Source organism: Osmerus eperlanus, chromosome 26 (genome assembly GCF_963692335.1).
Source record: "Osmerus eperlanus chromosome 26, fOsmEpe2.1, whole genome shotgun sequence".
NCBI classification, from domain to species: domain Eukaryota; kingdom Metazoa; phylum Chordata; class Actinopteri; order Osmeriformes; family Osmeridae; genus Osmerus; species Osmerus eperlanus.
The window spans coordinates 1-421,791 of record NC_085043.1 but is presented as its reverse complement, the minus strand read 5'-3'; the positions used below and the strand labels follow the sequence as shown (position 1 = coordinate 421,791).

The window sequence follows — 421,791 nt, the reverse complement described above, 5'->3', positions numbered from 1 at the left end:
TCCAGGGGAAGAGAACTCTAAAATAAGTTATACTTATAGAATAAGGATGGAAACAACCCGTCCCCTGTTGCCTCCAACTAGTAACATACTTACCTTTAACAGTCGTAGAATTGACTAAACAATAACGTTTTTAACCTAATTTTAAATGTCGAAACAGTATCAGACTCCTTAATTGAGACGGGTAATTTGTTCCAGAGAAGAGGTGCTCTATATGAGAACGCCCTACCTCCAGCTGTTTTTTTCTTAATTTTGGGAACCACCAGATAGCCGGCATCTTGAGATCTAAGTGTCCTTGCGGGGCAATAGGGTGCAAGGAGACCGGAGAGGTACAGTGGTGCCAATCCATGCAGAGATTTGTAGGTTAGTAGTAGAACTTTGAAGTCAGCTCTGGCTTGGATAGGGAGCCAGTGTAGAGAGACAAGAGTAGATGTTATGTGATCAAACTTTCTTGTTCTGGTCAATAGTCTAGCAGCAGCATTTTGCACCCGCTGTAATTTTTTTAGGTGGGTAATTGGGAGGCCAGAGAACAACACATTGCAATAGTCCAATCGGGACGTAACAAATGCATGTATTAGTTTTTCGGCATCATCCTTTGAGAGAAATTTTCGTATTTTGGCAATATTACGTAGATGGAAAAATGCAGTTCTGGTAATTTGCTTAATATGGTGCTCAAACGAAAGGTCTGGGTCCATTGTGACTCCTAAATTTTTTACTAGCTGGCTTTGAGAGACTTTGACGCTGTCTAGGTCTAAGGTCAGATTGGAAAAATTATTTCTATATTTTTTAGGACCGAAAATTTGAATCTCGGTTTTATCCGAATTTAGAAGAAGGAAATTTGCAGTCATCCAAGCTCTCAACCTAGAAACACATTTTTCCATAGCATGTGGAAATTCTCTAGACTTTATAGACATATATAGCTGAGTATCATCTGCATAACAGTGAAAATTTACCCCAGAGCTTCTAATTATGTTTCCTAAAGGCAGCATATAGAGAGAAAATAACAGAGGGCCTAGAACTGAACCCTGTGGTACTCCGTATTTTACAGTGGAGCTCCTGGATGAGCAGCCATCATAGTGGACATATTGTGATCTATCAGATAGATACGATCTAAACCACTGAAGTGATGTACCAGAAATCCCAACATAGTTCTCCATACGTTCCAAGAGAATCTCATGATCCACCGTGTCAAAAGCTGCACTTAGGTCTAGAAGAACCAGGACAGAGATAGAACCCGCGTCAGAGGCTAACAGTATATCATTGACTACCTTGGCTAATGCAGTTTCAGTGCTGTGGTGGAGACGAAATCCAGACTGGAGAGGTTCATAAAGCTGATTTGAGGAGAGGTGCTCAGTGAGCTGTTGTGCCACAGCCTTCTCTAAAATTTTGGAGAGAAATGGCAAATTTGAAATTGCTAGTTGCTAGTTCGTGAGAACGGATACTAAATGCGAGCGCGCGTAGCACGCAAGACAATTTTTTTGCCTTTATTTGAGCACAAAATAGTTTTTTGAGCTTTATGTAAAATGAACATAGCCGTTTTTCAATTGGTAAAACCTTGTCCAGTGAAGGTGATGTCTTTTTGTCTCTTAATGTTTCAGCCCCACCCTTACGTTTCTTAGCCTGGTTTTCCATTGTTATTCTTCTCCCGGTGCTCCCGATGGCCAGTCCGCTACTGCGGGGCTGGGCTGTGCCGCGGTGGTGAATTTTCAAGTCATATCATTGGAAATTCTCGTGCTGTCAGGGGGTGCTACAGCACTCCTAGTTCCCACGGCCATGATAGTGACGTTTCACATTAGCTACCACTATTGACAAGGGCAACCGTCTCATTAAACACATCGGTTTTGTGCGGACCACCGCCAGCACAAATGCATACTTGTCTGAAATTAGGTATTTTTGGATTTGGATTTTCGCCGGGTTTAGAGCACGCCATGTTTTTTGCTAAGGAAGAAACAGGTACTGTTGGCAAATCCATTAGCCTGCGTTGTTGCGAATGACACACACAACCTGACCCACAGAGGTTGCAACCAACTTTCAGTGAGTGAGTTGTCATGGTAATTACAGTTATTAAAGCTCCTGATTGGACCTTTGTATTGGACAAGTAAGATAGAAACCACATTTAGTTGGAACAAAAAGATGTGCCGGTTAAAATGGAAACGTTCTGTCAAAATGAAATAATTCCATAATAATATATTGGTTATAGGTCCGGGTCCGGATAGGGAACCGCCTGGGTCCGGACCCGGACCGCGGTCTGCCAATTAGTGACCCCTGAACTAGAATATAGCTCCTTGGTCAACTGGGTCTCTCAAAAAGGGAGCTGCCATGTTATTTTCCGGGGGTGTGGCAAGCTTATCCAGCTACACTTACGTTAGCCTGCTCTGGAGCAGGTTAGTGCTAATTGATATGTTACTATGGTGATTTATCGAAAGTTGCTTCCACGAACCAAAAAGAGGGGCGTTTTTTATCTTAGCCTGAAAATTTGCTCGCTAAACCGCTTAGCGAGCTACGACGAATACCCCCCAGATGGGCTCCACTTCAACACAAGACTTGTGATGCACAGTGGCACGTTGGGAGAGCTTATCCAACGATAAGACAGAAGACAGAAACAACAACACATGTGTGCTCAGTTCAGAACCAGACCAGAGAGTACAGGAGCATGATCGAGAAGTGCAATGCTAGCCCAGTAATTGTGCATGTGGACTTTTCTGAGGAAAAGTATAGTTCTGAGGTACAGTCATGCCATTTTGGTCAGAACCTCCCACAGCTCAACCTGCACACTGGCATGTACTATACAAAAGAACAGAAGACAGGCTTTTGCACAGTATCAGAATCCAAGCGACAAGATGAGTCTGCCATTTGGACTCACATGAAACCAGTCCTGACAGATATTCGTTGAAAGTTTCCAAAAGTTGATACTATTCACTTTTGATCAGATGGCCCCAGCAAGCAATACAAAATAACTTTTCTCTCCTCTGCAGTGTCCCTCCAACTCTAGGTTTCGAGAGAACAACCTGGAACTTCTTCCCCACCTCACATGGGAAGGGAGCCCCAGATGGCATTGGAGGAACTGTGAAAAGGACTGCAGACTTATACTGCGGGGGAATTACATTGTGAATGGGAATATCTTCCATGAGATGGTTGGCAGAAGCCTCTGCAGCACTAAGCTCTATATCATTACTGAAGCTGACATGTAGCCATATGATGCACTCCTTTCTCAACCACTAAAACCTGTACCTGCAACAAGGAAAATCCATCAGGTCACACCGACACACCAAAACAACTCTGAGATCCATTGCAGATCACTGTCCTGTTTCTGCAGTGAGCCACTGATGTGCGAATGTTTCAGCCCAACAATATTCCAGTTGACTGCCAACACACCCAGGGTACAGGTTGAGGATGATGGTCCTATACCAATGCAAAAGAGGAAACGGGAGGAAAGTGAGCAGGAGGAAGAACGGGAGGAAAGTGAGCAAGAGCCAATAGAGCAAGAACCACTGAGCAAGAGTGGTTCTGACGGGACTGTGACAGATCTATCTGCTGATGTAGTTCATTGCGGAGATTGGCTTGCGGTCATTAATGACCAGAACTGGTGGTTAGCAAAGGCTTTCACTGTGGACGCTCATCATCAAGATGTGGAAGTGGAGTTTTTCCACCCTCATGTGCCCAACACACAATTCTATCCAAAAGGAGGTGGAAAGGATATGTGCTTCATACCATTTGACCATATTCTGGTCAAACTTATGGAACCGTCATCACCAGGTTGTGCAAGCAGAACGAGGGAGATATACAACCTGTCTGCTGAAGTCATGGACTTCATAGAGGAGAAACATATACACCATATACTTCCTGATGAAGCTAAATGAGTGGTGGAGTGATGTAAATCAGTCAGGGAATACTCACAGGAGTTCACATATGACTTATTATTATTTTTGTGCCAAATGTGTTTTGTGGTATTTAAACAGAATGCTTTTCTGTATTTTAAAACATTTCAGTTTATGGAAATGAGACTGTAAGACGTAGTTATTCATTTATTATTTCAGAATAGTGTAGTTTACAGAAGAATATGATCTATATTATTTTATGAGTGGGGGTCACTACATGACAGTTTAATATGAGGTCAGTGATGAATTCTATCTTATTGCTACTTTTATCTTTTTTTACTTATGATGATTATTAGGGGGTACTTTGATAGCCTATTGCTAATTGAACCTATATGTTTGTTAACAAATAACAATTGTTATTTGTTATCTGTTCTTCATGTCCAATATACAGTTTACAGAAGAATGTATTATTTTATGAGTAGGGAGCACTAGATGACAGTTTAGGATGATGTCAGTGATGCATTGTACATTATTCCTACTGGTAATTATTTAATTGGGTGTGCTCAAGCCTTCCGCGAGAGCACAACCTTTGTTCTCTCACATATATATTTATTTATTATTATTTATTTTCGCCCCCCTAAAACTTAGTCAATATTTGGCCTACATAGACAACGTAGGTGTCAAAAGTTTCGTCTTGGTAGCGATTGAGTTGCTTGTATTGGAATTTACGTTCCGTTGCATGGTTTAGGCTGAAGTTAAGTTTTTGTGGCGAAAAGTGAAGCTAACGGTGGCTAATTTGCTAGCCACAGTCACTGACGTTACTAACGTCACTACGTCACTAACGTCACAAAAACACGCGTGACTACCTTTGGCAGAACATTCGTTTCGCATCTGTTAACTTGGGGGATAGCTAGGCTAACTATAGCTTTACTGCAAGGCAGCTGCAGAAACGCCACAAGCAAAGAGGCCAGGGTGATAACTATTTACTCATTTTACTTTGTGATATGACACACAATTGTGATGTGTAATGTACAGTATAAGCTGATATTATTAAGGAAGTACATCTACTTTCGGACATTAGCCTGTGTTGCCCGGGCAACACATACTACAGTGGTCTATGATGTAGCGTTATCTGTTTTCAATCGTTAAAATAAACATTCCTCACATATACATTTTCGTTGTAGGATTTATTATGACATTAGATTACAAGTAAACGATTTGTGAGTGAAATTATCATTACCTGTGGTTTCAATCCAGTGTATCACTGCAACGCTGTAGCCTACGCGAGACACTACAAAAACATCTACACAGCTGTAGGAAGTCAAACGGCGACAGAACATGTTCGGCACTCCCCTTACTTAAATCAAAAGTCTATCTAACTACTAACTTGAACTTCATTGCCACAGCCTAAACTTTGTCAATCTGTTCATGAAAATAATTAATTTCAGCCTAAACCGTACAACGGAACGTTAAATCGAATTCAACCAACGCAATCGCTACCGAGACGAACACAGCAGTAGTCTAGTACTGTACCGTAGTAGTACAATTTACCGGGGCAGCTTCTCCACACAGGGCTATATCGCATTTTGCGTTGTTACTGACAATGATCGCTACCAGTGAGCTTTTTATGAATGAGCGATTTTCCACTAAATAAATGTCAAGCTTATTTACGTTTTTGGGGGCATATTTTCAGTTAGCAGATGGTACTGTTTGAATCGCGATTCCATCTTCTACTGCCGGTAACGTCGTAGAATAATCTTCAAAGGGGGTTCTTTATTCATGAATGAATGCAATATGAGTAGGTTAAATGCCTGAAAATATCACGAGAAGGGAAAACTTAAAAGGACGTTTAAGTCTTAGAGATTAGGTCAATTTGTACACCGGTCTGCCAAATTTATTCGTTTTGATTCAACGATGAGGCTGCCTCTTGCAGGGGAAATGAGAAGACATCTATTTCATTCTACACTTCACTCGTATTTTCAGTTGTAAATGAGCAGCAAAAAAAATGCTTTTAAATCTATGTAATCTTTATAAATAATAAGTATGCATTTTTATATAAAATACAGAAATATCAGTTGTAAAAATGTCATTAAAAAACGGACCCCTGTCCAACCGACGCAAGCAAGCACACCCTACAATTTCCCCAGAAATTGTACCCTCTCTAGTTATTTACTATGATGATTTGATATTTGATGATATGGGAATGGAGTACTTTTAATAATGATATTGCTTAATTGTACCTTATATCCCTTGAAAAATGTTTATCACAGTGCTCAGGATTGTTATTTTTTTAACCCAATAGTTAAATAAAGTTATTAAGCAAGAAGCCATTGACTTGAGTGGTATACATTTTGGAATTGTATGTTGTAATGAGGCCACTGTCACCACCATCAGATTAGTGTCACCACCATCAGTACTAAAGTCACCACCGTCAGAGAGAGTTTTATTTGTTTTAAATGAATATGCTTACAGTATGTTTCTTCAGTGCTGTTGAGTTATTAAAGTAATAGTCTCTTTCAATACAAAAATATGTTTGTTAAATAAAAAAACATTACTTTTTCTATTTAGGCTTAAAGTATACGTTGTATGATGTTAGATCCTTTAAAGGAGTACACGTGAAACAGTATAAAAAATGAACAATAGTGAATATTCAACATTTAATAGCATAAATGTGTATTAAGAATGCCAGATAATTATTTAAAGACTCTAAAAACATATCAGACCAAATAAATACAAAATAATCATATTTGTATTGTGTCTGATGTCCCCTTAAGTGTTTTCCCCATCTAGTGATATTTTCAAGCATTTAGCCTACTCAAGAACCCCCTTTGAAACAAGCGAACCCCATTTGAAACAAGCTACTGTAACAACGTTGTCACCGGCAGTATTTCAGATGGAATCGTGATTCAAACAGTACCATCTGCTAACTGAAAATATGCCCCCAAAAACGTAAATAAGCTTTAAATCTATTTAGGGAGAAATGGCTAATTCAAAAGAAGGCTAGCCAAACTTCACTGAGTGAGGGGATTGTTTGAAAGCGCCGGAAATGAGAATGTTTGTTTTGACATAAAGTTTAGGCTGTGGCACTGAAGCCAGCGACGCACCACACAAGCTGGAGTTTAAACTTTACATACATTCTTTAATGTGACATTACTTACTGTACATGCAAGTCTTGATTTGCTTAAATGTACATGTATGATGGTGCTAGTAGTAGTACACCACGGCACAATACGATACTCGCTGTGCAACAGCACATCAATCCATGCGTCGTTGCTAACGTGTGCTGGTAGTGCTAGTGCTAGTGGGCTAGTAATCTGGAGGTTGCTAGTTCGATTCCCAGCCGTGCAAAATGACGTTGTGTCCTTGGGCAAGGCACTTCACCCTACTTGCTTCAGGGAGAATGTCCCTGTACTTACTGTAAGTCGCTCTGGATAAGAGCGTCTGCTAAATGACTAAATGTAAATGTAATGCTGACGTGGTGACGTAACTGGCACTGAGTACCCTTCATTGACTAAAGGCACTTTTTGCCACAAAAACGTTGTAACCTCCTAAACCGTGCAACGGAACGTAAATAAAAATACAAGCAACGCAATCGAGACCAAGACGAACATTTTGACACAGGCGTTGTCTATGTAGTCCAAATATTGACTGATCCTTAGGGATCAATTGTGTGTCATATCACAAAGTAAAATGAGTAAATAGTTATCACCCTGGCCTCTTTGCTTGTGGCGTTTCTGCAGCTGCCTTGCAGTAAAGCTATAGTTAGCCTAGCTATCCCCCAAGTTAACAGATGCGAAACAAATGTTCTGCCAAAGGTAGTCACGCGTGTTTTCGTGACGTTAGTGACGTAGTGACGTTAGTAACGTCAGTGACTGTGGCTAGCAAATTAGCCACCGTTAGCTTCACTTTTCGCCACAAAAACTTAACTTGAGCCTAAACCATGCAACGGAACGTAAATTCCAATAGAAGCAACTCAATAGCTACCAAGACGAAACTTTTGACACCTAGGTTGTCTATGTAGGCCAAATATTGACTGAGTTTTAGGGGGGCAAAAAGAAATAAAAAAAATTATAAAAATAACTAGAGAGGGTACAATTTCTGGGGAAATTGTAGGGTGTGCTTGCTTGCGTCGGTTGCACAGGGGTCCGTTTTTTAATGACATTTTTACAACTGATATTTCTGTATATTTTATATAAAAATGCATAGGGCCTACTTATTATTTATAAAGATGAAAATACGAGTTAAGTGTAGAATGAAATATGATATCTTCTCATTTCCCCTGCAAGAGGCAGCCTCATACATTTACATTTAGTCATTTAGCAGACGCTCTTATCCAGAGCGACTTACAGTAAGTACAGGACATTCCCCCGAGGCAAGTAGGGTGAAGTGCCTTGCCCAAGGACACAACGTCATTTGGCACTACCGGGAATCGAACTGGCAACCTTCAGATTACCAGCCCGATCCCCTAACCGCTCAGCCACCTGACTCCTAACTCATAGCTGAATCAAAACAAATACATTTGGCAGACCGGTGTAAAAATTGACCTAATCTCTATGACTTAAACGTCCTTTTAAGTTTTCCCTTCTCGTGATATTTTCAGGCATTTAGCCTAGCTACTCATATTGCATTCATTCATTAACCCCTTTGAAGATTATTCTACGACGTTACCGGCAGTAGAAGATGGAATCGCGATTCAAACAGTACCATCTGCTAACTGAAAATATGCCCCCAAAAACGTAAATAAGCTTGACATTTATTTAGTGGAAAATCGCTCATTCATACAAAGCTCACTGGTAGCGATCATTGTCAGTAACAACGCAAAATGCGATATAGCCCTGTGTGGAGAAGCTGCCCCGGTAAATTGTACTACTACAGTACAGTACTAGACTACTGCTGTGTTCGTCTTGGCGATTGCGTTGGTTGAATTCGATTTAACGTTCCGTTGTACGGTTTAGGCTGAAATTAATTATTATCATGAACAGATTGACAAAGTTTAGGCTGTGGCAATGAAGTTCAGGTTAGTAGTCAGATAGTTTCACCTATTGAAAGACTTTTGATTTAAGTAAGGGGAGTGCCAAACATGTTCTGTCGCCGTTTGACTTCCTAAACAGCTGTGTAAGTTAGATGTTTTTGTCGTGTGTCTCGCGTAGGCTACAGCGTTGCAATGAGCAACACTGGTTTGAAACCACAGGTAATGATAATTTCACCAACAAATCGTTTACTTGTAATGTAATGTCATAATAAATCCTACAAAGAAAATGTATTTGTGAGGAATGTTTATTTTAACGATTGAAAACAGATGCATCATAGACCACTGTGGTATGTGTTGCCCGGGCAACAGAGGCTAATGTCATGCTAATGCTTCAGTAAAATAGTAGACTACCGTTTCCGAAAGTAGATGTGGGCCTACTTCCTTAATAATATCAGCTAATATTGTACATTACATTTCATAATTGTGTTTCACATCACAAAGTAAAATGAGTAAATAGTTATCACCCTGGCCTCTTTGCTTGTGGCGTTTCTGCAGCTGCCTTGCAGTAAAGCTATAGTTAGCCTAGCTATCCCCCAAGTTAACAGATGCGAAACGAATGTTCTGCTACAGGTAGTCACGCGTGTTTTCGTGACGTTAGTGACGTAATGACGTTAGTAACGTCAGTGACTGTGGCTAGCAAATTAGCCACCGTTAGCTTCACTTTTCACCACAAAAACCCAATTTCTACTTAAACCATGCAACGGAACGTAAATAAAAATACAACCAACGCAATCGCTAACAAGACGAACCTTTTGACACCGCCGTTGTGTATGTAGTCCAAATATTGACTGATCCTTAGGGGGGCGAAAATAAACAATAACTAGAAAAGGCTGTTCCTGCGAAACAGCAGTGAGAATGCTGAAAACCTGAATGGGGATAGCTGACCATGCTAAAAAAGCTGAAAATAGTGAAAATTTAGTAGAAAGTTATAAGCTGAAGCTTCAAAGCAACCGAAAGGTATTTTTGAAAGGGGCTGGAGCAGCATTCCAACAATGATTTGAAAGGATTTACCATTACTTTTAAAGGGAGAATAATTTGCACAAAAACCTTAATATTTTAAAAAGTATAAAAGTGAGAAATGAGAAAATACCCGCAAGCTGAAATGAATTTCAAAAATGTGTGAGTCACACAAAAGAGGCAGTGTGGAAGCTGAACTGCATCATCTTAACAAAGCTAAGAGCTAAAATAGCCTACAATGTGGGAGAAGCTGAAAGCTGAACTGTTAAACAGAAGAAGAAGTAGGCTAGCTAGTCGTAACAAGAATATTATCGTTTTAACACATGAAATTATAGTTGGGATAGTAATAGCAGTAGCAGATGTAGCCTACCATTGAGTGTGTTTACTCGGCTTTCTTAGTAGGATTCAATGTGTTGATGGAATGGAACATACAGCAGTAGAGCCGATACAGGAAGAGACGGCGACACTTTGTTGCAGAAGGATGATGGTGCAAGTTTTGGCCGTGGAGCATACAACGATTAATATTGAATTTTGAAAATGAATTCCGTTCATATTTTGAATTCTTTTTCAATCCTTATAAAATGAAGTCACTTAAAGATGCTAAATAAGTTGACAAAGGGGAAAAATTAGCAGAAATGTAGTTGCTGGAACTCTTTTCAGAGCTGGAAAGTACTTGTGGAAGGACGTGGAGCTGAATTAGCATTGAAAAACAAACTACTGTAAAACATGTAAAAAAAGAACAGTGCTGAACAATACAGTGTAAAGAAGTTCAACTGTTAAACAAATATATATTTAAAGAAGCCAATATGACCATTGATATGTACTCTGATATTAGAAGGAAAGGAATAAATGAAATCTTAAACTGAACCAAGTCCAGTAAGATTAATGATTGTTCAGTTTTTATGAAGGCGACACAATAATTGTTTTTAAAGCATTAGAAAACATTTTAATAAAATATTAACAATACAACCAATTTTTTGATTATTACAAAAACCTCAACAAAACACTTCACAAAGTAGTTGGAAAAACAGAAATTACAAGGTTCAGTCATGATCTGTTATGGATTTCAAATAATGTCCATTATTATGTGATATGTTATGTTATATTTCAACAATAATATTATTAATCAAATGTATAGTCTTATGTTAATCTTTAAAACTTACAGAACTACTAATATGAATGTTAGTTATAATAAAAAATATTCCCAAACCAAAATACCAGCTGATACCCCACACTAAGACAGGATTCACTCAATCGTGTGTTCCATTTCAAAAGTGTGTTTCTTCATCCATTTGCAATTTTTTGGGGTCTTTAAAATGGCCAAATAAAATGTTCTATAAACTGTTCTGCTATCATTAGTTTCCATATGGTGGACAGTTGAGAAAGGTTTTACTTATTAAATAATAACCTGATCATCAATGCAGGTGGCTGTGAGCATTCCCAAATGTCAGGAATGCTCTCCATAATGAGTCAACACAACATGAGTGTGGGTCCTGTATTATTCCTTTTATAATTACTACGAAATCCATCCAATCCACTTATTTCATGTGTACATTTATATGTGATCACTGAAGAGGTCAGTTTATTTAGTTTAACTACGTCATTGTTTCAGTGATAACCAAAATACAGGAAAACATGATGGAGAACAAAAGAAGACACATTTTTGTCAAAGGACAAACTTAAATATATAAAATAAAAGGTTTTTGTTTGGATTGAAGTAGTTCTATGTGAGTATGTTCCTAAAGTATTTCTTTATGTCTCACCCTAAAACTGTTGGATATATTAAATAAGAAAAAATAAATAACACAAAGAAGATAGACAAATAAATTAGTACAAAACTAAATTCCCATTATTGGTTTCTGTGATCATATTGAAAGGCAGGGCTGAACAATATAAGTCACCAACACACTAAACCTGCTCAGACATCCTGTGTCATTTGCATTACTTATTTTCTGTGGTTTTATGGTAACCAAGTTTGAATTTGGTCCTTCTTTCTTAGTGAATAAAACAAGGCATAGAATATGTGAGTTATGGTAATAACTGTGTCTTTACCATAACTCACATGGTAAATATGAGTTGGTTATTACTGTTTGTTTATCGGTTTCCAAATACACTGATAAAATACACTGTTTATAAGTGTTTTATTGAACACTGATAAACAAAGATATAACAATTTCAATGACTCGCAGTTTTGTTCAGCCGTATCTCTTTTCACATGGTGGGGTTTATTTTCTATGTGTGAGTCCTGTCTTATTCAAGTACGACTAAACCAGTTCTCTCTGGTGTGCTCATGAGTACATTTGCACATGATATCTGAAGTAGTCAAAGTTTCTAGTGAACAGTGACCAGATATGAGGAAACGTGATGGAGAAAAACACTAATGCATTGTTCTGAAACATGAAATAAACATTCACATTTACACAGATGGACAGGATAAAATGTTACTCAGAGTCCTCCATTTTGTCCACAGTTCACTTTTATGTGGTTGCTGTTTGTTTAATCTGATGGTGCAAACTAAAGAGTCAAAGGAGCACAGAGTCAATGTGAAGATGTAAAGTGTTCTCACCATGTGACCTTTTTCACTTTCACTGGCTGCTGAACTGCTGCTTCCATGTACCTGCTCAGTGTTCGCTGCAACACTGGAAAGATGGGTACAGTCCTTCAAGAGGAAACCAGGAGTATTTTTACCTTTGAGCCTCATTATGAAGGCCTGATGCTGCACAGAGGACCTGCTGCAGCTTTAGCTGACGCAGTGGGACCTCCTCTCTCCTGATGCAATCATCCTCACAGATGACAGCTAAATAACACAGTGAAGCAATTATTAATGTAGTTAGAATGAAACATGTCACAGTGACAGCTTTTATTTAGTAAAACATTTATAATACTGGTTTTATTTAACAATAAACCGACAGAAGATCAGTGCACACATTGTAATTACTGGGAATGTTGATTAAAGTTAGTGTATCAGTGTGTTACTGTGATGAACAGAATCAACATACTTGCACAATGTCCCCCTCCATCGTGAGGAGGCCCTTGGTCCCCTTCACATCCTTTATGGATGTGTGTGAAGACGGGTGACAGACATGTGACCACCAACCAAAGAGTCAACAGCAGTTTGTCTCTACTGGAGAGGAAGATGATGCAAGCATGAAGGTGGAACTGATCCTGAGGAGAAAACAAATATATAGTCATGAACTTTAGTCTTTAAAATCACAAGCTGAAAGGTCACATGATGCATGATAAGTTTACATGTGCTGCAGAGCACAAATCATCTCCTGTCAGTGAGATTTAACATGTGGATGTTTCAGAAGTGTTGATGATAACTTTCTGTTCATCTGTGAGGGTCTCAGCTATGAAGGATTCACAGGAGAGAAAGGCCTACAGAAAGACAATGGAACTGGGAATTAGCATACCCAGAGTAATGAAGTTAATATTTTGTATTTCCAAAGAGAAGATCTCCACTCTACCTTCTGAAAGCTGAGAAGAACCCTAGTCACTGGCAGGAGGAGGACATGTCTCTGTATGATGCAGCAGTGCTGAGTTCACTGTTGCTGGTGGTCTGTGGCAGCATGATGTGTGGTTTTTCTCAGGGTCAGCCAGGTGGTCAGGTGAGGGTTAACAGGGGCCATTTTATGCTCTGCTTTGAAGAAACACTGGGATGGCAGGACGTAGAAGATGTCTCTGTGATGGGTCTGGTTTGGACTGACAGTTCATGAAGATGATGTTGAAGTGTGTGTTGTTGTGCTGGAGTTGGTGCTGAAGGATGTTGTCATGAAGGATACAGGAGAACATGTCTCCTGTCTGGAGGAAACAAAGCTAAACATCTAAACAGTTTAAGTTATAGTAGAGTTATAGTTCTTTGACCGGCCACCCCACCCCCAACCCACTTTGCCCTCCACCCCAGTGGGGTATCAGCTGGTGTTATTGGTACATCAGAAAGCATGTGCTGCACCTAGAGCTCATGCTTTCTGATGGTAAATGTAGCAGCTTTTATAGAGCTGCTCAGACAGTGGTGGCCTGTGCATTTATCAATCCTGACCCAACCCACCCAGATAAATGCACAGGCCACAACGGGTTGAATATAGAGGTTGATATAAATGTATTTAATATTATTATACCCATTATCATTTTAATATATTATCATCATTTGATTCATTATAACTTATATGTGTCATATTATTTAAATTATAAGTATTATAACAGCTGTAAATAATCTTTTATGAGGTGAAACGTTCAATATTGAGAAAACTTACAGTATCTGGGAAAAATTCATTATCTTATTCTGTTAAATATCAATAGCTTTTCTTAATACTTTTCTAAAGAAAACATTATTATCTCTTCACCAAAAATACAAACTTCAGGCAGTAATTCTTTACATTTTTCATGATTTTTAAGACTCACCGACTTCTTCATGGTTCACTGGTGGACAGGACACAGAACACTGGGTTGTGATAGCTATAATACGTCCTCATGACCCCTGACTGGAGACATCTCTGTGGCTGGGAAATGAAAATTAGATCAAGCAGTGTGTTCTTGTCTGTGGTGGCAGAGGTGATCAGCTGTACATATCCCTTAGACTGAAACAGATCTAGAATTGGCTTTGTTGACCCGAGTACCTGATTCTCATTGAAGTCTCCACACACAATAACAGGGTGACAGTCCAACACCTCAAGTGCATCCAAAAGGCTTACCAGGTTTTCCAGGAACGGTCTCAGACTGTAGTCAGGAGGTCTGTACACAGCTGCAATCACTGCACAGAATGGAGCCTCAACCTTCAAAGCCACAAACTCAAGATCAGTCACATTATGCAAATACTGTCTTTCACGCACCTGAATGTGGTTTCTCACATAAACAGCAACTCCACCACCTTCTTTGCTGGCCATCTGAGGATATCTAGTGTAGGATGCGTGTCTGTTGCGTTTAAACATGTTGTAGCCGTCCAGCTGAAGACTGTCTGCAACAAAGGAGCCTTGCAGGCGAGTCTCTGTCAGACACAGTACATCTGCTAGCCTCAGCTCATGATGTTTCTCGATGTCACCGATGTGAGATGGCAGTCCCTCTGTGTTGTGATGGGTCAGAGTGGGTCAGAGTGTCAGGCCTGTTTACTGTTTCTCTCACCTGAAGAAGAGGCATCATGTGATCCACATCGACTTGTCTCATGGTCTCGAGCGCTGCAGTCACTTCAGGATTGGCGTATATTTTCTTTTCATCCAAATCTAGTAAATAAAGACCGCTGAGAGACGTCACTCTGCTGAGAGCTACATAAGCCATACCTGCTTCAAAGATTTTCTGCAGTGACACCACAGCTGCATGTGTTGTGAGGCCCTGGGTTTTATGGACAGTGCACGAGAACGCCAGCCTCACAGGAAACTGTCTACGTACCACTCCATTCTGTTTCAGCTTCTCCTCTGCTCTCTCGATGTAAACCAGATTGGCAGATTCTGGAGCTCCACTCTGGTTTCTTGTTACACCTGTCTGATTGTCCATCCTCAGGCCCAGCTTAGTGATGTGTTGATCATCTTGAGAAGTCACGATGCTCATCAGTGTGGCAAAAGCACCGTTAACCAGACCATTCTGAACATCAAAGTTTCTGGTGAGCATGACACGAGCCCCTTCAGCAACTTTCAGAGTGTCTGCTAAATCATTTCGACCTCCCTTATATGGTGTGTCTTTTCGTGCCATTGTGCCTGTTCGGGGATCTTTCTGGAAGTCATCTGCATCGATCGTTATAATGTTGGAATGGAACAAAGACAGTGTTGCTGAGTTATGTTCATCAACCAACTTATTTGTGGGGAAAATGTGCAGAACCTCAGTGGGACAACGAGCTCGTTCAGTGATGGTCTGTGACAACAAATCTCTGTCAGCCTGAGACAGCTCATCTGCCTTTTGTTTCACCCGAATCCTGTTCAACATGTCTGCAAAGGCAACATCATCTTTCTGTCTCATGATCTCAGTCAGAGTGATCATCTGAAAATGTTCCTGCCACAGGTCAATATCTGCTGGATCGTGTACACAGAGCGGTTTAGACTGTCGCACAGGTGGCAGCTGATAAAAATCTCCAACAGCTAAAACTGACATTCCACCAAACGCTCTCTGATTGCCTTTGATCTGTTTCAGTCGTGCGTCCACATAAGCAAAAAGAGGCTTCGAAACCATCGAGATCTCATCGATTATGATGATTTGAGCATTAAACAGTTCAGATCTGAGTTCATCCAGTTTGTTACCAAGTCCTTGGATTGGTGGTTTCAGACTGCGGGGAAGCTTCAGTAGAAAGTGAAGTGTTGTGCCACAGATGTTGAAAGCTGCAGTTCCAGTGAAAGAAGAGAGTAAAACAGTTGGGTTTGATATGTCAAACTCCTCTGAGTAGAGTTGCAGTTTGCTCAGTATCTTAGATGCCTCAGAGTAAATGCATTTTATCAGGTGTGACTTTCCTGTTCCTGCACCACCGTTGACATAAAAGAAAAACTGCTCTGGATTTAGGCCACACACAAGTTTATTGCACCAGTCTCTAATTGCATAGAACACACAGGCCTGCTTCTGGTTCAGGTTCTGATACATATGTCGTAGCACAGCTGTATCCATAGCTGGAGGTTCTCTGATGGCTCTCATTTCTGTTACAGCAGCAGACTGAGGACAATAGTCGGGCACATTTTCCTGTTCATCGTCTGGCTCTCTTTCCTGCAGGTCATCATCACACGGCAACCTCACAACTTCAGATTCAGGAGCAAGATTACACCATTCATCAATCACATGGTCTCTGCTCTCCTCAAACTCTACAAGTGCATTCTCAATCTCCTCAGTGTTTTTCTCATATTTGTCTCTGTTTGTTTTGACAATATGTTTCACACTCTCAGGACGGTTTGAGCCTGGTAGCTGGACCCAGCCAGAGTTGTAAAAAGAGTCGTAGGTTGGAAGATCGGTACTTCGTATTTCATACTCAGATCGGTGAGGAAGGTACAGTCTCAGTAATCTGGCATAAAACTGCTCTGGGTGTTTCTCCTTTGAACAGTGGTAATATCTGATGACAGAGGGCTTATCATTTTTCCGCCTTTGGACAAATCCCAGCTCATTCAGAAGTGGTAAAACGCCATCACGCTTTGAGTGGTCTGCACTGACAAACCTGCAGGTAGCAGCAAAATCAGCCAAGCACATCTCCTCATACTCTGGTGTCTCAGGTCTGGCTTTGTATTTGTCACTCAAACTTGTCATCCAGACATTACAAGACTCTGACGGGGTGTCCTCCAAGAATGACATGGGGCGACTCATTTTCACTGGATTGTCATCAGTAGGAATGAACACAACACTGCGTGAACACTTTTTCATCTTTATTCCACATGCACGAGTCACACACTCCTGAGCACTGATCTCTCTCTTTTTTGAGTAAGCCTGCATGACAGCTCTCATCTCATCACACTCATTAACTCTGTCCATGTTGGAATTCTCCATGACTGTTTTCAGGTACTCTGACAGACCACTTTCCTTCTTTGTGATGTATTTAGTCAGATACTGTATACACGAGTAAGCATTCAGAATGAAAGACACATCGATGTTACTGTCCCAGGCTTTAAGCAGATGTGGGTTGTACCCGTTTATCCAGCAGTCTTTGGGATCACGCTTCAGGTGGATCGCAGTCTTTCTGTTCATACTCTGAAGGTACCGTTCATACTCTGCCAGTGTCAAGTTGCATTGAGAGAGGACCTGCTCTAGACTCAAGGAAGCGATTTCAGGTTCATTCAGCAGCTGCAGCAGAGGTCTGAGTTTGCTCTTTGCAGTTCCAGTGTTATCATCCTCACCAGGTCTTGTGATCGTTGTGCTTGTGCAGGGTGGCTTTGGAAAACCAAACCGACAACCAGAGTTCACACTCTTGAAGCAACTCCTAGTGTGGTTCTTACTGTGCTTCTGTACTTCAGAGACTTTCTGGTACAGTTCAGGTTGTGTTTCTGGGTCAGGTAGTTGTGCTGAGATGTATCTGTCTACAAAATCACACACAGTCTGATCATCACAAACATCCAGTTCAGGTGCTCCATCAATCCAAAGCATTCCATGAATATGTGGACTTCCTCTGTGCTGAAACTCTACTCTGTAGAAAAAGTCAATCACTTTCCCCAGTGGCTGAGCATCTGAGAGCAGCAGATCTCTGAATAGTGCCTCAACACGCTTATCAAACAAACGCATGCATGTGACAGGGTTGGATCGCAGAATCTGACATTTAGCTGTCCAGTCAAGTGATTCAAAATCTACCTCTTCACCTTGCTGTCTCTTTATTGCTTCAATCACTTCAGGCCATCTGAATTCAGCAGCTGAAAATGTGCAGAAGAACGTCGGAGTTCCCAACTGTCTGATCATGGCAAACAGATCTTTAGTGGTTTTCTCCCAGTATACTGGAGTCCCTCTCAGTGGCTGCATGAATCTGATTGCATCTTTATTTCTCACCAGTTTCTCAACCTCTCTTTTGTCTTGTAACATGCCTGAGGTTATCATGCGTCCATCTCTGGTCATAGTTTTACCTTTCCTCAGCTGTATCGTCATGCTGTTATTAGCCAAGTGTATTTCTATCACAAACTGTGCAAAGAACAAGTAGTTTGGGTCTCTGGCAAAACGATCATCCACATTAAAAAGCCGTGACTTGAAATATCCACTTGGACTGACTTTAATGTGTCTCATTTGGTCCAATGTGTTCTCGCCCGTAGGAAACTGTACAGGGAATGACATTGATTCCAAATGTGGAGTCCTGAAGAAGCTTACTGGGCTATTCCTCTGTGCTGGTGCCACACAATAAGTGTTATCACTGTAACAGAGGATCTCTTCTGATATGTCAAGAGGCTGAAGGCATGATTCTAAAGCAAACCCTCCATTTGGCAGATCACCTTCGTCTCCATCATCTCTCTGCTGCTGTGGTTGTTCACATTCACCATTCTGATCATTTTCAGGCTCATTTTCTGCCTCACACAGTGCATTTCTCTCACACATGTCAATTTGCATTAAATCTGCATAATCATAGTCATCCTCCCCCATGCTAACATCATCATCATCATCAGGAAGTGTTGGGTCACAGAGTTCGGCTTCATCTCTAATAGTAACGTCCTGATATTGTGGATGAACCTGCTTCAGTTTCAGTAATGCAGAGACTAGTTTAGACCAGGTTACTGTCTGAAAAAGCTGATGCCCTCTGTAAGACAAACGTCTTTTCAGTTTCACTCTCATCACCTGAGACTCACTCCTCAGTCTGGGTAATGCATTGACTGTTTCTTGGACCTCAGATGGCACACACACAACATTTCCCCTGATCAGTCTTTGTCTGCCTCTTGGAAGAGGAATGATCTTTGCAAACGGTATGCACTTAGCAATCAAATGTCTTTCCAGAATATTCAGATCTGACAGTTCGCTGGGAATTTCAGACAACTCAAGTTTATTAGCTGCTGCGAGGTTTGGCATGCATCCTTTCTTTAGATGAGCGTGGCATGTGTGACAAATCCACTCTTTCCTTCTCTCATCAGGAACTGTGCATGGTTCACTTCTGCAGGCTTCATCACAAACATGAACATACTTTCCTGTCAGACATTGTGCGACCACATTTGGATTTTTGTCATAGTTTGACCTTGTGCACGTTCGTACCTGGTTGGGAAACGAGGCCTTATGGCACACAGTGCAGACATAAGTGGGACCAGCCTTAATATTAGATCTAAACACAGATATGGCTTCATTGATCAATCTATTCTCAACTGTCTCGTGTTGCAGACTCTGTGTTTCTCTGGTCTCTGTTTCACTCCGAGTATTTCTGTTCATCTGTCTGTATTTTCTTTTTATGCTCACTGTACATCTGATGTTATGCATCATCCTAAATGAATGATTGTTATATCGTTTTCTCATTAAATCTTTCATAAGCTGTCTGTGTCTGAGCCTGAATACTCTGTCATTTGCATAACGGTTTCTGATATAAGATCTTTGTTTCTGTTGAAAAGCTTCACTTTGACTGTAACGGTTTCTGATGTAGATCATTTGTTTCTGTCGAAAAGCTTGACTTTGACTGTAACGGTTTCTGATGTAGATCATTTGTTTCTGTCGAAAAGCTTCACTTTGACTGTAACGGTTTCTGATGTAGATCATTTGTTTCTGTCGAAAAGCTTCACTTTGACTGTAACGGTTTCTGATGTAGATCATTTGTTTCTGTCGAAAAGCTTCACTTTGACTGTAACGGTTTCTGATGTAGATCATTTGTTTCTGTCGAAAAGCTTCACTTTGACTGTAACGGTTTCTGATATTCATCTTTTGTCTATCTCGAAACACTTTGTTTGTTCTATAATTATTAGAAAAATACTGCTTCAGATACTGTTTTCGTTTATGTCTAAATTCAGCATTTTCCCTGTAGGAATTCCTCACGCTCTCTCTCTTTTTCTCTCTGACTTTCAGATTTTTCCTGTAAGAATCTCTGATGTATGATTTATGTTTTTCCCTTAATTCAGAGTTGTGTTTATACTTCTTAATATTTTGCAGGGTTTTCTTCTGTCTAATATCAAGATTATTTTGATATGTCAGGTTTGAGTAAGAGCTTTTCTTTGCTCTAAAAGTTTCATCTGAAGCCTACTTTTCCCTTTCTTTCTTCTTTTTATTCTCTTTACTTAGTCGAGGTTTTTCTGTCCTTAGTCTCCTCTTCAGTTTTTTCCTCTGCTGTTTATTTAACTTTGTCAGTTTACAGGAGATTCCTATCAGTACAGTATCAGAGAGCTTAGTGGACACATTGTTTCTTATTGAGGGTGAAAGGTTTGATTCACAGTGAGCATCATGCGATAAAAGGAAACTGGATTCTCTTGTTGCTTCTTTGTCAGCACTGGTAGGAGGGAATGAGACATGTTGTTGTTTAACATCAGATGTAAAACTGATATCAGTGGACACACCTTCCATTACATCGTCACAAAGATCATCTACAACAGGGTTCATCACTTCTTCTGTGAAGTTACACTCATGTGCAGGAGAAGCCTGTGTTAGGAATGTAACATCAACCTCTCGTTGAACAGCATTTGTCAGCTGACATTTCTGGTAAAATGTTCTTAGACTGATCAGTAGCTGTTTGCATGTTTGATTCATTGACAGCTTCCTCTAACAGAGGAGGTATATCAACAGCTGTGTGTCTGCAGCCTGTGTCTGAAACAGCATTTCTCTGGTTGGATGTGTTCACACAGTGAAATGACAGAGGCTTGAGTTCATACATACAAGATGACTGGATGTCAAACATTGTGTAGCACAACTTGATCCTGTCAATCATGTCACTCAGATGTGTGAATTTCCATTTGTGTTCCTGGAGTGTGGATCAAAGTATCCGTACTGACCAGATCTGTATCTGAAAACTGCGATACATAACCCTGACATGATAAGCAGCCCATACTGTACACCTGATGACAGAAAGCTCAGTCCATGTTCAAGGCTGAGAAGCCTCTCTCCACCTCCAAATGTTCCATACACAGACAGCCGAGTCAAGTCTACCTGATACTTTGACCTGCGTGCACACACTTCATCTGGAAGTTCATCAGATGCCAAATGGACACTGTTAGGAAACCGTTCTCTGGCCTGTCTGTACACAACATCACCTTTATCCAGAACTAGGTCAAGATCTGCTCTGCTAATCTTTTCATTCTCATGAAGAAATGACAGAAAGACCAAACTGTTGGTCACACACTGACTGTTCCTGTATTTTCCATATTTTAATGAAGCCTGACTGTGTGAGGCACAGACATGTGTCATTGATGGCTGAGGTTCCGCATTCACACGGTGTTGATGAGATGTTCCAGCTGCATCACATCCTTTCTTTACCATGTCAGCATAAGACACCTGAGGTACACTCTGCTTCACCTGTTGTTCTTTATCATGCTGGACAGCATCGATGACAGTGTTCCCATCAGAAACTGCACTCTGACCTCTGCTGTTTACCTGCTGTCCATCAGAAGACTGTCCAACACACATACCATCACTGTGATGTCCTCTCCTTACAACCTCAGCATAAGATACGTTCTGTGACACTGGGATACCTTCTGCTTGTTCACGCTGAGATTCTTTCTCCTTCTGCCATCTGAGCTTCTGAGCCTGAGAACGTTGACCCTTCCTTGGCATTGTTGCTGTGCTTCAAAACCTCAAAACGTACTTTATTTGTACTGATGTCACCAACACACTCCGGTTGTTGTGATATTTCAAATGTAGCTTTGTTTAGTTTATCAATATCTACCAATTAATTTATTTAATTAGTAATTTTACATGCAATGCTTAATTACAAAAACTATGAAAGTAGAAACGGTTTGTTGTCAAATGTGTGGAAAATATTAAGAATGGAAGTGTCTACCTTATGTACACAGTTATGTCAGAACATTTTTATTTCATGTATTTACAACTCAAGAACAGGTTTTATAGGACAAAACAGTAAATATCCAGAAGATAAGTAATATGTTTTAAGTACTCGGTCACACCACAGAGAAAATAATTATTAAGGAAATATACAAACTCAAGACAAAGTACAATTTGTTTTTAACTTTTACCAGCGGACAAAAATAAATAAATATGGTAGTTAGAGTTTTACTCAGTAAGAATAAACTTCATTAATTGGGTGAGATCTCAGATTTCTGAAACAGCAAGACCAGGTTCCAAACAACCTCGGTTTTCCAAAGCAAATCTGGTTCCGAGAACGTTGAGCCAAAGCAAATCTGGTTCTGAGAACGGTGAGCCAAAGCAATTCTGGTAAGCCAAAGCAATTCTGGTGAGCCAAAGCAATTCTGGTGAGCCAAAGCAAATTTGGTGAGCCAAAGCAATTCTGGTGAGCCAAAGCAATTCTGGTGAGCCAAAGCAATTCTGGTGAGCCAAAGCAAATCTGGTTTTGAAATTAGATAGAGAGGGGACAGATGGATACAAGATAGAATGTCCAAATATTAGATGGAGGGGGGTAGATGGATACAAGATAGAATGTCCAAATATAAGATAGAGGGGGATAGATGGATACAAGATAGAATGTCCAAATATTAGATGGAGGTGGGTAGATGGATACAAGATAGAATGTCCAAATATAAGATAGAGGGGGATAGATGGATACAAGATAGAATGTCCAAATATAAGATAGAGGGGGATAGATGGATACAAGATAGAATGTCCAAATATAAGATAGAGGGGGTAGGTGGGACAGGAAAGACAGAATGTCCAATAATGATAGGGACAATGAGAGGAGACACGTTGAACAGGAAGACACAGAGAAAACAATAATTAGACATTGTTGATAGCAGAAATCTAATCTAGCATTCTGTTACATAAGCTGTGTAAACAGTTCAACATTTAATGGCTTCAACAGAACAGAATATTGAAAAAGTTAAATAAATCACTTTTTAGGCCAGTAGTTTCCAGATGTGTGTGAAAACAGCTGGTACCATGAAATGTGGACTTGATTAAAATAATCTCAAGACCCACTGACTTGTTCAACATGAAGCAGAACAATACAGAACTGATCACTGCACAACATGTTCTGCTCACTTTACACACTGATTTCTGCCTTTAGTGATGTTCCATTAAAACTGTCAGCTTTCAACTGTCAGCTTTCTACTGTCAGACTCTGCTGCTGGGACCTGTTCTGATCCACTATACAGGCAGAACAGCTCAGCTCACATGGCTCTAACTTCAGTCAGTGTTTACAGGTCTGTTTTCACTACATTTATATTCATGTGTGAACTCAGCAGTTGTGATAAACCACAAAAACTCTGTGATTAAAATGTGAAACACTCCTATACTCAGTGATGTGATGGACTGAACCTCAGTGACTAAAAATCTGATCACCAGCCAAGCAGGAGTTCTGGTCCGGTTCTCTCTGCGTCTGAGTTCTCTCTGGGTCTGAGTGGAGAAACAGTTTGTTAGTATCTGATCAGAAGAGTCTGAACACACACATCATCTGATCTCACAGCTGATTGGTTCTGCTCTTGTCTGTACAGGATGAGGTTTGGTCCAGACTTTTGTGGACTTGAAGTAGTTAAATGTTGTTGGTTGATGATCAGAGAGGCTGAATGTGTTCATGATCAGAAACATGGAAACTATCCCAGTTCTGCTCTCAGAGACTATCCAAAACTTTGGGGATCAGAGATCAGATGGAAATCAGAGCAGTAACACATCAGCTGTTAAATCTGTTCTCTGACTAATGATCGATGTTTCACTTCATTCATGCAGTTTGAGAAGGACAGGTCTGCTAGATGTTACACAGCTGCACACTGACAGGAAGCTTCACTTCATATGAACCAGAGCAGGTATCAGGAACGCATCCATCAAGGAACTAAATGTTGGTCCTCACCAGTCAGAGCAGGAGCAGGGGTCAGAGTTCAGGTAGTCTAAAGAAAGGAGGAAAAGAAAGTTGTCAGTTAAATTCTTCCAGCTAAGGACACAGCAGGTTCACCAACAGGGGGGCAATAAAACACCATGTAATGACACTGCAGCTTAGACTGTGTGTCACTGGGACATGGAGCAGCACAAAGTTTCATCTTCTGTCAGCTGCCCTGCAGTGAACATTATGTGCTGAGCTGCTGCGATTGGCTGCTTTATCTGTCAGTCACTGACACCGCCCACAGGGACAGGACAGTAAAATGGGGACATCCACAAATAAGGAAACACTTTCTGCTGACATGGGAGACTCACTTTAACTGGAAACACTTTAAATATTTCAGTCTGAATGGAAAGTTTGGACTAAAACTCTGTCTGTAAAACATGCATCAATGCACACAGTATAATCATCACCAGTCCACACATCCATTCAGTATTTCCAGGTGACAGAATCTGAATACAACAGTGCTACAAATATACCAACAAAGTAAAGATGTTTTCTAAAAGCTTCAGTAAGTGTGGACAGAATATTTCTGTGTTCATTAAATGTCTGTTCAGGAGGGAATTCACTCACAAACTCTGATGTAACGCAAATAAAGTTCATCTGATTTTTAAATACAAAATATATTAACTCAGTCTGCTGATGTGATCTACAGCCTGTTTAACTTTACAATAAGTCTGTACTTACCAGCCAAAGCAGCAATCAGGTTTCTCTCTCAGTCTGAAAAAAGACAGTGTTAGTTATCTGAGTGTAAAGACTGAATCTACCTGAACCACAGAACACAGGGAGAGTAATGCTCATTATCAGCTGTCTCTGTCTCTCTGATCATTTACATTCAAGAATTTAAATAGATTTATTATAATGTCTCAGTTACAGAGACATGAACATGATGTGGTTTGTGTTATTTCACAGGACCCAGTTCAAGTGTGAGGTGTGTACCGCCATAGCGAAACTGAGGAGAACTGTCAAATTGGACAAATATGGCGGCGGTCTCGTCGACGTGACGTCAGTGGTAGCCATGAATACACGCATAGAAACAGCTTTTACCACTCATAACATTATTCGTGGTTAAACTAACTGAACAGAGGCTGGAACTAACAGTTTTAACTAAGCAGAGACCAGCATGAATACATTTATATGTTAAGTCCTCGTAAGTCATCTTAGACACAGCCTTAGGACCAGTTTTAGACAATTTATAAAGCGACCGTTAGCATTGAGGCTAATGGTCGCTAACCGTTATTAGCCAAAAGCAGTCAAGTAACCGTGGCTCACGAACAAGATATTTTTGCTGTTTGTGGCTTTATTTTTATACGGTTTAAGCCTAAAACCAGTTATGTAACTTATTTGAACAGCAAAAGTGTTCCACATCACATAAAATTTGCATTGGCGACAGACCGAGTTAGAGGGCTATTTACCTGAGCAGACATTCAAGAAGAAGAATGTGCGTCGCTCGCGGACCATGACGCAGATACGTTGAAGGTCACTTGGAAAATCTACATACATTGATGCATAGACATAGTTTATGCATTGATGACCGTGCAGTGCAAATGTTTATCCCTCAGCTGGTCGAGAAAGATGTCCGCCCTTCCTGGTTCTGGTTCTGATGGAGGTTTCTTCCTGTTAAAAGGGAGTTTTTTCTTTTCACAGCTACCTCTGCACGCTCAGGAGGGAGATTGGATCGGAGAAATTTCACAGCAATTTCCTTATCATGGTCACTTTTTTAACTGGCTCCATATGAAATCAACTAATTTGGAATTTAATTAATTTGATTGGATTTGATTATCAGTGGATTGTAATGAATTGGACTCTAGCTGAAAATAGTCCTTCTGGCCATACTTGTTACATATGAGTGTGCTAAAACACTACAACTGAATCAAATTCTGAACTTAATATTTTATTATATAAATGATTTTATTATTTATATTACTATTTTAAGTTTTCAAACTAACAAACGTAACAAACGTAACAAACGTAACAAAAGTAACAAAAGTAACAAAAGTAACAAAAGTAACAAAAGTAACAAAAGTAACAAAAGTAACAAACGTAACAAACGTAACAAACGTAACAAACGTAACAAACGTAACAAACGTTAAATTCTACTCTAATGGGGGGGGAGGGTTTTTGTACTGCCACCATTTGTAAAAATTTTCTCCCTGTACATTTAATGGTGACATAAAGCCTGGCTTTTTCCAGGCAAGCCTCGAATGGCTCCCACAAACTCTCCTGGATGTCCAGGAGAGCTCCATTGGACAGCAGGACCTCCAGCTGTCCTTCTGTGCTGCCCTCTGCAACACCCAGGACCTCCACTCCGACTGCCTCCTGTGTCACGCTCACCATCTGCCAAAAGAAATATTACTTATGTCTCAAGACATCTTGCGATCAAATAGTAAACTCTTTTCTTCCTTTTTTTTTCATTTCAATGATATCACTTGTCCCTTTATATCTGCATGATACATTTCAGTGTTGAAAACCACAACCATTTACATGGGTTAATGAAATATACTCAATGCCCTGTCATGATCTGCTCAGGAGATTAATGCCTAACAAGGACACCTATGGTTGTATACCGAATTTTGGATACCTAATTCAACACATTCAAGTTTTTTTTCACATTATCCTGAATGTTGGTCTGTATTAACTACACATACTTTTGTTAAAATAGATTATTTTACATTTATTGCATTGAATTTAACCCACATTTATTTCCATCAATGTCCTTGTCAATAGGAATTGCAATTTACCTTTATGTTGGTGTGGGCCGTTGACTGCAGCTGACCCCCTGCAGCCCTATTTGTCAGGTGCGAGAAACTATATGTATATACTATACCAGCTCCTCAACGGCAGCATCACGCCACAGGTTGATGGTGACATCAGATGTATCCTGGAAATAACACAGAATGATATATTAGAACTACATAAGAGTTCTACTTTATATGTGTATATATATATATATCCTATGCTTTGAAAGATGAAGATCTGGAGGTAAAATGGATAAAGATTGAGAAGAGTCTAATTGATTTGGTAATGCTAAAGCCTGAAGTCCTAAAAGAAAACAATGAGCAAGAAAATCATGATAATGAATTTAATTCAGTACGTGTAACCATGTCTTTGCTTTCTGCTACAACACTTTTATAATTCAACACAGACATTCTGATATTGAGCAGGTCCTTGCCTTCACTGATATTTGTTGATCTAAAGATATTACAGTAAACATATTCAGATTTTTAGCAATCCAACAAACCTCCGACGTGTAATTTAACTGCTAAAGTTTCAGCTACTCCCACTAAGCAATGCTGTGATATATTACATGGCTATAGTGAGCAACACACATTATAATGATTTAGAAAAAGCAATTTCTATTGTGTTTGGCAGGAAACTGTTTAAATGCTTGGCACCATGGAGCTGTTTGAAAGTACTGACAACTTTGTATGACAACTCTTTTTCAAGAATGATGAAACAGGCAATTTTGCATTTTTTAACTGAAGGGGTAGTCCCTGTCTCATCCTCACATTCTCGTGTCTTACCTGCCGGAGCTTCAGCTCTCTAAGTGGCACCTCCTCTCTCCCACTGCAGACTTTTTTCAAAGCTGAAAGCTGACAACAACAAGGTACATCACTTACTGATCTAATTAGACCTAAACATTTCACTGTGACATTTAAGTAAAAAAACATTTATAATATCGGTCTGGTTAAACAAAAACTACAGAAGATCCATTGTTTCAGATTCTTACTGTATTACTTTGTCTACCTAAAAACATAATATCTCTGAATTACAACAGGATAAGCTAAGTACACAGACTGAAACTACTGGGAATGTAAATTTAGTGTATTACGCTTATGAACAGAATCAGCATACTTGCACAATGTCCCCCTCCACTGTGAGGAGGCCCTTGCTGTCCTTCACCTTCTGCAGGTTTGTCTTTAAGGACGGGGGACAGAGGAGGGCTCTCGCCTGCTCCATAAGCCCGTCCTTGCAGACCACAGGTGAGCTCCTGAAAAACTTGGTGTCCCTGGTAACTAAAATGAAGTAAGGAGGGGACTCCCCCCGCAAGGAGTGCCCCCTCATGAAATAACTTTTCCCCTCTGTGATCTTGGAGGAGAACTCCTCAAAGATGGTGATTTTTGTCACCGTCTCCCCATCCGTGATGGCCACAATTTTATTATTCTTAGTGGTTTTAGCCACCGCAGAGCTCTGCCTGAACTCCCAGGCGATGACTCTTGCCTGATCTTGAATTAACAAGACCTTTATCTGGAGCTCAGGGGGCCTGTAATACGGGCTGGGTTTGGTGGTGCAGAGGGTCGCTGTCAGTGCCATTCTGTAATTACAATAGAAAAATAATGACTTGACATGTGACTCATGCATTATGTACATGAGTCACATGTCATATACACATATATAACACACATATAAACATATAACATTCTATACTGAGTTTCTATTACAAACTCAGTTTCTAATAGAACCCCCGTTTTATATCTCATTTTTCTGACCATTAACTTTTGTAGAAAGAGTTATGAGTGAATAAAACGAATTTGACAATTAGTTAAAGTCCAACGTATGTCGGCGTAACTGGGAGGCTATTTAAGTTAGTTTGTAAAAAAACTACTAAAAATCTTCATCTTCTAACTGGCGTTACCGAACTATAAGGCCCTCGAAAAATCTTAGTAATTATTTTTATGTGAACTGTACTTCAATAGTTAACGAAACACATATAGCGTTAAACAGGTTTTGGCGAAGAACTTATTATATAGGTTAGCCCTTTCCTGCCGGATCATTCAAATAGCCTATGGGAAATAAAATTCCCACGGTTCCTGCTTTAACCCTCGTGCTGCCTTCGGGTCACATGACCCAAAGGTTCATAACGAACCATCGTTGTGTTTACCCAATTTTACCCAATACAAAAACAAATACAAATAATTTTCTTTTAACCATTCCAATGTGGGGGGTCTGAGACAGCCCGACAGTTAAAAGAAAATGCTTCACTTTGTTTTTGTATGAGGTAAATTTGTCGCAATACGACGGTGGGTCACAATGACTGATGGGTCAGAATGACCCGAAGATAACACAAGGGTTAATAGGCTTTGCCGTGCGCTAGAGAATGTGTGTAATGGCGAGAGATTTATTTATTTTTATGGCGAGAGATTTATATGATTAGGCCCTATACTAATATGCCATCATAAAACTTCACATATGTGATGAATATTCAGCTTTGGAGTCATACCGGCTAAAAATGGCTTTATCGTCACTGGAAGGGTAAGTTTAAGTGTAGGCTACTAGTAACGTTACTACTAGTAATGCAGTCAGTGTTATAACTTGTATAGCTAAAGCGTTAGCTAGTCTGTAACGTTCGCCAACGGTTAGCTACTAACGTTGGCTAACGTACATTATATCAGTGCACTTTCTATCACCAAAATGCCATTAAATCTTTATTACAGGCAGCATTACAATAGGAGCAACTAGTTAACTCGTAACGACTGGCGCTCCACTCTGCTCTCCACTCGGCTCCACTCTCCATTTGTACGACGTAGCAACAGTAACTAAGAGATCATGCGCGTCTGAGTCCGTAACCAGGACAACAATTACGTCAAATGGCAATGACAGCAACTGTCATTCTGATACTTTACTCTCTAAACGTCTTGGTTGTACAGTAGCTCTAGCTGTCAAAAAGTAGCTTCTGTAGAGCTAGACTAGAGCAGCAGTAGCCTTCACCTGTCCAAAAGTAGCCAATTCAGCTGTTTTGTATTTTCTGTATCCTTAAAGGGGCGACACCACTAGTGTGTGGCATTCCTATTTAGTGCTATCGATAACATTGTTACTGTATACAAATTAAGACGATACGACGTCTCAATTTAGCCGACTTCGCCTTCACAGTTGGAGCTACTGTAGTACTGTAGTACCAGTACTGGCCAGAAATTAATATACATTAATTTTCGATATCCCTAGCTATTTCACGTTGGATAAACATACAAATAGCTCTACATACATACAGGTACAGTAGAGTTAAAGTTTGTATTAAAATATATTTACCTCAAATTCTGTCCTTCGGGTGTCTGTCCTTCCCACCTTCACAAAAGTGTGCTAAATTACAGTCTAAACTAACTAGCTAACTACACAAAAACACTATTAAAAACACAATAACAAAGAACTATACTATGAACACTAAAACTGAAGTTAGATATATTTACACGAATTGATTATCAAATGGTATATAAAAGGAAGGATGCGGGATCAAAAAGTTTTGCTGTCTCTCTCAACGACGTCTTCACTCAATAACAGGGTTCACGAGCGTTGACAGGGACCCAACCAAGTAACCAGGCAGGTCCGCGAGAGATGTCCTGGAATAGGCTAGTATGGAACATTTCGAGAGACGCAGCTGGTGCTTGGATAGGCTGAATCCAGCTCAGATGTTTAGTTTCAGTGATACTACATTACATTTTTATTTGATTATTTTTTACATAAGGACATTCACTTGACAACAAACCATCTATGGCAGTGGTTCCCAACCCTGGTCCTCAGGGCACCCTGCCTGTTATAGATGTTTCCCTGCTCCAACACACCTGATTCAAATAAATGGTCATAAGCAGGCTTCTGCAGAGCTGGATAACGACCCTTTCATTTGAATGATGATCCTTAGGATCCTTAGGTCCTAAGGACGTCCTAAGGATAACGTCACGGTATAACCTATAGGGGACCAAATAGGAACGTCACCGAACGTCCCCAGGACGTCCCTTGTTAGCTGGGATCATGCCAAAAAAATTATTGAGAAATACAATTTCACATTACAAGTTGTAAATTACTCATTTTACAAGCACGTATGTGTCACAATAGCCCTGCTCTGTTCATATTAGAGAACTAGGGTTTTTTTACGATGTGAATAAATATATTATTACTTAAGCCAAATCATCCTTTATCAAGGTGATTTCAGGCAGCCATTGTTTACAAAAATCTTCTCCATCCACCATACCTCATCAGACAACTTAATTTTTTAACCACTTTAATTACAAGATGGAGGAATACTTTGAGTAGATGGAATATCCACAAATCTGTGGGAAATGTAGAACAGAAGACAGATTAGAAATATCATATTTTGATAAAAAGTTATGACCATTCTAGTGATTAGTGGAAACGTGGGGGAAACTGGAATTCCTCTCCCCCAAAAGTAGCTAGCGCTATGGCTGGATACTCCAAATAACTAAAAAACGTTCTTCCAATTGGCCAAACAAGGCATGTACATTTATCTTAAAGTTTACATAATCTAGCTAGTTCATGTTGTTTTTCCAAGTTTCACAGAAATCTGCTAAAATCGAGGCTAAACAGTGCTACTTCTGTCATAGCTGCCTGTTACAAACGGCCAAGCCAGACACGTAATTATTTCCTGAAATAACTCACGTCACTCCCACAAACACATTCTTCGTACGTAAAAAGTTAAGACTTTTAATTGACAATATTGACAACACATATTAAGAAACTTGTCTTTACTCATAATATCGTCTCCGATTTCAATCTAACACTGTAGGGAATCTCCCATGGTATCCTCTCTGGCTCCGCCTCGGAAAACAATGGCTGCCGTTGCTGACGATACATTTATTTTCCCCTCCAAGTAACCCCTTAACCAATGGTATGTGCTTTGAGCTTGAATTGTCATGAATATCTAGCAGTTTTCAGAAATAAAATCGGTGATTGGACGGCAAAGATATTAAGGCGGGAACCATGGGAATCCTTCTGCTTTCCTGGTGCGTATGTGTTTGGTTGCCACGGTGATGGCGCAGCTGTGAGCTGGGAAGAGAGAATAACAGAAATTTACCTAGCATCCACACCTCAAACAAGTTAACATAGACGCAAAACTACACGTCCAATCAATAAAATGAGGATATTTTCCGAGACCCAAGACTCTGCCGAAACTAGAGATGTCCTTTATATGTATGTGCGGTCAGAAATATGTCTCTACCGGCAGTTTCGAAATCGTCTTCCTTCCTGCTTTCTCTGACGGATTTTACCCACCTCTCCATTGAAGTTAGTGAGATAATTTGAAAGGCTGCTCTCGCTTCAAGGCTCATAGCTGAAAATCTGTAAATGTAAGCTCTTTAGTAGTTACATTGGCTGAAAGAGGACAATTATTCCTACATTTTAAGGTATAACTTGTTTCTGTAAGTTAAACTATATGAACGTTAGAGGAATTTGTTTGACAAATAAGTTGAATATCAGAAAAAGAGCAGCAAGCAGAGTGTGCCACTCTGCTTGCTGCTCATTCATAAAAATCAAGAAGGAGCAAACATTTTAATGTATTTCAAACTGTCATAATTCAAAATTGGCTGAACATTTGAAAAAGCTGAATCATTTGGGAATAGCTGAATGTCTTGTGAACATTTTAAAGGTTGAATGGTGTCTCTAGCTGAAAGTAAGCTGAAGTAGTTACGTTTGAAAGAGGAGGAAGCTTTTTAATGATTTGAAAGGATTTACCATTACTTTTAATGGGAGAATAATTTGCACAAAAACCTTAATGTCTTAAAAAGTATAAAAGTGAGAAATACCAAAAGTCATAGCCATCATCTCCTGAAGGAGCTGAACGTTTTGATACAGAAGTTGTAGGAATCGGTTAAAGTATGCAGAACGAGTTAAAGGCCAAAAAACGGCGAAAGAACTGAGAAGTTGAAAAGCAATAGTGAGAATGCTTAACAGCATTCTCACAATAACTAGAAACGGCTGTTCCTGCGAAACAGCAGTGAGAATGCTGAAAACCTGAATGGGGATAGCTGACCATGCTAAAAAAGCTGAAAATAGTGAAAATTTAGTAGAAAGTTATAAGCTGAAGCTTCAAAGCAACCGAAAGGTATTTTTGAAAGGGGCTGGAGCAGCATTCCAACAATGATTTGAAAGGATTTACCATTACTTTTAAAGGGAGAATAATTTGCACAAAAACCTTAATATTTTAAAAAGTATAAAAGTGAGAAATGAGAAAATACCCGCAAGCTGAAATGAATTTCAAAAATGTGTGAGTCACACAAAAGAGGCAGTGTGGAAGCTGAACTGCATCATCTTAACAAAGCTAAGAGCTAAAATAGCCTACAATGTGGGAGAAGCTGAAAGCTGAACTGTTAAACAGAAGAAGAAGTAGGCTAGCTAGTCGTAACAAGAATATTATCGTTTTAACAGATGAAATTATAGTTGGGATAGTAATAGCAGTAGCAGATGTAGCCTACCATTGAGTGTGTTTACTCGGCTTTCTTAGAAGGATTCAATGTGTTGATGGAATGAAACATACAGCAGTAGAGCCGATACAGGAAGACACGGCGACACTTTGTTGCAGAAGGATGATGGTGCAAGTTTTGTCCGTGGAGCATACAACGATTAATAAAAAAGAATCATGTAGACGCGTTTATTGAGTAATCGCATAACTAATTACACATGTAAACGGAGTAATCGTATTATTGGCATAAACCGACAATTGCTAGTAATCGTGTTTCTCATGGTCAAGTAAACGTACCAATCACCTGTGTGAGAGACTGAGTGGTGCGTGTCTGTCGTTACGGTGATGGTGCAGCTATGATTGCTAACGCGCTGAGGGCAGAGAATAAGAGAAATGTAGCTAGAATCCACACCTCAAACAAGATAACCTAGACGCAAAACTGTACGTCCAATCCAAAATATAAGGATATTTTCCGAGACCCAAGACTCTGCCGAAACCAGAGATATTCTTTATATGTCTGTGCAGTCAGAAATACGACTCTACCTGCAGTTTCAAAAACGTGTTCCTTTTGCTTTCCTGGTGCTTGTTTGTTTGGTTGCCACGGTGATGGCGCAGCTGTGATAGCTAACGAGCTAGGCAGAGAGAAAAACGAACATTTACCTAGCATCCACACCTCAAACAAGTTGACCTAGACGCAAAACTATACGTCCAATCCAAAATATAAGGATATTTTCCGAGACCCAAGACTCTGCCGAAACCAGAGATGTCCTTTATATGTCTGTGCGGTCAGAAATACGACTCTATCGGCAGTTTCAAAATCTTGTTCCTTCTTGCTTTCTCTGACTGATTTTACTCACCTCTCCATTGAAGTTAGTGAGAGAATTTGAAAGGCTGCTCTCGCTTCAAGGCTCATAGCTGAAAATCTGTAAATGTGAGCTCTTTAGGAGTTACATTGGCTGAAAGAGGACAATTTTTCCTACATTTTAAGGTATAACTTGTTTCTGTAAGTTAAACTATATGAACGTTAGAGGAATTTGTTTGACAAATTAGTTGAATATCAGAAAAACACTCTGCTTGCTGCTCATTCATAAAAATCAAGAAGGAGCAAACATTTTAATGTATTTCAAACTGTCATAATTCAAAATTGGCTGAACATTTGAAAAAGCTGAATCATTTGGGAATAGCTGAATGTCTTGTGAACATTTTAAAGGTTGAATGGTGTCTCTAGCTGAAAGTAAGCTGAAGTAGTTACGTTTGAAAGAGGAGGAAGCTTTTTAATGATTTGAAAGGATTTACCATTACTTTTAATGGGAGAATAATTTGCACAAAAACCTTAATGTCTTAAAAAGTATAAAAGTGAGAAATACCAAAAGTCATAGCCATCATCTCCTGAAGGAGCTGAACGTTTTGATACAAAAGTTGTAGGAATCGGTTAAAGTATGCAGAACGAGTTAAAGGCCAAAAAAACGGCGGAAGAACTGAGAAGTTGAAAAGCAATAGTGAGAATGCTTAACAGCATTCTCACAATAATAAAGAGAAACAGGAAAACAACAGCATTCTCACAATAAAGAGAAACAGGAAATCAGCATTCTTTAGCATTCTCACAATAAATAATAACTAGAGAGGGTACAATTTCTGGGGAAATTGTAGGGTGTGCTTGCTTGCGTCGGTTGGACAGGGGTCCGTTTTTTAATGACATTTTTACAACTGATATTTCTGTATTTTATATAAAAATGCATACTTATTATTTATAAAGATTACATAGATTTAAAAGCATTTTTTTTTGCTGCTCATTTACAACTGAAAATACAAGTGAAGTGTAGAAATAGATGTCTTCTCATTTCCCCTGCAAGAGGCAGCCTCATCGTTGAATCAAAACGAATAAATTTGGCAGACCGGTGTACAAATTGACCTAATCTCTAAGACTTAAACGTCCTTTTAAGTTTTCCCTTCTCGTGATATTTTCAGGCATTTAGCCTACTCATATTGCATTCATTCATTAATAAAGAACCCCCTTTGAAGATTATTCTACGACGTTACCGGCAGTAGAAGATGGAATCGCGATTCAAACAGTACCATCTGCTAACTGAAAATATGCCCCAAAAAACGTAAATAAGCTTGACATTTATTTAGTGGAAAATCGCTCATTCATAAAAAGCTCACTGGTAGCGATCATTGTTAGTAACAACGCAAAATGCGATATAGCCCTGTGTGGAGAAGCTGCTCCGGTAAATTCTACTACGGTACAGTACTAGACTACTGTGTTCGTCTTGGTAGCGATTGCGTTGGTTGAATTCGATTTAACGTTCCGTTGTAAGGTTTAGGCTGAAATTAATTATTTTCATGAACAGATTGACAAAGTTTAGGCTGTGGCAATGAAGTTCAGGTTAGTGGTCAGAGACTTTTGATTTAAGTAAGGGGAGTGCCGAACATGTTCTGTCGCCGTTTGATTTCCTAAACAGCTGTGTACTGTAGATTTTTTTGTAGTGTGTCTCGCGTAGGCTACAGCGTTGCAGTGAGCAACACTGGTTTGAAACCACAGGTAATTGTAATTTCACCAACAAATCGTTTACTAATGTCAGAATAAATCCTACAACGAAAATATGTATGTGAGGAATGTTTATTTTAACGATTGAAAACAGATAACGCTACATCATAGACTACTGTAGTATGTGTTGCCCGGGCAACACAGGCTAATGTCATGATGCTAATACGTCAGTGAAATAGTAGACTACTGTTTCCGAAAGTAGATGTACTTCCTTAATAATATCAGCTTATACTGTACATTACACATCACAATTGTGTGTCATATCACAAAGTAATAAATAGTTATCACCCTGGCCTCTTTGCTTGTGGCGTTTCTGCAGCTGCCTTGCAGTAAAGCTATAGTTAGCCTAGCTATCTCCCAAGTTAACAGATGCGAAACGAATGTTCTTCCAAAGCTAGTCACGCGTGTTTTCGTGACGTTAGTGACGTTAGTAACGTCAGTGACTGTGGCTAGCAAATTAGCCACCGTTAGCTTCACTTTTCGCCACAAAAACTTAATTTCCACTTAAACCATACAACGGAACGTAAATTCCAATAGAAGCAACTCAATCGCTACCAAGACGAAACTTTTGACACCTACGTTGTCTATGTAGGCCAAATATTGACTGAGTTTTAGGGGGGCAAAAAAAATAAAATAAAAAATAATAATATATATGTGAGAGAACAAAGGTTGTGCTCTCGCCGAAGGCTTGAGCACACCCAATAATATATATGTGAGAGAACAAAGGTTGTGCACTTGCCGAAGGCAAAGCACACCCAACTAGAGAGGGTACAATTTCTGGGGAAATTGTAGGGTGTACTTGCTTGCGTCGGTTGCACAGGGGTCCGTTTTTGAATGACATTTTTAAAACTGATATTTCTGTATATTTTATATAAAAATACATACTTATTATTTATAAAGATTACATAGATTTAAAAGCATTTTTTTTTGCTGCTCATTTACAACTGAAAATACGAGTGAAGTGTAGAATGAAATAGATCTTCTCATTTCCCCTGCAAAAGGCATCCTCATCGTTGAATCAAAACGAATAAATTTGGCAGACCGGTGTAAAAATTGACCTAATCTCTATGACGTAAACGTCCTTTTAAGTTTTTCCCTTCTCGTGATATTTTAAGGCATTTAGCCTACTCATATTGCATTCATTCATGAATAAAGAACCCCCTTTGAAGATTATTCTACGACGTTACCGGCAGTAGAAGATTGAATCGCGATTCAAACAGTACCATCTTCTAACTGAAAATATGCCCCCAAAAACTTAAATAAGATTGACATTTATTTAGTGGAAAATCGCTTTCTTAAAAAGCTCACTGGTAGCGATCATTGTCAGTAACAACGCAAAGTGCGATATAGCCCTGTGTGGAGAAGCTGCCCCGGTAAATTGTACTACTTCAGTACAGTAGACTACTGCTGTGTTCGTCTTGGTAGCGATTGCGTTGGTTGAATTGGATTTAACGTTCCGTTGTACGGTTTAGGCTGAAATTAATTATTTTCATGTACAGATTGACAAAGTTTAGGCTGTGGCAATGAAGTTAAGGTTAGCAGTTAGATCGACTTTTGATTTAAGTAAGGGGAGTGCCGATCATGTTCTGTCGCCGTTTGACTTCCTACAGCTGTGTAGATGTTTTTGTAGTGTCTCGCGTAGGCTACAGTGTTGCAGTGAGCAACACTGGTTTGAAACCACAGGTAATGATAATTTCACCCACAAATCGTTTACTTGTAATGTAATGTCATAATAAATCCTACAACGAAAATGTATTTGTGAGGAATGTTTATTTTAAAGATTGAAAACAGATGCATCATAGACCACTGTAGTATGTGTTGCCCGGGCAACAGAGGCTAATGTCATGATGCTAATGCTTCAGTGAAATAGTAGACTACCGTTTCCAAAAGTAGATGTGGGCCTACTTCCTAATATCAGCTAATATTGTACATTACATTTCATAATTGTGTTTCACATCACAAAGTAAAATGAGTAAATAGTTATCACCCTGGCCTCTTTGCTTGTGGCGTTTCTGCAGCTGCCTTGCAGTAAAGCTATAGTTAGCCCAGCTATCCCCCAAGTTAACAGACGTGAAACGAATGTTCTGCTACAGGTAGTCACACGTGTTTTCGTGGCGTTAGTGACGTTAGTAACGTCAGTGACTGTGGCTAGCAAATTAGCCACCGTTAGCTTCACTTTTCACCACAAAAACGCAATTTCTACTTAAACCATGCAACGGAACGTAAATAAAAATACAACCAACGCAATCGCTACCAAGACAAACTTTTTGACACCGCCGTTGTGTATGTAGTCCAAATATTGACTGATCCTTAGGGGGGCGAAAATAAACTATAAATAAATATATATGTGAGAGAACAAAGGTTGTGCCCTTGCCGAAGGCAAAGCACACCCAATAATATATATGTGAGAGAACAATGGTTGTGCTCACTGAAAGCGTGAGCACACCCAATAACTGGAAAAATGCCTATTTTATGAAAAAAATACAAAATTAGGAGGTTGCACCGGTACATTGCTGAACAGCCAAGACCTTTGTCTATAATGATATACCTTCAGATTTTGTAATTTAACTAACTTTTTATTTTCAAAATTAAAACATGTTTTATCCAAATTCCCAAGAATCAGTGATCTATGCGTCGTTGCTAACGTGTGCTGACGTTGTGACGTCGGCTAGCACTGAGTTCCCTTTGTGCACACAAGGCACTTTTTGCCACAAAAACGTTGTAACCTCCTAAACCGTGCAACGGAACGTAAATAAAAATACAAGCAACGCAATCGCTAACAAGACGAACCTTTTGACACCGCCGTTGTCTATGTTGTCCAAATATTGAGGGATCCTTAGAGGTGGGAAAATAAATAATAAAGCATAAATATAGATGAGAGAACAATGGTTGTGCTCGCCGAAGGCTTGAGCACACCCAATTAAGCTTTGATTAATCTAGCGAAAGTGCATCATAATGCAGAGATTACCACAAATAGCAAAATAATTACAATTTGAGATGAGTCTTACAGTATAGCACTTATCACATTGTATGTCACCTGCAACCTGCACCTGCAACCACATCAAAGGTGTGGGACCCTTTTAGTCTTTTGCATGCAAGTGCAGCGGATCTTCTCTCTAAGGTTCCTTCATCTATCCAATGAGCTGTAACCTCAATGAAACTTTTCTGGTGCTCTGTCCAACAATTGGTGGTGGTGGCAACATAGCTGACTTCATTAAGTTGCATTATCACATTCTTCCTCATTTGATTAGCAGATTCCTCTATACTAGTCCGGACTGTGGGTCTCGAAATGACGTTGATGTGGGGATTGAGTGCCACTACTAGCTCTTTAAAGGCAGGTTGTTCAACAAAAGAAAATGCATGAAGACCCTCACAAATTAACTTAATAATGAGCTTGTCGATCTTTTCCTGTGTCACAGGGCGGTTGCCTCCCACTGACATTGCATCTGATATTTTTGCCTGCTTACTTGGGTTTGGTGCTTGTAGATTTGGGGTTTGATGGCCCCTCTTTGCATGACTGAAAGCTGTCAGCTTAGATGGATGTTTCCTCTGTGAAGAAAGAAAAGTCTTTCATCAGTACATCAATCAATGTGGTGGGGACAGCGCCAGATAATTTTTAATTCAGGTGCTGAGGGGGTGCTAGATCATTGACAGGGGGAGCTGCGCATATATAATATTAATTCACATACATCTAATGAGCTCATATGGGCTACTTAGGTGTGTAGAAGCTAGCTGCTAGTCTGGGCTGCGTTTCCCGAAAGCGACGTAAGCCTAAGTTGATTGTAGAATCCATCGTACGACGAATCTTAGTTTTACGGGCCGTTCCCAAAGACACCATAGCTAAAGTGTCTCTTGAAAATTCGTAGCTCTTGAAAGCGCATAGATTAGCCTACTCCTTACGAGCATGTTTGGGAAACGCAAATAAGAAATATCGATGGTTTCGTTATTTTGCTCGATCGTTGCTACAATCCATAGTTATCGGGAAACGCAGCCCTGGGCTGTGAACATTAGTCTCAGTTGAACAAATAGGCGGCGCTAGGGAGGGACTAGCAGTTGCTTCAGCACCCCCAAGAAAGAAAAAAGCACGTCTTTCTTGGGGGTGCTGAAGCAACTGCTGAGCTCATTAGATGTATGTGAATTAATTTAGCCAGGGTCCTACATACGTTGCCCTACGGGTTGCTAGTGCTAGACAAAAATTAGCAATGCCACAAAACATGTTGTTTTGCTAATTGGCAATTTGATATTTGTCATGAAAACTTTGTTTGAAGTAGGCAATGCACAAATACTTACCAAAACATGCTTCCGCAGATTAGATGTGGAGTTATTGAATGCTGCCAGTTCAGTCACCTTTGGCAGGCACATCTGGCATTGCACGATGATACTATTGGCCCTCTTGAATTTGAATGAAAAACAGTCTTTCAAATATGGCCAAGGATTTTCGTAATTTTTGGCAGCAGAATTCGATGTTTCAGGTAGCGCCATTTCTGAAACAGTCTCTGAACTGTCGTCACTCGCCTGATCCACCTCCATCTCATTCTCAGTCTCCTACAGAAAGATTTGCCGCCTGGTAGTCAGCCTAGATGCTGATCATTTGTCATACACAAATAAACTACTCAATACAGTAACGTGAGTAAATGTATTTTGTTACTTTCCACCTCTGGTTTTAATTAAGTGCACAAAACTACATAGAGCTAGAAAAATTTAAAATTGTTTCTTGATGCGACTTTCTATAGGCTAATAACACATAGCATAACTCCTGGGACACACTGGCTGCGATTAGCTGCGAAGCGCCTGGAAGCGCCGCCTTTTTTCTTTCAGCGCCCATGTTATCAAATTAGAGCAGCCACACAGGCTGCGAAGGGCTGCGAAGCGTCACGATTGCTCACGCTCTGCAGCGATCGATTGAAAATGGGAATATTGGGGCGCGGCCTGTAGCGCCACATTCTGTCTAAAGTGGCCCATGTTTGGTATGGTAGTTACTAATGCTCTGCAGTTTCAGCATACCAAATTTCACAACTTTTTACGCTACTGCTACTCGTTCCATGGGCTACCATTGACTCCCATGGAACGAGAATAATAATAATAACTAGAGAGGGTACAATTTCTGGGGAAATTGTAGGGTGTGCTTGCTTGCGTCGGTTGCAGAGGGGTCAGTTTTTTACAGAAATGTTTACAACTGATATTTCTGTATATTTTATTTTAAAAAAATGCATACTTATTATTTATAAAGATTACATAGATTTAAAAGCACACATTTGTTGCTGCTCATTTACAACTCAAAATACTAAGAGTGAAGCGCAGAATGAAACAGTTGTTGTCTTACTTCCCCTGCAAGAGGGAATGGTGATCGGCTATATAGCAGCCTCATAGTTGAATCAAAACGAATAAATTTGGCAGTCCGGTGTAAAAATGGTCCTAATCCCTATGATTTAAACGTCCTTTAAGTTTTTCCCTTCTCGTGATATTTTCAGGCATTTAGCCTTCTCATATTGCCTTCATTCATTAATAAAGAACCCCCTTTGAAGCTTATTCTAACAACAACGTTGACACCGGAAGTAGGCCTATCTCAGATGGAATCGCGATTTAAACAGTACCATCTGCTAACTGAAAACATGCCCCCAAAAACGTAAATAAGCTTGACATTTATTTAGGGGAAAATCGCACTTTCAAAAAAAGTTCACTGGTAGCGATCATTGTCAGTAACAACGCAAAATGCGATGTAGCCCTGTGTGGAGAAGCTGACCCTGGTAAATTGTACTACTACTAGACTACTGCTGTGTTCATCTTGGTAGCGATTGCGTTGCTTGAATTCGATTTAACGTTCCGTTGTACGGTATTCATTTGATTCACATGACGTCACTGTAGCTTTGCGCCGCCATCTTACCGACCGACTCAGTCTCAGTCATGCCTGCAATATGTTGTGCAGTTGGCTGCAACAACAGCCGAAAGAGGAACCCCGGACTGGTATTTCATTCTATACCAAAAGACTAAAGGCTAATTCTCCTACTATTGTTATAATGGATAGCATAATATTAGTTGGAGTCGTAGATCTTCTGTAAACCTTCTAGAGGCTAATGTAATGCTTCAGTGAAATAGTAGACTACTGTTTCTGCAGCTGCCTTGCAGTAAAGCTATAGTTAGCCTACCTATCTCCCAGAAGTTAACAAAGAAGAAAAACGAGAAGTTAAAATAACTGACGCCTTTTTTAATTAAATTAACTGATCCATAACTTTCCATCTTAACTTTAAATTAAACAAATGCTTTGATACTCAAAAAGGTAAATTGGGAAAAAATATATATAGTGCAGGAGACTTGCAAAGGATCTTCCATGAACATCATGAACATGATAACATCAGTGGACCAGAAGTAGTAGTGTGCAGTATTGGAGCATGTCAAGCCTACTTCCTTTTATAAGTGTACTTCTTATTACGCGGGGGGGGTATCTGGAGCTGCCTGCGCCATTCTTTCAAATCGACTCTCCACCAAGAGACCCGCCCTCCTCTGACTCTGATTGGCCGTGACCCTGAAACAAACCGATCAATTCAACGATGGCAGCGAGTATTGCCCCCTCAGGGGTAGAATAGGACGAGTCTTCACAGAATGCGGGTGGGATGATTTGCATGAGATGCTGCGTTGAAGACAACTCTGAAAATACGGGACAAACCCCGTTCCGTATTGATTCAAAACGGGACGCGCTATTTAATTCTCAAATACGGGACGATTCCGTATTTTAAGGGACGGGTGGCAACCCTAACAGGTAGTTACGTGTGTTTTCGTGACGTTAGTGACGTTGGCAACGTCAGTGACTGGCTAGTGTGGCTAGCAAGTTAGCCACCGTTAGCTTCACTTTTCGCCACAAAAAGTGGTGCAAAAGAATTTGCACCTGTTGCACATATATGCAACCATGTCCATAAATAAGTGCCACATTGACCTAAGGACTTGATCTGTTCCACACATGAGGAAGACACGTGTTTACATATGTTACCATGTGTAAAGGCAACTTCATCTCTGCAAAAATGATCAAATTAAAGGAAATATAACGCTAAAATAATGCTTTTTACATCCTCTAGTCATAATCCTTTAGTCTGATTCAATCACAAATTCATATGAAGACTCTTGATGATGTTTAGTACACAAATCTGACAAACAGTTGAATGTAAGAAGCAAAATCGATTTATCATGAATATTTGAAATATAAATGCTTGACGAAATGCTATTCATCTGCCATGCCGTTTGCACGCGGGGCTCTTGTCCAATCAGATCGACTTTACAAAACATTCTGGCAGCCATTATCGAAAGCCATGTACACAGTAGTTTAGTGCCACCTAGGCTACTAGAGCTAGCTGTAGTCATAACTAATCTTTTACTCTGAGGGAATCTAAGTAAACCCCAAAAAACGTATTGGATTTCTTGCTTAATGTCTAGCTCTAAACATTTGGTTTTGTTACTCGGTCACCAGTCAAGCAAACAAGCCTTAGCTAGCTAAGCGACCAGCGTCAACTGGACAATTGTAGTTAAGTAACTTATTCATTGTCAGTAAGATTCAGTTGATGTATTTGTCAAACATAGCAGTGTTTTAGCTGTTGGACTGTAAACCACGAAATGAAAGAAGGCTAGCTAGGCTAGCAACCTCGTACAGAGTAGCTAGTCTACTGTAGACTCATGGTGTTCCGTACAATCTCGGACGTATAGCGACTTTACAGTTTTTCACGATTGCTAAAACACATTTCTTGAAACAGTCACCCATTTTCTCAAAACTGTCAACACAAAACCTCATCTTCAAGCACCATTTACAAAACCTCTGAATCCTCTTGCAAAATGAAACTTTCGCCTCAAAACTGTTTTACCTGTGCTCAAAATCAAACTTCCACCTCAAAACAGATTTACCTGTGCTCAAAATCAAACTGCTCTCAAATCATAAACAAAGTGATCAAAATGATATACACTATCAAGCAGTCAGTAAACAATACACCAAAAAATAGAAAACACATTGTTCAAAACATATAGTTCTCAGGGGAAAGTACATTTTTAGTAATCTCAAAACAAATTTAATATTTATCCGTCATTGTCTTTTGATGAACGAAAACATGTTCTATCATAGTAGCTCAAAATTGATCAGAAATTACTACTCTGCTTTGCTCTTTGCAATTTATTTTGTTCTTTCTCCTCCTTGTACCCCTATACAGTGCTGAACCCTGCATCTCACGACTCACAACTCACTCTTGTTCTTTGTTGATATGAACCTGCAACCAGTCAAAATCTATTGAGCAGTCAGTACTGTTACTGTAACAAATGGAAAGCACAATGTTCAGGGCCATACCATTTGTTCATTGTACAGTATACAGCCTACAATGCACTGTACTACAGTATACAATACTATACAGTAAAAGGGACAAAAATCAAAGGAGTAAACATGTGATCAATGTGCTTCTTCTTGTCTTTGGACTGGGTCAGGCCAGAGCACTTCGTTGACATCACAAGCAATATTTTCCCACCTTCAACAACCTGTTTGCTCTCTGAACTGGCTTATATTGGGTGTGTCACATCATTTGAAACAAGTGAACTCAATTTTGAGTGGTTGTGTTTAGTCAATGACATGTTTTCTCTATTTGTATTTGATTGTTGCCATTTGTGTTTACCATTATGGATGACATGTGCATTAGAGTGCAGAATGTGTTTTGAGAATGAGAATGTGTTTAGAGTTTTGCTGAAAAGTCTATGTGAGATATGAAGCATAGCGCAAGTTCAGTCATGCAAGACCGCTCCCCGCACTCGGGCATCTTCGACAACGTTTCACTACTAACACTTCTTTCCCTCTTTCCTATGTTGGGCTGGCATATGGTTCGGTTCGATCATCGCCTCGTCTATCAATTAACGCTGTCGAAGAATCACATGATCGTGCCTTTTAATAAGCTTATCTCCCCGTGTAGTTTCTCCAGGCTATCAAGTGCGCGACTGTGTGATGCGTTGGCTGGTCTTGCTGTTGTACTTTGCTTTTTGGGGATTTTTCACGATATCTGATTCCGAGCCGGAGCTCGAGGAAGTCGTCCCGGTTTCTCGCCGTAGCTCTTGGCTTGCTTCTCGTCGGGGCTCCGACGGGGCTGCGGGGCTGCGAGCTCGGGGCGTCTTTCCTGCTCCCGGGTTGGGGCTCTCCCAGCTCCAAGCTCTGGCCTCCTGTTCGGAAGCGTGCAAGGAAGTCGCTTCACCAGGAGCTCCTGGATCCGGCCGCCGGCAAGTCCGCCGGTCCCGCCGTTGCTCCCCCACCTGTTCCCGCTTCTAATCCTCCTGGGGAGGCCATGTACTCGACCCTGCTGGTCCTGGCTTCTTCTTTGCAGTCCATCGACGCCCATCTGCGGTCGCTGGAGAGCGCTGGGGTGTCTACCTCCGCTGCTGGGATGGTCCCGCCCGTGGGCGCTCCACCTCCTGCCCCGGCGTCCCTGGTGGCTACCGAAGAGCCGCTTTACACCCTGGCCTCTGCCGTCGCAGCACCGTTTCCGGGTAGGCCTTACGTCCCTGTCAGTGCTGATATTTCTCCCCGGTTGAGGTTGCATATATTGCAAGGCCGGAACATAAATCTAACCCGGCTGATCCTCCCTTCCCCCGAGTGCGACGTCAGCATTGTCGCTAGCAGTCAGATCTGCTCTGTCATTAAAACAGCCGACCCAAGGCTGGCCAGGGATATGTCTATTGGAGAGTTTGTGGTAGCATTCGGCATATTCCGCGAGGTTGTGTGCTCCGTCTTCCCCCAGAGAAGGAAGGAACTGGACGGGTACCTAGCTCTCATTGGCGATCTCAATTTGCGGTATGGGAAAAATGTCTTCTACCTGTACCACAAGGGGTTCTCCAGCAAGGCCGCCCTCCATGATACCCGTTGCAACACGCTGCTGGACTGGTCCGTGCTGGACACTGAGCTCCTGGTCATGCTGGTCGGGGGCTCGCAGGCTGTGTCGTGCAGTTTGTGCAGCAACCTGGGACATACTGCTTCTCTCTGCCCGTTGGTGCCGTTTCAGGCGAGGGATCCCGGGACCCTGCCTCATGCTCCTCGCAGGGCCAGTGCGACGGGCGTGGATAGTCGTGGCCGCAAGGTTCATGTTGCGCACAACAAACCTATCTGCAATAATTTCAATGAGAGTGTGTGCGCTTATGGCAACTGCAATTTTCTTCATGTTTGCAGCGGCTGTCAGGAAGCTCACCCCCGGTCAGTGTGCCCGTGCCGGGTCCGTCCTCAGCGAGGGTGTCGTGGTGGGCTAAATTGATGGCTGGCCACCCCTCTACCCCAATAAATGTTGACGCACTGGCTTTCGAACTCTCTACTCATCCCGATTCTGTGTTCGTTGATCACCTGTTAACTGGGCTGACTCAGGGGTTCAGGGTGGGGGTGTCGTGTCCATTGTCCTCCTCTCTGGTCTTGGGTAACCTTCAGTCGGCGCAGCGAGAGCCGGACGTCGTGTCATGGCTTCTGGCCAGGGAGTGCGACAAATGCTACGTTATAGGCCCGTTTGGCTCGTCTCCGTTTCCTCTGTTTCGCAGCAGTCCCCTCGGTGTTACTACGCGGAAGTACTCCGGGAAAAAACGACTTATCCTGGACCTGTCTGCCCCGCGTTCTGGTCCGGTTCCCGGAATAAACGGGTTTATTCCCCTCGAGCCTTTCTCGTTGTACTACGCCTCCGTGGATCACGCCATTAGGCTCATAAAGCTGGCAGGGCCCGGAGCGTGGCTTTCCAAGGCCGACAGCAACGACAAATTTAAAATCGTCCCTGTGCACCCCTCTCAGTGGCACCTGTTTGGCATGAAATGGGAGAATCGGTTTTATTTCGCCGTGCGCCTTCCGTTCGGGTGTAGGAGCAACCCCTCCATCTTCAACCAGGTGTCCGAGGCCCTTTGTTGGATCCTTTTAAATCGGGTTCAGGTCCCCACGCTGCTTCATCTGATAGACAATTTTCTGTTGGTAGATCCTCCTAACGATGCTTCCGGCTCTTCGCTGCTGCTCCTCAAGAACCTTTTCTGCGGTCTGGGCGTTTCCCTGTCCGACGAGAAGACACTCGGACCGGCCACCCGCCTCGAGTTTTTGGGAATCACGCTGGACACGGTTGAAATGAGGGCTTCCCTGCCGGACGAGAAGCTCGAGCGTGCGTGCAGCCTAGCCCGGTCTTCCGTGGCTTCTCCTGTCGTAACTAAGCGGCAGCTGCTCTCCCTCCTCGGGCATTTGAATTTCGCCATGTGCGTTATTCCACAGGGCTGCTCGTTTATCTCCCGGCTGCTTGTCTTGGCTTCCTCCGTGTCTGGCCTGCACGACCCGGTTTGCTTTGACGACGGGTGCCGGTCCGACTTGTCATTCTGGCTTCGGTTGCTGGAGGGCTGGAACGGCGTGTCGTTCTTCTACGACGACGTTGTTCGGTCTTCGGACTCGCTTTGGTTTTTTACTGACGCAGCTCCGTCCGTCGTTTTTTTTTTTTTTTTCAGGAGCAGTGGTTCGCTAGCCCGTGGCCCCACGACTTCGCTGCGCCCAGTGCGTCATCCGCTTTGCACGAAATATACCCCTTAGTGGTTGCATGTCACCTGTGGGGTCGTGGTGCCGCAAGAGTATCGCTGTTTTGTGCGACAACCAGGCTGTGGTTAGCATTATTAACAAAGGCCGCTCAAATTGTCCGCTAATCATGTCATTCATGAGTAGGGATGGGTATCGAGAATCGAGAATCGATTCCTTGGAATCGTTAGCAAAATTCCTTAATGATTCTGTTAACGATTCTCTGTGCCGTTGCGCATGCGCGAACTTTTATAGTTTATTCAGAGACAGACTGCAAACATGGCAACTAGGAAGAAGCGTTCTAAAGTTTGGTTGTATTTCACACGACAAAATGACAACAACGCCACTTGTAACGCATGTAAAAAGTCTATTTCGTCGAAGGGAGGAAATACTACAAATATGAAGAAGCATTTGAACACACAGCATGGAATGAAGTTACTGGAACGTCATGTGTTCGATGCATGCAGCAGCGCAGCTAACGTTCGCGCTTCATCTCTAACTATCTAAGGTAGAGCTAAACTGCTCAAAAGTAATCACGACCACTTGTTACTGTGTGAAGCAATTTGCCTTTATTGTGTGTAGTCGATCTAGTTATCTTCTGTCTCATCGTTTGAAGCATACATTTTAGCTCCGGCATTTGTCTCCCATTAGTATTGATCTTATTGATCATTTCACGTTATCAGGGCGGCGTGTTATCAGCAAACGTTCGCGTGTCCCATTATTAAACTGAGCATATCGATTTTTAATCCATTATTAAACTTAGCATTTTAATTGTTTAACCTTTTAATAGTCCTGTTAAATGTGCCTGAAAATGCCTAAACAACATACCCAAAGTACATTGAAAGCTGTTGTTGAACCATTTGGAGTACATGCATGTAAATGGTCTCTTTTGAAAGGTGACACTGAAGTTATTTCCCCTGTTGTTAGGACCCCTGTAAGTCCTACTGGTGTTGAGTAATAGAAGCTTGAACACAAGGAAACTGAAAGTTTCTATCTCCGACTAGATTTTGTTTTGAAAACAGAGGCCTGAAGAGGCCTAGAGGTGGTAGGTATTAGCTCATTTCAGAGCCAGTCAAAGCCAGTTTGAGAAATGTATTTAGAACGAGTGTGTGTGGGGGGGGTGCAGGACGCACAGACCTAGTTGGCTGTAGAGGGGAGAATCGATAAGAGAATCGATAAAGAATCGAATCGATAAGCAGGAATTGATAAGAATCGGAATCGTTAAAATTTTATCAATACGCATCCCTATTCATGAGACGCATTACATGGCTCTCCGTTTGTCATAACTTTATCCTCACTGCACATCACGTTCCGGGCCACGAAAACTCGATAGCTGATGTTCTTTCTCGTTTCAACTTTCAGGTTTTCAGGGATCTGTGCCCGGACACATGCCAGTGGCCCCTAGCTGTTCCCCCTCTCTCGTCACTAGATTAAATTAGCCCTCACTGCAGGTTTATTTAGAGGCAGCAAAGGGCTATATGAGGAAAGGATTGGCAGCTTCCACCCTTCAGTCCTACGATTTTCGCTCTGTTCCCCTGGTCAATGTTGTATGTGCTTTTGTTTGTCACTGCATGGATGTTCGCCATTTCCAGCCGTGCTACATTAAAGGTCTGGTCGCGGGCATCCAATTCAATGCCAGATGCCTGGATCCTTCGTTTCCCAGCCTCTTGTCCAATCCTGCAATCAAATTGCTGTTCAAAGGCATAGGAAAAGCTTTTCCCCCTAAGGTGGATGACAGACTTCCTTTCACTCTATCTATTCTGCATGCTATGCTTTCGGTGCTCAGACGTGGGTGTTTCTCCCGCTACATCGACTCCCTTTTGGATTGTTCGTTTTTAATGGCTTTCTATGGGTTTCTTCGGTGCGGGGAATTCACCACTCGGGCAAATGTGTTTAATCCCACCACAGATGTGTGCTTTTCGGATTTGACGTTTCACCCTGAATTCTTCAACCTTCTTCTCAAACACTCTAAAGCATGAGGCTCTTGCTCCGTAGTCATTGCTCGCACGGGGGGTCCTTTCTGTCCTTTCTCTTCCATGCTCAGGTATGTCAAGATGAGGGCTTCCTCGGATCCGCTCTCCCCTCTCTTCATTACCCCTGCCAACAAACCCATGTCTCAATCCTGGTTCAGTCATCATTTAGAGCAGGTAGTGTCCAAGTGCAACCTTCCCCCCTGGACGGTATTCAGGCCATTCATTCAGAATAGGTGCTGCTACGTCCGCTGCCGTACAAGGGTTGTCCACTGCGACTTTGCAACAGCTGGGGCGTTGGTCTTCCTCTGCATACTCTTCCTACGTCCGTCCGGATGCTGCTGCCATCATCGAGGCCCAAAGATCCCTACGGCCTTGATGGCTCTCTGTGAGTATTTGCAAATAACTGGTGGTCGGTGGTGTTTCGTGTCTCGCGTTAACTGTCTGTGTTCTCAGGCTCGACGGCCCTTCGTGCTGGTGGACCCTGATCCGGCCTTCTGTGTTGCTATTGAAGGCTCGGGGTTCCAGTCACATGCCATCATCAAAAGACATAAGGACGCCGGTCCTCCAGCCTACGAGGCTTCTCCCCGGGGCGTCGGCCCCCTAGCATCTCAGGCTCTACGCACACAAGGACATCGGTCCTCCAGCCGGCACAGGCTTTTCACATAGACTCAAGGGCGCCGGCCCTCTAGCCGCCAAAGCCGCCAAAGGCTATCACCTGCATACCGAGGGCGTCAGGCCTCAGCCTGAAAGTCTATCTCCGTCAGCATGAGGGTGTCGGCCCTCCAGCTCATATAGGTAATGTACGCGGGGACGTCGGTCCTCCAGCCGGCACAGGCTGTTCACATAGACTCAAGGGCGCCGGCCCTCTAGCGGCCTCAGCCGCCAAAGGCTATCTCCGACAGCATGAGGGGTGTCGGCCCTATAGCTAACACACGCCCTTTCTGACACAAGGGCATCGTTCCTCTGGCCGACGGGCCATTGCACTTCAGGGCATGCTGCCCTCTAGCCCTGGCAGGCTGCAGTCTACCTTGCCTTCGCCTGGTTTCGTCGGTACAGGAACAGTTAGACGGATCTGTCCTTGCCTAGCCTTCTCCCGCAGGATCAGGCCCGGGTTTTGTATGCTTAGTACATTATGTTTATCTCGTAAATGTGTTTGTGTTGCTTATTCCTCAGAGGGTCATTGGTTTATCCCATTGGTGAGTATGTTTTATGGTTTCTACTTCTTACCCTCTTCTCTTTTGGGGATTCTTCTCGGATGTCGGGCAGGCGCCCGCTGATCTATGATTCCCCACGGGGTCTAAGCTCCAAACTTTGTAGTACAATTACCAGTCCGTAAACATCACTCTACTCATACCTGGTCTCTCCTGATTGAACTGCAAATTGTGTTTTACCATGTGAAATGGTTTAAGGTATTGACAACAGACTGCACAATTAGCTACATGAGTTCAGGCAACTGAGAACTTTGTTCAGCCAATGGGTTTTAGTGTTTTAGCAATTGAGAAAAACTGTAAATGAGGCTGCAACGGTCCAAAATAAGGCTACAGCTAATGTGATAGCATCGTAGTTGCCGGAAAACGCTTGGCAACTTTCTGAGCTATGATTGACATGATGTTGAACCAATAATATACGTCAAAATATAAAAAAACTGCGACATCCTGCGTTGTTCGGAACATCATGACTCACAGTGTTCTGTTTTGCAATATTATTTAACTCATGGTGTAACGTTTGCTTCTTTCCGCCAGGGGTCCAACAGATGGAAATATGTTTAACTGACAACCACAACGATAAAACATTTAAAGACACTTGTTAGACACATATAAGACACTTTCAGTATGCTATCCATATGAATTACTGTAAGTAATGGGAGTCAGGTGGCTGAGCGGTGAGGGAATCGGGCTGGTAATCCGAAGGTTGCCAGTTCGATTCCCGGTCATGCCAACTGACGTTGTGTCCTTGGGCAAGGCACTTCACCCTACTTGCCTCGGGGGAATGTCCCTGTACTTACTGTAAGTCACTCTGGATAAGAGCGTCTGCTAAATGACTAAATGTAAATGTAAGTATTTATATTACAATGGACCATTCTGATTGCCCATTATTTTAATAACCAAATAAGTCACTTAGATTTGCTTTTGCTTCTGAAAGGCAGCACATTACACTTTCTTTCATCGCAAGAAAGTTGTAATAGGAGCTTGTATTTGTGTGGGTGTATCAGTTATTCGGTAGTACAAAGGGATTCAGGGATACTTTATGGGCACACAGTGGAAGCTCCTGTGATTCTATATGTTACCCCTTACCTTGAATATGAGTGTCAAAATTAAAGCTGGTGGAAAGTTGGTGTCCGTCACAGGGTTCTCAATATTTCTCAAAAGTTTGGCGTGAGATTACCATTGGCTACCCATCAACGTTTGTGTACTGAAATCCGGGAGACGGGGGCGGGGGGTGCTGGTGTTTCTGATTGTCTGGTAGGTGTCCATTAATTGTAGCGGGACAAGTTATTCCTTAGGCTAGGCTATTTCTCAGCGTTAGAAATAGAAGGTGTTGTGAAATGGACAAATTGTATGTGGACAAAGCCACCCTCCATAATTGCATTCACTCTTATTTCCATAGCTATTGTGGCCTCAAACTAGCATAACTACATATCCTACACATACATATAGAATTGTAAGTCAATTGGAGCCCTGCCTTCAACAGAGAACTGTGAGATGTTAGGACCATTAGCTTCCCTGCATAAGAACAGGTACTGACAGGAGGCGTGATGAGAATGCTGATCCATATGCCTCCCAAAAAAAACTAATTACATAAAAATTTATTTTAGGGAAAAAGATTGAACTGTTGAAACACGGAACATATTTAAAAAAATTAAACAGAACTGGGTAAAAAAGTTCTAAATAGCAAACATATATACAAAGTGCTAGATTTCAGTGCTTAGGAAGCACTTGGGGCAGTACCAGTCCCCTGCTGGCACACTGGCAATCCCCAAACAAGCGAGGTGGAACCAGAGCTCGCAAAGTTTGCACTGGACCCACTCATGGATGGCATCCTCCTCACCTGCCTCCTCACCTGCCTCCTCACCTGAGGGAGGGGATAGGCTACGGCAGACAGCGCTGTGTCCGCCAAGCTCCTCCACTACTGCCATCTGCCTCTCCTTCTCTGCCCTCTTCCTCTCTTTTTCCTTCCTCTGCGCCTCCTCCCTCTGCCTGCCTCAGAAGCCGAGCTTCCTCCTTCTCCTCTTCCTCCTGTCGGACCAGCAGCTCATGGTACTCGTCGCTGGTGACGACCCGAGAACCAAGTGGTGGCCTCCTCCTCACCACTGATAGCCGCTGGTCAGAGACCAGACCTGCTCGCACCAAAGGATTGGTTTGAGCAGGTCGATGGCAGGTGCAGGTTGGGCAGCAAGGGGTTGCTGCAGGAGAGGGCTGGGCCGGTGGAGGGGGCTGGGCCGGTGGAGGGGGCTGGGCCGGTGGAGGGGGCTGGGCCGGTGGTGGTCGCCGTGGAGGGGGCTGGGCCGGTGGTGGTCGCCGTGGAAGGAGCTGGACCGGTGGTGGTCGCCGTGGAGGGGGCTGGGCCGGTGGTGGTCGCCGTGGTGGGGGCTGGGCCGGTGGTGGTCGCCGTGGTGGGGGCTGGGCCCGTGGAGGGGGCAGGTCTGACTTTGGTCAGCTGAGGAGAAAAGATAAGAGTTACAAAATATTTATTATAATCTAAATTATGTTTTATTATTATTCATATTATTACCATGGTCTTGTCGTAGCCTTCCTTGTTGCAGGGGAAGAGGCCTGTCCTCCTGAAGGCTGCCCTGATGTTTTCTAGCTTTGCAGCCTTAGGCCAAGCCTCCTTAAGGAGGGGGGAAAAGTTTTTTTTTCAGAGAAAAACATCCCCTCTCACCAGGCCAAGGCGGGCAGCATCCCGGTCAAATATCCTCTTCAGAGGACCAAACACCCCCACATCCAGCGGCTGCATGACATGGGTGGTGTGTGCAGGTAGGCACACCACCACGTTCTCCCTGCAGTAACGGATGGCTTCCCTGTTCTTGTGGGGTTCTGCCTGGTCCACCACAAGTAGCAGAGGCCTCTCTGGGGGGCATGTTTTATGAAGTGGCCTAGCCACTTCAGCCACAGAGCACTGTCCATATAGCCCTTCTCTGATTTGCCTTAGATGGCACCAGGGGGGGCTGCTAGAGCATATGGAGCACTCGGGAGGCAGCGAGTGAAAATGACGAAGGGGGGTATGTCTGTTCCTGCAGCACTTATGCACACGTGTGCACAGTGATGTGCTCCCGGGTGGTCACAGCCTGCCTGTATATATGTATTTTTCCTTTGGGCGCCAGCACCCGCTCCCTGGACTTTGGTTTGTCCCCAAACCCCGTCTCATCTGCGTTGAAAACCAAATGAGGTTTGGAGTGGAAGCCGTGCTGGGTGAAGATAGGCTCGTATAAATCAAAAAACCCATCTATGGCTTCCTCGGTGGCAAATACCCTGGCCCGGTCTGGGTGGCAAGCCCGGAACCGTGACCACCAATTATTGCTCAGGCCCCACTCCAGATTTTCAAGAGATGCCTTCCCTGAGGCCTTCACAATCTCTAAAGCGTAGACCTTAATGGTGGCCCGGCTTAATGGCCACCCATGGTCTGCCATCCACATGGCATATCTAATCAGCTCCTCTGCCTCCTCCGGAGTGATCGCCAGGTTGGTGTGGGGCCCATGGCTGTATTTCCCAGTCACCTAATCCTGGAGAGTTGTGGCAGGCATGCCAAATTGTTTGGCCACTTCCCTCACACTCCTCCCCCCCCCCCTCACCTCTGCCACCCTTTCCTCCATCTCTTGAGGAGTGTACGTCCTCCTCCTCTTTGAGTCCTTTGATGCCATAGCTGTAGAAATAGACAAAGAAAACGACAATCCTTTACCGTATTTTACGGAAAATAAGCCGCGGCTTGTACTCTGATTTTACAGTTTTCTTGTGCTTCTGCGGCTTATATTTCGAAGCGGCTTATAGTCCGGTTTTAGAAAAAAAAAGTGGCTTCTCTCAAGATCTCTACTGACCGTGCAGCTAATTTTATGCTCAACACTTGAACGGGGGCTTATTACTTGAAAGAGGAATTATTTACTATTCTCTCAGTTACACTATCAGGGCTTGGAGATACAGTGACTTGCTAAAGTAGGCAAATGTCTAGTAGAACATAAAATTTCATAATTTCAGTTAAAGGGGTGATTGACTGGGTTTTTTGGGTATTTCACACTGTTCCTTAAGGTCTCCAAAAAACGGGTATTTAACATTGGTTGGGATGAAAATGGCCCGGGTGCTGTTCTATGCCCCCTGATACATCCTCTGAAATTTTCCTGGGAAAAAACGCTAGTTTTTCTCCTTTTATGGTATGCTCATGAATATATAGATGAGCTGCGCGCTGATTGGTTGGTTTACAACGAGTGAAGCTGTGAAGCAAAGACGCAACACGGACAACACTCTAGTGATGGGAAGTTCGGATCATTGTACTGATTCGGTTCTTTGAATCTCGTTCAGTAAAATGAACGAATCTTTTTTTGAGTCATTCGTTCATTTCAACGGGGGGGGGGCTATCTGTCCACTGCAAACACGTATCATATTCTCATGTAGGTTAGTGCATGACATGCGCACCAGCAGATACTATTTTAAAAGAAATTCCTGCATTAAAATAATGTATCATGACAGTTTGTATGATTTGGTCATTTATTATCACACTAGCATTTAATTATCACAGCAAACAATTACACTGCACTAAACTGTAAGTGTAAATGTACAGCGGCCACGCGAAAGGGAATGAGGAAACTGTTTCCTCTACTAAAAAATACAATGCGGGTCACGTGAAAAAAGGATCCAAAGACTCGTAGAAAGACCGAGTCGGGAAATGAACGAATCGTTCGTTTCCTCCAGTACAGAGCCTATGCAGGTCACGTGAAAAATGATCCAAAGACTCGTAGAAAGACCGAGTCGGGAAATGAACGAATCGTTAGTTTCCTCTAGCTACCACTACAGAGCTTCTGCAGGTCACGTGAAAAATGATCCAAAGACTCGTAGAAAGACCGAGTTGGGAAATGAACGAATCGTTCGTTTCCTCTAGCTACCACTACAGAGCCTATGCAGGTCACGTGAAAAATGATCCAAATACTCGTACCTGAAGACCGAGTCGGGAAATGAACGAATAATTTATGTTTACTTGGATGAGCCTATGCAACAGTCCCGATGCGCGGCCACGAGAAAATGAACGAATCACTCTTTGAGAGGACTCGTTACTCCCGAGTCCTTGTAAGGATTCGTTCATTTTGAACGAATTGTTCACGAACGACACATCACTACAACACTCACTGAAACAACGAAGGTGGAGACTTGAAATAAAAACGTACAAATAAATCTATTGTGTCTACACAACACTGTTTTCAACAGATTGACTAGATATCATTTGAAATGATTACGTTAGTAGTGATGGGCATTCCGGCTCTTTTTCGTGAGCCGGCTCGTATGGCTCAGCTCACTAAAAAGAGCCGGCTCTTTTGGCTCCCGAGTTTTGACTACTCTCTGACTGTGTGTGAGTTGGCTCGGCCCTCCCTCATGCAGGATTGACAGGAACCGAATGTGAGGATGATCGTGTACGCCTTTAAGCCTACAAGTATTTTTTTGTTGTTATTTGAATTAGTCAATTATTTTAAATACAATTAAAATTCATTATTTCATAATCATTTAGTTTTTATAGGCTGTATTAATCTATTAAAAATAGAGTCGGCTCTTCAGATATGCGAGCCAGCTCCCGACGTACACCTTCAAGAGCCAGCTCTTAGAGCCGGATCGTTCGCGAACGACCCATCACTATACGTTAGTTGTTTCCACTTCTGTTGTCGAAGCAAACTGTAACGACTTAGGTGGGTAGAACGTTACAGCTTAGCAACCAAACTATATCATCAGCTATTCAGCTAAATGTATTCAACTCAGCTTCAGTTAGCTAGATAAAAAATAACCTGCCAAAGATCTGGACAAACATGCATCGTGAATTGTAGATTTACATGTAAGGGTTATTTATTCGAATGAAACACAGTCAGGAACATGAAATAACGCGTTAGCCCCATTGCCAATAAACTAAATCATCACACATTACCTATGCTCTTGCGTTAGCAAGCTAAACTAGTTTACATGCCTACTCTAGGTGTTTTCGCTATTCTTGCATTCCTTGCAAATCAGCGTTAATAAAAAGCAGATGAGCTAGAGTCTAGCTAACATTGACTCGACGGGCATGGCAGATGTTTGTCTATAACGTAGCTCTAGCGTAGAAGATCCCTGTGCAAGCAAACAGGATCGACTTAAGTGGGTAACGTTAGCACTAGCTACAGCTTAGCAAACAAACTATCGTGATTCAACTCAGCTTCAGTTAGCTCTAGCTATCTTGCTGAAAAATAGATCTGGACAAACATGCATCTGGAATTGTAGATTTACATAACATGGGTTATTTATTTGAATGAAACACAGTCAGGAACAAGAAATAACGTTAGCCCCATTGCCAATAAACTTAATCATCACACATTCTACCAATGCTAGATACAGGCAGGATACGTTAGCATTGCTAATAACTGTTACCGACAACATCATACAGCTTGCGGTTGTGATGAACCTAAGGTCGGAACAGCACCTCTTTTCAGCAACAGCTTCATAGCAAATCCTGCTTTACATTGTCCCAGGTTTTCAAAACTCTCCTTGGTGACATGGTCCGAGCAAATTAATACTTTAGCGTCTACTTAAAATGGATATTCCCATAGATAAGCATCAGCCATGCCTGTGTAGTGTCTTGTTCTTTGGGAAGATGGTGTAAAGTGTCAGGATTCCCGGTACAGCCTGGAAAACTGCATTTACGGCGCTCCATTTTCAATATCTTGAAAACTTAATAAATTAACTTTCTTATTTGTAATTCCTGTGGATGTACAAAGCAGCGCGCAGCTAGCTAAAAAAACAGAGGGCGGGTAAATGTACATTTTGGGGCGTGACAAAGTTGATGCTGCAAGTTGTGACGTCACAACCTGCACTGTTTCAAAAGCTAGTATTTGCAAGTTTCAGTTTCAAAAAGTGAAATTTTGATAGGAAATAGGTTCCAATCAGTGGCGATTTCTTTAAGACTGCAAGGGAAGCTCAGCTTCCCCTAACATTTCAAAAAATTCATGGTCAAATATTTACTATTGTGTTAACATTTTAAATGCGTTAGAACACGTTCATATCGAAGACGAGTTCGTTCAGAATCAGCTACATATATTAGCAGGTCGACTGACTGATTTCCATCTCATACATTCCCGTAGCGCCACAGTGCATTTCCTTGTTGAAGCTCAGCTTCCATGGACTTCAATGGGGCTGCTTTGAACAGTTTTTTTCAGTGCTTCGAAACTATACGGTCATTGGATAAATGCTGCGATTATGTCCCGCCCTGGACGCTCAGCGTCTCTGGGGGTGAATGGAGGAGTGGGCTGGCCTAGACGCTGGGCTTCCGCGTGATGATTGGAGGGTCTGTCGAAAGACTGCATCTCCTTTTGATTGACAGTGATTTTGTACTATAAAAAGTCACCGAAGCGATTCAAACTCAGTTTCCCCTAACACTTCAAAATATTAATGGTCAAATATTTACGATTGTGTTAACATTTTAAATGCGTTAGAACACGTTCATATCGAAGACGAGTTTGTTCAGAATCAGCTACATATATTAGCAGGTCGACTGCCTGATTTCCTTCTCATACATTCCCGTAGCGTCACAGTGCATTTCCCTGTTGAAGCTCAGCTTCCATGGACTTCAATGGGGCTGCGTTGAACAGTTTTTTTCAGTGCTTCGAAACTATACGGTCATTGGATAAATGCTGCGATTATGTCCCGCCCTGGACGCTCAGCGTCTCTGGGGGTGAATGGAGGAGTGGGCTGGCCTGGACGCTGGGCTTCCGCGTGATGATTGGAGGGTCTGGCGAAAGACTGCATCTCCTTTTGATTGACAGCGATTTTGTACTATAAAAAGTCGCCGAAGCTATTCAAGCTCAGTCCCATCACGGATTTTGCAACTGTAGTTGAAAGACAAACGGCTGCAACCTACTTCTTGGTATTTGCTTGGCGAAATTGCTAGCCAATTTTCATCATACATTTCATACAATTATGCATCACATTCCTTGTTTCAGTTGAACCTAATTCCCATATTTCCTACGGGTTTAAATATTTTTTGGTTAGATCGTTTGTTCATTCATTCATACAGTAGGCTAGGCTAGTGTCGTAAGGGTGAACTAGCCAGTGAACTGAAAATTTATATGATGTAGGCCGAAAATGAGATTCCCCTGTTTGAAAGACCAGCAGCCGCCGCTGGTTTCAATGGACTTTGAGGTTCACTGTATGTCTATTGTACACACCAAACTGTCATTTTTCAACTATGACAAGTTAAAATCGGTTTTGCAATCAATCGCCCCTTTAATAAAACAGCTGCAAACCCAGTGAAATGTTATAGGTTAGGCTAGCTAGCAAAATAACGCTAGCATCGCTAACAACATTACTAATTCAACTTTGGTTGTCTAACCGAGATCTTTGTAAGTTCGTTTTAGATATAATTGTATATGATAGTGTGGACAATAAGACACGGACGCGGTCTCTTTTCATAACTTGTATTTTACCACTGCTCTTCCTGACATCGCCATTCGAATAGCCCTCACTGAATTCACGTAATGCTTTCAGCATCAAGGCTACGGCAATTCCCGAGGGACCAACCGCCCTTGTCCGTTGTCACATAGAAAGGTCTGCTACAGTAGGCTATCCTCAGGATTTGCAAGCTAGCTAAACGTATAATATATCTAAATAATTTTGTAGACATAACAATGGATTCTGCCACCAAATGAGGGACTTGGATTTATTTCTGGACTTACTATCCCAGGGCTCTAGAGTGCGACCAATTTGGTCGCACTATGCGACCAAAATGTGTACGGGTGCGACTAAATTTTTTCCTAGGTCGCACCGGTGCACCTAACCTCCTCGCATCCGCTGTCTCTCCACAAACGAAGCGTTTGTTATCCTAAAACGGAACTGACACTCATGGTTGGATTATATCGTGGTCTAAACCAATCAGAGACAGAGATGGGGCGGGTCTTTGCCTCTGATTGGCTGTGGTCCAGATATTCCTGTAGCTCCGTGCTGTGTGATTGAAATTACGACCTGAGCACCAGAGAGTCAGTTTAGCAGACCTGGGCATTGTATGGCCCGCGGGCCATAACCGGCCACAGGCTGTCTCAATCCGGCCCGCGTGAGGTAAATCAAAAATTTAAAATAAATAAATGTGTTGAGCGGTAGTAAATATGTAGTCCTGAAAGACTACCGTGATCAGGCGATTTACATATGTGCACTTGCGCAACCTCACCGACAGGAGAGGTAGCTGTTGGTTAGCCCTCGAAAATGAAAAACTTTGCCACTAACTTTTAACAAGACATGGACTTCTAAGTATCTGTTTACTGAGGTCAAAGTGAAAGCTGTGAAGAAAAAAAACTAACGCGGACATAATAAGAACTTGACTGATTCAGTGGGCGCGGGCTGATGGTTTGCTAGTTGAACTGCAGACCCTGATCATTACCTGTCAGCTGTCCTTCGCATATCTACCTCAGACATTCAGACAGATTTCAATGCACTTGTTCAAGCCCACTGGATTTCTCTCACAGAACAAAATGAACTGAAAAAACGTATTGCTTGTTGTATAAAGTTGATCAATTCCACATCTTTAACATACTGCAAAACAACTTTTTAGTGTTTGTGAAAATTAACTGGTTACAAATAAAATGAAACACTGTTGTTGTTGTTTATACTGTTTATTACTTCTATAATCTTTCCTGTTTGACCTACACCAAAATATAAAATATTTATATAAATATTTACAGAATATCCTTATTCTTCTGATAACCAGTAGCAGCTAATCAAAATATATACTTTACTGATTTTTACAATGGGAGAAAATGAATAGTGAGCAAATTGATGAGGCCCTCCAACACATTTCAGGTTTCTCATGTGGCCCCTTGTAAAAATGAATTGCGGACCCCTGAGTTACGAAGCTGGGTCATGGAGCTAACCCATGGAGCTAGGATTTTGATGCTAGGGAGAGTGTGGCAAGATGATTTAGCCAAGGCCAAAGGGCAAGAAGGCCAAATTACAGGTGTTGGCCATCTGAAGGGCATGGGACAGCAAGGTGGGACCCGCTATAAGACTTTGAGCCATGAAATGTTAGGTCTGAGTTCAGGGAAGCACTTTTAAACAGTAGCACTTTCTATTTTGAAATGTTTTATTTTGCTTAAAATGTTTTAGTTTGGTAGCTCAGTGAAGCACTTAAAAGATTTGTTTTTATATACAGTTAGGTCCATAAGTATTTGGACATTGACACAATTTTCATCATGTTGGCTCTGTATACCACCACAATGGATTTGAAATGAAACAATCAAGATGTGCTTTAAGTGCAGACTTTCAGCTTTAATTTCAGGGTATTTACATCCAAATCAGGTGAACGGTGTAGGAATTACAACACATTTTATATGTGGCCCCCCCTTTTTTAAGGGACCAAAAGTAATTGGACAAACTAACATAATCATAAATCTAATTGTCACTTTTAATACTTGGTTGCAAATCCTTTGCAGTCAATGACAGCCTGAAGTCTGGAACCCATAGACATCACCAGACGCTGGGTTTCGTCCCTTGTGATGCTCTGCCAGGCCTCTACTGCAACTGTCTTCAGTTCCTGCTTGTTCTTGGGGCATTTTCCCTTCAGTTTTGTCTTTAGCAAGTGAAATGCATGCTCAATTGGATTTAGGTCAGGTGATTGACTTGGCCATTGCAGAACATTCCACTTCTTTGCCTTAAAAAACTCTTTGGTTGCTTTCGCAGTATGCTTCGGGTCATTGTCCATCTGCACTGTGAAGCGCCGTCCTATGAGTTCTGAAGCATTTGGCTGAATCTGAGCAGATAATATTGCCAGAAACACTTCAGAATTCATCCTACTGCTTTTGTCAGCAGTCACATCATCGATAAATACAAGGGAATCAGTTCCATTGGCAGCCATACATGCCCACGCCATAACACTACCTCCACCATGCTTCACTGATGAGGTGGTATGCTTTGGATCATGAGCAGTTTCTTCCCTTCTCCATACTCTTCTCTTCCCATCATTCAGGTACAAGTTGATCTTGGTCTCATCTGTCCATAGGATGTTGTTCCAGAACTGTACAGGCTCTTTTAGATGTTTTTTGGCAAACTCTAATCTGGTCTTCCTGTTTTTGAGACTCACCAATGGTTTACATCTTGTGGTGAACCCTCTGTATTTACTCTGGTGAAGTCTTCTCTTAATTTTTGACTTTGACACAGATACGCCTACCTCCTGGAGAGTGTTCTTGATCTGGCCAACTGTTGTGAAGGGGTTTTTCTTCACCAGGGAAAGAATTCTTCTGTCATTCACCACAGTTGTTTTCCGTGGTCTTCCGGGTCTTTTGGTGTTGCTGAGCTCACCAGTGCGATCTTTCTTTTTAAGAATGTACCAAACAGTTGATTGAGCCACACCTAATGTTTTTGCTATCTCTCTGATAGGTTTGTTTTGATTTTTCAGCCTAACGATGGCTTGCTTCACTGATGGTGACAGCTCTTTGGACTTCATATTGAGAGTTGACAGCAACAGATTCCAAACACAAATACCATACTTGAAATGAACTCTAGACCTTTTATCTGCTCCTTGTCAATGAAATAACGAACTCCCATGAGGGAATAACATACACCTGGCCATGGAACAGCTGAGCAGCCAATTGTCCAATTACTTTTGGTCCCTTAAAAAGGGGGGGGGCCACATATAAAATGTATTGTAATTCCTACACCGTTCACCTGATTTGGATGTAAATACCCTGAAATTAAAGCTGAAAGTCTGCACTTAAAACACATCTTGATTGTTTCATTTCAAATCCATTGTGGTGGTATACAGAGCCAAAATGATGAAAATTGTGTCAATGTCCAAATACTTATGGACCTAACTGTATATACAGTATGATTGTGCTTCAAATAAAAAAATATTTACCTACACATTATTCTTGTTTAAGATCATTTACATAATATATATGAATGTATATGGAGCGTGATAAAAAGGTGACCTTGAAATTGTGGCGATGCAAGGAAAAATTTGGGTGCACCTAAATTTTGTGCTGGTGCACCTAAATAAAAAAGTTAGGCGCACCAGTGCAACCAAGGCAACAAGTTAGTCTGGAACCCTGTATCCACAAATGAAGTGTGTTACACAATGCTGTAAGATCGCCATTGCTCTTGGTACCCAGAATGTCCTGCGGCAAACTGAAAAGCTACTAAGTTAAGGGCATTAGCTTAGTTAAATAAGCATTGTTTGGAGTTCTATTGTTGTGTTCGTTCTGTTTTGATATTTGTAATGCTATGGTCTTTAGTTTAGATAATTTGAGTGTTCACCCTGATTGGGAATGTTGTCTAGTTAGATAGCTATCGAAGCTGTCCGCAGCATTAGCATGAATGCGCAAGTGATCATTTGTCAACATTGGTCCACGCAACGGCAATCTTGTGTGCTTATAAAGTGCGGCTGGGGGGGGGGGCTTTGCGGCTTGTACACGATGCGGCTTAATTACCGTAAAATACGGTATTTAGACCTATCTCACACATTGTGAACACGTGTGCGCAGGGTGGTGGAGAAAGCCAGGGGACCAGACCTAGTGCTTCCCACATGTCCTGGCCAGGGACACAGGCAGGAGAGCAATCTGAGAATGTGCTTACTTAGTTTAGAACTACTGTACAATAATTAGTCCAATGCTTGCGTAATCGACATGGACTGGTAAATTCAGTCCCCAAGTATAAATCCACGCGCGCTAGAGGAGCGCTAGCTTTTCGTTGGTTTAGCCGGGTTTGTAGGTAGTCCCTTGGAGAGATTGAGCAGAGAGATTGAACTGAGACCAACGATTTACAAGGTCGACTACTTACAGTTGCATTAGATGTGTGTGTGATTCCGACGAGCAGTGCAGCTGCCTGTTAAACTTGTGTTATCATTTGTGGCATAATAGATGAAGTACTACTAATAAAGGCAAAATACACCACAGGGATTTGAACCCCGTCCTGGCAAAGCAGGAGTGCCACCACTGGAGTCAAAGGGAGCGTCACAGTATTAGACCCTACTGTAGCCTACCTTTTTTCTATATCATAATAGGCCTATATTAAATAAGGTTGACTATTGCATCAGTAATAACTGTTCAGTAATTTTATTTGAAGTAAGAGAAATATCACGTCCTAGTGTTCAGTCTAATGATCCAATAAATTGTCTTATTGGGTAGTTTTGATAATGAATCATAATGATGATTGGTTTCACTCAAAAATACGCGTCATGTCAATTTCCTGCGGTGATTCTGGCATTAAACCATTGCGTAATTAAGACTGCAACAAGTCATGCTTGTAGTAGGAGGACTACCCTGAAATACGGTTTTTCCTGAAATACGTTTTAATAGTTATTCCTGGGGAAATTATGGACATACACGCAAGCTTGAGGAGACACTGTTTGAAATATTAATCTTTATGAAGTATTGCACAGTCAGTCTGTGAAGAAGTCAAGAAAGCTTTTTACTTGCGGCCGGCTGCAAGGAGACAAAAGGCCAAACGCAATGGTGATACAAAGTTTGTCTGTTAGCATGTTGTGCTAGCTAACCATTTAAACGAAACCGCTGTCCAGTCATTGGTTCATACACAGGCATGCAACTGTCACATGGCTCTTCTTTCATTGGCTGTCTTGCATAGATCTTGCGCGCGTGTGTGTGAGTGCGTGCGTGTCTGCGTCTTGAAGTGGCTTAGGCTAACTAAATGACATACTCAGATAAGATAAGGATCTTCCTTTTTACCTATGCCTGGTACAGGCTATATGCCTATAGTTCTATGCCTATACTTCTATGCCTAACTATATGCCTATAGTTCATTTGGGGGTGGCCTCTCTCTACACACAAGGCTAAACACAGTATAATTTTATACAGAATAAAAGGTTACATCTTCAACTTTTCTGACAGACGCACACACATTCAAGGCTTTCTGGAAAGGGTGGGCTGACCTAACCCCCACACCTCACCCCTTGGCTTGAAGCAAGGGCCCTTGTGGATCTTGATGGTATTGCATTTCAGATTTGGTATCCCATTGGTAAAATGTTGTCCACACATTGGCACACTGAAACTATAGGCCACACGTAACACCACAAATGGCAGACCATTGCCCATACAGGCCACGCAAAAAATGTACATTATAAAAGTGATGTCATTTTCACCCCATAAGTCCAAAATGTCTGCACGTTGGTAAGCATGCCTTATTACTCATGGGAAACGTCTATAGAAATCATGATGTCTGCAGAAGTGGAAGAATATACATTTTTAATTAGTTTGCAATGTTTTGGAGCAATCCGCCATTGCTGCTTGCAGCTATATTTATGAGTATTTAGTGATTCTAAACATGTTGTTTATTATATTGAGTGGCTTCAACACTTTAACTTTTGTAATATGCAAGAAAAAAAAAAGCTTTTCATTGGAGCGTGTCACATTATTTTTTCCACCCTTAAAAAAAACTGCACCACATAGACAATGTTGGTGTCTAAATGTTCATCTTGGTCCCGATTGCGTTGCTTGTATCCATGCAAACGTTCCCTTTAATGGTTTAGGCATATTTTAGGTTTTTGTGGAGAAAAGTGAAGCCAACGTTGACTAACTACCAGGCCACAGTCACTAACGTCACAAGTGCTGTCTGAGTGCTGTCATCAACTCCACGAGTCACACAAAAAGGAGACAAATCAAACCTTGATTTATATAAGCGCATTTAATACCAGGAGGCAACACAATGCGCTTCACAGAGGGAAAATGGGAGGGGGATACAAACAAGCAAAGACTGCGGCTTGTGTGTTTTGGATTCCCGCAAAGACTGCGGCCTGTGATTTTGTATTTATATTGGGAAACCACAAAGACTGTGTATCGAGATAACGCAAAGACTGCGGCTTATGTGTTTTGGATTCCCGCAAAGAATGCGGCTTGTATTTTTGTGAGTTAGATTTTTTTTTATATTGGGAAACCACAAAGACTGTGGGTCGAGATACCGCAAAGACTGCATCTTATGTGTTTATACTGGGAAACCACAAAGACTGTGGCTCGAGATACCGCAAAGACTGTGGCTCTAGATACCGCAAAGACTGCGGCTTGTGTGTTTTGGATTCCCGCAAAGACTGCGGCTTGTGTTTTTGTGAGTTAGATTTTTATTTATATTGGGAAACCACAAAGACTGTGTTTCGAGATACTGCAAAGACTGCGGCTTATGTGTTTTGGATTCCCGCAAAGACTGCGGCCTGTGATTTTGTATTTATATTGGGAAACCACAAAGACTGTGGCTCGAGATACCGCAAAGACTGTGTCTCGAGATACCGCAAAGACTGTGTCTCGAGATACCGCAAAGACTGCGGCTTATGTGTTTTGGATTCCCGCAAAGACTGCGGTTTGTATTTTGTTGAGTTACATTTTTTTGTTTTTATTACTTTTATCACATATTTTTTTTAAATTGATTTTATGGAAAGCACCTTGAGCTGCAATTCTTGTATAAAATGTGCAGTATAAATAAAATCATTATTATTATTACATCATAAGAAACATGACATGTTATACAAAAATTCTACATAAAATAAAAACGAAATTTTACAATGAATGGTAGGTGAATTAAGTGCATTAAGAGTATACAAATTACAAAATATACTAAGCATTTAAAAGCAAGCTACTGGAAAATATTGGACTAACGAGAGGCCTATACTTATGTGTTTAAATGGGCCAATATTACATGAAACACAATTAGCATTACAGAACACAAGAAACATTTAACAGCAAGCTTGTAAAGGTAGTTACGCAGCAAAGGTAGAGCGCTAGTAGAGATGCTAGTGTCTTGTATAGCCCGCTCAGCAGCAGACAGGGTGGCTATAGTAGCAGCTCCTCAATTCGACCCTACACGTGACCCACCTTAGTCTTCTGCACCTCCTGGTAGGTGCCCTAGTGGCAACAGTTAATTAGTCCTGGATAGAGTGGTTGAAGCCTGTTCTGGAACCGGGTTCTGGAACCTGCTGAATTGAGCATAACCATTAACCCTTGTGTGGGATTAAAGTCTGTGGAATTGTACAGTAATTATTTTCAAACTGAAACTAAGTGGCCTTGGCTTATTTTATTGAAGAACAAATTGTGCATCAAATCAAATCAAAATGTATTTGTATAGCCCTTTTTACAAGCAAGCATGTCACAGAGGGCTTCACATATGCCCATAGAACTGCCCCTCAACCAACCTAAACCCTCAAGGAAGACAAGGAAAAACTCCGAGAAAAACTCACTGGAGGAGAAAAAATCGAAGACACCTTGGGAGGAGCAATTCAGTGAGGGATCCCCTCCTCCAGAGACAGTTGGTGAAAGAGATGAGCAGAACACAGGCTTAACATAGTCATACAGCAGGGAAGTGTCAATGGGTTTTGAAACATCAAAATCCATTGTTCAACTTGGTAGATGTAGGAAGGGACCGGGAAACTCGCTGTTGCTCGTCATGGAGACTGGTTGGCGACCAGGTCCAGCGTTGGCAAACCGACGACCAGGCAGGTGCTGACAGCTCAAACCCCCCACACCAAAGGGGATGTGTGGAGGGGGGACAGAGAAAAGAGAGCAGGGATTAGAGAATGCCAGGAGCAGCTAACAGTTACAGTCATATTAGAATGAAATCCCCACCGGTCAAGTGTGGACTAGTGCAGCAATTTAGCAGAGCAAAAAAAGGGTATTTGATGCAGCCCTAGACACTAAGACAGCGCCAGCCCCCCTCGGTTGTAACATGAAATCTGTTCCAGGGGAAATAACTCTAAAATAAGTTATATTTATAGAATAAGGGTGAGAATGCCCCGTCCCCCGTTGTCACCAACTAGTAATGGACACTATAACAATAACAATATACAGTAACAGGTTTACTTTATTTGTAAAATCTAGATGGGGCAACGTGAACATATAGAAGCTTTAATTGCAATTTAAAAGTTACATGTGATACACACAGACAAACACACACCCCAGGTTTACATAGAAAGTACATACACACATTTATCTTTAGCAGTCATAAAATTGACTAAACAAGAAAGTTTTTAACCTAATTTTGAATGTCGAAACAGTATCAGCCTCCTTAATTGAGACAGGTAATTTGTTCCAGAGAAAAGGTGCTCGAAATGAGAACGCCCTGCCTCCAGCAGTTTTTTTCTTAATTTTGGGAGCCACCAGATGGCTGGCATCTTGAGATCTAAGTGTCCTTGCAGGGCGATAGGGTGCAAGGAGACCAGAGAGGTAAAGGGGTGCCAATCAATGCAGAGATTTGTAAGTTAGTAATAGAACTTTGAAATCAGCTCTGGCTTGGATTGGGAGCCAGTGTAAAGAGACGATAGTAGATGTTGTAGCGGGGTTTGCTCGTTTAAAGATAAAATACTTAATTTATCATAAAGTCTCGGGGCACCACCCTAATATTGGTTTAGGACATTAGGGAATCCTATGTTTAATATGTAATAATCAGTCTCATCTTTAGGAATGAAAGTGTAGAGCCAATCGTAACATCAGTGAACACGCACGTCAAAATATCTTTACAATGAATTTATTCAAGTAAGGTAAACAGATCTTATGAACAAGTTAGATTATGGGTTTGATATGAGAGATTGGTTTCAATGAACAGAATGAAATGGTCTAACTTAAAGAAAGACAGAAATTGTACAGTCAATGATTACATCCTTACAAATCATAAACAGAGCTCACGCCAATGCCATGTCGAGGAGGAAAGAGCGTTAGCCATAGTTACGTTTGATCAGGGGTTGATCAATGAGGTTGAGGGCGGTTTGCGCCAAAGGTCCATTTGAAGAATCTGAAGTCAAAGCGCGGCTGCGCTGGGTCATGTGACTGAGTCTGCGGGATCTCAGTGAAGTCGCAATTAGAATTGCGTTTTTGGTTCTTCTGTTGAAACGTCCAGATAGTGACGCGTTCACTATGAAGTTGAATCTCAGGAGAAGCTTGGCGACGTCCTTTGGAACGTCAATCCTGATGGCGTTCATGACATGGTTGGTTTTCGCTGGAGTCCGAGATTGATGGTCATCTTAGGGCTTTATACAGTTCAGAGTTCGAGGGAGGGCCTGTCTGGGTCAGACGTTGATTGGGGGAGGCTGGGTTCTCAACTCCCCCCACCTTCCTTCACACCTACCAAAGGTGTGATCTGATCTCTGGCTGGTTCATAAGATTGTTCAAATATTGTTCTGGACATCTTGGTACAGTTACAAAATATAGTTGAATGATTGTTTTATTATGATAGCTTTGTGTAGATACCAAGAATGACGTGGTTATCTTTCAGGAAGAAGGAGTTGCCACTAGAATCAAGATTTCAGTGAATACAACATTAAAACAAAGTAACAAACATGACACAAATATCCCTCTCATAATTCTCCACCTTGTACTCTTGTGGTAAAGGTGAAGTCTCAAGAACTTTAACCCTATTTATTAAAGAGGGGTAATAGCATTACTCCTCTTTAATGTAGTTGGTGGTTTCATGCAAATTATTTCAAATGTTTTAAAGGTGTTTACAGATTTTAGGCTGAGGTTGAAGCTGGCTTCATAAATCATAGCAACACCACCACCTTTCTTTGAGACACGAGGAATGTGTGAGTACGCGAAATCCGGAGGCGATGCTTCATTCAGGGGGGAATATTTGTCAGGTTTTAACCAGGTTTCGGTGAGTCCAATCAGGTCCAGGCTGCATTCAGACATCAGATCATTAATCAAAACAGCCTTTGTGGATAGGGATCTGATGTGTAGGAGTCCAACATTCCAGTATGGGTTTTTGGCAGCTTTAGACGTAGATATTTCTTCTGAAAAGGTGGCACTGTTATCAGAAAACTTAGTAGGAAGAGCAACGGGGGAGCAAGGCCCGGCTTGTTCTAGTGAGTGTCAGGCCTGCTCTAAAATAGCTTCAATATTCCTAGACAGTAGAAAAGCATCTCAGTTTGTTACCTGTATACAAGACTACTGGGAGACTAAATCTTTCTGATTGAGAGGGGGTCAAATACTTATTTCACTCATTAAAATGCAACAATCTTTATAACATGCGTTTTTCTGGATTTTTTGGTTGTTATTCTGTCTCTCACTGTTCAAATAAACCTACCATGAACATTATAGACTGATCATTTCTTTGTCAGTGGGCAAAATACAAAATCAGCAGTGGATCAAATAATCTTTTCCCTCACTGTAGCAGTGTGATCATGTGGAAGAAATTGGGATTTCCTGTGTGCTTACATTATTCACTAATCAATAGAACTAGTCATTGGATACTAGTTAGTACGTTCTCATGTAAGCTTGCTATTAATAAGAGTATATGTGTCTATGTGTCAGGGTTAATAGATGTTCGGGGTCAGGATAAAGTACTGGCTAAAGTACTGGCTCCTTGTCATGACTACAAGGAGAGCTCCAACTATGAACTCTCTAGTCTGAGAGATGTCATGTGTTGGGAGCAGTGAATCTCTTTCTCTGAGACTGTTGTAACGTCATTACTGCCTGACTGTCACAATCTATGTTTACATTCTTGTGCCCTATAAAAGATGGTCCTCCGGCTTTCAGAGCTGAGAGAGACAGGATTGAGACCTAAGCCTGGTGTCATGTTGTCATTTTATTGTCAGGGGTCTGGTTTTCTCTCCCAATCTGCAGATTGATAATACTTATTAAAATCCAGAACTCAACTGAACTTAGTCACTCCGTTTATGAAGAGACAGACAAAACACTTTCTTCATCAATCGGATTTGGAGATATCGGCCGTATGACGATTTCTGCCGTATGGAGATATGTACGGCGTGGCACTCATTTGCTGTATAGCACTCATCTTGTGGTGCACAAAGTATTGTAAAAGACTTGAGGCTGTAATTGCTGTCAAAGGTGCTCCAACAAAGTATTGAGCAAAGGCTGTGAATACGTATGAACATGTTATATTTTAGTTCTTATTTTTTGCAAATCTATAAAAAATAGGAAACAAACTTTTTTCACTTTGTCATTATGGGGTATTGTGTGTAGAATGTTCATGAAAAAAAAATGAATTGAATCAATTTTGGAATAAAGCAGTAACATAAAATGTGGAAAAAGTGAAGCGCTGTGAATACTTTCTGGATGCAATGTAGTGCAGGAGCACTTGCAAGCTGACACTGTATGTGTCAGCTTGCAAGCATAATAAAACTCAAGAAAGACAACTCTGGACTGTGAGCCTTTATTAAAGACACATTTCCACCAGTTTGCTGAATGCTTCCACTCTGTCTTCCTCTTCCCAGCACCAGCTGTTGTAACATAGGACCAAGAAAATGTCTGTCTCCCTGTCAGTTTCTTGTTTCACATTTGACCTTTTGTAAAAATGGCTTGCAGTAACCTCCATCAGACCCACGATCATTGGGTGAGTAGCACAAATATGAACACCCCACACGAGGTAAGAGATCGTCATGACAGTTGTAACATGGCACAGCCTGAGGCTTCAGAACTCTTCTTCATTCTACACAGACAATTTACAATACATTAGGTTAATGACACACACGCACAATGAGTATTCATTATTGACTTTTATGGTGTTTTTACTTATTTAATTTTTGTGTCTGTAGATTTTCGTACATTTGTATGTTCTACATTTTTGGTTTGGGAAATTACTATTTGACTGACTGATAAATTATAGGATTAAAAATGGTGTTACCTACTTTGGAGAAAAAGTAACAAAAGGGAATTTGTCAACGCTAGTTGACAAATTCACCCATTAGCCAGCTAGCACACAGATTTAGCAGTGTTGGTGTTATCTTCATGCAGCTGATGAATATCAATATATGATATATAAACACACACACACACACTCAAATTATTACAGGGAAAGACCGACCAATTCATGGGTGAAGCCACAAAATGTACATAAACTACCAAGACTGACTGTATTCTCTCCAGAGCTTTATACTATGATGTCAATATGGAAAGGAAACAAGGAAAGTCTATTTTAGAGCAACTTTTTAAAATATTTAAATATCATGGGGTTTCTGATTACATAATCTGTCTGAAATAAAAAATAAGCACTTCAAAGAAGGTTAATTTATTTTTATTTTATCGAATCTGTTTCTCAGACTATCATTATATTTTGTCTTTCTCATACACTTTTTTCTCATTGGTCAGGTGGTGTGGCTCTGACAACTGACAACCCTGTTTTGGCTGAGCTTTGTCTTTACTGTTGCCTGCACATTAAACAGACAGATAGAAGGAGAAACAGTGAGGTGAACAATTGAGGTAAAATATATTTTTACAAAGATGTTTTGTGTAAAATGTTTCCTACAAAGTTTGTCTAATTGAAAACATATTTGGGTATAATATTTCATTTCACTGCAATGAACAGATTGGTTGGTTATCAAAAATAAGATTGACACAATTTCTTTAAAATGTCATACTGGATATATTACAGGTATGTTACAGTATTTGCATTTACTTAAAAAAAAGTTATTTTTAATATTTCAATAGTTAGTAGAGGTGTTAACTCTGGTAGCCTATCTGAAGTGTTTTATATTAATTGAATACTTCAGTTATATTGCTGACTACCTTGTTTACCTGCTTTTTACATTATAGTCTTGTTTCACTTTACTTGAACTATATACTGTATGTGTGTGAATTCACATGTACACCCTCACCAGTGCGTGTTAATACCATGGTGAAGGGCAAGTGAAAGTCTCTATCTCTTTTTGACTGCAGTTTACTCTTCTCACAACTCAGCCAATAAGAAAAGGATAGTGGAGAAGATTCCAGGAAATGGTACTGAAATAAGCTTATCAGGAGTACACAGTTGTATGTTGCACGTGTGGTGACACATGCATGCAGAGAAATTCAGTGTGTTAAAAATTATTTTGACAAAAGGTGTGTTCACTGAAGAACTAATCTGCTTTGCTTTTGTTCTGAGGTATACTCGATTTAGGTTCCTTTGCACTTCTATCAAGAATGATTTAGAATGATTTGTGACAGTCAGGCAAGTTAATCAAGCTGAAGTCTGAAAAACAAGAGGTTGCCAGATTAGATTGACAGTGTCCACCCATTTAAAACCCACCCAATTTTTTTTTACTTACCAAATTGTAACTTTTCTAGAAAGCTGTGAAAAACCATAAAAACCCTTACATGTGCAATAGAAAAAAATACCATAAGCATTCAAAGCTTTACACCTGCATCAAAAAACTAAGATTAAATGTTAAATATGTAACTATGTATGTGAGATCACTAATAGACAGAGAGATAGTTTGTTTTGTTTGTTTTCTTTGTTCGTCAATACAACTTGCAACCAGCTAGTTTGAGCCGTGAACGGTGAGCCATCACTATGTTTCTCCCTGTACTAAATATTCTTTCTGAGGGTGAGCTGGTTGCAGGGATACAAATATATTTTCTTGCTAGCTTGCTCAGAGTGGGGTAGCTCACTTGGTGACACTTCCACCAGGCCAGGGGATCATCCTTGCTGTCAATGGAGGGGGTGAGGAGGTAGCTGTTGAGCTCAGCTGTGACAGCTTCCCCCAAAACCTGTACAGCTGATGTGGTGGTGCTGCTGCTCTTCAGCAGACTCCCCAATGACCTCTTTTGATGGAGGTGGGGCTGGGACTGTCTGATCCTGGGGCTCCGTGGCACTGTTCTTTCATCTCTGTCTGTACCCTGGCCGTGAGATGGGGGATGCTCTCCTCACTGACGTATCTGGTTTTGAACCTTGGATCCACGAACGATGCCATGTCCAGCAGGTCTTCTGTGGACTGATCCCATTTGGCATTCAGGTACTGGAGAACCTTCGATGTGATGGATTGGGTAAGCTTAGTGTCCTCTTCATCCCGAATCAGAATTTGAGTGTTCAGGTGATGAAGGACTGACTTTACAGAAGATACACTGACGTAGCTCTCTCCCGAAAGGGCATCGGTGAAGTCCTTCAGTGGAGATAGGGCCTTGTTGATGGATTCAAGGACGTCAATGTCCTGCCATGTCGGCACCAGGTGCCTGTTGTTCTTGTTGGTGGACAGAATATGAGCCACCGCCTTCTGCTGCTCCAGCACCCTTTCAATCATGTGCTGCTTAGACCCCCATCTGGTTTGGCATTCTGTGACAAGTGCATGCTCTGGAAGGTTGAGCTCCTTCTGTGCTTCTGTCAAAGTTCTCCTCTTCTTCCAGCTGTGAGAAAAGAGGCCCACTAACTTTTTGCATAACTTTGTAGCCTTGTCAATGTGCTTATCATCTTTCATTGCATTTTCAACAGCATTGTGCAACAGGTGCCCAAAGCATTCTAGTCTCGGCCATTTGTTGAGTTCCGCAGCCTTCTTCACATTGCTCCCGTTGTCAGTCGTTATAGCCACCTGATGCTGCGGACGCAACCCCCATGAATCCGGGGCATCGATTAGGCCAATGGAGATGTTTTGTCCCGTGTGGTCCTCGGGGAAGTAGGAAGTCTGCAGGCATTTGCTGACGAGTTCGTATTCTGGTGTTATGTAATGCACAGTGAGACTTATGTAGGGCCCTGTAGTACGGCTGGACCACAGGTCCGTCGTGGAGGAAAAATATTCAATTTGTCCGGTTTCAAACTGTGCCTGCACCGCCTTTCTGCACTGTTCGTATAGCTGCGGGATAGCTACCTGTGAGAAATAAGTGCGGGATGGGATTTTGTATCTTTTGTCCAGTTCATTCAGAAGCTTCTTGAATCCTTCTTTTTCTACTGTATAAATAGGCATCATGTCTTTGGCCAAATAGAATGTTACTGCATTTGTGATTGTGTTATGTTTCTTGGAGTTTGTGTCGTACTTGGTACCACTAGCAAAAGCACTTGCTAGCGATGTTTGCTTTGCTAGCTCTGGCATATAAACTGTATTTATGTGATATTACTGTGCACTCATTGTACAGTGTCTTGTGGTGGTTTTTGAGATGAGAAAAAGGTTTGTTGTATTGCCTCTTATGCGCTGTACCACCACACGGCATGTTCTACATAGTGCATTAGCCTGAGCAACATCTGTTGGCTTAAGCCAAAGTACTGCCCCGGTGGATGTAGGTGGTATTGCATTTCTTGTTAGACTTCCGGCTTTTCCGGTCGTTTTTATTCTATTAACTCCAGTCAACATTTACAAAACTATCTCCCCCAATAATGTTTGTTTGATTCTCGAACCTGGCTCATACTACTAGCTTTTTCATAGAATAATTTTTCTAAGTTTGAAACCAATCCGAAATGGGTAAACTAGCACCCCATTTATTTGCTTACGTCAATAAAAGTTGCCTGCAAATGTGCTCGCGGATACTAACAGGGCACGAGCACAAAAGTTCACATTGGCCGATAGCCGATTAACCTGGAGCTGAATGAGCCATATTGAATGAGCACAGGGAGAAATGGCTTGAGTTGCCTGCCCTGTTGTAGCAAGTTTAGCAAATGCTTGTCACACATACATGAAATGTTGTTAATATAGTTTATTCCCGTTATTTTAAAACAGATTTGATTCTTCTGTCAAGAACGTTTTTACGTTCATGACATGATGGCAAATATTATATTATGTTAAGCGTGAGCATAGATTGTTGACATGTCTATCTGGAGCAAAGACGAAGATTAATACTTTAACTGATAACCACAATAAGAAATGATATAAATATGATTATTCTTGCCTTCAGAAGCTTTTGTTAAACACACCCATTATTCTTTTTTTTAATCGTGTCATCAAGCCAGACTGCTTTTGTGGGACAATGAAGGTCCTCAGTGACTATGTTTCACCCCCACTTATATCTGATGGAAACATCTTGTTTAAAGGCCTAGTTCTGTTAATATGCCCCTTTCAAAGGCAAATGTTAAATAAAGTATATTTTAGACACATTTCTCAAGCTTTTATTTATTACATTATTTCCAAGTCTTATTAGATCACGTTATATCCATTAATAGGCGTTTGGTTTTGTAGGTTGAACATATAAAACACAGGCCACATTTCTACACTGATATGTAAATTGAAGGCAGTGTGAATTTCATGGCATTTCGTTTGAATATACAGTTGACAGTAAGCTATGGTAAGTCTGCATTATGGAAGATTTCTGTTACCAAAATAACTATTAAGCTTTCTTTGCCTGGCGAGAACAACGACGGAGCTAGGTGTTCATGTTAAAGATCCTGTAAAGTGGACCTGGAAACGAGTTTTAAGTTCGCCACACCACAGAATAATGTGTTATTAACTACCCATCCAAATTCGAATGAGAAAATAACACCGACAAGTATGTTAAATTAGGCTTTGAAATCGTGAAAAAATCAGCAGTCTTCTCTTCTTGAGACTGGGGGGGCGTGTCGCCTGAAGGAGGTGAAGCTCCGCCCCTCGCTGCCTAGTGCCTACCTCCGACCCAGATAATGGACGCTATGTCAAGCCGAACAAAACCGTATAGAATTAGAATTTATTTGTTCAATGAGTGAAACATACAGATACATATAAATGAATGTTCCCCTGAGCTGTAACAGTAAAAATGGACACCAGAGACAGCAGACAGTGAGCTCTCCAACTAGGCTACTTCTCACACATTAGCTACCATTTCACCAAAATACCATCATTCTACACCGAGTAGCCTAATATCAATTTAGTGGTTTGCACTAACTCATAGCAGAGATACCTCTGGAAAAGTTATCTAGTATAATTATAACAAGCACACAGAACTGAGTGATGAACTGCTGGCAGCGGTGGATGGTTCCAGGTGCGACTGGAGGATGAACGGCCGGGGGGACGATGCTCGGTACGGCTCCGCGCTGCAAGAGAAGCCGTGTGTTGGTGAACCCCGTCTGTCTCTGGTCCATGTTAAAACTGTCTGCCGTGAAATGGTCAGTGGCGCAGAGGCAGCTGTTGGAGTTTAACCGAAACTTTCCATGAGCGTGGCTCTTCACAAAATCTATCCACCTATTTATCCTTTCATTATCAACAGGAAACTTATAGCTTTGCAGCGCAGCTGGAGTTCTTGCATCTAGGGAAGATGCAGTTGCGGGTGGTGGGAGACATCCTGAAGCTAGCTAGCTAGCTGATGTAAGCTACAATAACAGTACAGCAGGAGGAGCCATTCAGTGATCTGTCGTAGATGGGTCGAAATGATAGGGCATTTTTTGGCTCTGCCCATTAAAACCAGATCTGAAAACGGAAGAGAAACTGTTCTTCGGTCTTACTCCACATTTCAGTGCGACAAAGTTTTAGCGCTTTGCACATGCTTTCAGGAACTAATTTCACACGTATATAATGTACTTAGAAGCAAAACATGGAATTTACTTTACAGGATCTTTAAAGCTAGACCGGAAGAGTCGGAAGTGGAAAGATGGCGCGGTCCAGTTTCGCGCTCTCGCTTGCCTCACTGCGCCACTGAGCACTTTTCATAGAAATAAATGGGGACGCCATCTTGGAAGACAAAAGTTGCTTCCTTTAGTAATATTAACTCTATGGAATGAACGAACAATCTAACAAAACAATATTACAGGAAATGTGGGAATTAGGTTAAACTGAAACAAGGAATGTGGTGTATAATTGTGTGAAATGTATGATGAAAATTGCCTAGCAATTTCACCAAGCAAATACCAAGAAATAGGTTGCAGCAGTTTGTCTTTTGACTACACTTGCAAAATCCGCGATGGGAGTTCGATGAGTTCGAATAGCTTTGGCGACTTTTTATAGTACAAAATCGCTGTCAATCAAAAGGAGATGCAGTCTTTCGACAGACCCTCCAATCATCACGTAGAAACCCGGCATCCAGGCCAGCCCACTCCTCCATTCACCCCCAGAGACGCCAAGCGTCCGTGGGCGGGACATAATCGCAGCATTTATCCAATGACCGTATAGTTTCGAAGCACTGAAAAAAACTAAGCAGCCCCATTGAAGTCCATGAACGCCAGGCTTCAACAGGGAAATGCACTGTTACGCTACGGCAAAGTATGAGAAGGAAATCGAGTCAGTCGACCTGCTATATGTAGCTGATTCTGAACAAACTCGTCTTCGAGATGAACGTGTTCTAACGCATTTAAAATGTTTACATTTACATTTATTCATTTAGCAGACGCTTTTATCCAAAGCGACTTCCAAGAGAGAGCTTTACAAAGTGCATAGGTCACTGATCATAACAACGAGATAGCCACAAAACATTGCGAGTAGCCAAAACATGAAGCACACATTGTGAACAACCAAAATAAGTGCCAAAGGGAAGAACCATAAGAGCATGTAGTTCAACAAGTTACAATTAAACAACATGAACTGCTATAAGTGCAAGTGTACCTGTGGGAAAAAAGCAAGCAACAATAATAAAACAATATATCACAGCGAGTACAAAAATTAAAGTCAGTTGTTAACACAATAGTAAATATTTGACCATTAATCTTTTGACATTTTAGGGGAAGCCGAGCTTCCCTTGCAGTCTTAACCCTTGTGCTGCCTTCGAGTCACATAACCCAAAGGTTCACAACGAACCATCGTTGTGTTTACCCAATTTTACCCAATACAAAAACAAATAAATAGCTATTTCTTTTAACCGTCGCAATGTGGGGGGTCTGAGACAGCCCAACGGTTAAAAGAAAATGCTTCACTTTGTTTTTGTATGCGGTAAAGTTGTCGTCTTCTTTTACCCAGACATGTCCTCTTTTCGAGACCTAAAAAATGCGTCCGGCAGGGATTCCAGAATCGTCTGAGATTTTGCCTCGTCGGATATTTGTGTTTCTCTGGGTCTTTACAAGTTTTGGAAAGGGAATCTTCCACCTTCTTGCGCAAGCTCTGACTGTAGAGAGAACTGTCATTGGTCGACCGCCTTCTCAGCGTTGCCAGATGCACGATAATTATCCTCCAAATACGATCATTTTGAGCCTTTGGTACGATACTTCGCCATTTCCAATCTGGCAACACTGAGCACCTTGCAGCCTTTGTTGTCATTATTGCTTTAATATATGAGGAGGACTGAAAAGTGTCTTAATTTTCTTATTTTAATTTGTGGCCATATAAAGAATTTATTATTTAGATTTTTATTTTATTTGTTATCATTATTGCTTTAATATATGGACATGACATATTAAAGACATTAAACAACCACTGAAAGCCACAGAAACACTGGACTAAATGCCTCAAAAAAGATTTGTTTTACATTTGCACTTTGCAATTTTGTTAAGGTTCAATAAATAAATGATCACATAGCCTATGTCATTTGTGTAATTTTTGTAATTTCATTTGTGACAAAATTGTATTCACATTGAGAGTGCGGCATGCAATACACTACCAAAACTTGAAACTGACGTTCAGAAATTGCAATAAATCCAGAGCCATAGATTCAATCTAGCTAACGCCTGGGACACACTGACTGCACCCTGAAGCGCCGCGAAGCGCCACAATCGCCTACTAATGGCGCGATTCTGTTCACACTAGTCGCGCATTTCTCCACGCCGGTCACCAAGCCTTTCACCTTCTCTGAGCTTTCCTTGTACAACATGTAAAGCTGACATGGTACATAAACATGGCATAGGCTATATTTAGGCCACTTGTTGCTCCAACAACCGTCGCAACAGCATCCCATTCCCAACATAACGTGGCAACATTTGTCTTTTTGTTGACGTAGTCTTTGTAAAATACGTGCTGTGGGGCATACAGCTCCATGTAGGACTAAGCTACTTCTCATCTTCGATGATTAACTTTGTGTCGTCAATCTTCCCAAATTTCTCTTCTGCTTGATTGGGGGCTATGACAGATCGTCTATCTCGCTCTTAACCCTTGTGTTATCTTCGGGTCATTCTGACCCATCAGTCATTGTGACCCACCGTCGTATTGCGACAACTTTACCGCATACAAAAACAAAGTGAAGCATTTTATTTTAACCGTTGGGCTGTCTCAGACCCCCCACATTGCGAAGGTTAAAAGAAAATTATTTGTATTTGTTTTTGTATTGGGTAAAATTGGGTAAACACAACTATGGTTCGTTATGAACCTTTGGGTCATGTTACCCGAAGGCAGCACAAGGGTTAAACACACTGTTTAGAAACAATATATGTTGGCTTGACAATCAACGCAATCAACAATCAGGATTTTTTATTTTAAAATGTTTACATTTTGAGAATTGATCGGATATCGTTTTTATCAGGGTAAACACATGGTTGGCTGGTCAGCGTAGTGAAGTTGGGTGTTAAGTGATAGGCTAAAGCCCACAACTAACGTAGTAATAACATGTTTGTTTATCCAAATATCATATATGGTGAATTAAATCTTTGTTTTCAACGAGGTCGGTCAGCCTGGCCAAGTCTCTGGCAATTTCTCTATTTACATGTATGTCGTCCATGACAGCAAGGATGGATATAAGGCTAACATAATTGAACACAACACATTGGAAACTATTAGCCAATGGTGTGTCAAATACCGCCTACCTATTTTTGATTGACACATCTCATTAAAGGGGTGATTGACTGGGTTTTGGGGGTATTTCACACTGTTCCTTAAGGTCTCTGAATAGGGTATGTAACATTGGTTGGGCTGAAAATGGCCCGGGTGCTGTTCTATGCCCCCTGATACATCCAGTGAAATTTTCCCGGGAAAAAACGGGTTTTCTCCTTTTATGGTATGCTCATGAATATATAGATGTGCTGTGCGCTGATTGGTTGGTCTACAACGAGTGAAGCTGCAGAGCAAAGACGCAACTAGGCCAACACTCACTGAAACATCGAAGGTGGAGACTTGAAATAAAATTGTACAAATACATCTATTGTGTCTACACAACACTGTTTTCAACCTATTGACTAGATATCATTTGAAATGATAACGTTAGTTGTTTCCATTTCTGTTGTCGAAGCAAACGGGATCGACTTTGGTGGGTAACGTTAGCACTAGCTACAGCTTAGCAAACAAACTATCATGATTCAACTCAGCTTCACTTAGCTCTAGCTATCTTGCTGAAAAATAAATCTGGACAAACATGCATCTTGAATTGTAGATTTAAATGACAACACAGGTTATTTATTTGAATGAAACAGTCAGGAACATGAAATAACGTTAGCTCCATTGCCAATAAACTAAATCATCACACGTTCTACCGATGCTAGATACAGGCAGGATACGTTAGCATTGCTAATAACTGTTAGCGACAACATCATACTACAGCTTGCGGTTGTGATGAACATAAGGTCGGAACAGCACCTCTTTTCAGCAACAGCTTCATAGCAAATCCTGCTTTACATTGTCCAAGGTTTTCAAAACTGTCCTCGGTGAAATGGTTTGAGTAAATGTGTAATTGAGGGTCGAACTGCACAGGGATCTTCTCATAGACAAACATCACAGCCCGTCGAGTGTTTGGTTCCTTAGGAAGACTCTGAAAGGTGTCAGCATTCCCTGTACAGCCTGCAACACTGCATTTACCACCGTAATCCATTTTCAATATGCTAGAAAAACATTCTTCTTTGTAATTCTGTGGAAATACACAGAACAGCGTGCAGCAAATTTTGGGGTGTGACAAAGGTACACACCAGAGCCAAAAAAGGTGGAGCCACCGAACTGACGTCAGTTTGGTGACTTTTTCAAAACCTACCGTTTTACAGCTACATTTTTAAATTTTGAGATTTGCATAGGAAAGAGGTGTCTTTGGACTTTGAGGTTCACTGTATGTCCATTTTACCCACTGAACTGTCGTTATTCAACTGTGACAAGGTAAATTTGGTTCTGCAATCAATGACCCCTTTAACATATTGAGATGAAGAAATACAGGAATGAATAAATGAATAAATAAATGAATAAATTAATTAATACACAAATTAATACACAAATTAATACATAAATGTAAATTATAAGTAAATATTGATTGACAATTGTGCATTAATTAATACATTTATTCATTTATTTCTGTCTAAATGCATGGATGTGGAAATTTATTCATTCATTCATTTGTAAATATGGCAAGTTTGGTTCTCCATTAGCCTGGCTCTGCCCTCCTACGTACTTCCGCTCAATTTTGATTTCGCTTCTGTACTAGGTCTGGGATTTCGGTTTATTAGTCGGTTTTCAGAAACACATTTTTTGTAGGGCCAATCAGCGAACAGAGGGAGTGGCTGAGAACGATGACGTTGATGTTGTGCACTAGTTTGAGTTGTAGTTCAGTAATGGCGACGGAGAAAGATGCGAGCGAAACCATTCGGTCGGTTGTGGCAACGTTGCAGAATATCCACAAGTTAAAGCCGGAGCAAGAAAAATCCTTGCTGAGTTTTGTTGGTGGCCATGATGTTGTGGCCCTCCTCCCCACGGGGTTCGGGAAAAGTTTGATTTTCCAGCTAGCTCCGTTCCAGTAGTGGTGAAGGAGTTGGCTAAGGCGAACGCTAGCGATTGGTTATGGCAGATCAGAGTGGCTCTGGGCAGATCCAATAGTTTTAAACTTCAACAGAGTACCCGCCTTCAAGGAAGTTAACGCTTGTCAATGGAGCGATCCCAGACCCTCTATACAAATGAAATGTACGAGGGTCTGGTTAGGACCAGGCTAGTCCTCCATAGCCAAGCAGCCACAACTTGACTTTCAACATCAGGTTATGTAATGTTACATGCATTCATTCTGTTTGAGTGTTCTCGAATTTGGATGTTTGTGTTCCCATTGGCTGTTTCAAAATCTCATTGTTGTTGGTAACCATTAGCAACCATTTATTGGTAAAGCAAGCTAGGAAATGTTCTTTCTATTTATTTGGCTCGATCTGCCTGGGTTAGCCTTGGGAAAGCTTTGTTTTTTCACACTGTTAGAAATGATTTAAGAAAACGCTGTACTTTAATAAACGGACGTAGAAGTTCACTTTCACAACGGACTTTACGCTTCCTCATCATTGGAGCTACTAGTACCTAGCTACTTCAGTCAAGACAAAAGTGTTGAGCTATCTGGTGATGGACGCCTCGCTACGCGCTCAGGTGCCGGAATAGGTTACCTAAGCAGACATAAACAGGCTTGTAGCAACATACATAGTAGAGGAAATGTTGCCATTTAAAGTTTTAAGCATTATTTTTATTTTGAGACATTTTGCTTACTGCCAGTACTGTAGCCTTGTTATGCTTGACAACTTTCACAACTTTTTTGTCAGCTTTGTGGTATTAAAAAGCATAAAAGAGAGATATTGTGTATGTCCTCATTATAATAAGAATTTGAGTTGATTTGGGCATATATGGTACATATATTGTTATTTGGCAAGTGCACCTCATGTGATGTTACGGAGTAATCCAAAAGTAATGTAACTAGTAGTGTAACTAGTTACTTTCAGCAATGAGGAATCTAGTAAAGTAAAGCATTACTTTTAAAAAAAAGTAACTAGTAATGTGTAATCTATTACTTTTTTTGAGTAACTACCCCAACACTAGTTAGCAGATACCCCAAGAAGTAATTAATTAATATTTTCCTATGAACTTGATGTACTGCAAGGCATCACTCAACACTTTCAACATTATAAAGAAGAACCCATAATATTATTCATTTTTAACAATGAGATTTTATGTCTTTTCTTTGTTTTTGGTAACAGACAATAGCTGTCATTAGCATGCAAAAGTTCACACAGGAAATCAATCACCACGCATCCATGGAAAGCAAGCCCAAAAGATGGATGATCCAGCCCCTGTCCCAGAGACTGGAACCCACAGACGTATGCCCCATGCGCAGTTGCACCGCTAATGACCTCCTCAGACGAGACCAAAGCTGTAGTTACAGCGAGAGCAGCAACTCCACTTCTTTCAGCTATGATATCCTCTCCTTCACCTGCACCCAGTCCTTAGGTATTGTTTCGTCTCAGAGGAAGGAAGTGCCGTGTGATGCAATGGTTCAGGCTAAACAGGAGGCAGTATTAGATGAAGTGGACAATGCAAATAATGATTGGCATCCAAGCAGTCCCAGTAGCCATGGAAGTCCTACCAGCAACAAAGGTTCCCACTGTGGCTTCTACTCATACGTGGAAGACCCTTCCAGCCCAGAGGCAGAGCTGAACAAAACCTGGATGGTTTCTCAGGAGCGAAAAACTAAGTTGGTCACCCTGAAGAACAAAGACAGTTTTAAACTGCAGACCTACTCCAGTGGCAGGAAGCCACAGAGTCTGTTTGATGAAAACAATGGAGATTCCCGTTATCAAGTGAATGATAATGGTGTCCAAGTTGTGAACAAGCATGATGAGAAGCAGCTCAGACAGCAGATAATATATACCCAAGCCCCTAAGCAGAACCTCACATTCAAGGAGCAGTGGAGTGTGCTGGATAATCTGAATCTCAGCAACTCCCCCAACAGAATAACAGAAGACAGCAATCGGAATTCTATATTACAGCATTTGTTGGTTGACTCAAGAGGTGGTGATACAGGTGATGAAAGTCTATACAGTGACAACCTTCAGTCAAAAGGCAGGGATACACAATCGACAAGTGGTCACACTGCAACACCAATTCAGCGGGAGATCTTCCTCACTCAGGAAAGACAACAGTGTTCACAAGGCATCAAACACAATGCTGTCAATATAAAGGTGGCAGAGATCAAGACAACATCTTCACAGCCCAAACCACTCTTCACATCTGTCAAAAAGGCGAAACCAAAGAACAGGTTACATTTTCTTATCCAGCAGGAAATTAAGAAGAGTGTTTGGGAAGAGGATCTGCTGAACCAGGAAAATGATTTGGACTTGTATGACCATGGGGCATCCCAGGATCTAGAGGAGAAAAAGAGGATCTTTGAACAAGCACCAAATTTAGACACAGCAGAAGAGAAAAATCTTTCAATTTACCACACAATGAAAGAAAGTTTTGGGGTTAAGGTCAGACAAAGAAGCGGCAGCTCAGATACGAAACATTTTCTTAATCCCTGCTGCCCTCATAGGGATCCGGAAGAGACAGAGTTTTACACACATAAGAGTTCCACACCAGACAAACAGGAAGAACCTATTCACCATGAAAGTCCTTCATTTCTAGTAGAGCAGACAAACAAGATGACAGTCAGTAAATATTACTCCCCAACCACTTTAGTGCCAAAATTCGGTGAGTCAAAACTATCTCGAAATGTTTTAACACTGTTAAAGGATCCTTTTTCTTTAGGAATGACCTTTTATACATTACATTTAGATTTTATTTATTTAGCAGTTGCTTTTATTCAATGCGATGTACAAATACTGCATATAGAAATAGTAGATATCAAAGACCAGTCATGCAAACTTCTACAGTATTTCGGTTTCCAGTCAGGGAACAGTCTGCATTTAATAGCTGCATCGCAAAGTAACTGGTATAATTTACATTTATGCATTTAGCAGACGCTTTTAATAATGATATTAATTCATTTTCTTTTCAGATAAAACCAAGAGCTTTTACCCCTGCCCTACCCCTCCAACTGCCCGACCGTCCTGCTTTTGTATTGTGACTGCCCAACCGTGGAGCTCCCAACATCCTACTTTGCCTGTGGTGAGCAGGGTTCTTCCTCTGATGTCTACAAGTGAGGGGGTAAAGATGGGTGATGCGCCCGCACAGAAGAGTATGGCCAACACTTTAACAGCCCCTTGGCCAGGGTTGGTTTGCTCTGTAGGGCAATTGGGCAATGCACCACCAAAGGGTGAAAGGGATGGAATTTTTCTATGACATCATACCACAGCGGGCGATGCTTCTAGTTGTCACTATTGTAAACAGTGTGTCCAGCCTCTGGATATTTCATAGTCTAATCAGTGTCAAGTCGTGTTCTGTGGGAGTACCTCACCTGTCACTTTTGTACACTTTCATATTACTTTTTATCTTTTTCTGTATCCCCGAACTGCAGGCATTGCATTGCAATTTTATGGATTCCGGGTGGGCTTGCACTAATATGCTTTCGTCATACGTGGTAAAGCATAATTTGTTATTTCGAGATAATGAGTTAATCTGCGCTGAGGTAACAGTAGTCATGTTGAATCACCATTGCCAAGCTGTCCCAGCGATCCCTGCGCATACCTTGTGCAGGGATCGCTGGGACAGCTACTAGTAGCTACTAGTAATGCTTTCCATGGAGTGGGAACTAGTCAGGAACATGCCTGCTTTCACTGAGAGTGATTGATCACTTTGCTGCTTTGAAATATAGATGAGCAGCATTTTAATATAAGTGAATAATACAATTGAAATGGTGAGTTATGTGATTGTTCTTCATGTATCTCCCCAATAGTATAATTGTAAAGGTTTTAGTAATTGCACATTATCAGCCCTGTGCCACTGTTCTTTATATATATATATATATAGTAGTACTAAAGTAGTACTATGTATTAGTACTAAAGTAGTTGCCTTTACATCCAAAACTAGCTGTTAATTTACTCATTGCATGGGTGACTTTTTCCTTATACGTCATGCTTTGGAGCAAGGTATATACCCTTCATATTTCCTGGGATAGTTGCCTTTGCTAAACCTTTTTAAGTCACCAACCTTGTTCAAGAATGTCCCACATGCAAAGACACACAGAGATGCAGACAGACTGAACAGTGGTCAAGGCTTGGCTACAGTGAGTTTGCTTCCTTGTGTGTGATTCCAGCAGACTACATAGTCTAGGCCTACCTACATAGACTGCAGTCTACTACTCTCCTTTCTACTACTTTCTACTAAAGATGGTAGGCTGCTCTTATGTGTTCATTGCCATCCCTAAGAGTTGCTAAAGTGTTTTTCTATATATATTTTTAAGAATGACAATAAAATCTATCTAGATAAACTATGCTGGGCCTGCTGAACCTATACCTCTTCCACAGATATTAGTCAGGATACTGAAATTTACTTGACGGAACTGTCTTTTGAGATTCTGTTTCCGCCTGTTTGAAATTATTACCTTGGTTACGTAGCTAGAACTAGAATAAGCCACCTTAATGGAACGGAACTCTCGCTGAAGTAAGCAAGACTTGTCTAAATAAGTCTGGCTTTTCGGTCCGTGTACAATGGATTTTCGTTTTGAAATAAGAAAAACCAAAATCGGGAAACGAGCTGTTTCCAAACTACCATTTAGAAATAGGAAAACAAAAAACGGAAAACTACCAATTTTCCGTTTTTTGTTTCGATAATAGAAAACGGAAAACTAAAAAACGACCCGTTATCTGATTTTCTTTGATTTGCTTAAACATGGAAATCGGGAAGTAAAATAGTGTGTGGAAATCTTCTTTCTCAATTTTGCATATATTTTTGTGTTGTGACCCGGAAGTTGCTCCCACGAGCTTGACAGTCCACATATTCAGGATGTCAGCAGAGTCAAATCAGTGACATAATGTTTTGAATTTTAAAAGGCATTGAATACTTAATATTGAAATTTAAACAACACCGAATTCACATATGAGCTTATATGGGAGTCAGATGGCTGAGCGGTGAGGGAATCGGGCTAGTAATCCGAAGGTTGCCAGTTCGATTCCCGGTCATGCCAACTGACGTTGTGTCCTTGGGCAAGGCACTTCACCCTACTTGCCTCGGGGGAATGTCCCTGTACTTACTGTAAGTCGCTCTGGATAAGAGCGTCTGCTAAATGACTAAATCTAAATGTAAATGTAATAATGAATATATATTTCAATGAAAATTCAAGACTCAGAAATTCAGGATGCTCAAATTCGAGCTCCGCAAAAAATTTGAGCTTAAACATTTCGAGCCTATCAACTTCGAGCAAAAAAGTTCTATCTTAAAAAATTACAGCCTTATGGAACAATAGGGTCATTGTAATCAATAGGAAATCATTGTTTAAATTTGATTGGTATGAAAAGGGCATTGTGTTTGTGAATGATGTTATAGATGTCTGGTAACCTTTTGGAATGTAAAGCTTTCTTCGACAAATATAATTTAAACTATACTTATAGAGAATACAACAAGATCTGTAAAGCAATACCGATACCATTATTACAGTTAGTTCAAAGCACATTGTTATATGTCAGAAGACCCTTACCAACTTTACCAAATGTTTTTATTAATGATTGTACTTTATTTTACAGTAAATGTGATAATACATATATTAGTGATGCTTTGAAATATAAATATTTTTTTGATAACAGAGGATTGTGTGTACAGGTTCCGAATATGGTTGCATTGTCCATAAAAAAAACACATTTAAAATTCATTAAATGGCCCATTTCCCCAAAAGTCAAAGAGACTCACTTTAAAATAATTTATAAAATATATCTGGTCGCTGACTTTCTTAGAAAAATATTCAAATTAGGTGTAGAACCTTCTTTATTTTGTGAGGTGGCTGATGAGACTCTGGAACCATGCTTCAGTCCGATGTAATCCAATTTTGCATTGAGGCTCGATTGCTCTGCGAGCAATTTTACCATTCATCTGCTCTGCTATGCGCCCTCTGCTGACATCATAGAGTTAATATTACTAGAGGAAGCAACTTTTGTCTTCCAAGATGGCGTCCCCATTCATTTCTATGAAAAGTGCTCAGTGAGGCAAGTGAGAGCGCGAAACTGGACCGACTGGATCTTTCCACTTCCGACTCTTCCGGTCTAGCTTTAAACAGTGGCTCTTTTTTTCCCTAGCTCCGAGACCTCGTGCACACTTGCAACTAGCTGTACACGTCATACTTTGCGACAACCAGTCGCGAGCATAGATTTATATGGTTGCAGGCGTGTGAGCTAAGGCATTGCAGTGGCAGAATGGGGTACAAATCCAATAAGAATCAGAGACATGATGCAAACTTTACGGAAATGTATGCTGTCACTGTATAGTATTCCTTTCACTTGGTTTTTACAAAAATAGGCTATAGGGCTAAATATAGGGATATTCTAGAAGGAACTCATCACATATGTTGCTTTTTTTCTTGTGATTTGAGTATGATTTCCAACGCATTGTATCGGATTAAATAAACTGTTAACATGAACACCTAGCTCCGCCGTTGTTCTTGCCAGGCAAAGAAAGCTTAATTGTTATTTTGGTAACAGAAATCTTCCATAATGCAGACTTACCATAGCTTACTGTCAACTGTATATTCAAACGAAATGCCACGAAATTCACACTGCCTTCAATTTACATATCAGTGTAGAAATGTGGCCTGTGTTTTATATGTTCAACCTACAAAACCAAACGCCTATTAATGGATATAACGTGATCTAATAAGACTTGGAAATAATGTAATAAATAAAAGCTTGAGAAGTGTGTCTAAAATATACTTTATTTAACATTTGCCTTTGAAAGGGGCATATTAACATAACTAGGCCTTTAAACAAGACGTTTCCATCAGATACAAGTGGGGGTGAAACATAGTCACTGAGGACCTTCATTGTCCCACAAAAGCAGTCTGGCTTGATGACACGATTAAAAAAAAAGAATAATGGGTGTGTTTAACAAAAGCTTCTGAAGGCAAGACTATTCATATTTATATCATTTCTTATTGTGGTTATCAGTTAAAGTATTAATCTTCGTCTTTGCTCCAGATAGACATGTCAACTATCTATGCTCACGCTTAACATAATATAATATTTGCCATCATGTCATGAACGTAAAAACTTTCTTGACCGAAAAATCAAATCTGTTTTAAAATAACGGGAATAAACTATAGTAACAACATTTCATGTATGTGTGACAAGCATTTGCTAAACTTGCTACAACAGGGCAGGCAACTCAAGCCATTTCTCCCTGTGCTCATTCAATATGGCTCATTCAGCTCCAGGTAAATCGGCTATCGGAATGTGAACTTTTGTGCTCGTGCCCTGTTAGTATCCGCGAGCACATTTGCAGGCAACTTTTATTGACGTAAGCAAATAAATGGGGTGCTAGTTTACCCATTTCGGATTGGTTTCAAACTTAGCAAAAATCAGGAAAAATTCTTCTATGAAAAAGCTAGTAGTATGAGCCAGGTTCGAGAATCGAACAAAAAATATTGGGGGAGATAGTTTTTTAAATGTTGACTGGAGTTAATAGAATAAAAACGACCGGAAGAGCCGGAAGTCTTAACAAGAAATGCAACACCACCTACATCCACCGGGACCGTTGCTTCAAGCCGAGGGGCGAGGGGTGGAGGCTTGACTGACATCCTGCATATGTGACTGTCAAGCTCGTGGGAGCAACTTCCGGGTCACAACACAAAAATCTCCGCAAAATTTAGAAAAAAGATTTCCACACACTATTTTAATTCCCGATTTCCATGTTTAAGCACATCAAAGAAAATCAGATAACGGGTCGTTTTTTATTTTTCCGTTTTCTATTATCAAAACGGAAAATGGCTCGTTTCCCGATTTTGGTTTTCTTATTTCAATAGAAAATCCATTGGCCGCAAAGTACACAGACCCTTTTCCTTAATCTAAGTTGATGGAACACAACTTTTTTTACAAAAAAGTTTACCAACACATAATAGGTATGACACATAATTTGAAAGCTTACAATCTGTAAAAAACTGAGAAATGACCTCACCGACAACGTCCCCTTTTGACTGGACCGTTTCACATTTAGCAAAAATTCAAGCCTAATGACAAATGTCTTAAAAACGAACAATTTATTATGTGTACGCAAATATTCATATGTTTTTTATTTACTTTTGAGTTGACTGGCTAGCATAAAAAAATTTATATAGAAAAAAAATGATTACATTTAGAGCATTACGAAGCCCAAAGAGGCCATACAGTCATGCATTTTATTTACTTTGCTAACCCAAGTTATTAAAGGGGTCATTGATTGCAAAACCGAGTTTACCCTGTCATAGTTGAATAACGACAGTTCGGTGGGTAAAATCGACATACAGTAAACCTCAAAGTCCATTGACACCTCTTTCCTCTCTAAATCTCACAATTCTAAACTGGAGCTGTAAAACGATCGATTTTCGAAAAAGCTACATTTGTGACGTCACAAATGTAGCACCACCTTTTTTGGCTCTGGTCTGTTCCTTTATCACGCCCCAAAATTTGCTGCGCGCTGCTCTGTGTACTTCCACAGAATTACAAAGAAGAATGTTTTTCAAAGATATCGAAAATGGACTACGGTGGTAAATGCAGTGTTCCAGGCTGTACAGGGAATGCTGACACTTTTCAGAGTCTTCCTAAGGAACCAAACACTCGACGGGCTGTGATGTTTGTCTATGAGAAGATCCCTGTGCAGTTTGACCCTCAATTACACATTTGCTCAAACCATTTCACCAAGGACAAGAAACCTGGGACAATGTAAAGCAGGATTTGCTATGAAGCTATTGCTGGAAAGAGGTGCTGTTCCGACCTTATGTTCATCACAACCGCAAGCTGTAGTATGATGTTATCGCTAACAGTTATTATCAATGCTAACGTATCCTGCCTGTATCTAGCATCGGTAGAATGTGTGATGATTTAGTTTATTGGCAATGGGGCTAACGTTATTTCATGTTCCTGACTGTGTTTCATTCAAATAAATAACCTGTGTTGTCATGTAAATCTACAATTCAAGATGCATGTTTGTCCAGATCTATTTTTCAGCAAGATAGCTAGAGCTAACTAAAGCTGAGTTGAATCACGATAGTTTGTTTGGTAAGCTGTAGTGCTAACGTTACCCACCTAAGTCGATCCCGTTTGCTTCGACAACAGAAGTGGAAACAACTAAAGTTATCATTTCAAATGATATCTAGTCAATCTGTTGAAAACAGTGTTGTGTAGACACAATAGATTTATCTGTACGTTTTTATTTCAAGTCTCCACCTTCGATGTTTCAGTGAGTGCTGTTGGCCGTGTTGCGTTTTTGCTCCGCAGCTTCACTTGTTGTACACCAACCAATCAGCACGCAGCTCATCTATATATTCATGAGCATACCATAAAAGGGAGAAAACCTCTGGTTTTTCCTAGGGCTATTTCACAGGATGCATCAGGGCTCATACAACAGCACCCAGGCCATTTTCAGCCCAACCAACGTTACATACCCTATTCGGAGACCTTAAGGAACAGTGTGAAATACCCCCAAAACCCAGTCAATGACACCTTTAATGTCATAATCTAGGGATCGCAAAATGTCGTAATCTCAAGAAAATAATGCTGTTATGTTGGGTAAACAAATTCAAGTAAATCTTTCTCAAGGGAAAACTGAGTACCGTATTTCTTCGATTAAACGCGCCCTCAAATAAACGCCACCCTTGAATAAACGCCGCACCAAAAATGAACATTGTGCAATAAACGCCGCCTTCGATTAAACGCTGCACCAAAAAAATCTGAAAACGGTTATTTAATTGGTTAAATTAAAACACTGTATTTATTACACAAGTAAATCACAAGTGTACAATATAGAAAGGTAGCTGACTTCGCCACTCGCAAATTTGCCTTTCATCAACCCCAAGTTCGCACGCTACAGATCTGTTGCTGCTGGTGAGTGCTTTCTGCACAGCTTTCTGTTTGAAAGCTAAAGTGTAAGAACGTTTTGGCATGCTTTGGCATGCTTTGGCATTTCTACACAATGTAGACACTCATGCCGCTTCAATTTTACACTAGGCTTTGTGTTTGACTTCCTTGTCTATTCTTTGTTTGTCTATGGCTGCACTGCACTAAATCTCTCTTACTAATTAAACGCCGCCCTCGAATAAACGCTGCCATCGAATAAACGCCACACCAAAAATGAACATTGTGTAATAAACGCTGCAGCGTTTAATCGAAGAAATACGGTAAATAAAATGTATGAAGGTATGCCCCCTTCTTAGGTCTCATGTACAAAATATAATGAATAAAATGTAACCCTAACAAATAATTTTGGATGAAAATTATGGAAGCCGTAAAAGGCCATACCTCCATACATTTTATTCCACTGTTTTCCCATGATAACAAGTACATTTACTTTGTTTCCTTGAGATGTCAAGTTATTTATAAAAATAATAACAAATTACAAATTATGCTTTAACACACTACAGCAGGGGTACTCAATTAGAAACCCAAAAGGTCCACTAACCAAATTTGTATTCAGTCCAGGGTCCGGAACAATTATGGTTTATTTTTCTGGCCCTTACCTCAGAGTTCTGGGGGTAATTTTGTTCAAAGTGTCCATGCTTTGTGTCATAGTGACCATAGCCGCGGGAACATAGGATATTTTATCAGGGGGGACATAGCCGTTTTTCAATTGGTAAAACCTTGTCTAGTGAAGGTGATGTCTCTTAATTTTTCAGCCCCACCCTTACGTTTCTTAGCCTGGTTTTCCATTGTTATTCTTCTCCCGGTGCTCCCGATGGCCAGTCCGCTAATGCGGGGCTGGGTGATGGTGGTGAATTTTCAAGTCATATCATTGGAAATTCTCGTGCTGTCAGGGGTTGCTACAGCACTCCTAGTTCCCACGGCCATGATAGTGACGTTTCACATTAGCTACCACTATTGACAAGGGCAATATTAAACACATTGGTTTTGTGCTCCCCACCGGCAGCACAAATGCATACTCGTCTGAAATTAGGTCTTTTTGGAATCAACTTTTCGCCGGGTTTAGAGCACGCCATGTGTGACATGACAGTACCAAGAAACAGGTACTGTTAGCAAATCGATTAGCCTGCGTTGTTGCGAATGACACAAACAACCTGACCCACAGAGGTTGCGGCCAACTTTCAGTGAGTGAGTTGTCATGGTGATTACAGTTATTAAAGCTCCTGATTGGACCTTTGTATTGGACAAGTAAGATAGAAACCACATTTAGTTGGAACAAAAAGATGTGCCGGTTAAAATGGAAACGTTCCGTCAAAATGAATTAATCCCGGACCGCGGACCGCCAATTAGTGACCCCTGCACTACAGGAAATACACTACTGTACCCAAACACACACCATTTTACCCAAACACTGACTACTGTACCCAAACACTCTACTGTACGCGAACACACACTATTTTACCCAAACACACTCATTTGTACCCAAACACACTAGGGTAACTGTCTTGCAACTCTTGAAAAAATTGAAATCAAGATCTCAATTTAAAGAGGGCTTTTCGCATAAGCCATGCCCACCTTAGTTTTCGCTTCTTCGTTCGCTTCTGTACCTACCTGGCCTCTAGCTCCATCTACCTTAACTTTACAGCGGTTAGTTTAGTTTGTTGGTCATAGTAGCTCTAAAAGCTAGCTACTACTGAGATAATATTAGAAGTAGGCCTAATGATGCTAGTAAATAGTAACCTAAATTTTTTTATCCAGTTTTGCGAAAGTATATCACATCTAATAGTTAGCTAGCGTAGGGCTTCAGAGAGAGTACAATAGCCACACAGTACGTTGAAACAGAAAAAAGTATGTTTGTTGATCTTTAAGATATTCAGCTGAGAATGGGGCATACCACACTGCTTTACTCTTGGATTTGGGGCTGTGGAAAGGGGACAATTTACTTTCTCTTTGAAACTCCTGGGGTACTTGCTATCGGATTTGTATGTTCCGTATGGCATTTTGCGCCTTAATGACTGAAAGCTTGACGGAGCTTCTTCAAGAAGTGACCGGTAGCTAAGGTAGGATTGGTCAAAGCCGTTTTGGGGCGTGGCTTTCGCAAGTTCATTTATATATACAGTACCAGTCAAAAGTTTGGACACAACTTCAATGGTTTTTCTTTATAAGTCAATGCTTTTCGGCACTTACAAAGTGTTAGCTAATAGTTAGTTCATCCTTTATAAAACATTAACAAAACATTATTAAATGATTAAATAAGCTATTATTAAATAATTAAATAAGCTATTATTAAACACTGTTAATCATTAATAAACACTGTTAAAAATGATTTATTTGATTAATAATAACATTTATAAGGTATTTGATAACTGCATTGCCATACTATAGACAGCTTGTTAACACAGTTGCAAAAGAGTAGTAAAATAAGCTGTTAATGGTACATGAACTCTTATAGAAAGCATTAGCAAATAGTTAATATACTATTTACATAACCTTTAGAAAGCATGAGTAAATAACTAACAACATATTTACTTATGTCTTTAATTAATGTATGCCAAGTTAAATACATGATACACACTAATACTTAGCAGATGTGTTAACAACTATTTTGTAAACACTTTCTAATGATGCAATGATGTGAATAGTAATGCGAGTTACAAAGCATTTATTAACAGTTAGTTAAGGCTTTTGCGTGACCTAATCTAAAGTGAGAACTATTAATGCCTTATTAAACATTTATAAGTAAGCTGTTATTTTCTACATTGTAGATTCATACTAAAGACATCAAAACTATGAAGGAACACATTTGGAATAATGTAGTAAACAAAATGTTTGATATTTTAGATTCTTCAAAGTAGCCACCTTTTGCTTTGATGACAGATTTGCACACTCTTGGCATTCTCTCATTCAGCTTCATGAGTTAGTCACCTGTAATGGTTTCAATTACCAAGTGTGCAATGTCTAGAATTAATCTGTCGAATTTCTTGCCTTCTTAACACTAGAATTTGACCCGAGCAAAAATATATTTGTTTTAATCTTCGCACTCAATCAAATTCCAGGAGCCTGTTTTTTTTAGATATGTTTTATAATTATCATTTTATATTTTTTAATTTTCTAAATCGCAAATTGCAGCCTTGAAAGACTGAGGAAAAAATGTGCAAAATAGCCTTAAATTAGCTTTCCCCTGTGTGAAAGCTAATTTAAGGCTATTTTGCGCATGTTTTAGTTTAATTGCGCATTTGGTCAGTTTTTCCCCAGCCTTTCAAGGCTGCAATTTGCCTTTCTATCAGCAGATTGCAAGGGTTCCCTTACACAAAGGGCCGTCGTTTAGGGGTGAAAGGTGATGACAATTCTAGAGGCCCACAGCCCAGGGGGGGGCATAAAAACCCCAGTAGCCCATTATGTAGGCTTCCCTTTCTAATATTATGCATAGGCATAACTAATACTCATGCATCAGAGTTCAAACAAAGCCACAAAATCAAGCACAATTGGTGCCCGTGCATCACTTTCAGGTAAGCCCATCTTTAATCATTGTTAAATACGGGAAATGTGCTGCTAATTTAATGGTTAGCCTATGCATAAACCTCAAACGAGCTGACGTTATTGCTAATGTTAGCACACTCAAATATGTTTTAACTTAGGTGCAAGCTAAATTGAGATGTTACTGTTATCTATGCATTTTACAAGTAACTGACGCCAGCTAGCTGTTACTTTACATTCTATGATGCTTTTATATACTATTTTTATCAAATAGTTTTAAAATGAGTAAGGTGGAGAGAACTCCAAATATGTGATGAGCCTACATTCGGGTAGTGTCTACGGTAACTAGTTGATTCAGAAGAACCAAAACAACATGTTACATGCTTCAGTAGCTCGCGGTGTAATGCAACGGATTAAAACCATGCATGTGTTTTTGCTCGTGGGATCGAATCCCACTCGAATCTTTTATTTTCTTAGCTTCCATTTATTATGGCGTGAATGTAGTGCTCACTACATTTGTTCAGAATATACAATTATGAAATGAATTGATTTCAAACGATATAGCTAAGAAACACTCAGCCATAGGCTACACGAAATCGCATAGGAAACTAATGTTTCCATGTTGTGTTACGCGTATTTTGATCGTATTGTCTGGGTTAGCAGCGACGTCCTTAGTATGAATTTTTAATACGTGGTGTCAGAAGGAGCTGTGATGTCGTGGAAAATACGGCTATTGCCTCGAAACAACCCCAAATACGTGCATAGTAGCCTACATTCGGGTAGTGTCTATGGGAACCAGTTGATTCAGAAGAAGCCAAATCAAAATGTTACCTGAAGGCCAACGTAGTTAACAAATACGTAACGATTTTACTACATCTTGTGAGCTGGTATAGCTTGCGGTATAAATCAACAGATATTGATGTGCACATATTTTTGCTCTAGTGCGATCGAATCCCACTTCATGCGAGCCTGCAAATGTTTTATTTTGCCTCCATTTAATTTGTTGCCAATGGTAGCCTAATGTAGTGCGCACGTAGCCTATAGGCCTACTTTCATGTTTGCCGCAGCAAATATGAGATCCAACTTGAAAATCGCCAGTAATATGTTTGTGAATTTGTGACGAATCTGGTGATAGAGGCAGACTGATAGGTGCACGCACAGCTGGGGAACCAGTTAAATTGGGAACCAGTTGGGACGTAACACCGGCCCATTGTTTTGTTTTTGGTCGGGCCAGCCCATAGAAAACTGACAGCGGCCCATTGGTTAATGTTATTAATTGGCACTCGCCTGACCCGATCAAATCCAAGAAGACACGAGCTGTTGGCTAATGCCTAACATGGTTTGTCATCGTTAAAGTTTAGCGTCGATAAAAATGGAGAAACGAAAGCGCAAGGGAGGCGCAGAAAAGCTTAGAGAGAAAAAGCAAAAAAATCTACAGGCGAATGCCGCATAATGTACAAAAATTTCGAGCATGTTTGGGGGGGCTTCAACATCATCACCAGTAGTATATACAGTAAACAGTTTTTGATAGTTGCTAAGCCAATATTAAGCATAACAACTGGTCAATATAAGGTAGCATGCACAATAAATGACAAGAACCTGGAAAACATAACTTATGCAATAACTCTGGTTTACCATGGAATCATTAATAGATTGTGCTTTACCATCAGTGTTCATGTTAGCAGTGCTGTCATTTAGCAGATGCTCTTATCCAGAGCGACTTACAGTAAGTACAGGTACATTCCCCCGAGGCAAGTAGGGTGAAGTGCCATGCCGAAGGTCACAACGTCATTTGACACGGCCAAGAATCGAACTAGCGACCACCCCATTCTCTAACCGCTCAGCCACCTGACTCCCCCCTCAGACATACAGGCTTTAGTTATATCTGTTGGGTGACATGGAAGCTGTAATTATAGGGTCACATCTCTCTCTCTTTAAAGGTCTGTGCTAAGTGTCTCTCCATATTTGTACTTTTAAAAATCCAAAATGTGAATGTAATTTCAACAGCAGCACAACCTTACTGCATAATAGTTATCTTATCTGATGCCATCACTAAGCTGATTTAGGAATTGAATTTAGGCTGCTATATTTACATTTACATTTATGCATTTAGCAGACGCTTGTATCCAAAGCAACTTCCAAGAGAGAGCTTTACAAAAGTGCATAGGTCACTGATCATAACAACGAGATAGCCCCGAACATTGCGAACATTCTTAAGTGCCGTTGTACTCCCGGAACAAGTGCGTCTTGAGCCTTTTCTTGAAGGTGGGGAGACAGTCAGTGTCCCTGATAGAGGTGGGGAGTTGATTCCACCATTGGGGGGCCAGACAGGAGAAGAGCTTGTGTTGGAACCGGGCGCTCTTGAGCGGTGGGACCACCAGACGGTTGTCAGAAGAAGACCATACGTGGCGGGTGGGGGTGTAAGGCTGGAGGAGAGACTTGATGTAGTCGGGTGCAGTCCCGTTCACCGCTCGGAAGGTCAGTACCAGAGTCTTGAATCTGATACGGGCCGTGATGGGAAGCCAGTGGAGGGAGATGAGGAGCGGGGTAACATGGGATCGTCTGGGTAGATTGAAGGCCAGACGGGCCGCCGCATTCTGAATCCTCTGGAGAGGGTGGGTTGCGCATGCTGGGAGACCGGCGAGCAGCGAGTTGCAGTAGTCCAACTTTGAGAGGACAAGTGCTTGGACTAGCAGCTGGGTGGAATGCTCAGACAGGTATCTCCTGATCTTGCGGATGTTGTAGAGGGTGAATCTACACGACCGGGAGACCGCAGCAATGTGGGCTGTGAGGGAGAGCTCATCATCCATGGTCACCCCTAGGTTCCTGGCAGAGGATGAAGGGGTCACCGTCGCAGATCCCAGGGTGATTGAGAGATTGTGGGAGATGGAGGGCTTGGCCGGGATGATGAGAAGTTCTGTTTTGGCAAGGTTCAGCTGGAGGTGGTGCTTGGTCATCCAGTCGGAGATGTCTGCGAGGCAGGCCTCAATCCTAGCTGAGATCCCCGGATCAGTTGGGGGGAAGCTTCTGTCTCTCCAGACAGAAGCAGAGTCGTAAACTGGTGTTTTAGTCTCTCTGAGTAGTCGTTTAGCCTCTCTCACCGCCTTGCTAAACCTGGGGCCCGTTCTCCGTACGTCGCTAACTCAGTTAGCTGGATTTGATTGTTGACGATTTGTCATTATCTTGGATTGTTCGGTTCTTCGAAGCTCATCCTGGACTTGCTGTCATAGCAACAGGTCTGTAAGCTTAAACCTGCTCGGGAGCAGGTTTATTTTATGTAAACACGATTAGATTGAGGCTTTACAAGCAGAGGTGATACAGGAAGTCTGTCACAGACATGTGTTGTACGTTTTTACTACAGGAACCTTTTGCAGAAGGTGCAAGAATAATTAGCAGAATTTAACATGAAACCGAATTAATTGCTCATTGCGTGATAGATAGGCTTAATTAAGCACAGCGCGATATTATGCTAGCCTATACTTTTTGAGAGGATAGCCTATCGTTTTTTTGTGGGTTTGTCATTTACTTAATACATTTGTTGAAACCACATCATATGACATTAAAGATGATAAATGAAAATATGAAAGTATGAAAATAAAAAAAAACAACGCGTCACTCCTCTACATTTAATTTGGTCTGCTACTTTTTGCCAGCCCTCTTTCTTGGATTTTGCAGACTTTGAGGTGTTCCCTGGCGTTCTGATAAAATCTTCAAATTCGGAGTAACCTTCGAACAAGCTGTTGCTCTGTTGCGGAAAAAACAGGGCGCTCATTTTGGCCACGGTGAGCAGCCATAGACTTATGTGAGCAGCCAATAGCAGCGTTGCTGATCAAGGTTTCTACTATCGATACATACCCCCTTTTAGACCAACATATAACTCAATCCAGCTATACTAATCATAAACAACAAGTGTGTTCGAAGAACCGAATTAGCCAGATCATGATATCTTGGATGTGTCATTTGATCTCGGATGTAATAAGCGACGTACGGAGAACGGGCCCCTGTTCTGCGACTCCTTGAATCTGTCTCTATCCCCACTCCTAAATGCTTCCTCCTTCTCCGACCTCAACCTAACCTTGTGAATTCAAGGGTTAGCAAACTAATGCAGTGAACTGTAAGTTTCTAAGACTCATTTTGCATCATGTCATTGACACCCCCTAAAACCTGTTCTCTCTATTTCCTGTAGTATGCTGGAATTCAGCCTATCGATGATGTGAACAATGAGGTAAGCGAAAGTTCCTCTCTCCCTTGGTAAGTTGTACACCATCATGTCAGACATTAGACAAAGTGCTTGCCACTGCTGCTTTTGTATTTTGCCACAGCAGTGATCTACATTACACTGGCATTTAGTCATTTAGCAGACGCTCTTATCCAGAGCGACTTACAGTAAGTACAGGGACATTCTCCCCGAGGCAAGTAGGGTGAAGTGCCTTGCCCAAGGACACAATGTCATTTTTGCACGGCCGGGAATCGAACCAACAACCTTCTGATTAATAGCCCGACTCCCTAACCGCTCAGCCATCTGACTCCCTCCCTACATATAAAATGTAGTCCGTTTAAAATTCACCCATGAGTCTACAGACAGAGGCGTTGTTACTGACATGTAATGATAGCTAGATGGCACTTAAAATGAACGTGCCTTCGTCAATCTGTCATTTATTTCCGTGTTGTTAGTCAGTGATTATTTCATTAGAGTGTTTGTTGTCTACCCCTTCAATCATTCATAAAAATGTAATTTATTGGCGAAACCATGTCAAACACGTTGCGGGTTAGGCTAGACTGCAGTTGGTCTATAGTACCCCAACATATCAACATTTTATAGTCTTCTGACAAGATCGCGTTGTCCCCAGTCAAAAGTATAAACAAACACACAGGGACATCATAAACATTCAATGGTCTAATTAGATCCATTTATACTGGAAAAACATGTAATGTTTATTGTCAGAACACGGTCCAAGTATTATTGAATGTTGTTTGAGTCCAAATTTAATAAATAAATAGGTTAATTGATTAATTAATTAATATGGCTATGAAATAATCCCGGGAAAAAAAGATGGCAATATAGCATCATATAAATATATAGCTCAATCCATTTACATAAATAAATACATACTTATTTCAAAAGTTTTTATAAATAAATTTATTTATTTCATGGGACTTTTATTTCCTAATGCCACATCTATTTATTTTAGTGCTGTCAGTTAAACGCGTTATTAACGGCGTTAACGCAAACCCATTTTAACGGCGTCAAATTTTTTATCGCAAGATTAGCGTTCTTTTTGGCCTAGCAAATTTTGTAGTTTTTTTCACATGCTGTTGCAACAACTAGTAACGTTAGAAAAACTACAACACCACACCGGATCTAGCTAGACCGGAAACAAAACAACAGGCACGCCGCACACACTTGTTTGCGAGCCAGCCAAAGAGTAGTCGGCTAACGTTACGTTTTGAGTGGATGGCGAGCCCGAGACGCCGAAATGGATGCCAATAAGATTCTGAATGGAAAGTTTCCTTTAAAAAAGTTGCCAAATGGTTCCTTTGACAAGACCAAAGTGATCTGTGTGTTTTGTCGTTGTGAACTGAGCTATCATTGCAGCACGTCCAGTCTGAAATACCACTTGATGGCCAGCACACAGCTGATGCGAATTCTCTGTTTGTGTGACAAAGTATTTTTTTCACCCTTTTATTGATGGACAGTGTTACATTGTGTGAGAGATTATTTGCTCCAAGTGTGAATGACTGCTCCATGTTAGTGTGAAATTGAACACTACAGTATGCCAACGTTGTTTTCAATAAAAAAAACATTTGCACAAAGCAAGCCAATCCACTTTTCCATGTTGATAAGAGCATTGAAATGAGAAAAAATAATGGGACAAAAATAAATCAAGGGACATTTAGAATAGATAAAAATGTGCGATTAATTGCGAGTCAACTATGACATTAATGTGATTAATCGTGATTAAATATTTTAATCGTTTGACAGCACTCATTTATTTGTACTTTTATTTCCTAATGCCACATTTATTTCTGTGCTCTATTTATTTCCAATCCTACATGCAAATGAGAGGGGCGTGGTTATCTTCAGACCAAAGCAGCTGCACAAGATCATCCAATAGGGTCCAACTGCAGCGCTCTCTCCTCGAGAACAGTCCAACTGCAGCGCTCTCTCCTCAGGCCCATAAAAAAACGGAACTCTCTCTTCAGGCCCCTCAAACCGGATCTTTCTCCTCAGGCCCCTCTTTCAAGAGGAGCCTAGGTGTTACCGCCACCACTGGTTGGAGAATATATTGCATTTATATGTATAGCTTACGTTGAACTTGAGCATCTCGGCTATAGCGTAACATATGGTTAACTTTATCACAAAATATTATGTTAAATGATTAAAGTAGCTGGCTAGAACCACATTTATTCCATAAACATAACCCATATAGTCATAACTGTACTCTCAGGGGATTACTACACAAAAGTCAGAGTCAGAACTATTAGTATTTGTGTTTTTTAGAAAAGATCATGCAGCTAGGCAGAGTATCGGATTTCTTGCATTATGTGTGTTAAAGTTTTATTTTGATCGATATTGTGAGACTACATTGAACAGTGTATTTCCATTCACATAAGTCACTCAGTACATTGACGCAAAAAAAACTCAAAAATATGCAGGTCCCTGTGGCTCAATTTAAAATTCAATTAGTTCGAAAAGTTCAACGTGTTATTCATATAAATGCAATACGTCCTCCAACCAGTGGTGGCGGTAACACCTAGGCTACACCTGAGAGGGGCCTGAGGAGAGAGTTCTGGCTTGAGGGGCCTGAGGAGAGAGTTCTGGTTTTGAGGGGCCTGAGGAGAGAGCGCTGCAGTTGGACCCTATTTCCAGCACCTGTGCTAGAGGGAGCTAATTGTACATTTTGCACACGAACACGGTGCTCGATAAGTCTCAAACTTTTTATTTTAGATTAATGTCTATGTTCTGTAGAGCACTTATCCGCCCAAGTACCTCTACAAAATCCCCAATGCCAAAAGTATGTCCCCTGACAAGCCATGCTGATCAATTTGATCAGCTAAGGCCATCTGTGACACCACTTATATCTTCCATCATCTATCAAATCCAGGTGCCCCTCCGCCCCTCTCATTTGCATGTAGGATTGGAAATAAATACAGCACAGAAAATAATGTTGCATTAGGAAATAAAAGTCCCTATAAATAAATTAATACATGTGGCATTAGGAAATAAAAGTCCCATGAAATAAATAAATGTTGTAAGTAAGTAAATGTATTTATTTTGTATTCAGCTATATATTTATATGATGCTATATTTATATATTCATAGCCATATTTTTTTTTCAGGGTTTATTTCATATCCTTATTTGTTTATGTATTTACTTATTTATTTACCTATTTATTTAATTTAGACTCAAGCGGCATTCCATAAAGTATTGCAAAAATTAGAGCGACGTATAATTGTTTGGAAATTCTAGGCTATAGGGCTGTTCTAGGCTATAGGGCTGCCGTCAATAAATAAAGAACAATAACTGTTTTGCCAGGATAACTGGATCTATCAGACCCTTGAATGTTTATGAGACAAATCGCAAACTAGTTTGAGTATCCACTAATTCGACTTACATACATAGATTGTCAATTTTCATTGGTGATTTTATCAGCTAATGATTCATGTTTGAATACATGCAAAAATACTTGTATTAGTTACATTTATCTGCTTTACAAAACATAGCTTATTTGCAATCATAAATTATTGTTGCTGCTCTAAAATAATGGGACATAAGAATTGTGCTTATACCATTGTCTACACCCAAATGTATGTGAAACAAATTTGTATAATTTATATTTGTTATCATTCTGCATATCATTATTATTCTGTTTTGTCACTGTGATGGACGCCTAAAGGCCGAATTATACTACTCCGTTTTCACGGAGACGGACACAGGGAACTTCCTCTCCAATGCGGAACGCCCTCTCCGAGGGCTAGTCCCTAATTTTACGGATACCCCTTGGCTGTGATTGGTCCGTATTGAGAACCGTGAGAACCGCTTGCGTCAGGGGCGGGGTTGCCATGACCAACAACACAAACAGAATCCTTTGACCGCCATTGCTGTAAGTTTTTACAAATCATATTTCAGCTAAACAGTACATGTAAATCAGCATCTGAATTCAAATGTGAAATGGGCAGTGTAATTGCTGAAAGTTTGCTTATTTTATCGATGAAACGGCTAATTTGTAAATTTGCTCCGACTTTTCGATAACCTAGCTAGCATCACAGTGCAGCGCCACCTATACTCTTCTGGCGGTGAATTGTTTTCAGCACCCACAGCGTTTGGAGTACTATAAATTCAATGAATCCGTCCAACTACGTCCGTCTGTCTGTCCGTAACGGAGTCGGAGTAGTATAAATTGGCCTTAACAGTGGCACACACAGGGACTTGACTATCCTTCTTTCTTATTTCTTTTATGTGCATGTTAACATTCAGAAACACCATACAACTGTCTTCACATAAATAACACACGTCACATAACTTTTGTTCGTTAGTTCATATCAACTTTATTGCCTTTGGTTCACCCATATACTTGTTAGTTTAGGTTCAGCATTTTTTTTCTTCTCTTGATTTTGTCTCATCATGTCCCAGTAAAGGGTTTCTGGCTGGAAACAGGGTGCCTAAATGGGGTTCCACAGTGGATGGGAAGCTCCCATCCCTGTCTGGAATGTGGGGGTATTTGATCCAATTATTTATTTTAAATGTTGTATTAAATGTTAAGACCACATTCCTAATAACAATATCATGGTATCTTACCTATAATGTGAGGTTGAACATGGGATTCTGTAAATGCAGTTATACCTTGCTGGACTGGGAGGATGTATTGTGTCCCCTCCCTATACATAATTGTGTCAGCCCAGCCTTATAAATGTGCTAAGAGGAATACAAGTTGTACCTCGTTGTAAAGGTTCAAGCATTCCAACGATATAAAATACAATTGCAATTGGTATGATTGAAGGGGAGGAATAATCAACCGAAATCACATCGAAATCTATCACATCACATCTATTGTTCAAGTAATCTGTAATTGTGTGTTTCACTGACATCTTAATCACTGACTGCATCATGCACTAGTTTCATTAATAAAGAAACACCTTGAAACAAGCTGATTCTAACGTTGTCATACTGGCAGTATCTTAGCTGGAATCGCAATTCCAACAGTACCATCTGCAAACTGAAAATATGCCCTCAGACCTAAATCTTGACTTTTCTTTTTGGAAAACTGGCTAATATGACAAGTTTACTGGAAATAGAAATTTGACGCATTACCAATTGAACGGTTGTCTAGCAGTTAATTAAGACACAAACGGTCGTTTATACATTTAGTAGACATTTAGCAGACGCTCTTATCCAGAGCGACTTACAGTAATTACAGGGCCATTCCCCCGAGGCAAGTAGGGTGAAGTGCCTTGCCCAAGGACACGTCATTTTTCACGGCCGGGAATCGAACCGGCAACCTTCTGATTAATAGCCCAAGTCCCTAACCGCTCAGCTATCTAACTCCCTTATACCTTGACTACTTACTCACATAAAGCTCCTCCTGGCCTGTCCCTGTGGCCTTTTTGTTTTGCAACTAGCCTCGTCGATTTACAGGTCTACCAGCTAGCTAGCCAGCTGCACTACCTCCCGGATGCTCTCTAGCTATAGCTAACAAAAACTGAGAAATATCTGCAAAACAAACAGGGCGACACCGTGGATGTAGACAGCTATGTTTTATGTGATAACACCACCCTGTGCTGTATTTTTTGTCAGTTGTAGCTAGCTATGCAAGTAGCAAAATGACTCAATACTTGTCGTTCACTGAGTCAGTCTCCACTGAACGCATTGACAAACCTTGTTGCTTGTATTGATTGTACAGGCCTTGTTACGAATGTACTCGTTGTGTGACTTTGTGACGTTTGTGACTGTGGCTACTATCTATCTACCATTAACTGCACTAAAACTTAAATTCTGCCTAAACCATGCAACCGAACCTTTGTAGAAATACAAGCAACGCAATTTGGATCGAGACTTTTGACACAGACACTGTCTATGTAGTCCAAAAACTGAGGGACTAATTAGGGTGAACAAACAATAATAATATATAATATATATAGCCTATATATATATGAGAATGAATATAGGTAGAATACACCACAGTGTCATTAGAATAAATATGCAGATTACAAACTTCAGCCCTGTATTGTTATAGTAAAGATGAAACAAAAATGGACCTAAGAACAAACTCTGCTTAACTACTGTATCTTTGTTAAATTAAAAAGGCTATCTTAAATTATTGGATCATGCTAAATAATGACACAATTTTGGTCAGATGATTACATTGGTTTCTGTTTAATTCACTTTTAGTTTCATTTGTCATTTTCTTAGGAACACAGGATATTTTCATTCCTTTCATTAGTTTTGAAAAATAATAATAAATACAATTGCAAATCATTATTTAACAGTCATGTGTTTATGAAATAATAAAAAATTGTATTACCTTTCAAAAAAGCTTTGAGGTGAAGAAGAAAGAATATGTCTACTGACGTCTCTGTTTGAATTCCCATATTTATTTTAGATAATCTGTATTCAACTGAGGATATTATCATTCCATTATCTTGACATAAAATATATTTGTTAATATACTGTACATGTCCCCTCCACTTAATTGAGTGTGTTGCTTAAAAATGAACAGATTTTTTTGTTGGGTCATTTCTTTTACTTTTTATAGTATGAATACAAGTTCGTACTAATGTAATTAAGAGAGAATTCTAAATTAGTATTTTCTGCATTGCAGGTCTTGCAGGCCACTCGTGTTACCAGGCATAAAAGCACATTTGCCCTGCGTTGGGAGGCTGGCATGTATGCAAATGAGGATGACCAGTAACTTGTCCCCCTCCCTGGCCCTTCCAGAATTGGTAGGATGGCAGCATGCATGTATCAACTATTGCTTGTTTTAACACAATAGTTTACTTTCAACATCAAGTGGTTGATATCTGACCTCAACCTCGGTCCTTCAATACCTTCTAATTGTATGCAAAATATGAAAGCATACTGAAAAATATAATGTTTTTAATTAATCAGTAAAAACAATTGGTCAATTGTAAAATGAGTGTGCGTCTTTAGAAAAAAAAATCTGGAAGACAGGAAAAAAAATCAAGTAACCTTGATGTGATGTTATTTTTATTTATGAGCTAGTTGACTACGCTAAATTATACCAAATAGTAGGGTCAACAAATGACTTGTGTGTTTAGCAAAGTTCAACCAATTCAACATTGAGTTTTTAATGTAAATAACTTACTTTTGAAGGTAGCTTGATTGCCTCTTGTCATAAAACATTTGATCAAATTAGGTTATTAAGTTTAAATTGACCTCTAAGCCATAAGCCCTGCCTCTCTGTTCCCAAGGCTGATGTGGGTATAGATGTGTAAAGTTTTGATAATTTTTATGAGGTATCAATGATTAAGTATTTCAAAATGAGAATATATAATTTAATATAAAGTTTTTGCAATGCCTGAAGTTAAAACATTGGAAGTAAATAATAATTGATATGTAATTAAATGTGTTTGGAGTATGGGGTATAGGTTATTACAAAAAGTATACAACGTTGTCTTTCTCAAAACAAGATCAACGTTATCCATCCACTTACCCCTGAAAAACCAAACCTCCTCCATTCCAAGATTCAATCCTCCAGATTGAGGCAAAAGAGAGTGTAATATGCAGTGGAGGGATATATTCACAAAATTCAGACCAACAAGGAAGGGGACAGTAATTAACACAAAAGCATACAGATCTCAACAGCTACTACTAGGCTTACAATTTTCGGGAGAAGGCCGTCTATTAATAAAATGCTACACAGATTAAAGCATGATACATTTGTAATTGTCTGTTGGGACAGCATGTTCAAACTTATAATAACCTTATAACGAAACATAGGCAATGTGAAGGCTCCAGCACTGAGACCCTCTTTAAATGCAATCCAACCCATAGCTCATGTTATTTAGCTAAACTTTAGAGCAGGTAATGTAAGTTGGTAAGTAGTTAAATAATATTAGTAGTAATCATACTTGGAAAAAGTAACCATAAATTTAAAATAAATGTTCGAAAATGTGATCTAACATAGCTAGCTAAATAGATAATAAATTATCTATTTATCTATAATAATAAATTGGAGCAAAAGTACGTATTTTTAAGTATTTAGCTGAGAAGGGGTCCTCCCACACTGTTTCATCCACTGCTGGCATCTTTCCTCTTGGGTGTTGGGAACAAATTACTCCTCCCTCTAAACTTTTGGGGTACCTGCTGTCAGATTTGCACCTTTCACTATTTTGCGCCTTAACGACCGAAAGCTTGGACCTTCTTCAAGTAGTGACCTGTTGCTAAGGGAGGATTGGTCAAGGCCAATTGAGGGAGGGTTTTTTGTGAAAGGTCAATTATGTAGTATTTGGTTTTCATTTGGTGCACCAGTAATGTTTTTTAAATTTTATTAGCAATTTCATTGTAAAATGTTTTACATTCAGCAAAGATTGTACTGCTTTGTTGGGGGGGGGGGGGCATTGCATTGCATGACAGGCATTGTTATTGTCGTAGCAACAAATGTACTATATTATTTCATATAATTCTTTATATTTATATATTTGTGTATATATAAAGAAATATGTGAAATATAATGTGAAATGTAAAACTATCTATTATATATTATTTTAATCAGATTGTAATTGTGTTTATTTGTTAGGAAGATGGAAGATAATTAAATATAGTTTTAAAATAATTTTTAAATACATTTAACAACATTGCAAGCCATAATGTCATGGTTGGCAGAAATAGTTATTTTGTGTGTGTTTTGTCTATTGTATTTGTAAGAGCCATTTTCACATGTTTTGGGTGTAGGACACAAATTGTCCACTGGTGGCACTAGTGAGCTTGGGAGGGATGCCTATTTAAGTAGGAACCTTTCAACAGGTAACAGGGGGTGCTGTTATGGGAGGAGCACAAATAGTCTTTGACCGCTTCTAATCGCTACACAGTTAAACGCTCAAGTGGATGTACAATGTTTGTTGTGTTGGAGCTTAATTGGACACATGGACTGGCAAGTTCATTGGAACAACAATGTGAACAATAAATGGCCATCAAACGCAATGATGACTATTGGAGTCTGATTTCTACAGCCAGCTACGGAGCAGCATGAGTGAGAAGAGAGCACGTCAGCTATTTCAATAGCCATAGACTATGTTTGTTTTTTAAGTCCAAATAGCAGCCCCTCAGTGGCTTTAAGTTATAGGCTTAGCCATTATAGTATTATTATATAATCTGTATGACCAATGTGTGTATGTGGACACCTGACATCACTTCTACAGTAAATGAGCTTGTGGGACATTAAAATGGGATTCCATCTAAAACATATTTACAAGTCCAACACTTCCTGAAATTTTCCAGTCATTGTAAATAATGCACATATACCATGCAACTGTTCAACCTCTAACTGTGTAGACCTCCAACTGAGCTCAACACATACTTGTGGATTAATTTACAGCTCCTGATGTATCAGAAATTTTATTGGGAAGACAATGATCATAACATCCCTACCCATGCCTTCATCTCCCTTTTTTACCTGTCAATTCCCATTAGTGGATGTCTAGATAAAATTTTGTTGTACCTGTAAATTGCCTTCATAGAATATTTCAATGGGTTATTATATTGCGTTTATTAGTCATGTTTATCTACCTTACAAAACTTATAAGTATTTTACTATTGTACATGATTGTTGCTGCAAATCATGTCATGACATGAGAATAGAGGTTTGTGGCAACCAAAGGGGCGCAGCTAGGACCACACAGCACAGCACGGGTTGTGATCTGCCCAAAGCAGGCGTTTATTTTCGGAACCGACCAACACAAATACAAAAAGAAATTAGGTTCTTCCTCGGTCGAGGGCACAGTCAGGACTGGTCTCCTGGGCTGTCTGGATCCCCCACGCCTCACTGCAACGACACACAGAAGCGTTTAGGGTCACGGTTAACCAATGTGTGTTGGGGTCCAGCTACTACTCACTCCTAGCCATCTCCTCTTTCGGCAGGGGTGGCCCGCCTTTTATAGTGGGGCCATCCTCGTTCCTGCTCATGAGCTGCAGCTGTGTAGCTCGTTGTCTCTGGTGGGGGCGGATCCCGGACATATCTTCCCCCGATCACCTGACCCCGGGCTTGCTGCGCCCCTGGGTTGCCACAGGTTACATAGTCTACACATGAACACCCATTTGTCTGAAACGAAAATGCACCTACCAGCATTTTGAACATAATTTTATATACATAAATAATAAATATAATTTATGTCTGTCGAACGATCGTGTGGGGACTCGAGGTCGCTGACCGGGGTGCTGGTCCCCCGGCAACAAATGTACTGTTACGCCTCGCTACGCCACCCAACTCTCGCACGGGGTCTCACAAATTTGTATAGGCTACGTGTGCGGAGAACACACGCTTGGCTACGAGTTAGTCCGAGGCTCCCTCCCTCCCTGGAAAGGAATCTCCGCACCCAACCAAACCACGGTGTCACAGACGCTCACCGGGGCCTCCTGAAGCAAACCTGGAGGGATCTTTTATAGCAGCAAACGTTTATAGGCCCTTTTTTGGGCAAAAAAAAATAATTTATCGATCACTTATTCCTATGGCTACGTTTCGCTCCCGGTTACCGCACCCTTCCCACCCAATAACAAAAACGTTCAAGGGCCCTCCTCCGCCCTTATTCCCCCCGTTAGTTTATCTGTGAGACGCAACACCGCACCTATCGAGAGAGTATATGTGTCTGAGCAGATGAACACTTCAAGACCCTGTTTCGCGTAAACACCAGCTGGGCAGTTTTCGTGCCTAAATGACTGGTCGCGATTCCCGGGGAACTCACCTGAGCATCGGTGTGGGGCGCTGAGTGGATCCCTTGGTCTCGAGCGGGGGGCGCACAAATGGGCGGTAGAGCAACGACTGTCTTTTCAAATTTTTATTGGCAGATTATTGGAACAGATACAAAAGTGTAAAAAAGGAAAAGAAAAAGGTAAGCTAAAGCCTCCTTGATTAAGGCACGACAAAAAAAATAGGAAAACGCAGACCCTGGGTCACTAGTAAAACAGCAGTACAATTGACAGAAAAGAAACTCTTTTCTAAAATTAAGCACAGGCGGACACTCTACAGAAAACAGGCTCAGGAAAAAACAACCTCGACTACTCGACTCACGAAGTACAACTCCCAAAAAGCTTTCTCTCTACCCCCAACTTTCATTCTTATTTCTTTTAACACGTGATGGCCCTGTCTAGACTTTGACGCAGGTATCGGTCTACACGTTTCCTGTATTCTCCAAAAAGTTAAATGTGGTTCCATCTATTCAAGCATTTCCTAACCACATCCTCTGCATTTATCATACTGAAACACTCTGTCTTAAACTTTTACACATTAGCAATACTACATATCCATTTTAAGATGCACATCTACAAAGTTTTTTAAAATTCAAAAAAGGTAAAAAAGGTTCTAAAACATTTTCCAGCTATTTCTTAACACTCTTTAAAATATTATGCAAGCACTTTCTTAAAAAACATTTGCCAATGCACATTCTTTCTAATAAAACACATGCGTATGTTAGAGGTCAAAACTCCTCTTAAAAACACCAAACTTAAAATTGCAAAACCTTTATATATGTATGCAAGCATCTACAACTTTTTAATGCACAACTTGGATATACGTATGCACAAAGTCAAACACATTTGCCAAAATGCACACTTCTCATTATTAAGCATTATTCTTTTTTTTTTTTTTTTCAAAATTGTTTCTCCAAAGTCCATCAAAACGAATGCTCCTTCAGGGGCGTTCGACACCCTCCTCTGGAACTTTGGAGAAAGAAAGACATAAGTCCTTCACTGCTTCCAGGTCATTGTGTACGGGTCCCAGAACACCGGAACAAAGAACCCGTCCTCATTCACATATCCAGGCTCGTCGTCTGCTCCCTGGACCATGAGCCTCCTGCCCATCTGGGAGCAGTCGGATTTATCCCACTGCTTGATATGCCTCCGCAGGTGATGCGCGGGATCACGAAACACCCCGGCAAGGTAAAACGGCGACTGCCCTCCAGCATTACGGTTCTCCATTCGCCTCACTCTCTTCTTGTGCGCTCCCGGCACCGGCTCAAAGATTTACACATGGCCCCCTTCCCAAGCAATGTGTCCCCACACTCTTTCTCCGTCGGCCCCGTACTCCCAGATGGAAACATCACAGGCCAGCTTGTAACGGCCCCGCTCAATGTCATACTCCTCCTTGGAAAACTCCTTGCGGTTCTGATGGAGGCTTATCAATCTGGAATTACCAAAATGTTCCATTAGAGCGTCCCACTCCAACACTTTAAGATGTCCTTTGTCAGAGGGCTTGATTACTCCGGGTTTCACCAAGCGGATTGAGACCCACTCGTATGGATTTGTCAGGTACTGGGGGATCGAGATCCTCTCTGGCCAGGGTACTAAAAAAGGCCTGTAAGGTCCCCCCGCTTCCATTTTCCCACATCTGAAAAGCCTCAGTCTTTCATCCTGCTTCTCATCCTCCTCAGAGGAAGTACTCTGATCAGGTACTACCGCTCCAGCTTTTATTCTCCCCCCAGCAGTCTGTCTTTCTTTTTCAGCCTCACCGTGCCATTCTTCCCTCGTTGAAGCAAATCCCTCACGGGGGTCTATTGGAAACTTCTGGTGATATTCTGCAATCCTCTGGGCAGCTACTTTGGGGTCCATTTTGACAAATTTCCTTCCGAGAGGATCCACGCGCGTCTTCCGATACTTTCGAACCTCCTCCCAGGTGGTCAATGTCACTGGTGGGTCGGAATCGGAATCGTCCTCTGAACTCGATGAATCACTGTGCGCCTTTGCAATGGCCTTTTCCAATATAGCATGAATCACTGGATCCCTTTTGTACTTTCTCATAACGGGGTGCTTCGCAATAACAGCCCGAATTACTTCAATGTCCGGTTCTAGATCTACTACTTTGTCCACAGCTGCCTTCATTAAGTCCGTTTCCATGGTAATGTTGAGTTTCTCATTAAATTCCTCCCAGTTGGGAGAATCCTCCCTTTTTCGTCCCCTGCGCTGACGACAGGGGCTCTCGGTAAATTGTGCATAGTCCTCATCCAACTCAAGAACATCCTCCAGAAAAGAGGACGACTCTTCAGAAGAATCCTCTTCACTAAAAGTGACGATTCTCGTCTCCGTCTCCTCCATGGTCTCAGGCACCCAGTCGTCCTCTGCATCACCCTCCCGGTCGGCTTCACCGAGTGCCCGCTCCGACAAAAGCGTCAGAGAGGCTACCTCCTTTTTCTTCCCCTTGGAGGCCCCCACTTCCACCCGTCCAGGTGGCAGGCCATCCTCAGTCCCAGGGCTCGCTCCGAGCTCCTCCTGCTCCTGCTCCAGGGCCTGAGTTCGGTCCTGCTCCCTCTCCCCTGGTGGGTTCGACCCGCCAGGAGTTCTGGATTTTGGGGCCTATAAGTTCTAGCAGTTGCTAGCAGCGCCATTGTCCAAGGGAGAGTCAATGTCTGAATCGGAATTGTCATCACTGGGTGAGGTTTCGAAATAGCCAATTACGCACTCTATGTTAGTGCCTGAAAATATTTGGAGTTTTCCTCTTTCGGGGCTGAGACCCGGACTCTCCATAAAACAAATTAAACATATTGGATCCCTTAAAACGCCGTCCGGATTCTCCACTGCTACCCCACACTTCCTTAATCTATGTGGAGGACTGGCCTGACATCTGCCTGCCTCTCGGACCATGTCGTAGGATCCGTCTCTTTGCTCGGCCTGTTATAAAATACACGTACATCAGGGCCGGATATAAAGGATAGCTACCCGCCAGGCTCATTGCTACCCCCGCAGTTATAAGCACTGCCCATTCTATCAGTAACCTCCTCATGCTTCTCTTCATGACCTGATTGGTTCCGTCGTTCTTTACGTGAGAGTTCACGAACAATTTAATCACTAGGATCATGAGCGCCCCCACAATAGGTTCACATATATACGTAACAAATCGTTCTGGAACTCCCCCGAATGTTAAAAACTGTCCTACTGTAGATATAGCCCCAAGGCTATATATCAAGGTATTCCACCCCTTTATTAAGGTTATCCCGTTATGACCCAGTGCTAAAAACACTATTCCTAAGCTGGGTCTTGTTTCTTTCAAAAGAGCAAACCTTAATATACTTAAAAGTACATATACTGTTGTTTTAGCAAAATACATCAAATAACTATGCCTTAAGGCAAACAGCATCAATATTCCGGCGGTAAGGGTAATTCTTACCAAAGAAATCATAGTCTCTGCGACTTCTTTGTTGCGGTCCGTTGATTCAGTACCATTATTGAAAGTACTGTTGACCGTCGTATTTTTCTCTTGGATATTCATGATTAGTCTAGGTGCTTTCGATCCTTCTATCACAAGTAGGGTTATGTTGTTCCTACCTCTCCCCTTTTTATCTTAATTTTTTTTTTTTTTTTTTTTTTTTTTTTTACAAACAGGTGCTGACCCTTGGTCATGAACTATTCCCCTTTCGTTTCTGAGGCGCAAAATCTTCGGTTCAGCGTCTCAGAAACCTTTCCCCCTCAGTTGAACGGGATATGGTTAAAGAAATGGGCCCCTCATCTCTCTGTTTCTTCGACTTCCTCCTAAACCGGACCCAACGGTCTTTTGGGCGTTCGGCTCTTTTATTGCTCTCTTCAACAATAGGGCTATATACTCCCCACATCTTATTGACACATAGTTTCACCCCTTTTCTCAGAATTGTTAAGAGAACAATAAGTCCTACTATAACCATTCCTGCTATCAGGAGTGGCCATTTTACCGAATTCCATAGGCTAGAGAGGACTGTTGTTATCGAATCCCTTGTCCATTCCCATATCTCGCGACTTATATCCACTACAGCATCTCCCATGGTTTCCGCTACAACCCCCCCCAGGGTTACTCCTACTGCTATGGCTTGTTGCCAGGTATAATTTGCCTCCCTTCTTGGTTCTATCCACACCTTCTCAGGCCTACAGCCAGCCTCTCTTTTATACTGCCATCTCCAGTGTTTTGTACCATTAGGGATCATGTTGTGCATTTCTTTTGATATCTTTGGGGGTTCTGTGGGCTCTAGAAAATTATTGAACCATACTCCTCCCGCATCTATTACATCTGTCCAGACTCTCTCCACCCCCAGATAAGTATACCTCTGTTCTATTTCTCTCTGACAGAAAGCAGTGGTTATCCCCATCCTGGTGCCTATATTAAAATCGTCGTAGCCCAAAGAGGGCCATTCCATACTATCACATACAATCCCTTGGCTGTCACTGTCAGCCATTTCTTTTATTGCTCCTTTTGTCATGGGTAGTACACGATGATCTAGGTTTAGGAAAATATGGTAAGGATTAAGGCACACTGTCCCATTTCCAAAATCTGGTACGTTACTCCTGCTCAAAGAAGGCCGTTTTTGTATTATGTCCCCCATAATGATCCTTTGTTCTATGGTTTTTGACTGCCACTCCCGGCTCTGAGCAATACTCTTATCTCGAGCTACATCATACCGATATCTAGCTGTTCCCCATTTTAAACCCTTTACATCCAGTTTATAATAAGTTCCCCAAACATCTTTCAAATCCCAATCTGATTTCTTTAGCAGTGTATATTTCCAACCATCCTCGCCTTCTTTAGTGATAACGATGAATGGAACATTCATAGTCTTTCTGGTTCCCAGACTGTGGTGGGTGGTTATACCTATGTGAATGGCTGTAGGAATACCTGGATAGGCCTTAGTAATATCTTCCTCGGGATATGCATAAACAGCTCCGATCAGAGTCATGTATTGACTAGTCCAGTAAGTTCTCATCTTATGGGGGAGACTTCGAAATGGTATTTTTTTTGCTATTGGGCCTGCAGTTGATTTTTGACATCTTCTTAAACCTTGTTCCCATCTTCTCCCTCCCCCCGGGATAATACCTAAACCAGTTCTGTTCTGTCTTGGTCTTAGCCAATTTCTCCACCACCCTATTGTTTCTTGAATCAATCCTAGGTGAGTGTGACCCCAAGTGCCACTTCCCCCATACCATGTGCTATGATTTAAACCTTTCTGTCTCATGCGTGGGTCTGCCTCCACTGTGCCGTTCTCCACATGTGAGTCAACCTCTTTTCCTACTTTTTCCACACACTTCATAAATTCATTTTCCCATTTCGTAAAACCCTCAGTTTTGGACCCTGCATTCATCCATTCTCTAACTTTTTTATTTCCCATGTGAGGCACTTCAATATACCATTCATAAATCCTCTTATCTGAAGTCCTTCCCCAAAATAGATTGAAATTATGGCTATTTTCCTCCGGAGAGGGATATCGGAGGCTTTTTCCATGAGTAACTAACAGAGTCCAATTCCAAGTAAAATCACTATCCCCAAGTTTGACATCCTTTAATGCACAATGGCGACATATATGTTCCCCCTCGACACTAACAGGATTGAATTTATTCTTTTTATTACCATTGAGTTTATCGGACTCCAAGGAAACAGTCTTTTTTATCTTTTTTACTAGCTTAGGGTCATTCTTGCTTTCTGTAGTTTGATTCCCTAGAGTTTGGTTTCCCTTTGGTTCTGGTTCTGGTATCTCTTCACTATCAAAAGAACTAAGTAAACCTTGTATGTGTTTCTCTTGCTTTCCTTTGTCTTCGTAAGTATGGACATATATGACTTCTGCAGAAGGGTTATTTAGAAAGTCTACCTCCCACTTCCCTTCTGATCTACTTTCTACATCTAGCAAGCATTGGGGCCCCGTTATACCGTTATTCAGCTGACAGCTACAGTTGTCTTGCCGGAAATATGTCTCTGTTAATCTTTTACTCAGCCACGTCCGACTTACGCCCACTACTTGAGTCGATTCACATACTGGGTTGTATAGTTCTTTTCCTTTCTCCGCACAAATCATATTTATAAGTATTCTTCTGTTGTCTATTTGTTTTGTAGCTATGGCATCACAATATCTCCCATTTCGTCTCTCAAATACTTCTGCAGTTATTGTCATCCAATCCCAATAGGGGTCACAATCCCCCTCCTTGTCCCATACATCTAAGGGCATATTATAATGACGACATCCTATTGGTATAATATAGCAAAAGTTATCATCCCATTCTCCCTTATTATGTGGAGCTATCTGTCCATCATAACTCCTACATTTGCTATAAGCAGAATGTGATGGTAAAATTACTTCTTCTTGTTTTATCCATAAAATGGGAAAAGTCCCATTCCAACTTTCTATTTTTCTTGCAACTATCCATTTTGTTTCTTGCACATGATCAACTAAATATAAGGTCACAGTTATTAAAATAAGGGTTAACAAAATAGCTATTTGACCCCCAATTCTCTTTTTCTTTTGTTTTGAAGTTGTCCGAATTAATCTCTCTAGGTCATCTAATCGTGTTGTCACTGACCTTTCCTCATCCACATCCCTCAACACCCCTCCTTCCAGGTCAGGCAAAGCCATGGACCTGGAACAAAAAAGAGGGATGTGACTTATATCGATGCCCAGTCCAAAGACAGCGGTGTGTAGCCGTCTTTCAACCAGGCATAAACATGAAATGCATGTGGTGGCGCTTTCTTGTCTTTACTGTTGTAATAGACGCTCTTAGAAATATGCATGTAATGCCACTTTTCATCAGTGCAAAAAACCTTTACTTTAGCAGTGGTGGTCACATATTTAACCGACTCAAGCCTAGGAGCCGTTCCTGTGGTTACCCAGTCCCAAATACCCCGTGAAGTCGGCTTATATGGGTTTACTGAATGCTTCACCACCCTCCTGGCGTTACTGATCAGCCCACCCCTGAGGGCATCCGTGATGGCACACCCTAGTCTCTGTATCTGACCGTGCCCCATCATGAACGGCCCCTTCACTCTCACTAGGCCTGGATATTGCTTTTTGCAAATCAAATCTTGATCCGCAGATCTATATCTATACCCGTTGTTGTAAATCAGGCCACCTAACTGGAACAACTCTGGTTTACTACCCTGGTTGCAAGACACAATGCTATAAGTGTTTCTGTAACAACACTGGAACGGCAGTCTGCCATCAGCATGATCCAGTCTGCAGACATCATACTTTAAACCTTGGATGTCCAAGCATGTGCGACATATAGTTATTTTATAGTCCCCTCCTAATTCTTGCCCAACAGGATATCCCCTCCTGTCCAAGATCGGTGGGTTCACTGCCATGACCCCCCTCTCAGACCTGGGACCCTGCCACAAAAGATCATATAACTTCAAATCACATATAGCACATTGGCCTGGAATATAAACTCTCCATTTCAAATGACTGCCTTTGCTCTCCCCTGGGGCAGAGTGCCCCAGGTATATGCCCCCCGCTCCCCCAGAGACCACTAGCTTGCCCCGGGAAAGGTGGTTCACCTGTTCAGACACTCTCTCAGATTTTTTTACTTTTTCTCCCTTTACGTTGCGCAAAGGGTTTTTTTCCGTGGGTATTTCACCCCCTACTCGTTTAATGCTCATATTTCTAAAGTTAGCAATCATATTTTGTCCTCAACGCGACGTTTTATACTGATCTGGTTCGGGTGCACCTGCCCAAAGTGTTCAAGAGTAATTTGGTTATTATTGACGCCAATCACCGTGTCCCAATCTTCTAGATTACTCTTCACGACTCCGGCACCTTTCTTGGGCCCCCTCTTCAACCACACCTGGTCCCCTATATGAAACACAGAGTGGCCCAGATTAGCGTTGCTCCCCTCTGACAGAACCTCGTTAATTTTGACTTGTTTCAAATTTTCCAACAAAATATGTTTATTGAGAGCCGCCAGGCCTGCCGCCGTGTCCCACTCTCTCCCCAAATTAGTTCTAATGTAATCCTTCGCGATGCCTATCCGTCTCTCCGCAACTCCGTTTGTATTGCTTTTGTACGGGATAGACCATATTATCTCGATGCCCATACTCTCTAACAGAGTAATGACCATGTCGTTTTTGAAATGGGTGCCATTGTCCATTCTTATGGACTCAGCACTCTGTCGACCCCCCAAGAAATGTGTTAGCCTATCTGCCACGGTCAGACCTGTGGCCCGTCTCAGGGGAAAAACCTGAGCATCGCCCCCCGCGTTATCGCAAATCAACAAGAACATTTTGTTTCCGCCACTTCCTGCCTCTGCAGTTTGACCTATGTCTGCAGAAAAATGCTTTCCGCTCTCTACGCACCTAATCGGAAATTCTGCATGCGTGTTAGGTTTCTGTCCCCCCTTCTCTTGACATAAACGACACTCTTGTTTGACACGTGCCAGTTTTTCCATCATGTGACTTACATGTATTCTGTTTGCGGTTAGAAATTTGCGCATTCTTTCCACTCCTATATGGCCTAACGCTTCATGATAGTTTCGAAGGTACCTCTCGCCTTCGTTATCAGGGATGTCATGACCCCCTTGTGGGTTAGCCCACGATTCTGGAAACACACAATATTTGTTCAAAATGAAGCCCCTATCTTGAGCAAGAGCATCCGCTTCTTGGTTACCCATGTGTTCCTCACTCGTTAAGTTTGTGTGACTATTAACATGCACCATCTCAATTTGTTTCCCCTTTTGAAGCGCAGCTATAATTCTCCATTGTTGAGAATGGCCTAGATCCTTCCCTTTTAAAATCCGTGCCCTCCAAAATCACTAAATCTTCGCGCATCGCGTTAAAAACATACATAGAGTCTGTAACAATTTTAATCCTTTTGTATTTACATTTGTCTGCGTGGGCAAGGGCTTCTGCCACTGCCAGAACTTCAGAGAGCTGGGCACTGCCCAGAACAAATCCACAGCCGTGGAAGTCTTTTTTGCCTCGGGGCTTAGCTATGAAGGCCCACTTTGCATGCAACTCTTTAGCAGTCTTACTGCCATCCGTATAGTAAACCACATCGGGGACCATTGGCATGGCCTCTTTTAACTTTGTTATCTTTGGTTTGTTATAACCCCCCGTAAATATGAAATCATCATCTGTCAACATTATTTCCCAGTTCCCCCATCTTGAAGCCAGCGCTTTACTCCCTTCTTCAGTGTTCTTAGACACCTGCCTAATCATCAGATTATCAGTCTCCACATAGATTTTTGGAGGCCTACCACAAGCTTTTAACCTTTTCATGTTCCTGTTAAATTTGCCTGAAAACGCCTAAACAGCATACCCAAAGTAAATTGGAAGCTGTTCTTGAACCATTTGGAGTACATGCATGTAAATGATCTCTTTTGAAAGCTGACACTCTGAAGTTATGTCCCCTGTTGTCAGGACCCCTGTCAGTCCTTCTAGTGTTGAGTAATAGAAGCTTGAACACAAGGAAAGTGAAAATTTCTATTTCCGCCTAGATTTTGTTTTGAAAACAGAGGCCTGAATAGGCCTAGAGGTGGTAGGTATTATCTGGAAGACTAAATTGGACCACAGGTTGAAGCCTTACCCAATTCAAATCAAAAGTCAAACATAATACCACAATATATTCATATTTGACACATGTTTTTATAAGAGTACATCCAGGAATTTTCTAAAAGGGTCTTTTGGAGACTCCAAAATGACCCTTTGTAACCAAGGTCAAGGTCAAATAAAAAGGTATTATTTTTCATAATTGTTATCTCTGGCCCATCTCTGGTACTTAGAAATATCATATATAATAGCTAAATCCCTAATTAGTAATACTGAAACACAAAAACTGAAGCATGAACACATTGGAGTGCTTTATCTGATTCCAAGGATTGGCGCACAAAGAACACTGATTCTGTCAACCATATTGCGCAATCGACTGCTATTTTGAAGGCTCCACAGACGCATACAAATGAGGTATTGGCATTTTCAGCTAGCTGTCAGCTACAAGGCTAACGAGCTAATTTCAGAGCCAGTCGAAGCCAGTTCGAGAAATTTGTTTAGAACGAGTGTGGGGGGGGGGGGGGGGGGGGGGGGGGCAGGACGCACAGACCTAGTTGGCTTTAGAGGGCTGTCAACGGGGCATGGAAGCTCCTATTGGGTCGAACAAGGTGTCAATCAAAAGGGGAGGGTTCAACGGACATTTTGAGACCTTCATTTTGTAAATACTCCGTTGATAAACCGGAGAAAATAACACTTTTATGTGAACAAGTTGTTTCTTCCGTCGGCTAACTTGCATAATGAAACAAAGGATAATGGCTATTCATGAACGTAAAACATTGTATTTGGACGAATTACTTTACATGGTTAGATACTTTGAACCCTTGGGACTTACGCAGATCAAGTTTTGATGGCATGATTTGCACACCTGGACCTATTTGAACAACTTAGGGTGAGTACAACTTTTTTCTTTGGCATTGTTGAAGGAATGTTCACCGGAAAAAGACGTTGACTTTGCTTGCTATTGCGACTTGATCTTGAATTGGTTTATTTCAATGGAAGCACAAGAATCGTAGCTTTCCAACGATGTATAACATGTGTAGCGTCTAAAAAATATATTTGTTAGAATTTAGTGCGTCGTAACTGAGGAAGGGGGAGGCAGCATTTTTGTCTCGCGGGCGAAACAGGAGCGTAACATCGGATATGCTTTAAAAAGGAGATGCAAATACTTCTCATTTTGTGTGTATTTTTTCTCGGTACTAGAGAATGCGCGGGATTGAATAATGCATGGGCTGCTTGTCACCTGCATTGAAAACATACAAAGTACCGCCGTCATCACTCATCTCTGTCTTAACCACCAAATTTTCACCCGGTCTTCTTGATTCGAGGTGCGTTTTGTGCTTCCTGACATGTTTCAAAAGTATGTTAAATTTATCTATTTGGTCCTGGCTTAGTGGGTAATCCGTGGTTATTAATTTACCGTTTTCATTTCTTTTTCTCAACTTTCCTTTGACCTTATGACATTCTTTTGCCATTTCCGCGTAGTTTGGTATGTGTGAGGAAACGTACTCAAGTTTTCCGAGCAGGCTTTCTGCCTCAAGTGCCGTATTAGGGGTTTTTAATTTTTCCAAATAGTCGTCTGCTATCCGTCTTCCAATTTCTCCTATTTGAAAACCTAAATATTTACATTCTTTTACTCCGATCGCACATTTTTTTAAGCCAATTTTAAAACCTCTTTGCGTCAATTTAGTTATTACTCTGTCCAGACATGCCAAATGTTCTGACTCTGTATCATGAGAAAAGTAAATATCATCAATGTAAATAATAGCATCTTCCCCCTCGAGAGTCTGTTCTACCAGACTTTGAAAAACGTTAGGTGAGTTACAAAAACCCTGAGGCAGTCTTGTCCACATGTATCCCTGCCTATCAAATGTAAAACACGTTTTTAATGATGATAATTCACATATAGGAACCGACCAAAACCCATTTGCCAGATCAATGCATGTTTTGTATTTCTTATTCTCCGCAGTTCTTACAGCATTTTGTGGGTCAATTAATATTCTGTAGTCTTTGTGACTCCTTCTGTTAAGTTCTCTCAAGTTATGTACCAGCCTGTAGGTTCCGTCCGGTTTAGGAACCGCTTGAATGGACATAGTGCACGGAGGCTCATCAATTTTAGTTAATATCCCTAGTTTTTCAAGTTCACATACTGTTTTCCGAATTTCTTCTCTAGCATCAGGTTTGATTGAATATTCTTTTTCTTTCCCCGGCATCAACCCCGTTATTGTATAAACGTAATCTTTTACCAATCCGCAATCGTTTTTGAATTCCGCATAACTACCTTTGTTCAGTATACGTCTTAGCTCGGTTTTATTTTCCATTATGCTCCCGTTAATGACCTTTTCCATAACCTTTTCGTTATCTATCGGTTTTGACCACATATCCCCTCGTTCAATTGAGTTTATTTCAACTACTCTGGGTAACGATTTATTCAGATCTCTCAGTCCTAACAAGTCTCTATTTCCTCTTATAGCTATTAAATCACCGTCTTGATATAACTCTACACTGTAAAAAATAACCGTTTTTTTTACCATGAAATGCACTGTATTTTTTACAGATATTTCCTCTTTTTCCATAAAACAATGATATGCCTGCGGATTTACCAATATTTGATGTCAAATAAATGTTACACCCTTAAAATCACAGGCATTTTACCTTAATTTAAGATAACATGAATATGATGTTTATTTAATGACAATTCATTGTAATTGTACAGATTCAAATGTAATTTTACATTAAATGGGAGGTAATATTTAACAGATTTTTTCAGGTTAATAATAATGAAGAAATGCATGTGAAATTACAGAAATCGTTGGTCATTGGGTTTTCTTTAAAATTGTGATTTTATGTTTTTTAAACTAATTAGTAGTATTTGTACAGACACAAAAGTAATTTATTATTGGGAATAAACAGCAGAAAGGATGCACCCATGCTTCCCCTGGCAGGACAGAAATATCTATATGGTCCAGTGCCTCTTTAATGACTTCAATGCATGTATTGTCACCAAGCCTGCCTCACGTTTAAAAAAAATAGTCAAGAGTCTAAACTTTATGTAACACCTTTTATTCCATATTACAAAAACATTGGGCCAGTATCAAAAGTGCTGTGTTGAAATTTTTAAAACAGACAATGGTCTGTTAATTACTGTGTTAACAGCTCTAAAACAAAAAAAATGCCAACATAATAGTCAATAGCCAACTGTCTTTCTATGAGTCTGTGACCTTCATGAACTTCAGGGGACTCTGGGGCTCTTGACTTCTGGATCTCTTCTAGACAAACCGATGCTACCATGCACATTATCCTCCTTGGAGATAGAGAACATACATTTATTGAGACATGGTTGAGGTGTATTTGTCTTCACAAGAATGGATGGTGGATACAAGTTCTATTCATCATTGCCCATTAAACAGAACTTTGTTATGTTTTAGTACAATATATAGTTGAGTTGTACTTGTTTACTTAGAGTTGTTTAACTGTAAATGTAAGCACCTATTGTAAGTAAGGAAAGAAACTGTTCTTATGACGTGAGGTTTTGGTCTTGATGGACCGCAGTCTTCTGTGTGTCCAGGGTGGGAGGGGTCGGCCACAATCTTCCTCGCTCGCCTCAGGGTCCTCGAGCTGTGCAGGTTCTTGAGGGTAGGCATATTGCAGCCGATCACCTTCTCAGCAGTGCAGATGATACGCTGCTGCCACTGCCAAGGACAAGAGCAGACTGCAGCGTATCATCCGATGGATGATCTGATCATAACAGATCAGTGATGGAAGAGGTGAGGATGGACTCAATGATGGCTGTGTAGAATGCACCATAGTTGTCTTTGGCAAGTTTAATTTCTTCCGCTGCCGCATGAAGTAAATCCTCTGTTGTGCTTTCTTGGTGAGGGAGCTGATGTTCAGTTCCCACTTGAGGTCCTGGGAGAGGATAGTGCCCAGGAAGCGGAAGGACTCCACAGGGTTTACTGGGGCTGTATTCTTAGTAGTCCACAAACATCTCCACTGTCTTAAGAGCATTAGCTCTTGGTTGTTCTGGCTACACAAGGTCACCAGGTTATTTTAACTACTGATAGTGGTAGGTTATCTTGCTAACACATATCCAAAAATGCACAGTGTCCAAAACACTAAGAACATTATTCTAGTTTTCTAATACTTTACCATTGTGTTGGCCGGTAGGATTTGTAACGCAAATAGGCCTAATGTCAGTTTTCTGGTCATTTCCACAAAATTATGCATAAAGTAACTCTGCGATTGGGGCCACTATAAAATGCATTCTGAGTAAAACCTTTCACTTTGGCACCAACCTTTTAGTCCAGCATATGATCTGGACAAGTCATGGGATAAAACCCCAGTTTATAAAAAAGTAACTTATTTGTTGCACAAATGTACCCTGTAACCAACACAGAAATGTATGATATGACTTGTGCTTGGTTTGGAAAGATGTACATTTTTTCGAACATATAGGGGTACAAATGCAATAAGAAAGATGTCAGTGTGTGACCCATGGTGTGACCAAATTTATGTTGGGGGATGGGATGACTACTGCCTCAGGGCTGTCAAGGAATTTCCTAGGAGATTAGAAACAGTAAGTCTATTGTTATTAATGCTAGTAAACAGAAAACTCTGTGAAATCAACAATGAACTGTCCAATATAATAATTGGACAGTAAATTGGACAGTAAAAATATTTATCTCGGAGACAACATTGAATGTTGATTTTTGAATGAGGAAGGTTCACACATGCGCAGTGGTTGTAGCAGTAGCACTTTGCTTCTCCCAACTGTCACTGCCGCACATGGCGCGAAAACCGGAGAAGAATGGAGGTTTCAGCTGCTCCAGAAGTTATAGGATTCAGGAATTATACTGACTGAAGAAGAGACAAAGAGATTCAGAGGTAACGTTAATGTTAAGCTGATATAGTGCGTTATATGTTTTTCACAACCTTTTTTTGTCAAAACGGAATGGACTTTTACCAAACTGAAGGCAAATTGCTAGCTGACGTTAGCATTAGCTATTTAGAGTGACTATTAGCTAGCTCAGGGGTTATAGAGCTCAGCTAGCGTTAGCTATCTAATGTCAGTTAATTAAATCTGCCATTTGCAAATCCTAAAATTCGGTTAACGTTATGACCTGCATGACTAATGTGTGGCTTTGTAGACCATCTCTACTATAACGTTATGTTGATTTTATTTTTTTCCTCTTACCTCAGTATAATGTTAGCTGCTAGCTAGCTAGGTCGGTAGGAAATATTTTATGAAAAACGAAGGCACTTGTTCAATGTTAGTGTTGTACATAGTTGATAAAAGCATGTTAATTCATTAGATAATTAATTGTGGAGCTGGCAAAGTGCCGCTGTACAGAGAACTGTCTAAATAGGGGTGTTTTGTTGAGTAATGTTGAGTTAGGGGAATTGTGTAGGCTAACTTAAGTTTGGTTAAGTGAAGCCCTCGTGTGTTTTTCTGTTGCTGCAGATTTACATTTTCTCACACTCTACATTGTCACCTGGAGTCAGCTCTGTAACCGTGGCCCCAAGTTTTTGTGGTGAGTATTACATGAAATTGCAATTGCCATTATTGTTGTGTGGACTGTTTATGTCAAGACCGTTGATGGAGGTTCTTTCTGTCACAGACATTCACTTGCATGTATTTCAAAACACAAAACCTAAGGCGATGAAAAACAATCTGATCTCGGTAATCATTAGTTTTAGCAACGTTTTAACATGGGAGTGAACTAGTGTTGCACAGTAAACCTGTACTAAAAAGAGACACTTACATTGCTTCAGTGTTCCTGTGCATACATGGGAGACTCTGACAGAACGCTATCTCTGTAGCATTCCATCCAGTCCAGAACCCGGGGTCCTGAAGTCTCGACTTTTACGATACTCAAACGATGCGATGTTAATATACCTCTCTGATCTAACGAGTCTGACTAGCTGTCGTGACCTCTCAGGTGGGATTTGGCTACGATGGAGAGATGGTTGTTCTGCTAAGTTCTCCTGTCTCTGCACAGGAACTGCAGTGATCGTTAAGGAGCCTAATGACGAATCATGGTCAGAATTATGTTGTCCCATGCTACACCCCTTCACCAAGTTTCATACAAATCGGGCTGGTAGTTTTTGCTTAATCCTGTTCACACACAAACAAACCGACATTCAAACACTCACACGGGAGAAATTGCTTGCATGATACTTGTGTTTTTCTGTTGCTGCAGATTTACATTTTCTCACACTACATTGTCACCTGGAGTCAGCTCTGTAACCGTGGGCCCAAGTTTTTGTGGTGAGTACTACATGAAATTGCAATTGCCATTATTGTTGTGTGGACTGTTTATGTCAAGACCGTTGATGGAGGTTCTTTCTGTCACAGACATTCACTTGCATGTATTTCAAAACACAAAACCTAAGGCGATGAAAAACAATCTGATCTCGGTAATCATGAGTTTTAGCAACGTTTTAACATGGGAGTGAACTAGTGTTGCACAGTAAACCTGTACTAAAAAGAGACACTTACATTGCTTCAGTGTTCCTGTGCATACATAGGAGACTCTGACAGAACGCCATCTCTGTAGGATTCCATCCAGTCCAGACCCGGGGTCCTGAAGTCTCGACTTTTACGATACTCAAACGATGCGATGTTAATATACCTCTCTGATCTAACGAGTCTGACTAGCTGTCGTGACCTCTCAGGTGGGATTTGGCTACGATGGAGAGATGGTTGTTCTGCTAAGTTCTCCTGTCTCTGCACAGGAACTGCAGTGATCGTTAAGGAGCCTAATGACGAATCATGGTCAGAATTATGTTGTCCCATGCTACACCCCTTCACCAAGTTTCATACAAATCGGGCTGGTAGTTTTTGCTTAATCCTGTTCACACACAAACAAACCGACATTCAAACACTCACACGGGAGAAATTGCTTGCATGATACTTGTGTTTTTCTGTTGCTGCAGATTTACATTTTCTCACACTACATTGTCACCTGGAGTCAGCTCTGTAACCGTGGGCCCAAGTTTTTGTGGTGAGTACTACATGAAATTGCAATTGCCATTATTGTTGTGTGGACTGTTTATGTCAAGACCGTTGATGGAGGTTCTTTCTGTCACAGACATTCACTTGCATGTATTTCAAAACACAAAACCTACGGCGATGAAAAACAATCTGATCTCGGTAATCATGAGTTTTAGCAACGTTTTAACATGGGAGTGAACTAGTGTTGCACAGTAAACCTGTACTAAAAAGAGACACTTACATTGCTTCAGTGTTCCTGTGCATACATAGGAGACTCTGACAGAACGCCATCTCTGTAGGATTCCATCCAGTCCAGACCCGGGGTCCTGAAGTCTCGACTTTTACGATACTCAAACGATGCGATGTTAATATACCTCTCTGATCTAACGAGTCTGGCTAACTGTCGTGACCTCTCAGGTGGGCTATGGCTGCGATGGAGAGGTGGAGAGATGGTTGTTCTGCTCAGTTCTCCTGTCTCTGCACAGGAACTGCAGCTCTTTTGCACTGATCGTTAAGGAGCCTAATGACGAATCATGGTCAGAATTATGTTGTCCCATGCTACACCCCTTCACCAAGTTTCATACAAATCGGGCTGGTAGTTTTTCGTAATCCTGTTCACACACATACAGACCGACATTCAAACACAGAAGGAAGACTGCCAATGGAAACTAGCCTTTTGGATATAATTGGGTGCATTTACATTTTAATGTTCATGAATGTACACTGTCCCTCTTGATCAAATAAATTGAATTGAAAAAATTGAAGAGAAAACATTACCTTTCATCCTGCAGCGGCTTTGCCTGGGTCGGAGGTCATAAACAGTGGGGCATCGGATCTATTTACGTTTTATTTTAAACTATTTTCGGATATGGTTTGTCCTTAATGGAAGGTAGAAATTATTAACCGGTTGTTTTCAAGCCAAGTGAAAAGATGCTGAACATATCATTAAAGAATTGTATCTTTTCTTTTGACCAGGAAATGGCTGAGACCGATTTCCTCAGTGCCATGGAGAGAACGACAGTGGGGATCTATGTTGTGAAAGACACTGCCAGCAGTGAACCCTCTGATGTCAGGATAGTCCTCGAAGGTGTGATGGTGCTTCAAGATCTTGAGAATGTAGCACTTGCTTCTGCAATGTTGTTTGGGCTCTTATGCCTTGAACATGCAGCACCCTACAAAGCTCCGCTACACCTTTGAGGCATTTCAAAAGATCATCATGGAGCCTCAGCATCAGACACTTAATAATATGAGCCTGTCAGCTGCAAAAACAGAACTTTTAGTGACACTAACTGACCATGCACAGTTGCCCTATATAACGTTGCAGCCCGGTTTACAGCAATCTTGCTCAATGCTGGACCAATTTTCATGAATTAACCACTAGATAGCCTAAATTTATATTGATTGGCTGTAAATGTAGCTGTTTTTTAAGTATGCTTGTTTTTCCACTGTCCAATTAACATTTTTATATCTATAATTTCTTTAAATTGACTGATTAATACTGTAAATGTGCTGACATTCCTTTTTGATTAAAAGTACATATTCAGTATTTATACATTGTTGTAGTTTTTTTTGTTGTTGGCACAACCACAATTCTACAGGGAATCACTGTTGGTACACAGGGCATTTTCATAAATTAACTACTAGAAAGCCTACATTTACATTGATTGGCCGTAAATGTAGCTATCTTTATGTACTAAGCTTGTTTTTCCACTGTCCAATGAACATTTTTATATCTATAAATTCTTTAAATTGACTGAGTAATACCGTAAATTTACAGACATTTGTCTTGGGGTTTATGTATTTCTTGCGTTTTTATACATTTCTTCTTAGTCACTATACAAAAAAAAAAAAAAATCATAAGAAATTACTGTAAATAGACAGGAATGTTTCATTTAGCAACAAACAAATGCCCTAAAATTACGGAGATTAACCTTAAAGTTAGTTGTTTTTAAATGTATTTTAACATAGTATTTTTGTTTTTCTGCGGTTTAATTAACATTTAAGAACAGTACTAAACTGTAATTTAATTCATTTTGGCTGTAGACCATGCACTGTATTTTTACAGCTTATTACATGTAATTTTGTGGTATGATTATTTACTGTAATTTTACAGAATCGGTCTGGAAACTTTGCTGCCAGTGCTTTCTCTGTTTTTTTTCGTGATTTTTTTTTACAGTGTACCATCCTTCTTTTCCCGTCTGCAAAAATGACCTCCTGTTCCCAATCTAATTTTATACCTTTATGAGGTTGGATTACACTTATTTCAGCTCCAGTATCAACGACGAATTCCCTTACTTCGTGTCCCACCCGAACTAGTGTTTTTAACCAACCGTCATCTATGTAGCTATTTTTTGCAATTAGCTCTTTTACTTTGTGTGCCGGGGTGTCTGAGAGTTTTGGCCCTGGGAATTTGCTCGATCCCAAGCAGCTCTCCGTTGCATCAGGTCCTCTCTCTCCTCGTTGCTCATCTCTTGCCACCTGTCCCTGTTGACCCCTGGTTTTACATTTGTATTGGACGCCCCTGCAGTTCGACCCGCATGTGGAGGCGCTGAATGAGGCTGCCTTTCTGCCCCCCTCTGATTCCCTTGCGGCTGTCTCCTCTGTGGGTCCGAATAACCCCTCTGATTCCCTGTCTGGGACCTCCTGTCCTCTACTCTCTGGTCTGTGTGATTCTCGCGGTCGTGTTGGCGAAGAGTGTCTGGGTGTCTCTTCTCTGTATTTTGCCCCTTCACGGGGCCAGTCCCGTTTTTTTGTCCGTTGCAACACGCTACGTCTGTCATGAGATATAAGACTACGGCTTTTCTCTTGGGGAGACATCAAACTCCAATCACTTGCCAGCTGAAAACCCCCTGGAACCTCTAGTAGCAGCCTTTCTTGTCTGGTTGTATCTCCCCCTTTCATTATTAACATTCTCATTGCCGTTTGAAGTTCCACTTTACCATTGTTTACCAAACTGATTAGTTCTCTTAACTCCTTTTCCAGACCATCAACCCCAGGGGTATGTACTCCTGCATGCATAAGCTCTCTAAGAGATATCCCCTCTGGACCTTTTACACCTTTGGTCACTTTCATGTGCAGGACGACCGCTGGGTCGTCCAGAATAACCTCTGGTAGGCCTGCACTCACGCATCCCCTGAGGTATTCAACATCAGATTGACTATGTAGCCGCTCTGGAATTATCTTTGTGTAATCCACCCCTTGCATTGTTACCCCCGAAAATGGATTCATGACATTGTTTGGTGCTCCGTTAGTCACCATGTGTGTGTGTGAGTATTAGCGCTGGGGGCCTCTAACATTGACTCCCACACAGTCATAGGGGGAAGTTTCGGTGTGTTACTGTTCTGCACTAGGCGCGGCATTTCCTGCTCCATCGCCCTTCTGTGTCGTTCTACGGATTGATCTCTTTTTATGCAACCTTCCCTATAGTAATTTAATCCCGCCTGGGTATATGATGTTTTCCAGGGTCGGGAGATGCCAGGCGTCTCCCATAATTCTTCTGCTGTAGGAGCATAAGGAATAGTATTATACTCTTCATTTGTACCTCCGTACCACTCTGGAAGGTTGCTTGTTGCTATCTGAGGGGGTCGTGTCTGGTGTTGTGTGAGGGGTGTGAACTCCCCCCCTGTGGCCGTCACCCAGATGGGGTCAGTTGCTGGTGGTTTACGGGGGTCATACCTCCTCACCTCCACAGGTTTACTGCGTTTGTTTACTCCCCGAACAAATTTTGGATTCCCACCCCCGTTAGTGGTACTTGTTTTTATTGGTGGTCTGATATGCCCCCTTGAACTCAGTTCACCCACTGTGTGCGGAGCCCCCTCATTTAACATAAACCTGGGCCTTGGCCTGCTGGGCTGTTCATAATCCCGCCATTGGTCATCCCACCCAGTCTCGTCGCGAAACTGAGCAGTGTCTGGGACAGCCAACTCCTCCTCCTCCTGCGAATCGTCGTTCGCCACCTCATCGTAATTATGTGGGGTTTGGGGTCTGTTAGCGACGCTCCTCCTATTACTCTCTGTGTATGATACATTTTGCTGTTGGCGAAGAGGTAGACTCCGTGGGGCTAGTAGACAATAGTCATCATCATCTCCCTCCTCTTGATTCCTAGTTTTATGTTGTGTCTCTAACAGTCTGGCATGACACATTTCCAGACTTCTGAGTGTCTCTTCAATCATGTTCTCCTTGTCAACAAGAATTACTATGTTTTGGATCCCCGCAGCTGCCTCAAATGGCATGTTAACAGCCACTGCCACTGCCAACTCTCTTCCTGTTAAACCTCCTATGCGTTCTCCACCAGTACGAGCCCTGACCACAACCTTTCTTTCCCTGTTTTCACGACAGTATACTACTGCCTCAGTGAGAATGTTTTCCAGGTGCTGATGTATCTGGCTGGCCACTACTACCCCCACATGTAAAGACGCGCACCGTCCGCTCATCTTCCCTCGGGTGTCCAAGCAGAATAAATAGCCTTTCTCTGGACTGTGTACAGCTACTCTGTGTAAGCCTTTCTCATATGCAGGTCCCACACACCTCCTGACCTCTGCCTCCTCCTGGCTCCTTTCTGCCATATTATGTCCTTTGATTATTACCAGGGTCCCTTTCTCTCCAATGGCCAGCTCATCTAGCTTCAGCGCTGTTACGGTATACCATACTCCCCCTAGAACCACTGAAGTAGGCCTCCGCTCTAGTGGGGCATCATCTTCGTCATCAGATGATGGCGAATCTTCGCTTGGTGGTAGAGGTGCTGTAGGCAACGCTGCCACAACTCTCTCTCTGTCTCTCCCCCGCTCCTCTCTATTGTTCAGAGCCTCAGAATAGCTTCCTGCTTCTGCTAACTCTCTTAATGCACGTACTGCGGTGTCATAAGGTTTAGAAGAGCCCCCAACCTCGAGGTTATAAAAACCCTCACATAGCTCGCCGTACGGTGGTGGTTGATTTCTTTCCGCAATTACTTCCTTTATTCTATTGTAGTGTCTTTGATTCTGTATGAGGTAGATAAAATGTGTGTCTGGGTGAGCTGTGGCCAATGTGGCCAGGCAGCGGAAACTGGCTTCACTATCGTAGCCAAATTCTCCATTTCCGAATGGGGTTGTTATTATTGTTTTAGTCCTGGCCACCTTGACCCCTTTTTCCATTATATCAAAAAGATAACGTTCCTGTAGGTTTAAATTGTCGGGCATTGCGGGATGTTTAGGTGAGTAACAGCATTGAACCACCCACTCTATGTTACAACCCAGAACTTTTGTCAGAATCACGGTACCATCTTTAAAGGGAACTGGGTCTGGGAGACTTGTTTTTTGTTTGTCAAATTCGGTGGGGAATCGATTTTGCAGAGCCGCGGCTACTCCGGCCTCATGATTGAGATACAAATTTGCAGGATTCAATGCCGTTGCTTTTTCATCTGGCTCATATATTGATATGTCACCTCTTACGAGAGTTACATTATGCGTAATCCTCTCTCCGGGGGGGGTTTGTGTTCCTGTCTCCGCTGAGAGACTTTATAAGCGCCTCTCTATTCCTTCTATTCCTATTTCTCTGGGCCACTTCTTCACGATCGTTTGAAATTCCGTCCTCCTCGGAACTCCCTGGTTCCCATTCTGACCCGGTAACTGTAGCCATTGAAGTAAAACCTTTAGATTTTAATACACTTTACTACACGCGGGTATTTGTGTGGCACTTCTGTGTATTGAAATTACAACCCAAATTATTTTTTCAGACCCCAAAATATACTTCACCAATAACACGTGGGTATTTTGAGAACTGTGGATTAAAATAATAACCCAATAATTTTTTCAGACTCCAAAATATACTTCACCAAGGTCACGTGGGATAACACGTGGGATGAGGATTTTAAAATCCGTGGATCAACTATAACCAATAGTTTTTCAGACCTCAAAATACACTTCACCAAGATCACGTGGAACAACACGTGGGATGAGGATTTTAAAATCCGTGGATTAAACTATAACCAATAGTTTTTTAGACCTCAAAATACACTTCACCAAGATCACGTGGAACAACACGTGGGATGAGGATTTTAAAATCCGTGGATCAAACTATAACCAAATACAGACTTCAAAATAAACTTCCCAAATTAGCACGTGGGTATTTTGAAGCCGATGATTGAATAATAACCCAGAATTACGCAGACCTCAGAGCATATATGAAGCTGGTTTACTAGGGCTCAGAGTAACCACCTCCAAGTTACTCAGAATAAAATGATTCAACCAACCTATCGAGAGTGCTACGAGTATATTAAACCCCAGGTTGCGACCCTGTTTCTGCTCTCAACTCTGCGCTTTACTCAAAGCCACCCAGGGCTTCTCTGGGTGGTTATCTTTGAAGCTCTCTCTAGTCCTCCGTTATAATAGACAACGTTCTGCTTCGTTCTCTCCGTGAGCACTGGGGCCGGTAAATTATATGAACAATAACGTGACTCCCTTCTGAACATGTATCGATAAGAAATGCAACCTTTTACTTCATATAAAACCAGTACTTATAGAAATTCTAACAGAATAATGTTATCGTTCTTCTACGGGTGTTTTTGGACCTCGCTAGACTACTTGCAAGTTTTATCTGCCGTAAAGCTCACCGGTTTTAATGGCGCAATAGGTTTTCTTTACTTACAAGTTTTCTATACCTGAAGCTTTCCGGTTTTAATGGTAGTGGAGCAGGTCTTCTAGCGAGTTCGTGCGCTCGTGACCTTTCCCGAGTTTTTTAGTCGGTTTGGGACACGAGTCCCTGTTCGGGCGCCATGTCGAACGATCGTGTGGGGACTCGAGGTCGCTGACCGGGGTGCTGGTCCCCCGGCAACAAATGTACTGTTACGCCTCGCTACGCCACCCAACTCTCGCACGGGGTCTCACGAATTTGTATAGGCTACGTGTGCGGAGAACACACGCTTGGCTACGAGTTAGTCCGAGGCTCCCTCCCTCCCTGGAAAGGAATCTCCGCACCCAACCAAACCACGGTGTCACAGACGCTCACCGGGGCCTCCTGAAGCAAACCTGGAGGGATCTTTTATAGCAGCAAACGTTTATAGGCCCTTTTTTGGGCAAAAAAAAATAATTTATCGATCACTTATTCCTATGGCTACGTTTCGCTCCCGGTTACCGCGCCCTTCCCACCCGATAACAAAAACGTTCAAGGGCCCTCCTCCGCCCTTATTCCCCCCGTTAGTTTATCTGTGAGACGCAACACCGCACCTATCGAGAGAGTATATGTGTCTGAGCAGATGAACACTTCAAGACCCTGTTTCGCGTAAACACCAGCTGGGCAGTTTTAGTGCCTAAATGACTGGTCGCGATTCCCGGGGAACTCACCTGAGCATCGGTGTGGGGCGCTGAGTGGATCCCTTGGTCTCGAGCGGGGGGCGCACAAATGGGCGGTAGAGCAACGACTGTCTTTTCAAATTTTTATTGGCAGATTATTGGAACAGATACAAAAGTGTAAAAAAGGAAAAGAAAAAGGTAAGCTAAAGCCTCCTTGATTAAGGCACGACAAAAAAAATAGGAAAACGCAGACCCTGGGTCACTAGTAAAACAGCAGTACAATTGACAGAAAAGAAACTCTTTTCTAAAATTAAGCACAGGCGGACACTCTACAGAAAACAGGCTCAGGAAAAAACAACCTCGACTACTCGACTCACGAAGTACAACTCCCAAAAAGCTTTCTCTCTACCCCCAACTTTCATTCTTATTTCTTTTAACACGTGATGGCCCTGTCTAGACTTTGACGCAGGTATCGGTCTACACGTTTCCTGTATTCTCCAAAAAGTTAAATGTGGTTCCATCTATTCAAGCATTTCCTAACCACATCCTCTGCATTTATCATACTGAAACACTCTGTCTTAAACTTTTACACATTAGCAATACTACATATCCATTTTAAGATGCACATCTACAAAGTTTTTTAAAATTCAAAAAAGGTAAAAAAGGTTCTAAAACATTTTCCAGCTATTTCTTAACACTCTTTAAAATATTATGCAAGCACTTTCTTAAAAAACATTTGCCAATGCACATTCTTTCTAATAAAACACATGCGTATGTTAGAGGTCAAAACTCCTCTTAAAAACACCAAACTTAAAATTGCAAAACCTTTATATATGTATGCAAGCATCTACAACTTTTTAATGCACAACTTGGATATACGTATGCACAAAGTCAAACACATTTGCCAAAATGCACACTTCTCATTATTAAGCATTATTCTTTTTTTTTTTTTTTTTTAATTGTTTCTCCAAAGTCCATCAAAACGAATGCTCCTTCAGGGGCGTTCGACATGTCTCATTAACAGAAAACGTCCAGGCCACCTGCTGAAGGAACAGAAAATCGTAGCCATGAAAAAAATCTTCATTTGCAGCAAATTAACAAAAAAAAGCAAATTAGCTTTAAACTAGAGAGGGTACAATTTCTGGGGAAATTGTAGGGTGTGCTTGCTTGCGTCGGTTGCGCAGGGGTCCGTTTTTGAATTACATTTTTACAACTGATATTTCTGTATATTTTATATAAAAATGCATACTTATTATTTATAAAGATTACATAGATTTAAAAGCATTTTTTTTTGCTGCTCATTTACAACTGAAAATACGAGTGAAGTGTAGAATGAAATAGATGTCTTCTCATTTCCCCTGCAAGAGGCAGCCTCAACGTTGAATCAAAACGAATACATTTGGCAGACCGGTGTAAAAATTGACCTAATCTCTATGACTTAAACGTCATTTTAAGTTTTTCCCTTCTCATGATATTTTCAGGCATTTAGCCTACTCATTGCATTCATTCATTAATAAAGAACCCCCTTTGAAGATTATTCTACGACGTTACCCGGCAGTAGAAGATGGAATCGCGATTCAAACAGTACCATCTTCTAACTGAAAATATGCCCCCCAAAACGTAAATAAGCTTGACATTCATTTAGTGGAAAATTATAAAAAGCTCATTCATAAAAAGCTCACTGGTAGCGATCATTGTCAGTAACAACGCAAAATGCGATATAGCCCTGTGTGGAGAAGCTGCCCCGGTAAATTGTACTACTACGGTACAGTACTAGACTACTGCTGTGTTCGTCTTGGTAGCGATTGCGTTGGTTGAATTGGATTTAACATTCCGTTGTACGGTTTAAGCTGAAATTAATTATTTTCATGAACAGATTGACAACGTTTAGGCTGTGGCAATGAAGTTCAGGTTAGTAGTTAGATAGACTTTTGATTTAAGTAAGGGGAGTGCCGAACATGTTCTGTCGCCGTTTGACTTCCTAAACAGCTGTGTAAGTTAGATGTTTTTGTCGTGTGTCTCGCGTAAGCTACAGCGTTGCAGTGAGCTACACTGGTTTGAAACCACAGGTAATGGTAATTTCACCAACAAATTGTTTACTAATGTCAGAATAAATCCTACAACGAAAATGTATATGTGAGGAATGTTTATTTTAACGATTGAAAACAGATAACGCTACATCATAGACCACTGTAGTATGTGTTGCCCGGGCAACACAGGCTAATGTCATGATGCTAATACTTCAGTGAAATAGTAGACTACTGTTTCCGAAAGTAGATGTACTTCCTTAATAATATCATCTTATACTGTACATTACACATCACAATTGTGTGTCATATCACAAAGTAAAATGAGTAAATAGTTATCACCCTGGCCTCTTTGCTTGTGGCGTTTCTGCAGCTGCCTTGCAGTAAAGCTATAGTTAGCCTAGCTATCCCCCAAGTTAACAGATGCGAAACGAATGTTCTGCCAAAGGTAGTCACGCGTGTTTTCGTGACGTAGTGACGTTAGTAACGTCAGTGACTGTGGCTAGCAAATTAGCCACCGTTAGCTTCACTTTTCGCCACCAAAACTTAACTTCAGCCTAAACCATGCAACGGAACGTAAATTCCAATAGAAGCAACTCAATCGCTACCAAGACGAAACTTTTGACACCTACGTTGTCTATGTAGGCCAAATATTGACTGAGTTTTAGGGGGGCAAAAAGAAATAAAAATAATAATAATAATAATATATATGTGAGAGAACAAAGGTTGTGCTCTCGCCGAAGGCTTGAGCACACCCAATTAGTTTTTCTCTGTGTGATTGTGGTTCTGTGTGATTTTGGAAATGTAAAAGTACTGGGTAATAAAACACGCATATCTAGGAAAAGTCAATAAAGGTCCTGGATTAGTGCAAAGATTTTGTTTCTCTTTCATTGTGGTCCAATGACCGGCACTCAGTGCTTCCAGTGTTTTATTTTTTATGAATGTGTTTTGTCATTTCATGTAACATAAAAATTAATATATTGCTTCATAATCATGTGCCCTTCTTGCACTTGTGTGGATTAACAAACATATGGACAGGATCACCAAAACCTACAACCTGATCACTGTCAGATCATAATCTTACACTGGCTGCTAGAAAGCTGACCAAATCACGTTATAGGAATCAACATACAACGAAAAACATTCCCAATATATCTTTCATCTCAAAGCAAGACTTGGCAGTCATTGGAAAAGAAATAAAGGAAACAAGATGGACAGACATTTCTGATAACAAATTGAGATATACAAAAACAAGGTCTAAGAAACAAAATGCAAAACGCAACCTGCCTTGGTTTGATAGCCATCTATGGGACATAATGAAAAAGAGAGATACTGCTCTTAAAATGTTTTGTGTAAGAAACAGGGTTTCTTAGAAAGGCCAGGGCAACTTTTTTTCTTATAAGGGATGCCAAAGGGAACAGTAAAGAATTATGGAATAGCATTGATAAATTACTGGAAAAACACACACGATAGCATTCCGCTCAAATGGCTGTATCCTAAATGATAGCCATGCTATTTCTATTCATTTTAATGATTATTTTTTAAATTCTGTGCAGCAACTTAGTCAGACATTTCCGGCAATAGACCCTCCGCAACCATTTACTTGTGAAGGGCCTGTATTTGATCTGAACACAATAAATGAGGCTAAAGTGGATACAATTTTATCAACCTTGTCAAACAGCAAGGCCAAGGATATACACTGCCTGGACACATCATTTTTAAAGCTACATAAAGAGTCTGTCTCTTCATCATTTACTACAATAATAAACAAATCTATAAATGAGGGCATCTTTCCCAGTACTTTTAAAACAGCTATAGTAACTCCAGTTCATAAATCTGGTGATGATCAGGAGGTCAGTAACTACCTCCCCATTAGTATAATCCCAGCAGCCTCAAAGGTCTTGGAAAAGGTAGTGGCAGAACAACTCATCGCCCACCTTGAATCCAAAGCACTTTTACACCCTCTACGGTTTGGATTCAAGAAAAAACACTCCACTGACACGGCCTGCTGCTACTTCCTTGAGGAAATTAAAACCAACTTAGAACAAGGAGGAATGGTTGGTGCTGTCTTTCTAGACCTGCGCAAGGCCTTTGATACTGTCAATCATAACAAACTGTTGCACAAACTTGGTAATTATAATCTTTCATCACACACTCAAAACTGGATCAAATCATACCTGAGTGACCGTCACCAGTGTGTGCGTGTAAGCAATACACTCTCTCCACTTAAAGCCTGCACACTGGGTGTACCGCAAGGATCAATCTTGGGGCCATTACTTTTTAGCATCTATATAAATGACCTGCCTTCCACGTGTGATGATGTCAGTGTAATAATGCAGACGACACTGTCATATACACTCATGGTAAGAGCGTTATAGAGGTTGCCAAGACATTAACAAAGGCAATGCAAAAGGTTGCTTTCTGGCTACAAAACTCTTGCCTTACCCTAAACTTAGAAAAAACTGTAACCATGTTTTTCACCAACAGACTCACACTGAAAGAATTCCCCGACGTCTCAGTAAATGTTCTCAGGCTTACAGTATGTATCTGAATGCTATGATTATACCACATTTTTTATATTGTATTACAAGCTGGTCCCAGTCAAACAAAATAGTTCTAAAACCACTTGAATCATTATACAAAAGTGCCCTCAAAATCCATGATAAAAAGCCACGGCGCTACCATCATTGTCATATACTCAATAAATATGAAATTTTAAACTTTGAGAATCTGATAAAGCACTCAAATGTCTGCTTACTTTTTAAAATTATTCACAATGCTGCAGCTCCCCCCTTGAAAAAATATGTTGTACTCTGCTCTGAGAAGTCATCAAGAACAACAAGATCTGTTACAAGGGGTGGATGTAGTATACCCCGACGCAAAACTGCATTTGGGAAGTCATCATTTTCTTGCACTGCCATGAGTCAATGGAATACTCTGCCAACAGACATTATTTCATGTAGAACTCCCCATGCCTTCTCACATCTTGCAAAGTATTGGCTACTGTCAAGACAAGAGTGTACACATTTATGAATTGTAGAATTTGTGACAGTGTTTGTGTGTGTGTATGTGTGTGTTGGGGGCAGCTTGACCTGTCTTGTTGAATCTGCTTCCATGTTTTCATTCATCTATTTTATATATTGGGCCCTATTTTAACGATCTGAAACGCAAGTATCAAAACGCAAAGCGCAAGTAACTTTGTGGGCAGGACTCCGGCGCGGTTGCTATTTTGCCAGCGGGATAAATGACTTTGTGCCTGGCGCAAATCTAAAATGGGTTGGTCCGAAGTAGCTACATTACTAATGGGTGTGGTTTGGGCGTAACGTGCAATAAACCAATCAGAGCGTCATCTCACATTCCCTTTAAGAGCAGCGCTTGTTCCATGGCGGATTGCTATTATAACGGCGGATTTCTGATATGGAAAAATTCTAGTGGCACTGTGTAGATTTGAATAGTCAAGAGATGGCGGTTACAATAAATTTATTTTGCTTGTACAAATCAAGATTTAACAAAGTACTTTGTGATCAGTCATAACGAAGGAGGTGCTAGCCACAGGTCGTTCGCCAGAGTGATACAGAACAACCCCAAAACCCTACATTATATAAACTTTAGATCAAATGGTTCCTCTGAACTCTGTGATTGGTCCGCACTGCTCAGTGACAGTGACTTCATATCAAGTTCCCACGGTTCTTTAATGTGGCCTCTCTCCCCAAACCAGTAGATAGTAAAACCACAGGAGTTCAGCAGTCAAATGGTCAACTGTCCTTTGTGTGGGCACTTCAAACAAGTATTTGATTAACCCCACCCAACGCAACAGGAAGGGTCAGAGCAGCAGATCACAATAACAATACAGTTGAATCCACATTGTCTCCAGACCAGCTGTCTCTTCCTCCCCAGGTGTCATAAACTGCAAATGGCATCTCTACCAAATGGAGTTGACTCTTAATCAACTTTAGACTTCCGTTAAAACACATTCCTCATATATGAAACACACACATTATAACTGTATTCCAAAATTTCCACGACATTTCCCAGGCGCACGCCAGGAGTGGTTCACAGCCGAGGAGACCGACGTTCTAGTCAGGGCCGTAACAGATAGAGAAGTGACATGGGAAAGGCAGAGCAGTTTTCTCATTGCACTAAATATCCCTCTCATGCTGCTCATTCAAATTCTTATTCTTATTTTTATATATATTTTATTTTTTTAATTGTTATATTTGTTAATTGTTTAGTTCTTAGAATTAGTTTAACTATTGTACTTTTTTTAACTTAAAGATCCTGTAAAGTAAATTCCATATTTTGCTTCTAAGTACATCATATAAGTGTGAAATGAGTTCCTGAAAGCATGTGCAAAGCGCTAAAACTTCTTGTCACACTGAAATGTGGAGTTAAACCGAAGAACAGTTTCTCTTCTGTTTTCAGATCAGGTTTTAATGGGCGGAGCCAAAAAATACCCTATCTACATCATTTCGCCCTATCTACGTCAGATCACTGAATGGCTCCTCCTGCTGTACTGTTATTGTAGCCTACATCAGCTAGCTAGCTAGCTTCAGGATGTCTCCCACCACCCGCAACTGCATCTTCCCTGATGCAAGAACTCCAGCTGCGCTGCAACGCCATTTAAGTTCCCTATTGATAATGAAAGGAAAAATAGGTGGATAGATTTTGTGAAGAGTCACGCTCATGGAAAGCTTCGGATAAACTCCACAGCCGCCTCTGCACTGACCATTTCACGGCGGACAGTTTTAACATGGACCAGAGACAGACGGGGTTCACCAACACACGGCTTCTCTTGCAGCACAGAGCCGTACCGAGCATCGCCCCTCTGGCCGTTCATCCTCCGGTCGCACCTGGACCATCCACCGCCGCCAGCAGTTCATCACTCAGTTCTGTGTGCTTGTTATAATTATACTAGATAACTTTTCCAGAGGTATCTCTGCTATGAGTTAGTGCAAACCGCTTAATTGATATTAGGCTAGTCGTGTAGAATTATATTTTGGTGAAATGGTAGCTAATGTGTTAGAAGTAGCCTAGTTGGAGAGCTCACTGTCTGCTGTCTCTGGTGTCCATTTTTACTGTTACAGCTCAGGGGAACATTTCATTTATATGCATCTGTATGTTTCACTCATTGAACAAATAAATTCTAATTCTATACGGTTTTGTTCGGCTTGACATAGCGTCCATTATCTGGTTCGGAGGTAGGAACTAGGCAGCGAGGGGCGGAGCTTCAGCTCCTTCAGGTGACACGCCCCCCCAGTCTCAAGCAGAGAAGACTGCTGATTTTTTCACGATTTCAAAGCCTAATTTAACATACTTGTCGGTGTTATTTTTTCATTCGAATTTGGATGCGTAGTTTATAACACATTATTCTGTGGTGTGGCGAACTTAAAACTCGTTTCCAGGTCCACTTTACAGGATCTTTAATTTAAGACCCGTATATGTTTATTGTTTGCACCTTCCTGCCACAGTAAATTCTGTGTTTGTGTAACATAGGCTACATGGCGAATAAACCGAATTCTGATTCTGATGGAGATGGGGGAAGAAACCCACCCAAATTAGCTTCGGTTAAACAGGCGTGGGAGGAAATTGCCACAATTGTTACAAATCAAGTTCACATACATAGAGATTTCTCATGAAAATCTTTTTATAATCATTGAAGAAATGTAACACGCCATAAATCAAAACAATGTAATGTAGCTTCGCAGAAAGAAGACCCTGGCCTCGCCAGCAGTGCGCACAGACCAAGCTTGCGCCCTTAAAATAGCATCTGAATAACGCGCCATTGACTTTAGACTACGTTTTTCCTGGTCAGTGGCGGAATTGTTTTTCTGAAACGGCAAAATAGCACCAGGGAACGTTTGCGCAGGAACACGTCTACTTTTTTCGCTGAACCGCCCCCGGGAGCACAAAGTAGCATCTGGCAAAGTGGCATTTCTTGGAATTAACTGAAGGCCCGCATCTTGGATTCTGGTAAACACCTCTTCTAGATTAGAGAGGTGGGTCTCAAACGTGTTGCTGTATATCAAAATATCGCCAAGGTAGACCATACATATCTGCCAGGGTAGGCCTCTCAGTACCCATGGGCATAGACCGCCACTGGTATAGGCCTCGGCCAGTGGAAAAGGCAGTCTTCTCCCCGTCACATTCTGCCACCTCCACTTGCCAGTAATCGTTCGAAAAGTCCAACGTGCTGAACCAGGAGGAGCCCACAAGGGCGTCCAGAGTGTCGTCCACCTGGGGAGGGTGGGAATCTTTTATTGTGACTGCGTTGAGTCTGCGATAATCCACGCAGAATCTCCATTCTTCTCCCCCTTTCTTTCTCACTAACACCACTGGAGCGGCCCACAGGCTACAGCTCTCCTCAATTACACCATCAGCCAGCAGCTCAGCTACTTGACGCTCCACTCTTTTCAGATTAAAGTAAATGTTGCAATTCACTTAGAAATAAAGGTCCCAGAGTCTGGAGGAAAAATGAAGAGGCACAGAATCCAAGTCGCTTGAAGTCCAGTTTGAAGTTTCCAAGTGATGATTTGGGGAGCCATGTCATCTGCTGGTGTAGGTCCACTGTTTTAGTCCAAAGTCAATGCAGCCGTCTACCAGGACATTTTAGAGCACTTCATGCTTCCTTCCATTGACAAGCTTTATGGAGATGCTGATTTCATTTTCCAGCAAGACTTGGCACCTGCCCACACTGCCAGAAGTACCAGAACCTGGTTTAATGACCATGGTATCACAGTGCTTGATTGGTCAGCAAATTCGCCTGACCTGAACCCGATAGAGAATCTATGGGTATTGTCAAGAGGAAGATGAGAGAAACCAGACCCAACAGTGCAGACGAGCTGAAGGCCGCTATCATAACACATCAGCAGTGCCACAGGCTGATCGCCTCCATGCCATATTGATGCAGTAATTCATACAAAAGGAACCCAGACCAGGTATTGAGTGCATATATGAACATACTTTCTAGGAGGCTGACATTTTTTGTATAAAAAATCCTTTGTTTTATTGGTCTTATGTAATATTCTAATTTTCTGAGATACTGAATTTGGGGATTTCATTAGATGAAAGCCAGAATCATCAAAATTAAAATAAACGCTTGAAATGTTTCAATGTGTGTGTAATGCATCTGTATAACATATGAGTTTCAACTTTTGAATTTACTAATCAAAATAAACAAACTTTTCCACAATATTCTAATTTACTGCGATACACCTGTACTCATAGTTCAAGCAGTGCATTTGTAAGGGTGCGTGCTGCACATTTGTCATTATCAACAGCATCTGGAAAATCAACATAGATGCAACAGGAGCTGTACTCCTGTATGGGTATGAATCTCTTCATACCCTTCATGTGTTGTCATTAAATGTAACTTGCAAACAAGTAGTTTGTTCTGCATCTTTATTTAATCTTGCCCTACTGTACAGTTTGATATTTATTGAATCATCAATAACTGACAGCACACAAGGTGATTATGACCATGTAATGATAGAAATAGAAAACAGTTTAATAACATTTTATGCATGTGTAGTGCACAATTATTTACCCTCAAGGACTTGGTTGTGAAAGGCTACAGTACAACTACATAATCGTCAATCGTCATGACTATTCAAATATGTACACGTTATTTTAGTAGGGATGGGTATCGAGAACCGGTTCTTGTTTAGAACCGGTTCCCAGTGAACTGATTCCTTGGAATCGTCAGCCAAATTCTTTAACGATTCTGCTAACGGTTCTCTGTGCAGTTGTGCATGCGCGAACTTTTATAGTTTATTCAGACTGCAGCAAACATGGCAACTAGGCAGAAGCGTTCTAAAGTTTGGTTGTATTTCACATGACAAAATGACAACAACGCCACTTGTAACACGTATAAAAAGTCTATTTCGTCAAAGGGAGGAAATGCAACAAATATGAAGAAGCATTTGAACACACAGCATGGAATGAAGTTACTGGAATGTCATGTGTTCGATGCATGCAGCAGCGCAGCTAACGTTCGCGCTTCATCTCTAACTATCCAAGGTAGAGCTAAACTCCTCAAAAGTGATCACAACCACTTGTCACTGTGTGAAGCAATTTGCCTTTATTGTGTGTAGTCGATCAAGTTATCTTCTGTCCCGTCGTTTGAAGCATACTTTTTTGCTCCAAAATTCGTCTCCCATTATTGATCACTTCACGTTAATTATCGGAGGGCGTGTGTTATCAGCAAACGTTCGCGTTGTCTGTTAACCCAATATTAAACTGAGCGACACTGTCATATTATATGATTTGATCTTGGCTGAAAATAGAAGATTCTATAGCTAAGCTAGCGTAGCTATAACTGACATAGCTTAGCTATAGAATCTTCCATTTTCAGCCAAGGTCAAATAGAAGTGTAGAAGAAGAGCAACGACAAAATGTAAATGTGTATGTATACATACTGTATATGGTGTGTAGCATTATAGAAAATTATATAAAAGAAAATTAATGTAAATAAACCCATTTGTGCCCTTTTTCCCCCCCTTGCCCAATAAGAATCGATAAGAGAATCAATAACGAATCAAATCGATAAGCAGGAATTGATAAGGAATCGGAATTGTTAAAATCTTATCAATACTCATCCCTATATTTTAGTCTCTGCTATGACACGTGTAAAAGGTGAAACAACAAAGGTGACGCCTTTGTCTACATTGCGCTGTCTTGGGCTTGCACCTAGCATCTTCAATTTCATAATGGTTGGGTGTGATGCATGGGGATGTATTGCATGCTCCAAATAGGGAGTCGTGATGTAGGCTACGGCTTCCCTGCTGATAGTGAGAGGAGAAAGAGGTGGTTTGCTAAAATCAGCAGGAGCAAACTCAATATAACAAACGACCACAATTAAAAGCATAGTAATGAAAAAAATACTGTGGTTTAAATATGACAGCCCACTCCATCACATTTTCCCTCATCCAGAAATCTCTCATCCAGTGGTCCCCCTTCCAGCTCTCTCTCATCCAGTGGTCTCCCATCCAGTGCTCCTTCATCTAGTGGTCTCCCATCATGCGCTCCTTCATCCAGTGGTCTGACATCCACCTCCAAGGCACTGGGCCTCCTTTTCAGCTCACGTCAACCTCAGTAGCAATGCCAGACTGCAAGGGCCATAGACACACACACACACATAAACAGACAGTAATCTGTAACTAGAGAGGGTACAATTTCTGTGGAAATTGTAGGGTGTGCATGCTTGCGTCGGTTGCAGGTGGGTCCGTCCCCTTAAGTTTTTCCCCTTCTAGTGATATTTTCAAGCATTTAGCCTACTCATATTGCATAATTCATTAAGAAACCCCTTTGAAACAAGCTATTGTAACAACGTTGTCATCGGCAGTATTTCAGATGGAATCGTGATTCAAACAGTACCATCTGCTAACTGAAAATATGCCCCCAAAAACTTAGCTTGACATTTATTTAGGGAGAAATGGCTAAAGCGCCAGAAATGAGAACGTTTCTTTTGACATAAAGTTTAGGCTATGGCTTGAGTTTAAATACATTACTTACTGGTCTTGATCTGCTTAAATGTAAATGTGCTGCTAGTACACCACGGCACAATACGATACTCGCTGTGCAACAGCACATCTATGCACGTTGTATCCATGCGTCGTTACTAACGTGTGCCAACGTTGTGATGTAGGCTAGCACTGAGTTCCCTTTGTTGACACAAGGCACTTTTTGCCACAAAAACTTAATTTCAGCCTAAACCGTGGGGCGAAAATAAATAATAAATATAGGCCTATACTAGAGAGGTAGGGTGTGCTTGCTTGCGTCGGTTGCAGAGGGGACCGTTTTTTAATGACATTTTTACAACTGATATTTCTGTATATTTTATATAAAAATGCATACTTATTATTTATAAAGATTACATAGATTTAAATTAATTAATTTGTTGCTGCTCATTTACAACTCAAAATACTAAGAGTGAAGTGTAGAATGAAATAGTTGTCTTCTCATTTCCCCTGCAAGAGGGAATGGTGATCGGTTATATAGCAGCCTCATAGTTGAATCAGCTTATGCAGCTGCCTTGCAGTAAAGCTATAGTTATCTCCCAGAATTTAACGTGTGTTTTCGTGACGTTAGCAACGTCAGTGACTGTGGCTAGCAAGTTAGCCACCGTTAGCTTCACTTTTTGCCACAAAAACGGAATTTCAGCCTAAACCGTGCAACAGAACGTAAATAAATATACAAGCAACTTAATCGCTACCAAGACGAAACTTTTGACACCGACGTTGTCCATGTAGTCCAAATATTGACGGATCCTTAGGGGGGCAAAAATAATAATAATAACTAGAGAGGGTACAATTTCTGGGGAAATTGTAGGATGTGCTTGCTTGCGTCGGTTGCACAGGGGGGGTCCGTTTTTTAATGTTTACAACTGATATTTCTGTATATTTTATATAAAAATGCATACTTATTATTTATAAAGATTACATAGATTTAAAAGCGTATTTTTTTTGCTGCTCATTTACAACTCAAAATACGAGTGAAGTGTAGAATGAAATAGATGTCTTCTCATTTCCCCTGCAAGAGGCAGCCTCATAGCTGAATCAAAACGAATACATTTGGCAGACCGGTGTAAAAATGGACCTAATCTCTATGACTTAAACGTCCTTTTAAGTTTTCCCTTCTCGTGATATTTTCAGGCATTTAGCCTACTCATATTGCATTCATTCATTAATAAAGAACCCCCTTTGAAGATTATTCTACGACGTTACCGGCAGTAGAAGATGGAATCGCGATTCAAACAGTACCATCTGCTAACTGAAAATATGCCCCCAAAAACGTAAATAAGCTTGACATTTATTTAGTGGAAAATCGCTCATTCATAAAAAGCTCACTGGTAGCGATCATTGTCAGTAACAACGCAAAATGCGATATAGCCTGTGTGGAGAAGCTGCCCCGGTAAACTGTACTACTATAGTACAGTAGACTACTGCTGTGTTCGTCTTGGTAGCGATTGCGTTGGTTGAATTGGATTTAACGTTTCGTTGTACGGTTTAGGCTGAAATTAATTATTTTCATGAACAGACTGACAAAGTTTAGGCTGTGGCAATGAAGTTAAGGTTAGTAGTTAGATAGACTTTTGATTTAAGTAAGGGGAGTGCCGGACATGTTCTGTCGCCGTTTGACTTCCTACAGCTGTGTACAGTAGATGTTTTTGTAGTGTCTTGCGTAGGCTACAGCGTTGCAGTGAGCAACACTGGTTTGAAACCACAGGTAATGATCATTTCACCCACAAATCGTTTACTTGTAATGTAATGTCATAATAAATCCTACATCGAAAATGTATTTGTGAGGAATGTTTATTTTAACGATTGAAAACAGATGTATCATAGACCACTGTAGTATGTGTTGCCCGGGCAACAGAGACTAATGTCATGATGCTAATGCTTCAGTGAAATAGTAGGCTACCGTTTCCGAAAGTAGATGTGGGCCTACTTCCTTAATAATATCAGCTAATATTGTACATTACATTTCACAATTGTGTTTCACATCACAAAGTAAATAGTTATCATCCTGGCCTCTTTTCTTGTGGCGTTTCTGCAGCTGCCTTGCAGTAAAGCTATAGTTAGCCTAGCTATCCCCCAAGTTAACAGATGCGAAACGAATGTTCTGCTACAGGTAGTCACGCGTGTTTTCGTGACGTAGTGACGTTAGTAACGTCAGTGACTGTGGCTAGCAAATTAGCCACCGTTAGCTTCACTTTTCGCCACAAAAACGTAACTTGAGCCTAAACCATGCAACGGAACGTAAATCCCAATAGAATCAACTCAATCGCTACCAAGACGAAACTTTTGACACCTAGGTTGTCTATGTAGGCCAAATATTGACTGAGTTTTAGGGGGGCAAAAAGAATAATAATATATATGTGAGAGAACAAAGGTTGTGCCCTTGCCGAAGGCAAAGCGCACCCAATAATAGTAAGAAAAGGTAGAAACACTTAAGTGGCTTCGCAGCTTCATTGCTTGGCCACCAATAATATATGAGAGAACAATGGTTGTGCTCGCCGAAGGCTTGAGCACACCCAATGATAATCACATGATGGACTGAATGTTATAATGGTCTCTAACTCATAGTTTGCTTAGTAAACATTAACTTTATGACTAGATTAACCATGTTGTACTCTGGTCTTTGTTGGTTCCTTGACACTGTATAATATCATCCAATTTCTTACTGTACCAACTCCCAGATTATTGGTGCAAAGCGACCACAGTTATGGATTAAGAATTAAATACATATTTTCTCTTACCAACTTGTTTGTAGGCATTAGTCTCTCAATAAATATAAATAGTGCACTAAATTAGCTACACTAAACATTACATAAACAGTTCATCACTCACTTCGTAGCACACTGTTTTTGCTACGTTCTAGCGTCTACATTGCTAGCATCAAAGATCTCCGTACTTTAAGATACTGTAACGTTAAATGTACTAGATGCCAGAAAATGGGCCAAGAATGGTGCCTCCATTCGACTATGCAAATATATATTTTTAGATTAAACATACAGTAGTGCAAATGTAACTTCTTACCTTGGCACAGCTCCATCATACAGTACAGTACAACTGTTCCTCAACGACGATGCTGCTGTGTTTGAAACTAATGCTAGCGAGTTCTACTATCTAGCCTACCATGAACGTAAAAATAACTGTGATGATAGAAGGCAATCAATTGACGCAACTATTTCTCTCTATGACTCTGGATGCAGCTAAATGGCACAAATTGATATCCAGAGTCTCAACGCGAAAAAGTAAAACATCTGGACTAGCACTTTTTCAGCAGGGTTAGCTAGCCAAAACTCCCAAATCTCTGGCTATCAGTTGCGTGTGTGCAGTCATTTGTTCACTAAGGTAGTCATAGCAACCCCATATGGAAGCAAATCGTTACCAAAATTCAAATGCTAATGTATTTCCAGAAATGCATTTGCATTTTAAGAATGGCTGCATTATTTGACTCATAAATGAAATTAGTAATCAATCATCCTATTTGCATTTTAATTTTCTTCTTCAAGAGTGCTCAATCTTTCACTTAATTAAAATGAAAAAGAAATAGACATTTGAGATTTAATTTTCAAAACATGCCCCAGCAAATAGATACCAAAATTCAATTTGAAATGTAAAATTTGAAAATTAAAATGCATTTCCAGAAATGCATTTTCATTTTAAGAATGTGGCTGCAAAATCGTGACCACAATTCAAATTCAAATGCATTTCCAGAAATGCATTTTCATTTTCAAGAACGTGGCTGCAAAATCGTGACCACAATTCAAATTCAAATGCATTTCCAGAAATGCATTTTCATTTTAAGAACGTGGCTGCAAAATCGTGACCACAATTCAAATTCAAATGCATTTCCAGAAATGCATTTTCATTTTAAGAACGTGGCTGTAAAATCGTGACCACAATTCAAATTCAAATGCATTTGCAGAAATGCAAAATGAACGAAAAAGCATTCTGAACGGCGCAGCAGAGTGACATCAGTAGCCGCTCTTCTTCAGTTCCTGCTGACCGAGCTACCCATCTTGTTCGGTAGGGAGCGGTGTGCACATCTGCATTGCATTACATTGCAAATGTGCCGGGAAATTGATTGAATTGCCGGGTCTTTAGAGGACGCATCACAGACTGAGCAACTTGATGTCAAACAATGACTAAAACGGTGGCAGAGCTACTATTAATGTGTAAATCTGTGACGGCAGAGTATGCAGCCAAGCTCTCTGTGACTTGTTCTACTCGGTCACGGGCATCAGACTCAGATATATTATTAGATTCTACCTGTTCAGCTAATTCTAACAGTGTTTGCACAATTTGAGGGAGCGCCATGGTCTGTGATGCGTCCTCTAAAGCAGCGGTCCCCAACCTTTTTTGCGCCACGGACCGCTTTCATGTAAGACATATTTTCACGGACCGGCAGAACGGACTGGGAGGAAAGATAGGCCCTGGACAGCTGCGCTGCTAATGCATGTACATTCTGGGTTTGATGTGATCATAGTTAGTGACTTCCACACCTAATGCGAGCGCGCGGAGCGCGCGAGAAAAATAGTTTAGCTGATTTGAGCGAAAAATAGTTTTTGGAGTTTTATGTAAAATAAACAGCCGTTTTTTCAATTGACCCATCTTTAAGTTTCTTAGCCTGGTTTTCCATCGTTATATTGTTACTAGCTAGCTTTCGATGTGTCAGTCCCACTGTTGTGTGTGACTATAAGCTACGACAGTGACACCCGAAGTGCGTTCCTTATATCCAGTTCAGGCCTATTACATAATTTTGTTTGATTGCTGTCACGGCAGAAAATCCCGCTTGATGTTGGAAATGGAAGCAGGGTTTTCAGTGCTTTAGTGGCGATCTCAGGATAGCCTTCATCCAAAACACCGATAGAGTTGTTGTCTCAAACAGGCTTCATTGAGTGGTAACTATCACTTGTCATGTGTCAAGAGGAAGAGACGCGCATGATACCGTTCAATAAAGCCCACAAACTTGCTAAAAAATGAGTAAACACACGTCTTTGCAGAGCTTTTTTGCTCAGGGGAAAAGGCCCGCGGAGAAGGAGAGAATCAGGTCATTTTTCAGAATAAAACGTCTTTCAGACTCTGATAATCAATTAAAAGGAAATAATGTTATTAATTCTTTTTTGTGCGGCCCGGTACGAAATGACCCACGGACCGGTACCGGTCCGCGGACCGGTGGGCACCGGTTGGGGAACGCTGCTCTAAAGACCCGGCAATTCAATCAATTTCCCGGCACATTTGCAATGTAATGCAATGCAGATGTGCACACCGCCCCCTACCGAACAAGATGGATAGCTCGGTCAGCAGGGAGCTGAAGAAGAGCGGCTACTGACGTCACTCTGCTGCGCCACTCAGAATGCTTTTTCGTTCATTTTGCATTTCTGCAAATGCATTTGAATTTGAATTGTGGTCACGATTTTACAGCCACGTTCTTAAAATGAAAATGCATTTCTGGAAATGCATTTGAATTTGAATTGTGGTCACGATTTTGCAGCCACGTTCTTAAAATGAAAATGCATTTCTGGAAATGCATTTGAATTTGAATTGTGGTCACGATTTTGCAGCCACGTTCTTGAAAATGAAAATGCATTTCTGGAAATGCATTTGAATTTGAATTGTGGTCACGATTTGCTTCCATAACCCCAGGCATGGAAAGTCCATATTCTCACTCTGATACCGATCAACCAATGGGGTTAAGGTGACACCGTGACATACATTGATTGATAGCTTACCTCATTAGCTTAAGGACAAGGCAGATGGCGTCTTTGTGGAAGGTGTGCTTTTCCGTACACTCCTAGGTAGTTGAGAGGTTTTGTTATGAACAACAACTTTTAACGTTTGTAATTTGGAACACGAATAAGACCTGATTATTTACTCCCCCTGTGATCATATTTGGATGGGAAGACGAAAAGGGAAAAACCGAAAATCACTTTTTACTGTACAGGAGAACATGGGGGAACACTCGATGATACATGATGCTAGCTACGCTGAAACCTCGGCTACATCATTGTCTTCATTCACTTCTGAGAAACAACTAGAAGACGATAACCGGTTTGAAACTACTCCTAAAGCACAGATGGACACTCTCTTTGTCTCACTCCCCGATACGCCATTGAAACCACCATCAAGAAAATCTAAACGCATTGACAGTGAAATCTCCGACGAAATACTAGCGGCCGTACATGCACTCTCTGCTAAGCACGATGACACGTTCCGAAAGTTGACGGTGATTGAACAGACAACAGTAACAACTTCAAGACAAATACTTGACCTAACTCAAACCGTTTAGCAATTGACAACAGACGTAGCTAAGCAGAAACAAGATACGAACCGCGTGGAAAAAGAGGTTCACTCGCTGAAAACAGAAAACACATCTCTTAAACAAGAAATAGCGGAGCTACAGCCGAAAATGGTCCTTGAAGTTACATGGAGTGAAAGAAAGAGATGGGGAGGATGTTAGGTCGCTGATAATTGACATACTGGGAAAGATGGCTCCAACTCTCCGTGATCAACTGAAAGAAGGGATAGACATTGCTCACCGCCTTGGCCAGAGAAGGCGCGAAGGCTCCCACAGATCGATTGTCATCTTATTTTTACTACGCTGCCTACGGGATCAGGTTTGGAGAGACGCCAAAGGGTCAGGGTATATTGTGGCCAATCGTTTTTCCATCACATTTTGCAATCGGCAAAGCAAATATTTGAGCCATGCGCTACCAATGTACGCTTGGCAATTCGCGAGACACACCTACAAGTGTTTTCGTTCCCCAATTCCCATCACAAAATCGGCAAAGGGGAGACGGATGATATGTAAGGGGGGTGAAAGGAGGGGCCACCATTAAACATATTTCAAAGTAAGAGCTGTGTAGCCTGAAGGTTGGCTTAAGGCGCTACACTTCCTTTTAACAGTCTATTATAGTTTGCCCCATTAAGCTCTACGGTCCGCGTAAGTGGCTATTCATTTTTGTATTTCTCAAGTATTCCAAAACAATACAAAATAACGAAAACCAAGCATAATGAAACGATTAATGGCTCGTTATAACATTTTGTTATATGGGTTATTATTCTTTTGTTGAAAAAACGAAATAAAAGTTGTTAGACTTAATTTTGAAAGGGAGCTAACAACAAGACACATCTCAGATGAGGAAGCAGAGATGGCGATTTCAAAGGCTATAATTGAGGTAAGTGTACGATTTTACACCTGTCAGTTCTTTAATGATTAATGAGAACGGTGGGCCTACAAATGTTTTCAAGCCTCATGCTGGCTGTGCAGTGCTTGTTACTTCTTAAATTAATGAGAGATCTCCACTGTTTGATAATGCAGGAAATTTCACATACTTTTACATCCGAACACTCAAAGGCAAGGGTATCCTACTCATAAAAGTGTTCTCACTCAGTTGAGATTAGTTGGACAATTATTTGACCAGGCAACATTTTTCTTCCTTACAGACTGGACCAACCTACGATAGAAAAATGGGTAAACCTTCCTTTTACAGTCCTTAAGTACTAGATATTTACATAGAAAGTAAAGGGTATGTTTTGTGTTTTATTGGGTATTACCGATTGGTACCAAGGTGGTAAATACCTAGATAATTCGAAGTATTTACCCATTAACTGTAATATGTATTAATAACTCTTATTAATGGGATGACGAATGTCCACACTAAGCGTTATCTTAACGTTGCTTTACTCCCCTCCCAGTTCATACAACAACCGCCAATGTTCCCAGTATCACGTGATGACGTATCAACATATTCTGAATGTGATCATTCCATGACATCTCCCTCTTTTAAGTTGACATCTTGCTTCACATCCCAAATGACATATTCCATACATCGCCCCCTCTTAACCCTCGTGCTGCCTTCGGGTCACATGACCCAAAGGTTCATAACGAACCATCGTTGTGTTTACCCAATTTTACCCAATACAAAAACAAATTAAAATTATTTTCTTTTAACCTTTGCAATGTGGGGGGTCTGAGACAGCCCAACGGTTAAAAGAAAATGCTTCACTTTGTCTTTGTATGCGGTAAATCTGTCGCAATACGACGGTGGGTCACAATGACTGATGGGTCAGAATGACCCGAAGATAACACAAGGGTTAAAGCACTAGCTAATGTCTGTGATCTAATCTTGAAAACAATAGGCAAGATTATTCTCGAAATGCAAAACAAAGGCGATTACGTCCTCGAGCCTCATCAAAACAAATTTTCCACTGTTCAGTTAACAAAACGTATCTCTGGTGCTCTGTATATTATAACTTGATTGCAGGACCAATCAATTCAATACATTCAACACTGATATTAGATACATTGCTGGAACTCTTCTGTAACATTCTTAACAACCTGTTACAGGAGGAAAACACTTAATGTTGGTACTATAACACCCAATGCAATATCAGTAAATGGCAACATGACATTGCTGGAATTCTGTTTCACAATACATTCATTGCCGGAACTCTTTTCAGTGTCAAACGACATCTTTTACAAGTCCAGTCTCTGAACCGGACGGCTGACCCTGCCTGACCTGGTCTGTCTCAGGCCATCACCGGTTGTCGTAATACCTGTGTCGACTGCTGTAGGGCTCCCCCTCGGGCTCGCCAGGTCGCCAGATGACTGCTCTGGTGTGAGCACCAGTGTCTCTGACGCCGCGGGTCTCAAGTCGGGCACCGCCTGAAGGTGGCGACGGTTACGGCGGAGCATGGCGCCCTGCTCTGACAAGGTAGGATCTGGGTGTGACGCTCTCACCTTTCACCACGGCTGGGGTGGCCCAGGACTTTTGGTTGTCTAGCCTGGTGAGGACCTGGTCTCCTGGCTGTAGTGGCGGAAGGCGCCTCGCTCCGTGACGCTGGTTGTAGTAGTGGGTTTGTTTCCTTTTCTCAGCCGCGTCCTTGGCTGCAACCTTCTGCTTGCTGGGCCACCTGGGTTGCAGGTTGCTCTCCAGTGTCCAGGCCACACTCAAATCAACTGGAAATCACAGAATCCAAGATTTAGCCATTAGAGTCAGAGTTTTGAGACTTTCATTCTTTTATTGCTTTAAAGTGCTTTTCAGCTCCTTAATAGCCGTTTTCAATGCATTTACACTGTTTGGCATTGTACTGGTTCACATTACAGGACTTTGACTTAGATTTCAGCCTAAAACAGGCCACACTGACTCAAATCAACTGGAAATCACCGAATCCATGCTACTTTACAAGATTTAGCCATTAGATTCCGAGTTTTGAGACTTTCATTCTGGTATTGCTTTAAAGTGCTTTTCAGCTCCTTAATAGCCGTTATCAATGCATTTACACTGTTTGGCATTGTACTGGTTCACATTACAGGACTTTGACTTAGATTTCAGCCTAAAACAGGCCACACTGACTCAAATCTACTGGAAATCACCGAATCCATGCTACTTGACAAGATTTAGCCAATAGATTCCGAGTTTTGAGACTTTCATTCTTGTATTGCTTTAAAGTGCTTTTCAGCTGCTTAATAGCCGTTTTCAATGCATTTACACTGTTTGGCATTGTACTGGTTCACATTACAGGACTTTGACTTAGATTTCAGCCTAAAACAGGCCACACTGACTCAAATCAACCGGAAATCACTGAATCCATGCTACTTGACAAGATGTAGCCATTAGATTCCGAGTTTTGAGACTTTCATTCTTGTATTGCTTTAAAGTGCTTTTCAGCTCCTTAATAGCCGTTTTCAATGCATTTGCACTGTTTGGCATTGTGCTGGTTCACATTACATGACTTTGACTTAGATTTCAGCCTAAAACAGGCCACACTGACTCAAATCAATCGGAAATCACCGAATCCATGCTACTTGACAAGATGTCCCAGCTAACACAGTTACGTTTCCCTTACGTTGCCATTAGTTTCTGAGTTTTGAGACTTTCAGTCTTGTATTGCTTTAAAGTGCTTTTCAGCTCCTTAATAGCCGTTTTCAATGCATTTACACTGTTTGGCATTGTACTGGTTCACATTACATGACTTTGCCTTAGATTTCAGCCTGAAACAGGCCACACTGACTCAAATCAACTGGAAATCACCGAATCCATGCTACTTTACAAGATTTAGCCATTAGATTCTGAGTTTTGAGACTTTCATTCTTCTATTGCTTTAAAGTGCTTTTCAGCTCCTTAATAGCCGTTTTCAATGCATTTATACTGTTTGGCATTGTACTAGTTCACATTACATGACTTTCTTAGATTTCAGCCTAAAACAGGCCACACTGACTCAAATCAACTGGAAATCACCAAATCCAAGATTTAGCCATCAGATTCTGAGTTTTGAGACTTTCATTCTGGTATTGCTTTAAAGTGCTTTTCAGCTCCTTAATAGCCGTTTTCAATGCATTTACACTGTTTGGCATTGTACTAGTTCACATTACATGACTTTCTTAGATTTCAGCCTAAAACAGGCCACACTGACTCAAATCAACTGGAAATCACCGAATCCATGCTACTTGACAAGATTTAGCCATTAGATTCCGAGTTTTGAGACTTTCATTCTTGTATTGCTTTAAAGTGCTTTTCAGCTCCTTAACCTTTTAAGGAGTGAGTTCTAAATATTACCGACGCTTTCACCAGAGTGAGTTATTTTTCCAAAACGGAAGCTAGCTAGCTTTAGTTAGCTTCCGTTACCTAGCAACCTAGCATAATACTCGTAGCAATGCTACTACCTGCTAGTGTTACTTGTTAGCCTCCTAATTGTAAATTTTAAAGCCATACTATAGCGTTTGTCATATAGTTTTTGTCTATCGGGAAATAGTCGGTTGGAATGTTCAGAATCACACGTGTGACGGTACTCTGTGGGGCCCGCTTTCGAACGATCACATATGTGTGACTCTACTCCTTAACGGGTTAATAGCCGTTTTCAATGCATTTACACTGTTTGGCATTGTACTAGTTCACATTACATGACTTTCTTAGATTTCAGCCTAAAACAGGCCACACTGACTCAAATCAACTGGAAATCACCGAATCCATGCTACTTGACAAGATTTAGCCATTAGTTTCCGAGTTTTGAGACTTTCAGTCTTGTATTGATTTAAAGTGCTTTTCAGCTCCTTAATAGCTGTTTTCAATGCATTTACACTGTTTGGCATTGTACTAGTTCACATTACATGACTTTCTTAGATTTCAGCCTAAAACAGGCCACACTGACTCAAATCAACTGGAAATCACCGAATCCATGCTACTTGACAAGATTTAGCCATTAGATTCCGAGTTTTGAGACTTTTATTCTTGTATTGCTTTAAAGTGCTTTTCAGCTCCTTAACCTTTTAAGGAGTGAGTTCTAAATATTACCGACGCTTCCACCAGAGTGAGTTATTTTTCCAAAACGGAAGCTAGCTAGCTTTAGTTAGCTTCCGTTACCTAGCAACCTAGCATAATACTCGTAGCAATGCTACTACCTGCTAGTGTTACTTGTTAGCCTCCTAATTGTAAATTTTAAAGCCATACTATAGCGTTTGTCATATAGTTTTTGTCTATCGGGAAATAGTCGGTTGGAATGTTCAGAATCACACGTGTGACGGTACTCTGTGGGGCCCGCTTTCGAACGATCACATATGTTTGACGCTACTCCTTAACGGGTTAATAGCCGTTTTCAATGCATTTACACTGTTTGGCAATGTGCTGGTTCACATTGCATGACTTTGACTTAGATTTCAGCCTAAAACAGGCCACACTGACTCAAATCAACCGGAAATCACCGAATCCATGCTACTTTACAAGATTTAGCCATTAGATTCCGAGTTTTGAGACTTTCATTCTGGTATTGCTTTAACCCTTGTGTTACCTTCGGGTCATTGTGACCCAACGTCGTGTTGCGATACCTATTCCTACCCCTTGTGCTACCTTCGGGTCATTGTGACCCACCGTCGTGTAGCGATACCTTTATCTAATAAAAATTTAAAAAAAGAATTATTATTTTTGTATTAACCCTGCCACCGCCGTGTCGGTGCGACTCTTCCTAATACAAAAACGTAGATACGTAGGGGAGGGGTATATCGCATAATATCAACAGTTAAAACTAGGAGGAACACTCGCGCTGCCCTCAGGTCATTGTGACCCACCGCAGTGTCTGCGTTGTCAAAGTGTGTATATCACGTTATATCACTAGTTAACACTAGGTGGAGCTGTCTCCGGGTCATTGTGACCCAGCGCAGTGTCTGCGTTGTCAATTGTGAACCCGCCGCCCGCCCCAGAAGTTTATATATCAGGTTATATCACTAGTTAACACTAGGTGGAGCTGTCCGTGGGTCGTTGTGACCCACCGCAGTGTCTGCGTTGTCAATTACGGCGGTCGAATTAGGTAGGCGTCATTGGGCTCTCTCAACTTGACGAGGTTTGATCCACGCCTCCAACATCTCCCCTGAGTCTAATGACGCCTTTACGAATCGACGATTGGCGATCCCTCTCGGCGGCAGAATTGGCCTGGCGTCAGAGAAAACCGCCGTCGGACCCTTCTGCCAAGTTTGCAGGTAGGACGGCCTCGGCAAGCAGACGGGGCCACGTGACGTCTGGCGTCAGAGAAAACGCGTCCGGACCTCTCTCACCACTTTGTTTTTATTTTTTATTTTTTGGTCCAACCAGAGAAAACCGCGGCCGGACCTCTCTCACCACTTTATTTATTTATTTTATTTTGTCCAACCAGAGAACCAGAGAAAACCTCCGTCGGACCCTTCTGCCAAGTTTGCAGGTAGGACGGCCTCGGCAAGCAGACGGGCCACGGGACGTTTGGATTCAGAGAAACCGCGGTCGGAACCGTCTGCCAAGCGGCCGTGCGGCTGCAGCCCTCGGAATCAGACTGGCCACGTTGACCGACATTAAATTGATAAGGTCGGAACGGCGGAAGACAAATGGTAACCGCGGCCGGACCCGTCTGCCAAGGAGACAGATTACATTTACCAGACGCTCTTATCCAGAGCGACTTGCAGTAAGTACAGGGACATTCCCCCGAGGCAAGTAGGGTGAAGTGCCCAAGGACACAACGTCAGTTTGCATGACCGGGAATCGAACTGGCAACCTTCGGATTACTAGTCCGACTCCCTCACCGCTCAGCCACCTGACTCCCAGACAGAGACAGATGAAATCGACGCCTCTCTCCGACCTCGTCTCGTCCACTTTATTTATTTTATTTTATATTATTTTATTTCAATTTCAGCTGTGAGTGAGTGAGTGAGTCAGTGAGTGAGTGAGTGAGTGAGTGAGTGAGTGAGTGAGTGAGTGAGTGAGTGAGAGAGAGAGAGAGAGAGAGAGAGAGAGAGAGAGAGAGAGAGAGAGAGAGAGAGAGAGAGAGAACTGGCTGACAGTCAGCGGCCGAGGTGAAAAATGGGAAGGCAATCGGAATGAGTTTTTTATCGCCGTGTCAGCCCACACCGACACGGAGTCGACTGGCTGGAAGGCGCATACGATAAACACGTAGGGATCTTAATCGAGAAAAAGCGATCCGTGAAATGGAGAAATTGCGGCGATAAAAGAGAAGCCAAGCGGGCGGGCGGGCCGAGCCCCTCCGCAGGCCCGTGGCGTTTCCGCGCCTTTTTTTCCCGATAAGGATGCGGTTCGCCGCCGCGGACGGGTGAGTCAGGGCCAACGGAGGGGTTGGGGGTAGGCCGTTTGGGCCGTTTCAAATCGGCACTCTGGTTCCCCTTCAGCACGCACAAGCCTTTCGCCTTTTACTAAAGACTTCCGTGGAGGGGAACGCCGACGAGTGGAACGTGGTATTTTTGGGAGGCTTTGCCCGAGGGAGGGCAGAGCCTGATGGACGTGTGACAAAAGCAGGGTAAGGTTGGCTTTGGGGTTGCGTGCGTGCGTGCGTGCGTGCGTGCAAGGCAGGTTTTGTTTTTGCATCTTCTGTAGCCGTTTCAATTCTGTTGCCTTTTCCTTTGATTTCCTCTTCCGTCCCCGCTTCTTCTGCGGCTTTTGGCCTTGGCTTTCGGCTTCCGTCCCTGCTTGGCTTTGGGGTTAGGTGCGTGCGTGCGTGCGTGCGTGCGTGCGTGCGTGCGGGTAAGGCTTTTGTCTTTGCTTCTTCTGTAGCCGTTTCAATTCTGTTGCCTTTTGGCCTGGGCTTTCCGCTTCCGTCCCGCTTCCTCTGCGGCTTTTGGCCTGGGCTTTCCGCTTCCGTCCCCGCTTCCTCTGCGGCTTTTGGCCTGGGCTTTCCGCTTCCGTCCCCGCTTCCTCTGCGGCTTTTGGCCTGGGCTTTCCGCTTCCGTCCCCGCTTCCTCTGCGGCTTCTGGCCTGGGCTTTCCGCTTCCGTAGTTTCGGCCGTTCTTGGTGTGGCGACCGAGTGGCCCAGCCGGTGCACGGAGGGTCCGCGCGCGGGGGGCGTCCGATAATGCGGTCATCGCTTCTCGGCCTTTTGGTTGAGATCAAGTGAAGTATCGAGTGAGATCGATACTGATCGAAAATCTCTCCTTGGGCCGTGGGCGATCGACCGGCCGGTGGGCGTTACCCTTTTCAGTTGGTTTTTGTCCTTATCATTTTGAATTTGATTTGTCTTGATACTGTGTTTGATTTCTGTCTCTGTCTTGTTCCCAGGTCCACAGACGGTTACCGGAGCCAGTGCTGGAGGAGGAGTCACTCACCGGAAATTTCCATTCTTCCACTGGCCTAGCCTAGTGCTAGGCCAGGTGAGTGCCTCCAAGGCCAGTACTTTTCCGGTCCCCCTGTGGGCCTTGTCTTGTGTTTGTACAGTTTAGCCTGTTTTTTGTTTAGCTTCTTGTTTGTTCTGTGTGTCCTATTTGTTTAAGTTTTGTTAGGTGTTTCCTTTTTGTCTTGTTTATTAGTTTGTCCATAGTTTGTTTGTCCATAGTCCTTTTTGTGAGTTTAAGTGTTTGTTTTGGTGTAGCCTAGCCACCAATCCTTGATTGGGGGCAGGTGTGTCTAGTTAAGTGTTGTTTGTCAGTGTTTTTCCGTGCCGCCAGTTGCCAGGCCTAGCAAGCCAGGTAATTGGTGGGAGGTGTGTCTTGTTAGTGTGAGTGTTTGTCTCAGTAGTTTTCCGTTTGGTGTATTCTTGTTTTCTTGTCTTGTGTCTAAGTGTTTTTTGTGGTTAATTTCTTTTGGCCGGTCTTTTCAGTTGCTTTTCTTTGTTGATTTGGTTTTTGGTGGGGTGTTTGTGTAGTCCAGTTCAGTGTTCGTTACCCTCCATTGTATTGTTAGTGTGCCCCTTCCCCCCCCCCCCCCCCCTCCCCTACCCCCCCCCCCCCCCCACACCAGTGTTTGTCTTCCCCCTACCCTCTTGTGTTGGTGATCCCTCCCCCCCCCCCTCCTGTTCCCTCTTGCTGTGTCACCCTCCCCTCCCACGTTTCTGATTGTTTTTTGTTCAGTGTTGTTCGTGCCTCCAGGATGTCGGCCGCTCGTGCCGGCATGAGGAGGCACAACAGTGTGCGTTTCTTGTTCAAGGTGGTGGGTGGAGTGAAGGTGGAGATGTCCAGGTTGGACTTCTCCAGGAGGTTGCTGCAGAGACTGCTCAGGTTCACACCGGCCGAGCTGAACTGCATCGTGGCCTTGCCTGCTGGGCAGGGCTTCGATGTCAGTTTCAGCACGGTTGTGGTGCTGAAGGAATTCTGGACACGTTTTGAAGTAAGCAAAGATCAAGTGACCCAAACGTTTTGCGTGGAAAAACTGACTGACAACACCTTGAAAGTGGTGATTGTCAGGATGTTTAATGAGACTGTGAACCCCGAGGATATCTGTGTTTGGTTGAAAAGGTACTGCACAGTTAAAGGGGTTCCAGTTAGAGTGAAGGATCTGGATGGCATATGGAATGGAGCTTGGAGAGTGCCCATCCAGCAGGTTCCAGATCCGACAGGTTTTGAAGGACTGAGGCAGTTACCCTCAATCATAGTGTTGGGGGAGAACAGGGGCTTCGTGCACTACATGGGACAGCCAAAGTTATGCAGAAAGTGCATGAAGCATGGGCACCTCGCGGAGGCGTGCCAGGAGGTGGTGTGCGGAAAATGCCGGGAGATCGGGCACGTCTTCGCGGAGTGCCCAAATGGGAGAGCTTGCAACTTGTGTGGCGAGCTCTCCCACCTGTTCAGAGACTGTCCTCAGTCCTTCGCCAACAAGCTCCGGGCGGTCAGGGCGCCCGTGGAGCCTGTGGTGGCCGGTAGGGGGCCCGTTGAAAAGAGGGCGGAGGTGGCAAAAGAGGTGGCGGAGGGAGCAAAAGAAATGGAGAAGGTAGCGGAGGAAGAGGTGGAGGAAGTGGTGGCGGACCCTGTTTTAATTCCTTTTAAGCAGGTGGCCGCCGAGCACAGACAGTCAATGGAGAAAGAGCAGAGCGCGGGAGAGGAGGCTGGGGGATCTGAGGAGACAGGAACCTCCAGCCCCTCTCCCAGCACCAGTGACTCGGCGGCCAGCGATGATTTTATCCAGTGTGGGCAGCTTTTACTTGGCAAACGAGATAGAGATCTGTCCGCTGACATCGATCCAGCCAGTAAAAAGGGGAGGCCTGAAGTGAGCTCTGGAGAGTCAGATTCCTCTCCTAGGGTATTTCCTTCCAGCTCTCCGAACCAAGTGTCGTTTTTAAACTTAAACCTTACGACCTCCACCCCCAAGGAGAGCTCAGGCCTCCCCAGACGCGATAAGAAGAAAAAAGCAAAAAGCGAAGAGGTAAGTATTGTTTTATGATTTTAGTACCTGTTTTATTGTTTTACCCTCTTTTAAGGTTCCCACGTTTTTAGTTTTATGCACGTCCTTTTAACCCCTTTTACCCTTTTAATGGCGCTCACTTTTAGCACCATAAATGTAAGATGTATCACAACCACTTTTAGGGCGCAGTCCGTTTTATCATTTTTAAGTACTGTAAAAAGCGATGTGATTTTATTACAGGAATGTGGACTGCCTTTTAAAAACTCCTATTTTAAGTGGGAACGGATGTGGAGCCACGGGCCCTCCTGCTGGAGCGGCTCCAATGCTAACAAAAATGACGGAGTGGCGGTTTTAATAAAGAATCCACATGTGTTGGTGAAGGGGTGCACTGTTTTTAGAAATGGACGGGTGCTTTTACTGAACTTGACTTTTTTAGGGAAAGATTTTAAAGTAATCAATGTGTATGGTTTTAGTGATAAAAACGAACGTTTTACCCTTTTAGAAGATCTGCAGTCCCACCTGCTAGGTAGGGCTCCCCTTATTTTAGCAGGGGATTTTAACAGTGTTTTAACCAGGGCTGACAGAAGAGGTGCAGGGGTTGATTTTAAGGTAGACAAGGCATCGACCTTTTTAAACAGTATGGTTAGGGACTTTAGATTTACCGACTGTTTTAAGACCTTGCATCCCAGAGAGGAGGGCCTCACCTGGTTCAGTGATGATGGCACCAAAGCCTCTCGCATAGACTACTTTTTTACCAGGGACGCCCCCCCAACCGATGCTAGATTGACCCCGGTTTTCTTCTCGGACCACTCTATGCTGTCCTGCACCCTTTCACTATCCTCGGGTGTGACTGTAGGGAAGGGTCTGTGGAAACTGAACTGCTCCCTGTTGGAGGATGAGGAGGCCGTAAGGCAGTACAGGGAGCAGTTCAGGGACTGGCAGACCCTCCAGGACTGTTTTGACACTAGAGCACAGTGGTGGGAGATGGTGAAGGGTAGGACCAAAGCCTTTTTTAGTCAGTTAGGGAGAGATAGGAAAAAGAAAACAGATAGGTGCATGGTGGGACTGCAGAAACGTTTAGAAAGATATTTTATTTTGCGAAACCAGGGCATTGATTTTAACGATGAGATAAAAGCAGTAAAACAAGAGATGGCTATTTTATCGTGGGAAAAAAGCAAGGGGGTTATTTTAAGAAGTAAAGAAAGAGATGTAGAAGAGGGAGAAAAATGCACCAGGTACTTTTTTAAGAAAATTTTAAGTAGGAGTGGGACTATGTCCAAATTAAAAAACAAGGAAGGAAATATGATGATGGAAACTGATGACATTTTAAAAGTTGTAGAAACTTTTTATGGGGAACTGTTTGGGGAAAAAGAAATTTTAAAAGAACGAACAAAAGAGGTTTTAGGGTTTTTAGAAAAAACAGTCAACCAAGATGGAACACTAGAAAAAGACTTTAGTATGGAGGAATTGAACAAGTGTTTTAATGGTTTTAAGAGGGGGAAGTCTCCGGGGGCAGATGGGCTGCCTCTGGAGTTTTATCTCACCTTTTGGGACATTTTAGCACACGACCTCCTGACTGTTTTTAAAGACTTAGAGGACCTCGACAGACTTCCAGACAGTTTTAGAGTAGGGATAGTGTCATTACTCCATAAAAAAGACGACAGGACTGACCTGAAAAACTGGAGACCCATCACGCTTTTAAATTTTGATTTGAAACTTTTTAGCAAACTTTTAGCCAACAGAATGTCCACGGTTTTAGGTTCAGTGATCCACCCGGATCAAACCTGCGCCATCCCGGGAAGGAAGATCACCGACAGCCTCGTACTGATCAGAGACGCCATCTGTCTTGCGAGAGACAGAAACATTCGTTTAGCAGTACTAAATTTAGACTTTGAAAAAGCTTTTGATCGGGTCTCGCACCAGTACCTGTTTCAGGTACTGCAAAAAATGGGCTATCCGGACAGGTTTATAGCGTGGGTGGGGCTGTTGTATAGGGGTATACACAGCAGAATCCTTGTTAACGGGAAACTCACAAACGCAGTTCATGTCCACTGCGGCGTCCGTCAGGGTTGTCCGTTATCTCCCCTTCTCTTTGTCTCCTGTATCGAACCCTTGGCGCAGGTCTTGAGAAGGGACCAACGGATCACTGGGCTGGGAGTCCCGGGGAGCGGGGGACTCTCAGCCAAATGCGTTTTTTACATGGACGACGTGAACGTTTTATGCACCGACCGACCCTCCATCGACAGGACTCTGGACAGGACTGACTGGTTCGGACTGGCGTCAGGGGCCAAACTGAATAGAGACAAAACAGAGGCCCAGTTTCACGGCCCCTGGCGCGCACAGGACTTGACAGGACTGCCACTCACAACGCAAACAGACTTAAGGGTTCTAGGGGTAAAATTTGACCGGCTAGGGCTAGGCAGCGGGAACTGGGGTGGTCTACTTGGGAAGACTAGGCAACGACTGGCTTTCTGGGGACTACGTGACTTGACCATCGAAGGACGTATTTTAATCATAAAAACTGTGATTTTACCCCTGTTTTTATCCGTTTCAGCCATCTTCCTGCCTCCCAGAAGAGTGCTTTTACTCCTCGACCGCATGGTTTTTTATTTTTTATGGAAATCCAAGTGGGAGAGGCTGAAGAGAGAGGTGGTGAAGAGGAGTGTTTTAAAAGGGGGGAGGGGCCTCCCAAATTTTGTTGTGTTTTTGTCCAGCAGGTACACCGCACTCCACGTGAGCCTGGCCAGCCAAGACACCAAGACGGGCCTGTTGGTGAGGTTTTGGCTGGGGGGGTACCTGCGGACCTTGAGGCTCCTCCCCATCGACCTGAGGGTCCCGGTGGCTTTTAACTTGCCACCAGCATATAGTATTTTAAAAAAGTTTTTGAAGGATTTTAATCTTGAACAGCAGACAGAGCGAGTTTTAACTAACCATCGTTTTATTCTCTCTGTTGTGCAGGAGGGGGAGCCGGTGAGTCCAGTGCGCGGGCTCGCGCTAGGCGAGCCCTCCACGGTTTGGCGCAACGTGGCCCATCCTGCTCTGCTGAACCGGCACCGCGACCTCAACTGGATGGTGGCCCATGAGATCCTCCCGGTCAGAGCCGTCATGCACTCCCGGGGCATGGGAAGAACATCGAGGTGCCCACGGCCGACTTGTGGCGGAGAGGAGACCGTGCGGCACCTGCTCTGGGAGTGCAGGGCCGCCCGGGACCTGTGGATCCAAGCGGGGCCCCTGATAACCCCGAGCCTGCCAGCAGGGGAGGTCCTGACAGCACAGCTGGTGCTCTACGGGGTGAGCCAGAGACCCATACCATCGGGACAATTCCGCCAGCTCTGGCTCACCCTGACATGCTATAAGGAGGCCCTGTGGACCTCCAGAAACCTGCTGGTGGGGAAGCGCGTGGAGACGGCCACCCAGGCAGTGGCGAAGCTGGCTACAGGGACCCTAGGGTGGTACGTCCCACGCGCCATTCGGAAGGGGCCCCCACCCACGTGAAGTGGTCCGGGCGGCCGCGGCCTGACTGCGCCGGAATGGCTGCCGTGGTCGAGGATCTCCGCTGGGCCACAGAGGAAGAATGGAGCGGTGACCGGTTCGGCGGAGCGGGAGGAATCGGCCCCGTTTATGGACTCCAAGCTCCACCTTCTTTGCACAACAGAGACTTTTAAAACTTTTACACACATTTCTTATCATGTCTTAACCCTGTTTTGATGTAACACTTTTTATGGCTTTTATCACACTGTGTTTTAAAGTATTGTTTTGTTTTAAGTATTGCCTTTTAACATACGTACTTTTAAATTTGACCAAGCACGTGTTTTTTATCCAAATTTATGCCTTTTTAAAGTGTTTTAAGACATGCAAATGGAAAATGTAAAATGATACTTGAAATGTGTTTTTAATGCTCTGTCTGGCTGCAAATGATCAATAAATTCTTTCAAAAGAAAAAAAAATCTGTTCTTATCAGTTTAATATCTGATATGTCCTCCATGCGAGGACAACATATTAAACGGATTTTTGCAACAGGGAGTCGGAACAGGGGCTCGCTCCGTCCGCTCCGCGCATCGCCCCGGTATTGCAGCGTCTCCGGGAAGGGTGCACTCTTTCTAAGCGTGTCAAAGAGAAAAGCTAGTGAAAAAAAGGGGGTGTGGGCGGAGCCCTGTCGGCCGGTGGCGTTTTCCCGCCCTTTTAGATATAAAAAAAAAAAAAAAAAAGTGAGGTGAGTGACCTCAAAGGGGGGGGGGGGGGGGGGGGCGGCTGTGAGTGAGAGAGAGAGAGAGAGAGAGAGAGAGAGAGAGAGAGAGAGAGAGAGAGAGAGAGAGAGAGAGAGAGAGAGAGAGAGAACTGGCTGACAGTCAGCGGCCGAGGTGAAAAATGGGAAGGCAATCGGAATGAGTTTTTTATCGCCGTGTCAGCCCACACCAACACGGAGTCGACTGGCTGGAAGGCGCATACGATAAACACGTAGGGATCTTAATCGAGAAAAAGCGATCCGTGAAATGGAGAAATTGCGGCGATAAAAGAAAAGCCAAGCGGGCGGGCCGAGCCCCTCTGCGGCCCGTGGCGTTTCCGCGCCTTTTTTTCCCGATAAGGATGCGGTTCGCCGCCGCGGACGGGTGAGTCAGGGCCAACGGAGGGGTTGGGGGTAGGCCGTTTGGGCCGTTTCAAATCGGCACTCTGGTTCCCCTTCAGCACGCACAAGCCTTTCGCCTTTTACTAAAGACTTCCGTGGAGGGGAACGCCGACGAGTGGAACGTGGTATTTTTGGGAGGCTTTGCCCGAGGGAGGGCAGAGCCTGATGGACGTGTGACAAAAGCAGGGTAAGGTTGGCTTTGGGGTTGAGTGCGTGCGTGCGTGCGTGCGTGCAAGGCAGGTTTTGTTTTTGCATCTTCTGTAGCCGTTTCAATTCTGTTGCCTTTTCCTTTGATTTCCTCTTCCGTCCCCGCTTCTTCTGCGGCTTTTGGCCTGGGCTTTCCGCTTCCGTCCCTGCTTGGCTTTGGGGTTAGGTGCGTGCGTGCGTGCGGGTAAGGCTTTTGTCTTTGCTTCTTCTGTAGCCGTTTCAATTCTGTTGCCTTTTCCTTTGATTTCCTCTTCCGTCCCCGCTTCTTCTGCGGCTTTTGGCCTGGGCTTTCCGCTTCCGTCCCTGCTTGGCTTTGGGGTTAGGTGCGTGCGTGCGTGCGGGTAAGGCTTTTGTCTTTGCTTCTTCTGTAGCCGTTTCAATTCTGTTGCCTTTTCCTTTGATTTCCTCTTCCGTCCCCGCTTCTTCTGCGGCTTTTGGCCTGGGCTTTCCGCTTCCGTCCCTGCTTGGCTTTGGGGTTAGGTGCGTGCGTGCGTGCGGGTAAGGCTTTTGTCTTTGCTTCTTCTGTAGCCGTTTCAATTCTGTTGCCTTTTCCTTTGATTTCCTCTTCCGTCCCCGCTTCTTCTGCGGCTTTTGGCCTGGGCTTTCCGCTTCCGTCCCTGCTTGGCTTTGGGGTTAGGTGCGTGCGTGCGTGCGGGTAAGGCTTTTGTCTTTGCTTCTTCTGTAGCCGTTTCAATTCTGTTGCCTTTTCCTTTGATTTCCTCTTCCGTCCCCGCTTCCTCTGCGGCTTCTGGCCTGGGCTTTCCGCTTCCGTAGTTTCGGCCGTTCTTGGTGTGGCGACCGAGTGGCCCAGCCGGTGCACGGAGGGTCCGCGCGCGGGGGGCGTCCGATAATGCGGTCATCGCTTCTCGGCCTTTTGGCTAAGATCAAGTGTAGTATCTGTTCTTATCAGTTTAATATCTGATATGTCCTCCATGCGAGGACAACATATTAAACGGATTTTTGCAACAGGGAGTCGGAACAGGGGCTCGCTCCGTCCGCTCCGCGCATCGCCCCGGTATTGCAGCGTCTCCGGGAAGGGTGCACTCTTTCTAAGCGTGTCAAAGAGAAAAGCTAGTGAAAAAAAGGGGGTGTGGGCGGAGCCCTGTCGGCCGGTGGCGTTTTCCCGCCCTTTTAGATATAAAAAAAAAAAAAAAAAAGTGAGGTGAGTGACCTCAAAGGGGGGGGGGGGGGGGGGGGGGCGGCTGTGAGTGAGTGAGAGAGAGAGAGAGAGAGAGAGAGAGAGAGAGAGAGAGAGAGAGAGAGAGAGAGAACTGGCTGACAGTCAGCGGCCGAGGTGAAAAATGGGAAGGCAATCGGAATGAGTTTTTTATCGCCGTGTCAGCCCACACCAACACGGAGTCGACTGGCTGGAAGGCGCATACGATAAACACGTAGGGATCTTAATCGAGAAAAAGCGATCCGTGAAATGGAGAAATTGCGGCGATAAAAGAAAAGCCAAGCGGGCGGGCCGAGCCCCTCTGCGGCCCGTGGCGTTTCCGCGCCTTTTTTTCCCGATAAGGATGCGGTTCGCCGCCGCGGACGGGTGAGTCAGGGCCAACGGAGGGGTTGGGGGTAGGCCGTTTGGGCCGTTTCAAATCGGCACTCTGGTTCCCCTTCAGCACGCACAAGCCTTTCGCCTTTTACTAAAGACTTCCGTGGAGGGGAACGCCGACGAGTGGAACGTGGTATTTTTGGGAGGCTTTGCCCGAGGGAGGGCAGAGCCTGATGGACGTGTGACAAAAGCAGGGTAAGGTTGGCTTTGGGGTTGAGTGCGTGCGTGCGTGCGTGCGTGCAAGGCAGGTTTTGTTTTTGCATCTTCTGTAGCCGTTTCAATTCTGTTGCCTTTTCCTTTGATTTCCTCTTCCGTCCCCGCTTCTTCTGCGGCTTTTGGCCTGGGCTTTCCGCTTCCGTCCCTGCTTGGCTTTGGGGTTAGGTGCGTGCGTGCGTGCGGGTAAGGCTTTTGTCTTTGCTTCTTCTGTAGCCGTTTCAATTCTGTTGCCTTTTCCTTTGATTTCCTCTTCCGTCCCCGCTTCTTCTGCGGCTTTTGGCCTGGGCTTTCCGCTTCCGTCCCTGCTTGGCTTTGGGGTTAGGTGCGTGCGTGCGTGCGGGTAAGGCTTTTGTCTTTGCTTCTTCTGTAGCCGTTTCAATTCTGTTGCCTTTTCCTTTGATTTCCTCTTCCGTCCCCGCTTCTTCTGCGGCTTTTGGCCTGGGCTTTCCGCTTCCGTCCCTGCTTGGCTTTGGGGTTAGGTGCGTGCGTGCGTGCGGGTAAGGCTTTTGTCTTTGCTTCTTCTGTAGCCGTTTCAATTCTGTTGCCTTTTCCTTTGATTTCCTCTTCCGTCCCCGCTTCTTCTGCGGCTTTTGGCCTGGGCTTTCCGCTTCCGTCCCTGCTTGGCTTTGGGGTTAGGTGCGTGCGTGCGTGCGGGTAAGGCTTTTGTCTTTGCTTCTTCTGTAGCCGTTTCAATTCTGTTGCCTTTTCCTTTGATTTCCTCTTCCGTCCCCGCTTCCTCTGCGGCTTCTGGCCTGGGCTTTCCGCTTCCGTAGTTTCGGCCGTTCTTGGTGTGGCGACCGAGTGGCCCAGCCGGTGCACGGAGGGTCCGCGCGCGGGGGGCGTCCGATAATGCGGTCATCGCTTCTCGGCCTTTTGGCTAAGATCAAGTGTAGTATCTGTTCTTATCAGTTTAATATCTGATATGTCCTCCATGCGAGGACAACATATTAAACGGATTTTTGCAACAGGGAGTCGGAACAGGGGCTCGCTCCGTCCGCTCCGCGCATCGCCCCGGTATTGCAGCGTCTCCGGGAAGGGTGCACTCTTTCTAAGCGTGTCAAAGAGAAAAGCTAGTGAAAAAAAGGGGGTGTGGGCGGAGCCCTGTCGGCCGGTGGCGTTTTCCCGCCCTTTTAGATATAAAAAAAAAAAAAAAAAAGTGAGGTGAGTGACCTCAAAGGGGGGGGGGGGGGGGGGGGGCGGCTGTGAGTGAGTGAGAGAGAGAGAGAGAGAGAGAGAGAGAGAGAGAGAGAGAGAGAGAGAGAGAGAGAGAGAGAGAGAGAGAGAGAGAGAACTGGCTGACAGTCAGCGGCCGAGGTGAAAAATGGGAAGGCAATCGGAATGAGTTTTTTATCGCCGTGTCAGCCCACACCAACACGGAGTCGACTGGCTGGAAGGCGCATACGATAAACACGTAGGGATCTTAATCGAGAAAAAGCGATCCGTGAAATGGAGAAATTGCGGCGATAAAAGAAAAGCCAAGCGGGCGGGCCGAGCCCCTCTGCGGCCCGTGGCGTTTCCGCGCCTTTTTTTCCCGATAAGGATGCGGTTCGCCGCCGCGGACGGGTGAGTCAGGGCCAACGGAGGGGTTGGGGGTAGGCCGTTTGGGCCGTTTCAAATCGGCACTCTGGTTCCCCTTCAGCACGCACAAGCCTTTCGCCTTTTACTAAAGACTTCCGTGGAGGGGAACGCCGACGAGTGGAACGTGGTATTTTTGGGAGGCTTTGCCCGAGGGAGGGCAGAGCCTGATGGACGTGTGACAAAAGCAGGGTAAGGTTGGCTTTGGGGTTGAGTGCGTGCGTGCGTGCGTGCGTGCAAGGCAGGTTTTGTTTTTGCATCTTCTGTAGCCGTTTCAATTCTGTTGCCTTTTCCTTTGATTTCCTCTTCCGTCCCCGCTTCTTCTGCGGCTTTTGGCCTGGGCTTTCCGCTTCCGTCCCTGCTTGGCTTTGGGGTTAGGTGCGTGCGTGCGTGCGGGTAAGGCTTTTGTCTTTGCTTCTTCTGTAGCCGTTTCAATTCTGTTGCCTTTTCCTTTGATTTCCTCTTCCGTCCCCGCTTCTTCTGCGGCTTTTGGCCTGGGCTTTCCGCTTCCGTCCCTGCTTGGCTTTGGGGTTAGGTGCGTGCGTGCGTGCGGGTAAGGCTTTTGTCTTTGCTTCTTCTGTAGCCGTTTCAATTCTGTTGCCTTTTCCTTTGATTTCCTCTTCCGTCCCCGCTTCTTCTGCGGCTTTTGGCCTGGGCTTTCCGCTTCCGTCCCTGCTTGGCTTTGGGGTTAGGTGCGTGCGTGCGTGCGGGTAAGGCTTTTGTCTTTGCTTCTTCTGTAGCCGTTTCAATTCTGTTGCCTTTTCCTTTGATTTCCTCTTCCGTCCCCGCTTCTTCTGCGGCTTTTGGCCTGGGCTTTCCGCTTCCGTCCCTGCTTGGCTTTGGGGTTAGGTGCGTGCGTGCGTGCGGGTAAGGCTTTTGTCTTTGCTTCTTCTGTAGCCGTTTCAATTCTGTTGCCTTTTCCTTTGATTTCCTCTTCCGTCCCCGCTTCCTCTGCGGCTTCTGGCCTGGGCTTTCCGCTTCCGTAGTTTCGGCCGTTCTTGGTGTGGCGACCGAGTGGCCCAGCCGGTGCACGGAGGGTCCGCGCGCGGGGGGCGTCCGATAATGCGGTCATCGCTTCTCGGCCTTTTGGCTAAGATCAAGTGTAGTATCTGTTCTTATCAGTTTAATATCTGATATGTCCTCCATGCGAGGACAACATATTAAACGGATTTTTGCAACAGGGAGTCGGAACAGGGGCTCGCTCCGTCCGCTCCGCGCATCGCCCCGGTATTGCAGCGTCTCCGGGAAGGGTGCACTCTTTCTAAGCGTGTCAAAGAGAAAAGCTAGTGAAAAAAAGGGGGTGTGGGCGGAGCCCTGTCGGCCGGTGGCGTTTTCCCGCCCTTTTAGATATAAAAAAAAAAAAAAAAAAAGTGAGGTGAGTGACCTCAAAGGGGGGGGGGGGGGGGGGGGGGGGGGGGTGCGCTGTGAGTGAGTGAGAGAGAGAGAGAGAGAGAGAGAGAGAGAGAGAGAGAGAGAGAGAGAGAGAGAGAGAGAGAGAGAGAACTGGCTGACAGTCAGCGGCCGAGGTGAAAAATGGGAAGGCAATCGGAATGAGTTTTTTATCGCCGTGTCAGCCCACACCAACACGGAGTCGACTGGCTGGAAGGCGCATACGATAAACACGTAGGGATCTTAATCGAGAAAAAGCGATCCGTGAAATGGAGAAATTGCGGCGATAAAAGAAAAGCCAAGCGGGCGGGCCGAGCCCCTCTGCGGCCCGTGGCGTTTCCGCGCCTTTTTTTCCCGATAAGGATGCGGTTCGCCGCCGCGGACGGGTGAGTCAGGGCCAACGGAGGGGTTGGGGGTAGGCCGTTTGGGCCGTTTCAAATCGGCACTCTGGTTCCCCTTCAGCACGCACAAGCCTTTCGCCTTTTACTAAAATCGGCACTCTGGTTCCCCTTCAGGCGCATGGGTGAACAAAGGAATCGAAAGTCCGGGGTTGAGCGGTGTATGGGACACGGCTTGCGATTGCTTTGTTGACTGTGCGGTGGGAAACCAGGTATCGGTCCCCCCTCTCTCTCTCACTACTTTCCCCCTTTTTTCACCACTCGGCTGGAGACGGAGGCAGAATACGTGGCTTGACCGCGGTTCGGCCAAAATCTCCAGCCCAACCCCCCAGTTGCGGAACACCCCGAACCGGCCCGGAACCCTCCGGTGCCACAGGGCCTGGTGAGAGGCAGGAGGCAGGAGGCAGGAGGAGGGTGCTAGGTCGTGGTAGACCGGCCCCGACCCCCACCAGCCTTTCCCAGCACCCCTGCCGACTCCCGGACCCGTCCAGCTGCGGAACACCCAGGACGCGACCGGAAGCCTCCGGTGCCCGCTGGCCCCGGTGAGAGGCGAGAGGCAGAGGAGCAGGAGGAGAGGCTAGGTCGTTGTAGACCGGCCTGACCCTCCACTCCCAGTACTCCGCACTCTCCCGGATCCCCATACCCCCCCCTCCCTTGCGGTTGGCCAGACCGCCCGACAAGTCGGGATCGGGATCGTCCTTTTCCCGCCAGACCAGACCCGGAGGGAGGAAGGAGGGACAGACGGGCAAGAGCCCCACCACCTTCGCCGAGAGCAGGCAGGCCACAGGAGAGTGGCACCCCTAGGGCCAAGCACTCGGGTGGCCTTACCTTGCTCTCAGGTCTCCCTCTGCCCTTCACAGGGAGACTTTTTCACCTCAGACCAGACGGGAGGAGGGCCAGGAGCCCCAACACCAACGTTAGGAGCGGGCGAGCCACAGGAGAGTGCCGTCCCTTGGGGACGGGCTACCAAGTGGCCTCAGCCCGCTCTGAGTTTTCTCTCCCCCCCCCCCCCCCCCCTCACCCTAGCAGGTTCGGGGGACACGCACCACCACCATCATCATGGCTGCCAGGATGAACCCTGGGGCGATGAGACGGGTGAACGCCGTCAGAGTGACAGTGAAATCCGAGGAGGCTGCCGGGGACGGAGCCACCACAGGATCCACAACCACCGCAACAACGACAGGACAGAAAGACACGACAACCGGAATGACCCGCCTGGAATTCAGCAGAGCCGTACTCCAACGAGGTATGGGCTTTGTGCCAAACGACCTCAACTGCCTGGTGAAACCACCCTCAACCCCCAACACCTTTGAGGTCAGTTTCAAAACACCACAACTGTTAGAGCAATTCTGGACCATGTACCGTCAAAACAAAAATAACCCGCCCTTCAGTCATCTCCACACAGAACCACTTTCAGACAGGGAAAACAAAGTAGTCACCATCCAATTCCACAACGAAGCTGTGCAGGAGTACGACGTGGAGGTCTGGCTGCGCCGCTATGCCCGCGTCAACTCTGGAGCGAGGAGGGTCCTGGACGAGGATGGAGTGTGGACCGGGGCACGGAAATGGCTGGTCCAGCTCACACCGGATCCATCAGCGGTGGGCGGTGTCCAACACATCCCCAGTACCATCAACCTGGGGAACCATAGGGGCACCGTCCACTACTACGGTATGCCCAAATTGTGCAGGAACTGCGGCCACCTTGGACATCTGGCCGCGGCCTGCACAAAGATCATCTGCCGCATCTGTAGAGGGGAACACCCCACGGTGGCGTGCACCCACACACGCCCCTGCAACCTGTGTGGGCTTCAGGGACACCTCTACAGAGACTGCCCCCAGTCCTACGCCAACAAAACCAGGAGACCGGCCACTACCACCACTACGGCAGCACCAGGAGCTTCACCTCAGGTAGAGCCAGCCGATCCCCCTCTACCGACTTCCCCCATCCCTACCCCTGCCCCTCCCACCTCCCCTACCCCTGACCCCCCCCCTTCAGACTCCTCCACACCCCCCCTATTCATCATTACGGATCCCGACCCGGTTCCTGACTCCCCCACCAACCCCACCCTCGACCCAAAGACCGACATCCTACCACCGGGGGCAGTCTCCCCCCCACTGACACAACTAGGCCTACTGGACCCTCAGACAGACCTACCCATCCCTCTCCAACCGACACCCGTCACGACAAATCAGCCAACATTACAGGACTCTGACTCCACTGACATGACTTCCCCGATATACCTTCCCATACGCACCTCCACCCCTGCCGGGTCGGTAACCGTAAGGGAGCCGGCCCTGGTAGGGATAGTCACCCCCCACGACCTACCCCCACATTCCCAGTCACTGTACAATGAAAACAGCAATAACACGCCGCTCACAGACTGGAACCAAGTCGTTCTGAAGAGGAAACGTAAAACCACCACTGTGACCTCCGAAGACGACTCCACCTCGACATCCGACTCCCCCTCTCCCCCGGAACCACCACTAAAGCCTCCAGGCCCCCTTCCCTCCCCCCCCCCCCCTCCCCTCCCTCCTCCCCTCCCCCCACGTTCCCGCCCTTGCCCCAAGTCCAGACGCCAACCCCCCACAGCAGTCTCTGAGCCCACACAGGATCAGACCAGCCAGCCCCGGCCCACCCAAGGACCCTCCGTGCCGGCCGAACCTCCACCACCAGGCAGACGGTGGGGGGACGACGAAGCCGTGAGCAACCAGGGGGAGGTGCCCTATCCGGACTACGCACAGGAGGCCATCAGGAACCTCCAAATCATCGCCACAGGAATCGCCGGACCCGCCAAACCATCACAATCACCATGACCATCACAATAACATCACTCAACACCCGCAGTATGTTACAACAGGAGAAGAGGGCAACCGTCTTCAGACACCTCTCAACACAACCGGCCGACATCTACCTCCTCCAGGAGTGTGCCATCCCCTACAAAGTGATGGATGCACTCCTGGAGGGGGAGTGGACTCGGGGAGACTCTCTCTGGTCAGGTTCCAACACGGCCAGAGCGGACGGGGTCGGGATGTTGGTGGCCAATCCATTCCTCCGACAAATTAGCCATCGAGTCGTCGAGAGCGGGCGGATCCTGGCCGTCGACCTGGAGGTCCGGGTTCCCCGCTCAGGGTCATCAACGTCTACGGCCCCACCAGCGTCGCAGAGAGAGTCTCCCTCTACGCCAAGCTCCGACCTCTCCTGATGACCCCCATGCCAGTAGTGGTAGGGGGCGATTTCAACTGCGCTCTGAGGGACGAGGATCGGAGCAAACCCAGGAAGGACAGATCTACCACAGCACTACAGGACATAATCAACGACTTCTCCCTGGTGGACGTCGGCGGCACCTCCCCCCCAACACACACGTGGGTGAGATCCTCGGGCTCTGCCTCTTCAAGGATCGACATGTTCTTGCTCTCGCCAGGCCTGGGAGTGTGCGCCTTCAAGACCCAGGCGACGCACTTCTCAGACCACAGGATGCTGACCGTGACCCTGCGATGGGAGGGGCCAGTCAGACCAACGAGGGGGCCCTGGAGGATGAATACATCGGCACTCCAGGACCCCTCCACTAGCCACTCCTTCTCCAGGCGCTACCTGGAGTGGAGGACCCTGAAGGATTTATTTACATCCCCGATAGAGTGGTGGGAAATGGTTAAGTCCCGGGTCAAGGGGTTCTTCGGAGGGGTGGGAAGGAGGAAGGCTGGGGAACAAAGGGCCCGTTTTCACCACCACAACGAGGCCCTACAACGCCTTAGCCTCCTCCAACTCAGAGGATTCGACGTGACCCGGAGCTGTCAGAGACCAAGGAACATCTGGCCACACTCTATCGGGAAGAACAGGAGAGGAAGACCTTCAGGGATAAAATCCGGGGCCTGGAGGAGGAGGAGAAATGCACAAGATTCTTTTTCCGCAGGGCACGGTCCAAACAACAAGGCATCCAGTCCCTCTATAACACCAGCGGCCAGACCGTCACGGACAGCGACGACATCAGGGAGGTGACCGAGGAGTTCTACGGCCGGCTGTTTGACACCAAGCCGGCAGACGGGGCTCTGGCGGAAACCTTCCTTGACGGTCTGGACCAAATCAAAGAGGGGGGCGAGAGCGAGGAACCAGAGCTGAGCCTGGAGGAGCTCACCCGGGCCGTGCACTCCATGAACACCCAGAAGGCCCCGGGACCGGACGGGATCCCGGCGGAATTCTATCAGGCCTTCTGGGAACTCGTCAAGGGCGATCTGGCCCAGGTCCTCCGGGCAGTCTACAGGGAAAGGAGGCTAGGAGAATCAATGCGACAGAGTACAGTTACACTAATACCCAAGAAGGGGGACCTCAAGGACCTTCGGAACTGGCGCCCCATCAACCTCCTCTGCTCGGACTACAAGATTCTCACGAAGGCCCTCATGTGGCGCTTCCAAACACACCTCCCCACAGTCATCAACCCGGACCAGACCTGCGGCGTCCCCGGAAGGTCCATCAATGACAACTTGCTCCTGGTGAGAGACCTCATCTTCCACTCCCAGGAGCGGAGGTCCCCTTCGCGCTCCTCTGCCTCGACCAAGAGAAGGCCTTCGACCGGGTAAGCCATGGCTTCCTGCAGGAGGTGCTAGGGAGGATGAACTTCCCAAAACACCTCATCCACTGGACCAGGCTCTGCTACAACAACATCACGAGCAGAGTCCTGGTCAACAAACAGCTCACAGACCCCTTTCCTATCCGGTCAGGGGTCAGACAAGGATGCCCCCTAGCACCCCTGCTGTACGTCATCTACCTGGAGCCTTTCCTCCGTAAAATCAGAGCTACACACACCATCCAGGGTTACCACCTCCCGGGGGCCCAGGGAGAGAGGCTTCAGGTGGTGGCGTACATGGACGACATCACCATCGTCGGCACGGATAGTCGGTCCATCGCCGCGGCAACAAAGGTGGTGGACGACTACTGTGCAGCCACTGGCGCCCTGGTCAATCGAGGCAAGAGCGAACTGTACCTGTCGCAACACTGGAAAGAAGCGATGACCACCTCTTTCCCTGTAAAAACAGACAACATCAAGCTGCTCGGAGTCATCTACCAGAACAACGGGAAAGGGACCCTGACCTGGGCCAACACCATCAGTCAAGCCAAACAGAAGATCGCCCAATGGAGTGCACGGTCCCTCACAATAACGGGTAAGATCCTGATCCTGAAGGCAATAATCCTCCCCATTCTCCTCTATGTCGGTAGGGTGTTTCCCCCGGACAGGGTGACGAGCAAGACCATCGAGCGGCTGATGTTCACCTTTGTCTGGGGGAGCAACATGGAGCGCTTGAAGAGGACCATCATGTACAGCGCAGAGGAGAAGGGGGGGAAGGGGGTCCCAGACATCCTCAACATCATAAGGGCACAGGGCCTCTCCCAACTGGTCACAAACATCCATAAACCGGACAGGAAGGCAGGAGCCTTTGAGAGGTACTTCGCCACACCCATACTCAGAGCACTCCGTATCACCAACACCACCATCAACCACACTGTGCCCTACTGCTGGGACCCCCCGAAAGTATACAAGGAGTGGAAGAACTTTGCCTTCAGGACGGGTCTGCCCGCAGCTGGCCTGGCCTCCTGGAAATACAAGGACATCATGGCACACATCAGAGGGAAGGACAACATCACACCACCCAAGGCCAGGCCGGCCCTGGACATCCAACAGGTATGGAAAAACATCAGCCACAAGAGCATCAGCAATAAGCAAAAGGATTTAAACTGGTCAACTGCTCACGGCTGTCTCCCCACCAGAGAATTCATGTACAGACGGCACATAGCCCGTACCGAGCTCTGCCCCCACGGTTGCACTGACACTGAAAACATCTACCATCTGTTTGTCAAGTGCACCGTGGCCAGGCGGGTCTGGGCCCTGTTTGTTCCCTCTGTCTCCCTCTACAGGAACATCATCTTGCCTCGCTTGGCGGCGGACGACATCCTGTTCGGTCCTCCGGGAGGCTGCACGACCCCCCGCCTACAACATCAGTGGAGGATCGTCAGCGCCGTCAAGCAGGTGATATGGGAGACAAGGAACATCAGGGTCTACCATAAACAGGACCAACCTCTCACCGTCCAGAGGAGGAGAATCACTCTCCTCCTCAGGGACTACGCCATCCTGGACTTCAAACACCACCCGGACACCGCCAGAGACACATGGGGGGTTGAAAGGTGGAAGGACGTGTCCATCTAGCTCAGCCCTCCATGCCACCACATCGCCACACCAGCTCTGCACTCCGCCCTCCGTCCCCGAAGGCCAGACGGCGTTCCCCGTTCAACACCCTCATCGCCCCCACCACCACCACCTTCCGAGCAGCCACCACTTCACCCGTTCCGGCACCAAGCCCGAAGACCCGGGGGCACCAACACCTGCCCCCAGTATGAGGGTCCGGAGAGGAGAAACCCACCAGGCTCAATGGGAAGTACACAGAACACTACACCTGCACCCCAGTACCCTTTCTCACCCCCTTCCTTCCTCCCCTCTCCACCATCTCCCACTATCACCTCACAGGGTTCCAGTTCCAGTTGGCCACATCAGCCCAGCAGCAACACCCTCCACGCCCCAAGGACCGGTCAACCCCCCCAACCCCCCCCCCAGCACATCCGCTGCAGCACCTGGAACCCTCCTCCCTGGACCCCCGAAAAGGACACAACAGCCCCCCCCCCCCCCCCCCCTCCTGGCACAAGGACAAGCCCCCCCCACCTCATCAAGAAGACTGGCCCCTCCCCCCCCCCCCCCTCTTCACCCATACACCCCACCCTACTTACCCGGACACCACAGGGCACACTGCACCGCACCTGGACTGGGCCCGACCTGCAGCACCCCCAACCATCCCTGGAGGAGGGGATACCCCCTCGAATGGCTCCTCCCGAGGTTTCTTCGAAATTTTCTCAAAAGAGTTTTTGTGAGGAGTTTTTCCTCGCTTTCCTGGAGGGTTTTAGGTTGGCGCAGGGAGGGCCCACACTCTGGTGAAAGATTTTTTGAGGTAATTGTCATTGGGTGATTGTATATGTTTTTGTATTATTTGCATTGGGTGAAATGTGGTGGAAGTTATAACATGTATTTGTAAATACTTGTTTTAATTTTGGTAAAACCAATAAATACGTAAAATTTTACTAAAGACTTCCGTGGAGGGGAACGCCGACGAGTGGAACGTGGTATTTTTGGGAGGCTTTGCCCGAGGGAGGGCAGAGCCTGATGGACGTGTGACAAAAGCAGGGTAAGGTTGGCTTTGGGGTTGAGTGCGTGCGTGCGTGCGTGCGTGCAAGGCAGGTTTTGTTTTTGCATCTTCTGTAGCCGTTTCAATTCTGTTGCCTTTTCCTTTGATTTCCTCTTCCGTCCCCGCTTCTTCTGCGGCTTTTGGCCTGGGCTTTCCGCTTCCGTCCCTGCTTGGCTTTGGGGTTAGGTGCGTGCGTGCGTGCGGGTAAGGCTTTTGTCTTTGCTTCTTCTGTAGCCGTTTCAATTCTGTTGCCTTTTCCTTTGATTTCCTCTTCCGTCCCCGCTTCTTCTGCGGCTTTTGGCCTGGGCTTTCCGCTTCCGTCCCTGCTTGGCTTTGGGGTTAGGTGCGTGCGTGCGTGCGGGTAAGGCTTTTGTCTTTGCTTCTTCTGTAGCCGTTTCAATTCTGTTGCCTTTTCCTTTGATTTCCTCTTCCGTCCCCGCTTCTTCTGCGGCTTTTGGCCTGGGCTTTCCGCTTCCGTCCCTGCTTGGCTTTGGGGTTAGGTGCGTGCGTGCGTGCGGGTAAGGCTTTTGTCTTTGCTTCTTCTGTAGCCGTTTCAATTCTGTTGCCTTTTCCTTTGATTTCCTCTTCCGTCCCCGCTTCTTCTGCGGCTTTTGGCCTGGGCTTTCCGCTTCCGTCCCTGCTTGGCTTTGGGGTTAGGTGCGTGCGTGCGTGCGGGTAAGGCTTTTGTCTTTGCTTCTTCTGTAGCCGTTTCAATTCTGTTGCCTTTTCCTTTGATTTCCTCTTCCGTCCCCGCTTCCTCTGCGGCTTCTGGCCTGGGCTTTCCGCTTCCGTAGTTTCGGCCGTTCTTGGTGTGGCGACCGAGTGGCCCAGCCGGTGCACGGAGGGTCCGCGCGCGGGGGGCGTCCGATAATGCGGTCATCGCTTCTCGGCCTTTTGGTTGAGATCAAGTGAAGTATCGAGTGAGATCGATACTGATCGAAAATCTCTCCTTGGGCCGTGGGCGATCGACCGGCCGGTGGGCGTTACCCTTTTCAGTTGGTTTTTGTCCTTATCATTTTGAATTTGATTTGTCTTGATACTGTGTTTGATTTCTGTCTCTGTCTTGTTCCCAGGTCCACAGACGGTTACCGGAGCCAGTGCTGGAGGAGGAGTCACTCACCGGAAATTTCCATTCTTCCACTGGCCTAGCCTAGTGCTAGGCCAGGTGAGTGCCTCCAAGGCCAGTACTTTTCCGGTCCCCCTGTGGGCCTTGTCTTGTGTTTGTACAGTTTAGTCTGTTTTTTTGTTTAGCTTCTTGTTTGTTCTGTGTGTCCTATTTGTTTAAGTTTTGTTAGGTGTTTCCTTTTTGTCTTGTTTATTAGTTTGTCCATAGTTTGTTTGTCCATAGTCCTTTTTGTGAGTTTAAGTGTTTGTTTTGGTGTAGCCTAGCCACCAATCCTTGATTGGGGGCAGGTGTGTCTAGTTAAGTGTTGTTTGTCAGTGTTTTTCCGTGCCGCCAGTTGCCAGGCCTAGCAAGCCAGGTAATTGGTGGGAGGTGTGTCTTGTTAGTGTGAGTGTTTGTCTCAGTAGTTTTCCGTTTGGTGTATTCTTGTTTTCTTGTCTTGTGTCTAAGTGTTTTTTGTGGTTAATTTCTTTTGGCCGGTCTTTTCAGTTGCTTTTCTTTGTTGATTTGGTTTTTGGTGGGGTGTTTGTGTAGTCCAGTTCAGTGTTTGTTACCCTCCATTGTATTGTTAGTGTGCCCCTTCCCCCCCCCCCCCCCCTCCCCTACCCCCCCCCCCCCTCCACACCAGTGTTTGTCTTCCCCCTACCCTCTTGTGTTGGTGATCCCTCCCCCCCCCCCTCCTGTTCCCTCTTGCTGTGTCACCCTCCCCTCCCACGTTTCTGATTGTTTTTTGTTCAGTGTTGTTCGTGCCTCCAGGATGTCGGCCGCTCGTGCCGGCATGAGGAGGCACAACAGTGTGCGTTTCTTGTTCAAGGTGGTGGGTGGAGTGAAGGTGGAGATGTCCAGGTTGGACTTCTCCAGGAGGTTGCTGCAGAGACTGCTCAGGTTCACACCGGCCGAGCTGAACTGCATCGTGGCCTTGCCTGCTGGGCAGGGCTTCGATGTCAGTTTCAGCACGGTTGTGGTGCTGAAGGAATTCTGGACACGTTTTGAAGTAAGCAAAGATCAAGTGACCCAAACGTTTTGCGTGGAAAAACTGACTGACAACACCTTGAAAGTGGTGATTGTCAGGATGTTTAATGAGACTGTGAACCCCGAGGATATCTGTGTCTGGTTGAAAAGGTACTGCACAGTTAAAGGGGTTCCAGTTAGAGTGAAGGATCTGGATGGCATATGGAATGGAGCTTGGAGAGTGCCCATCCAGCAGGTTCCAGATCCGACAGGTTTTGAAGGACTGAGGCAGTTACCCTCAATCATAGTGTTGGGGGAGAACAGGGGCTTCGTGCACTACATGGGACAGCCAAAGTTATGCAGAAAGTGCATGAAGCATGGGCACCTCGCGGAGGCGTGCCAGGAGGTGGTGTGCGGAAAATGCCGGGAGATCGGGCACGTCTTCGCGGAGTGCCCAAATGGGAGAGCTTGCAACTTGTGTGGCGAGCTCTCCCACCTGTTCAGAGACTGTCCTCAGTCCTTCGCCAACAAGCTCCGGGCGGTCAGGGCGCCCGTGGAGCCTGTGGTGGCCGGTAGGGGGCCCGTGGAAAAGAGGGCGGAGGTGGCAAAAGAGGTGGCGGAGGGAGCAAAAGAAATGGAGAAGGTAGCGGAGGAAGAGGTGGAGGAAGTGGTGGCGGACCCTGTTTTAATTCCTTTTAAGCAGGTGGCCGCCGAGCACAGACAGTCAATGGAGAAAGAGCAGAGCGCGGGAGAGGAGGCTGGGGGATCTGAGGAGACAGGAACCTCCAGCCCCTCTCCCAGCACCAGTGACTCGGCGGCCAGCGATGATTTTATCCAGTGTGGGCAGCTTTTACTTGGCAAACGAGATAGAGATCTGTCCGCTGACATCGATCCAGCCAGTAAAAAGGGGAGGCCTGAAGTGAGCTCTGGAGAGTCAGATTCCTCTCCTAGGGTATTTCCTTCCAGCTCTCCGAACCAAGTGTCGTTTTTAAACTTAAACCTTACGACCTCCACCCCCAAGGAGAGCTCAGGCCTCCCCAGACGCGATAAGAAGAAAAAAGCAAAAAGCGAAGAGGTAAGTATTGTTTTATGATTTTAGTACCTGTTTTATTGTTTTACCCTCTTTTAAGGTTCCCACGTTTTTAGTTTTATGCACGTCCTTTTAACCCCTTTTACCCTTTTAATGGCGCTCACTTTTAGCACCATAAATGTAAGATGTATCACAACCACTTTTAGGGCGCAGTCCGTTTTATCATTTTTAAGTACTGTAAAAAGCGATGTGATTTTATTACAGGAATGTGGACTGCCTTTTAAAAACTCCTATTTTAAGTGGGAACGGATGTGGAGCCACGGGCCCTCCTGCTGGAGCGGCTCCAATGCTAACAAAAATGACGGAGTGGCGGTTTTAATAAAGAATCCACATGTGTTGGTGAAGGGGTGCACTGTTTTTAGAAATGGACGGGTGCTTTTACTGAACTTGACTTTTTTAGGGAAAGATTTTAAAGTAATCAATGTGTATGGTTTTAGTGATAAAAACGAACGTTTTACCCTTTTAGAAGATCTGCAGTCCCACCTGCTAGGTAGGGCTCCCCTTATTTTAGCAGGGGATTTTAACAGTGTTTTAACCAGGGCTGACAGAAGAGGTGCAGGGGTTGATTTTAAGGTAGACAAGGCATCGACCTTTTTAAACAGTATGGTTAGGGACTTTAGATTTACCGACTGTTTTAAGACCTTGCATCCCGGAGAGGAGGGCCTCACCTGGTTCAGTGATGATGGCACCAAAGCCTCTCGCATAGACTACTTTTTTACCAGGGACGCCCCCCCAACCGATGCTAGATTGACCCCGGTTTTCTTCTCGGACCACTCTATGCTGTCCTGCACCCTTTCACTATCCTCGGGTGTGACTGTAGGGAAGGGTCTGTGGAAACTGAACTGCTCCCTGTTGGAGGATGAGGAGGCCGTAAGGCAGTACAGGGAGCAGTTCAGGGACTGGCAGACCCTCCAGGACTGTTTTGACACTAGAGCACAGTGGTGGGAGATGGTGAAGGGTAGGACCAAAGCCTTTTTTAGTCAGTTAGGGAGAGATAGGAAAAAGAAAACAGATAGGTGCATGGTGGGACTGCAGAAACGTTTAGAAAGATATTTTATTTTGCGAAACCAGGGCATTGATTTTAACGATGAGATAAAAGCAGTAAAACAAGAGATGGCTATTTTATCGTGGGAAAAAAGCAAGGGGGTTATTTTAAGAAGTAAAGAAAGAGATGTAGAAGAGGGAGAAAAATGCACCAGGTACTTTTTTAAGAAAATTTTAAGTAGGAGTGGGACTATGTCCAAATTAAAAAACAAGGAAGGAAATATGATTATGGAAACTGATGACATTTTAAAAGTTGTAGAAACTTTTTATGGGGAACTGTTTGGGGAAAAAGAAATTTTAAAAGAACGAACAAAAGAGGTTTTAGGGTTTTTAGAAAAAACAGTCAACCAAGATGGAACACTAGAAAAAGACTTTAGTATGGAGGAATTGAACAAGTGTTTTAATGGTTTTAAGAGGGGGAAGTCTCCGGGGGCAGATGGGCTGCCTCTGGAGTTTTATCTCACCTTTTGGGACATTTTAGCACACGACCTCCTGACTGTTTTTAAAGACTTAGAGGACCTCGACAGACTTCCAGACAGTTTTAGAGTAGGGATAGTGTCATTACTCCATAAAAAAGACGACAGGACTGACCTGAAAAACTGGAGACCCATCACGCTTTTAAATTTTGATTTGAAACTTTTTAGCAAACTTTTAGCCAACAGAATGTCCACGGTTTTAGGTTCAGTGATCCACCCGGATCAAACCTGCGCCATCCCGGGAAGGAAGATCACCGACAGCCTCGTACTGATCAGAGACGCCATCTGTCTTGCGAGAGACAGAAACATTCGTTTAGCAGTACTAAATTTAGACTTTGAAAAAGCTTTTGATCGGGTCTCGCACCAGTACCTGTTTCAGGTACTGCAAAAAATGGGCTATCCGGACAGGTTTATAGCGTGGGTGGGGCTGTTGTATAGGGGTATACACAGCAGAATCCTTGTTAACGGGAAACTCACAAACGCAGTTCATGTCCACTGCGGCGTCCGTCAGGGTTGTCCGTTATCTCCCCTTCTCTTTGTCTCCTGTATCGAACCCTTGGCGCAGGTCTTGAGAAGGGACCAACGGATCACTGGGCTGGGAGTCCCGGGGAGCGGGGGACTCTCAGCCAAATGCGTTTTTTACATGGACGACGTGAACGTTTTATGCACCGACCGACCCTCCATCGACAGGACTCTGGACAGGACTGACTGGTTCGGACTGGCGTCAGGGGCCAAACTGAATAGAGACAAAACAGAGGCCCAGTTTCACGGCCCCTGGCGCGCACAGGACTTGACAGGACTGCCACTCACAACGCAAACAGACTTAAGGGTTCTAGGGGTAAAATTTGACCGGCTAGGGCTAGGCAGCGGGAACTGGGGTGGTCTACTTGGGAAGACTAGGCAACGACTGGCTTTCTGGGGACTACGTGACTTGACCATCGAAGGACGTATTTTAATCATAAAAACTGTGATTTTACCCCTGTTTTTATCCGTTTCAGCCATCTTCCTGCCTCCCAGAAGAGTGCTTTTACTCCTCGACCGCATGGTTTTTTATTTTTTATGGAAATCCAAGTGGGAGAGGCTGAAGAGAGAGGTGGTGAAGAGGAGTGTTTTAAAAGGGGGGAGGGGCCTCCCAAATTTTGTTGTGTTTTTGTCCAGCAGGTACACCGCACTCCACGTGAGCCTGGCCAGCCAAGACACCAAGACGGGCCTGTTGGTGAGGTTTTGGCTGGGGGGGTACCTGCGGACCTTGAGGCTCCTCCCCATCGACCTGAGGGTCCCGGTGGCTTTTAACTTGCCACCAGCATATAGTATTTTAAAAAAGTTTTTGAAGGATTTTAATCTTGAACAGCAGACAGAGCGAGTTTTAACTAACCATCGTTTTATTCTCTCTGTTGTGCAGGAGGGGGAGCCGGTGAGTCCAGTGCGCGGGCTCGCGCTAGGCGAGCCCTCCACGGTTTGGCGCAACGTGGCCCATCCTGCTCTGCTGAACCGGCACCGCGACCTCAACTGGATGGTGGCCCATGAGATCCTCCCGGTCAGAGCCGTCATGCACTCCCGGGGCATGGGAAGAACATCGAGGTGCCCACGGCCGACTTGTGGCGGAGAGGAGACCGTGCGGCACCTGCTCTGGGAGTGCAGGGCCGCCCGGGACCTGTGGATCCAAGCGGGGCCCCTGATAACCCCGAGCCTGCCAGCAGGGGAGGTCCTGACAGCACAGCTGGTGCTCTACGGGGTGAGCCAGAGACCCATACCATCGGGACAATTCCGCCAGCTCTGGCTCACCCTGACATGCTATAAAGAGGCACTGTGGACCTCCAGAAACCTGCTGGTGGGGAAGCGCGTGGAGACGGCCACCCAGGCAGTGGCGAAGCTGGCTACAGGGACCCTAGGGTGGTACGTCCCACGCGCCATTCGGAAGGGGCCCCCACCCACGTGAAGTGGTCCGGGCGGCCGCGGCCTGACTGCGCCGGAATGGCTGCCGTGGTCGAGGATCTCCGCTGGGCCACAGAGGAAGAATGGAGCGGTGACCGGTTCGGCGGAGCGGGAGGAATCGGCCCCGTTTATGGACTCCAAGCTCCCCCTTCTTTGCACAACAGAGACTTTTAAAACTTTTACACACATTTCTTATCATGTCTTAACCCTGTTTTGATGTAACACTTTTTATGGCTTTTATCACACTGTGTTTTAAAGTATTGTTTTGTTTTAAGTATTGCCTTTTAACATACGTACTTTTAAATTTGACCAAGCACGTGTTTTTTATCCAAATTTATGCCTTTTTAAAGTGTTTTAAGACATGCAAATTGAAAAGGTAAAATGATACTTGAAATGTGTTTTTAATGCTCTGTCTGGCTGCAAATGATCAATAAATTCTTTCAAAAGAAAAATCTGTTCTTATCAGTTTAATATCTGATATGTCCTCCATGCGAGGACAACATATTAAACGGATTTTTGCAACAGGGAGTCGGAACAGGGGCTCGCTCCGTCCGCTCCGCGCATCGCCCCGGTATTGCAGCGTCTCCGGGAAGGGTGCACTCTTTCTAAGCGTGTCAAAGAGAAAAGCTAGTGAAAAAAAGGGGGTGTGGGCGGAGCCCTGTCGGCCGGTGGCGTTTTCCCGCCCTTTTAGATATAAAAAAAAAAAAAAAAAAAGTGAGGTGAGTGACCTCAAAGGGGGGGGGGCTGTGAGTGAGTGAGTGAGTGAGTGAGTGAGTGAGTGAGAGAGAGAGAGAGAGAGAGAGAGAGAGAGAGAGAGAGAGAGAGAGAGAACTGGCTGACAGTCAGCGGCCGAGGTGAAAAATGGGAAGGCAATCGGAATGAGTTTTTTATCGCCGTGTCAGCCCACACCAACACGGAGTCGACTGGCTGGAAGGCGCATACGATAAACACGTAGGGATCTTAATCGAGAAAAAGCGATCCGTGAAATGGAGAAATTGCGGCGATAAAAGAGAAGCCAAGCGGGCGGGCGGGCCGAGCCCCTCCGCAGGCCCGTGGCGTTTCCGCGCCTTTTTTTCCCGATAAGGATGCGGTTCGCCGCCGCGGACGGGTGAGTCAGGGCCAACGGAGGGGTTGGGGGTAGGCCGTTTGGGCCGTTTCAAATCGGCACTCTGGTTCCCCTTCAGCACGCACAAGCCTTTCGCCTTTTACTAAAGACTTCCGTGGAGGGGAACGCCGACGAGTGGAACGTGGTATTTTTGGGAGGCTTTGCCCGAGGGAGGGCAGAGCCTGATGGACGTGTGACAAAAGCAGGGTAAGGTTGGCTTTGGGGTTGCGTGCGTGCGTGCGTGCGTGCAAGGCAGGTTTTGTTTTTGCATCTTCTGTAGCCGTTTCAATTCTGTTGCCTTTTCCTTTGATTTCCTCTTCCGTCCCCGCTTCTTCTGCGGCTTTTGGCCTTGGCTTTCGGCTTCCGTCCCTGCTTGGCTTTGGGGTTAGGTGCGTGCGTGCGTGCGTGCGTGCGTGCGTGCGTGCGGGTAAGGCTTTTGTCTTTGCTTCTTCTGTAGCCGTTTCAATTCTGTTGCCTTTTGGCCTGGGCTTTCCGCTTCCGTCCCGCTTCCTCTGCGGCTTTTGGCCTGGGCTTTCCGCTTCCGTCCCCGCTTCCTCTGCGGCTTTTGGCCTGGGCTTTCCGCTTCCGTCCCCGCTTCCTCTGCGGCTTTTGGCCTGGGCTTTCCGCTTCCGTCCCCGCTTCCTCTGCGGCTTCTGGCCTGGGCTTTCCGCTTCCGTAGTTTCGGCCGTTCTTGGTGTGGCGACCGAGTGGCCCAGCCGGTGCACGGAGGGTCCGCGCGCGGGGGGCGTCCGATAATGCGGTCATCGCTTCTCGGCCTTTTGGCTAAGATCAAGTGTAGTATCTGTTCTTATCAGTTTAATATCTGATATGTCCTCCATGCGAGGACAACATATTAAACGGATTTTTGCAACAGGGAGTCGGAACAGGGGCTCGCTCCGTCCGCTCCGCGCATCGCCCCGGTATTGCAGCGTCTCCGGGAAGGGTGCACTCTTTCTAAGCGTGTCAAAGAGAAAAGCTAGTGAAAAAAAGGGGGTGTGGGCGGAGCCCTGTCGGCCGGTGGCGTTTTCCCGCCCTTTTAGATATAAAAAAAAAAAAAAAAAAAAGTGAGGTGAGTGACCTCAAAGGGGGGGGGGCTGTGAGTGAGTGAGTGAGTGAGTGAGTGAGTGAGAGAGAGAGAGAGAGAGAGAGAGAGAGAGAGAGAGAGAGAGAGAGAGAGAGAGAGAACTGGCTGACAGTCAGCGGCCGAGGTGAAAAATGGGAAGGCAATCGGAATGAGTTTTTTATCGCCGTGTCAGCCCACACCAACACGGAGTCGACTGGCTGGAAGGCGCATACGATAAACACGTAGGGATCTTAATCGAGAAAAAGCGATCCGTGAAATGGAGAAATTGCGGCGATAAAAGAGAAGCCAAGCGGGCGGGCGGGCCGAGCCCCTCCGCAGGCCCGTGGCGTTTCCGCGCCTTTTTTTCCCGATAAGGATGCGGTTCGCCGCCGCGGACGGGTGAGTCAGGGCCAACGGAGGGGTTGGGGGTAGGCCGTTTGGGCCGTTTCAAATCGGCACTCTGGTTCCCCTTCAGCACGCACAAGCCTTTCGCCTTTTACTAAAGACTTCCGTGGAGGGGAACGCCGACGAGTGGAACGTGGTATTTTTGGGAGGCTTTGCCCGAGGGAGGGCAGAGCCTGATGGACGTGTGACAAAAGCAGGGTAAGGTTGGCTTTGGGGTTGCGTGCGTGCGTGCGTGCGTGCGTGCAAGGCAGGTTTTGTTTTTGCATCTTCTGTAGCCGTTTCAATTCTGTTGCCTTTTCCTTTGATTTCCTCTTCCGTCCCCGCTTCTTCTGCGGCTTTTGGCCTTGGCTTTCGGCTTCCGTCCCTGCTTGGCTTTGGGGTTAGGTGCGTGCGTGCGTGCGTGCGTGCGTGCGTGCGTGCGGGTAAGGCTTTTGTCTTTGCTTCTTCTGTAGCCGTTTCAATTCTGTTGCCTTTTGGCCTGGGCTTTCCGCTTCCGTCCCGCTTCCTCTGCGGCTTTTGGCCTGGGCTTTCCGCTTCCGTCCCCGCTTCCTCTGCGGCTTTTGGCCTGGGCTTTCCGCTTCCGTCCCCGCTTCCTCTGCGGCTTTTGGCCTGGGCTTTCCGCTTCCGTCCCCGCTTCCTCTGCGGCTTCTGGCCTGGGCTTTCCGCTTCCGTAGTTTCGGCCGTTCTTGGTGTGGCGACCGAGTGGCCCAGCCGGTGCACGGAGGGTCCGCGCGCGGGGGGCGTCCGATAATGCGGTCATCGCTTCTCGGCCTTTTGGCTAAGATCAAGTGTAGTATCTGTTCTTATCAGTTTAATATCTGATATGTCCTCCATGCGAGGACAACATATTAAACGGATTTTTGCAACAGGGAGTCGGAACAGGGGCTCGCTCCGTCCGCTCCGCGCATCGCCCCGGTATTGCAGCGTCTCCGGGAAGGGTGCACTCTTTCTAAGCGTGTCAAAGAGAAAAGCTAGTGAAAAAAAGGGGGTGTGGGCGGAGCCCTGTCGGCCGGTGGCGTTTTCCCGCCCTTTTAGATATAAAAAAAAAAAAAAAAAAAAGTGAGGTGAGTGACCTCAAAGGGGGGGGGGCTGTGAGTGAGTGAGTGAGTGAGTGAGTGAGTGAGAGAGAGAGAGAGAGAGAGAGAGAGAGAGAGAGAGAGAGAGAGAGAGAGAGAGAGAGAGAGAGAGACTGGCTGACAGTCAGCGGCCGAGGTGAAAAATGGGAAGGCAATCGGAATGAGTTTTTTATCGCCGTGTCAGCCCACACCAACACGGAGTCGACTGGCTGGAAGGCGCATACGATAAACACGTAGGGATCTTAATCGAGAAAAAGCGATCCGTGAAATGGAGAAATTGCGGCGATAAAAGAGAAGCCAAGCGGGCGGGCGGGCCGAGCCCCTCCGCAGGCCCGTGGCGTTTCCGCGCCTTTTTTTCCCGATAAGGATGCGGTTCGCCGCCGCGGACGGGTGAGTCAGGGCCAACGGAGGGGTTGGGGGTAGGCCGTTTGGGCCGTTTCAAATCGGCACTCTGGTTCCCCTTCAGCACGCACAAGCCTTTCGCCTTTTACTAAAGACTTCCGTGGAGGGGAACGCCGACGAGTGGAACGTGGTATTTTTGGGAGGCTTTGCCCGAGGGAGGGCAGAGCCTGATGGACGTGTGACAAAAGCAGGGTAAGGTTGGCTTTGGGGTTGCGTGCGTGCGTGCGTGCGTGCGTGCGTGCAAGGCAGGTTTTGTTTTTGCATCTTCTGTAGCCGTTTCAATTCTGTTGCCTTTTCCTTTGATTTCCTCTTCCGTCCCCGCTTCTTCTGCGGCTTTTGGCCTTGGCTTTCGGCTTCCGTCCCTGCTTGGCTTTGGGGTTAGGTGCGTGCGTGCGTGCGTGCGTGCGTGCGTGCGGGTAAGGCTTTTGTCTTTGCTTCTTCTGTAGCCGTTTCAATTCTGTTGCCTTTTGGCCTGGGCTTTCCGCTTCCGTCCCGCTTCCTCTGCGGCTTTTGGCCTGGGCTTTCCGCTTCCGTCCCCGCTTCCTCTGCGGCTTTTGGCCTGGGCTTTCCGCTTCCGTCCCCGCTTCCTCTGCGGCTTTTGGCCTGGGCTTTCCGCTTCCGTCCCCGCTTCCTCTGCGGCTTCTGGCCTGGGCTTTCCGCTTCCGTAGTTTCGGCCGTTCTTGGTGTGGCGACCGAGTGGCCCAGCCGGTGCACGGAGGGTCCGCGCGCGGGGGGCGTCCGATAATGCGGTCATCGCTTCTCGGCCTTTTGGCTAAGATCAAGTGTAGTATCTGTTCTTATCAGTTTAATATCTGATATGTCCTCCATGCGAGGACAACATATTAAACGGATTTTTGCAACAGGGAGTCGGAACAGGGGCTCGCTCCGTCCGCTCCGCGCATCGCCCCGGTATTGCAGCGTCTCCGGGAAGGGTGCACTCTTTCTAAGCGTGTCAAAGAGAAAAGCTAGTGAAAAAAAGGGGGTGTGGGCGGAGCCCTGTCGGCCGGTGGCGTTTTCCCGCCCTTTTAGATATAAAAAAAAAAAAAAAAAAAAGTGAGGTGAGTGACCTCAAAGGGGGGGGGGCTGTGAGTGAGTGAGTGAGTGAGTGAGTGAGTGAGTGAGAGAGAGAGAGAGAGAGAGAGAGAGAGAGAGAGAGAGAGAGAGAGAGAGAGAGAGAGAGAACTGGCTGACAGTCAGCGGCCGAGGTGAAAAATGGGAAGGCAATCGGAATGAGTTTTTTATCGCCGTGTCAGCCCACACCAACACGGAGTCGACTGGCTGGAAGGCGCATACGATAAACACGTAGGGATCTTAATCGAGAAAAAGCGATCCGTGAAATGGAGAAATTGCGGCGATAAAAGAGAAGCCAAGCGGGCGGGCGGGCCGAGCCCCTCCGCAGGCCCGTGGCGTTTCCGCGCCTTTTTTTCCCGATAAGGATGCGGTTCGCCGCCGCGGACGGGTGAGTCAGGGCCAACGGAGGGGTTGGGGGTAGGCCGTTTGGGCCGTTTCAAATCGGCACTCTGGTTCCCCTTCAGCACGCACAAGCCTTTCGCCTTTTACTAAAGACTTCCGTGGAGGGGAACGCCGACGAGTGGAACGTGGTATTTTTGGGAGGCTTTGCCCGAGGGAGGGCAGAGCCTGATGGACGTGTGACAAAAGCAGGGTAAGGTTGGCTTTGGGGTTGCGTGCGTGCGTGCGTGCGTGCGTGCGTGCAAGGCAGGTTTTGTTTTTGCATCTTCTGTAGCCGTTTCAATTCTGTTGCCTTTTCCTTTGATTTCCTCTTCCGTCCCCGCTTCTTCTGCGGCTTTTGGCCTTGGCTTTCGGCTTCCGTCCCTGCTTGGCTTTGGGGTTAGGTGCGTGCGTGCGTGCGTGCGTGCGTGCGTGCGTGCGTGCGTGCGGGTAAGGCTTTTGTCTTTGCTTCTTCTGTAGCCGTTTCAATTCTGTTGCCTTTTGGCCTGGGCTTTCCGCTTCCGTCCCGCTTCCTCTGCGGCTTTTGGCCTGGGCTTTCCGCTTCCGTCCCCGCTTCCTCTGCGGCTTTTGGCCTGGGCTTTCCGCTTCCGTCCCCGCTTCCTCTGCGGCTTTTGGCCTGGGCTTTCCGCTTCCGTCCCCGCTTCCTCTGCGGCTTCTGGCCTGGGCTTTCCGCTTCCGTAGTTTCGGCCGTTCTTGGTGTGGCGACCGAGTGGCCCAGCCGGTGCACGGAGGGTCCGCGCGCGGGGGGCGTCCGATAATGCGGTCATCGCTTCTCGGCCTTTTGGCTAAGATCAAGTGAGTATCTGCTCATATCGAGCAGATATTGGCCCGCCCCCGTCGATACTGGATCGCCTGATAGGGATCCGGTGACGGGGGTGGGTCGAAGCGGTCGTTTGCCTGGGGGTTTCGGCCCCGACGCCAGACGGGGACTTGTCCCCTTTTCAGAACGTTGGGTGCTTCGGCACCCAACGTTGCTGGTAACCCAGAGGCGGGCCAGGCCGCCGGAGGGAACCAACGGTTGGACGGACGGAGGGCCGGACTACCAGGATTTGGAATCCTCGCAAGAGGATAGGAAATCCTCGCCGAAGGGCAGCCTGGGAGAAGTGGCGAAGGGATGGTGCCTTCCCAGGGGCCGTCGCGATAGAGGGCAGAGGGCCAGTCGCTCGACTCCACTGGCGAGGACGACGGGAGGAGAGGGAGACGGAGCCATCGGGGCGGAAGCCTAGATGGACCCCGTCGAACTTGGACTTCCACTTGTAACCCCCTAGGGGGCAATTGTTATGTGCGCCGCCTCGGCGGCTTTTGTCCTGTACCCCCTTGTGGGGATTCTGTACTTGTATCGGACTGTCTTGTGGATTGTCTTTTATTTGAAAGTTTTTACGAATTGATCAATACTTCTTTTTCTTTTTTTTTAGAAGAAAAAAAAAAAAAAAAAAAAAAAAAAAAATCTGTTCTTATCAGTTTAATATCTGATATGTCCTCCATGCGAGGACAACATATTAAACGGATTTTTGCAACAGGGAGTCGGAACAGGGGCTCGCTCCGTCCGCTCCGCGCATCGCCCCGGTATTGCAGCGTCTCCGGGAAGGGTGCACTCTTTCTAAGCGTGTCAAAGAGAAAAGCTAGTGAAAAAAAGGGGGTGTGGGCGGAGCCCTGTCGGCCGGTGGCGTTTTCCCGCCCTTTTAGATATAAAAAAAAAAAAAAAAAAAAAAAAAAAAAGTGAGGTGAGTGACCTCAAAGGGGGGGGGGCTGTGAGTGAGTGAGTGAGTGAGTGAGTGAGTGAGTGAGAGAGAGAGAGAGAGAGAGAGAGAGAGAGAGAGAGAGAGAGAGAGAGAGAGAGAGAGAACTGGCTGACAGTCAGCGGCCGAGGTGAAAAATGGGAAGGCAATCGGAATGAGTTTTTTATCGCCGTGTCAGCCCACACCAACACGGAGTCGACTGGCTGGAAGGCGCATACGATAAACACGTAGGGATCTTAATCGAGAAAAAGCGATCCGTGAAATGGAGAAATTGCGGCGATAAAAGAGAAGCCAAGCGGGCGGGCGGGCCGAGCCCCTCCGCAGGCCCGTGGCGTTTCCGCGCCTTTTTTTCCCGATAAGGATGCGGTTCGCCGCCGCGGACGGGTGAGTCAGGGCCAACGGAGGGGTTGGGGGTAGGCCGTTTGGGCCGTTTCAAATCGGCACTCTGGTTCCCCTTCAGCACGCACAAGCCTTTCGCCTTTTACTAAAGACTTCCGTGGAGGGGAACGCCGACGAGTGGAACGTGGTATTTTTGGGAGGCTTTGCCCGAGGGAGGGCAGAGCCTGATGGACGTGTGACAAAAGCAGGGTAAGGTTGGCTTTGGGGTTGCGTGCGTGCGTGCGTGCGTGCGTGCGTGCAAGGCAGGTTTTGTTTTTGCATCTTCTGTAGCCGTTTCAATTCTGTTGCCTTTTCCTTTGATTTCCTCTTCCGTCCCCGCTTCTTCTGCGGCTTTTGGCCTTGGCTTTCGGCTTCCGTCCCTGCTTGGCTTTGGGGTTAGGTGCGTGCGTGCGTGCGTGCGTGCGTGCGTGCGTGCGGGTAAGGCTTTTGTCTTTGCTTCTTCTGTAGCCGTTTCAATTCTGTTGCCTTTTGGCCTGGGCTTTCCGCTTCCGTCCCGCTTCCTCTGCGGCTTTTGGCCTGGGCTTTCCGCTTCCGTCCCCGCTTCCTCTGCGGCTTTTGGCCTGGGCTTTCCGCTTCCGTCCCCGCTTCCTCTGCGGCTTCTGGCCTGGGCTTTCCGCTTCCGTAGTTTCGGCCGTTCTTGGTGTGGCGACCGAGTGGCCCAGCCGGTGCACGGAGGGTCCGCGCGCGGGGGGCGTCCGATAATGCGGTCATCGCTTCTCGGCCTTTTGGCTAAGATCAAGTGTAGTATCTGTTCTTATCAGTTTAATATCTGATATGTCCTCCATGCGAGGACAACATATTAAACGGATTTTTGCAACAGGGAGTCGGAACAGGGGCTCGCTCCGTCCGCTCCGCGCATCGCCCCGGTATTGCAGCGTCTCCGGGAAGGGTGCACTCTTTCTAAGCGTGTCAAAGAGAAAAGCTAGTGAAAAAAAGGGGGTGTGGGCGGAGCCCTGTCGGCCGGTGGCGTTTTCCCGCCCTTTTAGATATAAAAAAAAAAAAAAAAAAAAGTGAGGTGAGTGACCTCAAAGGGGGGGGGGCTGTGAGTGAGTGAGTGAGTGAGTGAGTGAGTGAGTGAGAGAGAGAGAGAGAGAGAGAGAGAGAGAGAGAGAGAGAGAGAGAGAGAGAGAGAGAGAGAGAACTGGCTGACAGTCAGCGGCCGAGGTGAAAAATGGGAAGGCAATCGGAATGAGTTTTTTATCGCCGTGTCAGCCCACACCAACACGGAGTCGACTGGCTGGAAGGCGCATACGATAAACACGTAGGGATCTTAATCGAGAAAAAGCGATCCGTGAAATGGAGAAATTGCGGCGATAAAAGAGAAGCCAAGCGGGCGGGCGGGCCGAGCCCCTCCGCAGGCCCGTGGCGTTTCCGCGCCTTTTTTTCCCGATAAGGATGCGGTTCGCCGCCGCGGACGGGTGAGTCAGGGCCAACGGAGGGGTTGGGGGTAGGCCGTTTGGGCCGTTTCAAATCGGCACTCTGGTTCCCCTTCAGCACGCACAAGCCTTTCGCCTTTTACTAAAGACTTCCGTGGAGGGGAACGCCGACGAGTGGAACGTGGTATTTTTGGGAGGCTTTGCCCGAGGGAGGGCAGAGCCTGATGGACGTGTGACAAAAGCAGGGTAAGGTTGGCTTTGGGGTTGCGTGCGTGCGTGCGTGCGTGCGTGCGTGCAAGGCAGGTTTTGTTTTTGCATCTTCTGTAGCCGTTTCAATTCTGTTGCCTTTTCCTTTGATTTCCTCTTCCGTCCCCGCTTCTTCTGCGGCTTTTGGCCTTGGCTTTCGGCTTCCGTCCCTGCTTGGCTTTGGGGTTAGGTGCGTGCGTGCGTGCGTGCGTGCGTGCGTGCGTGCGGGTAAGGCTTTTGTCTTTGCTTCTTCTGTAGCCGTTTCAATTCTGTTGCCTTTTGGCCTGGGCTTTCCGCTTCCGTCCCGCTTCCTCTGCGGCTTTTGGCCTGGGCTTTCCGCTTCCGTCCCCGCTTCCTCTGCGGCTTTTGGCCTGGGCTTTCCGCTTCCGTCCCCGCTTCCTCTGCGGCTTTTGGCCTGGGCTTTCCGCTTCCGTCCCCGCTTCCTCTGCGGCTTCTGGCCTGGGCTTTCCGCTTCCGTAGTTTCGGCCGTTCTTGGTGTGGCGACCGAGTGGCCCAGCCGGTGCACGGAGGGTCCGCGCGCGGGGGGCGTCCGATAATGCGGTCATCGCTTCTCGGCCTTTTGGCTAAGATCAAGTGAGTATCTGCTCATATCGAGCAGATATTGGCCCGCCCCCGTCGATACTGGATCGCCTGATAGGGATCCGGTGACGGGGGTGGGTCGAAGCGGTCGTTTGCCTGGGGGTTTCGGCCCCGACGCCAGACGGGGACTTGTCCCCTTTTCAGAACGTTGGGTGCTTCGGCACCCAACGTTGCTGGTAACCCAGAGGCGGGCCAGGCCGCCGGAGGGAACCAACGGTTGGACGGACGGAGGGCCGGACTACCAGGATTTGGAATCCTCGCAAGAGGATAGGAAATCCTCGCCGAAGGGCAGCCTGGGAGAAGTGGCGAAGGGATGGTGCCTTCCCAGGGGCCGTCGCGATAGAGGGCAGAGGGCCAGTCGCTCGACTCCACTGGCGAGGACGACGGGAGGAGAGGGAGACGGAGCCATCGGGGCGGAAGCCTAGATGGACCCCGTCGAACTTGGACTTCCACTTGTAACCCCCTAGGGGGCAATTGTTATGTGCGCCGCCTCGGCGGCTTTTGTCCTGTACCCCCTTGTGGGGATTCTGTACTTGTATCGGACTGTCTTGTGGATTGTCTTTTATTTGAAAGTTTTTACGAATTGATCAATACTTCTTTTTCTTTTTTTTTAGAAGAAAAAAAAAAAAAAAAAAAAAAAAAAAAATCTGTTCTTATCAGTTTAATATCTGATATGTCCTCCATGCGAGGACAACATATTAAACGGATTTTTGCAACAGGGAGTCGGAACAGGGGCTCGCTCCGTCCGCTCCGCGCATCGCCCCGGTATTGCAGCGTCTCCGGGAAGGGTGCACTCTTTCTAAGCGTGTCAAAGAGAAAAGCTAGTGAAAAAAAGGGGGTGTGGGCGGAGCCCTGTCGGCCGGTGGCGTTTTCCCGCCCTTTTAGATATAAAAAAAAAAAAAAAAAAAAGTGAGGTGAGTGACCTCAAAGGGGGGGGGGCTGTGAGTGAGTGAGTGAGTGAGTGAGTGAGTGAGTGAGAGAGAGAGAGAGAGAGAGAGAGAGAGAGAGAGAGAGAGAGAGAGAGAGAGAGAGAGAGAGAACTGGCTGACAGTCAGCGGCCGAGGTGAAAAATGGGAAGGCAATCGGAATGAGTTTTTTATCGCCGTGTCAGCCCACACCAACACGGAGTCGACTGGCTGGAAGGCGCATACGATAAACACGTAGGGATCTTAATCGAGAAAAAGCGATCCGTGAAATGGAGAAATTGCGGCGATAAAAGAGAAGCCAAGCGGGCGGGCGGGCCGAGCCCCTCCGCAGGCCCGTGGCGTTTCCGCGCCTTTTTTTCCCGATAAGGATGCGGTTCGCCGCCGCGGACGGGTGAGTCAGGGCCAACGGAGGGGTTGGGGGTAGGCCGTTTGGGCCGTTTCAAATCGGCACTCTGGTTCCCCTTCAGCACGCACAAGCCTTTCGCCTTTTACTAAAGACTTCCGTGGAGGGGAACGCCGACGAGTGGAACGTGGTATTTTTGGGAGGCTTTGCCCGAGGGAGGGCAGAGCCTGATGGACGTGTGACAAAAGCAGGGTAAGGTTGGCTTTGGGGTTGCGTGCGTGCGTGCGTGCGTGCGTGCGTGCAAGGCAGGTTTTGTTTTTGCATCTTCTGTAGCCGTTTCAATTCTGTTGCCTTTTCCTTTGATTTCCTCTTCCGTCCCCGCTTCTTCTGCGGCTTTTGGCCTTGGCTTTCGGCTTCCGTCCCTGCTTGGCTTTGGGGTTAGGTGCGTGCGTGCGTGCGTGCGTGCGTGCGTGCGTGCGGGTAAGGCTTTTGTCTTTGCTTCTTCTGTAGCCGTTTCAATTCTGTTGCCTTTTGGCCTGGGCTTTCCGCTTCCGTCCCGCTTCCTCTGCGGCTTTTGGCCTGGGCTTTCCGCTTCCGTCCCCGCTTCCTCTGCGGCTTTTGGCCTGGGCTTTCCGCTTCCGTCCCCGCTTCCTCTGCGGCTTTTGGCCTGGGCTTTCCGCTTCCGTCCCCGCTTCCTCTGCGGCTTCTGGCCTGGGCTTTCCGCTTCCGTAGTTTCGGCCGTTCTTGGTGTGGCGACCGAGTGGCCCAGCCGGTGCACGGAGGGTCCGCGCGCGGGGGGCGTCCGATAATGCGGTCATCGCTTCTCGGCCTTTTGGCTAAGATCAAGTGAGTATCTGCTCATATCGAGCAGATATTGGCCCGCCCCCGTCGATACTGGATCGCCTGATAGGGATCCGGTGACGGGGGTGGGTCGAAGCGGTCGTTTGCCTGGGGGTTTCGGCCCCGACGCCAGACGGGGACTTGTCCCCTTTTCAGAACGTTGGGTGCTTCGGCACCCAACGTTGCTGGTAACCCAGAGGCGGGCCAGGCCGCCGGAGGGAACCAACGGTTGGACGGACGGAGGGCCGGACTACCAGGATTTGGAATCCTCGCAAGAGGATAGGAAATCCTCGCCGAAGGGCAGCCTGGGAGAAGTGGCGAAGGGATGGTGCCTTCCCAGGGGCCGTCGCGATAGAGGGCAGAGGGCCAGTCGCTCGACTCCACTGGCGAGGACGACGGGAGGAGAGGGAGACGGAGCCATCGGGGCGGAAGCCTAGATGGACCCCGTCGAACTTGGACTTCCACTTGTAACCCCCTAGGGGGCAATTGTTATGTGCGCCGCCTCGGCGGCTTTTGTCCTGTACCCCCTTGTGGGGATTCTGTACTTGTATCGGACTGTCTTGTGGATTGTCTTTTATTTGAAAGTTTTTACGAATTGATCAATACTTCTTTTTCTTTTTTTTTAGAAGAAAAAAAAAAAAAAAAAAAAAAAAAAAAATCTGTTCTTATCAGTTTAATATCTGATATGTCCTCCATGCGAGGACAACATATTAAACGGATTTTTGCAACAGGGAGTCGGAACAGGGGCTCGCTCCGTCCGCTCCGCGCATCGCCCCGGTATTGCAGCGTCTCCGGGAAGGGTGCACTCTTTCTAAGCGTGTCAAAGAGAAAAGCTAGTGAAAAAAAGGGGGTGTGGGCGGAGCCCTGTCGGCCGGTGGCGTTTTCCCGCCCTTTTAGATATAAAAAAAAAAAAAAAAAAAAGTGAGGTGAGTGACCTCAAAGGGGGGGGGGCTGTGAGTGAGTGAGTGAGTGAGTGAGTGAGTGAGTGAGAGAGAGAGAGAGAGAGAGAGAGAGAGAGAGAGAGAGAGAGAGAGAGAGAGAGAGAGAGAGAACTGGCTGACAGTCAGCGGCCGAGGTGAAAAATGGGAAGGCAATCGGAATGAGTTTTTTATCGCCGTGTCAGCCCACACCAACACGGAGTCGACTGGCTGGAAGGCGCATACGATAAACACGTAGGGATCTTAATCGAGAAAAAGCGATCCGTGAAATGGAGAAATTGCGGCGATAAAAGAGAAGCCAAGCGGGCGGGCGGGCCGAGCCCCTCCGCAGGCCCGTGGCGTTTCCGCGCCTTTTTTTCCCGATAAGGATGCGGTTCGCCGCCGCGGACGGGTGAGTCAGGGCCAACGGAGGGGTTGGGGGTAGGCCGTTTGGGCCGTTTCAAATCGGCACTCTGGTTCCCCTTCAGCACGCACAAGCCTTTCGCCTTTTACTAAAGACTTCCGTGGAGGGGAACGCCGACGAGTGGAACGTGGTATTTTTGGGAGGCTTTGCCCGAGGGAGGGCAGAGCCTGATGGACGTGTGACAAAAGCAGGGTAAGGTTGGCTTTGGGGTTGCGTGCGTGCGTGCGTGCGTGCGTGCGTGCAAGGCAGGTTTTGTTTTTGCATCTTCTGTAGCCGTTTCAATTCTGTTGCCTTTTCCTTTGATTTCCTCTTCCGTCCCCGCTTCTTCTGCGGCTTTTGGCCTTGGCTTTCGGCTTCCGTCCCTGCTTGGCTTTGGGGTTAGGTGCGTGCGTGCGTGCGTGCGTGCGTGCGTGCGTGCGGGTAAGGCTTTTGTCTTTGCTTCTTCTGTAGCCGTTTCAATTCTGTTGCCTTTTGGCCTGGGCTTTCCGCTTCCGTCCCGCTTCCTCTGCGGCTTTTGGCCTGGGCTTTCCGCTTCCGTCCCCGCTTCCTCTGCGGCTTTTGGCCTGGGCTTTCCGCTTCCGTCCCCGCTTCCTCTGCGGCTTTTGGCCTGGGCTTTCCGCTTCCGTCCCCGCTTCCTCTGCGGCTTCTGGCCTGGGCTTTCCGCTTCCGTAGTTTCGGCCGTTCTTGGTGTGGCGACCGAGTGGCCCAGCCGGTGCACGGAGGGTCCGCGCGCGGGGGGCGTCCGATAATGCGGTCATCGCTTCTCGGCCTTTTGGCTAAGATCAAGTGAGTATCTGCTCATATCGAGCAGATATTGGCCCGCCCCCGTCGATACTGGATCGCCTGATAGGGATCCGGTGACGGGGGTGGGTCGAAGCGGTCGTTTGCCTGGGGGTTTCGGCCCCGACGCCAGACGGGGACTTGTCCCCTTTTCAGAACGTTGGGTGCTTCGGCACCCAACGTTGCTGGTAACCCAGAGGCGGGCCAGGCCGCCGGAGGGAACCAACGGTTGGACGGACGGAGGGCCGGACTACCAGGATTTGGAATCCTCGCAAGAGGATAGGAAATCCTCGCCGAAGGGCAGCCTGGGAGAAGTGGCGAAGGGATGGTGCCTTCCCAGGGGCCGTCGCGATAGAGGGCAGAGGGCCAGTCGCTCGACTCCACTGGCGAGGACGACGGGAGGAGAGGGAGACGGAGCCATCGGGGCGGAAGCCTAGATGGACCCCGTCGAACTTGGACTTCCACTTGTAACCCCCTAGGGGGCAATTGTTATGTGCGCCGCCTCGGCGGCTTTTGTCCTGTACCCCCTTGTGGGGATTCTGTACTTGTATCGGACTGTCTTGTGGATTGTCTTTTATTTGAAAGTTTTTACGAATTGATCAATACTTCTTTTTCTTTTTTTTTAGAAGAAAAAAAAAAAAAAAAAAAAAAAAAAAAATCTGTTCTTATCAGTTTAATATCTGATATGTCCTCCATGCGAGGACAACATATTAAACGGATTTTTGCAACAGGGAGTCGGAACAGGGGCTCGCTCCGTCCGCTCCGCGCATCGCCCCGGTATTGCAGCGTCTCCGGGAAGGGTGCACTCTTTCTAAGCGTGTCAAAGAGAAAAGCTAGTGAAAAAAAGGGGGTGTGGGCGGAGCCCTGTCGGCCGGTGGCGTTTTCCCGCCCTTTTAGATATAAAAAAAAAAAAAAAAAAAAGTGAGGTGAGTGACCTCAAAGGGGGGGGGGCTGTGAGTGAGTGAGTGAGTGAGTGAGTGAGTGAGTGAGAGAGAGAGAGAGAGAGAGAGAGAGAGAGAGAGAGAGAGAGAGAGAGAGAGAGAGAGAGAGAACTGGCTGACAGTCAGCGGCCGAGGTGAAAAATGGGAAGGCAATCGGAATGAGTTTTTTATCGCCGTGTCAGCCCACACCAACACGGAGTCGACTGGCTGGAAGGCGCATACGATAAACACGTAGGGATCTTAATCGAGAAAAAGCGATCCGTGAAATGGAGAAATTGCGGCGATAAAAGAGAAGCCAAGCGGGCGGGCGGGCCGAGCCCCTCCGCAGGCCCGTGGCGTTTCCGCGCCTTTTTTTCCCGATAAGGATGCGGTTCGCCGCCGCGGACGGGTGAGTCAGGGCCAACGGAGGGGTTGGGGGTAGGCCGTTTGGGCCGTTTCAAATCGGCACTCTGGTTCCCCTTCAGCACGCACAAGCCTTTCGCCTTTTACTAAAGACTTCCGTGGAGGGGAACGCCGACGAGTGGAACGTGGTATTTTTGGGAGGCTTTGCCCGAGGGAGGGCAGAGCCTGATGGACGTGTGACAAAAGCAGGGTAAGGTTGGCTTTGGGGTTGCGTGCGTGCGTGCGTGCGTGCGTGCGTGCAAGGCAGGTTTTGTTTTTGCATCTTCTGTAGCCGTTTCAATTCTGTTGCCTTTTCCTTTGATTTCCTCTTCCGTCCCCGCTTCTTCTGCGGCTTTTGGCCTTGGCTTTCGGCTTCCGTCCCTGCTTGGCTTTGGGGTTAGGTGCGTGCGTGCGTGCGTGCGTGCGTGCGTGCGTGCGGGTAAGGCTTTTGTCTTTGCTTCTTCTGTAGCCGTTTCAATTCTGTTGCCTTTTGGCCTGGGCTTTCCGCTTCCGTCCCGCTTCCTCTGCGGCTTTTGGCCTGGGCTTTCCGCTTCCGTCCCCGCTTCCTCTGCGGCTTTTGGCCTGGGCTTTCCGCTTCCGTCCCCGCTTCCTCTGCGGCTTTTGGCCTGGGCTTTCCGCTTCCGTCCCCGCTTCCTCTGCGGCTTCTGGCCTGGGCTTTCCGCTTCCGTAGTTTCGGCCGTTCTTGGTGTGGCGACCGAGTGGCCCAGCCGGTGCACGGAGGGTCCGCGCGCGGGGGGCGTCCGATAATGCGGTCATCGCTTCTCGGCCTTTTGGCTAAGATCAAGTGAGTATCTGCTCATATCGAGCAGATATTGGCCCGCCCCCGTCGATACTGGATCGCCTGATAGGGATCCGGTGACGGGGGTGGGTCGAAGCGGTCGTTTGCCTGGGGGTTTCGGCCCCGACGCCAGACGGGGACTTGTCCCCTTTTCAGAACGTTGGGTGCTTCGGCACCCAACGTTGCTGGTAACCCAGAGGCGGGCCAGGCCGCCGGAGGGAACCAACGGTTGGACGGACGGAGGGCCGGACTACCAGGATTTGGAATCCTCGCAAGAGGATAGGAAATCCTCGCCGAAGGGCAGCCTGGGAGAAGTGGCGAAGGGATGGTGCCTTCCCAGGGGCCGTCGCGATAGAGGGCAGAGGGCCAGTCGCTCGACTCCACTGGCGAGGACGACGGGAGGAGAGGGAGACGGAGCCATCGGGGCGGAAGCCTAGATGGACCCCGTCGAACTTGGACTTCCACTTGTAACCCCCTAGGGGGCAATTGTTATGTGCGCCGCCTCGGCGGCTTTTGTCCTGTACCCCCTTGTGGGGATTCTGTACTTGTATCGGACTGTCTTGTGGATTGTCTTTTATTTGAAAGTTTTTACGAATTGATCAATACTTCTTTTTCTTTTTTTTTAGAAGAAAAAAAAAAAAAAAAAAAAAAAAAAAAATCTGTTCTTATCAGTTTAATATCTGATATGTCCTCCATGCGAGGACAACATATTAAACGGATTTTTGCAACAGGGAGTCGGAACAGGGGCTCGCTCCGTCCGCTCCGCGCATCGCCCCGGTATTGCAGCGTCTCCGGGAAGGGTGCACTCTTTCTAAGCGTGTCAAAGAGAAAAGCTAGTGAAAAAAAGGGGGTGTGGGCGGAGCCCTGTCGGCCGGTGGCGTTTTCCCGCCCTTTTAGATATAAAAAAAAAAAAAAAAAAAAGTGAGGTGAGTGACCTCAAAGGGGGGGGGGCTGTGAGTGAGTGAGTGAGTGAGTGAGTGAGTGAGTGAGAGAGAGAGAGAGAGAGAGAGAGAGAGAGAGAGAGAGAGAGAGAGAGAGAGAGAGAGAGAACTGGCTGACAGTCAGCGGCCGAGGTGAAAAATGGGAAGGCAATCGGAATGAGTTTTTTATCGCCGTGTCAGCCCACACCAACACGGAGTCGACTGGCTGGAAGGCGCATACGATAAACACGTAGGGATCTTAATCGAGAAAAAGCGATACGTGAAATGGAGAAATTGCGGCGATAAAAGAGAAGCCAAGCGGGCGGGCGGGCCGAGCCCCTCCGCAGGCCCGTGGCGTTTCCGCGCCTTTTTTTCCCGATAAGGATGCGGTTCGCCGCCGCGGACGGGTGAGTCAGGGCCAACGGAGGGGTTGGGGGTAGGCCGTTTGGGCCGTTTCAAATCGGCACTCTGGTTCCCCTTCAGCACGCACAAGCCTTTCGCCTTTTACTAAAGACTTCCGTGGAGGGGAACGCCGACGAGTGGAACGTGGTATTTTTGGGAGGCTTTGCCCGAGGGAGGGCAGAGCCTGATGGACGTGTGACAAAAGCAGGGTAAGGTTGGCTTTGGGGTTGCGTGCGTGCGTGCGTGCGTGCGTGCGTGCAAGGCAGGTTTTGTTTTTGCATCTTCTGTAGCCGTTTCAATTCTGTTGCCTTTTCCTTTGATTTCCTCTTCCGTCCCCGCTTCTTCTGCGGCTTTTGGCCTTGGCTTTCGGCTTCCGTCCCTGCTTGGCTTTGGGGTTAGGTGCGTGCGTGCGTGCGTGCGTGCGTGCGTGCGTGCGTGCGGGTAAGGCTTTTGTCTTTGCTTCTTCTGTAGCCGTTTCAATTCTGTTGCCTTTTGGCCTGGGCTTTCCGCTTCCGTCCCGCTTCCTCTGCGGCTTTTGGCCTGGGCTTTCCGCTTCCGTCCCCGCTTCCTCTGCGGCTTTTGGCCTGGGCTTTCCGCTTCCGTCCCCGCTTCCTCTGCGGCTTTTGGCCTGGGCTTTCCGCTTCCGTCCCCGCTTCCTCTGCGGCTTTTGGCCTGGGCTTTCCGCTTCCGTCCCCGCTTCCTCTGCGGCTTTTGGCCTGGGCTTTCCGCTTCCGTCCCCGCTTCCTCTGCGGCTTTTGGCCTGGGCTTTCCGCTTCCGTCCCCGCTTCCTCTGCGGCTTCTGGCCTGGGCTTTCCGCTTCCGTAGTTTCGGCCGTTCTTGGTGTGGCGACCGAGTGGCCCAGCCGGTGCACGGAGGGTCCGCGCGCGGGGGGCGTCCGATAATGCGGTCATCGCTTCTCGGCCTTTTGGCTAAGATCAAGTGTAGTATCTGTTCTTATCAGTTTAATATCTGATATGTCCTCCATGCGAGGACAACATATTAAACGGATTTTTGCAACAGGGAGTCGGAACAGGGGCTCGCTCCGTCCGCTCCGCGCATCGCCCCGGTATTGCAGCGTCTCCGGGAAGGGTGCACTCTTTCTAAGCGTGTCAAAGAGAAAAGCTAGTGAAAAAAAGGGGGTGTGGGCGGAGCCCTGTCGGCCGGTGGCGTTTTCCCGCCCTTTTAGATATAAAAAAAAAAAAAAAAAAAAAAAAAAAAAGTGAGGTGAGTGACCTCAAAGGGGGGGGGGCTGTGAGTGAGTGAGTGAGTGAGTGAGTGAGTGAGTGAGAGAGAGAGAGAGAGAGAGAGAGAGAGAGAGAGAGAGAGAGAGAGAGAGAGAACTGGCTGACAGTCAGCGGCCGAGGTGAAAAATGGGAAGGCAATCGGAATGAGTTTTTTATCGCCGTGTCAGCCCACACCAACACGGAGTCGACTGGCTGGAAGGCGCATACGATAAACACGTAGGGATCTTAATCGAGAAAAAGCGATACGTGAAATGGAGAAATTGCGGCGATAAAAGAGAAGCCAAGCGGGCGGGCGGGCCGAGCCCCTCCGCAGGCCCGTGGCGTTTCCGCGCCTTTTTTTCCCGATAAGGATGCGGTTCGCCGCCGCGGACGGGTGAGTCAGGGCCAACGGAGGGGTTGGGGGTAGGCCGTTTGGGCCGTTTCAAATCGGCACTCTGGTTCCCCTTCAGCACGCACAAGCCTTTCGCCTTTTACTAAAGACTTCCGTGGAGGGGAACGCCGACGAGTGGAACGTGGTATTTTTGGGAGGCTTTGCCCGAGGGAGGGCAGAGCCTGATGGACGTGTGACAAAAGCAGGGTAAGGTTGGCTTTGGGGTTGCGTGCGTGCGTGCGTGCGTGCGTGCGTGCAAGGCAGGTTTTGTTTTTGCATCTTCTGTAGCCGTTTCAATTCTGTTGCCTTTTCCTTTGATTTCCTCTTCCGTCCCCGCTTCTTCTGCGGCTTTTGGCCTTGGCTTTCGGCTTCCGTCCCTGCTTGGCTTTGGGGTTAGGTGCGTGCGTGCGTGCGTGCGTGCGTGCGTGCGTGCGTGCGTGCGGGTAAGGCTTTTGTCTTTGCTTCTTCTGTAGCCGTTTCAATTCTGTTGCCTTTTGGCCTGGGCTTTCCGCTTCCGTCCCGCTTCCTCTGCGGCTTTTGGCCTGGGCTTTCCGCTTCCGTCCCCGCTTCCTCTGCGGCTTTTGGCCTGGGCTTTCCGCTTCCGTCCCCGCTTCCTCTGCGGCTTTTGGCCTGGGCTTTCCGCTTCCGTCCCCGCTTCCTCTGCGGCTTCTGGCCTGGGCTTTCCGCTTCCGTAGTTTCGGCCGTTCTTGGTGTGGCGACCGAGTGGCCCAGCCGGTGCACGGAGGGTCCGCGCGCGGGGGGCGTCCGATAATGCGGTCATCGCTTCTCGGCCTTTTGGCTAAGATCAAGTGTAGTATCTGTTCTTATCAGTTTAATATCTGATATGTCCTCCATGCGAGGACAACATATTAAACGGATTTTTGCAACAGGGAGTCGGAACAGGGGCTCGCTCCGTCCGCTCCGCGCATCGCCCCGGTATTGCAGCGTCTCCGGGAAGGGTGCACTCTTTCTAAGCGTGTCAAAGAGAAAAGCTAGTGAAAAAAAGGGGGTGTGGGCGGAGCCCTGTCGGCCGGTGGCGTTTTCCCGCCCTTTTAGATATAAAAAAAAAAAAAAAAAAAAGTGAGGTGAGTGACCTCAAAGGGGGGGGGGCTGTGAGTGAGTGAGTGAGTGAGTGAGTGAGTGAGTGAGAGAGAGAGAGAGAGAGAGAGAGAGAGAGAGAGAGAGAGAGAGAGAGAGAGAGAGAGAACTGGCTGACAGTCAGCGGCCGAGGTGAAAAATGGGAAGGCAATCGGAATGAGTTTTTTATCGCCGTGTCAGCCCACACCAACACGGAGTCGACTGGCTGGAAGGCGCATACGATAAACACGTAGGGATCTTAATCGAGAAAAAGCGATACGTGAAATGGAGAAATTGCGGCGATAAAAGAGAAGCCAAGCGGGCGGGCGGGCCGAGCCCCTCCGCAGGCCCGTGGCGTTTCCGCGCCTTTTTTTCCCGATAAGGATGCGGTTCGCCGCCGCGGACGGGTGAGTCAGGGCCAACGGAGGGGTTGGGGGTAGGCCGTTTGGGCCGTTTCAAATCGGCACTCTGGTTCCCCTTCAGCACGCACAAGCCTTTCGCCTTTTACTAAAGACTTCCGTGGAGGGGAACGCCGACGAGTGGAACGTGGTATTTTTGGGAGGCTTTGCCCGAGGGAGGGCAGAGCCTGATGGACGTGTGACAAAAGCAGGGTAAGGTTGGCTTTGGGGTTGCGTGCGTGCGTGCGTGCGTGCGTGCGTGCAAGGCAGGTTTTGTTTTTGCATCTTCTGTAGCCGTTTAAATTCTGTTGCCTTTTCCTTTGATTTCCTCTTCCGTCCCCGCTTCTTCTGCGGCTTTTGGCCTTGGCTTTCGGCTTCCGTCCCTGCTTGGCTTTGGGGTTAGGTGCGTGCGTGCGTGCGTGCGTGCGTGCGTGCGTGCGTGCGGGTAAGGCTTTTGTCTTTGCTTCTTCTGTAGCCGTTTCAATTCTGTTGCCTTTTGGCCTGGGCTTTCCGCTTCCGTCCCGCTTCCTCTGCGGCTTTTGGCCTGGGCTTTCCGCTTCCGTCCCCGCTTCCTCTGCGGCTTTTGGCCTGGGCTTTCCGCTTCCGTCCCCGCTTCCTCTGCGGCTTTTGGCCTGGGCTTTCCGCTTCCGTCCCCGCTTCCTCTGCGGCTTCTGGCCTGGGCTTTCCGCTTCCGTAGTTTCGGCCGTTCTTGGTGTGGCGACCGAGTGGCCCAGCCGGTGCACGGAGGGTCCGCGCGCGGGGGGCGTCCGATAATGCGGTCATCGCTTCTCGGCCTTTTGGCTAAGATCAAGTGAGTATCTGCTCATATCGAGCAGATATTGGCCCGCCCCCGTCGATACTGGATCGCCTGATAGGGATCCGGTGACGGGGGTGGGTCGAAGCGGTCGTTTGCCTGGGGGTTTCGGCCCCGACGCCAGACGGGGACTTGTCCCCTTTTCAGAACGTTGGGTGCTTCGGCACCCAACGTTGCTGGTAACCCAGAGGCGGGCCAGGCCGCCGGAGGGAACCAACGGTTGGACGGACGGAGGGCCGGACTACCAGGATTTGGAATCCTCGCAAGAGGATAGGAAATCCTCGCCGAAGGGCAGCCTGGGAGAAGTGGCGAAGGGATGGTGCCTTCCCAGGGGCCGTCGCGATAGAGGGCAGAGGGCCAGTCGCTCGACTCCACTGGCGAGGACGACGGGAGGAGAGGGAGACGGAGCCATCGGGGCGGAAGCCTAGATGGACCCCGTCGAACTTGGACTTCCACTTGTAACCCCCTAGGGGGCAATTGTTATGTGCGCCGCCTCGGCGGCTTTTGTCCTGTACCCCCTTGTGGGGATTCTGTACTTGTATCGGACTGTCTTGTGGATTGTCTTTTATTTGAAAGTTTTTACGAATTGATCAATACTTCTTTTTCTTTTTTTTTAGAAGAAAAAAAAAAAAAAAAAAAAAAAAAAAAATCTGTTCTTATCAGTTTAATATCTGATATGTCCTCCATGCGAGGACAACATATTAAACGGATTTTTGCAACAGGGAGTCGGAACAGGGGCTCGCTCCGTCCGCTCCGCGCATCGCCCCGGTATTGCAGCGTCTCCGGGAAGGGTGCACTCTTTCTAAGCGTGTCAAAGAGAAAAGCTAGTGAAAAAAAGGGGGTGTGGGCGGAGCCCTGTCGGCCGGTGGCGTTTTCCCGCCCTTTTAGATATAAAAAAAAAAAAAAAAAAAAAAAAAAAAAGTGAGGTGAGTGACCTCAAAGGGGGGGGGGCTGTGAGTGAGTGAGTGAGTGAGTGAGTGAGTGAGTGAGAGAGAGAGAGAGAGAGAGAGAGAGAGAGAGAGAGAGAACTGGCTGACAGTCAGCGGCCGAGGTGAAAAATGGGAAGGCAATCGGAATGAGTTTTTTATCGCCGTGTCAGCCCACACCAACACGGAGTCGACTGGCTGGAAGGCGCATACGATAAACACGTAGGGATCTTAATCGAGAAAAAGCGATACGTGAAATGGAGAAATTGCGGCGATAAAAGAGAAGCCAAGCGGGCGGGCGGGCCGAGCCCCTCCGCAGGCCCGTGGCGTTTCCGCGCCTTTTTTTCCCGATAAGGATGCGGTTCGCCGCCGCGGACGGGTGAGTCAGGGCCAACGGAGGGGTTGGGGGTAGGCCGTTTGGGCCGTTTCAAATCGGCACTCTGGTTCCCCTTCAGCACGCACAAGCCTTTCGCCTTTTACTAAAGACTTCCGTGGAGGGGAACGCCGACGAGTGGAACGTGGTATTTTTGGGAGGCTTTGCCCGAGGGAGGGCAGAGCCTGATGGACGTGTGACAAAAGCAGGGTAAGGTTGGCTTTGGGGTTGCGTGCGTGCGTGCGTGCGTGCGTGCGTGCAAGGCAGGTTTTGTTTTTGCATCTTCTGTAGCCGTTTCAATTCTGTTGCCTTTTCCTTTGATTTCCTCTTCCGTCCCCGCTTCTTCTGCGGCTTTTGGCCTTGGCTTTCGGCTTCCGTCCCTGCTTGGCTTTGGGGTTAGGTGCGTGCGTGCGTGCGTGCGTGCGTGCGTGCGTGCGTGCGGGTAAGGCTTTTGTCTTTGCTTCTTCTGTAGCCGTTTCAATTCTGTTGCCTTTTGGCCTGGGCTTTCCGCTTCCGTCCCGCTTCCTCTGCGGCTTTTGGCCTGGGCTTTCCGCTTCCGTCCCCGCTTCCTCTGCGGCTTTTGGCCTGGGCTTTCCGCTTCCGTCCCCGCTTCCTCTGCGGCTTTTGGCCTGGGCTTTCCGCTTCCGTCCCCGCTTCCTCTGCGGCTTCTGGCCTGGGCTTTCCGCTTCCGTAGTTTCGGCCGTTCTTGGTGTGGCGACCGAGTGGCCCAGCCGGTGCACGGAGGGTCCGCGCGCGGGGGGCGTCCGATAATGCGGTCATCGCTTCTCGGCCTTTTGGCTAAGATCAAGTGTAGTATCTGTTCTTATCAGTTTAATATCTGATATGTCCTCCATGCGAGGACAACATATTAAACGGATTTTTGCAACAGGGAGTCGGAACAGGGGCTCGCTCCGTCCGCTCCGCGCATCGCCCCGGTATTGCAGCGTCTCCGGGAAGGGTGCACTCTTTCTAAGCGTGTCAAAGAGAAAAGCTAGTGAAAAAAAGGGGGTGTGGGCGGAGCCCTGTCGGCCGGTGGCGTTTTCCCGCCCTTTTAGATATAAAAAAAAAAAAAAAAAAAAGTGAGGTGAGTGACCTCAAAGGGGGGGGGGCTGTGAGTGAGTGAGTGAGTGAGTGAGTGAGTGAGTGAGAGAGAGAGAGAGAGAGAGAGAGAGAGAGAGAGAGAGAGAGAGAGAGAGAGAGAGAGAACTGGCTGACAGTCAGCGGCCGAGGTGAAAAATGGGAAGGCAATCGGAATGAGTTTTTTATCGCCGTGTCAGCCCACACCAACACGGAGTCGACTGGCTGGAAGGCGCATACGATAAACACGTAGGGATCTTAATCGAGAAAAAGCGATACGTGAAATGGAGAAATTGCGGCGATAAAAGAGAAGCCAAGCGGGCGGGCGGGCCGAGCCCCTCCGCAGGCCCGTGGCGTTTCCGCGCCTTTTTTTCCCGATAAGGATGCGGTTCGCCGCCGCGGACGGGTGAGTCAGGGCCAACGGAGGGGTTGGGGGTAGGCCGTTTGGGCCGTTTCAAATCGGCACTCTGGTTCCCCTTCAGCACGCACAAGCCTTTCGCCTTTTACTAAAGACTTCCGTGGAGGGGAACGCCGACGAGTGGAACGTGGTATTTTTGGGAGGCTTTGCCCGAGGGAGGGCAGAGCCTGATGGACGTGTGACAAAAGCAGGGTAAGGTTGGCTTTGGGGTTGCGTGCGTGCGTGCGTGCGTGCGTGCGTGCAAGGCAGGTTTTGTTTTTGCATCTTCTGTAGCCGTTTCAATTCTGTTGCCTTTTCCTTTGATTTCCTCTTCCGTCCCCGCTTCTTCTGCGGCTTTTGGCCTTGGCTTTCGGCTTCCGTCCCTGCTTGGCTTTGGGGTTAGGTGCGTGCGTGCGTGCGTGCGTGCGTGCGTGCGTGCGTGCGTGCGGGTAAGGCTTTTGTCTTTGCTTCTTCTGTAGCCGTTTCAATTCTGTTGCCTTTTGGCCTGGGCTTTCCGCTTCCGTCCCGCTTCCTCTGCGGCTTTTGGCCTGGGCTTTCCGCTTCCGTCCCCGCTTCCTCTGCGGCTTTTGGCCTGGGCTTTCCGCTTCCGTCCCCGCTTCCTCTGCGGCTTTTGGCCTGGGCTTTCCGCTTCCGTCCCCGCTTCCTCTGCGGCTTCTGGCCTGGGCTTTCCGCTTCCGTAGTTTCGGCCGTTCTTGGTGTGGCGACCGAGTGGCCCAGCCGGTGCACGGAGGGTCCGCGCGCGGGGGGCGTCCGATAATGCGGTCATCGCTTCTCGGCCTTTTGGCTAAGATCAAGTGAGTATCTGCTCATATCGAGCAGATATTGGCCCGCCCCCGTCGATACTGGATCGCCTGATAGGGATCCGGTGACGGGGGTGGGTCGAAGCGGTCGTTTGCCTGGGGGTTTCGGCCCCGACGCCAGACGGGGACTTGTCCCCTTTTCAGAACGTTGGGTGCTTCGGCACCCAACGTTGCTGGTAACCCAGAGGCGGGCCAGGCCGCCGGAGGGAACCAACGGTTGGACGGACGGAGGGCCGGACTACCAGGATTTGGAATCCTCGCAAGAGGATAGGAAATCCTCGCCGAAGGGCAGCCTGGGAGAAGTGGCGAAGGGATGGTGCCTTCCCAGGGGCCGTCGCGATAGAGGGCAGAGGGCCAGTCGCTCGACTCCACTGGCGAGGACGACGGGAGGAGAGGGAGACGGAGCCATCGGGGCGGAAGCCTAGATGGACCCCGTCGAACTTGGACTTCCACTTGTAACCCCCTAGGGGGCAATTGTTATGTGCGCCGCCTCGGCGGCTTTTGTCCTGTACCCCCTTGTGGGGATTCTGTACTTGTATCGGACTGTCTTGTGGATTGTCTTTTATTTGAAAGTTTTTACGAATTGATCAATACTTCTTTTTCTTTTTTTTTAGAAGAAAAAAAAAAAAAAAAAAAAAAAAAAAAATCTGTTCTTATCAGTTTAATATCTGATATGTCCTCCATGCGAGGACAACATATTAAACGGATTTTTGCAACAGGGAGTCGGAACAGGGGCTCGCTCCGTCCGCTCCGCGCATCGCCCCGGTATTGCAGCGTCTCCGGGAAGGGTGCACTCTTTCTAAGCGTGTCAAAGAGAAAAGCTAGTGAAAAAAAGGGGGTGTGGGCGGAGCCCTGTCGGCCGGTGGCGTTTTCCCGCCCTTTTAGATATAAAAAAAAAAAAAAAAAAAAGTGAGGTGAGTGACCTCAAAGGGGGGGGGGCTGTGAGTGAGTGAGTGAGTGAGTGAGTGAGTGAGTGAGAGAGAGAGAGAGAGAGAGAGAGAGAGAGAGAGAGAGAGAGAGAGAGAGAGAGAGAGAGAGAGAACTGGCTGACAGTCAGCGGCCGAGGTGAAAAATGGGAAGGCAATCGGAATGAGTTTTTTATCGCCGTGTCAGCCCACACCAACACGGAGTCGACTGGCTGGAAGGCGCATACGATAAACACGTAGGGATCTTAATCGAGAAAAAGCGATACGTGAAATGGAGAAATTGCGGCGATAAAAGAGAAGCCAAGCGGGCGGGCGGGCCGAGCCCCTCCGCAGGCCCGTGGCGTTTCCGCGCCTTTTTTTCCCGATAAGGATGCGGTTCGCCGCCGCGGACGGGTGAGTCAGGGCCAACGGAGGGGTTGGGGGTAGGCCGTTTGGGCCGTTTCAAATCGGCACTCTGGTTCCCCTTCAGCACGCACAAGCCTTTCGCCTTTTACTAAAGACTTCCGTGGAGGGGAACGCCGACGAGTGGAACGTGGTATTTTTGGGAGGCTTTGCCCGAGGGAGGGCAGAGCCTGATGGACGTGTGACAAAAGCAGGGTAAGGTTGGCTTTGGGGTTGCGTGCGTGCGTGCGTGCGTGCGTGCAAGGCAGGTTTTGTTTTTGCATCTTCTGTAGCCGTTTCAATTCTGTTGCCTTTTCCTTTGATTTCCTCTTCCGTCCCCGCTTCTTCTGCGGCTTTTGGCCTTGGCTTTCGGCTTCCGTCCCTGCTTGGCTTTGGGGTTAGGTGCGTGCGTGCGTGCGTGCGTGCGTGCGTGCGTGCGTGCGTGCGGGTAAGGCTTTTGTCTTTGCTTCTTCTGTAGCCGTTTCAATTCTGTTGCCTTTTGGCCTGGGCTTTCCGCTTCCGTCCCGCTTCCTCTGCGGCTTTTGGCCTGGGCTTTCCGCTTCCGTCCCCGCTTCCTCTGCGGCTTTTGGCCTGGGCTTTCCGCTTCCGTCCCCGCTTCCTCTGCGGCTTTTGGCCTGGGCTTTCCGCTTCCGTCCCCGCTTCCTCTGCGGCTTTTGGCCTGGGCTTTCCGCTTCCGTCCCCGCTTCCTCTGCGGCTTTTGGCCTGGGCTTTCCGCTTCCGTCCCCGCTTCCTCTGCGGCTTTTGGCCTGGGCTTTCCGCTTCCGTCCCCGCTTCCTCTGCGGCTTCTGGCCTGGGCTTTCCGCTTCCGTAGTTTCGGCCGTTCTTGGTGTGGCGACCGAGTGGCCCAGCCGGTGCACGGAGGGTCCGCGCGCGGGGGGCGTCCGATAATGCGGTCATCGCTTCTCGGCCTTTTGGCTAAGATCAAGTGTAGTATCTGTTCTTATCAGTTTAATATCTGATATGTCCTCCATGCGAGGACAACATATTAAACGGATTTTTGCAACAGGGAGTCGGAACAGGGGCTCGCTCCGTCCGCTCCGCGCATCGCCCCGGTATTGCAGCGTCTCCGGGAAGGGTGCACTCTTTCTAAGCGTGTCAAAGAGAAAAGCTAGTGAAAAAAAGGGGGTGTGGGCGGAGCCCTGTCGGCCGGTGGCGTTTTCCCGCCCTTTTAGATATAAAAAAAAAAAAAAAAAAAAAAAAAAAAAGTGAGGTGAGTGACCTCAAAGGGGGGGGGGCTGTGAGTGAGTGAGTGAGTGAGTGAGTGAGTGAGTGAGAGAGAGAGAGAGAGAGAGAGAGAGAGAGAGAGAGAGAGAGAGAGAGAGAACTGGCTGACAGTCAGCGGCCGAGGTGAAAAATGGGAAGGCAATCGGAATGAGTTTTTTATCGCCGTGTCAGCCCACACCAACACGGAGTCGACTGGCTGGAAGGCGCATACGATAAACACGTAGGGATCTTAATCGAGAAAAAGCGATACGTGAAATGGAGAAATTGCGGCGATAAAAGAGAAGCCAAGCGGGCGGGCGGGCCGAGCCCCTCCGCAGGCCCGTGGCGTTTCCGCGCCTTTTTTTCCCGATAAGGATGCGGTTCGCCGCCGCGGACGGGTGAGTCAGGGCCAACGGAGGGGTTGGGGGTAGGCCGTTTGGGCCGTTTCAAATCGGCACTCTGGTTCCCCTTCAGCACGCACAAGCCTTTCGCCTTTTACTAAAGACTTCCGTGGAGGGGAACGCCGACGAGTGGAACGTGGTATTTTTGGGAGGCTTTGCCCGAGGGAGGGCAGAGCCTGATGGACGTGTGACAAAAGCAGGGTAAGGTTGGCTTTGGGGTTGCGTGCGTGCGTGCGTGCGTGCGTGCGTGCAAGGCAGGTTTTGTTTTTGCATCTTCTGTAGCCGTTTCAATTCTGTTGCCTTTTCCTTTGATTTCCTCTTCCGTCCCCGCTTCTTCTGCGGCTTTTGGCCTTGGCTTTCGGCTTCCGTCCCTGCTTGGCTTTGGGGTTAGGTGCGTGCGTGCGTGCGTGCGTGCGTGCGTGCGTGCGGGTAAGGCTTTTGTCTTTGCTTCTTCTGTAGCCGTTTCAATTCTGTTGCCTTTTGGCCTGGGCTTTCCGCTTCCGTCCCGCTTCCTCTGCGGCTTTTGGCCTGGGCTTTCCGCTTCCGTCCCCGCTTCCTCTGCGGCTTTTGGCCTGGGCTTTCCGCTTCCGTCCCCGCTTCCTCTGCGGCTTTTGGCCTGGGCTTTCCGCTTCCGTCCCCGCTTCCTCTGCGGCTTCTGGCCTGGGCTTTCCGCTTCCGTAGTTTCGGCCGTTCTTGGTGTGGCGACCGAGTGGCCCAGCCGGTGCACGGAGGGTCCGCGCGCGGGGGGCGTCCGATAATGCGGTCATCGCTTCTCGGCCTTTTGGCTAAGATCAAGTGTAGTATCTGTTCTTATCAGTTTAATATCTGATATGTCCTCCATGCGAGGACAACATATTAAACGGATTTTTGCAACAGGGAGTCGGAACAGGGGCTCGCTCCGTCCGCTCCGCGCATCGCCCCGGTATTGCAGCGTCTCCGGGAAGGGTGCACTCTTTCTAAGCGTGTCAAAGAGAAAAGCTAGTGAAAAAAAGGGGGTGTGGGCGGAGCCCTGTCGGCCGGTGGCGTTTTCCCGCCCTTTTAGATATAAAAAAAAAAAAAAAAAAAAGTGAGGTGAGTGACCTCAAAGGGGGGGGGGCTGTGAGTGAGTGAGTGAGTGAGTGAGTGAGTGAGTGAGAGAGAGAGAGAGAGAGAGAGAGAGAGAGAGAGAGAGAGAGAGAGAGAGAGAGAGAGAGAACTGGCTGACAGTCAGCGGCCGAGGTGAAAAATGGGAAGGCAATCGGAATGAGTTTTTTATCGCCGTGTCAGCCCACACCAACACGGAGTCGACTGGCTGGAAGGCGCATACGATAAACACGTAGGGATCTTAATCGAGAAAAAGCGATACGTGAAATGGAGAAATTGCGGCGATAAAAGAGAAGCCAAGCGGGCGGGCGGGCCGAGCCCCTCCGCAGGCCCGTGGCGTTTCCGCGCCTTTTTTTCCCGATAAGGATGCGGTTCGCCGCCGCGGACGGGTGAGTCAGGGCCAACGGAGGGGTTGGGGGTAGGCCGTTTGGGCCGTTTCAAATCGGCACTCTGGTTCCCCTTCAGCACGCACAAGCCTTTCGCCTTTTACTAAAGACTTCCGTGGAGGGGAACGCCGACGAGTGGAACGTGGTATTTTTGGGAGGCTTTGCCCGAGGGAGGGCAGAGCCTGATGGACGTGTGACAAAAGCAGGGTAAGGTTGGCTTTGGGGTTGCGTGCGTGCGTGCGTGCGTGCGTGCGTGCAAGGCAGGTTTTGTTTTTGCATCTTCTGTAGCCGTTTCAATTCTGTTGCCTTTTCCTTTGATTTCCTCTTCCGTCCCCGCTTCTTCTGCGGCTTTTGGCCTTGGCTTTCGGCTTCCGTCCCTGCTTGGCTTTGGGGTTAGGTGCGTGCGTGCGTGCGTGCGTGCGTGCGTGCGTGCGTGCGTGCGGGTAAGGCTTTTGTCTTTGCTTCTTCTGTAGCCGTTTCAATTCTGTTGCCTTTTGGCCTGGGCTTTCCGCTTCCGTCCCGCTTCCTCTGCGGCTTTTGGCCTGGGCTTTCCGCTTCCGTCCCCGCTTCCTCTGCGGCTTTTGGCCTGGGCTTTCCGCTTCCGTCCCCGCTTCCTCTGCGGCTTTTGGCCTGGGCTTTCCGCTTCCGTCCCCGCTTCCTCTGCGGCTTCTGGCCTGGGCTTTCCGCTTCCGTAGTTTCGGCCGTTCTTGGTGTGGCGACCGAGTGGCCCAGCCGGTGCACGGAGGGTCCGCGCGCGGGGGGCGTCCGATAATGCGGTCATCGCTTCTCGGCCTTTTGGCTAAGATCAAGTGAGTATCTGCTCATATCGAGCAGATATTGGCCCGCCCCCGTCGATACTGGATCGCCTGATAGGGATCCGGTGACGGGGGTGGGTCGAAGCGGTCGTTTGCCTGGGGGTTTCGGCCCCGACGCCAGACGGGGACTTGTCCCCTTTTCAGAACGTTGGGTGCTTCGGCACCCAACGTTGCTGGTAACCCAGAGGCGGGCCAGGCCGCCGGAGGGAACCAACGGTTGGACGGACGGAGGGCCGGACTACCAGGATTTGGAATCCTCGCAAGAGGATAGGAAATCCTCGCCGAAGGGCAGCCTGGGAGAAGTGGCGAAGGGATGGTGCCTTCCCAGGGGCCGTCGCGATAGAGGGCAGAGGGCCAGTCGCTCGACTCCACTGGCGAGGACGACGGGAGGAGAGGGAGACGGAGCCATCGGGGCGGAAGCCTAGATGGACCCCGTCGAACTTGGACTTCCACTTGTAACCCCCTAGGGGGCAATTGTTATGTGCGCCGCCTCGGCGGCTTTTGTCCTGTACCCCCTTGTGGGGATTCTGTACTTGTATCGGACTGTCTTGTGGATTGTCTTTTATTTGAAAGTTTTTACGAATTGATCAATACTTCTTTTTCTTTTTTTTTAGAAGAAAAAAAAAAAAAAAAAAAAAAAAAAAAATCTGTTCTTATCAGTTTAATATCTGATATGTCCTCCATGCGAGGACAACATATTAAACGGATTTTTGCAACAGGGAGTCGGAACAGGGGCTCGCTCCGTCCGCTCCGCGCATCGCCCCGGTATTGCAGCGTCTCCGGGAAGGGTGCACTCTTTCTAAGCGTGTCAAAGAGAAAAGCTAGTGAAAAAAAGGGGGTGTGGGCGGAGCCCTGTCGGCCGGTGGCGTTTTCCCGCCCTTTTAGATATAAAAAAAAAAAAAAAAAAAAGTGAGGTGAGTGACCTCAAAGGGGGGGGGGCTGTGAGTGAGTGAGTGTGAGTGAGTGAGTGAGTGAGTGAGAGAGAGAGAGAGAGAGAGAGAGAGAGAGAGAGAGAGAGAGAGAGAGAGAGAGAGAACTGGCTGACAGTCAGCGGCCGAGGTGAAAAATGGGAAGGCAATCGGAATGAGTTTTTTATCGCCGTGTCAGCCCACACCAACACGGAGTCGACTGGCTGGAAGGCGCATACGATAAACACGTAGGGATCTTAATCGAGAAAAAGCGATACGTGAAATGGAGAAATTGCGGCGATAAAAGAGAAGCCAAGCGGGCGGGCGGGCCGAGCCCCTCCGCAGGCCCGTGGCGTTTCCGCGCCTTTTTTTCCCGATAAGGATGCGGTTCGCCGCCGCGGACGGGTGAGTCAGGGCCAACGGAGGGGTTGGGGGTAGGCCGTTTGGGCCGTTTCAAATCGGCACTCTGGTTCCCCTTCAGCACGCACAAGCCTTTCGCCTTTTACTAAAGACTTCCGTGGAGGGGAACGCCGACGAGTGGAACGTGGTATTTTTGGGAGGCTTTGCCCGAGGGAGGGCAGAGCCTGATGGACGTGTGACAAAAGCAGGGTAAGGTTGGCTTTGGGGTTGCGTGCGTGCGTGCGTGCGTGCGTGCGTGCAAGGCAGGTTTTGTTTTTGCATCTTCTGTAGCCGTTTCAATTCTGTTGCCTTTTCCTTTGATTTCCTCTTCCGTCCCCGCTTCTTCTGCGGCTTTTGGCCTTGGCTTTCGGCTTCCGTCCCTGCTTGGCTTTGGGGTTAGGTGCGTGCGTGCGTGCGTGCGTGCGTGCGTGCGTGCGTGCGGGTAAGGCTTTTGTCTTTGCTTCTTCTGTAGCCGTTTCAATTCTGTTGCCTTTTGGCCTGGGCTTTCCGCTTCCGTCCCGCTTCCTCTGCGGCTTTTGGCCTGGGCTTTCCGCTTCCGTCCCCGCTTCCTCTGCGGCTTTTGGCCTGGGCTTTCCGCTTCCGTCCCCGCTTCCTCTGCGGCTTTTGGCCTGGGCTTTCCGCTTCCGTCCCCGCTTCCTCTGCGGCTTTTGGCCTGGGCTTTCCGCTTCCGTCCCCGCTTCCTCTGCGGCTTTTGGCCTGGGCTTTCCGCTTCCGTCCCCGCTTCCTCTGCGGCTTTTGGCCTGGGCTTTCCGCTTCCGTCCCCGCTTCCTCTGCGGCTTCTGGCCTGGGCTTTCCGCTTCCGTAGTTTCGGCCGTTCTTGGTGTGGCGACCGAGTGGCCCAGCCGGTGCACGGAGGGTCCGCGCGCGGGGGGCGTCCGATAATGCGGTCATCGCTTCTCGGCCTTTTGGCTAAGATCAAGTGTAGTATCTGTTCTTATCAGTTTAATATCTGATATGTCCTCCATGCGAGGACAACATATTAAACGGATTTTTGCAACAGGGAGTCGGAACAGGGGCTCGCTCCGTCCGCTCCGCGCATCGCCCCGGTATTGCAGCGTCTCCGGGAAGGGTGCACTCTTTCTAAGCGTGTCAAAGAGAAAAGCTAGTGAAAAAAAGGGGGTGTGGGCGGAGCCCTGTCGGCCGGTGGCGTTTTCCCGCCCTTTTAGATATAAAAAAAAAAAAAAAAAAAAAAAAAAAAGTGAGGTGAGTGACCTCAAAGGGGGGGGGGCTGTGAGTGAGTGAGTGAGTGAGTGAGTGAGTGAGTGAGAGAGAGAGAGAGAGAGAGAGAGAGAGAGAGAGAGAGAGAGAGAGAGAGAACTGGCTGACAGTCAGCGGCCGAGGTGAAAAATGGGAAGGCAATCGGAATGAGTTTTTTATCGCCGTGTCAGCCCACACCAACACGGAGTCGACTGGCTGGAAGGCGCATACGATAAACACGTAGGGATCTTAATCGAGAAAAAGCGATACGTGAAATGGAGAAATTGCGGCGATAAAAGAGAAGCCAAGCGGGCGGGCGGGCCGAGCCCCTCCGCAGGCCCGTGGCGTTTCCGCGCCTTTTTTTCCCGATAAGGATGCGGTTCGCCGCCGCGGACGGGTGAGTCAGGGCCAACGGAGGGGTTGGGGGTAGGCCGTTTGGGCCGTTTCAAATCGGCACTCTGGTTCCCCTTCAGCACGCACAAGCCTTTCGCCTTTTACTAAAGACTTCCGTGGAGGGGAACGCCGACGAGTGGAACGTGGTATTTTTGGGAGGCTTTGCCCGAGGGAGGGCAGAGCCTGATGGACGTGTGACAAAAGCAGGGTAAGGTTGGCTTTGGGGTTGCGTGCGTGCGTGCGTGCGTGCGTGCGTGCAAGGCAGGTTTTGTTTTTGCATCTTCTGTAGCCGTTTCAATTCTGTTGCCTTTTCCTTTGATTTCCTCTTCCGTCCCCGCTTCTTCTGCGGCTTTTGGCCTTGGCTTTCGGCTTCCGTCCCTGCTTGGCTTTGGGGTTAGGTGCGTGCGTGCGTGCGTGCGTGCGTGCGGGTAAGGCTTTTGTCTTTGCTTCTTCTGTAGCCGTTTCAATTCTGTTGCCTTTTGGCCTGGGCTTTCCGCTTCCGTCCCGCTTCCTCTGCGGCTTTTGGCCTGGGCTTTCCGCTTCCGTCCCCGCTTCCTCTGCGGCTTTTGGCCTGGGCTTTCCGCTTCCGTCCCCGCTTCCTCTGCGGCTTTTGGCCTGGGCTTTCCGCTTCCGTCCCCGCTTCCTCTGCGGCTTCTGGCCTGGGCTTTCCGCTTCCGTAGTTTCGGCCGTTCTTGGTGTGGCGACCGAGTGGCCCAGCCGGTGCACGGAGGGTCCGCGCGCGGGGGGCGTCCGATAATGCGGTCATCGCTTCTCGGCCTTTTGGCTAAGATCAAGTGTAGTATCTGTTCTTATCAGTTTAATATCTGATATGTCCTCCATGCGAGGACAACATATTAAACGGATTTTTGCAACAGGGAGTCGGAACAGGGGCTCGCTCCGTCCGCTCCGCGCATCGCCCCGGTATTGCAGCGTCTCCGGGAAGGGTGCACTCTTTCTAAGCGTGTCAAAGAGAAAAGCTAGTGAAAAAAAGGGGGTGTGGGCGGAGCCCTGTCGGCCGGTGGCGTTTTCCCGCCCTTTTAGATATAAAAAAAAAAAAAAAAAAAAGTGAGGTGAGTGACCTCAAAGGGGGGGGGGCTGTGAGTGAGTGAGTGAGTGAGTGAGTGAGTGAGTGAGAGAGAGAGAGAGAGAGAGAGAGAGAGAGAGAGAGAGAGAGAGAGAGAGAGAGAGAGAACTGGCTGACAGTCAGCGGCCGAGGTGAAAAATGGGAAGGCAATCGGAATGAGTTTTTTATCGCCGTGTCAGCCCACACCAACACGGAGTCGACTGGCTGGAAGGCGCATACGATAAACACGTAGGGATCTTAATCGAGAAAAAGCGATACGTGAAATGGAGAAATTGCGGCGATAAAAGAGAAGCCAAGCGGGCGGGCGGGCCGAGCCCCTCCGCAGGCCCGTGGCGTTTCCGCGCCTTTTTTTCCCGATAAGGATGCGGTTCGCCGCCGCGGACGGGTGAGTCAGGGCCAACGGAGGGGTTGGGGGTAGGCCGTTTGGGCCGTTTCAAATCGGCACTCTGGTTCCCCTTCAGCACGCACAAGCCTTTCGCCTTTTACTAAAGACTTCCGTGGAGGGGAACGCCGACGAGTGGAACGTGGTATTTTTGGGAGGCTTTGCCCGAGGGAGGGCAGAGCCTGATGGACGTGTGACAAAAGCAGGGTAAGGTTGGCTTTGGGGTTGCGTGCGTGCGTGCGTGCGTGCGTGCGTGCAAGGCAGGTTTTGTTTTTGCATCTTCTGTAGCCGTTTCAATTCTGTTGCCTTTTCCTTTGATTTCCTCTTCCGTCCCCGCTTCTTCTGCGGCTTTTGGCCTTGGCTTTCGGCTTCCGTCCCTGCTTGGCTTTGGGGTTAGGTGCGTGCGTGCGTGCGTGCGTGCGTGCGTGCGGGTAAGGCTTTTGTCTTTGCTTCTTCTGTAGCCGTTTCAATTCTGTTGCCTTTTGGCCTGGGCTTTCCGCTTCCGTCCCGCTTCCTCTGCGGCTTTTGGCCTGGGCTTTCCGCTTCCGTCCCCGCTTCCTCTGCGGCTTTTGGCCTGGGCTTTCCGCTTCCGTCCCCGCTTCCTCTGCGGCTTTTGGCCTGGGCTTTCCGCTTCCGTCCCCGCTTCCTCTGCGGCTTCTGGCCTGGGCTTTCCGCTTCCGTAGTTTCGGCCGTTCTTGGTGTGGCGACCGAGTGGCCCAGCCGGTGCACGGAGGGTCCGCGCGCGGGGGGCGTCCGATAATGCGGTCATCGCTTCTCGGCCTTTTGGCTAAGATCAAGTGTAGTATCTGTTCTTATCAGTTTAATATCTGATATGTCCTCCATGCGAGGACAACATATTAAACGGATTTTTGCAACAGGGAGTCGGAACAGGGGCTCGCTCCGTCCGCTCCGCGCATCGCCCCGGTATTGCAGCGTCTCCGGGAAGGGTGCACTCTTTCTAAGCGTGTCAAAGAGAAAAGCTAGTGAAAAAAAGGGGGTGTGGGCGGAGCCCTGTCGGCCGGTGGCGTTTTCCCGCCCTTTTAGATATAAAAAAAAAAAAAAAAAAAAGTGAGGTGAGTGACCTCAAAGGGGGGGGGGCTGTGAGTGAGTGAGTGAGTGAGTGAGTGAGTGAGTGAGAGAGAGAGAGAGAGAGAGAGAGAGAGAGAGAGAGAGAGAGAGAGAGAGAGAGAGAGAACTGGCTGACAGTCAGCGGCCGAGGTGAAAAATGGGAAGGCAATCGGAATGAGTTTTTTATCGCCGTGTCAGCCCACACCAACACGGAGTCGACTGGCTGGAAGGCGCATACGATAAACACGTAGGGATCTTAATCGAGAAAAAGCGATACGTGAAATGGAGAAATTGCGGCGATAAAAGAGAAGCCAAGCGGGCGGGCGGGCCGAGCCCCTCCGCAGGCCCGTGGCGTTTCCGCGCCTTTTTTTCCCGATAAGGATGCGGTTCGCCGCCGCGGACGGGTGAGTCAGGGCCAACGGAGGGGTTGGGGGTAGGCCGTTTGGGCCGTTTCAAATCGGCACTCTGGTTCCCCTTCAGCACGCACAAGCCTTTCGCCTTTTACTAAAGACTTCCGTGGAGGGGAACGCCGACGAGTGGAACGTGGTATTTTTGGGAGGCTTTGCCCGAGGGAGGGCAGAGCCTGATGGACGTGTGACAAAAGCAGGGTAAGGTTGGCTTTGGGGTTGCGTGCGTGCGTGCGTGCGTGCGTGCGTGCAAGGCAGGTTTTGTTTTTGCATCTTCTGTAGCCGTTTCAATTCTGTTGCCTTTTCCTTTGATTTCCTCTTCCGTCCCCGCTTCTTCTGCGGCTTTTGGCCTTGGCTTTCGGCTTCCGTCCCTGCTTGGCTTTGGGGTTAGGTGCGTGCGTGCGTGCGTGCGTGCGTGCGTGCGTGCGGGTAAGGCTTTTGTCTTTGCTTCTTCTGTAGCCGTTTCAATTCTGTTGCCTTTTGGCCTGGGCTTTCCGCTTCCGTCCCGCTTCCTCTGCGGCTTTTGGCCTGGGCTTTCCGCTTCCGTCCCCGCTTCCTCTGCGGCTTTTGGCCTGGGCTTTCCGCTTCCGTCCCCGCTTCCTCTGCGGCTTTTGGCCTGGGCTTTCCGCTTCCGTCCCCGCTTCCTCTGCGGCTTCTGGCCTGGGCTTTCCGCTTCCGTAGTTTCGGCCGTTCTTGGTGTGGCGACCGAGTGGCCCAGCCGGTGCACGGAGGGTCCGCGCGCGGGGGGCGTCCGATAATGCGGTCATCGCTTCTCGGCCTTTTGGCTAAGATCAAGTGAGTATCTGCTCATATCGAGCAGATATTGGCCCGCCCCCGTCGATACTGGATCGCCTGATAGGGATCCGGTGACGGGGGTGGGTCGAAGCGGTCGTTTGCCTGGGGGTTTCGGCCCCGACGCCAGACGGGGACTTGTCCCCTTTTCAGAACGTTGGGTGCTTCGGCACCCAACGTTGCTGGTAACCCAGAGGCGGGCCAGGCCGCCGGAGGGAACCAACGGTTGGACGGACGGAGGGCCGGACTACCAGGATTTGGAATCCTCGCAAGAGGATAGGAAATCCTCGCCGAAGGGCAGCCTGGGAGAAGTGGCGAAGGGATGGTGCCTTCCCAGGGGCCGTCGCGATAGAGGGCAGAGGGCCAGTCGCTCGACTCCACTGGCGAGGACGACGGGAGGAGAGGGAGACGGAGCCATCGGGGCGGAAGCCTAGATGGACCCCGTCGAACTTGGACTTCCACTTGTAACCCCCTAGGGGGCAATTGTTATGTGCGCCGCCTCGGCGGCTTTTGTCCTGTACCCCCTTGTGGGGATTCTGTACTTGTATCGGACTGTCTTGTGGATTGTCTTTTATTTGAAAGTTTTTACGAATTGATCAATACTTCTTTTTCTTTTTTTTTAGAAGAAAAAAAAAAAAAAAAAAAAAAAAAAAAATCTGTTCTTATCAGTTTAATATCTGATATGTCCTCCATGCGAGGACAACATATTAAACGGATTTTTGCAACAGGGAGTCGGAACAGGGGCTCGCTCCGTCCGCTCCGCGCATCGCCCCGGTATTGCAGCGTCTCCGGGAAGGGTGCACTCTTTCTAAGCGTGTCAAAGAGAAAAGCTAGTGAAAAAAAGGGGGTGTGGGCGGAGCCCTGTCGGCCGGTGGCGTTTTCCCGCCCTTTTAGATATAAAAAAAAAAAAAAAAAAAAGTGAGGTGAGTGACCTCAAAGGGGGGGGGGCTGTGAGTGAGTGAGTGAGTGAGTGAGTGAGTGAGTGAGAGAGAGAGAGAGAGAGAGAGAGAGAGAGAGAGAGAGAGAGAGAGAGAACTGGCTGACAGTCAGCGGCCGAGGTGAAAAATGGGAAGGCAATCGGAATGAGTTTTTTATCGCCGTGTCAGCCCACACCAACACGGAGTCGACTGGCTGGAAGGCGCATACGATAAACACGTAGGGATCTTAATCGAGAAAAAGCGATACGTGAAATGGAGAAATTGCGGCGATAAAAGAGAAGCCAAGCGGGCGGGCGGGCCGAGCCCCTCCGCAGGCCCGTGGCGTTTCCGCGCCTTTTTTTCCCGATAAGGATGCGGTTCGCCGCCGCGGACGGGTGAGTCAGGGCCAACGGAGGGGTTGGGGGTAGGCCGTTTGGGCCGTTTCAAATCGGCACTCTGGTTCCCCTTCAGCACGCACAAGCCTTTCGCCTTTTACTAAAGACTTCCGTGGAGGGGAACGCCGACGAGTGGAACGTGGTATTTTTGGGAGGCTTTGCCCGAGGGAGGGCAGAGCCTGATGGACGTGTGACAAAAGCAGGGTAAGGTTGGCTTTGGGGTTGCGTGCGTGCGTGCGTGCGTGCGTGCGTGCAAGGCAGGTTTTGTTTTTGCATCTTCTGTAGCCGTTTCAATTCTGTTGCCTTTTCCTTTGATTTCCTCTTCCGTCCCCGCTTCTTCTGCGGCTTTTGGCCTTGGCTTTCGGCTTCCGTCCCTGCTTGGCTTTGGGGTTAGGTGCGTGCGTGCGTGCGTGCGTGCGTGCGGGTAAGGCTTTTGTCTTTGCTTCTTCTGTAGCCGTTTCAATTCTGTTGCCTTTTTGGGCTTTCCGCTTCCGTCCCGCTTCCTCTGCGGCTTTTGGCCTGGGCTTTCCGCTTCCGTCCCCGCTTCCTCTGCGGCTTTTGGCCTGGGCTTTCCGCTTCCGTCCCCGCTTCCTCTGCGGCTTTTGGCCTGGGCTTTCCGCTTCCGTCCCCGCTTCCTCTGCGGCTTCTGGCCTGGGCTTTCCGCTTCCGTAGTTTCGGCCGTTCTTGGTGTGGCGACCGAGTGGCCCAGCCGGTGCACGGAGGGTCCGCGCGCGGGGGGCGTCCGATAATGCGGTCATCGCTTCTCGGCCTTTTGGCTAAGATCAAGTGTAGTATCTGTTCTTATCAGTTTAATATCTGATATGTCCTCCATGCGAGGACAACATATTAAACGGATTTTTGCAACAGGGAGTCGGAACAGGGGCTCGCTCCGTCCGCTCCGCGCATCGCCCCGGTATTGCAGCGTCTCCGGGAAGGGTGCACTCTTTCTAAGCGTGTCAAAGAGAAAAGCTAGTGAAAAAAAGGGGGTGTGGGCGGAGCCCTGTCGGCCGGTGGCGTTTTCCCGCCCTTTTAGATATAAAAAAAAAAAAAAAAAAAAAAAAAAAAGTGAGGTGAGTGACCTCAAAGGGGGGGGGGCTGTGAGTGAGTGAGTGAGTGAGTGAGTGAGTGAGTGAGAGAGAGAGAGAGAGAGAGAGAGAGAGAGAGAGAGAGAGAGAGAGAGAGAGAGAACTGGCTGACAGTCAGCGGCCGAGGTGAAAAATGGGAAGGCAATCGGAATGAGTTTTTTATCGCCGTGTCAGCCCACACCAACACGGAGTCGACTGGCTGGAAGGCGCATACGATAAACACGTAGGGATCTTAATCGAGAAAAAGCGATACGTGAAATGGAGAAATTGCGGCGATAAAAGAGAAGCCAAGCGGGCGGGCGGGCCGAGCCCCTCCGCAGGCCCGTGGCGTTGCGTTTCCGCGCCTTTTTTTCCCGATAAGGATGCGGTTCGCCGCCGCGGACGGGTGAGTCAGGGCCAACGGAGGGGTTGGGGGTAGGCCGTTTGGGCCGTTTCAAATCGGCACTCTGGTTCCCCTTCAGCACGCACAAGCCTTTCGCCTTTTACTAAAGACTTCCGTGGAGGGGAACGCCGACGAGTGGAACGTGGTATTTTTGGGAGGCTTTGCCCGAGGGAGGGCAGAGCCTGATGGACGTGTGACAAAAGCAGGGTAAGGTTGGTGGCTTTGGGGTTGCGTGCGTGCGTGCGTGCGTGCGTGCGTGCAAGGCAGGTTTTGTTTTTGCATCTTCTGTAGCCGTTTCAATTCTGTTGCCTTTTCCTTTGATTTCCTCTTCCGTCCCCGCTTCTTCTGCGGCGGCCTGGGCTTTCCGCTTCCGTCCCGCTTCCTCTGCGGCTTTTGGCCTGGGCTTTCCGCTTCCGTCCCCGCTTCCTCTGCGGCTTTTGGCCTGGGCTTTCCGCTTCCGTCCCCGCTTCCTCTGCGGCTTTTGGCCTGGGCTTTCCGCTTCCGTCCCCGCTTCCTCTGCGGCTTTTGGCCTGGGCTTTCCGCTTCCGTCCCCGCTTCCTCTGCGGCTTTTGGCCTGGGCTTTCCGCTTCCGTCCCCGCTTCCTCTGCGGCTTTTGGCCTGGGCTTTCCGCTTCCGTCCCCGCTTCCTCTGCGGCTTCTGGCCTGGGCTTTCCGCTTCCGTAGTTTCGGCCGTTCTTGGTGTGGCGACCGAGTGGCCCAGCCGGTGCACGGAGGGTCCGCGCGCGGGGGGCGTCCGATAATGCGGTCATCGCTTCTCGGCCTTTTGGCTAAGATCAAGTGTAGTATCTGTTCTTATCAGTTTAATATCTGATATGTCCTCCATGCGAGGACAACATATTAAACGGATTTTTGCAACAGGGAGTCGGAACAGGGGCTCGCTCCGTCCGCTCCGCGCATCGCCCCGGTATTGCAGCGTCTCCGGGAAGGGTGCACTCTTTCTAAGCGTGTCAAAGAGAAAAGCTAGTGAAAAAAAGGGGGTGTGGGCGGAGCCCTGTCGGCCGGTGGCGTTTTCCCGCCCTTTTAGATATAAAAAAAAAAAAAAAAAAAAAAAAAAAAAGTGAGGTGAGTGACCTCAAAGGGGGGGGGGCTGTGAGTGAGTGAGTGAGTGAGTGAGTGAGTGAGTGAGAGAGAGAGAGAGAGAGAGAGAGAGAGAGAGAGAGAGAGAGAGAGAGAGAGAACTGGCTGACAGTCAGCGGCCGAGGTGAAAAATGGGAAGGCAATCGGAATGAGTTTTTTATCGCCGTGTCAGCCCACACCAACACGGAGTCGACTGGCTGGAAGGCGCATACGATAAACACGTAGGGATCTTAATCGAGAAAAAGCGATACGTGAAATGGAGAAATTGCGGCGATAAAAGAGAAGCCAAGCGGGCGGGCGGGCCGAGCCCCTCCGCAGGCCCGTGGCGTTTCCGCGCCTTTTTTTCCCGATAAGGATGCGGTTCGCCGCCGCGGACGGGTGAGTCAGGGCCAACGGAGGGGTTGGGGGTAGGCCGTTTGGGCCGTTTCAAATCGGCACTCTGGTTCCCCTTCAGCACGCACAAGCCTTTCGCCTTTTACTAAAGACTTCCGTGGAGGGGAACGCCGACGAGTGGAACGTGGTATTTTTGGGAGGCTTTGCCCGAGGGAGGGCAGAGCCTGATGGACGTGTGACAAAAGCAGGGTAAGGTTGGCTTTGGGGTTGCGTGCGTGCGTGCGTGCGTGCGTGCGTGCAAGGCAGGTTTTGTTTTTGCATCTTCTGTAGCCGTTTCAATTCTGTTGCCTTTTCCTTTGATTTCCTCTTCCGTCCCCGCTTCTTCTGCGGCTTTTGGCCTTGGCTTTCGGCTTCCGTCCCTGCTTGGCTTTGGGGTTAGGTGCGTGCGTGCGTGCGTGCGTGCGTGCGGGTAAGGCTTTTGTCTTTGCTTCTTCTGTAGCCGTTTCAATTCTGTTGCCTTTTGGCCTGGGCTTTCCGCTTCCGTCCCGCTTCCTCTGCGGCTTTTGGCCTGGGCTTTCCGCTTCCGTCCCCGCTTCCTCTGCGGCTTTTGGCCTGGGCTTTCCGCTTCCGTCCCCGCTTCCTCTGCGGCTTTTGGCCTGGGCTTTCCGCTTCCGTCCCCGCTTCCTCTGCGGCTTCTGGCCTGGGCTTTCCGCTTCCGTAGTTTCGGCCGTTCTTGGTGTGGCGACCGAGTGGCCCAGCCGGTGCACGGAGGGTCCGCGCGCGGGGGGCGTCCGATAATGCGGTCATCGCTTCTCGGCCTTTTGGCTAAGATCAAGTGTAGTATCTGTTCTTATCAGTTTAATATCTGATATGTCCTCCATGCGAGGACAACATATTAAACGGATTTTTGCAACAGGGAGTCGGAACAGGGGCTCGCTCCGTCCGCTCCGCGCATCGCCCCGGTATTGCAGCGTCTCCGGGAAGGGTGCACTCTTTCTAAGCGTGTCAAAGAGAAAAGCTAGTGAAAAAAAGGGGGTGTGGGCGGAGCCCTGTCGGCCGGTGGCGTTTTCCCGCCCTTTTAGATATAAAAAAAAAAAAAAAAAAAAGTGAGGTGAGTGACCTCAAAGGGGGGGGGGCTGTGAGTGAGTGAGTGAGTGAGTGAGTGAGTGAGTGAGAGAGAGAGAGAGAGAGAGAGAGAGAGAGAGAGAGAGAGAGAGAGAGAGAGAGAGAGAACTGGCTGACAGTCAGCGGCCGAGGTGAAAAATGGGAAGGCAATCGGAATGAGTTTTTTATCGCCGTGTCAGCCCACACCAACACGGAGTCGACTGGCTGGAAGGCGCATACGATAAACACGTAGGGATCTTAATCGAGAAAAAGCGATACGTGAAATGGAGAAATTGCGGCGATAAAAGAGAAGCCAAGCGGGCGGGCGGGCCGAGCCCCTCCGCAGGCCCGTGGCGTTTCCGCGCCTTTTTTTCCCGATAAGGATGCGGTTCGCCGCCGCGGACGGGTGAGTCAGGGCCAACGGAGGGGTTGGGGGTAGGCCGTTTGGGCCGTTTCAAATCGGCACTCTGGTTCCCCTTCAGCACGCACAAGCCTTTCGCCTTTTACTAAAGACTTCCGTGGAGGGGAACGCCGACGAGTGGAACGTGGTATTTTTGGGAGGCTTTGCCCGAGGGAGGGCAGAGCCTGATGGACGTGTGACAAAAGCAGGGTAAGGTTGGCTTTGGGGTTGCGTGCGTGCGTGCGTGCGTGCAAGGCAGGTTTTGTTTTTGCATCTTCTGTAGCCGTTTCAATTCTGTTGCCTTTTCCTTTGATTTCCTCTTCCGTCCCCGCTTCTTCTGCGGCTTTTGGCCTTGGCTTTCGGCTTCCGTCCCTGCTTGGCTTTGGGGTTAGGTGCGTGCGTGCGTGCGTGCGTGCGTGCGTGCGTGCGTGCGTGCGGGTAAGGCTTTTGTCTTTGCTTCTTCTGTAGCCGTTTCAATTCTGTTGCCTTTTGGCCTGGGCTTTCCGCTTCCGTCCCGCTTCCTCTGCGGCTTTTGGCCTGGGCTTTCCGCTTCCGTCCCCGCTTCCTCTGCGGCTTTTGGCCTGGGCTTTCCGCTTCCGTCCCCGCTTCCTCTGCGGCTTTTGGCCTGGGCTTTCCGCTTCCGTCCCCGCTTCCTCTGCGGCTTCTGGCCTGGGCTTTCCGCTTCCGTAGTTTCGGCCGTTCTTGGTGTGGCGACCGAGTGGCCCAGCCGGTGCACGGAGGGTCCGCGCGCGGGGGGCGTCCGATAATGCGGTCATCGCTTCTCGGCCTTTTGGCTAAGATCAAGTGAGTATCTGCTCATATCGAGCAGATATTGGCCCGCCCCCGTCGATACTGGATCGCCTGATAGGGATCCGGTGACGGGGGTGGGTCGAAGCGGTCGTTTGCCTGGGGGTTTCGGCCCCGACGCCAGACGGGGACTTGTCCCCTTTTCAGAACGTTGGGTGCTTCGGCACCCAACGTTGCTGGTAACCCAGAGGCGGGCCAGGCCGCCGGAGGGAACCAACGGTTGGACGGACGGAGGGCCGGACTACCAGGATTTGGAATCCTCGCAAGAGGATAGGAAATCCTCGCCGAAGGGCAGCCTGGGAGAAGTGGCGAAGGGATGGTGCCTTCCCAGGGGCCGTCGCGATAGAGGGCAGAGGGCCAGTCGCTCGACTCCACTGGCGAGGACGACGGGAGGAGAGGGAGACGGAGCCATCGGGGCGGAAGCCTAGATGGACCCCGTCGAACTTGGACTTCCACTTGTAACCCCCTAGGGGGCAATTGTTATGTGCGCCGCCTCGGCGGCTTTTGTCCTGTACCCCCTTGTGGGGATTCTGTACTTGTATCGGACTGTCTTGTGGATTGTCTTTTATTTGAAAGTTTTTACGAATTGATCAATACTTCTTTTTCTTTTTTTTTAGAAGAAAAAAAAAAAAAAAAAAAAAAAAAAAAATCTGTTCTTATCAGTTTAATATCTGATATGTCCTCCATGCGAGGACAACATATTAAACGGATTTTTGCAACAGGGAGTCGGAACAGGGGCTCGCTCCGTCCGCTCCGCGCATCGCCCCGGTATTGCAGCGTCTCCGGGAAGGGTGCACTCTTTCTAAGCGTGTCAAAGAGAAAAGCTAGTGAAAAAAAGGGGGTGTGGGCGGAGCCCTGTCGGCCGGTGGCGTTTTCCCGCCCTTTTAGATATAAAAAAAAAAAAAAAAAAAAGTGAGGTGAGTGACCTCAAAGGGGGGGGGGCTGTGAGTGAGTGAGTGAGTGAGTGAGTGAGTGAGTGAGAGAGAGAGAGAGAGAGAGAGAGAGAGAGAGAGAGAGAGAGAGAGAGAGAGAGAGAGAGAACTGGCTGACAGTCAGCGGCCGAGGTGAAAAATGGGAAGGCAATCGGAATGAGTTTTTTATCGCCGTGTCAGCCCACACCAACACGGAGTCGACTGGCTGGAAGGCGCATACGATAAACACGTAGGGATCTTAATCGAGAAAAAGCGATACGTGAAATGGAGAAATTGCGGCGATAAAAGAGAAGCCAAGCGGGCGGGCGGGCCGAGCCCCTCCGCAGGCCCGTGGCGTTTCCGCGCCTTTTTTTCCCGATAAGGATGCGGTTCGCCGCCGCGGACGGGTGAGTCAGGGCCAACGGAGGGGTTGGGGGTAGGCCGTTTGGGCCGTTTCAAATCGGCACTCTGGTTCCCCTTCAGCACGCACAAGCCTTTCGCCTTTTACTAAAGACTTCCGTGGAGGGGAACGCCGACGAGTGGAACGTGGTATTTTTGGGAGGCTTTGCCCGAGGGAGGGCAGAGCCTGATGGACGTGTGACAAAAGCAGGGTAAGGTTGGCTTTGGGGTTGCGTGCGTGCGTGCGTGCGTGCAAGGCAGGTTTTGTTTTTGCATCTTCTGTAGCCGTTTCAATTCTGTTGCCTTTTCCTTTGATTTCCTCTTCCGTCCCCGCTTCTTCTGCGGCTTTTGGCCTTGGCTTTCGGCTTCCGTCCCTGCTTGGCTTTGGGGTTAGGTGCGTGCGTGCGTGCGTGCGTGCGTGCGTGCGTGCGTGCGGGTAAGGCTTTTGTCTTTGCTTCTTCTGTAGCCGTTTCAATTCTGTTGCCTTTTGGCCTGGGCTTTCCGCTTCCGTCCCGCTTCCTCTGCGGCTTTTGGCCTGGGCTTTCCGCTTCCGTCCCCGCTTCCTCTGCGGCTTTTGGCCTGGGCTTTCCGCTTCCGTCCCCGCTTCCTCTGCGGCTTTTGGCCTGGGCTTTCCGCTTCCGTCCCCGCTTCCTCTGCGGCTTCTGGCCTGGGCTTTCCGCTTCCGTAGTTTCGGCCGTTCTTGGTGTGGCGACCGAGTGGCCCAGCCGGTGCACGGAGGGTCCGCGCGCGGGGGGCGTCCGATAATGCGGTCATCGCTTCTCGGCCTTTTGGCTAAGATCAAGTGAGTATCTGCTCATATCGAGCAGATATTGGCCCGCCCCCGTCGATACTGGATCGCCTGATAGGGATCCGGTGACGGGGGTGGGTCGAAGCGGTCGTTTGCCTGGGGGTTTCGGCCCCGACGCCAGACGGGGACTTGTCCCCTTTTCAGAACGTTGGGTGCTTCGGCACCCAACGTTGCTGGTAACCCAGAGGCGGGCCAGGCCGCCGGAGGGAACCAACGGTTGGACGGACGGAGGGCCGGACTACCAGGATTTGGAATCCTCGCAAGAGGATAGGAAATCCTCGCCGAAGGGCAGCCTGGGAGAAGTGGCGAAGGGATGGTGCCTTCCCAGGGGCCGTCGCGATAGAGGGCAGAGGGCCAGTCGCTCGACTCCACTGGCGAGGACGACGGGAGGAGAGGGAGACGGAGCCATCGGGGCGGAAGCCTAGATGGACCCCGTCGAACTTGGACTTCCACTTGTAACCCCCTAGGGGGCAATTGTTATGTGCGCCGCCTCGGCGGCTTTTGTCCTGTACCCCCTTGTGGGGATTCTGTACTTGTATCGGACTGTCTTGTGGATTGTCTTTTATTTGAAAGTTTTTACGAATTGATCAATACTTCTTTTTCTTTTTTTTTAGAAGAAAAAAAAAAAAAAAAAAAAAAAAAAAAATCTGTTCTTATCAGTTTAATATCTGATATGTCCTCCATGCGAGGACAACATATTAAACGGATTTTTGCAACAGGGAGTCGGAACAGGGGCTCGCTCCGTCCGCTCCGCGCATCGCCCCGGTATTGCAGCGTCTCCGGGAAGGGTGCACTCTTTCTAAGCGTGTCAAAGAGAAAAGCTAGTGAAAAAAAGGGGGTGTGGGCGGAGCCCTGTCGGCCGGTGGCGTTTTCCCGCCCTTTTAGATATAAAAAAAAAAAAAAAAAAAAGTGAGGTGAGTGACCTCAAAGGGGGGGGGGCTGTGAGTGAGTGAGTGAGTGAGTGAGTGAGTGAGTGAGTGAGTGAGAGAGAGAGAGAGAGAGAGAGAGAGAGAGAGAGAGAGAGAGAGAGAGAGAGAGAGAGAACTGGCTGACAGTCAGCGGCCGAGGTGAAAAATGGGAAGGCAATCGGAATGAGTTTTTTATCGCCGTGTCAGCCCACACCAACACGGAGTCGACTGGCTGGAAGGCGCATACGATAAACACGTAGGGATCTTAATCGAGAAAAAGCGATCCGTGAAATGGAGAAATTGCGGCGATAAAAGAGAAGCCAAGCGGGCGGGCGGGCCGAGCCCCTCCGCAGGCCCGTGGCGTTTCCGCGCCTTTTTTTCCCGATAAGGATGCGGTTCGCCGCCGCGGACGGGTGAGTCAGGGCCAACGGAGGGGTTGGGGGTAGGCCGTTTGGGCCGTTTCAAATCGGCACTCTGGTTCCCCTTCAGCACGCACAAGCCTTTCGCCTTTTACTAAAGACTTCCGTGGAGGGGAACGCCGACGAGTGGAACGTGGTATTTTTGGGAGGCTTTGCCCGAGGGAGGGCAGAGCCTGATGGACGTGTGACAAAAGCAGGGTAAGGTTGGCTTTGGGGTTGCGTGCGTGCGTGCGTGCGTGCGTGCGTGCAAGGCAGGTTTTGTTTTTGCATCTTCTGTAGCCGTTTCAATTCTGTTGCCTTTTCCTTTGATTTCCTCTTCCGTCCCCGCTTCTTCTGCGGCTTTTGGCCTTGGCTTTCGGCTTCCGTCCCTGCTTGGCTTTGGGGTTAGGTGCGTGCGTGCGTGCGTGCGTGCGTGCGTGCGTGCGGGTAAGGCTTTTGTCTTTGCTTCTTCTGTAGCCGTTTCAATTCTGTTGCCTTTTGGCCTGGGCTTTCCGCTTCCGTCCCGCTTCCTCTGCGGCTTTTGGCCTGGGCTTTCCGCTTCCGTCCCCGCTTCCTCTGCGGCTTTTGGCCTGGGCTTTCCGCTTCCGTCCCCGCTTCCTCTGCGGCTTTTGGCCTGGGCTTTCCGCTTCCGTCCCCGCTTCCTCTGCGGCTTCTGGCCTGGGCTTTCCGCTTCCGTAGTTTCGGCCGTTCTTGGTGTGGCGACCGAGTGGCCCAGCCGGTGCACGGAGGGTCCGCGCGCGGGGGGCGTCCGATAATGCGGTCATCGCTTCTCGGCCTTTTGGCTAAGATCAAGTGTAGTATCTGTTCTTATCAGTTTAATATCTGATATGTCCTCCATGCGAGGACAACATATTAAACGGATTTTTGCAACAGGGAGTCGGAACAGGGGCTCGCTCCGTCCGCTCCGCGCATCGCCCCGGTATTGCAGCGTCTCCGGGAAGGGTGCACTCTTTCTAAGCGTGTCAAAGAGAAAAGCTAGTGAAAAAAAGGGGGTGTGGGCGGAGCCCTGTCGGCCGGTGGCGTTTTCCCGCCCTTTTAGATATAAAAAAAAAAAAAAAAAAAAAAAAAAAAGTGAGGTGAGTGACCTCAAAGGGGGGGGGGCTGTGAGTGAGTGAGTGAGTGAGTGAGTGAGTGAGTGAGAGAGAGAGAGAGAGAGAGAGAGAGAGAGAGAGAGAGAGAGAGAGAGAGAGAGAGAGAACTGGCTGACAGTCAGCGGCCGAGGTGAAAAATGGGAAGGCAATCGGAATGAGTTTTTTATCGCCGTGTCAGCCCACACCAACACGGAGTCGACTGGCTGGAAGGCGCATACGATAAACACGTAGGGATCTTAATCGAGAAAAAGCGATCCGTGAAATGGAGAAATTGCGGCGATAAAAGAGAAGCCAAGCGGGCGGGCGGGCCGAGCCCCTCCGCAGGCCCGTGGCGTTTCCGCGCCTTTTTTTCCCGATAAGGATGCGGTTCGCCGCCGCGGACGGGTGAGTCAGGGCCAACGGAGGGGTTGGGGGTAGGCCGTTTGGGCCGTTTCAAATCGGCACTCTGGTTCCCCTTCAGCACGCACAAGCCTTTCGCCTTTTACTAAAGACTTCCGTGGAGGGGAACGCCGACGAGTGGAACGTGGTATTTTTGGGAGGCTTTGCCCGAGGGAGGGCAGAGCCTGATGGACGTGTGACAAAAGCAGGGTAAGGTTGGCTTTGGGGTTGCGTGCGTGCGTGCGTGCGTGCGTGCGTGCAAGGCAGGTTTTGTTTTTGCATCTTCTGTAGCCGTTTCAATTCTGTTGCCTTTTCCTTTGATTTCCTCTTCCGTCCCCGCTTCTTCTGCGGCTTTTGGCCTTGGCTTTCGGCTTCCGTCCCTGCTTGGCTTTGGGGTTAGGTGCGTGCGTGCGTGCGTGCGTGCGTGCGTGCGTGCGGGTAAGGCTTTTGTCTTTGCTTCTTCTGTAGCCGTTTCAATTCTGTTGCCTTTTGGCCTGGGCTTTCCGCTTCCGTCCCGCTTCCTCTGCGGCTTTTGGCCTGGGCTTTCCGCTTCCGTCCCCGCTTCCTCTGCGGCTTTTGGCCTGGGCTTTCCGCTTCCGTCCCCGCTTCCTCTGCGGCTTTTGGCCTGGGCTTTCCGCTTCCGTCCCCGCTTCCTCTGCGGCTTCTGGCCTGGGCTTTCCGCTTCCGTAGTTTCGGCCGTTCTTGGTGTGGCGACCGAGTGGCCCAGCCGGTGCACGGAGGGTCCGCGCGCGGGGGGCGTCCGATAATGCGGTCATCGCTTCTCGGCCTTTTGGCTAAGATCAAGTGTAGTATCTGTTCTTATCAGTTTAATATCTGATATGTCCTCCATGCGAGGACAACATATTAAACGGATTTTTGCAACAGGGAGTCGGAACAGGGGCTCGCTCCGTCCGCTCCGCGCATCGCCCCGGTATTGCAGCGTCTCCGGGAAGGGTGCACTCTTTCTAAGCGTGTCAAAGAGAAAAGCTAGTGAAAAAAAGGGGGTGTGGGCGGAGCCCTGTCGGCCGGTGGCGTTTTCCCGCCCTTTTAGATATAAAAAAAAAAAAAAAAAAAAAAAAAAAATCAAAGGGGGGGGGGCTGTGAGTGAGTGAGTGAGTGAGTGAGTGAGTGAGTGAGAGAGAGAGAGAGAGAGAGAGAGAGAGAGAGAGAGAGAGAGAGAGAGAGAGAGAGAGAGAACTGGCTGACAGTCAGCGGCCGAGGTGAAAAATGGGAAGGCAATCGGAATGAGTTTTTTATCGCCGTGTCAGCCCACACCAACACGGAGTCGACTGGCTGGAAGGCGCATACGATAAACACGTAGGGATCTTAATCGAGAAAAAGCGATCCGTGAAATGGAGAAATTGCGGCGATAAAAGAGAAGCCAAGCGGGCGGGCGGGCCGAGCCCCTCCGCAGGCCCGTGGCGTTTCCGCGCCTTTTTTTCCCGATAAGGATGCGGTTCGCCGCCGCGGACGGGTGAGTCAGGGCCAACGGAGGGGTTGGGGGTAGGCCGTTTGGGCCGTTTCAAATCGGCACTCTGGTTCCCCTTCAGCACGCACAAGCCTTTCGCCTTTTACTAAAGACTTCCGTGGAGGGGAACGCCGACGAGTGGAACGTGGTATTTTTGGGAGGCTTTGCCCGAGGGAGGGCAGAGCCTGATGGACGTGTGACAAAAGCAGGGTGACAAAAGCAGGGTAAGGTTGGCTTTGGGGTTGCGTGCGTGCGTGCGTGCGTGCGTGCGTGCAAGGCAGGTTTTGTTTTTGCATCTTCTGTAGCCGTTTCAATTCTGTTGCCTTTTCCTTTGATTTCCTCTTCCGTCCCCGCTTCTTCTGCGGCTTTTGGCCTTGGCTTTCGGCTTCCGTCCCTGCTTGGCTTTGGGGTTAGGTGCGTGCGTGCGTGCGTGCGTGCGTGCGTGCGTGCGTGCAAGGCTTTTGTCTTTGCTTCTTCTGTAGCCGTTTCAATTCTGTTGCCTTTTGGCCTGGGCTTTCCGCTTCCGTCCCGCTTCCTCTGCGGCTTTTGGCCTGGGCTTTCCGCTTCCGTCCCCGCTTCCTCTGCGGCTTTTGGCCTGGGCTTTCCGCTTCCGTCCCCGCTTCCTCTGCGGCTTTTGGCCTGGGCTTTCCGCTTCCGTCCCCGCTTCCTCTGCGGCTTCTGGCCTGGGCTTTCCGCTTCCGTAGTTTCGGCCGTTCTTGGTGTGGCGACCGAGTGGCCCAGCCGGTGCACGGAGGGTCCGCGCGCGGGGGGCGTCCGATAATGCGGTCATCGCTTCTCGGCCTTTTGGCTAAGATCAAGTGTAGTATCTGTTCTTATCAGTTTAATATCTGATATGTCCTCCATGCGAGGACAACATATTAAACGGATTTTTGCAACAGGGAGTCGGAACAGGGGCTCGCTCCGTCCGCTCCGCGCATCGCCCCGGTATTGCAGCGTCTCCGGGAAGGGTGCACTCTTTCTAAGCGTGTCAAAGAGAAAAGCTAGTGAAAAAAAGGGGGTGTGGGCGGAGCCCTGTCGGCCGGTGGCGTTTTCCCGCCCTTTTAGATATAAAAAAAAAAAAAAAAAAAAAAAAAAAAGTGAGGTGAGTGACCTCAAAGGGGGGGGGGCTGTGAGTGAGTGAGTGAGTGAGTGAGTGAGTGAGTGAGAGAGAGAGAGAGAGAGAGAGAGAGAGAGAGAGAGAGAGAGAGAGAGAGAGAGAGAGAGAACTGGCTGACAGTCAGCGGCCGAGGTGAAAAATGGGAAGGCAATCGGAATGAGTTTTTTATCGCCGTGTCAGCCCACACCAACACGGAGTCGACTGGCTGGAAGGCGCATACGATAAACACGTAGGGATCTTAATCGAGAAAAAGCGATCCGTGAAATGGAGAAATTGCGGCGATAAAAGAGAAGCCAAGCGGGCGGGCGGGCCGAGCCCCTCCGCAGGCCCGTGGCGTTTCCGCGCCTTTTTTTCCCGATAAGGATGCGGTTCGCCGCCGCGGACGGGTGAGTCAGGGCCAACGGAGGGGTTGGGGGTAGGCCGTTTGGGCCGTTTCAAATCGGCACTCTGGTTCCCCTTCAGCACGCACAAGCCTTTCGCCTTTTACTAAAGACTTCCGTGGAGGGGAACGCCGACGAGTGGAACGTGGTATTTTTGGGAGGCTTTGCCCGAGGGAGGGCAGAGCCTGATGGACGTGTGACAAAAGCAGGGTAAGGTTGGCTTTGGGGTTGCGTGCGTGCGTGCGTGCGTGCGTGCGTGCAAGGCAGGTTTTGTTTTTGCATCTTCTGTAGCCGTTTCAATTCTGTTGCCTTTTCCTTTGATTTCCTCTTCCGTCCCCGCTTCTTCTGCGGCTTTTGGCCTTGGCTTTCGGCTTCCGTCCCTGCTTGGCTTTGGGGTTAGGTGCGTGCGTGCGTGCGTGCGTGCGTGCGTGCGTGCGGGTAAGGCTTTTGTCTTTGCTTCTTCTGTAGCCGTTTCAATTCTGTTGCCTTTTGGCCTGGGCTTTCCGCTTCCGTCCCGCTTCCTCTGCGGCTTTTGGCCTGGGCTTTCCGCTTCCGTCCCCGCTTCCTCTGCGGCTTTTGGCCTGGGCTTTCCGCTTCCGTCCCCGCTTCCTCTGCGGCTTTTGGCCTGGGCTTTCCGCTTCCGTCCCCGCTTCCTCTGCGGCTTCTGGCCTGGGCTTTCCGCTTCCGTAGTTTCGGCCGTTCTTGGTGTGGCGACCGAGTGGCCCAGCCGGTGCACGGAGGGTCCGCGCGCGGGGGGCGTCCGATAATGCGGTCATCGCTTCTCGGCCTTTTGGCTAAGATCAAGTGTAGTATCTGTTCTTATCAGTTTAATATCTGATATGTCCTCCATGCGAGGACAACATATTAAACGGATTTTTGCAACAGGGAGTCGGAACAGGGGCTCGCTCCGTCCGCTCCGCGCATCGCCCCGGTATTGCAGCGTCTCCGGGAAGGGTGCACTCTTTCTAAGCGTGTCAAAGAGAAAAGCTAGTGAAAAAAAGGGGGTGTGGGCGGAGCCCTGTCGGCCGGTGGCGTTTTCCCGCCCTTTTAGATATAAAAAAAAAAAAAAAAAAAAAAAAAAAAGTGAGGTGAGTGACCTCAAAGGGGGGGGGGCTGTGAGTGAGTGAGTGAGTGAGTGAGTGAGTGAGTGAGAGAGAGAGAGAGAGAGAGAGAGAGAGAGAGAGAGAGAGAGAGAGAGAGAGAGAGAGAGAACTGGCTGACAGTCAGCGGCCGAGGTGAAAAATGGGAAGGCAATCGGAATGAGTTTTTTATCGCCGTGTCAGCCCACACCAACACGGAGTCGACTGGCTGGAAGGCGCATACGATAAACACGTAGGGATCTTAATCGAGAAAAAGCGATCCGTGAAATGGAGAAATTGCGGCGATAAAAGAGAAGCCAAGCGGGCGGGCGGGCCGAGCCCCTCCGCAGGCCCGTGGCGTTTCCGCGCCTTTTTTTCCCGATAAGGATGCGGTTCGCCGCCGCGGACGGGTGAGTCAGGGCCAACGGAGGGGTTGGGGGTAGGCCGTTTGGGCCGTTTCAAATCGGCACTCTGGTTCCCCTTCAGCACGCACAAGCCTTTCGCCTTTTACTAAAGACTTCCGTGGAGGGGAACGCCGACGAGTGGAACGTGGTATTTTTGGGAGGCTTTGCCCGAGGGAGGGCAGAGCCTGATGGACGTGTGACAAAAGCAGGGTAAGGTTGGCTTTGGGGTTGCGTGCGTGCGTGCGTGCGTGCGTGCGTGCAAGGCAGGTTTTGTTTTTGCATCTTCTGTAGCCGTTTCAATTCTGTTGCCTTTTCCTTTGATTTCCTCTTCCGTCCCCGCTTCTTCTGCGGCTTTTGGCCTTGGCTTTCGGCTTCCGTCCCTGCTTGGCTTTGGGGTTAGGTGCGTGCGTGCGTGCGTGCGTGCGTGCGTGCGTGCGTGCGGGTAAGGCTTTTGTCTTTGCTTCTTCTGTAGCCGTTTCAATTCTGTTGCCTTTTGGCCTGGGCTTTCCGCTTCCGTCCCGCTTCCTCTGCGGCTTTTGGCCTGGGCTTTCCGCTTCCGTCCCCGCTTCCTCTGCGGCTTTTGGCCTGGGCTTTCCGCTTCCGTCCCCGCTTCCTCTGCGGCTTTTGGCCTGGGCTTTCCGCTTCCGTCCCCGCTTCCTCTGCGGCTTCTGGCCTGGGCTTTCCGCTTCCGTAGTTTCGGCCGTTCTTGGTGTGGCGACCGAGTGGCCCAGCCGGTGCACGGAGGGTCCGCGCGCGGGGGGCGTCCGATAATGCGGTCATCGCTTCTCGGCCTTTTGGCTAAGATCAAGTGTAGTATCTGTTCTTATCAGTTTAATATCTGATATGTCCTCCATGCGAGGACAACATATTAAACGGATTTTTGCAACAGGGAGTCGGAACAGGGGCTCGCTCCGTCCGCTCCGCGCATCGCCCCGGTATTGCAGCGTCTCCGGGAAGGGTGCACTCTTTCTAAGCGTGTCAAAGAGAAAAGCTAGTGAAAAAAAGGGGGTGTGGGCGGAGCCCTGTCGGCCGGTGGCGTTTTCCCGCCCTTTTAGATATAAAAAAAAAAAAAAAAAAAAAAAAAAAAGTGAGGTGAGTGACCTCAAAGGGGGGGGGGCTGTGAGTGAGTGAGTGAGTGAGTGAGTGAGTGAGTGAGAGAGAGAGAGAGAGAGAGAGAGAGAGAGAGAGAGAGAGAGAGAGAGAGAGAGAGAGAACTGGCTGACAGTCAGCGGCCGAGGTGAAAAATGGGAAGGCAATCGGAATGAGTTTTTTATCGCCGTGTCAGCCCACACCAACACGGAGTCGACTGGCTGGAAGGCGCATACGATAAACACGTAGGGATCTTAATCGAGAAAAAGCGATCCGTGAAATGGAGAAATTGCGGCGATAAAAGAGAAGCCAAGCGGGCGGGCGGGCCGAGCCCCTCCGCAGGCCCGTGGCGTTTCCGCGCCTTTTTTTCCCGATAAGGATGCGGTTCGCCGCCGCGGACGGGTGAGTCAGGGCCAACGGAGGGGTTGGGGGTAGGCCGTTTGGGCCGTTTCAAATCGGCACTCTGGTTCCCCTTCAGCACGCACAAGCCTTTCGCCTTTTACTAAAGACTTCCGTGGAGGGGAACGCCGACGAGTGGAACGTGGTATTTTTGGGAGGCTTTGCCCGAGGGAGGGCAGAGCCTGATGGACGTGTGACAAAAGCAGGGTAAGGTTGGCTTTGGGGTTGCGTGCGTGCGTGCGTGCGTGCGTGCGTGCAAGGCAGGTTTTGTTTTTGCATCTTCTGTAGCCGTTTCAATTCTGTTGCCTTTTCCTTTGATTTCCTCTTCCGTCCCCGCTTCTTCTGCGGCTTTTGGCCTTGGCTTTCGGCTTCCGTCCCTGCTTGGCTTTGGGGTTAGGTGCGTGCGTGCGTGCGTGCGTGCGTGCGTGCGTGCGTGCGGGTAAGGCTTTTGTCTTTGCTTCTTCTGTAGCCGTTTCAATTCTGTTGCCTTTTGGCCTGGGCTTTCCGCTTCCGTCCCGCTTCCTCTGCGGCTTTTGGCCTGGGCTTTCCGCTTCCGTCCCCGCTTCCTCTGCGGCTTTTGGCCTGGGCTTTCCGCTTCCGTCCCCGCTTCCTCTGCGGCTTTTGGCCTGGGCTTTCCGCTTCCGTCCCCGCTTCCTCTGCGGCTTCTGGCCTGGGCTTTCCGCTTCCGTAGTTTCGGCCGTTCTTGGTGTGGCGACCGAGTGGCCCAGCCGGTGCACGGAGGGTCCGCGCGCGGGGGGCGTCCGATAATGCGGTCATCGCTTCTCGGCCTTTTGGCTAAGATCAAGTGTAGTATCTGTTCTTATCAGTTTAATATCTGATATGTCCTCCATGCGAGGACAACATATTAAACGGATTTTTGCAACAGGGAGTCGGAACAGGGGCTCGCTCCGTCCGCTCCGCGCATCGCCCCGGTATTGCAGCGTCTCCGGGAAGGGTGCACTCTTTCTAAGCGTGTCAAAGAGAAAAGCTAGTGAAAAAAAGGGGGTGTGGGCGGAGCCCTGTCGGCCGGTGGCGTTTTCCCGCCCTTTTAGATATAAAAAAAAAAAAAAAAAAAAAAAAAAAAAGTGAGGTGAGTGACCTCAAAGGGGGGGGGGCTGTGAGTGAGTGAGTGAGTGAGTGAGTGAGTGAGAGAGAGAGAGAGAGAGAGAGAGAGAGAGAGAGAGAGAGAGAGAGAGAGAGAGAGAGAGAACTGGCTGACAGTCAGCGGCCGAGGTGAAAAATGGGAAGGCAATCGGAATGAGTTTTTTATCGCCGTGTCAGCCCACACCAACACGGAGTCGACTGGCTGGAAGGCGCATACGATAAACACGTAGGGATCTTAATCGAGAAAAAGCGATCCGTGAAATGGAGAAATTGCGGCGATAAAAGAGAAGCCAAGCGGGCGGGCGGGCCGAGCCCCTCCGCAGGCCCGTGGCGTTTCCGCGCCTTTTTTTCCCGATAAGGATGCGGTTCGCCGCCGCGGACGGGTGAGTCAGGGCCAACGGAGGGGTTGGGGGTAGGCCGTTTGGGCCGTTTCAAATCGGCACTCTGGTTCCCCTTCAGCACGCACAAGCCTTTCGCCTTTTACTAAAGACTTCCGTGGAGGGGAACGCCGACGAGTGGAACGTGGTATTTTTGGGAGGCTTTGCCCGAGGGAGGGCAGAGCCTGATGGACGTGTGACAAAAGCAGGGTAAGGTTGGCTTTGGGGTTGCGTGCGTGCGTGCGTGCGTGCGTGCGTGCAAGGCAGGTTTTGTTTTTGCATCTTCTGTAGCCGTTTCAATTCTGTTGCCTTTTCCTTTGATTTCCTCTTCCGTCCCCGCTTCTTCTGCGGCTTTTGGCCTTGGCTTTCGGCTTCCGTCCCTGCTTGGCTTTGGGGTTAGGTGCGTGCGTGCGTGCGTGCGTGCGTGCGTGCGTGCGGGTAAGGCTTTTGTCTTTGCTTCTTCTGTAGCCGTTTCAATTCTGTTGCCTTTTGGCCTGGGCTTTCCGCTTCCGTCCCGCTTCCTCTGCGGCTTTTGGCCTGGGCTTTCCGCTTCCGTCCCCGCTTCCTCTGCGGCTTTTGGCCTGGGCTTTCCGCTTCCGTCCCCGCTTCCTCTGCGGCTTTTGGCCTGGGCTTTCCGCTTCCGTCCCCGCTTCCTCTGCGGCTTCTGGCCTGGGCTTTCCGCTTCCGTAGTTTCGGCCGTTCTTGGTGTGGCGACCGAGTGGCCCAGCCGGTGCACGGAGGGTCCGCGCGCGGGGGGCGTCCGATAATGCGGTCATCGCTTCTCGGCCTTTTGGTTGAGATTAAGAGCAGTATCGACCTAGATCGATACTAATCGAAATCTCTCCTTGGGCCGTGGGCGATCGACCGGCCGGTGGGCGTTACCCTTTTCAGTTGGTTTTTGTCCTTATCATTTTGAATTTGATTTGTCTTGATACTGTGTTTGATTTCTGTCTCTGTTTTGTTCCCAGGTCCACAGACGGTTACCGGAGCCAGTGCTGGAGGAGGAGTCACTCACCGGAAATTTCCATTCTTCCACTGGCCTAGCCTAGTGCTAGGCCAGGTGAGTGCCTCCAAGGCCAGTACTTTTCCGGTCCCCCTGTGGGCCTTGTCTTGTGTTTGTACAGTTTAGCCTGTTTTTTTTGTTTAGCTTCTTGTTTGTTCTGTGTGTCCTATTTGTTTAAGTTTTGTTAGGTGTTTCCTTTTTGTCTTGTTTATTAGTTTGTCCATAGTTTGTTTGTCCATAGTCCTTTTTGTGAGTTTAAGTGTTTGTTTTGGTGTAGCCTAGCCACCAATCCTTGATTGGGGGCAGGTGTGTCTAGTTAAGTGTTGTTTGTCAGTGTTTTTCCGTGCCGCCAGTTGCCAGGCCTAGCAAGCCAGGTAATTGGTGGGAGGTGTGTCTTGTTAGTGTGAGTGTTTGTCTCAGTAGTTTTCCGTTTGGTGTATTCTTGTTTTCTTGTCTTGTGTCTAAGTGTTTTTTGTGGTTAATTTCTTTTGGCCGGTCTTTTCAGTTGCTTTTCTTTGTTGATTTGGTTTTTGGTGGGGTGTTTGTGTAGTCCAGTTCAGTGTTCGTTACCCTCCATTGTATTGTTAGTGTGCCTCTTCCCCCCCCCCCCCCCTCCCCTACCCCCCCCCCCCCCCCCCACACCAGTGTTTGTCTTCCCCCTACCCTCTTGTGTTGGTGATCCCTCCCCCCCCCCCCCTCCTGTTCCCTCTTGCTGTGTCACCCTCCCCTCCCACGTTTCTGATTGTTTTTTGTTCAGTGTTGTTCGTGCCTCCAGGATGTCGGCCGCTCGTGCCGGCATGAGGAGGCACAACAGTGTGCGTTTCTTGTTCAAGGTGGTGGGTGGAGTGAAGGTGGAGATGTCCAGGTTGGACTTCTCCAGGAGGTTGCTACAGAGACTGCTCAGGTTCACACCGGCCGAGCTGAACTGCATCGTGGCCTTGCCTGCTGGGCAGGGCTTCGATGTCAGTTTCAGCACGGTTGTGGTGCTGAAGGAATTCTGGACACGTTTTGAAGTAAGCAAAGATCAAGTGACCCAAACGTTTTGCGTGGAAAAACTGACTGACAACACCTTGAAAGTGGTGATTGTCAGGATGTTTAATGAGACTGTGAACCCCGAGGATATCTGTGTTTGGTTGAAAAGGTACTGCACAGTTAAAGGGGTTCCAGTTAGAGTGAAGGATCTGGATGGCATATGGAATGGAGCTTGGAGAGTGCCCATCCAGCAGGTTCCAGATCCGACAGGTTTTGAAGGACTGAGGCAGTTACCCTCAATCATAGTGTTGGGGGAGAACAGGGGCTTCGTGCACTACATGGGACAGCCAAAGTTATGCAGAAAGTGCATGAAGCATGGGCACCTCGCGGAGGCGTGCCAGGAGGTGGTGTGCGGAAAATGCCGGGAGATCGGGCACGTCTTCGCGGAGTGCCCAAATGGGAGAGCTTGCAACTTGTGTGGCGAGCTCTCCCACCTGTTCAGAGACTGTCCTCAGTCCTTCGCCAACAAGCTCCGGGCGGTCAGGGCGCCCGTGGAGCCTGTGGTGGCCGGTAGGGGGCCCGTTGAAAAGAGGGCGGAGGTGGCAAAAGAGGTGGCGGAGGGAGCAAAAGAAATGGAGAAGGTAGCGGAGGAAGAGGTGGAGGAAGTGGTGGCGGACCCTGTTTTAATTCCTTTTAAGCAGGTGGCCGCCGAGCACAGACAGTCAATGGAGAAAGAGCAGAGCGCGGGAGAGGAGGCTGGGGGATCTGAGGAGACAGGAACCTCCAGCCCCTCTCCCAGCACCAGTGACTCGGCGGCCAGCGATGATTTTATCCAGTGTGGGCAGCTTTTACTTGGCAAACGAGATAGAGATCTGTCCGCTGACATCGATCCAGCCAGTAAAAAGGGGAGGCCTGAAGTGAGCTCTGGAGAGTCAGATTCCTCTCCTAGGGTATTTCCTTCCAGCTCTCCGAACCAAGTGTCGTTTTTAAACTTAAACCTTACGACCTCCACCCCCAAGGAGAGCTCAGGCCTCCCCAGACGCGATAAGAAGAAAAAAGCAAAAAGCGAAGAGGTAAGTATTGTTTTATGATTTTAGTACCTGTTTTATTGTTTTACCCTCTTTTAAGGTTCCCACGTTTTTAGTTTTATGCACGTCCTTTTAACCCCTTTTACCCTTTTAATGGCGCTCACTTTTAGCACCATAAATGTAAGATGTATCACAACCACTTTTAGGGCGCAGTCCGTTTTATCATTTTTAAGTACTGTAAAAAGCGATGTGATTTTATTACAGGAATGTGGACTGCCTTTTAAAAACTCCTATTTTAAGTGGGAACGGATGTGGAGCCACGGGCCCTCCTGCTGGAGCGGCTCCAATGCTAACAAAAATGACGGAGTGGCGGTTTTAATAAAGAATCCACATGTGTTGGTGAAGGGGTGCACTGTTTTTAGAAATGGACGGGTGCTTTTACTGAACTTGACTTTTTTAGGGAAAGATTTTAAAGTAATCAATGTGTATGGTTTTAGTGATAAAAACGAACGTTTTACCCTTTTAGAAGATCTGCAGTCCCACCTGCTAGGTAGGGCTCCCCTTATTTTAGCAGGGGATTTTAACAGTGTTTTAACCAGGGCTGACAGAAGAGGTGCAGGGGTTGATTTTAAGGTAGACAAGGCATCGACCTTTTTAAACAGTATGGTTAGGGACTTTAGATTTACCGACTGTTTTAAGACCTTGCATCCCAGAGAGGAGGGCCTCACCTGGTTCAGTGATGATGGCACCAAAGCCTCTCGCATAGACTACTTTTTTACCAGGGACGCCCCCCCAACCGATGCTAGATTGACCCCGGTTTTCTTCTCGGACCACTCTATGCTGTCCTGCACCCTTTCACTATCCTCGGGTGTGACTGTAGGGAAGGGTCTGTGGAAACTGAACTGCTCCCTGTTGGAGGATGAGGAGGCCGTAAGGCAGTACAGGGAGCAGTTCAGGGACTGGCAGACCCTCCAGGACTGTTTTGACACTAGAGCACAGTGGTGGGAGATGGTGAAGGGTAGGACCAAAGCCTTTTTTAGTCAGTTAGGGAGAGATAGGAAAAAGAAAACAGATAGGTGCATGGTGGGACTGCAGAAACGTTTAGAAAGATATTTTATTTTGCGAAACCAGGGCATTGATTTTAACGATGAGATAAAAGCAGTAAAACAAGAGATGGCTATTTTATCGTGGGAAAAAAGCAAGGGGGTTATTTTAAGAAGTAAAGAAAGAGATGTAGAAGAGGGAGAAAAATGCACCAGGTACTTTTTTAAGAAAATTTTAAGTAGGAGTGGGACTATGTCCAAATTAAAAAACAAGGAAGGAAATATGATGATGGAAACTGATGACATTTTAAAAGTTGTAGAAACTTTTTATGGGGAACTGTTTGGGGAAAAAGAAATTTTAAAAGAACGAACAAAAGAGGTTTTAGGGTTTTTAGAAAAAACAGTCAACCAAGATGGAACACTAGAAAAAGACTTTAGTATGGAGGAATTGAACAAGTGTTTTAATGGTTTTAAGAGGGGGAAGTCTCCGGGGGCAGATGGGCTGCCTCTGGAGTTTTATCTCACCTTTTGGGACATTTTAGCACACGACCTCCTGACTGTTTTTAAAGACTTAGAGGACCTCGACAGACTTCCAGACAGTTTTAGAGTAGGGATAGTGTCATTACTCCATAAAAAAGACGACAGGACTGACCTGAAAAACTGGAGACCCATCACGCTTTTAAATTTTGATTTGAAACTTTTTAGCAAACTTTTAGCCAACAGAATGTCCACGGTTTTAGGTTCAGTGATCCACCCGGATCAAACCTGCGCCATCCCGGGAAGGAAGATCACCGACAGCCTCGTACTGATCAGAGACGCCATCTGTCTTGCGAGAGACAGAAACATTCGTTTAGCAGTACTAAATTTAGACTTTGAAAAAGCTTTTGATCGGGTTTCGCACCAGTACCTGTTTCAGGTACTGCAAAAAATGGGCTATCCGGACAGGTTTATAGCGTGGGTGGGGCTGTTGTATAGGGGTATACACAGCAGAATCCTTGTTAACGGGAAACTCACAAACGCAGTTCATGTCCTCTGCGGCGTCCGTCAGGGTTGTCCGTTATCTCCCCTTCTCTTTGTCTCCTGTATCGAACCCTTGGCGCAGGTCTTGAGAAGGGACCAACGGATCACTGGGCTGGGAGTCCCGGGGAGCGGGGGACTCTCAGCCAAATGCGTTTTTTACATGGACGACGTGAACGTTTTATGCACCGACCGACCCTCCATCGACAGGACTCTGGACAGGACTGACTGGTTCGGACTGGCGTCAGGGGCCAAACTGAATAGAGACAAAACAGAGGCCCAGTTTCACGGCCCCTGGCGCGCACAGGACTTGACAGGACTGCCACTCACAACGCAAACAGACTTAAGGGTTCTAGGGGTAAAATTTGACCGGCTAGGGCTAGGCAGCGGGAACTGGGGTGGTCTACTTGGGAAGACTAGGCAACGACTGGCTTTCTGGGGACTACGTGACTTGACCATCGAAGGACGTATTTTAATCATAAAAACTGTGATTTTACCCCTGTTTTTATCCGTTTCAGCCATCTTCCTGCCTCCCAGAAGAGTGCTTTTACTCCTCGACCGCATGGTTTTTTATTTTGTATGGAAATCCAAGTGGGAGAGGCTGAAGAGAGAGGTGGTGAAGAGGAGTGTTTTAAAAGGGGGGAGGGGCCTCCCAAATTTTGTTGTGTTTTTGTCCAGCAGGTACACCGCACTCCACGTGAGCCTGGCCAGCCAAGACACCAAGACGGGCCTGTTGGTGAGGTTTTGGCTGGGGGGGTACCTGCGGACCTTGAGGCTCCTCCCCATCGACCTGAGGGTCCCGGTGGCTTTTAACTTGCCACCAGCATATAGTATTTTAAAAAAGTTTTTGAAGGATTTTAATCTTGAACAGCAGACAGAGCGAGTTTTAACTAACCATCGTTTTATTCTCTCTGTTGTGCAGGAGGGGGAGCCGGTGAGTCCAGTGCGCGGGCTCGCGCTAGGCGAGCCCTCCACGGTTTGGCGCAACGTGGCCCATCCTGCTCTGCTGAACCGGCACCGCGACCTCAACTGGATGGTGGCCCATGAGATCCTCCCGGTCAGAGCCGTCATGCACTCCCGGGGCATGGGAAGAACATCGAGGTGCCCACGGCCGACTTGTGGCGGAGAGGAGACCGTGCGGCACCTGCTCTGGGAGTGCAGGGCCGCCCGGGACCTGTGGATCCAAGCGGGGCCCCTGATAACCCCGAGCCTGCCAGCAGGGGAGGTCCTGACAGCACAGCTGGTGCTCTACGGGGTGAGCCAGAGACCCATACCATCGGGACAATTCCGCCAGCTCTGGCTCACCCTGACATGCTACAAAGAGGCACTGTGGACCTCCAGAAACCTGCTGGTGGGGAAGCGCGTGGAGACGGCCACCCAGGCAGTGGCGAGGCTGGCTACAGGGACCCTAGGGTGGTACGTCCCACGCGCCATTCGGAAGGGGCCCCCACCCACGTGAAATGGTCCGGGCGGCCGCGGCCTGACTGCGCTGGAATGGCTGCCGTGGTCGAGGATCTCCGCTGGGCCCCAGAGGAAAAACGGAGCGGTGACCGGTTCGGTGGAGCGGGAGGAATCGGCCCCGTTAATGGACTCCAAGCTCCCCCTTCTTTGCACAGCAGAGACTTTTAAAACTTTTACACACATTTCTTAACATGTCTTAACCTTGTATTGATGTAACACTTTTTATGGCTTTTATCACACTGTGTTTTAAAGTATTGTTTTGTTTTAAGTATCGCCTTTTAACATACGTACTTTTAAATTTGACCAAGCACGTGTTTTTTATCCAAATTTATGCCCTTTTAAAGTGTTTTAAGACATGCAAATTGAAAAGGTAAAATGATACTTGAAATGTGTTTTAATGCTCTGTCTGGCTGCAAATGATCAATAAATTCTTTCAAAAGAAAAAAAAATCTGTTCTTATCAGTTTAATATCTGATATGTCCTCCATGCGAGGACAACATATTAAACGGATTTTTGCAACAGGGAGTCGGAACAGGGGCTCGCTCCGTCCGCTCCGCGCATCGCCCCGGTATTGCAGCGTCTCCGGGAAGGGTGCACTCTTTCTAAGCGTGTCAAAGAGAAAAGCTAGTGAAAAAAAGGGGGTGTGGGCGGAGCCCTGTCGGCCGGTGGCGTTTTCCCGCCCTTTTAGATATAAAAAAAAAAAAAAAAAAAAAAAAAAAAAGTGAGGTGAGTGACCTCAAAGGGGGGGGGGCTGTGAGTGAGTGAGTGAGTGAGTGAGTGAGTGAGTGAGAGAGAGAGAGAGAGAGAGAGAGAGAGAGAGAGAGAGAGAGAGAGAGAGAGAGAGAGAACTGGCTGACAGTCAGCGGCCGAGGTGAAAAATGGGAAGGCAATCGGAATGAGTTTTTTATCGCCGTGTCAGCCCACACCAACACGGAGTCGACTGGCTGGAAGGCGCATACGATAAACACGTAGGGATCTTAATCGAGAAAAAGCGATCCGTGAAATGGAGAAATTGCGGCGATAAAAGAAGCCAAGCGGGCGGGCGGGCCGAGCCCCTCCGCAGGCCCGTGGCGTTTCCGCGCCTTTTTTTCCCGATAAGGATGCGGTTCGCCGCCGCGGACGGGTGAGTCAGGGCCAACGGAGGGGTTGGGGGTAGGCCGTTTGGGCCGTTTCAAATCGGCACTCTGGTTCCCCTTCAGCACGCACAAGCCTTTCGCCTTTTACTAAAGACTTCCGTGGAGGGGAACGCCGACGAGTGGAACGTGGTATTTTTGGGAGGCTTTGCCCGAGGGAGGGCAGAGCCTGATGGACGTGTGACAAAAGCAGGGTAAGGTTGGCTTTGGGGTTGCGTGCGTGCGTGCGTGCGTGCGTGCGTGCAAGGCAGGTTTTGTTTTTGCATCTTCTGTAGCCGTTTCAATTCTGTTGCCTTTTCCTTTGATTTCCTCTTCCGTCCCCGCTTCTTCTGCGGCTTTTGGCCTTGGCTTTCGGCTTCCGTCCCTGCTTGGCTTTGGGGTTAGGTGCGTGCGTGCGTGCGTGCGTGCGTGCGTGCGTGCGTGCGTGCGGGTAAGGCTTTTGTCTTTGCTTCTTCTGTAGCCGTTTCAATTCTGTTGCCTTTTGGCCTGGGCTTTCCGCTTCCGTCCCGCTTCCTCTGCGGCTTTTGGCCTGGGCTTTCCGCTTCCGTCCCCGCTTCCTCTGCGGCTTTTGGCCTGGGCTTTCCGCTTCCGTCCCCGCTTCCTCTGCGGCTTTTGGCCTGGGCTTTCCGCTTCCGTCCCCGCTTCCTCTGCGGCTTCTGGCCTGGGCTTTCCGCTTCCGTAGTTTCGGCCGTTCTTGGTGTGGCGACCGAGTGGCCCAGCCGGTGCACGGAGGGTCCGCGCGCGGGGGGCGTCCGATAATGCGGTCATCGCTTCTCGGCCTTTTGGCTAAGATCAAGTGTAGTATCTGTTCTTATCAGTTTAATATCTGATATGTCCTCCATGCGAGGACAACATATTAAACGGATTTTTGCAACAGGGAGTCGGAACAGGGGCTCGCTCCGTCCGCTCCGCGCATCGCCCCGGTATTGCAGCGTCTCCGGGAAGGGTGCACTCTTTCTAAGCGTGTCAAAGAGAAAAGCTAGTGAAAAAAAGGGGGTGTGGGCGGAGCCCTGTCGGCCGGTGGCGTTTTCCCGCCCTTTTAGATATAAAAAAAAAAAAAAAAAAAAAAAAAAAAGTGAGGTGAGTGACCTCAAAGGGGGGGGGGCTGTGAGTGAGTGAGTGAGTGAGTGAGTGAGTGAGTGAGAGAGAGAGAGAGAGAGAGAGAGAGAGAGAGAGAGAGAGAGAGAGAGAGAGAGAGAGAACTGGCTGACAGTCAGCGGCCGAGGTGAAAAATGGGAAGGCAATCGGAATGAGTTTTTTATCGCCGTGTCAGCCCACACCAACACGGAGTCGACTGGCTGGAAGGCGCATACGATAAACACGTAGGGATCTTAATCGAGAAAAAGCGATCCGTGAAATGGAGAAATTGCGGCGATAAAAGAGAAGCCAAGCGGGCGGGCGGGCCGAGCCCCTCCGCAGGCCCGTGGCGTTTCCGCGCCTTTTTTTCCCGATAAGGATGCGGTTCGCCGCCGCGGACGGGTGAGTCAGGGCCAACGGAGGGGTTGGGGGTAGGCCGTTTGGGCCGTTTCAAATCGGCACTCTGGTTCCCCTTCAGCACGCACAAGCCTTTCGCCTTTTACTAAAGACTTCCGTGGAGGGGAACGCCGACGAGTGGAACGTGGTATTTTTGGGAGGCTTTGCCCGAGGGAGGGCAGAGCCTGATGGACGTGTGACAAAAGCAGGGTAAGGTTGGCTTTGGGGTTGCGTGCGTGCGTGCGTGCGTGCGTGCGTGCAAGGCAGGTTTTGTTTTTGCATCTTCTGTAGCCGTTTCAATTCTGTTGCCTTTTCCTTTGATTTCCTCTTCCGTCCCCGCTTCTTCTGCGGCTTTTGGCCTTGGCTTTCGGCTTCCGTCCCTGCTTGGCTTTGGGGTTAGGTGCGTGCGTGCGTGCGTGCGTGCGTGCGTGCGTGCGTGCGGGTAAGGCTTTTGTCTTTGCTTCTTCTGTAGCCGTTTCAATTCTGTTGCCTTTTGGCCTGGGCTTTCCGCTTCCGTCCCGCTTCCTCTGCGGCTTTTGGCCTGGGCTTTCCGCTTCCGTCCCCGCTTCCTCTGCGGCTTTTGGCCTGGGCTTTCCGCTTCCGTCCCCGCTTCCTCTGCGGCTTTTGGCCTGGGCTTTCCGCTTCCGTCCCCGCTTCCTCTGCGGCTTCTGGCCTGGGCTTTCCGCTTCCGTAGTTTCGGCCGTTCTTGGTGTGGCGACCGAGTGGCCCAGCCGGTGCACGGAGGGTCCGCGCGCGGGGGGCGTCCGATAATGCGGTCATCGCTTCTCGGCCTTTTGGCTAAGATCAAGTGTAGTATCTGTTCTTATCAGTTTAATATCTGATATGTCCTCCATGCGAGGACAACATATTAAACGGATTTTTGCAACAGGGAGTCGGAACAGGGGCTCGCTCCGTCCGCTCCGCGCATCGCCCCGGTATTGCAGCGTCTCCGGGAAGGGTGCACTCTTTCTAAGCGTGTCAAAGAGAAAAGCTAGTGAAAAAAAGGGGGTGTGGGCGGAGCCCTGTCGGCCGGTGGCGTTTTCCCGCCCTTTTAGATATAAAAAAAAAAAAAAAAAAAAGTGAGGTGAGTGACCTCAAAGGGGGGGGGGCTGTGAGTGAGTGAGTGAGTGAGTGAGTGAGTGAGTGAGTGAGTGAGAGAGAGAGAGAGAGAGAGAGAGAGAGAGAGAGAGAGAGAGAGAGAGAGAGAGAGAACTGGCTGACAGTCAGCGGCCGAGGTGAAAAATGGGAAGGCAATCGGAATGAGTTTTTTATCGCCGTGTCAGCCCACACCAACACGGAGTCGACTGGCTGGAAGGCGCATACGATAAACACGTAGGGATCTTAATCGAGAAAAAGCGATCCGTGAAATGGAGAAATTGCGGCGATAAAAGAGAAGCCAAGCGGGCGGGCGGGCCGAGCCCCTCCGCAGGCCCGTGGCGTTTCCGCGCCTTTTTTTCCCGATAAGGATGCGGTTCGCCGCCGCGGACGGGTGAGTCAGGGCCAACGGAGGGGTTGGGGGTAGGCCGTTTGGGCCGTTTCAAATCGGCACTCTGGTTCCCCTTCAGCACGCACAAGCCTTTCGCCTTTTACTAAAGACTTCCGTGGAGGGGAACGCCGACGAGTGGAACGTGGTATTTTTGGGAGGCTTTGCCCGAGGGAGGGCAGAGCCTGATGGACGTGTGACAAAAGCAGGGTAAGGTTGGCTTTGGGGTTGCGTGCGTGCGTGCGTGCGTGCGTGCGTGCAAGGCAGGTTTTGTTTTTGCATCTTCTGTAGCCGTTTCAATTCTGTTGCCTTTTCCTTTGATTTCCTCTTCCGTCCCCGCTTCTTCTGCGGCTTTTGGCCTTGGCTTTCGGCTTCCGTCCCTGCTTGGCTTTGGGGTTAGGTGCGTGCGTGCGTGCGTGCGTGCGTGCGTGCGTGCGTGCGGGTAAGGCTTTTGTCTTTGCTTCTTCTGTAGCCGTTTCAATTCTGTTGCCTTTTGGCCTGGGCTTTCCGCTTCCGTCCCGCTTCCTCTGCGGCTTTTGGCCTGGGCTTTCCGCTTCCGTCCCCGCTTCCTCTGCGGCTTTTGGCCTGGGCTTTCCGCTTCCGTCCCCGCTTCCTCTGCGGCTTTTGGCCTGGGCTTTCCGCTTCCGTCCCCGCTTCCTCTGCGGCTTCTGGCCTGGGCTTTCCGCTTCCGTAGTTTCGGCCGTTCTTGGTGTGGCGACCGAGTGGCCCAGCCGGTGCACGGAGGGTCCGCGCGCGGGGGGCGTCCGATAATGCGGTCATCGCTTCTCGGCCTTTTGGCTAAGATCAAGTGTAGTATCTGTTCTTATCAGTTTAATATCTGATATGTCCTCCATGCGAGGACAACATATTAAACGGATTTTTGCAACAGGGAGTCGGAACAGGGGCTCGCTCCGTCCGCTCCGCGCATCGCCCCGGTATTGCAGCGTCTCCGGGAAGGGTGCACTCTTTCTAAGCGTGTCAAAGAGAAAAGCTAGTGAAAAAAAGGGGGTGTGGGCGGAGCCCTGTCGGCCGGTGGCGTTTTCCCGCCCTTTTAGATATAAAAAAAAAAAAAAAAAAAAAGTGAGGTGAGTGACCTCAAAGGGGGGGGGGCTGTGAGTGAGTGAGTGAGTGAGTGAGTGAGTGAGTGAGTGAGTGAGAGAGAGAGAGAGAGAGAGAGAGAGAGAGAGAGAGAGAGAGAGAGAGAGAGAGAGAACTGGCTGACAGTCAGCGGCCGAGGTGAAAAATGGGAAGGCAATCGGAATGAGTTTTTTATCGCCGTGTCAGCCCACACCAACACGGAGTCGACTGGCTGGAAGGCGCATACGATAAACACGTAGGGATCTTAATCGAGAAAAAGCGATCCGTGAAATGGAGAAATTGCGGCGATAAAAGAGAAGCCAAGCGGGCGGGCGGGCCGAGCCCCTCCGCAGGCCCGTGGCGTTTCCGCGCCTTTTTTTTTTCCCGATAAGGATGCGGTTCGCCGCCGCGGACGGGTGAGTCAGGGCCAACGGAGGGGTTGGGGGTAGGCCGTTTGGGCCGTTTCAAATCGGCACTCTGGTTCCCCTTCAGCACGCACAAGCCTTTCGCCTTTTACTAAAGACTTCCGTGGAGGGGAACGCCGACGAGTGGAACGTGGTATTTTTGGGAGGCTTTGCCCGAGGGAGGGCAGAGCCTGATGGACGTGTGACAAAAGCAGGGTAAGGTTGGCTTTGGGGTTGCGTGCGTGCGTGCGTGCGTGCGTGCGTGCAAGGCAGGTTTTGTTTTTGCATCTTCTGTAGCCGTTTCAATTCTGTTGCCTTTTCCTTTGATTTCCTCTTCCGTCCCCGCTTCTTCTGCGGCTTTTGGCCTTGGCTTTCGGCTTCCGTCCCTGCTTGGCTTTGGGGTTAGGTGCGTGCGTGCGTGCGTGCGTGCGTGCGTGCGTGCGTGCGGGTAAGGCTTTTGTCTTTGCTTCTTCTGTAGCCGTTTCAATTCTGTTGCCTTTTGGCCTGGGCTTTCCGCTTCCGTCCCGCTTCCTCTGCGGCTTTTGGCCTGGGCTTTCCGCTTCCGTCCCCGCTTCCTCTGCGGCTTTTGGCCTGGGCTTTCCGCTTCCGTCCCCGCTTCCTCTGCGGCTTTTGGCCTGGGCTTTCCGCTTCCGTCCCCGCTTCCTCTGCGGCTTCTGGCCTGGGCTTTCCGCTTCCGTAGTTTCGGCCGTTCTTGGTGTGGCGACCGAGTGGCCCAGCCGGTGCACGGAGGGTCCGCGCGCGGGGGGCGTCCGATAATGCGGTCATCGCTTCTCGGCCTTTTGGCTAAGATCAAGTGTAGTATCTGTTCTTATCAGTTTAATATCTGATATGTCCTCCATGCGAGGACAACATATTAAACGGATTTTTGCAACAGGGAGTCGGAACAGGGGCTCGCTCCGTCCGCTCCGCGCATCGCCCCGGTATTGCAGCGTCTCCGGGAAGGGTGCACTCTTTCTAAGCGTGTCAAAGAGAAAAGCTAGTGAAAAAAAGGGGGTGTGGGCGGAGCCCTGTCGGCCGGTGGCGTTTTCCCGCCCTTTTAGATATAAAAAAAAAAAAAAAAAAAAGTGAGGTGAGTGACCTCAAAGGGGGGGGGGCTGTGAGTGAGTGAGTGAGTGAGTGAGTGAGTGAGTGAGTGAGTGAGAGAGAGAGAGAGAGAGAGAGAGAGAGAGAGAGAGAGAGAGAGAGAGAGAGAGAGAGAACTGGCTGACAGTCAGCGGCCGAGGTGAAAAATGGGAAGGCAATCGGAATGAGTTTTTTATCGCCGTGTCAGCCCACACCAACACGGAGTCGACTGGCTGGAAGGCGCATACGATAAACACGTAGGGATCTTAATCGAGAAAAAGCGATCCGTGAAATGGAGAAATTGCGGCGATAAAAGAGAAGCCAAGCGGGCGGGCGGGCCGAGCCCCTCCGCAGGCCCGTGGCGTTTCCGCGCCTTTTTTTCCCGATAAGGATGCGGTTCGCCGCCGCGGACGGGTGAGTCAGGGCCAACGGAGGGGTTGGGGGTAGGCCGTTTGGGCCGTTTCAAATCGGCACTCTGGTTCCCCTTCAGCACGCACAAGCCTTTCGCCTTTTACTAAAGACTTCCGTGGAGGGGAACGCCGACGAGTGGAACGTGGTATTTTTGGGAGGCTTTGCCCGAGGGAGGGCAGAGCCTGATGGACGTGTGACAAAAGCAGGGTAAGGTTGGCTTTGGGGTTGCGTGCGTGCGTGCGTGCGTGCGTGCGTGCAAGGCAGGTTTTGTTTTTGCATCTTCTGTAGCCGTTTCAATTCTGTTGCCTTTTCCTTTGATTTCCTCTTCCGTCCCCGCTTCTTCTGCGGCTTTTGGCCTTGGCTTTCGGCTTCCGTCCCTGCTTGGCTTTGGGGTTAGGTGCGTGCGTGCGTGCGTGCGTGCGTGCGTGCGTGCGTGCGTGCGGGTAAGGCTTTTGTCTTTGCTTCTTCTGTAGCCGTTTCAATTCTGTTGCCTTTTGGCCTGGGCTTTCCGCTTCCGTCCCGCTTCCTCTGCGGCTTTTGGCCTGGGCTTTCCGCTTCCGTCCCCGCTTCCTCTGCGGCTTTTGGCCTGGGCTTTCCGCTTCCGTCCCCGCTTCCTCTGCGGCTTTTGGCCTGGGCTTTCCGCTTCCGTCCCCGCTTCCTCTGCGGCTTCTGGCCTGGGCTTTCCGCTTCCGTAGTTTCGGCCGTTCTTGGTGTGGCGACCGAGTGGCCCAGCCGGTGCACGGAGGGTCCGCGCGCGGGGGGCGTCCGATAATGCGGTCATCGCTTCTCGGCCTTTTGGCTAAGATCAAGTGTAGTATCTGTTCTTATCAGTTTAATATCTGATATGTCCTCCATGCGAGGACAACATATTAAACGGATTTTTGCAACAGGGAGTCGGAACAGGGGCTCGCTCCGTCCGCTCCGCGCATCGCCCCGGTATTGCAGCGTCTCCGGGAAGGGTGCACTCTTTCTAAGCGTGTCAAAGAGAAAAGCTAGTGAAAAAAAGGGGGTGTGGGCGGAGCCCTGTCGGCCGGTGGCGTTTTCCCGCCCTTTTAGATATAAAAAAAAAAAAAAAAAAAAAAAAAAAAGTGAGGTGAGTGACCTCAAAGGGGGGGGGGCTGTGAGTGAGTGAGTGAGTGAGTGAGTGAGTGAGTGAGAGAGAGAGAGAGAGAGAGAGAGAGAGAGAGAGAGAGAGAGAGAGAGAGAGAGAGAGAGAACTGGCTGACAGTCAGCGGCCGAGGTGAAAAATGGGAAGGCAATCGGAATGAGTTTTTTATCGCCGTGTCAGCCCACACCAACACGGAGTCGACTGGCTGGAAGGCGCATACGATAAACACGTAGGGATCTTAATCGAGAAAAAGCGATCCGTGAAATGGAGAAATTGCGGCGATAAAAGAGAAGCCAAGCGGGCGGGCGGGCCGAGCCCCTCCGCAGGCCCGTGGCGTTTCCGCGCCTTTTTTTCCCGATAAGGATGCGGTTCGCCGCCGCGGACGGGTGAGTCAGGGCCAACGGAGGGGTTGGGGGTAGGCCGTTTGGGCCGTTTCAAATCGGCACTCTGGTTCCCCTTCAGCACGCACAAGCCTTTCGCCTTTTACTAAAGACTTCCGTGGAGGGGAACGCCGACGAGTGGAACGTGGTATTTTTGGGAGGCTTTGCCCGAGGGAGGGCAGAGCCTGATGGACGTGTGACAAAAGCAGGGTAAGGTTGGCTTTGGGGTTGCGTGCGTGCGTGCGTGCGTGCGTGCGTGCAAGGCAGGTTTTGTTTTTGCATCTTCTGTAGCCGTTTCAATTCTGTTGCCTTTTCCTTTGATTTCCTCTTCCGTCCCCGCTTCTTCTGCGGCTTTTGGCCTTGGCTTTCGGCTTCCGTCCCTGCTTGGCTTTGGGGTTAGGTGCGTGCGTGCGTGCGTGCGTGCGTGCGTGCGTGCGTGCGTGCGGGTAAGGCTTTTGTCTTTGCTTCTTCTGTAGCCGTTTCAATTCTGTTGCCTTTTGGCCTGGGCTTTCCGCTTCCGTCCCGCTTCCTCTGCGGCTTTTGGCCTGGGCTTTCCGCTTCCGTCCCCGCTTCCTCTGCGGCTTTTGGCCTGGGCTTTCCGCTTCCGTCCCCGCTTCCTCTGCGGCTTTTGGCCTGGGCTTTCCGCTTCCGTCCCCGCTTCCTCTGCGGCTTCTGGCCTGGGCTTTCCGCTTCCGTAGTTTCGGCCGTTCTTGGTGTGGCGACCGAGTGGCCCAGCCGGTGCACGGAGGGTCCGCGCGCGGGGGGCGTCCGATAATGCGGTCATCGCTTCTCGGCCTTTTGGCTAAGATCAAGTGTAGTATCTGTTCTTATCAGTTTAATATCTGATATGTCCTCCATGCGAGGACAACATATTAAACGGATTTTTGCAACAGGGAGTCGGAACAGGGGCTCGCTCCGTCCGCTCCGCGCATCGCCCCGGTATTGCAGCGTCTCCGGGAAGGGTGCACTCTTTCTAAGCGTGTCAAAGAGAAAAGCTAGTGAAAAAAAGGGGGTGTGGGCGGAGCCCTGTCGGCCGGTGGCGTTTTCCCGCCCTTTTAGATATAAAAAAAAAAAAAAAAAAAAAAGTGAGGTGAGTGACCTCAAAGGGGGGGGGGCTGTGAGTGAGTGAGTGAGTGAGTGAGTGAGTGAGAGAGAGAGAGAGAGAGAGAGAGAGAGAGAGAGAGAGAGAGAGAGAGAGAGAGAGAGAGAGAACTGGCTGACAGTCAGCGGCCGAGGTGAAAAATGGGAAGGCAATCGGAATGAGTTTTTTATCGCCGTGTCAGCCCACACCAACACGGAGTCGACTGGCTGGAAGGCGCATACGATAAACACGTAGGGATCTTAATCGAGAAAAAGCGATCCGTGAAATGGAGAAATTGCGGCGATAAAAGAGAAGCCAAGCGGGCGGGCGGGCCGAGCCCCTCCGCAGGCCCGTGGCGTTTCCGCGCCTTTTTTTCCCGATAAGGATGCGGTTCGCCGCCGCGGACGGGTGAGTCAGGGCCAACGGAGGGGTTGGGGGTAGGCCGTTTGGGCCGTTTCAAATCGGCACTCTGGTTCCCCTTCAGCACGCACAAGCCTTTCGCCTTTTACTAAAGACTTCCGTGGAGGGGAACGCCGACGAGTGGAACGTGGTATTTTTGGGAGGCTTTGCCCGAGGGAGGGCAGAGCCTGATGGACGTGTGACAAAAGCAGGGTAAGGTTGGCTTTGGGGTTGCGTGCGTGCGTGCGTGCGTGCGTGCGTGCAAGGCAGGTTTTGTTTTTGCATCTTCTGTAGCCGTTTCAATTCTGTTGCCTTTTCCTTTGATTTCCTCTTCCGTCCCCGCTTCTTCTGCGGCTTTTGGCCTTGGCTTTCGGCTTCCGTCCCTGCTTGGCTTTGGGGTTAGGTGCGTGCGTGCGTGCGTGCGTGCGTGCGTGCGTGCGTGCGTGCGGGTAAGGCTTTTGTCTTTGCTTCTTCTGTAGCCGTTTCAATTCTGTTGCCTTTTGGCCTGGGCTTTCCGCTTCCGTCCCGCTTCCTCTGCGGCTTTTGGCCTGGGCTTTCCGCTTCCGTCCCCGCTTCCTCTGCGGCTTTTGGCCTGGGCTTTCCGCTTCCGTCCCCGCTTCCTCTGCGGCTTTTGGCCTGGGCTTTCCGCTTCCGTCCCCGCTTCCTCTGCGGCTTCTGGCCTGGGCTTTCCGCTTCCGTAGTTTCGGCCGTTCTTGGTGTGGCGACCGAGTGGCCCAGCCGGTGCACGGAGGGTCCGCGCGCGGGGGGCGTCCGATAATGCGGTCATCGCTTCTCGGCCTTTTGGCTAAGATCAAGTGTAGTATCTGTTCTTATCAGTTTAATATCTGATATGTCCTCCATGCGAGGACAACATATTAAACGGATTTTTGCAACAGGGAGTCGGAACAGGGGCTCGCTCCGTCCGCTCCGCGCATCGCCCCGGTATTGCAGCGTCTCCGGGAAGGGTGCACTCTTTCTAAGCGTGTCAAAGAGAAAAGCTAGTGAAAAAAAGGGGGTGTGGGCGGAGCCCTGTCGGCCGGTGGCGTTTTCCCGCCCTTTTAGATATAAAAAAAAAAAAAAAAAAAAAAAAAAAAGTGAGGTGAGTGACCTCAAAGGGGGGGGGGCTGTGAGTGAGTGAGTGAGTGAGTGAGTGAGTGAGTGAGAGAGAGAGAGAGAGAGAGAGAGAGAGAGAGAGAGAGAGAGAGAGAGAGAGAGAGAGAACTGGCTGACAGTCAGCGGCCGAGGTGAAAAATGGGAAGGCAATCGGAATGAGTTTTTTATCGCCGTGTCAGCCCACACCAACACGGAGTCGACTGGCTGGAAGGCGCATACGATAAACACGTAGGGATCTTAATCGAGAAAAAGCGATCCGTGAAATGGAGAAATTGCGGCGATAAAAGAGAAGCCAAGCGGGCGGGCGGGCCGAGCCCCTCCGCAGGCCCGTGGCGTTTCCGCGCCTTTTTTTCCCGATAAGGATGCGGTTCGCCGCCGCGGACGGGTGAGTCAGGGCCAACGGAGGGGTTGGGGGTAGGCCGTTTGGGCCGTTTCAAATCGGCACTCTGGTTCCCCTTCAGCACGCACAAGCCTTTCGCCTTTTACTAAAGACTTCCGTGGAGGGGAACGCCGACGAGTGGAACGTGGTATTTTTGGGAGGCTTTGCCCGAGGGAGGGCAGAGCCTGATGGACGTGTGACAAAAGCAGGGTAAGGTTGGCTTTGGGGTTGCGTGCGTGCGTGCGTGCGTGCGTGCGTGCAAGGCAGGTTTTGTTTTTGCATCTTCTGTAGCCGTTTCAATTCTGTTGCCTTTTCCTTTGATTTCCTCTTCCGTCCCCGCTTCTTCTGCGGCTTTTGGCCTTGGCTTTCGGCTTCCGTCCCTGCTTGGCTTTGGGGTTAGGTGCGTGCGTGCGTGCGTGCGTGCGTGCGTGCGTGCGTGCGTGCGGGTAAGGCTTTTGTCTTTGCTTCTTCTGTAGCCGTTTCAATTCTGTTGCCTTTTGGCCTGGGCTTTCCGCTTCCGTCCCGCTTCCTCTGCGGCTTTTGGCCTGGGCTTTCCGCTTCCGTCCCCGCTTCCTCTGCGGCTTTTGGCCTGGGCTTTCCGCTTCCGTCCCCGCTTCCTCTGCGGCTTTTGGCCTGGGCTTTCCGCTTCCGTCCCCGCTTCCTCTGCGGCTTCTGGCCTGGGCTTTCCGCTTCCGTAGTTTCGGCCGTTCTTGGTGTGGCGACCGAGTGGCCCAGCCGGTGCACGGAGGGTCCGCGCGCGGGGGGCGTCCGATAATGCGGTCATCGCTTCTCGGCCTTTTGGCTAAGATCAAGTGTAGTATCTGTTCTTATCAGTTTAATATCTGATATGTCCTCCATGCGAGGACAACATATTAAACGGATTTTTGCAACAGGGAGTCGGAACAGGGGCTCGCTCCGTCCGCTCCGCGCATCGCCCCGGTATTGCAGCGTCTCCGGGAAGGGTGCACTCTTTCTAAGCGTGTCAAAGAGAAAAGCTAGTGAAAAAAAGGGGGTGTGGGCGGAGCCCTGTCGGCCGGTGGCGTTTTCCCGCCCTTTTAGATATAAAAAAAAAAAAAAAAAAAAAAAAAAGTGAGGTGAGTGACCTCAAAGGGGGGGGGGCTGTGAGTGAGTGAGTGAGTGAGTGAGTGAGTGAGAGAGAGAGAGAGAGAGAGAGAGAGAGAGAGAGAGAGAGAGAGAGAGAGAGAGAGAGAGAGAACTGGCTGACAGTCAGCGGCCGAGGTGAAAAATGGGAAGGCAATCGGAATGAGTTTTTTATCGCCGTGTCAGCCCACACCAACACGGAGTCGACTGGCTGGAAGGCGCATACGATAAACACGTAGGGATCTTAATCGAGAAAAAGCGATCCGTGAAATGGAGAAATTGCGGCGATAAAAGAGAAGCCAAGCGGGCGGGCGGGCCGAGCCCCTCCGCAGGCCCGTGGCGTTTCCGCGCCTTTTTTTCCCGATAAGGATGCGGTTCGCCGCCGCGGACGGGTGAGTCAGGGCCAACGGAGGGGTTGGGGGTAGGCCGTTTGGGCCGTTTCAAATCGGCACTCTGGTTCCCCTTCAGCACGCACAAGCCTTTCGCCTTTTACTAAAGACTTCCGTGGAGGGGAACGCCGACGAGTGGAACGTGGTATTTTTGGGAGGCTTTGCCCGAGGGAGGGCAGAGCCTGATGGACGTGTGACAAAAGCAGGGTAAGGTTGGCTTTGGGGTTGCGTGCGTGCGTGCGTGCGTGCGTGCGTGCAAGGCAGGTTTTGTTTTTGCATCTTCTGTAGCCGTTTCAATTCTGTTGCCTTTTCCTTTGATTTCCTCTTCCGTCCCCGCTTCTTCTGCGGCTTTTGGCCTTGGCTTTCGGCTTCCGTCCCTGCTTGGCTTTGGGGTTAGGTGCGTGCGTGCGTGCGTGCGTGCGTGCGTGCGTGCGGGTAAGGCTTTTGTCTTTGCTTCTTCTGTAGCCGTTTCAATTCTGTTGCCTTTTGGCCTGGGCTTTCCGCTTCCGTCCCGCTTCCTCTGCGGCTTTTGGCCTGGGCTTTCCGCTTCCGTCCCCGCTTCCTCTGCGGCTTTTGGCCTGGGCTTTCCGCTTCCGTCCCCGCTTCCTCTGCGGCTTTTGGCCTGGGCTTTCCGCTTCCGTCCCCGCTTCCTCTGCGGCTTCTGGCCTGGGCTTTCCGCTTCCGTAGTTTCGGCCGTTCTTGGTGTGGCGACCGAGTGGCCCAGCCGGTGCACGGAGGGTCCGCGCGCGGGGGGCGTCCGATAATGCGGTCATCGCTTCTCGGCCTTTTGGCTAAGATCAAGTGAGTATCTGCTCATATCGAGCAGATATTGGCCCGCCCCCGTCGATACTGGATCGCCTGATAGGGATCCGGTGACGGGGGTGGGTCGAAGCGGTCGTTTGCCTGGGGGTTTCGGCCCCGACGCCAGACGGGGACTTGTCCCCTTTTCAGAACGTTGGGTGCTTCGGCACCCAACGTTGCTGGTAACCCAGAGGCGGGCCAGGCCGCCGGAGGGAACCAACGGTTGGACGGACGGAGGGCCGGACTACCAGGATTTGGAATCCTCGCAAGAGGATAGGAAATCCTCGCCGAAGGGCAGCCTGGGAGAAGTGGCGAAGGGATGGTGCCTTCCCAGGGGCCGTCGCGATAGAGGGCAGAGGGCCAGTCGCTCGACTCCACTGGCGAGGACGACGGGAGGAGAGGGAGACGGAGCCATCGGGGCGGAAGCCTAGATGGACCCCGTCGAACTTGGACTTCCACTTGTAACCCCCTAGGGGGCAATTGTTATGTGCGCCGCCTCGGCGGCTTTTGTCCTGTACCCCCTTGTGGGGATTCTGTACTTGTATCGGACTGTCTTGTGGATTGTCTTTTATTTGAAAGTTTTTACGAATTGATCAATACTTCTTTTTCTTTTTTTTTAGAAGAAAAAAAAAAAAAAAAAAAAAAAAAAAAATCTGTTCTTATCAGTTTAATATCTGATATGTCCTCCATGCGAGGACAACATATTAAACGGATTTTTGCAACAGGGAGTCGGAACAGGGGCTCGCTCCGTCCGCTCCGCGCATCGCCCCGGTATTGCAGCGTCTCCGGGAAGGGTGCACTCTTTCTAAGCGTGTCAAAGAGAAAAGCTAGTGAAAAAAAGGGGGTGTGGGCGGAGCCCTGTCGGCCGGTGGCGTTTTCCCGCCCTTTTAGATATAAAAAAAAAAAAAAAAAAAAGTGAGGTGAGTGACCTCAAAGGGGGGGGGGCTGTGAGTGAGTGAGTGAGTGAGTGAGTGAGTGAGTGAGAGAGAGAGAGAGAGAGAGAGAGAGAGAGAGAGAGAGAGAGAGAGAGAGAGAGAGAGAGAGAACTGGCTGACAGTCAGCGGCCGAGGTGAAAAATGGGAAGGCAATCGGAATGAGTTTTTTATCGCCGTGTCAGCCCACACCAACACGGAGTCGACTGGCTGGAAGGCGCATACGATAAACACGTAGGGATCTTAATCGAGAAAAAGCGATCCGTGAAATGGAGAAATTGCGGCGATAAAAGAGAAGCCAAGCGGGCGGGCGGGCCGAGCCCCTCCGCAGGCCCGTGGCGTTTCCGCGCCTTTTTTTCCCGATAAGGATGCGGTTCGCCGCCGCGGACGGGTGAGTCAGGGCCAACGGAGGGGTTGGGGGTAGGCCGTTTGGGCCGTTTCAAATCGGCACTCTGGTTCCCCTTCAGCACGCACAAGCCTTTCGCCTTTTACTAAAGACTTCCGTGGAGGGGAACGCCGACGAGTGGAACGTGGTATTTTTGGGAGGCTTTGCCCGAGGGAGGGCAGAGCCTGATGGACGTGTGACAAAAGCAGGGTAAGGTTGGCTTTGGGGTTGCGTGCGTGCGTGCGTGCGTGCGTGCGTGCAAGGCAGGTTTTGTTTTTGCATCTTCTGTAGCCGTTTCAATTCTGTTGCCTTTTCCTTTGATTTCCTCTTCCGTCCCCGCTTCTTCTGCGGCTTTTGGCCTTGGCTTTCGGCTTCCGTCCCTGCTTGGCTTTGGGGTTAGGTGCGTGCGTGCGTGCGTGCGTGCGTGCGTGCGTGCGGGTAAGGCTTTTGTCTTTGCTTCTTCTGTAGCCGTTTCAATTCTGTTGCCTTTTGGCCTGGGCTTTCCGCTTCCGTCCCGCTTCCTCTGCGGCTTTTGGCCTGGGCTTTCCGCTTCCGTCCCCGCTTCCTCTGCGGCTTTTGGCCTGGGCTTTCCGCTTCCGTCCCCGCTTCCTCTGCGGCTTTTGGCCTGGGCTTTCCGCTTCCGTCCCCGCTTCCTCTGCGGCTTCTGGCCTGGGCTTTCCGCTTCCGTAGTTTCGGCCGTTCTTGGTGTGGCGACCGAGTGGCCCAGCCGGTGCACGGAGGGTCCGCGCGCGGGGGGCGTCCGATAATGCGGTCATCGCTTCTCGGCCTTTTGGCTAAGATCAAGTGAGTATCTGCTCATATCGAGCAGATATTGGCCCGCCCCCGTCGATACTGGATCGCCTGATAGGGATCCGGTGACGGGGGTGGGTCGAAGCGGTCGTTTGCCTGGGGGTTTCGGCCCCGACGCCAGACGGGGACTTGTCCCCTTTTCAGAACGTTGGGTGCTTCGGCACCCAACGTTGCTGGTAACCCAGAGGCGGGCCAGGCCGCCGGAGGGAACCAACGGTTGGACGGACGGAGGGCCGGACTACCAGGATTTGGAATCCTCGCAAGAGGATAGGAAATCCTCGCCGAAGGGCAGCCTGGGAGAAGTGGCGAAGGGATGGTGCCTTCCCAGGGGCCGTCGCGATAGAGGGCAGAGGGCCAGTCGCTCGACTCCACTGGCGAGGACGACGGGAGGAGAGGGAGACGGAGCCATCGGGGCGGAAGCCTAGATGGACCCCGTCGAACTTGGACTTCCACTTGTAACCCCCTAGGGGGCAATTGTTATGTGCGCCGCCTCGGCGGCTTTTGTCCTGTACCCCCTTGTGGGGATTCTGTACTTGTATCGGACTGTCTTGTGGATTGTCTTTTATTTGAAAGTTTTTACGAATTGATCAATACTTCTTTTTCTTTTTTTTTAGAAGAAAAAAAAAAAAAAAAAAAAAAAAAAAAATCTGTTCTTATCAGTTTAATATCTGATATGTCCTCCATGCGAGGACAACATATTAAACGGATTTTTGCAACAGGGAGTCGGAACAGGGGCTCGCTCCGTCCGCTCCGCGCATCGCCCCGGTATTGCAGCGTCTCCGGGAAGGGTGCACTCTTTCTAAGCGTGTCAAAGAGAAAAGCTAGTGAAAAAAAGGGGGTGTGGGCGGAGCCCTGTCGGCCGGTGGCGTTTTCCCGCCCTTTTAGATATAAAAAAAAAAAAAAAAAAAAGTGAGGTGAGTGACCTCAAAGGGGGGGGGGCTGTGAGTGAGTGAGTGAGTGAGTGAGTGAGTGAGTGAGAGAGAGAGAGAGAGAGAGAGAGAGAGAGAGAGAGAGAGAGAGAGAGAGAGAGAGAGAGAACTGGCTGACAGTCAGCGGCCGAGGTGAAAAATGGGAAGGCAATCGGAATGAGTTTTTTATCGCCGTGTCAGCCCACACCAACACGGAGTCGACTGGCTGGAAGGCGCATACGATAAACACGTAGGGATCTTAATCGAGAAAAAGCGATACGTGAAATGGAGAAATTGCGGCGATAAAAGAGAAGCCAAGCGGGCGGGCGGGCCGAGCCCCTCCGCAGGCCCGTGGCGTTTCCGCGCCTTTTTTTCCCGATAAGGATGCGGTTCGCCGCCGCGGACGGGTGAGTCAGGGCCAACGGAGGGGTTGGGGGTAGGCCGTTTGGGCCGTTTCAAATCGGCACTCTGGTTCCCCTTCAGCACGCACAAGCCTTTCGCCTTTTACTAAAGACTTCCGTGGAGGGGAACGCCGACGAGTGGAACGTGGTATTTTTGGGAGGCTTTGCCCGAGGGAGGGCAGAGCCTGATGGACGTGTGACAAAAGCAGGGTAAGGTTGGCTTTGGGGTTGCGTGCGTGCGTGCGTGCGTGCGTGCGTGCAAGGCAGGTTTTGTTTTTGCATCTTCTGTAGCCGTTTCAATTCTGTTGCCTTTTCCTTTGATTTCCTCTTCCGTCCCCGCTTCTTCTGCGGCTTTTGGCCTTGGCTTTCGGCTTCCGTCCCTGCTTGGCTTTGGGGTTAGGTGCGTGCGTGCGTGCGTGCGTGCGTGCGTGCGTGCGTGCGGGTAAGGCTTTTGTCTTTGCTTCTTCTGTAGCCGTTTCAATTCTGTTGCCTTTTGGCCTGGGCTTTCCGCTTCCGTCCCGCTTCCTCTGCGGCTTTTGGCCTGGGCTTTCCGCTTCCGTCCCCGCTTCCTCTGCGGCTTTTGGCCTGGGCTTTCCGCTTCCGTCCCCGCTTCCTCTGCGGCTTTTGGCCTGGGCTTTCCGCTTCCGTCCCCGCTTCCTCTGCGGCTTTTGGCCTGGGCTTTCCGCTTCCGTCCCCGCTTCCTCTGCGGCTTTTGGCCTGGGCTTTCCGCTTCCGTCCCCGCTTCCTCTGCGGCTTTTGGCCTGGGCTTTCCGCTTCCGTCCCCGCTTCCTCTGCGGCTTCTGGCCTGGGCTTTCCGCTTCCGTAGTTTCGGCCGTTCTTGGTGTGGCGACCGAGTGGCCCAGCCGGTGCACGGAGGGTCCGCGCGCGGGGGGCGTCCGATAATGCGGTCATCGCTTCTCGGCCTTTTGGCTAAGATCAAGTGTAGTATCTGTTCTTATCAGTTTAATATCTGATATGTCCTCCATGCGAGGACAACATATTAAACGGATTTTTGCAACAGGGAGTCGGAACAGGGGCTCGCTCCGTCCGCTCCGCGCATCGCCCCGGTATTGCAGCGTCTCCGGGAAGGGTGCACTCTTTCTAAGCGTGTCAAAGAGAAAAGCTAGTGAAAAAAAGGGGGTGTGGGCGGAGCCCTGTCGGCCGGTGGCGTTTTCCCGCCCTTTTAGATATAAAAAAAAAAAAAAAAAAAAAAAAAAAAAGTGAGGTGAGTGACCTCAAAGGGGGGGGGGCTGTGAGTGAGTGAGTGAGTGAGTGAGTGAGTGAGTGAGAGAGAGAGAGAGAGAGAGAGAGAGAGAGAGAGAGAGAGAGAGAGAGAGAGAACTGGCTGACAGTCAGCGGCCGAGGTGAAAAATGGGAAGGCAATCGGAATGAGTTTTTTATCGCCGTGTCAGCCCACACCAACACGGAGTCGACTGGCTGGAAGGCGCATACGATAAACACGTAGGGATCTTAATCGAGAAAAAGCGATACGTGAAATGGAGAAATTGCGGCGATAAAAGAGAAGCCAAGCGGGCGGGCGGGCCGAGCCCCTCCGCAGGCCCGTGGCGTTTCCGCGCCTTTTTTTCCCGATAAGGATGCGGTTCGCCGCCGCGGACGGGTGAGTCAGGGCCAACGGAGGGGTTGGGGGTAGGCCGTTTGGGCCGTTTCAAATCGGCACTCTGGTTCCCCTTCAGCACGCACAAGCCTTTCGCCTTTTACTAAAGACTTCCGTGGAGGGGAACGCCGACGAGTGGAACGTGGTATTTTTGGGAGGCTTTGCCCGAGGGAGGGCAGAGCCTGATGGACGTGTGACAAAAGCAGGGTAAGGTTGGCTTTGGGGTTGCGTGCGTGCGTGCGTGCGTGCGTGCGTGCAAGGCAGGTTTTGTTTTTGCATCTTCTGTAGCCGTTTCAATTCTGTTGCCTTTTCCTTTGATTTCCTCTTCCGTCCCCGCTTCTTCTGCGGCTTTTGGCCTTGGCTTTCGGCTTCCGTCCCTGCTTGGCTTTGGGGTTAGGTGCGTGCGTGCGTGCGTGCGTGCGTGCGTGCGTGCGTGCGTGCGGGTAAGGCTTTTGTCTTTGCTTCTTCTGTAGCCGTTTCAATTCTGTTGCCTTTTGGCCTGGGCTTTCCGCTTCCGTCCCGCTTCCTCTGCGGCTTTTGGCCTGGGCTTTCCGCTTCCGTCCCCGCTTCCTCTGCGGCTTTTGGCCTGGGCTTTCCGCTTCCGTCCCCGCTTCCTCTGCGGCTTTTGGCCTGGGCTTTCCGCTTCCGTCCCCGCTTCCTCTGCGGCTTCTGGCCTGGGCTTTCCGCTTCCGTAGTTTCGGCCGTTCTTGGTGTGGCGACCGAGTGGCCCAGCCGGTGCACGGAGGGTCCGCGCGCGGGGGGCGTCCGATAATGCGGTCATCGCTTCTCGGCCTTTTGGCTAAGATCAAGTGTAGTATCTGTTCTTATCAGTTTAATATCTGATATGTCCTCCATGCGAGGACAACATATTAAACGGATTTTTGCAACAGGGAGTCGGAACAGGGGCTCGCTCCGTCCGCTCCGCGCATCGCCCCGGTATTGCAGCGTCTCCGGGAAGGGTGCACTCTTTCTAAGCGTGTCAAAGAGAAAAGCTAGTGAAAAAAAGGGGGTGTGGGCGGAGCCCTGTCGGCCGGTGGCGTTTTCCCGCCCTTTTAGATATAAAAAAAAAAAAAAAAAAAAAAAAAAAGTGAGGTGAGTGACCTCAAAGGGGGGGGGGCTGTGAGTGAGTGAGTGAGTGAGTGAGTGAGTGAGTGAGAGAGAGAGAGAGAGAGAGAGAGAGAGAGAGAGAGAGAGAGAGAGAGAGAGAGAGAGAACTGGCTGACAGTCAGCGGCCGAGGTGAAAAATGGGAAGGCAATCGGAATGAGTTTTTTATCGCCGTGTCAGCCCACACCAACACGGAGTCGACTGGCTGGAAGGCGCATACGATAAACACGTAGGGATCTTAATCGAGAAAAAGCGATCCGTGAAATGGAGAAATTGCGGCGATAAAAGAGAAGCCAAGCGGGCGGGCGGGCCGAGCCCCTCCGCAGGCCCGTGGCGTTTCCGCGCCTTTTTTTCCCGATAAGGATGCGGTTCGCCGCCGCGGACGGGTGAGTCAGGGCCAACGGAGGGGTTGGGGGTAGGCCGTTTGGGCCGTTTCAAATCGGCACTCTGGTTCCCCTTCAGCACGCACAAGCCTTTCGCCTTTTACTAAAGACTTCCGTGGAGGGGAACGCCGACGAGTGGAACGTGGTATTTTTGGGAGGCTTTGCCCGAGGGAGGGCAGAGCCTGATGGACGTGTGACAAAAGCAGGGTAAGGTTGGCTTTGGGGTTGCGTGCGTGCGTGCGTGCGTGCGTGCGTGCAAGGCAGGTTTTGTTTTTGCATCTTCTGTAGCCGTTTCAATTCTGTTGCCTTTTCCTTTGATTTCCTCTTCCGTCCCCGCTTCTTCTGCGGCTTTTGGCCTTGGCTTTCGGCTTCCGTCCCTGCTTGGCTTTGGGGTTAGGTGCGTGCGTGCGTGCGTGCGTGCGTGCGTGCGTGCGTGCGTGCGGGTAAGGCTTTTGTCTTTGCTTCTTCTGTAGCCGTTTCAATTCTGTTGCCTTTTGGCCTGGGCTTTCCGCTTCCGTCCCGCTTCCTCTGCGGCTTTTGGCCTGGGCTTTCCGCTTCCGTCCCCGCTTCCTCTGCGGCTTTTGGCCTGGGCTTTCCGCTTCCGTCCCCGCTTCCTCTGCGGCTTTTGGCCTGGGCTTTCCGCTTCCGTCCCCGCTTCCTCTGCGGCTTCTGGCCTGGGCTTTCCGCTTCCGTAGTTTCGGCCGTTCTTGGTGTGGCGACCGAGTGGCCCAGCCGGTGCACGGAGGGTCCGCGCGCGGGGGGCGTCCGATAATGCGGTCATCGCTTCTCGGCCTTTTGGCTAAGATCAAGTGTAGTATCTGTTCTTATCAGTTTAATATCTGATATGTCCTCCATGCGAGGACAACATATTAAACGGATTTTTGCAACAGGGAGTCGGAACAGGGGCTCGCTCCGTCCGCTCCGCGCATCGCCCCGGTATTGCAGCGTCTCCGGGAAGGGTGCACTCTTTCTAAGCGTGTCAAAGAGAAAAGCTAGTGAAAAAAAGGGGGTGTGGGCGGAGCCCTGTCGGCCGGTGGCGTTTTCCCGCCCTTTTAGATATAAAAAAAAAAAAAAAAAAAAAAAAAAAAGTGAGGTGAGTGACCTCAAAGGGGGGGGGGCTGTGAGTGAGTGAGTGAGTGAGTGAGTGAGTGAGTGAGAGAGAGAGAGAGAGAGAGAGAGAGAGAGAGAGAGAGAGAGAGAGAGAGAGAGAGAGAACTGGCTGACAGTCAGCGGCCGAGGTGAAAAATGGGAAGGCAATCGGAATGAGTTTTTTATCGCCGTGTCAGCCCACACCAACACGGAGTCGACTGGCTGGAAGGCGCATACGATAAACACGTAGGGATCTTAATCGAGAAAAAGCGATCCGTGAAATGGAGAAATTGCGGCGATAAAAGAGAAGCCAAGCGGGCGGGCGGGCCGAGCCCCTCCGCAGGCCCGTGGCGTTTCCGCGCCTTTTTTTCCCGATAAGGATGCGGTTCGCCGCCGCGGACGGGTGAGTCAGGGCCAACGGAGGGGTTGGGGGTAGGCCGTTTGGGCCGTTTCAAATCGGCACTCTGGTTCCCCTTCAGCACGCACAAGCCTTTCGCCTTTTACTAAAGACTTCCGTGGAGGGGAACGCCGACGAGTGGAACGTGGTATTTTTGGGAGGCTTTGCCCGAGGGAGGGCAGAGCCTGATGGACGTGTGACAAAAGCAGGGTAAGGTTGGCTTTGGGGTTGCGTGCGTGCGTGCGTGCGTGCGTGCGTGCAAGGCAGGTTTTGTTTTTGCATCTTCTGTAGCCGTTTCAATTCTGTTGCCTTTTCCTTTGATTTCCTCTTCCGTCCCCGCTTCTTCTGCGGCTTTTGGCCTTGGCTTTCGGCTTCCGTCCCTGCTTGGCTTTGGGGTTAGGTGCGTGCGTGCGTGCGTGCGTGCGTGCGTGCGTGCGTGCGTGCGGGTAAGGCTTTTGTCTTTGCTTCTTCTGTAGCCGTTTCAATTCTGTTGCCTTTTGGCCTGGGCTTTCCGCTTCCGTCCCGCTTCCTCTGCGGCTTTTGGCCTGGGCTTTCCGCTTCCGTCCCCGCTTCCTCTGCGGCTTTTGGCCTGGGCTTTCCGCTTCCGTCCCCGCTTCCTCTGCGGCTTTTGGCCTGGGCTTTCCGCTTCCGTCCCCGCTTCCTCTGCGGCTTCTGGCCTGGGCTTTCCGCTTCCGTAGTTTCGGCCGTTCTTGGTGTGGCGACCGAGTGGCCCAGCCGGTGCACGGAGGGTCCGCGCGCGGGGGGCGTCCGATAATGCGGTCATCGCTTCTCGGCCTTTTGGCTAAGATCAAGTGTAGTATCTGTTCTTATCAGTTTAATATCTGATATGTCCTCCATGCGAGGACAACATATTAAACGGATTTTTGCAACAGGGAGTCGGAACAGGGGCTCGCTCCGTCCGCTCCGCGCATCGCCCCGGTATTGCAGCGTCTCCGGGAAGGGTGCACTCTTTCTAAGCGTGTCAAAGAGAAAAGCTAGTGAAAAAAAGGGGGTGTGGGCGGAGCCCTGTCGGCCGGTGGCGTTTTCCCGCCCTTTTAGATATAAAAAAAAAAAAAAAAAAAAAAAAAAAAGTGAGGTGAGTGACCTCAAAGGGGGGGGGGCTGTGAGTGAGTGAGTGAGTGAGTGAGTGAGTGAGTGAGAGAGAGAGAGAGAGAGAGAGAGAGAGAGAGAGAGAGAGAGAGAGAGAGAGAGAGAGAACTGGCTGACAGTCAGCGGCCGAGGTGAAAAATGGGAAGGCAATCGGAATGAGTTTTTTATCGCCGTGTCAGCCCACACCAACACGGAGTCGACTGGCTGGAAGGCGCATACGATAAACACGTAGGGATCTTAATCGAGAAAAAGCGATCCGTGAAATGGAGAAATTGCGGCGATAAAAGAGAAGCCAAGCGGGCGGGCGGGCCGAGCCCCTCCGCAGGCCCGTGGCGTTTCCGCGCCTTTTTTTCCCGATAAGGATGCGGTTCGCCGCCGCGGACGGGTGAGTCAGGGCCAACGGAGGGGTTGGGGGTAGGCCGTTTGGGCCGTTTCAAATCGGCACTCTGGTTCCCCTTCAGCACGCACAAGCCTTTCGCCTTTTACTAAAGACTTCCGTGGAGGGGAACGCCGACGAGTGGAACGTGGTATTTTTGGGAGGCTTTGCCCGAGGGAGGGCAGAGCCTGATGGACGTGTGACAAAAGCAGGGTAAGGTTGGCTTTGGGGTTGCGTGCGTGCGTGCGTGCGTGCGTGCGTGCAAGGCAGGTTTTGTTTTTGCATCTTCTGTAGCCGTTTCAATTCTGTTGCCTTTTCCTTTGATTTCCTCTTCCGTCCCCGCTTCTTCTGCGGCTTTTGGCCTTGGCTTTCGGCTTCCGTCCCTGCTTGGCTTTGGGGTTAGGTGCGTGCGTGCGTGCGTGCGTGCGTGCGTGCGTGCGGGTAAGGCTTTTGTCTTTGCTTCTTCTGTAGCCGTTTCAATTCTGTTGCCTTTTGGCCTGGGCTTTCCGCTTCCGTCCCGCTTCCTCTGCGGCTTTTGGCCTGGGCTTTCCGCTTCCGTCCCCGCTTCCTCTGCGGCTTTTGGCCTGGGCTTTCCGCTTCCGTCCCCGCTTCCTCTGCGGCTTTTGGCCTGGGCTTTCCGCTTCCGTCCCCGCTTCCTCTGCGGCTTCTGGCCTGGGCTTTCCGCTTCCGTAGTTTCGGCCGTTCTTGGTGTGGCGACCGAGTGGCCCAGCCGGTGCACGGAGGGTCCGCGCGCGGGGGGCGTCCGATAATGCGGTCATCGCTTCTCGGCCTTTTGGCTAAGATCAAGTGTAGTATCTGTTCTTATCAGTTTAATATCTGATATGTCCTCCATGCGAGGACAACATATTAAACGGATTTTTGCAACAGGGAGTCGGAACAGGGGCTCGCTCCGTCCGCTCCGCGCATCGCCCCGGTATTGCAGCGTCTCCGGGAAGGGTGCACTCTTTCTAAGCGTGTCAAAGAGAAAAGCTAGTGAAAAAAAGGGGGTGTGGGCGGAGCCCTGTCGGCCGGTGGCGTTTTCCCGCCCTTTTAGATATAAAAAAAAAAAAAAAAAAAAAAAAAAAAGTGAGGTGAGTGACCTCAAAGGGGGGGGGGCTGTGAGTGAGTGAGTGAGTGAGTGAGTGAGTGAGTGAGTGAGTGAGAGAGAGAGAGAGAGAGAGAGAGAGAGAGAGAGAGAGAGAGAGAGAGAGAGAGAGAACTGGCTGACAGTCAGCGGCCGAGGTGAAAAATGGGAAGGCAATCGGAATGAGTTTTTTATCGCCGTGTCAGCCCACACCAACACGGAGTCGACTGGCTGGAAGGCGCATACGATAAACACGTAGGGATCTTAATCGAGAAAAAGCGATCCGTGAAATGGAGAAATTGCGGCGATAAAAGAGAAGCCAAGCGGGCGGGCGGGCCGAGCCCCTCCGCAGGCCCGTGGCGTTTCCGCGCCTTTTTTTCCCGATAAGGATGCGGTTCGCCGCCGCGGACGGGTGAGTCAGGGCCAACGGAGGGGTTGGGGGTAGGCCGTTTGGGCCGTTTCAAATCGGCACTCTGGTTCCCCTTCAGCACGCACAAGCCTTTCGCCTTTTACTAAAGACTTCCGTGGAGGGGAACGCCGACGAGTGGAACGTGGTATTTTTGGGAGGCTTTGCCCGAGGGAGGGCAGAGCCTGATGGACGTGTGACAAAAGCAGGGTAAGGTTGGCTTTGGGGTTGCGTGCGTGCGTGCGTGCGTGCGTGCGTGCAAGGCAGGTTTTGTTTTTGCATCTTCTGTAGCCGTTTCAATTCTGTTGCCTTTTCCTTTGATTTCCTCTTCCGTCCCCGCTTCTTCTGCGGCTTTTGGCCTTGGCTTTCGGCTTCCGTCCCTGCTTGGCTTTGGGGTTAGGTGCGTGCGTGCGTGCGTGCGTGCGTGCGTGCGTGCGTGCGGGTAAGGCTTTTGTCTTTGCTTCTTCTGTAGCCGTTTCAATTCTGTTGCCTTTTGGCCTGGGCTTTCCGCTTCCGTCCCGCTTCCTCTGCGGCTTTTGGCCTGGGCTTTCCGCTTCCGTCCCCGCTTCCTCTGCGGCTTTTGGCCTGGGCTTTCCGCTTCCGTCCCCGCTTCCTCTGCGGCTTTTGGCCTGGGCTTTCCGCTTCCGTCCCCGCTTCCTCTGCGGCTTCTGGCCTGGGCTTTCCGCTTCCGTAGTTTCGGCCGTTCTTGGTGTGGCGACCGAGTGGCCCAGCCGGTGCACGGAGGGTCCGCGCGCGGGGGGCGTCCGATAATGCGGTCATCGCTTCTCGGCCTTTTGGCTAAGATCAAGTGTAGTATCTGTTCTTATCAGTTTAATATCTGATATGTCCTCCATGCGAGGACAACATATTAAACGGATTTTTGCAACAGGGAGTCGGAACAGGGGCTCGCTCCGTCCGCTCCGCGCATCGCCCCGGTATTGCAGCGTCTCCGGGAAGGGTGCACTCTTTCTAAGCGTGTCAAAGAGAAAAGCTAGTGAAAAAAAGGGGGTGTGGGCGGAGCCCTGTCGGCCGGTGGCGTTTTCCCGCCCTTTTAGATATAAAAAAAAAAAAAAAAAAAAAGTGAGGTGAGTGACCTCAAAGGGGGGGGGGCTGTGAGTGAGTGAGTGAGTGAGTGAGTGAGTGAGTGAGTGAGTGAGAGAGAGAGAGAGAGAGAGAGAGAGAGAGAGAGAGAGAGAGAGAGAGAGAGAGAGAACTGGCTGACAGTCAGCGGCCGAGGTGAAAAATGGGAAGGCAATCGGAATGAGTTTTTTATCGCCGTGTCAGCCCACACCAACACGGAGTCGACTGGCTGGAAGGCGCATACGATAAACACGTAGGGATCTTAATCGAGAAAAAGCGATCCGTGAAATGGAGAAATTGCGGCGATAAAAGAGAAGCCAAGCGGGCGGGCGGGCCGAGCCCCTCCGCAGGCCCGTGGCGTTTCCGCGCCTTTTTTTCCCGATAAGGATGCGGTTCGCCGCCGCGGACGGGTGAGTCAGGGCCAACGGAGGGGTTGGGGGTAGGCCGTTTGGGCCGTTTCAAATCGGCACTCTGGTTCCCCTTCAGCACGCACAAGCCTTTCGCCTTTTACTAAAGACTTCCGTGGAGGGGAACGCCGACGAGTGGAACGTGGTATTTTTGGGAGGCTTTGCCCGAGGGAGGGCAGAGCCTGATGGACGTGTGACAAAAGCAGGGTAAGGTTGGCTTTGGGGTTGCGTGCGTGCGTGCGTGCGTGCGTGCGTGCAAGGCAGGTTTTGTTTTTGCATCTTCTGTAGCCGTTTCAATTCTGTTGCCTTTTCCTTTGATTTCCTCTTCCGTCCCCGCTTCTTCTGCGGCTTTTGGCCTTGGCTTTCGGCTTCCGTCCCTGCTTGGCTTTGGGGTTAGGTGCGTGCGTGCGTGCGTGCGTGCGTGCGTGCGTGCGTGCGGGTAAGGCTTTTGTCTTTGCTTCTTCTGTAGCCGTTTCAATTCTGTTGCCTTTTGGCCTGGGCTTTCCGCTTCCGTCCCGCTTCCTCTGCGGCTTTTGGCCTGGGCTTTCCGCTTCCGTCCCCGCTTCCTCTGCGGCTTTTGGCCTGGGCTTTCCGCTTCCGTCCCCGCTTCCTCTGCGGCTTTTGGCCTGGGCTTTCCGCTTCCGTCCCCGCTTCCTCTGCGGCTTCTGGCCTGGGCTTTCCGCTTCCGTAGTTTCGGCCGTTCTTGGTGTGGCGACCGAGTGGCCCAGCCGGTGCACGGAGGGTCCGCGCGCGGGGGGCGTCCGATAATGCGGTCATCGCTTCTCGGCCTTTTGGCTAAGATCAAGTGTAGTATCTGTTCTTATCAGTTTAATATCTGATATGTCCTCCATGCGAGGACAACATATTAAACGGATTTTTGCAACAGGGAGTCGGAACAGGGGCTCGCTCCGTCCGCTCCGCGCATCGCCCCGGTATTGCAGCGTCTCCGGGAAGGGTGCACTCTTTCTAAGCGTGTCAAAGAGAAAAGCTAGTGAAAAAAAGGGGGTGTGGGCGGAGCCCTGTCGGCCGGTGGCGTTTTCCCGCCCTTTTAGATATAAAAAAAAAAAAAAAAAAAAAGTGAGGTGAGTGACCTCAAAGGGGGGGGGGCTGTGAGTGAGTGAGTGAGTGAGTGAGTGAGTGAGTGAGTGAGTGAGAGAGAGAGAGAGAGAGAGAGAGAGAGAGAGAGAGAGAGAGAGAGAGAGAGAGAAGAGAACTGGCTGACAGTCAGCGGCCGAGGTGAAAAATGGGAAGGCAATCGGAATGAGTTTTTTATCGCCGTGTCAGCCCACACCAACACGGAGTCGACTGGCTGGAAGGCGCATACGATAAACACGTAGGGATCTTAATCGAGAAAAAGCGATCCGTGAAATGGAGAAATTGCGGCGATAAAAGAGAAGCCAAGCGGGCGGGCGGGCCGAGCCCCTCCGCAGGCCCGTGGCGTTTCCGCGCCTTTTTTTCCCGATAAGGATGCGGTTCGCCGCCGCGGACGGGTGAGTCAGGGCCAACGGAGGGGTTGGGGGTAGGCCGTTTGGGCCGTTTCAAATCGGCACTCTGGTTCCCCTTCAGCACGCACAAGCCTTTCGCCTTTTACTAAAGACTTCCGTGGAGGGGAACGCCGACGAGTGGAACGTGGTATTTTTGGGAGGCTTTGCCCGAGGGAGGGCAGAGCCTGATGGACGTGTGACAAAAGCAGGGTAAGGTTGGCTTTGGGGTTGCGTGCGTGCGTGCGTGCGTGCGTGCGTGCAAGGCAGGTTTTGTTTTTGCATCTTCTGTAGCCGTTTCAATTCTGTTGCCTTTTCCTTTGATTTCCTCTTCCGTCCCCGCTTCTTCTGCGGCTTTTGGCCTTGGCTTTCGGCTTCCGTCCCTGCTTGGCTTTGGGGTTAGGTGCGTGCGTGCGTGCGTGCGTGCGTGCGTGCGTGCGTGCGTGCGGGTAAGGCTTTTGTCTTTGCTTCTTCTGTAGCCGTTTCAATTCTGTTGCCTTTTGGCCTGGGCTTTCCGCTTCCGTCCCGCTTCCTCTGCGGCTTTTGGCCTGGGCTTTCCGCTTCCGTCCCCGCTTCCTCTGCGGCTTTTGGCCTGGGCTTTCCGCTTCCGTCCCCGCTTCCTCTGCGGCTTTTGGCCTGGGCTTTCCGCTTCCGTCCCCGCTTCCTCTGCGGCTTCTGGCCTGGGCTTTCCGCTTCCGTAGTTTCGGCCGTTCTTGGTGTGGCGACCGAGTGGCCCAGCCGGTGCACGGAGGGTCCGCGCGCGGGGGGCGTCCGATAATGCGGTCATCGCTTCTCGGCCTTTTGGCTAAGATCAAGTGTAGTATCTGTTCTTATCAGTTTAATATCTGATATGTCCTCCATGCGAGGACAACATATTAAACGGATTTTTGCAACAGGGAGTCGGAACAGGGGCTCGCTCCGTCCGCTCCGCGCATCGCCCCGGTATTGCAGCGTCTCCGGGAAGGGTGCACTCTTTCTAAGCGTGTCAAAGAGAAAAGCTAGTGAAAAAAAGGGGGTGTGGGCGGAGCCCTGTCGGCCGGTGGCGTTTTCCCGCCCTTTTAGATATAAAAAAAAAAAAAAAAAAAAAAAAAAAAGTGAGGTGAGTGACCTCAAAGGGGGGGGGGCTGTGAGTGAGTGAGTGAGTGAGTGAGTGAGTGAGTGAGAGAGAGAGAGAGAGAGAGAGAGAGAGAGAGAGAGAGAGAGAGAGAGAGAGAGAGAGAGAACTGGCTGACAGTCAGCGGCCGAGGTGAAAAATGGGAAGGCAATCGGAATGAGTTTTTTATCGCCGTGTCAGCCCACACCAACACGGAGTCGACTGGCTGGAAGGCGCATACGATAAACACGTAGGGATCTTAATCGAGAAAAAGCGATCCGTGAAATGGAGAAATTGCGGCGATAAAAGAGAAGCCAAGCGGGCGGGCGGGCCGAGCCCCTCCGCAGGCCCGTGGCGTTTCCGCGCCTTTTTTTCCCGATAAGGATGCGGTTCGCCGCCGCGGACGGGTGAGTCAGGGCCAACGGAGGGGTTGGGGGTAGGCCGTTTGGGCCGTTTCAAATCGGCACTCTGGTTCCCCTTCAGCACGCACAAGCCTTTCGCCTTTTACTAAAGACTTCCGTGGAGGGGAACGCCGACGAGTGGAACGTGGTATTTTTGGGAGGCTTTGCCCGAGGGAGGGCAGAGCCTGATGGACGTGTGACAAAAGCAGGGTAAGGTTGGCTTTGGGGTTGCGTGCGTGCGTGCGTGCGTGCGTGCGTGCAAGGCAGGTTTTGTTTTTGCATCTTCTGTAGCCGTTTCAATTCTGTTGCCTTTTCCTTTGATTTCCTCTTCCGTCCCCGCTTCTTCTGCGGCTTTTGGCCTTGGCTTTCGGCTTCCGTCCCTGCTTGGCTTTGGGGTTAGGTGCGTGCGTGCGTGCGTGCGTGCGTGCCGTGCGTGCGTGCGTGCGGGTAAGGCTTTTGTCTTTGCTTCTTCTGTAGCCGTTTCAATTCTGTTGCCTTTTGGCCTGGGCTTTCCGCTTCCGTCCCGCTTCCTCTGCGGCTTTTGGCCTGGGCTTTCCGCTTCCGTCCCCGCTTCCTCTGCGGCTTTTGGCCTGGGCTTTCCGCTTCCGTCCCCGCTTCCTCTGCGGCTTTTGGCCTGGGCTTTCCGCTTCCGTCCCCGCTTCCTCTGCGGCTTCTGGCCTGGGCTTTCCGCTTCCGTAGTTTCGGCCGTTCTTGGTGTGGCGACCGAGTGGCCCAGCCGGTGCACGGAGGGTCCGCGCGCGGGGGGCGTCCGATAATGCGGTCATCGCTTCTCGGCCTTTTGGCTAAGATCAAGTGTAGTATCTGTTCTTATCAGTTTAATATCTGATATGTCCTCCATGCGAGGACAACATATTAAACGGATTTTTGCAACAGGGAGTCGGAACAGGGGCTCGCTCCGTCCGCTCCGCGCATCGCCCCGGTATTGCAGCGTCTCCGGGAAGGGTGCACTCTTTCTAAGCGTGTCAAAGAGAAAAGCTAGTGAAAAAAAGGGGGTGTGGGCGGAGCCCTGTCGGCCGGTGGCGTTTTCCCGCCCTTTTAGATATAAAAAAAAAAAAAAAAAAAAAAAAAAAGTGAGGTGAGTGACCTCAAAGGGGGGGGGGCTGTGAGTGAGTGAGTGAGTGAGTGAGTGAGTGAGTGAGAGAGAGAGAGAGAGAGAGAGAGAGAGAGAGAGAGAGAGAGAGAGAGAGAGAGAGAGAACTGGCTGACAGTCAGCGGCCGAGGTGAAAAATGGGAAGGCAATCGGAATGAGTTTTTTATCGCCGTGTCAGCCCACACCAACACGGAGTCGACTGGCTGGAAGGCGCATACGATAAACACGTAGGGATCTTAATCGAGAAAAAGCGATCCGTGAAATGGAGAAATTGCGGCGATAAAAGAGAAGCCAAGCGGGCGGGCGGGCCGAGCCCCTCCGCAGGCCCGTGGCGTTTCCGCGCCTTTTTTTCCCGATAAGGATGCGGTTCGCCGCCGCGGACGGGTGAGTCAGGGCCAACGGAGGGGTTGGGGGTAGGCCGTTTGGGCCGTTTCAAATCGGCACTCTGGTTCCCCTTCAGCACGCACAAGCCTTTCGCCTTTTACTAAAGACTTCCGTGGAGGGGAACGCCGACGAGTGGAACGTGGTATTTTTGGGAGGCTTTGCCCGAGGGAGGGCAGAGCCTGATGGACGTGTGACAAAAGCAGGGTAAGGTTGGCTTTGGGGTTGCGTGCGTGCGTGCGTGCGTGCGTGCGTGCAAGGCAGGTTTTGTTTTTGCATCTTCTGTAGCCGTTTCAATTCTGTTGCCTTTTCCTTTGATTTCCTCTTCCGTCCCCGCTTCTTCTGCGGCTTTTGGCCTTGGCTTTCGGCTTCCGTCCCTGCTTGGCTTTGGGGTTAGGTGCGTGCGTGCGTGCGTGCGTGCGTGCGTGCGTGCGTGCGTGCGGGTAAGGCTTTTGTCTTTGCTTCTTCTGTAGCCGTTTCAATTCTGTTGCCTTTTGGCCTGGGCTTTCCGCTTCCGTCCCGCTTCCTCTGCGGCTTTTGGCCTGGGCTTTCCGCTTCCGTCCCCGCTTCCTCTGCGGCTTTTGGCCTGGGCTTTCCGCTTCCGTCCCCGCTTCCTCTGCGGCTTTTGGCCTGGGCTTTCCGCTTCCGTCCCCGCTTCCTCTGCGGCTTCTGGCCTGGGCTTTCCGCTTCCGTAGTTTCGGCCGTTCTTGGTGTGGCGACCGAGTGGCCCAGCCGGTGCACGGAGGGTCCGCGCGCGGGGGGCGTCCGATAATGCGGTCATCGCTTCTCGGCCTTTTGGCTAAGATCAAGTGTAGTATCTGTTCTTATCAGTTTAATATCTGATATGTCCTCCATGCGAGGACAACATATTAAACGGATTTTTGCAACAGGGAGTCGGAACAGGGGCTCGCTCCGTCCGCTCCGCGCATCGCCCCGGTATTGCAGCGTCTCCGGGAAGGGTGCACTCTTTCTAAGCGTGTCAAAGAGAAAAGCTAGTGAAAAAAAGGGGGTGTGGGCGGAGCCCTGTCGGCCGGTGGCGTTTTCCCGCCCTTTTAGATATAAAAAAAAAAAAAAAAAAAAAAAAAAAAGTGAGGTGAGTGACCTCAAAGGGGGGGGGGCTGTGAGTGAGTGAGTGAGTGAGTGAGTGAGTGAGTGAGAGAGAGAGAGAGAGAGAGAGAGAGAGAGAGAGAGAGAGAGAGAGAGAGAGAGAGAGAGAACTGGCTGACAGTCAGCGGCCGAGGTGAAAAATGGGAAGGCAATCGGAATGAGTTTTTTATCGCCGTGTCAGCCCACACCAACACGGAGTCGACTGGCTGGAAGGCGCATACGATAAACACGTAGGGATCTTAATCGAGAAAAAGCGATCCGTGAAATGGAGAAATTGCGGCGATAAAAGAGAAGCCAAGCGGGCGGGCGGGCCGAGCCCCTCCGCAGGCCCGTGGCGTTTCCGCGCCTTTTTTTCCCGATAAGGATGCGGTTCGCCGCCGCGGACGGGTGAGTCAGGGCCAACGGAGGGGTTGGGGGTAGGCCGTTTGGGCCGTTTCAAATCGGCACTCTGGTTCCCCTTCAGCACGCACAAGCCTTTCGCCTTTTACTAAAGACTTCCGTGGAGGGGAACGCCGACGAGTGGAACGTGGTATTTTTGGGAGGCTTTGCCCGAGGGAGGGCAGAGCCTGATGGACGTGTGACAAAAGCAGGGTAAGGTTGGCTTTGGGGTTGCGTGCGTGCGTGCGTGCGTGCGTGCGTGCAAGGCAGGTTTTGTTTTTGCATCTTCTGTAGCCGTTTCAATTCTGTTGCCTTTTCCTTTGATTTCCTCTTCCGTCCCCGCTTCTTCTGCGGCTTTTGGCCTTGGCTTTCGGCTTCCGTCCCTGCTTGGCTTTGGGGTTAGGTGCGTGCGTGCGTGCGTGCGTGCGTGCGTGCGTGCGTGCGTGCGGGTAAGGCTTTTGTCTTTGCTTCTTCTGTAGCCGTTTCAATTCTGTTGCCTTTTGGCCTGGGCTTTCCGCTTCCGTCCCGCTTCCTCTGCGGCTTTTGGCCTGGGCTTTCCGCTTCCGTCCCCGCTTCCTCTGCGGCTTTTGGCCTGGGCTTTCCGCTTCCGTCCCCGCTTCCTCTGCGGCTTTTGGCCTGGGCTTTCCGCTTCCGTCCCCGCTTCCTCTGCGGCTTCTGGCCTGGGCTTTCCGCTTCCGTAGTTTCGGCCGTTCTTGGTGTGGCGACCGAGTGGCCCAGCCGGTGCACGGAGGGTCCGCGCGCGGGGGGCGTCCGATAATGCGGTCATCGCTTCTCGGCCTTTTGGCTAAGATCAAGTGTAGTATCTGTTCTTATCAGTTTAATATCTGATATGTCCTCCATGCGAGGACAACATATTAAACGGATTTTTGCAACAGGGAGTCGGAACAGGGGCTCGCTCCGTCCGCTCCGCGCATCGCCCCGGTATTGCAGCGTCTCCGGGAAGGGTGCACTCTTTCTAAGCGTGTCAAAGAGAAAAGCTAGTGAAAAAAAGGGGGTGTGGGCGGAGCCCTGTCGGCCGGTGGCGTTTTCCCGCCCTTTTAGATATAAAAAAAAAAAAAAAAAAAAAAAAAAAAGTGAGGTGAGTGACCTCAAAGGGGGGGGGGCTGTGAGTGAGTGAGTGAGTGAGTGAGTGAGTGAGTGAGAGAGAGAGAGAGAGAGAGAGAGAGAGAGAGAGAGAGAGAGAGAGAGAGAGAGAGAGAGAACTGGCTGACAGTCAGCGGCCGAGGTGAAAAATGGGAAGGCAATCGGAATGAGTTTTTTATCGCCGTGTCAGCCCACACCAACACGGAGTCGACTGGCTGGAAGGCGCATACGATAAACACGTAGGGATCTTAATCGAGAAAAAGCGATCCGTGAAATGGAGAAATTGCGGCGATAAAAGAGAAGCCAAGCGGGCGGGCGGGCCGAGCCCCTCCGCAGGCCCGTGGCGTTTCCGCGCCTTTTTTTCCCGATAAGGATGCGGTTCGCCGCCGCGGACGGGTGAGTCAGGGCCAACGGAGGGGTTGGGGGTAGGCCGTTTGGGCCGTTTCAAATCGGCACTCTGGTTCCCCTTCAGCACGCACAAGCCTTTCGCCTTTTACTAAAGACTTCCGTGGAGGGGAACGCCGACGAGTGGAACGTGGTATTTTTGGGAGGCTTTGCCCGAGGGAGGGCAGAGCCTGATGGACGTGTGACAAAAGCAGGGTAAGGTTGGCTTTGGGGTTGCGTGCGTGCGTGCGTGCGTGCGTGCGTGCAAGGCAGGTTTTGTTTTTGCATCTTCTGTAGCCGTTTCAATTCTGTTGCCTTTTCCTTTGATTTCCTCTTCCGTCCCCGCTTCTTCTGCGGCTTTTGGCCTTGGCTTTCGGCTTCCGTCCCTGCTTGGCTTTGGGGTTAGGTGCGTGCGTGCGTGCGTGCGTGCGTGCGTGCGTGCGTGCGTGCGGGTAAGGCTTTTGTCTTTGCTTCTTCTGTAGCCGTTTCAATTCTGTTGCCTTTTGGCCTGGGCTTTCCGCTTCCGTCCCGCTTCCTCTGCGGCTTTTGGCCTGGGCTTTCCGCTTCCGTCCCCGCTTCCTCTGCGGCTTTTGGCCTGGGCTTTCCGCTTCCGTCCCCGCTTCCTCTGCGGCTTTTGGCCTGGGCTTTCCGCTTCCGTCCCCGCTTCCTCTGCGGCTTCTGGCCTGGGCTTTCCGCTTCCGTAGTTTCGGCCGTTCTTGGTGTGGCGACCGAGTGGCCCAGCCGGTGCACGGAGGGTCCGCGCGCGGGGGGCGTCCGATAATGCGGTCATCGCTTCTCGGCCTTTTGGCTAAGATCAAGTGTAGTATCTGTTCTTATCAGTTTAATATCTGATATGTCCTCCATGCGAGGACAACATATTAAACGGATTTTTGCAACAGGGAGTCGGAACAGGGGCTCGCTCCGTCCGCTCCGCGCATCGCCCCGGTATTGCAGCGTCTCCGGGAAGGGTGCACTCTTTCTAAGCGTGTCAAAGAGAAAAGCTAGTGAAAAAAAGGGGGTGTGGGCGGAGCCCTGTCGGCCGGTGGCGTTTTCCCGCCCTTTTAGATATAAAAAAAAAAAAAAAAAAAAAAAAAAAGTGAGGTGAGTGACCTCAAAGGGGGGGGGGCTGTGAGTGAGTGAGTGAGTGAGTGAGTGAGTGAGAGAGAGAGAGAGAGAGAGAGAGAGAGAGAGAGAGAGAGAGAGAGAGAGAGAGAGAGAGAGAACTGGCTGACAGTCAGCGGCCGAGGTGAAAAATGGGAAGGCAATCGGAATGAGTTTTTTATCGCCGTGTCAGCCCACACCAACACGGAGTCGACTGGCTGGAAGGCGCATACGATAAACACGTAGGGATCTTAATCGAGAAAAAGCGATCCGTGAAATGGAGAAATTGCGGCGATAAAAGAGAAGCCAAGCGGGCGGGCGGGCCGAGCCCCTCCGCAGGCCCGTGGCGTTTCCGCGCCTTTTTTTCCCGATAAGGATGCGGTTCGCCGCCGCGGACGGGTGAGTCAGGGCCAACGGAGGGGTTGGGGGTAGGCCGTTTGGGCCGTTTCAAATCGGCACTCTGGTTCCCCTTCAGCACGCACAAGCCTTTCGCCTTTTACTAAAGACTTCCGTGGAGGGGAACGCCGACGAGTGGAACGTGGTATTTTTGGGAGGCTTTGCCCGAGGGAGGGCAGAGCCTGATGGACGTGTGACAAAAGCAGGGTAAGGTTGGCTTTGGGGTTGCGTGCGTGCGTGCGTGCGTGCGTGCGTGCAAGGCAGGTTTTGTTTTTGCATCTTCTGTAGCCGTTTCAATTCTGTTGCCTTTTCCTTTGATTTCCTCTTCCGTCCCCGCTTCTTCTGCGGCTTTTGGCCTTGGCTTTCGGCTTCCGTCCCTGCTTGGCTTTGGGGTTAGGTGCGTGCGTGCGTGCGTGCGTGCGTGCGTGCGTGCGTGCGTGCGGGTAAGGCTTTTGTCTTTGCTTCTTCTGTAGCCGTTTCAATTCTGTTGCCTTTTGGCCTGGGCTTTCCGCTTCCGTCCCGCTTCCTCTGCGGCTTTTGGCCTGGGCTTTCCGCTTCCGTCCCCGCTTCCTCTGCGGCTTTTGGCCTGGGCTTTCCGCTTCCGTCCCCGCTTCCTCTGCGGCTTTTGGCCTGGGCTTTCCGCTTCCGTCCCCGCTTCCTCTGCGGCTTCTGGCCTGGGCTTTCCGCTTCCGTAGTTTCGGCCGTTCTTGGTGTGGCGACCGAGTGGCCCAGCCGGTGCACGGAGGGTCCGCGCGCGGGGGGCGTCCGATAATGCGGTCATCGCTTCTCGGCCTTTTGGCTAAGATCAAGTGTAGTATCTGTTCTTATCAGTTTAATATCTGATATGTCCTCCATGCGAGGACAACATATTAAACGGATTTTTGCAACAGGGAGTCGGAACAGGGGCTCGCTCCGTCCGCTCCGCGCATCGCCCCGGTATTGCAGCGTCTCCGGGAAGGGTGCACTCTTTCTAAGCGTGTCAAAGAGAAAAGCTAGTGAAAAAAAGGGGGTGTGGGCGGAGCCCTGTCGGCCGGTGGCGTTTTCCCGCCCTTTTAGATATAAAAAAAAAAAAAAAAAAAAAAAAAAAAGTGAGGTGAGTGACCTCAAAGGGGGGGGGGCTGTGAGTGAGTGAGTGAGTGAGTGAGTGAGTGAGTGAGAGAGAGAGAGAGAGAGAGAGAGAGAGAGAGAGAGAGAGAGAGAGAGAGAGAGAGAACTGGCTGACAGTCAGCGGCCGAGGTGAAAAATGGGAAGGCAATCGGAATGAGTTTTTTATCGCCGTGTCAGCCCACACCAACACGGAGTCGACTGGCTGGAAGGCGCATACGATAAACACGTAGGGATCTTAATCGAGAAAAAGCGATCCGTGAAATGGAGAAATTGCGGCGATAAAAGAGAAGCCAAGCGGGCGGGCGGGCCGAGCCCCTCCGCAGGCCCGTGGCGTTTCCGCGCCTTTTTTTCCCGATAAGGATGCGGTTCGCCGCCGCGGACGGGTGAGTCAGGGCCAACGGAGGGGTTGGGGGTAGGCCGTTTGGGCCGTTTCAAATCGGCACTCTGGTTCCCCTTCAGCACGCACAAGCCTTTCGCCTTTTACTAAAGACTTCCGTGGAGGGGAACGCCGACGAGTGGAACGTGGTATTTTTGGGAGGCTTTGCCCGAGGGAGGGCAGAGCCTGATGGACGTGTGACAAAAGCAGGGTAAGGTTGGCTTTGGGGTTGCGTGCGTGCGTGCGTGCGTGCGTGCGTGCAAGGCAGGTTTTGTTTTTGCATCTTCTGTAGCCGTTTCAATTCTGTTGCCTTTTCCTTTGATTTCCTCTTCCGTCCCCGCTTCTTCTGCGGCTTTTGGCCTTGGCTTTCGGCTTCCGTCCCTGCTTGGCTTTGGGGTTAGGTGCGTGCGTGCGTGCGTGCGTGCGTGCGTGCGTGCGTGCGGGTAAGGCTTTTGTCTTTGCTTCTTCTGTAGCCGTTTCAATTCTGTTGCCTTTTGGCCTGGGCTTTCCGCTTCCGTCCCGCTTCCTCTGCGGCTTTTGGCCTGGGCTTTCCGCTTCCGTCCCCGCTTCCTCTGCGGCTTTTGGCCTGGGCTTTCCGCTTCCGTCCCCGCTTCCTCTGCGGCTTTTGGCCTGGGCTTTCCGCTTCCGTCCCCGCTTCCTCTGCGGCTTCTGGCCTGGGCTTTCCGCTTCCGTAGTTTCGGCCGTTCTTGGTGTGGCGACCGAGTGGCCCAGCCGGTGCACGGAGGGTCCGCGCGCGGGGGGCGTCCGATAATGCGGTCATCGCTTCTCGGCCTTTTGGCTAAGATCAAGTGTAGTATCTGTTCTTATCAGTTTAATATCTGATATGTCCTCCATGCGAGGACAACATATTAAACGGATTTTTGCAACAGGGAGTCGGAACAGGGGCTCGCTCCGTCCGCTCCGCGCATCGCCCCGGTATTGCAGCGTCTCCGGGAAGGGTGCACTCTTTCTAAGCGTGTCAAAGAGAAAAGCTAGTGAAAAAAAGGGGGTGTGGGCGGAGCCCTGTCGGCCGGTGGCGTTTTCCCGCCCTTTTAGATATAAAAAAAAAAAAAAAAAAAAAAAAAAAGTGAGGTGAGTGACCTCAAAGGGGGGGGGGCTGTGAGTGAGTGAGTGAGTGAGTGAGTGAGTGAGAGAGAGAGAGAGAGAGAGAGAGAGAGAGAGAGAGAGAGAGAGAGAGAGAGAGAGAGAGAACTGGCTGACAGTCAGCGGCCGAGGTGAAAAATGGGAAGGCAATCGGAATGAGTTTTTTATCGCCGTGTCAGCCCACACCAACACGGAGTCGACTGGCTGGAAGGCGCATACGATAAACACGTAGGGATCTTAATCGAGAAAAAGCGATCCGTGAAATGGAGAAATTGCGGCGATAAAAGAGAAGCCAAGCGGGCGGGCGGGCCGAGCCCCTCCGCAGGCCCGTGGCGTTTCCGCGCCTTTTTTTCCCGATAAGGATGCGGTTCGCCGCCGCGGACGGGTGAGTCAGGGCCAACGGAGGGGTTGGGGGTAGGCCGTTTGGGCCGTTTCAAATCGGCACTCTGGTTCCCCTTCAGCACGCACAAGCCTTTCGCCTTTTACTAAAGACTTCCGTGGAGGGGAACGCCGACGAGTGGAACGTGGTATTTTTGGGAGGCTTTGCCCGAGGGAGGGCAGAGCCTGATGGACGTGTGACAAAAGCAGGGTAAGGTTGGCTTTGGGGTTGCGTGCGTGCGTGCGTGCGTGCGTGCGTGCAAGGCAGGTTTTGTTTTTGCATCTTCTGTAGCCGTTTCAATTCTGTTGCCTTTTCCTTTGATTTCCTCTTCCGTCCCCGCTTCTTCTGCGGCTTTTGGCCTTGGCTTTCGGCTTCCGTCCCTGCTTGGCTTTGGGGTTAGGTGCGTGCGTGCGTGCGTGCGTGCGTGCGGGTAAGGCTTTTGTCTTTGCTTCTTCTGTAGCCGTTTCAATTCTGTTGCCTTTTGGCCTGGGCTTTCCGCTTCCGTCCCGCTTCCTCTGCGGCTTTTGGCCTGGGCTTTCCGCTTCCGTCCCCGCTTCCTCTGCGGCTTTTGGCCTGGGCTTTCCGCTTCCGTCCCCGCTTCCTCTGCGGCTTTTGGCCTGGGCTTTCCGCTTCCGTCCCCGCTTCCTCTGCGGCTTCTGGCCTGGGCTTTCCGCTTCCGTAGTTTCGGCCGTTCTTGGTGTGGCGACCGAGTGGCCCAGCCGGTGCACGGAGGGTCCGCGCGCGGGGGGCGTCCGATAATGCGGTCATCGCTTCTCGGCCTTTTGGCTAAGATCAAGTGTAGTATCTGTTCTTATCAGTTTAATATCTGATATGTCCTCCATGCGAGGACAACATATTAAACGGATTTTTGCAACAGGGAGTCGGAACAGGGGCTCGCTCCGTCCGCTCCGCGCATCGCCCCGGTATTGCAGCGTCTCCGGGAAGGGTGCACTCTTTCTAAGCGTGTCAAAGAGAAAAGCTAGTGAAAAAAAGGGGGTGTGGGCGGAGCCCTGTCGGCCGGTGGCGTTTTCCCGCCCTTTTAGATATAAAAAAAAAAAAAAAAAAAAGTGAGGTGAGTGACCTCAAAGGGGGGGGGGCTGTGAGTGAGTGAGTGAGTGAGTGAGTGAGTGAGTGAGAGAGAGAGAGAGAGAGAGAGAGAGAGAGAGAGAGAGAGAGAGAGAGAGAGAGAACTGGCTGACAGTCAGCGGCCGAGGTGAAAAATGGGAAGGCAATCGGAATGAGTTTTTTATCGCCGTGTCAGCCCACACCAACACGGAGTCGACTGGCTGGAAGGCGCATACGATAAACACGTAGGGATCTTAATCGAGAAAAAGCGATACGTGAAATGGAGAAATTGCGGCGATAAAAGAGAAGCCAAGCGGGCGGGCGGGCCGAGCCCCTCCGCAGGCCCGTGGCGTTTCCGCGCCTTTTTTTCCCGATAAGGATGCGGTTCGCCGCCGCGGACGGGTGAGTCAGGGCCAACGGAGGGGTTGGGGGTAGGCCGTTTGGGCCGTTTCAAATCGGCACTCTGGTTCCCCTTCAGCACGCACAAGCCTTTCGCCTTTTACTAAAGACTTCCGTGGAGGGGAACGCCGACGAGTGGAACGTGGTATTTTTGGGAGGCTTTGCCCGAGGGAGGGCAGAGCCTGATGGACGTGTGACAAGGGTAAGGTTGGCTTTGGGGTTGCGTGCGTGCGTGCGTGCGTGCGTGCGTGCAAGGCAGGTTTTGTTTTTGCATCTTCTGTAGCCGTTTCAATTCTGTTGCCTTTTCCTTTGATTTCCTCTTCCGTCCCCGCTTCTTCTGCGGCTTTTGGCCTTGGCTTTCGGCTTCCGTCCCTGCTTGGCTTTGGGGTTAGGTGCGTGCGTGCGTGCGTGCGTGCGTGCGTGCGTGCGTGCGGGTAAGGCTTTTGTCTTTGCTTCTTCTGTAGCCGTTTCAATTCTGTTGCCTTTTGGCCTGGGCTTTCCGCTTCCGTCCCGCTTCCTCTGCGGCTTTTGGCCTGGGCTTTCCGCTTCCGTCCCCGCTTCCTCTGCGGCTTTTGGCCTGGGCTTTCCGCTTCCGTCCCCGCTTCCTCTGCGGCTTTTGGCCTGGGCTTTCCGCTTCCGTCCCCGCTTCCTCTGCGGCTTTTGGCCTGGGCTTTCCGCTTCCGTCCCCGCTTCCTCTGCGGCTTTTGGCCTGGGCTTTCCGCTTCCGTCCCCGCTTCCTCTGCGGCTTTTGGCCTGGGCTTTCCGCTTCCGTCCCCGCTTCCTCTGCGGCTTCTGGCCTGGGCTTTCCGCTTCCGTAGTTTCGGCCGTTCTTGGTGTGGCGACCGAGTGGCCCAGCCGGTGCACGGAGGGTCCGCGCGCGGGGGGCGTCCGATAATGCGGTCATCGCTTCTCGGCCTTTTGGCTAAGATCAAGTGTAGTATCTGTTCTTATCAGTTTAATATCTGATATGTCCTCCATGCGAGGACAACATATTAAACGGATTTTTGCAACAGGGAGTCGGAACAGGGGCTCGCTCCGTCCGCTCCGCGCATCGCCCCGGTATTGCAGCGTCTCCGGGAAGGGTGCACTCTTTCTAAGCGTGTCAAAGAGAAAAGCTAGTGAAAAAAAGGGGGTGTGGGCGGAGCCCTGTCGGCCGGTGGCGTTTTCCCGCCCTTTTAGATATAAAAAAAAAAAAAAAAAAAAAAAAAAAAAGTGAGGTGAGTGACCTCAAAGGGGGGGGGGCTGTGAGTGAGTGAGTGAGTGAGTGAGTGAGTGAGTGAGAGAGAGAGAGAGAGAGAGAGAGAGAGAGAGAGAGAGAGAGAGAGAGAGAGAACTGGCTGACAGTCAGCGGCCGAGGTGAAAAATGGGAAGGCAATCGGAATGAGTTTTTTATCGCCGTGTCAGCCCACACCAACACGGAGTCGACTGGCTGGAAGGCGCATACGATAAACACGTAGGGATCTTAATCGAGAAAAAGCGATACGTGAAATGGAGAGAAATTGCGGCGATAAAAGAGAAGCCAAGCGGGCGGGCGGGCCGAGCCCCTCCGCAGGCCCGTGGCGTTTCCGCGCCTTTTTTTCCCGATAAGGATGCGGTTCGCCGCCGCGGACGGGTGAGTCAGGGCCAACGGAGGGGTTGGGGGTAGGCCGTTTGGGCCGTTTCAAATCGGCACTCTGGTTCCCCTTCAGCACGCACAAGCCTTTCGCCTTTTACTAAAGACTTCCGTGGAGGGGAACGCCGACGAGTGGAACGTGGTATTTTTGGGAGGCTTTGCCCGAGGGAGGGCAGAGCCTGATGGACGTGTGACAAAAGCAGGGTAAGGTTGGCTTTGGGGTTGCGTGCGTGCGTGCGTGCGTGCGTGCGTGCAAGGCAGGTTTTGTTTTTGCATCTTCTGTAGCCGTTTCAATTCTGTTGCCTTTTCCTTTGATTTCCTCTTCCGTCCCCGCTTCTTCTGCGGCTTTTGGCCTTGGCTTTCGGCTTCCGTCCCTGCTTGGCTTTGGGGTTAGGTGCGTGCGTGCGTGCGTGCGTGCGTGCGGGTAAGGCTTTTGTCTTTGCTTCTTCTGTAGCCGTTTCAATTCTGTTGCCTTTTGGCCTGGGCTTTCCGCTTCCGTCCCGCTTCCTCTGCGGCTTTTGGCCTGGGCTTTCCGCTTCCGTCCCCGCTTCCTCTGCGGCTTTTGGCCTGGGCTTTCCGCTTCCGTCCCCGCTTCCTCTGCGGCTTTTGGCCTGGGCTTTCCGCTTCCGTCCCCGCTTCCTCTGCGGCTTCTGGCCTGGGCTTTCCGCTTCCGTAGTTTCGGCCGTTCTTGGTGTGGCGACCGAGTGGCCCAGCCGGTGCACGGAGGGTCCGCGCGCGGGGGGCGTCCGATAATGCGGTCATCGCTTCTCGGCCTTTTGGCTAAGATCAAGTGTAGTATCTGTTCTTATCAGTTTAATATCTGATATGTCCTCCATGCGAGGACAACATATTAAACGGATTTTTGCAACAGGGAGTCGGAACAGGGGCTCGCTCCGTCCGCTCCGCGCATCGCCCCGGTATTGCAGCGTCTCCGGGAAGGGTGCACTCTTTCTAAGCGTGTCAAAGAGAAAAGCTAGTGAAAAAAAGGGGGTGTGGGCGGAGCCCTGTCGGCCGGTGGCGTTTTCCCGCCCTTTTAGATATAAAAAAAAAAAAAAAAAAAAGTGAGGTGAGTGACCTCAAAGGGGGGGGGGCTGTGAGTGAGTGAGTGAGTGAGTGAGTGAGTGAGTGAGAGAGAGAGAGAGAGAGAGAGAGAGAGAGAGAGAGAGAGAGAGAGAGAGAGAGAACTGGCTGACAGTCAGCGGCCGAGGTGAAAAATGGGAAGGCAATCGGAATGAGTTTTTTATCGCCGTGTCAGCCCACACCAACACGGAGTCGACTGGCTGGAAGGCGCATACGATAAACACGTAGGGATCTTAATCGAGAAAAAGCGATACGTGAAATGGAGAAATTGCGGCGATAAAAGAGAAGCCAAGCGGGCGGGCGGGCCGAGCCCCTCCGCAGGCCCGTGGCGTTTCCGCGCCTTTTTTTCCCGATAAGGATGCGGTTCGCCGCCGCGGACGGGTGAGTCAGGGCCAACGGAGGGGTTGGGGGTAGGCCGTTTGGGCCGTTTCAAATCGGCACTCTGGTTCCCCTTCAGCACGCACAAGCCTTTCGCCTTTTACTAAAGACTTCCGTGGAGGGGAACGCCGACGAGTGGAACGTGGTATTTTTGGGAGGCTTTGCCCGAGGGAGGGCAGAGCCTGATGGACGTGTGACAAAAGCAGGGTAAGGTTGGCTTTGGGGTTGCGTGCGTGCGTGCGTGCGTGCGTGCGTGCAAGGCAGGTTTTGTTTTTGCATCTTCTGTAGCCGTTTCAATTCTGTTGCCTTTTCCTTTGATTTCCTCTTCCGTCCCCGCTTCTTCTGCGGCTTTTGGCCTTGGCTTTCGGCTTCCGTCCCTGCTTGGCTTTGGGGTTAGGTGCGTGCGTGCGTGCGTGCGTGCGTGCGTGCGGGTAAGGCTTTTGTCTTTGCTTCTTCTGTAGCCGTTTCAATTCTGTTGCCTTTTGGCCTGGGCTTTCCGCTTCCGTCCCGCTTCCTCTGCGGCTTTTGGCCTGGGCTTTCCGCTTCCGTCCCCGCTTCCTCTGCGGCTTTTGGCCTGGGCTTTCCGCTTCCGTCCCCGCTTCCTCTGCGGCTTTTGGCCTGGGCTTTCCGCTTCCGTCCCCGCTTCCTCTGCGGCTTCTGGCCTGGGCTTTCCGCTTCCGTAGTTTCGGCCGTTCTTGGTGTGGCGACCGAGTGGCCCAGCCGGTGCACGGAGGGTCCGCGCGCGGGGGGCGTCCGATAATGCGGTCATCGCTTCTCGGCCTTTTGGCTAAGATCAAGTGTAGTATCTGTTCTTATCAGTTTAATATCTGATATGTCCTCCATGCGAGGACAACATATTAAACGGATTTTTGCAACAGGGAGTCGGAACAGGGGCTCGCTCCGTCCGCTCCGCGCATCGCCCCGGTATTGCAGCGTCTCCGGGAAGGGTGCACTCTTTCTAAGCGTGTCAAAGAGAAAAGCTAGTGAAAAAAAGGGGGTGTGGGCGGAGCCCTGTCGGCCGGTGGCGTTTTCCCGCCCTTTTAGATATAAAAAAAAAAAAAAAAAAAAGTGAGGTGAGTGACCTCAAAGGGGGGGGGGCTGTGAGTGAGTGAGTGAGTGAGTGAGTGAGTGAGTGAGAGAGAGAGAGAGAGAGAGAGAGAGAGAGAGAGAGAGAGAGAGAGAGAGAGAGAGAGAACTGGCTGACAGTCAGCGGCCGAGGTGAAAAATGGGAAGGCAATCGGAATGAGTTTTTTATCGCCGTGTCAGCCCACACCAACACGGAGTCGACTGGCTGGAAGGCGCATACGATAAACACGTAGGGATCTTAATCGAGAAAAAGCGATACGTGAAATGGAGAAATTGCGGCGATAAAAGAGAAGCCAAGCGGGCGGGCGGGCCGAGCCCCTCCGCAGGCCCGTGGCGTTTCCGCGCCTTTTTTTCCCGATAAGGATGCGGTTCGCCGCCGCGGACGGGTGAGTCAGGGCCAACGGAGGGGTTGGGGGTAGGCCGTTTGGGCCGTTTCAAATCGGCACTCTGGTTCCCCTTCAGCACGCACAAGCCTTTCGCCTTTTACTAAAGACTTCCGTGGAGGGGAACGCCGACGAGTGGAACGTGGTATTTTTGGGAGGCTTTGCCCGAGGGAGGGCAGAGCCTGATGGACGTGTGACAAAAGCAGGGTAAGGTTGGCTTTGGGGTTGCGTGCGTGCGTGCGTGCGTGCGTGCGTGCAAGGCAGGTTTTGTTTTTGCATCTTCTGTAGCCGTTTCAATTCTGTTGCCTTTTCCTTTGATTTCCTCTTCCGTCCCCGCTTCTTCTGCGGCTTTTGGCCTTGGCTTTCGGCTTCCGTCCCTGCTTGGCTTTGGGGTTAGGTGCGTGCGTGCGTGCGTGCGTGCGTGCGTGCGTGCGTGCGTGCGGGTAAGGCTTTTGTCTTTGCTTCTTCTGTAGCCGTTTCAATTCTGTTGCCTTTTGGCCTGGGCTTTCCGCTTCCGTCCCGCTTCCTCTGCGGCTTTTGGCCTGGGCTTTCCGCTTCCGTCCCCGCTTCCTCTGCGGCTTTTGGCCTGGGCTTTCCGCTTCCGTCCCCGCTTCCTCTGCGGCTTTTGGCCTGGGCTTTCCGCTTCCGTCCCCGCTTCCTCTGCGGCTTCTGGCCTGGGCTTTCCGCTTCCGTAGTTTCGGCCGTTCTTGGTGTGGCGACCGAGTGGCCCAGCCGGTGCACGGAGGGTCCGCGCGCGGGGGGCGTCCGATAATGCGGTCATCGCTTCTCGGCCTTTTGGCTAAGATCAAGTGAGTATCTGCTCATATCGAGCAGATATTGGCCCGCCCCCGTCGATACTGGATCGCCTGATAGGGATCCGGTGACGGGGGTGGGTCGAAGCGGTCGTTTGCCTGGGGGTTTCGGCCCCGACGCCAGACGGGGACTTGTCCCCTTTTCAGAACGTTGGGTGCTTCGGCACCCAACGTTGCTGGTAACCCAGAGGCGGGCCAGGCCGCCGGAGGGAACCAACGGTTGGACGGACGGAGGGCCGGACTACCAGGATTTGGAATCCTCGCAAGAGGATAGGAAATCCTCGCCGAAGGGCAGCCTGGGAGAAGTGGCGAAGGGATGGTGCCTTCCCAGGGGCCGTCGCGATAGAGGGCAGAGGGCCAGTCGCTCGACTCCACTGGCGAGGACGACGGGAGGAGAGGGAGACGGAGCCATCGGGGCGGAAGCCTAGATGGACCCCGTCGAACTTGGACTTCCACTTGTAACCCCCTAGGGGGCAATTGTTATGTGCGCCGCCTCGGCGGCTTTTGTCCTGTACCCCCTTGTGGGGATTCTGTACTTGTATCGGACTGTCTTGTGGATTGTCTTTTATTTGAAAGTTTTTACGAATTGATCAATACTTCTTTTTCTTTTTTTTTAGAAGAAAAAAAAAAAAAAAAAAAAAAAAAAAAATCTGTTCTTATCAGTTTAATATCTGATATGTCCTCCATGCGAGGACAACATATTAAACGGATTTTTGCAACAGGGAGTCGGAACAGGGGCTCGCTCCGTCCGCTCCGCGCATCGCCCCGGTATTGCAGCGTCTCCGGGAAGGGTGCACTCTTTCTAAGCGTGTCAAAGAGAAAAGCTAGTGAAAAAAAGGGGGTGTGGGCGGAGCCCTGTCGGCCGGTGGCGTTTTCCCGCCCTTTTAGATATAAAAAAAAAAAAAAAAAAAAGTGAGGTGAGTGACCTCAAAGGGGGGGGGGCTGTGAGTGAGTGAGTGAGTGAGTGAGTGAGTGAGTGAGTGAGTGAGAGAGAGAGAGAGAGAGAGAGAGAGAGAGAGAGAGAGAGAGAGAGAGAGAGAGAGAGAACTGGCTGACAGTCAGCGGCCGAGGTGAAAAATGGGAAGGCAATCGGAATGAGTTTTTTATCGCCGTGTCAGCCCACACCAACACGGAGTCGACTGGCTGGAAGGCGCATACGATAAACACGTAGGGATCTTAATCGAGAAAAAGCGATCCGTGAAATGGAGAAATTGCGGCGATAAAAGAGAAGCCAAGCGGGCGGGCGGGCCGAGCCCCTCCGCAGGCCCGTGGCGTTTCCGCGCCTTTTTTTCCCGATAAGGATGCGGTTCGCCGCCGCGGACGGGTGAGTCAGGGCCAACGGAGGGGTTGGGGGTAGGCCGTTTGGGCCGTTTCAAATCGGCACTCTGGTTCCCCTTCAGCACGCACAAGCCTTTCGCCTTTTACTAAAGACTTCCGTGGAGGGGAACGCCGACGAGTGGAACGTGGTATTTTTGGGAGGCTTTGCCCGAGGGAGGGCAGAGCCTGATGGACGTGTGACAAAAGCAGGGTAAGGTTGGCTTTGGGGTTGCGTGCGTGCGTGCGTGCGTGCGTGCGTGCAAGGCAGGTTTTGTTTTTGCATCTTCTGTAGCCGTTTCAATTCTGTTGCCTTTTCCTTTGATTTCCTCTTCCGTCCCCGCTTCTTCTGCGGCTTTTGGCCTTGGCTTTCGGCTTCCGTCCCTGCTTGGCTTTGGGGTTAGGTGCGTGCGTGCGTGCGTGCGTGCGTGCGTGCGGGTAAGGCTTTTGTCTTTGCTTCTTCTGTAGCCGTTTCAATTCTGTTGCCTTTTGGCCTGGGCTTTCCGCTTCCGTCCCGCTTCCTCTGCGGCTTTTGGCCTGGGCTTTCCGCTTCCGTCCCCGCTTCCTCTGCGGCTTTTGGCCTGGGCTTTCCGCTTCCGTCCCCGCTTCCTCTGCGGCTTTTGGCCTGGGCTTTCCGCTTCCGTCCCCGCTTCCTCTGCGGCTTCTGGCCTGGGCTTTCCGCTTCCGTAGTTTCGGCCGTTCTTGGTGTGGCGACCGAGTGGCCCAGCCGGTGCACGGAGGGTCCGCGCGCGGGGGGCGTCCGATAATGCGGTCATCGCTTCTCGGCCTTTTGGCTAAGATCAAGTGTAGTATCTGTTCTTATCAGTTTAATATCTGATATGTCCTCCATGCGAGGACAACATATTAAACGGATTTTTGCAACAGGGAGTCGGAACAGGGGCTCGCTCCGTCCGCTCCGCGCATCGCCCCGGTATTGCAGCGTCTCCGGGAAGGGTGCACTCTTTCTAAGCGTGTCAAAGAGAAAAGCTAGTGAAAAAAAGGGGGTGTGGGCGGAGCCCTGTCGGCCGGTGGCGTTTTCCCGCCCTTTTAGATATAAAAAAAAAAAAAAAAAAAAGTGAGGTGAGTGACCTCAAAGGGGGGGGGGCTGTGAGTGAGTGAGTGAGTGAGTGAGTGAGTGAGTGAGAGAGAGAGAGAGAGAGAGAGAGAGAGAGAGAGAGAGAGAGAGAGAGAGAGAGAGAGAACTGGCTGACAGTCAGCGGCCGAGGTGAAAAATGGGAAGGCAATCGGAATGAGTTTTTTATCGCCGTGTCAGCCCACACCAACACGGAGTCGACTGGCTGGAAGGCGCATACGATAAACACGTAGGGATCTTAATCGAGAAAAAGCGATACGTGAAATGGAGAAATTGCGGCGATAAAAGAGAAGCCAAGCGGGCGGGCGGGCCGAGCCCCTCCGCAGGCCCGTGGCGTTTCCGCGCCTTTTTTTCCCGATAAGGATGCGGTTCGCCGCCGCGGACGGGTGAGTCAGGGCCAACGGAGGGGTTGGGGGTAGGCCGTTTGGGCCGTTTCAAATCGGCACTCTGGTTCCCCTTCAGCACGCACAAGCCTTTCGCCTTTTACTAAAGACTTCCGTGGAGGGGAACGCCGACGAGTGGAACGTGGTATTTTTGGGAGGCTTTGCCCGAGGGAGGGCAGAGCCTGATGGACGTGTGACAAAAGCAGGGTAAGGTTGGCTTTGGGGTTGCGTGCGTGCGTGCGTGCGTGCGTGCGTGCAAGGCAGGTTTTGTTTTTGCATCTTCTGTAGCCGTTTCAATTCTGTTGCCTTTTCCTTTGATTTCCTCTTCCGTCCCCGCTTCTTCTGCGGCTTTTGGCCTTGGCTTTCGGCTTCCGTCCCTGCTTGGCTTTGGGGTTAGGTGCGTGCGTGCGTGCGTGCGTGCGTGCGTGCGGGTAAGGCTTTTGTCTTTGCTTCTTCTGTAGCCGTTTCAATTCTGTTGCCTTTTGGCCTGGGCTTTCCGCTTCCGTCCCGCTTCCTCTGCGGCTTTTGGCCTGGGCTTTCCGCTTCCGTCCCCGCTTCCTCTGCGGCTTTTGGCCTGGGCTTTCCGCTTCCGTCCCCGCTTCCTCTGCGGCTTTTGGCCTGGGCTTTCCGCTTCCGTCCCCGCTTCCTCTGCGGCTTCTGGCCTGGGCTTTCCGCTTCCGTAGTTTCGGCCGTTCTTGGTGTGGCGACCGAGTGGCCCAGCCGGTGCACGGAGGGTCCGCGCGCGGGGGGCGTCCGATAATGCGGTCATCGCTTCTCGGCCTTTTGGCTAAGATCAAGTGTAGTATCTGTTCTTATCAGTTTAATATCTGATATGTCCTCCATGCGAGGACAACATATTAAACGGATTTTTGCAACAGGGAGTCGGAACAGGGGCTCGCTCCGTCCGCTCCGCGCATCGCCCCGGTATTGCAGCGTCTCCGGGAAGGGTGCACTCTTTCTAAGCGTGTCAAAGAGAAAAGCTAGTGAAAAAAAGGGGGTGTGGGCGGAGCCCTGTCGGCCGGTGGCGTTTTCCCGCCCTTTTAGATATAAAAAAAAAAAAAAAAAAAAGTGAGGTGAGTGACCTCAAAGGGGGGGGGGCTGTGAGTGAGTGAGTGAGTGAGTGAGTGAGTGAGTGAGAGAGAGAGAGAGAGAGAGAGAGAGAGAGAGAGAGAGAGAGAGAGAGAGAGAGAGAGAACTGGCTGACAGTCAGCGGCCGAGGTGAAAAATGGGAAGGCAATCGGAATGAGTTTTTTATCGCCGTGTCAGCCCACACCAACACGGAGTCGACTGGCTGGAAGGCGCATACGATAAACACGTAGGGATCTTAATCGAGAAAAAGCGATACGTGAAATGGAGAAATTGCGGCGATAAAAGAGAAGCCAAGCGGGCGGGCGGGCCGAGCCCCTCCGCAGGCCCGTGGCGTTTCCGCGCCTTTTTTTCCCGATAAGGATGCGGTTCGCCGCCGCGGACGGGTGAGTCAGGGCCAACGGAGGGGTTGGGGGTAGGCCGTTTGGGCCGTTTCAATTTCAAATCGGCACTCTGGTTCCCCTTCAGCACGCACAAGCCTTTCGCCTTTTACTAAAGACTTCCGTGGAGGGGAACGCCGACGAGTGGAACGTGGTATTTTTGGGAGGCTTTGCCCGAGGGAGGGCAGAGCCTGATGGACGTGTGACAAAAGCAGGGTAAGGTTGGCTTTGGGGTTGCGTGCGTGCGTGCGTGCGTGCGTGCGTGCAAGGCAGGTTTTGTTTTTGCATCTTCTGTAGCCGTTTCAATTCTGTTGCCTTTTCCTTTGATTTCCTCTTCCGTCCCCGCTTCTTCTGCGGCTTTTGGCCTTGGCTTTCGGCTTCCGTCCCTGCTTGGCTTTGGGGTTAGGTGCGTGCGTGCGTGCGTGCGTGCGTGCGTGCGTGCGGGTAAGGCTTTTGTCTTTGCTTCTTCTGTAGCCGTTTCAATTCTGTTGCCTTTTGGCCTGGGCTTTCCGCTTCCGTCCCGCTTCCTCTGCGGCTTTTGGCCTGGGCTTTCCGCTTCCGTCCCCGCTTCCTCTGCGGCTTTTGGCCTGGGCTTTCCGCTTCCGTCCCCGCTTCCTCTGCGGCTTTTGGCCTGGGCTTTCCGCTTCCGTCCCCGCTTCCTCTGCGGCTTCTGGCCTGGGCTTTCCGCTTCCGTAGTTTCGGCCGTTCTTGGTGTGGCGACCGAGTGGCCCAGCCGGTGCACGGAGGGTCCGCGCGCGGGGGGCGTCCGATAATGCGGTCATCGCTTCTCGGCCTTTTGGCTAAGATCAAGTGTAGTATCTGTTCTTATCAGTTTAATATCTGATATGTCCTCCATGCGAGGACAACATATTAAACGGATTTTTGCAACAGGGAGTCGGAACAGGGGCTCGCTCCGTCCGCTCCGCGCATCGCCCCGGTATTGCAGCGTCTCCGGGAAGGGTGCACTCTTTCTAAGCGTGTCAAAGAGAAAAGCTAGTGAAAAAAAGGGGGTGTGGGCGGAGCCCTGTCGGCCGGTGGCGTTTTCCCGCCCTTTTAGATATAAAAAAAAAAAAAAAAAAAAAGTGAGGTGAGTGACCTCAAAGGGGGGGGGGCTGTGAGTGAGTGAGTGAGTGAGTGAGTGAGTGAGTGAGAGAGAGAGAGAGAGAGAGAGAGAGAGAGAGAGAGAGAGAGAGAGAGAGAGAGAACTGGCTGACAGTCAGCGGCCGAGGTGAAAAATGGGAAGGCAATCGGAATGAGTTTTTTATCGCCGTGTCAGCCCACACCAACACGGAGTCGACTGGCTGGAAGGCGCATACGATAAACACGTAGGGATCTTAATCGAGAAAAAGCGATACGTGAAATGGAGAAATTGCGGCGATAAAAGAGAAGCCAAGCGGGCGGGCGGGCCGAGCCCCTCCGCAGGCCCGTGGCGTTTCCGCGCCTTTTTTTCCCGATAAGGATGCGGTTCGCCGCCGCGGACGGGTGAGTCAGGGCCAACGGAGGGGTTGGGGGTAGGCCGTTTGGGCCGTTTCAAATCGGCACTCTGGTTCCCCTTCAGCACGCACAAGCCTTTCGCCTTTTACTAAAGACTTCCGTGGAGGGGAACGCCGACGAGTGGAACGTGGTATTTTTGGGAGGCTTTGCCCGAGGGAGGGCAGAGCCTGATGGACGTGTGACAAAAGCAGGGTAAGGTTGGCTTTGGGGTTGCGTGCGTGCGTGCGTGCGTGCGTGCGTGCAAGGCAGGTTTTGTTTTTGCATCTTCTGTAGCCGTTTCAATTCTGTTGCCTTTTCCTTTGATTTCCTCTTCCGTCCCCGCTTCTTCTGCGGCTTTTGGCCTTGGCTTTCGGCTTCCGTCCCTGCTTGGCTTTGGGGTTAGGTGCGTGCGTGCGTGCGTGCGTGCGTGCGGGTAAGGCTTTTGTCTTTGCTTCTTCTGTAGCCGTTTCAATTCTGTTGCCTTTTGGCCTGGGCTTTCCGCTTCCGTCCCGCTTCCTCTGCGGCTTTTGGCCTGGGCTTTCCGCTTCCGTCCCCGCTTCCTCTGCGGCTTTTGGCCTGGGCTTTCCGCTTCCGTCCCCGCTTCCTCTGCGGCTTTTGGCCTGGGCTTTCCGCTTCCGTCCCCGCTTCCTCTGCGGCTTCTGGCCTGGGCTTTCCGCTTCCGTAGTTTCGGCCGTTCTTGGTGTGGCGACCGAGTGGCCCAGCCGGTGCACGGAGGGTCCGCGCGCGGGGGGCGTCCGATAATGCGGTCATCGCTTCTCGGCCTTTTGGCTAAGATCAAGTGTAGTATCTGTTCTTATCAGTTTAATATCTGATATGTCCTCCATGCGAGGACAACATATTAAACGGATTTTTGCAACAGGGAGTCGGAACAGGGGCTCGCTCCGTCCGCTCCGCGCATCGCCCCGGTATTGCAGCGTCTCCGGGAAGGGTGCACTCTTTCTAAGCGTGTCAAAGAGAAAAGCTAGTGAAAAAAAGGGGGTGTGGGCGGAGCCCTGTCGGCCGGTGGCGTTTTCCCGCCCTTTTAGATATAAAAAAAAAAAAAAAAAAAAGTGAGGTGAGTGACCTCAAAGGGGGGGGGGCTGTGAGTGAGTGAGTGAGTGAGTGAGTGAGTGAGTGAGAGAGAGAGAGAGAGAGAGAGAGAGAGAGAGAGAGAGAGAGAGAGAGAGAGAGAGAACTGGCTGACAGTCAGCGGCCGAGGTGAAAAATGGGAAGGCAATCGGAATGAGTTTTTTATCGCCGTGTCAGCCCACACCAACACGGAGTCGACTGGCTGGAAGGCGCATACGATAAACACGTAGGGATCTTAATCGAGAAAAAGCGATACGTGAAATGGAGAAATTGCGGCGATAAAAGAGAAGCCAAGCGGGCGGGCGGGCCGAGCCCCTCCGCAGGCCCGTGGCGTTTCCGCGCCTTTTTTTCCCGATAAGGATGCGGTTCGCCGCCGCGGACGGGTGAGTCAGGGCCAACGGAGGGGTTGGGGGTAGGCCGTTTGGGCCGTTTCAAATCGGCACTCTGGTTCCCCTTCAGCACGCACAAGCCTTTCGCCTTTTACTAAAGACTTCCGTGGAGGGGAACGCCGACGAGTGGAACGTGGTATTTTTGGGAGGCTTTGCCCGAGGGAGGGCAGAGCCTGATGGACGTGTGACAAAAGCAGGGTAAGGTTGGCTTTGGGGTTGCGTGCGTGCGTGCGTGCGTGCGTGCGTGCAAGGCAGGTTTTGTTTTTGCATCTTCTGTAGCCGTTTCAATTCTGTTGCCTTTTCCTTTGATTTCCTCTTCCGTCCCCGCTTCTTCTGCGGCTTTTGGCCTTGGCTTTCGGCTTCCGTCCCTGCTTGGCTTTGGGGTTAGGTGCGTGCGTGCGTGCGTGCGTGCGTGCGTGCGGGTAAGGCTTTTGTCTTTGCTTCTTCTGTAGCCGTTTCAATTCTGTTGCCTTTTGGCCTGGGCTTTCCGCTTCCGTCCCGCTTCCTCTGCGGCTTTTGGCCTGGGCTTTCCGCTTCCGTCCCCGCTTCCTCTGCGGCTTTTGGCCTGGGCTTTCCGCTTCCGTCCCCGCTTCCTCTGCGGCTTTTGGCCTGGGCTTTCCGCTTCCGTCCCCGCTTCCTCTGCGGCTTCTGGCCTGGGCTTTCCGCTTCCGTAGTTTCGGCCGTTCTTGGTGTGGCGACCGAGTGGCCCAGCCGGTGCACGGAGGGTCCGCGCGCGGGGGGCGTCCGATAATGCGGTCATCGCTTCTCGGCCTTTTGGCTAAGATCAAGTGTAGTATCTGTTCTTATCAGTTTAATATCTGATATGTCCTCCATGCGAGGACAACATATTAAACGGATTTTTGCAACAGGGAGTCGGAACAGGGGCTCGCTCCGTCCGCTCCGCGCATCGCCCCGGTATTGCAGCGTCTCCGGGAAGGGTGCACTCTTTCTAAGCGTGTCAAAGAGAAAAGCTAGTGAAAAAAAGGGGGTGTGGGCGGAGCCCTGTCGGCCGGTGGCGTTTTCCCGCCCTTTTAGATATAAAAAAAAAAAAAAAAAAAAGTGAGGTGAGTGACCTCAAAGGGGGGGGGGCTGTGAGTGAGTGAGTGAGTGAGTGAGTGAGTGAGTGAGAGAGAGAGAGAGAGAGAGAGAGAGAGAGAGAGAGAGAGAGAGAGAGAGAGAGAGAGAGAACTGGCTGACAGTCAGCGGCCGAGGTGAAAAATGGGAAGGCAATCGGAATGAGTTTTTTATCGCCGTGTCAGCCCACACCAACACGGAGTCGACTGGCTGGAAGGCGCATACGATAAACACGTAGGGATCTTAATCGAGAAAAAGCGATACGTGAAATGGAGAAATTGCGGCGATAAAAGAGAAGCCAAGCGGGCGGGCGGGCCGAGCCCCTCCGCAGGCCCGTGGCGTTTCCGCGCCTTTTTTTCCCGATAAGGATGCGGTTCGCCGCCGCGGACGGGTGAGTCAGGGCCAACGGAGGGGTTGGGGGTAGGCCGTTTGGGCCGTTTCAAATCGGCACTCTGGTTCCCCTTCAGCACGCACAAGCCTTTCGCCTTTTACTAAAGACTTCCGTGGAGGGGAACGCCGACGAGTGGAACGTGGTATTTTTGGGAGGCTTTGCCCGAGGGAGGGCAGAGCCTGATGGACGTGTGACAAAAGCAGGGTAAGGTTGGCTTTGGGGTTGCGTGCGTGCGTGCGTGCGTGCGTGCGTGCAAGGCAGGTTTTGTTTTTGCATCTTCTGTAGCCGTTTCAATTCTGTTGCCTTTTCCTTTGATTTCCTCTTCCGTCCCCGCTTCTTCTGCGGCTTTTGGCCTTGGCTTTCGGCTTCCGTCCCTGCTTGGCTTTGGGGTTAGGTGCGTGCGTGCGTGCGTGCGTGCGTGCGTGCGTGCGTGCGTGCGGGTAAGGCTTTTGTCTTTGCTTCTTCTGTAGCCGTTTCAATTCTGTTGCCTTTTGGCCTGGGCTTTCCGCTTCCGTCCCGCTTCCTCTGCGGCTTTTGGCCTGGGCTTTCCGCTTCCGTCCCCGCTTCCTCTGCGGCTTTTGGCCTGGGCTTTCCGCTTCCGTCCCCGCTTCCTCTGCGGCTTTTGGCCTGGGCTTTCCGCTTCCGTCCCCGCTTCCTCTGCGGCTTCTGGCCTGGGCTTTCCGCTTCCGTAGTTTCGGCCGTTCTTGGTGTGGCGACCGAGTGGCCCAGCCGGTGCACGGAGGGTCCGCGCGCGGGGGGCGTCCGATAATGCGGTCATCGCTTCTCGGCCTTTTGGCTAAGATCAAGTGAGTATCTGCTCATATCGAGCAGATATTGGCCCGCCCCCGTCGATACTGGATCGCCTGATAGGGATCCGGTGACGGGGGTGGGTCGAAGCGGTCGTTTGCCTGGGGGTTTCGGCCCCGACGCCAGACGGGGACTTGTCCCCTTTTCAGAACGTTGGGTGCTTCGGCACCCAACGTTGCTGGTAACCCAGAGGCGGGCCAGGCCGCCGGAGGGAACCAACGGTTGGACGGACGGAGGGCCGGACTACCAGGATTTGGAATCCTCGCAAGAGGATAGGAAATCCTCGCCGAAGGGCAGCCTGGGAGAAGTGGCGAAGGGATGGTGCCTTCCCAGGGGCCGTCGCGATAGAGGGCAGAGGGCCAGTCGCTCGACTCCACTGGCGAGGACGACGGGAGGAGAGGGAGACGGAGCCATCGGGGCGGAAGCCTAGATGGACCCCGTCGAACTTGGACTTCCACTTGTAACCCCCTAGGGGGCAATTGTTATGTGCGCCGCCTCGGCGGCTTTTGTCCTGTACCCCCTTGTGGGGATTCTGTACTTGTATCGGACTGTCTTGTGGATTGTCTTTTATTTGAAAGTTTTTACGAATTGATCAATACTTCTTTTTCTTTTTTTTTAGAAGAAAAAAAAAAAAAAAAAAAAAAAAAAAATCTGTTCTTATCAGTTTAATATCTGATATGTCCTCCATGCGAGGACAACATATTAAACGGATTTTTGCAACAGGGAGTCGGAACAGGGGCTCGCTCCGTCCGCTCCGCGCATCGCCCCGGTATTGCAGCGTCTCCGGGAAGGGTGCACTCTTTCTAAGCGTGTCAAAGAGAAAAGCTAGTGAAAAAAAGGGGGTGTGGGCGGAGCCCTGTCGGCCGGTGGCGTTTTCCCGCCCTTTTAGATATAAAAAAAAAAAAAAAAAAAAGTGAGGTGAGTGACCTCAAAGGGGGGGGGGCTGTGAGTGAGTGAGTGAGTGAGTGAGTGAGTGAGTGAGTGAGTGAGAGAGAGAGAGAGAGAGAGAGAGAGAGAGAGAGAGAGAGAGAGAGAGAGAGAGAGAGAACTGGCTGACAGTCAGCGGCCGAGGTGAAAAATGGGAAGGCAATCGGAATGAGTTTTTTATCGCCGTGTCAGCCCACACCAACACGGAGTCGACTGGCTGGAAGGCGCATACGATAAACACGTAGGGATCTTAATCGAGAAAAAGCGATCCGTGAAATGGAGAAATTGCGGCGATAAAAGAGAAGCCAAGCGGGCGGGCGGGCCGAGCCCCTCCGCAGGCCCGTGGCGTTTCCGCGCCTTTTTTTCCCGATAAGGATGCGGTTCGCCGCCGCGGACGGGTGAGTCAGGGCCAACGGAGGGGTTGGGGGTAGGCCGTTTGGGCCGTTTCAAATCGGCACTCTGGTTCCCCTTCAGCACGCACAAGCCTTTCGCCTTTTACTAAAGACTTCCGTGGAGGGGAACGCCGACGAGTGGAACGTGGTATTTTTGGGAGGCTTTGCCCGAGGGAGGGCAGAGCCTGATGGACGTGTGACAAAAGCAGGGTAAGGTTGGCTTTGGGGTTGCGTGCGTGCGTGCGTGCGTGCGTGCGTGCAAGGCAGGTTTTGTTTTTGCATCTTCTGTAGCCGTTTCAATTCTGTTGCCTTTTCCTTTGATTTCCTCTTCCGTCCCCGCTTCTTCTGCGGCTTTTGGCCTTGGCTTTCGGCTTCCGTCCCTGCTTGGCTTTGGGGTTAGGTGCGTGCGTGCGTGCGTGCGTGCGTGCGGGTAAGGCTTTTGTCTTTGCTTCTTCTGTAGCCGTTTCAATTCTGTTGCCTTTTGGCCTGGGCTTTCCGCTTCCGTCCCGCTTCCTCTGCGGCTTTTGGCCTGGGCTTTCCGCTTCCGTCCCCGCTTCCTCTGCGGCTTTTGGCCTGGGCTTTCCGCTTCCGTCCCCGCTTCCTCTGCGGCTTTTGGCCTGGGCTTTCCGCTTCCGTCCCCGCTTCCTCTGCGGCTTCTGGCCTGGGCTTTCCGCTTCCGTAGTTTCGGCCGTTCTTGGTGTGGCGACCGAGTGGCCCAGCCGGTGCACGGAGGGTCCGCGCGCGGGGGGCGTCCGATAATGCGGTCATCGCTTCTCGGCCTTTTGGCTAAGATCAAGTGTAGTATCTGTTCTTATCAGTTTAATATCTGATATGTCCTCCATGCGAGGACAACATATTAAACGGATTTTTGCAACAGGGAGTCGGAACAGGGGCTCGCTCCGTCCGCTCCGCGCATCGCCCCGGTATTGCAGCGTCTCCGGGAAGGGTGCACTCTTTCTAAGCGTGTCAAAGAGAAAAGCTAGTGAAAAAAAGGGGGTGTGGGCGGAGCCCTGTCGGCCGGTGGCGTTTTCCCGCCCTTTTAGATATAAAAAAAAAAAAAAAAAAAAGTGAGGTGAGTGACCTCAAAGGGGGGGGGGCTGTGAGTGAGTGAGTGAGTGAGTGAGTGAGTGAGTGAGAGAGAGAGAGAGAGAGAGAGAGAGAGAGAGAGAGAGAGAGAGAGAGAGAGAGAGAGAACTGGCTGACAGTCAGCGGCCGAGGTGAAAAATGGGAAGGCAATCGGAATGAGTTTTTTATCGCCGTGTCAGCCCACACCAACACGGAGTCGACTGGCTGGAAGGCGCATACGATAAACACGTAGGGATCTTAATCGAGAAAAAGCGATACGTGAAATGGAGAAATTGCGGCGATAAAAGAGAAGCCAAGCGGGCGGGCGGGCCGAGCCCCTCCGCAGGCCCGTGGCGTTTCCGCGCCTTTTTTTCCCGATAAGGATGCGGTTCGCCGCCGCGGACGGGTGAGTCAGGGCCAACGGAGGGGTTGGGGGTAGGCCGTTTGGGCCGTTTCAAATCGGCACTCTGGTTCCCCTTCAGCACGCACAAGCCTTTCGCCTTTTACTAAAGACTTCCGTGGAGGGGAACGCCGACGAGTGGAACGTGGTATTTTTGGGAGGCTTTGCCCGAGGGAGGGCAGAGCCTGATGGACGTGTGACAAAAGCAGGGTAAGGTTGGCTTTGGGGTTGCGTGCGTGCGTGCGTGCGTGCGTGCGTGCAAGGCAGGTTTTGTTTTTGCATCTTCTGTAGCCGTTTCAATTCTGTTGCCTTTTCCTTTGATTTCCTCTTCCGTCCCCGCTTCTTCTGCGGCTTTTGGCCTTGGCTTTCGGCTTCCGTCCCTGCTTGGCTTTGGGGTTAGGTGCGTGCGTGCGTGCGTGCGTGCGTGCGTGCGGGTAAGGCTTTTGTCTTTGCTTCTTCTGTAGCCGTTTCAATTCTGTTGCCTTTTGGCCTGGGCTTTCCGCTTCCGTCCCGCTTCCTCTGCGGCTTTTGGCCTGGGCTTTCCGCTTCCGTCCCCGCTTCCTCTGCGGCTTTTGGCCTGGGCTTTCCGCTTCCGTCCCCGCTTCCTCTGCGGCTTTTGGCCTGGGCTTTCCGCTTCCGTCCCCGCTTCCTCTGCGGCTTCTGGCCTGGGCTTTCCGCTTCCGTAGTTTCGGCCGTTCTTGGTGTGGCGACCGAGTGGCCCAGCCGGTGCACGGAGGGTCCGCGCGCGGGGGGCGTCCGATAATGCGGTCATCGCTTCTCGGCCTTTTGGCTAAGATCAAGTGTAGTATCTGTTCTTATCAGTTTAATATCTGATATGTCCTCCATGCGAGGACAACATATTAAACGGATTTTTGCAACAGGGAGTCGGAACAGGGGCTCGCTCCGTCCGCTCCGCGCATCGCCCCGGTATTGCAGCGTCTCCGGGAAGGGTGCACTCTTTCTAAGCGTGTCAAAGAGAAAAGCTAGTGAAAAAAAGGGGGTGTGGGCGGAGCCCTGTCGGCCGGTGGCGTTTTCCCGCCCTTTTAGATATAAAAAAAAAAAAAAAAAAAAGTGAGGTGAGTGACCTCAAAGGGGGGGGGGCTGTGAGTGAGTGAGTGAGTGAGTGAGTGAGTGAGTGAGTGAGTGAGAGAGAGAGAGAGAGAGAGAGAGAGAGAGAGAGAGAGAGAGAACTGGCTGACAGTCAGCGGCCGAGGTGAAAAATGGGAAGGCAATCGGAATGAGTTTTTTATCGCCGTGTCAGCCCACACCAACACGGAGTCGACTGGCTGGAAGGCGCATACGATAAACACGTAGGGATCTTAATCGAGAAAAAGCGATACGTGAAATGGAGAAATTGCGGCGATAAAAGAGAAGCCAAGCGGGCGGGCGGGCCGAGCCCCTCCGCAGGCCCGTGGCGTTTCCGCGCCTTTTTTTCCCGATAAGGATGCGGTTCGCCGCCGCGGACGGGTGAGTCAGGGCCAACGGAGGGGTTGGGGGTAGGCCGTTTGGGCCGTTTCAAATCGGCACTCTGGTTCCCCTTCAGCACGCACAAGCCTTTCGCCTTTTACTAAAGACTTCCGTGGAGGGGAACGCCGACGAGTGGAACGTGGTATTTTTGGGAGGCTTTGCCCGAGGGAGGGCAGAGCCTGATGGACGTGTGACAAAAGCAGGGTAAGGTTGGCTTTGGGGTTGCGTGCGTGCGTGCGTGCGTGCGTGCGTGCAAGGCAGGTTTTGTTTTTGCATCTTCTGTAGCCGTTTCAATTCTGTTGCCTTTTCCTTTGATTTCCTCTTCCGTCCCCGCTTCTTCTGCGGCTTTTGGCCTTGGCTTTCGGCTTCCGTCCCTGCTTGGCTTTGGGGTTAGGTGCGTGCGTGCGTGCGTGCGTGCGTGCGTGCGTGCGTGCGTGCGGGTAAGGCTTTTGTCTTTGCTTCTTCTGTAGCCGTTTCAATTCTGTTGCCTTTTGGCCTGGGCTTTCCGCTTCCGTCCCGCTTCCTCTGCGGCTTTTGGCCTGGGCTTTCCGCTTCCGTCCCCGCTTCCTCTGCGGCTTTTGGCCTGGGCTTTCCGCTTCCGTCCCCGCTTCCTCTGCGGCTTTTGGCCTGGGCTTTCCGCTTCCGTCCCCGCTTCCTCTGCGGCTTCTGGCCTGGGCTTTCCGCTTCCGTAGTTTCGGCCGTTCTTGGTGTGGCGACCGAGTGGCCCAGCCGGTGCACGGAGGGTCCGCGCGCGGGGGGCGTCCGATAATGCGGTCATCGCTTCTCGGCCTTTTGGCTAAGATCAAGTGTAGTATCTGTTCTTATCAGTTTAATATCTGATATGTCCTCCATGCGAGGACAACATATTAAACGGATTTTTGCAACAGGGAGTCGGAACAGGGGCTCGCTCCGTCCGCTCCGCGCATCGCCCCGGTATTGCAGCGTCTCCGGGAAGGGTGCACTCTTTCTAAGCGTGTCAAAGAGAAAAGCTAGTGAAAAAAAGGGGGTGTGGGCGGAGCCCTGTCGGCCGGTGGCGTTTTCCCGCCCTTTTAGATATAAAAAAAAAAAAAAAAAAAAGTGAGGTGAGTGACCTCAAAGGGGGGGGGGCTGTGAGTGAGTGAGTGAGTGAGTGAGTGAGTGAGTGAGAGAGAGAGAGAGAGAGAGAGAGAGAGAGAGAGAGAGAGAGAGAGAGAGAGAGAGAGAACTGGCTGACAGTCAGCGGCCGAGGTGAAAAATGGGAAGGCAATCGGAATGAGTTTTTTATCGCCGTGTCAGCCCACACCAACACGGAGTCGACTGGCTGGAAGGCGCATACGATAAACACGTAGGGATCTTAATCGAGAAAAAGCGATCCGTGAAATGGAGAAATTGCGGCGATAAAAGAGAAGCCAAGCGGGCGGGCGGGCCGAGCCCCTCCGCAGGCCCGTGGCGTTTCCGCGCCTTTTTTTCCCGATAAGGATGCGGTTCGCCGCCGCGGACGGGTGAGTCAGGGCCAACGGAGGGGTTGGGGGTAGGCCGTTTGGGCCGTTTCAAATCGGCACTCTGGTTCCCCTTCAGCACGCACAAGCCTTTCGCCTTTTACTAAAGACTTCCGTGGAGGGGAACGCCGACGAGTGGAACGTGGTATTTTTGGGAGGCTTTGCCCGAGGGAGGGCAGAGCCTGATGGACGTGTGACAAAAGCAGGGTAAGGTTGGCTTTGGGGTTGCGTGCGTGCGTGCGTGCGTGCGTGCGTGCAAGGCAGGTTTTGTTTTTGCATCTTCTGTAGCCGTTTCAATTCTGTTGCCTTTTCCTTTGATTTCCTCTTCCGTCCCCGCTTCTTCTGCGGCTTTTGGCCTTGGCTTTCGGCTTCCGTCCCTGCTTGGCTTTGGGGTTAGGTGCGTGCGTGCGTGCGTGCGTGCGTGCGTGCGTGCGTGCGGGTAAGGCTTTTGTCTTTGCTTCTTCTGTAGCCGTTTCAATTCTGTTGCCTTTTGGCCTGGGCTTTCCGCTTCCGTCCCGCTTCCTCTGCGGCTTTTGGCCTGGGCTTTCCGCTTCCGTCCCCGCTTCCTCTGCGGCTTTTGGCCTGGGCTTTCCGCTTCCGTCCCCGCTTCCTCTGCGGCTTTTGGCCTGGGCTTTCCGCTTCCGTCCCCGCTTCCTCTGCGGCTTCTGGCCTGGGCTTTCCGCTTCCGTAGTTTCGGCCGTTCTTGGTGTGGCGACCGAGTGGCCCAGCCGGTGCACGGAGGGTCCGCGCGCGGGGGGCGTCCGATAATGCGGTCATCGCTTCTCGGCCTTTTGGCTAAGATCAAGTGTAGTATCTGTTCTTATCAGTTTAATATCTGATATGTCCTCCATGCGAGGACAACATATTAAACGGATTTTTGCAACAGGGAGTCGGAACAGGGGCTCGCTCCGTCCGCTCCGCGCATCGCCCCGGTATTGCAGCGTCTCCGGGAAGGGTGCACTCTTTCTAAGCGTGTCAAAGAGAAAAGCTAGTGAAAAAAAGGGGGTGTGGGCGGAGCCCTGTCGGCCGGTGGCGTTTTCCCGCCCTTTTAGATATAAAAAAAAAAAAAAAAAAAAGTGAGGTGAGTGACCTCAAAGGGGGGGGGGCTGTGAGTGAGTGAGTGAGTGAGTGAGTGAGTGAGTGAGAGAGAGAGAGAGAGAGAGAGAGAGAGAGAGAGAGAGAGAGAGAGAGAGAGAGAGAGAACTGGCTGACAGTCAGCGGCCGAGGTGAAAAATGGGAAGGCAATCGGAATGAGTTTTTTATCGCCGTGTCAGCCCACACCAACACGGAGTCGACTGGCTGGAAGGCGCATACGATAAACACGTAGGGATCTTAATCGAGAAAAAGCGATACGTGAAATGGAGAAATTGCGGCGATAAAAGAGAAGCCAAGCGGGCGGGCGGGCCGAGCCCCTCCGCAGGCCCGTGGCGTTTCCGCGCCTTTTTTTCCCGATAAGGATGCGGTTCGCCGCCGCGGACGGGTGAGTCAGGGCCAACGGAGGGGTTGGGGGTAGGCCGTTTGGGCCGTTTCAAATCGGCACTCTGGTTCCCCTTCAGCACGCACAAGCCTTTCGCCTTTTACTAAAGACTTCCGTGGAGGGGAACGCCGACGAGTGGAACGTGGTATTTTTGGGAGGCTTTGCCCGAGGGAGGGCAGAGCCTGATGGACGTGTGACAAAAGCAGGGTAAGGTTGGCTTTGGGGTTGCGTGCGTGCGTGCGTGCGTGCGTGCGTGCAAGGCAGGTTTTGTTTTTGCATCTTCTGTAGCCGTTTCAATTCTGTTGCCTTTTCCTTTGATTTCCTCTTCCGTCCCCGCTTCTTCTGCGGCTTTTGGCCTTGGCTTTCGGCTTCCGTCCCTGCTTGGCTTTGGGGTTAGGTGCGTGCGTGCGTGCGTGCGTGCGTGCGTGCGTGCGTGCGGGTAAGGCTTTTGTCTTTGCTTCTTCTGTAGCCGTTTCAATTCTGTTGCCTTTTGGCCTGGGCTTTCCGCTTCCGTCCCGCTTCCTCTGCGGCTTTTGGCCTGGGCTTTCCGCTTCCGTCCCCGCTTCCTCTGCGGCTTTTGGCCTGGGCTTTCCGCTTCCGTCCCCGCTTCCTCTGCGGCTTTTGGCCTGGGCTTTCCGCTTCCGTCCCCGCTTCCTCTGCGGCTTCTGGCCTGGGCTTTCCGCTTCCGTAGTTTCGGCCGTTCTTGGTGTGGCGACCGAGTGGCCCAGCCGGTGCACGGAGGGTCCGCGCGCGGGGGGCGTCCGATAATGCGGTCATCGCTTCTCGGCCTTTTGGCTAAGATCAAGTGTAGTATCTGTTCTTATCAGTTTAATATCTGATATGTCCTCCATGCGAGGACAACATATTAAACGGATTTTTGCAACAGGGAGTCGGAACAGGGGCTCGCTCCGTCCGCTCCGCGCATCGCCCCGGTATTGCAGCGTCTCCGGGAAGGGTGCACTCTTTCTAAGCGTGTCAAAGAGAAAAGCTAGTGAAAAAAAGGGGGTGTGGGCGGAGCCCTGTCGGCCGGTGGCGTTTTCCCGCCCTTTTAGATATAAAAAAAAAAAAAAAAAAAAGTGAGGTGAGTGACCTCAAAGGGGGGGGGGCTGTGAGTGAGTGAGTGAGTGAGTGAGTGAGTGAGTGAGAGAGAGAGAGAGAGAGAGAGAGAGAGAGAGAGAGAGAGAGAGAGAGAGAGAGAGAGAGAACTGGCTGACAGTCAGCGGCCGAGGTGAAAAATGGGAAGGCAATCGGAATGAGTTTTTTATCGCCGTGTCAGCCCACACCAACACGGAGTCGACTGGCTGGAAGGCGCATACGATAAACACGTAGGGATCTTAATCGAGAAAAAGCGATACGTGAAATGGAGAAATTGCGGCGATAAAAGAGAAGCCAAGCGGGCGGGCGGGCCGAGCCCCTCCGCAGGCCCGTGGCGTTTCCGCGCCTTTTTTTCCCGATAAGGATGCGGTTCGCCGCCGCGGACGGGTGAGTCAGGGCCAACGGAGGGGTTGGGGGTAGGCCGTTTGGGCCGTTTCAAATCGGCACTCTGGTTCCCCTTCAGCACGCACAAGCCTTTCGCCTTTTACTAAAGACTTCCGTGGAGGGGAACGCCGACGAGTGGAACGTGGTATTTTTGGGAGGCTTTGCCCGAGGGAGGGCAGAGCCTGATGGACGTGTGACAAAAGCAGGGTAAGGTTGGCTTTGGGGTTGCGTGCGTGCGTGCGTGCGTGCGTGCGTGCAAGGCAGGTTTTGTTTTTGCATCTTCTGTAGCCGTTTCAATTCTGTTGCCTTTTCCTTTGATTTCCTCTTCCGTCCCCGCTTCTTCTGCGGCTTTTGGCCTTGGCTTTCGGCTTCCGTCCCTGCTTGGCTTTGGGGTTAGGTGCGTGCGTGCGTGCGTGCGTGCGTGCGGGTAAGGCTTTTGTCTTTGCTTCTTCTGTAGCCGTTTCAATTCTGTTGCCTTTTGGCCTGGGCTTTCCGCTTCCGTCCCGCTTCCTCTGCGGCTTTTGGCCTGGGCTTTCCGCTTCCGTCCCCGCTTCCTCTGCGGCTTTTGGCCTGGGCTTTCCGCTTCCGTCCCCGCTTCCTCTGCGGCTTTTGGCCTGGGCTTTCCGCTTCCGTCCCCCGCTTCCTCTGCGGCTTCTGGCCTGGGCTTTCCGCTTCCGTAGTTTCGGCCGTTCTTGGTGTGGCGACCGAGTGGCCCAGCCGGTGCACGGAGGGTCCGCGCGCGGGGGGCGTCCGATAATGCGGTCATCGCTTCTCGGCCTTTTGGCTAAGATCAAGTGTAGTATCTGTTCTTATCAGTTTAATATCTGATATGTCCTCCATGCGAGGACAACATATTAAACGGATTTTTGCAACAGGGAGTCGGAACAGGGGCTCGCTCCGTCCGCTCCGCGCATCGCCCCGGTATTGCAGCGTCTCCGGGAAGGGTGCACTCTTTCTAAGCGTGTCAAAGAGAAAAGCTAGTGAAAAAAAAGGGGGTGTGGGCGGAGCCCTGTCGGCCGGGTGGCGTTTTCCCGCCCTTTTAGATATAAAAAAAAAAAAAAAAAAAAGTGAGGTGAGTGACCTCAAAGGGGGGGGGGGGCTGTGAGTGAGTGAGTGAGTGAGTGAGTGAGTGAGTGAGAGAGAGAGAGAGAGAGAGAGAGAGAGAGAGAGAGAGAGAGAGAGAGAGAGAGAGAGAACTGGCTGACAGTCAGCGGCCGAGGTGAAAAATGGGAAGGCAATCGGAATGAGTTTTTTATCGCCGTGTCAGCCCACACCAACACGGAGTCGACTGGCTGGAAGGCGCATACGATAAACACGTAGGGATCTTAATCGAGAAAAAGCGATACGTGAAATGGAGAAATTGCGGCGATAAAAGAGAAGCCAAGCGGGCGGGCGGGCCGAGCCCCTCCGCAGGCCCGTGGCGTTTCCGCGCCTTTTTTTCCCGATAAGGATGCGGTTCGCCGCCGCGGACGGGTGAGTCAGGGCCAACGGAGGGGTTGGGGGTAGGCCGTTTGGGCCGTTTCAAATCGGCACTCTGGTTCCCCTTCAGCACGCACAAGCCTTTCGCCTTTTACTAAAGACTTCCGTGGAGGGGAACGCCGACGAGTGGTGGTATTTTTGGGAGGCTTTGCCCGAGGGAGGGCAGAGCCTGATGGACGTGTGACAAAAGCAGGGTAAGGTTGGCTTTGGGGTTGCGTGCGTGCGTGCGTGCGTGCGTGCGTGCGTGCAAGGCAGGTTTTGTTTTTGCATCTTCTGTAGCCGTTTCAATTCTGTTGCCTTTTCCTTTGATTTCCTCTTCCGTCCCCGCTTCTTCTGCGGCTTTTGGCCTTGGCTTTCGGCTTCCGTCCCTGCTTGGCTTTGGGGTTAGGTGCGTGCGTGCGTGCGTGCGTGCGTGCGTGCGTGCGTGCGGGTAAGGCTTTTGTCTTTGCTTCTTCTGTAGCCGTTTCAATTCTGTTGCCTTTTGGCCTGGGCTTTCCGCTTCCGTCCCGCTTCCTCTGCGGCTTTTGGCCTGGGCTTTCCGCTTCCGTCCCCGCTTCCTCTGCGGCTTTTGGCCTGGGCTTTCCGCTTCCGTCCCCGCTTCCTCTGCGGCTTTTGGCCTGGGCTTTCCGCTTCCGTCCCCGCTTCCTCTGCGGCTTTTGGCCTGGGCTTTCCGCTTCCGTCCCCGCTTCCTCTGCGGCTTTTGGCCTGGGCTTTCCGCTTCCGTCCCCGCTTCCTCTGCGGCTTTTGGCCTGGGCTTTCCGCTTCCGTCCCCGCTTCCTCTGCGGCTTCTGGCCTGGGCTTTCCGCTTCCGTAGTTTCGGCCGTTCTTGGTGTGGCGACCGAGTGGCCCAGCCGGTGCACGGAGGGTCCGCGCGCGGGGGGCGTCCGATAATGCGGTCATCGCTTCTCGGCCTTTTGGCTAAGATCAAGTGTAGTATCTGTTCTTATCAGTTTAATATCTGATATGTCCTCCATGCGAGGACAACATATTAAACGGATTTTTGCAACAGGGAGTCGGAACAGGGGCTCGCTCCGTCCGCTCCGCGCATCGCCCCGGTATTGCAGCGTCTCCGGGAAGGGTGCACTCTTTCTAAGCGTGTCAAAGAGAAAAGCTAGTGAAAAAAAGGGGGTGTGGGCGGAGCCCTGTCGGCCGGTGGCGTTTTCCCGCCCTTTTAGATATAAAAAAAAAAAAAAAAAAAAAAAAAAAAGTGAGGTGAGTGACCTCAAAGGGGGGGGGGCTGTGAGTGAGTGAGTGAGTGAGTGAGTGAGTGAGTGAGTGAGAGAGAGAGAGAGAGAGAGAGAGAGAGAGAGAGAGAGAGAGAGAGAGAGAGAGAGAGAGAGAACTGGCTGACAGTCAGCGGCCGAGGTGAAAAATGGGAAGGCAATCGGAATGAGTTTTTTATCGCCGTGTCAGCCCACACCAACACGGAGTCGACTGGCTGGAAGGCGCATACGATAAACACGTAGGGATCTTAATCGAGAAAAAGCGATCCGTGAAATGGAGAAATTGCGGCGATAAAAGAGAAGCCAAGCGGGCGGGCGGGCCGAGCCCCTCCGCAGGCCCGTGGCGTTTCCGCGCCTTTTTTTCCCGATAAGGATGCGGTTCGCCGCCGCGGACGGGTGAGTCAGGGCCAACGGAGGGGTTGGGGGTAGGCCGTTTGGGCCGTTTCAAATCGGCACTCTGGTTCCCCTTCAGCACGCACAAGCCTTTCGCCTTTTACTAAAGACTTCCGTGGAGGGGAACGCCGACGAGTGGAACGTGGTATTTTTGGGAGGCTTTGCCCGAGGGAGGGCAGAGCCTGATGGACGTGTGACAAAAGCAGGGTAAGGTTGGCTTTGGGGTTGCGTGCGTGCGTGCGTGCGTGCGTGCGTGCAAGGCAGGTTTTGTTTTTGCATCTTCTGTAGCCGTTTCAATTCTGTTGCCTTTTCCTTTGATTTCCTCTTCCGTCCCCGCTTCTTCTGCGGCTTTTGGCCTTGGCTTTCGGCTTCCGTCCCTGCTTGGCTTTGGGGTTAGGTGCGTGCGTGCGTGCGTGCGTGCGTGCGGGTAAGGCTTTTGTCTTTGCTTCTTCTGTAGCCGTTTCAATTCTGTTGCCTTTTGGCCTGGGCTTTCCGCTTCCGTCCCGCTTCCTCTGCGGCTTTTGGCCTGGGCTTTCCGCTTCCGTCCCCGCTTCCTCTGCGGCTTTTGGCCTGGGCTTTCCGCTTCCGTCCCCGCTTCCTCTGCGGCTTTTGGCCTGGGCTTTCCGCTTCCGTCCCCGCTTCCTCTGCGGCTTCTGGCCTGGGCTTTCCGCTTCCGTAGTTTCGGCCGTTCTTGGTGTGGCGACCGAGTGGCCCAGCCGGTGCACGGAGGGTCCGCGCGCGGGGGGCGTCCGATAATGCGGTCATCGCTTCTCGGCCTTTTGGCTAAGATCAAGTGTAGTATCTGTTCTTATCAGTTTAATATCTGATATGTCCTCCATGCGAGGACAACATATTAAACGGATTTTTGCAACAGGGAGTCGGAACAGGGGCTCGCTCCGTCCGCTCCGCGCATCGCCCCGGTATTGCAGCGTCTCCGGGAAGGGTGCACTCTTTCTAAGCGTGTCAAAGAGAAAAGCTAGTGAAAAAAAGGGGGTGTGGGCGGAGCCCTGTCGGCCGGTGGCGTTTTCCCGCCCTTTTAGATATAAAAAAAAAAAAAAAAAAAAGTGAGGTGAGTGACCTCAAAGGGGGGGGGGCTGTGAGTGAGTGAGTGAGTGAGTGAGTGAGTGAGTGAGTGAGTGAGAGAGAGAGAGAGAGAGAGAGAGAGAGAGAGAGAGAGAGAGAGAGAGAGAGAGAGAGAACTGGCTGACAGTCAGCGGCCGAGGTGAAAAATGGGAAGGCAATCGGAATGAGTTTTTTATCGCCGTGTCAGCCCACACCAACACGGAGTCGACTGGCTGGAAGGCGCATACGATAAACACGTAGGGATCTTAATCGAGAAAAAGCGATCCGTGAAATGGAGAAATTGCGGCGATAAAAGAGAAGCCAAGCGGGCGGGCGGGCCGAGCCCCTCCGCAGGCCCGTGGCGTTTCCGCGCCTTTTTTTCCCGATAAGGATGCGGTTCGCCGCCGCGGACGGGTGAGTCAGGGCCAACGGAGGGGTTGGGGGTAGGCCGTTTGGGCCGTTTCAAATCGGCACTCTGGTTCCCCTTCAGCACGCACAAGCCTTTCGCCTTTTACTAAAGACTTCCGTGGAGGGGAACGCCGACGAGTGGAACGTGGTATTTTTGGGAGGCTTTGCCCGAGGGAGGGCAGAGCCTGATGGACGTGTGACAAAAGCAGGGTAAGGTTGGCTTTGGGGTTGCGTGCGTGCGTGCGTGCGTGCGTGCGTGCAAGGCAGGTTTTGTTTTTGCATCTTCTGTAGCCGTTTCAATTCTGTTGCCTTTTCCTTTGATTTCCTCTTCCGTCCCCGCTTCTTCTGCGGCTTTTGGCCTTGGCTTTCGGCTTCCGTCCCTGCTTGGCTTTGGGGTTAGGTGCGTGCGTGCGTGCGTGCGTGCGTGCGTGCGGGTAAGGCTTTTGTCTTTGCTTCTTCTGTAGCCGTTTCAATTCTGTTGCCTTTTGGCCTGGGCTTTCCGCTTCCGTCCCGCTTCCTCTGCGGCTTTTGGCCTGGGCTTTCCGCTTCCGTCCCCGCTTCCTCTGCGGCTTTTGGCCTGGGCTTTCCGCTTCCGTCCCCGCTTCCTCTGCGGCTTTTGGCCTGGGCTTTCCGCTTCCGTCCCCGCTTCCTCTGCGGCTTTTGGCCTGGGCTTTCCGCTTCCGTCCCCGCTTCCTCTGCGGCTTTTGGCCTGGGCTTTCCGCTTCCGTCCCCGCTTCCTCTGCGGCTTTTGGCCTGGGCTTTCCGCTTCCGTCCCCGCTTCCTCTGCGGCTTCTGGCCTGGGCTTTCCGCTTCCGTAGTTTCGGCCGTTCTTGGTGTGGCGACCGAGTGGCCCAGCCGGTGCACGGAGGGTCCGCGCGCGGGGGGCGTCCGATAATGCGGTCATCGCTTCTCGGCCTTTTGGCTAAGATCAAGTGTAGTATCTGTTCTTATCAGTTTAATATCTGATATGTCCTCCATGCGAGGACAACATATTAAACGGATTTTTGCAACAGGGAGTCGGAACAGGGGCTCGCTCCGTCCGCTCCGCGCATCGCCCCGGTATTGCAGCGTCTCCGGGAAGGGTGCACTCTTTCTAAGCGTGTCAAAGAGAAAAGCTAGTGAAAAAAAGGGGGTGTGGGCGGAGCCCTGTCGGCCGGTGGCGTTTTCCCGCCCTTTTAGATATAAAAAAAAAAAAAAAAAAAAAAAAAAAAAGTGAGGTGAGTGACCTCAAAGGGGGGGGGGCTGTGAGTGAGTGAGTGAGTGAGTGAGTGAGTGAGTGAGTGAGAGAGAGAGAGAGAGAGAGAGAGAGAGAGAGAGAGAGAGAGAGAGAGAGAGAGAGAGAGAGAACTGGCTGACAGTCAGCGGCCGAGGTGAAAAATGGGAAGGCAATCGGAATGAGTTTTTTATCGCCGTGTCAGCCCACACCAACACGGAGTCGACTGGCTGGAAGGCGCATACGATAAACACGTAGGGATCTTAATCGAGAAAAAGCGATCCGTGAAATGGAGAAATTGCGGCGATAAAAGAGAAGCCAAGCGGGCGGGCGGGCCGAGCCCCTCCGCAGGCCCGTGGCGTTTCCGCGCCTTTTTTTCCCGATAAGGATGCGGTTCGCCGCCGCGGACGGGTGAGTCAGGGCCAACGGAGGGGTTGGGGGTAGGCCGTTTGGGCCGTTTCAAATCGGCACTCTGGTTCCCCTTCAGCACGCACAAGCCTTTCGCCTTTTACTAAAGACTTCCGTGGAGGGGAACGCCGACGAGTGGAACGTGGTATTTTTGGGAGGCTTTGCCCGAGGGAGGGCAGAGCCTGATGGACGTGTGACAAAAGCAGGGTAAGGTTGGCTTTGGGGTTGCGTGCGTGCGTGCGTGCGTGCGTGCGTGCAAGGCAGGTTTTGTTTTTGCATCTTCTGTAGCCGTTTCAATTCTGTTGCCTTTTCCTTTGATTTCCTCTTCCGTCCCCGCTTCTTCTGCGGCTTTTGGCCTTGGCTTTCGGCTTCCGTCCCTGCTTGGCTTTGGGGTTAGGTGCGTGCGTGCGTGCGTGCGTGCGTGCGGGTAAGGCTTTTGTCTTTGCTTCTTCTGTAGCCGTTTCAATTCTGTTGCCTTTTGGCCTGGGCTTTCCGCTTCCGTCCCGCTTCCTCTGCGGCTTTTGGCCTGGGCTTTCCGCTTCCGTCCCCGCTTCCTCTGCGGCTTTTGGCCTGGGCTTTCCGCTTCCGTCCCCGCTTCCTCTGCGGCTTTTGGCCTGGGCTTTCCGCTTCCGTCCCCGCTTCCTCTGCGGCTTCTGGCCTGGGCTTTCCGCTTCCGTAGTTTCGGCCGTTCTTGGTGTGGCGACCGAGTGGCCCAGCCGGTGCACGGAGGGTCCGCGCGCGGGGGGCGTCCGATAATGCGGTCATCGCTTCTCGGCCTTTTGGCTAAGATCAAGTGTAGTATCTGTTCTTATCAGTTTAATATCTGATATGTCCTCCATGCGAGGACAACATATTAAACGGATTTTTGCAACAGGGAGTCGGAACAGGGGCTCGCTCCGTCCGCTCCGCGCATCGCCCCGGTATTGCAGCGTCTCCGGGAAGGGTGCACTCTTTCTAAGCGTGTCAAAGAGAAAAGCTAGTGAAAAAAAGGGGGTGTGGGCGGAGCCCTGTCGGCCGGTGGCGTTTTCCCGCCCTTTTAGATATAAAAAAAAAAAAAAAAAAAAAAAAAAAAAGTGAGGTGAGTGACCTCAAAGGGGGGGGGGCTGTGAGTGAGTGAGTGAGTGAGTGAGTGAGTGAGTGAGAGAGAGAGAGAGAGAGAGAGAGAGAGAGAGAGAGAGAGAGAGAGAGAGAGAGAACTGGCTGACAGTCAGCGGCCGAGGTGAAAAATGGGAAGGCAATCGGAATGAGTTTTTTATCGCCGTGTCAGCCCACACCAACACGGAGTCGACTGGCTGGAAGGCGCATACGATAAACACGTAGGGATCTTAATCGAGAAAAAGCGATACGTGAAATGGAGAAATTGCGGCGATAAAAGAGAAGCCAAGCGGGCGGGCGGGCCGAGCCCCTCCGCAGGCCCGTGGCGTTTCCGCGCCTTTTTTTCCCGATAAGGATGCGGTTCGCCGCCGCGGACGGGTGAGTCAGGGCCAACGGAGGGGTTGGGGGTAGGCCGTTTGGGCCGTTTCAAATCGGCACTCTGGTTCCCCTTCAGCACGCACAAGCCTTTCGCCTTTTACTAAAGACTTCCGTGGAGGGGAACGCCGACGAGTGGAACGTGGTATTTTTGGGAGGCTTTGCCCGAGGGAGGGCAGAGCCTGATGGACGTGTGACAAAAGCAGGGTAAGGTTGGCTTTGGGGTTGCGTGCGTGCGTGCGTGCGTGCGTGCGTGCAAGGCAGGTTTTGTTTTTGCATCTTCTGTAGCCGTTTCAATTCTGTTGCCTTTTCCTTTGATTTCCTCTTCCGTCCCCGCTTCTTCTGCGGCTTTTGGCCTTGGCTTTCGGCTTCCGTCCCTGCTTGGCTTTGGGGTTAGGTGCGTGCGTGCGTGCGTGCGTGCGTGCGGGTAAGGCTTTTGTCTTTGCTTCTTCTGTAGCCGTTTCAATTCTGTTGCCTTTTGGCCTGGGCTTTCCGCTTCCGTCCCGCTTCCTCTGCGGCTTTTGGCCTGGGCTTTCCGCTTCCGTCCCCGCTTCCTCTGCGGCTTTTGGCCTGGGCTTTCCGCTTCCGTCCCCGCTTCCTCTGCGGCTTTTGGCCTGGGCTTTCCGCTTCCGTCCCCGCTTCCTCTGCGGCTTCTGGCCTGGGCTTTCCGCTTCCGTAGTTTCGGCCGTTCTTGGTGTGGCGACCGAGTGGCCCAGCCGGTGCACGGAGGGTCCGCGCGCGGGGGGCGTCCGATAATGCGGTCATCGCTTCTCGGCCTTTTGGCTAAGATCAAGTGTAGTATCTGTTCTTATCAGTTTAATATCTGATATGTCCTCCATGCGAGGACAACATATTAAACGGATTTTTGCAACAGGGAGTCGGAACAGGGGCTCGCTCCGTCCGCTCCGCGCATCGCCCCGGTATTGCAGCGTCTCCGGGAAGGGTGCACTCTTTCTAAGCGTGTCAAAGAGAAAAGCTAGTGAAAAAAAGGGGGTGTGGGCGGAGCCCTGTCGGCCGGTGGCGTTTTCCCGCCCTTTTAGATATAAAAAAAAAAAAAAAAAAAAAAAAAAAAGTGAGGTGAGTGACCTCAAAGGGGGGGGGGCTGTGAGTGAGTGAGTGAGTGAGTGAGTGAGTGAGTGAGAGAGAGAGAGAGAGAGAGAGAGAGAGAGAGAGAGAGAGAGAGAGAGAGAGAGAACTGGCTGACAGTCAGCGGCCGAGGTGAAAAATGGGAAGGCAATCGGAATGAGTTTTTTATCGCCGTGTCAGCCCACACCAACACGGAGTCGACTGGCTGGAAGGCGCATACGATAAACACGTAGGGATCTTAATCGAGAAAAAGCGATACGTGAAATGGAGAAATTGCGGCGATAAAAGAGAAGCCAAGCGGGCGGGCGGGCCGAGCCCCTCCGCAGGCCCGTGGCGTTTCCGCGCCTTTTTTTCCCGATAAGGATGCGGTTCGCCGCCGCGGACGGGTGAGTCAGGGCCAACGGAGGGGTTGGGGGTAGGCCGTTTGGGCCGTTTCAAATCGGCACTCTGGTTCCCCTTCAGCACGCACAAGCCTTTCGCCTTTTACTAAAGACTTCCGTGGAGGGGAACGCCGACGAGTGGAACGTGGTATTTTTGGGAGGCTTTGCCCGAGGGAGGGCAGAGCCTGATGGACGTGTGACAAAAGCAGGGTAAGGTTGGCTTTGGGGTTGCGTGCGTGCGTGCGTGCGTGCGTGCGTGCAAGGCAGGTTTTGTTTTTGCATCTTCTGTAGCCGTTTCAATTCTGTTGCCTTTTCCTTTGATTTCCTCTTCCGTCCCCGCTTCTTCTGCGGCTTTTGGCCTTGGCTTTCGGCTTCCGTCCCTGCTTGGCTTTGGGGTTAGGTGCGTGCGTGCGTGCGTGCGTGCGTGCGGGTAAGGCTTTTGTCTTTGCTTCTTCTGTAGCCGTTTCAATTCTGTTGCCTTTTGGCCTGGGCTTTCCGCTTCCGTCCCGCTTCCTCTGCGGCTTTTGGCCTGGGCTTTCCGCTTCCGTCCCCGCTTCCTCTGCGGCTTTTGGCCTGGGCTTTCCGCTTCCGTCCCCGCTTCCTCTGCGGCTTTTGGCCTGGGCTTTCCGCTTCCGTCCCCGCTTCCTCTGCGGCTTCTGGCCTGGGCTTTCCGCTTCCGTAGTTTCGGCCGTTCTTGGTGTGGCGACCGAGTGGCCCAGCCGGTGCACGGAGGGTCCGCGCGCGGGGGGCGTCCGATAATGCGGTCATCGCTTCTCGGCCTTTTGGCTAAGATCAAGTGTAGTATCTGTTCTTATCAGTTTAATATCTGATATGTCCTCCATGCGAGGACAACATATTAAACGGATTTTTGCAACAGGGAGTCGGAACAGGGGCTCGCTCCGTCCGCTCCGCGCATCGCCCCGGTATTGCAGCGTCTCCGGGAAGGGTGCACTCTTTCTAAGCGTGTCAAAGAGAAAAGCTAGTGAAAAAAAGGGGGTGTGGGCGGAGCCCTGTCGGCCGGTGGCGTTTTCCCGCCCTTTTAGATATAAAAAAAAAAAAAAAAAAAAGTGAGGTGAGTGACCTCAAAGGGGGGGGGGCTGTGAGTGAGTGAGTGAGTGAGTGAGTGAGTGAGTGAGAGAGAGAGAGAGAGAGAGAGAGAGAGAGAGAGAGAGAGAGAGAGAGAGAGAGAGAGAACTGGCTGACAGTCAGCGGCCGAGGTGAAAAATGGGAAGGCAATCGGAATGAGTTTTTTATCGCCGTGTCAGCCCACACCAACACGGAGTCGACTGGCTGGAAGGCGCATACGATAAACACGTAGGGATCTTAATCGAGAAAAAGCGATACGTGAAATGGAGAAATTGCGGCGATAAAAGAGAAGCCAAGCGGGCGGGCGGGCCGAGCCCCTCCGCAGGCCCGTGGCGTTTCCGCGCCTTTTTTTCCCGATAAGGATGCGGTTCGCCGCCGCGGACGGGTGAGTCAGGGCCAACGGAGGGGTTGGGGGTAGGCCGTTTGGGCCGTTTCAAATCGGCACTCTGGTTCCCCTTCAGCACGCACAAGCCTTTCGCCTTTTACTAAAGACTTCCGTGGAGGGGAACGCCGACGAGTGGAACGTGGTATTTTTGGGAGGCTTTGCCCGAGGGAGGGCAGAGCCTGATGGACGTGTGACAAAAGCAGGGTAAGGTTGGCTTTGGGGTTGCGTGCGTGCGTGCGTGCGTGCAAGGCAGGTTTTGTTTTTGCATCTTCTGTAGCCGTTTCAATTCTGTTGCCTTTTCCTTTGATTTCCTCTTCCGTCCCCGCTTCTTCTGCGGCTTTTGGCCTTGGCTTTCGGCTTCCGTCCCTGCTTGGCTTTGGGGTTAGGTGCGTGCGTGCGTGCGTGCGTGCGTGCGTGCGTGCGTGCGTGCGGGTAAGGCTTTTGTCTTTGCTTCTTCTGTAGCCGTTTCAATTCTGTTGCCTTTTGGCCTGGGCTTTCCGCTTCCGTCCCGCTTCCTCTGCGGCTTTTGGCCTGGGCTTTCCGCTTCCGTCCCCGCTTCCTCTGCGGCTTTTGGCCTGGGCTTTCCGCTTCCGTCCCCGCTTCCTCTGCGGCTTTTGGCCTGGGCTTTCCGCTTCCGTCCCCGCTTCCTCTGCGGCTTCTGGCCTGGGCTTTCCGCTTCCGTAGTTTCGGCCGTTCTTGGTGTGGCGACCGAGTGGCCCAGCCGGTGCACGGAGGGTCCGCGCGCGGGGGGCGTCCGATAATGCGGTCATCGCTTCTCGGCCTTTTGGCTAAGATCAAGTGAGTATCTGCTCATATCGAGCAGATATTGGCCCGCCCCCGTCGATACTGGATCGCCTGATAGGGATCCGGTGACGGGGGTGGGTCGAAGCGGTCGTTTGCCTGGGGGTTTCGGCCCCGACGCCAGACGGGGACTTGTCCCCTTTTCAGAACGTTGGGTGCTTCGGCACCCAACGTTGCTGGTAACCCAGAGGCGGGCCAGGCCGCCGGAGGGAACCAACGGTTGGACGGACGGAGGGCCGGACTACCAGGATTTGGAATCCTCGCAAGAGGATAGGAAATCCTCGCCGAAGGGCAGCCTGGGAGAAGTGGCGAAGGGATGGTGCCTTCCCAGGGGCCGTCGCGATAGAGGGCAGAGGGCCAGTCGCTCGACTCCACTGGCGAGGACGACGGGAGGAGAGGGAGACGGAGCCATCGGGGCGGAAGCCTAGATGGACCCCGTCGAACTTGGACTTCCACTTGTAACCCCCTAGGGGGCAATTGTTATGTGCGCCGCCTCGGCGGCTTTTGTCCTGTACCCCCTTGTGGGGATTCTGTACTTGTATCGGACTGTCTTGTGGATTGTCTTTTATTTGAAAGTTTTTACGAATTGATCAATACTTCTTTTTCTTTTTTTTTAGAAGAAAAAAAAAAAAAAAAAAAAAAAAAAAAATCTGTTCTTATCAGTTTAATATCTGATATGTCCTCCATGCGAGGACAACATATTAAACGGATTTTTGCAACAGGGAGTCGGAACAGGGGCTCGCTCCGTCCGCTCCGCGCATCGCCCCGGTATTGCAGCGTCTCCGGGAAGGGTGCACTCTTTCTAAGCGTGTCAAAGAGAAAAGCTAGTGAAAAAAAGGGGGTGTGGGCGGAGCCCTGTCGGCCGGTGGCGTTTTCCCGCCCTTTTAGATATAAAAAAAAAAAAAAAAAAAAGTGAGGTGAGTGACCTCAAAGGGGGGGGGGCTGTGAGTGAGTGAGTGAGTGAGTGAGTGAGTGAGTGAGAGAGAGAGAGAGAGAGAGAGAGAGAGAGAGAGAGAGAGAGAGAGAGAGAGAGAGAGAACTGGCTGACAGTCAGCGGCCGAGGTGAAAAATGGGAAGGCAATCGGAATGAGTTTTTTATCGCCGTGTCAGCCCACACCAACACGGAGTCGACTGGCTGGAAGGCGCATACGATAAACACGTAGGGATCTTAATCGAGAAAAAGCGATACGTGAAATGGAGAAATTGCGGCGATAAAAGAGAAGCCAAGCGGGCGGGCGGGCCGAGCCCCTCCGCAGGCCCGTGGCGTTTCCGCGCCTTTTTTTCCCGATAAGGATGCGGTTCGCCGCCGCGGACGGGTGAGTCAGGGCCAACGGAGGGGTTGGGGGTAGGCCGTTTGGGCCGTTTCAAATCGGCACTCTGGTTCCCCTTCAGCACGCACAAGCCTTTCGCCTTTTACTAAAGACTTCCGTGGAGGGGAACGCCGACGAGTGGAACGTGGTATTTTTGGGAGGCTTTGCCCGAGGGAGGGCAGAGCCTGATGGACGTGTGACAAAAGCAGGGTAAGGTTGGCTTTGGGGTTGCGTGCGTGCGTGCGTGCGTGCGTGCGTGCAAGGCAGGTTTTGTTTTTGCATCTTCTGTAGCCGTTTCAATTCTGTTGCCTTTTCCTTTGATTTCCTCTTCCGTCCCCGCTTCTTCTGCGGCTTTTGGCCTTGGCTTTCGGCTTCCGTCCCTGCTTGGCTTTGGGGTTAGGTGCGTGCGTGCGTGCGTGCGTGCGTGCGGGTAAGGCTTTTGTCTTTGCTTCTTCTGTAGCCGTTTCAATTCTGTTGCCTTTTGGCCTGGGCTTTCCGCTTCCGTCCCGCTTCCTCTGCGGCTTTTGGCCTGGGCTTTCCGCTTCCGTCCCCGCTTCCTCTGCGGCTTTTGGCCTGGGCTTTCCGCTTCCGTCCCCGCTTCCTCTGCGGCTTTTGGCCTGGGCTTTCCGCTTCCGTCCCCGCTTCCTCTGCGGCTTCTGGCCTGGGCTTTCCGCTTCCGTAGTTTCGGCCGTTCTTGGTGTGGCGACCGAGTGGCCCAGCCGGTGCACGGAGGGTCCGCGCGCGGGGGGCGTCCGATAATGCGGTCATCGCTTCTCGGCCTTTTGGCTAAGATCAAGTGTAGTATCTGTTCTTATCAGTTTAATATCTGATATGTCCTCCATGCGAGGACAACATATTAAACGGATTTTTGCAACAGGGAGTCGGAACAGGGGCTCGCTCCGTCCGCTCCGCGCATCGCCCCGGTATTGCAGCGTCTCCGGGAAGGGTGCACTCTTTCTAAGCGTGTCAAAGAGAAAAGCTAGTGAAAAAAAGGGGGTGTGGGCGGAGCCCTGTCGGCCGGTGGCGTTTTCCCGCCCTTTTAGATATAAAAAAAAAAAAAAAAAAAAAAAAAAAAGTGAGGTGAGTGACCTCAAAGGGGGGGGGGCTGTGAGTGAGTGAGTGAGTGAGTGAGTGAGTGAGTGAGAGAGAGAGAGAGAGAGAGAGAGAGAGAGAGAGAGAGAGAGAGAGAGAGAGAGAACTGGCTGACAGTCAGCGGCCGAGGTGAAAAATGGGAAGGCAATCGGAATGAGTTTTTTATCGCCGTGTCAGCCCACACCAACACGGAGTCGACTGGCTGGAAGGCGCATACGATAAACACGTAGGGATCTTAATCGAGAAAAAGCGATACGTGAAATGGAGAAATTGCGGCGATAAAAGAGAAGCCAAGCGGGCGGGCGGGCCGAGCCCCTCCGCAGGCCCGTGGCGTTTCCGCGCCTTTTTTTCCCGATAAGGATGCGGTTCGCCGCCGCGGACGGGTGAGTCAGGGCCAACGGAGGGGTTGGGGGTAGGCCGTTTGGGCCGTTTCAAATCGGCACTCTGGTTCCCCTTCAGCACGCACAAGCCTTTCGCCTTTTACTAAAGACTTCCGTGGAGGGGAACGCCGACGAGTGGAACGTGGTATTTTTGGGAGGCTTTGCCCGAGGGAGGGCAGAGCCTGATGGACGTGTGACAAAAGCAGGGTAAGGTTGGCTTTGGGGTTGCGTGCGTGCGTGCGTGCGTGCGTGCGTGCAAGGCAGGTTTTGTTTTTGCATCTTCTGTAGCCGTTTCAATTCTGTTGCCTTTTCCTTTGATTTCCTCTTCCGTCCCCGCTTCTTCTGCGGCTTTTGGCCTTGGCTTTCGGCTTCCGTCCCTGCTTGGCTTTGGGGTTAGGTGCGTGCGTGCGTGCGTGCGTGCGTGCGGGTAAGGCTTTTGTCTTTGCTTCTTCTGTAGCCGTTTCAATTCTGTTGCCTTTTGGCCTGGGCTTTCCGCTTCCGTCCCGCTTCCTCTGCGGCTTTTGGCCTGGGCTTTCCGCTTCCGTCCCCGCTTCCTCTGCGGCTTTTGGCCTGGGCTTTCCGCTTCCGTCCCCGCTTCCTCTGCGGCTTTTGGCCTGGGCTTTCCGCTTCCGTCCCCGCTTCCTCTGCGGCTTCTGGCCTGGGCTTTCCGCTTCCGTAGTTTCGGCCGTTCTTGGTGTGGCGACCGAGTGGCCCAGCCGGTGCACGGAGGGTCCGCGCGCGGGGGGCGTCCGATAATGCGGTCATCGCTTCTCGGCCTTTTGGCTAAGATCAAGTGTAGTATCTGTTCTTATCAGTTTAATATCTGATATGTCCTCCATGCGAGGACAACATATTAAACGGATTTTTGCAACAGGGAGTCGGAACAGGGGCTCGCTCCGTCCGCTCCGCGCATCGCCCCGGTATTGCAGCGTCTCCGGGAAGGGTGCACTCTTTCTAAGCGTGTCAAAGAGAAAAGCTAGTGAAAAAAAGGGGGTGTGGGCGGAGCCCTGTCGGCCGGTGGCGTTTTCCCGCCCTTTTAGATATAAAAAAAAAAAAAAAAAAAAGTGAGGTGAGTGACCTCAAAGGGGGGGGGGCTGTGAGTGAGTGAGTGAGTGAGTGAGTGAGTGAGTGAGAGAGAGAGAGAGAGAGAGAGAGAGAGAGAGAGAGAGAGAGAGAGAGAGAGAGAGAGAACTGGCTGACAGTCAGCGGCCGAGGTGAAAAATGGGAAGGCAATCGGAATGAGTTTTTTATCGCCGTGTCAGCCCACACCAACACGGAGTCGACTGGCTGGAAGGCGCATACGATAAACACGTAGGGATCTTAATCGAGAAAAAGCGATACGTGAAATGGAGAAATTGCGGCGATAAAAGAGAAGCCAAGCGGGCGGGCGGGCCGAGCCCCTCCGCAGGCCCGTGGCGTTTCCGCGCCTTTTTTTCCCGATAAGGATGCGGTTCGCCGCCGCGGACGGGTGAGTCAGGGCCAACGGAGGGGTTGGGGGTAGGCCGTTTGGGCCGTTTCAAATCGGCACTCTGGTTCCCCTTCAGCACGCACAAGCCTTTCGCCTTTTACTAAAGACTTCCGTGGAGGGGAACGCCGACGAGTGGAACGTGGTATTTTTGGGAGGCTTTGCCCGAGGGAGGGCAGAGCCTGATGGACGTGTGACAAAAGCAGGGTAAGGTTGGCTTTGGGGTTGCGTGCGTGCGTGCGTGCGTGCAAGGCAGGTTTTGTTTTTGCATCTTCTGTAGCCGTTTCAATTCTGTTGCCTTTTCCTTTGATTTCCTCTTCCGTCCCCGCTTCTTCTGCGGCTTTTGGCCTTGGCTTTCGGCTTCCGTCCCTGCTTGGCTTTGGGGTTAGGTGCGTGCGTGCGTGCGTGCGTGCGTGCGTGCGTGCGTGCGTGCGGGTAAGGCTTTTGTCTTTGCTTCTTCTGTAGCCGTTTCAATTCTGTTGCCTTTTGGCCTGGGCTTTCCGCTTCCGTCCCGCTTCCTCTGCGGCTTTTGGCCTGGGCTTTCCGCTTCCGTCCCCGCTTCCTCTGCGGCTTTTGGCCTGGGCTTTCCGCTTCCGTCCCCGCTTCCTCTGCGGCTTTTGGCCTGGGCTTTCCGCTTCCGTCCCCGCTTCCTCTGCGGCTTCTGGCCTGGGCTTTCCGCTTCCGTAGTTTCGGCCGTTCTTGGTGTGGCGACCGAGTGGCCCAGCCGGTGCACGGAGGGTCCGCGCGCGGGGGGCGTCCGATAATGCGGTCATCGCTTCTCGGCCTTTTGGCTAAGATCAAGTGAGTATCTGCTCATATCGAGCAGATATTGGCCCGCCCCCGTCGATACTGGATCGCCTGATAGGGATCCGGTGACGGGGGTGGGTCGAAGCGGTCGTTTGCCTGGGGGTTTCGGCCCCGACGCCAGACGGGGACTTGTCCCCTTTTCAGAACGTTGGGTGCTTCGGCACCCAACGTTGCTGGTAACCCAGAGGCGGGCCAGGCCGCCGGAGGGAACCAACGGTTGGACGGACGGAGGGCCGGACTACCAGGATTTGGAATCCTCGCAAGAGGATAGGAAATCCTCGCCGAAGGGCAGCCTGGGAGAAGTGGCGAAGGGATGGTGCCTTCCCAGGGGCCGTCGCGATAGAGGGCAGAGGGCCAGTCGCTCGACTCCACTGGCGAGGACGACGGGAGGAGAGGGAGACGGAGCCATCGGGGCGGAAGCCTAGATGGACCCCGTCGAACTTGGACTTCCACTTGTAACCCCCTAGGGGGCAATTGTTATGTGCGCCGCCTCGGCGGCTTTTGTCCTGTACCCCCTTGTGGGGATTCTGTACTTGTATCGGACTGTCTTGTGGATTGTCTTTTATTTGAAAGTTTTTACGAATTGATCAATACTTCTTTTTCTTTTTTTTTAGAAGAAAAAAAAAAAAAAAAAAAAAAAAAAAAATCTGTTCTTATCAGTTTAATATCTGATATGTCCTCCATGCGAGGACAACATATTAAACGGATTTTTGCAACAGGGAGTCGGAACAGGGGCTCGCTCCGTCCGCTCCGCGCATCGCCCCGGTATTGCAGCGTCTCCGGGAAGGGTGCACTCTTTCTAAGCGTGTCAAAGAGAAAAGCTAGTGAAAAAAAGGGGGTGTGGGCGGAGCCCTGTCGGCCGGTGGCGTTTTCCCGCCCTTTTAGATATAAAAAAAAAAAAAAAAAAAAGTGAGGTGAGTGACCTCAAAGGGGGGGGGGCTGTGAGTGAGTGAGTGAGTGAGTGAGTGAGTGAGTGAGAGAGAGAGAGAGAGAGAGAGAGAGAGAGAGAGAGAGAGAGAGAGAGAGAGAGAGAGAGAACTGGCTGACAGTCAGCGGCCGAGGTGAAAAATGGGAAGGCAATCGGAATGAGTTTTTTATCGCCGTGTCAGCCCACACCAACACGGAGTCGACTGGCTGGAAGGCGCATACGATAAACACGTAGGGATCTTAATCGAGAAAAAGCGATACGTGAAATGGAGAAATTGCGGCGATAAAAGAGAAGCCAAGCGGGCGGGCGGGCCGAGCCCCTCCGCAGGCCCGTGGCGTTTCCGCGCCTTTTTTTCCCGATAAGGATGCGGTTCGCCGCCGCGGACGGGTGAGTCAGGGCCAACGGAGGGGTTGGGGGTAGGCCGTTTGGGCCGTTTCAAATCGGCACTCTGGTTCCCCTTCAGCACGCACAAGCCTTTCGCCTTTTACTAAAGACTTCCGTGGAGGGGAACGCCGACGAGTGGAACGTGGTATTTTTGGGAGGCTTTGCCCGAGGGAGGGCAGAGCCTGATGGACGTGTGACAAAAGCAGGGTAAGGTTGGCTTTGGGGTTGCGTGCGTGCGTGCGTGCGTGCAAGGCAGGTTTTGTTTTTGCATCTTCTGTAGCCGTTTCAATTCTGTTGCCTTTTCCTTTGATTTCCTCTTCCGTCCCCGCTTCTTCTGCGGCTTTTGGCCTTGGCTTTCGGCTTCCGTCCCTGCTTGGCTTTGGGGTTAGGTGCGTGCGTGCGTGCGTGCGTGCGTGCGTGCGTGCGTGCGTGCGTAAGGCTTTTGTCTTTGCTTCTTCTGTAGCCGTTTCAATTCTGTTGCCTTTTGGCCTGGGCTTTCCGCTTCCGTCCCGCTTCCTCTGCGGCTTTTGGCCTGGGCTTTCCGCTTCCGTCCCCGCTTCCTCTGCGGCTTTTGGCCTGGGCTTTCCGCTTCCGTCCCCGCTTCCTCTGCGGCTTTTGGCCTGGGCTTTCCGCTTCCGTCCCCGCTTCCTCTGCGGCTTCTGGCCTGGGCTTTCCGCTTCCGTAGTTTCGGCCGTTCTTGGTGTGGCGACCGAGTGGCCCAGCCGGTGCACGGAGGGTCCGCGCGCGGGGGGCGTCCGATAATGCGGTCATCGCTTCTCGGCCTTTTGGCTAAGATCAAGTGAGTATCTGCTCATATCGAGCAGATATTGGCCCGCCCCCGTCGATACTGGATCGCCTGATAGGGATCCGGTGACGGGGGTGGGTCGAAGCGGTCGTTTGCCTGGGGGTTTCGGCCCCGACGCCAGACGGGGACTTGTCCCCTTTTCAGAACGTTGGGTGCTTCGGCACCCAACGTTGCTGGTAACCCAGAGGCGGGCCAGGCCGCCGGAGGGAACCAACGGTTGGACGGACGGAGGGCCGGACTACCAGGATTTGGAATCCTCGCAAGAGGATAGGAAATCCTCGCCGAAGGGCAGCCTGGGAGAAGTGGCGAAGGGATGGTGCCTTCCCAGGGGCCGTCGCGATAGAGGGCAGAGGGCCAGTCGCTCGACTCCACTGGCGAGGACGACGGGAGGAGAGGGAGACGGAGCCATCGGGGCGGAAGCCTAGATGGACCCCGTCGAACTTGGACTTCCACTTGTAACCCCCTAGGGGGCAATTGTTATGTGCGCCGCCTCGGCGGCTTTTGTCCTGTACCCCCTTGTGGGGATTCTGTACTTGTATCGGACTGTCTTGTGGATTGTCTTTTATTTGAAAGTTTTTACGAATTGATCAATACTTCTTTTTCTTTTTTTTTAGAAGAAAAAAAAAAAAAAAAAAAAAAAAAAAAATCTGTTCTTATCAGTTTAATATCTGATATGTCCTCCATGCGAGGACAACATATTAAACGGATTTTTGCAACAGGGAGTCGGAACAGGGGCTCGCTCCGTCCGCTCCGCGCATCGCCCCGGTATTGCAGCGTCTCCGGGAAGGGTGCACTCTTTCTAAGCGTGTCAAAGAGAAAAGCTAGTGAAAAAAAGGGGGTGTGGGCGGAGCCCTGTCGGCCGGTGGCGTTTTCCCGCCCTTTTAGATATAAAAAAAAAAAAAAAAAAAAGTGAGGTGAGTGACCTCAAAGGGGGGGGGGCTGTGAGTGAGTGAGTGAGTGAGTGAGTGAGTGAGTGAGTGAGTGAGAGAGAGAGAGAGAGAGAGAGAGAGAGAGAGAGAGAGAGAGAGAGAGAGAGAGAGAGAACTGGCTGACAGTCAGCGGCCGAGGTGAAAAATGGGAAGGCAATCGGAATGAGTTTTTTATCGCCGTGTCAGCCCACACCAACACGGAGTCGACTGGCTGGAAGGCGCATACGATAAACACGTAGGGATCTTAATCGAGAAAAAGCGATCCGTGAAATGGAGAAATTGCGGCGATAAAAGAGAAGCCAAGCGGGCGGGCGGGCCGAGCCCCTCCGCAGGCCCGTGGCGTTTCCGCGCCTTTTTTTCCCGATAAGGATGCGGTTCGCCGCCGCGGACGGGTGAGTCAGGGCCAACGGAGGGGTTGGGGGTAGGCCGTTTGGGCCGTTTCAAATCGGCACTCTGGTTCCCCTTCAGCACGCACAAGCCTTTCGCCTTTTACTAAAGACTTCCGTGGAGGGGAACGCCGACGAGTGGAACGTGGTATTTTTGGGAGGCTTTGCCCGAGGGAGGGCAGAGCCTGATGGACGTGTGACAAAAGCAGGGTAAGGTTGGCTTTGGGGTTGCGTGCGTGCGTGCGTGCGTGCGTGCGTGCAAGGCAGGTTTTGTTTTTGCATCTTCTGTAGCCGTTTCAATTCTGTTGCCTTTTCCTTTGATTTCCTCTTCCGTCCCCGCTTCTTCTGCGGCTTTTGGCCTTGGCTTTCGGCTTCCGTCCCTGCTTGGCTTTGGGGTTAGGTGCGTGCGTGCGTGCGTGCGTGCGTGCGTGCGTGCGGGTAAGGCTTTTGTCTTTGCTTCTTCTGTAGCCGTTTCAATTCTGTTGCCTTTTGGCCTGGGCTTTCCGCTTCCGTCCCGCTTCCTCTGCGGCTTTTGGCCTGGGCTTTCCGCTTCCGTCCCCGCTTCCTCTGCGGCTTTTGGCCTGGGCTTTCCGCTTCCGTCCCCGCTTCCTCTGCGGCTTTTGGCCTGGGCTTTCCGCTTCCGTCCCCGCTTCCTCTGCGGCTTCTGGCCTGGGCTTTCCGCTTCCGTAGTTTCGGCCGTTCTTGGTGTGGCGACCGAGTGGCCCAGCCGGTGCACGGAGGGTCCGCGCGCGGGGGGCGTCCGATAATGCGGTCATCGCTTCTCGGCCTTTTGGCTAAGATCAAGTGTAGTATCTGTTCTTATCAGTTTAATATCTGATATGTCCTCCATGCGAGGACAACATATTAAACGGATTTTTGCAACAGGGAGTCGGAACAGGGGCTCGCTCCGTCCGCTCCGCGCATCGCCCCGGTATTGCAGCGTCTCCGGGAAGGGTGCACTCTTTCTAAGCGTGTCAAAGAGAAAAGCTAGTGAAAAAAAGGGGGTGTGGGCGGAGCCCTGTCGGCCGGTGGCGTTTTCCCGCCCTTTTAGATATAAAAAAAAAAAAAAAAAAAAAAAAAAAAGTGAGGTGAGTGACCTCAAAGGGGGGGGGGCTGTGAGTGAGTGAGTGAGTGAGTGAGTGAGTGAGTGAGAGAGAGAGAGAGAGAGAGAGAGAGAGAGAGAGAGAGAGAGAGAGAGAGAGAGAGAGACTGGCTGACAGTCAGCGGCCGAGGTGAAAAATGGGAAGGCAATCGGAATGAGTTTTTTATCGCCGTGTCAGCCCACACCAACACGGAGTCGACTGGCTGGAAGGCGCATACGATAAACACGTAGGGATCTTAATCGAGAAAAAGCGATCCGTGAAATGGAGAAATTGCGGCGATAAAAGAGAAGCCAAGCGGGCGGGCGGGCCGAGCCCCTCCGCAGGCCCGTGGCGTTTCCGCGCCTTTTTTTCCCGATAAGGATGCGGTTCGCCGCCGCGGACGGGTGAGTCAGGGCCAACGGAGGGGTTGGGGGTAGGCCGTTTGGGCCGTTTCAAATCGGCACTCTGGTTCCCCTTCAGCACGCACAAGCCTTTCGCCTTTTACTAAAGACTTCCGTGGAGGGGAACGCCGACGAGTGGAACGTGGTATTTTTGGGAGGCTTTGCCCGAGGGAGGGCAGAGCCTGATGGACGTGTGACAAAAGCAGGGTAAGGTTGGCTTTGGGGTTGCGTGCGTGCGTGCGTGCGTGCGTGCGTGCAAGGCAGGTTTTGTTTTTGCATCTTCTGTAGCCGTTTCAATTCTGTTGCCTTTTCCTTTGATTTCCTCTTCCGTCCCCGCTTCTTCTGCGGCTTTTGGCCTTGGCTTTCGGCTTCCGTCCCTGCTTGGCTTTGGGGTTAGGTGCGTGCGTGCGTGCGTGCGTGCGTGCGTGCGTGCGTGCGGGTAAGGCTTTTGTCTTTGCTTCTTCTGTAGCCGTTTCAATTCTGTTGCCTTTTGGCCTGGGCTTTCCGCTTCCGTCCCGCTTCCTCTGCGGCTTTTGGCCTGGGCTTTCCGCTTCCGTCCCCGCTTCCTCTGCGGCTTTTGGCCTGGGCTTTCCGCTTCCGTCCCCGCTTCCTCTGCGGCTTTTGGCCTGGGCTTTCCGCTTCCGTCCCCGCTTCCTCTGCGGCTTCTGGCCTGGGCTTTCCGCTTCCGTAGTTTCGGCCGTTCTTGGTGTGGCGACCGAGTGGCCCAGCCGGTGCACGGAGGGTCCGCGCGCGGGGGGCGTCCGATAATGCGGTCATCGCTTCTCGGCCTTTTGGCTAAGATCAAGTGTAGTATCTGTTCTTATCAGTTTAATATCTGATATGTCCTCCATGCGAGGACAACATATTAAACGGATTTTTGCAACAGGGAGTCGGAACAGGGGCTCGCTCCGTCCGCTCCGCGCATCGCCCCGGTATTGCAGCGTCTCCGGGAAGGGTGCACTCTTTCTAAGCGTGTCAAAGAGAAAAGCTAGTGAAAAAAAGGGGGTGTGGGCGGAGCCCTGTCGGCCGGTGGCGTTTTCCCGCCCTTTTAGATATAAAAAAAAAAAAAAAAAAAAAAAAAAAAGTGAGGTGAGTGACCTCAAAGGGGGGGGGGCTGTGAGTGAGTGAGTGAGTGAGTGAGTGAGTGAGTGAGAGAGAGAGAGAGAGAGAGAGAGAGAGAGAGAGAGAGAGAGAGAGAGAGAGAGAGAACTGGCTGACAGTCAGCGGCCGAGGTGAAAAATGGGAAGGCAATCGGAATGAGTTTTTTATCGCCGTGTCAGCCCACACCAACACGGAGTCGACTGGCTGGAAGGCGCATACGATAAACACGTAGGGATCTTAATCGAGAAAAAGCGATCCGTGAAATGGAGAAATTGCGGCGATAAAAGAGAAGCCAAGCGGGCGGGCGGGCCGAGCCCCTCCGCAGGCCCGTGGCGTTTCCGCGCCTTTTTTTCCCGATAAGGATGCGGTTCGCCGCCGCGGACGGGTGAGTCAGGGCCAACGGAGGGGTTGGGGGTAGGCCGTTTGGGCCGTTTCAAATCGGCACTCTGGTTCCCCTTCAGCACGCACAAGCCTTTCGCCTTTTACTAAAGACTTCCGTGGAGGGGAACGCCGACGAGTGGAACGTGGTATTTTAGGCTTTGCCCGAGGGAGGGCAGAGCCTGATGGACGTGTGACAAAAGCAGGGTAAGGTTGGCTTTGGGGTTGCGTGCGTGCGTGCGTGCGTGCGTGCGTGCAAGGCAGGTTTTGTTTTTGCATCTTCTGTAGCCGTTTCAATTCTGTTGCCTTTTCCTTTGATTTCCTCTTCCGTCCCCGCTTCTTCTGCGGCTTTTGGCCTTGGCTTTCGGCTTCCGTCCCTGCTTGGCTTTGGGGTTAGGTGCGTGCGTGCGTGCGTGCGTGCGTGCGTGCGTAAGGCTTTTGTCTTTGCTTCTTCTGTAGCCGTTTCAATTCTGTTGCCTTTTGGCCTGGGCTTTCCGCTTCCGTCCCGCTTCCTCTGCGGCTTTTGGCCTGGGCTTTCCGCTTCCGTCCCCGCTTCCTCTGCGGCTTTTGGCCTGGGCTTTCCGCTTCCGTCCCCGCTTCCTCTGCGGCTTTTGGCCTGGGCTTTCCGCTTCCGTCCCCGCTTCCTCTGCGGCTTCTGGCCTGGGCTTTCCGCTTCCGTAGTTTCGGCCGTTCTTGGTGTGGCGACCGAGTGGCCCAGCCGGTGCACGGAGGGTCCGCGCGCGGGGGGCGTCCGATAATGCGGTCATCGCTTCTCGGCCTTTTGGCTAAGATCAAGTGTAGTATCTGTTCTTATCAGTTTAATATCTGATATGTCCTCCATGCGAGGACAACATATTAAACGGATTTTTGCAACAGGGAGTCGGAACAGGGGCTCGCTCCGTCCGCTCCGCGCATCGCCCCGGTATTGCAGCGTCTCCGGGAAGGGTGCACTCTTTCTAAGCGTGTCAAAGAGAAAAGCTAGTGAAAAAAAGGGGGTGTGGGCGGAGCCCTGTCGGCCGGTGGCGTTTTCCCGCCCTTTTAGATATAAAAAAAAAAAAAAAAAAAAGTGAGGTGAGTGACCTCAAAGGGGGGGGGGCTGTGAGTGAGTGAGTGAGTGAGTGAGTGAGTGAGTGAGAGAGAGAGAGAGAGAGAGAGAGAGAGAGAGAGAGAGAGAGAGAGAGAGAGAGAACTGGCTGACAGTCAGCGGCCGAGGTGAAAAATGGGAAGGCAATCGGAATGAGTTTTTTATCGCCGTGTCAGCCCACACCAACACGGAGTCGACTGGCTGGAAGGCGCATACGATAAACACGTAGGGATCTTAATCGAGAAAAAGCGATACGTGAAATGGAGAAATTGCGGCGATAAAAGAGAAGCCAAGCGGGCGGGCGGGCCGAGCCCCTCCGCAGGCCCGTGGCGTTTCCGCGCCTTTTTTTCCCGATAAGGATGCGGTTCGCCGCCGCGGACGGGTGAGTCAGGGCCAACGGAGGGGTTGGGGGTAGGCCGTTTGGGCCGTTTCAAATCGGCACTCTGGTTCCCCTTCAGCACGCACAAGCCTTTCGCCTTTTACTAAAGACTTCCGTGGAGGGGAACGCCGACGAGTGGAACGTGGTATTTTTGGGAGGCTTTGCCCGAGGGAGGGCAGAGCCTGATGGACGTGTGACAAAAGCAGGGTAAGGTTGGCTTTGGGGTTGCGTGCGTGCGTGCGTGCGTGCGTGCGTGCAAGGCAGGTTTTGTTTTTGCATCTTCTGTAGCCGTTTCAATTCTGTTGCCTTTTCCTTTGATTTCCTCTTCCGTCCCCGCTTCTTCTGCGGCTTTTGGCCTTGGCTTTCGGCTTCCGTCCCTGCTTGGCTTTGGGGTTAGGTGCGTGCGTGCGTGCGTGCGTGCGTGCGTGCGTGCGTGCGGGTAAGGCTTTTGTCTTTGCTTCTTCTGTAGCCGTTTCAATTCTGTTGCCTTTTGGCCTGGGCTTTCCGCTTCCGTCCCGCTTCCTCTGCGGCTTTTGGCCTGGGCTTTCCGCTTCCGTCCCCGCTTCCTCTGCGGCTTTTGGCCTGGGCTTTCCGCTTCCGTCCCCGCTTCCTCTGCGGCTTTTGGCCTGGGCTTTCCGCTTCCGTCCCCGCTTCCTCTGCGGCTTTTGGCCTGGGCTTTCCGCTTCCGTCCCCGCTTCCTCTGCGGCTTTTGGCCTGGGCTTTCCGCTTCCGTCCCCGCTTCCTCTGCGGCTTTTGGCCTGGGCTTTCCGCTTCCGTCCCCGCTTCCTCTGCGGCTTCTGGCCTGGGCTTTCCGCTTCCGTAGTTTCGGCCGTTCTTGGTGTGGCGACCGAGTGGCCCAGCCGGTGCACGGAGGGTCCGCGCGCGGGGGGCGTCCGATAATGCGGTCATCGCTTCTCGGCCTTTTGGCTAAGATCAAGTGTAGTATCTGTTCTTATCAGTTTAATATCTGATATGTCCTCCATGCGAGGACAACATATTAAACGGATTTTTGCAACAGGGAGTCGGAACAGGGGCTCGCTCCGTCCGCTCCGCGCATCGCCCCGGTATTGCAGCGTCTCCGGGAAGGGTGCACTCTTTCTAAGCGTGTCAAAGAGAAAAGCTAGTGAAAAAAAGGGGGTGTGGGCGGAGCCCTGTCGGCCGGTGGCGTTTTCCCGCCCTTTTAGATATAAAAAAAAAAAAAAAAAAAAAAAAAAAAAGTGAGGTGAGTGACCTCAAAGGGGGGGGGGCTGTGAGTGAGTGAGTGAGTGAGTGAGTGAGTGAGTGAGAGAGAGAGAGAGAGAGAGAGAGAGAGAGAGAGAGAGAGAGAGAGAGAGAACTGGCTGACAGTCAGCGGCCGAGGTGAAAAATGGGAAGGCAATCGGAATGAGTTTTTTATCGCCGTGTCAGCCCACACCAACACGGAGTCGACTGGCTGGAAGGCGCATACGATAAACACGTAGGGATCTTAATCGAGAAAAAGCGATACGTGAAATGGAGAAATTGCGGCGATAAAAGAGAAGCCAAGCGGGCGGGCGGGCCGAGCCCCTCCGCAGGCCCGTGGCGTTTCCGCGCCTTTTTTTCCCGATAAGGATGCGGTTCGCCGCCGCGGACGGGTGAGTCAGGGCCAACGGAGGGGTTGGGGGTAGGCCGTTTGGGCCGTTTCAAATCGGCACTCTGGTTCCCCTTCAGCACGCACAAGCCTTTCGCCTTTTACTAAAGACTTCCGTGGAGGGGAACGCCGACGAGTGGAACGTGGTATTTTTGGGAGGCTTTGCCCGAGGGAGGGCAGAGCCTGATGGACGTGTGACAAAAGCAGGGTAAGGTTGGCTTTGGGGTTGCGTGCGTGCGTGCGTGCGTGCGTGCGTGCAAGGCAGGTTTTGTTTTTGCATCTTCTGTAGCCGTTTCAATTCTGTTGCCTTTTCCTTTGATTTCCTCTTCCGTCCCCGCTTCTTCTGCGGCTTTTGGCCTTGGCTTTCGGCTTCCGTCCCTGCTTGGCTTTGGGGTTAGGTGCGTGCGTGCGTGCGTGCGTGCGTGCGGGTAAGGCTTTTGTCTTTGCTTCTTCTGTAGCCGTTTCAATTCTGTTGCCTTTTGGCCTGGGCTTTCCGCTTCCGTCCCGCTTCCTCTGCGGCTTTTGGCCTGGGCTTTCCGCTTCCGTCCCCGCTTCCTCTGCGGCTTTTGGCCTGGGCTTTCCGCTTCCGTCCCCGCTTCCTCTGCGGCTTTTGGCCTGGGCTTTCCGCTTCCGTCCCCGCTTCCTCTGCGGCTTCTGGCCTGGGCTTTCCGCTTCCGTAGTTTCGGCCGTTCTTGGTGTGGCGACCGAGTGGCCCAGCCGGTGCACGGAGGGTCCGCGCGCGGGGGGCGTCCGATAATGCGGTCATCGCTTCTCGGCCTTTTGGCTAAGATCAAGTGTAGTATCTGTTCTTATCAGTTTAATATCTGATATGTCCTCCATGCGAGGACAACATATTAAACGGATTTTTGCAACAGGGAGTCGGAACAGGGGCTCGCTCCGTCCGCTCCGCGCATCGCCCCGGTATTGCAGCGTCTCCGGGAAGGGTGCACTCTTTCTAAGCGTGTCAAAGAGAAAAGCTAGTGAAAAAAAGGGGGTGTGGGCGGAGCCCTGTCGGCCGGTGGCGTTTTCCCGCCCTTTTAGATATAAAAAAAAAAAAAAAAAAAAGTGAGGTGAGTGACCTCAAAGGGGGGGGGGCTGTGAGTGAGTGAGTGAGTGAGTGAGTGAGTGAGTGAGAGAGAGAGAGAGAGAGAGAGAGAGAGAGAGAGAGAGAGAGAGAGAGAGAGAGAGAGAACTGGCTGACAGTCAGCGGCCGAGGTGAAAAATGGGAAGGCAATCGGAATGAGTTTTTTATCGCCGTGTCAGCCCACACCAACACGGAGTCGACTGGCTGGAAGGCGCATACGATAAACACGTAGGGATCTTAATCGAGAAAAAGCGATACGTGAAATGGAGAAATTGCGGCGATAAAAGAGAAGCCAAGCGGGCGGGCGGGCCGAGCCCCTCCGCAGGCCCGTGGCGTTTCCGCGCCTTTTTTTCCCGATAAGGATGCGGTTCGCCGCCGCGGACGGGTGAGTCAGGGCCAACGGAGGGGTTGGGGGTAGGCCGTTTGGGCCGTTTCAAATCGGCACTCTGGTTCCCCTTCAGCACGCACAAGCCTTTCGCCTTTTACTAAAGACTTCCGTGGAGGGGAACGCCGACGAGTGGAACGTGGTATTTTTGGGAGGCTTTGCCCGAGGGAGGGCAGAGCCTGATGGACGTGTGACAAAAGCAGGGTAAGGTTGGCTTTGGGGTTGCGTGCGTGCGTGCGTGCGTGCAAGGCAGGTTTTGTTTTTGCATCTTCTGTAGCCGTTTCAATTCTGTTGCCTTTTCCTTTGATTTCCTCTTCCGTCCCCGCTTCTTCTGCGGCTTTTGGCCTTGGCTTTCGGCTTCCGTCCCTGCTTGGCTTTGGGGTTAGGTGCGTGCGTGCGTGCGTGCGTGCGTGCGTGCGTGCGTGCGTGCGGTAAGGCTTTTGTCTTTGCTTCTTCTGTAGCCGTTTCAATTCTGTTGCCTTTTGGCCTGGGCTTTCCGCTTCCGTCCCGCTTCCTCTGCGGCTTTTGGCCTGGGCTTTCCGCTTCCGTCCCCGCTTCCTCTGCGGCTTTTGGCCTGGGCTTTCCGCTTCCGTCCCCGCTTCCTCTGCGGCTTTTGGCCTGGGCTTTCCGCTTCCGTCCCCGCTTCCTCTGCGGCTTCTGGCCTGGGCTTTCCGCTTCCGTAGTTTCGGCCGTTCTTGGTGTGGCGACCGAGTGGCCCAGCCGGTGCACGGAGGGTCCGCGCGCGGGGGGCGTCCGATAATGCGGTCATCGCTTCTCGGCCTTTTGGCTAAGATCAAGTGAGTATCTGCTCATATCGAGCAGATATTGGCCCGCCCCCGTCGATACTGGATCGCCTGATAGGGATCCGGTGACGGGGGTGGGTCGAAGCGGTCGTTTGCCTGGGGGTTTCGGCCCCGACGCCAGACGGGGACTTGTCCCCTTTTCAGAACGTTGGGTGCTTCGGCACCCAACGTTGCTGGTAACCCAGAGGCGGGCCAGGCCGCCGGAGGGAACCAACGGTTGGACGGACGGAGGGCCGGACTACCAGGATTTGGAATCCTCGCAAGAGGATAGGAAATCCTCGCCGAAGGGCAGCCTGGGAGAAGTGGCGAAGGGATGGTGCCTTCCCAGGGGCCGTCGCGATAGAGGGCAGAGGGCCAGTCGCTCGACTCCACTGGCGAGGACGACGGGAGGAGAGGGAGACGGAGCCATCGGGGCGGAAGCCTAGATGGACCCCGTCGAACTTGGACTTCCACTTGTAACCCCCTAGGGGGCAATTGTTATGTGCGCCGCCTCGGCGGCTTTTGTCCTGTACCCCCTTGTGGGGATTCTGTACTTGTATCGGACTGTCTTGTGGATTGTCTTTTATTTGAAAGTTTTTACGAATTGATCAATACTTCTTTTTCTTTTTTTTTAGAAGAAAAAAAAAAAAAAAAAAAAAAAAAAAAATCTGTTCTTATCAGTTTAATATCTGATATGTCCTCCATGCGAGGACAACATATTAAACGGATTTTTGCAACAGGGAGTCGGAACAGGGGCTCGCTCCGTCCGCTCCGCGCATCGCCCCGGTATTGCAGCGTCTCCGGGAAGGGTGCACTCTTTCTAAGCGTGTCAAAGAGAAAAGCTAGTGAAAAAAAGGGGGTGTGGGCGGAGCCCTGTCGGCCGGTGGCGTTTTCCCGCCCTTTTAGATATAAAAAAAAAAAAAAAAAAAAGTGAGGTGAGTGACCTCAAAGGGGGGGGGGCTGTGAGTGAGTGAGTGAGTGAGTGAGTGAGTGAGTGAGAGAGAGAGAGAGAGAGAGAGAGAGAGAGAGAGAGAGAGAGAGAGAGAGAGAGAGAGAGAACTGGCTGACAGTCAGCGGCCGAGGTGAAAAATGGGAAGGCAATCGGAATGAGTTTTTTATCGCCGTGTCAGCCCACACCAACACGGAGTCGACTGGCTGGAAGGCGCATACGATAAACACGTAGGGATCTTAATCGAGAAAAAGCGATACGTGAAATGGAGAAATTGCGGCGATAAAAGAGAAGCCAAGCGGGCGGGCGGGCCGAGCCCCTCCGCAGGCCCGTGGCGTTTCCGCGCCTTTTTTTCCCGATAAGGATGCGGTTCGCCGCCGCGGACGGGTGAGTCAGGGCCAACGGAGGGGTTGGGGGTAGGCCGTTTGGGCCGTTTCAAATCGGCACTCTGGTTCCCCTTCAGCACGCACAAGCCTTTCGCCTTTTACTAAAGACTTCCGTGGAGGGGAACGCCGACGAGTGGAACGTGGTATTTTTGGGAGGCTTTGCCCGAGGGAGGGCAGAGCCTGATGGACGTGTGACAAAAGCAGGGTAAGGTTGGCTTTGGGGTTGCGTGCGTGCGTGCGTGCGTGCAAGGCAGGTTTTGTTTTTGCATCTTCTGTAGCCGTTTCAATTCTGTTGCCTTTTCCTTTGATTTCCTCTTCCGTCCCCGCTTCTTCTGCGGCTTTTGGCCTTGGCTTTCGGCTTCCGTCCCTGCTTGGCTTTGGGGTTAGGTGCGTGCGTGCGTGCGTGCGTGCGTGCGTGCGTGCGTGCGTGAAGGCTTTTGTCTTTGCTTCTTCTGTAGCCGTTTCAATTCTGTTGCCTTTTGGCCTGGGCTTTCCGCTTCCGTCCCGCTTCCTCTGCGGCTTTTGGCCTGGGCTTTCCGCTTCCGTCCCCGCTTCCTCTGCGGCTTTTGGCCTGGGCTTTCCGCTTCCGTCCCCGCTTCCTCTGCGGCTTTTGGCCTGGGCTTTCCGCTTCCGTCCCCGCTTCCTCTGCGGCTTCTGGCCTGGGCTTTCCGCTTCCGTAGTTTCGGCCGTTCTTGGTGTGGCGACCGAGTGGCCCAGCCGGTGCACGGAGGGTCCGCGCGCGGGGGGCGTCCGATAATGCGGTCATCGCTTCTCGGCCTTTTGGCTAAGATCAAGTGAGTATCTGCTCATATCGAGCAGATATTGGCCCGCCCCCGTCGATACTGGATCGCCTGATAGGGATCCGGTGACGGGGGTGGGTCGAAGCGGTCGTTTGCCTGGGGGTTTCGGCCCCGACGCCAGACGGGGACTTGTCCCCTTTTCAGAACGTTGGGTGCTTCGGCACCCAACGTTGCTGGTAACCCAGAGGCGGGCCAGGCCGCCGGAGGGAACCAACGGTTGGACGGACGGAGGGCCGGACTACCAGGATTTGGAATCCTCGCAAGAGGATAGGAAATCCTCGCCGAAGGGCAGCCTGGGAGAAGTGGCGAAGGGATGGTGCCTTCCCAGGGGCCGTCGCGATAGAGGGCAGAGGGCCAGTCGCTCGACTCCACTGGCGAGGACGACGGGAGGAGAGGGAGACGGAGCCATCGGGGCGGAAGCCTAGATGGACCCCGTCGAACTTGGACTTCCACTTGTAACCCCCTAGGGGGCAATTGTTATGTGCGCCGCCTCGGCGGCTTTTGTCCTGTACCCCCTTGTGGGGATTCTGTACTTGTATCGGACTGTCTTGTGGATTGTCTTTTATTTGAAAGTTTTTACGAATTGATCAATACTTCTTTTTCTTTTTTTTTAGAAGAAAAAAAAAAAAAAAAAAAAAAAAAAAAATCTGTTCTTATCAGTTTAATATCTGATATGTCCTCCATGCGAGGACAACATATTAAACGGATTTTTGCAACAGGGAGTCGGAACAGGGGCTCGCTCCGTCCGCTCCGCGCATCGCCCCGGTATTGCAGCGTCTCCGGGAAGGGTGCACTCTTTCTAAGCGTGTCAAAGAGAAAAGCTAGTGAAAAAAAGGGGGTGTGGGCGGAGCCCTGTCGGCCGGTGGCGTTTTCCCGCCCTTTTAGATATAAAAAAAAAAAAAAAAAAAAAAAAAAAAGTGAGGTGAGTGACCTCAAAGGGGGGGGGGCTGTGAGTGAGTGAGTGAGTGAGTGAGTGAGTGAGTGAGAGAGAGAGAGAGAGAGAGAGAGAGAGAGAGAGAGAGAGAGAGAGAGAGAGAGAGAGAGAGACTGGCTGACAGTCAGCGGCCGAGGTGAAAAATGGGAAGGCAATCGGAATGAGTTTTTTATCGCCGTGTCAGCCCACACCAACACGGAGTCGACTGGCTGGAAGGCGCATACGATAAACACGTAGGGATCTTAATCGAGAAAAAGCGATCCGTGAAATGGAGAAATTGCGGCGATAAAAGAGAAGCCAAGCGGGCGGGCGGGCCGAGCCCCTCCGCAGGCCCGTGGCGTTTCCGCGCCTTTTTTTCCCGATAAGGATGCGGTTCGCCGCCGCGGACGGGTGAGTCAGGGCCAACGGAGGGGTTGGGGGTAGGCCGTTTGGGCCGTTTCAAATCGGCACTCTGGTTCCCCTTCAGCACGCACAAGCCTTTCGCCTTTTACTAAAGACTTCCGTGGAGGGGAACGCCGACGAGTGGAACGTGGTATTTTTGGGAGGCTTTGCCCGAGGGAGGGCAGAGCCTGATGGACGTGTGACAAAAGCAGGGTAAGGTTGGCTTTGGGGTTGCGTGCGTGCGTGCGTGCGTGCGTGCGTGCAAGGCAGGTTTTGTTTTTGCATCTTCTGTAGCCGTTTCAATTCTGTTGCCTTTTCCTTTGATTTCCTCTTCCGTCCCCGCTTCTTCTGCGGCTTTTGGCCTTGGCTTTCGGCTTCCGTCCCTGCTTGGCTTTGGGGTTAGGTGCGTGCGTGCGTGCGTGCGTGCGTGCGTGCGTGCGGGTAAGGCTTTTGTCTTTGCTTCTTCTGTAGCCGTTTCAATTCTGTTGCCTTTTGGCCTGGGCTTTCCGCTTCCGTCCCGCTTCCTCTGCGGCTTTTGGCCTGGGCTTTCCGCTTCCGTCCCCGCTTCCTCTGCGGCTTTTGGCCTGGGCTTTCCGCTTCCGTCCCCGCTTCCTCTGCGGCTTTTGGCCTGGGCTTTCCGCTTCCGTCCCCGCTTCCTCTGCGGCTTCTGGCCTGGGCTTTCCGCTTCCGTAGTTTCGGCCGTTCTTGGTGTGGCGACCGAGTGGCCCAGCCGGTGCACGGAGGGTCCGCGCGCGGGGGGCGTCCGATAATGCGGTCATCGCTTCTCGGCCTTTTGGCTAAGATCAAGTGTAGTATCTGTTCTTATCAGTTTAATATCTGATATGTCCTCCATGCGAGGACAACATATTAAACGGATTTTTGCAACAGGGAGTCGGAACAGGGGCTCGCTCCGTCCGCTCCGCGCATCGCCCCGGTATTGCAGCGTCTCCGGGAAGGGTGCACTCTTTCTAAGCGTGTCAAAGAGAAAAGCTAGTGAAAAAAAGGGGGTGTGGGCGGAGCCCTGTCGGCCGGTGGCGTTTTCCCGCCCTTTTAGATATAAAAAAAAAAAAAAAAAAAAAAAAAAAAGTGAGGTGAGTGACCTCAAAGGGGGGGGGGCTGTGAGTGAGTGAGTGAGTGAGTGAGTGAGTGAGTGAGAGAGAGAGAGAGAGAGAGAGAGAGAGAGAGAGAGAGAGAGAGAGAGAGAGAGAGAGAACTGGCTGACAGTCAGCGGCCGAGGTGAAAAATGGGAAGGCAATCGGAATGAGTTTTTTATCGCCGTGTCAGCCCACACCAACACGGAGTCGACTGGCTGGAAGGCGCATACGATAAACACGTAGGGATCTTAATCGAGAAAAAGCGATCCGTGAAATGGAGAAATTGCGGCGATAAAAGAGAAGCCAAGCGGGCGGGCGGGCCGAGCCCCTCCGCAGGCCCGTGGCGTTTCCGCGCCTTTTTTTCCCGATAAGGATGCGGTTCGCCGCCGCGGACGGGTGAGTCAGGGCCAACGGAGGGGTTGGGGGTAGGCCGTTTGGGCCGTTTCAAATCGGCACTCTGGTTCCCCTTCAGCACGCACAAGCCTTTCGCCTTTTACTAAAGACTTCCGTGGAGGGGAACGCCGACGAGTGGAACGTGGTATTTTTGGGAGGCTTTGCCCGAGGGAGGGCAGAGCCTGATGGACGTGTGACAAAAGCAGGGTAAGGTTGGCTTTGGGGTTGCGTGCGTGCGTGCGTGCGTGCGTGCGTGCAAGGCAGGTTTTGTTTTTGCATCTTCTGTAGCCGTTTCAATTCTGTTGCCTTTTCCTTTGATTTCCTCTTCCGTCCCCGCTTCTTCTGCGGCTTTTGGCCTTGGCTTTCGGCTTCCGTCCCTGCTTGGCTTTGGGGTTAGGTGCGTGCGTGCGTGCGTGCGTGCGTGCGTGCGTGCGGGTAAGGCTTTTGTCTTTGCTTCTTCTGTAGCCGTTTCAATTCTGTTGCCTTTTGGCCTGGGCTTTCCGCTTCCGTCCCGCTTCCTCTGCGGCTTTTGGCCTGGGCTTTCCGCTTCCGTCCCCGCTTCCTCTGCGGCTTTTGGCCTGGGCTTTCCGCTTCCGTCCCCGCTTCCTCTGCGGCTTTTGGCCTGGGCTTTCCGCTTCCGTCCCCGCTTCCTCTGCGGCTTCTGGCCTGGGCTTTCCGCTTCCGTAGTTTCGGCCGTTCTTGGTGTGGCGACCGAGTGGCCCAGCCGGTGCACGGAGGGTCCGCGCGCGGGGGGCGTCCGATAATGCGGTCATCGCTTCTCGGCCTTTTGGCTAAGATCAAGTGTAGTATCTGTTCTTATCAGTTTAATATCTGATATGTCCTCCATGCGAGGACAACATATTAAACGGATTTTTGCAACAGGGAGTCGGAACAGGGGCTCGCTCCGTCCGCTCCGCGCATCGCCCCGGTATTGCAGCGTCTCCGGGAAGGGTGCACTCTTTCTAAGCGTGTCAAAGAGAAAAGCTAGTGAAAAAAAGGGGGTGTGGGCGGAGCCCTGTCGGCCGGTGGCGTTTTCCCGCCCTTTTAGATATAAAAAAAAAAAAAAAAAAAAAAAAAAAAAGTGAGGTGAGTGACCTCAAAGGGGGGGGGGCTGTGAGTGAGTGAGTGAGTGAGTGAGTGAGTGAGTGAGAGAGAGAGAGAGAGAGAGAGAGAGAGAGAGAGAGAGAGAGAGAGAGAGAGAGAGAGAACTGGCTGACAGTCAGCGGCCGAGGTGAAAAATGGGAAGGCAATCGGAATGAGTTTTTTATCGCCGTGTCAGCCCACACCAACACGGAGTCGACTGGCTGGAAGGCGCATACGATAAACACGTAGGGATCTTAATCGAGAAAAAGCGATCCGTGAAATGGAGAAATTGCGGCGATAAAAGAGAAGCCAAGCGGGCGGGCGGGCCGAGCCCCTCCGCAGGCCCGTGGCGTTTCCGCGCCTTTTTTTCCCGATAAGGATGCGGTTCGCCGCCGCGGACGGGTGAGTCAGGGCCAACGGAGGGGTTGGGGGTAGGCCGTTTGGGCCGTTTCAAATCGGCACTCTGGTTCCCCTTCAGCACGCACAAGCCTTTCGCCTTTTACTAAAGACTTCCGTGGAGGGGAACGCCGACGAGTGGAACGTGGTATTTTTGGGAGGCTTTGCCCGAGGGAGGGCAGAGCCTGATGGACGTGTGACAAAAGCAGGGTAAGGTTGGCTTTGGGGTTGCGTGCGTGCGTGCGTGCGTGCGTGCGTGCAAGGCAGGTTTTGTTTTTGCATCTTCTGTAGCCGTTTCAATTCTGTTGCCTTTTCCTTTGATTTCCTCTTCCGTCCCCGCTTCTTCTGCGGCTTTTGGCCTTGGCTTTCGGCTTCCGTCCCTGCTTGGCTTTGGGGTTAGGTGCGTGCGTGCGTGCGTGCGTGCGTGCGTGCGTGCGGGTAAGGCTTTTGTCTTTGCTTCTTCTGTAGCCGTTTCAATTCTGTTGCCTTTTGGCCTGGGCTTTCCGCTTCCGTCCCGCTTCCTCTGCGGCTTTTGGCCTGGGCTTTCCGCTTCCGTCCCCGCTTCCTCTGCGGCTTTTGGCCTGGGCTTTCCGCTTCCGTCCCCGCTTCCTCTGCGGCTTTTGGCCTGGGCTTTCCGCTTCCGTCCCCGCTTCCTCTGCGGCTTCTGGCCTGGGCTTTCCGCTTCCGTAGTTTCGGCCGTTCTTGGTGTGGCGACCGAGTGGCCCAGCCGGTGCACGGAGGGTCCGCGCGCGGGGGGCGTCCGATAATGCGGTCATCGCTTCTCGGCCTTTTGGCTAAGATCAAGTGTAGTATCTGTTCTTATCAGTTTAATATCTGATATGTCCTCCATGCGAGGACAACATATTAAACGGATTTTTGCAACAGGGAGTCGGAACAGGGGCTCGCTCCGTCCGCTCCGCGCATCGCCCCGGTATTGCAGCGTCTCCGGGAAGGGTGCACTCTTTCTAAGCGTGTCAAAGAGAAAAGCTAGTGAAAAAAAGGGGGTGTGGGCGGAGCCCTGTCGGCCGGTGGCGTTTTCCCGCCCTTTTAGATATAAAAAAAAAAAAAAAAAAAAAAAAAAAAGTGAGGTGAGTGACCTCAAAGGGGGGGGGGCTGTGAGTGAGTGAGTGAGTGAGTGAGTGAGTGAGTGAGAGAGAGAGAGAGAGAGAGAGAGAGAGAGAGAGAGAGAGAGAGAGAGAGAGAGAGAACTGGCTGACAGTCAGCGGCCGAGGTGAAAAATGGGAAGGCAATCGGAATGAGTTTTTTATCGCCGTGTCAGCCCACACCAACACGGAGTCGACTGGCTGGAAGGCGCATACGATAAACACGTAGGGATCTTAATCGAGAAAAAGCGATACGTGAAATGGAGAAATTGCGGCGATAAAAGAGAAGCCAAGCGGGCGGGCGGGCCGAGCCCCTCCGCAGGCCCGTGGCGTTTCCGCGCCTTTTTTTCCCGATAAGGATGCGGTTCGCCGCCGCGGACGGGTGAGTCAGGGCCAACGGAGGGGTTGGGGGTAGGCCGTTTGGGCCGTTTCAAATCGGCACTCTGGTTCCCCTTCAGCACGCACAAGCCTTTCGCCTTTTACTAAAGACTTCCGTGGAGGGGAACGCCGACGAGTGGAACGTGGTATTTTTGGGAGGCTTTGCCCGAGGGAGGGCAGAGCCTGATGGACGTGTGACAAAAGCAGGGTAAGGTTGGCTTTGGGGTTGCGTGCGTGCGTGCGTGCGTGCGTGCGTGCAAGGCAGGTTTTGTTTTTGCATCTTCTGTAGCCGTTTCAATTCTGTTGCCTTTTCCTTTGATTTCCTCTTCCGTCCCCGCTTCTTCTGCGGCTTTTGGCCTTGGCTTTCGGCTTCCGTCCCTGCTTGGCTTTGGGGTTAGGTGCGTGCGTGCGTGCGTGCGTGCGTGCGTGCGTGCGGGTAAGGCTTTTGTCTTTGCTTCTTCTGTAGCCGTTTCAATTCTGTTGCCTTTTGGCCTGGGCTTTCCGCTTCCGTCCCGCTTCCTCTGCGGCTTTTGGCCTGGGCTTTCCGCTTCCGTCCCCGCTTCCTCTGCGGCTTTTGGCCTGGGCTTTCCGCTTCCGTCCCCGCTTCCTCTGCGGCTTTTGGCCTGGGCTTTCCGCTTCCGTCCCCGCTTCCTCTGCGGCTTCTGGCCTGGGCTTTCCGCTTCCGTAGTTTCGGCCGTTCTTGGTGTGGCGACCGAGTGGCCCAGCCGGTGCACGGAGGGTCCGCGCGCGGGGGGCGTCCGATAATGCGGTCATCGCTTCTCGGCCTTTTGGCTAAGATCAAGTGAGTATCTGCTCATATCGAGCAGATATTGGCCCGCCCCCGTCGATACTGGATCGCCTGATAGGGATCCGGTGACGGGGGTGGGTCGAAGCGGTCGTTTGCCTGGGGGTTTCGGCCCCGACGCCAGACGGGGACTTGTCCCCTTTTCAGAACGTTGGGTGCTTCGGCACCCAACGTTGCTGGTAACCCAGAGGAGGGCCAGGCCGCCGGAGGGAACCAACGGTTGGACGGACGGAGGGCCGGACTACCAGGATTTGGAATCCTCGCAAGAGGATAGGAAATCCTCGCCGAAGGGCAGCCTGGGAGAAGTGGCGAAGGGATGGTGCCTTCCCAGGGGCCGTCGCGATAGAGGGCAGAGGGCCAGTCGCTCGACTCCACTGGCGAGGACGACGGGAGGAGAGGGAGACGGAGCCATCGGGGCGGAAGCCTAGATGGACCCCGTCGAACTTGGACTTCCACTTGTAACCCCCTAGGGGGCAATTGTTATGTGCGCCGCCTCGGCGGCTTTTGTCCTGTACCCCCTTGTGGGGATTCTGTACTTGTATCGGACTGTCTTGTGGATTGTCTTTTATTTGAAAGTTTTTACGAATTGATCAATACTTCTTTTTCTTTTTTTTTAGAAGAAAAAAAAAAAAAAAAAAAAAAAAAAAAATCTGTTCTTATCAGTTTAATATCTGATATGTCCTCCATGCGAGGACAACATATTAAACGGATTTTTGCAACAGGGAGTCGGAACAGGGGCTCGCTCCGTCCGCTCCGCGCATCGCCCCGGTATTGCAGCGTCTCCGGGAAGGGTGCACTCTTTCTAAGCGTGTCAAAGAGAAAAGCTAGTGAAAAAAAGGGGGTGTGGGCGGAGCCCTGTCGGCCGGTGGCGTTTTCCCGCCCTTTTAGATATAAAAAAAAAAAAAAAAAAAAAAAAAAAAGTGAGGTGAGTGACCTCAAAGGGGGGGGGGCTGTGAGTGAGTGAGTGAGTGAGTGAGTGAGTGAGTGAGAGAGAGAGAGAGAGAGAGAGAGAGAGAGAGAGAGAGAGAGAGAGAGAGAGAGAGAGAGAACTGGCTGACAGTCAGCGGCCGAGGTGAAAAATGGGAAGGCAATCGGAATGAGTTTTTTATCGCCGTGTCAGCCCACACCAACACGGAGTCGACTGGCTGGAAGGCGCATACGATAAACACGTAGGGATCTTAATCGAGAAAAAGCGATCCGTGAAATGGAGAAATTGCGGCGATAAAAGAGAAGCCAAGCGGGCGGGCGGGCCGAGCCCCTCCGCAGGCCCGTGGCGTTTCCGCGCCTTTTTTTCCCGATAAGGATGCGGTTCGCCGCCGCGGACGGGTGAGTCAGGGCCAACGGAGGGGTTGGGGGTAGGCCGTTTGGGCCGTTTCAAATCGGCACTCTGGTTCCCCTTCAGCACGCACAAGCCTTTCGCCTTTTACTAAAGACTTCCGTGGAGGGGAACGCCGACGAGTGGAACGTGGTATTTTTGGGAGGCTTTGCCCGAGGGAGGGCAGAGCCTGATGGACGTGTGACAAAAGCAGGGTAAGGTTGGCTTTGGGGTTGCGTGCGTGCGTGCGTGCGTGCGTGCGTGCAAGGCAGGTTTTGTTTTTGCATCTTCTGTAGCCGTTTCAATTCTGTTGCCTTTTCCTTTGATTTCCTCTTCCGTCCCCGCTTCTTCTGCGGCTTTTGGCCTTGGCTTTCGGCTTCCGTCCCTGCTTGGCTTTGGGGTTAGGTGCGTGCGTGCGTGCGTGCGTGCGTGCGTGCGTGCGGGTAAGGCTTTTGTCTTTGCTTCTTCTGTAGCCGTTTCAATTCTGTTGCCTTTTGGCCTGGGCTTTCCGCTTCCGTCCCGCTTCCTCTGCGGCTTTTGGCCTGGGCTTTCCGCTTCCGTCCCCGCTTCCTCTGCGGCTTTTGGCCTGGGCTTTCCGCTTCCGTCCCCGCTTCCTCTGCGGCTTTTGGCCTGGGCTTTCCGCTTCCGTCCCCGCTTCCTCTGCGGCTTCTGGCCTGGGCTTTCCGCTTCCGTAGTTTCGGCCGTTCTTGGTGTGGCGACCGAGTGGCCCAGCCGGTGCACGGAGGGTCCGCGCGCGGGGGGCGTCCGATAATGCGGTCATCGCTTCTCGGCCTTTTGGCTAAGATCAAGTGTAGTATCTGTTCTTATCAGTTTAATATCTGATATGTCCTCCATGCGAGGACAACATATTAAACGGATTTTTGCAACAGGGAGTCGGAACAGGGGCTCGCTCCGTCCGCTCCGCGCATCGCCCCGGTATTGCAGCGTCTCCGGGAAGGGTGCACTCTTTCTAAGCGTGTCAAAGAGAAAAGCTAGTGAAAAAAAGGGGGTGTGGGCGGAGCCCTGTCGGCCGGTGGCGTTTTCCCGCCCTTTTAGATATAAAAAAAAAAAAAAAAAAAAAAAAAAAAAGTGAGGTGAGTGACCTCAAAGGGGGGGGGGCTGTGAGTGAGTGAGTGAGTGAGTGAGTGAGTGAGTGAGAGAGAGAGAGAGAGAGAGAGAGAGAGAGAGAGAGAGAGAGAGAGAGAGAGAGAGAGAGAACTGGCTGACAGTCAGCGGCCGAGGTGAAAAATGGGAAGGCAATCGGAATGAGTTTTTTATCGCCGTGTCAGCCCACACCAACACGGAGTCGACTGGCTGGAAGGCGCATACGATAAACACGTAGGGATCTTAATCGAGAAAAAGCGATCCGTGAAATGGAGAAATTGCGGCGATAAAAGAGAAGCCAAGCGGGCGGGCGGGCCGAGCCCCTCCGCAGGCCCGTGGCGTTTCCGCGCCTTTTTTTCCCGATAAGGATGCGGTTCGCCGCCGCGGACGGGTGAGTCAGGGCCAACGGAGGGGTTGGGGGTAGGCCGTTTGGGCCGTTTCAAATCGGCACTCTGGTTCCCCTTCAGCACGCACAAGCCTTTCGCCTTTTACTAAAGACTTCCGTGGAGGGGAACGCCGACGAGTGGAACGTGGTATTTTTGGGAGGCTTTGCCCGAGGGAGGGCAGAGCCTGATGGACGTGTGACAAAAGCAGGGTAAGGTTGGCTTTGGGGTTGCGTGCGTGCGTGCGTGCGTGCGTGCGTGCAAGGCAGGTTTTGTTTTTGCATCTTCTGTAGCCGTTTCAATTCTGTTGCCTTTTCCTTTGATTTCCTCTTCCGTCCCCGCTTCTTCTGCGGCTTTTGGCCTTGGCTTTCGGCTTCCGTCCCTGCTTGGCTTTGGGGTTAGGTGCGTGCGTGCGTGCGTGCGTGCGTGCGTGCGTGCGGGTAAGGCTTTTGTCTTTGCTTCTTCTGTAGCCGTTTCAATTCTGTTGCCTTTTGGCCTGGGCTTTCCGCTTCCGTCCCGCTTCCTCTGCGGCTTTTGGCCTGGGCTTTCCGCTTCCGTCCCCGCTTCCTCTGCGGCTTTTGGCCTGGGCTTTCCGCTTCCGTCCCCGCTTCCTCTGCGGCTTTTGGCCTGGGCTTTCCGCTTCCGTCCCCGCTTCCTCTGCGGCTTCTGGCCTGGGCTTTCCGCTTCCGTAGTTTCGGCCGTTCTTGGTGTGGCGACCGAGTGGCCCAGCCGGTGCACGGAGGGTCCGCGCGCGGGGGGCGTCCGATAATGCGGTCATCGCTTCTCGGCCTTTTGGCTAAGATCAAGTGTAGTATCTGTTCTTATCAGTTTAATATCTGATATGTCCTCCATGCGAGGACAACATATTAAACGGATTTTTGCAACAGGGAGTCGGAACAGGGGCTCGCTCCGTCCGCTCCGCGCATCGCCCCGGTATTGCAGCGTCTCCGGGAAGGGTGCACTCTTTCTAAGCGTGTCAAAGAGAAAAGCTAGTGAAAAAAAGGGGGTGTGGGCGGAGCCCTGTCGGCCGGTGGCGTTTTCCCGCCCTTTTAGATATAAAAAAAAAAAAAAAAAAAAAAAAAAAAAGTGAGGTGAGTGACCTCAAAGGGGGGGGGGCTGTGAGTGAGTGAGTGAGTGAGTGAGTGAGTGAGTGAGAGAGAGAGAGAGAGAGAGAGAGAGAGAGAGAGAGAGAGAGAGAGAGAGAGAGAGAGAGAACTGGCTGACAGTCAGCGGCCGAGGTGAAAAATGGGAAGGCAATCGGAATGAGTTTTTTATCGCCGTGTCAGCCCACACCAACACGGAGTCGACTGGCTGGAAGGCGCATACGATAAACACGTAGGGATCTTAATCGAGAAAAAGCGATCCGTGAAATGGAGAAATTGCGGCGATAAAAGAGAAGCCAAGCGGGCGGGCGGGCCGAGCCCCTCCGCAGGCCCGTGGCGTTTCCGCGCCTTTTTTTCCCGATAAGGATGCGGTTCGCCGCCGCGGACGGGTGAGTCAGGGCCAACGGAGGGGTTGGGGGTAGGCCGTTTGGGCCGTTTCAAATCGGCACTCTGGTTCCCCTTCAGCACGCACAAGCCTTTCGCCTTTTACTAAAGACTTCCGTGGAGGGGAACGCCGACGAGTGGAACGTGGTATTTTTGGGAGGCTTTGCCCGAGGGAGGGCAGAGCCTGATGGACGTGTGACAAAAGCAGGGTAAGGTTGGCTTTGGGGTTGCGTGCGTGCGTGCGTGCGTGCGTGCGTGCAAGGCAGGTTTTGTTTTTGCATCTTCTGTAGCCGTTTCAATTCTGTTGCCTTTTCCTTTGATTTCCTCTTCCGTCCCCGCTTCTTCTGCGGCTTTTGGCCTTGGCTTTCGGCTTCCGTCCCTGCTTGGCTTTGGGGTTAGGTGCGTGCGTGCGTGCGTGCGTGCGTGCGTGCGTGCGGGTAAGGCTTTTGTCTTTGCTTCTTCTGTAGCCGTTTCAATTCTGTTGCCTTTTGGCCTGGGCTTTCCGCTTCCGTCCCGCTTCCTCTGCGGCTTTTGGCCTGGGCTTTCCGCTTCCGTCCCCGCTTCCTCTGCGGCTTTTGGCCTGGGCTTTCCGCTTCCGTCCCCGCTTCCTCTGCGGCTTTTGGCCTGGGCTTTCCGCTTCCGTCCCCGCTTCCTCTGCGGCTTCTGGCCTGGGCTTTCCGCTTCCGTAGTTTCGGCCGTTCTTGGTGTGGCGACCGAGTGGCCCAGCCGGTGCACGGAGGGTCCGCGCGCGGGGGGCGTCCGATAATGCGGTCATCGCTTCTCGGCCTTTTGGCTAAGATCAAGTGAGTATCTGCTCATATCGAGCAGATATTGGCCCGCCCCCGTCGATACTGGATCGCCTGATAGGGATCCGGTGACGGGGGTGGGTCGAAGCGGTCGTTTGCCTGGGGGTTTCGGCCCCGACGCCAGACGGGGACTTGTCCCCTTTTCAGAACGTTGGGTGCTTCGGCACCCAACGTTGCTGGTAACCCAGAGGAGGGCCAGGCCGCCGGAGGGAACCAACGGTTGGACGGACGGAGGGCCGGACTACCAGGATTTGGAATCCTCGCAAGAGGATAGGAAATCCTCGCCGAAGGGCAGCCTGGGAGAAGTGGCGAAGGGATGGTGCCTTCCCAGGGGCCGTCGCGATAGAGGGCAGAGGGCCAGTCGCTCGACTCCACTGGCGAGGACGACGGGAGGAGAGGGAGACGGAGCCATCGGGGCGGAAGCCTAGATGGACCCCGTCGAACTTGGACTTCCACTTGTAACCCCCTAGGGGGCAATTGTTATGTGCGCCGCCTCGGCGGCTTTTGTCCTGTACCCCCTTGTGGGGATTCTGTACTTGTATCGGACTGTCTTGTGGATTGTCTTTTATTTGAAAGTTTTTACGAATTGATCAATACTTCTTTTTCTTTTTTTTTAGAAGAAAAAAAAAAAAAAAAAAAAAAAAAAAAATCTGTTCTTATCAGTTTAATATCTGATATGTCCTCCATGCGAGGACAACATATTAAACGGATTTTTGCAACAGGGAGTCGGAACAGGGGCTCGCTCCGTCCGCTCCGCGCATCGCCCCGGTATTGCAGCGTCTCCGGGAAGGGTGCACTCTTTCTAAGCGTGTCAAAGAGAAAAGCTAGTGAAAAAAAGGGGGTGTGGGCGGAGCCCTGTCGGCCGGTGGCGTTTTCCCGCCCTTTTAGATATAAAAAAAAAAAAAAAAAAGTGAGGTGAGTGACCTCAAAGGGGGGGGGGCTGTGAGTGAGTGAGTGAGTGAGTGAGTGAGTGAGTGAGAGAGAGAGAGAGAGAGAGAGAGAGAGAGAGAGAGAGAGAGAGAGAGAGAGAGAGAGAGAGAACTGGCTGACAGTCAGCGGCCGAGGTGAAAAATGGGAAGGCAATCGGAATGAGTTTTTTATCGCCGTGTCAGCCCACACCAACACGGAGTCGACTGGCTGGAAGGCGCATACGATAAACACGTAGGGATCTTAATCGAGAAAAAGCGATCCGTGAAATGGAGAAATTGCGGCGATAAAAGAGAAGCCAAGCGGGCGGGCGGGCCGAGCCCCTCCGCAGGCCCGTGGCGTTTCCGCGCCTTTTTTTCCCGATAAGGATGCGGTTCGCCGCCGCGGACGGGTGAGTCAGGGCCAACGGAGGGGTTGGGGGTAGGCCGTTTGGGCCGTTTCAAATCGGCACTCTGGTTCCCCTTCAGCACGCACAAGCCTTTCGCCTTTTACTAAAGACTTCCGTGGAGGGGAACGCCGACGAGTGGAACGTGGTATTTTTGGGAGGCTTTGCCCGAGGGAGGGCAGAGCCTGATGGACGTGTGACAAAAGCAGGGTAAGGTTGGCTTTGGGGTTGCGTGCGTGCGTGCGTGCGTGCGTGCGTGCAAGGCAGGTTTTGTTTTTGCATCTTCTGTAGCCGTTTCAATTCTGTTGCCTTTTCCTTTGATTTCCTCTTCCGTCCCCGCTTCTTCTGCGGCTTTTGGCCTTGGCTTTCGGCTTCCGTCCCTGCTTGGCTTTGGGGTTAGGTGCGTGCGTGCGTGCGTGCGTGCGTGCGTGCGTGCGGGTAAGGCTTTTGTCTTTGCTTCTTCTGTAGCCGTTTCAATTCTGTTGCCTTTTGGCCTGGGCTTTCCGCTTCCGTCCCGCTTCCTCTGCGGCTTTTGGCCTGGGCTTTCCGCTTCCGTCCCCGCTTCCTCTGCGGCTTTTGGCCTGGGCTTTCCGCTTCCGTCCCCGCTTCCTCTGCGGCTTTTGGCCTGGGCTTTCCGCTTCCGTCCCCGCTTCCTCTGCGGCTTCTGGCCTGGGCTTTCCGCTTCCGTAGTTTCGGCCGTTCTTGGTGTGGCGACCGAGTGGCCCAGCCGGTGCACGGAGGGTCCGCGCGCGGGGGGCGTCCGATAATGCGGTCATCGCTTCTCGGCCTTTTGGCTAAGATCAAGTGTAGTATCTGTTCTTATCAGTTTAATATCTGATATGTCCTCCATGCGAGGACAACATATTAAACGGATTTTTGCAACAGGGAGTCGGAACAGGGGCTCGCTCCGTCCGCTCCGCGCATCGCCCCGGTATTGCAGCGTCTCCGGGAAGGGTGCACTCTTTCTAAGCGTGTCAAAGAGAAAAGCTAGTGAAAAAAAGGGGGTGTGGGCGGAGCCCTGTCGGCCGGTGGCGTTTTCCCGCCCTTTTAGATATAAAAAAAAAAAAAAAAAAAAAAAAAAAAAGTGAGGTGAGTGACCTCAAAGGGGGGGGGGCTGTGAGTGAGTGAGTGAGTGAGTGAGTGAGTGAGAGAGAGAGAGAGAGAGAGAGAGAGAGAGAGAGAGAGAGAGAGAGAGAGAGAGAGAGAACTGGCTGACAGTCAGCGGCCGAGGTGAAAAATGGGAAGGCAATCGGAATGAGTTTTTTATCGCCGTGTCAGCCCACACCAACACGGAGTCGACTGGCTGGAAGGCGCATACGATAAACACGTAGGGATCTTAATCGAGAAAAAGCGATCCGTGAAATGGAGAAATTGCGGCGATAAAAGAGAAGCCAAGCGGGCGGGCGGGCCGAGCCCCTCCGCAGGCCCGTGGCGTTTCCGCGCCTTTTTTTCCCGATAAGGATGCGGTTCGCCGCCGCGGACGGGTGAGTCAGGGCCAACGGAGGGGTTGGGGGTAGGCCGTTTGGGCCGTTTCAAATCGGCACTCTGGTTCCCCTTCAGCACGCACAAGCCTTTCGCCTTTTACTAAAGACTTCCGTGGAGGGGAACGCCGACGAGTGGAACGTGGTATTTTTGGGAGGCTTTGCCCGAGGGAGGGCAGAGCCTGATGGACGTGTGACAAAAGCAGGGTAAGGTTGGCTTTGGGGTTGCGTGCGTGCGTGCGTGCGTGCGTGCGTGCAAGGCAGGTTTTGTTTTTGCATCTTCTGTAGCCGTTTCAATTCTGTTGCCTTTTCCTTTGATTTCCTCTTCCGTCCCCGCTTCTTCTGCGGCTTTTGGCCTTGGCTTTCGGCTTCCGTCCCTGCTTGGCTTTGGGGTTAGGTGCGTGCGTGCGTGCGTGCGTGCGTGCGTGCGTGCGGGTAAGGCTTTTGTCTTTGCTTCTTCTGTAGCCGTTTCAATTCTGTTGCCTTTTGGCCTGGGCTTTCCGCTTCCGTCCCGCTTCCTCTGCGGCTTTTGGCCTGGGCTTTCCGCTTCCGTCCCCGCTTCCTCTGCGGCTTTTGGCCTGGGCTTTCCGCTTCCGTCCCCGCTTCCTCTGCGGCTTTTGGCCTGGGCTTTCCGCTTCCGTCCCCGCTTCCTCTGCGGCTTCTGGCCTGGGCTTTCCGCTTCCGTAGTTTCGGCCGTTCTTGGTGTGGCGACCGAGTGGCCCAGCCGGTGCACGGAGGGTCCGCGCGCGGGGGGCGTCCGATAATGCGGTCATCGCTTCTCGGCCTTTTGGCTAAGATCAAGTGAGTATCTGCTCATATCGAGCAGATATTGGCCCGCCCCCGTCGATACTGGATCGCCTGATAGGGATCCGGTGACGGGGGTGGGTCGAAGCGGTCGTTTGCCTGGGGGTTTCGGCCCCGACGCCAGACGGGGACTTGTCCCCTTTTCAGAACGTTGGGTGCTTCGGCACCCAACGTTGCTGGTAACCCAGAGGAGGGCCAGGCCGCCGGAGGGAACCAACGGTTGGACGGACGGAGGGCCGGACTACCAGGATTTGGAATCCTCGCAAGAGGATAGGAAATCCTCGCCGAAGGGCAGCCTGGGAGAAGTGGCGAAGGGATGGTGCCTTCCCAGGGGCCGTCGCGATAGAGGGCAGAGGGCCAGTCGCTCGACTCCACTGGCGAGGACGACGGGAGGAGAGGGAGACGGAGCCATCGGGGCGGAAGCCTAGATGGACCCCGTCGAACTTGGACTTCCACTTGTAACCCCCTAGGGGGCAATTGTTATGTGCGCCGCCTCGGCGGCTTTTGTCCTGTACCCCCTTGTGGGGATTCTGTACTTGTATCGGACTGTCTTGTGGATTGTCTTTTATTTGAAAGTTTTTACGAATTGATCAATACTTCTTTTTCTTTTTTTTTAGAAGAAAAAAAAAAAAAAAAAAAAAAAAAAAAATCTGTTCTTATCAGTTTAATATCTGATATGTCCTCCATGCGAGGACAACATATTAAACGGATTTTTGCAACAGGGAGTCGGAACAGGGGCTCGCTCCGTCCGCTCCGCGCATCGCCCCGGTATTGCAGCGTCTCCGGGAAGGGTGCACTCTTTCTAAGCGTGTCAAAGAGAAAAGCTAGTGAAAAAAAGGGGGTGTGGGCGGAGCCCTGTCGGCCGGTGGCGTTTTCCCGCCCTTTTAGATATAAAAAAAAAAAAAAAAAAAGTGAGGTGAGTGACCTCAAAGGGGGGGGGGCTGTGAGTGAGTGAGTGAGTGAGTGAGTGAGTGAGTGAGAGAGAGAGAGAGAGAGAGAGAGAGAGAGAGAGAGAGAGAGAGAGAGAGAGAGAGAGAGACTGGCTGACAGTCAGCGGCCGAGGTGAAAAATGGGAAGGCAATCGGAATGAGTTTTTTATCGCCGTGTCAGCCCACACCAACACGGAGTCGACTGGCTGGAAGGCGCATACGATAAACACGTAGGGATCTTAATCGAGAAAAAGCGATCCGTGAAATGGAGAAATTGCGGCGATAAAAGAGAAGCCAAGCGGGCGGGCGGGCCGAGCCCCTCCGCAGGCCCGTGGCGTTTCCGCGCCTTTTTTTCCCGATAAGGATGCGGTTCGCCGCCGCGGACGGGTGAGTCAGGGCCAACGGAGGGGTTGGGGGTAGGCCGTTTGGGCCGTTTCAAATCGGCACTCTGGTTCCCCTTCAGCACGCACAAGCCTTTCGCCTTTTACTAAAGACTTCCGTGGAGGGGAACGCCGACGAGTGGAACGTGGTATTTTTGGGAGGCTTTGCCCGAGGGAGGGCAGAGCCTGATGGACGTGTGACAAAAGCAGGGTAAGGTTGGCTTTGGGGTTGCGTGCGTGCGTGCGTGCGTGCGTGCGTGCAAGGCAGGTTTTGTTTTTGCATCTTCTGTAGCCGTTTCAATTCTGTTGCCTTTTCCTTTGATTTCCTCTTCCGTCCCCGCTTCTTCTGCGGCTTTTGGCCTTGGCTTTCGGCTTCCGTCCCTGCTTGGCTTTGGGGTTAGGTGCGTGCGTGCGTGCGTGCGTGCGTGCGTGCGTGCGGGTAAGGCTTTTGTCTTTGCTTCTTCTGTAGCCGTTTCAATTCTGTTGCCTTTTGGCCTGGGCTTTCCGCTTCCGTCCCGCTTCCTCTGCGGCTTTTGGCCTGGGCTTTCCGCTTCCGTCCCCGCTTCCTCTGCGGCTTTTGGCCTGGGCTTTCCGCTTCCGTCCCCGCTTCCTCTGCGGCTTTTGGCCTGGGCTTTCCGCTTCCGTCCCCGCTTCCTCTGCGGCTTCTGGCCTGGGCTTTCCGCTTCCGTAGTTTCGGCCGTTCTTGGTGTGGCGACCGAGTGGCCCAGCCGGTGCACGGAGGGTCCGCGCGCGGGGGGCGTCCGATAATGCGGTCATCGCTTCTCGGCCTTTTGGCTAAGATCAAGTGTAGTATCTGTTCTTATCAGTTTAATATCTGATATGTCCTCCATGCGAGGACAACATATTAAACGGATTTTTGCAACAGGGAGTCGGAACAGGGGCTCGCTCCGTCCGCTCCGCGCATCGCCCCGGTATTGCAGCGTCTCCGGGAAGGGTGCACTCTTTCTAAGCGTGTCAAAGAGAAAAGCTAGTGAAAAAAAGGGGGTGTGGGCGGAGCCCTGTCGGCCGGTGGCGTTTTCCCGCCCTTTTAGATATAAAAAAAAAAAAAAAAAAAAAAAAAAAAAGTGAGGTGAGTGACCTCAAAGGGGGGGGGGCTGTGAGTGAGTGAGTGAGTGAGTGAGTGAGTGAGTGAGAGAGAGAGAGAGAGAGAGAGAGAGAGAGAGAGAGAGAGAGAGAGAGAGAGAGAGAGAGAACTGGCTGACAGTCAGCGGCCGAGGTGAAAAATGGGAAGGCAATCGGAATGAGTTTTTTATCGCCGTGTCAGCCCACACCAACACGGAGTCGACTGGCTGGAAGGCGCATACGATAAACACGTAGGGATCTTAATCGAGAAAAAGCGATCCGTGAAATGGAGAAATTGCGGCGATAAAAGAGAAGCCAAGCGGGCGGGCGGGCCGAGCCCCTCCGCAGGCCCGTGGCGTTTCCGCGCCTTTTTTTCCCGATAAGGATGCGGTTCGCCGCCGCGGACGGGTGAGTCAGGGCCAACGGAGGGGTTGGGGGTAGGCCGTTTGGGCCGTTTCAAATCGGCACTCTGGTTCCCCTTCAGCACGCACAAGCCTTTCGCCTTTTACTAAAGACTTCCGTGGAGGGGAACGCCGACGAGTGGAACGTGGTATTTTTGGGAGGCTTTGCCCGAGGGAGGGCAGAGCCTGATGGACGTGTGACAAAAGCAGGGTAAGGTTGGCTTTGGGGTTGCGTGCGTGCGTGCGTGCGTGCGTGCGTGCAAGGCAGGTTTTGTTTTTGCATCTTCTGTAGCCGTTTCAATTCTGTTGCCTTTTCCTTTGATTTCCTCTTCCGTCCCCGCTTCTTCTGCGGCTTTTGGCCTTGGCTTTCGGCTTCCGTCCCTGCTTGGCTTTGGGGTTAGGTGCGTGCGTGCGTGCGTGCGTGCGTGCGTGCGTGCGTGCGGGTAAGGCTTTTGTCTTTGCTTCTTCTGTAGCCGTTTCAATTCTGTTGCCTTTTGGCCTGGGCTTTCCGCTTCCGTCCCGCTTCCTCTGCGGCTTTTGGCCTGGGCTTTCCGCTTCCGTCCCCGCTTCCTCTGCGGCTTTTGGCCTGGGCTTTCCGCTTCCGTCCCCGCTTCCTCTGCGGCTTTTGGCCTGGGCTTTCCGCTTCCGTCCCCGCTTCCTCTGCGGCTTCTGGCCTGGGCTTTCCGCTTCCGTAGTTTCGGCCGTTCTTGGTGTGGCGACCGAGTGGCCCAGCCGGTGCACGGAGGGTCCGCGCGCGGGGGGCGTCCGATAATGCGGTCATCGCTTCTCGGCCTTTTGGCTAAGATCAAGTGTAGTATCTGTTCTTATCAGTTTAATATCTGATATGTCCTCCATGCGAGGACAACATATTAAACGGATTTTTGCAACAGGGAGTCGGAACAGGGGCTCGCTCCGTCCGCTCCGCGCATCGCCCCGGTATTGCAGCGTCTCCGGGAAGGGTGCACTCTTTCTAAGCGTGTCAAAGAGAAAAGCTAGTGAAAAAAAGGGGGTGTGGGCGGAGCCCTGTCGGCCGGTGGCGTTTTCCCGCCCTTTTAGATATAAAAAAAAAAAAAAAAAAAAAAAAAAAAGTGAGGTGAGTGACCTCAAAGGGGGGGGGGCTGTGAGTGAGTGAGTGAGTGAGTGAGTGAGTGAGTGAGAGAGAGAGAGAGAGAGAGAGAGAGAGAGAGAGAGAGAGAGAGAGAGAGAGAGAGAGAGAGAACTGGCTGACAGTCAGCGGCCGAGGTGAAAAATGGGAAGGCAATCGGAATGAGTTTTTTATCGCCGTGTCAGCCCACACCAACACGGAGTCGACTGGCTGGAAGGCGCATACGATAAACACGTAGGGATCTTAATCGAGAAAAAGCGATCCGTGAAATGGAGAAATTGCGGCGATAAAAGAGAAGCCAAGCGGGCGGGCGGGCCGAGCCCCTCCGCAGGCCCGTGGCGTTTCCGCGCCTTTTTTTCCCGATAAGGATGCGGTTCGCCGCCGCGGACGGGTGAGTCAGGGCCAACGGAGGGGTTGGGGGTAGGCCGTTTGGGCCGTTTCAAATCGGCACTCTGGTTCCCCTTCAGCACGCACAAGCCTTTCGCCTTTTACTAAAGACTTCCGTGGAGGGGAACGCCGACGAGTGGAACGTGGTATTTTTGGGAGGCTTTGCCCGAGGGAGGGCAGAGCCTGATGGACGTGTGACAAAAGCAGGGTAAGGTTGGCTTTGGGGTTGCGTGCGTGCGTGCGTGCGTGCGTGCGTGCAAGGCAGGTTTTGTTTTTGCATCTTCTGTAGCCGTTTCAATTCTGTTGCCTTTTCCTTTGATTTCCTCTTCCGTCCCCGCTTCTTCTGCGGCTTTTGGCCTTGGCTTTCGGCTTCCGTCCCTGCTTGGCTTTGGGGTTAGGTGCGTGCGTGCGTGCGTGCGTGCGTGCGTGCGTGCGTGCAAGGCTTTTGTCTTTGCTTCTTCTGTAGCCGTTTCAATTCTGTTGCCTTTTGGCCTGGGCTTTCCGCTTCCGTCCCGCTTCCTCTGCGGCTTTTGGCCTGGGCTTTCCGCTTCCGTCCCCGCTTCCTCTGCGGCTTTTGGCCTGGGCTTTCCGCTTCCGTCCCCGCTTCCTCTGCGGCTTTTGGCCTGGGCTTTCCGCTTCCGTCCCCGCTTCCTCTGCGGCTTCTGGCCTGGGCTTTCCGCTTCCGTAGTTTCGGCCGTTCTTGGTGTGGCGACCGAGTGGCCCAGCCGGTGCACGGAGGGTCCGCGCGCGGGGGGCGTCCGATAATGCGGTCATCGCTTCTCGGCCTTTTGGCTAAGATCAAGTGTAGTATCTGTTCTTATCAGTTTAATATCTGATATGTCCTCCATGCGAGGACAACATATTAAACGGATTTTTGCAACAGGGAGTCGGAACAGGGGCTCGCTCCGTCCGCTCCGCGCATCGCCCCGGTATTGCAGCGTCTCCGGGAAGGGTGCACTCTTTCTAAGCGTGTCAAAGAGAAAAGCTAGTGAAAAAAAGGGGGTGTGGGCGGAGCCCTGTCGGCCGGTGGCGTTTTCCCGCCCTTTTAGATATAAAAAAAAAAAAAAAAAAAAAAAAAAAAGTGAGGTGAGTGACCTCAAAGGGGGGGGGGCTGTGAGTGAGTGAGTGAGTGAGTGAGTGAGTGAGTGAGAGAGAGAGAGAGAGAGAGAGAGAGAGAGAGAGAGAGAGAGAGAGAGAGAGAGAGAGAGAACTGGCTGACAGTCAGCGGCCGAGGTGAAAAATGGGAAGGCAATCGGAATGAGTTTTTTATCGCCGTGTCAGCCCACACCAACACGGAGTCGACTGGCTGGAAGGCGCATACGATAAACACGTAGGGATCTTAATCGAGAAAAAGCGATCCGTGAAATGGAGAAATTGCGGCGATAAAAGAGAAGCCAAGCGGGCGGGCGGGCCGAGCCCCTCCGCAGGCCCGTGGCGTTTCCGCGCCTTTTTTTCCCGATAAGGATGCGGTTCGCCGCCGCGGACGGGTGAGTCAGGGCCAACGGAGGGGTTGGGGGTAGGCCGTTTGGGCCGTTTCAAATCGGCACTCTGGTTCCCCTTCAGCACGCACAAGCCTTTCGCCTTTTACTAAAGACTTCCGTGGAGGGGAACGCCGACGAGTGGAACGTGGTATTTTTGGGAGGCTTTGCCCGAGGGAGGGCAGAGCCTGATGGACGTGTGACAAAAGCAGGGTAAGGTTGGCTTTGGGGTTGCGTGCGTGCGTGCGTGCGTGCGTGCGTGCAAGGCAGGTTTTGTTTTTGCATCTTCTGTAGCCGTTTCAATTCTGTTGCCTTTTCCTTTGATTTCCTCTTCCGTCCCCGCTTCTTCTGCGGCTTTTGGCCTTGGCTTTCGGCTTCCGTCCCTGCTTGGCTTTGGGGTTAGGTGCGTGCGTGCGTGCGTGCGTGCGTGCGTGCGTGCGTAAGGCTTTTGTCTTTGCTTCTTCTGTAGCCGTTTCAATTCTGTTGCCTTTTGGCCTGGGCTTTCCGCTTCCGTCCCGCTTCCTCTGCGGCTTTTGGCCTGGGCTTTCCGCTTCCGTCCCCGCTTCCTCTGCGGCTTTTGGCCTGGGCTTTCCGCTTCCGTCCCCGCTTCCTCTGCGGCTTTTGGCCTGGGCTTTCCGCTTCCGTCCCCGCTTCCTCTGCGGCTTCTGGCCTGGGCTTTCCGCTTCCGTAGTTTCGGCCGTTCTTGGTGTGGCGACCGAGTGGCCCAGCCGGTGCACGGAGGGTCCGCGCGCGGGGGGCGTCCGATAATGCGGTCATCGCTTCTCGGCCTTTTGGCTAAGATCAAGTGTAGTATCTGTTCTTATCAGTTTAATATCTGATATGTCCTCCATGCGAGGACAACATATTAAACGGATTTTTGCAACAGGGAGTCGGAACAGGGGCTCGCTCCGTCCGCTCCGCGCATCGCCCCGGTATTGCAGCGTCTCCGGGAAGGGTGCACTCTTTCTAAGCGTGTCAAAGAGAAAAGCTAGTGAAAAAAAGGGGGTGTGGGCGGAGCCCTGTCGGCCGGTGGCGTTTTCCCGCCCTTTTAGATATAAAAAAAAAAAAAAAAAAAAAAAAAAAAGTGAGGTGAGTGACCTCAAAGGGGGGGGGGCTGTGAGTGAGTGAGTGAGTGAGTGAGTGAGTGAGTGAGAGAGAGAGAGAGAGAGAGAGAGAGAGAGAGAGAGAGAGAGAGAGAGAGAGAGAGAGAGAACTGGCTGACAGTCAGCGGCCGAGGTGAAAAATGGGAAGGCAATCGGAATGAGTTTTTTATCGCCGTGTCAGCCCACACCAACACGGAGTCGACTGGCTGGAAGGCGCATACGATAAACACGTAGGGATCTTAATCGAGAAAAAGCGATCCGTGAAATGGAGAAATTGCGGCGATAAAAGAGAAGCCAAGCGGGCGGGCGGGCCGAGCCCCTCCGCAGGCCCGTGGCGTTTCCGCGCCTTTTTTTCCCGATAAGGATGCGGTTCGCCGCCGCGGACGGGTGAGTCAGGGCCAACGGAGGGGTTGGGGGTAGGCCGTTTGGGCCGTTTCAAATCGGCACTCTGGTTCCCCTTCAGCACGCACAAGCCTTTCGCCTTTTACTAAAGACTTCCGTGGAGGGGAACGCCGACGAGTGGAACGTGGTATTTTTGGGAGGCTTTGCCCGAGGGAGGGCAGAGCCTGATGGACGTGTGACAAAAGCAGGGTAAGGTTGGCTTTGGGGTTGCGTGCGTGCGTGCGTGCGTGCGTGCGTGCAAGGCAGGTTTTGTTTTTGCATCTTCTGTAGCCGTTTCAATTCTGTTGCCTTTTCCTTTGATTTCCTCTTCCGTCCCCGCTTCTTCTGCGGCTTTTGGCCTTGGCTTTCGGCTTCCGTCCCTGCTTGGCTTTGGGGTTAGGTGCGTGCGTGCGTGCGTGCGTGCGTGCGTGCGTGCGGGTAAGGCTTTTGTCTTTGCTTCTTCTGTAGCCGTTTCAATTCTGTTGCCTTTTGGCCTGGGCTTTCCGCTTCCGTCCCGCTTCCTCTGCGGCTTTTGGCCTGGGCTTTCCGCTTCCGTCCCCGCTTCCTCTGCGGCTTTTGGCCTGGGCTTTCCGCTTCCGTCCCCGCTTCCTCTGCGGCTTTTGGCCTGGGCTTTCCGCTTCCGTCCCCGCTTCCTCTGCGGCTTCTGGCCTGGGCTTTCCGCTTCCGTAGTTTCGGCCGTTCTTGGTGTGGCGACCGAGTGGCCCAGCCGGTGCACGGAGGGTCCGCGCGCGGGGGGCGTCCGATAATGCGGTCATCGCTTCTCGGCCTTTTGGCTAAGATCAAGTGTAGTATCTGTTCTTATCAGTTTAATATCTGATATGTCCTCCATGCGAGGACAACATATTAAACGGATTTTTGCAACAGGGAGTCGGAACAGGGGCTCGCTCCGTCCGCTCCGCGCATCGCCCCGGTATTGCAGCGTCTCCGGGAAGGGTGCACTCTTTCTAAGCGTGTCAAAGAGAAAAGCTAGTGAAAAAAAGGGGGTGTGGGCGGAGCCCTGTCGGCCGGTGGCGTTTTCCCGCCCTTTTAGATATAAAAAAAAAAAAAAAAAAAAAAAAAAAAGTGAGGTGAGTGACCTCAAAGGGGGGGGGGCTGTGAGTGAGTGAGTGAGTGAGTGAGTGAGTGAGTGAGAGAGAGAGAGAGAGAGAGAGAGAGAGAGAGAGAGAGAGAGAGAGAGAGAGAGAGAGAGACTGGCTGACAGTCAGCGGCCGAGGTGAAAAATGGGAAGGCAATCGGAATGAGTTTTTTATCGCCGTGTCAGCCCACACCAACACGGAGTCGACTGGCTGGAAGGCGCATACGATAAACACGTAGGGATCTTAATCGAGAAAAAGCGATCCGTGAAATGGAGAAATTGCGGCGATAAAAGAGAAGCCAAGCGGGCGGGCGGGCCGAGCCCCTCCGCAGGCCCGTGGCGTTTCCGCGCCTTTTTTTCCCGATAAGGATGCGGTTCGCCGCCGCGGACGGGTGAGTCAGGGCCAACGGAGGGGTTGGGGGTAGGCCGTTTGGGCCGTTTCAAATCGGCACTCTGGTTCCCCTTCAGCACGCACAAGCCTTTCGCCTTTTACTAAAGACTTCCGTGGAGGGGAACGCCGACGAGTGGAACGTGGTATTTTTGGGAGGCTTTGCCCGAGGGAGGGCAGAGCCTGATGGACGTGTGACAAAAGCAGGGTAAGGTTGGCTTTGGGGTTGCGTGCGTGCGTGCGTGCGTGCGTGCGTGCAAGGCAGGTTTTGTTTTTGCATCTTCTGTAGCCGTTTCAATTCTGTTGCCTTTTCCTTTGATTTCCTCTTCCGTCCCCGCTTCTTCTGCGGCTTTTGGCCTTGGCTTTCGGCTTCCGTCCCTGCTTGGCTTTGGGGTTAGGTGCGTGCGTGCGTGCGTGCGTGCGTGCGTGCGTGCGTGCGTAAGGCTTTTGTCTTTGCTTCTTCTGTAGCCGTTTCAATTCTGTTGCCTTTTGGCCTGGGCTTTCCGCTTCCGTCCCGCTTCCTCTGCGGCTTTTGGCCTGGGCTTTCCGCTTCCGTCCCCGCTTCCTCTGCGGCTTTTGGCCTGGGCTTTCCGCTTCCGTCCCCGCTTCCTCTGCGGCTTTTGGCCTGGGCTTTCCGCTTCCGTCCCCGCTTCCTCTGCGGCTTCTGGCCTGGGCTTTCCGCTTCCGTAGTTTCGGCCGTTCTTGGTGTGGCGACCGAGTGGCCCAGCCGGTGCACGGAGGGTCCGCGCGCGGGGGGCGTCCGATAATGCGGTCATCGCTTCTCGGCCTTTTGGCTAAGATCAAGTGTAGTATCTGTTCTTATCAGTTTAATATCTGATATGTCCTCCATGCGAGGACAACATATTAAACGGATTTTTGCAACAGGGAGTCGGAACAGGGGCTCGCTCCGTCCGCTCCGCGCATCGCCCCGGTATTGCAGCGTCTCCGGGAAGGGTGCACTCTTTCTAAGCGTGTCAAAGAGAAAAGCTAGTGAAAAAAAGGGGGTGTGGGCGGAGCCCTGTCGGCCGGTGGCGTTTTCCCGCCCTTTTAGATATAAAAAAAAAAAAAAAAAAAAAAAAAAAAGTGAGGTGAGTGACCTCAAAGGGGGGGGGGCTGGGCTGTGAGTGAGTGAGTGAGTGAGTGAGTGAGTGAGTGAGAGAGAGAGAGAGAGAGAGAGAGAGAGAGAGAGAGAGAGAGAGAGAGAGAGAGAGAGAGAACTGGCTGACAGTCAGCGGCCGAGGTGAAAAATGGGAAGGCAATCGGAATGAGTTTTTTATCGCCGTGTCAGCCCACACCAACACGGAGTCGACTGGCTGGAAGGCGCATACGATAAACACGTAGGGATCTTAATCGAGAAAAAGCGATCCGTGAAATGGAGAAATTGCGGCGATAAAAGAGAAGCCAAGCGGGCGGGCGGGCCGAGCCCCTCCGCAGGCCCGTGGCGTTTCCGCGCCTTTTTTTCCCGATAAGGATGCGGTTCGCCGCCGCGGACGGGTGAGTCAGGGCCAACGGAGGGGTTGGGGGTAGGCCGTTTGGGCCGTTTCAAATCGGCACTCTGGTTCCCCTTCAGCACGCACAAGCCTTTCGCCTTTTACTAAAGACTTCCGTGGAGGGGAACGCCGACGAGTGGAACGTGGTATTTTTGGGAGGCTTTGCCCGAGGGAGGGCAGAGCCTGATGGACGTGTGACAAAAGCAGGGTAAGGTTGGCTTTGGGGTTGCGTGCGTGCGTGCGTGCGTGCGTGCGTGCAAGGCAGGTTTTGTTTTTGCATCTTCTGTAGCCGTTTCAATTCTGTTGCCTTTTCCTTTGATTTCCTCTTCCGTCCCCGCTTCTTCTGCGGCTTTTGGCCTTGGCTTTCGGCTTCCGTCCCTGCTTGGCTTTGGGGTTAGGTGCGTGCGTGCGTGCGTGCGTGCGTGCGTGCGTGCGTGCGGGTAAGGCTTTTGTCTTTGCTTCTTCTGTAGCCGTTTCAATTCTGTTGCCTTTTGGCCTGGGCTTTCCGCTTCCGTCCCGCTTCCTCTGCGGCTTTTGGCCTGGGCTTTCCGCTTCCGTCCCCGCTTCCTCTGCGGCTTTTGGCCTGGGCTTTCCGCTTCCGTCCCCGCTTCCTCTGCGGCTTTTGGCCTGGGCTTTCCGCTTCCGTCCCCGCTTCCTCTGCGGCTTCTGGCCTGGGCTTTCCGCTTCCGTAGTTTCGGCCGTTCTTGGTGTGGCGACCGAGTGGCCCAGCCGGTGCACGGAGGGTCCGCGCGCGGGGGGCGTCCGATAATGCGGTCATCGCTTCTCGGCCTTTTGGCTAAGATCAAGTGTAGTATCTGTTCTTATCAGTTTAATATCTGATATGTCCTCCATGCGAGGACAACATATTAAACGGATTTTTGCAACAGGGAGTCGGAACAGGGGCTCGCTCCGTCCGCTCCGCGCATCGCCCCGGTATTGCAGCGTCTCCGGGAAGGGTGCACTCTTTCTAAGCGTGTCAAAGAGAAAAGCTAGTGAAAAAAAGGGGGTGTGGGCGGAGCCCTGTCGGCCGGTGGCGTTTTCCCGCCCTTTTAGATATAAAAAAAAAAAAAAAAAAAAAGTGAGGTGAGTGACCTCAAAGGGGGGGGGGCTGTGAGTGAGTGAGTGAGTGAGTGAGTGAGTGAGTGAGTGAGTGAGAGAGAGAGAGAGAGAGAGAGAGAGAGAGAGAGAGAGAGAGAGAGAGAGAGAGAGAACTGGCTGACAGTCAGCGGCCGAGGTGAAAAATGGGAAGGCAATCGGAATGAGTTTTTTATCGCCGTGTCAGCCCACACCAACACGGAGTCGACTGGCTGGAAGGCGCATACGATAAACACGTAGGGATCTTAATCGAGAAAAAGCGATCCGTGAAATGGAGAAATTGCGGCGATAAAAGAGAAGCCAAGCGGGCGGGCGGGCCGAGCCCCTCCGCAGGCCCGTGGCGTTTCCGCGCCTTTTTTTCCCGATAAGGATGCGGTTCGCCGCCGCGGACGGGTGAGTCAGGGCCAACGGAGGGGTTGGGGGTAGGCCGTTTGGGCCGTTTCAAATCGGCACTCTGGTTCCCCTTCAGCACGCACAAGCCTTTCGCCTTTTACTAAAGACTTCCGTGGAGGGGAACGCCGACGAGTGGAACGTGGTATTTTTGGGAGGCTTTGCCCGAGGGAGGGCAGAGCCTGATGGACGTGTGACAAAAGCAGGGTAAGGTTGGCTTTGGGGTTGCGTGCGTGCGTGCGTGCGTGCGTGCGTGCAAGGCAGGTTTTGTTTTTGCATCTTCTGTAGCCGTTTCAATTCTGTTGCCTTTTCCTTTGATTTCCTCTTCCGTCCCCGCTTCTTCTGCGGCTTTTGGCCTTGGCTTTCGGCTTCCGTCCCTGCTTGGCTTTGGGGTTAGGTGCGTGCGTGCGTGCGTGCGTGCGTGCGTGCGTGCGTGCGTGCGTAAGGCTTTTGTCTTTGCTTCTTCTGTAGCCGTTTCAATTCTGTTGCCTTTTGGCCTGGGCTTTCCGCTTCCGTCCCGCTTCCTCTGCGGCTTTTGGCCTGGGCTTTCCGCTTCCGTCCCCGCTTCCTCTGCGGCTTTTGGCCTGGGCTTTCCGCTTCCGTCCCCGCTTCCTCTGCGGCTTTTGGCCTGGGCTTTCCGCTTCCGTCCCCGCTTCCTCTGCGGCTTCTGGCCTGGGCTTTCCGCTTCCGTAGTTTCGGCCGTTCTTGGTGTGGCGACCGAGTGGCCCAGCCGGTGCACGGAGGGTCCGCGCGCGGGGGGCGTCCGATAATGCGGTCATCGCTTCTCGGCCTTTTGGCTAAGATCAAGTGTAGTATCTGTTCTTATCAGTTTAATATCTGATATGTCCTCCATGCGAGGACAACATATTAAACGGATTTTTGCAACAGGGAGTCGGAACAGGGGCTCGCTCCGTCCGCTCCGCGCATCGCCCCGGTATTGCAGCGTCTCCGGGAAGGGTGCACTCTTTCTAAGCGTGTCAAAGAGAAAAGCTAGTGAAAAAAAGGGGGTGTGGGCGGAGCCCTGTCGGCCGGTGGCGTTTTCCCGCCCTTTTAGATATAAAAAAAAAAAAAAAAAAAAAAAAAAAAGTGAGGTGAGTGACCTCAAAGGGGGGGGGGCTGTGAGTGAGTGAGTGAGTGAGTGAGTGAGTGAGTGAGAGAGAGAGAGAGAGAGAGAGAGAGAGAGAGAGAGAGAGAGAGAGAGAGAGAGAGAGAGAACTGGCTGACAGTCAGCGGCCGAGGTGAAAAATGGGAAGGCAATCGGAATGAGTTTTTTATCGCCGTGTCAGCCCACACCAACACGGAGTCGACTGGCTGGAAGGCGCATACGATAAACACGTAGGGATCTTAATCGAGAAAAAGCGATCCGTGAAATGGAGAAATTGCGGCGATAAAAGAGAAGCCAAGCGGGCGGGCGGGCCGAGCCCCTCCGCAGGCCCGTGGCGTTTCCGCGCCTTTTTTTCCCGATAAGGATGCGGTTCGCCGCCGCGGACGGGTGAGTCAGGGCCAACGGAGGGGTTGGGGGTAGGCCGTTTGGGCCGTTTCAAATCGGCACTCTGGTTCCCCTTCAGCACGCACAAGCCTTTCGCCTTTTACTAAAGACTTCCGTGGAGGGGAACGCCGACGAGTGGAACGTGGTATTTTTGGGAGGCTTTGCCCGAGGGAGGGCAGAGCCTGATGGACGTGTGACAAAAGCAGGGTAAGGTTGGCTTTGGGGTTGCGTGCGTGCGTGCGTGCGTGCGTGCGTGCAAGGCAGGTTTTGTTTTTGCATCTTCTGTAGCCGTTTCAATTCTGTTGCCTTTTCCTTTGATTTCCTCTTCCGTCCCCGCTTCTTCTGCGGCTTTTGGCCTTGGCTTTCGGCTTCCGTCCCTGCTTGGCTTTGGGGTTAGGTGCGTGCGTGCGTGCGTGCGTGCGTGCGTGCGTGCGTGCGTGCGGGTAAGGCTTTTGTCTTTGCTTCTTCTGTAGCCGTTTCAATTCTGTTGCCTTTTGGCCTGGGCTTTCCGCTTCCGTCCCGCTTCCTCTGCGGCTTTTGGCCTGGGCTTTCCGCTTCCGTCCCCGCTTCCTCTGCGGCTTTTGGCCTGGGCTTTCCGCTTCCGTCCCCGCTTCCTCTGCGGCTTTTGGCCTGGGCTTTCCGCTTCCGTCCCCGCTTCCTCTGCGGCTTCTGGCCTGGGCTTTCCGCTTCCGTAGTTTCGGCCGTTCTTGGTGTGGCGACCGAGTGGCCCAGCCGGTGCACGGAGGGTCCGCGCGCGGGGGGCGTCCGATAATGCGGTCATCGCTTCTCGGCCTTTTGGCTAAGATCAAGTGTAGTATCTGTTCTTATCAGTTTAATATCTGATATGTCCTCCATGCGAGGACAACATATTAAACGGATTTTTGCAACAGGGAGTCGGAACAGGGGCTCGCTCCGTCCGCTCCGCGCATCGCCCCGGTATTGCAGCGTCTCCGGGAAGGGTGCACTCTTTCTAAGCGTGTCAAAGAGAAAAGCTAGTGAAAAAAAGGGGGTGTGGGCGGAGCCCTGTCGGCCGGTGGCGTTTTCCCGCCCTTTTAGATATAAAAAAAAAAAAAAAAAAAAAAAAAAAAGTGAGGTGAGTGACCTCAAAGGGGGGGGGGCTGTGAGTGAGTGAGTGAGTGAGTGAGTGAGTGAGTGAGAGAGAGAGAGAGAGAGAGAGAGAGAGAGAGAGAGAGAGAGAGAGAGAGAGAGAGAGAACTGGCTGACAGTCAGCGGCCGAGGTGAAAAATGGGAAGGCAATCGGAATGAGTTTTTTATCGCCGTGTCAGCCCACACCAACACGGAGTCGACTGGCTGGAAGGCGCATACGATAAACACGTAGGGATCTTAATCGAGAAAAAGCGATCCGTGAAATGGAGAAATTGCGGCGATAAAAGAGAAGCCAAGCGGGCGGGCGGGCCGAGCCCCTCCGCAGGCCCGTGGCGTTTCCGCGCCTTTTTTTCCCGATAAGGATGCGGTTCGCCGCCGCGGACGGGTGAGTCAGGGCCAACGGAGGGGTTGGGGGTAGGCCGTTTGGGCCGTTTCAAATCGGCACTCTGGTTCCCCTTCAGCACGCACAAGCCTTTCGCCTTTTACTAAAGACTTCCGTGGAGGGGAACGCCGACGAGTGGAACGTGGTATTTTTGGGAGGCTTTGCCCGAGGGAGGGCAGAGCCTGATGGACGTGTGACAAAAGCAGGGTAAGGTTGGCTTTGGGGTTGCGTGCGTGCGTGCGTGCGTGCGTGCGTGCAAGGCAGGTTTTGTTTTTGCATCTTCTGTAGCCGTTTCAATTCTGTTGCCTTTTCCTTTGATTTCCTCTTCCGTCCCCGCTTCTTCTGCGGCTTTTGGCCTTGGCTTTCGGCTTCCGTCCCTGCTTGGCTTTGGGGTTAGGTGCGTGCGTGCGTGCGTGCGTGCGTGCGTGCGTGCGTGCGTGCGGGTAAGGCTTTTGTCTTTGCTTCTTCTGTAGCCGTTTCAATTCTGTTGCCTTTTGGCCTGGGCTTTCCGCTTCCGTCCCGCTTCCTCTGCGGCTTTTGGCCTGGGCTTTCCGCTTCCGTCCCCGCTTCCTCTGCGGCTTTTGGCCTGGGCTTTCCGCTTCCGTCCCCGCTTCCTCTGCGGCTTTTGGCCTGGGCTTTCCGCTTCCGTCCCCGCTTCCTCTGCGGCTTCTGGCCTGGGCTTTCCGCTTCCGTAGTTTCGGCCGTTCTTGGTGTGGCGACCGAGTGGCCCAGCCGGTGCACGGAGGGTCCGCGCGCGGGGGGCGTCCGATAATGCGGTCATCGCTTCTCGGCCTTTTGGCTAAGATCAAGTGTAGTATCTGTTCTTATCAGTTTAATATCTGATATGTCCTCCATGCGAGGACAACATATTAAACGGATTTTTGCAACAGGGAGTCGGAACAGGGGCTCGCTCCGTCCGCTCCGCGCATCGCCCCGGTATTGCAGCGTCTCCGGGAAGGGTGCACTCTTTCTAAGCGTGTCAAAGAGAAAAGCTAGTGAAAAAAAGGGGGTGTGGGCGGAGCCCTGTCGGCCGGTGGCGTTTTCCCGCCCTTTTAGATATAAAAAAAAAAAAAAAAAAAAAGTGAGGTGAGTGACCTCAAAGGGGGGGGGGCTGTGAGTGAGTGAGTGAGTGAGTGAGTGAGTGAGTGAGTGAGTGAGAGAGAGAGAGAGAGAGAGAGAGAGAGAGAGAGAGAGAGAGAGAGAGAGAGAGAGAACTGGCTGACAGTCAGCGGCCGAGGTGAAAAATGGGAAGGCAATCGGAATGAGTTTTTTATCGCCGTGTCAGCCCACACCAACACGGAGTCGACTGGCTGGAAGGCGCATACGATAAACACGTAGGGATCTTAATCGAGAAAAAGCGATCCGTGAAATGGAGAAATTGCGGCGATAAAAGAGAAGCCAAGCGGGCGGGCGGGCCGAGCCCCTCCGCAGGCCCGTGGCGTTTCCGCGCCTTTTTTTCCCGATAAGGATGCGGTTCGCCGCCGCGGACGGGTGAGTCAGGGCCAACGGAGGGGTTGGGGGTAGGCCGTTTGGGCCGTTTCAAATCGGCACTCTGGTTCCCCTTCAGCACGCACAAGCCTTTCGCCTTTTACTAAAGACTTCCGTGGAGGGGAACGCCGACGAGTGGAACGTGGTATTTTTGGGAGGCTTTGCCCGAGGGAGGGCAGAGCCTGATGGACGTGTGACAAAAGCAGGGTAAGGTTGGCTTTGGGGTTGCGTGCGTGCGTGCGTGCGTGCGTGCGTGCAAGGCAGGTTTTGTTTTTGCATCTTCTGTAGCCGTTTCAATTCTGTTGCCTTTTCCTTTGATTTCCTCTTCCGTCCCCGCTTCTTCTGCGGCTTTTGGCCTTGGCTTTCGGCTTCCGTCCCTGCTTGGCTTTGGGGTTAGGTGCGTGCGTGCGTGCGTGCGTGCGTGCGTGCGTGCGTGCGTGCGGGTAAGGCTTTTGTCTTTGCTTCTTCTGTAGCCGTTTCAATTCTGTTGCCTTTTGGCCTGGGCTTTCCGCTTCCGTCCCGCTTCCTCTGCGGCTTTTGGCCTGGGCTTTCCGCTTCCGTCCCCGCTTCCTCTGCGGCTTTTGGCCTGGGCTTTCCGCTTCCGTCCCCGCTTCCTCTGCGGCTTTTGGCCTGGGCTTTCCGCTTCCGTCCCCGCTTCCTCTGCGGCTTCTGGCCTGGGCTTTCCGCTTCCGTAGTTTCGGCCGTTCTTGGTGTGGCGACCGAGTGGCCCAGCCGGTGCACGGAGGGTCCGCGCGCGGGGGGCGTCCGATAATGCGGTCATCGCTTCTCGGCCTTTTGGCTAAGATCAAGTGTAGTATCTGTTCTTATCAGTTTAATATCTGATATGTCCTCCATGCGAGGACAACATATTAAACGGATTTTTGCAACAGGGAGTCGGAACAGGGGCTCGCTCCGTCCGCTCCGCGCATCGCCCCGGTATTGCAGCGTCTCCGGGAAGGGTGCACTCTTTCTAAGCGTGTCAAAGAGAAAAGCTAGTGAAAAAAAGGGGGTGTGGGCGGAGCCCTGTCGGCCGGTGGCGTTTTCCCGCCCTTTTAGATATAAAAAAAAAAAAAAAAAAAAAAAAAAAAGTGAGGTGAGTGACCTCAAAGGGGGGGGGGCTGTGAGTGAGTGAGTGAGTGAGTGAGTGAGTGAGTGAGAGAGAGAGAGAGAGAGAGAGAGAGAGAGAGAGAGAGAGAGAGAGAGAGAGAGAGAGAGAACTGGCTGACAGTCAGCGGCCGAGGTGAAAAATGGGAAGGCAATCGGAATGAGTTTTTTATCGCCGTGTCAGCCCACACCAACACGGAGTCGACTGGCTGGAAGGCGCATACGATAAACACGTAGGGATCTTAATCGAGAAAAAGCGATCCGTGAAATGGAGAAATTGCGGCGATAAAAGAGAAGCCAAGCGGGCGGGCGGGCCGAGCCCCTCCGCAGGCCCGTGGCGTTTCCGCGCCTTTTTTTCCCGATAAGGATGCGGTTCGCCGCCGCGGACGGGTGAGTCAGGGCCAACGGAGGGGTTGGGGGTAGGCCGTTTGGGCCGTTTCAAATCGGCACTCTGGTTCCCCTTCAGCACGCACAAGCCTTTCGCCTTTTACTAAAGACTTCCGTGGAGGGGAACGCCGACGAGTGGAACGTGGTATTTTTGGGAGGCTTTGCCCGAGGGAGGGCAGAGCCTGATGGACGTGTGACAAAAGCAGGGTAAGGTTGGCTTTGGGGTTGCGTGCGTGCGTGCGTGCGTGCGTGCGTGCAAGGCAGGTTTTGTTTTTGCATCTTCTGTAGCCGTTTCAATTCTGTTGCCTTTTCCTTTGATTTCCTCTTCCGTCCCCGCTTCTTCTGCGGCTTTTGGCCTTGGCTTTCGGCTTCCGTCCCTGCTTGGCTTTGGGGTTAGGTGCGTGCGTGCGTGCGTGCGTGCGTGCGTGCGTGCGTGCGTGCGGGTAAGGCTTTTGTCTTTGCTTCTTCTGTAGCCGTTTCAATTCTGTTGCCTTTTGGCCTGGGCTTTCCGCTTCCGTCCCGCTTCCTCTGCGGCTTTTGGCCTGGGCTTTCCGCTTCCGTCCCCGCTTCCTCTGCGGCTTTTGGCCTGGGCTTTCCGCTTCCGTCCCCGCTTCCTCTGCGGCTTTTGGCCTGGGCTTTCCGCTTCCGTCCCCGCTTCCTCTGCGGCTTCTGGCCTGGGCTTTCCGCTTCCGTAGTTTCGGCCGTTCTTGGTGTGGCGACCGAGTGGCCCAGCCGGTGCACGGAGGGTCCGCGCGCGGGGGGCGTCCGATAATGCGGTCATCGCTTCTCGGCCTTTTGGCTAAGATCAAGTGTAGTATCTGTTCTTATCAGTTTAATATCTGATATGTCCTCCATGCGAGGACAACATATTAAACGGATTTTTGCAACAGGGAGTCGGAACAGGGGCTCGCTCCGTCCGCTCCGCGCATCGCCCCGGTATTGCAGCGTCTCCGGGAAGGGTGCACTCTTTCTAAGCGTGTCAAAGAGAAAAGCTAGTGAAAAAAAGGGGGTGTGGGCGGAGCCCTGTCGGCCGGTGGCGTTTTCCCGCCCTTTTAGATATAAAAAAAAAAAAAAAAAAAAAAAAAAAAGTGAGGTGAGTGACCTCAAAGGGGGGGGGGCTGTGAGTGAGTGAGTGAGTGAGTGAGTGAGTGAGTGAGAGAGAGAGAGAGAGAGAGAGAGAGAGAGAGAGAGAGAGAGAGAGAGAGAGAGAGAGAACTGGCTGACAGTCAGCGGCCGAGGTGAAAAATGGGAAGGCAATCGGAATGAGTTTTTTATCGCCGTGTCAGCCCACACCAACACGGAGTCGACTGGCTGGAAGGCGCATACGATAAACACGTAGGGATCTTAATCGAGAAAAAGCGATCCGTGAAATGGAGAAATTGCGGCGATAAAAGAGAAGCCAAGCGGGCGGGCGGGCCGAGCCCCTCCGCAGGCCCGTGGCGTTTCCGCGCCTTTTTTTCCCGATAAGGATGCGGTTCGCCGCCGCGGACGGGTGAGTCAGGGCCAACGGAGGGGTTGGGGGTAGGCCGTTTGGGCCGTTTCAAATCGGCACTCTGGTTCCCCTTCAGCACGCACAAGCCTTTCGCCTTTTACTAAAGACTTCCGTGGAGGGGAACGCCGACGAGTGGAACGTGGTATTTTTGGGAGGCTTTGCCCGAGGGAGGGCAGAGCCTGATGGACGTGTGACAAAAGCAGGGTAAGGTTGGCTTTGGGGTTGCGTGCGTGCGTGCGTGCGTGCGTGCGTGCAAGGCAGGTTTTGTTTTTGCATCTTCTGTAGCCGTTTCAATTCTGTTGCCTTTTCCTTTGATTTCCTCTTCCGTCCCCGCTTCTTCTGCGGCTTTTGGCCTTGGCTTTCGGCTTCCGTCCCTGCTTGGCTTTGGGGTTAGGTGCGTGCGTGCGTGCGTGCGTGCGTGCGTGCGTGCGTGCGTGCGGGTAAGGCTTTTGTCTTTGCTTCTTCTGTAGCCGTTTCAATTCTGTTGCCTTTTGGCCTGGGCTTTCCGCTTCCGTCCCGCTTCCTCTGCGGCTTTTGGCCTGGGCTTTCCGCTTCCGTCCCCGCTTCCTCTGCGGCTTTTGGCCTGGGCTTTCCGCTTCCGTCCCCGCTTCCTCTGCGGCTTTTGGCCTGGGCTTTCCGCTTCCGTCCCCGCTTCCTCTGCGGCTTCTGGCCTGGGCTTTCCGCTTCCGTAGTTTCGGCCGTTCTTGGTGTGGCGACCGAGTGGCCCAGCCGGTGCACGGAGGGTCCGCGCGCGGGGGGCGTCCGATAATGCGGTCATCGCTTCTCGGCCTTTTGGCTAAGATCAAGTGTAGTATCTGTTCTTATCAGTTTAATATCTGATATGTCCTCCATGCGAGGACAACATATTAAACGGATTTTTGCAACAGGGAGTCGGAACAGGGGCTCGCTCCGTCCGCTCCGCGCATCGCCCCGGTATTGCAGCGTCTCCGGGAAGGGTGCACTCTTTCTAAGCGTGTCAAAGAGAAAAGCTAGTGAAAAAAAGGGGGTGTGGGCGGAGCCCTGTCGGCCGGTGGCGTTTTCCCGCCCTTTTAGATATAAAAAAAAAAAAAAAAAAAAAAAAAAAAGTGAGGTGAGTGACCTCAAAGGGGGGGGGGCTGTGAGTGAGTGAGTGAGTGAGTGAGTGAGTGAGTGAGAGAGAGAGAGAGAGAGAGAGAGAGAGAGAGAGAGAGAGAGAGAGAGAGAGAGAGAGAGAACTGGCTGACAGTCAGCGGCCGAGGTGAAAAATGGGAAGGCAATCGGAATGAGTTTTTTATCGCCGTGTCAGCCCACACCAACACGGAGTCGACTGGCTGGAAGGCGCATACGATAAACACGTAGGGATCTTAATCGAGAAAAAGCGATCCGTGAAATGGAGAAATTGCGGCGATAAAAGAGAAGCCAAGCGGGCGGGCGGGCCGAGCCCCTCCGCAGGCCCGTGGCGTTTCCGCGCCTTTTTTTCCCGATAAGGATGCGGTTCGCCGCCGCGGACGGGTGAGTCAGGGCCAACGGAGGGGTTGGGGGTAGGCCGTTTGGGCCGTTTCAAATCGGCACTCTGGTTCCCCTTCAGCACGCACAAGCCTTTCGCCTTTTACTAAAGACTTCCGTGGAGGGGAACGCCGACGAGTGGAACGTGGTATTTTTGGGAGGCTTTGCCCGAGGGAGGGCAGAGCCTGATGGACGTGTGACAAAAGCAGGGTAAGGTTGGCTTTGGGGTTGCGTGCGTGCGTGCGTGCGTGCGTGCGTGCAAGGCAGGTTTTGTTTTTGCATCTTCTGTAGCCGTTTCAATTCTGTTGCCTTTTCCTTTGATTTCCTCTTCCGTCCCCGCTTCTTCTGCGGCTTTTGGCCTTGGCTTTCGGCTTCCGTCCCTGCTTGGCTTTGGGGTTAGGTGCGTGCGTGCGTGCGTGCGTGCGTGCGTGCGTGCGTGCGTGCGGGTAAGGCTTTTGTCTTTGCTTCTTCTGTAGCCGTTTCAATTCTGTTGCCTTTTGGCCTGGGCTTTCCGCTTCCGTCCCGCTTCCTCTGCGGCTTTTGGCCTGGGCTTTCCGCTTCCGTCCCCGCTTCCTCTGCGGCTTTTGGCCTGGGCTTTCCGCTTCCGTCCCCGCTTCCTCTGCGGCTTTTGGCCTGGGCTTTCCGCTTCCGTCCCCGCTTCCTCTGCGGCTTCTGGCCTGGGCTTTCCGCTTCCGTAGTTTCGGCCGTTCTTGGTGTGGCGACCGAGTGGCCCAGCCGGTGCACGGAGGGTCCGCGCGCGGGGGGCGTCCGATAATGCGGTCATCGCTTCTCGGCCTTTTGGCTAAGATCAAGTGTAGTATCTGTTCTTATCAGTTTAATATCTGATATGTCCTCCATGCGAGGACAACATATTAAACGGATTTTTGCAACAGGGAGTCGGAACAGGGGCTCGCTCCGTCCGCTCCGCGCATCGCCCCGGTATTGCAGCGTCTCCGGGAAGGGTGCACTCTTTCTAAGCGTGTCAAAGAGAAAAGCTAGTGAAAAAAAGGGGGTGTGGGCGGAGCCCTGTCGGCCGGTGGCGTTTTCCCGCCCTTTTAGATATAAAAAAAAAAAAAAAAAAAAAAAAAAAAGTGAGGTGAGTGACCTCAAAGGGGGGGGGGCTGTGAGTGAGTGAGTGAGTGAGTGAGTGAGTGAGTGAGAGAGAGAGAGAGAGAGAGAGAGAGAGAGAGAGAGAGAGAGAGAGAGAGAGAGAGAGAGACTGGCTGACAGTCAGCGGCCGAGGTGAAAAATGGGAAGGCAATCGGAATGAGTTTTTTATCGCCGTGTCAGCCCACACCAACACGGAGTCGACTGGCTGGAAGGCGCATACGATAAACACGTAGGGATCTTAATCGAGAAAAAGCGATCCGTGAAATGGAGAAATTGCGGCGATAAAAGAGAAGCCAAGCGGGCGGGCGGGCCGAGCCCCTCCGCAGGCCCGTGGCGTTTCCGCGCCTTTTTTTCCCGATAAGGATGCGGTTCGCCGCCGCGGACGGGTGAGTCAGGGCCAACGGAGGGGTTGGGGGTAGGCCGTTTGGGCCGTTTCAAATCGGCACTCTGGTTCCCCTTCAGCACGCACAAGCCTTTCGCCTTTTACTAAAGACTTCCGTGGAGGGGAACGCCGACGAGTGGAACGTGGTATTTTTGGGAGGCTTTGCCCGAGGGAGGGCAGAGCCTGATGGACGTGTGACAAAAGCAGGGTAAGGTTGGCTTTGGGGTTGCGTGCGTGCGTGCGTGCGTGCGTGCGTGCAAGGCAGGTTTTGTTTTTGCATCTTCTGTAGCCGTTTCAATTCTGTTGCCTTTTCCTTTGATTTCCTCTTCCGTCCCCGCTTCTTCTGCGGCTTTTGGCCTTGGCTTTCGGCTTCCGTCCCTGCTTGGCTTTGGGGTTAGGTGCGTGCGTGCGTGCGTGCGTGCGTGCGTGCGTGCGTGCGTGCGGGTAAGGCTTTTGTCTTTGCTTCTTCTGTAGCCGTTTCAATTCTGTTGCCTTTTGGCCTGGGCTTTCCGCTTCCGTCCCGCTTCCTCTGCGGCTTTTGGCCTGGGCTTTCCGCTTCCGTCCCCGCTTCCTCTGCGGCTTTTGGCCTGGGCTTTCCGCTTCCGTCCCCGCTTCCTCTGCGGCTTTTGGCCTGGGCTTTCCGCTTCCGTCCCCGCTTCCTCTGCGGCTTCTGGCCTGGGCTTTCCGCTTCCGTAGTTTCGGCCGTTCTTGGTGTGGCGACCGAGTGGCCCAGCCGGTGCACGGAGGGTCCGCGCGCGGGGGGCGTCCGATAATGCGGTCATCGCTTCTCGGCCTTTTGGCTAAGATCAAGTGTAGTATCTGTTCTTATCAGTTTAATATCTGATATGTCCTCCATGCGAGGACAACATATTAAACGGATTTTTGCAACAGGGAGTCGGAACAGGGGCTCGCTCCGTCCGCTCCGCGCATCGCCCCGGTATTGCAGCGTCTCCGGGAAGGGTGCACTCTTTCTAAGCGTGTCAAAGAGAAAAGCTAGTGAAAAAAAGGGGGTGTGGGCGGAGCCCTGTCGGCCGGTGGCGTTTTCCCGCCCTTTTAGATATAAAAAAAAAAAAAAAAAAAAAAAAAAAAGTGAGGTGAGTGACCTCAAAGGGGGGGGGGCTGTGAGTGAGTGAGTGAGTGAGTGAGTGAGTGAGTGAGAGAGAGAGAGAGAGAGAGAGAGAGAGAGAGAGAGAGAGAGAGAGAGAGAGAGAGAGAGAACTGGCTGACAGTCAGCGGCCGAGGTGAAAAATGGGAAGGCAATCGGAATGAGTTTTTTATCGCCGTGTCAGCCCACACCAACACGGAGTCGACTGGCTGGAAGGCGCATACGATAAACACGTAGGGATCTTAATCGAGAAAAAGCGATCCGTGAAATGGAGAAATTGCGGCGATAAAAGAGAAGCCAAGCGGGCGGGCGGGCCGAGCCCCTCCGCAGGCCCGTGGCGTTTCCGCGCCTTTTTTTCCCGATAAGGATGCGGTTCGCCGCCGCGGACGGGTGAGTCAGGGCCAACGGAGGGGTTGGGGGTAGGCCGTTTGGGCCGTTTCAAATCGGCACTCTGGTTCCCCTTCAGCACGCACAAGCCTTTCGCCTTTTACTAAAGACTTCCGTGGAGGGGAACGCCGACGAGTGGAACGTGGTATTTTTGGGAGGCTTTGCCCGAGGGAGGGCAGAGCCTGATGGACGTGTGACAAAAGCAGGGTAAGGTTGGCTTTGGGGTTGCGTGCGTGCGTGCGTGCGTGCGTGCGTGCAAGGCAGGTTTTGTTTTTGCATCTTCTGTAGCCGTTTCAATTCTGTTGCCTTTTCCTTTGATTTCCTCTTCCGTCCCCGCTTCTTCTGCGGCTTTTGGCCTTGGCTTTCGGCTTCCGTCCCTGCTTGGCTTTGGGGTTAGGTGCGTGCGTGCGTGCGTGCGTGCGTGCGTGCGTGCGTGCGTGCGGGTAAGGCTTTTGTCTTTGCTTCTTCTGTAGCCGTTTCAATTCTGTTGCCTTTTGGCCTGGGCTTTCCGCTTCCGTCCCGCTTCCTCTGCGGCTTTTGGCCTGGGCTTTCCGCTTCCGTCCCCGCTTCCTCTGCGGCTTTTGGCCTGGGCTTTCCGCTTCCGTCCCCGCTTCCTCTGCGGCTTTTGGCCTGGGCTTTCCGCTTCCGTCCCCGCTTCCTCTGCGGCTTCTGGCCTGGGCTTTCCGCTTCCGTAGTTTCGGCCGTTCTTGGTGTGGCGACCGAGTGGCCCAGCCGGTGCACGGAGGGTCCGCGCGCGGGGGGCGTCCGATAATGCGGTCATCGCTTCTCGGCCTTTTGGCTAAGATCAAGTGTAGTATCTGTTCTTATCAGTTTAATATCTGATATGTCCTCCATGCGAGGACAACATATTAAACGGATTTTTGCAACAGGGAGTCGGAACAGGGGCTCGCTCCGTCCGCTCCGCGCATCGCCCCGGTATTGCAGCGTCTCCGGGAAGGGTGCACTCTTTCTAAGCGTGTCAAAGAGAAAAGCTAGTGAAAAAAAGGGGGTGTGGGCGGAGCCCTGTCGGCCGGTGGCGTTTTCCCGCCCTTTTAGATATAAAAAAAAAAAAAAAAAAAAAAAAAAAAGTGAGGTGAGTGACCTCAAAGGGGGGGGGGCTGTGAGTGAGTGAGTGAGTGAGTGAGTGAGTGAGTGAGAGAGAGAGAGAGAGAGAGAGAGAGAGAGAGAGAGAGAGAGAGAGAGAGAGAGAACTGGCTGACAGTCAGCGGCCGAGGTGAAAAATGGGAAGGCAATCGGAATGAGTTTTTTATCGCCGTGTCAGCCCACACCAACACGGAGTCGACTGGCTGGAAGGCGCATACGATAAACACGTAGGGATCTTAATCGAGAAAAAGCGATCCGTGAAATGGAGAAATTGCGGCGATAAAAGAGAAGCCAAGCGGGCGGGCGGGCCGAGCCCCTCCGCAGGCCCGTGGCGTTTCCGCGCCTTTTTTTCCCGATAAGGATGCGGTTCGCCGCCGCGGACGGGTGAGTCAGGGCCAACGGAGGGGTTGGGGGTAGGCCGTTTGGGCCGTTTCAAATCGGCACTCTGGTTCCCCTTCAGCACGCACAAGCCTTTCGCCTTTTACTAAAGACTTCCGTGGAGGGGAACGCCGACGAGTGGAACGTGGTATTTTTGGGAGGCTTTGCCCGAGGGAGGGCAGAGCCTGATGGACGTGTGACAAAAGCAGGGTAAGGTTGGCTTTGGGGTTGCGTGCGTGCGTGCGTGCGTGCGTGCGTGCAAGGCAGGTTTTGTTTTTGCATCTTCTGTAGCCGTTTCAATTCTGTTGCCTTTTCCTTTGATTTCCTCTTCCGTCCCCGCTTCTTCTGCGGCTTTTGGCCTTGGCTTTCGGCTTCCGTCCCTGCTTGGCTTTGGGGTTAGGTGCGTGCGTGCGTGCGTGCGTGCGTGCGTGCGTGCGTGCGTGCGGGTAAGGCTTTTGTCTTTGCTTCTTCTGTAGCCGTTTCAATTCTGTTGCCTTTTGGCCTGGGCTTTCCGCTTCCGTCCCGCTTCCTCTGCGGCTTTTGGCCTGGGCTTTCCGCTTCCGTCCCCGCTTCCTCTGCGGCTTTTGGCCTGGGCTTTCCGCTTCCGTCCCCGCTTCCTCTGCGGCTTTTGGCCTGGGCTTTCCGCTTCCGTCCCCGCTTCCTCTGCGGCTTCTGGCCTGGGCTTTCCGCTTCCGTAGTTTCGGCCGTTCTTGGTGTGGCGACCGAGTGGCCCAGCCGGTGCACGGAGGGTCCGCGCGCGGGGGGCGTCCGATAATGCGGTCATCGCTTCTCGGCCTTTTGGCTAAGATCAAGTGTAGTATCTGTTCTTATCAGTTTAATATCTGATATGTCCTCCATGCGAGGACAACATATTAAACGGATTTTTGCAACAGGGAGTCGGAACAGGGGCTCGCTCCGTCCGCTCCGCGCATCGCCCCGGTATTGCAGCGTCTCCGGGAAGGGTGCACTCTTTCTAAGCGTGTCAAAGAGAAAAGCTAGTGAAAAAAAGGGGGTGTGGGCGGAGCCCTGTCGGCCGGTGGCGTTTTCCCGCCCTTTTAGATATAAAAAAAAAAAAAAAAAAAAAAAAAAAAAGTGAGGTGAGTGACCTCAAAGGGGGGGGGGCTGTGAGTGAGTGAGTGAGTGAGTGAGTGAGTGAGTGAGAGAGAGAGAGAGAGAGAGAGAGAGAGAGAGAGAGAGAGAGAGAGAGAGAGAGAACTGGCTGACAGTCAGCGGCCGAGGTGAAAAATGGGAAGGCAATCGGAATGAGTTTTTTATCGCCGTGTCAGCCCACACCAACACGGAGTCGACTGGCTGGAAGGCGCATACGATAAACACGTAGGGATCTTAATCGAGAAAAAGCGATCCGTGAAATGGAGAAATTGCGGCGATAAAAGAGAAGCCAAGCGGGCGGGCGGGCCGAGCCCCTCCGCAGGCCCGTGGCGTTTCCGCGCCTTTTTTTCCCGATAAGGATGCGGTTCGCCGCCGCGGACGGGTGAGTCAGGGCCAACGGAGGGGTTGGGGGTAGGCCGTTTGGGCCGTTTCAAATCGGCACTCTGGTTCCCCTTCAGCACGCACAAGCCTTTCGCCTTTTACTAAAGACTTCCGTGGAGGGGAACGCCGACGAGTGGAACGTGGTATTTTTGGGAGGCTTTGCCCGAGGGAGGGCAGAGCCTGATGGACGTGTGACAAAAGCAGGGTAAGGTTGGCTTTGGGGTTGCGTGCGTGCGTGCGTGCGTGCGTGCGTGCAAGGCAGGTTTTGTTTTTGCATCTTCTGTAGCCGTTTCAATTCTGTTGCCTTTTCCTTTGATTTCCTCTTCCGTCCCCGCTTCTTCTGCGGCTTTTGGCCTTGGCTTTCGGCTTCCGTCCCTGCTTGGCTTTGGGGTTAGGTGCGTGCGTGCGTGCGTGCGTGCGTGCGTGCGTGCGTGCGTGAAGGCTTTTGTCTTTGCTTCTTCTGTAGCCGTTTCAATTGTTGCCTTTTGGCCTGGGCTTTCCGCTTCCGTCCCGCTTCCTCTGCGGCTTTTGGCCTGGGCTTTCCGCTTCCGTCCCCGCTTCCTCTGCGGCTTTTGGCCTGGGCTTTCCGCTTCCGTCCCCGCTTCCTCTGCGGCTTTTGGCCTGGGCTTTCCGCTTCCGTCCCCGCTTCCTCTGCGGCTTCTGGCCTGGGCTTTCCGCTTCCGTAGTTTCGGCCGTTCTTGGTGTGGCGACCGAGTGGCCCAGCCGGTGCACGGAGGGTCCGCGCGCGGGGGGCGTCCGATAATGCGGTCATCGCTTCTCGGCCTTTTGGCTAAGATCAAGTGTAGTATCTGTTCTTATCAGTTTAATATCTGATATGTCCTCCATGCGAGGACAACATATTAAACGGATTTTTGCAACAGGGAGTCGGAACAGGGGCTCGCTCCGTCCGCTCCGCGCATCGCCCCGGTATTGCAGCGTCTCCGGGAAGGGTGCACTCTTTCTAAGCGTGTCAAAGAGAAAAGCTAGTGAAAAAAAGGGGGTGTGGGCGGAGCCCTGTCGGCCGGTGGCGTTTTCCCGCCCTTTTAGATATAAAAAAAAAAAAAAAAAAAAAAAAAAAAGTGAGGTGAGTGACCTCAAAGGGGGGGGGGCTGTGAGTGAGTGAGTGAGTGAGTGAGTGAGTGAGTGAGAGAGAGAGAGAGAGAGAGAGAGAGAGAGAGAGAGAGAGAGAGAGAGAGAGAGAACTGGCTGACAGTCAGCGGCCGAGGTGAAAAATGGGAAGGCAATCGGAATGAGTTTTTTATCGCCGTGTCAGCCCACACCAACACGGAGTCGACTGGCTGGAAGGCGCATACGATAAACACGTAGGGATCTTAATCGAGAAAAAGCGATACGTGAAATGGAGAAATTGCGGCGATAAAAGAGAAGCCAAGCGGGCGGGCGGGCCGAGCCCCTCCGCAGGCCCGTGGCGTTTCCGCGCCTTTTTTTCCCGATAAGGATGCGGTTCGCCGCCGCGGACGGGTGAGTCAGGGCCAACGGAGGGGTTGGGGGTAGGCCGTTTGGGCCGTTTCAAATCGGCACTCTGGTTCCCCTTCAGCACGCACAAGCCTTTCGCCTTTTACTAAAGACTTCCGTGGAGGGGAACGCCGACGAGTGGAACGTGGTATTTTTGGGAGGCTTTGCCCGAGGGAGGGCAGAGCCTGATGGACGTGTGACAAAAGCAGGGTAAGGTTGGCTTTGGGGTTGCGTGCGTGCGTGCGTGCGTGCGTGCGTGCAAGGCAGGTTTTGTTTTTGCATCTTCTGTAGCCGTTTCAATTCTGTTGCCTTTTCCTTTGATTTCCTCTTCCGTCCCCGCTTCTTCTGCGGCTTTTGGCCTTGGCTTTCGGCTTCCGTCCCTGCTTGGCTTTGGGGTTAGGTGCGTGCGTGCGTGCGTGCGTGCGTGCGTGCGGGTAAGGCTTTTGTCTTTGCTTCTTCTGTAGCCGTTTCAATTCTGTTGCCTTTTGGCCTGGGCTTTCCGCTTCCGTCCCGCTTCCTCTGCGGCTTTTGGCCTGGGCTTTCCGCTTCCGTCCCCGCTTCCTCTGCGGCTTTTGGCCTGGGCTTTCCGCTTCCGTCCCCGCTTCCTCTGCGGCTTTTGGCCTGGGCTTTCCGCTTCCGTCCCCGCTTCCTCTGCGGCTTCTGGCCTGGGCTTTCCGCTTCCGTAGTTTCGGCCGTTCTTGGTGTGGCGACCGAGTGGCCCAGCCGGTGCACGGAGGGTCCGCGCGCGGGGGGCGTCCGATAATGCGGTCATCGCTTCTCGGCCTTTTGGCTAAGATCAAGTGTAGTATCTGTTCTTATCAGTTTAATATCTGATATGTCCTCCATGCGAGGACAACATATTAAACGGATTTTTGCAACAGGGAGTCGGAACAGGGGCTCGCTCCGTCCGCTCCGCGCATCGCCCCGGTATTGCAGCGTCTCCGGGAAGGGTGCACTCTTTCTAAGCGTGTCAAAGAGAAAAGCTAGTGAAAAAAAGGGGGTGTGGGCGGAGCCCTGTCGGCCGGTGGCGTTTTCCCGCCCTTTTAGATATAAAAAAAAAAAAAAAAAAAAAAAAAAAAGTGAGGTGAGTGACCTCAAAGGGGGGGGGGCTGTGAGTGAGTGAGTGAGTGAGTGAGTGAGTGAGTGAGAGAGAGAGAGAGAGAGAGAGAGAGAGAGAGAGAGAGAGAGAGAGAGAGAGAACTGGCTGACAGTCAGCGGCCGAGGTGAAAAATGGGAAGGCAATCGGAATGAGTTTTTTATCGCCGTGTCAGCCCACACCAACACGGAGTCGACTGGCTGGAAGGCGCATACGATAAACACGTAGGGATCTTAATCGAGAAAAAGCGATACGTGAAATGGAGAAATTGCGGCGATAAAAGAGAAGCCAAGCGGGCGGGCGGGCCGAGCCCCTCCGCAGGCCCGTGGCGTTTCCGCGCCTTTTTTTCCCGATAAGGATGCGGTTCGCCGCCGCGGACGGGTGAGTCAGGGCCAACGGAGGGGTTGGGGGTAGGCCGTTTGGGCCGTTTCAAATCGGCACTCTGGTTCCCCTTCAGCACGCACAAGCCTTTCGCCTTTTACTAAAGACTTCCGTGGAGGGGAACGCCGACGAGTGGAACGTGGTATTTTTGGGAGGCTTTGCCCGAGGGAGGGCAGAGCCTGATGGACGTGTGACAAAAGCAGGGTAAGGTTGGCTTTGGGGTTGCGTGCGTGCGTGCGTGCGTGCGTGCGTGCAAGGCAGGTTTTGTTTTTGCATCTTCTGTAGCCGTTTCAATTCTGTTGCCTTTTCCTTTGATTTCCTCTTCCGTCCCCGCTTCTTCTGCGGCTTTTGGCCTTGGCTTTCGGCTTCCGTCCCTGCTTGGCTTTGGGGTGTGCGTGCGTGCGTGCGTGCGTGCGGGTAAGGCTTTTGTCTTTGCTTCTTCTGTAGCCGTTTCAATTCTGTTGCCTTTTGGCCTGGGCTTTCCGCTTCCGTCCCGCTTCCTCTGCGGCTTTTGGCCTGGGCTTTCCGCTTCCGTCCCCGCTTCCTCTGCGGCTTTTGGCCTGGGCTTTCCGCTTCCGTCCCCGCTTCCTCTGCGGCTTTTGGCCTGGGCTTTCCGCTTCCGTCCCCGCTTCCTCTGCGGCTTCTGGCCTGGGCTTTCCGCTTCCGTAGTTTCGGCCGTTCTTGGTGTGGCGACCGAGTGGCCCAGCCGGTGCACGGAGGGTCCGCGCGCGGGGGGCGTCCGATAATGCGGTCATCGCTTCTCGGCCTTTTGGCTAAGATCAAGTGTAGTATCTGTTCTTATCAGTTTAATATCTGATATGTCCTCCATGCGAGGACAACATATTAAACGGATTTTTGCAACAGGGAGTCGGAACAGGGGCTCGCTCCGTCCGCTCCGCGCATCGCCCCGGTATTGCAGCGTCTCCGGGAAGGGTGCACTCTTTCTAAGCGTGTCAAAGAGAAAAGCTAGTGAAAAAAAGGGGGTGTGGGCGGAGCCCTGTCGGCCGGTGGCGTTTTCCCGCCCTTTTAGATATAAAAAAAAAAAAAAAAAAAAAAAAAAAAAGTGAGGTGAGTGACCTCAAAGGGGGGGGGGCTGTGAGTGAGTGAGTGAGTGAGTGAGTGAGTGAGTAGAGAGAGAGAGAGAGAGAGAGAGAGAGAGAGAGAGAGAGAGAGAGAGAGAGAGAGAGAACTGGCTGACAGTCAGCGGCCGAGGTGAAAAATGGGAAGGCAATCGGAATGAGTTTTTTATCGCCGTGTCAGCCCACACCAACACGGAGTCGACTGGCTGGAAGGCGCATACGATAAACACGTAGGGATCTTAATCGAGAAAAAGCGATCCGTGAAATGGAGAAATTGCGGCGATAAAAGAGAAGCCAAGCGGGCGGGCGGGCCGAGCCCCTCCGCAGGCCCGTGGCGTTTCCGCGCCTTTTTTTCCCGATAAGGATGCGGTTCGCCGCCGCGGACGGGTGAGTCAGGGCCAACGGAGGGGTTGGGGGTAGGCCGTTTGGGCCGTTTCAAATCGGCACTCTGGTTCCCCTTCAGCACGCACAAGCCTTTCGCCTTTTACTAAAGACTTCCGTGGAGGGGAACGCCGACGAGTGGAACGTGGTATTTTTGGGAGGCTTTGCCCGAGGGAGGGCAGAGCCTGATGGACGTGTGACAAAAGCAGGGTAAGGTTGGCTTTGGGGTTGCGTGCGTGCGTGCGTGCGTGCGTGCGTGCAAGGCAGGTTTTGTTTTTGCATCTTCTGTAGCCGTTTCAATTCTGTTGCCTTTTCCTTTGATTTCCTCTTCCGTCCCCGCTTCTTCTGCGGCTTTTGGCCTTGGCTTTCGGCTTCCGTCCCTGCTTGGCTTTGGGGTTAGGTGCGTGCGTGCGTGCGTGCGTGCGTGCGTGCGTGCGTGCGTGCGGGTAAGGCTTTTGTCTTTGCTTCTTCTGTAGCCGTTTCAATTCTGTTGCCTTTTGGCCTGGGCTTTCCGCTTCCGTCCCGCTTCCTCTGCGGCTTTTGGCCTGGGCTTTCCGCTTCCGTCCCCGCTTCCTCTGCGGCTTTTGGCCTGGGCTTTCCGCTTCCGTCCCCGCTTCCTCTGCGGCTTTTGGCCTGGGCTTTCCGCTTCCGTCCCCGCTTCCTCTGCGGCTTCTGGCCTGGGCTTTCCGCTTCCGTAGTTTCGGCCGTTCTTGGTGTGGCGACCGAGTGGCCCAGCCGGTGCACGGAGGGTCCGCGCGCGGGGGGCGTCCGATAATGCGGTCATCGCTTCTCGGCCTTTTGGCTAAGATCAAGTGTAGTATCTGTTCTTATCAGTTTAATATCTGATATGTCCTCCATGCGAGGACAACATATTAAACGGATTTTTGCAACAGGGAGTCGGAACAGGGGCTCGCTCCGTCCGCTCCGCGCATCGCCCCGGTATTGCAGCGTCTCCGGGAAGGGTGCACTCTTTCTAAGCGTGTCAAAGAGAAAAGCTAGTGAAAAAAAGGGGGTGTGGGCGGAGCCCTGTCGGCCGGTGGCGTTTTCCCGCCCTTTTAGATATAAAAAAAAAAAAAAAAAAAAAAAAAAAGTGAGGTGAGTGACCTCAAAGGGGGGGGGGCTGTGAGTGAGTGAGTGAGTGAGTGAGTGAGTGAGTGAGAGAGAGAGAGAGAGAGAGAGAGAGAGAGAGAGAGAGAGAGAGAGAGAGAGAACTGGCTGACAGTCAGCGGCCGAGGTGAAAAATGGGAAGGCAATCGGAATGAGTTTTTTATCGCCGTGTCAGCCCACACCAACACGGAGTCGACTGGCTGGAAGGCGCATACGATAAACACGTAGGGATCTTAATCGAGAAAAAGCGATCCGTGAAATGGAGAAATTGCGGCGATAAAAGAGAAGCCAAGCGGGCGGGCGGGCCGAGCCCCTCCGCAGGCCCGTGGCGTTTCCGCGCCTTTTTTTCCCGATAAGGATGCGGTTCGCCGCCGCGGACGGGTGAGTCAGGGCCAACGGAGGGGTTGGGGGTAGGCCGTTTGGGCCGTTTCAAATCGGCACTCTGGTTCCCCTTCAGCACGCACAAGCCTTTCGCCTTTTACTAAAGACTTCCGTGGAGGGGAACGCCGACGAGTGGAACGTGGTATTTTTGGGAGGCTTTGCCCGAGGGAGGGCAGAGCCTGATGGACGTGTGACAAAAGCAGGGTAAGGTTGGCTTTGGGGTTGCGTGCGTGCGTGCGTGCGTGCGTGCGTGCAAGGCAGGTTTTGTTTTTGCATCTTCTGTAGCCGTTTCAATTCTGTTGCCTTTTCCTTTGATTTCCTCTTCCGTCCCCGCTTCTTCTGCGGCTTTTGGCCTTGGCTTTCGGCTTCCGTCCCTGCTTGGCTTTGGGGTTAGGTGCGTGCGTGCGTGCGTGCGTGCGTGCGTGCGTGCGTGCGTGCGGGTAAGGCTTTTGTCTTTGCTTCTTCTGTAGCCGTTTCAATTCTGTTGCCTTTTGGCCTGGGCTTTCCGCTTCCGTCCCGCTTCCTCTGCGGCTTTTGGCCTGGGCTTTCCGCTTCCGTCCCCGCTTCCTCTGCGGCTTTTGGCCTGGGCTTTCCGCTTCCGTCCCCGCTTCCTCTGCGGCTTTTGGCCTGGGCTTTCCGCTTCCGTCCCCGCTTCCTCTGCGGCTTCTGGCCTGGGCTTTCCGCTTCCGTAGTTTCGGCCGTTCTTGGTGTGGCGACCGAGTGGCCCAGCCGGTGCACGGAGGGTCCGCGCGCGGGGGGCGTCCGATAATGCGGTCATCGCTTCTCGGCCTTTTGGCTAAGATCAAGTGTAGTATCTGTTCTTATCAGTTTAATATCTGATATGTCCTCCATGCGAGGACAACATATTAAACGGATTTTTGCAACAGGGAGTCGGAACAGGGGCTCGCTCCGTCCGCTCCGCGCATCGCCCCGGTATTGCAGCGTCTCCGGGAAGGGTGCACTCTTTCTAAGCGTGTCAAAGAGAAAAGCTAGTGAAAAAAAGGGGGTGTGGGCGGAGCCCTGTCGGCCGGTGGCGTTTTCCCGCCCTTTTAGATATAAAAAAAAAAAAAAAAAAAAAAAAAAAAAGTGAGGTGAGTGACCTCAAAGGGGGGGGGGCTGTGAGTGAGTGAGTGAGTGAGTGAGTGAGTGAGTGAGAGAGAGAGAGAGAGAGAGAGAGAGAGAGAGAGAGAGAGAGAGAGAGAGAGAACTGGCTGACAGTCAGCGGCCGAGGTGAAAAATGGGAAGGCAATCGGAATGAGTTTTTTATCGCCGTGTCAGCCCACACCAACACGGAGTCGACTGGCTGGAAGGCGCATACGATAAACACGTAGGGATCTTAATCGAGAAAAAGCGATCCGTGAAATGGAGAAATTGCGGCGATAAAAGAGAAGCCAAGCGGGCGGGCGGGCCGAGCCCCTCCGCAGGCCCGTGGCGTTTCCGCGCCTTTTTTTCCCGATAAGGATGCGGTTCGCCGCCGCGGACGGGTGAGTCAGGGCCAACGGAGGGGTTGGGGGTAGGCCGTTTGGGCCGTTTCAAATCGGCACTCTGGTTCCCCTTCAGCACGCACAAGCCTTTCGCCTTTTACTAAAGACTTCCGTGGAGGGGAACGCCGACGAGTGGAACGTGGTATTTTTGGGAGGCTTTGCCCGAGGGAGGGCAGAGCCTGATGGACGTGTGACAAAAGCAGGGTAAGGTTGGCTTTGGGGTTGCGTGCGTGCGTGCGTGCGTGCGTGCGTGCAAGGCAGGTTTTGTTTTTGCATCTTCTGTAGCCGTTTCAATTCTGTTGCCTTTTCCTTTGATTTCCTCTTCCGTCCCCGCTTCTTCTGCGGCTTTTGGCCTTGGCTTTCGGCTTCCGTCCCTGCTTGGCTTTGGGGTTAGGTGCGTGCGTGCGTGCGTGCGTGCGTGCGTGCGTGCGTGCGTGCGGGTAAGGCTTTTGTCTTTGCTTCTTCTGTAGCCGTTTCAATTCTGTTGCCTTTTGGCCTGGGCTTTCCGCTTCCGTCCCGCTTCCTCTGCGGCTTTTGGCCTGGGCTTTCCGCTTCCGTCCCCGCTTCCTCTGCGGCTTTTGGCCTGGGCTTTCCGCTTCCGTCCCCGCTTCCTCTGCGGCTTTTGGCCTGGGCTTTCCGCTTCCGTCCCCGCTTCCTCTGCGGCTTCTGGCCTGGGCTTTCCGCTTCCGTAGTTTCGGCCGTTCTTGGTGTGGCGACCGAGTGGCCCAGCCGGTGCACGGAGGGTCCGCGCGCGGGGGGCGTCCGATAATGCGGTCATCGCTTCTCGGCCTTTTGGCTAAGATCAAGTGTAGTATCTGTTCTTATCAGTTTAATATCTGATATGTCCTCCATGCGAGGACAACATATTAAACGGATTTTTGCAACAGGGAGTCGGAACAGGGGCTCGCTCCGTCCGCTCCGCGCATCGCCCCGGTATTGCAGCGTCTCCGGGAAGGGTGCACTCTTTCTAAGCGTGTCAAAGAGAAAAGCTAGTGAAAAAAAGGGGGTGTGGGCGGAGCCCTGTCGGCCGGTGGCGTTTTCCCGCCCTTTTAGATATAAAAAAAAAAAAAAAAAAAAAAAAAAAAAGTGAGGTGAGTGACCTCAAAGGGGGGGGGGCTGTGAGTGAGTGAGTGAGTGAGTGAGTGAGTGAGTGAGAGAGAGAGAGAGAGAGAGAGAGAGAGAGAGAGAGAGAGAGAGAGAGAGAGACTGGCTGACAGTCAGCGGCCGAGGTGAAAAATGGGAAGGCAATCGGAATGAGTTTTTTATCGCCGTGTCAGCCCACACCAACACGGAGTCGACTGGCTGGAAGGCGCATACGATAAACACGTAGGGATCTTAATCGAGAAAAAGCGATACGTGAAATGGAGAAATTGCGGCGATAAAAGAGAAGCCAAGCGGGCGGGCGGGCCGAGCCCCTCCGCAGGCCCGTGGCGTTTCCGCGCCTTTTTTTCCCGATAAGGATGCGGTTCGCCGCCGCGGACGGGTGAGTCAGGGCCAACGGAGGGGTTGGGGGTAGGCCGTTTGGGCCGTTTCAAATCGGCACTCTGGTTCCCCTTCAGCACGCACAAGCCTTTCGCCTTTTACTAAAGACTTCCGTGGAGGGGAACGCCGACGAGTGGAACGTGGTATTTTTGGGAGGCTTTGCCCGAGGGAGGGCAGAGCCTGATGGACGTGTGACAAAAGCAGGGTAAGGTTGGCTTTGGGGTTGCGTGCGTGCGTGCGTGCGTGCGTGCGTGCAAGGCAGGTTTTGTTTTTGCATCTTCTGTAGCCGTTTCAATTCTGTTGCCTTTTCCTTTGATTTCCTCTTCCGTCCCCGCTTCTTCTGCGGCTTTTGGCCTTGGCTTTCGGCTTCCGTCCCTGCTTGGCTTTGGGGTTAGGTGCGTGCGTGCGTGCGTGCGTGCGTGCGTGCGTGCGGGTAAGGCTTTTGTCTTTGCTTCTTCTGTAGCCGTTTCAATTCTGTTGCCTTTTGGCCTGGGCTTTCCGCTTCCGTCCCGCTTCCTCTGCGGCTTTTGGCCTGGGCTTTCCGCTTCCGTCCCCGCTTCCTCTGCGGCTTTTGGCCTGGGCTTTCCGCTTCCGTCCCCGCTTCCTCTGCGGCTTTTGGCCTGGGCTTTCCGCTTCCGTCCCCGCTTCCTCTGCGGCTTCTGGCCTGGGCTTTCCGCTTCCGTAGTTTCGGCCGTTCTTGGTGTGGCGACCGAGTGGCCCAGCCGGTGCACGGAGGGTCCGCGCGCGGGGGGCGTCCGATAATGCGGTCATCGCTTCTCGGCCTTTTGGCTAAGATCAAGTGTAGTATCTGTTCTTATCAGTTTAATATCTGATATGTCCTCCATGCGAGGACAACATATTAAACGGATTTTTGCAACAGGGAGTCGGAACAGGGGCTCGCTCCGTCCGCTCCGCGCATCGCCCCGGTATTGCAGCGTCTCCGGGAAGGGTGCACTCTTTCTAAGCGTGTCAAAGAGAAAAGCTAGTGAAAAAAAGGGGGTGTGGGCGGAGCCCTGTCGGCCGGTGGCGTTTTCCCGCCCTTTTAGATATAAAAAAAAAAAAAAAAAAAAGTGAGGTGAGTGACCTCAAAGGGGGGGGGGCTGTGAGTGAGTGAGTGAGTGAGTGAGTGAGTGAGTGAGTGAGAGAGAGAGAGAGAGAGAGAGAGAGAGAGAGAGAGAGAGAGAGAGAGAGAGAGAGAGAACTGGCTGACAGTCAGCGGCCGAGGTGAAAAATGGGAAGGCAATCGGAATGAGTTTTTTATCGCCGTGTCAGCCCACACCAACACGGAGTCGACTGGCTGGAAGGCGCATACGATAAACACGTAGGGATCTTAATCGAGAAAAAGCGATCCGTGAAATGGAGAAATTGCGGCGATAAAAGAGAAGCCAAGCGGGCGGGCGGGCCGAGCCCCTCCGCAGGCCCGTGGCGTTTCCGCGCCTTTTTTTCCCGATAAGGATGCGGTTCGCCGCCGCGGACGGGTGAGTCAGGGCCAACGGAGGGGTTGGGGGTAGGCCGTTTGGGCCGTTTCAAATCGGCACTCTGGTTCCCCTTCAGCACGCACAAGCCTTTCGCCTTTTACTAAAGACTTCCGTGGAGGGGAACGCCGACGAGTGGAACGTGGTATTTTTGGGAGGCTTTGCCCGAGGGAGGGCAGAGCCTGATGGACGTGTGACAAAAGCAGGGTAAGGTTGGCTTTGGGGTTGCGTGCGTGCGTGCGTGCGTGCGTGCGTGCGTGCAAGGCAGGTTTTGTTTTTGCATCTTCTGTAGCCGTTTCAATTCTGTTGCCTTTTCCTTTGATTTCCTCTTCCGTCCCCGCTTCTTCTGCGGCTTTTGGCCTTGGCTTTCGGCTTCCGTCCCTGCTTGGCTTTGGGGTTAGGTGCGTGCGTGCGTGCGTGCGTGCGTGCGTGCGTGCGGGTAAGGCTTTTGTCTTTGCTTCTTCTGTAGCCGTTTCAATTCTGTTGCCTTTTGGCCTGGGCTTTCCGCTTCCGTCCCGCTTCCTCTGCGGCTTTTGGCCTGGGCTTTCCGCTTCCGTCCCCGCTTCCTCTGCGGCTTTTGGCCTGGGCTTTCCGCTTCCGTCCCCGCTTCCTCTGCGGCTTTTGGCCTGGGCTTTCCGCTTCCGTCCCCGCTTCCTCTGCGGCTTCTGGCCTGGGCTTTCCGCTTCCGTAGTTTCGGCCGTTCTTGGTGTGGCGACCGAGTGGCCCAGCCGGTGCACGGAGGGTCCGCGCGCGGGGGGCGTCCGATAATGCGGTCATCGCTTCTCGGCCTTTTGGCTAAGATCAAGTGAGTATCTGCTCATATCGAGCAGATATTGGCCCGCCCCCGTCGATACTGGATCGCCTGATAGGGATCCGGTGACGGGGGTGGGTCGAAGCGGTCGTTTGCCTGGGGGTTTCGGCCCCGACGCCAGACGGGGACTTGTCCCCTTTTCAGAACGTTGGGTGCTTCGGCACCCAACGTTGCTGGTAACCCAGAGGAGGGCCAGGCCGCCGGAGGGAACCAACGGTTGGACGGACGGAGGGCCGGACTACCAGGATTTGGAATCCTCGCAAGAGGATAGGAAATCCTCGCCGAAGGGCAGCCTGGGAGAAGTGGCGAAGGGATGGTGCCTTCCCAGGGGCCGTCGCGATAGAGGGCAGAGGGCCAGTCGCTCGACTCCACTGGCGAGGACGACGGGAGGAGAGGGAGACGGAGCCATCGGGGCGGAAGCCTAGATGGACCCCGTCGAACTTGGACTTCCACTTGTAACCCCCTAGGGGGCAATTGTTATGTGCGCCGCCTCGGCGGCTTTTGTCCTGTACCCCCTTGTGGGGATTCTGTACTTGTATCGGACTGTCTTGTGGATTGTCTTTTATTTGAAAGTTTTTACGAATTGATCAATACTTCTTTTTCTTTTTTTTTAGAAGAAAAAAAAAAAAAAAAAAAAAAAAAAAATCTGTTCTTATCAGTTTAATATCTGATATGTCCTCCATGCGAGGACAACATATTAAACGGATTTTTGCAACAGGGAGTCGGAACAGGGGCTCGCTCCGTCCGCTCCGCGCATCGCCCCGGTATTGCAGCGTCTCCGGGAAGGGTGCACTCTTTCTAAGCGTGTCAAAGAGAAAAGCTAGTGAAAAAAAGGGGGTGTGGGCGGAGCCCTGTCGGCCGGTGGCGTTTTCCCGCCCTTTTAGATATAAAAAAAAAAAAAAAAAAAGTGAGGTGAGTGACCTCAAAGGGGGGGGGGCTGTGAGTGAGTGAGTGAGTGAGTGAGTGAGTGAGTGAGAGAGAGAGAGAGAGAGAGAGAGAGAGAGAGAGAGAGAGAGAGAGAGAGAGAGAGAGAACTGGCTGACAGTCAGCGGCCGAGGTGAAAAATGGGAAGGCAATCGGAATGAGTTTTTTATCGCCGTGTCAGCCCACACCAACACGGAGTCGACTGGCTGGAAGGCGCATACGATAAACACGTAGGGATCTTAATCGAGAAAAAGCGATACGTGAAATGGAGAAATTGCGGCGATAAAAGAGAAGCCAAGCGGGCGGGCGGGCCGAGCCCCTCCGCAGGCCCGTGGCGTTTCCGCGCCTTTTTTTCCCGATAAGGATGCGGTTCGCCGCCGCGGACGGGTGAGTCAGGGCCAACGGAGGGGTTGGGGGTAGGCCGTTTGGGCCGTTTCAAATCGGCACTCTGGTTCCCCTTCAGCACGCACAAGCCTTTCGCCTTTTACTAAAGACTTCCGTGGAGGGGAACGCCGACGAGTGGAACGTGGTATTTTTGGGAGGCTTTGCCCGAGGGAGGGCAGAGCCTGATGGACGTGTGACAAAAGCAGGGTAAGGTTGGCTTTGGGGTTGCGTGCGTGCGTGCGTGCGTGCGTGCGTGCAAGGCAGGTTTTGTTTTTGCATCTTCTGTAGCCGTTTCAATTCTGTTGCCTATTTCCTCTTCCGTCCCCGCTTCTTCTGCGGCTTTTGGCCTTGGCTTTCGGCTTCCGTCCCTGCTTGGCTTTGGGGTTAGGTGCGTGCGTGCGTGCGTGCGTGCGTGCGTGCGTGCGTGCGTGCGGGTAAGGCTTTTGTCTTTGCTTCTTCTGTAGCCGTTTCAATTCTGTTGCCTTTTGGCCTGGGCTTTCCGCTTCCGTCCCGCTTCCTCTGCGGCTTTTGGCCTGGGCTTTCCGCTTCCGTCCCCGCTTCCTCTGCGGCTTTTGGCCTGGGCTTTCCGCTTCCGTCCCCGCTTCCTCTGCGGCTTTTGGCCTGGGCTTTCCGCTTCCGTCCCCGCTTCCTCTGCGGCTTCTGGCCTGGGCTTTCCGCTTCCGTAGTTTCGGCCGTTCTTGGTGTGGCGACCGAGTGGCCCAGCCGGTGCACGGAGGGTCCGCGCGCGGGGGGCGTCCGATAATGCGGTCATCGCTTCTCGGCCTTTTGGCTAAGATCAAGTGTAGTATCTGTTCTTATCAGTTTAATATCTGATATGTCCTCCATGCGAGGACAACATATTAAACGGATTTTTGCAACAGGGAGTCGGAACAGGGGCTCGCTCCGTCCGCTCCGCGCATCGCCCCGGTATTGCAGCGTCTCCGGGAAGGGTGCACTCTTTCTAAGCGTGTCAAAGAGAAAAGCTAGTGAAAAAAAGGGGGTGTGGGCGGAGCCCTGTCGGCCGGTGGCGTTTTCCCGCCCTTTTAGATATAAAAAAAAAAAAAAAAAAAAAAAAAAAGTGAGGTGAGTGACCTCAAAGGGGGGGGGGCTGTGAGTGAGTGAGTGAGTGAGTGAGTGAGTGAGAGAGAGAGAGAGAGAGAGAGAGAGAGAGAGAGAGAGAGAGAGAGAGAGAGAGAGAGAACTGGCTGACAGTCAGCGGCCGAGGTGAAAAATGGGAAGGCAATCGGAATGAGTTTTTTATCGCCGTGTCAGCCCACACCAACACGGAGTCGACTGGCTGGAAGGCGCATACGATAAACACGTAGGGATCTTAATCGAGAAAAAGCGATCCGTGAAATGGAGAAATTGCGGCGATAAAAGAGAAGCCAAGCGGGCGGGCGGGCCGAGCCCCTCCGCAGGCCCGTGGCGTTTCCGCGCCTTTTTTTCCCGATAAGGATGCGGTTCGCCGCCGCGGACGGGTGAGTCAGGGCCAACGGAGGGGTTGGGGGTAGGCCGTTTGGGCCGTTTCAAATCGGCACTCTGGTTCCCCTTCAGCACGCACAAGCCTTTCGCCTTTTACTAAAGACTTCCGTGGAGGGGAACGCCGACGAGTGGAACGTGGTATTTTTGGGAGGCTTTGCCCGAGGGAGGGCAGAGCCTGATGGACGTGTGACAAAAGCAGGGTAAGGTTGGCTTTGGGGTTGCGTGCGTGCGTGCGTGCGTGCGTGCGTGCAAGGCAGGTTTTGTTTTTGCATCTTCTGTAGCCGTTTCAATTCTGTTGCCTTTTCCTTTGATTTCCTCTTCCGTCCCCGCTTCTTCTGCGGCTTTTGGCCTTGGCTTTCGGCTTCCGTCCCTGCTTGGCTTTGGGGTTAGGTGCGTGCGTGCGTGCGTGCGTGCGTGCGTGCGTGCGTGCGTGCGGGTAAGGCTTTTGTCTTTGCTTCTTCTGTAGCCGTTTCAATTCTGTTGCCTTTTGGCCTGGGCTTTCCGCTTCCGTCCCGCTTCCTCTGCGGCTTTTGGCCTGGGCTTTCCGCTTCCGTCCCCGCTTCCTCTGCGGCTTTTGGCCTGGGCTTTCCGCTTCCGTCCCCGCTTCCTCTGCGGCTTTTGGCCTGGGCTTTCCGCTTCCGTCCCCGCTTCCTCTGCGGCTTCTGGCCTGGGCTTTCCGCTTCCGTAGTTTCGGCCGTTCTTGGTGTGGCGACCGAGTGGCCCAGCCGGTGCACGGAGGGTCCGCGCGCGGGGGGCGTCCGATAATGCGGTCATCGCTTCTCGGCCTTTTGGCTAAGATCAAGTGTAGTATCTGTTCTTATCAGTTTAATATCTGATATGTCCTCCATGCGAGGACAACATATTAAACGGATTTTTGCAACAGGGAGTCGGAACAGGGGCTCGCTCCGTCCGCTCCGCGCATCGCCCCGGTATTGCAGCGTCTCCGGGAAGGGTGCACTCTTTCTAAGCGTGTCAAAGAGAAAAGCTAGTGAAAAAAAGGGGGTGTGGGCGGAGCCCTGTCGGCCGGTGGCGTTTTCCCGCCCTTTTAGATATAAAAAAAAAAAAAAAAAAAAAGTGAGGTGAGTGACCTCAAAGGGGGGGGGGCTGTGAGTGAGTGAGTGAGTGAGTGAGTGAGTGAGTGAGAGAGAGAGAGAGAGAGAGAGAGAGAGAGAGAGAGAGAGAGAGAGAGAGAGAGAGAACTGGCTGACAGTCAGCGGCCGAGGTGAAAAATGGGAAGGCAATCGGAATGAGTTTTTTATCGCCGTGTCAGCCCACACCAACACGGAGTCGACTGGCTGGAAGGCGCATACGATAAACACGTAGGGATCTTAATCGAGAAAAAGCGATCCGTGAAATGGAGAAATTGCGGCGATAAAAGAGAAGCCAAGCGGGCGGGCGGGCCGAGCCCCTCCGCAGGCCCGTGGCGTTTCCGCGCCTTTTTTTCCCGATAAGGATGCGGTTCGCCGCCGCGGACGGGTGAGTCAGGGCCAACGGAGGGGTTGGGGGTAGGCCGTTTGGGCCGTTTCAAATCGGCACTCTGGTTCCCCTTCAGCACGCACAAGCCTTTCGCCTTTTACTAAAGACTTCCGTGGAGGGGAACGCCGACGAGTGGAACGTGGTATTTTTGGGAGGCTTTGCCCGAGGGAGGGCAGAGCCTGATGGACGTGTGACAAAAGCAGGGTAAGGTTGGCTTTGGGGTTGCGTGCGTGCGTGCGTGCGTGCGTGCGTGCAAGGCAGGTTTTGTTTTTGCATCTTCTGTAGCCGTTTCAATTCTGTTGCCTTTTCCTTTGATTTCCTCTTCCGTCCCCGCTTCTTCTGCGGCTTTTGGCCTTGGCTTTCGGCTTCCGTCCCTGCTTGGCTTTGGGGTTAGGTGCGTGCGTGCGTGCGTGCGTGCGTGCGTGCGTGCGTGCGTGCGGGTAAGGCTTTTGTCTTTGCTTCTTCTGTAGCCGTTTCAATTCTGTTGCCTTTTGGCCTGGGCTTTCCGCTTCCGTCCCGCTTCCTCTGCGGCTTTTGGCCTGGGCTTTCCGCTTCCGTCCCCGCTTCCTCTGCGGCTTTTGGCCTGGGCTTTCCGCTTCCGTCCCCGCTTCCTCTGCGGCTTTTGGCCTGGGCTTTCCGCTTCCGTCCCCGCTTCCTCTGCGGCTTCTGGCCTGGGCTTTCCGCTTCCGTAGTTTCGGCCGTTCTTGGTGTGGCGACCGAGTGGCCCAGCCGGTGCACGGAGGGTCCGCGCGCGGGGGGCGTCCGATAATGCGGTCATCGCTTCTCGGCCTTTTGGCTAAGATCAAGTGTAGTATCTGTTCTTATCAGTTTAATATCTGATATGTCCTCCATGCGAGGACAACATATTAAACGGATTTTTGCAACAGGGAGTCGGAACAGGGGCTCGCTCCGTCCGCTCCGCGCATCGCCCCGGTATTGCAGCGTCTCCGGGAAGGGTGCACTCTTTCTAAGCGTGTCAAAGAGAAAAGCTAGTGAAAAAAAGGGGGTGTGGGCGGAGCCCTGTCGGCCGGTGGCGTTTTCCCGCCCTTTTAGATATAAAAAAAAAAAAAAAAAAAAAGTGAGGTGAGTGACCTCAAAGGGGGGGGGGCTGTGAGTGAGTGAGTGAGTGAGTGAGTGAGTGAGTGAGTGAGAGAGAGAGAGAGAGAGAGAGAGAGAGAGAGAGAGAGAGAGAGAGAGAGAGAGAGAGAACTGGCTGACAGTCAGCGGCCGAGGTGAAAAATGGGAAGGCAATCGGAATGAGTTTTTTATCGCCGTGTCAGCCCACACCAACACGGAGTCGACTGGCTGGAAGGCGCATACGATAAACACGTAGGGATCTTAATCGAGAAAAAGCGATCCGTGAAATGGAGAAATTGCGGCGATAAAAGAGAAGCCAAGCGGGCGGGCGGGCCGAGCCCCTCCGCAGGCCCGTGGCGTTTCCGCGCCTTTTTTTCCCGATAAGGATGCGGTTCGCCGCCGCGGACGGGTGAGTCAGGGCCAACGGAGGGGTTGGGGGTAGGCCGTTTGGGCCGTTTCAAATCGGCACTCTGGTTCCCCTTCAGCACGCACAAGCCTTTCGCCTTTTACTAAAGACTTCCGTGGAGGGGAACGCCGACGAGTGGAACGTGGTATTTTTGGGAGGCTTTGCCCGAGGGAGGGCAGAGCCTGATGGACGTGTGACAAAAGCAGGGTAAGGTTGGCTTTGGGGTTGCGTGCGTGCGTGCGTGCGTGCGTGCGTGCAAGGCAGGTTTTGTTTTTGCATCTTCTGTAGCCGTTTCAATTCTGTTGCCTTTTCCTTTGATTTCCTCTTCCGTCCCCGCTTCTTCTGCGGCTTTTGGCCTTGGCTTTCGGCTTCCGTCCCTGCTTGGCTTTGGGGTTAGGTGCGTGCGTGCGTGCGTGCGTGCGTGCGTGCGTGCGGGTAAGGCTTTTGTCTTTGCTTCTTCTGTAGCCGTTTCAATTCTGTTGCCTTTTGGCCTGGGCTTTCCGCTTCCGTCCCGCTTCCTCTGCGGCTTTTGGCCTGGGCTTTCCGCTTCCGTCCCCGCTTCCTCTGCGGCTTTTGGCCTGGGCTTTCCGCTTCCGTCCCCGCTTCCTCTGCGGCTTTTGGCCTGGGCTTTCCGCTTCCGTCCCCGCTTCCTCTGCGGCTTCTGGCCTGGGCTTTCCGCTTCCGTAGTTTCGGCCGTTCTTGGTGTGGCGACCGAGTGGCCCAGCCGGTGCACGGAGGGTCCGCGCGCGGGGGGCGTCCGATAATGCGGTCATCGCTTCTCGGCCTTTTGGCTAAGATCAAGTGTAGTATCTGTTCTTATCAGTTTAATATCTGATATGTCCTCCATGCGAGGACAACATATTAAACGGATTTTTGCAACAGGGAGTCGGAACAGGGGCTCGCTCCGTCCGCTCCGCGCATCGCCCCGGTATTGCAGCGTCTCCGGGAAGGGTGCACTCTTTCTAAGCGTGTCAAAGAGAAAAGCTAGTGAAAAAAAGGGGGTGTGGGCGGAGCCCTGTCGGCCGGTGGCGTTTTCCCGCCCTTTTAGATATAAAAAAAAAAAAAAAAAAAAAAAAAAAAAGTGAGGTGAGTGACCTCAAAGGGGGGGGGGCTGTGAGTGAGTGAGTGAGTGAGTGAGTGAGTGAGTGAGAGAGAGAGAGAGAGAGAGAGAGAGAGAGAGAGAGAGAGAGAGAGAGAGAACTGGCTGACAGTCAGCGGCCGAGGTGAAAAATGGGAAGGCAATCGGAATGAGTTTTTTATCGCCGTGTCAGCCCACACCAACACGGAGTCGACTGGCTGGAAGGCGCATACGATAAACACGTAGGGATCTTAATCGAGAAAAAGCGATACGTGAAATGGAGAAATTGCGGCGATAAAAGAGAAGCCAAGCGGGCGGGCGGGCCGAGCCCCTCCGCAGGCCCGTGGCGTTTCCGCGCCTTTTTTTCCCGATAAGGATGCGGTTCGCCGCCGCGGACGGGTGAGTCAGGGCCAACGGAGGGGTTGGGGGTAGGCCGTTTGGGCCGTTTCAAATCGGCACTCTGGTTCCCCTTCAGCACGCACAAGCCTTTCGCCTTTTACTAAAGACTTCCGTGGAGGGGAACGCCGACGAGTGGAACGTGGTATTTTTGGGAGGCTTTGCCCGAGGGAGGGCAGAGCCTGATGGACGTGTGACAAAAGCAGGGTAAGGTTGGCTTTGGGGTTGCGTGCGTGCGTGCGTGCGTGCGTGCGTGCGTGCAAGGCAGGTTTTGTTTTTGCATCTTCTGTAGCCGTTTCAATTCTGTTGCCTTTTCCTTTGATTTCCTCTTCCGTCCCCGCTTCTTCTGCGGCTTTTGGCCTTGGCTTTCGGCTTCCGTCCCTGCTTGGCTTTGGGGTTAGGTGCGTGCGTGCGTGCGTGCGTGCGTGCGTGCGTGCGGGTAAGGCTTTTGTCTTTGCTTCTTCTGTAGCCGTTTCAATTCTGTTGCCTTTTGGCCTGGGCTTTCCGCTTCCGTCCCGCTTCCTCTGCGGCTTTTGGCCTGGGCTTTCCGCTTCCGTCCCCGCTTCCTCTGCGGCTTTTGGCCTGGGCTTTCCGCTTCCGTCCCCGCTTCCTCTGCGGCTTTTGGCCTGGGCTTTCCGCTTCCGTCCCCGCTTCCTCTGCGGCTTCTGGCCTGGGCTTTCCGCTTCCGTAGTTTCGGCCGTTCTTGGTGTGGCGACCGAGTGGCCCAGCCGGTGCACGGAGGGTCCGCGCGCGGGGGGCGTCCGATAATGCGGTCATCGCTTCTCGGCCTTTTGGCTAAGATCAAGTGTAGTATCTGTTCTTATCAGTTTAATATCTGATATGTCCTCCATGCGAGGACAACATATTAAACGGATTTTTGCAACAGGGAGTCGGAACAGGGGCTCGCTCCGTCCGCTCCGCGCATCGCCCCGGTATTGCAGCGTCTCCGGGAAGGGTGCACTCTTTCTAAGCGTGTCAAAGAGAAAAGCTAGTGAAAAAAAGGGGGTGTGGGCGGAGCCCTGTCGGCCGGTGGCGTTTTCCCGCCCTTTTAGATATAAAAAAAAAAAAAAAAAAAAAAAAAAAAAGTGAGGTGAGTGACCTCAAAGGGGGGGGGGCTGTGAGTGAGTGAGTGAGTGAGTGAGTGAGTGAGTGAGAGAGAGAGAGAGAGAGAGAGAGAGAGAGAGAGAGAGAGAGAGAGAGAGAGAACTGGCTGACAGTCAGCGGCCGAGGTGAAAAATGGGAAGGCAATCGGAATGAGTTTTTTATCGCCGTGTCAGCCCACACCAACACGGAGTCGACTGGCTGGAAGGCGCATACGATAAACACGTAGGGATCTTAATCGAGAAAAAGCGATACGTGAAATGGAGAAATTGCGGCGATAAAAGAGAAGCCAAGCGGGCGGGCGGGCCGAGCCCCTCCGCAGGCCCGTGGCGTTTCCGCGCCTTTTTTTCCCGATAAGGATGCGGTTCGCCGCCGCGGACGGGTGAGTCAGGGCCAACGGAGGGGTTGGGGGTAGGCCGTTTGGGCCGTTTCAAATCGGCACTCTGGTTCCCCTTCAGCACGCACAAGCCTTTCGCCTTTTACTAAAGACTTCCGTGGAGGGGAACGCCGACGAGTGGAACGTGGTATTTTTGGGAGGCTTTGCCCGAGGGAGGGCAGAGCCTGATGGACGTGTGACAAAAGCAGGGTAAGGTTGGCTTTGGGGTTGCGTGCGTGCGTGCGTGCGTGCGTGCGTGCAAGGCAGGTTTTGTTTTTGCATCTTCTGTAGCCGTTTCAATTCTGTTGCCTTTTCCTTTGATTTCCTCTTCCGTCCCCGCTTCTTCTGCGGCTTTTGGCCTTGGCTTTCGGCTTCCGTCCCTGCTTGGCTTTGGGGTTAGGTGCGTGCGTGCGTGCGTGCGTGCGTGCGTGCGGGTAAGGCTTTTGTCTTTGCTTCTTCTGTAGCCGTTTCAATTCTGTTGCCTTTTGGCCTGGGCTTTCCGCTTCCGTCCCGCTTCCTCTGCGGCTTTTGGCCTGGGCTTTCCGCTTCCGTCCCCGCTTCCTCTGCGGCTTTTGGCCTGGGCTTTCCGCTTCCGTCCCCGCTTCCTCTGCGGCTTTTGGCCTGGGCTTTCCGCTTCCGTCCCCGCTTCCTCTGCGGCTTCTGGCCTGGGCTTTCCGCTTCCGTAGTTTCGGCCGTTCTTGGTGTGGCGACCGAGTGGCCCAGCCGGTGCACGGAGGGTCCGCGCGCGGGGGGCGTCCGATAATGCGGTCATCGCTTCTCGGCCTTTTGGCTAAGATCAAGTGTAGTATCTGTTCTTATCAGTTTAATATCTGATATGTCCTCCATGCGAGGACAACATATTAAACGGATTTTTGCAACAGGGAGTCGGAACAGGGGCTCGCTCCGTCCGCTCCGCGCATCGCCCCGGTATTGCAGCGTCTCCGGGAAGGGTGCACTCTTTCTAAGCGTGTCAAAGAGAAAAGCTAGTGAAAAAAAGGGGGTGTGGGCGGAGCCCTGTCGGCCGGTGGCGTTTTCCCGCCCTTTTAGATATAAAAAAAAAAAAAAAAAAAAAAAAAAAAAGTGAGGTGAGTGACCTCAAAGGGGGGGGGGCTGTGAGTGAGTGAGTGAGTGAGTGAGTGAGTGAGTGAGAGAGAGAGAGAGAGAGAGAGAGAGAGAGAGAGAGAGAGAGAGAGAGAGAACTGGCTGACAGTCAGCGGCCGAGGTGAAAAATGGGAAGGCAATCGGAATGAGTTTTTTATCGCCGTGTCAGCCCACACCAACACGGAGTCGACTGGCTGGAAGGCGCATACGATAAACACGTAGGGATCTTAATCGAGAAAAAGCGATCCGTGAAATGGAGAAATTGCGGCGATAAAAGAGAAGCCAAGCGGGCGGGCGGGCCGAGCCCCTCCGCAGGCCCGTGGCGTTTCCGCGCCTTTTTTTCCCGATAAGGATGCGGTTCGCCGCCGCGGACGGGTGAGTCAGGGCCAACGGAGGGGTTGGGGGTAGGCCGTTTGGGCCGTTTCAAATCGGCACTCTGGTTCCCCTTCAGCACGCACAAGCCTTTCGCCTTTTACTAAAGACTTCCGTGGAGGGGAACGCCGACGAGTGGAACGTGGTATTTTTGGGAGGCTTTGCCCGAGGGAGGGCAGAGCCTGATGGACGTGTGACAAAAGCAGGGTAAGGTTGGCTTTGGGGTTGCGTGCGTGCGTGCGTGCGTGCGTGCGTGCAAGGCAGGTTTTGTTTTTGCATCTTCTGTAGCCGTTTCAATTCTGTTGCCTTTTCCTTTGATTTCCTCTTCCGTCCCCGCTTCTTCTGCGGCTTTTGGCCTTGGCTTTCGGCTTCCGTCCCTGCTTGGCTTTGGGGTTAGGTGCGTGCGTGCGTGCGTGCGTGCGTGCGTGCGGGTAAGGCTTTTGTCTTTGCTTCTTCTGTAGCCGTTTCAATTCTGTTGCCTTTTGGCCTGGGCTTTCCGCTTCCGTCCCGCTTCCTCTGCGGCTTTTGGCCTGGGCTTTCCGCTTCCGTCCCCGCTTCCTCTGCGGCTTTTGGCCTGGGCTTTCCGCTTCCGTCCCCGCTTCCTCTGCGGCTTTTGGCCTGGGCTTTCCGCTTCCGTCCCCGCTTCCTCTGCGGCTTCTGGCCTGGGCTTTCCGCTTCCGTAGTTTCGGCCGTTCTTGGTGTGGCGACCGAGTGGCCCAGCCGGTGCACGGAGGGTCCGCGCGCGGGGGGCGTCCGATAATGCGGTCATCGCTTCTCGGCCTTTTGGCTAAGATCAAGTGTAGTATCTGTTCTTATCAGTTTAATATCTGATATGTCCTCCATGCGAGGACAACATATTAAACGGATTTTTGCAACAGGGAGTCGGAACAGGGGCTCGCTCCGTCCGCTCCGCGCATCGCCCCGGTATTGCAGCGTCTCCGGGAAGGGTGCACTCTTTCTAAGCGTGTCAAAGAGAAAAGCTAGTGAAAAAAAGGGGGTGTGGGCGGAGCCCTGTCGGCCGGTGGCGTTTTCCCGCCCTTTTAGATATAAAAAAAAAAAAAAAAAAAAAAAAAAAAAGTGAGGTGAGTGACCTCAAAGGGGGGGGGGCTGTGAGTGAGTGAGTGAGTGAGTGAGTGAGTGAGTGAGAGAGAGAGAGAGAGAGAGAGAGAGAGAGAGAGAGAGAGAGAGAGAGAGAGAACTGGCTGACAGTCAGCGGCCGAGGTGAAAAATGGGAAGGCAATCGGAATGAGTTTTTTATCGCCGTGTCAGCCCACACCAACACGGAGTCGACTGGCTGGAAGGCGCATACGATAAACACGTAGGGATCTTAATCGAGAAAAAGCGATCCGTGAAATGGAGAAATTGCGGCGATAAAAGAGAAGCCAAGCGGGCGGGCGGGCCGAGCCCCTCCGCAGGCCCGTGGCGTTTCCGCGCCTTTTTTTCCCGATAAGGATGCGGTTCGCCGCCGCGGACGGGTGAGTCAGGGCCAACGGAGGGGTTGGGGGTAGGCCGTTTGGGCCGTTTCAAATCGGCACTCTGGTTCCCCTTCAGCACGCACAAGCCTTTCGCCTTTTACTAAAGACTTCCGTGGAGGGGAACGCCGACGAGTGGAACGTGGTATTTTTGGGAGGCTTTGCCCGAGGGAGGGCAGAGCCTGATGGACGTGTGACAAAAGCAGGGTAAGGTTGGCTTTGGGGTTGCGTGCGTGCGTGCGTGCGTGCGTGCGTGCAAGGCAGGTTTTGTTTTTGCATCTTCTGTAGCCGTTTCAATTCTGTTGCCTTTTCCTTTGATTTCCTCTTCCGTCCCCGCTTCTTCTGCGGCTTTTGGCCTTGGCTTTCGGCTTCCGTCCCTGCTTGGCTTTGGGGTTAGGTGCGTGCGTGCGTGCGTGCGTGCGTGCGTGCGGGTAAGGCTTTTGTCTTTGCTTCTTCTGTAGCCGTTTCAATTCTGTTGCCTTTTGGCCTGGGCTTTCCGCTTCCGTCCCGCTTCCTCTGCGGCTTTTGGCCTGGGCTTTCCGCTTCCGTCCCCGCTTCCTCTGCGGCTTTTGGCCTGGGCTTTCCGCTTCCGTCCCCGCTTCCTCTGCGGCTTTTGGCCTGGGCTTTCCGCTTCCGTCCCCGCTTCCTCTGCGGCTTCTGGCCTGGGCTTTCCGCTTCCGTAGTTTCGGCCGTTCTTGGTGTGGCGACCGAGTGGCCCAGCCGGTGCACGGAGGGTCCGCGCGCGGGGGGCGTCCGATAATGCGGTCATCGCTTCTCGGCCTTTTGGCTAAGATCAAGTGTAGTATCTGTTCTTATCAGTTTAATATCTGATATGTCCTCCATGCGAGGACAACATATTAAACGGATTTTTGCAACAGGGAGTCGGAACAGGGGCTCGCTCCGTCCGCTCCGCGCATCGCCCCGGTATTGCAGCGTCTCCGGGAAGGGTGCACTCTTTCTAAGCGTGTCAAAGAGAAAAGCTAGTGAAAAAAAGGGGGTGTGGGCGGAGCCCTGTCGGCCGGTGGCGTTTTCCCGCCCTTTTAGATATAAAAAAAAAAAAAAAAAAAAAAAAAAAAAGTGAGGTGAGTGACCTCAAAGGGGGGGGGGCTGTGAGTGAGTGAGTGAGTGAGTGAGTGAGTGAGTGAGAGAGAGAGAGAGAGAGAGAGAGAGAGAGAGAGAGAGAGAGAGAGAGAGAGAACTGGCTGACAGTCAGCGGCCGAGGTGAAAAATGGGAAGGCAATCGGAATGAGTTTTTTATCGCCGTGTCAGCCCACACCAACACGGAGTCGACTGGCTGGAAGGCGCATACGATAAACACGTAGGGATCTTAATCGAGAAAAAGCGATACGTGAAATGGAGAAATTGCGGCGATAAAAGAGAAGCCAAGCGGGCGGGCGGGCCGAGCCCCTCCGCAGGCCCGTGGCGTTTCCGCGCCTTTTTTTCCCGATAAGGATGCGGTTCGCCGCCGCGGACGGGTGAGTCAGGGCCAACGGAGGGGTTGGGGGTAGGCCGTTTGGGCCGTTTCAAATCGGCACTCTGGTTCCCCTTCAGCACGCACAAGCCTTTCGCCTTTTACTAAAGACTTCCGTGGAGGGGAACGCCGACGAGTGGAACGTGGTATTTTTGGGAGGCTTTGCCCGAGGGAGGGCAGAGCCTGATGGACGTGTGACAAAAGCAGGGTAAGGTTGGCTTTGGGGTTGCGTGCGTGCGTGCGTGCGTGCGTGCGTGCAAGGCAGGTTTTGTTTTTGCATCTTCTGTAGCCGTTTCAATTCTGTTGCCTTTTCCTTTGATTTCCTCTTCCGTCCCCGCTTCTTCTGCGGCTTTTGGCCTTGGCTTTCGGCTTCCGTCCCTGCTTGGCTTTGGGGTTAGGTGCGTGCGTGCGTGCGTGCGTGCGTGCGTGCGGGTAAGGCTTTTGTCTTTGCTTCTTCTGTAGCCGTTTCAATTCTGTTGCCTTTTGGCCTGGGCTTTCCGCTTCCGTCCCGCTTCCTCTGCGGCTTTTGGCCTGGGCTTTCCGCTTCCGTCCCCGCTTCCTCTGCGGCTTTTGGCCTGGGCTTTCCGCTTCCGTCCCCGCTTCCTCTGCGGCTTTTGGCCTGGGCTTTCCGCTTCCGTCCCCGCTTCCTCTGCGGCTTCTGGCCTGGGCTTTCCGCTTCCGTAGTTTCGGCCGTTCTTGGTGTGGCGACCGAGTGGCCCAGCCGGTGCACGGAGGGTCCGCGCGCGGGGGGCGTCCGATAATGCGGTCATCGCTTCTCGGCCTTTTGGCTAAGATCAAGTGTAGTATCTGTTCTTATCAGTTTAATATCTGATATGTCCTCCATGCGAGGACAACATATTAAACGGATTTTTGCAACAGGGAGTCGGAACAGGGGCTCGCTCCGTCCGCTCCGCGCATCGCCCCGGTATTGCAGCGTCTCCGGGAAGGGTGCACTCTTTCTAAGCGTGTCAAAGAGAAAAGCTAGTGAAAAAAAGGGGGTGTGGGCGGAGCCCTGTCGGCCGGTGGCGTTTTCCCGCCCTTTTAGATATAAAAAAAAAAAAAAAAAAAAAAAAAAAAGTGAGGTGAGTGACCTCAAAGGGGGGGGGGCTGTGAGTGAGTGAGTGAGTGAGTGAGTGAGTGAGTGAGAGAGAGAGAGAGAGAGAGAGAGAGAGAGAGAGAGAGAGAGAGAGAGAGAGAACTGGCTGACAGTCAGCGGCCGAGGTGAAAAATGGGAAGGCAATCGGAATGAGTTTTTTATCGCCGTGTCAGCCCACACCAACACGGAGTCGACTGGCTGGAAGGCGCATACGATAAACACGTAGGGATCTTAATCGAGAAAAAGCGATACGTGAAATGGAGAAATTGCGGCGATAAAAGAGAAGCCAAGCGGGCGGGCGGGCCGAGCCCCTCCGCAGGCCCGTGGCGTTTCCGCGCCTTTTTTTCCCGATAAGGATGCGGTTCGCCGCCGCGGACGGGTGAGTCAGGGCCAACGGAGGGGTTGGGGGTAGGCCGTTTGGGCCGTTTCAAATCGGCACTCTGGTTCCCCTTCAGCACGCACAAGCCTTTCGCCTTTTACTAAAGACTTCCGTGGAGGGGAACGCCGACGAGTGGAACGTGGTATTTTTGGGAGGCTTTGCCCGAGGGAGGGCAGAGCCTGATGGACGTGTGACAAAAGCAGGGTAAGGTTGGCTTTGGGGTTGCGTGCGTGCGTGCGTGCGTGCGTGCGTGCAAGGCAGGTTTTGTTTTTGCATCTTCTGTAGCCGTTTCAATTCTGTTGCCTTTTCCTTTGATTTCCTCTTCCGTCCCCGCTTCTTCTGCGGCTTTTGGCCTTGGCTTTCGGCTTCCGTCCCTGCTTGGCTTTGGGGTTAGGTGCGTGCGTGCGTGCGTGCGTGCGTGCGTGCGGGTAAGGCTTTTGTCTTTGCTTCTTCTGTAGCCGTTTCAATTCTGTTGCCTTTTGGCCTGGGCTTTCCGCTTCCGTCCCGCTTCCTCTGCGGCTTTTGGCCTGGGCTTTCCGCTTCCGTCCCCGCTTCCTCTGCGGCTTTTGGCCTGGGCTTTCCGCTTCCGTCCCCGCTTCCTCTGCGGCTTTTGGCCTGGGCTTTCCGCTTCCGTCCCCGCTTCCTCTGCGGCTTTTGGCCTGGGCTTTCCGCTTCCGTCCCCGCTTCCTCTGCGGCTTCTGGCCTGGGCTTTCCGCTTCCGTAGTTTCGGCCGTTCTTGGTGTGGCGACCGAGTGGCCCAGCCGGTGCACGGAGGGTCCGCGCGCGGGGGGCGTCCGATAATGCGGTCATCGCTTCTCGGCCTTTTGGCTAAGATCAAGTGTAGTATCTGTTCTTATCAGTTTAATATCTGATATGTCCTCCATGCGAGGACAACATATTAAACGGATTTTTGCAACAGGGAGTCGGAACAGGGGCTCGCTCCGTCCGCTCCGCGCATCGCCCCGGTATTGCAGCGTCTCCGGGAAGGGTGCACTCTTTCTAAGCGTGTCAAAGAGAAAAGCTAGTGAAAAAAAGGGGGTGTGGGCGGAGCCCTGTCGGCCGGTGGCGTTTTCCCGCCCTTTTAGATATAAAAAAAAAAAAAAAAAAAAAAAAAAAAGTGAGGTGAGTGACCTCAAAGGGGGGGGGGCTGTGAGTGAGTGAGTGAGTGAGTGAGTGAGTGAGTGAGAGAGAGAGAGAGAGAGAGAGAGAGAGAGAGAGAGAGAGAGAGAGAGAGAGAACTGGCTGACAGTCAGCGGCCGAGGTGAAAAATGGGAAGGCAATCGGAATGAGTTTTTTATCGCCGTGTCAGCCCACACCAACACGGAGTCGACTGGCTGGAAGGCGCATACGATAAACACGTAGGGATCTTAATCGAGAAAAAGCGATACGTGAAATGGAGAAATTGCGGCGATAAAAGAGAAGCCAAGCGGGCGGGCGGGCCGAGCCCCTCCGCAGGCCCGTGGCGTTTCCGCGCCTTTTTTTCCCGATAAGGATGCGGTTCGCCGCCGCGGACGGGTGAGTCAGGGCCAACGGAGGGGTTGGGGGTAGGCCGTTTGGGCCGTTTCAAATCGGCACTCTGGTTCCCCTTCAGCACGCACAAGCCTTTCGCCTTTTACTAAAGACTTCCGTGGAGGGGAACGCCGACGAGTGGAACGTGGTATTTTTGGGAGGCTTTGCCCGAGGGAGGGCAGAGCCTGATGGACGTGTGACAAAAGCAGGGTAAGGTTGGCTTTGGGGTTGCGTGCGTGCGTGCGTGCGTGCGTGCGTGCAAGGCAGGTTTTGTTTTTGCATCTTCTGTAGCCGTTTCAATTCTGTTGCCTTTTCCTTTGATTTCCTCTTCCGTCCCCGCTTCTTCTGCGGCTTTTGGCCTTGGCTTTCGGCTTCCGTCCCTGCTTGGCTTTGGGGTTAGGTGCGTGCGTGCGTGCGTGCGTGCGTGCGTGCGGGTAAGGCTTTTGTCTTTGCTTCTTCTGTAGCCGTTTCAATTCTGTTGCCTTTTGGCCTGGGCTTTCCGCTTCCGTCCCGCTTCCTCTGCGGCTTTTGGCCTGGGCTTTCCGCTTCCGTCCCCGCTTCCTCTGCGGCTTTTGGCCTGGGCTTTCCGCTTCCGTCCCCGCTTCCTCTGCGGCTTTTGGCCTGGGCTTTCCGCTTCCGTCCCCGCTTCCTCTGCGGCTTTTGGCCTGGGCTTTCCGCTTCCGTCCCCGCTTCCTCTGCGGCTTCTGGCCTGGGCTTTCCGCTTCCGTAGTTTCGGCCGTTCTTGGTGTGGCGACCGAGTGGCCCAGCCGGTGCACGGAGGGTCCGCGCGCGGGGGGCGTCCGATAATGCGGTCATCGCTTCTCGGCCTTTTGGCTAAGATCAAGTGTAGTATCTGTTCTTATCAGTTTAATATCTGATATGTCCTCCATGCGAGGACAACATATTAAACGGATTTTTGCAACAGGGAGTCGGAACAGGGGCTCGCTCCGTCCGCTCCGCGCATCGCCCCGGTATTGCAGCGTCTCCGGGAAGGGTGCACTCTTTCTAAGCGTGTCAAAGAGAAAAGCTAGTGAAAAAAAGGGGGTGTGGGCGGAGCCCTGTCGGCCGGTGGCGTTTTCCCGCCCTTTTAGATATAAAAAAAAAAAAAAAAAAAAAAAAAAAAAGTGAGGTGAGTGACCTCAAAGGGGGGGGGGCTGTGAGTGAGTGAGTGAGTGAGTGAGTGAGTGAGTGAGAGAGAGAGAGAGAGAGAGAGAGAGAGAGAGAGAGAGAGAGAGAGAGAGAGAGAGAGAGAACTGGCTGACAGTCAGCGGCCGAGGTGAAAAATGGGAAGGCAATCGGAATGAGTTTTTTATCGCCGTGTCAGCCCACACCAACACGGAGTCGACTGGCTGGAAGGCGCATACGATAAACACGTAGGGATCTTAATCGAGAAAAAGCGATCCGTGAAATGGAGAAATTGCGGCGATAAAAGAGAAGCCAAGCGGGCGGGCGGGCCGAGCCCCTCCGCAGGCCCGTGGCGTTTCCGCGCCTTTTTTTCCCGATAAGGATGCGGTTCGCCGCCGCGGACGGGTGAGTCAGGGCCAACGGAGGGGTTGGGGGTAGGCCGTTTGGGCCGTTTCAAATCGGCACTCTGGTTCCCCTTCAGCACGCACAAGCCTTTCGCCTTTTACTAAAGACTTCCGTGGAGGGGAACGCCGACGAGTGGAACGTGGTATTTTTGGGAGGCTTTGCCCGAGGGAGGGCAGAGCCTGATGGACGTGTGACAAAAGCAGGGTAAGGTTGGCTTTGGGGTTGCGTGCGTGCGTGCGTGCGTGCGTGCGTGCAAGGCAGGTTTTGTTTTTGCATCTTCTGTAGCCGTTTCAATTCTGTTGCCTTTTCCTTTGATTTCCTCTTCCGTCCCCGCTTCTTCTGCGGCTTTTGGCCTTGGCTTTCGGCTTCCGTCCCTGCTTGGCTTTGGGGTTAGGTGCGTGCGTGCGTGCGTGCGTGCGTGCGTGCGTGCGTGCGTGCGTGCGGGTAAGGCTTTTGTCTTTGCTTCTTCTGTAGCCGTTTCAATTCTGTTGCCTTTTGGCCTGGGCTTTCCGCTTCCGTCCCGCTTCCTCTGCGGCTTTTGGCCTGGGCTTTCCGCTTCCGTCCCCGCTTCCTCTGCGGCTTTTGGCCTGGGCTTTCCGCTTCCGTCCCCGCTTCCTCTGCGGCTTTTGGCCTGGGCTTTCCGCTTCCGTCCCCGCTTCCTCTGCGGCTTCTGGCCTGGGCTTTCCGCTTCCGTAGTTTCGGCCGTTCTTGGTGTGGCGACCGAGTGGCCCAGCCGGTGCACGGAGGGTCCGCGCGCGGGGGGCGTCCGATAATGCGGTCATCGCTTCTCGGCCTTTTGGCTAAGATCAAGTGTAGTATCTGTTCTTATCAGTTTAATATCTGATATGTCCTCCATGCGAGGACAACATATTAAACGGATTTTTGCAACAGGGAGTCGGAACAGGGGCTCGCTCCGTCCGCTCCGCGCATCGCCCCGGTATTGCAGCGTCTCCGGGAAGGGTGCACTCTTTCTAAGCGTGTCAAAGAGAAAAGCTAGTGAAAAAAAGGGGGTGTGGGCGGAGCCCTGTCGGCCGGTGGCGTTTTCCCGCCCTTTTAGATATAAAAAAAAAAAAAAAAAAAAAAAAAAAAAGTGAGGTGAGTGACCTCAAAGGGGGGGGGGCTGTGAGTGAGTGAGTGAGTGAGTGAGTGAGTGAGTGAGAGAGAGAGAGAGAGAGAGAGAGAGAGAGAGAGAGAGAGAGAGAGAGAGAGAGAACTGGCTGACAGTCAGCGGCCGAGGTGAAAAATGGGAAGGCAATCGGAATGAGTTTTTTATCGCCGTGTCAGCCCACACCAACACGGAGTCGACTGGCTGGAAGGCGCATACGATAAACACGTAGGGATCTTAATCGAGAAAAAGCGATCCGTGAAATGGAGAAATTGCGGCGATAAAAGAGAAGCCAAGCGGGCGGGCGGGCCGAGCCCCTCCGCAGGCCCGTGGCGTTTCCGCGCCTTTTTTTCCCGATAAGGATGCGGTTCGCCGCCGCGGACGGGTGAGTCAGGGCCAACGGAGGGGTTGGGGGTAGGCCGTTTGGGCCGTTTCAAATCGGCACTCTGGTTCCCCTTCAGCACGCACAAGCCTTTCGCCTTTTACTAAAGACTTCCGTGGAGGGGAACGCCGACGAGTGGAACGTGGTATTTTTGGGAGGCTTTGCCCGAGGGAGGGCAGAGCCTGATGGACGTGTGACAAAAGCAGGGTAAGGTTGGCTTTGGGGTTGCGTGCGTGCGTGCGTGCGTGCGTGCGTGCAAGGCAGGTTTTGTTTTTGCATCTTCTGTAGCCGTTTCAATTCTGTTGCCTTTTCCTTTGATTTCCTCTTCCGTCCCCGCTTCTTCTGCGGCTTTTGGCCTTGGCTTTCGGCTTCCGTCCCTGCTTGGCTTTGGGGTTAGGTGCGTGCGTGCGTGCGTGCGTGCGTGCGTGCGGGTAAGGCTTTTGTCTTTGCTTCTTCTGTAGCCGTTTCAATTCTGTTGCCTTTTGGCCTGGGCTTTCCGCTTCCGTCCCGCTTCCTCTGCGGCTTTTGGCCTGGGCTTTCCGCTTCCGTCCCCGCTTCCTCTGCGGCTTTTGGCCTGGGCTTTCCGCTTCCGTCCCCGCTTCCTCTGCGGCTTTTGGCCTGGGCTTTCCGCTTCCGTCCCCGCTTCCTCTGCGGCTTCTGGCCTGGGCTTTCCGCTTCCGTAGTTTCGGCCGTTCTTGGTGTGGCGACCGAGTGGCCCAGCCGGTGCACGGAGGGTCCGCGCGCGGGGGGCGTCCGATAATGCGGTCATCGCTTCTCGGCCTTTTGGCTAAGATCAAGTGTAGTATCTGTTCTTATCAGTTTAATATCTGATATGTCCTCCATGCGAGGACAACATATTAAACGGATTTTTGCAACAGGGAGTCGGAACAGGGGCTCGCTCCGTCCGCTCCGCGCATCGCCCCGGTATTGCAGCGTCTCCGGGAAGGGTGCACTCTTTCTAAGCGTGTCAAAGAGAAAAGCTAGTGAAAAAAAGGGGGTGTGGGCGGAGCCCTGTCGGCCGGTGGCGTTTTCCCGCCCTTTTAGATATAAAAAAAAAAAAAAAAAAAAAAAAAAAAGTGAGGTGAGTGACCTCAAAGGGGGGGGGGCTGTGAGTGAGTGAGTGAGTGAGTGAGTGAGTGAGTGAGAGAGAGAGAGAGAGAGAGAGAGAGAGAGAGAGAGAGAGAGAGAGAGAGAGAGAACTGGCTGACAGTCAGCGGCCGAGGTGAAAAATGGGAAGGCAATCGGAATGAGTTTTTTATCGCCGTGTCAGCCCACACCAACACGGAGTCGACTGGCTGGAAGGCGCATACGATAAACACGTAGGGATCTTAATCGAGAAAAAGCGATCCGTGAAATGGAGAAATTGCGGCGATAAAAGAGAAGCCAAGCGGGCGGGCGGGCCGAGCCCCTCCGCAGGCCCGTGGCGTTTCCGCGCCTTTTTTTCCCGATAAGGATGCGGTTCGCCGCCGCGGACGGGTGAGTCAGGGCCAACGGAGGGGTTGGGGGTAGGCCGTTTGGGCCGTTTCAAATCGGCACTCTGGTTCCCCTTCAGCACGCACAAGCCTTTCGCCTTTTACTAAAGACTTCCGTGGAGGGGAACGCCGACGAGTGGAACGTGGTATTTTTGGGAGGCTTTGCCCGAGGGAGGGCAGAGCCTGATGGACGTGTGACAAAAGCAGGGTAAGGTTGGCTTTGGGGTTGCGTGCGTGCGTGCGTGCGTGCGTGCGTGCAAGGCAGGTTTTGTTTTTGCATCTTCTGTAGCCGTTTCAATTCTGTTGCCTTTTCCTTTGATTTCCTCTTCCGTCCCCGCTTCTTCTGCGGCTTTTGGCCTTGGCTTTCGGCTTCCGTCCCTGCTTGGCTTTGGGGTTAGGTGCGTGCGTGCGTGCGTGCGTGCGTGCGTGCGTGCGGGTAAGGCTTTTGTCTTTGCTTCTTCTGTAGCCGTTTCAATTCTGTTGCCTTTTGGCCTGGGCTTTCCGCTTCCGTCCCGCTTCCTCTGCGGCTTTTGGCCTGGGCTTTCCGCTTCCGTCCCCGCTTCCTCTGCGGCTTTTGGCCTGGGCTTTCCGCTTCCGTCCCCGCTTCCTCTGCGGCTTTTGGCCTGGGCTTTCCGCTTCCGTCCCCGCTTCCTCTGCGGCTTCTGGCCTGGGCTTTCCGCTTCCGTAGTTTCGGCCGTTCTTGGTGTGGCGACCGAGTGGCCCAGCCGGTGCACGGAGGGTCCGCGCGCGGGGGGCGTCCGATAATGCGGTCATCGCTTCTCGGCCTTTTGGCTAAGATCAAGTGTAGTATCTGTTCTTATCAGTTTAATATCTGATATGTCCTCCATGCGAGGACAACATATTAAACGGATTTTTGCAACAGGGAGTCGGAACAGGGGCTCGCTCCGTCCGCTCCGCGCATCGCCCCGGTATTGCAGCGTCTCCGGGAAGGGTGCACTCTTTCTAAGCGTGTCAAAGAGAAAAGCTAGTGAAAAAAAGGGGGTGTGGGCGGAGCCCTGTCGGCCGGTGGCGTTTTCCCGCCCTTTTAGATATAAAAAAAAAAAAAAAAAAAAAAAAAAAAGTGAGGTGAGTGACCTCAAAGGGGGGGGGGCTGTGAGTGAGTGAGTGAGTGAGTGAGTGAGTGAGTGAGAGAGAGAGAGAGAGAGAGAGAGAGAGAGAGAGAGAGAGAGAGAGAGAGAGAACTGGCTGACAGTCAGCGGCCGAGGTGAAAAATGGGAAGGCAATCGGAATGAGTTTTTTATCGCCGTGTCAGCCCACACCAACACGGAGTCGACTGGCTGGAAGGCGCATACGATAAACACGTAGGGATCTTAATCGAGAAAAAGCGATACGTGAAATGGAGAAATTGCGGCGATAAAAGAGAAGCCAAGCGGGCGGGCGGGCCGAGCCCCTCCGCAGGCCCGTGGCGTTTCCGCGCCTTTTTTTCCCGATAAGGATGCGGTTCGCCGCCGCGGACGGGTGAGTCAGGGCCAACGGAGGGGTTGGGGGTAGGCCGTTTGGGCCGTTTCAAATCGGCACTCTGGTTCCCCTTCAGCACGCACAAGCCTTTCGCCTTTTACTAAAGACTTCCGTGGAGGGGAACGCCGACGAGTGGAACGTGGTATTTTTGGGAGGCTTTGCCCGAGGGAGGGCAGAGCCTGATGGACGTGTGACAAAAGCAGGGTAAGGTTGGCTTTGGGGTTGCGTGCGTGCGTGCGTGCGTGCGTGCGTGCAAGGCAGGTTTTGTTTTTGCATCTTCTGTAGCCGTTTCAATTCTGTTGCCTTTTCCTTTGATTTCCTCTTCCGTCCCCGCTTCTTCTGCGGCTTTTGGCCTTGGCTTTCGGCTTCCGTCCCTGCTTGGCTTTGGGGTTAGGTGCGTGCGTGCGTGCGTGCGTGCGTGCGTGCGGGTAAGGCTTTTGTCTTTGCTTCTTCTGTAGCCGTTTCAATTCTGTTGCCTTTTGGCCTGGGCTTTCCGCTTCCGTCCCGCTTCCTCTGCGGCTTTTGGCCTGGGCTTTCCGCTTCCGTCCCCGCTTCCTCTGCGGCTTTTGGCCTGGGCTTTCCGCTTCCGTCCCCGCTTCCTCTGCGGCTTTTGGCCTGGGCTTTCCGCTTCCGTCCCCGCTTCCTCTGCGGCTTCTGGCCTGGGCTTTCCGCTTCCGTAGTTTCGGCCGTTCTTGGTGTGGCGACCGAGTGGCCCAGCCGGTGCACGGAGGGTCCGCGCGCGGGGGGCGTCCGATAATGCGGTCATCGCTTCTCGGCCTTTTGGCTAAGATCAAGTGTAGTATCTGTTCTTATCAGTTTAATATCTGATATGTCCTCCATGCGAGGACAACATATTAAACGGATTTTTGCAACAGGGAGTCGGAACAGGGGCTCGCTCCGTCCGCTCCGCGCATCGCCCCGGTATTGCAGCGTCTCCGGGAAGGGTGCACTCTTTCTAAGCGTGTCAAAGAGAAAAGCTAGTGAAAAAAAGGGGGTGTGGGCGGAGCCCTGTCGGCCGGTGGCGTTTTCCCGCCCTTTTAGATATAAAAAAAAAAAAAAAAAAAAAAAAAAAAGTGAGGTGAGTGACCTCAAAGGGGGGGGGGCTGTGAGTGAGTGAGTGAGTGAGTGAGTGAGTGAGTGAGAGAGAGAGAGAGAGAGAGAGAGAGAGAGAGAGAGAGAGAGAGAGAGAGAGAACTGGCTGACAGTCAGCGGCCGAGGTGAAAAATGGGAAGGCAATCGGAATGAGTTTTTTATCGCCGTGTCAGCCCACACCAACACGGAGTCGACTGGCTGGAAGGCGCATACGATAAACACGTAGGGATCTTAATCGAGAAAAAGCGATACGTGAAATGGAGAAATTGCGGCGATAAAAGAGAAGCCAAGCGGGCGGGCGGGCCGAGCCCCTCCGCAGGCCCGTGGCGTTTCCGCGCCTTTTTTTCCCGATAAGGATGCGGTTCGCCGCCGCGGACGGGTGAGTCAGGGCCAACGGAGGGGTTGGGGGTAGGCCGTTTGGGCCGTTTCAAATCGGCACTCTGGTTCCCCTTCAGCACGCACAAGCCTTTCGCCTTTTACTAAAGACTTCCGTGGAGGGGAACGCCGACGAGTGGAACGTGGTATTTTTGGGAGGCTTTGCCCGAGGGAGGGCAGAGCCTGATGGACGTGTGACAAAAGCAGGGTAAGGTTGGCTTTGGGGTTGCGTGCGTGCGTGCGTGCGTGCGTGCGTGCAAGGCAGGTTTTGTTTTTGCATCTTCTGTAGCCGTTTCAATTCTGTTGCCTTTTCCTTTGATTTCCTCTTCCGTCCCCGCTTCTTCTGCGGCTTTTGGCCTTGGCTTTCGGCTTCCGTCCCTGCTTGGCTTTGGGGTTAGGTGCGTGCGTGCGTGCGTGCGTGCGTGCGTGCGTGCGTGCGTGCAAGGCTTTTGTCTTTGCTTCTTCTGTAGCCGTTTCAATTCTGTTGCCTTTTGGCCTGGGCTTTCCGCTTCCGTCCCGCTTCCTCTGCGGCTTTTGGCCTGGGCTTTCCGCTTCCGTCCCCGCTTCCTCTGCGGCTTTTGGCCTGGGCTTTCCGCTTCCGTCCCCGCTTCCTCTGCGGCTTTTGGCCTGGGCTTTCCGCTTCCGTCCCCGCTTCCTCTGCGGCTTCTGGCCTGGGCTTTCCGCTTCCGTAGTTTCGGCCGTTCTTGGTGTGGCGACCGAGTGGCCCAGCCGGTGCACGGAGGGTCCGCGCGCGGGGGGCGTCCGATAATGCGGTCATCGCTTCTCGGCCTTTTGGCTAAGATCAAGTGTAGTATCTGTTCTTATCAGTTTAATATCTGATATGTCCTCCATGCGAGGACAACATATTAAACGGATTTTTGCAACAGGGAGTCGGAACAGGGGCTCGCTCCGTCCGCTCCGCGCATCGCCCCGGTATTGCAGCGTCTCCGGGAAGGGTGCACTCTTTCTAAGCGTGTCAAAGAGAAAAGCTAGTGAAAAAAAGGGGGTGTGGGCGGAGCCCTGTCGGCCGGTGGCGTTTTCCCGCCCTTTTAGATATAAAAAAAAAAAAAAAAAAAAAAAAAAAGTGAGGTGAGTGACCTCAAAGGGGGGGGGGCTGTGAGTGAGTGAGTGAGTGAGTGAGTGAGTGAGTGAGAGAGAGAGAGAGAGAGAGAGAGAGAGAGAGAGAGAGAGAGAGAGAGAGAGAGACTGGCTGACAGTCAGCGGCCGAGGTGAAAAATGGGAAGGCAATCGGAATGAGTTTTTTATCGCCGTGTCAGCCCACACCAACACGGAGTCGACTGGCTGGAAGGCGCATACGATAAACACGTAGGGATCTTAATCGAGAAAAAGCGATACGTGAAATGGAGAAATTGCGGCGATAAAAGAGAAGCCAAGCGGGCGGGCGGGCCGAGCCCCTCCGCAGGCCCGTGGCGTTTCCGCGCCTTTTTTTCCCGATAAGGATGCGGTTCGCCGCCGCGGACGGGTGAGTCAGGGCCAACGGAGGGGTTGGGGGTAGGCCGTTTGGGCCGTTTCAAATCGGCACTCTGGTTCCCCTTCAGCACGCACAAGCCTTTCGCCTTTTACTAAAGACTTCCGTGGAGGGGAACGCCGACGAGTGGAACGTGGTATTTTTGGGAGGCTTTGCCCGAGGGAGGGCAGAGCCTGATGGACGTGTGACAAAAGCAGGGTAAGGTTGGCTTTGGGGTTGCGTGCGTGCGTGCGTGCGTGCGTGCGTGCAAGGCAGGTTTTGTTTTTGCATCTTCTGTAGCCGTTTCAATTCTGTTGCCTTTTCCTTTGATTTCCTCTTCCGTCCCCGCTTCTTCTGCGGCTTTTGGCCTTGGCTTTCGGCTTCCGTCCCTGCTTGGCTTTGGGGTTAGGTGCGTGCGTGCGTGCGTGCGTGCGTGCGTGCGGGTAAGGCTTTTGTCTTTGCTTCTTCTGTAGCCGTTTCAATTCTGTTGCCTTTTGGCCTGGGCTTTCCGCTTCCGTCCCGCTTCCTCTGCGGCTTTTGGCCTGGGCTTTCCGCTTCCGTCCCCGCTTCCTCTGCGGCTTTTGGCCTGGGCTTTCCGCTTCCGTCCCCGCTTCCTCTGCGGCTTTTGGCCTGGGCTTTCCGCTTCCGTCCCCGCTTCCTCTGCGGCTTCTGGCCTGGGCTTTCCGCTTCCGTAGTTTCGGCCGTTCTTGGTGTGGCGACCGAGTGGCCCAGCCGGTGCACGGAGGGTCCGCGCGCGGGGGGCGTCCGATAATGCGGTCATCGCTTCTCGGCCTTTTGGCTAAGATCAAGTGTAGTATCTGTTCTTATCAGTTTAATATCTGATATGTCCTCCATGCGAGGACAACATATTAAACGGATTTTTGCAACAGGGAGTCGGAACAGGGGCTCGCTCCGTCCGCTCCGCGCATCGCCCCGGTATTGCAGCGTCTCCGGGAAGGGTGCACTCTTTCTAAGCGTGTCAAAGAGAAAAGCTAGTGAAAAAAAGGGGGTGTGGGCGGAGCCCTGTCGGCCGGTGGCGTTTTCCCGCCCTTTTAGATATAAAAAAAAAAAAAAAAAAAATAGTGAGGTGAGTGACCTCAAAGGGGGGGGGGCTGTGAGTGAGTGAGTGAGTGAGTGAGTGAGTGAGTGAGAGAGAGAGAGAGAGAGAGAGAGAGAGAGAGAGAGAGAGAGAGAGAGAGAGAGAGAACTGGCTGACAGTCAGCGGCCGAGGTGAAAAATGGGAAGGCAATCGGAATGAGTTTTTTATCGCCGTGTCAGCCCACACCAACACGGAGTCGACTGGCTGGAAGGCGCATACGATAAACACGTAGGGATCTTAATCGAGAAAAAGCGATACGTGAAATGGAGAAATTGCGGCGATAAAAGAGAAGCCAAGCGGGCGGGCGGGCCGAGCCCCTCCGCAGGCCCGTGGCGTTTCCGCGCCTTTTTTTCCCGATAAGGATGCGGTTCGCCGCCGCGGACGGGTGAGTCAGGGCCAACGGAGGGGTTGGGGGTAGGCCGTTTGGGCCGTTTCAAATCGGCACTCTGGTTCCCCTTCAGCACGCACAAGCCTTTCGCCTTTTACTAAAGACTTCCGTGGAGGGGAACGCCGACGAGTGGAACGTGGTATTTTTGGGAGGCTTTGCCCGAGGGAGGGCAGAGCCTGATGGACGTGTGACAAAAGCAGGGTAAGGTTGGCTTTGGGGTTGCGTGCGTGCGTGCGTGCGTGCGTGCGTGCAAGGCAGGTTTTGTTTTTGCATCTTCTGTAGCCGTTTCAATTCTGTTGCCTTTTCCTTTGATTTCCTCTTCCGTCCCCGCTTCTTCTGCGGCTTTTGGCCTTGGCTTTCGGCTTCCGTCCCTGCTTGGCTTTGGGGTTAGGTGCGTGCGTGCGTGCGTGCGTGCGTGCGTGCGTGCGTAAGGCTTTTGTCTTTGCTTCTTCTGTAGCCGTTTCAATTCTGTTGCCTTTTGGCCTGGGCTTTCCGCTTCCGTCCCGCTTCCTCTGCGGCTTTTGGCCTGGGCTTTCCGCTTCCGTCCCCGCTTCCTCTGCGGCTTTTGGCCTGGGCTTTCCGCTTCCGTCCCCGCTTCCTCTGCGGCTTTTGGCCTGGGCTTTCCGCTTCCGTCCCCGCTTCCTCTGCGGCTTCTGGCCTGGGCTTTCCGCTTCCGTAGTTTCGGCCGTTCTTGGTGTGGCGACC

The 421,791-nt window shown here is 50.5% G+C and overlaps 1 protein-coding gene, 1 long non-coding RNA gene, 269 other non-coding genes and 27 pseudogenes across 271 annotated transcripts; 297 read left to right on the top strand and 1 right to left on the bottom strand.

Annotated features, from left to right (window-relative positions):
* Positions 1–23,209: 23,209 nt before the first annotated feature.
* On the bottom strand, positions 23,210–25,371 carry LOC134013019 (uncharacterized). Its single transcript, XR_009928667.1, has 3 exons — positions 24,827–25,371; positions 24,113–24,149; positions 23,210–23,661 (listed from the first exon to the last, which is right to left on the bottom strand). It is a non-coding gene; the product is annotated as an uncharacterized LOC134013019 (long non-coding RNA).
* A 45,387-nt stretch (positions 25,372–70,758) lies between these two features.
* On the top strand, positions 70,759–109,527 carry misp (mitotic spindle positioning). Its single transcript, XM_062452340.1, has 10 exons — positions 70,759–70,859; positions 71,615–71,725; positions 71,832–71,897; positions 72,182–72,241; positions 82,944–84,432; positions 84,740–84,849; positions 99,379–99,417; positions 103,092–103,298; positions 106,014–109,014; positions 109,441–109,527. The coding sequence occupies exons 4-8, from the start codon at positions 72,239–72,241 to the stop codon at positions 103,203–103,205; spliced, it is 1,755 nt and encodes a 584-aa protein (XP_062308324.1). The 5' UTR covers positions 70,759–70,859; positions 71,615–71,725; positions 71,832–71,897; positions 72,182–72,238; the 3' UTR covers positions 103,206–103,298; positions 106,014–109,014; positions 109,441–109,527.
* A 49,520-nt stretch (positions 109,528–159,047) lies between these two features.
* Positions 159,048–159,165, top strand: LOC134013441 (U5 spliceosomal RNA). The gene has a single exon (XR_009928929.1). It is a non-coding gene; the product is annotated as a U5 spliceosomal RNA (small nuclear RNA).
* Positions 159,166–165,926: 6,761 nt separating this feature from the next.
* On the top strand, positions 165,927–166,105 carry LOC134013244 (U2 spliceosomal RNA; annotated as a pseudogene).
* Positions 166,106–166,671: 566 nt separating this feature from the next.
* Positions 166,672–166,789, top strand: LOC134013439 (U5 spliceosomal RNA). The gene has a single exon (XR_009928927.1). It is a non-coding gene; the product is annotated as a U5 spliceosomal RNA (small nuclear RNA).
* A 908-nt stretch (positions 166,790–167,697) lies between these two features.
* Positions 167,698–167,888, top strand: LOC134013241 (U2 spliceosomal RNA). Its single transcript, XR_009928760.1, has one exon. It is a non-coding gene; the product is annotated as a U2 spliceosomal RNA (small nuclear RNA).
* Positions 167,889–168,438: 550 nt separating this feature from the next.
* Positions 168,439–168,556, top strand: LOC134013438 (U5 spliceosomal RNA). Its single transcript, XR_009928926.1, has one exon. It is a non-coding gene; the product is annotated as a U5 spliceosomal RNA (small nuclear RNA).
* Positions 168,557–169,464: 908 nt separating this feature from the next.
* On the top strand, positions 169,465–169,655 carry LOC134013240 (U2 spliceosomal RNA). Its single transcript, XR_009928759.1, has one exon. It is a non-coding gene; the product is annotated as a U2 spliceosomal RNA (small nuclear RNA).
* A 571-nt stretch (positions 169,656–170,226) lies between these two features.
* LOC134013437 (U5 spliceosomal RNA) lies at positions 170,227–170,344 on the top strand. The gene has a single exon (XR_009928925.1). It is a non-coding gene; the product is annotated as a U5 spliceosomal RNA (small nuclear RNA).
* A 908-nt stretch (positions 170,345–171,252) lies between these two features.
* On the top strand, positions 171,253–171,443 carry LOC134013239 (U2 spliceosomal RNA). The gene has a single exon (XR_009928758.1). It is a non-coding gene; the product is annotated as a U2 spliceosomal RNA (small nuclear RNA).
* Positions 171,444–186,238: 14,795 nt separating this feature from the next.
* LOC134013242 (U2 spliceosomal RNA) lies at positions 186,239–186,417 on the top strand (annotated as a pseudogene).
* Positions 186,418–186,976: 559 nt separating this feature from the next.
* Positions 186,977–187,094, top strand: LOC134013436 (U5 spliceosomal RNA). The gene has a single exon (XR_009928924.1). It is a non-coding gene; the product is annotated as a U5 spliceosomal RNA (small nuclear RNA).
* Positions 187,095–187,680: 586 nt separating this feature from the next.
* Positions 187,681–187,871, top strand: LOC134013238 (U2 spliceosomal RNA). The gene has a single exon (XR_009928757.1). It is a non-coding gene; the product is annotated as a U2 spliceosomal RNA (small nuclear RNA).
* Positions 187,872–188,435: 564 nt separating this feature from the next.
* LOC134013435 (U5 spliceosomal RNA) lies at positions 188,436–188,553 on the top strand. The gene has a single exon (XR_009928923.1). It is a non-coding gene; the product is annotated as a U5 spliceosomal RNA (small nuclear RNA).
* Positions 188,554–189,143: 590 nt separating this feature from the next.
* LOC134013237 (U2 spliceosomal RNA) lies at positions 189,144–189,334 on the top strand. The gene has a single exon (XR_009928756.1). It is a non-coding gene; the product is annotated as a U2 spliceosomal RNA (small nuclear RNA).
* Positions 189,335–189,907: 573 nt separating this feature from the next.
* LOC134013434 (U5 spliceosomal RNA) lies at positions 189,908–190,025 on the top strand. Its single transcript, XR_009928922.1, has one exon. It is a non-coding gene; the product is annotated as a U5 spliceosomal RNA (small nuclear RNA).
* A 590-nt stretch (positions 190,026–190,615) lies between these two features.
* On the top strand, positions 190,616–190,806 carry LOC134013236 (U2 spliceosomal RNA). The gene has a single exon (XR_009928755.1). It is a non-coding gene; the product is annotated as a U2 spliceosomal RNA (small nuclear RNA).
* Positions 190,807–191,378: 572 nt separating this feature from the next.
* On the top strand, positions 191,379–191,496 carry LOC134013433 (U5 spliceosomal RNA). Its single transcript, XR_009928921.1, has one exon. It is a non-coding gene; the product is annotated as a U5 spliceosomal RNA (small nuclear RNA).
* Positions 191,497–192,726: 1,230 nt separating this feature from the next.
* Positions 192,727–192,933, top strand: LOC134013271 (U2 spliceosomal RNA; annotated as a pseudogene).
* A 579-nt stretch (positions 192,934–193,512) lies between these two features.
* On the top strand, positions 193,513–193,630 carry LOC134013432 (U5 spliceosomal RNA). Its single transcript, XR_009928920.1, has one exon. It is a non-coding gene; the product is annotated as a U5 spliceosomal RNA (small nuclear RNA).
* A 550-nt stretch (positions 193,631–194,180) lies between these two features.
* Positions 194,181–194,371, top strand: LOC134013234 (U2 spliceosomal RNA). The gene has a single exon (XR_009928753.1). It is a non-coding gene; the product is annotated as a U2 spliceosomal RNA (small nuclear RNA).
* A 574-nt stretch (positions 194,372–194,945) lies between these two features.
* Positions 194,946–195,063, top strand: LOC134013431 (U5 spliceosomal RNA). The gene has a single exon (XR_009928919.1). It is a non-coding gene; the product is annotated as a U5 spliceosomal RNA (small nuclear RNA).
* A 1,222-nt stretch (positions 195,064–196,285) lies between these two features.
* LOC134013270 (U2 spliceosomal RNA) lies at positions 196,286–196,492 on the top strand (annotated as a pseudogene).
* A 574-nt stretch (positions 196,493–197,066) lies between these two features.
* On the top strand, positions 197,067–197,184 carry LOC134013430 (U5 spliceosomal RNA). The gene has a single exon (XR_009928918.1). It is a non-coding gene; the product is annotated as a U5 spliceosomal RNA (small nuclear RNA).
* A 1,222-nt stretch (positions 197,185–198,406) lies between these two features.
* On the top strand, positions 198,407–198,613 carry LOC134013269 (U2 spliceosomal RNA; annotated as a pseudogene).
* Positions 198,614–199,187: 574 nt separating this feature from the next.
* LOC134013428 (U5 spliceosomal RNA) lies at positions 199,188–199,305 on the top strand. Its single transcript, XR_009928916.1, has one exon. It is a non-coding gene; the product is annotated as a U5 spliceosomal RNA (small nuclear RNA).
* Positions 199,306–200,527: 1,222 nt separating this feature from the next.
* LOC134013267 (U2 spliceosomal RNA) lies at positions 200,528–200,734 on the top strand (annotated as a pseudogene).
* A 574-nt stretch (positions 200,735–201,308) lies between these two features.
* Positions 201,309–201,426, top strand: LOC134013427 (U5 spliceosomal RNA). Its single transcript, XR_009928915.1, has one exon. It is a non-coding gene; the product is annotated as a U5 spliceosomal RNA (small nuclear RNA).
* A 1,222-nt stretch (positions 201,427–202,648) lies between these two features.
* LOC134013266 (U2 spliceosomal RNA) lies at positions 202,649–202,855 on the top strand (annotated as a pseudogene).
* Positions 202,856–203,427: 572 nt separating this feature from the next.
* LOC134013426 (U5 spliceosomal RNA) lies at positions 203,428–203,545 on the top strand. Its single transcript, XR_009928914.1, has one exon. It is a non-coding gene; the product is annotated as a U5 spliceosomal RNA (small nuclear RNA).
* Positions 203,546–204,275: 730 nt separating this feature from the next.
* On the top strand, positions 204,276–204,466 carry LOC134013233 (U2 spliceosomal RNA). The gene has a single exon (XR_009928752.1). It is a non-coding gene; the product is annotated as a U2 spliceosomal RNA (small nuclear RNA).
* A 573-nt stretch (positions 204,467–205,039) lies between these two features.
* LOC134013425 (U5 spliceosomal RNA) lies at positions 205,040–205,157 on the top strand. The gene has a single exon (XR_009928913.1). It is a non-coding gene; the product is annotated as a U5 spliceosomal RNA (small nuclear RNA).
* A 602-nt stretch (positions 205,158–205,759) lies between these two features.
* LOC134013232 (U2 spliceosomal RNA) lies at positions 205,760–205,950 on the top strand. The gene has a single exon (XR_009928751.1). It is a non-coding gene; the product is annotated as a U2 spliceosomal RNA (small nuclear RNA).
* A 570-nt stretch (positions 205,951–206,520) lies between these two features.
* On the top strand, positions 206,521–206,638 carry LOC134013424 (U5 spliceosomal RNA). Its single transcript, XR_009928912.1, has one exon. It is a non-coding gene; the product is annotated as a U5 spliceosomal RNA (small nuclear RNA).
* Positions 206,639–207,864: 1,226 nt separating this feature from the next.
* LOC134013265 (U2 spliceosomal RNA) lies at positions 207,865–208,071 on the top strand (annotated as a pseudogene).
* A 559-nt stretch (positions 208,072–208,630) lies between these two features.
* On the top strand, positions 208,631–208,748 carry LOC134013423 (U5 spliceosomal RNA). The gene has a single exon (XR_009928911.1). It is a non-coding gene; the product is annotated as a U5 spliceosomal RNA (small nuclear RNA).
* A 598-nt stretch (positions 208,749–209,346) lies between these two features.
* Positions 209,347–209,537, top strand: LOC134013231 (U2 spliceosomal RNA). The gene has a single exon (XR_009928750.1). It is a non-coding gene; the product is annotated as a U2 spliceosomal RNA (small nuclear RNA).
* A 570-nt stretch (positions 209,538–210,107) lies between these two features.
* On the top strand, positions 210,108–210,225 carry LOC134013422 (U5 spliceosomal RNA). The gene has a single exon (XR_009928910.1). It is a non-coding gene; the product is annotated as a U5 spliceosomal RNA (small nuclear RNA).
* Positions 210,226–211,455: 1,230 nt separating this feature from the next.
* LOC134013264 (U2 spliceosomal RNA) lies at positions 211,456–211,662 on the top strand (annotated as a pseudogene).
* A 576-nt stretch (positions 211,663–212,238) lies between these two features.
* LOC134013421 (U5 spliceosomal RNA) lies at positions 212,239–212,356 on the top strand. Its single transcript, XR_009928909.1, has one exon. It is a non-coding gene; the product is annotated as a U5 spliceosomal RNA (small nuclear RNA).
* Positions 212,357–213,086: 730 nt separating this feature from the next.
* LOC134013230 (U2 spliceosomal RNA) lies at positions 213,087–213,277 on the top strand. The gene has a single exon (XR_009928749.1). It is a non-coding gene; the product is annotated as a U2 spliceosomal RNA (small nuclear RNA).
* A 571-nt stretch (positions 213,278–213,848) lies between these two features.
* Positions 213,849–213,966, top strand: LOC134013420 (U5 spliceosomal RNA). The gene has a single exon (XR_009928908.1). It is a non-coding gene; the product is annotated as a U5 spliceosomal RNA (small nuclear RNA).
* A 594-nt stretch (positions 213,967–214,560) lies between these two features.
* Positions 214,561–214,751, top strand: LOC134013229 (U2 spliceosomal RNA). The gene has a single exon (XR_009928748.1). It is a non-coding gene; the product is annotated as a U2 spliceosomal RNA (small nuclear RNA).
* A 572-nt stretch (positions 214,752–215,323) lies between these two features.
* Positions 215,324–215,441, top strand: LOC134013419 (U5 spliceosomal RNA). The gene has a single exon (XR_009928907.1). It is a non-coding gene; the product is annotated as a U5 spliceosomal RNA (small nuclear RNA).
* A 1,230-nt stretch (positions 215,442–216,671) lies between these two features.
* LOC134013263 (U2 spliceosomal RNA) lies at positions 216,672–216,878 on the top strand (annotated as a pseudogene).
* Positions 216,879–217,448: 570 nt separating this feature from the next.
* LOC134013417 (U5 spliceosomal RNA) lies at positions 217,449–217,566 on the top strand. Its single transcript, XR_009928905.1, has one exon. It is a non-coding gene; the product is annotated as a U5 spliceosomal RNA (small nuclear RNA).
* A 730-nt stretch (positions 217,567–218,296) lies between these two features.
* Positions 218,297–218,487, top strand: LOC134013228 (U2 spliceosomal RNA). The gene has a single exon (XR_009928747.1). It is a non-coding gene; the product is annotated as a U2 spliceosomal RNA (small nuclear RNA).
* A 570-nt stretch (positions 218,488–219,057) lies between these two features.
* LOC134013416 (U5 spliceosomal RNA) lies at positions 219,058–219,175 on the top strand. The gene has a single exon (XR_009928904.1). It is a non-coding gene; the product is annotated as a U5 spliceosomal RNA (small nuclear RNA).
* Positions 219,176–219,761: 586 nt separating this feature from the next.
* Positions 219,762–219,952, top strand: LOC134013227 (U2 spliceosomal RNA). Its single transcript, XR_009928746.1, has one exon. It is a non-coding gene; the product is annotated as a U2 spliceosomal RNA (small nuclear RNA).
* Positions 219,953–220,522: 570 nt separating this feature from the next.
* On the top strand, positions 220,523–220,640 carry LOC134013415 (U5 spliceosomal RNA). Its single transcript, XR_009928903.1, has one exon. It is a non-coding gene; the product is annotated as a U5 spliceosomal RNA (small nuclear RNA).
* Positions 220,641–221,230: 590 nt separating this feature from the next.
* On the top strand, positions 221,231–221,421 carry LOC134013226 (U2 spliceosomal RNA). The gene has a single exon (XR_009928745.1). It is a non-coding gene; the product is annotated as a U2 spliceosomal RNA (small nuclear RNA).
* Positions 221,422–221,991: 570 nt separating this feature from the next.
* Positions 221,992–222,109, top strand: LOC134013414 (U5 spliceosomal RNA). Its single transcript, XR_009928902.1, has one exon. It is a non-coding gene; the product is annotated as a U5 spliceosomal RNA (small nuclear RNA).
* A 1,222-nt stretch (positions 222,110–223,331) lies between these two features.
* LOC134013262 (U2 spliceosomal RNA) lies at positions 223,332–223,538 on the top strand (annotated as a pseudogene).
* Positions 223,539–224,098: 560 nt separating this feature from the next.
* Positions 224,099–224,216, top strand: LOC134013413 (U5 spliceosomal RNA). The gene has a single exon (XR_009928901.1). It is a non-coding gene; the product is annotated as a U5 spliceosomal RNA (small nuclear RNA).
* Positions 224,217–224,798: 582 nt separating this feature from the next.
* Positions 224,799–224,989, top strand: LOC134013225 (U2 spliceosomal RNA). Its single transcript, XR_009928744.1, has one exon. It is a non-coding gene; the product is annotated as a U2 spliceosomal RNA (small nuclear RNA).
* A 579-nt stretch (positions 224,990–225,568) lies between these two features.
* Positions 225,569–225,686, top strand: LOC134013412 (U5 spliceosomal RNA). Its single transcript, XR_009928900.1, has one exon. It is a non-coding gene; the product is annotated as a U5 spliceosomal RNA (small nuclear RNA).
* Positions 225,687–226,276: 590 nt separating this feature from the next.
* Positions 226,277–226,467, top strand: LOC134013223 (U2 spliceosomal RNA). Its single transcript, XR_009928742.1, has one exon. It is a non-coding gene; the product is annotated as a U2 spliceosomal RNA (small nuclear RNA).
* Positions 226,468–227,040: 573 nt separating this feature from the next.
* Positions 227,041–227,158, top strand: LOC134013410 (U5 spliceosomal RNA). The gene has a single exon (XR_009928899.1). It is a non-coding gene; the product is annotated as a U5 spliceosomal RNA (small nuclear RNA).
* A 586-nt stretch (positions 227,159–227,744) lies between these two features.
* LOC134013222 (U2 spliceosomal RNA) lies at positions 227,745–227,935 on the top strand. The gene has a single exon (XR_009928741.1). It is a non-coding gene; the product is annotated as a U2 spliceosomal RNA (small nuclear RNA).
* A 570-nt stretch (positions 227,936–228,505) lies between these two features.
* Positions 228,506–228,623, top strand: LOC134013409 (U5 spliceosomal RNA). Its single transcript, XR_009928898.1, has one exon. It is a non-coding gene; the product is annotated as a U5 spliceosomal RNA (small nuclear RNA).
* Positions 228,624–229,845: 1,222 nt separating this feature from the next.
* On the top strand, positions 229,846–230,052 carry LOC134013261 (U2 spliceosomal RNA; annotated as a pseudogene).
* A 572-nt stretch (positions 230,053–230,624) lies between these two features.
* LOC134013408 (U5 spliceosomal RNA) lies at positions 230,625–230,742 on the top strand. The gene has a single exon (XR_009928897.1). It is a non-coding gene; the product is annotated as a U5 spliceosomal RNA (small nuclear RNA).
* A 1,218-nt stretch (positions 230,743–231,960) lies between these two features.
* LOC134013260 (U2 spliceosomal RNA) lies at positions 231,961–232,167 on the top strand (annotated as a pseudogene).
* A 578-nt stretch (positions 232,168–232,745) lies between these two features.
* LOC134013407 (U5 spliceosomal RNA) lies at positions 232,746–232,863 on the top strand. Its single transcript, XR_009928896.1, has one exon. It is a non-coding gene; the product is annotated as a U5 spliceosomal RNA (small nuclear RNA).
* A 594-nt stretch (positions 232,864–233,457) lies between these two features.
* On the top strand, positions 233,458–233,648 carry LOC134013220 (U2 spliceosomal RNA). The gene has a single exon (XR_009928739.1). It is a non-coding gene; the product is annotated as a U2 spliceosomal RNA (small nuclear RNA).
* Positions 233,649–234,226: 578 nt separating this feature from the next.
* Positions 234,227–234,344, top strand: LOC134013405 (U5 spliceosomal RNA). Its single transcript, XR_009928894.1, has one exon. It is a non-coding gene; the product is annotated as a U5 spliceosomal RNA (small nuclear RNA).
* Positions 234,345–234,938: 594 nt separating this feature from the next.
* On the top strand, positions 234,939–235,129 carry LOC134013219 (U2 spliceosomal RNA). The gene has a single exon (XR_009928738.1). It is a non-coding gene; the product is annotated as a U2 spliceosomal RNA (small nuclear RNA).
* A 565-nt stretch (positions 235,130–235,694) lies between these two features.
* Positions 235,695–235,812, top strand: LOC134013404 (U5 spliceosomal RNA). The gene has a single exon (XR_009928893.1). It is a non-coding gene; the product is annotated as a U5 spliceosomal RNA (small nuclear RNA).
* Positions 235,813–236,420: 608 nt separating this feature from the next.
* Positions 236,421–236,611, top strand: LOC134013218 (U2 spliceosomal RNA). The gene has a single exon (XR_009928737.1). It is a non-coding gene; the product is annotated as a U2 spliceosomal RNA (small nuclear RNA).
* Positions 236,612–237,191: 580 nt separating this feature from the next.
* On the top strand, positions 237,192–237,309 carry LOC134013403 (U5 spliceosomal RNA). The gene has a single exon (XR_009928892.1). It is a non-coding gene; the product is annotated as a U5 spliceosomal RNA (small nuclear RNA).
* A 594-nt stretch (positions 237,310–237,903) lies between these two features.
* On the top strand, positions 237,904–238,094 carry LOC134013217 (U2 spliceosomal RNA). The gene has a single exon (XR_009928736.1). It is a non-coding gene; the product is annotated as a U2 spliceosomal RNA (small nuclear RNA).
* Positions 238,095–238,674: 580 nt separating this feature from the next.
* LOC134013402 (U5 spliceosomal RNA) lies at positions 238,675–238,792 on the top strand. Its single transcript, XR_009928891.1, has one exon. It is a non-coding gene; the product is annotated as a U5 spliceosomal RNA (small nuclear RNA).
* Positions 238,793–239,390: 598 nt separating this feature from the next.
* LOC134013216 (U2 spliceosomal RNA) lies at positions 239,391–239,581 on the top strand. Its single transcript, XR_009928735.1, has one exon. It is a non-coding gene; the product is annotated as a U2 spliceosomal RNA (small nuclear RNA).
* A 578-nt stretch (positions 239,582–240,159) lies between these two features.
* Positions 240,160–240,277, top strand: LOC134013401 (U5 spliceosomal RNA). The gene has a single exon (XR_009928890.1). It is a non-coding gene; the product is annotated as a U5 spliceosomal RNA (small nuclear RNA).
* A 598-nt stretch (positions 240,278–240,875) lies between these two features.
* LOC134013215 (U2 spliceosomal RNA) lies at positions 240,876–241,066 on the top strand. Its single transcript, XR_009928734.1, has one exon. It is a non-coding gene; the product is annotated as a U2 spliceosomal RNA (small nuclear RNA).
* A 577-nt stretch (positions 241,067–241,643) lies between these two features.
* On the top strand, positions 241,644–241,761 carry LOC134013400 (U5 spliceosomal RNA). The gene has a single exon (XR_009928889.1). It is a non-coding gene; the product is annotated as a U5 spliceosomal RNA (small nuclear RNA).
* Positions 241,762–248,528: 6,767 nt separating this feature from the next.
* LOC134013243 (U2 spliceosomal RNA) lies at positions 248,529–248,707 on the top strand (annotated as a pseudogene).
* Positions 248,708–249,284: 577 nt separating this feature from the next.
* On the top strand, positions 249,285–249,402 carry LOC134013399 (U5 spliceosomal RNA). Its single transcript, XR_009928888.1, has one exon. It is a non-coding gene; the product is annotated as a U5 spliceosomal RNA (small nuclear RNA).
* A 602-nt stretch (positions 249,403–250,004) lies between these two features.
* On the top strand, positions 250,005–250,195 carry LOC134013214 (U2 spliceosomal RNA). The gene has a single exon (XR_009928733.1). It is a non-coding gene; the product is annotated as a U2 spliceosomal RNA (small nuclear RNA).
* A 578-nt stretch (positions 250,196–250,773) lies between these two features.
* On the top strand, positions 250,774–250,891 carry LOC134013398 (U5 spliceosomal RNA). The gene has a single exon (XR_009928887.1). It is a non-coding gene; the product is annotated as a U5 spliceosomal RNA (small nuclear RNA).
* Positions 250,892–251,489: 598 nt separating this feature from the next.
* On the top strand, positions 251,490–251,680 carry LOC134013213 (U2 spliceosomal RNA). Its single transcript, XR_009928732.1, has one exon. It is a non-coding gene; the product is annotated as a U2 spliceosomal RNA (small nuclear RNA).
* A 576-nt stretch (positions 251,681–252,256) lies between these two features.
* Positions 252,257–252,374, top strand: LOC134013397 (U5 spliceosomal RNA). The gene has a single exon (XR_009928886.1). It is a non-coding gene; the product is annotated as a U5 spliceosomal RNA (small nuclear RNA).
* Positions 252,375–252,972: 598 nt separating this feature from the next.
* On the top strand, positions 252,973–253,163 carry LOC134013211 (U2 spliceosomal RNA). The gene has a single exon (XR_009928730.1). It is a non-coding gene; the product is annotated as a U2 spliceosomal RNA (small nuclear RNA).
* A 580-nt stretch (positions 253,164–253,743) lies between these two features.
* Positions 253,744–253,861, top strand: LOC134013396 (U5 spliceosomal RNA). The gene has a single exon (XR_009928885.1). It is a non-coding gene; the product is annotated as a U5 spliceosomal RNA (small nuclear RNA).
* A 598-nt stretch (positions 253,862–254,459) lies between these two features.
* On the top strand, positions 254,460–254,650 carry LOC134013210 (U2 spliceosomal RNA). Its single transcript, XR_009928729.1, has one exon. It is a non-coding gene; the product is annotated as a U2 spliceosomal RNA (small nuclear RNA).
* Positions 254,651–255,228: 578 nt separating this feature from the next.
* Positions 255,229–255,346, top strand: LOC134013393 (U5 spliceosomal RNA). Its single transcript, XR_009928883.1, has one exon. It is a non-coding gene; the product is annotated as a U5 spliceosomal RNA (small nuclear RNA).
* A 602-nt stretch (positions 255,347–255,948) lies between these two features.
* On the top strand, positions 255,949–256,139 carry LOC134013209 (U2 spliceosomal RNA). The gene has a single exon (XR_009928728.1). It is a non-coding gene; the product is annotated as a U2 spliceosomal RNA (small nuclear RNA).
* A 580-nt stretch (positions 256,140–256,719) lies between these two features.
* On the top strand, positions 256,720–256,837 carry LOC134013392 (U5 spliceosomal RNA). The gene has a single exon (XR_009928882.1). It is a non-coding gene; the product is annotated as a U5 spliceosomal RNA (small nuclear RNA).
* A 602-nt stretch (positions 256,838–257,439) lies between these two features.
* On the top strand, positions 257,440–257,630 carry LOC134013208 (U2 spliceosomal RNA). The gene has a single exon (XR_009928727.1). It is a non-coding gene; the product is annotated as a U2 spliceosomal RNA (small nuclear RNA).
* A 572-nt stretch (positions 257,631–258,202) lies between these two features.
* On the top strand, positions 258,203–258,320 carry LOC134013391 (U5 spliceosomal RNA). The gene has a single exon (XR_009928881.1). It is a non-coding gene; the product is annotated as a U5 spliceosomal RNA (small nuclear RNA).
* Positions 258,321–258,922: 602 nt separating this feature from the next.
* Positions 258,923–259,113, top strand: LOC134013207 (U2 spliceosomal RNA). The gene has a single exon (XR_009928726.1). It is a non-coding gene; the product is annotated as a U2 spliceosomal RNA (small nuclear RNA).
* A 578-nt stretch (positions 259,114–259,691) lies between these two features.
* LOC134013390 (U5 spliceosomal RNA) lies at positions 259,692–259,809 on the top strand. The gene has a single exon (XR_009928880.1). It is a non-coding gene; the product is annotated as a U5 spliceosomal RNA (small nuclear RNA).
* Positions 259,810–260,411: 602 nt separating this feature from the next.
* On the top strand, positions 260,412–260,602 carry LOC134013206 (U2 spliceosomal RNA). Its single transcript, XR_009928725.1, has one exon. It is a non-coding gene; the product is annotated as a U2 spliceosomal RNA (small nuclear RNA).
* A 576-nt stretch (positions 260,603–261,178) lies between these two features.
* LOC134013389 (U5 spliceosomal RNA) lies at positions 261,179–261,296 on the top strand. Its single transcript, XR_009928879.1, has one exon. It is a non-coding gene; the product is annotated as a U5 spliceosomal RNA (small nuclear RNA).
* Positions 261,297–262,518: 1,222 nt separating this feature from the next.
* On the top strand, positions 262,519–262,725 carry LOC134013259 (U2 spliceosomal RNA; annotated as a pseudogene).
* Positions 262,726–263,299: 574 nt separating this feature from the next.
* Positions 263,300–263,417, top strand: LOC134013387 (U5 spliceosomal RNA). The gene has a single exon (XR_009928877.1). It is a non-coding gene; the product is annotated as a U5 spliceosomal RNA (small nuclear RNA).
* Positions 263,418–264,639: 1,222 nt separating this feature from the next.
* Positions 264,640–264,846, top strand: LOC134013258 (U2 spliceosomal RNA; annotated as a pseudogene).
* A 572-nt stretch (positions 264,847–265,418) lies between these two features.
* Positions 265,419–265,536, top strand: LOC134013386 (U5 spliceosomal RNA). Its single transcript, XR_009928876.1, has one exon. It is a non-coding gene; the product is annotated as a U5 spliceosomal RNA (small nuclear RNA).
* A 730-nt stretch (positions 265,537–266,266) lies between these two features.
* Positions 266,267–266,457, top strand: LOC134013205 (U2 spliceosomal RNA). The gene has a single exon (XR_009928724.1). It is a non-coding gene; the product is annotated as a U2 spliceosomal RNA (small nuclear RNA).
* Positions 266,458–267,030: 573 nt separating this feature from the next.
* LOC134013385 (U5 spliceosomal RNA) lies at positions 267,031–267,148 on the top strand. Its single transcript, XR_009928875.1, has one exon. It is a non-coding gene; the product is annotated as a U5 spliceosomal RNA (small nuclear RNA).
* A 602-nt stretch (positions 267,149–267,750) lies between these two features.
* LOC134013204 (U2 spliceosomal RNA) lies at positions 267,751–267,941 on the top strand. Its single transcript, XR_009928723.1, has one exon. It is a non-coding gene; the product is annotated as a U2 spliceosomal RNA (small nuclear RNA).
* A 577-nt stretch (positions 267,942–268,518) lies between these two features.
* LOC134013384 (U5 spliceosomal RNA) lies at positions 268,519–268,636 on the top strand. The gene has a single exon (XR_009928874.1). It is a non-coding gene; the product is annotated as a U5 spliceosomal RNA (small nuclear RNA).
* Positions 268,637–269,238: 602 nt separating this feature from the next.
* LOC134013203 (U2 spliceosomal RNA) lies at positions 269,239–269,429 on the top strand. Its single transcript, XR_009928722.1, has one exon. It is a non-coding gene; the product is annotated as a U2 spliceosomal RNA (small nuclear RNA).
* A 578-nt stretch (positions 269,430–270,007) lies between these two features.
* Positions 270,008–270,125, top strand: LOC134013383 (U5 spliceosomal RNA). The gene has a single exon (XR_009928873.1). It is a non-coding gene; the product is annotated as a U5 spliceosomal RNA (small nuclear RNA).
* A 602-nt stretch (positions 270,126–270,727) lies between these two features.
* Positions 270,728–270,918, top strand: LOC134013202 (U2 spliceosomal RNA). The gene has a single exon (XR_009928721.1). It is a non-coding gene; the product is annotated as a U2 spliceosomal RNA (small nuclear RNA).
* Positions 270,919–271,496: 578 nt separating this feature from the next.
* LOC134013381 (U5 spliceosomal RNA) lies at positions 271,497–271,614 on the top strand. Its single transcript, XR_009928871.1, has one exon. It is a non-coding gene; the product is annotated as a U5 spliceosomal RNA (small nuclear RNA).
* Positions 271,615–272,208: 594 nt separating this feature from the next.
* Positions 272,209–272,399, top strand: LOC134013200 (U2 spliceosomal RNA). Its single transcript, XR_009928719.1, has one exon. It is a non-coding gene; the product is annotated as a U2 spliceosomal RNA (small nuclear RNA).
* A 584-nt stretch (positions 272,400–272,983) lies between these two features.
* Positions 272,984–273,101, top strand: LOC134013380 (U5 spliceosomal RNA). The gene has a single exon (XR_009928870.1). It is a non-coding gene; the product is annotated as a U5 spliceosomal RNA (small nuclear RNA).
* A 598-nt stretch (positions 273,102–273,699) lies between these two features.
* On the top strand, positions 273,700–273,890 carry LOC134013199 (U2 spliceosomal RNA). The gene has a single exon (XR_009928718.1). It is a non-coding gene; the product is annotated as a U2 spliceosomal RNA (small nuclear RNA).
* Positions 273,891–274,467: 577 nt separating this feature from the next.
* Positions 274,468–274,585, top strand: LOC134013379 (U5 spliceosomal RNA). Its single transcript, XR_009928869.1, has one exon. It is a non-coding gene; the product is annotated as a U5 spliceosomal RNA (small nuclear RNA).
* Positions 274,586–275,183: 598 nt separating this feature from the next.
* On the top strand, positions 275,184–275,374 carry LOC134013198 (U2 spliceosomal RNA). The gene has a single exon (XR_009928717.1). It is a non-coding gene; the product is annotated as a U2 spliceosomal RNA (small nuclear RNA).
* A 580-nt stretch (positions 275,375–275,954) lies between these two features.
* LOC134013378 (U5 spliceosomal RNA) lies at positions 275,955–276,072 on the top strand. Its single transcript, XR_009928868.1, has one exon. It is a non-coding gene; the product is annotated as a U5 spliceosomal RNA (small nuclear RNA).
* Positions 276,073–276,674: 602 nt separating this feature from the next.
* Positions 276,675–276,865, top strand: LOC134013197 (U2 spliceosomal RNA). The gene has a single exon (XR_009928716.1). It is a non-coding gene; the product is annotated as a U2 spliceosomal RNA (small nuclear RNA).
* A 580-nt stretch (positions 276,866–277,445) lies between these two features.
* On the top strand, positions 277,446–277,563 carry LOC134013377 (U5 spliceosomal RNA). Its single transcript, XR_009928867.1, has one exon. It is a non-coding gene; the product is annotated as a U5 spliceosomal RNA (small nuclear RNA).
* Positions 277,564–278,166: 603 nt separating this feature from the next.
* LOC134013196 (U2 spliceosomal RNA) lies at positions 278,167–278,357 on the top strand. The gene has a single exon (XR_009928715.1). It is a non-coding gene; the product is annotated as a U2 spliceosomal RNA (small nuclear RNA).
* A 577-nt stretch (positions 278,358–278,934) lies between these two features.
* On the top strand, positions 278,935–279,052 carry LOC134013376 (U5 spliceosomal RNA). The gene has a single exon (XR_009928866.1). It is a non-coding gene; the product is annotated as a U5 spliceosomal RNA (small nuclear RNA).
* A 602-nt stretch (positions 279,053–279,654) lies between these two features.
* Positions 279,655–279,845, top strand: LOC134013194 (U2 spliceosomal RNA). The gene has a single exon (XR_009928714.1). It is a non-coding gene; the product is annotated as a U2 spliceosomal RNA (small nuclear RNA).
* Positions 279,846–280,425: 580 nt separating this feature from the next.
* On the top strand, positions 280,426–280,543 carry LOC134013375 (U5 spliceosomal RNA). The gene has a single exon (XR_009928865.1). It is a non-coding gene; the product is annotated as a U5 spliceosomal RNA (small nuclear RNA).
* Positions 280,544–281,145: 602 nt separating this feature from the next.
* On the top strand, positions 281,146–281,336 carry LOC134013193 (U2 spliceosomal RNA). Its single transcript, XR_009928713.1, has one exon. It is a non-coding gene; the product is annotated as a U2 spliceosomal RNA (small nuclear RNA).
* Positions 281,337–281,916: 580 nt separating this feature from the next.
* LOC134013374 (U5 spliceosomal RNA) lies at positions 281,917–282,034 on the top strand. Its single transcript, XR_009928864.1, has one exon. It is a non-coding gene; the product is annotated as a U5 spliceosomal RNA (small nuclear RNA).
* A 602-nt stretch (positions 282,035–282,636) lies between these two features.
* Positions 282,637–282,827, top strand: LOC134013192 (U2 spliceosomal RNA). The gene has a single exon (XR_009928712.1). It is a non-coding gene; the product is annotated as a U2 spliceosomal RNA (small nuclear RNA).
* A 577-nt stretch (positions 282,828–283,404) lies between these two features.
* LOC134013373 (U5 spliceosomal RNA) lies at positions 283,405–283,522 on the top strand. Its single transcript, XR_009928863.1, has one exon. It is a non-coding gene; the product is annotated as a U5 spliceosomal RNA (small nuclear RNA).
* Positions 283,523–284,124: 602 nt separating this feature from the next.
* On the top strand, positions 284,125–284,315 carry LOC134013191 (U2 spliceosomal RNA). Its single transcript, XR_009928711.1, has one exon. It is a non-coding gene; the product is annotated as a U2 spliceosomal RNA (small nuclear RNA).
* A 576-nt stretch (positions 284,316–284,891) lies between these two features.
* On the top strand, positions 284,892–285,009 carry LOC134013372 (U5 spliceosomal RNA). Its single transcript, XR_009928862.1, has one exon. It is a non-coding gene; the product is annotated as a U5 spliceosomal RNA (small nuclear RNA).
* A 598-nt stretch (positions 285,010–285,607) lies between these two features.
* Positions 285,608–285,798, top strand: LOC134013190 (U2 spliceosomal RNA). Its single transcript, XR_009928710.1, has one exon. It is a non-coding gene; the product is annotated as a U2 spliceosomal RNA (small nuclear RNA).
* Positions 285,799–286,373: 575 nt separating this feature from the next.
* LOC134013370 (U5 spliceosomal RNA) lies at positions 286,374–286,491 on the top strand. Its single transcript, XR_009928860.1, has one exon. It is a non-coding gene; the product is annotated as a U5 spliceosomal RNA (small nuclear RNA).
* A 586-nt stretch (positions 286,492–287,077) lies between these two features.
* Positions 287,078–287,268, top strand: LOC134013188 (U2 spliceosomal RNA). The gene has a single exon (XR_009928708.1). It is a non-coding gene; the product is annotated as a U2 spliceosomal RNA (small nuclear RNA).
* A 566-nt stretch (positions 287,269–287,834) lies between these two features.
* LOC134013369 (U5 spliceosomal RNA) lies at positions 287,835–287,952 on the top strand. Its single transcript, XR_009928859.1, has one exon. It is a non-coding gene; the product is annotated as a U5 spliceosomal RNA (small nuclear RNA).
* A 725-nt stretch (positions 287,953–288,677) lies between these two features.
* On the top strand, positions 288,678–288,868 carry LOC134013187 (U2 spliceosomal RNA). The gene has a single exon (XR_009928707.1). It is a non-coding gene; the product is annotated as a U2 spliceosomal RNA (small nuclear RNA).
* A 575-nt stretch (positions 288,869–289,443) lies between these two features.
* LOC134013368 (U5 spliceosomal RNA) lies at positions 289,444–289,561 on the top strand. Its single transcript, XR_009928858.1, has one exon. It is a non-coding gene; the product is annotated as a U5 spliceosomal RNA (small nuclear RNA).
* Positions 289,562–290,147: 586 nt separating this feature from the next.
* LOC134013186 (U2 spliceosomal RNA) lies at positions 290,148–290,338 on the top strand. Its single transcript, XR_009928706.1, has one exon. It is a non-coding gene; the product is annotated as a U2 spliceosomal RNA (small nuclear RNA).
* Positions 290,339–290,904: 566 nt separating this feature from the next.
* Positions 290,905–291,022, top strand: LOC134013367 (U5 spliceosomal RNA). Its single transcript, XR_009928857.1, has one exon. It is a non-coding gene; the product is annotated as a U5 spliceosomal RNA (small nuclear RNA).
* A 590-nt stretch (positions 291,023–291,612) lies between these two features.
* LOC134013185 (U2 spliceosomal RNA) lies at positions 291,613–291,803 on the top strand. Its single transcript, XR_009928705.1, has one exon. It is a non-coding gene; the product is annotated as a U2 spliceosomal RNA (small nuclear RNA).
* A 570-nt stretch (positions 291,804–292,373) lies between these two features.
* Positions 292,374–292,491, top strand: LOC134013366 (U5 spliceosomal RNA). The gene has a single exon (XR_009928856.1). It is a non-coding gene; the product is annotated as a U5 spliceosomal RNA (small nuclear RNA).
* A 1,230-nt stretch (positions 292,492–293,721) lies between these two features.
* On the top strand, positions 293,722–293,928 carry LOC134013256 (U2 spliceosomal RNA; annotated as a pseudogene).
* Positions 293,929–294,506: 578 nt separating this feature from the next.
* On the top strand, positions 294,507–294,624 carry LOC134013365 (U5 spliceosomal RNA). Its single transcript, XR_009928855.1, has one exon. It is a non-coding gene; the product is annotated as a U5 spliceosomal RNA (small nuclear RNA).
* A 590-nt stretch (positions 294,625–295,214) lies between these two features.
* LOC134013184 (U2 spliceosomal RNA) lies at positions 295,215–295,405 on the top strand. Its single transcript, XR_009928704.1, has one exon. It is a non-coding gene; the product is annotated as a U2 spliceosomal RNA (small nuclear RNA).
* Positions 295,406–295,975: 570 nt separating this feature from the next.
* Positions 295,976–296,093, top strand: LOC134013364 (U5 spliceosomal RNA). Its single transcript, XR_009928854.1, has one exon. It is a non-coding gene; the product is annotated as a U5 spliceosomal RNA (small nuclear RNA).
* Positions 296,094–296,683: 590 nt separating this feature from the next.
* LOC134013183 (U2 spliceosomal RNA) lies at positions 296,684–296,874 on the top strand. Its single transcript, XR_009928703.1, has one exon. It is a non-coding gene; the product is annotated as a U2 spliceosomal RNA (small nuclear RNA).
* A 576-nt stretch (positions 296,875–297,450) lies between these two features.
* On the top strand, positions 297,451–297,568 carry LOC134013363 (U5 spliceosomal RNA). The gene has a single exon (XR_009928853.1). It is a non-coding gene; the product is annotated as a U5 spliceosomal RNA (small nuclear RNA).
* Positions 297,569–298,162: 594 nt separating this feature from the next.
* LOC134013182 (U2 spliceosomal RNA) lies at positions 298,163–298,353 on the top strand. Its single transcript, XR_009928702.1, has one exon. It is a non-coding gene; the product is annotated as a U2 spliceosomal RNA (small nuclear RNA).
* Positions 298,354–298,920: 567 nt separating this feature from the next.
* LOC134013362 (U5 spliceosomal RNA) lies at positions 298,921–299,038 on the top strand. The gene has a single exon (XR_009928852.1). It is a non-coding gene; the product is annotated as a U5 spliceosomal RNA (small nuclear RNA).
* A 586-nt stretch (positions 299,039–299,624) lies between these two features.
* Positions 299,625–299,815, top strand: LOC134013181 (U2 spliceosomal RNA). Its single transcript, XR_009928701.1, has one exon. It is a non-coding gene; the product is annotated as a U2 spliceosomal RNA (small nuclear RNA).
* Positions 299,816–300,383: 568 nt separating this feature from the next.
* LOC134013361 (U5 spliceosomal RNA) lies at positions 300,384–300,501 on the top strand. Its single transcript, XR_009928851.1, has one exon. It is a non-coding gene; the product is annotated as a U5 spliceosomal RNA (small nuclear RNA).
* A 590-nt stretch (positions 300,502–301,091) lies between these two features.
* Positions 301,092–301,282, top strand: LOC134013180 (U2 spliceosomal RNA). The gene has a single exon (XR_009928700.1). It is a non-coding gene; the product is annotated as a U2 spliceosomal RNA (small nuclear RNA).
* Positions 301,283–301,854: 572 nt separating this feature from the next.
* LOC134013359 (U5 spliceosomal RNA) lies at positions 301,855–301,972 on the top strand. The gene has a single exon (XR_009928849.1). It is a non-coding gene; the product is annotated as a U5 spliceosomal RNA (small nuclear RNA).
* A 1,230-nt stretch (positions 301,973–303,202) lies between these two features.
* On the top strand, positions 303,203–303,408 carry LOC134013247 (U2 spliceosomal RNA; annotated as a pseudogene).
* A 578-nt stretch (positions 303,409–303,986) lies between these two features.
* On the top strand, positions 303,987–304,104 carry LOC134013358 (U5 spliceosomal RNA). The gene has a single exon (XR_009928848.1). It is a non-coding gene; the product is annotated as a U5 spliceosomal RNA (small nuclear RNA).
* Positions 304,105–304,690: 586 nt separating this feature from the next.
* LOC134013179 (U2 spliceosomal RNA) lies at positions 304,691–304,881 on the top strand. Its single transcript, XR_009928699.1, has one exon. It is a non-coding gene; the product is annotated as a U2 spliceosomal RNA (small nuclear RNA).
* Positions 304,882–305,451: 570 nt separating this feature from the next.
* LOC134013357 (U5 spliceosomal RNA) lies at positions 305,452–305,569 on the top strand. Its single transcript, XR_009928847.1, has one exon. It is a non-coding gene; the product is annotated as a U5 spliceosomal RNA (small nuclear RNA).
* A 590-nt stretch (positions 305,570–306,159) lies between these two features.
* Positions 306,160–306,350, top strand: LOC134013177 (U2 spliceosomal RNA). The gene has a single exon (XR_009928697.1). It is a non-coding gene; the product is annotated as a U2 spliceosomal RNA (small nuclear RNA).
* Positions 306,351–306,912: 562 nt separating this feature from the next.
* LOC134013356 (U5 spliceosomal RNA) lies at positions 306,913–307,030 on the top strand. The gene has a single exon (XR_009928846.1). It is a non-coding gene; the product is annotated as a U5 spliceosomal RNA (small nuclear RNA).
* A 602-nt stretch (positions 307,031–307,632) lies between these two features.
* Positions 307,633–307,823, top strand: LOC134013176 (U2 spliceosomal RNA). Its single transcript, XR_009928696.1, has one exon. It is a non-coding gene; the product is annotated as a U2 spliceosomal RNA (small nuclear RNA).
* Positions 307,824–308,393: 570 nt separating this feature from the next.
* On the top strand, positions 308,394–308,511 carry LOC134013355 (U5 spliceosomal RNA). Its single transcript, XR_009928845.1, has one exon. It is a non-coding gene; the product is annotated as a U5 spliceosomal RNA (small nuclear RNA).
* A 598-nt stretch (positions 308,512–309,109) lies between these two features.
* On the top strand, positions 309,110–309,300 carry LOC134013175 (U2 spliceosomal RNA). The gene has a single exon (XR_009928695.1). It is a non-coding gene; the product is annotated as a U2 spliceosomal RNA (small nuclear RNA).
* A 570-nt stretch (positions 309,301–309,870) lies between these two features.
* Positions 309,871–309,988, top strand: LOC134013354 (U5 spliceosomal RNA). The gene has a single exon (XR_009928844.1). It is a non-coding gene; the product is annotated as a U5 spliceosomal RNA (small nuclear RNA).
* A 598-nt stretch (positions 309,989–310,586) lies between these two features.
* On the top strand, positions 310,587–310,777 carry LOC134013174 (U2 spliceosomal RNA). Its single transcript, XR_009928694.1, has one exon. It is a non-coding gene; the product is annotated as a U2 spliceosomal RNA (small nuclear RNA).
* A 572-nt stretch (positions 310,778–311,349) lies between these two features.
* LOC134013353 (U5 spliceosomal RNA) lies at positions 311,350–311,467 on the top strand. Its single transcript, XR_009928843.1, has one exon. It is a non-coding gene; the product is annotated as a U5 spliceosomal RNA (small nuclear RNA).
* Positions 311,468–312,054: 587 nt separating this feature from the next.
* On the top strand, positions 312,055–312,245 carry LOC134013173 (U2 spliceosomal RNA). The gene has a single exon (XR_009928693.1). It is a non-coding gene; the product is annotated as a U2 spliceosomal RNA (small nuclear RNA).
* A 574-nt stretch (positions 312,246–312,819) lies between these two features.
* Positions 312,820–312,933, top strand: LOC134013443 (U5 spliceosomal RNA). The gene has a single exon (XR_009928931.1). It is a non-coding gene; the product is annotated as a U5 spliceosomal RNA (small nuclear RNA).
* Positions 312,934–313,667: 734 nt separating this feature from the next.
* Positions 313,668–313,858, top strand: LOC134013172 (U2 spliceosomal RNA). The gene has a single exon (XR_009928692.1). It is a non-coding gene; the product is annotated as a U2 spliceosomal RNA (small nuclear RNA).
* Positions 313,859–314,444: 586 nt separating this feature from the next.
* Positions 314,445–314,562, top strand: LOC134013352 (U5 spliceosomal RNA). The gene has a single exon (XR_009928842.1). It is a non-coding gene; the product is annotated as a U5 spliceosomal RNA (small nuclear RNA).
* A 586-nt stretch (positions 314,563–315,148) lies between these two features.
* LOC134013171 (U2 spliceosomal RNA) lies at positions 315,149–315,339 on the top strand. Its single transcript, XR_009928691.1, has one exon. It is a non-coding gene; the product is annotated as a U2 spliceosomal RNA (small nuclear RNA).
* Positions 315,340–315,917: 578 nt separating this feature from the next.
* On the top strand, positions 315,918–316,035 carry LOC134013351 (U5 spliceosomal RNA). Its single transcript, XR_009928841.1, has one exon. It is a non-coding gene; the product is annotated as a U5 spliceosomal RNA (small nuclear RNA).
* Positions 316,036–316,757: 722 nt separating this feature from the next.
* On the top strand, positions 316,758–316,948 carry LOC134013170 (U2 spliceosomal RNA). Its single transcript, XR_009928690.1, has one exon. It is a non-coding gene; the product is annotated as a U2 spliceosomal RNA (small nuclear RNA).
* Positions 316,949–317,535: 587 nt separating this feature from the next.
* LOC134013350 (U5 spliceosomal RNA) lies at positions 317,536–317,653 on the top strand. Its single transcript, XR_009928840.1, has one exon. It is a non-coding gene; the product is annotated as a U5 spliceosomal RNA (small nuclear RNA).
* Positions 317,654–318,239: 586 nt separating this feature from the next.
* Positions 318,240–318,430, top strand: LOC134013168 (U2 spliceosomal RNA). The gene has a single exon (XR_009928688.1). It is a non-coding gene; the product is annotated as a U2 spliceosomal RNA (small nuclear RNA).
* Positions 318,431–319,005: 575 nt separating this feature from the next.
* LOC134013348 (U5 spliceosomal RNA) lies at positions 319,006–319,123 on the top strand. The gene has a single exon (XR_009928838.1). It is a non-coding gene; the product is annotated as a U5 spliceosomal RNA (small nuclear RNA).
* Positions 319,124–319,709: 586 nt separating this feature from the next.
* Positions 319,710–319,900, top strand: LOC134013167 (U2 spliceosomal RNA). Its single transcript, XR_009928687.1, has one exon. It is a non-coding gene; the product is annotated as a U2 spliceosomal RNA (small nuclear RNA).
* A 574-nt stretch (positions 319,901–320,474) lies between these two features.
* LOC134013347 (U5 spliceosomal RNA) lies at positions 320,475–320,592 on the top strand. Its single transcript, XR_009928837.1, has one exon. It is a non-coding gene; the product is annotated as a U5 spliceosomal RNA (small nuclear RNA).
* A 586-nt stretch (positions 320,593–321,178) lies between these two features.
* LOC134013165 (U2 spliceosomal RNA) lies at positions 321,179–321,369 on the top strand. Its single transcript, XR_009928685.1, has one exon. It is a non-coding gene; the product is annotated as a U2 spliceosomal RNA (small nuclear RNA).
* A 570-nt stretch (positions 321,370–321,939) lies between these two features.
* On the top strand, positions 321,940–322,057 carry LOC134013346 (U5 spliceosomal RNA). Its single transcript, XR_009928836.1, has one exon. It is a non-coding gene; the product is annotated as a U5 spliceosomal RNA (small nuclear RNA).
* Positions 322,058–323,279: 1,222 nt separating this feature from the next.
* On the top strand, positions 323,280–323,486 carry LOC134013255 (U2 spliceosomal RNA; annotated as a pseudogene).
* Positions 323,487–324,056: 570 nt separating this feature from the next.
* On the top strand, positions 324,057–324,174 carry LOC134013345 (U5 spliceosomal RNA). The gene has a single exon (XR_009928835.1). It is a non-coding gene; the product is annotated as a U5 spliceosomal RNA (small nuclear RNA).
* A 586-nt stretch (positions 324,175–324,760) lies between these two features.
* Positions 324,761–324,951, top strand: LOC134013164 (U2 spliceosomal RNA). The gene has a single exon (XR_009928684.1). It is a non-coding gene; the product is annotated as a U2 spliceosomal RNA (small nuclear RNA).
* Positions 324,952–325,525: 574 nt separating this feature from the next.
* On the top strand, positions 325,526–325,643 carry LOC134013344 (U5 spliceosomal RNA). The gene has a single exon (XR_009928834.1). It is a non-coding gene; the product is annotated as a U5 spliceosomal RNA (small nuclear RNA).
* A 586-nt stretch (positions 325,644–326,229) lies between these two features.
* On the top strand, positions 326,230–326,420 carry LOC134013163 (U2 spliceosomal RNA). The gene has a single exon (XR_009928683.1). It is a non-coding gene; the product is annotated as a U2 spliceosomal RNA (small nuclear RNA).
* A 570-nt stretch (positions 326,421–326,990) lies between these two features.
* LOC134013343 (U5 spliceosomal RNA) lies at positions 326,991–327,108 on the top strand. Its single transcript, XR_009928833.1, has one exon. It is a non-coding gene; the product is annotated as a U5 spliceosomal RNA (small nuclear RNA).
* Positions 327,109–328,330: 1,222 nt separating this feature from the next.
* On the top strand, positions 328,331–328,537 carry LOC134013254 (U2 spliceosomal RNA; annotated as a pseudogene).
* Positions 328,538–329,109: 572 nt separating this feature from the next.
* Positions 329,110–329,227, top strand: LOC134013342 (U5 spliceosomal RNA). The gene has a single exon (XR_009928832.1). It is a non-coding gene; the product is annotated as a U5 spliceosomal RNA (small nuclear RNA).
* Positions 329,228–330,447: 1,220 nt separating this feature from the next.
* LOC134013253 (U2 spliceosomal RNA) lies at positions 330,448–330,654 on the top strand (annotated as a pseudogene).
* A 578-nt stretch (positions 330,655–331,232) lies between these two features.
* Positions 331,233–331,350, top strand: LOC134013341 (U5 spliceosomal RNA). The gene has a single exon (XR_009928831.1). It is a non-coding gene; the product is annotated as a U5 spliceosomal RNA (small nuclear RNA).
* A 594-nt stretch (positions 331,351–331,944) lies between these two features.
* LOC134013162 (U2 spliceosomal RNA) lies at positions 331,945–332,135 on the top strand. Its single transcript, XR_009928682.1, has one exon. It is a non-coding gene; the product is annotated as a U2 spliceosomal RNA (small nuclear RNA).
* Positions 332,136–332,712: 577 nt separating this feature from the next.
* Positions 332,713–332,830, top strand: LOC134013340 (U5 spliceosomal RNA). The gene has a single exon (XR_009928830.1). It is a non-coding gene; the product is annotated as a U5 spliceosomal RNA (small nuclear RNA).
* Positions 332,831–333,428: 598 nt separating this feature from the next.
* Positions 333,429–333,619, top strand: LOC134013161 (U2 spliceosomal RNA). Its single transcript, XR_009928681.1, has one exon. It is a non-coding gene; the product is annotated as a U2 spliceosomal RNA (small nuclear RNA).
* A 576-nt stretch (positions 333,620–334,195) lies between these two features.
* LOC134013442 (U5 spliceosomal RNA) lies at positions 334,196–334,312 on the top strand. The gene has a single exon (XR_009928930.1). It is a non-coding gene; the product is annotated as a U5 spliceosomal RNA (small nuclear RNA).
* Positions 334,313–334,897: 585 nt separating this feature from the next.
* LOC134013467 (U2 spliceosomal RNA) lies at positions 334,898–335,088 on the top strand. The gene has a single exon (XR_009928955.1). It is a non-coding gene; the product is annotated as a U2 spliceosomal RNA (small nuclear RNA).
* A 566-nt stretch (positions 335,089–335,654) lies between these two features.
* On the top strand, positions 335,655–335,772 carry LOC134013339 (U5 spliceosomal RNA). Its single transcript, XR_009928829.1, has one exon. It is a non-coding gene; the product is annotated as a U5 spliceosomal RNA (small nuclear RNA).
* Positions 335,773–336,502: 730 nt separating this feature from the next.
* Positions 336,503–336,693, top strand: LOC134013466 (U2 spliceosomal RNA). Its single transcript, XR_009928954.1, has one exon. It is a non-coding gene; the product is annotated as a U2 spliceosomal RNA (small nuclear RNA).
* A 571-nt stretch (positions 336,694–337,264) lies between these two features.
* On the top strand, positions 337,265–337,382 carry LOC134013337 (U5 spliceosomal RNA). The gene has a single exon (XR_009928827.1). It is a non-coding gene; the product is annotated as a U5 spliceosomal RNA (small nuclear RNA).
* Positions 337,383–337,968: 586 nt separating this feature from the next.
* LOC134013465 (U2 spliceosomal RNA) lies at positions 337,969–338,159 on the top strand. Its single transcript, XR_009928953.1, has one exon. It is a non-coding gene; the product is annotated as a U2 spliceosomal RNA (small nuclear RNA).
* Positions 338,160–338,729: 570 nt separating this feature from the next.
* Positions 338,730–338,847, top strand: LOC134013336 (U5 spliceosomal RNA). Its single transcript, XR_009928826.1, has one exon. It is a non-coding gene; the product is annotated as a U5 spliceosomal RNA (small nuclear RNA).
* Positions 338,848–340,068: 1,221 nt separating this feature from the next.
* LOC134013252 (U2 spliceosomal RNA) lies at positions 340,069–340,275 on the top strand (annotated as a pseudogene).
* Positions 340,276–340,847: 572 nt separating this feature from the next.
* Positions 340,848–340,965, top strand: LOC134013335 (U5 spliceosomal RNA). Its single transcript, XR_009928825.1, has one exon. It is a non-coding gene; the product is annotated as a U5 spliceosomal RNA (small nuclear RNA).
* A 1,217-nt stretch (positions 340,966–342,182) lies between these two features.
* On the top strand, positions 342,183–342,389 carry LOC134013251 (U2 spliceosomal RNA; annotated as a pseudogene).
* Positions 342,390–342,970: 581 nt separating this feature from the next.
* Positions 342,971–343,088, top strand: LOC134013334 (U5 spliceosomal RNA). Its single transcript, XR_009928824.1, has one exon. It is a non-coding gene; the product is annotated as a U5 spliceosomal RNA (small nuclear RNA).
* A 594-nt stretch (positions 343,089–343,682) lies between these two features.
* LOC134013464 (U2 spliceosomal RNA) lies at positions 343,683–343,873 on the top strand. Its single transcript, XR_009928952.1, has one exon. It is a non-coding gene; the product is annotated as a U2 spliceosomal RNA (small nuclear RNA).
* A 578-nt stretch (positions 343,874–344,451) lies between these two features.
* On the top strand, positions 344,452–344,569 carry LOC134013333 (U5 spliceosomal RNA). The gene has a single exon (XR_009928823.1). It is a non-coding gene; the product is annotated as a U5 spliceosomal RNA (small nuclear RNA).
* A 594-nt stretch (positions 344,570–345,163) lies between these two features.
* LOC134013463 (U2 spliceosomal RNA) lies at positions 345,164–345,354 on the top strand. The gene has a single exon (XR_009928951.1). It is a non-coding gene; the product is annotated as a U2 spliceosomal RNA (small nuclear RNA).
* A 579-nt stretch (positions 345,355–345,933) lies between these two features.
* LOC134013332 (U5 spliceosomal RNA) lies at positions 345,934–346,051 on the top strand. Its single transcript, XR_009928822.1, has one exon. It is a non-coding gene; the product is annotated as a U5 spliceosomal RNA (small nuclear RNA).
* Positions 346,052–346,645: 594 nt separating this feature from the next.
* Positions 346,646–346,836, top strand: LOC134013461 (U2 spliceosomal RNA). Its single transcript, XR_009928949.1, has one exon. It is a non-coding gene; the product is annotated as a U2 spliceosomal RNA (small nuclear RNA).
* Positions 346,837–347,412: 576 nt separating this feature from the next.
* Positions 347,413–347,530, top strand: LOC134013331 (U5 spliceosomal RNA). Its single transcript, XR_009928821.1, has one exon. It is a non-coding gene; the product is annotated as a U5 spliceosomal RNA (small nuclear RNA).
* Positions 347,531–348,752: 1,222 nt separating this feature from the next.
* LOC134013250 (U2 spliceosomal RNA) lies at positions 348,753–348,959 on the top strand (annotated as a pseudogene).
* Positions 348,960–349,539: 580 nt separating this feature from the next.
* Positions 349,540–349,657, top strand: LOC134013330 (U5 spliceosomal RNA). Its single transcript, XR_009928820.1, has one exon. It is a non-coding gene; the product is annotated as a U5 spliceosomal RNA (small nuclear RNA).
* A 594-nt stretch (positions 349,658–350,251) lies between these two features.
* LOC134013460 (U2 spliceosomal RNA) lies at positions 350,252–350,442 on the top strand. Its single transcript, XR_009928948.1, has one exon. It is a non-coding gene; the product is annotated as a U2 spliceosomal RNA (small nuclear RNA).
* Positions 350,443–351,023: 581 nt separating this feature from the next.
* Positions 351,024–351,141, top strand: LOC134013329 (U5 spliceosomal RNA). The gene has a single exon (XR_009928819.1). It is a non-coding gene; the product is annotated as a U5 spliceosomal RNA (small nuclear RNA).
* Positions 351,142–351,735: 594 nt separating this feature from the next.
* On the top strand, positions 351,736–351,926 carry LOC134013459 (U2 spliceosomal RNA). The gene has a single exon (XR_009928947.1). It is a non-coding gene; the product is annotated as a U2 spliceosomal RNA (small nuclear RNA).
* Positions 351,927–352,507: 581 nt separating this feature from the next.
* On the top strand, positions 352,508–352,625 carry LOC134013328 (U5 spliceosomal RNA). The gene has a single exon (XR_009928818.1). It is a non-coding gene; the product is annotated as a U5 spliceosomal RNA (small nuclear RNA).
* A 1,222-nt stretch (positions 352,626–353,847) lies between these two features.
* LOC134013249 (U2 spliceosomal RNA) lies at positions 353,848–354,054 on the top strand (annotated as a pseudogene).
* A 572-nt stretch (positions 354,055–354,626) lies between these two features.
* LOC134013326 (U5 spliceosomal RNA) lies at positions 354,627–354,744 on the top strand. The gene has a single exon (XR_009928816.1). It is a non-coding gene; the product is annotated as a U5 spliceosomal RNA (small nuclear RNA).
* A 594-nt stretch (positions 354,745–355,338) lies between these two features.
* Positions 355,339–355,529, top strand: LOC134013458 (U2 spliceosomal RNA). Its single transcript, XR_009928946.1, has one exon. It is a non-coding gene; the product is annotated as a U2 spliceosomal RNA (small nuclear RNA).
* Positions 355,530–356,104: 575 nt separating this feature from the next.
* On the top strand, positions 356,105–356,222 carry LOC134013325 (U5 spliceosomal RNA). Its single transcript, XR_009928815.1, has one exon. It is a non-coding gene; the product is annotated as a U5 spliceosomal RNA (small nuclear RNA).
* Positions 356,223–357,444: 1,222 nt separating this feature from the next.
* Positions 357,445–357,651, top strand: LOC134013248 (U2 spliceosomal RNA; annotated as a pseudogene).
* Positions 357,652–358,221: 570 nt separating this feature from the next.
* Positions 358,222–358,339, top strand: LOC134013324 (U5 spliceosomal RNA). Its single transcript, XR_009928814.1, has one exon. It is a non-coding gene; the product is annotated as a U5 spliceosomal RNA (small nuclear RNA).
* Positions 358,340–358,933: 594 nt separating this feature from the next.
* Positions 358,934–359,124, top strand: LOC134013457 (U2 spliceosomal RNA). Its single transcript, XR_009928945.1, has one exon. It is a non-coding gene; the product is annotated as a U2 spliceosomal RNA (small nuclear RNA).
* Positions 359,125–359,705: 581 nt separating this feature from the next.
* On the top strand, positions 359,706–359,823 carry LOC134013323 (U5 spliceosomal RNA). Its single transcript, XR_009928813.1, has one exon. It is a non-coding gene; the product is annotated as a U5 spliceosomal RNA (small nuclear RNA).
* A 598-nt stretch (positions 359,824–360,421) lies between these two features.
* LOC134013456 (U2 spliceosomal RNA) lies at positions 360,422–360,612 on the top strand. The gene has a single exon (XR_009928944.1). It is a non-coding gene; the product is annotated as a U2 spliceosomal RNA (small nuclear RNA).
* Positions 360,613–361,194: 582 nt separating this feature from the next.
* Positions 361,195–361,312, top strand: LOC134013322 (U5 spliceosomal RNA). Its single transcript, XR_009928812.1, has one exon. It is a non-coding gene; the product is annotated as a U5 spliceosomal RNA (small nuclear RNA).
* Positions 361,313–361,906: 594 nt separating this feature from the next.
* Positions 361,907–362,097, top strand: LOC134013455 (U2 spliceosomal RNA). The gene has a single exon (XR_009928943.1). It is a non-coding gene; the product is annotated as a U2 spliceosomal RNA (small nuclear RNA).
* A 580-nt stretch (positions 362,098–362,677) lies between these two features.
* LOC134013321 (U5 spliceosomal RNA) lies at positions 362,678–362,795 on the top strand. Its single transcript, XR_009928811.1, has one exon. It is a non-coding gene; the product is annotated as a U5 spliceosomal RNA (small nuclear RNA).
* A 592-nt stretch (positions 362,796–363,387) lies between these two features.
* LOC134013454 (U2 spliceosomal RNA) lies at positions 363,388–363,578 on the top strand. Its single transcript, XR_009928942.1, has one exon. It is a non-coding gene; the product is annotated as a U2 spliceosomal RNA (small nuclear RNA).
* A 580-nt stretch (positions 363,579–364,158) lies between these two features.
* Positions 364,159–364,276, top strand: LOC134013320 (U5 spliceosomal RNA). The gene has a single exon (XR_009928810.1). It is a non-coding gene; the product is annotated as a U5 spliceosomal RNA (small nuclear RNA).
* Positions 364,277–364,870: 594 nt separating this feature from the next.
* LOC134013453 (U2 spliceosomal RNA) lies at positions 364,871–365,061 on the top strand. The gene has a single exon (XR_009928941.1). It is a non-coding gene; the product is annotated as a U2 spliceosomal RNA (small nuclear RNA).
* Positions 365,062–365,640: 579 nt separating this feature from the next.
* Positions 365,641–365,758, top strand: LOC134013319 (U5 spliceosomal RNA). The gene has a single exon (XR_009928809.1). It is a non-coding gene; the product is annotated as a U5 spliceosomal RNA (small nuclear RNA).
* A 596-nt stretch (positions 365,759–366,354) lies between these two features.
* On the top strand, positions 366,355–366,545 carry LOC134013452 (U2 spliceosomal RNA). Its single transcript, XR_009928940.1, has one exon. It is a non-coding gene; the product is annotated as a U2 spliceosomal RNA (small nuclear RNA).
* Positions 366,546–367,130: 585 nt separating this feature from the next.
* LOC134013318 (U5 spliceosomal RNA) lies at positions 367,131–367,248 on the top strand. The gene has a single exon (XR_009928808.1). It is a non-coding gene; the product is annotated as a U5 spliceosomal RNA (small nuclear RNA).
* A 598-nt stretch (positions 367,249–367,846) lies between these two features.
* Positions 367,847–368,037, top strand: LOC134013450 (U2 spliceosomal RNA). Its single transcript, XR_009928938.1, has one exon. It is a non-coding gene; the product is annotated as a U2 spliceosomal RNA (small nuclear RNA).
* Positions 368,038–368,614: 577 nt separating this feature from the next.
* On the top strand, positions 368,615–368,732 carry LOC134013317 (U5 spliceosomal RNA). The gene has a single exon (XR_009928807.1). It is a non-coding gene; the product is annotated as a U5 spliceosomal RNA (small nuclear RNA).
* Positions 368,733–369,332: 600 nt separating this feature from the next.
* Positions 369,333–369,523, top strand: LOC134013449 (U2 spliceosomal RNA). Its single transcript, XR_009928937.1, has one exon. It is a non-coding gene; the product is annotated as a U2 spliceosomal RNA (small nuclear RNA).
* Positions 369,524–370,103: 580 nt separating this feature from the next.
* Positions 370,104–370,221, top strand: LOC134013315 (U5 spliceosomal RNA). Its single transcript, XR_009928805.1, has one exon. It is a non-coding gene; the product is annotated as a U5 spliceosomal RNA (small nuclear RNA).
* Positions 370,222–370,823: 602 nt separating this feature from the next.
* LOC134013448 (U2 spliceosomal RNA) lies at positions 370,824–371,014 on the top strand. Its single transcript, XR_009928936.1, has one exon. It is a non-coding gene; the product is annotated as a U2 spliceosomal RNA (small nuclear RNA).
* A 578-nt stretch (positions 371,015–371,592) lies between these two features.
* On the top strand, positions 371,593–371,710 carry LOC134013314 (U5 spliceosomal RNA). The gene has a single exon (XR_009928804.1). It is a non-coding gene; the product is annotated as a U5 spliceosomal RNA (small nuclear RNA).
* Positions 371,711–372,312: 602 nt separating this feature from the next.
* On the top strand, positions 372,313–372,503 carry LOC134013447 (U2 spliceosomal RNA). The gene has a single exon (XR_009928935.1). It is a non-coding gene; the product is annotated as a U2 spliceosomal RNA (small nuclear RNA).
* Positions 372,504–373,080: 577 nt separating this feature from the next.
* On the top strand, positions 373,081–373,198 carry LOC134013313 (U5 spliceosomal RNA). The gene has a single exon (XR_009928803.1). It is a non-coding gene; the product is annotated as a U5 spliceosomal RNA (small nuclear RNA).
* Positions 373,199–373,800: 602 nt separating this feature from the next.
* LOC134013446 (U2 spliceosomal RNA) lies at positions 373,801–373,991 on the top strand. The gene has a single exon (XR_009928934.1). It is a non-coding gene; the product is annotated as a U2 spliceosomal RNA (small nuclear RNA).
* Positions 373,992–374,571: 580 nt separating this feature from the next.
* Positions 374,572–374,689, top strand: LOC134013312 (U5 spliceosomal RNA). Its single transcript, XR_009928802.1, has one exon. It is a non-coding gene; the product is annotated as a U5 spliceosomal RNA (small nuclear RNA).
* Positions 374,690–375,291: 602 nt separating this feature from the next.
* LOC134013440 (U2 spliceosomal RNA) lies at positions 375,292–375,482 on the top strand. Its single transcript, XR_009928928.1, has one exon. It is a non-coding gene; the product is annotated as a U2 spliceosomal RNA (small nuclear RNA).
* Positions 375,483–376,060: 578 nt separating this feature from the next.
* Positions 376,061–376,178, top strand: LOC134013311 (U5 spliceosomal RNA). The gene has a single exon (XR_009928801.1). It is a non-coding gene; the product is annotated as a U5 spliceosomal RNA (small nuclear RNA).
* A 602-nt stretch (positions 376,179–376,780) lies between these two features.
* Positions 376,781–376,971, top strand: LOC134013429 (U2 spliceosomal RNA). The gene has a single exon (XR_009928917.1). It is a non-coding gene; the product is annotated as a U2 spliceosomal RNA (small nuclear RNA).
* Positions 376,972–377,551: 580 nt separating this feature from the next.
* On the top strand, positions 377,552–377,669 carry LOC134013310 (U5 spliceosomal RNA). Its single transcript, XR_009928800.1, has one exon. It is a non-coding gene; the product is annotated as a U5 spliceosomal RNA (small nuclear RNA).
* Positions 377,670–378,271: 602 nt separating this feature from the next.
* LOC134013418 (U2 spliceosomal RNA) lies at positions 378,272–378,462 on the top strand. Its single transcript, XR_009928906.1, has one exon. It is a non-coding gene; the product is annotated as a U2 spliceosomal RNA (small nuclear RNA).
* Positions 378,463–379,041: 579 nt separating this feature from the next.
* LOC134013309 (U5 spliceosomal RNA) lies at positions 379,042–379,159 on the top strand. The gene has a single exon (XR_009928799.1). It is a non-coding gene; the product is annotated as a U5 spliceosomal RNA (small nuclear RNA).
* Positions 379,160–379,761: 602 nt separating this feature from the next.
* LOC134013406 (U2 spliceosomal RNA) lies at positions 379,762–379,952 on the top strand. The gene has a single exon (XR_009928895.1). It is a non-coding gene; the product is annotated as a U2 spliceosomal RNA (small nuclear RNA).
* A 580-nt stretch (positions 379,953–380,532) lies between these two features.
* LOC134013308 (U5 spliceosomal RNA) lies at positions 380,533–380,650 on the top strand. Its single transcript, XR_009928798.1, has one exon. It is a non-coding gene; the product is annotated as a U5 spliceosomal RNA (small nuclear RNA).
* A 602-nt stretch (positions 380,651–381,252) lies between these two features.
* LOC134013394 (U2 spliceosomal RNA) lies at positions 381,253–381,443 on the top strand. The gene has a single exon (XR_009928884.1). It is a non-coding gene; the product is annotated as a U2 spliceosomal RNA (small nuclear RNA).
* A 574-nt stretch (positions 381,444–382,017) lies between these two features.
* LOC134013307 (U5 spliceosomal RNA) lies at positions 382,018–382,135 on the top strand. Its single transcript, XR_009928797.1, has one exon. It is a non-coding gene; the product is annotated as a U5 spliceosomal RNA (small nuclear RNA).
* Positions 382,136–382,737: 602 nt separating this feature from the next.
* LOC134013382 (U2 spliceosomal RNA) lies at positions 382,738–382,928 on the top strand. The gene has a single exon (XR_009928872.1). It is a non-coding gene; the product is annotated as a U2 spliceosomal RNA (small nuclear RNA).
* A 575-nt stretch (positions 382,929–383,503) lies between these two features.
* LOC134013306 (U5 spliceosomal RNA) lies at positions 383,504–383,621 on the top strand. The gene has a single exon (XR_009928796.1). It is a non-coding gene; the product is annotated as a U5 spliceosomal RNA (small nuclear RNA).
* A 595-nt stretch (positions 383,622–384,216) lies between these two features.
* On the top strand, positions 384,217–384,407 carry LOC134013371 (U2 spliceosomal RNA). Its single transcript, XR_009928861.1, has one exon. It is a non-coding gene; the product is annotated as a U2 spliceosomal RNA (small nuclear RNA).
* Positions 384,408–384,981: 574 nt separating this feature from the next.
* LOC134013304 (U5 spliceosomal RNA) lies at positions 384,982–385,099 on the top strand. The gene has a single exon (XR_009928794.1). It is a non-coding gene; the product is annotated as a U5 spliceosomal RNA (small nuclear RNA).
* A 590-nt stretch (positions 385,100–385,689) lies between these two features.
* On the top strand, positions 385,690–385,880 carry LOC134013360 (U2 spliceosomal RNA). The gene has a single exon (XR_009928850.1). It is a non-coding gene; the product is annotated as a U2 spliceosomal RNA (small nuclear RNA).
* Positions 385,881–386,452: 572 nt separating this feature from the next.
* On the top strand, positions 386,453–386,570 carry LOC134013303 (U5 spliceosomal RNA). The gene has a single exon (XR_009928793.1). It is a non-coding gene; the product is annotated as a U5 spliceosomal RNA (small nuclear RNA).
* Positions 386,571–387,149: 579 nt separating this feature from the next.
* LOC134013349 (U2 spliceosomal RNA) lies at positions 387,150–387,340 on the top strand. Its single transcript, XR_009928839.1, has one exon. It is a non-coding gene; the product is annotated as a U2 spliceosomal RNA (small nuclear RNA).
* Positions 387,341–387,918: 578 nt separating this feature from the next.
* Positions 387,919–388,036, top strand: LOC134013302 (U5 spliceosomal RNA). Its single transcript, XR_009928792.1, has one exon. It is a non-coding gene; the product is annotated as a U5 spliceosomal RNA (small nuclear RNA).
* A 602-nt stretch (positions 388,037–388,638) lies between these two features.
* LOC134013338 (U2 spliceosomal RNA) lies at positions 388,639–388,829 on the top strand. Its single transcript, XR_009928828.1, has one exon. It is a non-coding gene; the product is annotated as a U2 spliceosomal RNA (small nuclear RNA).
* Positions 388,830–389,400: 571 nt separating this feature from the next.
* LOC134013301 (U5 spliceosomal RNA) lies at positions 389,401–389,518 on the top strand. Its single transcript, XR_009928791.1, has one exon. It is a non-coding gene; the product is annotated as a U5 spliceosomal RNA (small nuclear RNA).
* Positions 389,519–390,120: 602 nt separating this feature from the next.
* LOC134013327 (U2 spliceosomal RNA) lies at positions 390,121–390,311 on the top strand. The gene has a single exon (XR_009928817.1). It is a non-coding gene; the product is annotated as a U2 spliceosomal RNA (small nuclear RNA).
* A 573-nt stretch (positions 390,312–390,884) lies between these two features.
* Positions 390,885–391,002, top strand: LOC134013300 (U5 spliceosomal RNA). The gene has a single exon (XR_009928790.1). It is a non-coding gene; the product is annotated as a U5 spliceosomal RNA (small nuclear RNA).
* Positions 391,003–391,604: 602 nt separating this feature from the next.
* LOC134013316 (U2 spliceosomal RNA) lies at positions 391,605–391,795 on the top strand. The gene has a single exon (XR_009928806.1). It is a non-coding gene; the product is annotated as a U2 spliceosomal RNA (small nuclear RNA).
* Positions 391,796–392,367: 572 nt separating this feature from the next.
* Positions 392,368–392,485, top strand: LOC134013299 (U5 spliceosomal RNA). Its single transcript, XR_009928789.1, has one exon. It is a non-coding gene; the product is annotated as a U5 spliceosomal RNA (small nuclear RNA).
* Positions 392,486–393,079: 594 nt separating this feature from the next.
* LOC134013305 (U2 spliceosomal RNA) lies at positions 393,080–393,270 on the top strand. The gene has a single exon (XR_009928795.1). It is a non-coding gene; the product is annotated as a U2 spliceosomal RNA (small nuclear RNA).
* A 574-nt stretch (positions 393,271–393,844) lies between these two features.
* On the top strand, positions 393,845–393,962 carry LOC134013298 (U5 spliceosomal RNA). Its single transcript, XR_009928788.1, has one exon. It is a non-coding gene; the product is annotated as a U5 spliceosomal RNA (small nuclear RNA).
* A 1,226-nt stretch (positions 393,963–395,188) lies between these two features.
* On the top strand, positions 395,189–395,394 carry LOC134013245 (U2 spliceosomal RNA; annotated as a pseudogene).
* Positions 395,395–395,963: 569 nt separating this feature from the next.
* LOC134013297 (U5 spliceosomal RNA) lies at positions 395,964–396,081 on the top strand. Its single transcript, XR_009928787.1, has one exon. It is a non-coding gene; the product is annotated as a U5 spliceosomal RNA (small nuclear RNA).
* Positions 396,082–396,674: 593 nt separating this feature from the next.
* Positions 396,675–396,865, top strand: LOC134013293 (U2 spliceosomal RNA). Its single transcript, XR_009928784.1, has one exon. It is a non-coding gene; the product is annotated as a U2 spliceosomal RNA (small nuclear RNA).
* A 573-nt stretch (positions 396,866–397,438) lies between these two features.
* Positions 397,439–397,556, top strand: LOC134013296 (U5 spliceosomal RNA). The gene has a single exon (XR_009928786.1). It is a non-coding gene; the product is annotated as a U5 spliceosomal RNA (small nuclear RNA).
* A 602-nt stretch (positions 397,557–398,158) lies between these two features.
* On the top strand, positions 398,159–398,349 carry LOC134013282 (U2 spliceosomal RNA). Its single transcript, XR_009928773.1, has one exon. It is a non-coding gene; the product is annotated as a U2 spliceosomal RNA (small nuclear RNA).
* Positions 398,350–398,918: 569 nt separating this feature from the next.
* On the top strand, positions 398,919–399,036 carry LOC134013295 (U5 spliceosomal RNA). The gene has a single exon (XR_009928785.1). It is a non-coding gene; the product is annotated as a U5 spliceosomal RNA (small nuclear RNA).
* Positions 399,037–399,638: 602 nt separating this feature from the next.
* Positions 399,639–399,829, top strand: LOC134013268 (U2 spliceosomal RNA). Its single transcript, XR_009928763.1, has one exon. It is a non-coding gene; the product is annotated as a U2 spliceosomal RNA (small nuclear RNA).
* Positions 399,830–400,404: 575 nt separating this feature from the next.
* Positions 400,405–400,522, top strand: LOC134013292 (U5 spliceosomal RNA). The gene has a single exon (XR_009928783.1). It is a non-coding gene; the product is annotated as a U5 spliceosomal RNA (small nuclear RNA).
* A 594-nt stretch (positions 400,523–401,116) lies between these two features.
* Positions 401,117–401,307, top strand: LOC134013257 (U2 spliceosomal RNA). The gene has a single exon (XR_009928762.1). It is a non-coding gene; the product is annotated as a U2 spliceosomal RNA (small nuclear RNA).
* A 571-nt stretch (positions 401,308–401,878) lies between these two features.
* Positions 401,879–401,996, top strand: LOC134013291 (U5 spliceosomal RNA). The gene has a single exon (XR_009928782.1). It is a non-coding gene; the product is annotated as a U5 spliceosomal RNA (small nuclear RNA).
* Positions 401,997–402,594: 598 nt separating this feature from the next.
* On the top strand, positions 402,595–402,785 carry LOC134013246 (U2 spliceosomal RNA). Its single transcript, XR_009928761.1, has one exon. It is a non-coding gene; the product is annotated as a U2 spliceosomal RNA (small nuclear RNA).
* Positions 402,786–403,358: 573 nt separating this feature from the next.
* Positions 403,359–403,476, top strand: LOC134013290 (U5 spliceosomal RNA). Its single transcript, XR_009928781.1, has one exon. It is a non-coding gene; the product is annotated as a U5 spliceosomal RNA (small nuclear RNA).
* Positions 403,477–404,066: 590 nt separating this feature from the next.
* Positions 404,067–404,257, top strand: LOC134013235 (U2 spliceosomal RNA). Its single transcript, XR_009928754.1, has one exon. It is a non-coding gene; the product is annotated as a U2 spliceosomal RNA (small nuclear RNA).
* A 571-nt stretch (positions 404,258–404,828) lies between these two features.
* LOC134013289 (U5 spliceosomal RNA) lies at positions 404,829–404,946 on the top strand. Its single transcript, XR_009928780.1, has one exon. It is a non-coding gene; the product is annotated as a U5 spliceosomal RNA (small nuclear RNA).
* A 590-nt stretch (positions 404,947–405,536) lies between these two features.
* LOC134013224 (U2 spliceosomal RNA) lies at positions 405,537–405,727 on the top strand. The gene has a single exon (XR_009928743.1). It is a non-coding gene; the product is annotated as a U2 spliceosomal RNA (small nuclear RNA).
* A 573-nt stretch (positions 405,728–406,300) lies between these two features.
* LOC134013288 (U5 spliceosomal RNA) lies at positions 406,301–406,418 on the top strand. The gene has a single exon (XR_009928779.1). It is a non-coding gene; the product is annotated as a U5 spliceosomal RNA (small nuclear RNA).
* A 590-nt stretch (positions 406,419–407,008) lies between these two features.
* LOC134013212 (U2 spliceosomal RNA) lies at positions 407,009–407,199 on the top strand. The gene has a single exon (XR_009928731.1). It is a non-coding gene; the product is annotated as a U2 spliceosomal RNA (small nuclear RNA).
* A 573-nt stretch (positions 407,200–407,772) lies between these two features.
* LOC134013287 (U5 spliceosomal RNA) lies at positions 407,773–407,890 on the top strand. The gene has a single exon (XR_009928778.1). It is a non-coding gene; the product is annotated as a U5 spliceosomal RNA (small nuclear RNA).
* Positions 407,891–408,480: 590 nt separating this feature from the next.
* LOC134013201 (U2 spliceosomal RNA) lies at positions 408,481–408,671 on the top strand. Its single transcript, XR_009928720.1, has one exon. It is a non-coding gene; the product is annotated as a U2 spliceosomal RNA (small nuclear RNA).
* A 572-nt stretch (positions 408,672–409,243) lies between these two features.
* LOC134013286 (U5 spliceosomal RNA) lies at positions 409,244–409,361 on the top strand. Its single transcript, XR_009928777.1, has one exon. It is a non-coding gene; the product is annotated as a U5 spliceosomal RNA (small nuclear RNA).
* Positions 409,362–409,995: 634 nt separating this feature from the next.
* LOC134013189 (U2 spliceosomal RNA) lies at positions 409,996–410,186 on the top strand. The gene has a single exon (XR_009928709.1). It is a non-coding gene; the product is annotated as a U2 spliceosomal RNA (small nuclear RNA).
* A 572-nt stretch (positions 410,187–410,758) lies between these two features.
* LOC134013285 (U5 spliceosomal RNA) lies at positions 410,759–410,876 on the top strand. Its single transcript, XR_009928776.1, has one exon. It is a non-coding gene; the product is annotated as a U5 spliceosomal RNA (small nuclear RNA).
* A 634-nt stretch (positions 410,877–411,510) lies between these two features.
* Positions 411,511–411,701, top strand: LOC134013178 (U2 spliceosomal RNA). Its single transcript, XR_009928698.1, has one exon. It is a non-coding gene; the product is annotated as a U2 spliceosomal RNA (small nuclear RNA).
* A 581-nt stretch (positions 411,702–412,282) lies between these two features.
* LOC134013284 (U5 spliceosomal RNA) lies at positions 412,283–412,400 on the top strand. Its single transcript, XR_009928775.1, has one exon. It is a non-coding gene; the product is annotated as a U5 spliceosomal RNA (small nuclear RNA).
* A 606-nt stretch (positions 412,401–413,006) lies between these two features.
* Positions 413,007–413,197, top strand: LOC134013166 (U2 spliceosomal RNA). Its single transcript, XR_009928686.1, has one exon. It is a non-coding gene; the product is annotated as a U2 spliceosomal RNA (small nuclear RNA).
* Positions 413,198–413,772: 575 nt separating this feature from the next.
* On the top strand, positions 413,773–413,890 carry LOC134013283 (U5 spliceosomal RNA). The gene has a single exon (XR_009928774.1). It is a non-coding gene; the product is annotated as a U5 spliceosomal RNA (small nuclear RNA).
* A 590-nt stretch (positions 413,891–414,480) lies between these two features.
* LOC134013462 (U2 spliceosomal RNA) lies at positions 414,481–414,671 on the top strand. The gene has a single exon (XR_009928950.1). It is a non-coding gene; the product is annotated as a U2 spliceosomal RNA (small nuclear RNA).
* A 574-nt stretch (positions 414,672–415,245) lies between these two features.
* Positions 415,246–415,363, top strand: LOC134013281 (U5 spliceosomal RNA). Its single transcript, XR_009928772.1, has one exon. It is a non-coding gene; the product is annotated as a U5 spliceosomal RNA (small nuclear RNA).
* Positions 415,364–415,957: 594 nt separating this feature from the next.
* Positions 415,958–416,148, top strand: LOC134013451 (U2 spliceosomal RNA). The gene has a single exon (XR_009928939.1). It is a non-coding gene; the product is annotated as a U2 spliceosomal RNA (small nuclear RNA).
* A 572-nt stretch (positions 416,149–416,720) lies between these two features.
* On the top strand, positions 416,721–416,838 carry LOC134013280 (U5 spliceosomal RNA). The gene has a single exon (XR_009928771.1). It is a non-coding gene; the product is annotated as a U5 spliceosomal RNA (small nuclear RNA).
* A 590-nt stretch (positions 416,839–417,428) lies between these two features.
* LOC134013388 (U2 spliceosomal RNA) lies at positions 417,429–417,619 on the top strand. The gene has a single exon (XR_009928878.1). It is a non-coding gene; the product is annotated as a U2 spliceosomal RNA (small nuclear RNA).
* A 572-nt stretch (positions 417,620–418,191) lies between these two features.
* On the top strand, positions 418,192–418,309 carry LOC134013279 (U5 spliceosomal RNA). The gene has a single exon (XR_009928770.1). It is a non-coding gene; the product is annotated as a U5 spliceosomal RNA (small nuclear RNA).
* A 598-nt stretch (positions 418,310–418,907) lies between these two features.
* On the top strand, positions 418,908–419,098 carry LOC134013276 (U2 spliceosomal RNA). The gene has a single exon (XR_009928766.1). It is a non-coding gene; the product is annotated as a U2 spliceosomal RNA (small nuclear RNA).
* Positions 419,099–419,670: 572 nt separating this feature from the next.
* On the top strand, positions 419,671–419,788 carry LOC134013278 (U5 spliceosomal RNA). Its single transcript, XR_009928768.1, has one exon. It is a non-coding gene; the product is annotated as a U5 spliceosomal RNA (small nuclear RNA).
* Positions 419,789–420,378: 590 nt separating this feature from the next.
* On the top strand, positions 420,379–420,569 carry LOC134013160 (U2 spliceosomal RNA). The gene has a single exon (XR_009928680.1). It is a non-coding gene; the product is annotated as a U2 spliceosomal RNA (small nuclear RNA).
* Positions 420,570–421,139: 570 nt separating this feature from the next.
* On the top strand, positions 421,140–421,257 carry LOC134013277 (U5 spliceosomal RNA). Its single transcript, XR_009928767.1, has one exon. It is a non-coding gene; the product is annotated as a U5 spliceosomal RNA (small nuclear RNA).
* The last annotated feature ends 534 nt before the right edge of the window (positions 421,258–421,791 follow it).

What these genes read in the sequence shown, in the direction of transcription:
- misp (XM_062452340.1), top strand. An exon ending in CACTTTAGTGCCAAAATTCG is followed by an intron (nt 84,433 to 84,739) that starts GTGAGTCAAAAC and finishes TTTTCTTTTCAG; the next exon opens with ATAAAACCAAGAGCTTTTAC. An exon ending in TCGATGATGTGAACAATGAG is followed by an intron (nt 99,418 to 103,091) that starts GTAAGCGAAAGT and finishes GGACGCCTAAAG; the next exon opens with GCCGAATTATACTACTCCGT.